At 33.2% G+C, this 563176-nt stretch overlaps 68 protein-coding genes, 13 long non-coding RNA genes, 1 other non-coding gene and 4 pseudogenes across 123 annotated transcripts in view; 38 read left to right on the top strand and 48 right to left on the bottom strand.

Annotated features, from left to right (window-relative positions):
* Window positions 1-6799, bottom strand: part of LOC103873116 — a 10693-nt gene extending 3894 nt beyond the window's left edge. The window contains exons 1-4 of one of the 6 annotated variants that reach the window (XM_033273147.1): window positions 1676-6799; window positions 1278-1589; window positions 980-1190; window positions 1-895 (exon numbers count right to left, since the gene is read on the bottom strand). The exon at window positions 1-895 is cut by the window's left edge and continues 3894 nt beyond it. In XM_033273147.1, coding sequence (XP_033129038.1) covers window positions 1-895; window positions 980-1190; window positions 1278-1589; window positions 1676-2068 — 1811 coding nt within the window. In that variant the 5' untranslated portion in view covers window positions 2069-6799. The other 5 variants (XM_033273146.1, XM_033273144.1, XM_033273145.1 and 2 more) reach the window with 5 other exon arrangements.
* A 1104-nt stretch (window positions 6800-7903) lies between these two features.
* Window positions 7904-10292, top strand: LOC108872205. Its single transcript, XM_018659585.2, has 2 exons — window positions 7904-8120; window positions 8417-10292. The coding sequence occupies exon 2, from the start codon at window positions 8549-8551 to the stop codon at window positions 10100-10102; it is 1554 nt and encodes a 517-aa protein (XP_018515101.1). The 5' UTR covers window positions 7904-8120; window positions 8417-8548; the 3' UTR covers window positions 10103-10292.
* Window positions 10293-19068: 8776 nt separating this feature from the next.
* Window positions 19069-22505, bottom strand: LOC103873114. The gene has a single exon (XM_009151545.3). It carries the CDS (start codon window positions 20114-20116, stop codon window positions 19442-19444), a length of 675 nt encoding a protein of 224 aa, XP_009149793.1. The 5' UTR covers window positions 20117-22505; the 3' UTR covers window positions 19069-19441.
* A 241-nt stretch (window positions 22506-22746) lies between these two features.
* LOC103873113 (coiled-coil domain-containing protein SCD2) lies at window positions 22747-27254 on the top strand. Its single transcript, XM_009151544.3, has 17 exons — window positions 22747-23318; window positions 23419-23597; window positions 23829-23904; window positions 24045-24086; window positions 24170-24232; window positions 24698-24747; window positions 24850-24877; window positions 24963-25037; window positions 25125-25235; window positions 25315-25375; window positions 25523-25639; window positions 25710-25822; window positions 25910-25979; window positions 26250-26291; window positions 26554-26594; window positions 26723-26852; window positions 26947-27254. The coding sequence occupies exons 1-17, from the start codon at window positions 22923-22925 to the stop codon at window positions 27078-27080; spliced, it is 1728 nt and encodes a 575-aa protein (XP_009149792.1). The 5' UTR covers window positions 22747-22922; the 3' UTR covers window positions 27081-27254.
* A 28-nt stretch (window positions 27255-27282) lies between these two features.
* Window positions 27283-31849, bottom strand: LOC103873112 (chaperone protein ClpC2, chloroplastic). Of its 3 annotated transcripts, none has more exons than XM_009151542.3 (11): window positions 31629-31808; window positions 31505-31542; window positions 30426-31007; window positions 30234-30349; window positions 30022-30144; window positions 29721-29906; window positions 29405-29620; window positions 29098-29315; window positions 28932-29007; window positions 28749-28838; window positions 27283-28671 (listed from the first exon to the last, which is right to left on the bottom strand). In XM_009151542.3, exons 3-11 carry the CDS (start codon window positions 30988-30990, stop codon window positions 27469-27471), a joined length of 2793 nt encoding a protein of 930 aa, XP_009149790.3. In that variant the 5' UTR covers window positions 30991-31007; window positions 31505-31542; window positions 31629-31808; the 3' UTR covers window positions 27283-27468. The 3 variants fall into 3 exon arrangements, with proteins under 3 accessions (XP_009149790.3, XP_033130013.1, XP_033130012.1); XM_033274122.1 differs by having other exon boundaries at window positions 31505-31539; window positions 31629-31766; XM_033274121.1 differs by lacking the exon at window positions 31505-31542 and having other exon boundaries at window positions 31629-31849.
* Window positions 31850-31970: 121 nt separating this feature from the next.
* On the top strand, window positions 31971-33753 carry LOC103873111 (F-box/LRR-repeat protein At3g48880). Of its 6 annotated transcripts, none has more exons than XM_033274125.1 (3): window positions 31971-32114; window positions 32535-32915; window positions 32990-33748. In XM_033274125.1, exons 2-3 carry the CDS (start codon window positions 32563-32565, stop codon window positions 33552-33554), a joined length of 918 nt encoding a protein of 305 aa, XP_033130016.1. In that variant the 5' UTR covers window positions 31971-32114; window positions 32535-32562; the 3' UTR covers window positions 33555-33748. The 6 variants fall into 6 exon arrangements, with proteins under 6 accessions (XP_033130016.1, XP_009149788.1, XP_009149787.1 ...); XM_009151540.3 differs by having other exon boundaries at window positions 32078-32252; XM_009151539.3 differs by lacking the exon at window positions 31971-32114 and adding an exon at window positions 32121-32287 and having other exon boundaries at window positions 32990-33753.
* A 382-nt stretch (window positions 33754-34135) lies between these two features.
* LOC117126279 lies at window positions 34136-49331 on the bottom strand. The gene is made up of 2 exons (XR_004448823.1): window positions 45606-49331; window positions 34136-38293 (listed from the first exon to the last, which is right to left on the bottom strand). It is a non-coding gene; the product is annotated as an uncharacterized LOC117126279 (long non-coding RNA).
* A 236-nt stretch (window positions 49332-49567) lies between these two features.
* LOC103873109 (membrane steroid-binding protein 2) lies at window positions 49568-50994 on the top strand. Its single transcript, XM_009151538.3, has 2 exons — window positions 49568-49973; window positions 50409-50994. The coding sequence occupies exons 1-2, from the start codon at window positions 49666-49668 to the stop codon at window positions 50767-50769; spliced, it is 669 nt and encodes a 222-aa protein (XP_009149786.1). The 5' UTR covers window positions 49568-49665; the 3' UTR covers window positions 50770-50994.
* Window positions 50995-52444: 1450 nt separating this feature from the next.
* LOC117126278 lies at window positions 52445-56627 on the bottom strand. Its single transcript, XR_004448822.1, has 2 exons — window positions 55729-56627; window positions 52445-54117 (listed from the first exon to the last, which is right to left on the bottom strand). It is a non-coding gene; the product is annotated as an uncharacterized LOC117126278 (long non-coding RNA).
* LOC117126361 lies at window positions 52588-52705 on the bottom strand. The gene has a single exon (XR_004448930.1). It is a non-coding gene; the product is annotated as a U5 spliceosomal RNA (small nuclear RNA).
* A 3596-nt stretch (window positions 56628-60223) lies between the features above and the next one.
* Window positions 60224-66013, bottom strand: LOC117126224. The gene is made up of 2 exons (XR_004448743.1): window positions 63641-66013; window positions 60224-63314 (listed from the first exon to the last, which is right to left on the bottom strand). It is a non-coding gene; the product is annotated as an uncharacterized LOC117126224 (long non-coding RNA).
* Window positions 66014-66351: 338 nt separating this feature from the next.
* On the top strand, window positions 66352-70630 carry LOC103873108 (transcription factor LAF1). Of its 2 annotated transcripts, none has more exons than XM_009151537.3 (3): window positions 66352-69335; window positions 69547-69676; window positions 69975-70630. In XM_009151537.3, exons 1-3 carry the CDS (start codon window positions 69185-69187, stop codon window positions 70468-70470), a joined length of 777 nt encoding a protein of 258 aa, XP_009149785.1. In that variant the 5' UTR covers window positions 66352-69184; the 3' UTR covers window positions 70471-70630. The 2 variants fall into 2 exon arrangements, with proteins under 2 accessions (XP_009149785.1, XP_033129030.1); XM_033273139.1 differs by having other exon boundaries at window positions 69200-69335; window positions 69555-69676.
* Window positions 70631-70736: 106 nt separating this feature from the next.
* Window positions 70737-72081, bottom strand: LOC103873107 (40S ribosomal protein S11-3). 2 transcript variants are annotated; one of them, XM_009151536.3, is made up of 6 exons: window positions 71943-72080; window positions 71819-71859; window positions 71640-71740; window positions 71252-71396; window positions 71084-71173; window positions 70737-70979 (listed from the first exon to the last, which is right to left on the bottom strand). In XM_009151536.3, the coding sequence occupies exons 1-6, from the start codon at window positions 71952-71954 to the stop codon at window positions 70889-70891; spliced, it is 480 nt and encodes a 159-aa protein (XP_009149784.1). In that variant the 5' UTR covers window positions 71955-72080; the 3' UTR covers window positions 70737-70888. The 2 variants fall into 2 exon arrangements, with proteins under 2 accessions (XP_009149784.1, XP_009149783.1); XM_009151535.3 differs by having other exon boundaries at window positions 70761-70979; window positions 71084-71396; window positions 71943-72081.
* A 12488-nt stretch (window positions 72082-84569) lies between these two features.
* Window positions 84570-93173, bottom strand: LOC103873103 (remorin 1.4). Of its 3 annotated transcripts, none has more exons than XM_033273904.1 (6): window positions 86634-93173; window positions 86389-86527; window positions 86069-86110; window positions 85752-85839; window positions 85499-85580; window positions 84570-85350 (listed from the first exon to the last, which is right to left on the bottom strand). In XM_033273904.1, the coding sequence occupies exons 2-6, from the start codon at window positions 86507-86509 to the stop codon at window positions 85156-85158; spliced, it is 528 nt and encodes a 175-aa protein (XP_033129795.1). In that variant the 5' UTR covers window positions 86510-86527; window positions 86634-93173; the 3' UTR covers window positions 84570-85155. The 3 variants fall into 3 exon arrangements, with proteins under 3 accessions (XP_033129795.1, XP_033129796.1, XP_009149781.1); XM_033273905.1 differs by having other exon boundaries at window positions 86389-88947; window positions 89135-93173; XM_009151533.3 differs by having other exon boundaries at window positions 86389-93173.
* An 8417-nt stretch (window positions 93174-101590) lies between these two features.
* LOC103873101 (probable polygalacturonase) lies at window positions 101591-104131 on the top strand. The gene is made up of 5 exons (XM_009151531.3): window positions 101591-101751; window positions 102015-102356; window positions 102617-102740; window positions 102832-103077; window positions 103350-104131. Exons 2-5 carry the CDS (start codon window positions 102015-102017, stop codon window positions 104045-104047), a joined length of 1410 nt encoding a protein of 469 aa, XP_009149779.1. The 5' UTR covers window positions 101591-101751; the 3' UTR covers window positions 104048-104131.
* An 82-nt stretch (window positions 104132-104213) lies between these two features.
* Window positions 104214-105544, bottom strand: LOC103873099 (heavy metal-associated isoprenylated plant protein 31). The gene is made up of 3 exons (XM_009151530.3): window positions 105300-105544; window positions 105076-105157; window positions 104214-104783 (listed from the first exon to the last, which is right to left on the bottom strand). The coding sequence occupies exons 1-3, from the start codon at window positions 105303-105305 to the stop codon at window positions 104449-104451; spliced, it is 423 nt and encodes a 140-aa protein (XP_009149778.1). The 5' UTR covers window positions 105306-105544; the 3' UTR covers window positions 104214-104448.
* A 1630-nt stretch (window positions 105545-107174) lies between these two features.
* On the top strand, window positions 107175-111290 carry LOC103873098 (O-glucosyltransferase rumi homolog). Of its 2 annotated transcripts, XM_033273159.1 has the most exons (7): window positions 107175-107247; window positions 107415-107606; window positions 107938-108545; window positions 108710-108902; window positions 109150-109214; window positions 109291-109501; window positions 109595-110267. In XM_033273159.1, the coding sequence occupies exons 2-7, from the start codon at window positions 107427-107429 to the stop codon at window positions 109958-109960; spliced, it is 1623 nt and encodes a 540-aa protein (XP_033129050.1). In that variant the 5' UTR covers window positions 107175-107247; window positions 107415-107426; the 3' UTR covers window positions 109961-110267. The 2 variants fall into 2 exon arrangements, with proteins under 2 accessions (XP_033129050.1, XP_009149777.1); XM_009151529.3 differs by lacking the exon at window positions 107175-107247 and having other exon boundaries at window positions 107270-107606; window positions 109595-111290.
* Window positions 111291-123096: 11806 nt separating this feature from the next.
* On the bottom strand, window positions 123097-127326 carry LOC103873345 (annotated as a pseudogene).
* Window positions 127327-127564: 238 nt separating this feature from the next.
* LOC103873097 (oxalate--CoA ligase) lies at window positions 127565-129967 on the bottom strand. Its single transcript, XM_009151528.3, has 5 exons — window positions 129657-129967; window positions 128919-129596; window positions 128457-128826; window positions 128149-128252; window positions 127565-127953 (listed from the first exon to the last, which is right to left on the bottom strand). The coding sequence occupies exons 1-5, from the start codon at window positions 129858-129860 to the stop codon at window positions 127765-127767; spliced, it is 1545 nt and encodes a 514-aa protein (XP_009149776.1). The 5' UTR covers window positions 129861-129967; the 3' UTR covers window positions 127565-127764.
* Window positions 129968-132900: 2933 nt separating this feature from the next.
* On the bottom strand, window positions 132901-134509 carry LOC103873096 (60S ribosomal protein L13-1). Its single transcript, XM_009151527.3, has 5 exons — window positions 134360-134509; window positions 133826-133944; window positions 133605-133738; window positions 133360-133518; window positions 132901-133291 (listed from the first exon to the last, which is right to left on the bottom strand). Exons 2-5 carry the CDS (start codon window positions 133929-133931, stop codon window positions 133070-133072), a joined length of 621 nt encoding a protein of 206 aa, XP_009149775.1. The 5' UTR covers window positions 133932-133944; window positions 134360-134509; the 3' UTR covers window positions 132901-133069.
* A 1549-nt stretch (window positions 134510-136058) lies between these two features.
* On the top strand, window positions 136059-138994 carry LOC103873095. Its single transcript, XM_009151526.3, has 5 exons — window positions 136059-137630; window positions 137721-137779; window positions 138049-138177; window positions 138293-138428; window positions 138493-138994. The coding sequence occupies exons 1-5, from the start codon at window positions 136923-136925 to the stop codon at window positions 138874-138876; spliced, it is 1416 nt and encodes a 471-aa protein (XP_009149774.1). The 5' UTR covers window positions 136059-136922; the 3' UTR covers window positions 138877-138994.
* Window positions 138718-144304, bottom strand: LOC103873094 (uncharacterized protein At3g49055). Of its 2 annotated transcripts, XR_004448398.1 has the most exons (6): window positions 143943-144304; window positions 143801-143877; window positions 143572-143683; window positions 143366-143482; window positions 138934-143280; window positions 138718-138835 (listed from the first exon to the last, which is right to left on the bottom strand). XR_004448398.1 is itself a non-coding variant. In XM_009151525.3 (5 exons), exons 1-5 carry the CDS (start codon window positions 144243-144245, stop codon window positions 142930-142932), a joined length of 960 nt encoding a protein of 319 aa, XP_009149773.1. In that variant the 5' UTR covers window positions 144246-144304; the 3' UTR covers window positions 138874-142929. The 2 variants fall into 2 exon arrangements, 1 of the variants encoding a protein (XP_009149773.1); XM_009151525.3 differs by lacking the exon at window positions 138718-138835 and having other exon boundaries at window positions 138874-143280.
* Window positions 144305-144473: 169 nt separating this feature from the next.
* Window positions 144474-148897, bottom strand: LOC103873093 (U-box domain-containing protein 32). Of its 2 annotated transcripts, XM_009151522.3 has the most exons (10): window positions 148464-148897; window positions 147991-148112; window positions 147643-147764; window positions 147455-147559; window positions 147175-147320; window positions 146926-147089; window positions 146469-146615; window positions 145662-146189; window positions 144872-145591; window positions 144474-144796 (listed from the first exon to the last, which is right to left on the bottom strand). In XM_009151522.3, the coding sequence occupies exons 1-10, from the start codon at window positions 148636-148638 to the stop codon at window positions 144614-144616; spliced, it is 2412 nt and encodes an 803-aa protein (XP_009149770.1). In that variant the 5' UTR covers window positions 148639-148897; the 3' UTR covers window positions 144474-144613. The 2 variants fall into 2 exon arrangements, with proteins under 2 accessions (XP_009149770.1, XP_009149772.1); XM_009151524.3 differs by lacking the exon at window positions 148464-148897 and having other exon boundaries at window positions 147643-147754.
* Window positions 148898-149155: 258 nt separating this feature from the next.
* LOC103848556 lies at window positions 149156-152376 on the bottom strand. Its single transcript, XM_033272957.1, has 6 exons — window positions 152268-152376; window positions 152077-152201; window positions 151782-151863; window positions 151599-151710; window positions 151372-151529; window positions 149156-151286 (listed from the first exon to the last, which is right to left on the bottom strand). The coding sequence occupies exons 1-6, from the start codon at window positions 152288-152290 to the stop codon at window positions 151100-151102; spliced, it is 687 nt and encodes a 228-aa protein (XP_033128848.1). The 5' UTR covers window positions 152291-152376; the 3' UTR covers window positions 149156-151099.
* A 1784-nt stretch (window positions 152377-154160) lies between these two features.
* LOC103873092 (UPF0496 protein At3g49070) lies at window positions 154161-160823 on the bottom strand. Its single transcript, XM_009151521.3, has 4 exons — window positions 160452-160823; window positions 160207-160287; window positions 155476-155608; window positions 154161-155400 (listed from the first exon to the last, which is right to left on the bottom strand). The coding sequence occupies exons 3-4, from the start codon at window positions 155522-155524 to the stop codon at window positions 154334-154336; spliced, it is 1116 nt and encodes a 371-aa protein (XP_009149769.1). The 5' UTR covers window positions 155525-155608; window positions 160207-160287; window positions 160452-160823; the 3' UTR covers window positions 154161-154333.
* Window positions 155608-157399, top strand: LOC108872318. 2 transcript variants are annotated; one of them, XR_001959091.2, is made up of 3 exons: window positions 155608-156456; window positions 156541-156603; window positions 156698-157399. It is a non-coding gene; the product is annotated as an uncharacterized LOC108872318 (long non-coding RNA). The 2 variants fall into 2 exon arrangements; XR_004448403.1 differs by having other exon boundaries at window positions 156541-157399.
* A 55-nt stretch (window positions 160824-160878) lies between the features above and the next one.
* On the top strand, window positions 160879-163318 carry LOC117125941. Its single transcript, XM_033272943.1, has 2 exons — window positions 160879-162508; window positions 162581-163318. The coding sequence occupies exons 1-2, from the start codon at window positions 161441-161443 to the stop codon at window positions 163256-163258; spliced, it is 1746 nt and encodes a 581-aa protein (XP_033128834.1). The 5' UTR covers window positions 160879-161440; the 3' UTR covers window positions 163259-163318.
* Window positions 163319-163605: 287 nt separating this feature from the next.
* LOC117125943 (uncharacterized protein At4g04775-like) lies at window positions 163606-164522 on the bottom strand. The gene is made up of 2 exons (XM_033272958.1): window positions 164296-164522; window positions 163606-164228 (listed from the first exon to the last, which is right to left on the bottom strand). The coding sequence occupies exons 1-2, from the start codon at window positions 164467-164469 to the stop codon at window positions 163941-163943; spliced, it is 462 nt and encodes a 153-aa protein (XP_033128849.1). The 5' UTR covers window positions 164470-164522; the 3' UTR covers window positions 163606-163940.
* On the top strand, window positions 164314-167364 carry LOC103873091 (mitogen-activated protein kinase kinase kinase 17). Its single transcript, XM_033272955.1, has one exon. The coding sequence runs from the start codon at window positions 165620-165622 to the stop codon at window positions 166604-166606; it is 987 nt and encodes a 328-aa protein (XP_033128846.1). The 5' UTR covers window positions 164314-165619; the 3' UTR covers window positions 166607-167364.
* Window positions 167124-169185, bottom strand: LOC103873089 (30S ribosomal protein S9, mitochondrial). The gene is made up of 4 exons (XM_009151519.3): window positions 168592-169185; window positions 167851-168291; window positions 167663-167743; window positions 167124-167485 (listed from the first exon to the last, which is right to left on the bottom strand). The coding sequence occupies exons 1-4, from the start codon at window positions 169121-169123 to the stop codon at window positions 167394-167396; spliced, it is 1146 nt and encodes a 381-aa protein (XP_009149767.2). The 5' UTR covers window positions 169124-169185; the 3' UTR covers window positions 167124-167393.
* Window positions 169186-169301: 116 nt separating this feature from the next.
* Window positions 169302-170633, top strand: LOC103873088 (signal recognition particle 9 kDa protein). The gene is made up of 4 exons (XM_009151517.3): window positions 169302-169495; window positions 169667-169735; window positions 170127-170220; window positions 170355-170633. The coding sequence occupies exons 1-4, from the start codon at window positions 169424-169426 to the stop codon at window positions 170429-170431; spliced, it is 312 nt and encodes a 103-aa protein (XP_009149765.1). The 5' UTR covers window positions 169302-169423; the 3' UTR covers window positions 170432-170633.
* Window positions 170634-184423: 13790 nt separating this feature from the next.
* LOC103873087 (peroxidase 34-like) lies at window positions 184424-192046 on the top strand. Of its 2 annotated transcripts, XM_009151515.3 has the most exons (4): window positions 184480-185810; window positions 189001-189192; window positions 189726-189894; window positions 189981-190666. In XM_009151515.3, exons 1-4 carry the CDS (start codon window positions 185577-185579, stop codon window positions 190445-190447), a joined length of 1062 nt encoding a protein of 353 aa, XP_009149763.1. In that variant the 5' UTR covers window positions 184480-185576; the 3' UTR covers window positions 190448-190666. The 2 variants fall into 2 exon arrangements, with proteins under 2 accessions (XP_009149764.1, XP_009149763.1); XM_009151516.3 differs by lacking the exon at window positions 189001-189192 and having other exon boundaries at window positions 184424-185810; window positions 189981-192046.
* Window positions 192047-195354: 3308 nt separating this feature from the next.
* Window positions 195355-203902, top strand: LOC117126071 (annotated as a pseudogene).
* Window positions 203903-211139: 7237 nt separating this feature from the next.
* On the top strand, window positions 211140-214050 carry LOC103873086 (peroxidase 34). Its single transcript, XM_009151514.3, has 4 exons — window positions 211140-211557; window positions 212526-212717; window positions 213172-213340; window positions 213427-214050. Exons 1-4 carry the CDS (start codon window positions 211324-211326, stop codon window positions 213894-213896), a joined length of 1065 nt encoding a protein of 354 aa, XP_009149762.1. The 5' UTR covers window positions 211140-211323; the 3' UTR covers window positions 213897-214050.
* Window positions 214051-215579: 1529 nt separating this feature from the next.
* LOC103873085 (uncharacterized protein At3g49140) lies at window positions 215580-218878 on the bottom strand. Its single transcript, XM_009151513.3, has 11 exons — window positions 218634-218878; window positions 218452-218551; window positions 217778-217997; window positions 217470-217572; window positions 217325-217392; window positions 217076-217225; window positions 216810-216971; window positions 216439-216729; window positions 216212-216364; window positions 216024-216119; window positions 215580-215907 (listed from the first exon to the last, which is right to left on the bottom strand). Exons 1-11 carry the CDS (start codon window positions 218695-218697, stop codon window positions 215797-215799), a joined length of 1518 nt encoding a protein of 505 aa, XP_009149761.1. The 5' UTR covers window positions 218698-218878; the 3' UTR covers window positions 215580-215796.
* Window positions 218879-219495: 617 nt separating this feature from the next.
* On the bottom strand, window positions 219496-222326 carry LOC103873084 (probable polygalacturonase). Its single transcript, XM_009151512.3, has 5 exons — window positions 222176-222326; window positions 221742-222080; window positions 221502-221604; window positions 221149-221397; window positions 219496-220819 (listed from the first exon to the last, which is right to left on the bottom strand). The coding sequence occupies exons 2-5, from the start codon at window positions 222078-222080 to the stop codon at window positions 220134-220136; spliced, it is 1377 nt and encodes a 458-aa protein (XP_009149760.1). The 5' UTR covers window positions 222176-222326; the 3' UTR covers window positions 219496-220133.
* Window positions 222327-222475: 149 nt separating this feature from the next.
* On the bottom strand, window positions 222476-225232 carry LOC103873083 (pentatricopeptide repeat-containing protein At3g49170, chloroplastic). The gene is made up of 2 exons (XM_009151511.3): window positions 223112-225232; window positions 222476-223036 (listed from the first exon to the last, which is right to left on the bottom strand). Exons 1-2 carry the CDS (start codon window positions 225180-225182, stop codon window positions 222555-222557), a joined length of 2553 nt encoding a protein of 850 aa, XP_009149759.1. The 5' UTR covers window positions 225183-225232; the 3' UTR covers window positions 222476-222554.
* Window positions 225233-226109: 877 nt separating this feature from the next.
* On the top strand, window positions 226110-228570 carry LOC103873082 (annotated as a pseudogene).
* A 37-nt stretch (window positions 228571-228607) lies between these two features.
* Window positions 228608-232421, bottom strand: LOC103873081 (O-acyltransferase WSD1). The gene is made up of 7 exons (XM_009151509.3): window positions 231771-232421; window positions 229874-230491; window positions 229717-229783; window positions 229508-229629; window positions 229211-229420; window positions 228975-229112; window positions 228608-228880 (listed from the first exon to the last, which is right to left on the bottom strand). The coding sequence occupies exons 1-7, from the start codon at window positions 232068-232070 to the stop codon at window positions 228719-228721; spliced, it is 1617 nt and encodes a 538-aa protein (XP_009149757.2). The 5' UTR covers window positions 232071-232421; the 3' UTR covers window positions 228608-228718.
* A 20577-nt stretch (window positions 232422-252998) lies between these two features.
* On the top strand, window positions 252999-256856 carry LOC103873080 (probable pectinesterase/pectinesterase inhibitor 34). Its single transcript, XM_009151508.3, has 3 exons — window positions 252999-254035; window positions 254196-254332; window positions 255973-256856. Exons 1-3 carry the CDS (start codon window positions 253056-253058, stop codon window positions 256668-256670), a joined length of 1815 nt encoding a protein of 604 aa, XP_009149756.1. The 5' UTR covers window positions 252999-253055; the 3' UTR covers window positions 256671-256856.
* Window positions 256857-259118: 2262 nt separating this feature from the next.
* LOC103873077 (pentatricopeptide repeat-containing protein At3g49240, mitochondrial-like) lies at window positions 259119-267544 on the top strand. Its single transcript, XM_033272941.1, has one exon. The coding sequence runs from the start codon at window positions 265557-265559 to the stop codon at window positions 267345-267347; it is 1791 nt and encodes a 596-aa protein (XP_033128832.1). The 5' UTR covers window positions 259119-265556; the 3' UTR covers window positions 267348-267544.
* A 107-nt stretch (window positions 267545-267651) lies between these two features.
* LOC103873078 (protein DEFECTIVE IN MERISTEM SILENCING 3) lies at window positions 267652-270090 on the bottom strand. Its single transcript, XM_009151507.3, has 7 exons — window positions 269855-270090; window positions 269386-269623; window positions 269090-269315; window positions 268818-269009; window positions 268425-268745; window positions 268122-268347; window positions 267652-267957 (listed from the first exon to the last, which is right to left on the bottom strand). Exons 1-7 carry the CDS (start codon window positions 269873-269875, stop codon window positions 267937-267939), a joined length of 1245 nt encoding a protein of 414 aa, XP_009149755.1. The 5' UTR covers window positions 269876-270090; the 3' UTR covers window positions 267652-267936.
* An 8232-nt stretch (window positions 270091-278322) lies between these two features.
* On the top strand, window positions 278323-282877 carry LOC103873076 (protein IQ-DOMAIN 14). Of its 2 annotated transcripts, none has more exons than XM_009151505.3 (7): window positions 278323-278566; window positions 278789-278904; window positions 280746-281069; window positions 281365-281587; window positions 281730-281815; window positions 281900-281965; window positions 282084-282877. In XM_009151505.3, exons 2-7 carry the CDS (start codon window positions 278827-278829, stop codon window positions 282732-282734), a joined length of 1428 nt encoding a protein of 475 aa, XP_009149753.1. In that variant the 5' UTR covers window positions 278323-278566; window positions 278789-278826; the 3' UTR covers window positions 282735-282877. The 2 variants fall into 2 exon arrangements, with proteins under 2 accessions (XP_009149753.1, XP_009149751.1); XM_009151503.3 differs by having other exon boundaries at window positions 281891-281965.
* Window positions 282878-286867: 3990 nt separating this feature from the next.
* Window positions 286868-290278, top strand: LOC103873075 (protein ABIL2). 2 transcript variants are annotated; one of them, XM_009151502.3, is made up of 9 exons: window positions 286868-287835; window positions 288535-288678; window positions 288755-288837; window positions 288910-289060; window positions 289136-289328; window positions 289407-289461; window positions 289535-289626; window positions 289714-289838; window positions 289920-290096. In XM_009151502.3, exons 2-9 carry the CDS (start codon window positions 288601-288603, stop codon window positions 290094-290096), a joined length of 954 nt encoding a protein of 317 aa, XP_009149750.1. In that variant the 5' UTR covers window positions 286868-287835; window positions 288535-288600. The 2 variants fall into 2 exon arrangements, with proteins under 2 accessions (XP_009149750.1, XP_009149749.1); XM_009151501.3 differs by having other exon boundaries at window positions 287102-287835; window positions 288570-288678; window positions 289920-290278.
* A 2181-nt stretch (window positions 290279-292459) lies between these two features.
* LOC103873072 lies at window positions 292460-293297 on the bottom strand. The gene is made up of 3 exons (XR_633821.2): window positions 293142-293297; window positions 292921-292973; window positions 292460-292713 (listed from the first exon to the last, which is right to left on the bottom strand). It is a non-coding gene; the product is annotated as an uncharacterized LOC103873072 (long non-coding RNA).
* A 3691-nt stretch (window positions 293298-296988) lies between these two features.
* On the top strand, window positions 296989-298477 carry LOC103848321. 3 transcript variants are annotated; one of them, XR_004448400.1, is made up of 5 exons: window positions 296990-297218; window positions 297326-297482; window positions 297609-297679; window positions 297879-298163; window positions 298271-298477. It is a non-coding gene; the product is annotated as an uncharacterized LOC103848321 (long non-coding RNA). The 3 variants fall into 3 exon arrangements; XR_004448401.1 differs by having other exon boundaries at window positions 296991-297218; window positions 297326-297478; XR_004448399.1 differs by having other exon boundaries at window positions 296989-297218; window positions 297326-297679.
* Window positions 298478-299529: 1052 nt separating this feature from the next.
* LOC103873070 (FAS1 domain-containing protein SELMODRAFT_448915-like) lies at window positions 299530-300594 on the bottom strand. Its single transcript, XM_009151500.2, has 2 exons — window positions 299609-300594; window positions 299530-299566 (listed from the first exon to the last, which is right to left on the bottom strand). The coding sequence occupies exon 1, from the start codon at window positions 300365-300367 to the stop codon at window positions 299696-299698; it is 672 nt and encodes a 223-aa protein (XP_009149748.1). The 5' UTR covers window positions 300368-300594; the 3' UTR covers window positions 299530-299566; window positions 299609-299695.
* Window positions 300595-301944: 1350 nt separating this feature from the next.
* LOC117126070 lies at window positions 301945-303603 on the top strand. Its single transcript, XM_033273443.1, has one exon. The coding sequence runs from the start codon at window positions 301945-301947 to the stop codon at window positions 303601-303603; it is 1659 nt and encodes a 552-aa protein (XP_033129334.1).
* Window positions 303604-303995: 392 nt separating this feature from the next.
* On the bottom strand, window positions 303996-304525 carry LOC103873339 (uncharacterized protein At4g04775-like). The gene is made up of 2 exons (XM_009151755.2): window positions 304370-304525; window positions 303996-304298 (listed from the first exon to the last, which is right to left on the bottom strand). Exons 1-2 carry the CDS (start codon window positions 304523-304525, stop codon window positions 303996-303998), a joined length of 459 nt encoding a protein of 152 aa, XP_009150003.1.
* Window positions 304526-306327: 1802 nt separating this feature from the next.
* Window positions 306328-308149, bottom strand: LOC117125942. The gene is made up of 2 exons (XM_033272947.1): window positions 307663-308149; window positions 306328-307573 (listed from the first exon to the last, which is right to left on the bottom strand). Exons 1-2 carry the CDS (start codon window positions 308002-308004, stop codon window positions 306788-306790), a joined length of 1128 nt encoding a protein of 375 aa, XP_033128838.1. The 5' UTR covers window positions 308005-308149; the 3' UTR covers window positions 306328-306787.
* Window positions 308150-319089: 10940 nt separating this feature from the next.
* LOC117125945 lies at window positions 319090-324128 on the top strand. The gene is made up of 2 exons (XR_004448405.1): window positions 319090-319711; window positions 323662-324128. It is a non-coding gene; the product is annotated as an uncharacterized LOC117125945 (long non-coding RNA).
* Window positions 324129-324240: 112 nt separating this feature from the next.
* LOC103873066 (molybdate-anion transporter) lies at window positions 324241-338346 on the bottom strand. Of its 2 annotated transcripts, none has more exons than XM_033272944.1 (8): window positions 337953-338346; window positions 337708-337852; window positions 337455-337623; window positions 336854-337124; window positions 336504-336769; window positions 336204-336419; window positions 324577-324679; window positions 324241-324455 (listed from the first exon to the last, which is right to left on the bottom strand). In XM_033272944.1, exons 1-8 carry the CDS (start codon window positions 338098-338100, stop codon window positions 324367-324369), a joined length of 1407 nt encoding a protein of 468 aa, XP_033128835.1. In that variant the 5' UTR covers window positions 338101-338346; the 3' UTR covers window positions 324241-324366. The 2 variants fall into 2 exon arrangements, with proteins under 2 accessions (XP_033128835.1, XP_033128836.1); XM_033272945.1 differs by lacking the exons at window positions 324241-324455; window positions 324577-324679 and adding exons at window positions 335588-335885; window positions 336014-336116.
* A 5772-nt stretch (window positions 338347-344118) lies between these two features.
* On the top strand, window positions 344119-345081 carry LOC103873065. Its single transcript, XM_009151495.3, has one exon. The coding sequence runs from the start codon at window positions 344356-344358 to the stop codon at window positions 344920-344922; it is 567 nt and encodes a 188-aa protein (XP_009149743.1). The 5' UTR covers window positions 344119-344355; the 3' UTR covers window positions 344923-345081.
* A 328-nt stretch (window positions 345082-345409) lies between these two features.
* On the bottom strand, window positions 345410-348784 carry LOC103873064 (zingipain-2-like). The gene is made up of 2 exons (XM_009151494.3): window positions 347103-348784; window positions 345410-346384 (listed from the first exon to the last, which is right to left on the bottom strand). Exons 1-2 carry the CDS (start codon window positions 347680-347682, stop codon window positions 345786-345788), a joined length of 1179 nt encoding a protein of 392 aa, XP_009149742.2. The 5' UTR covers window positions 347683-348784; the 3' UTR covers window positions 345410-345785.
* Window positions 348785-349074: 290 nt separating this feature from the next.
* Window positions 349075-353015, top strand: LOC117125948. Its single transcript, XR_004448408.1, has 2 exons — window positions 349075-350157; window positions 350217-353015. It is a non-coding gene; the product is annotated as an uncharacterized LOC117125948 (long non-coding RNA).
* Window positions 352802-356749, bottom strand: LOC103873063 (CDPK-related kinase 6). Its single transcript, XM_009151493.3, has 11 exons — window positions 355648-356749; window positions 355386-355516; window positions 355192-355233; window positions 354979-355087; window positions 354821-354899; window positions 354426-354722; window positions 354247-354356; window positions 354059-354163; window positions 353644-353706; window positions 353378-353545; window positions 352802-353296 (listed from the first exon to the last, which is right to left on the bottom strand). The coding sequence occupies exons 1-11, from the start codon at window positions 356176-356178 to the stop codon at window positions 353156-353158; spliced, it is 1776 nt and encodes a 591-aa protein (XP_009149741.1). The 5' UTR covers window positions 356179-356749; the 3' UTR covers window positions 352802-353155.
* A 247-nt stretch (window positions 356750-356996) lies between these two features.
* Window positions 356997-360479, bottom strand: LOC103873061. 2 transcript variants are annotated; one of them, XM_009151491.3, is made up of 4 exons: window positions 358742-360479; window positions 358210-358455; window positions 357785-357988; window positions 356997-357673 (listed from the first exon to the last, which is right to left on the bottom strand). In XM_009151491.3, the coding sequence occupies exons 1-4, from the start codon at window positions 358883-358885 to the stop codon at window positions 357215-357217; spliced, it is 1053 nt and encodes a 350-aa protein (XP_009149739.1). In that variant the 5' UTR covers window positions 358886-360479; the 3' UTR covers window positions 356997-357214. The 2 variants fall into 2 exon arrangements, with proteins under 2 accessions (XP_009149739.1, XP_009149740.1); XM_009151492.3 differs by having other exon boundaries at window positions 357063-357673; window positions 358210-358452.
* Window positions 360480-360722: 243 nt separating this feature from the next.
* Window positions 360723-363053, bottom strand: LOC103873060 (polyadenylate-binding protein-interacting protein 10). Its single transcript, XM_009151490.3, has 10 exons — window positions 362664-363053; window positions 362314-362421; window positions 362176-362220; window positions 362027-362099; window positions 361842-361954; window positions 361693-361752; window positions 361546-361593; window positions 361402-361467; window positions 361237-361298; window positions 360723-361096 (listed from the first exon to the last, which is right to left on the bottom strand). The coding sequence occupies exons 1-10, from the start codon at window positions 362994-362996 to the stop codon at window positions 361039-361041; spliced, it is 966 nt and encodes a 321-aa protein (XP_009149738.1). The 5' UTR covers window positions 362997-363053; the 3' UTR covers window positions 360723-361038.
* A 4990-nt stretch (window positions 363054-368043) lies between these two features.
* On the bottom strand, window positions 368044-369328 carry LOC117125947. The gene is made up of 2 exons (XR_004448407.1): window positions 368457-369328; window positions 368044-368382 (listed from the first exon to the last, which is right to left on the bottom strand). It is a non-coding gene; the product is annotated as an uncharacterized LOC117125947 (long non-coding RNA).
* Window positions 369329-369574: 246 nt separating this feature from the next.
* On the top strand, window positions 369575-372607 carry LOC103873059 (serine/arginine-rich splicing factor SR34A). Of its 2 annotated transcripts, XM_009151488.3 has the most exons (14): window positions 369589-369674; window positions 370114-370369; window positions 370527-370650; window positions 370741-370806; window positions 370886-370960; window positions 371063-371210; window positions 371280-371326; window positions 371399-371456; window positions 371549-371598; window positions 371698-371754; window positions 371837-371958; window positions 372028-372108; window positions 372204-372246; window positions 372334-372607. In XM_009151488.3, exons 3-14 carry the CDS (start codon window positions 370564-370566, stop codon window positions 372352-372354), a joined length of 855 nt encoding a protein of 284 aa, XP_009149736.1. In that variant the 5' UTR covers window positions 369589-369674; window positions 370114-370369; window positions 370527-370563; the 3' UTR covers window positions 372355-372607. The 2 variants fall into 2 exon arrangements, with proteins under 2 accessions (XP_009149737.1, XP_009149736.1); XM_009151489.3 differs by lacking the exon at window positions 370114-370369 and having other exon boundaries at window positions 369575-369674.
* Window positions 372608-376505: 3898 nt separating this feature from the next.
* LOC117125946 lies at window positions 376506-377059 on the bottom strand. Its single transcript, XR_004448406.1, has 2 exons — window positions 376979-377059; window positions 376506-376772 (listed from the first exon to the last, which is right to left on the bottom strand). It is a non-coding gene; the product is annotated as an uncharacterized LOC117125946 (long non-coding RNA).
* Window positions 377060-400473: 23414 nt separating this feature from the next.
* LOC117126069 lies at window positions 400474-402179 on the bottom strand. The gene is made up of 4 exons (XM_033273442.1): window positions 402041-402179; window positions 401242-401956; window positions 400562-400773; window positions 400474-400520 (listed from the first exon to the last, which is right to left on the bottom strand). Exons 1-4 carry the CDS (start codon window positions 402177-402179, stop codon window positions 400474-400476), a joined length of 1113 nt encoding a protein of 370 aa, XP_033129333.1.
* Window positions 402180-403375: 1196 nt separating this feature from the next.
* LOC103873336 (F-box protein At3g49450-like) lies at window positions 403376-404593 on the bottom strand. Its single transcript, XM_009151752.1, has one exon. The coding sequence runs from the start codon at window positions 404591-404593 to the stop codon at window positions 403376-403378; it is 1218 nt and encodes a 405-aa protein (XP_009150000.1).
* Window positions 404594-412669: 8076 nt separating this feature from the next.
* On the bottom strand, window positions 412670-413896 carry LOC103873056 (F-box protein At3g49450-like). Its single transcript, XM_009151487.3, has one exon. The coding sequence runs from the start codon at window positions 413894-413896 to the stop codon at window positions 412670-412672; it is 1227 nt and encodes a 408-aa protein (XP_009149735.2).
* Window positions 413897-428064: 14168 nt separating this feature from the next.
* On the bottom strand, window positions 428065-431558 carry LOC103873054. The gene is made up of 5 exons (XM_009151485.3): window positions 431047-431558; window positions 429916-430880; window positions 429715-429813; window positions 429471-429645; window positions 428065-429170 (listed from the first exon to the last, which is right to left on the bottom strand). The coding sequence occupies exons 1-5, from the start codon at window positions 431261-431263 to the stop codon at window positions 428326-428328; spliced, it is 2301 nt and encodes a 766-aa protein (XP_009149733.1). The 5' UTR covers window positions 431264-431558; the 3' UTR covers window positions 428065-428325.
* Window positions 431559-432609: 1051 nt separating this feature from the next.
* On the bottom strand, window positions 432610-434843 carry LOC103873053 (NAC domain-containing protein 62). The gene is made up of 5 exons (XM_009151484.3): window positions 434464-434843; window positions 434042-434322; window positions 433721-433960; window positions 433132-433617; window positions 432610-433035 (listed from the first exon to the last, which is right to left on the bottom strand). The coding sequence occupies exons 1-5, from the start codon at window positions 434648-434650 to the stop codon at window positions 432838-432840; spliced, it is 1392 nt and encodes a 463-aa protein (XP_009149732.1). The 5' UTR covers window positions 434651-434843; the 3' UTR covers window positions 432610-432837.
* Window positions 434844-435073: 230 nt separating this feature from the next.
* LOC103873052 lies at window positions 435074-439112 on the top strand. 2 transcript variants are annotated; one of them, XR_004448402.1, is made up of 3 exons: window positions 435074-435804; window positions 435974-438599; window positions 438690-439112. It is a non-coding gene; the product is annotated as an uncharacterized LOC103873052 (long non-coding RNA). The 2 variants fall into 2 exon arrangements; XR_633814.3 differs by having other exon boundaries at window positions 435074-438599.
* A 2321-nt stretch (window positions 439113-441433) lies between these two features.
* Window positions 441434-447617, top strand: LOC103873051 (plant-specific TFIIB-related protein 2-like). 2 transcript variants are annotated; one of them, XM_033272952.1, is made up of 2 exons: window positions 441434-445598; window positions 445632-447617. In XM_033272952.1, the coding sequence occupies exons 1-2, from the start codon at window positions 444617-444619 to the stop codon at window positions 445715-445717; spliced, it is 1068 nt and encodes a 355-aa protein (XP_033128843.1). In that variant the 5' UTR covers window positions 441434-444616; the 3' UTR covers window positions 445718-447617. The 2 variants fall into 2 exon arrangements, with proteins under 2 accessions (XP_033128843.1, XP_033128845.1); XM_033272954.1 differs by having other exon boundaries at window positions 441434-447617.
* Window positions 447618-448773: 1156 nt separating this feature from the next.
* On the top strand, window positions 448774-449515 carry LOC103873050 (translation initiation factor IF-2). The gene is made up of 2 exons (XM_009151483.3): window positions 448774-448961; window positions 449056-449515. Exons 1-2 carry the CDS (start codon window positions 448872-448874, stop codon window positions 449359-449361), a joined length of 396 nt encoding a protein of 131 aa, XP_009149731.1. The 5' UTR covers window positions 448774-448871; the 3' UTR covers window positions 449362-449515.
* LOC117125944 lies at window positions 449354-450628 on the bottom strand. The gene is made up of 2 exons (XR_004448404.1): window positions 450320-450628; window positions 449354-449789 (listed from the first exon to the last, which is right to left on the bottom strand). It is a non-coding gene; the product is annotated as an uncharacterized LOC117125944 (long non-coding RNA).
* A 238-nt stretch (window positions 450629-450866) lies between these two features.
* Window positions 450867-452649, top strand: LOC103873049 (chloroplastic import inner membrane translocase subunit HP30-1). Its single transcript, XM_009151482.3, has 6 exons — window positions 450867-451222; window positions 451295-451410; window positions 451776-451899; window positions 451985-452133; window positions 452228-452290; window positions 452383-452649. The coding sequence occupies exons 1-6, from the start codon at window positions 450935-450937 to the stop codon at window positions 452414-452416; spliced, it is 774 nt and encodes a 257-aa protein (XP_009149730.1). The 5' UTR covers window positions 450867-450934; the 3' UTR covers window positions 452417-452649.
* A 542-nt stretch (window positions 452650-453191) lies between these two features.
* Window positions 453192-453986, bottom strand: LOC103873048 (protein RESPONSE TO LOW SULFUR 3). Its single transcript, XM_009151481.3, has one exon. It carries the CDS (start codon window positions 453685-453687, stop codon window positions 453394-453396), a length of 294 nt encoding a protein of 97 aa, XP_009149729.1. The 5' UTR covers window positions 453688-453986; the 3' UTR covers window positions 453192-453393.
* Window positions 453987-464599: 10613 nt separating this feature from the next.
* LOC103873047 (protein RESPONSE TO LOW SULFUR 3) lies at window positions 464600-465142 on the bottom strand. Its single transcript, XM_009151479.3, has one exon. It carries the CDS (start codon window positions 465035-465037, stop codon window positions 464756-464758), a length of 282 nt encoding a protein of 93 aa, XP_009149727.1. The 5' UTR covers window positions 465038-465142; the 3' UTR covers window positions 464600-464755.
* Window positions 465143-472080: 6938 nt separating this feature from the next.
* On the top strand, window positions 472081-475071 carry LOC103873335 (annotated as a pseudogene).
* On the bottom strand, window positions 474834-481030 carry LOC103873045 (ubiquitin carboxyl-terminal hydrolase 26). Its single transcript, XM_009151478.3, has 14 exons — window positions 480627-481030; window positions 480355-480440; window positions 479548-480144; window positions 479193-479448; window positions 478211-478917; window positions 477956-478064; window positions 477620-477798; window positions 477093-477377; window positions 476806-477013; window positions 476506-476577; window positions 475962-476177; window positions 475512-475775; window positions 475277-475418; window positions 474834-475177 (listed from the first exon to the last, which is right to left on the bottom strand). Exons 2-14 carry the CDS (start codon window positions 480429-480431, stop codon window positions 475083-475085), a joined length of 3207 nt encoding a protein of 1068 aa, XP_009149726.1. The 5' UTR covers window positions 480432-480440; window positions 480627-481030; the 3' UTR covers window positions 474834-475082.
* A 2468-nt stretch (window positions 481031-483498) lies between these two features.
* Window positions 483499-485804, bottom strand: LOC103873043 (pre-mRNA-splicing factor cwc-21). The gene is made up of 2 exons (XM_009151477.3): window positions 485577-485804; window positions 483499-485447 (listed from the first exon to the last, which is right to left on the bottom strand). Exon 2 carries the CDS (start codon window positions 485407-485409, stop codon window positions 483649-483651), a length of 1761 nt encoding a protein of 586 aa, XP_009149725.1. The 5' UTR covers window positions 485410-485447; window positions 485577-485804; the 3' UTR covers window positions 483499-483648.
* An 8300-nt stretch (window positions 485805-494104) lies between these two features.
* LOC103873042 (probable 2-oxoglutarate-dependent dioxygenase At3g49630) lies at window positions 494105-505696 on the top strand. Of its 10 annotated transcripts, none has more exons than XM_033272949.1 (16): window positions 494105-494341; window positions 494424-494460; window positions 494547-494615; window positions 494843-494930; window positions 495009-495098; window positions 500377-500477; window positions 500576-500694; window positions 500990-501053; window positions 501151-501218; window positions 502077-502135; window positions 502223-502367; window positions 502484-502503; window positions 502585-502631; window positions 502710-502955; window positions 503034-503229; window positions 505594-505696. In XM_033272949.1, exons 5-15 carry the CDS (start codon window positions 495086-495088, stop codon window positions 503184-503186), a joined length of 1035 nt encoding a protein of 344 aa, XP_033128840.1. In that variant the 5' UTR covers window positions 494105-494341; window positions 494424-494460; window positions 494547-494615; window positions 494843-494930; window positions 495009-495085; the 3' UTR covers window positions 503187-503229; window positions 505594-505696. The 10 variants fall into 10 exon arrangements, with proteins under 10 accessions (XP_033128840.1, XP_033128839.1, XP_018515360.1 ...); XM_033272948.1 differs by having other exon boundaries at window positions 494544-494615; XM_018659848.2 differs by lacking the exons at window positions 494105-494341; window positions 494424-494460; window positions 494547-494615; window positions 494843-494930; window positions 495009-495098 and adding an exon at window positions 498819-500232 and having other exon boundaries at window positions 500347-500477; window positions 502710-502790; window positions 502866-502931.
* LOC103873041 lies at window positions 504280-505585 on the bottom strand. The gene is made up of 2 exons (XR_633810.3): window positions 505173-505585; window positions 504280-504868 (listed from the first exon to the last, which is right to left on the bottom strand). It is a non-coding gene; the product is annotated as an uncharacterized LOC103873041 (long non-coding RNA).
* A 3821-nt stretch (window positions 505697-509517) lies between the features above and the next one.
* LOC103873037 (tRNA-dihydrouridine(20) synthase [NAD(P)+]-like) lies at window positions 509518-515283 on the bottom strand. 3 transcript variants are annotated; one of them, XM_018652529.2, is made up of 20 exons: window positions 515102-515283; window positions 514914-515019; window positions 514464-514602; window positions 514274-514382; window positions 514069-514193; window positions 513907-513974; window positions 513691-513831; window positions 513544-513585; window positions 513334-513458; window positions 513128-513229; window positions 512944-513035; window positions 511422-511515; window positions 511231-511336; window positions 511003-511141; window positions 510807-510915; window positions 510595-510731; window positions 510362-510498; window positions 510176-510282; window positions 509984-510111; window positions 509518-509828 (listed from the first exon to the last, which is right to left on the bottom strand). In XM_018652529.2, exons 1-20 carry the CDS (start codon window positions 515240-515242, stop codon window positions 509747-509749), a joined length of 2229 nt encoding a protein of 742 aa, XP_018508045.2. In that variant the 5' UTR covers window positions 515243-515283; the 3' UTR covers window positions 509518-509746. The 3 variants fall into 3 exon arrangements, with proteins under 3 accessions (XP_018508045.2, XP_009149715.2, XP_009149716.1); XM_009151468.3 differs by lacking the exons at window positions 509518-509828; window positions 509984-510111; window positions 510176-510282; ... (6 more) ...; window positions 514914-515019; window positions 515102-515283 and adding an exon at window positions 514825-514851 and having other exon boundaries at window positions 512783-513035; XM_009151467.3 differs by lacking the exons at window positions 510807-510915; window positions 511003-511141; window positions 511231-511336; ... (6 more) ...; window positions 513907-513974; window positions 514069-514193.
* A 3297-nt stretch (window positions 515284-518580) lies between these two features.
* LOC103873038 lies at window positions 518581-520268 on the bottom strand. Its single transcript, XM_009151469.3, has 8 exons — window positions 520021-520268; window positions 519795-519872; window positions 519623-519690; window positions 519423-519551; window positions 519256-519297; window positions 519045-519169; window positions 518840-518941; window positions 518581-518747 (listed from the first exon to the last, which is right to left on the bottom strand). The coding sequence occupies exons 2-8, from the start codon at window positions 519854-519856 to the stop codon at window positions 518619-518621; spliced, it is 657 nt and encodes a 218-aa protein (XP_009149717.1). The 5' UTR covers window positions 519857-519872; window positions 520021-520268; the 3' UTR covers window positions 518581-518618.
* Window positions 520218-521344, top strand: LOC103873036 (COMPASS-like H3K4 histone methylase component WDR5A; the record flags this gene model as incomplete). The annotated part of the gene is given in 7 exon segments (XM_009151465.3): window positions 520218-520402; window positions 520404-520501; window positions 520504-520561; window positions 520563-520629; window positions 520812-520826; window positions 520829-520904; window positions 520907-521344. Coding segments are annotated over 7 exon segments (645 nt in total), but the record flags the coding sequence as incomplete, so codon positions are not given.
* A 4642-nt stretch (window positions 521345-525986) lies between these two features.
* On the top strand, window positions 525987-528342 carry LOC103873035 (branched-chain-amino-acid aminotransferase 3, chloroplastic). The gene is made up of 10 exons (XM_009151464.3): window positions 525987-526270; window positions 526349-526422; window positions 526517-526685; window positions 526756-526935; window positions 527024-527155; window positions 527234-527332; window positions 527419-527535; window positions 527638-527733; window positions 527821-527933; window positions 528012-528342. The coding sequence occupies exons 1-10, from the start codon at window positions 526136-526138 to the stop codon at window positions 528127-528129; spliced, it is 1233 nt and encodes a 410-aa protein (XP_009149712.1). The 5' UTR covers window positions 525987-526135; the 3' UTR covers window positions 528130-528342.
* Window positions 528343-528508: 166 nt separating this feature from the next.
* Window positions 528509-545407, top strand: LOC103873034 (transcription factor RAX3). The gene is made up of 3 exons (XM_018659776.2): window positions 528509-542481; window positions 542720-542849; window positions 542930-545407. The coding sequence occupies exons 1-3, from the start codon at window positions 542346-542348 to the stop codon at window positions 543564-543566; spliced, it is 903 nt and encodes a 300-aa protein (XP_018515292.1). The 5' UTR covers window positions 528509-542345; the 3' UTR covers window positions 543567-545407.
* Window positions 545408-548998: 3591 nt separating this feature from the next.
* On the top strand, window positions 548999-550257 carry LOC117126068 (extensin-like). Its single transcript, XM_033273441.1, has 2 exons — window positions 548999-549185; window positions 549512-550257. The coding sequence occupies exons 1-2, from the start codon at window positions 548999-549001 to the stop codon at window positions 550255-550257; spliced, it is 933 nt and encodes a 310-aa protein (XP_033129332.1).
* Window positions 550258-550398: 141 nt separating this feature from the next.
* Window positions 550399-551295, top strand: LOC117126067. The gene has a single exon (XM_033273440.1). It carries the CDS (start codon window positions 550399-550401, stop codon window positions 551293-551295), a length of 897 nt encoding a protein of 298 aa, XP_033129331.1.
* A 950-nt stretch (window positions 551296-552245) lies between these two features.
* On the top strand, window positions 552246-553748 carry LOC117126066. Its single transcript, XM_033273439.1, has 3 exons — window positions 552246-553356; window positions 553440-553524; window positions 553598-553748. Exons 1-3 carry the CDS (start codon window positions 552246-552248, stop codon window positions 553746-553748), a joined length of 1347 nt encoding a protein of 448 aa, XP_033129330.1.
* Window positions 553749-563176: the final 9428 nt, after the last annotated feature.

Raw genomic sequence — 563176 nt, 5'->3', positions numbered from 1 at the left:
CTCGGCACAATCTCCTCAGCGCAGATTCTCTCCCTGATGGAATCTCTAACAATGTTTAGCTTAGCGTAGCTAGATTGTGTTACAGGCAAGAACCTAAAAGTAGACAGCAAGCTAGAGATAGGAGCATCGGTCTTTTTCACCAAGGTGGTGAATGCGTTCACAAAAGCTAACGGAACACAGCTGAGAATCCCTTGGTTCCATATATCATCAAGTAGTATAATTTCTCTTGATGACGCAAGGATGAAATCTGCTTGGATGATGAATGGGAAGTTTGTTATCATCTCCGTAGGAAGAAAGGCATAGATGCCAGGAGAGGTGTTTCCACGGCTAAGACGCTCTCCTAATGGAAAGGCTAAAGTTATCACCCAATCTTGGACTTCGGTTCTTCTTTCAACACGGTTCTCGTTTTTCACTGGGAACTTTTGTCTCCACATGTAGTAACTGCATTGCTTCTCTGTGTCTGTTTCACTAGCAGAGAGATGGATTGTGTAAGACTCAGCGTCAATGCTCTTCCTCGTCATGAAATCCGTCTCGGTTATGATACCGATGGAGTTCACTGTGCTGAGGTTAGGATCTTGGCAGTGTTCTCTGATAGATAGGTTCTTGATCTTGGAAAGGAACAAGAGAACCTCAGGGTGAACATTAGAGAGCTGTTCTTTCACCGGGTCTACTTTGTCACTCTTTAGTGGTAAGATGATGGTTGTGGTCGGAAGAGAAGAACCTGAACCGTAGATCCTTTGTATGTCGACAAGAGAAGGATGTTGGTCAACCCACTCGGGAACAATGTAACCAAGGCTGCAGTGGCTGCAAGGTGCCTCGTTGAATCTAATCTGATACCCGTTGCTGAAAATATAAGGCTGAGAAGTAATCAGAAACACACTCTTGAATCCAATTCCTGCCAAAGATTGAAACAGAACACACATATGTAAGGACAAGGGTCTTTTGAAAGTTGAGTTTTGTATTTGAGGTCTTATGGTACCTTTCTCTCCAATGTAACCGCGTTTTCGGTTGCCTTTCTTGGTGGACCTTCCAACACTGCAAATGGATTCTATGTTCTTGTCTGAAAAGCCCTTCTCGTTGTTGAAGATAAGGAGAGTCGCTGGAGCTCCAGTGGCTGTGATGTCATCAGATGTAATCACAAATTCAAGAGATGGATCCACACCTTCCGGGTACTCATTATCCTCAGCGTTCTGGAAGCCAAAGAAACATTTAACTCCTTTGACAAAAAAAAAAAAAAATACAAGAAACATGGTTTCTACATCCAGCAGAATGCTTACTTGGATAAGCTCCATGAGGAAGTGAACATCCTTGGCATAGAGCTCAGCTGAGAGATTCTTCACAGCCTGATGAAGATCTTCCGTCAACGGATTCTCGTCTCCACCGATAGAAAACTTAGTCCTGCGAATGCGATCAATGTGTTGCTTTGCTGATTCAGCCATCTTTTCTTTTCCTGGTGTAGCTTCTCTCTGCGTGTGATGTGAGGAGCGAAAGAGAGTGAGAGGGTGAGGAACAAAAGAGAGTGAGGATTCTAAAGAGAGTTGAAGTAAACGATGATGAGACACTCTTGTACCAAAACAAGACCAAACATACTATAACACTTGTACTACTATGTAGTTAACTAGACAAAAGCAGTGCAACTTTGTATCCAAGGTACACATGTTAAGTGGATACTAACCTTTCTTTTTCTACTTTGGGAAGTGCAAGATTGTTGAGAACTTTGACCATCCTTTACTTCATAGTCTGTCATCTCAAGATCCACAACAATTTTCTCCTTCGTCTTCTCTTTGTTATTTTCTTTCATGGATTTTACGATAGAATCTCGAACCTCTGAAGAAACTTCCTTGCATGCAGTTTTACTTTGATTCAGACCAGCCAAATGTTGTTTCATGCTGCTGATTCCAGCGTATTGCTTTCCGCAGAAGTTACATGCCGTTACTTTCTTCCCCTTTGAATCAACAGCTTCACTAACATAGTTCCACGTCAAATCTTGTTTCCGGTTACTACGAGGATTGGAGCCTTGAGAAGATTTATCTTGCTTTGTATTGCTTACAGTACTATTCGTCTCCATCTCTATAAGTAAACTACAAAAAAAAAAAAAGGGCAAACATGTTTGCACGATTAAACATCTGAATAACCAGTGAAAAATGTATTTACTCTCTTATTGTTAGATGTCTAGATAAAAAAAAAGAACCAAGCTAGCATAGCAATATCAATGGTTTACACAGTCAACATATGATTTTAAGAGGAATGATATGAACATGTTTAGACCTTTAAAACGATTTGGCTAGCTCCTCCTGTCGAGTGGGGAAATGAATAGACTAAATAAGTTCTGTAAAATATTAGGGTTGGGTCTGTGGTGGGGGTGGTGCGCGTTCTCTCGGCTGTTTCCTAGGGAGAAAATGCCTGCCACTTTCCTACACAACCGGCCATGTATTACCAACTTCAAGTGCTTCTCTTTTCAGTTTTCCCTCTTACTCAACTCTCCCGATTCCCACCACATGTCTTCTGATTTAGACATCTTAACTTTCTTCAAGGAAGAAAAAATCTGTTCTCTGTTCGACTGGACTGAAAAGACGAAGAAAAGATTTAAATGGGAGGAGTGTATTCTAGGGTTTGTTTGATCGAACTGTTTTTAAGAAGGCTTTGCGTAAAAGCTTGACTCTGTCTTGGTTTTTGACTTTGTGCGAAATCTAGTCGTCGAACTGACTATCGTATTCTGTAGAAACAAAAGTTAAAAATCTAGAAACCCTAAATCATACTATTTTCTAGGGGAATTGGATGCTTTCTTTTGAGGAGTATTGTGTAAATACCTATAGTTATTACATGTTTCCTATATTCATAGATATTATATTTTGTATGGTAGGATACGTTTGAATATTTCCTTAGGTTCACAAGCTCATGTATATATACTTTTCGTAACATGAATAAGAGATCAATTTTTGTGGATGCCTTTTGGTTCCGGTAGTTTTTTTTTTGAGAAAGGTGTTCATGTAGTTTGCCTAGGTTGGTCCGCGTTTCGCGCGGAAAAAAAAATTATTTTCCAATAAGTTGATTAATATTTTTTTATATCATATCCTTTGTTTAGGATTGTATAACTCTATACTTTATTTTTATAGCAGTTGTGGATTTAGGTTAAAAAAAATTTCGGAAATCTTAACATCTTTTTTTAAAAATAATTCTCCATTTATTTGGATAGAATAATCTAAAGGCTCTTGTTTATATATAAAATGATATTTATTCATTTTTGTTCTTGTATTTATTGTATTACTTTCAGTCTTGTTCCATTTTTTTAACTATAATTTTTTAAAAATCTTATTTTGATTAACTATTAAATTTTCATTATGATTTTGTATCAATATCTTATTAATTTCACTTAACTTGAGTTTCATGATTTAAAAAAAAAAAATCTATCAGATTAATTGTTTTTATTTTAGTTTAGTTTTTTTTTTGAGAAAGGGCTTAGTTTTGTTGATCTTGGTTATAATGACCTTGTAAAAAGTATATCGCATATGAATAATTCTATTATCCACTTTTATGAAATTGCACTATATATTCTTGAAATTTGTGGTTTTGGATTATATTATTTATTTGTAGTTAAATTTCTTTTTGTATTTGGTTTATATGCTGTTTCTGTTTCCCTAACTATTTTTATTGTGTTTTCCATTAATGTTTTTTTTAATTTTCTCTAAATTTACGTCTGGTGATCAACTTTTATTGTGGTTTTCCATAAATTTTTAATTTTCTCTAGATTTAAGTTTGGTAACCAATAAAAGATTAAATTTTTACTACGCATAAACATTGCGATGACTTAAGCTTTTTTTTTTTAAAAAAAAAAACATTGCGATAACTTATCTTAGCAATCTGAAGTGGTTAAGCCCACTAAAATAATTACAGCCAATGCGAGGGTTTACCAACCTAAATGAGGCCATGTAGTATGTACCCAAAAACATCAGGAGATTATTTTGTTAGGTTAAGGTAGATGACGTCCACTAATTTAAAAATAATTCAAATTAAATAATGCTCATAACAAACTCAACTATTTAAATGGTATTGTGCCAAAGATAAGTAGATAAAAACACTTTGGTGCTAAGTAAAAGTATGTGGATTACAACATTATTGAAGAAAACATAAAATTTTGAAACAAACAATTGAATTGAATTTTGCAAATTCCAAGTCTCCATAGTTGGAGTGATCAGTATTTCGAGCTTACTTTGAACTGGGGCTTTTTCATCATTAATGGGAGTCTCGGTGGAGGTCAGGACTAAATCAGTATGTGCAGGCTCTGGGTCAGTGCTGGCTGGACATCCTTCAATAATTGGAACATCATCTGGCCCGTTTGTGTGATACGAACAACTGCTTTTCACCAATGGATTTGGGACCATAGAAAGTTTAACAGCTACAGACATATCATCACTTGTGTGGTGCTATATTAGAAACTCCACAGTTGCTGACAATATTTTTTTCAAATGTGAAGCCTAGATAAATGAGCAAATGCAGAAAGTATGCAGCAAAAAAGTCTCTTATTTTCAAGTAAGAGACATTTTGATTGGTTAATTGTGCGCGGTATGAAAAAGGAGAGACAACCAAACAAATAACAACACATGTAAATTGGTCATGTTGTGACAGTACACATGAGAACTGAGCTAAATGCAATAATAACAGTGATCCTTATTCATTGAACGTACCTGTAGGGGAGAATTCAGAATGTAGATATTAAGTTTAGAGAGTCTTACATATTCAAGTTTCTTAACACCACCATATTTTGGAAGATATACCAGAGGAACCACTCTCTGCTCTGCAGAGCCTGCATCTGGTATGTTTAATGTGTGAACTAACGCCGTAATAATCGTGAAGTAGTAACTAATTGTAGAAAGAAATAACAGACTCTTTTAAGAAACACTGAGTGGCTTGGCTTTCATGATAAAAGTAGAACTGTGTCCCTAATGTGACGTTTAGGACTAAGCGACCTGCACAAACAGATTAAGAGAGCATGAAAACTGATGCGTTCATGTTATTGTAAATCACATATGCACAGACAAATAATTTGGGATTTATGTTGGTTGCAATCATGACCTTTTGTCTCACATCCAAGAGTACTAACTTGTCATGCAACCTTATCAAACACACGACACACAGTGGTTGACCTGCAGAGGTTGATGGGGTTTATCAGTAAGAAACATCTATCAAGTTAAATAAAACTTTTAAAACTTAAAACTTAATGGTGCTTGCGTAGGGGCTACGTACCTGTCCAGCTGGATTGTGACCATAACACGCTGTATCGACTCGTTTTCGTCATTGTAGATGGTGTGTATACTCCTATCCTGACGAAAAATATCTGAAATGTACATAATTGTAATATACACCCGAAATTGAGGTAGTATAATGGAAGTGGATATTGTAAGATTAAGATTAAATACATACCGGGCAAATCTACGTTGGTGTTAGCAAGAGCCATTAGCTGCTCATACTTGCAAAACCTGATTTTTTTTCAGCCGTCGGGTCGACAACCTCGACAAAGCTGTTATGCTCGGTAAATCAAATACAGACAGGAGAGAGGCGCACAGTTTGAAGTGATTATTGCTTCTAGCAACATAGAACACACTAAGCTCGTACACAGCACTTTCACTCAGTAGATTTTTAAAACTGTAGAGTTGATGTGCGGTGATAGTACCTTGTATCAACGTCGATTGCAAATGAAAACAGTGGGAATTTTAGGCAGACCGAATGAAGTGTTCCTTAAATCAAGTTTTTATAAATAAATTTAGATTATCAGTACCTTCTTGTCAAGCAATAACCTCGCCTCCTTTCTTCAGAGTACCGACTCCTAGAATTGAAGAAGACGTGTCACCACCACGTCCTCAAAACGACCAATCTCCAAGTCAGAAATGTATAATTGGGAAATCCCCATTTTTTTTAGCTTCAGTTTGGTGAGAAATCGAACGCCTTCAAAAAGAGAATTGGAACAGAGAAACTGAGAATGTATTGAAGTGGAGATGAGAGTAAGGTAACCATAAATTAGGCGTTACGGGGAGGCTTTTGGGAGAACGGTAGCCGAAGGTTTGGCGAGAGAAACCCAGATCTGGCGAGACACTGGAAAGGCGTCAAAGAAGAAGAAGGAATAACGTAAAGTTAGATTTTTTTTACTAAGCTGACATGGCATCTTAAGACAATCTAATTGGCTTGAATTTTTTATCCTACGTGGATAGGTTCAATGGAGCTCATATATCTCTTTTAGTATTGTATAGATTATAGTAATATAATAATTTTATAACGTTAAGAAAACATGAATAAGAGAAAATCTCTATAATATTATTTGAGAAGTCACTTTTCTAGGTGTCGCACTTACGTTAACTCTCACGGTGGTTGATTACTAGCTATGATACCTCTAATGAAATAAAAAAGTACACTTAAATATTATTTTTTACTTTTTAAAATTTTCCAAATAATAATATAAATAAAAAGAAAACATTTATAAAGTTTATAAAATAATTTAAAAACGAAAAATATATGTATATATAATATGATTTCATAAAAAAATGAAAGTTCACAAAATAGCAATATTCCATTTAAAAGCTATCTTTAAGTAACAAAAAATATACTTTTGAAGTAATAAAATACTTTTTTTATCTACATCTTCTTAGATGAAAAAATATATTTGTATGTAATGTGATTTCATAAAAACAAAATTCACACAAATGATCTTGATATTAGAAAAAGAAATATTTTTCTTTTAAAACATAATTTTACACAATACAAATATATATTTTCAAAGTAATTGAATTTTTTATATATATCTATATATTTTCTTAGATGATTACACAAAATAATTAAGTAACATAAACTTATATAGGTTAAATTGACAAAAAAAAATTATTATTATTATTGAAATGTTTTTTTATGTTTTTCATATATTTTATTTACTATAATATCTTACAATTACGGGAAAATAAATAAATTTTATTTATAATATAATTTATAAAATACAATCACATTTTTACTGCATATTTTAAGAGATATTAAAAAAACTAAAAATAATTTTAGCAATAAACATATTAACAAATGAACATATTAGCAACTAATTCAACTTATATCTAAAATCATAGATGTAACTACAATAAGAATGTATAGTTTATTAGCAACTAACCCAGCTTATATATAAAATCATAGATGTAACTAGAATAAGAATGTATAATTTATTTATTTTGTTAATATAATACTAATATATTTATTTTGTTTATATAATAATAATTTATTTATTTTATAAATTTAAATTATATGATGACTTAAAACATATTAACAAATGATAAATAAAATATTAACTCACTGTTACAATTTAGATCTTTTGTAAAATTTATATATATGCATGAGACTTTAGAATATTATCATTATATTAATTATGTAATTTAGAATCAGACATTTTATTTTATTTTTTATTTTATTCTAATCACAATATATCTTAACTTATACATAATCTTAATAAAATATACTTATGTATTTAAGACAACAACCAACCTAAAATGCAAATAAGAAAATTAATCAAAAATTAATATATTTACAAAAAACAAATATTATAGTTGAATTCAAATAAATAGACAGAATCCAATATGTCCAAATGACAACTAAATTGATTGTAAAAACAACAAAACTAATTAGATAAATATTTAATTAAAGTAATATTATATAATTAATATAAATTATACATACAAATTATAAATTAATTTAAAATTAAAAATAAATATCAATTAATTATTATATTATATTTATTTTATAAATATTTATGTCTGTGCATAAGCACGGGAAAATCACCTAGTTCCACATTAAACAAAAAAAAACAAAAGGGATATTTATGTACAAGAAAACGCTCTTGCGATGAAGACGGCGATCTAGGGCACCGATGCCTTCACGAAGATGGGATCCGGGTATTGGAGTTGGAGCTTGCCTTGCTACGATCTGGCAAGATTACATCTCTGATTCGGGGAATCAGGATTTTTTTTTGGTTACATTGGGTAGGGATTTGGGTATCGACAAAGGGATTATCGGACGTTTGAGGAAACTTTGGATTGGGTTTCTATGGTGGTGGATTCAGATCAATTCTCAGATCGAATCACGGATCTACACAGGTTATCTCACGGATTCTGTTATATTAATTGCTTTCTTCATGGAAATTGATCCGCAAGATTTTCAATTTGGGTTCTTCGGGGTATGGCTTTTACGATCCTGTTGGGATTTGAAATTGGCAAGAATCAATCTGTGGCGATACGGGTTTATGGGGGAATATCTTCTCACGGAGTTTATGGAAAATTCGAATAAGTATAATAGGATTGTAGGAGGGGCTCTCTGTTGTATCATCCTCATTGTCTCATTCATTGATTTTAAAACACGAAGTTTGTTTCTTTTTGTTCTGACCATGACACAGAGTCAGTTATTGAGTCACGGTGAGGACCTGAGGAATGGCGAGGGCACTCGCAAGCGGTTGAAGATTTCGGTGGCGCATTTTGACAACTCGGCCCTAATCAAAACCTACTCCAAAACTTTGATTGGGAGGTGTATGAATCCGGATGAACAAGAGATGAATGCTTTGTTCACAAACCTTCCAAAGATCTGGAAATTGGAGGAGAAGGTCACGGGGACTGATTTGGGCTTTGGCAAGTTCCAGTTCGATTTCAAGACTGAAGAGGACCTTGAAGGGGTCTTGAAGCACCAACCTTATCACTTTGACTTCTGGATTCTCTCCTTGGCGAAGTGGCAACCAAAGCAGTCTAGGTCTTTCCCTTCGGAGATCATGTTCTGGATCAAAGTCATTGGGATTCCGCTTGAGTTCAGGACGGTCCCTACTTTTGAGAGTATTGGAGGCGCGTTGGGACGGGTGGTTGCGGTGGATACGGTTCATAATAGGGTTCAAGTGGTGGTGGATGCTTTTAAGGAGCTGTGTTTTGAAACCACCGTGGACTTTAAAGGAGGGGAGTTCTATGATGGTGAGGAAGCGGCGGTATCATTGCGTTATGAGAAACTTTTTGGTTTCTGCAAGCTTTGTGGTAGTCTCTGTCATAAGGACGAGCTATGCCCACTTGATGTAAAGAATTTAAAGGTCAGTCCAGAGCGGAAAAGAGAAAACAGAGAAGGCGCTGGGGCTTGGTCTGATGGGAAGCGCCATGAAGATGGAGCTCGAAGCTATAAAGGGGTGGTTATAAATGGTAATATGGGCCCACCAAATAAGGAAAGAGATAGTAGGGAGTACTATGGGAAGGGCAAGGGCAAGATGTATGAGGAATCAGAGTCAAAATGGGTGAAGGTTGCGGAACGAGGATCTAGGAGACCTCCCAATCATTATGGAAACTACAGAGGAGACAGAGAGAGCTCTCGTTACAACAATGCGCGCAGAGGAGATGTGAGGAGGGGTGGTCCAGGGGGGGAACGCGGGGCTTATACGGTACACACTAAAGTGTCCTCAGGGCAGGTACGAGAGGAGCAAAGTCAGAGGTCTTTACCTCAGGAAACTCGAGAAGAAGGAGAGATTAGGAGTACCGAAACCGAGGATGTGAATTTGGCGTCTGCAGAGTTCCAATTAGAGCTTGCTAAGACACAGACGGAGGCCACGGAAGGGTTTATGGAGGCTACAGACGTGGAAAAAGGTCTACTTGAGGTGCAAGGAATGGTGGGGAAGGCGGATGTATTAACAGATGATGTTATGAAAGATATTGACATGGAGATGGATGCTATCAATGCTACTCTGCTGAAGAATGGTATGGATATGGAGGCAGAGGATGAGTTTCAGACCCTCTCGGAGGAAGAAGCGGAGCAAGCCATTGGGGATCAGATGGTGCATTCTCACGCACAGGAGGGAGAGGAGTTGGGTAATGGTGATGGGGCTCTCAACGATGACACGGGGGCAGGGGATATGGGGACAAGGCAAAGCTCTCGTAAGCGCTTTTTCAAGCCTACTATTAGCACTGCTGGGAGTAATAAGATGAGGATGGCGAGTGTGCTTCTCTCTCCGCGTAAAAGATCTGTAGCAAAAGGAGGCTCTCGTCAGGGAGATAGCAGTAAGCAACTGGACAACAAGGGTCCTTCAAACCCGAAACCAGCTAATCTGAAATTCTAAGTTTATGGATCATGAGTCTGCAATAAAAATCCTAAGAGTATGGGTATTTGTGGTTGTTTCTTTATTTATTATATCTTATGTTATGAGCATGTTTGGTTTATTTGGTTCTTATGGGGTTCGGGAAGAAGTCTTTGTGCGTCTCCTTTTGGTTTTTGTCGAACGTTGGAATAAAACTATTTTGTTATGGTTACGGTTATGCGTATTTATTCGGTTTGGTGAAGATGGTTTGTCATCGTTGCATTGCAATGTGGGAAAGGATTGGTGGTTTCTTGCGGCTTATTGGTTGAGTGAATTCTCGGGTCTTGGAAACTGGCAGAGAAAGTTGATAATGAACAAGGAATGGGGAATCATTGGGGTGGTTTGCTATGCCACCAGGTGGGCTACTCTTTTATATATAGCCTTGCTTTATAAAGTTTTGAAAAGAAATGATATGTACACTGGTTTGGAGGGGCTCTCGAATGCAAATAAAAAGTGTATAAATAAATATGAGACTTCCACACGATCTGTTTTTGGTAGTTTTGGTCTTCGGGCACTGTTGGTGGTTCCGTGGCTGAGGGTCTTTGGGTTTAGCTCATCCCTGCTGATTTGTCAAGCTCCATTTTTATGGTTTGAAACAATAATGCAGGTTCTTCTATATATAAAAATCTTAAGATGGAAAAGCAAAGACGCCGGAACTTATGGGATAGCTTATAAGTTTTTTGGGAATATTTTTGGTATATGGGCAATTCAGGGTTTTCTTATCCCTGATTATTCAAACCACGGGTGCGAATCCTTAATATTTTTTTAATGAGAGCACTAAGTTGGAATTGTAGAGGAATGGGAAGTAAGTGGACAATGAGTTATCTGCGAGAGATATGGCACAAACATAAACCAGATTTTCTCTTTTTATCAGAGACCAAACAGGAGTATGACTTTGTACACAGATTTCAATTACATTCCGGTTTTGATAATCTGGTTACAGTGGAACCAAATGGAAGGAGTGGTGGTCTAGCACTTTTCTATAATAATGAGTATCAAGTTAACATACTCTATTCAAGTAATCGAATGATAGATGTGGAGGCGGCGGCTTTGGGGAAAAAGGTGTTTCTCACATTTGTTTATGGAGATCCGGTTCAACAAATGAGGGAACAAGTGTGGGAAAGATTAACTAGGTATGGTATTGCCAGATCTGAACCCTGGTTTATTATTGGTGATTTAAACGAGATTACGGGAAATCATGAAAAAGATGGAGGAGCTTTGAGAAGTGCGGATTCTTTTATCCCCTTTAATAACATGATAAGGAATACTGGACTTCTGGAATTTCCGGCTAGAGGAAACAAAATGTCGTGGCAGGGGAGAAGAGGAAAAGGAAAAGGGGCTGTGACAGTAAGATGTCGGTTAGATCGCGCTCTAGCAAATGAGGAGTGGCATACTCTCTTTCCCTGTTCTTACACAGAATATCTAGGTTTGGTGGCATCCGATCATCGACCAGTGGTAGCGTATCTAGACGATAAAGTTTACAGAAGAAAAGGGCAATTTCGGTTTGATAAGAGATGGGTAGGGCAAGAGGGGCTTCTGGAATCCATTACGACGGGTTGGTCAGATGATAGGATTCGTAGTGAGGATGATATAGTAGCAAAAATTAGTAATTGTCGACATGAAATTGCAAAATGGCGGAAAAATAATCCACCTTATGGCAAGGAGAAAATAAGCGATTTACAAAAGGCCCTCGAGGAGGTTCAGACAGATAATGCTAGGTCACAGGAGGATATTGTGGAGGTCTCCAGGAAGTTACAAGAAGCTTATAAGGATGAAGAAGATTATTGGCACCAGAAGAGCAGGAATATGTGGTACTCTTCGGGGGATCTAAATACCAAGTTCTATCATGCCTTAACTAAGCAACGACGAGTTCGGAATAGGATTGTTGGCTTACATGATGCTGCGGGGAACTGGATTACAGAAGATATTGGAGTAGAAAAGGTGGCTGTTGACTATTTTGAAGAGCTGTTTAGTACCACTTCGCCGACAGGATTTGATAGTTTTCTCTCAGAGGTAACAACGGGTATCACTCCTCAGATGAATCAACGATTGTTGAGAGTGGCGACTGAGAGTGAGGTAAAAGAGGCTTTGTTTATGATGCATCCAGAGAAGGCGCCAGGACCGGATGGTATGACGGCTCTTTTTTTCCAGCACTCCTGGCATATCATTAAGAATGATTTGGTAACAATGGTAAATAATTTTTTGGTGTCTGGGGACTTGGATCCACGGTTAAATATTACTAATATATGTATGATCCCAAAGACGGAGAGGCCTACTAGGATGTCGGAATTGAGACCCATTAGTCTATGTAATGTCGGGTATAAAATTATCTCGAAGGTTCTGTGCCAGCGGCTGAAACTTTGTCTGCCGTCTCTTATTTCGGAAACGCAATCGGCATTCGTGGCAGGGAGGTTGATAACTGATAATATTCTTATAGCTCAGGAGATGTTTCATGGATTACGGACTAACAAATCATGTCAAGGAAAATATATGGCAATTAAAACGGATATGAGCAAAGCGTATGATAGAGTGGAATGGGACTTTATTAAAGCTTTACTAGAGAAAATGGGTTTTGATCTTCATTGGGTTAAATTAATGATGGAATGCATATCTTCGGTTCAATATCGGGTTTTACTAAATGGACAACCAAGGGGCCTTATTATTCCGAATAGAGGGTTACGGCAAGGAGATCCGTTATCTCCTTATTTATTTATATTGTGTACTGAGGCTTTGATTGCAAATATTAAAAAGGCGGAGCATGGGAAACAATTGACAGGAATGAAGGTAGCTCGAGCATGTCCTTCCATTTCACATCTACTGTTTGCGGATGATAGTCTTTTCTTTTGCAAAGCCCAGAGAGAGGAATGTGAAACTATTCTCAGAATCTTAAAGGAATATGAGATGGTGTCAGGTCAACTTATTAATTTTGAGAAGTCTTCAATCCAATTTGGACATAAAATTGAAGAGTCCAACAGACAAGAAATGAGAGACATCCTGGGCATTCAGAATCATGGAGGAATGGGAACTTATCTAGGATTACCAGAAAATCTTGGGGGTTCAAAGGTTCAGGTTTTTAGTTTTGTGCAGGATAGACTAAACAAACGGGTCAATGGCTGGACTTTTAAGTTCTTTACAAAAGGAGGAAAAGAGGTGATTATTAAATCGGTGATCACGGCATTACCAAATCATGTGATGTCTTGCTATCGATTGCCTAAGGCAATCGTAAAGAAACTGACAGGTGCGGTAGCCCAATTTTGGTGGAGCCCCGGGGGAAGTACGAGAGGTATGCATTGGAAATCTTGGGATAAAGCATGCGTTAGCAAGGAAGAAGGAGGACTGGGTTTTAAAGACATCACTGATTTCAATACAGCGATGCTTGGTAAACAGTTTTGGCGATTGATCGAGAAGCCAAATACTTTATTTTCTCGAGTTTTTAAAGGTCGATATTTCAGGAATGCCTCACCCCTGGAACCGATTCGCTCATACTCTCCGTCATATGGATGGCGGAGTATTACATCAGCTAGATCTCTGGTTAGCAAAGGACTAATCAAACGGGTGGGATCAGGATCTTCTATCTCTGTATGGAATGATCCTTGGCTCCCAACCACTCGCCCGAGACCAGCAAATAAAAAACAACACAATCTTTACCCTGACCTCACAGTGGCTTCTCTTATAGACCCCACTTTGGGAATTTGGAACTCGCAGGCACTTCAGGCCCTAGTGGACCCACAGGATGTGAAAATTATTGAGAGTATACGACTGAGTAGATATCAGTTGGAGGACAAAGATGGGTGGCATTTCACAACAAATGGGAAATACACGGTTAAATCGGGATATCAGGTAGAACGAGTTTACCCGGATAGAGCAAAACCACCAGCATTTTTTGGACCTACGGTCGATGGTTTGAAATCATTCTGCTGGAAAGTCAGGTGTCCACCAAAGCTTAAACATTTTCTTTGGCAGTTGGTGACAGGGTGTATAGCGGTTAAGAAAAATTTACAAGCGAGAGGGATAAATGGAGATATATGTTGTACAAGATGCGGAGCTGAGGAGGAATCGATAAATCATGTGTTTTTCGAATGTCCTCCAGCACTTCAGGTTTGGGCTCTCTCAAAGATACCATCAAATCCAACTATATTTCCCACACAATCCCTTTTTGCAAATATGGATCATCTTTTTTGGAGAGTCTTTCCGCAATTAGATGATCATCAGTTCGCATGGATACTATGGTATATCTGGAAAGGAAGGAATAGCAAGGTCTTTAGTAATCTGAACATTGATCCTAGGGATACGCTCAAATTGGCGGAAACAGAATCAACCCTTTGGGCTGAAGCCCAACTAGTGAACGAACAGAGTATGGTCCCACAGGAAGAGATTCGGTCTTCATTGTTAAATCCAGGACGATGGTGTTTCACAGATGGTTCCTGGAAAGAGAAAGATACTTTTTCCGGCCAGGGTTGGCACAGCACTTTAGAAGGCTTCGCTGGTTTGCTAGGGGCGAGGAATGTTCGGGCTAGTCTTTCTCCTCTCCATGCGGAGATGGAAGCACTACTCTGGGCTATGGAATGTATGAGGAATTTACGTCAATCTCAGGTTACGTTTGCAACGGATTGTTCTCAATTGGTGAAGATGGTTTCGGAACCAGAAGAGTGGCCAGCGTTTGCAAGTTATTTGGAAGACATCAAAAGGCTGAGAGCAAGTTTCCTACAATCAGAGATCGTCCATGTACCAAGAGCGCAGAATACAAAGGCGGATAGCCTAGCACGCAGTGTTAGGATTCAGCCGTCTTTCGTCGTTCACATGGATCAATATCTTCCGGCTTGGTTTACAGAGTCTATATGAGTCTGTAAAGTTGACGACAAAAAAAAAAAAAAAAAAAAAAAAAAAAAACAAAAGGGACTTATCAGTACTTTGTAGTGCCTAAAGCGAAAGAAATTATTTGGCGCCCCAAGTGATTCGAACCGCACACCCTTGACCAAAAAATTTCAAAATTTTTAACTTAAACTAAAAACTAAAAAATTAATAATTTAGTTACCATTTAAAATTATTTTGTAAATTTTCGTTATTTTATATATATAATATATATATGATACATATATAAACACAATTATATTTTAATATTTTAAAAATATATAATAGGCATAGATCTGAATTCTGATAACCGGATCTAAAATTTTACTATCCGGATACATAAAATCACTTTTCGATATAATCCATGTTGTAGAAGAAAAAAAAATTGTTTCTAAAATATACATATTTCACATTTTCAATACATATGATAATGGTAAATTGTAAACTTCGAAGACATTAATTGTATTTACTGAATCTTGATTGGCTATAAAGTATGGAAAACAACTAATCACAAAATATACATTTAATGATATGTTTTCTTAATTTGTGTGAAAACTCTAAAACATACATCATTTAAAATCGGAAGGAGTATAAATTATTATATTTTTTTTAGAAATTAAACTTATATGTATATACTATATAATGAAGATTTAGTTTAAATAAATTCTATTTGGGTAAAATTTGTAATTTTTATAAAATAATAAACATTTTGGAACTAATATTATGTAGTAATAATATAACAGATTTAAATATTCTTTTGAAAGGAGAAAATGAGAGAAATTATTATAACAAAATACGAACTCATTTTGAAGGAAAAAAAGGTAAACTATTGGAGAAGTCCTAATAAAATAGATTATCATTTCGAACATCAAAAACCGGAACCCTTATTTTCAGATTTCCCGAAAATCCTCTCTTCATCAATGCTTTCAATTTTGTTTTGAACTCACAAACCTTATCCTTATTGCAATTTCTATTACCTCATAAATCTTCAATTTATATTTCAAAATGATATATCACCAAGCCTCTTTGATTCTCATCTCTAGCAAAGGGAACGTACGACATCCAAATATAACATATGTAGTAGGTTTATCAAGATAAGATTTCACGAAATATATGATCTAGAAAAAGTTATTCTAAATTAAACACTGGAGAATACAAAAAAAGAAAAATTATTAGGTTAAGCAAAAACCAAAACAAAAGAGAATCAACTAAGGCTGGAAACAGGTTTAGGAAGAGAATACATTTTTCAGTGGACCGAGCAAAGAAAGTAACCTTAGCGCCTTAGCGGTACTGGAGAACCCAAAAAAAAAATATATATATATATATATATATATATATATATTTGCCGAGAAGCCTAGGTAGTCCGCGTTCTATCTTTTTAAATCTTTGTATTACATTCCTACTAACATTTAGTCGAGCCAAATCCGAAATTCTGGCTGTGTAGGTTTTGGGTAGAAAACTCCAATATACTTACTAAGACCCAATCTTTAGCTAAAACTAGGTGCTGAGACCCCGCGCAAACGCGGAGCTGGTTACTTTGAATATCGGTGGGGTGGTATGATTTACGGGATGTTGGTGTTGTTTAAGATTTATGCAAATTAAAAAATAAAATTTATCGGAAGTAAGACAACAAAATTGATCCTAGCTTTTGACGATTAACTCAAGTTAGAGACATCTCCCAAAACGGAAGGAAAATTCAAAAAGTATAATTAAGGTAAAATATAGAGAATGTAAAAAAAGCCTAAACATGAAACAGAGAGCGTGGAACAACGAAAATGGAAAGAGAAGAAGATGAAGAAGCTTACGTCAGGTATATGAAATTAAAAAGACAGATATTGTGACAGCGCAACACCAACTTATTTGGGGGTCCATATCAAGTTATCAACTCTGTATATATCCATTGTTTGAATAAATACTCGAAATTTCAAACTACTTGCATTACAAAATATTTTATTTTTTCAAAATACATTGTTTGCTAGTACTTGGTAGGGAGCTCAAGGACCGTAGTAGCATATATTAAAGCTACACTAATCTTCATCGCTATGATCACACATTGTCTACATCCTCAAGTTAGGATATTCCAAGTAACACTTCTCCTCGTCTTCCTCGTCACGGGTTCCATCTTCATCTTGTAAACTCCAAGTAACCATCTTCCAAAACGCAGCACTCCACTTCTCTTCCCTCTTCAGGCTTAGCGGTGGTATCTGACAAAATCCAGCCATTGGATTGAAACAGAGCTCTTATATTGGCTTTGTGGTTCATAAGAGTTTCAAGAATGGTGAAACTGGAAGCATCGTGGCGAGTGGCTCTCCTTCTAAGGAGATCTGCCCCCTGTATGAAATAGTTTAACAAAACATAAAGATTAAAATAGTTTAACAAAACATAAACGAAGGTTGACGTTTTTACATTATGAAAAAGTAATTGTGGGTTTAAAATGTTTGGGTTCAAATTATGTTGGGCTCTATGTCTAAAACATGATTTGAACTTAAAAACTGAAAATAAAAAAAACGTTAGGTTATCTTTCTTTTTTTTTCTCCGTCGTCAGGACAGCATCACTTGTGGGATCCCTGGCATGATTAGAGCTTAAGTTTGTGAGATTGGGGAGCGATAATAGTGTGATGCATTATTGAAGAGGATTTTACTTACATCAGTTAGGCTTCGTCCGCATCGTTCCATTGTCGTTGGTCCTCGGGTGCTTCGTCGTCGTCGGAATCTGCAAAAGAAAAGGTTTTAATTTGTTAAGTAAGATGTCTTTTATTTCTTTTAGATTCGGTTGCTAAAAACATAATTCATTCAGTTTTCCTGTTTTGTTTGGAGATTGCAGGGATGAAACTGTAGATCACAGAATCTTGTAAGAAAAACAGAAAAAAATCATTAGTTGTTCATAAAAAAACCCATAGACAAAACCAAAACAAAAAGATGAAGACACGTTTCATATATGAACAAAGAATAAGCAAAGCAGAGTTAAAGTGATAAAAAATAAGTTAGAAACAATCATCACCAGTTCATCAAGGAGGAGAATGGTGATGCCCATAAACTCTCCATTCTTGTTAATGTTCCTGAAATCCTAGAATCGGATGAGCCGACCAACAATGGACTTAGTGGACCTTCCAAGGCGGAGAGAGTTGAAGGTGGAGTAGGGAACGGCGGCTGAAGCGGCTGGAGCAGCTGGATAAGTCATTTTCGTGACAGATATGAGAAAGTAAAGCGATCGGAAAACTGAGAAAAAAAAGTTTGAGACAAGATGGAGCTTTTACCTCGAGGGATTCCATATATATGAGAGCTCTGAAGGCGTTAGAGGAGAAACTAAACGTTTGGTAGGCGCAAAACGTGCGTAGAGCTTTAAAGATCAACCATAATAGCTGATTGCCGGAAGGGGAATCGCAAGCGACGAAGGAGATGGTGAAGATGGCGGCTTCCCTAATCTTCTTAGCTTTGTCCGTATCACCACTTTGGACAGATACAAAGCTTAATAAACAGAAAATCAATAAGTCCAAAGTCCACTTTTTGTCGATGTCCATTCGTTACCCATCAATTAAAAAAAAAAAGAGGTGGAGTCCACAATGTTATATTAGTTTCCGACCTTTATAATATATATTAGTTTCGACCATCAATGTACAAAGTATCCTTTGGTGCAATGGTATAGTTGTGGGTGCTTATATCTCAATAACCCGGGTTCTAGTCACATATTTGACATTTTTTTACATTTTTAAAAAGTAGGACCCACAGATCGCGGATGTGTCGCATCAGGATGAGAGAAACTCTCCTATTATATAATAGATTAGTACATGTTTTATAGGTTAACTGTACCTCTCCTGATATGAGAAAACAATGATACATTTTATTTCTATAGGACCGTTTGTTTCTCAATGATTTTACAGCCAACCCAAATGACAATATTCACATCTAACTCTAATCCGCAATAAACCTGAATTTTTCATATCCACGTCTCCTGTTTCTGACATACCAGAAGAATCGAAGTACTTGTTCCTGTTTTTACATAATGAGATAGCTAAATACTTAACAATGCTAATCAAAAGCTAGACTGACAACATTTAGTTTCATATCTTTCAAACTCTTATCGCAAATCGGTATACAAGCTGCAACTATTCAACAAGTTCATTATCATCAAAGAGACCATCCATGGAAACATCTCAAAAGAAGTAGAGAGAAATATCAAAAGAGTAAAAGAAAACCTTCTCATTACTTCTTCTTCATCTTCTTCTTTTCCCACCTCTACTTCTACTGATATAACTGTAGTTAATTCTACATTGAAACAAGCAGCAACAAAGGTAAGAACAATCGTCGAATGAAATACTATAACAAACAAAAACGAAGAAAAGGCTTCTCTCATTCGTGGTTTCAGACATTGCAAGCTTACAATGCCATGACTGACTATCTCACCAACTAAAACAACAACAACACAAAACATGTTTTTTCTTCTTCTAAACCGATCAAAACTCTCGACGATCATGAGAACTCCCTACCAAGCTTCTGAATAGCAGAGAACATCTTCCTCCTGGAGCCAACAGCAGTAATCCCCATATCTTTCAAATCATCCAAAGTCAACAAAGGCAAAACCTCATCATCAACCTCATGTATCTCAAACATAGGCCAGTATCTCCCTAACCCTAACTCTTGCAACCAAATCTTGACCCCTTCTCTACCGTAAAACCCACCACCACCACCACGGTCTCTCACTAAAGACTCCTCCTTTACCGGACTCTCTGAATCTTCTCTACTGAAATCCCTAAACCCACCTTCCAATTCTTCCCAATTGGAGCTTACCCGCTTCGCCGCACCTGCTGTAGATGACCCGACCCGTTTCTTGACCCGCCAACTCCCAACCACACCAAAAGAATCAACGTTTTCATCATCTAGGGTTCCGATATTCGTCAGGGCCCGAGTCCTCGTCGACGATTTGGTCTTGTTCCCCGTCGCCGTCGGTGCCCACTTCGGTTTCCTCGACTGAGGATCGTAGTGATAGTCGCCGCCGATTTCGCCTAATCGAACGCTTGGTCTCCTCAGTCGTTTCGATCCGCCGCCGGGGATCGCCAGCGCTTCCGCTGAGGTTGAAGGAACCGAAGGAGTGACGCCGCCGTTTGGTTGCTGATTACTGTTGTCAGCTGGTTGCAGTTCCGCCATTTCTAGAGCTTTCTTGTTTCACTTTAGAAGCTAGTTGAGAGGACGAAAGGTCAAATCTTTTTGCTTAGGTATTTTAGGTTTTATCTGGAGAGGTCAGAAGAAGTGGGATGTGAGAAAAGATAATCGTCATCAGGTGAATCGAACTAGGCCGAGGAGAGAGAAAGATGGGATGTTCTTTTTTTCTTTTTTTTACACGTACGCTCGTGCACAACTATGAGAGTTCTGTAATGAAAAGCAAATCCTTTCGACTTTCCGACACTTCCAATTTTTATCCCTCATATACATTTTTAGCTTAATTCAGTTGACGTTAATGATGAAAACGTCTTGTGCTGATTCAAAAGATGTAAGATTTTAGATTCCGCCAGCTAAAGGTATGTATATTTAATGATAAAGATGTTTTGTAAGTTAAGTGCATCAATAGAGTAGTATACTTGTACCATATAAGCTGATGATTATTCCAGTAATAAATAGATATTTTATGACAAAATGACCACACAAATCTTATTTACATTTATACTTTTTCTTTATTTGATCAAATATAATCAATAATTTTTAAAGCTAATCATGCATACAATTTAAATTAGAAAGATCCAAGAACTGTTCAAATAAATGTATATTGGTTAAGTGACATAAACTTTAGAATTTGATTTGTGTGTTGATGTCTTCTCTTAACGTGCAAAGAAAATTGTTCATGTATCTGTATGGTTATAGTTTTATAATGGATATATTCTTCAATTGAAAGGTTTGTGCGATGCAAGGAGGCTTGAATGGGCAGAAGTGTACCGAGAAATGGAGCAGCTACACAAGTGTCCTCCAACATTGTTACTCACTATTAGATGGGCTCTCAAAGACGAACCTAACAGAAGAAGCTTATGGCCTCACCCGAGAGATATCCATAAGAAGTCTGGAGTGGACTCAACGACTTTCAAAACGCTTTTACATGGATTAGCAATACATGTCTCCCCGGGTTAGCTCTGCAGCTAGCATGGAAATTGACGGCTGATGGTAAATCTCCGGATGAGCTCACGAGGAATATGATAATTTAGCGTGGGAAAGCTGAGAGGACAGTCCAGATGTTAAATCAAGTTTCACGTGGAGGAATAAAGTGGGTGGGCTGATGTTATCTCATACACAAACATGCTATGGGTCTATGCAAGTCTAATTTGTAGAGAAGGTGCAGTATTTCTTCTTGAGAGGATAATAAGTGAAGCGATTGTACCAACTACCAACTACCAAGTACTGCTACACGAAATATATGGGTTCGACGTTTTATACTTGATGACAACTTGAGCTCATGTGCCCAGTGGCAGAGCTATTATAGACAAAAAAAACATCTATGAGGTCTGAACCTATGACATGTGGATCAAAAGGAAGGATCTTAACCAATTTACCAATTACCATAATAACAACATGCAAAATATGCCTACAAACTTATATTTATAGACTTTACATGGGTCAGTTGACCACCATGCCTCTTAAGTGCCTCCGCCACTGCATGTGCCTCATGGTCAGTTTACCAAATGGTAACTCAAACTTGCTCAAATTTTCTGGGAACCGTTTGTTTCTTAGTATGACTAGAAGCATCAAAACTTATATTTATAGACTTTCTGGGAACCGTTTGTTTCTCACTGAACCCTTTAAGAAATCAAGGAAAATATTTGGATCCTTGAGAAAAATCAGTCGACTGTATTTTTGCTATGTGACAATACATTACTGAGAGATTGCTAAGCAAATATGATGAGACATATGCGTTTTGGTCAAGCTTCTGTTGCAATATGGTTATTTGATGAGCATTCTTTCACTCTAAAATCTGTTTTTTTTGGTTGTTGATGAAGATTTTTCCTTCTTTGAACCCAGCATTCTCATGGTGATAGACTATAGATGCTTTGAATCTCAAGATTCAACTTAACTGAAATTCAAAAGAAAGAAAAATATATCAAATAGTTTTAGAAATATTTTTAAAAGATTCCCTTTTTACTATGTCTAGAAACTAATATAAAGTAAAACATAATAATAATTAAAAATTGTAAATATTAACAATGATAATTAGTTATAAGAACTAACGCATTAATAATATCAACGTAACTGGTCAATGTGAGAAATAATGTGAATAGACACATAAAATACTAACTATTTTGAGTAATATTATAGAAATTGCTAAACTCAATACTAAAAAAATACTTAAACGTCGTTTAAACCAATTTCAAAAATTATAACCAATTTGCGGTATAGATGAGATTGTACCGATTTTCTAAACACCTCTAAAATGTGATTTCTATCATCATGTTGAGTTTTCTAATTAAAATACATTTAAATTTTATATATTTTTGTAAAAAAATAATTATATCATCAAAAATATGATTTATTATTTTCAAAATGATTTATATTTTTCCGCTAAAATATCATCCACATGTAGAATATCACCCACGCGGATTAAGTTGACACATTCAATTTAAAAATCATGAACCATATTAGATCAATATAATTTCAAACTTGGCTTTGAATTCAAATTAAATAATGAATATTAAATTATGTAAAGGGAAATATCCACCAGCACTTGACTGCTGGGTCCCACAGCCACGGTGTTCAGGTCACTTGGTTCTCCCGCGATGCTCGCAAATGGGTCTTCTCCGCTTCAAACGATGTCGTTTCGGGGTCTCAATTATTCCCAACACTTTTCTCCAAATCTCACCGAACGGTTTTCCTCTTTTGATTTTCTCGAGAAAATCTAGCTTTTTCCCGAGAAATTCGATTTTTTCTCTCTGATTAATCAGTGGATTACTGGTAACTTCACGAAACGTTAGTTATGGATCGGAGGAGGGCGGGCAGCCCAGTGTATGGTCGCCAGTGGAGCGACACATCGAACAGTACCGAATCGTCGTCGCCGACGATGTCTCCTGCTCACCGGAAACAACTGGGAGGCGTGGGAGGTTTCTCCACCGCCAAACGGTCTCAAAACGTTGCTGCCAAAGCGGCGGCTCAGAGATTGGCTAAGGTCATGGCCTTGCAGAACAAAGACAACGGAGACGAAGATGAGGAAGACGAGGATGAAGATCTAAGCCTCAGATTCGCACCTGCTTCTCTGAAACCCGCTCGTCACGCACCTTCTTCTCTATCCTCCACTGGGAGCAATAACAGCAACGGAGATAGTAAACCGCCGGCTGTTTCCTTCGCTCTCCGCAACAGATCGCCGTCGCCTGCGGTGAATTCCGCATCCCTGTTTCTAGAAATAGCTCAGATCAGTTTGATTTTGAATATGTTATGAACTTTGATTTGTTTCTTTTTTTATGGGTTGATTATAGTTAGGTAGGAACTTCGTTGAGCAAGTGCCTTCGGTGCGGTCTGCTTCAGCCGGAAGGCCGTCGATATCGACTAGATCCACGACTCCGACTCCTAATCTAATGCCCCCAAGCAGGGTGGCGGTGAAAGCTCCGAGTGCTATTCCTCCACTTGATCCTCCTACTAGGAACCGAGATAAAAGGTTGTTGCTTTTTCATTTTTCAACTTCTTAGACCATTGGAGTGAAACTCACCTCAATTTTTAGTATGCCTAGAGGAAAAATATAGAATTGGGTTGGAGATGGTTTTAGAGATGTGGTTAGTCAAAGCTTGATATAGAGAGGTTTATAATAAATGGGAAGTCAATGGCCTCCTTGCTCAAAGATATAGTGATTGCCCCTTTCGTCTAATGTCCAGATTTTTAATGTTCATAGGTTTTTTGCTGATCTACCATCAGTAAATTCAAAAGAAAAGGGTGATCAGCGGGAAGCTTCAGCTCTTCGTGATGAAGTATGTGATTGTTTCTTTTATCCTTTTTGGTATCTGGTCAATTTTCTGTGTTTGCATATTGGAATATTATAGTCAAAATCAGAATTTGTGCGCGAGTCGGAAGATGTCTTGACTTGAGGCTGATTAATTTTTAACTGCAGCTGGATATGCTACAAGAGGAGAATGAGATTGTACTGGAGAAGGTTTGATGTCTGACATTGAAATTTATTTTTAATTAATAAAGCTGTTCACCTCCGTTGTGCATAACATTCGCTCTTGATTACAGCTTCGCCGTGCAGAGGAAAAAAAGGCGGAAGCAGAAGCTAGGGCTAAGGAGCTTGAGAAACAGGTTTTGGAACCAGTTTTCTTGAGTAGTTCATTCTTTTTACTGATGTTGCTTCTTAAAACCCCTAAGGGAAAAGATTCGCCACTCGTTTGCACCCCTTTATTGACAATATTTATTAGACTCAAGTCAGCAATCGTTATCTTGTTGATACAACCTCCTGCCTTGTTGCGCTATCTATATTTTTAGGAGAGGACGTAAATAGTTGCCTAATATCTACTGGAGATGTTGAGTGTATACAAATGTTATGAACTTACTCTGACTTATATCTAGTATAAGCAGGCTTTGTTAAAATATAGGTGGTGATGCAGATTATATTTTGATAAAATCATTTACAAATGGACCGATCTATTCTCATATGTTAGCACTTGCAGTTTCAGTGATTTGCATATTTATTTACTTCAAATCGCCTGTGCTTTAGTATTGGCAGTTGTGCAAGGTTTCATTTGTTTTATCCTTTTCCCCTAAAAGGTTGCCTCTCTTGGTGAAGGAGTGTCTCTGGAGGCAAAACTGTTAAGCAGGTAAAAGCTTGTGCTTTCTTTTGCTTCTCTCTGTGTTTCTCTTTTCCAGAATCATGGGTGGTACTTATGATCGCTGATGTTGTTAATTGTGTCTTTCTATAGGAAGGAAGCAGCATTGCGTCAAAGAGAGGTTAGTGTGAACATAAATAACGTAGCTTATTTATGTAAAAAATAAATATTATTTAAGCTGTGGAGGAAAATGGTTCCTGTTACAGGCTACTCTAAATGCTGCTAAACAGAAAAACAATGGGAAGGATGATGTACTTGTTTCTCTACGGTCAGAACTTGAGGTAATACACTGGAGTATTGGTTTCATTTGTTGCAACATTTTTATTTGCATGATGAAACCTTGTCTTATTCGTCTCTGCTATGTTCAGAGCTTGAAAGACGAGGCTACTACCGCTGCAGAACGGCTTCAAGAAGCAGAGTCTGAAGCGAAATCTCTTCGCACAATGACTCAAAGGATGATTTTAACACAGGACGAAATGGTTTGTCGAGAAAGCCTAGGTCTCCTATTCTATCAATCATTTATAAGTTTCTGAATTTATCAATTATTGACTCATATAGGAAGAAGTAGTCCTGAAGAGATGTTGGCTTGCCCGATATTGGGGTTTGGCTGTGCAATACGGTAGGTGGCTTATCCATTTAAAAACAAAAGAGTTCAATCTAAACTAAAATAATAATCTGTTAATACATTTTTCACATATTTATGGTGTGGTAATTATACATGTAGTACATCTGATATGTGCTTTCTTCCAATTCTATCCTTTTGTAGACATTTTTGCGGATATAGCACTATCCAGGCATGAGCATTGGTCGGCGTTGGCTCCTCTTCCATTTGAGCTTGTCACCTCTGCAGCACAGAAGGCCAAGGATTTATCTTGGGATAAAGGCTCGTCTAAATTCTGCTTTAGTTTAAACTGTAAAGTATACCTTGCTTATTGTTGTTCCCAATGAAGCAGGTGGGAATGATCGGAATAGAGCTGCTAGAGATTTGAGTGATCTAACTGGAGAAGGAAATATTGAAAGTATGCTTTCAGTTGAGATGGGTTTGAGAGAGCTAGCATCATTAAAGGTGTCCGCTCTTGATTCTAAGTTACCTTTAACTATAGATCTCTAAAGACAACGTTTTAAAAATCTTCTTTTATGTTTAAATATTCAGGTTGAGGATGCTATCGTTCTTGCATTTGCCCAGCAGAGAAAACCAAGTTTGATACGTCAAACTGTTTCTGGTATGTATGGAATTACGAGCTTTTAACACCAAAATATATCCTTCACTTTCTCTCCGCTTCTATTCTTAAGATGTCTATGAGCATTGTCTTCTATAGAAACACACATAAGCTCTTATAATGAAGCTGCACCGGTTTCTGCTCAAAAGTTATCATTATTATTATTCAGTAATGGCATGTCTCTGGTCACATCCAGACGATGGTATATATATCTTTGGCATCCTGCAGAGCTAAAAGCAAATGTGATTATTTGTTTTTTCCTATGTCTTACAGATCACAAAGGTCATGGAGAATCCAGATTTGTAGATGCATATGGTAAGGAAAAAACTTTCAGGTTCTTTTGATCTTCTCTTTGTGATCCACCCTTATGTAGAGGTTCTTGGGGCGTCGAACCCTCAACCATTGGATGTTGATAGTGCGTGGAGTTGTCGATTTAGTAGAGAAAGTGGTCGAGAAAAAAGAACTTGGAGACACTAGGCCGATATATGCCTTCGTCGGACTAATAGTCACATGTCAATGTCATCAGCCATTTCATTAATTATTTTTTACAATATTCCCATCTTATTTTTAAATGCAGAATTGGGTGAAGCGGAACAAGAAGATGTTGCCTTTAAGCAGGTACTTTCTCATCATCAAATACACGTGTATCCTGATTGCAGTTGCTTAGAAAGACATGTAGAGCAATGGAACATACACGGGTTTCAATCAAAATATGGTCTTGATTGCTACAATTTCACATAATCCAGGCATGGCTGATGTACTTCTGGGGCAGAGCTAAGTTACTGGGTGTGGAAGAAGACATCGCAGAAGAACGTGTCCAGCTATGGATCAGCCGTAGCAACGGGAAATCAACTACTTCTCACGATTCCTTGGATGGTAAAAATCACACCTACTGACTTATCGCTTGAAAATCTTTTCGATTCACAATGATGAAGCTGAAATGTTTCGATTTTTCTTTGTCTTCCTTCAGTGGAAAGAGGATTGATAGAGCTAAGGAAACTGGGAATAGAACAACAGTTATGGGAAGCTTCTCGAAGAGAAATTGATCAGCTTCCATCTCCCACTTCTTCTCCTTCGAATCACGATCTCGATGCTGATCCATAGTTGAAGCTTTTTCCTCTCTTGTAATTTGTTGCTTCTTCCTCACTACGGTATATGAAATTTTCGGTTTGTATATTTCTTTCTTTTCATGCAAGTTTCACGAAGAATCTGTGTACTCTTTTTTCACACTCCGACTGTGTAAGCTTTGGTATTCTTAAATTCGCAACTTAAGTTCTACAAGCTTTGGTTAAAGAAAATAACTCGATTCAGCTCTGACCATGTTATTCTCATTTCATTTTTTCGTGTTGAGGGAAGCTCCCCATGGTTCCCGAGCAATCAATATCCAGAAACAATTTAAAAATGCAAAAACAAAATCAAATGAGACAGTTCAACCAACAACACTTCAAAGAGATGAAGAAAAATAAAATCTCTAGAACTCTCCTCTTCCCTTCTACAACACAGGAATTGGATCCTCCATGGCTTCTTCAGCAACAAAACCGTCACCACTTCCGTTCTTACCATTCAACACAACCACACTTCCTTCAGCATCAACATCAACAATCACAGAGTCTCCATCTTTAATCTCCCTTGAAAGCATCTTCTCCGCCATGCTATCTTCCAACAGCCTCATAATCGCTCTTCTCAGCGGCCTTGCACCGTAGCTCGGGTCGAACCCTTCATCCACCACTCTCTCCTTAAACCTCTCAGTCACTTGAAGCTCAATCTCCTTGTCCTTAAGCCTCACCACCACTTCTTTAAGCATTATATCAGCAATCTCCTTCACTTCCAGCTTCGTCAACTGTCTGAAAACAATCATCTCATCCAACCTGTTCAAGAACTCTGGTCTGAAATACTGTTTCAGTTCCTCAGTCACTAGGCTCTTGATTCTGTTGTAGCTGCTGTCTTTCTCGTCGTAGTCGAGATCAAACCCGATTCTTCTACCACCCTTTTCAATCACGCTGCTTCCTACGTTTGATGTCATGATCAGAAGCGTGTTCTTGAAATCAACCGTTCTTCCTTTGCTGTCAGTTAGTCTGCCATCTTCTAGGATCTGAAGCATCATGTTGAAAACATCAGGATGAGCTTTCTCTATTTCGTCGAAGAGGACAAGCGTGTAGGGCCTGCGTCTAACCGCCTCCGTTAGCTGACCTCCTTCCGTGTATCCTACGTAACCAGGAGGCGAACCAATGAGTTTCGAAACGGTGTGTCGCTCCATGAACTCACTCATGTCCAGACGGATCATTGCTTCCTCTGAGCCGAAGTAGTAAGCAGCCAAGGCTTTGGCAAGCTCTGATTTCCCCACACCGGTTGGACCAGAGAAGATGAAACTTGCTATTGGCCGGTTCGGGTTCTTGAGTCCAACACGTGCACGTCGGATGGCCCTGCTAATGGCTTTGACGGCTTCGTCTTGGCCAATGACTCTTGTGTGAAGAGTCTGCTCCATCTTGAGAAGACGGCTAGATTCATCAGAGGAGACTTTCTCTACTGGGATTCCTGTCCAGGTGGAGACAATGTGTTGGATGTCGGATTCAGTGACAGTAGGTCCCCCTTCCTCGCCAGCTTCAGTCTCAGCTTTGTTCACTTCTTTGCCTTTGGCTAAAACAGCAGCTATCTCGGCTCTAAGCTCTATTTCCCGGTCCCGGTGAGAACCAGCCTGTTGGAGAAGAACTCAGGGACTTCTAACAACTAATCTTGGATTCATCAATACTAAGAAAAACTCTAAGACAATACCTTCTCAAAGTCTTGGCCTCTTACAGCTTCATTCTTCTCCTTAGTGATCTGTCTGAGTTGCCTTTCAAGCTCTCTAGCTTCCTCAGGGACCTAAGTAAACAAAAATTTCCATCCTCAACCAACTCCAATAGAGATATATAAGTGGTAGCTTTCTGATAATGCAAGAAACATTCAAACACAAACCTGAGCGTGACGCAGCCTAACCCGAGATCCAGCTTCATCAATCAAGTCAATGGCTTTGTCGGGAAGAAACCGGTCACTGTTCATTCAAGAGAATAGAATAGGTTGAGAAATTGATTCAACATGTTGTGTGTTGGTGAAAGAGTGAGAATAGAGAAAACAAGAGTACCTGATGTACTGATGTGACAACTGCGCAGCAGCAACCAAAGCTTCATCAGTGTAGCGGAGCTTGTGGTGGATCTCATAACGCTCACGCAGACCGTGCAAGATCTGTATAGCTTCGTCTACAGTTGGTTCAGGTACTTTGACAGGCTGGAACCGTCTCTCCAGTGCAGGATCTTTCTCAATGTGCTTCCTGTACTCATCCAATGTTGTTGCACCAATACACTACAACAACCGTTAAAACAAAAACTTATTTATGGTTCTATTAGTTTACATTTTGACCAATAGAAAGAAAGAAATAAAATCAATCTTACCTGCAATTCACCTCTTGCAAGAGCTGGCTTTAAGATGTTAGCAGCATCAATGGCACCTTCAGCGGCTCCTGCACCGATCAGAGTGTGCACTTCATCAATAAACAGGATTATGTCATCACTTTGTCTGATCTCCTCCATCAGCTTCTTCAACCTTTCTTCAAATTCTCCACGGTACTTCGTTCCAGCCACAAGAAGACCCATATCAAGGGTTATCACCTGGACAAACAAAATGTAGGCGGTAAATACTTTAAAACATATATACATGTGCAAACTTCACAGCATCTTTAAAACAATGATCCAATGGGAGAATATTTACCGTCTTCCCCTCAATTGTTTCAGGGACATCTCCACTGGCAATTCTCTGTGCGAGTCCTTCAGCTATTGCTGTCTTACCAACTCCAGGTTCTCCAATAAGACAAGGGTTGTTCTTGGTTCTTCGAGCCAAGATCTGGACCACTCTTTCTATCTGTGGCTGCCTTCCAACAACTGGATCCAGTTTACCCTGGAACAGAGAGTTAAGACACACAAATTTCAGAAAAAAAGCATTCAATCAAGTATTAATATTACACTTGAGAGTTTCTTCAAGATGAATATTGGAGTAAGCTATTTTTGATTACCTCTTCTGCTAGTTTAGTTAAGTTGGTCCCATACTCTTCTAGTGTTGGCATTTTGCTGTTTCCGCTAGATCCTCCACCCACGCTTGCCGTCACTTCATTGTTTTCTCCCACCATACGTATAACCTGACAAAAAATATATATATATATACTCAAAATGTATTCAAGATATTGTTTACCAAAGACATTAAATGATTCAGAGTTTATGCATTTACCTGCGTCCGGATGTTGCTAGCATCTACACCCAAATTCTCCAGGACACGAGCTGCAACACCTTCCCCTTCACGAAGAAGACCAAGCAGAAGATGCTCTGACCCAATGTAGTTATGCCCTATTATCCAAAATAACAAAAACAAGTCAAAACGTGTTGAGTTTCATCAGTCAAGAAAGTAAATGGGATCATTTACCAAGTTGGCGAGCTTCCTCAAGTGAGAGCTCCAGGACACGCTTTGCACGAGGAGTAAATGGGATCTCCACAGCCACAAAACCACTGCCTCTTCCAATGATCTTTTCCACCTCCACACGAGAATCTTTAAGATTGATCCCCATGGATTTAAGAACCTTTGCAGCGATTCCAGTGCCTTCCCCAATCAGTCCCAACAGTATTTGCTCAGTGCCAACAAAGTTATGGCCAAGCCTCCGAGCTTCCTCTTGAGACAGCATGATGACCTTGATTGCTTTCTCGGTAAACCGCTCAAACATGGCTTTTGTTACACCTCGGCTAGCTTTTTCTCTCCGGGAAGAAGACATTTGAAGGTTAACCTTACCGAAAAAGTCGTGGCTAGGCCTTGCCACCCGATCCAGCGCATTGGAAGCCCTTAAACCAGAGAAGCTCTGGATACTCAAAACGGATGTTTGAGAAGTGTACATCATCTTCACACATCTTCTTGGTTTTCTGTAGTCTTCTGACTGAAAGTCTCTTCCGGAACCAAGTAAAGAACGGGATGTAGAATTAGCCAAGAGCCTAGCCATGATGCAAGAGTTGGAGGCTGCATTGCGTAATGGTAATAAGTCATTAGTTTTAGCTCTATACAGACTAAGACCACGAGGAAAACATCATAAACTCATTTTAAAAAAAAAAAAACTAAAAGGCAATCAAAAAGCTTTGTGTAACCTTTCACTTATACTTGACCAAATCCAACAAGTGTTAATATGTTATCTTGCAATAGTTGAGTAAATCAGCAGCAAGTCAAAGGCTACTAAAGCTACTCATCCTCTTGATAGAAACAGCATAGGCACATAAAAATAGCAGAAGAGTATCACAAAGCTTAATCTCAAAAGCATTCTTAGAGGCAATGCAACCAAAATAGTAAAGTAACTTCAACTACCAAGCATTCATTTTATGAACAAATCGATACAGGAATTCACACAAACCCTAATCTCAAAGTCAGCATATTTTTTTTTCTCAAATCAAATGAAGAGTAGCCAGATTCATAAAAATCAAAATGAAACCACCAAAAGACTTAGGAGAAATAGAAAACTCCACCTTAAAAGTTCACACAGCAGAAAGACGGAAGCTTTCTTCTGTGAGAGAAAAAAAAAAACAAAAATTGAAGAAAAAGAAAGAGTGAGTAAGTAGCAAAGGAAAGGAAAGGGTTTTAAAGTTTTACCTATCTACTACGCCTTTGGCCCTTTGGATGGAGAAGTGCGAGAAAGCGAGAGAGAGACTCTCTTTTAATGGTCGGCCCGTGTGGGGAAGGAAAGAGATAGGAAAGCGAAGACGAAACAAATAAAGATTTCTTTCTTTCTCTCTTTTTATCGCTCTCTACTACAAGCATCGCCGCCGTTCATATCATCTCACCTACCTATTATTCACCGTTGGATTACTCCTGAGAGTTTTCCACCGTCGGATTAAATTACTAAGTCAGCCCCCACCCAATAATGAGAATCTCGGTCTGTAGGATAAGGAAGGAAAGGGTTCGTGTCGAGAGAGACCGGTTTTGTCTGGAAACCAAATCCAAAAGACATAAAATAAATAAACCAAATAAAACCGGTACTGTGACATCACACTTTTATTTATTTTTTTCATATCTATTTTCGTTGGCTAGAGAGAGAGAGATTAGTTGTCATCATCGACCGTTTGCTCTACCATTTGGGTGTGTTTTTAAACTTCCTTGTCTTTTGATCTAATCATTTCTTAGTTTTGATCTCGATTTTGAATTGAGAAATGGGGATTCAGGATCTATGTCAGTTCGTCTAAACTCAAGGAATGTCGATAGAGATCAGATCGATTAGTTGGTTTTCGATCTATTCTCTGTCTTTACGTACAGTTTCGTGTTAATTCTGTCTTTCTTTTCTTTTCTTTTTTTGTCAACTTTCATAAAAGAGTCTTAATACTCTTTTTTCTGACAAAGAGGTTACCCGTTTTAACGAAAAAAATCTTTCAATTTTTTTTTGTGAAAACGTTTCGTTTGCTTTTTTCCTATTTAGCAATTCTTACGGAACCATTGAATTCATGCGAAGGATAAGCCGTGTGTTATTTTTTTTTAATAAACGTTCTACTACTTGTTGCTTAGGGAATCATAATCAAGAAAGCAAAAAAAAATGGAAGAAGAGTATGAAAGTCGTCGAATGAGGAGATGGGAAGAGTTGGACACAGACATCTTAGTGAAGATTTTCCACAAGTTCAGCGTCTTTGAACTAGCTCGTGTTTGTAGTGTATGGAGAACTGCTTGTTGCCATCCCATCCTCTGGAAGACTCTTGATTTGTCACACATGAGATCTAGCTTCATCAAGATCCCACTGGAGCCTTATGTCTACGTCGAACGTCGCTCTGATGAGTCCCTCACTCGCATCCTCAAACTCTCCATGAATCTTAGCGGAGGGAACACGAGGACCTTGGCTTTCCATTTCAACTTGTTCTTGAGTGATGATCAGCTTACTTACACCGCTGAACGGTAATATGCCTTGTAACTGAGTTGAATCTTCTTCTTAATACTAAAAAAAAAAAGTGTATCCGTTGTCTTTGCAGGTGTCCAGGGCTGAGACGACTCGTCTTACCAGCTTGGAACAGAATAAAGATGACTGGGATATGCAAAGCCATAAGGATTTGGAAAGATCTCGAGTCACTAACAATGCCTAGCATCGCAAACCCGCCTTACCTCTTCACAGAGATCGCCAACAACTGCAGCAACTTCAAGGAGTTAAAGATCATGGGTCCATTCGAGATCTTCTTTGCAGACACCCTCATCAGCTGCCTCCCTCACCTCAAAACTCTCATCCTTAGATGCTCTTCGATAAATAGGGAGGCACTGATCAAAATCCTTGACGGGTTAAAGGATCTTGAGGTGCTCAACATATCTCACTCTTACCTTGTGGAGTTGAGTGGGTGGCAGCCGCAGAAGAAAGTGATTGTGAGAGAGCTCGATGAGGTGATACTTGAGAAAGCTTCGAGGCTGAAGAGGTTCTTGACTTGTATGGAGCATGAGACTTGTATCATGTGTCAGAGGACTGAGAATGATGAAGGGATTGTTAGATGGTATAAGTATGAAGAAGATGACTGGAAGGTTGATGAAGTGAGCTCTCTTCATCTTTAATGTTTTTTCTCATATTATTTGTCTCTGTCAAACTTTGCTACTTCATCTTTTACTCTCTGTTGTTGTGTGTATATATAGATGTAGGCAAATGCCTAAAATAGTAAAATTTGTATTTTGTGTCAATACTATATATCACCAACCTTAAGAATAATAAATAACTAGATCTTGATCCGCGCCCTCGCGCGGGTATTGGATTTAACTTGCGTTCAGTGTAAATTTATAAACCATTGATTTTATAAAATGTCCATTTATATTTTTATGTTTTGTAAATATATTTAGAGTAGAATATATTATATTATAATATAGATGTTTGATACTAATTTTTATTTGTACGTAATATTATATTTATAATTTTATAACTTGATGCAATTTGATGTAATTGTAATATTCATATATTAACCTATTGATTTTTTTTGTTTATTTATTTAAAAATTATTTATTTTTTTACTGTAGGTTTTTATGAATTATTATTAATTTTATGATATTTGGTTTTCTTGAAAATTGTATTATAGCAGATTAATATATACTATATATTACAGTTTGCGTTTTTATTTTCAGCAAAAAGAAATAACAATTCATTGTAATTAATTTAATTTTTTTTATTTTAAGTGAAGTGGCAGATTTGTAAATAAGAAAGAAATGCAATGGCTAAATATGTAAATAAAAATAAATATTTAATCTGTTAACCGTGTTTCCAAACATTTCTCATTTAACCTGCTATCCAAGTTTCCAAACGACAGAATCTGTAAATGAGAAAAAAATACAGTGACTAAATATGTAAATAAAAAAATATTTAATCTGCTATCCTTGTTTCTAAACAACTTTCATTTAATCTACTATCTAAGTTTGTAAACAGTACCAAAATGTACTTCAGTTTTAATAATATAGATTTCAATTATGCTCAAAAGGCAATCAAGAGTTTGTTCCTAAGTCATAACAATGATTGTGAGAATTCAAGAGGTGATGCATTCAGTAACTTGCTTTCACTATGATCTGCACCCAAACTCTCCAAGACACGAGCTGCAACACCATCCCCTTCTTCATGAAGAAGTTTAGCAGAAGATGATCTGGCCCAACGCTGTAACCCCCTAGAATGATAAGAAAGTGTGCAAGTTTTCAACGCTCGAAAAAGCTTATGTACACGTATAAAGAAGCCTCCAAGCCTAGACTACTAATAAAATATATCACAATTAAACTCTTTTATGTTATAAATAAAAAGGAGTAAATAGATAACTATAGCTTTGCTTATAGTTATTATATATATATATTTATGCTGGAGAGTAATGAGAGATGAGAGCAAATGATTCTTTTTTTATTATAAACTCTTCTTTTTGTTGTACGTACAAAGTAAAGAAAATGAATGATATTTATACTACACATAAGTCGGTTGCTTTACTAGAAAAAGATAAAATACTAAGAGGTGATAGATGACATGATTGCTGTAAGAAAGATATGTGTCTAAGATGGATAATCATCTTATTTTGATCTTTATCTTCTAACACTCCTCCTTGATTATCCGTCTTGTATTACGTACAGCCTCGTTAAAAACCTAGTCATGGAAAAACCCGATGGGATAAAAACCATGATAAGGAAAAAAGAGTACTGTGACGTAATCTCCCCCTGAGAATAATGGACATAGCCTTATCTTCACAGGTCACGCAAACGTCGCATTCCGATACCGTAAACGTGTTTTCGGAATGTTGTAGTCGGAAGAGTTTTGGTAAACAAGTCAGCCGGATTTTTACATGACCGTATATACTCGATGTCCACTTCTTTATTTTTCTCAAATTTCCTTATGTACGAGTAAAATCATGGAGAGATGTGCTTTGTTCTGTCGCTCTTAAGGTAGCCTTCCTTGAGTTGAGCAACACAAGCCGAATTATCTTCAAAAAATTTCGTCGGCTCATTTTCGTTGACTATCTGTTTGATTCTTGTATGTGGGGACTCATTGACCGAAGCCACACACATTCTCGACATGCTTCGTGAAGCGCAATAGTCTCTACACGATTTGAAGATGTTGCAACCAGAGTTTGTTTCTGGGACCGCCAAGAGATCGCGGTTCCACCAGTTGTAAAACCATATCCGGTTTGCGTTCGACTTTATAAATAGCATGTATCTGCAAAACTATACCAAACTCGGGGTTTCTAAGATAAATCAATCCTAAATCAATACGTACCTTGGAGAGAACTGACATGTTCTCGATGCCATTCTAATTTCCATAAATAGGAAACTGTATCTTGCAAAGACATTAGTGTCTAAAACTATATTTTATCAAATACAACTTGCAAGACATATAAGCTCACAAATGCTTTATTACTATTAGCATCTCCAAAGTACTTATTTATATAAGATCTTAGAGGATCTTTTAAACATCTCTTTCATATCGAGAGATCTATTTACCATTGGAGTACTCAAAGGAGTCACTTTATTCATACAAAAGCGTTTCAATAACCTTTTTGTATAGTTTGATTGATGCACAAATATTCCTTCTCGGAAATGCTCTATCTGAAGCCCAAGACAAAACTTTGTCTTGCCGAGATCTATTTCGAACTCCTCTTTCATATGAGTTCGAGCATCATCAACCTCCTTTTGAGTTCCAATTATGTTCAGGTCATCTACATATACAACAATGATTACAAAGCCATATGGCAATTTCTTTATAGAAACGCATGGACATATCGCATTATTAACATATCCTTTTTCAAGATATATTCACTTAAGCGATTGTACCATATGCGTCCGGATTGCTATAATCCGTAAAGTGATCGCTGTAACTTGACCGAACAAATCTCCCTGGATTTTTCTTTCAATGCCCTTGGCATTTTCAATCCCTCTGGAAGTTTCATATATATATCGTTATCCACCGATCCATACAAATATGCAGTCACAACGTCCATGAGATGCATCTCAAGATTTTTTGACGCCGTTAGGCTCATCAAAAATCTAAACGTAATTGCATCCATTACCGGGAAATACGTTTCCTCAAAATCAATTCCCGGTCTCTGAGAAAAATCTTGGGCAACTAATCAGGTTTTATATCGTGTTACTTTTCTCACGAATACCCGCTTATACCCAACAAGATTTATATTCTCAGACGTTATGACTATAGGTCCAAAGACATTCATTTTCTTTAGGGAGAATAATTCAATTTGAATGGCCTTCTGCCACTCCTCCCAATCATGTCTTTTTAACATTCCAAAATGGACCTTCGATCGGGATCATCACTTTTATGATCGATCTCTTTGGACACAGAAAAGAAAAACATTCCATCAACATCTTTTATCTTATAACTTTTCATTAAGGGTGTAGTTGATGGAAATCTCATACTTTTCTGTTCCCTTTTCGTCATCTGGATCATCTTTATTTGGTTCATCTTGACCCTTTTCATTTATGCCTTCTTTCAGACATTTTTCAGTATCAGGTTCTTCTGGAACCTTACCATTTATGCCTTCTTTCAGACATCTTTCAGTATCAGGTTCTCTTTCAACCTTTCCACTTATGTCTTCTTTCAGACATTTTTCAGTATCAGGTTCTCCAGGAACCTTGCAACTTTTCTCAACCAAATTCTTTCGGGGATTTTTATCTCTAGAACCCGCTAGTCTCCCCTTCTTTAACTGAACCCTAGGTTCATTCATTTTATTCCCATCAGTTTGTTCTTTAGGAACATCAACTCTTGATGGAACATTTTCAGCGGGTATATCATGTTGTATCTGTGAACACATTTGGTAACTAGTTTGCCAAATTATTCAAATGCACAATTTCCTGAACTTCCAGCTCTTCTTTGATTTTTAGGGGGACCAAAGTGTAACAACGAATGTGTACACCATGTAATTTATTTAGGAATTTCTCAAATTCCTCCCCCTAACGCTGGAATTCATTCTCATTAAAATGGCAATCGGCAAATCGTGCCGTAAACATATCATCAGTTACCGGTTCAAGATACCTTATATACTGCTTGTTCTAACTCTTCTAGAGTTTGTTTTATACATTCCCGAGAGCATTTTTAACTCTCCAGGGAGTTCTAAAAATCAAGATGCAACTCAAGTTATTTTTGTCCTGCCAGACATTTCAATATATTGCATCTATTTTAAATTTTCTCCAGTGACCTTGGAACAAGCCGCTTTTCATACCTCAAGGTCATCTTTCATTACATTCTTTGGAGAAATATATACCTTGGACTTTTGGTCCAAAAATCTCTCGTTATTCTAACGAGCTTTATATCGAATTGATGGCCAATCAATTCACTCTACCCTCATACATAGAGGTAGATTCATAATCTTTATTTTTATAGCGCTTTTTCATTTATTTATTGTCGACAATCTATTTTCTCTTTGATTCCATATTTTTATCCGTACTGATACGGTTAATCGAGATCTCTTTATCATCATTGATGATTTACCCAGGTACCTGACTGTTATATTAACCATATCAACGGTCTCATCATGAGATTCATCCTCTATTTATATTTTTTCTCCTTTTCGAGGACTCTTTGGAACCAAAGTGGTCTATCACGTCTCTAGCGTGCTATAGACTCATATATCGTCCGTTTAGGACACTATTTTCTTATTGGAGCATTTTCAGCTGGAATATGAGATATCATTATTTCATCAAAATGTCTGGCAGGCATTTTGTAAATGGATTATTCTACTTTTCATTGTAATCCATTTCACATATCTCATTCCATCAGCTTATCATATGCTTCTAGCAAACTTGCGAGCATATTTCTAAGTATCCATATACTTTATCTGTAAGACCCGATCCCGGCCGACTAGGCCGCGGTCGATGCCTCACGTCGCTCGGTCTATACACTGACCGAACCTCTAAAAATTTTGCCCTATATTTAAAAACATCGCCCTTAGGCGAGGGCTAACTCAGATCTTAGCTCAAGACTACCTTAGTCATTCCCTAGCTTAGATCATTTCACCTTATGCACAGCGGAATAACATCTATCATCCATTGGACTAAATCCAATCTAACACTTGTCTGGTCAGATCACCTCAGCTACTGGTCAGTAACACAACTGCCAGCTAGCTCCAAGGTCGATCCTTTGCCACATTCCCGGAGCTTGTTAGCTCATTGTCCCAGCTGACTTAGCTGTCTTAGCTAGCTCACCCAACTAGTTGAGCTGAACCACTTCACTTGAGATTTGCTGCTCCGTTCCAGCTGATCGAGCTGCATAAACTCTTCCCTTGGGTACTTAGTCATTCAGCCAACCATCCCCACAGACATAAGTAACCTTTGGGAAGTCTTCAATCAGCTAAGGACATGCATCTGGCCCTTACCGGTTCATGCACTGTCCCACATCCTTTTGCCTTATCAACTTATGATATCAAGTCCAGCTCATGGACTAATCATACCAAGTCCTCTCATGGACTAACCAGATCAAGTCCTCACAAAGACTAACACTGCCCATCAGATCCTGAGTCAATCAACCAACCACCCCACATGACTCAGAACTGATGAGTCTTCATACTTCCTAATCAGTCATGGAACCATGTCCCACTGAACCTGATTAGTGTTGTTCTTACCACCGGTGCATCCTTTGATCAATCAGATCAGACACCTTGATCCATCATCCAAAGATCAGGTCGTCCATCCTTGCCAATGATCAGATCACACACGGCCTGCCTTACCAACACCAAGGTTGATAACCAGCAATTCCTTATGATCAATATCATAAGTGACAATATGTTCCAGCACACAACATATGATCAGATATCCTAACACAAGGATCTGACCCCAATATGCCCTCAGGTGCAATTTCGACCCCAAGCAAACCTGCTCCAAAAATCAATTAAAATTCATGACAATTCATGATAAATCATAACTAAGAGAATGGTCCAATCAGATTTCCCAGAACCGGCCTCCATCCCATAGATCTCGGCCAAGATCAGCCAAACTGGCCCAAGGGACCATCCCTAAATCAATCCCTAAAAACTCATTAGGATTCATGATAATTCATGATAAATCTTAACTAAGAGAATGGTCAAGTCAGAATTCCAAGAACCGATCTCGATCCTATGGATCTCGACCTAGGACAGCCCCACCGGCCACCTTGACCATCTCGAAATCAATCAGATAAAAATCCCCAAATACCATAAAAATTCATGATAATTCACCACTAAGAGGATTCCAAATTCAGATCACCATAAATCCATCAGGAAGTAGGAGATCCAGACTTAGCTGCCAAACCAAGGCCATGGAGGGTTCTTCTGAACCGGCCAAGCCATGGTTCAGTGCTACTATGTCTAATCATCAATCTCAATCATAAGAACAAGGAATAATATGATTAATAATCATAAAACAGAGTAAGGTGTAACTGCTGGACCAGATCAACCCATAGTGTACCAGACTATGTCCAATGGTCTGCAGTCCCCACCTGTTACCTCATCAGGGGCGTCCATGCTCCTCCTAGCACGCCTTCATCAAACCCTTATCACATACTCCCAGTATTGATAAGATCTAACCATGGTTCGTGCCCATCACTCCTTCCATGGAACTTCCATGAAACCAGTTTCTACACTGCATCCACCTTCAAGGCTATTCATGCCATTGTGAGTGAAGTCCGGCCTTCTCCCTTCTCTCCTGGGTGTTTGCGTGTGTTCCCAAGATGCAGAGGAAGCCTAGGACGTGTTCATCAGTGGTGGAAACCTACCACAGGGTCGTTCATAACTCCCCTTGCACTTCCATGAAACTGCCTTTCTACACACATCTGCCCTTAAGGCTGTCTTGGCCTTTAGGAATGAATTCCGGTCATCTACCTTCTCTCCTCACCATTTGCGTGTGTTCTCAGGCCCTGGAGGATGCATTGGGTGATAACATCACGGATCAAAAGCCACCAGAAAGTCGTTCACTTTCCCCCTTGATCTCTCCCAAAACTGCCTCTTTATGGCCTTCACACCACCATGGGTCTTGGATTGGGAATCCGACCAACTCTCTGTATTTTCTTTGTGTTTCTTTGTGTTTCAGGGTGTAGGAATCGACCAGAATGGCAGAAATGAGAGGGAGAAGACGATTTAAACTGTCCCCAACCGCTTGGGCGAACAGTTACCAACCAATCACATCCCTTCTTCCCAAAACCGTCCCATAACCGCCCCATAACCGCCCATTGGCGGTTTCTCCCCTTTTCTTCCTTTGGCAAATCGATCACTGAGCCTCAGCTCACACTCTGGAAGCTTGCCCACTCCCTGTCCCAAGCCTAAGACCCACTTGGTCGAACCGTCCTGCACCCGGACCATCGGCTCGCCCAGTAACCGTCCCGGACTCGCCCGCACTGATCCGAACCAAAACGCACCGTTCACCGAATGGAGCTGACCTCCAGCTGTTCCCAGCTGAGTGAGCTAGTCCACCAGCTCCTGTGAGCTGGACAGATCATGGTGAACTGAATACCAGCTGAACCGAGCTGATTGAACTCAAACCAACACTCGTCCAGCTGCCTAAACACTCACCCAGCTCCTTTACCCTTGTTTCCATCATATCCTGGTTAAGTCTCAGCTGACTGATGCCCTTAACCTTCATTCAGGACCATGACACGCTTGTCCTTAGGTCATGTGACCTGACTGGTGCGTTTCCTTGCACCGCAGTCCGTCCGGACGATCCTATCCAGGATCGGGGACATGACAAGTCTCCCCCACTTGCGAAGGATTCGTCCTCGAATCCAGTGGTGTTAACCTCTTGTCTCAAGACAAAGGTTCCATCCGAACTCCTTTGTACCCGGAACATGGAGCATGCTCGATTGGTTCTTTCTAACCAATTCGTTGCATCTCCCACCTTGTTCCTTCTCACTGACCACCTATTGGTCATCGTATACACAACAAGTCTCCCCCACTTGATAGATATTTAACCCAAATTCTTATCAAGTGGTCCATCAAGCACCCATACAAAGACATGACTTGTGTCACTGACCCAACTCTCCAGGTTGCGTTCCTAGTAGACACCAAGTCCATGTAGAACACTTTAGTTCCATGACTAGATCAAATTCAGTACCTAGGAACATACTGAGTACTCAAGTCTTAGTAGATTCAACCAATCTCCAAGCCACTCGATGCACCAGCCAAGTCCTAGTGAACATGTTCCAATCTTTAGGCTGCTCACTCTACCATGAGTCCTAACAGATTGTTCTGTTCCCTTAAGTCCTTCCTGGACAATAAGGTTTATGATTCCAGCAATTCATCAATCCTGGGTAAAGGGTACTTGTTCTTCCCAGTCACCCTGTTCAAACCCCTATAATCAATGCACAACCTAAAGCTACCATCCTTTTTTCTTAACAAATAGGACTGGTGCTCCCCAAGGTGATACACTAGGGTGTATGAACCCCTTCTCAAGCAACTCCTCAAGTTGCTTCTTCAGCTCTGCCATCTGAGCTGGTGCCATTCTATATGGACTTTTAGATAATGGGGCCGTTCCAGGTTCCAATTCAATGATGAATGGGTCAGCCCTATCAGGGGGAATGCCCTGTAGTGCCCCAAACACATCCTGAAATTCCCGAACCAACGGTATACCCTCTGGGTCACAGGCCCCTACAACCTCATCAGTGTAAATGGTAGCCAAAAAGGCCTCACAACCATTTCCAAGCATCCGTTCTACTTGGACTGCTGAAACCACCAAACTACAAGAGGTTGGCATGATCCCTTGGTACTTAATCGGGGTCCAAACTCGTTCTCAAGTTGCACCCTTCCCCGGTGACAATCTAGAGTTGCCCGATACTTTCCCAACCAGTCCATGCCCAAGATCACTTCATGATGCTTGAGGGGGACAACAATCAGATCTATAGGCATCGGCCTATCCAAGATCACCACAGGGATGTCCTTAACCAGACCGAGTGAGTTCATAACTTGCCCTCCGGCCGCACTCACTCGTTCAGGACCATCCCATGTTCCATACTGGAACAAACCTTTTCCAACCATTCCTGGACTCACAGCACTATGTGTAGCTCCAGTATCAAATAATGTGTTTCCACACCACCGATCATTAAGTACTTAGATGAGTAGGATTTTGGTTTGATCACACATTTGGAAAATGTCCCATACCATTCTCCAAAGCATCACACATCTGTGAACGTCCCATACCATTCACAAAAGTGTTTATAGTATACCTCAATCCTCATCATACTAAGATACTTAACATCGTGTTTCCAATTCCTCTTGGAATTGATCCATTCCATTCACTCAATTTTAAGGAATCATACCTTGACTTACACTGAGTCCAAGCTGATCCATCTGATCACAAGCCCACTCATGTACTAGCCATGTAGTGTCTCCCTTAGACTAACATGAACATTGCATATGCTCACTTGTTTTGAACGGCCACCAAGGAATAACATTTACCTCCAAGAGAGTGCTGCATGTTTCTTTCAACCTAAGCCACTCTCTGGTCCATGTTACTTCCCTTGTCCAGGTCGTCCATACAAAGATCTTGCATTGCGTCCATCATCCAATCCGTCTATTATTCCCAAATAACTAGATAAACTAACCTTTATGTTTTCAGGGTCTTGCCGTGGAAGAATGTATCTTGGCTAAGCCGGCTCATCTTGGAACTTCCCCGTTCACAAGCATTAAACCCAAACTTACCTCAACTCTCACTTGGCTCACCACAACAAAGGTTCCAAGTCATCTCAGTTTTCAGAAATAATTTCGGTTTGGAACTTAACATATTTGAGCACTGTCCTCAACAGGATCAAGCATGCTCTGATACCAACTTGTAAGACCCGATCCTGGATTCCTCAATCCAACCAGACCGCGGCCTCACCAAACAATGCAACCAATTCCATCTTTTATATTCAAGTTCAAGTGTTAAATAATTCTAAGTCTTTTTCAGAGTTTTGAGGTTCCAACATTCACACTTAAACAATCAAGCATCAACTAATGAAAATAGATACTTCATAGATATTAACCAAGGTTCATACATCATTCATCATCCTATATAATAGAATACATACTAGAATCGCATAAGTTCACAAGTTGCACAATAGGCTACAATAATCACACAATTTTCAGAATCAACCCAATCACCACACATCTTCCCATGGCCGCGGTCCTCATGGTGCTTTTCCCTTACCACGGTCCATTTCTGGTCCTGGATCCAACACAAACAACCACACAATCACAAGGTTAGATTACAAGTCAAGAATCAAATCACATTGCATGGTCGGATCCAATCTAGTCAAGAACAATCATCAAAAATGTCAAATCTGATCCCTTTAAAAAGAGATCCAAATACCAAATAAAATTCATGATAATTCATGATAATTGATAAGAAAAATATTCCCATTAACAGTTTCAAAAGAATCGGCTCAGATCATAGTGATCTCGGCCAAGATCAGCCAAACTGGCCCAAGGGACCATCCCTAAATCAATCCCTAAAAACTCATTAGGATTCATGATAATTCATGATAAATCTTAACTAAGAGAATGGTCAAGTCAGAATTCCAAGAACCGATCTCGATCCTATGGATCTCGACCTAGGACAGCCCCACCGGCCACCTTGACCATCTCGAAATCAATCAGATAAAAATCCCCAAATACCATAAAAATTCATGATAATTCACCACTAAGAGGATTCCAAATTCAGATCACCATAAATCCATCAGGAAGTAGGAGATCCAGACTTAGCTGCCAAACCAAGGCCATGGAGGGTTCTTCTGAACCGGCCAAGCCATGGTTCAGTGCTACTATGTCTAATCATCAATCTCAATCATAAGAACAAGGAATAATATGATTAATAATCATAAAACAGAGTAAGGTGTAACTGCTGGACCAGATCAACCCATAGTGTACCAGACTATGTCCAATGGTCTGCAGTCCCCACCTGTTACCTCATCAGGGGCGTCCATGCTCCTCCTAGCACGCCTTCATCAAACCCTTATCACATACTCCCAGTATTGATAAGATCTAACCATGGTTCGTGCCCATCACTCCTTCCATGGAACTTCCATGAAACCAGTTTCTACACTGCATCCACCTTCAAGGCTATTCATGCCATTGTGAGTGAAGTCCGGCCTTCTCCCTTCTCTCCTGGGTGTTTGCGTGTGTTCCCAAGATGCAGAGGAAGCCTAGTACGTGTTCATCAGTGGTGGAAACCTACCACAGGGTCGTTCATAACTCCCCTTGCACTTCCATGAAACTGCCTTTCTACACACATCTGCCCTTAAGGCTGTCTTGGCCTTTAGGAATGAATTCCGGTCATCTACCTTCTCTCCTCACCATTTGCGTGTGTTCTCAGGCCCTGGAGGATGCATTGGGTGATAACATCACGGATCAAAAGCCACCAGAAAGTCGTTCATAACTTTCCCCCTTGATCTCTCCCAAAACTGCCTCTTTATGGCCTTCACACCACCATGGGTCTTGGATTGGGAATCCGACCAACTCTCTGTATTTTCTTTGTGTTTCTTTGTGTTTCAGGGTGTAGGAATCGACCAGAATGGCAGAAATGAGAGGGAGAAGACGATTTAAACTGTCCCCAACCGCTTGGGCGAACAGTTACCAACCAATCACATCCCTTCTTCCCAAAACCGTCCCATAACCGCCCCATAACCGCCCATTGGCGGTTTCTCCCCTTTTCTTCCTTTGGCAAATCGATCACTGAGCCTCAGCTCACACTCTGGAAGCTTGCCCACTCCCTGTCCCAAGCCTAAGACCCACTTGGTCGAACCGTCCTGCACCCGGACCATCGGCTCGCCCAGTAACCGTCCCGGACTCGCCCGCACTGATCCGAACCAAAACGCACCGTTCACCGAATGGAGCTGACCTCCAGCTGTTCCCAGCTGAGTGAGCTAGTCCACCAGCTCCTGTGAGCTGGACAGATCATGGTGAACTGAATACCAGCTGAACCGAGCTGATTGAACTCAAACCAACACTCGTCCAGCTGCCTAAACACTCACCCAGCTCCTTTACCCTTGTTTCCATCATATCCTGGTTAAGTCTCAGCTGACTGATGCCCTTAACCTTCATTCAGGACCATGACACGCTTGTCCTTAGGTCATGTGACCTGACTGGTGCGTTTCCTTGCACCGCAGTCCGTCCGGACGATCCTATCCAGGATCGGGGACATGACATTATCCCTCTGGATTGTATATGTCTTTATTACATGCACAACTGCATGTTTACACCCAATCATGGGGATCATCTTACTTGAATTTACTTTATCAAGTTCTTTTTCAAGTGCGAACATAATTTTTCAATGTTCCACTCACTAGGATTCTTTAATTCTCCTCCTCGAGATGATGACACTCCATGTCTAAAATCTCGTACTGAATCCCACTCTAGAACCAATAACATATTCAGTTTTTCCATTTGGGATGAATTATGTTTCAAATCCTTTAGAGTGAGATCTTAATTTGGGATCTGCTTAAAGAAATCACATATTGTGAACTTGTTTGATGATTCATCACCATGATGGTTTCCTTTATTTTCTTGACATGCTATATGTGAAAAACTTCTGGTTTTTCAACATTTCACAATAATGTCGATAACATTATTGGAGATGGCTATATATCAGTAAACTCCAGGTTTACCACTCGTTTATAATTTTGCCATCTTTTTTTTATGCATGTCTTTTCATCATAAGCTCCTCTAGAGCAATAATAATTTTTATATTACTAGATACTATACTTATTTATTTTGAGAGAAAAGAAATATTTGTTACCTTTATTTGTCATGTACGATGATCCAATATCTGCCAAGTATTTCTATCTCCATCCTGAATCTCAAAATCTTCTTCAGGAAGATAATCATTATATCATTGATACTCTCTGGTTCACCGAGAAAGTCTATCACATCAAGATGAGTATTCAAACTATGAAAGATGGTTCGGGCTCATAAGAGAAAAAGTTTAATATACTTCCTTTCTCTTTTTCTTTTTGATTCTCGATATAGATCGGCTAAATCTTTGGCATACGACAACTGCGTACCCAATTTTCTTTCTAGCCATATCTATAGCAAACCTTTTATGTTTGCCTTTTATCACCCGACCACTTTTATTTTCTTGGAAGTTCTAACTATTTCGCATGGACAAAATATTCTTCCTCGTCCACTTCCACGACCACGATAGGGAGTTTCAACTGTATCTACACCCTCGTCCTTTTCTAATAGGACCGACTTGATGGTTTAGTATCATGATTTCATTTCCCTTATTTTCAGTTTTCAAGGAGGATTTTCATCAACTCCAACTATTTATTGAATCTTTTCTTTCAAGGATTTAATTATTCAAAGATCTTCTAGATCTTTTCTCATGATACACCTCATCTTATAAACCATCATTGAAGTGATGTAAATTATCATGGCTTTATTCTTTTCTCATCCGATATTGTTTCAATTTATCGATGATTTCTCAAAGCTCATTTTTTCTCAGGTGCATATTTGCACTCACTGCCCAAGTCTTATAATTATTTCTCGTAATACCAAGGGCACCTATTTTGAGCTTTGTCAAAACTCACATGATAACATTATTCATAGAATAATATTATAATAAAGACGAGAATTTAAATGCAGAAATTGAAGGCATAAAATAAATGCGTAAATTAAATTGCAGAAATTTAAATAGCATAAATAAAATCAGGAGGCTTAGCCTACCACATGATCCGAGGAGTCAAAGACTACCATATTGATCATTTTTCAAAGTCCGAGGAGACATGATCTACCATTTTGACCTTTACTTATTTCAAGGTCCGCGGAGACTTAGTCTACCATTTTTGACCTTTTTCTTTTTATTTACGGAGGCAAAGCCTTCCATGTATCTTTTTTTTCATTTCACGGAGGCAAAGCCTACCACGTGATCTTTTTTTTTTTCAATTCACGGAGGTAAATCCTACCACGTGATCATCTGATCGTGAAGGCATATCCTACCATAACAATCAGTCGGGAAAGGCATCGTCTATCATCCCGAAAAATAAACGGAGAAGGCCTAACCTCTCACTCCGGAACAATAATAAAATTTAAATAAATTAAGTATATTCAAACACATAAATTTAAATATTACCTCGACTGGTTTAAGAACTTTCGGATTGATAAACCTCAGTTGGTCAGAGTTTCGTGCTGATAACGTGTTGTAAATAAAAAGGAGTAAATAGATAACTATAGCTTTGCTTATAGTTATTATATATATATATATATATATATATATATATATATTTATGCTGGAGAGTAATGAGAGATAAGAGCAAATGATTCTTTTTTTTTATTATAAACTCTTCTTCTTGTTGTACGTACAAAGTAAAGAAAATGAATGCTGTTTATATTACACATAAGTCGGTTGCTTTACTAGAAAAAGATAAAATACTAAGAGGTGATAGATGACATGATTACTGTAAGAAAAACATGTGTCTAAGATGGATAATCATCTTATTTTGATCTTTATCTTCTTAACATTTTAGAGTATATTCTATAATGTTCTTCAGTTCGCTTACAAATCTTAAGAGTTTATCTGATATATGAAAGTGAATATGTAAAAGAAGCTATAAGATTGTGTGAATTAGAGATTAAATTACCAAACCCTACAAAGAAAGATACGGTCTCTCCAATCCCCTAAAGATTGTGATTTTTCAAAAAAAAAATTATGTGTCATTTCCACAAACATTTTCACTAAAAAAATAACATGACATATTATCAATTATGACATGACTTATATCTAATTGTGACATGTACAATTACATTTAATGTTGATTTATATTTTTGGTAAAATTCTTACAATAAGATAATAACCAATAAATCATCATTAAAGTAAATATGTTCAAATATTCAAATATAACATTAAATAATATAATAAAAGAAATATAACAATATTTTACAAATTTTAAAATTTTATGCAATTTATTAAAAAATAATAAATTTTTAATCCTAATGCCATTAGTTTCCTTTTGGTATCTACAAATTTTAGAAATAATATTTAGTTTTACTTTTTGATAATTATATAATTTTTTTAGCAAACTTTTTTTCTTAATTTTATACAGGTTGATTTAATCATATGCTAACCAATATAAATAGATAAAAATCTATCTAAAATTATAATTTTAAATATATATATATATATATATATTATTAAATATAAATTAAAATAATAGAAGTATTTATTTTATCTTATCTATCTTTAATAAAATCAAAATTTATATTACAAATTACATATAGATGCTTATTTTTTTTCTTTGGTATCTTCTTTCAATTTTTTTAGCCCTTTCATATTAATTTAGTATAATCAACAAAGATTCTATCATTTTTGTATTTGCAATTCAATATAGAACAAAGGTAAGAAAATAATAAATTTTAAAATATTAATAAAAAAAATTTAAAATATAATTTAAATTATATTTTATTAATTGCACATGATAGAAGAAAACACCTAGTAAATAAAAGAACCTGAGATTATAACTTCAAAGCTCTTGCTTAAAGTATGAGTAGGAAAGTAAGTTAACAGTTTTAAACTCCGCATAGTTTTTATTTGATTTTTTTATCAATAGTTACCGCTGAATAAATGTTGATGTACACTAAAAATGTAGATTTAAAAATGATAGTTTGGTTGAAAAAAATATGATAGTTTTGATACTGAATATATATAATATATATAGTTTTATAATCTCTCATATAAATATATGCTATACAACTTCCAGTTCTTTATTGGTGGTTCTACATATATATAAAGAAGCCCAATTATATTTGGACACATGTTTTAAATTTTATAGAACAAAGAGAAGATAAGAGTCACATTTTGTTTTGGTATCATCTACTTCTCACCTACTACTACTACTCATCTCAAGGCGGCAATAACGGCACCGTTTATTAAACTAAACCACCATTTGTTAGGTGTAACTATCTTCTTTAAAACGTTTATGAATTTATAAGATCACATACAATATTTGTAGATTATTAAAGAAAAAAAAAACATTTTTGACAGCTCTGTTTTTAATTTTTGTTGCGTAATTGACCATTTATGTTTTTTAATAAGATCTAAATTATGTGTAATTATAGAGAATAATTATAAATTAAGAGGAAATTTTGATTTTTCCTTGTAATAAAAAGAAACAAACGTTACGGACTGTTTGGCTCTAAACCAGTGACCACCACCGATTCTCTCTCTCTCTCTCTCTCTCTCTCTCTCCCCCTCTCTTTCGATTGGATTAGTCATGGTGGTTGAATTATGGGAGACGGTGAAGGAAACCATCACAGCTTACACCGGACTGTCTCCGGCGGCGTTTTTCACCGTCTTAGCTCTCGCTTTCGCAGTCTATCAAGTCGTCTCCGGCTTCTTCGTGTCTCCCGAGGAACACCGTCCTCGCTCGACGGAGGATTACCCTCAGCCGGAGCCCCTTCCGCCTCCGGTTCAGCTCGGAGAAATCACGGAGGAGGAGCTTAAGCAGTACGACGGCTCAGATTCAAAAAAGCCCCTTCTCATGGCCATCAAAGGCCAGATCTACGATGTTTCCCAGAGCAGGTTTGCTCCTTTTTTAATTAAGAAGACGATCAGAGTCTCTAGATTTGATGATGTGGTTCTACTTGTTAATTATTTTGTCATAAAGCTGTTAACTTTTGCTAGTTTTTGTTGGTCCCTAACTTGTTTGGTGTGTGAGCTTAGTATGTATGTATGTGAATATCATTGCTTTTCTTGTATTCAAGTTAGCTTAAAGATCCCTACTTTGGGAATGATAACATACAAGTTCGTTAAAAGGTCTGGCTTTTTAATTTGCTTCTGTGTTGCACTTGTATGAATCTAATTATCCACATTTACATAGTTCCATGACTTTTATAAGTTTTAAGCTAGATGTGTTTTACGCTAGATATGTATGTACTACATCTAAAGTGTAGTTTTTTTCTGTATTCACTCTACTTTTCCTTACTGACAACATCTCATCTGTTAAATGTTGTGCAGGATGTTCTATGGACCAGGTGGACCATACGCTCTGTTTGCAGGGAAAGATGCAAGCCGAGCTCTTGCTAAGATGTCCTTTGAGGAAACCGATTTGACCGGAGACATCTCTGGTCTTGGTCCATTTGAGCTAGATGCGTTACAAGACTGGGAGTACAAGTTCATGAGCAAGTATGTCAAAGTCGGAACCATTCAGAAGAATGATGGAGAATGCAAAGAAAGTGCTGAACCTTCTACCAACACTGGACAAGAAGCTTCCGCCGAGGTTGCCCACGGTGAAACTTCTAGAAGCATAGAAGAGAAAACGGAAGAAACCACGGAGAAGAAGGATGTTGCAAATGGTGATGCGGCAAAGGAGGACTAAGGCAATGAAGCAAAGCAGCACTTTACTTTCTCATGAGAAATTAGTGAGATTTTTCAGGGTTTTATGAGTCGTAAATATAGCTTTGAGTTGGAAGAAGCAAACTCAATAAATAAAAAATGTAAGACTGTGTGTTACCTTTTGGAATTTATGACATTTAAATCTCGTTATGAAAAGCTTCAGATTACATTATGTCCTACGGTGATATATCGATATTTATTTTCTCTATCAAAAGATGAAGGCCTGGATTTGAAGGAAGTATAAAACAAGACTCATGCGAACTTAGACAAGGGAATCTAAGAAGTTAGCGTGATAATAGCCACAACCTCAAACACATTGTCGGCCAACATTTGGTGTGTTGAATGCCAAATGATATGAATACAGAGACCACGGCAATTGAGGTTCGCTGTGATTATCTTGATGGCACACTAACTAACAACTGAACCCTACCACAATGGTCACTATGATAATTCATGAATCCATAGCAAGGATAATAAACGTCTACTAGCAAAAATAGATAAACAAGATGTTCAGTTTGTACAGTCTATAATCAAAGAACAAATAATAACGAGACACACGATTGTAACTAGATTAATATGATTGAAGCGTTCATTGGTATAATATCAAATTAAAGATTCGTTTTCGAACAGTGGAACATGAAACAGATAATGCAAAGGAAAGTGAAACAGGTAAAAGAGTAAACTGAGAAAAAAAAAGAAGGAAAAATCGCATAAAAAACCTTAAAAGTGTCACTTACTAGCACTTTAAACCTTGAAGTTTTTTCACTAACACTTTTAATATTCAAAGTGACATTTTTATCATTAAAAACCTCTAAAGAAGAAAAATGACCGGCTAAACAGGTTAAAAACAGTTTTTTTTTCAAAAACTAATTATTTAATTAATAAATAAACAAAAAAATTAATAAAAATCGAAAAAATTAACAAAAAACTCATAAATTAAAAAAAGTGATAAAAATAAATAAAGATTTAAAAAATTAAATAAAAATAAATAAAAATTCAAAAATAAATAAGATCAAATTAAAATACAGAAAAAAATAAATTCAAAATTCAAAAAAGTTTTTTTTTTCATTTTCAAATATAGTGCGGGAAATTATCATTGGAGATATGCCAAAAACCATCATTGGAGATATGTCGGAAATATGTTGGAAATGACGTTTTTTGCATATCTCCAATGATAATTTCTGACATTATATTTGAAAATGAATGTTGATCAAAAAAGATATTTGAAAATGATTTTTTTTTTAAATTTTTTTCAAAATTTATGATTTTTTTTTTATTTTTTTTATTTTTCTCTATTTTTATTTGATCTTATTTATTTTTTGAATTTTTTTGTTATTTTTATTTAATTTTTTAAATCTTTATTTATTTTTCTCATTTTTTTTAATTTATGAGTTTTTTGCTAAATGTTTCAATTTTTATTAAATTTTTTGTTTATTTTATTAATTAAATAATTATTTTTTGAAAAAAAAACTGTTTTTAACCTGTTCAGCCGTTTATTTTTTTTATTTGGAAGTTTTTTATGATAAAATATTAATTTGAAGGTTAAAAGTGTTAGTGAAAAAACTTCAAGATTTAAATTGCTAGTAAGTGACACTTTCAAGGTTTTTTATGAGATTTTCCCAAAAAAAATATGACTGTAAAAACTTTGAATGCTGCAGGAATTTGGAAATGGTTTAACAAAATTTCATTGCCTTAATCTACAAATTGGAAAAACGGTGTAATCCAATTGAGACTGGGTATTATACCGAAGTCAGTTAATCAAAAACAAACCGTTGATATAAACATTGAACTAAATGTTGTTGGGCCCACTCTAAAGTGGGACCCTCCAAAAATAGGCGTATGCCACTTAGCGTGGAGAGCACACGGTATTCTTTAGTAAAAGGCGAAAGAATAGTTCGCTTTGTGCTCACCACATGGCTGCGTGGTTTGAATAGTTAGTAGGAGAGGTTTATTTATAGTGCGAGCTTCTGCTGCTCAGTTCTCCCACTTTACCGATGTGGGACTCTGAAAAGAAAGACCGCTACGGATTTTAATAATACTCTTGGTGGGCTTTGATGGACCACAAATAAGTTTGGGCTTTATATGCGTAAGAGAGGTCTTCTGTTCTCATTGGTGATTGGTGTCACTACCGGCAGACGCCCAGCTGTGACGGGTTTTTGTACCCTTTCAGTCGTGTATTCTTATCAGCCCAATGAATCTCATTGATATATTCTAACGCATTTATATTCTGATAGTTCACCAAAAAATAATTATTATTAGAGAATACTAAAAATATACGAGAGAGGTATATAGCAGATTTTGTATTTTAATCTAAAAGATTTTCAAAAGAATAATTCAGCTACTCTCCATTTATTCAGTGACATTTTCCTGAATTAAGACATGTTGTTCGTTTTGCAGTTTCTACTTATGGAGGTTCTAACTATTATTAGTGATGTTTCTTTTGTGTTAAACTGATAACTTAAAGTTACAAGAGCGCTCAGAGGAACACAATATGGAATCAAATCAGTGACGTGCGAAGGTTTAATGGGGCCTGAGGCGAATATAAAAGATATGACCTTTTTTATAATTTTTTTAATAAGAGAATAATATATATTTGAAAAAAACAATAACTTAAGAAACTAAGACAAAAAAATTATTTCATATTTTTCGATAAACTTTTTATCCAAATTTCATAATCTAGATTTTTAACTAATTCTCTTTCATTTAATAGATATATATATATATATATATATATATATATATGATAGGTTAGACCATTTAACATTTCTTGTGACATGATTGATCGCAGATAAGAATTTATTAACTTTAACTTGGAAAAGTTTTTTTGAGCATGATTGATCACAGATAAGAATTTATTAACTTTAACTTGGAAACGTTTTTTTGAACAGTAGCGACTGTAATTAGAATCGCCAAATAATGGATAAGATATCATCGAAGAAATTAAAAAAAGTCTTTTATAATATCGCGTCAAAGCCTCTTTTAGAACCACCAGTTCAAAACACAAATCATCGATCCCAATAACATCAGAATGATTTCCAAGCTTTAAAGCTGCTTCAAGATTGGTACAAGATGCCATCAAATTAGACTGGTATAAAGATTGTATGTAGAATACTTAAGAATATATAAAAAATATATATAAAGTAACCGTATTTTTTTATTTTTTTTTTATTTAGGAGTTTGACATATGGAACATATATCTCTTTTCAATTTAGAAATTGACAGTAAAATAAACTACTATTTTTTTTATAAAAACAATTTAATGAATAAATAAATGGTATATTTAAATTACCATGCTACTAACTATTTTCTAAAATTTGAAGCCCTAAAAAAACTAGAGTATTTAGGCTCTCTATACATACAAAAAATCATAATTAACTAACTATCCTTTCACTGCTTTTTTCACTGTGAACAATTTAATAATCCAATTTTGTCCTCACCTACATTCTCTTTCCCCTCTCTCTCACGTGTTTTCTTAATATTATCAGCCACATCTCACATTTTTTTCATCTCAACGTAATGATTTTCTCCGTGTCTTTCTTTAATCATAAACAAAAATTCATTTGTCATCTTCTCTCTTCCCCTCCTCTTTGTTATTTCCTTTATCATATCACATACCTTCTCCGTGAAAATTGGAGATGGAAACATCAAACCCATCGTATCTAGAATAAGTTTTGTTACCAAGCTCGTTGCTAACATTGCACCGCCGTGAATCTGTTTTCGGTTAGGTATTTTCCATTCAATGATATGTATGGCTCCAACGAGGGCTTTTCTCTCGACAAGATCGTCTACCATAGTCCATTCAATGGTTTTCTCGAAATAGAACATAATATGAATCAGGCGTATAGTCAAAATATAGTGGGTTCTTTCCAAGATCGATAACAACAAGTTGAATCTCACATATTTCAATTACGAATAATTGTAGTCACTATGTAACAAACAAGAATTGTGTTAACTGATATATAGTGGGTTAGTTGCTAAAAATGAGATATTGTGAGCTAATAAATGTTTGGTTATATGTTATCAAACCGTGGATGCCACTAACTGATAAATATTTTATAAGTTGTTACACATCATTAGCGGATACATTTTAGATTAGATGTTACAAAAATTATTACCGCTTTTAAAATTATTATCATTATCTATATAGCTTGTATATTTTTTAACCGTTAACAATTATTTTAGCGTATAAGCCAATAAATAGCAGCTAAGTTTATGTTTACATGGTAAAGAACGTATTAGATTAATGAATATTTACTACTATGTATGTTATTAATTCTTTTACTGGTGTACATGTAAATATAAATTGCTAACCAAACATGTAATATGTTAACATACAATGATGCATTCGCTGGGAGCATACCATCTGATTGACAAGTTATCCATTAACAATTCATATAACATTTACATGAAAGATTAGCGTTTAACATATTTGTTTACATACTAGCGTTTGGAAACAAATATGTTGGTGCCCTTCAGATTGATGTTCCATAACTCGGATAAATGTTCATGAGGCATGTCTTTCTTTGAGTCAATGGTTGAATGGCATACATGGCACGTCCAGTGCAAACGGAACTACGGTGACAGTGGCAAAGATAAAGCGAGGAGGAGAAGCTGCGTAAAATTGGCGATGGAAACAATGTATGATGCGATTGGAGGATTCAAAACTAATATTGGTGGATATAGGATATAGATTTAAGGAAAAGTTATCGACGTCTATTGAAAGATGTGAGAAGAGATCAATTTCATTAGAGATAAAGAGAAAGATAAATGATGGAAATGGAGATGAAAGTTATTCTCTTTCTTCTTCTCACGTGTTCAACCAAAAGGGTAAAAGAGTCAAGATGTGTTAATTTTGCTACAGAAAGTGTTAGTTTACAGCTGTTGGGGTATTTTCTTAATTTCTGCTCACATTAGGTATATTGAACCAATTAACTCAAAAAACTATATAATTTGGGGGCCCTAAGCGAAAGCCTTTTTGGTTATGCTTGAAACACGGCTCTAAATCAAATGCCTCCTCAAGTTCATAAAAGAAATCAAGCTTTGAAGTATACCCGTTTACCCTGGAAATTAGCGAACCTAAAAAATGTTGTATGTAAGAAGGAAGTGATATGAATTTAAATATTTGTGTGTTTGGCTGAATTTATAGTCTGACAAGAATATTACAACATCAAACAAGACAAAAGGAAACAAGATTCACAACCACGTGTGTTGTAACAGCATCACAATCACATGAGTCAAACTCCAAAACAGATATTTGGCTATTTGTTGTGGACTAAACCGGTTACTACGAATGCCTGCCCGTTTCAGCAATATTTGGTTGGCTTTCGCTATTAAAACTTTCATATGTCTACTTATGCAGACAAATTCTACTATTTTAGTAAAATATTTTATACTTTTACCGAATAACATGTGTAACTCACTTTGTTTTTTAATTTTTTAAATCTAATAAAAATGTAACAAAAAAAAATAGTATATAATTGTAGAGTTAAGAATTTCTCTTTTAAATAATATGATACAATCCTCACAGATATACCACAGTAAAACCTCTATAAATTAATACTCGATAAATTAATAATACTATAAATTAATAAATTTCGTCAATCTCAACTTGGACCGGTGTAAAATATGACACAAATCGATAAAATAATAAGATACTAATATTTTAAAAACTCCCATGTATAAATATAGTCTCATTAAAATCATAAATTAATAATATATATCTATATATATTTTATATAAGTATAAACTAAATATTATATTGTTGGTTTTATATTCACAATGAAAATACTTCAATTTTTCTTAATATTTTAATATATTTTGATAATATTTAGTAAAATTATATCGAAAACCACATAACAATTCTTTTTTTTTTTTTTGACAGCACATAACAATTCTATGAAACATAAAAATATACACCAAATAAGATAATAAAATAATATGAAAGTCAATTTTCTAAAATTTAAATAATTTCTATACGGTAAAATTAAATATTATTAAAATAATAAAAATAGAAAAAATCTAAAAAAGAAAACTTTTGTAAATTAATATCTCTATAAATTATTAAAATTTTAAAGTCCCAATATTATTAATTTATAGAGGTTTTACTGTATATCGTTATGTGATGCTTCATTCACCATTTTTGTACATCAGAAGAAGACCAAAACATATATGATTTATTGCTTTTCAGGAATATTCCCTTATTTTAACAGTGTTATTTTAGGGAAAATGAGTGGCTTTGTAAAATAAAAGTAAATCCCGAAAGAGTTTTTGTTTTAAATACTGGAAAACTATTGGTTTCTTTTTAGTGTTGGTATTAATTAATAATGTAATTCATTAATATGGCAATGACGTACCACTGTAAATAATTAAGAAAATTAAGGACAAAATCTTAATAGGAATTCTGATTTAATAGTATATATATATATATATATATAATTCTGTTTTAATAGTATAGATATATAATTTCGGAAAATATTTGTTAGGGGTGGCACAAGCCAAGTAATTTTTATTTTTGATATACTTATAAAATTTTGGACTTGTACTTAGTTTGTTAAAAAAATACTTGCATTTACAAATACTTGTTAAAATGGCATATTTGCAAGTTAGTTAGCTTATTTTATATTTGTTAATTGACTACTTTCAAATTACTTGATAACTAATGGTAAGTAGTTATTTGATTTTTTTTTGTTGGAATAAAAGCTAAGTAACTTTTGTTATTTACAAAGATATTTCAGTATTTTTACTGTTTTAGTCAATTTAGGAAAAATAAATATAACAAATAGAAAACTCTAAAATATTTATATAAATATATCAGTTATGTTTGATTCACTTATGAAAATATAAATATATATACAAGTTAGTTTACTATGACTTAGGAAAATACACACTTTAAATATTAATTAAGGAACATTACAATATTGGTTTGTAGTCACGTGTCATCAATAGGATGTTTCTTAGCATCCTTAGAAAAATTAGTCGGTCCATCTAAACATATATTATACTTTTTATTAAACTAAATATCAAATTGATTAATAGTGTATAAAATAATACTATTCTTTCTTTTCTTAAATAAAAGCTACGGAATTACGTAATATGATTAACATATATATGATAATTAATGATTTTTAATTATAAAGATTTGATAATAATTTTTGTATCTTTCATCATTTTTAATTTATATTCTTAAGAGAAACTAAATAATCACATTAATTTATATTTTAATTTATTTGTTTCTTATATGTTATCTTTTAAATTTTTTAGAACGACTATTAATTAATAATACTATTAAAAGTCTCACATTAGAAAAATTTTGATCAATGGTTTAACTGTTTTTTTTTGTTATAACAAGATATAAATAATCATAAAATCATGCGAATACGAAGTTTTACTTACTAGATATTCAGATTATATATATGTTATTAAAATTAAACTATATACCATATAGAAATACATAAATAGTTAATTTCATTATTTGCATTGAAAAATAAGTATGACCTTAATATTCTAATTTTGAAATTTGCATTTATTTTTTAAAAATAATTAATAAATTACTAAAATTATTAAAAATCTCACATTGAAGTTTTTGTGATTAATGGTTTATTTTTTTGGTACAACAAATATACAATTTAATAAAATTATATGAGTAGGAAGTCTCACTTAATTAATATTCACATTAAAATATACTATATATCTATATCAATAATTTAAATTTAATTATATAACATATAAAATAAATAATGTTTTTTTTTTATTTATTTACCAATAAAAATTGTTGTAAATAAACAAGAAAATTGTTTTGATTTATTTGCTTACTCCAATTTAATTATACACATAATAGCTACTTGCTTCTTAATTATACAATATATTTATTATTTTATAATGAGTAATGAACATAAAATAAATAATAATATGTTAAAGTAATTTGTATATCTAATATTTATTTTACTTCTTCATTATGCGGAAGGCGCGGATCTTCACCTAGTATTTAAGTATTAGTAAAAATGATAACAAACCAAACAACATTAACTAGTTGTTTTTTTTTATTTTGATACTTGATATTTGTCTTTGTTTTTTGATAAATCCTATCGGCTATCTGGTCGTCCCCTGGAAGAACTCACTTAGTGATACAGAGTGGACTAGTCCGAAAACGTACCAAACTGTCTGACCCGAATTTAAAATACCTTTCGACTATTGTTAGGGGATGAACCAATCGATTATTTAAATAGATTATTTGATACTCGATTTTGGTCAAACCAAATATCGCTTCAAAGGAAGTTCCTATCGAAGTTCAATATGAATCTTGTGATAACTATCATGGTCGAATTTTTCACTCCAAGTAAAACCACTTTGATCACCTATGACAATTTTACGAGTTAAATACAAAACAAGTAGCAAGTACGGGGTAGGCAGCGAGTAATTGTGTCCACTCCTAACATTTGTACCTTACCTTGCTTTCTTTAATATAAACAAGCGTACTGCTCATGGAAGGTTTAGATTGGATTTTTTTTACAGTCAACAAAGATTGTATTGCATGAACTCCAATGGTTACACAGCCACATACTAATTCAAAGCACTTTTATATGTCATGGCCTTTAATTATTTTCTTATACATTCATCATCAATGAAATTTTACTTTTTATATGCATGACAAGTCAAAATGTACCTATAAATAAATTTGAGACTCTTTCCAAGAAGACATATATAAAATTAAAGATTGTCGGAGAGGTGTATACACTGATTATATTAAAAATACTTGTATTTGAGTATCTACTAAATTAGTAAATTTGTTAGTTTTTTTTTTGTTGAGAAAAGCAATGTTTTTAAACCCGATCCGGACACTGATTCGGACAACTTAGCGGTCGCTGGATCACTGGATCGACCGCAGGTGAACCGTGGATTAATAAGTTAATTAATTTTATTATAAAATAATATATTAGCTATGAAAATAAATACATAAAAACTAAAATAATGTAAAAACATTATAATATTTTCTAAATATTTTTTAAAACATAAAATAATAGTTTGGGTATGTATATATTTTATGTTTATAAAGTATTTTGAAAATACTTAACTTTAGTTTTTATATTTTTATTTTCATTTGACATACAAAATATCAAAAAATAGTTTAGACTATTTAAAATTTTCTATAACAAAGTAAGAGTTATGATATAAAAAAAAATCAAGATATAAAATCCATAAATATTTAAATGTCCAATGTGAATAATAAATTAAACTTCAAATTCAAAATAAACCAAAAGTAAAATATCATTGTCATAAATTGTCAATAATAGAAATAAACTAACACCAAATCACATCAGCTAAATTTGGTTCTCTCTATGATCGTTCATTTCATTTTCTCCACATGGCATAGTGAAATCTTCATCAAAATACAAAAATCACAAATTTAAAACTGGAAAAGGAAAACCTAACTTTTTTTTGTCAGCACCTTACTTCTTAATTGAAAACTTAGAATATAAAATATAATCTAAAAACTAAAAAGAAACTAAAAGTTATTTATTGGTTCAACCGGTGGTTCAGCCGGTATCGGGTTCCGGGTTTTAGTGGGTTTTTGCGGGTTTTTGCGGGTTTCTAAATATTGGGTTTTTCACAAAACCCAAATCGGATTTTTTCTGGGTCACCGGATTTACCAGTTCAACCGCGGGTCCGGGTCGGGTTTCAAAACACTGGAGAAAAGTAATTTTGTTAGTTAGTCACGATATATCTACTACCTAAAAGTCTAAAAACCAAATCAAGATAAGGCGTTAAAGTTCTTAATAGAGAACACTTTGTTTCAAAACTAAAAGATGAGTTGTTAATAAAACGTCCTTAATTAATTTTGTTGAATAGAAAAACCTCTTAACAAATGTAGTACAAAACTTGAAAGTTTTATCCAACACCAAATGGTTTTCTACTCTCTGGAGTTAACAATTTAAACTAGAGGTGCCCAATTCTAATATATGGGGGAAGGGAATCTGAAACTAAATACTAAGTTTAGCTATATATATATATATATTGTAAAAAGTATATTTTGTATAGATATATTGTAAAAAGTATAGTTTGTATAGAAACACACACAAAAAAAAACTAAATTTAACTTGAATTGAAGCCTAAACTGAACTTGAGCTGAAACGTTGATTGAATTTTGAGTACTTTTAAGTTTTAAGACTTTTGTTTAGAAGTACAATATGTAATAGTACCCAAATAAGAACCAAAGCAAAATGTGTTAAAAAAAAACAAAGTAAGCAATTGATAAAAGGCAATGCTTGCAATCTGCGAACTTGGCTACTCAATGGTAGTGTTTGACTCTGACTCAAGAGATTTGTTACTCGCTTAGCATGAACAGTTGGTTTGACATGTCTAGCTCCAACCCTTATACGAGGCATCAATGAACTTTACTAATTAACTTCGGATGATGCTAAACTCAAGTTATATCATCGCAAAGGAAATGTGCTGACCGATAGAGGGGCTAAGGAGTCTATACAGCTGATATACGTATGTCCCTAAATATTACCTTCTTCTTTTTTTTGTCACGTGTCTCTAAATATTATCTATTAGTGGTTAAAGTCTTTATAGAGGCTGAGAAAAGTCTTTACTGTATAAGCATTTTGATAACTTCAGCCCAGGAAAATAAAAATAAAAATAAAAATGAAGTAACCCACTGATGGAACTTCAGACATTGTCATTTTGTTATAGATTAGGAATGCTATTGTTTAGGGCTGGGCAAATAAACCGAACCCGAAAATCCGAACCGAATCTGATCCGATAAAAATGAATCCGAACCGATCCGAACCCGACGTAAATACCGAATGAATCTTGTTTTGTGATATTTTGGGTTATGGGTATTATCCGAACCGAACCCGAATCTAAATGTATATCCGATAGAACCCGAAACATTCAAAACCTCGAAAAGATATTATACCAAACATGATATCAATTCCTAATATGTATCCAAAATACACTAAGAAATATTGAACATCTAAAATACTTATCTATTACAAGAATGTTGGTGGTTATATTACATGAAGGTTGATGGTTAAAGATGGCCGTTGAATCTTGAAGTATTTAGATTTTGATTTTGTTTTCGTTAAACAATGTTTCTCATTTCATAAGAACTTGGTTTTTGTTTTATGTTTTTATTTATTTGGTTTTTTTTTATCAGTAAATATGTTTACTTTTCGTTTGAGTTTGAATGATCACGATTGATGCTCCTTATTTTTGAATCGATTTTACTTAAGTTTTGGTTACAAAATAGGTATAAATCAGGTATTTTAAAACTGAAAAACCGATTTTACTCATGTTTTGGTTATAAAATAGGTAAAAATCATGTACTTTTAAACCGAAAAACCGATTGGGACCCGAACCCGAAAGTATATTGGGTTGTACCGGTTCTTTGAAGATTTACTAACTCCGACCCAAACCCGATAGAACCCGAACCGGTCCCGAACCAAACTTTCATATAATCCGAATGGGGCTGATTTTGATAAACCCGAAAAACCGAAATCCGATTGGATAAAACCAAAATCCGATTGGGACCCCGAATGCCCAGGCCTACTATTGCTACTAGATACTTCATCTTTTTGGCCATTGCATAGCTTATATGACGGATGTAGACATCGATGCTTAGTTTGGACATTGGTCTTAAATCTTTTGGTTACAAAAAAAAAAGATTCACGAAAGAAACAACCTGGGTAGAAAAGGAACAAAATATAAAAGACAAAGGGGCTGTATTTATTGTCAGACTATTATTACAAACTCTAACAAACAAAAAATTGCTCTTTATAATTATCGATAATCATCGTCACAAAAACCCATTTAAAATGAACGGCCGGTATTTATGAATTAATGATGACGCTGTTTGTAATCCAGATTTAGGCTCAAGCGTTTCGAACATGTTTGCGTCCACGACTTTTATAGTTGACTCAAATCACTTATGCAACGTGGGATATCTATGTTATTAATGTATACACCAATAAGCAAAACTCCCCGAAGTATTTAACGAAACTATATCGTCATTGATTAATAGAACAGTTCTATTTCTTAATTATAGTTTCCTTGATCGACACCTCTTGGTGAACTAAAGTCTAAAGAACATAAGTATTTTTAGCTGACACTGACAAAAGAACATAAGTATAACTTAAAACTTTTTAATATCACAACTGGATATTTGGTCAATTTGTATCCGCAAATGGGGCAAAGGGTTGACTCCAAACAATACTTGTTTTAGTTCCTCAATATCGTTTTCTATTAGTTGAATGATAAGTAACACTACTAGTTTACCATAGACATACGTGACTACGGTAGTGAAACTGTAAACGTTTGATAGAAAACGTACATGTGCATGTTACCATTCGGCTAAAAGTTCATAGTAGAGAAAACGATATGGGAATCTTGAACTAAAACAATAAATCTATGTAATTATTTTAAAATAATAATATATGATAAATAATTAATCCGCTTAACGTCATTCAAGTGTCGGTTGCTTAGCTGTCGGAGTGGAGGCATCATTTTTATATAGAAGCATTCTAATAACTTTTTTTTTTGAACGGCAATTGTATTAAATAGAAATCAAAGGTCTACAGGACAGAGGAGTTTAGCAGAGCACTCTTAGCTAGTGCATCAGCTGTGCTGTTTTCAGTACGAGGAACAAAGATAAAGGAGAGTACATCGAGATCACAAGATAAGGTGCAGATATCCTGGAGGATTCCGCAGATTTTCTTGATTGATTCTCGTTTGTTGATAGCTCTGATGATGATCTGAGCGTCTGACTTGATGATGATATTGGAGAGTCCATGTGCTTGAGCTTGGAGAAGGGCCTCTCGCATAGCTAATCCCTCTGCCATTAGGGCTGAGCTGACACAATCTCATGTTTATTTTCGTAATTGAAGAATGAAGATACTAGGCACCAGTCGAGTATTTGGTATTTTCAATATATTTGACACTCTGCTTGACTCAGAACCGGTCCTAAAAATTTATAAACTAGAAGCATAAAAAAGATTGACCATTTTTTAGAAGGGAAAATTAAAAAAAAAATGATATGGTCAATAGAAATCTGGATCCCAACTGTTTGACGGTAACTTGGACCTAAAGATACCATTGGACTAATGAGAACTTTTGGCAAAATATGGCTGAAATTAATACATAAAATTATTGGCTGGAAACAGATGCTTCCTTTGCTTTGTCCAAGGGCCGGCATTGGCTTAACTTATAAGAATTGTAAAACTTTGAATTTGTATTGGTTTGTTAAATCGAGTAACTGGAGTTTCAAATACAATCTAAAAATGACTGACTTTAAAATTATTTACGCTGTTTTATTACTTGTTATTTCTACGTCACTTGTAAGAACTTGATAATTATTAGTAATTTATTTGATAATTAGTTGTAATTTAAAGTTAAATATATTTTTTTCTTTATTTTAGTCAATCCGGAGAATAGAATAAGTAAGAACAAAAAAAACTCCAAATGCTTATATAAATATATAATTTATCTTCGATTCACTTATGGAAATTATAAACGAATTATTCTGTTGAAATTTAAAAAGGTATATTTGTTTCATTAATAAAAACAAGTTAAACAATACCACGTAATTACTTTTATTTTAATATTTGATACTTGACTTCTCAAACCAAAATCCGACTTTACGAAGTAGTGAGTACTGGACATGTAATGAGTAACTAATGTCTTCCCCTATCAAAAAGTCATTGTAAAGACATGTTTGTATCATCTTTCTAAACGCATTTCATGAACCTATGTAGTAAATGCATTATTCTACAATAATATATAGAATTATCAATCATAAAATTGCCACGATATTACATCATTTTAGCTTCTCTTTGTGTGTGTAGAGCTTGTGTATAGCAAAGACGAAGCTAAATACATTTTTGTCATCAAGATAAACAAATTTAATAAATTTTTTACTAGTAAAATTGGGACTCTGTGCATGTAAATAAAATAAAATCTAAATACATAATATATGTTACCAAAATCTCTTATATATTAAAAGGGATGCATTGCATTTAATGCGTTCACATTATATTTGCCACGTGTCGATTAGATAGTCCTTCTCACAATTTGTTTTCTTATATGCTTCAATTCTAAAACACACGAGATAAAAGTAATGCAACACCAAAAACTGCGTCTTTGTTAACTTTTTAGAGAAGTTGCAAAAATGCAACACATAAGATACATTAATTATAAAGACTCTTTTTCGTTCTTTGACTTCAATGGAAACGGAGAGGGTGAAGCGGAAGCTCGGCGGAGGTGGCGTGTCAGAGACAACGACGTCTACGGTCATCAATTTCTTCTCAGACTCTCTTTCCCATGAACTCGCCTGTCAATCTCTCTCTCTCTATGGTTTTATATTTTTTAGGGTACGGAAAAGGTTGCGTTGTGGTGGTGGTACGGTGGTGGTGCTTACGCATCTGCTCACCGGAGAGTGAAGACAAAGCTTAATGGTGGTGCGAGTGATGATGATGATGAAATTTGGATTTTGATTTAGGTTTAATTTGTTTTCGACTTACTGCTTTTTTTGGCTTATGTTTAGTGTTTCTTTCAATTTTGGTTTAGTTCTGTAAAATTATTTGAATATATAATAATTTAAGGTGTTTATGTGTAAGTTACGAAAGAATAATCTAATAACATATATACACAAGCTTTCTGATATTTCAAGAACCTTGAGTTTGATTGAAATGTAAATATCAGATTAAATGTGAGAGTTTGTTAGCCCGTAGCTATGTTTTGAAAGAGTGATATTTTACATATTTTGAAGATAAATTGTTTCATACTCGCAAATATATTCATGTTACAGCTAATTCGATATATTGGAATTGAGTGTGATAATACATTGAAAGTTTGAAACGTACGTAACCGATTCTTTTTTGAAACAAAACAAAGAACTCTAAAATAACATTTTTAACCAGTGTTTTGAAACCCGACCCGGATCCGCGATTGAACCAGTAAATACGGTGACCTAGAAAAAAATATGGTTTGGGTTTTGTGAAAAACTCAATATTTAGAAACCCACAAAAACCCACAGAAACTCACTAAAACTCGGAACCTGATAGCGGTTGAACCGCCGGTTGAACCAATAAATAACTTTTACCCTTTTTAAGTTTTTAGATAATGTTTATATTCTAAGTTTCCAATTAAGAAGTTAGGTGCTAACAAAAAAAAAAAGTTAGGTTTTCCCTTTTCAGTTTTATATTTGTGATTTTTAGATTTTGATGAAGATTTCATTATGTCACCTGAAGAAAATGAAGTGAACGATAGTAGAGAGAACCAAAATTAGTTGATGTGATTTGATGTTAGTTTATTTCTGTTACTGACAATTTATTACAATGATCTTTCACTTTGAGTTTATTTTGAATTTGAAGTTTAATTTATTATTCAAATTAGAAATATAAATATTTATGAATTTTATATCTTAAATTTTTTTAGATGTCATAACTTTTACTTTGTTACAGAAAATTTTAAATAGTTTAAACTATTTTTTGATATTTTGTATGTAAAATGAAAATAAAAATAGAAAAACTTAAGTTAAGTATTTTCTAAATACCTTTTAAACATAAAATATATACATATCCAAACTATTATTTTATGTTTTAAAAAATATTTAGAAAATATTAAACTTTAGTTTCTATATTTTTATTTTCATAGCTAATATATTATTATATAATAAAATTAATTTATTTATTAACCCAAGATTCATCCGCGGTCGACCCAGTGACCCATTGACTCGGTAAGTCCTTTTAACATAATGAGAAAAAAGGTTTTTGGATAAGCTTTAAGAAGTAAGAACATGCTAACGTTTATTATGGTTGTTAATGTCAACATTGTCACATTAAAAGATACAAAAGCTGGCAATACCACTCCGAGGTTGACTTAAATAATAATCAAACTTATTTTAAGTTTTTGACAATATTTACGATGATGCTGGTGAATTTTTCTGATCACTTAATAAAAAATTTGAATTTTCTATTTTTTATAACTTATAGTATGTCGCCCTTATTTATTAGCTATTGATAATATAATAAGTTTGAAACACTCATATACTGAAGCCGATGAATTTTTCGATGGAGGATTATCTACACCGAATTCTATAGAAAAATGATGTATCTTTCAATTACTAATTGCTTAAGATATTTATTATATATTTATTTAAAAAATGAAGATGATCGCATTAAATCTAACTGATTGTATCAGGTAAGATATCAAGTTTTTTACATAAAGTTTGCAATAATCGATATATATTCCAACTGCAATCTATCACCGAAAGAAAGAAAAATGAAAATCAGTTTAATCGAACAAACCAAAATAAATACAGCTTCCGAATAGTTGTTATATTTTAAAAGAGTTAAATCTAAAAAAATCCAACCTAAAACCAAATCGATGTCCACACTAAACAGATTTAATATCTTCTTATCTTATAAATATTAAAATTAATAATTTTATTCCGCGCAAGGCGCGGGTTATCACCTAGTACACATATTATATATGTCATCTTGTTAGCCTAATCACACCCCATTGTTACAGAAAAAAATCAAGTCGCTTAAGTTAATGTTAAACCAATAATTTATTTCCGGTCGATAAAATGCGCGGATCCTATTGAATTTGAGTTTGTATGGGTGACACAAGAACAAAACTAATATAAATTGCTATTATACTAAACGTCATTGTCAAACCATATTTTATTAATTTAATAACTTTGTAATTCAAACAAGTATCTATATTATAACTGGAATATAAAGAAGTTTAATAAAAAAAAGAAATATAAAGAAGAAAAACAAAAGCCAGTTCACCAATAGATTATGTTTGTTTTTAATATCTTACAAGAGTTTTTATAGAGGAAGGCAAGTATGTGTTAGTTAAAGATTGCAAAGTCTTCTTCAACTCTATCCTTGAGAAAAATAATACAGCAAACAGTTGAATTAGAATATTTCTGTGCATAACCAATAAGAGTAGTTCAAAGTTTCTTTTCTAATTGAATTGAATGTTAAAAATTACTCAAATCAAAGCTTTCGGTTTACACCCAATGCAAAATATAGAAGAATGTTAAAATAAAGAATGTATATCAACTGCATTAGTTGGTTGGACTTGTAGCCTGTTTCTAACTCCGTTATCAATGTGTTTGATCAATCTTATTGTCGTAGATGGATTTTCTCCATGTCTGTGGTGGTTCCTTTCCCTCCAGATGGTATACGCTATGGGCTAAAACACGTATTGTAAAATAAAAACAATATCTTAGAACGTGTTGAGTCTTGTTCCGATATGAGAGAAATATAAGGATGTACTGCCAGTGTGTCGTGAAATGCTCGTTAAATATCTCGTTTGTCAAATTTTACCAGACTTGAATAGAGAAACTGCGTTATAAGATAGGTTTTTCCTTTCTAATTGATCTCTGCATGGTGTTGGTCAATTACTGAAATGTCAACTAATGCATGTTAAGAAAACTGATCGACTAGTTGCGACTCGTTTTATAAACAGTCTCAATTTCATGAAAATCAATAGATTTAATCACTAGACCACTTAATCATCGGATCCGCGTCTAATTATCTTGTAGATATGTTAATCCATTACGTACATCTACTGATACTTACTATGATATCGGGTACTTTTGAAAACATCTAAAGATACTTTCTGTAACAATCAATATAGTTATGCATTTGTTATGGTATCATTCAAATTAGACAAGCCATGTCGTCTCATGATTAACAATAAGTATTTTTCGTGAAAAACAAACAATAAGTTAAACAAAAGAAATTCCAGAGGCTAATCAAGTTATTAATCAATTGCAAGCATTTTATTTTTCGGATATGAAAAATTAATTAGAAGCAAATAAATAACCCCACCAGCTACCCTAACGTAATTTGAAAAGGCAGGCAAAAGAAAGACAAGTATATGAAGTTTGTCTGATTTGGCAGAAACAACAATTTGTATACACACATTTTATTTTATTTTATTTACAATACATTGTCGTATTGAAAATTATGACACTGGAATTCAAAGGGTTTGGCTCCACCTAATAAAAATTAGGTGCGGTGTTTCAAATGCTAGATATCATCTATAAAATATTTGATTTCAGAAAAATATATATATATATATATATATATATATATATATATTTCTTTTCGTGTTGAACAAGCCCTCTATCATATGAATAGTTCTACAATGAATCAGATGATTAACAAAAAATAATTATGACTTAGATGACTCTTTTTTTTATTGTCTTAAAAAGAAACGTATCCTCAAAGCTGCCTATATATTTCCCCCGCTTCGAAGCACGTATCTGTGTCAAAGATTGTCATCTCCAATCTACATATATTTTATATATCCTTTCAGTATCATATACGTATTCTTTTTGATAGCTAATATATACATATATTCAATTAAATAACTTATAAAATATGGTGTGTAAATCAGAGACATCAAACAGGAAATTGAAATCTAAGGAGAAGCAACGGAAAGGATTATGGTCACCGGAAGAAGACGAGAAGCTTAGGAGTTATGTGCTCAAATGTGGCCATGTATGCTGGAGCACTATTCCTATTCAAGCTGGTAATTCTTAACTAATATAAATTATAGTCATTGAGTTATCATTCTTTTCAGAGTTAGATGATTTTTTATACAACAAAAAAAATGAAGAGTTACTAGGATCGGTTATCTCGATATATTGTCAACAAATAAATAATATTTTGCTTAGAAGTAATTTTTGAATTTAATAAGACATGATTTAAACAAAATATTTAATTGGTTTTACATAACTTAGGATTGCAGCGGAATGGGAAGAGTTGTAGACTAAGGTGGGTTAATTATTTAAGACCTGGACTTAAGAAGAGTGCGTTCACTAAAGAAGAAGAAACCACACTTCTCTCACTCCATTCTATATTGGGTAACAAGTAAGTCATTCAACTTTTGAAGTAACCACTCTACATTCAAAGTCAATTCGAAGTTACATGTATATGAAAGAAAATAAGAACTAAATGAAATAGGTTGAAACAATCAAATAAAGAAATAATACTATTTTTACAATTAAGAATTTTCAGAGTTAGGGTTTATGATTTATACGGTTATTTCTTACTTGGGGTAAGTTGAAATTTGATGTTTATATTTATATTTTTTTTTGAATAATGTTATTGTATTTTCGCAGTTTTGAAATGAATTTGTATACTATTGTATCTATATTTTGTTTACAAGATGGGCTCATATATCAAAATATTTACCTGGAAGAACCGACAACGAGATAAAAAACTATTGGCATTCTTATCTGAAGAAGAGTGTACCATCCACAAAACATGAAAGCACAAGAACTCCTCAAACACATTCAATCACAAACTCAGTTAAGACCTTGGAAAGTACAACCGGGAGGTCTTCTTCCTTCATCAATGTCGGTGAATCATTTAGTGCAAAACTATCTAACTTTTCGCCAAGTGTCGTGTTCTCGGAATGGTTAGATCACAGTTTGGTCATGGATCAACTACCTCAAACACATAGTTATGTTCAAGACCATATTGTACCGGAAGAGAGAGGACTGGCTGGAACATTTGGCCAGCGTCTTTACGAAAACAGCAACTCTATGGTTGACTACATACCAAACTCGGATTTTTTACTGGGGGATGAGATTGAGTTCTGTACTTCATTTTCGGACAGCTTTTTGATCGACGCACTCGCAAGTGAACAACGGTCGATGTAAATGTGAAGAAGATGTCCGAGGTGCGAAGAGTCGAGTGTTTAATTTACGCGCGAATAAAAGAGTACATAGTTTAAAGTAGACTTCGCTAAGTTGTACTATTTATTATTGACATTCTAATTTGATGTAAATAACTTCTATAAAAATCCTTTTTTCTATTGAATTCATCAACCACTCGGACCAAACCGGGGAGGACCAATCGGTTTAAACGATTTTTAACAGTTTGAGAAAGATAAATAAGCTCAGGCAATTCAAAACGAAATATCAAATATTGGGACGAAAATACTATAGAATAGTAAACAAAATCAGTGCATGAAAAATTAAAATCTGAAACTTCAATGTAAAAATCTCTTTAAAATAAAAGGGTAATAACCAGAGTTCAGCTCTATCGAGAAACATAAAGTAACATCAAAAAACACTCTTAAGCGCCAGTGAAAGCCTTCTTTGCGAAAGCAGAAGCACCAGCTGGTATCACCTTCAACACATTGAACCTCACAGTCTTGGACAATGGCCTGAAAGTTACCAACAACAATAAGAAAATAAAAAAGAATAAATCAACCGCTCAAAAACCAGAACTGAAAGAGACATTTATGTTGATCCAAAACAGAAGCGTAACCTGCATTGTCCAATGATGACATGGTCTCCTTCCTTGACACGGAAGCAAGGTGAGACATGAGCAGGGATGTTCGAATGCCTCTTCTCATACCTGACAACGAAATAGAGTATGAACATTGATGTAAAAAAAGTCATATGAACAAAAGTAAATTTGATGTAAGAATCAAACCTCTGATACTTCTTGACAAAGTGAAGATAGTTCCTTCGGACAATAATGGTCCTCTGCATTTTGGCACTGTGGCAAGTACCGGCTAAGATACGTCCTCTAATCGAAACAGTTCCAGTGAAGGGACATTTGCTGTCAATGTATGTTCCTGTTCGGTAAGAAAAACAAATACACACGCTAAAGAACCTAACTTTAATTAAGAAGATTAATTAAAAAGATAAGCGCTTTATACAATCGAGAGTAATTTAATTACAGATCCGAATCAATGCCTATTCAAACAGTTTAAAAATCTATAGTAAACAGAGAGAGAGAGAAAACAGACTGATCCAATTAGGGTTACAAGAATCTGAAGAACATGAAAAGAGAAATGCTACGAGGATCAGAAACAAACCTTGAGTGGCTTCACGAGGAGTCTTGAAGCCCAAACCAATGTTCTTCACGAATCTGTTTCCACCCTTTCCAGGTCTCTTTCCCTTTCCAGATATCTTCGAGCTGATAAAACAAAACAATCATATATATATATATTGGAAAAGATTGCAACTTTTAAATCAAATCGATTGGGAAATTAACCTGAGGAAGACCTTAGGTTGCTTTAGGAAAGCTTTCTCAGTCTGGAAATGACACAAAAAGGAGAGACATGATGAGAATCATCACCAAGCGTATAGGAATGTAGAGTGAAAGAAGATCAAGTAACCTGTTCGGCCATGGCTGCTGCTGTTCTGCTCTGAGGCAAGGATGTAGGCAGCGACGGCAAAAGCTTCGGGACGGATAAAACCCTAATGTACAAGAATCTTTATATAATAAGTTCGCTCCTTCCATTCCACAACTTTATTGGGCCCTTATATTTGGGCTTTAATAGCTTCGGCCTTAGGATTTTTATAACTTATTTACGTCTTCCAACTAGTATAATACCTACCCCACGCATTGTGAATTTCTATGAAAATTATTTAACAAATATTGTATAAAAAATAAAATTTATATTTTTGATCGAATTAATATTTTTAACTTTTAAACAATTTTTATTTTTTTTGTTAATTACATAACTTTTTACTCATAAGTTGATTTCATTTTAAAATAAATTTTAGGTTAATAAATCACTTATCGTATAAGAACCTAACAGTTAGGCCGAAGAATCCCAATCCTACTATTTAATTACAATGAAACTATGCCAGCTCGGTTTTATATCATGATTTAACAATTTAAAATTTAATTATGGTTATGGAAAGTTTACGTGTTCACTTGCCAATCCTAACTATTTTCAATATTTCTTCTCATTTTTGTGTCGTTTTTTCATTTTGGTTATTGTTCGATATAAATATTGATTTTTGAGTTTATTCTCATTTCGTTATTTTGTTTTGATCTGAGATTTAGAAAATGTTTAAGATTTAAAATTATTCAACAAATACATATTTAGGTTAAGATCCGCGCCTTGTACAAAATAAATATTTTATATTTACTGTTTATTTTTTGTTTTTCTGCATATTATGAAATAATAAAATAATAATTATATATTAAATAACTAAAAAATCAGTTACTATTATGTAATAAATTGGCATGCGCAGACCGCTCTTGTTTATTCACAATCATTTTAAGATAAATAAATAAAAAAAAATCGTGGAAGCATTGTACCCTACTAGTTAAGGTTTAAAGACTTTTACACCCAGGTCTGGGGTTCAAAATTTCAGACTATGCCATTTCTTGCAGATTACAGTAAATCCATGTTTGAAGTTCCGGAGGGAGCGATTTATTAAATAATTATGCAGACGATAGAAGAAAGGCTTACAAAGAATATTCAACATGATGCAAGTAAATTTGGTTAGGCGTGGATCTTCGTAGGATGACTCAGGTAATGCAATTAGGCTTAGGTCCTCATAAGGCAGATAATATTGTTGGTTGTCGAATCGTTTATGTAATCTTTTTCATATCATAATTGTAATATCATAATAAATTAGCGTTAAAAACAAAATCAAAACAATCACTATTATCTATCGTATATGATATATAATTAAATTTAAAAGAGATTAACATAGATATATAGTATACTTTTAATATGTATATTTATTAAATAAGATTTCTACCCATATGATTTTATAATTATTTTCATATTTGTGTAACAAAATTTTACACCAACGATTTTTTTTAATATGGAATGTTTAGTAGTTTCAATAATTTATAATCATTTTAGAAAAACATTGAAGATTTCAAAATTAAAATATTAACGTTTCAGTATATGTTCAAGGCAGATATCAAAATATAAATATTTATTTTCATATGATGTATAGTTTAATTTAAACGATATGAAATATATATTAACATAAGCACCTATTAAAGTAAAATTATTTATTCATATGATTTTATAATAATTGTATCTTATTATTAAAAAAAACTTAAACCTTGATCATAAAAGTTTATGTGAGACTTTTAACAATTTTAGTAATTTATATTTGTTCTGAAAAATTCAAAATACAACATATACAAAAAAAAAAATCTAAAACTTTTATTATATGATTAATGTAATTGTGTAATTTATTTTAATAATAACTAATTAAAAATGATAGAAAATATACAAATTATTAGCAAATTTTTATTATTTAAAATCATTAATTCTCATATATATCTTAGTCACATTAGTTAATTCCGTAGGTTTTATTTAAGGAAAGAATATATAAATTTAAATTTAATAAATGAATGGTACATAATGAACATACTATATAATATAACATTCCCTAGCAATTTAATTTTGGACTAACAAAATTCTCAATTGATTTTTAAGTCTGCCACGTAAGCAAAATTAGCATTTTAATTACGTAACAACTCATCAGTGCACTTTTTTAATTAGTACAAACTACATGTTATAACTTTTTAATGTTTCTCTATTAATATATAGGGGATAAGCCTGTATTTTATATCGTACTATTGTCACTTCCATTAGGGTTTTTCCTTTGTGAAACTCAATTGGCGGCAATAGACATGGTCAGTCGTAGGCCTGGGAAAGATCGGATATCCGGGTAATTTTAAGGTATCTGGTGGATCCATAATTTTACTATCTTTATCCGGATCCGTGATTCTCGGATATCCAAGTGTCGGATATCCTTGTAAAAGTTGTAATATCCCGATTTGCATCCTTAAAATAAATAAAATAATGTATATATATATATATATATATAATATTAACAATAATTTAAAAATAAAAATATATAATAATGTCTTTAATTATTTCTATGTATAATATTACAAATCTTACATAAAAATTATATATACTATTATAAAAATGAAAATATATTAAATAAAATTAATTTATATATATATATATATTACTATTTTTGAAATATTAATTAATAAAACTTACGGATCCGGATATCCGGACTTAAAAATTAAGATATCCGGATCTGGATCCGGTTTTGACGGATCCAACATTTTACTATCCGGATCCGGCCCCTCCGGATATCCGAATTTTCGGATCGGATTCGGATCGAATCTCGGATCGAATCCAGATCGAATCCGGATCTCGGATAAAAGTCTCAGGTCTCAATCATATCACCAAAATAGGAATATTTAACTGTATTTTATATATATACTAGGGTCGGTCCACCCTACGGGCGGGAAGTTATAATAAAAAAAACTATTTTATTACGTCGAATAGGTTTCATCTTTTTTGTTTAAAAACTAATTTTAAGTTAGCACTTAGTGTTTTGATCTAGAAATAGTACTTAGAGTTATAAGATAAGATAATTATATTTGTAGTAATTCTCCAATGGTATGGTGATTTTGTATTTAGTCGTTGATGATGTTGTGATTTCTTAAAAATGAGGAAGCTATTAATAGAGCCAGCCAAGAACATCAAAATTTATACATAGCTATAAAAAATAATAGTACTTCTTTTGCAGAATTTTTTGGTGCAAGACAAAACATGATATAGGGAAGCAATATAATGATCCCAAAGAAAATGGTGCACAAATAACAAAACTACTTCTGTGACAAAAAAAGGAATCCGGGAAAACGTTCTTCTCTTTGGCAGTGAGGAGCAGAAAATATATCAAATTTGTACGTGCTTAAAGAAACCATACACCAATGCTACAGTCCAGACGGTATTCCGAAGATCGAATTCCCCAAGTCAAGAACTCGTTCCACACAAACATTTTCTTACAGAGAGTAGCACCACTCTCATGGTCTCGCATATATCCTTCTGGAAACTATGCATTATATTGAAAGAATAGCTGAAAAAGAAGTCCTTTGTAAGGTCCACCATACACAGGAGCTTCTTGTACCTGTTTATCAACATGTGGGAAACACCAGATAAAGAAACGTAAGGGTTAAATGACTTCAGTTCATACAAAGGTCGAAGGGTGTAATAAATAAACACATGTACTCACTCTCTTTTCACCAAACAGAAACTTTCTTCAACAATAAGCTTGGAACAAACAAAAAGGCATAATATAGTATAAGGTAGATCCAAACACCTGTTCTTGTCTCTTGAATTTGCAATGTTGGAAAGCACGCTAGGATTACGCAAAGAAATGATCTCACTCTTGGAAACTTCATAGACCCTGTGACCACAAATTTCGCCTATCTCTCTTCTCTCGGTAATAACCAGCATGTAGTATGGTCCCAATAACTTAATGAACCCTGAGACCACGTAAATGGGGAGCACAAAAAAAACAAAATTGTGAAAACACACTATAAAAGTAAAAACAATGTACATTTTAGTGAACATAACCGACACAATACCAATGAAGCCATAACAGAGAGTGACCAGTTTGAGGTCGCCTGTGGCCTTGTTGCCTTCGTGTATCTTTTTTGGTATAGGCAGTGGAATCCTCACTGAGATTAAGCTCTGACGCATCAAGACAGTCTATCTTTAGTACTCTATACACTCCATTACCATTCCAACCAATCATATATAAATTCTGAAAAGAAAAAAAATATGATATCATCAATTTATTCATGTTAGCTACAAATTAACCAAGCGATTCAAAAGGTGGAAAGTGGAAGTAGTATGGTACCGATTGAGTCTCAAAGAGTTTGAATTCTTGCATAGAGGCTTGAAGGGAAGATGATGATGATCCCGGGGAGGAGGAGGTGGAGCCTCCGTTCTCCATTGATGGCGATGAAGTTATTTACTAAATTTCCAAAAATACAGAGCACAAACTTGTCTCTGTGGGAAAAAGTAAAGATTTAGAATTCACAAACAAATAAAAAAAAATCAAAAGATGCTAATTAGAGAGCAAAGGTCGTTACTTTGTTTTCACTCGATACATGAATCTTTTGAACCCTGGAAACACACAAACCCGAAGATTCTCATCTAGTGAGATTTCTTCTTCTTCTAATGCTCCCGAAACGAAACAAATGCGAGATTTTGGTAACGGGGGATTATAGGGAGGCATGTAAACAGACACCCGATCGATCAAGGGAGATCACGACTGCCAAAAGATTAAAGTTGTAATATTATTTGAAGTAGTTTTTCAATGGTGTGGTGATCAAAACAATGAGCATGATATGTAAGATCTACATTATTGTTAGCCCTAATCACAGTTTGCAGTAGATGAAGAACCTACTAATCAATGGCGGCTTCTCAGTTCTCACGTAGAAAGAAAAGTCGACTTACGGGCTTGACTTTTGTGAATTAGGGTTTAACTCACATAAGGCCCGAGATATAGATAAGCCCGCAAGAATTGCTATCTCAATTAAATGAAACGGTGAGTTTTTCAGGAGGGGGACACGTGGCGGTTCCAGGACGCGCGACTTTCCTATGTGGACGATGACATGGAGGCCTGTGAGAGAAGCAAACAGTCTTTTATATATAAAGACTAGTGGTATTCCGGCGCTACGCGCCGGGTTCGTATGTTTTATTGTCTAATAAGTTTGAAATTGTTTGTAATCCTGGAATCACCAGTATCTATGGATAAGCTCCTACATCGTGTGTGTATGTTCTTTTAGCTACTTCATATGATGTTGTTGGGAGATGTTACATTTTGATGGTCGATACGGGTTTCTAAAAAACATAGATTATGTTATTGTGTTTTGTAGTTGTTGAGTATTCTTTTTTTCGTTGTTCATTAGGATATATAGTTGTTTCTACTAAATAGTAAATTAGTAATTTTCAAAAGTATATAGGAGAGGTCGCATTATGTAATTAACGTACTAAAATTTTCAAAAGTATCTTAGTAGAAAGGGGATGTTTCTGTTTCTAAATTTCCAACATTGGTCTTCATATTGTTTTGTTGCTGATTTTTGAATTGTAAATTTACTATAATGGGCTAATTATAGGTTTATTTTAGGTCAATAGTTTTACAGTCGTCTGATTGTCGTGGTTGGAAATGCCGAAGAGAAAATGATAGGTTCTCGTACTATTAGAGTGTGTAGTAAAGAAGACGAATAGCATGTGGCAAAGAAGGATAATCATTTATATCTTATACATTTTCTTTTGTTTGCTCCAGTTATGGCTGTTGTATTAGTGGTTAGTGGTAATTGTTTTAATTTTTCTTAATATAGGAGTGAGTTGCATGTGGATTTTGGAGCTTTGATTGTAGACGATTTGGGGTGACTGACGAAGGAGGTTATAGGGCACAAAAACATATTTATTTATTTGGGCTAAGTTTGGCTTATTTTGAAGCTAGATGCTATATATGTTTCATGTGAATGTATTTTAAGCTGTAGTTATTTTGTTTGATTACTATGTTCCCAGACCTTGATTTCCATGTAACTATTTTTTTTGTTTCCATTTATTTTTTTCTTGTCTATTAACGTGATTGGTTTTTTGTCACACTTGTTGTTGTATTTAGTAATTTTTGGTGTAATGTTTTAGATTAGTGGTTGACCTTATTTCGTATTTGTGTAATGAAATTTATCTTATGTCAGTAAGTTGTGATAATATTTGTGTTTCTCTTCTTTTAAGTAAAGCATTAAGGCTGACTTCAAATCAACTCAACCAATATGTTGATAAACCAGACGTTTTTATAGGGGATCCATTTAGGATGAACGGTTTTTTTGTGAACGTTATGCATTTCATTTTAATGATCATTGATGTATAATTTCTTACCAAATGGGTTATGTTACTTTTCAATGTGTTTGAAATGACTTAGGTCAAATTGATAGACAATTTATTTGCTTGATCATCAAGAAATCAGAAGATAGGTTCTCATTTAATAAACTTAGTGGCTCCATTTTGGTTTTCCGAAATCACGTCCTTTCTTGTTTGTTAACTAAGAAGGAAGAGTTTTAAAATTCAAAATTTATTGGAGCTGCTTGTGTTTCCTTGTGAAGTAATTTATCGATGAGAAACTGAGTTTGTACTTTCATTTTTTCAAGCCGTCTGGGTTTGCTCCAATAGATTTCTCAGTTACCAAGCCAGGAAAAAAAGAACAAAAAAAAAATAACATTTGATTCATAGCGAAGAAAACTATATTCTAAAATCTCGTTTGGATGAAAGGAGATTTTTAAAAGCTATCAAAATCAGTTGTTAAATGAAAATTATCATTTAACTCTCACCTAAGATCTATTCCATTGTGTTTATCACCATTCCAAAAACTCAAGAAACAAAATTTTCTAGAAACTGTCGAACAAAATCACAAAAGTAAAAAAAAAGTCACTAAGACGATTTCAACAAATCAGTGAATAAGTTAATAACCTAATTATTTCAGTAATAAAACTCAAACACACAAAAATAAATATATTCCAAAGGCTTTCACCCTACTTGATTGCATACTAAACCAGCCTAGAATCAAATGTTGAGAGACCATTAACTTTGAAAATACTTATAACCGTTTTAGACACAGGGTATGAACAATTATGCAATGATTGTGAATAACTCATTACTTTGTTCATTGTTGTCTAGACTCAGACCGTGTCTTGGAATATGTCCAAAGGAAAAATATAATTCCATCTCATACTAAATACACCAAATTTTCACGGTCTTGAACTTCACCTTTTGCTTATAAGTTCCTGAATACCTGAGACTTCAAAAGTTCATGAACCCTATAAATCTTTACCAGTCAATTTGTATCTTGGAACTATCTCACAGTTATGACAGATTCAATATTCTTTTGGATCACCCACCCAATTCTTCCTGAAAATTAATAGGCAAGATAACTATTGTGCCATCACAGCTTGTATCTAAAACTGAATGAAGCTAAAAACATAAAGTACCAGACAGTCAGCTTTCTTTATATGACGAAAATGTTGCCTCCAATACGTACTACTACCCACAGAAGCCAGAGTATATCTTTGAGACCTTGCAGTTCTATCTGATCTATATCCTCACAGATAGCAAGCTCCTCCTGAACATATGTATAGCTGTTAAAGAAAAATCAAATATTTGGTGATGAAAATGAATTTAGAATATTATGCAACCATTGAGTGGGATCATCAGTTGAACATAGAATGTTTCTTATAGGAGACAGAGGCTAGAGTACAGTTCTTCATGTCTTGTATTGTGAGGTCAGTGCCAATGCTGCATAGAAAATGAATCAATTATCAGTAAGCTTCTCTTGTTAGTTCATTTATCATTCTGCTAACTGTCTCGGAGAACTCCTCTATTATCCATCTCCCCTATAAAAGCCTTACGGTTTGCACTAATGTTTCTAGGGATCTTCATGTCTATAAACTGAGCTACCAAAGGTTTCTCATCAAGATAAGCAACTAAACCAGTTAAACAGTTTTGTTGTGGCCGAACTCTAGCCCAATAGCAATATAGATAATTGTAAGAAACTAAATCTAGAGCAAAAGTAATTACAGATTAAAAATCCATATGAGTAATAAGGAAATAATGGTCGTGTAACCGTTACCTTATTGGTTTTTGCATATCACCGAACCAATTAAGATACAAATTACTTCATGTTCTTTCCACCACCCAACCTCCATCGCTCATCTCGACGCGGTCCATCGGCGGCGGTTTGAGCCGAGAGGAAAACATAAAATGGGAGCTCTTAACCTCTCAGAAACAGAGCCTTCACTGAAATGGTCTCTGAAATTGCTGAGACGTTCGCACTCTCGGATCCTTGCATAAGCGTTAAAATATTACACAATTGGAATAACTGGTATCGTCAAAAGGGTTAACAGAATACAGCAGTGATTACCTTCTCTTCTCGTCAGTGAGTAGCATGTCAACATCCATCAGATCGCCGCCTCTCTGCACATTGCTAGCCTCAGAAGACGGATCTCGATTGTGTTTGAACAGCGGCCAGCTTTCAAATCAGAGTGAAGGATACGCCATTGTTGGAGTTGGTAATTAGCAGAGAGTTTCCTTCTCGATTTCGTAAAGGTGGAGCTGTTCATCGCCGGAAGCATGCAAATTTATTGGAGAGTTTCCGACGGTTATGTATGAAGATGCTGAGCTTGATTAAAAGCTTCAGAGTGGGACAAGTGGGATGAAGTTTGTAAATGCTTGGATTAAAGGAGAAAATAAATGAAAACTGAAAGCGTTACATGAAGTTCATCTGAAGCTTAATCTGAAGGAAAACGACAGCGTTGATCTCATATTATATGCAAACTTACAATACATTGGGCCTGGACACACTAACAGAATATAAGCCCAAATATAAAACATGGTATGATATAAACAAAAACTGATTGGTCCGTCAAAAATCTGTGTACGGAAAACGTTTGTGAAGAAGTGGGAGAAGCCACGTGTCTAAAAAAGCCTCCTCTTCCTTGCTGACGTGGCAGCCTGTGGTGAGAGAAAATTCTGCTTTATTATTATAGACTAGGGATTAACCCGGGCTACGCCCGGGATTTTTATTATTTTTCTAATTTAAGTTGTTAAATTATTTATATTTAAGGTATGATATATATATTTATATAAATGTTAAGATGCATGTCATAATTAAAATTTATTTTTAAATTTTAACACGTTAAATTAACATATTTTTTACTATTTAAATATCTTTTTTGTAATTTTGTTGGCTATCTAGTTATCATATTTAGCAAAACTATCCGTTGAGTGTTGAAATAAATGTTTTAGATATTTAATTAAACTGTAGAGTATTTTCGGATCGACCACATGCTCAACAATCGATCCATCCGTAAAAAGATGGTCGATCTCCTTGGCCAGGTAAGTACAATTTTAGCAAAAATATCTTTGATTTTCAAATATTAAGTATATAACCATTCTTTTGAATATTGGTTTTTTGAATTGTATTTTTTGATTAAATTATTGTATTATAATGTTTATGTAAATATTTTTTGATGTTTGAATTTGTGTTGTTCGTATACTTAAGCTAGATGATATTGCTGTTTAACAATTTATTGTTTTCTGGATATAGAAAATAATGATATATCAAAACATATCTAATACTTGTTAAATGATAGTATAATGTAAATTACTTCCATTATTTGAAAATAACAATTTGTTGTTTTTATTTTTGTTTTTAATCAGAAATTATTTTTATTTAAAAACATCATTCATATATAATATAATAGTTTAAGTTTGGAAGATTAATCTATATATATATATAAATTTATGTATATTTTTTAAAAAAAATAATTTAAGATATTATATATTGAGTAACTGAATAAAAGCTGAATTTCTTATCTTGAAAATCAAATATTTATAGTTTTGTCTTCATGTTATACTCACCTGTCCATAATTGATATTTATAACTCAGTATGTTTTTTAAAAAACTTAGTTTTAAGTAATAAATAAATTTAATAAATTAAATTCATCCCCTATAATGTGCTGTAAACTATATTTAAAAACTTTCTAAAATTATATTTTAAGCATAATATTACTATTATTTAATTTAAGTTATTTTAAGCATAATATATGCTAAACCATCTTAAATTATATTTACAATAGGACCATCCTAAACCGGTTAATAAACCAAAAACAATACTAAACCAACATGAACCAATACCTGATTCGGCGAGGAAGGAAGTGTTTCGGGATAAACGCTTGAATGGTTATTAACTGTAATGGTTTGATCATGAAAGAGTTAGTATGAATATTAACAATAAAATTATGGATTAGATTAATTTAAATTTGTAAGAATATCTCTGAGTCTAAGAAAAGCAATTCAATTCCCATGAATAAGTTTGGCTTTTGGAAGTTGCGGGTTTTCCAACAATGAATCCACCTAACAAAAAGTTTGTTGTTATAAAAAATCTCCTTCAAGGTCATTAAAGGTTTTTGGGACGGCAATATTTGATGGTGGAACCATTTTTTTGCTCGAGTGCTATGAAGTTTTTTTGATAGTGTGAGGTTGATGTTGATAGAATAATGAGTTTTATAGAGACTTTCTTGATGTAAAACTATATTTTTTTTGTTTAATGTGGTATTTTCATTTTTACATAATTTACTACCATTTTAAGATAGATGTCCATTTTATTTAATGTACTCTTTCCATTTTTTTGAAAACTGTGCATTTACTTATTATTGTATATATAATTCATATATTTATATATTTATAATATTTACTTATTATTTATTTTTCTATATATTTTGTATTTCTCTTTCTTATATTTTATATTTTGTTAATATCTATATTTTATATTTTAAGATATATGTTTAAATTTTAATGTATTTTTTCATTTTTAATGTAAAACGGCAATGTTTAATAGAAGAACTGGACAAATTGTCAAATAGTTATATTTATGTTTTTTTCTTTTTTTATAAAATGGTAATGTTACATTATGGAGATAAACCGTTTTTTTTTGTGAAAAATGGTAATCTTACATATGTTTAATGTTGTTTTTCCATTTTTTATGTTGTATGTTTACATATTATTTTTAAAAATGTAAAATAGTAATCTTACATATGTTTAATGTAGTATTTCCATTTTTATGTTGTATGTTTACATATATTTATTATTTTCGAAATTATATATAATGTTTTTTGAATTTTTTTTATAAAACGGTAATGTTACATTATGGAGATAAGCCGTCTTTTTTCAAGTGAAAAATGGTAATCTTACATATGTTTAATGTAGTTTTTTTCATTTTTTATGCTGTATGTTTAAATATTATTTATAATTTTCGAAAATTAGTAATATTAAAATGTAAAACTATATTTTATGCCACTTGTCATCTTTCGGAAGAAGTTTTTTTTTGCTTATGTGGACGCTCTATGGAGCCTCAAGATTATATAGCAAATTACATGAGTTCATGGGTGTATCTACGCCAATTACTCTATATTTAATGTAGTATTTTCATTTTTTATGTTGTATGTTTACATATTATTTATTATTTTCGAAATTATATATAATGTTTTTTTTTACAAAATAGTAATGTTACATTATGGAGATAAACCGTCTTTTTTTAGTGAAAAATGGTAATCTTACATATGTTTAATGTTGTTTTCCATTTTTTATGTTGTATGTTTACATATTATTTTTTAAAATAAAAATGTAAAATAGTAATCTTACATATGTTTAATGTAGTATTTCCATTTTTATGTTGTATGTTTACATATATTTATTATTTTCGAAATTATATATAATGTTTTTTGACTTTTTTTATAAAACGGTAATGTTACATTATGGAGATAATCCGTCTTTTTTTCAAGTGAAAAATGGTAATCTTACATATGTTTAATGTAGTTTTTTCATTTTTTATGCTGTATGTTTAAATATTATTTATAATTTTCGAAAATTAGTAATATTAAAATGTAAAACTATATTTTATGCCACGTGTCATTTTTCGGAAGAAGTTTTTTTTGCTTATGTGGACGCTCTATGGAGCCTCAAGGTTATATAGCAAATTACATGAGTTTATGGGTGTATCTACGCCAATTACTCTATATTTAATGTAGTATTTCTATTTTTTTATGTTGTATGTTTACATATATTTATTATTTTCGAAATTATATATAATGTTTTTTGTTTTTTTTATAAAACGGTAGTATTGCATTATGGAATTAAGCCGTCTTTTTTTTTTAAAGTGAAAAATGGTAATTTTACAGATGTTCAATGTAGTTTTTCTATTTTTTATGTTGTATGTTTCATATTATTTATAATTTTTGAAAATTAGTAATATTAAAATGTAAAACTATATTTTATGCCACGTGTCATCTTTCGGGAGAATTTTTTTTCGCTGATATGGACGCTCTATGGAGCCTCAAAAAGTCCCTTTTATTGGTAATATTACATTATGGAATTAAGCCGTCTTTTTTTTTAAAGTGAAAAATGGTAATTTTACATATGTTCAATGTAGTTTTTCTATTTTTTATGTTGTATGTTTCATATTATTTATAATTTTTGAAAATTAGTAATATTAAAATGTAAAACTATATTTTATGCCACGTGTTATCTTTCGGGAGAATTTTTTTTGCTGATGTGGACGCTCTATGGAGCCTCAAAAGGTCCCTTTTATTAGTAAGGATATAATTTTATTTTTATGCTTAACCGTATTTTGTATATTGTTGTTACAGTGTAACTAGATCATAATCATATATATAATTTAAAATTTTGTACCCATTAACCGTAAATATAAAATAGTTTTGGTTAACAAATTAAAATTGTAACTTAACTTTTATTTTACCATACCTTTATTCTGTTAAATAAAAGGATTAAAACCTTCCAATGGAAAAAAATAATCCAATGCATTCTTTATTTTTAAAACCTTCCAATGCAACAAATGTGCATACACGGAGAATTTGGATAAAATATGCACTTTCTCAGGAATGAAAAAAAAGCGATCTATTTTCATTTCGTATTTTGTCTTAAATTTTTAGACTCTTCGATATTCAATCGATTAAACTGCAGCCGTCGGGGCCAAGCTTGGCATTAACCCCACCCCACCCCACCCACCCCACAAACATAACAAGCCGTGACATTAAGAGTGTATATTGCCAAATTAAACCAGCACCAACTCCATAAACCACAAAGAAACCTTTCTTTCTCTTTTAAAATTAATGACGACAGCCGTGAAAGCAAAACAAAAAAAAAACATGAAAGCAACATCAAAATCCACATAACTCAAAAGCAGCCAAATAACTTTGTTGGGGCAGTTCCTGTGGCTCGGTAGTTTGCAGCCATTTCCTCGGCCTTGAGAATCTCTTCCCCACGCTTAGCTTCGGTCATGGCTCTCTTCTCTTCAGCTTCTTTGTGAATTTGAACTATTTTGTTCTTCATTTGCTCTGCGTACTCGGCCTTCTTCTTAATGAGTTGTTCCTGTTATCATTCCGATTTCAAGGGACTTAAATTAGAAGAAATCTAACAAGTGCTATCATTTTATGTAAAAAAATAAAAGAACAAAATATTACAAGTATAATTAATAATCCTATTTACCTATATCTTATTTTTTTGATAAAATATTTACCTCGATTTTTTTTAGCTCAGCTTCTGCAGATGCTTTCTTGCTGTTTTCCCAAGCTCCAACTGAAGAAAGCTTCTTCTGAGCTCTGCGTCATATATAAAGTTATCAAGTTAGATTATATACATACATAGAGAAAAACAAACCAAAAGTTTCATAAATTCATTAAAGGCCTTAAACTTCATTTTCTCTCTCTTTTTTTTGCTCACAAAAAAGAAGAACTCAATTCTTTGATGAAAAAAAAAGAAGAAAAACTCACTTGTTCTCCACTTTGGATTTCTCAGCCTCTTCCCAAGCTTTGATGAGAGACATCCTCTTTTCTGTCTCGAGTTTAGCCAAAACATCATCTTCTCACCATTTATTTTACACACATACACCCAAAAAATAATCAGAAAATGCAGAAAAAAACTTAGGAACAAATAATGCGGTAAGTTACTGAAAATATATAAAGTTAAATTGGCCGAGTATCTATTCCCCTAAAAGAATGTTATTTTTTTTTAATTTCTTGATCATGTAACAAACATGATCTTAAAAAAAAAAAAAAAAAAAAAAAACATGATCTTATTCTCTAATTACCTCGGTTAACTGAACCTTCTTTCTTCTCTTCCACAGGTTCTTCTGCAACGTTTAATTAAAAAGATTAAAATTCTTGCTCCCAAAATTTAGAGAAAAAATAATATTTTGCCGAAAACTATTTGGGCTGATAACAGGAATTTAACGACAATTTAAAAACTAATAGAAACTACATAGCTTTCTAAATTGTTGTGAACAAAATAAAAAGAGAAAATAAATAATAATCAAGTATAAATTTTCGTTAGCTATAAAGAGTTGAGATATAAACAAATAATACTGGTTTAAGTATTTCTTTTTCTTTGAAGTTTAAATAATTTTCTTACTTGCAACGATGAGAACAAGAGCTTTGGATTCATCAGTCTTCTCCTCCGAGGACGGTGGTGAAGGGTTTGACACGGCGGTTTTTGGCTCTGTTACGTTTTTCTTCTGCTCCTCTTGAGTCATGTCGTATTGTGGTAGCTACTGGTTATTATATTACGACCAAAGAATAATCTTATAACTCTTTTTGATAAATGTGATGTGAGATGAAATAGGGATTCGACTATTTAATAGAGATTGTGAGATTAACTGTAGATACGAAAACTGAGCTGGATTAAGCAATGTCCTGTCTCTCGTTGGCATATAATGACTTTCTAATTCTTTTCTGCTTTGATACAATTATTCGTGACAGAATAAGAAACATATGTTATCATCTTATTGTAAAGCACGACCATTATTGTTTACACAAGTTGCTAAAATGCACCCAACTAATAATAATATTTAAGAACTTGGTCATATTTTTTTTTTAGTACAACGATATATCTTTTTTAATTTTCTAAGATGTTTTCTTTCAAAAATTTATGCAAGTTTTAGTTTTATTCCCGTTTTATTTGATGATTATTATCATCAGTATTCTATTGTCTATCGTATTATTCATTTTCTAAGATGCTTTAGAAGCTATCTTTTGATTTCTCGACTCTCTTATAGTCTTATACTAGAGCTTGACCCGTGCGATCGCACGGGTATTTATTTTCACTTTTATAAATAATTTTTTTGTATAAATTATATAATATAAATTTATAGTTTACACATAATATATAGTTGTTTAACATGACATTTTAAACATAATAATTCTATTTATCACATTGCGTAATTATATTTTATTTTTTGAAAGTAATTTTATCATCCATATTTTTATCATATAAATTTATTGTATTCAATTTTTAGTGTACTTTTATTTATATAAAAATATGCTACCAATAGTATATTAGCAGAATAATTTATATTTTATTTATATATTATATAAATGATTATTTCATGTGGTTTTTATTTTTCAAATATTAATAATAAATAATGAGAAATATAACTATATAGTTTCAAATGATATTATGTTCTAAATTGAGTGGTTCTGCGCTAATAACATACATCATATCAAATGTACAAAAAATCAATTTTGGTTAAGAATGAACATATTTCATCAATAATTTTATATAAATTAAAATATATATAGAACATTGATTATTGTTATACTATAAGTTTCATTCTACACTTCAAAATATTAAACCCACTGATTATTAGTTTAAATAAGATATATTATGTAGATCCAAAGATTTTATTGTTATATTCATAAGGTATATGACTTTTATGGTTTAATACTTTCCAAAATATTAAACCTGCCAATTTTATTTTTATATTATAAGAATAAGTATAAAAAATTATATTTTTATTTAATCAATATTTTTCATATTATTTTAATTTATATTTCATATTTAAAGGTAATAATCATATTTTATTAATACCTGAATAACAATTTATGTTTTCAAATTTTTATATAAATAATCATCTCTCCTCAGTTTAAACAGACCATCTAGAAACAATATTTCTAAATATATCCAGCCTAGATCAACGAATTTTACAGATCTACATTAATGTTTAATTAATATAAGTTATTGTTGCCGTGTTTATTTGTTAAAATTCGAATTAGAAAAATGCATTTGTAATAGGAAAAAAATAACTATAATTAAGGTAGTTAAATTTATTATTTCAATGGCATTCTAATATAAATAACTTTAAAAATTAATGGGTAATTTATATTAGTACTTCTCTTTTAATAATATAGATATATTCGCCTGCATATTAATTGAGTTCATGTCCCATAAAAATCATACTCCATTAGTTTCAAAAAAATAACCATACTCCATACATCAGTGTTTCGAATAACTTCTATATGTTTTATTTTATTCATGTTCGAATTCGTTTGCTCCTCAGTGTTTAAAGTTAAATGCTCGCATCTAATATTATTTTATTTCTGCGTAATTTTTCATTATATATTGAGTTTTTCAGTTTTTTTTATCATCAACTTAAACAGATTCTGTAAACCACAGTGTAACTCCGAATTCATGTGAACGACGAAAGACGGTTGTTTCCTGACACTTCGTTCTAGACTGCCTTCAAATTCTGCGTTTTTGGTACATAAATGAAATTTGAACTGAGGAAACTTTTTTACAGGGTCTTAATATCTTCAAAATAACTTGCAAAAGGGAGTCATTCTTGTGGTTCCAAAACTATCTTCACCAATTGAGAAAAATCTGTTGCAAATGTGATCATAAACTGACATAAATTTCTTATATACTCTATTTCCCAAAGTAGCGCTTCCACCTCCGAGTGAGGAGGAGAAAGACTAGCCCTTACATTTCTTGCCCCCATCAAAGCATTATAGAATACTATACCAATCTTGTACTGAGAATAACTCATTATATTTCCAAGAACCATGTGTAAAACACCAACTCCCTGAAATTGACGGGAGATTCAAAGCCTCTACATGCTGTGCCGCCCTCTTCGTGTTCAACACTTGTGCTTCAGTCCAAAGTGTTGATTCTGTTTCAGTAAATTTGAGCGTTTCCCTGTGATCAATGTCCAGATTACTGAAAATCTTATTATTCCTTCTTTTCAAATGTACCATAGAATCCATGCAAATTGATGATAATCCATTTTGGAGTGAACTCTCCAGAATAAATGATCCATATTTGTAAAGAGAAAACTAGTGGGGAAAATAGCTGGATTTGATGATATTTGTGAGAGGGCCCAAACCTGGTGCGCTGGAGGACATTCGAAAAACACATGGTTTATCGATTCATCTGTAGCTCCACATATGGCACAATATATATCCCCTCAGATTTTTGTTGACTGCTATACATCCTGACACCAATTACCATAAGAAATGCTTAATCTTTGGTGGGCATCGTACATTCCTGCAGAACGCTTTCAAAATATTAATTGTGGGTCCAAACACTACTGGTGGTTGTTCTATACTGAGTTCTTCATCAAATGCGGAGAATACCATATGTATTTAAAAAAAAACACTTTGACAACTGATTTTCGCCATCAGCATTTCTTTTTCTTAACATCAATAATTTTCGTTCTTCTCAAAAACAAAACTTGAAAAACATTCTTATTCTTTTATGTTTTGGAAAGGTTTGGCCATCAAGTCATTCAGGTATCTTTTATAATTCATACTAGGTAGAGATATGCGCCTTGCAAAGGGTGAGATTGTGATGCCGATAATATATTATAACTGATACCATTTTGGGGATATTATGTATAAACTGGATTGAAAATTAGTTTGTACTATTCAAATATTTTTGTTATTATGTATCGTTAGATCATTACTAATGAAACTTGAAACATTGAACATAAAGCACTAATTTGTAATGTACAACCACAGCCATATATTTTATAAATATTCACATATGTAATAATTTAAATTTATTCAATTTATTGTACATGGACTGTTTTGAAATGTAACAGATAACATACCTGATTTAGATAGTTTGGACCATGTTTGATTCTTGATCTTTTTTGAGCTAATGGGTGAAAATCATGCTATAGGCACTAAAATATTGAGATATTGCTAATTTACAAAAAGTACCCTATAAGCTCATATTTCAGATAATCGCAGTCATAACTTGTGATAGTTGCTATTATCTTTTTTTAACTACTCTTTCAATTATACTAATTTCATCTTTTTACAGGTGGCTGACCTGAAATTTCCAATAAAGTAAAATTTAAAAGTTGCTTGACTGTATCATACGTCGGTTACTGGATTCAGTGTATTGAATCTGGTGAAAAAAGAAAGAGTAGATATGGTATACATGGCCGATTAAAGATCAAAAATTCCCTACAATTGAAAGTAACATTCAATATCTTGAACAATTATTCTACAATTTAACTAAATCATAAACTGAAACCCACTAATCATCAAAATAAACCAGTGATTATTATATTCTCTCTTATTGATGATTTAACAGTAAAGGATATCTTACCAAAAATGTTTTGTATTTTTCATTAAAGTTATGAGCAAGACTCAACAAACAACACAGTATGTCCAACAGATCATGCAGTCTACAGGGTTGGACATACAACAGAGAATATAAATGACTATTTTGTTCCAAATCCAACCAAAATTGCCGATGCAAAAGTTATAGCACCACACTAAATAAATATTTGTTTAAATTTTTGGTTACTGCTTTTAGGTTACTTGTTTTAGAGCATCTCCAATGTATTACTCCATATTTTACTCTAAAATGGTGCAACACCAAAATGGAGTAAGGTTTTACTCCAATGTATTACTCCATTTTCTATTCCAAAAATAATATAATTTATTAATAATTGTTAATAATACTTTCTATTTATAAAAAATTACTAATTAACCCCAACTATTTTATGTTGACAAAAATTCCTTAAAAAATTATTTAAATTAAACAGTTATTATTAAAAAGTACAAAAAATCATAAAAATAAAATAAAAGACAATAAATAAGTTGGTTTAATAGTGGCATTAGAATATTTTTCTCACAATGATCAACTAATACATTTCGTAATGAAACATAAGATTCTTTATCTTTGATATTCCTAAATCGAACAAGAAAATTTTGAAATCAGACATTTTCATCTTATGTAATTTTGATATATGGAGGTGTAGCTTCTCTTCCAAGTTCAGTTGGTGCATCAAATTCACACCCATTCTTAATTATCATGTCATGTAAAATTATACATGTAGTCTTGATGTCATGTAACATATTTTTTTCCAAAACCGAACATGTCCTTCCATAATAGCGAAACACAACTATAAATTCTTTTATGTTATCTTTATTTTATATTATTATTTTTTGATTATAGTGTATATTTTTATGTAAAATTATTAAATAATGGAATATCTTGTTTATTTATGTTATTGTATCATTTTAAAATATTATTTAAGTAAGAAATAAAAACATTAAAGATTTAAAGGACCAATTCACAAATAAAAAAAGTTCAACACCAAAATGGAGTAATGAGTAAGATTACTCCATAAATGGAGTAATCCTAGCCATTGCTCCATTTTGGAGTTGAAAATGGAGTGGGGTTGGAAAAGATTTTACTCCAAAATGATGTTTAGAGTAGAAAATGGAGTAGGGTTGGAGATGCCCTTAGATTGCCTTAACTATTACTTATAAAATAAAACGTTAACAATATATTAAAACATACAGAAAAACATTTTGTCATTTTCATATAAAAGAAACTTCAAGTTTTTTTCTGAAAAATTAAAACCAAAATTTTCTTGAGATAAGGTTCATTGCAGCCATATGAAAATTTTGAGTGTTTTAGAAAGCAAGAAGACAATACTATGGTTTAGCAAATGACTAAATGACTCACGTCACTTTCTCTTATATAGGTTGAAAAGTCCTTCTTTAGAATATATTCTTACGATTTGACAATCAGAACATATATTTTGCATGTCAATCACTCATTCAATAATAATAAGCCATTAAACGCACATCACATTAATCTTTGCTAAATTTATGTCATTGACTTCATATCTGTGTATAGGTTTGGGCATTAGGGTACCCATTCGGGTTCGGATTGGGTGCTTCGGGTTTTCGGATGGAGAGGTACATAATCCGTTCAGGTTATTTTATACTTCTGATCGGATTCGGGTTTTTAAGGTTCGGGTTCGGGTTATTTCGAGTATAACCGAACTGTGTAACAAATAAAAAAAAATTATATGTATCCTTGGTTTGACTTTGTGAGACCAGAAACAATATTGTTGAAGTTAAAAGATTGAACAACTTAATCTAAGATTTATGATCTTTCTGATTTGTTATTACGTTGAGGAGCACAAGTTTGTATTCTTTTTCTTTGTGTAATTTCTATTTGCATTATCTTGAATAGAAAATGGTAAATAATCTATCTATTCATAAATCAAAATCAAATAGACATCAAAATCAAACAAAAATCAAACATGGATAATCATGAATGTTTGAGCTCACGCATGTGCAAAGAACAAAGAGAAAACAAACCGCAAATCCTACTTGTAATCAAACATAAATCAAAATCGCAAAGTATAGTGATTCATACATGTAATCGGTCATAAAATGAGTTTAAGTATGTACTGAACATATACGTCGAAGAAGGAAAAGACAGAAAGATTAATGGGAATGGAAGATGTAAGCTTAGGGTTAGTAATATATATATATGGGTACTTCGGATAATTGGTTCAGGTATCGGATATAACCAATCGGGTACGGATATTCGGACTGGTTAAATCCTAAACCCGTCCAGGTTTTCTTAACTGCGGTTCAGTTTTTCGTTCGGGTTTTTCGGATCGGTTCGGGTTCGGATTCGGGTTTCGAATTCGGGTTTCGGTTAATATGCCTACGCCTAGCTGTGTACATAGGCAAACATTAGGATTCGGCCATATATAATTGCCAAATATAAGGCTAACTATGTCACTGAAGTATTTTATACAACTACTACAAAATATATAATTTCCTAAAATTGAAGATGGCAACTGAGACCGTAATAAAGGAACGTATATAACCAGATATTAAGCTATATTCATTCTTACCATACTTGCTTCTCTTGGTTTTCGCTATCTAATCTATTAAAATAGAAGTACAAAAATAAAATGCCTTTTAGTTTTTAAATTTATTTACAATGGCATGCCACTAAAAATATTAATTAACTTATCTTTTAGGATTCTTTGTCTTTTTCTCTTTAATTTGTGAATTTCTAAAATCAAATTTCTAAATAAAAAGTTATGGCAACAATAATTAATAAAACTAGATTTTATTATTCTGTATTTTCCTATTTTATTAGATATATATGTGTTTGGAAATAAATACATTTTGTAATAAAATATATACATTCTATGATAATTATTTTACTAATTCCATATATATATAATAAATGGTATATACAACAATTTTATTATACATTATCATCAAATTTTGATCCATAAAAATTAGTATATACATCAATTTTATTTTACATTATCATAAAATTTTGATCCATAAAAAATAAAAGATATATTTGTGTGAATATACAAAAATAAAATACCCCTTAGTTTTTTGTAACTTATTTACAATGCATACCACTAAAAATATTAATTAATCTATCTTTTAGGATTCATTGTCTTTTCCTCTTTTATTAATGAATTAACTAAATCAAATTTCTAAATAAAAAGTTATGACAACAATAATTAATAAAACTAGATTTTATTATTCTGTCTTTTCATACTGTACTTGATATGTGTGTGTTTGGAAATAAATACATTTTGTAATTAAATGTATACATTCTATGGTAATTATTTTACTAATTCCTTATATACATAATAAATGGTATATACAACAATTTTATTATACATTATCATAAAATTTTGATCCATAAAAATTAGTATATACAGCAATTTTATTTTACATTATCATAAAATTTTGATCCATAAAAAATAAAAAAACAATTAAAATAGAAGTACAAAAATAAAATACCCCTTAGTTTTTTTTAACTTATTTACAATGGCATGCAACTAAAATTATTAATTAACCTATCTTTAGGATTCTTTGTCTTTTCCTATTTAATTAATGAATTTCAAAAATCAAATTTCTAAATAAAAAGTTATGGCAACAATAATTAATAAAACTTTTATTATTCTGTCTTTTCCTATTTTATTAGATATATTTGTATTTGGAAATAAATACATTTTAATTAAATATATACATTCTATGGTAATTATTTTACTAATTCCATATATACGTAATAAATGGTATATACAACAATTTTATTATACATTATCATAAAATTTTGATTCATAAAAATTAGTGTATACATCAATTTTATTTTACATTATCATAAAATATTTTATCCATAAAAAATAAAATATATATTTGTGTGAATATACATGTCATATTCTAAAAATATTGATGATCGAGTTGATGGTTTACAAGATAAAATAAAATTACTTAATATAAAATATAAAATTATTGTATTTTGTCATATTAAATAATTATTTAAGCGGGTAAATTTTAAAATATATATCATCACTTATACAAGTAAATATTTATTTTATAAAAAATAAAAACAAACACCCGCGCATGGGTGCACGGGTCAAGCACTAGTCAAATATTAAATCACTTTCAATTCTAGATTTTTTTTCCAACCAGCTACGGTTCTAATTACAGAACGATTAAACCAAATTTTAAAAGATGGTGTAGTGTGATTGAATCTACAGTAGGTAACCTTTTATGCTTTTTTGTGCTATTGTTATGTTAGGTCTAGCAAAAGTTTATACCACTGAATATCTTACAAACAGTAAATTTTAAATATCAACTTACTTCATAAATATGACCCTAATGCTATGTGGTTTTGTGGTTTTTAGTGTATAGATGAACCGTAATGTTATACGATTAGAAGAAATGCTGTCATGTGGTTTTTAGTGCAGATATGTGAGCCGTAGTTGGCTAAAATAATTAGGTACTAGATTTCCACCCGCACAACCGTGCGGGTATATATTTTCACATTTATATATATATAGATATTTGTTTTACATAATTATTATATATTTTTAATGTTACTCACATATTTAAATGTTTGTATAATTATGCCAAATATAATAATTTTATAGTTTTCATGCTGTAAATTAAAATCATCACATATAAATGTTGCTTATTATATATTTGTTTTATTGAATTTGCGTTTGATTACTAAACTAAATTTTTTAATGCATGAAACAACATATATGAAAATAATTTTGTATTTAATTTATTATAATCATGATCCGTAATTCAAATCACAATATTTTTAAGTAATGTTTATTAATTTTATATAATAAATTACTGTATATTAAAAAGTTTAAGATAAGTTAAATTTTTATACATGTATTATATTGTTTACTAATATTAACCTGCTCTACCAACATATTATATTTTTAGCATAAATATTTTATATTAATGAAAATAAAATATGTTAACTTATCAATTTAAAATAATTTTATCATATTTTGTTCAATATAACATTTTTATTTTAAAATGATAGATATATTATTATAAAATTGATAAAATAGGATATAATCTTATTCTTTTAGTAACATTTCATTACTAATTGCAAAATTAGTTGAAAATATTTATATTTAATTTATGACAATTAAGATCTTATTATAATATTTTTAAGAGATCTGTTAGAATTTTTTTTTAAATTAAAAGATATTATGATTAAAGTAGTTAAAAGTATTATGTATATTAGCATTAGTGATATACATTTAATATAAAATTTAAATGATAGTCCAAATAAAAATATCATTCATCAAAAAATCATGATTTTTATTTTATTAGAAACCAAATTTGAAAAAAATAAAATTAAAATAAATATTTATTTCTAACAAAATCTTTAAAAATTATTAGTAAATGTATTTGTGAAATTAATTAATTTCATTTTATTTAAATTTTCGTTTATAAACCAAAACTATATTCAATTTTAATTTCTAATTATATTTTATGATAATTTAAATTAAAACCAACTAATTTTTGAAAGTAAATTTAAAAAGATTCTAAGAAGATTTTAAAAAGATTTTGTTAGAATATTTTAAATATATTCATTTGTATTTCAAATAAAAAGATAAAGATATTAAAAGATATAATAATGAACTTATGTTAAATATGATATTTTCTAAGAAATGTCCAAACTAAAAAAATCACACATGAAAAGAAGTCATGACTTCTGTTTTAATATATAAGATGAATCGTATGATCAAAGACAAAAAGGATGATAATTAGTTGTGGTAAAGATATTTAACAATTTATCATGTCATCCAACCTTAGATAGCTACGGTTATAAATTATACTAGAACTTGACCATGCGGATATTTGTTTTCACTTTTCTATTTAAATGTTTATTGGTTAATATTTTAAACATTTAGCATATTTTAAAATATTTGTAAACACAAAAATTAAATAGTTTACGTAGTGTAAAAAATATTGACCTGTGCACACATACTAAACTTTCGACAAATATTGATACATTGATATGTTTGAGTAATATTTTATTTAAAACGAAATCATTTTTCAAGTGTAATAATATTTAAAATATTTTGATTAGATATTATGAGATTTAGATACATCAGAAATGAGTATTCGGTTTTAAACATTAAATATATTTCTACATTTAAATCAAATATATTTAAATCTTAGCATATATACATTTTATTTGATAATAACAAAAATGTTAAATTATATATTTTATGAATTTTTGATATATATATATATATTATGTGAGATTTAGATTTATTAATAATTTTTTTAAAGTCATTTATTTTGAAATAATACTAAAATAGATTTTACCATTTTTTTATTGTGATAATTTTTTTGTTCAATAATTGTGATAACTAAGTTTTTTTATTTATGTTAGTTCTTTAAATTTTAAAACCATTTTAGTATTATTTAAAAATAAATGATTTTGTCAACGATTCCATCAATACTATTAAAATAGAAGGTCCTTTTTTGAGGTGTCCTTCTGTTTCAACATTATTTACAATTCTTTGCCATTGTATTATTTTTAAGGTATGATTTTATTTAATTCTGTAATTTCCAATTTTTCTTTCATTTAAACAGCATAAAATCATACATTCTTTTTATTTTCAGCGTAATTAATTAAGCAACATCCTCCAATATAGGAACTGTAACAATATACATATTTGATTGAACCAGATTTATTGTTTAACTTTTTTGGAAAATCATAAACTTTCTAAAACATTCCGAATAAATTTTCTTCAGCCTTCCTCACTATGATCCCTCTTTTTTTTAGTCTCTCTGAAGAAACTGAAGAGTCTCCTTCGATGAAAATGTTGTATTCATGGTGTAAAGCTTACGGAGTCCTAAAAGAGAATATGTTCTCCCATTTTTTCCTTAATTTTTAGTTTAGACTCATAAGAAAATCCATTTGCTAGATTCGTTTTTTTTCTTCTGGGATTTTCATGGATTTTTTATGGATTTAGGTGTTGCCATAGTTAAAGCTATAATCATGTCAAGTGTCCTCCTAAAGATTCTTATCTCAGAAGTAAGTGATTTATTTTTGTGTTCAGCTTCTAATGTGATTATGTTCAGCTTGGGTACATACTTATGCATTGTTTATTCAGGAACACCTTCAACGCTATGTTTTAAAATATGATACTGAGGCAGAACATCTATCTTAGACTACCCCAGGATAGGATAAGGTATAAAATATTCCTCTACTTTGTGATTTGTATTGGTTTCAACCTCTTTTTCAGATTGTTTCGATTTTGCGTGTTGTGGATTGGCAAAGGTACAGTAGAACCTTGAATTGTCGTCAAAATTTAAAATATTAATTTAGAATTAGAATTGTTGAAAACTAAAGGTTCAGTGCGATATATGTGAGTTTAAAGGTTCAATCTTTACCAGCAACGGCCGAGCATCTCTTTTGGTGTTTCGTTCTTTGAAGACATATATGCTTTGGTGTTGGTCTTTTATATTTTGAAGGAATGATTATGTGTTGATTTTTTGTTGTGGGCTTGGTGATTGAGTCCTAATGATGATGAGTTGAGATATTGCACAAGGGTTGTGAGTTTCAGAAGATCTGAATGAACCTGTGAGAAAATCTTTTCTTATACACGAGTCTGGTAACAGATGGCAACGTCAGAAAGTTTTCAGATTTAAATTAGAGTTTTAGCTACATAAATTAATTTGAACTCAAGTCAGATTTTTCTGTTGATCAGAATCTGAAATTTTTTTTTTTTTTTGAATAAAATGTTAAATTTGATTCAAAGAAAAAATGTACTTTTTTACAGCAAGAGCCACTTTAGCATATTAAAATTGCAAACAAAAAACCTAATAAATTTTTCTCAAAAACCTAACAGAATCTGATATACCTGCTACTCTTTTGCAGTTTTCTCTTTATTACAGAGGCATATCAGAGCTAGGTCTCTGAGTTCCTGATGATTTTTCTGCTTAGAATAACATAACTTTTGGTCTTAAGCAGCTTAGATTTTCTTTGCATGATTCAGGTTCTGCACATATAGCCTGTGATGAACTGATGATAGTGAATTGTGAAAAGTCATTTTTCTCTCTCCTCATTTTGATGGTTTGAGTTGCATGGTTTGATTCTCTGAGCTCTCCAATGACTATGCTAACATATGGTTTGAACATAAGTTGCTTTTTCTGTGTGGAAACTATGTATGTAAGCAATTTAGAATATGTACATAATGACACCAGATAAATTATCAGTTTGAATTGGGTGATTTCAGATATGACCAGCCAAATATATGTGAGGAATTGTGAAAGTTAAATTGATATGGGGTTTCAAGAAGAACGAAGCATGTGGTGAAGATCTTGAGCATGCTCTTTTACAGGTTGCAAATGTTCCATAAAGCCATACATGTTTGGTGAGCAAACGCGGTCTTCTCAGTTGTGACATACATGGAAACAGCAGCCGAGGTTTTATCTTCCAGAACCTTTATCACTGACAGTCTAAGGTGTTTAAAGGATCTACACACAGTCACACACTGCACCAATGCATTCGAGGCTCTCAGAGCTTATTAGTGGGACTAAATGTTGTACGAGATGTGTCTCCACCAAAGCGTTTATGAAGGTACTCTTCTGGTCATAACGGATTTCGAGTTTCATAAAGATTTGTGGTTGATAAAATCTCTCTTTAGTAGTATTTTGTATATTTATTTTCAGACGAATATTAATGAAATAGTGATGGTAGATGAAGATTTTTGGTGTTGGCAGTGGCAGAGTTTATTATAGGTGTTGCAGATCTTGGGTTTATTCGTGTTTATTATCCTTTTTAGTAGCAATCATGGCTGCTGAAAATAATGAGATGAAGTAGGTGAAGGACGAGCAAGAGGTAAGTTGAGTTTCCTTTGTCTTTATTCGATCCTTTCATATATTTAAGATTTCCATAAGGCTCAAGTTAGACTTTTTTTTTGCTTCATTAGTCTGATTGTGTGGCTTAAACTGTTTGGCTATCCTTAGGTCACACCCTTTGATCCAACCAAGAAGAAGAAGAAGAAAGTCGTCACTCAGGATCCTATCGACTCACTCAACAGAGCCACAAGCGGAAAATCTGATTCATTGCTTGGTATGTTGTTCTGAGTCTATGTGCTGCGAAACTCTTTTCTGTTTCTCATCAACGGAATGCACGTTATTTTGTGTCTTAATGATGGCCTCGAGAATTCATTTGCTGGCTGGAGAATAAGAAGAAACTTGTGTGTGTTTTGACTATTTGGGTCTTCTAAGTTACTGGTGTCTTGATGAAAAAACATATTGAGGACTCTTCCTTACATCAATCATCAATGTATCCTCCCTGCTTGGTTTTGATGACTGGAGATATATTTGCAGCTTCTTGGTAGAGTTTCTAACATTCTTCCTGAAAATAATTTTGAGTTTTTCTGGAGATAGGCGTCGTACAATTCTAAGGCATCCTCAAGTTCTTCGTGAGGGCCAAATTTTAGCCAAAAAAATGAAAGAAAAGACTGTTTGTTGTGTTTCAAAAAAAAAAGAGACTGTTTGTCAACTTTATGGACCTTTGCAAGACATTCTCATGAGTTGATATGACATCTGCCACATCTTCATACCCATACGATAATTTTTTGGTCCAGTTGACTTAATTCAAAATATTATTGTTTTTTTAACACTGATTTATTCAAAATATTATTGTTAATCCAGTATCTTAACTAACTAATCTTCAAACGCTAAATCATATTTCAAAAATAATATATAAGGGTTAAGGGATAACCACATTAATAATCATGGACTATAAACAATTGTTTAAAATATTAATTAAAGACCGTATTTCCATAATTTCCTACCATTTTAATCCTAGAAGTATCTTGTGCAGTTAAAAAAAAACTATCCGTAAACTATAGGTATAAGTATTATCATAGCGAACGGTTTTTATGATATCATGGGTCCAAAAAAAAATCACTCATGTCTTCTATTATAAAAATCACATTTTTAAAATTGATATCAGTCATAATATTTTTTTATATAAATCTATAATTAAAAATAAGTCTACATCAGTTATTTATCAAATATAAAACAGATTATATATATAAAATATTAAGCATCTGCATATAAATCGAGAACCAAAAATCGAACTGAAACAAAACCGTATCAATTTCACAAAATATCTGAATGGTTCTTACATCTATGAAACAGAAAAATCAAAATCAAACCAAGAATCAAATGGGTATTTGAATATCCCAAACACATTTATATATCTTAAAATATTAATTATATTTAGTTTTAAAATGATCAAATAGTATAAATATACTATTTATAAATCAAAGTGCTTAAAAAACTAGGTTACCCTATTAGTTATTATCCGTAATATTTAAGAGTATCTTAATTTCTTGATAGAAGCTTAAATATTTGAAAGTAATTTAAATATATTTTATTCAAAAAATTATACTTATCCGATTTATCCGCTATTCTATCCAAAAATGAATTTTAACTGAATTATTTAAAATTAGCCAAAAATGGGAGCCGAATTCTAATGTTAACCAACCAGATCGATCTCGAATGTTAATCAAGTTCAAACATTGTTATCTGAACCAAACTAAAATCAAACCCAAATTCATAAATAAACAAACTATCTCTTGAAAAAAAACACACAACTGGATTGAAACTGTATCAAGAAAAAATAATTGGACCGAACCGAAAATTAAATGTCATGTCTAAACATATTAGTAAACAAATATATAAGTTAATAAAGTTTTAAAGCAAAATTATCCCGCGTTTTTAAAGCGCGGATCAAAATCTAGTACATAGTTATAGTACAAAACTATAACTGATGATTTTATTGTTTATCAATAGAGTAAAGTTCAATAAAATGCACAATGCTTTCCACCAATAATATAATTAGGATACTTCTAAATAGTCAATAAATTAAACAATAAATTAAACTGGAAATATAATTTGGATACTTTTCCAATTTTGTCAAAGGTATAAAATGATTAAAATCTAGCATTTAATAACATATATCTTCAAATCTAGTGGTCAAAATGTAAATGTGGTAAGAATTAGGCTAGAGTGAGAGTAGTTATCCCAATATTCTAGATGAGGTCAAATTTAGAATTGTATCATAGATATAATTGTACTAAATTTAAGATATATATTTAAGGCGTTTCGATTTTTACTTCCTTGTTAGACATTTCAGTTATTTTATAAGCAAACTTGTTAATTTACAATATCAAAATTTATTTAACAATTATCTACGTGAATTCAAAATTCGGAAAAAGAATATTTAATAATCCTTATTTGGCATTCTTATCTTTTTGAAATCTATAAATATTACTCTGTCGTGTTCATTTTCCACAAACAATCAAACCAGAAGGAAGACATTCCTCTGTTTTTCCTTTGCTACTTCAAATATCTCAAGGTAAAGAAAAGTTCTTGTTAGAGAAACACTGTTATATATTTTCTGCCGAAGTTCGTAGTTTTATATATCCGCTAGTATGTATTATAAACCGCTCTTTAGAAGATGAATATTGCGTAGCTTCTATAAGTTTTGATTATAACAAAATCATCTAATACAATAAAATATCGAATATCCTTATGAAAATATTAGCTTGATTAGTTTTCATATCCAACATCTTCTTAGATATTAATTTTCTTCTTACATGTTTCTATTATCTTGTGTAGATGATTAGGTTAGTGTTTGGTATATTAGTCCTTTTTGCTATATTCCGTTTCCCGACGATTGAATCACGCAGCCACCATCCTTCGGCGTATTCCGGGATTGAGTTTCCTGCATTAAATTGCCGGAAACACAAGGCGGTAATAACTGATTTTGGAGGAGTTGGAGATGGGAAAACTTCCAATACGAAAGCGTTCAGAACGGCCTTAAGCAAGCTCAGCGACCTGGCGAGCGACGGTGGAGCTCAACTCTTAGTTCCTCCTGGAAAATGGCTCACCGGAAGTTTTAACCTAACCAGCCACTTCACATTGTTCATCCAAAAAGGTGCCACCATCCTTGCATCTCAGGTAACTCACTATGTTCTATACGGTTTGTTCAATTTTCTAATTATAAAGAATAATAATAGTAACCAAAGCAATGTAGAAAATCTATTATATTAATGTTATAGTATCTCGTAAATACATCTCCATTCAAAGCAAAATTTGTAGAAGATCTGCCTTTTATATTAGTTTCTGCTTTGGCTTGTATTGGATCCGGTTCTGTTCGATTCATGAAGGTTTAGTGTAAATTAAGTTACTGATTCCGGTTTTGACAAATACTGTATCAGGATGAATCTGAATGGCCAGTGGTCCCTCCACTGCCATCGTACGGAAAAGGAAGGGATGGAACCGGAACCGGGAGATTCAACAGTCTCATCTCCGGTACAAACCTAACCGACGTGGTCATAACCGGTAATTTTCCAATACAATCGCAACAAATTTCCGGTTCGCACTGTAAACCGGAAGGTACTAATATATTGAACTTGGACTCTAATTCTAATAGGTAACAACGGGACGATCAACGGACAGGGACAGTATTGGTGGGATAAATTCAAAAAGAAGCAGTTTAATTTGACTAGACCGTATATGATCGAACTCTTGTTCTCCCAAAATATTCAGATCTCCAATATCACTTTGGTCGATTCTCCGTCGTGGCATATTCATCCTGTCTACTGTAATAACGTCATCGTCAAATCAATCACCATTATCGCTCCCGTTGATGTTCCCAACACCGATGGAATCAATCCAGGTACTATCCTATGTGACAATGTTTATATCATATGTGCAGACTGGTCTAGCTAATGAAACATGTGTCTTCAACCCAAAATTTTAAAACGTAATTATATATATATGAATATAGTTTCTCAATTTGCAAAAAAAAAATATTAACTTTTTTTGATAAATTGTCTATAGCCTCCATGCTTAAGTGGCATTTTAAATATATTTTATAGTTTTGCATATCATCCCACGTCGCAATATTGTAATCTCACGAGGCATTGTTTCTTATTTGGTCCTTTTCAGATTCATGCACCAACACACTGATCGAAGATTGTTACATAGTCTCCGGAGACGACTGCATCGCCGTTAAAAGTGGTTGGGACCAATACGGAATCAAGTTCGGAATGCCGACTCAACAACTCTCGATCAGACGGCTCACATGCATCTCCCCGAAAAGCGCAGGAGTAGCCTTAGGAAGCGAGATGTCGGGAGGAATCAAAGACGTCAGAATCGAAGACGTGACACTAATCAACACTGAATCCTCCGTCAGAATCAAAACCGCTGCGGGACGTGGCGCTTACGTCAAGGACATTTACGCTAGGAGATTCACGATGAAGACGATGAAATACGTTTTCTGGATGAGTGGAAACTACAACCAGCATCCTGACGAAGGGTACGATCCCAAGGCGTTGCCCGAAGTTTCTAACATCAATTTCAGTGATATGACGGCTGAGAACGTCACCATGTCGGCTAGTCTCGCTGGGATTGATAAAGATCCGTTTACGGGTATTTGTATTTCGAATGTGAACATAACTTTGTCGGCTAAGCCTAAGGAGGTGCAGTGGAACTGTACTGATGTGGCTGGAGTTACGAGCAGAGTTAAGCCTGAGCCGTGCAGTTTGTTGCCGGAGAAGAAAACTGAAGGGAAGAATATGGACTGTATGTTTCCATCTGATTTGATTCCGATTGAGAGTGTTGTCTTGAAGAAATGCTCTCTTTGATATGCAATAATTGTAGTGAAACATGAAACTGAATTATAAAAGTTTCTTATAATGTTACAGCAAAAATAATCTTGAAGAACTCTCTATTAATTTTAAAATTTAGAATTCGTTTTAAGTATGTGGATTATAATTATGAAGTATCGTAGTTTCATTTTGAAGAACTCTATATAAAACATGAAGTATTAGATGTACTTTCTCAATACAAATTAAGAAAAATACCAAAAATCAAAATCAAAATCAAATGTGGACAAAGACGAACAATTCGTGGTTGGCTACGGTAGATGTCTTAAATAGCACATGTATCAGACATTACTTAGTTCCCAGTACGGTCTGGGGTTTGGAATCACTTGGTTTTAAAAAGGTGCAAAGAAAACATTTTTATGTATATGATGAAAAATAGATTACATAATGGTACAAGCATGTGGATTATCATCACTAAACATCGAAGCCGCGATCTCATCGCCGGCCACTGCAACGGAGTAAACGGCCGGAGTGTGGAAGAAAGTGTGGACACCACCGGTGGGATCGGTACGGTGGGCATCGGAGTAATAGTGGTTGGTCACATAAGATGGATATTTATAGAAAGATGCAAAGTGGCTATTACCTAAGCGGTATGGCCACGGTTCAGCTGCCTTACCGGCCCGTCGTACCGCTTTCAAAACCTTTTTCTCCTCTAACCGGTATCCTCGAGCTGTCACTTTTTGGCTTTCCATCTCTACTTCCACTTCTTCCACTCCTGCATGTTAACCAATAATAACCGGATAAACTTATTAAAACATCCAACCGCGTGCAAGAACTGGAGAAATCAATTTTCCAGTTAGATCGGTTCTATGGTTAACTTTTGGTTGAGATGTTCAAATCCATATACGCGATCGCGAACCAAACCAATTCTTAGTTTGGCTGAACTAAGAATATATATAGTTCCATGCATAATGCATTCATATAAGATTTAGTTTTACTTTGGTTCTAAGATTCTACTTGGATTGAGGTAAGCAGAATAAAGATTAAAACTCAAAAAGCTTTCATACCTTTGAGCTTGAGTAGAGTCTTCTTAAGCTTAGAAGCACATCCTTCACAATCCAAGTTTGGAACTCTTATCTCCACTGTCATCTACAACACATATAACTCAGTTATGTAATATTATATTTCTTTATTTGTAGCCTTGTATGTCTCTATAAATACATGGAAATATTTTTGCAACTGTAAAACGAAGGACAATTAGAAAGAAGATAGGAATGGAGCAGATACTCACAGACATGCTTACAAACTCCCCTCAAGTGTGTTCAGTTATAGAGAAGGAAGCAGAATATAAAGGTTCCATATTGTGTATGCATATATATATATATATAGGTACATTATGTATGTGTGCAAACTTAAAATAATTTAAATTATTATGTTGATGATATTTTACTATAGTGTTTGTTATTATAGAAAGGGTTCTTGGGTTGTGAAATGGGGAGACAAGGGAAGAACACAGCACGCGTGAAATAGTAAGATAAAAGGCGTGAGCTTTTTGCCTTTAGGATTTCTTCTCTGCCATCCAAATCATATCGCTCTCACTCTCTTCAAGTCACTTGTAATATTACCCTGTATTTTTCTTTGTCACTCAATACTGGTTAGAGTTCTAGAAGTAGAATCAAGAACCGGAAGTATAATAACCTGGATAATAAACCAGTCCGAGTCAAAACCAATCATTTGATAAATGACTAAACAGACTCACAATTTCACAGTTCAAGTATTTAGCCAGCGCATATCCATAACCATTTTGGGTACCATTTATTTCATTTAAATGTATCCAGTTTATATGGATGTATCAAGATTGATTATTGGTGAATTAATATAATGTTAGTAAGTAATATACATGCCCTACATGAATAATATGGCACCGCCAAATTTATAAACGCTAAATGGTTAGTTGAAGTTGATAATAGAAGAAGTGATCCCTACTATAAAGAAGATATTATTTGTGAACCCTTCACTTTCTTATTTCAAATCTTATCACGACATGTATATACTTAAAAAAAAAATAATGACATTGAAATAATTGAGAAATATCATTTCGGAAAATAACAAAAATCTAGAAACCTATAAACTATATTATCTTTTGGTTTATTAGGTCTATTAAATCAACTATTAATTTCTTGGAGTAGGAGGCATTATGAATCATTATATTACTGTACGATAAAGATAGTGAACATCAAAGAGCGTCTCTGAGTACAATAGAAAAAACGGATAGCAAACTCATTTCAAATACAGATATTTGACTTTCATAGATATCTTATTGAATATAACTCCTTGTGAATAATATTGTGAAGTGAAATAAGGTACATGCCAAAGGTGAGAGCGTAGACTAAAATTTTTTCTTATGTGGCGTTTGTGATTATGATAGGGATATGATATAGTGATTAAGCATGATCTTTAATACAAAATTGTCAAAGAGGGCATTCCTAGAAAGACTTTGTCATTCATGATTCGTTTATTTGCCTTTCTCCATCATTATGTTTCCATTTAATCAAGGGGGAGCCAAGATTATGGTATATGTAACCGTTTGTATTGACAATCCGCAATTGACGACAACATATCCCAAAAGTTCTTGACACCTAATTGTCCATTAACTTTGAAAAGAAAAAAACTAGTTCAAAAGATCTCATCGAAACACTTTTTTATATAATAGTGATGTATCAGGGTCAGGCTTAACGTTAAACCTTTATTGAACAGTGAACTCCGACCAGTACAGCTCTATATATATATGTAAATGTCATGTCGTAACCAGATCGTCGATCAAAGCACTTGGAAAATAAACAAAAGGGTCCAGTTTTCTCGAAATCACATGTGTCTCTAATGTACTTTACTGTGGTCCAAACTCAATGCTCGGTGGTCGGTTTTGTTAGTTGTTGCCACTTTTTTTTTAAATGAACCAAACCGGAAAAAGATAGATATGTCATTTGATTGGTTCTGATAACCCATCTTTAAAACAATATACAAAGGTTTTGGTATTTATTTTGGGCATGGGCCTAGTTTCTAGAACTTGGCCATGATCTAGGCCTTATCATCGGTTTACAATTTCAATTTAAAATAAATAACAACCATTGCGAAACAATGGAAATCATAAAACAATTTGTTTCCCATTACAACGAGAAGGTTAAAAAGAACTACATTTTGAGGTGCACATCCTTCAACGTCTTGCAAACATTAAAAAAGTAATTAATCAGTTTAACCAACCCTTTCTTGTTTTGGTTCACATTATTCTGCAACCTTTTGTCCTTTCGTTTTCCTCTCCTCACAAAAGCTCTCTTTTTCTTTCTCTCTCTAATCTCTGACCTCTCTCATTTCACCTGTCGATTTCACATTGTTTGGCATGCAACAGCAAGGAGGGACGATGAGGAACTCTCCGTCGTATGGATCATCGGGAGGGCACTCTCGTCATTTCGACACCATCTTGTCTCCCCTTGTCAAAACCGGCGCCGGAGCTTCCAACAGATCCTACGCTTTCTTCTCCTTCTTCCTCTTCCTCCTCCTCGGCGTTTTTCTTACTACGCGCCTCCTCCTCGATCCCTCCGTATGCACATTTTTATTACATTCTTTGTGTACTCTTGTTCTGTTTCTTGCTAATTCTTCAAAACGACACTCCATTCTGTCGTTTTGGCCTGTTTTGTTTTTGATGGAACTGTTTTGCCACATGGAATTTGATATTGGTGGCGCCAGATTTCTCGTGTCACCATTACTTTCCGTCGATTACTCGAAAAAAGAAACCATTACTTTTCGTCAAACAAAGTTACGGACAGTTAGACACGTGTCTACATGGGATCTTAATCACGTGATTAGTTTTAGTTAATAACTGTCCACCGCTATTTACTAAAACGACTCAGTTATTAACCTTCTTTTCGTAGGTGTTAATAGCGAAAGAAACGGCGTTAGTGACGGAGACCCTAAAAGCTGGTGAATCCCCAAAATACCCTCAGTCGACTAAGCTAATAACGGAAAAGCCAAAGGAGTTCAAACTAAACTGCCCCGCTTTCTCCGACAACGCCACTGTAACTTGCCCAAGGGACAACTATCCGACGAGCCTCCTTCCCGGCAGCAGAAAAGATGACTCCGGGCGTTCTCCACCCGCCACGTGTCCCGACTACTTCCGCTGGATCCACGAGGATCTACGGCCGTGGGAGAAGACCGGGATCACGAGGGAAGCGTTGGAGCGCGCCAACGCGACGGCGAACTTCCGCCTTGCGATCATCGACGGTAGGATCTACGTCGAGAAGCTCCGAGAGGCTTTTCAGACGAGAGACGTGTTCACGATATGGGGATTCGTGCAGCTTCTACGGAGGTATCCGGGAAAGATTCCGGATCTCGAGCTCATGTTTGACTGCGTTGACTGGCCGGTAGTGAAGGCGGCGGCGTTCGGCGGATTTGAACAGTTAACGCCACCGCCTCTGTTCCGTTACTGTGGGAACAACGAGACGCTTGACATCGTGTTTCCTGATTGGTCTTATTGGGGATGGTAACCGATTCTTCTTATTTCTCCGAGCACCCATTTCTTTTATGGTTCTTGCAATTTGACCACAATAGTTTTGGATTTGACAAATGAAACCCTATAGTAACTTCCGGTTGTGACTTGTGGCTTAAGAAATAGCTGTGACAGTGAGAGTTGCATTGGTTTTGTAGGGCTGAGGTGAATATAAAGCCGTGGGAGAGTTTGTTGAAAGAACTCAAAGAAGGCAACCAGAGGAGCAAATGGGTAGACAGAGAGCCTTATGCTTACTGGAAAGGGAATCCGACGGTCGCTGATACAAGACTGGATCTCATGAAGTGTAATGTCTCCGAGGGGCATGACTGGAAAGCTCGTTTGTACCAACAGGTGACTGAATCTGTGCTCGCTTGTTCTATGATTCAACTACTTAAGAGTGTCCTGGATTGCATAAAAGATATATTTTTAAGCAACTTGAGTATGAGCTGTCTCGGCATCTTGTTGCCATTGATATGGTTGGTTTAGTTATTACTAGTTGATGACTTGATGTACTATGATGCAAAAAAAGTTGGGAGTTTTGGAGTTGTGTGTTGATTGTCCATGTTACGTGCTTTATCTTGGTATGTTCATTGTATAGGACTGGGCCCGGGAATCAAAGGAAGGTTACAAGCAGTCAGACTTGGCAAGCCAATGCCACCACAGGTAATTAGCACGTAAACTCTTTTAGAGGAACCTTTTGCATGTAAGAAATGGGTCATGCAAGAATCTTGTAATACAGATACAAGATTTACATAGAAGGGTCTGCATGGTCGGTGAGCGAGAAGTACATTCTGGCTTGTGACTCGGTGACATTGCTGGTGAACCCTCATTACTACGATTTCTTCACACGGGGTATGTTACCTGGTCAACACTATTGGCCCGTCAAGGAAGACGACAAATGCCGCTCCATTAAATTTGCCGTCGATTGGGGCAACCAGCACAAGCTAAAGGTAAGAGACATTACTTCAAACTACACACATTCGTTACTGTTTGATTGAATATAGGTTCTAAGTATTGTCTTGGCTGATTTTCTTTCTCACTAGGCACAAGACATAGGAAAGAAGGCGAGTGAGTTTGTGCAGCAAGAACTTAAGATGGACTATGTGTACGATTACATGTACCATCTCTTAACTCAATACTCTAAACTCCTCCGGTTTAAACCCGAGATTCCTAAGAACTCTACCGAGCTCTGCTCAGAGACAATGGCGTGCCCCAGGGATGGTAATGAGCGGAAGTTTATGATGGAATCGCTTGTGACACACCCTGCAGAGACTGGTCCTTGCACCATGCCGCCTCCTTATGATCCGGCGTCGTTTTTCTCGGTTCTGAAAAGGAGGCAGAGTACGGCTAGAAGAATCGAACAGTGGGAGAGTAAGTACTGGAGGAAGCATAACCAGACTCGTTCGTAAAATTAGTTTCGCGTTAACAGTTTTGTTATGTAGAGAAAAATGCACTTGCATATAAACCCATCGATGTTTTTATTCTATCATGAAGACGCTTAAAATTGGAAATATTTTTCGGAACTGTATCCATGATGTACTAGTACTGTAGTAGCAAACAGTACTAGTGCATAAGATTTCTCTGTAGAGAGAGCTTTGAGAACTGAACTTGGGTTTGGTTTGATACATAACTCATTGGAAAGTCCAATAGAAACACAACTTGATGGGCTAAGCTCTTTACTGAGCTGAGTGATATGTCATGACAAAAATTTCAGTATCTGTGCCTGTGCATCATTAGTAATCAGAAATTTCTCGAGCCTGAAAATATAGCAGCCAAAGTTTTGTTGTATGAGACTATTAATAGATTATGTGACAATCACAAAGGTTGTCCAACATATGAGATTTGCTGTCTCTCATATATATGTTACTTATATACCTTGCGAATTTGGCCCGTCTAAGAGGATGTTATTTATTTATTTATGTATTTTAATTTATTTAAAAATTTATAAATTAATGAAAAATTTATTGAGTTTAAAATCTAATTTGTCGACTTCTCTATAATATTATTTGAAAAGTCACTTTCCTAGGTGTCGCGCTCACGTCAACTCTCACAGTGGTTGATTACTACGATACCCCTAATTAAATAAAAAAGTACATTCAAATATTATTCTTTACTTTTTAAAATTTTCTAAAAAACAATATAAATAAAAAAAGAAATATTTATAAAGTTTTAAAAAATAATTAAAAAACGAAAAATATATGTATATATAATATGATTTCATAAAAAAAAGGAAAGTTCACAAAATAGTAATATTCAATTTAAAAGATATCTTTAAGTAACAAAAAATATATACTTTTGAAGTAGTAAAATAAATTTTTTTTATCTACATCTTCTTAGATGAAAAAATATATGTGTATATAATGTGATTTCATAAAAAAAAAGTTCACACAAATGATTTTGATATTAGATTTGAGAAGTCACTTTCCTAGGTGTCGCGCTCATGATAACTCTCATAGTGGTTGATTACTACGATATCCATAATGAAATAAAAAAGTACATTCAAATATTATTCTTTACTTTTTAAAATTTTCCAAATAACAGTATAAATAAAAAGGAAACATTTATAAAGTTTTAAAAATAATTTAAAACGAAAAATATATGTATATATAATATGATTTCATAAAAAAGGAAAGTTCACAAAATAGTAATATTTCATTTAAAAGATATCTTTAAGTAACAAAAAATATATACTTTTGAAGTAGTAAAATACTTTTTTTATCTACATCTTCTTAGATGAAAGTAGTAAAATATTTGTATATAATGTGATTTCATAAAAAAAAAGTTCACACAAATGATCTTGATATTAGAAAAAGAAATATTTTTCTTTTAAAACATAATTTTACACAATACAAATATATACTTTCAAAGTAGCTGAATTTTTTTATATATATCTATATATTTTCTTAGATGATTACACAAAATAATTAAGTAACATAAACATATATAGCTTTAATTGACAAAAAATATTTTTTTATTATTATTATTGAAATGTTTTTTTATGTTTTTTTCATATATTTAGTTTACTATAATATCTTAAAATTACGGAAAATAAATAATTTTTATTTTACTTATATAATATAATTTATAAAATACAATCACATTTTTACTGCATATTTTAAGAGATATTAAAAAAACTAAAAATAAATTTTAGCAATAAACATATTAACAAATGAACATGTTAGCAACTAATCCAACTTATATATAAAATCATAGATGTAACTACAATAAGAATGTATAATTTATTTATTTTGTTTATATAATAATAATTTATTTATTTTGTTTATATAATAATAATTTATTTATTTTGTTTATTTTATGAATTTAAATTATATGATGACTTAAAACATATTAACAAATGAAAAATAAAATATTAACTCACTGTTAGAATTTAGATCTTTTGTAAAATTTATATATATGCATGATACTTTAGAATATTATCATTATATTAATTTATGTAATTTGGAATAAGATATTTTAGTTTATTTTTTATTTCATTCTAATCATAATATATCTTAAATTATACATAATCTTAATAAAATATACTTATATATTTAAGACAACAACCAACCTAAAATGCAAATAAGAAAATTAATCAAAAATTAATATATTTACAAAAAATAAATATTATAGTTGAATTTAAATAAATAGAAAAAATCCAATATGTCCAAATGACAACTAAATTGACCGTAAAACAACAAAACCAATTAGATAAAAATTTAATTAAAGTAATATGATATAATTAATATAAATTATAAATTAATTTAAAATTTAAAATAAATATCAATTAATTATTATATTATATTTATTTTATAAATATTTATGTCCGTGCATGAACACGAGAAAGTCACCTAGTTAATTAATATTTTAAAATACGAAGGTTTACCTGAAATTTGTGTGTTATATATTTTTAACAAAAAACTATTCAAATCTATTATGAAGTCAAATCTATTTATAAATATGTATGATTGAATAGTACATGAGTTTTAAAATCATAAAATGAATAACACCAAATTTTGAATTTTTTTAATCCCTAAAACTATCTCTTTACATTATTAATTTATTTTAGTACTCTTTTTGTGGTTTTATAGTAAAAAATTGGATTATGTATTGATTAGAAATCTATCATAATTAATAGGAAATATTACGCTCCCTTTAGTCTTTGAACAACATTTTTTTTTATTTTAGTACTCTTTTTGCGGTTTTATAGTCAAAAATTGGATTATGTATCGATTAGAAATCTATCATAATTAATAGGAAATATTACGCTCTTTTCAGTCTTTGAACAACAATTTTTTCTTTTAATATATATGCGCTATTGTATATATAATCAGACAAAATAAAGAAGAATTCACCAAACAAAAAAAGTTAAAAACAATATCTTACAAAAAAATAGTTAATGTCAACAGTTGTAGTATGACAATCAACAAAGAATATAATGAACAAAGTAGTGAATCAAACATAACTAAAGTTTTCATGGTGATAACCATTTTGAAATTATAGGTATGATTTTATAATTATAGCTATAAAATGGTTATCACCATGAAAACTTTAGTCATGTGTTTCCACGACTTTTTTCATTATATCCTTTGTGATCCAGGTAATGATTTATAATTATAGGTATGATTTTATCTTTTTAGATTAATATAAATACTGGTTCAATGATTTGATTCATATAAATAGATTATGAAATAAATATAGGACCAAAGAATTTAGTCAAAAAAATAATATGGGGACCGTAGCATGCTTCAACATCACAGAGCGTGTTATTATAGAGGGCGACCAGGGTGCTATAAGTTTTGTGAGGAGTGGAGTAGGATTATTATTTCAAGAAGTATGCTAAGGATAAATGTTGTTGTGAAAAATAAGTATGCATCCAAGATAAAATCATTGACATTTCTTGAAATAACATCGACAGCTTTCATAATTTTTTTTACCAATAGATGATCAAGAATGAAATAAATAAATTTTATCATGCTGAAATTACTTTGGTTAAATCGGAGATGTTTTTTGAATTTTAAAGAAAATATAAAATTATATCAAAATATTATTTAATTTTTTTAAATTATATAATAAACCAAAAGCTATGATTCATACAGTTCTGCAAAAAACATGAAAAATTGCTGTTAAGACAACAAGAAACAAGAAGACTGTTTAGTAGATTGCATTATCATAGACGATATTAACAAAAGGAAATTGCATTGCCATAAACGACGGAACCAACCTTCCAAGCCAGCCTTTTGGCAGCCATAGATGTCTACTGAAACTTGTCCCAAAAACAAAATTCTCCCTCGAAACAAAGATCCTTGCAACACTTTCGTACTTTTACCTGTTTTTTTTTCTTTTGAATAATATGTAAAATTAATTCCGAAAAAGTAATTTTTACAGCTTTTGGAGCAACTCCAAAAACCATACAAGTTTCTAAAAGAAAAAAAAATTAGTATTATAATGATTCAATCATGTTTTATTTTTTTTCTAAATAAAAAAAATATTAACTTTCTCTCGCATGATGACATGTTTTTTTTTTGAAGATACTAAAAAAGTCTAAATCAAGAACTTTTGGTTCTCACTCTCCTAATTTCTTTTTTTTTCTTTTTCTTAAATACTTAGAACCTCTTCTAATGCTCATAATTGGAGGTGTTTTCAGTTACTTGAAACAGAACAGAAACTCAAAACAGAGCATGCTAATTTTGAGAAACTACCGGCTAGACAGCCAGACTTGGAGAACTTATTCATATCGTCATAGCTTCTTCGAAATCATTGTTAAACACTGATTACGAATTTGCCTATCAATGATTAGTACCTGGTGATCCGTTGGGACATGCTGTGAGAGCATGTTTATTGCAGGTTCTTAGGTTAGGTCTCTTAGCGTAATATAATATACGGTTTCTTAGCTTTTAACTAATAAAGCTAAGAGACGTCTCTTATATCTCTTATTTAAGAGAAGTCTCTTAGTTTTTTTAGTTAAAACCTAAGAGACTGTATCTTATATTATGCTAAGAGACCCAACCTAAGAGACCTACAATAAACATGCTCTGAGCCATGCCACCGATTGTTCCTATCTCTCCATATTGAGTGTATCGCCACTTGGAAACTATACAGCAGTAGGAAAAGCTTCTTTGTGGTGTGAGAATGATCTGCAACAAGCACGAGGATTTCTTGCCAGTGATGTGTGAACCGAGATAACAAGAGTTTCCCGAGAAGACCCTTCCATATCTCATACGAGTAGGCGCATTCAAAAATAAATGTTCCCGTGTTTCTAGATCTTGATTGCAGAGGACACAGCCAGCAACAATGTTCATATTCCAGAGAAGCATTCAATCACCCGTTGTTAAACGGTTGTGCATTGCTAGCCAAGCTATAAAAGCATATTTTGGCGTCGAGTATGGAAACCAAGTGCTTTCATACCAACTCACCTTTGGGGCAGAGCTCCGGATGAGATACCAAGTATTCCGTGTGCTGAACACTGGCTTGAAAGTATCCATACTGTTCTTCCAAAGTGGTACGTCGTTCCCGGTCTTCATCTTTCCTCGTTGCTTATGTAAAGCCTCCTCTATCATGGTATAAATATCGCAACGATGGCGACGAGTGCGACGTTGAACCACCGATGCAACAGATGCGCTCAAGGATATCCCCATATCTATACATCCCCTATCACCAACCAAGTCTGAGAGGCGTTCCATATCTGACCATACATCGAACCAAAAGGATGTGCCAAGACCGTTCCTAACTTCCATACGATGAAACTCCTTAGCCTTATCTCTGTATTAAAGAAGCTTTTGCCACATCCAGGATCCCAAAGTGGAGTTACTCTGAACTTCCCAGAAACTGTCTCCTTCAAGTAAATATACTTTCACCCACTGAACCCAGAGAGAGCGGCAGGTGGTGACTCGCCATATTAAATTTAGACAAGTAACGTTTACTTCTTTTAACGGCCTGAGACCAAGCCCCCGTCCCCTCCCTCCGTCCCCTCCCCCTCTGATTTTAGCACTGTTATTGTGTCCCATGCTACCTTTGCTCGTTTCATATTCAGTGCTGGACCAGACCACAATAATGCACAACACAGATTATTTATCTCTTTTAAACACTCCCCGGGTAGGCAGAAAGAGGACATCCAGAAGTTAGGTATACTCATTAGGACCGACTTGATGAGTTGCAGACGACCTGCGATGGATAAGAAAGGATTCGTCCAGAGACTAATGCGTTTCTTTATTTTCTCAATGAGTGGCTGACAGTCAGTGCGTCCCATTACTTTTGTGAGAAGAGGAAGCCCCAAATATCTAACAGGGAGATGACCAACCTCCATTTGAAATCTCTCTTGAATACCTCTTCTTCCTTCATCATTAAACCCACACTAGATTTCGCAACACTCATCATCAACCCTGAGATAGTCTCGAATCTTTCAAACACCTCCATAATGCTTTCGATAGAACAGGTATTCCCATCTGAGAACACTAGAATATCATCCGCAAAACTCAAATGGGTGAGACTAAGGTTCTTACACTTCGGGTGATAACCCATCCTATGCTCCGCTGATGATTTATCCAACATCTTTGATAAGATATTCATACTGATCACGAATAGATAGGGTGATAGAGCACAGCCTTGATGCAATCCTCTTTCACTTCTGAAGAACCCAACTAACTCACCATTAACTTGAACCGAGAAAGATGATGTTGTCACACAAAGAGAGATCCAATGAATAAATTTCTCAGGGAACCCCAGAGCCGTCAAAGTATTTATGAGAAAAGGCCACTGGACTGAGTCAAAAGCCTTGGATATGTCTATTTTAAAGCACACTGTCGAGACACATAATCCTTATGATAGTCTTTAACAAGCTCTGTTGCAAGGAGGAGGTTTTCAATGAGAAGCATGTCCTTTACAAAAGCAGATTGATTCAGACTAATGAACTCGGGGAGAAGCTTCTTTAGTCGATTCGCTATGATCTTGGATATTACTTTGTAAAGAACATTGCAGCAGGATGGACGATAGTCTTTCATCTTCTTTTCACCTGTTACCTTCGGAATCAGTTCCAGGATCGTTGTGTTGATTCCCTTTGGCAGGAAACCCTTCTCAAAAAAGAACTTATGTAATCAAAAACTCAGCACCCACTATCGACCACACAGATTTGTAGAATTCAGCAGTGTAACCATCTGGTCCTGGCTATTTCTCATTTGGCACAGCGAACAAGACTTTCCTCACTTCCTGAGCTGTGACATCCTTTATCAGGTTCTCTTTTTCCATATCAGAGCAACGATAGTGCAAAAGGTTCTGCAACTCTGATACTTCTATGCCTGTGAAATTTGCAGGTTTGTGTTGCAAGAATTCCCAGAAAGGCTTCTCAGCTTCTGCTTTAATATCCAGAGATGAAGTAACCACACTCCCATCAGTACACTCTATCTTTTTGATGGAGTTAACTATTTCCCTGGCTGTTCCACCTCGATTGAAAAACTTTATTATTCATATCTCCCACATCTAACCAATACATCTTTGATTTTTGCTTTAAAACCCTTTCCTCAAGCCCTGAAACAAAATCCCAGCGCTTGTATGCTTCGCTTTCAGCCTCCATGTTCTGTTCTATTAGATTTCTTATTGTCGCATCCTGCTTGAGACAAAGATCCTCAAACGAGGCTTTTGACTTTACAGAGAGATTTCCAAGCCTTTTCTTCCCCAACTCCAGTTTAATAGGCTTCAGCCCCTTTAGTTTCTTAGAGAATCTGAACAGTGAAGATGTTGACGAGTATATGGGCTCAGTAGTGGTCCAGTACTGCTCTATACCTGTTAAAAAATCTCCTACCTCTGTTATTGCATTGACAAATTTAAATGGCCTTTTTGGACGAGATAACTCTGAGTGGAGATGAATACGACATCAAAGGTGATCCGAGCAACCCCCACTTTCAAATACAGCATACAACTGCACAAAGTCATTGAACAGAGTGCAATCAATCTTGTCTACAACAAGACCGGGTGATTGTGGTCGGGTGGTAAGTATTAATGTAGCCCAAGTCCAGCAACAGAAGAAGCCTCACGTTCAACAACATAACAAGCCCATTGTGAAGTCTCAGCTACAAGACAAAACTCCAACGTTCACAAAGGATAGAGCACAAGGAAGTTGTGCTCAACGTACGGTAAAGCAGTCAATACAGCTAGCCAATAGATACTCTCCTTTGCTAATGGCCAGCTGCTGAGATCACAGCTGTATCATCTCTAGATCCTTCAGCTTATGCTATATATGTAAAACGTTTGTAACCTTTGATTACTTAAGCAATAAAGTATTATTCAGATATAATTTTGCTCTGTTTATTTCTCTGTTCTTGCTCTATCCATATGGTATCAGAGCCATGGAAGGCAATCCTGACCCTCATTCCGCTTCAAATCTCACAATAACTCAGTGTGTTACTCTCAAGCTGAAGGACAACTATCTCTTGTGGAAACTACAGTTTGAGCAGTTCCTCTCTTCTCAGATGCTTCTTGGCTACGTCAATGGTGGTCACCCTCGTCCTGCAGAAACCATTACCGTCAGAGAAGGAGATCAAGTCACAAAAGCAGCTAATCCGGAGTTTCTCAAGTGGGTACAGAAAGATCAACTCATCATGGCATGGATCTATGGTACTCTCACTGAAAACGCGCTTCGTTCTGTGTATGGTCTTCATTCATCTCAAGAGGTATGGTCTACTCTAGGACAGAAGTTTAATAGGGTTTCAGCCACTAGAAAGCTTGCTTTACAGAGAAAGATTCAGACTATGGCTAAGGGTAATAAGACTATGGCGGTGTACTTGTCTGAAATCAAATCCCTTTGTGATCAACTTGATTCTATTGGATCTGCAATTCCTGAAAGTGAGAAGATTTTTGGTGTTCTAAATGGCTTAGGAAAAGAGTATGAGTCTATCTGCACTGTGATAGAGAACACTATGGATGCTATCCCAGCACCTACTCTTGACGATGTCATGCCTAAGCTGATCTCCTTTGAAGACAAGCTTCAGACATACACAGTGTCCTCTAATGTCACTCCTCATCAGGCGTACTATACAAATAGAGGTGGCTACTCTGGTCGTGGTCAATACCGTGGAGGCTACAGAGGACGAGGTTACTCAACACAAGGCAGAGGCTTTCATCAGCAGTTTGGTCAGACTAGTGGTCGTGGACAACATCAGAGTTCATCTCGTCCTACATGTCAGATATGTGGAAAGTTTGGTCATTCTGCATTCAGGTGTTATCAGAGGTATGATGAGAACTTTCAGCCTCAGCTCCCTCAGGCAAACGTAGTGATGCGAACTACAGAAGAGTCAGACTTCTAAGGCAATGACTGGTACCCTGACACAACCGCTACACATCACATTACGAACTCTACTCAGCATCTTCAATCATCACAACCTTACTCTGGAACAGATGCTGTGATTGTTGGTAATGGAGACTTTCTCCCTATTACCCATGTCGGCTCCATTGCGTTACCAACTATGTCAGGTACCTTACCTCTTAATGGTGTGTTAGTATGTCCATCAATAACAAAATCTCTGCTCTCTGTCTCAAGACTGACTGATGACTACCCCTGTGAATTTGTATTTGACTCTCGTGATGTGCTTGTTAAGGACAAAAAGACTCAACAGCTTCTCAGTCGAGGAAGCAAGCGTGAAGGACTGTACCGGTTAGAGAATCCTCAGTTTCTTGCTTTCTACTCATCTAGGCAGCAGTGTGCAAGTGATGTCATATGTCACAAGAGATTGGGGCATCCTCACCAGCAAATCCTCAATATCTATCTTCAATACAAGCTATTTCAGTTAATAAAGTCTCTAAGACTATGTGTGAGTCATGTCAGCTAGGGAAAACATGCAAGTTACCCTTTTCTAGTTCAAATTTTCAGTCTGAGAAACCATTAGAGAGGATTCATAGTGATGTATGGGGTCCTGCTCCTGTAACTTCTGTTCAAGGTTTCAGATATTATATCATTTTCATTGACAACTTTTCGAGATTCAGTTGGCTGTATCCTCTTAAGAACAAATCAGATGTGTTCTCCGTTTTTAAATCCTTTCAAAGCATGGTTGAGAATCAGTTTGAAAGGAAGATACAAATCTTTCAGAGTGATGGAGGAGGAGAATTTGTAAATAAAGAGTTTGCGGCTCATCTATCAGGTTGTGGCATCAAACACTACTTGTCTTGTCCGCATACTCCAGAGCAGAATGGCTTGGCTGAGAGAAAGCATCGACATCTACTTGAACTTGGCATGTCTATGATGTTTGAGGCAAAGCTCCCTCAGAATCTTTGGGTTGAAGCTCTATTCACAGCCAATTTCTTGACAAATTTGCTTCCTCACTCAGCTACGGGTAAAACAACAAGTCCTTATGAGAAGTTAAATGGAGTTGAACCTCACTATTCAGCTCTGAGAGTGCTAGGATGTGCATGTTATCCATATCTTAGACCGTATGCACAAAACAAGTTTGATCCTAAGAGTCTTCTATGTGTCTTCTTGGGTTATACAGAGAAACATAAAAGGTATCGGTGTCTTCATCCTCCTACAGGACGGATGTATATCAGTCGACATGTTCTCTTTGATGAGAGCCGGTTTCCATTCCTTGATGTCTATCAGTCAAGTAGTGAACTGACACACACACCTCTGTTAGCTGCCTGGTATAAAGGATTGAAGCCTGTTGTCTCAGAAGATGAAACCGTTGCTGAAGTAAGTCAAGAAGAAGTTATAACAGGAAACCGAAGACAGGTTGATGAAACTCATGTTCATACAGTTCCCGATCAGTATGTAGCAGATGACTTCCCACCACTTCCCTCACCAAATCATGTTCCTATTCCAGAGCCTCTTCTTCCTGAGCCTGCACCAACTCAAGTTCAAGCACTGGCTCCTGAACCTGACGACAACACGCATACTATGGTTACGAGGGGAAAGGATGGTATTAGGAAACCAAACCCAAGATATGTGTTACATACAGTAAAAGGTGTTACTAAAGAGCCTAGAACGTTGGCTGAAGCTCTTAGTCACCCTGGTTGGAATGGAGCTATGTCTGAAGAAATTGGTACATGTCATGAGACAGGAACATGGAGTCTGGTTCCACATCCTAAAGATGATCATGTCATCGGTTGCAGATGGGTTCATAAAGTCAAATTACATGCGGATGGAACAGTTGAGAAGTTGAGATCAAGACTTGTTGCTAAAGGAAATGAACAAGAAGAAGGGGTTGATTTCTTAGAGACTTATAGTCCTGTGGTTAGGACAGCAACGGTTCGATTGGTTCTACATACAGCTACGGTTAATCATTGGGATATCAAACAGCTAGATGTTAAGAATGCTTTCTTACATGGTGATTTAGCTGAGACAGTTTATATGAAACAACCTTCGGGATTTGAAGATACTGAGCATCCTGATTATGTGTGTCTACTACACAAGGCTATCTACGGGTTAAAGCAAGCTCCGCGTGCCTGGTTCGACAAATTCAGCACGTTCCTGTTGAAGTTTGGGTTCATCTGTAGTGTTAAAGACCCATCACTTTTCATCTATCATCATGGTACTACCATCATCTTTCTTCTCTTATATCTTGATGATATGGTATTAACTGGAAATGACCCTGAGGTGTTGAAGAGGCTGTTAAGTTCGCTGAGTTCAGAGTTTAGGATGAAGGACATGGGTGCTTTGAGTTATTTTCTTGGTATTCAAGTGAAGTACACGCCTACTGGTATGTTTTTGAATCAAGAAAAGTATGCATCTGACTTGCTTCACACGGCTGGCATGATTGATTGCTCACCTATGCCTACTCCACTGCCTCTGCAACTCAACAAAGTTCCTTATCAAGAAGAATACTTCAAGGAACCATCCTACTTTCGGAGTCTTGCTGGAAAGCTCCAGTACTTGACTCTAACAAGACCTGATCTTCAGTTTGCAGTCAATCTGGTGTGTCAAAGAATGCACAAACCAACAGTGGCTGACTTCAATTTGCTTAAACGAGTGCTCAGATACATCAAGGGTACTCTTACCATGGGGTTACACTTTACCTCAGACTCAGATTCTTCTCTTAAAGCCTTCTGTGATAGTGATTGGGCAGGTTGTAGTGAGACAAGACGATCAACAGGTGGATTTTGTACAATGATTGGTTCTAATCTCATCTCTTGGTCAACAAAAAGGCAAGATTCAGTCTCAAGATCATCAACAGAAGCAGAATATAGGTGTTTATCTGACACTGCTGCAGAGCTCTCCTGGATAAGAGATCTATTACAAGAACTTGGCTTCCCTTCTATGCAACCAGCTGAAGCGTATTGTGATAATTTATCAGCAGTTCATCTTACTGCCAATCCAGTGCTACATAAGAAGTCCAAGCACTTTGCAACTCACTACCATTTTGCTAGAGAACAAGTAGCTAAAGGTACACTGATTGTTCAACATGTGCCTGCTTCGTCTCAGCTTGCTGATATTTTCACAAAGTCACTGCCTCAAGAAGCCTTCTACTCATTGCGCTCCAAACTCGGTGTTGTGCCGTCTCCCACCACGAGTTTGCGAGAGGATATTAATGTAGCCCAAGTCCAGCAACAGAAGAAGCCTCACGTTCAACAACATAACAAGCCCATTGTGAAGTCTCAGCTACAAGACAAAACTCCAACGTTCACAAAGGATAGAGCACAAGGAAGTTGTGCTCAACGTACGGTAAAGCAGTCAATACAGCTAGCCAATAGATACTCTCCTTTGCTAATGGCCAGCTGCTGAGATCACAGCTGTATCATCTCTAGATCCTTCAGCTTATGCTATATATGTAAAACGTTTGTAACCTTTGATGACTTAAGCAATAAAGTATTATTCAGATATAATTTTGCTCTGTTTATTTCTCTGTTCTTGTTCTATCCATAGTAAGGAGGCGGGACTGGGACGTTAACACGTTTCAGATTCGACTTACCTGCTGCGCGAAACTAAGTCACAATTATCATGGTCACTTAACACGAATATGAGTCCATGCTTTAAGACCCATTTGAATGCTTGGAAAGAGGATCTATCTGTGGACTGCACTTTCCCTTGAGAATTAGTCTGAGATTCTCCATGGGTTTGGGATACCCCAGATTAATGAAAAAAAAAAAAAAAACTTGTCTACAACACACTGTTTCAGAACTTTAAAAGCTAAGGTTCAGATCAACTCACTTTGACCCATTTCCTAATACAGTCTCCTTAACTTGAGCTTCTCCAAAGCTTCAAAGTTAATTTGACATTCTTATATAATTCGAAAAAAAATCGTAAATTTGTTTATTCAATTATTCGACCTGGTTAAGTTTGGCTATGCTGGTTTTCTCGGTTTTAAAATTAAAGTATAAAAATTAGAATCTGAATTTTTTTATATATATACTTGGTTCCGTTTTGATTTATATATATATACTGATAATTAGTATTTTAATTAATACTATTATATCAATGAAAATATTGGTCACTTAGGCAATATAAGAAGATACTGTACTTTCTATCTTTATTGCAAATGCTAATCAGTGTAATTAAATATTACATTAATGGAAATATTTGATATTGTATTATTGGAAATATTATATACAACCGTTTTGAAAAATACAATTATGAACCAAATTTGGTTTTGAAACTGAAAGATAATGAATAATGAAGCGTGAAGTTCCTTAGCCTCTCACTAAGCCCCTCCATTGTGTTCTGTATCCTTTTGTCTTCTCTCCTTGTCACTTCCTTAGACGCCTCACGTAAGTTTTGAATCCCATGTCCCAGTTTTGCTATCGAAGGAGCTGAAGGAAGAGTCTCAGCTGCACACATGATCCCCTTTTCATAGAAGAGCAACCCCGCACACGTTGCAAGACTGGCTCCAAACATAGCCATTGGTAAGGTGCCAATAGGTTTTGCTCGTCTTCTCCTCATTATCATCGAATAGAGTGTAGCTTGTACGCAAAAGAAGCTCGTATCAAGAGCAGAATATAATATATATTGTGTTACTCCCCTGATTGTCTCGGCAGATAAAGATGCCTTTGACAAATACATTGCCTCTTGCGTGTTTGTCAAGAAAGGTTTCAGCGGAGCTAGGGCTTTCAAATCTAAAATGATCTTGGTTAGTGTTAAAGCAGCTGCACCAACCGCACCCACTGGTTTTACGTTGGAATCATTTCTGTCAGAGTCCAGTACCGTGTGCTCAGTAGACATATCTTTAACTTCTTGAGGAACACTAGTTCTCCAGTGTCTCCTAAGACCTGCAAGGTTACCTGCGTCTACTACTACTACTATCTTCTTAAACTTTTTAGCCTGATCACGAAGATTAGCTGCCATAAGTGCATAAGATTTCTCCATAGAAGAGAGCTTTGAGAACTGAACTTGGGTTTGGTTAGATACATAACCTAGGTTCCTAATAGGTAGCCGACCAGAATTGTTCAAAGCAATTCTTATACCTTCAACTGCAATCCTGAAAAGATATACTTCAGAAAGAAGAGCCTCTTTATCAACGGATTCCCCTCTGTTTACATCAGACAACATCTTTGTGGCGCTGTCTAAAGCTTTCCTAATAGCTGGGAGACCATTGAATATGTTGTGAAGATCAACAAGTAAGTTATAAATGGAGTACGCAAATTCTGGAAGCTTAACACTATCAGACTCCATCTCATTGGCAAGACAGCTTGATGGGATAAGCTCTTTACCGAGTTGAGTTATATGAGAAGATAACAGTTTCAGCATCAGTGCACGTGCATCATTGGTTATCTGAAACCTTGTGGAGCTTATAGCAGAGCCATAATAATATTTTGTTGTGAGATAGACCTTTCATAATGAATGGAGAGTCAAGAACCAAAAACGATGAACCAACCTCCTCAGCCGCCTTCTTGGCAGCCAATACATGTCCATTGAAACTTGTCCCAAAGATTTCCTTCAAAACCAAGTTCCCGGCAACACTTTCGTATTTCATTAGAGCCATCATCAATCTCTTGAGATTCTTCTCCAAAAGCTGGACCGTTCACTTGAGCTACTACAGCATCAGGACAGAGTTCACGTATAAGACACTCGGCGTCAATAACAGATCTTGTAGACAGACTCTGAGCAGAGAGTATGTGAATAGTGGAGTCATGCTCAGGGACTCTGATAGCAAACACAAAGGTCTTTGTACTCTCAGGCACTGAGAGTGTGTTTACAATCTCCTTTGAGTCTCTCAGGTCAGTATCAATCATTGAAAAGGACCATCTGTTTCGCAGACAATCCACAAAATTATATGCCATTGTTCCAAAGCCCTAGCTCGTATATTGAAACCCTAGTGTTCTTTTATAGAATTTAGTAGCGTATCCTTCAAGGCAGCGAGTCTAGAGGCTGATGATCGAAAAAGCAGAAAGATGGAGGAAGACTCTGAACAACAATAGACAAATTTGATAATCTAAGTGATTGCATTGCCCAACAGGCTACGTTATATATAGATTGGATCTTGCCATATTTTTGTACAACTAAAAAGGAAAAACCAAATAATTTCCTTATTAGAATCTTAATTTGTATTTTGTTTTGTTCAGGTTTGGATCAACCTACACACGTTTATTTGTATAGATAATCAGATCAAGGCCGGTCATGGGCCAAACTAACGAAATCATGCTTCTAAAGTTTTTGAAATTTATTTTATATATGCATGGACCTCCAAACCTGTAAAAAAAAAGTTTTACCTCCCTCATCCAAACTATTAAATCTTTATTAAATCGTATAGAGTCCCCAAAATCTCAGAGTCGGCATTGAATCAGATCTATATATCTATATTATTATTTGAAGAGTGAATTTAATGATTTGTCATGCTTTCCATAGTTCTAGGTTTAGTCATATTCTATGCTAAATTATTAATCTTAATAGATGATATTAGTAATTTAGCTGATAATTTATCATTATCTTCAGAATAATTAAAAAAAATCTAACTATAATATGATATTTAAATTTATATTATATTTACTTTAGTAATATTAAAATATTATATATATATATATATATGTTTATGTTATATTTGGTTTAGTAATATTAAATCAGATCTATTTTAATATATATATCACATAAGATAGAATGAATCATCTATCGTTTAAGATAAAAAAAATTAAGACAATCAAAATCACTCACTGCGATAATTTCTGAAGAATTTAGAAAATTCAAAAATATCTTATACTATTATTTGTGAAGTGGTTTTTCTCTCTCATGTTAAAAATTAGAGCGTTCAATTTCTTATTACTCTTAATAAATAATTAGATTAAATTTGTTGATATATAATTAACCATAAATTATAAAAGAATTTGATTAATTTGACAATCATCATTATCTAAGAAGATTCTATATTATCTTAGCCAAAAATATTTTACATCATAATATTTTAAAAATAAGTATAAATCATATATGTAGTTTTATGTATATATAAATAATTTCAATTTTATTTTACGCAATTAAAGATATTTTATCAAAATAAAAATCTGTATACATAATTTTTTAAATATTAATTAGTTATTAAATAATTCAAACACATGAAAATAATTTATTCTAATGGTTTTTGAATTGATAACACTAGGTGATTTTTCCGTACTCAGGCACGAATATAAATATTATGAAATAAATATATTATAATAATTTATTAATATTTTAGTTTTAATTATTTGGTTATATATTTTGTAATCAATATGAATGGTTTTAAATAACATTATGTTATTTTAATTAGACGTATAATTTTGGATATATAATATCTCGACTGTTTGGTTATTCTTTAGATATATTAGATTACATTTACTTATCCGATTCAACTATAATTTTTTTGTTGTACATCTTATAATTTCGATTAATTTTTTTTATTTTGATGTAGTTTGATTCTTGTCTTAGATTTGTAAACATATTTTAGTAAGATTATGTATAATTAAATATATATTGTTTTGAGAATCAAATAGTAAAAGTAAACTAAAGTGTTGACGATTCAAAGTTACATAAATAAATAATATAATAATGATAATCCTATGAAACCTTATGCATATATATATATATATATATATATATAAGTTATACAAAATACTTAATTGTAATAGTTGGTTAATATATATTTATAATATTAATTGAAAATTTCATATTTATTTGTAATATGTTGAGCCGCTCTATAATTTATATGTATAAAAATCTTACTGTAAATAAAATACATTATTTTAATTTAGTGTTTGACTTTGTATAAAAAATTGAACTGGTTTAGTTACTTATTTTGTGCGTATGTTGTGTTACATATATTCCGTCAAATTCATTGTATTAGTTTGGTTGTTCATCTTAGTTGTGTAAATATAGTTTGATGTTTTAGTAATTTAGTATATGTTAATTTGGAAAATGAAAATTATAAAAATAAAATGATGATAGGTACAGAGTTACATAAAAATATAACCGATAAATTTTAAGAGGGAAATTTTTTTTTTAATTTTGATATCAAAATTATTTTTCTAAACTTTTTTTTTATGAAATCACATTATATATATAAAAATATATTCTTACTAGTGAAATCACATTAAACTTTCCTTTCGCTAGTGAAACTTACTGGACTGACGTTAATTGGACCGATCGGGATTTGAGTCGTTAGTTTTTCTTTCTTACAATTGTTGGCCCATGTGATTTGTCAAAACTTTATAGATGTCATAAATTTCTCTAAAATGAAATAATCAGAAATAAAAATGCATATAAAAGAAAAAAAACACAAGTTTTATACAAACGACAGTTTCTGGAAAAAAATATCTGTAAAGTACAGTATAGATTAAATACATCAATAATTTATTTGATTGTTTTAATTGCATTTATCCATAAAGTCTAGTGATTTGATATCTTTTGAGTCAATGATAAAAGCTTCGCCGACCCAGAAAAATATTGGAAGCTACCACTCCACTAGCTTGTTTTACAAGTACGTGTCAACTTCTATGTTGACGAAGCGTATTGGTCTTCTTCTTGGATTTTTTTTTGTTTTGGCTGTGCGCTTTTGGTTATCAAATTGGCCACGACGCAACTAGTTCAAAAGCATCTAAAATTCTTAACAAACAACGCACCGAGAAAAAGAAAAAATACTCTCTACAAATACTTGACCAACTCTTTTCAACTTTATTTCCAATTTTGTTATTACATGTCCACTTTTAATCATGAAAACATATGAAACGTAACATAAAAACCCCAAAAGGGCAAAAACAAATAGAGAAAGCAAAACCACTTGCGTGACAAGCTACGACTCATCACCAAAGGATTCCAGCAACATGGTGTACTGTGTTTTATTTAGGGTTTCTCGAGGAAATGCTGAGCGACGATACGGCGCTGAATCTTACCAGAGGCAGTTTTGGGGAGGTTATCAGTGATGAACACTCTCTTCGGCACCTTGAAAGCTGCCAGATTCTTCTTACAGAACGTTTTTATGTCCTCTTCGGTCACTGTTGTTCCTTCTCTTGGAATCACCGCACAGTTAATCTGATTTACCACCAAACCAGGAACAAAAGTAGTCTGTTATTAACCGATCTACACATTATTATTGATGCAAGTTCTCATAATCCCCTTTCCATGATTAAGCAGGACAATCTATCTGTATAGTCTATATCCCTAACCTCTGAGGTATAATGCGTGCGTGATAATAGAGAAGCTAAAGCAGGGGGGGGTTTTGCTTACCTCTTCGCCATATTTCTCATCAGGAACCCCAAACGCAACTCCTTGAGAAACATCAGGATGAGTTAAGAGCACTGAATCCACTTCAATTGGGGATATTTTCTCACCTGTAACAGAGATTGAAATTCTAAGCTATAGACAAAGTACTGCACACAATAGCCACTTTCTCTGACTAGTTTCTACTGGTACATCTTTTCGAAGTTCTTATTTGTTGGGGTTTCTCTTTGACACGTCTAACCACGCCAGCTAAACTGCTTGACATAGACTAGTAGTTTTGTGAAACAGTAAAACCGTCAGTAAACGAGACTCACCTCCACGGTTAATAAGCTCTTTGATCCGACCCACCAGATGCAAATACCCATCGGAATCAAAGTAACCGATATCACCTGTGTGGAACCACCCAAACTCGAAACCTGCCTTGTTGGCTTCCGGATTGTTCTTGTAACCCTTTGTCACATTTGGACCTCTTATACAAACTTCTCCCTTGCTATTTGGCTCTTGTATCTCCCCTTTCTCATTAAGGATCGCCATTTCTTGACCCACGGGTTTCCCAACAGACCCAGGCTTGTGCGGACCTTCCTCCGGTAAAGGATTAGAACTCATCAGGTGGGTTGCTTCCGTCATAGCATAAGCCTCTAGAACCGGTGCTCCGAAAGCTTCCTCAAGCCTGGACAATATCACCTGACCCAAACCAAAACCAAAACAAACAAAACCATTACTTTGTTGAAAATATGTTCTGTATGAATTCACAGACGCATAAAAAATTGCCTTACCGGAGCCAAAGAAGCACTGCAACTCCTGATGAACCGAAGTTTAGGGTACTCCGGCTCAGGTTGGCTGGCGTGGCGGTCCAATATGATCTGATGAATGGTGGGAACAGCAGTATACCACGTGGCGTCATACTTCTTCATGTCAGCCCAAAACGTCGTCGCAGAGAATCTACCAGCAGCTGGGAGAGTCACGGCCGCACCAGCTCCAAGCGAGCTGAGCAACCCTGCCAACAATCCATGAACGTGGAACAGAGGGAGAACAATCACAGTGGAATCAGACTCGGTGAGTTTGTAAACCGATTTAATGTTGTTGACGGAGGAGACAAGATTCAGCTGCGTGAGCGGAACACCCTTGGGACGGCTCGTGGTGCCGGAAGTGTGGAGGAAGAGAGCAGGGTCGTCGGGGCTGTTAACGAGTTCCGAAGCTGAGTCAGAGACCGAGTCGGAATCGGGCACGGAGAGAGCGAGGTCAGAGCCGGCGTCGAGGAGCGTGGCGGTGACGTGAGAGATGTTGAGCTTCGAAGCTGCTTCTTGAGCCGGTGCGTTACCTTCTTTAGAGGTTAGTAACAGCTTCGAGTCTGAATCGGAGAGGTAAAACTCGAATTCCTCCGCCGTGTACGCCGCGTTCAACGGCGCCGCCGTGGCTCGGGCTCTTAGCACCGCCAGAAACATAATAACAAACTAACAAACAAACAAAAAATCAAACTCAAATCAACCAAAAGCAGCGGCGCGTAGAGTTACCTCGACGGTGTTGGGGAAAGTGAGAGCCACCACATCGCCAGGATTGATTCCGGCGGAGGAGACAAGGCGTGAAGCGGCGCGTTCGATTAGAACGTTGAGACGCGCGTGGGTGAGATCGAATTTTCCGGAAACAGAGAGCGCTCGGCGATCGGGGAATTTCTCGGCGACGTTCTTCAATAGTCCGGTGAGTGTATCGCTATCCATGGTTAATGACAAAACCACGAGCAACGATGAGAAAATGTTGATAATAGAGAGGAGAGGAACTGCGATATTTATAAATTTTCTTTTCTTTTTTTTTTTTTTGTCAAGGCGATATTTATAAATTTATATCTTTTAGTTATTATATGTAGCAGCCAGAAAAAAATGCGATGCAACGTGGCTTCATCGTAAAGGATTTTCGTATGATCGTGTGGTCATTATCTCTGTCTACCTAAATTATCCTTTTTGGGGCATGTAGCTGGTTTGTCTCTACTATTAAACCGACGTTTCGGTTCTTGAAGAGGTTTTTATCAGCTATGGTTTTCGGTACACTCTGAACCCAACAGCTAAACACAATGTTACTAAGTACTAACTGTGTGTTTTTGCCAAACGACCGATGAATTCTTTCGTACGAATACGAAATAGTTTGATTTTTTTTCCTTTTGTTAATAATTTGGAACCATAACTATAACAGATTACAGATACAAACATGTTTAAAGACATTATAGAAAAACATGAAAGTGTAATGGCGGGACAAAAGCATTACACTACAGTATTGACTGCGATTATACTTGTATCGTGTTGTAACTTCTGACAAACTGAAGAAATCATGAAAAAATATTTTTTTTTGAACAATTACTTTATTACATTTTCTCATTGTGTAATGCACAAAAGCTTTAAGCACCAAACAAAAGGTGATAAAAAAACATTTTACTTCCTACTTCTCAAATTTATTAAGCATACATGAATTATAATAACTTCACTAAAAGTAGATAATATAATGAGACCTTAATCATTGTAAGGGTTTTTTGACGTGACTTTGACTCAGATCACCACGTTTCAAAGATGCTTCTGCTTAGCACTAATCACATTATACTATAATTAAAAAGAAGATAACCTTAAGAAATGTTGGTGGGTGGGATAAACCGATTGTAAGCACTTTGAAGTAGATTTCTTTAGAGTTCTCTATTATTGACAAAGCAAAAACTTCTTAAAAACGAAGAAAACATGAGATATATAATATAATCTCATTTTGAAGTTATCAATTTTGTTTTGTCCATACTAGACAAATTATTATATTGCTTTATAAAATATACTAGTTATAATCCATCAATTTCTCGGATATATGTATATCAACTAACAATCTAAATTTCTCTTCAAGTTTGCTACATACATGAATAATTTCATATTTACCACTTTAATAATATCACTATTCATCTTTACCACTACTAAAAGGACATTTTCAAAAATATTTTTTCATTAAATACCGAAACACTTTTATACATTTATTTTCTATATATATAATAAATAATGATTTAAATACAGAAAATAAAAAACAAGTTTTTTTATGTTTTTGAATTATACTTTTTCAAATTCGAACTTTTTTATAAAAGAAATTTCGATTTTTTTTTAAATTTTGTTTTGAAAATCGAAAATTATGTTTGAAACTACTTTTTATTTTTATTTTTTTATTTTCTTTTAAGTATTTATTTAATTATTTATTAGAATCCTAAATTTCATATTCCAAAAACATTACTCCATATCTCAACTGTAAGTCCTAAGTCTATATTAGTTAACCCTATGATATAAATGTCTTTTATCTTTCACTAAAAAGTGAGGGTAAAAATTATTAGTGTAAACATGAAAAGTGGTACTATGAATGTGGTATTTGTGGTAATTTTTCGTATATAATATGTTATTTTTGGGATATATGTTTTTAGTTATATGAAAATATATAGGTATAACAAAAACAAGTTATACACATCTTTTACCGTCTACATAGATGAAAAACTCGCTTTCGTTTCTCGTAACTAAACATATGGTCTTCATGTAAGCCATGATCACGGCATATCACCGAAGAATTTGATTTGTGTTTGTTCTTCTTATGTAACAATGTCAGGCATGAATACCTTACTTAGTAATACGGTATTACATAGTAACACTATATATATTTGACATGATAATGATCAAGGCATAATAATAGCTCTGTAATTTGTGCTCGTCACTAGTATTGAAATTTAAGTTCTGTATAATTCGTGTTATTGAAAAGATAAAATTTTGAAACTGTTTTATTAATATTTTATACTAGTTATTTGTACACACAAAAAATATATATATTTTCCCGAAATTAAATCTTTTCACTTAATTTTTTTGCCTCAATGGATGTGAAAGATGTATTTTCCTGGTTTGATAATTGGCTTGGCCAAGAGAAGATCATTGATATCACTAGCGATGCTGTGAGAGAAGGGCAGTGGCACATCCGAGGGCAACGTATATCCCCAACCAGTTTCCATTAACATGATGGGTTTTCTCCATGGCATATTGGCATGTCTTTGCATTATACACTTTCGTCTCGACTAAACGCAAAGAGTTGCCCAAAGAGTGATGCTGTCTGCCAAGCTATCTTACAGGCCATGGATGCGCCTCTGATTTGCACCAGGTTCATTTTCTTCTTTTAATCCCTATTTATTTATGTGTAATTGTACATATGATTGTGGTGAAATTAATGACAGTGCGAAATGGCCACAAGAAAATGAATGGATGACTGATCCAACAGCAATTGGTGACACATATCTACCATTGTACAAACAGCTCTCTCACTCGGCCTCACTGACTAAAAGAAATCTCTCTGTTTCAGTTTCTTTTCTACAGGGTCTGGACTTTGTGGTGGATGGTGTACGAGTGGCTGAACTACCTACCATTGTAGATATGACAGGATCATATGATTCATATCCCAAGGTCATACGTGAAGGAAAGGTAAAATAGATATCAAAACATTCAGTCCATGCTGTTTCATTCATAGCTTAACGTCTATCTGGTTTTTAAAGGGATCCATATAGTGCCATGGATGGTGGTTGATGACGACGAATCTTGCCTGCACTAAGACCTTATGGCTTCAGGAACTTGAGAAAGAAGCAAACTAAATACAGACTCTTTGCTCTGTATCTAAACCAATGTGAAAGTGTTAATTATAGCTTTGTATCTATGTGAATCGTGAACACAACGAAAACAAATTATTCTAAAATTTGAAAAAATACTGATAAACTTTTAGGAAGTAGAAATGTGTGAAATGATCTTTTCCATAAAATCCAAAAGCAAGGCAGCAGCAAAATCTTTCAAGGATAACAAAAACAGAGTCTGATACACAAAAATTAAGATCAAAACGATAAAAGGCAAGATAAAGAGTTTCTTCTAACTAAGAAAGAAGAATCTCCTCACTTCTTCTCCTCTTTCTCAGCATCAGCAGCTCTCTTGGCTCTAGCACCTGCATGTCTCTTGTTTGTGCGCTCTAGACGGATCTTGTCATAAGCATTGACCGATTTCATCTCAGTTGTCAGCTTCACAAGCTCTGTAGCATGCTTCTCACGGACAATAGGCATGTAGTCACCCTGGACTTGAGTGGCATTGGCCAACTCTTCTGGAGTAGAGTCACCAGCCTGAAACCAAAAAAAAAAAAAAACATTTAGCACAGAACTGGAAGAAGATTGTTGTTTCGAAGTAGTACCTTGACCTTCCTGGCACGACGCGGGAAGATGACCAACTTAGCCTTGTAGGTTTTAAGCCTCTGGACATTGGACTGAAGACCCTCGAGAGATCTGTTCTTGCGACGGTGGTCAACAGAGATACCAATGGTGGGTGCCAGCTTCTTGGGGATTCCAGCAGCCTGAATCAGACAAAAGACATAGAACAAAACAATCAGAACAAAAGAAACAAAACATGAAAAAGAGAAAGACAGGAGAGATCACAAACCTTGAGCTCCTCAAGAGTGAAGCCTTTACCGGTTCTGACCTTCATGTTGTACTTGAGAGTCTGACCGTGGACAACAGGGCGGAGAGGTCCAGAGGTGGGACGGGGGAAGATCTTAACAGCCTTCTTTTGCCTCGCTGAGTAAACAAACACAAAGTCCAGATTAAATACAGAAACTATAGTATTAAATAAATAAAAAATGAAACATATAAACCGTAACTAACCAGCTCTTCTTCTGGTTTTCCTGGCAGGCTGGTTGAACCAAGTCTTGACATAGTTCTGCCAGTGCTTCTTGAAGTGACCATTCGGGATAACATTGTTGTGCTTCATTTCTTCCCCTCAGCTGCCAAAATAGTAATCTTAACCATGAGAATATAATAACCAAAATAGCTCATAAACAAATCATATTATACAACTTAACAGTGCATAACCAAGCAGTTACATATATATAAAGCAAACATCGAACAAGCGAAACTGATAAGAAGTTAGTAAGATCTCCAGGATCTAGACAACACTTGTTAAAAGCGAAGACTTTCTAGCGACCAGTCTCAAATCTGTCAAATTCGGTCTACAGTCGTAATACATTAGGGCGTTTTCAACTGTAGCCACTCAAATGTCGATACATTCATTAACAAAAACCAATAAGCAAATCAACGAACTCACGATACAAGCCTTAACCGATTATATATATATATATATAATCAACAATGGGAATTCACAAGGAACAGAGAGGAGAAGTAGAGATGAAGAGGTCTTACAAGTCACAGAACAGCTTCCTTCCTTCCTTCCTTTCTCCTGCGGCTAGACGGGAGAAATGTCTTCTAGCTTTCTTTGATGAAACAGCTTTTAAATACTAAAACCCTAATAGCTTACCTGTTTACTCTTTTGTACAATTGGGCCTTTCTTTAAATGGGCTTCACTCAGTTAAGAAAACCCATTAGAAAAGAAAGCCTTTATTTTGGGAAATAATGATGGATTCGGTTCAAACTTTAAACCAGAGAACCGATACGTCGACTTTGAGGTCTTTGATTTCACATTAAGCTCCATTTCTCTAGACTTTGAGTTTGTCTGTTGGAGGTCGGTCATCTCGGTGTTTCGGATCTTAGAACATGGATTATAGTGCTTACATTATTACTGGAGTTACCCCCCTTGGGCCTAATGTTGGTTTATTCAAATTTCTGAGTGAATTGTGTAGCGGCATATAATACACTTAGCTTGAGATCTTCATACTTCCAGTACAACTCAATTCTTTTAGACTTTCCTTATCGCTCTGTTCCAGGTCCCATAGAAAGTTGCACCTCTATCATGTGGTCGTCGCATGCGATGATGCGAATAATCTTTAGGCAACATTTTACGTGGATGGCCTAGTCTTGAAGATTTGGACACATGCCTACTTTACAGCGGCTAAACTGATAGAAGATGGGTAACCAGTGCCGGCTTTGAAAATATATAGACTGGAAACAAGTAAGAAAATTAAGGCTCATTCATAAGTAGAAATATTAGTTAATCAATTGCTAGAAACAAAACCGGTCGTGAAAATTACATGGCTAGAAGCAAAAAGAAAATTGGTTTCTTTTTTAAACAAAATATGGTTTTGAAAATACTCGAATCCGGATTCATCCATTGAAATACCATGTATACATTACACCACTAGACTAAAGTAATTATTTAGAGAATTGTGGCCAAAATGTATTAATAATTGTGTCGACTGGAAGTATATTTCATCGGCTTGGCCCAAAGGCCGACTCTGGCTAGAAAGTGAGAGATATATTAAAATGTATATGTATGAAGAAAATGGCAGTGTAGTACATTGACCTCGTCACCTTCCATTCCAAAATAACTATATTTACGACTACACTATCAATTTTTTTTTATATTTTGTAGTTTGTTTTTTATTTGGTTGAATTGTGGTTTATTAAATAGTTAACGATGTTATTATTTCAAAGATTATAAAATTAATATTTTTAATCTATATATAAACTCAAAACGTTAATTAAAAGAAACGGAATGAGTATCATATAAATTGCATTGGTCTCAGCTGTATTAGTTTTCTGATCGTGCGGTGGACTTGGAATAGAATAAACCGGGAAATGTACCATTTGTTGTTCCATCCTTAACATTTGTGTGGGTTGGTTGAGTACGAATGTGAACAATAAGATGAGAATGAGGTGGCCACCTACATGTGTTGCTCCACCAATTGACTAGTTTTTCAGCGTTCAGATTCATGTGAGCTGTTCTGGGTAATTGGTAATTAATAAAGTGGGGAAATATTATGCCTGGAACTCGTGAAGGGAATTTGGGGGTGGGGGGGGGGGGATTATTGTAACAATAGAAGAGACAAAAAGAAATGATTGCGTGATTTGGCGTACTAATTGGAAATTTAAGCTTTGTGATAACAGAAAGCAAATATATTTGACCGCTTAGTATATACATAAGTTCGTAGCTAACAGTCTAACCACCTAACTTCGTTGTTCTAAGATGGATTTTTGTTTTATTTACCAATTATAAATAAAACGTCCAGATTAATTTTCAGAATCTCCACTTATGAAATCTTATACCTAATCAGTTTAAAATTATGTGACCGACGAAAATGATCAGATACCTATTTTAGACTAACACAAGTACATATGACCAAAAAATTAACCATTTCTTAAGTTTCGTATACAAAACTTCTACTTACTAAATCCAAGTCTAAATATCTTATCTTAACAAACATAATCAACTGAAAGTTTAGAGATTAACTTTCACAAAGTTTCGTAAAAAAATAGTAAACTTGTCTAATGATTTCTTCACTTCACACAACTCATCCCCAACAAAACAAAAGCTCTGCAATTGTCCCAAATTCACTGCCGTAATCCGCCACAAGAAAGAGAGCACGAGTTTGCCTTCTTCTACAGTGGCGTGAATTCCATTTCATCTTCCTCTTCCTCTTCCTTCTCCTCCTCGCACTCTTTTCCGTTTTCCACGGGACATAACTTCCCTCTCTCTCTCTCTCTCTCTTCTTATGAATGAGCTTCAGACGAATCGTCTATTGTATTGAGATCTAATCCTCTTCACATGTCTTCCAGTTCTTGATATTCTCTCAAGAGTAGCAACTAGTACTTCATCCTCCCAAAGTTTGACTTTTTTTTGTCCCTTCCCATTTTCTCCAATCATTGTTCAGTTCTTACATCATCCTTTCATAACTGCTGTTCTGTCTAGATTCTTCAGTTGGGTGTCCGAAAGTTTCGAACTTTCTTGGTTTCAACATTTAAAGTTTATGCCTTTGTTCGTTAGCCTTCCTTCATAGCTATATGATGATGGTGTTATAAGAATCTGTTAATGTCGATTCTATGTGGCTGTTGCCCTCTTCTAGAATGTGTCTACTGTCTCGGCTGTGCACGTTGGGCTTACAAACGCTGTCTCTACACAGCTGGCCACGACAGCCAAGACTGGGGACTCGCAACACCCCATGAATTCGAGCCGGTTCCTCGGTTCTGTCGTTACATCTTATCGGTATACGAGGAGGATATCCGAAACCCTGTGTGGGAGCCTTCAGAAGGATACGGTATAAACCCTGATTGGTTGCTTCTGAAGAAGACTTATGAAGACACTCAGGGCCGTGCTCCAGCTTATGTACTGTATCTTGATCATGATCATAAAGATGTGGTGGTTGCGATCAGGGGTTTGAATCTGGCGAAAGAGAGTGATTACGCTGTGCTGTTGGATAACAAGCTTGGGGAAAGGAAGTTTGATGGTGGGTATGTGCACAACGGGCTGTTGAAGGCTGCAGGTTGGGTGTTGGATGAGGAGTGTGAAGTTTTGAGAGAGTTGGTGGTGAAGTATCCGAGTTATACTCTGACTTTTGCTGGGCATTCGCTCGGGTCTGGTGTAGCTACGATGCTGGCTTTGTTGGTGGTTCGACGTCCTGATAGGTTGGGGAATATTGAGAGGAAGAGAGTCAGGTGTTTTGCTATTGCGCCTGCGAGGTGTATGTCGTTGAACTTGGCTGTTAGATATGCGGATGTGATCAACTCTGTTGTGCTTCAGGTGTGTGTGTTAAATACATCAAATGGCCTAAGTTCATCCTAAGTGTTGATATCTAAAGTATCTGCTCTTTTATTGTTTTGTTTGATTTAGGATGACTTCTTGCCAAGGACAGCTACGCCTTTAGAAGACATATTCAAGTCTCTTTTCTGGTAGGTACCTGTAGGCTGTAGTTAGACCATTCTATATGCAGAGGGGTTTATGAAAGTATGTTATTTTCGTATAGAAACTTTCAAAGAAAGCTCACAACATTCTCACAACTCCGGTCTGATAAAGCAAAGTAGAAACCTTGAAAAAAAAATTGGTTCTTTTGTGTGTTTGCATGCTTTCTTAATATCTTTTTTTTGTTAGTACACTTTTGTTTTGTTCCATTACTCTGGCTTCCTTGTAATTGGTATGGGTTTTGTTTTTGTGTGGACAGTTTGCCATGTTTGCTATGCATAAGGTGCATGAAGGATACATGTGTTCCAGAACAGAAGATGCTCAAAGATCCTAGGCGTCTTTATGCTCCTGGTCGCATGTACCACATCGTCGAAAGAAAGCCATGCAGGTACATAACGCGCAAAACCTGTGCATATTACACACTTACATAGAAGAATCATGTCTTCCAAAGCAACTCACGTTCTCAACAAAGTTTATCTTTTTTTGGTAAATGTTTGTTGCAGATTAGGAAGATTCCCTCCGGTTGTGAAGACAGCAGTGCCAGTAGACGGAAGGTTCGAACACATTGTTCTTTCTTGTAACGCAACTTCAGACCACGCCATCATTTGGATTGAACGAGAAGCTCAGAGAGCTCTCAACGTAAGTTTCCCACAAACCTCCAACAAATCTTCACCTGTTCCTGATTCTAGATTTGCGTCCGCAGCTAATGTTGGAGAAGGAGAAGAGAATGGAGATACCAGAGAAGCAGAGAATGGAGAGACAAGAATCGTTAGCCAGAGAACACAACTTGGAGTATAGAGCAGCGTTAAGACGAGCTGTAACCTTAGATGTTCCTCACGCTGATTCTATAGAATCTGAGTACGGTACATTTGACAAAACTCAAGATGATGAAACAGAGGAGGAAGAAGAAGAAACAGAGTCGATTACATCAAAGGTGGGTGAATCATCATCATCATCATCCTCTGTTCGTCAATCGTACAAGAGAAGAAGGAACCGTGGTGTTAGTTGGGACGAGCTTATCGAAAGTCTCTTTGAGAGAGACGAGTCTGGTAATTTAACATTCGAGAAATCAGATTTGCTTCGATGATCCAATCAAAAGTTTTTATTGTATATGTAAAAAAAAACAAGAGACAGATGTTCATACAATCATTATCGTACAGACCAGATTGGTCTGAGTTTATTACAGAAGAAGAAGATCTCTTTCTCTTTGGCAGCCTAGTGTCGGAATTTGAAAATTAGGGTTTAGTCTTGGGTTGAGGAAGAGCGCAAGAGGATCTGAAGGCTTCAACCTGAGACTGACACTTGGAGTGATCTCCTTTGTTTTCTTCCAAGCATTTCTTCAGCGCCTCTACGTCGCACGATGAAGCGATCTTCTTCACCCTAACATTTTCTTCTCTCTTCTCTTCTTCCATCGTCGTCTTTGTTCGAAGACTTGTATTCTGTCTGCCGAAACAACGAGCCAAGACTCTCTATACTATTCACTACCGAACGGCACCGTTGGCATGTTGCAGGGTTCTTATACTGTGGGAGGCCCAATAATCGAAGAGCTTTCTTATTCGTCTGAAACGACGGCCTTTTGTTTGTAGACCGGCACCGTATTAGGTAGGTCCAAGCATTTTATCCGTTAAATTTGATTCGTTATTCGCTTTAATTTAATCCGAAAGTTACGAATATCCGTAAACTTTCGAAGCAAAACAAATACTAAAAATCAATATCCATTAATATCGAAACAAATCACAAATATTAAAATTTTGGGAAGCAAATATCTTAATTATATTTAAAGATTTTAATGTATAAAACTATAAAATTATTATTCTAACATATGATTTGATGAATTCTGTTCACATTATTACTTATACAAAAGTATTACATAAAAGGAAAAGAACACATTTATGACAATTATATTTTTTTTTAAGTTTTGTGTTATTATAATTGTTAACTAAGTTCAAAAAAATTTACAAAATATGTAGATTCACTACTTCTTTTAGTTTTTATCATATACTAGATATGGACTCGTGCTTTGCACGAGTTTTATTTGATGTTTTAGCTTTGCGAAAAACATAAAAAGAATGAAAATATTTTTCACATTAGTTCTTGAATTTTTCAGTATATATTGGTAAAAGACTTATTTTAGTATAATAATCAATTTTTCTACATAAATGTTGATTAGTTTTCTACTTGAATAATCACGGTGTTTTAAAATAGTATATTATTTTTTTTATTTTTCTATAAATAGCTCTTTTTAAATTATTTTAGTATTGTAGCTAATTGAAACATATAGAATTTTTGAAACTATCTATATTATTTATATTGTGTAAGACAATTCAAAAAGAAAAACAAAAAAAATCAAAATTAATGTTAGACGACACCAATAAATATGTATTATTGATATTCAGCTAAATATCAAATATATTGCTTGATAAACATCAAATGTGTTTACCATAGCATCAATAGTGTAAGTATAACCTCTTTTCTATATATCATATATTGAAAATTTCTTGATATACAATATTTTGTAGAACACTACTGCCAATATGTTTTGTTTCTAGTTTAAGAATTTCGAAGTCATGTAGTTGTAGTGACTCTTTGATAGTGAAGCGTGCAATTGTCCATGAGAGGCCATATATCTTGCATTTGTTGGTGTGACACTTATTTTAGGAATAATAATGTGTTGATTATTGATCACTGTTAGGATTTATGCTTCAGTAATCATGTTTTGTAGGCTAGCTATTAGTAAAGTTGTTCCATTAAAAAGTTTTTTCGTTGATTTAAATTTCTTAATAACATGACTGAAACATCTATCTTGAGATCAAGTTCGTGATTTGGAATCTCTGAAAATTTTAACATATTTAAAAACCTGTGGGATATAGAATATGCTAATTTTCAACTTCTTCTTTGTTACCAATACTATCAGAACTCAAATATTATTTTTGCTAACCGTCTATGAAAAATTAACATATAATTATCCACTTTACCAACCGTTTCATTCTTTATTCCTTGGAGTAAACATTGCTTTTTCGATGAGATAATACTTGTCCTTTTTTTTTGAATGAAAAATCCTTGTCCTTAATCCTTGTTGTAATGCATTCAATAGGATCTGCATTGTTTTGCAAGAGCAACATAGGTAAATTATTTGAACATCAATTTAAATGTGAAATTAAAGGACATGCAGAAAAACTCACATAAATAGAGAAGTCGAATATTCATAAATAAATTGACATTGATAATAACTTAACTACAACAGCATAATATAACCAAATTTATATTGTCGTTAAGAACAAACACATATAAGCATAATAGTCATTTTAACTTTTGTACAATAGTTTAACTGCATAACTTCTATTTAGACAGATGAACAAACGCCAAAGTATAATTGTGGTAACAACTAACGTACATCAGCATGACAATTATGACAAAAAAAATCAACATCAGTTTAAGAAAGAAAACAAACCTTGTGAAGATTAGAACACCTAGTTATTTTGTCAGCAAGTGCCAAAAAATATGCAAAGATATGAAAAAAAACATGTGAAAAAACTCACCTAATATTTTTCTTCTACTCTTATTATGTTTGGTGACAAAATATGAGAGAGCTTAATCAGAAATGTAGATGTGAATAATTGTAGTTATTTTTAGTTTATGATTTTCAAACAGAAAAATTAACTATTTAATTAGGAAAGTGATTATTCATAAAATACTGAATTAGTTATTCTATAAAAATATTTTGTTTAGGATTCGAAGAAAGGAAAACTAATATTAAACACATTTTACAATTTTTCCTATGTTTACATTTTTAGGAAAAGAAAGTTACTATCAAATATTTTTTTATAGTAATATTTTATTGAGTATTTTAGAAAATAAATAAATCTTTTACAAATACGTTTTGTTAAGGATTCTTAAGAAGAAGAAAAATTAGTAAAAATTACTATCAAGTAATTTTTAAACTTAATTTTTTTTAAATCGTTTTATTATCTTATTATATATTTTTTTATTACCATGAGATATTTTATTAAATGTCAAAATTTTAAAAGAAAAATTACTATCAAATCATATTTTACAATTATCTTTTCTCTAGGATATTAGAAAAGGAAAATTAATATTAAATAAATTATCTTACAATTTTTTTTTGCTTAGTATTTATAAAAAGGAAAATATCTATAAATAGCTACTATTAATAAATTTTGAGATTAATTTTTACAATTACATAATTTTTGTTTGTATTATCTTAGCACACACATATATATATATATATATATATATATATATTTAGTTATTTATGAGAGATTTTAATAATGTTGCAATATTTAAAGGAAAATCACTATCATATAATTATTTGTTTAAGATTTAAAAAAAGAAAAACTATTATTAAATAATACTTATAGTTACTTTTTACAAAAAAAATTTTGTTATTATCTAATTATATATTTTCTAGTTCGGAGATAGTTTAACACATGTTATAATCTTATTATAGTTTAACACATGTCAAATATATAATTGCCACATGTCACAATGATGAAAAACCAAGCTTTATATAATAAGATATCATGCAAAAAAAATATTTTACAAAATAAATTTATATCAAAATTTTAAGATTATTTTAATTTAATCAAAACATATGAGATATCGTAAGTATTCGTAAATATCCGCAAATATCTATTTATTTTTCCGAATATCCATTTTTCCGAATATCCGTATTTTTCCAAAGTAAAGAAAATAAAAAATTAGATATCCGTGACATACGAAGCAAATCACAAATACTTTCAAAAACCCGGATATCCGATCCGTGCCCAAGCCTAGTATTAGGCATATCGCATGCTTGATTAGTTCTTTTTTCGTAACTACTTTTATTAATGCTTAAATGGTATAGTATATAATTAGGAAAATTAACCAAAAATAAAGTATAATTAACTAACTAATTTTGTTTTCTATTCTATACATATTATCATTTGTAAACTCTCGCAAGACGGAGGAGTTGTGTTCACTACGTATAATTTTGTTTTCGTGTTGTTTAATATTTTACTAGATATATATGATTACTAGAAGCAGTTTTAGATGTGAGTGAACATAATTGACTTTATAGTCTATTTGATAGAGGTCGTCTCGTGAGAAGCTGAAGGAGAACCTTGTGCAAATCGCTACTAAATCAAGCACCATATCGTAATAATGCTCTATTGCTTATACATGAAGAACTCTCAGTACCAGTCACAGCAGAAGCAGCAGCGGCGGCAGGAAAACGCCACAACGGCCAACACCAAAGATACCTAACCTTTCTGCGTTTGCGTTCTGAAGACTCTGCTTCTTCCAACTGGCGGTATTGATGTTCAATGCGGCTGTGAAGTTCAGCTATTCTTCTCTCAGACAATCGCAGCGATCTCTCAGCTGCTTCTTCTGCTGTCATTGCGGCTTTAGCCAATTCTTCTTTCAGTTTTAGTTTCCCTTCTGATATCGACAATGCTGATCTCATCTTCTCAACCTCTGCCTTCAAAAGCTCTATCTGAATTGTAAGAGTTTTGCTGTTGTTAGTTATGCTTGTCTGTTTTTGAAAAGTTTTCAGGTATGGAATAGTGAATGAAACTTACGAGTTCATTGCGTTGTTCGACCTCGCGCTGTCCTGCTTCAACTTCAAGCTCACAAGCTTCTCTCCATCTACTTGCTTCTGATTCAGCTTCTCTTATTACCTTCACTAGCTCTTCTACCTTTGGTTTAGTAAAAAAAATAAAGCAAATCACTTGAGTAAGCGATTTACTACACAACTGAGAAACAGGAAGTGGAAATAATACATTACGTTTTGAGATAGAAGCCTCTCTCGGTTTTTCAGCTTGTCGATATTCATCTTGTTCTCTTCTATTGCATGAGCTTGTTCCTCTGTAATTTTCTTCAACCGCGCTTCTTCTAACCTGTCATATCAAGAAGATGACATTTTATATTCATTATCATTTTCATCAAGAACCAAGCTTAACCATAATCCATCATCATCATCTATGTGTTGAGCTTAAGAAGAAGATAAAGCTAACCTTGATTCCTGCAATGAGAGCTTGAGCTGAGAGATCTCTTTACGTAAATTCTTCATTGTTTTCTCTATTGCTACAACCTGTTATCACCAGTAAATTCCATTATACCTTTGTTTGATTCTTGTCGCCAAAGAAAAGAACATACCATACTATTCTCATCTTCCTCTTCTTCCTGTTCATCCTTGATGAGAGTTCCTGTTTCTGAGCTTTCCTGTACTGTCTCCTTAAACCCAAAACCAAAACCAAACCCTATGCTCTGCAACCCTCTTCCTGCGATTTGCATCAGCGCTGATCTCTTCTGCTCGTTCGTCTCTTTCAACTGCTTCTCTGCAGCTTGTTTCTCAGACAAAGCAGCCCTTAACAAGACCTTCAGGTCTCTGTTTTCATCTTGCAAGAACTCCACACTTGTACTTGGCTCCATCGATTCGATGAGCCTCTCCACATTCATTTCAACCTTTGCTCATTAACTCCAAAATTCTCTATTAGTGAGGACGCAAAGTATGCATGACTGGTAGACTTTGATTTTACCGAATACCTAACAGTCAATCTGAGTCATTTATCTTCAGCACTTTATATTTTTCTACATTAACTGTGCAATTGTTAGGTAGACACATTTTGAAGACTCTAAGATAAGCACCAAGAGAGAATGACTGGTAAGAAACGTGTTTAAACCAAATAGACACTAATAAGTAAACTTTCATTTCGAATTATAAACTGGCCAAATATGTATATATATGTGGGCTTTATATATTTCTCCATACTTTACAAAGTGACAAATCTAAAAAGAATTGCGAGTTTGATGCAAAGTAAATGTAATCACCACTGGTTATGCCAATCTTGAATAGCAAGATGAAGAGCGTGATTAGGTATGAGATTGCAATCTTCCATCTTCAGGTTTGTCATCGGCGACGTATCGTGCCCATTCGCTAACCATTCCCTTATTGCTTCCGCTTCATAAGTAAATCCATCTGCTGCTATCAAAGGATCTTTCATCACTTCCTGTTGTTCACCACAAACAAAGTCTTAATCCTCTCTGACCATCAAACTCTGTTTAGAAACTCTCAGAAACGTTACCTGGAAAATAGGGCATAAGTAATGAGAAGGAGGCTTGCGTGGAGGTTTTTGGTTGGAATTGTAAGACGATGTTTCTGATAAAGGAGCTTTCATGCGATCTATATTCCTTAGAACAACGGCCAAGTCTGGTCGATTCAATGGGTTTCTCTTACAGCAACGGATGGCTATATTAGCTAGCTTTTTTCCTCGTGCGATTGGCCAATCTCCTCCTGAATTATCCAGCACCGCGCTGATGTTATCATTCTCCACGGCGCATTTGACATCTCTCAGAACGCCAGAGAGAGGTCTTCTGGTGAGAAGCTGAAGGAGAATCATTCCAAACGAGTATACGTCTGACTCCAGCGTCATTTCGCCGGAAACAAAGTAATGTGGATCCACGTGAGGATCAGATTTGTCGATTCCATTGACAGGGATCAGCTGAGAGATCCCGTAGTCGCTAATCTTGGTGACGAGGTTGGAGTCTAGGAGAATCTTGGACGGTTTTAGGTTTCCATGAATGATGCAAGGAGCGTTTGAGTGAAGAAACAGGAGTGCAGAGCATATCTCAGAGGCAATCCTGATCCGAGACTCCCATGGAAGCGCAGGAACGTTGTTTGCAGATGAAAAGCAGTCTTCGAGGCTTCCGTTAGGAACATACTGATAAATAACAGACCGAGACTCTGGACAAGTACCCATGATTGTCACCAGATGTGGATGTCTTAACCTGCTTAAAATCTCCACCTGAAATCACCAAAAGAACAATCAGAACTTGTCAAAAAGAAAACTGCAAAATGATGATAAGGTCCTTCACCTTACGCTCAAACTCAAAGTGATTCTGGGAGCCATATGATGGCAACATCTTCACAGCAACTTGAAGATTTTGAAGATTCCCTTTGTACACACTTCCGTATTTGCCTTCTCCAAGCTTCCAGGATGGATCAAACTCGTTAGTAGCTTCATTGATTTCCATGAAAGAATAGTCGAGCATTTCTGAACCTGAAGACTCCACAGACTTTCCTTTTATCAATCTCTTCAATGCGTTTACTTCCTTTATCGCGTTCTCGTGATCGATCCGGATCTCATCCCTTTTCTGCCTGAAGCTTTTCAAGAGTTCCATAGCAGTATCAAATTTCTCACCGTGTTCTTTTTCCAGGTCTTGTAGTTTCGTTATCTGGCTCTCCAACCTAAGATTATCACCCTGAACTATCTGAAGCTTTCTCATGAATCCATTGTTCTGCTCTATTACCATTTTTACTTCATCCTTTTCTTTCTCTAGCAATTCCTCTAATTTCTTTCTTCGACTCAATTCCTTACTGCATAAGCCGTCTAAGGCTTTTGCCTGCGAGATGGCATGAGAAGAAAAAAAAAAGTTAAACCGAGAGAAACGAGTTCGACAAAGTGCCAGTGGTTTAAGAATCTCCAGCACTGGCATCAACAATTCAAGTATAGGTCTTGACAGCAAAATGTATAACGCCCTCTGAGGCAAAGCTTTCTCATCTTAAGATTTTACTCTCTAAGAGAATCTATATATGATCAACTGAAGAAGTTCCGTACCTAGTTTTAGCAATCTATGGATCTCCAAATCTTTGATAACTAATAAATGAATTGGAGTTTTTACCTTGCATAAAGCCTCCATGGTACTGTCATCCTCTTTCCATCCGTTCCGAGCTTCTCCATATACAGTTCTCTCTGATTGGCTGATATCATGCATGGCTTTATCATACCTATGAACTTCGCGCGCTACATTCCCTTCACGTTTCCTCTCCTGCAATTCAACAGGATCATCTCATTACCAGGCAGTTTAATGCTACTAAAAAGTTACAGCATCATGTTAATTTCAGGTAGAGCTTTCAATATATTACAAAGACAAAACTACTCTCATATATCGTTTATACAAAGTCACATTTTGAAACATCTCTATATCAACAATTTGAGACAGACAGGCCCCTGTAATTGTTTGGGAAATTAATGTCTTCTTACGCAAAGGAAGCACTAAAGGGAATTATAGTTACTGCATGACCAGTACAGTAGCATCAGTATGAAAGATGAACGTAAAGACTAAGCGACTCTAGTACCTGGAGATTTGAGGGAGTCAAGGTATCTGAGCCAACTAAATCCGGGCTAGCCGGCTCTGGACCAACCGGCTCTCCAAAGGAAGAACCCGAACCTGAAGATGAATGAGCAGTTGGACTTGGTTCTACCTTTTCTCTCTCCAGTTGACCTGTGTCTTTCTCACCATCTGCACAATTCCGAACCAAAGTTACAACTGATAGCAAAGGATATGATATGCAGCGGAGTCTTGCAAAATCCAAGCCAAACGCTACCTTGTTCAAGGAGGCTACGCCAATATCTTAATCTTCGCCTCATATAAGAGGATTCCAGTTTTTCTGATCTCCTTGTCTCAGTATCTGAATCCAGCTGTACTAGGGGAGGCATTGTTTGCGTGTTACTACTATCGTCATTTGTTGTCCTGTTTTTAAGAATATTTCTTTTAGTTATATGAATAAAGGTATAAAACAAGAAAGGATAGTAGAAGTAGTTAACTAAAGGTGTCATAACGTCATTCACTCTTTCTGCAACCTTCAAAAGGCAAAAAGGGTTTACCTTGTAAAGATGAGGTAACCTTTGCACAGAAACCAAATATGACAGGAATCAGGAGCATTTTTGCAAACGAATATGGCTTTCTTGGACTTCAAATCCGTCATTCTCCTAGCATTTCAAATATAAATGGATAATGTGAATGTCAGGGTTCAGATGAAAAACATTTAATAAGATGAAATATAGTATCATACCATGAGTAATGCTTATCTGATGCAGCTCCCATTACGAACCACTTAATATTGTGTCGAGCAATCAGGTCTACGATACCTTCCTCGATATTTTGTCCCGCAATGCAAAGTTTATCTGTTTGAACCTAAAAATAACTATGTCAAATTCACTAGTTGAAGGTTCCTGACTAGGAATGCCAAAAAGATAAAATAGGCTCTATACATTCGAGGACCGAAACAACACGACACACAGGTTTTTTTTTTCCCGTTTAGATTATATGTTTATATGAAGAATTACATCTCACAACGGGAGTTGCCTTATTTCAATGAAACTAGAACACCAATACACGAAAAAGAGAGAGAAATGAATACCTCAGTTTTAGACAAAAGGCGTAGATAAGAATCCATAAGCTCGTCCACTTTTTGTTTATCAACACGCTCAATGACCTTGACAGCATGTTTCCTAAAGGTACCACCAGCAAGTTTCTTGTGCGCTGTAAGTAAACAAAAATAATATCAGAGTGGTAAAAGGAAAGTCATCAATCTCCACAAGGAGAGATTAGATTTTACATTAAAAGACAAGCAAACCAACAGAGTCCTGCACAATGTAGCTAATCTTATTACACCATAACCAAACTACTACTGTCACCATCAAGCCTGTATCTGAAGTTCAATCATGATTCATGAGCAAATATATTAAAAGGTTTATTCGCTTCACCCAGGATCATTTCAATTTTTCAGATTCCGTGAAAATTCAACAGATCGATACATCATCCACAAAGAATCCATAATTGACCGAAAAACAAGTAAACTTAGAGAGGAGAAAGAGAAACAGAAGATCTCACTCCAGGAGGCAGGCCGAGCAGGACGATGGACGTAAAGCAAGCAAATCTTTTTGCCGGAGAAGTTCCGCGCCGCCCATAAGAGCGTCGTTTTGCTCCTCTCCACATCTTCCGCCACCGCCACGAAGATCGTCTCATCCACATCTAAAGCTAGTTCGTCTCCACCGATACTCCCCATCTTTTCCTCTCTCTCTTGATTTACAAGGATTCCATAATAGAAAGAAAGTTGCTTTAAATAATGAAACTAGTGGAGATTCCTCGAATTGGAATCGTTTTATGGGGACGGGTTGAGTCGCTGACTCGGTTATGAGTCAACCGATTTACCTAATTGGAATTTGGAAGATAAGAAAAAATAAAAAAGAAAGAAAGAAAAAGAAAGTGACCACCCTTCTCGATGAATAGTCTCTCCTACCACCACTGGTACCCAAGTTAGTCCAATTTTAGCGACCTGTAATTCTTTTTTAAATCCTCTTTTTATTATACAAGCCTAACATACACACACATGTAGTAGAAGATTTGGAGGAGAATCTTATAAGTCTTGATGTATATTTTTTTTATTAATTTTAATTTTTTTATAATATTTTTAACAGTTTTATTGATATTCAAACAAAGTTACACGTTCATTTTAAAACTTCCGGAAACAAATTATTAATGTATACTAGGTCTTTTATCCGCGCTACGCGCGGATTGTTTGGTATAATTAAATTTTTATTTAATTAATTAATTTATATTTATTTTAATAATTTATATTGTAATTTGTAAAGTGTTTTTTTTTCCTCTGAACTCTCATATTTGATGTTAAAGCAACTAAAAGATTTTTATCCTTAATAAATAAATAGATTTGTTAGTATATATAATTAACAATTAACTAAAAAGAAATTTTATTGATTTGATAATTATCATTGTCTAAAAATAATTTATATTGTGTTATATAGAAAATAATTTAAGATCACCTTGGTCCTACAAAATATGTAATAGCCAGACAGTTAAATATGTATTTCCTCACAGATTAGTGCTACCAGAACAAAATTTACAATTAGTATTACTAAAATGTTTTTTTTTATTTTTCATATATATGTAGTTGTCTATAATATTTTATAATTACAGCAAAAAATCAATACACATGTATACATCACTTTTATGATAAATTTTGGACTCATTTATAAACAGTGGTAATGTATTCGTAATATGTGAGTGTTTATAATATTTAATACAGTAATAGATAGTGCAGAAAAATATTTTAAAAAGTTTATCATAAATTAAAAATTAATATTTAGTAATTATTAAATATTTCATAAAAATAAAAATAATTTATTCTAATGGTGTTTGAATTGATAATAAATGTATATACTATTTATGTAAAATTAGTAGGTCGCGAGTGCAAACAAAAGATCTATCATTCATACAAAGAAGAAGGAGTTCATATGATACTACAATTGTCTTACCGACAAAACTCTAATTGTATAGTTATTTAACATTTTAATATGAATTTTTATATCATTGACTATATAGATAAATATTTTACATTTCGTTCTTATTAAAATAGTTTATCATATGTTTATTAAAACATATACATGATGTACTCCAGCTTCTATTATATGTAGTAAACATCACTTTTACGATAATTTTTGGAATCATTAATAAAAAATACTAAAATACAGTTCTTTCTATAAAATCAATACTCATGTATACATCACTTTTATGATAAATTTTGAAATCATTTATAAAAAATGGCTAGAAAACAGCCAATATGTTAACCAATTAATCAAATTGAAACGACATTAACAGAAAAAAAATCTAACAATTTTTGGTTAAGAACTAACTGTAAAGGCTGATTTCAAAGTTGTTCTAAACTTAATTCCTATATTCGAACAAAATCTTAAGGTTCACATTTAGGTTTTTAAGTTGTTTCTCTATTTATTTTTGTGGTATTCTCATGGTGTTATATAAACAACCAACCGTGTCATCTCTTCTTTTTCGTTTTTTTTTAAGTAAAGATGTATGATGTACATGTTTTCTCAAACCAAAACCGTAAGTGCTTTATAAATCTTTATTGGTACATTATGTGACTTCTTTGGTTTCGAGAACTCAAAGTTCACAAGTCCACCTAATTCGTAAAAGCATCAATTCTAAAAAACTAAAATGTTCAAACATCAAAATTATGGAAAAAACACTAAGGAGAGACAAAATAGATTATAAAAAAGATAGTTAATGTTGCAAAACAAAGTCTGAGATAAAAAAAAAAAAACAAAGCTTAGAGTTTTAGTAACCATAAAACTAAGATTCAACACATCCTAGCCACATCTGGCTCGTTTGGGATCTTCTGCCTCAACATCATCAGCAGCCCTTTTCACCATGCCAACGCCCACATGCTCATCATCAGCAACTCCCTTCTGCAAAGTTTCCTGGGCTTCTGGTACAATCATATTCTCTTCTAAATTGCCTTCAACTTCTTGGACTTCTGGGGTGAGGACCTTTGTCACAGTCAGAGTTTGGGTCTTACCAGTCAAATTGTGATCTGATACTTTCACAATGAATTTGCGAGTCTGTCCAATGGTATCAATAAGAGCCTGAGGTACCGGAACGAAGTGGCCATCTTCTACATTCTCATTTCCCTAACATACATTAAACAATTGTCACTATATATATCTAACGATCTTGGAAAATACAGTTTCAAAACCAGGGGCACACAGGTTTGTAATTACCTCAAAATATCTTGCAACCAACTCTGAAGCTTTCCTTCCGACCAACTCATGTCCAGCATCACCGAGGAGCACAAAAGACGCCTGATCAGCATTATCATACACGGAGATCTTGGCCAGGTACCTGTGTCATGAGCAGAGTTATAATGAGTGCATTGAAGTATGAGAATAAGTACACCTGAGTCACTAAGAACAGCTGAGTCACTTACTGTGCAACACCAACAATATTGGTTTTCCCACACTTCTTACACATAAGAGTGGTAGGCCCTTTGGTTGCCTTAGTGTGGCACACACCACAGCCTATGTAATACCAGGGTGAACCTAGCGCAACATCACCAATGGTTGCTATGCACTCAAACCAAGCAACCTGCAAATGTTAAACAGTTAAATAAGAAACTAAGACTATCATATTGAATACGTTTTGATACTGTACAACCTTGGCATCTTCTTGCTTCATATAGGAAAAGAGCTCGCCAATAGTAACTGTCTCAGTCTTAGTGACAACGTCTGCATTCACTCTGTTGGCAACAGCTAAGTTCGCTTCCATCCTGCAGCCAACACCCAAAATCAAATACAATGTGGAATAACAACGGACACAATTTAAGTAAAGAATGCTTACCAAGCGAGATACTCTTTGGTTTCTTGAACATCAGTGTCTAAAAATACACGCGATGGCGCCATAGAGGAGAGAGCTAGGGCACCTATAACAGATCCATTGTTATAATACAGATGCAAAGTTGTAATGTAAAATGAGATGTAGAATTATGTATATCTCTATATTTGTTATATCCAAACCTATAAGTTACTCCAATTTCTACTAAATGCAGTTCTATTACTTAATCAAACCTAACCAGATAAGATTCCTTGCCAATCTATGTACTTAAACGATAAAGAAAAAAGTTGGTAATACGGACCTCCATATCGTTTCGGGTTTAAAGTAGTGACCAAAACAACACGTGCAGTTCCTCCAGATGCTTTAAATTTCTCACTAAAGTCTGAGGCAGCCTTGTCCCATAGGTACAACTTCATCACCGGACCACTACAACATACAAACACGTGTGTTAAGAGAGACAACACATGAATATGGAAAATACAGATAGCTTACTCATGTGTCTGAACATGAAGCATGACGCGGCTTGATGCAGCTATCTCGGCATCATCTAGCACAAGACTATCACTGAGAACCTGCCCATTCACAAGCTTGATGTGACCAACATAATCTGCAACATAAAACAAACAAACTCGATGATTTATATATCTTAAACCAAACAATGAAGCATAAAAATTGTAAGTATATATCAAAACATTATCCTAGACAAAGAATGCTGATTATATTTGATCGTTTGAAAACAGTGAGAACGTACCATAAAGATCCCCTCGCAAGTCGCATGCAGCATCGAACTCCTCATATCCATGGATCCGGAAACGGTCCTTGGGGAAACAAAGCGGACTGTCTTCTAGATCAGAGAGGACAGAAGTAGCTGAAAAGGTGATGGTGAAACTTGGCTCCGCAACACGATACAAAGTCTTGTTGTTAGACCCGAAAAAACTGTTGAGCCTGTAAATGCCACCAGCTTTCATATGTGGCAAATAAGTATCTACCCTCCCAGCTGGGATGAAACCCTGGATGACAGTCTCCTGTTAAGAACAGTAAAGAAATTAATTTAGAAATGCTAGTCAGGAAACTTGGAGACGCACCAACAACAATCAATATAACGATAAGTTTGAGCTAAAATTATTAATCAACATCCTGGCGAACAATTATTAAACTAAATTGCAACCAAGATTTCGGTTTATACCTCGTGGTCGATGAGAAGCATCTCGACACCGATAAGCACCTTCGTCACAACATTTCGAGCTTCCCAAAAATGGATCAACCGAAACTTCAACTCGCCATCATGAAGTCCGTATTTCACATCTTTGAAAGTCATCACTTCATCAACTTTGGCGGTGACAATGGATTTTCCCCTGAAGCCTGAGGAGACAGCGGCTTTGCCCCTAACGCCTGAAGAAACAACAGACTTCGCGTTGTGAATGATCATACCTGCAGAAAAATACGAACGTTGCAATCATCAAAAAGAAGACCAAACCCTGTACCACAATTTCACATGTTTTTTTATTTTCCGTATATAAGTTATATATTTAAAAAAAAAAATTGTTCATCTAATTCGCTTAAATCTCAAATCTTCACACTTTTTTTTTATGATAATCAAACGGACTCTATAATCTTATAAGGAAACGATAAGGGTTCATACCATTGGGGTTCTTCGATTTAGGTAAGCCGTTCAAGACGCCCGAAGAGCCAGTGGTCTTGCCGCTGAGTTTGGTCAGACAGGAGGTGACCGACGCTTCGCCTTCGGATTGCTTCGAGTGGGGATCGACGATTGAGTGGCTGGAAGAAACATAGGGTGTTCCAACGGGGTTGATCGGTCCGGGAACGGATTCAGTTTCAACGCGGCTTGGTTTCTCGGAGATGGGTTTTCTGTTGGAACTCATTGCAACGAAGCTTAATCAAAATAAGACTCGAATTAAGAGTTGTATAAAGAAAAACTGAAGGATAAAAGGCGGATTAAGAGCTTTATAAACAAAATCCGAAGGAGAAAAACAAAACGAATCCATAAATGAGAGTAAAGGAAGAACGAAGTGGAAGATGTATTCATTGTTTAGGGGTCAGATCGTGAAACGGTTCAAAGAGGAAGAAGAGCAAAGGAGATGAAGAATAGATCTGATGAGGAAGAGTTAGGGTTCGCAGAACGCGAAAGGGAGGAGAGCTCGTGGTCGAAGCCGTATAGCAATGGTCGGATGGGCTTGGGCCCAAACGTATCAACACGTTTTTTTTTAGAAAACACAGTAAGCCCACAAAGGTAACACGAAAGTGACATGGCAAAAACAATAAATATGATTGGTGGATTAAACTGTCCGACGTGGACAGCGTTTCTGATCAGTATATCGCCCTTTTAATACTTGTTTGATTTATATGTTTGGTCATCTATTTTTATTTTAGATATTTTATAATTAAATTTACATCTTATATTGAAGACACCCATAGAAAATTCAGGTTTCGGGAAATAATTTCTTTGACTAAATTTACTATATACATGCATTTTGGCCTATAAAGGGGACTTGAAATTAAAATGGTAATCAACTATATAAATATAAATTAGTAGATTTTTATTTGGATTTGGGAGCGAATGAGCAATCGGGTGGATCATCCGGATGCATAATCTCTCTTACAACAAGATTCCTTGCTCGGTTAATAGTCATGAAACACAAGTAGATATGTTCTTCAAGCTCATCAAGCTCTTCACTGAAGCTCTCTTCACATCTCTTCAACTCTCGAGCCACTTCTTCCCCACCTCGAACCCGACCCGATCCTCTCCCAGCCCAAAACTCAGCCATGCCTCGTACGTGCTCCACTTCATCATTTATCCGCGTCACTAACCGGCTTATCGTGTCCAAATCACGGCTTAAGATGTAAGTACCTTTCGCTGCCACGTCGAGACGAGCCGCAGTTTTCGTTAGCTTATTCCTTAGACCAACCGGTTTGAATCGACCGGTTAAAAGGGTCGGACCGGCTATGAACAAAGCAAAGGCGTGGGAGGCGATGGTAACAATCAACGTGGTGGTTAGAGCCAAAACGAGAAGGCCTGAGCTATGAGTTAGTCCGTTGATGAGCTTGAGTTTGGTTCGTGTCTTGTCTCGGCTTGACTCTAACCGTTTTAGCAGGCTTAAGCAGCCGGTTCTGGTTAATTGAATCCGCGAACCCGACGAGATAAACGGGTCGAACCATCTTGATAGCTCCGTGAATTGGTCAAGGAAAGCCAACGAACTATGTGTCTCCGAATGAAATTTTGGTTTCAGAGATTCGTACTTAGAACGGAGACGATGAATGTTTTTAAGTAATAACGTGCAAAGCAAGAAAGCGTTTGCCGTCTCCAAGAAGTAATCAGCAAGAAGAGAACGAGCGGGTCGTCTGACCCGGGATAAATCCAGGATTCTGTTGACGGTGTTCGGACCCGGTTCTAGCAGGTTATGTGCGAAGAGGCGGTATGACATGAGACGAGCTGACGTGGAGGATGATTCGATCGGTGAAGAAGAAGAAGACAAGGTGGGCTTTTTGCGGTTTAAACTAATGACACGTGTCCAAAACTGATTGTATGATTCTGTGCGGAAGGCGTTTGCATATTCTTCTCTGACGTCCACGTCATCACCATCTTTGGGACTTGAATTTCCTGAAGCTGTATCAAAATATAGAGAACGTTGTAGTAAAAACATCAGTGGTAACAAAAAAAATGAAACATAAATTTAAAAACCTGTGGATGCAAGAAGCCTTTTGATCTTCGATGAAACTTTTACGCCCATTATATTCCTTGAGATCTTGGATGAGGCAAAATCTATTTTATCTTTGAGTGGAGAGCTTTTGGTTTATGATGTTGGGAGAAGAAACTGAGAACGAGAAGAAGAAGATGGTTTGATTTTATTATGTAGTTCGTCATGTGATATAATTATCATAAATGAGAGGAAAATAAAAGAAATATTTGTTTAGATTGCAAGAAATAGGGATATCCAAGGATTTTGATGGGAAACTAATAGTTTTATTAGTACTTGTAGTGGGAGTGAAGAAATATAGAGAAGTCGATGCATCTATTGCAAGTAATGTAAAAGAGGGCATCCAAGTGGATACAACAAGTTATCAACAGCGTTTCCTATCCATTCATTGCACTTTTATGGAAAGTCTTTACGCAAACTCATAGGTCCATGCTTGCCAAATTTGGAAGGTGCGGTAGAGAGTTTATCCAATTTCGTTTTCATCTAGATGTTTCAAGTTTTCAAATTGGAAATCTTATACAATAAAGTTGACTTGCCTCTCTCCTTATGAAGCCACTTCATCAATGTCCATAGGGCAAATTTGGACACCTGTCCATATCTAATTTCCGTGAGCCACCTCTCTTGATTTCAATTTGGGCCGTCTATGTTTGGTTGAGATGACGAGACCCAAACTCTCTTTTGAACAGAAAAGCCCTAGCTAACTTCTCTCCTCCTTTGACGGTTGTCGTCTCCCTTTTCGATTCCTCTGTAACGCTTTTCTTCGACATTGAAACTTATCATTATGATTTGCCATTAAATTTATCATTCCAGCTCTCCCACTACGTTGAATTTTATCACCCCTTTCCTAACCTCTATCGCTAATCTCTAATTTGTTCCACTACAAATAGAGATGCAGCAAACTCAGAATCTCACAGGGTCACCTGGTTGGACCCTTCTCCTTCCTTACAAAACAACCTGCAAAAATGGTTCCATCGCATACATTTATTACTGATTTGAAGTCCTGTCATCGTTCTCAAACGGTAGTAACGTTTTTCTGTGTTTTTCTGTAGATCGGAACGTCGAGCAATGAGGCGGAGCTTACGGAAGTTGACATTCTTCTGCTTGATGAGAAGGTTAGACTCATATTTTCTCATTCATTACGCATATTCGTTTTCCTATTCGTCAACATATACTTACAGTGGCGTTTCATGTTTTCACTCTCCCAAGTCCACTCTTCTGCAAGCGTCTATCATTGTGCATCGGTTTAACAGTTTTACACACTTTCTGGAGTGGTTTTGATGTTACAAGAGTAACATCGACTGCAAGCTGTCAGATTCCCTGTCGTCATTCGCTTCAAAAATCTTACGGAGTTTGTTGAAATCACAACTCCTCCTCCTGCAATACCTCTTGAGCTCTTTAGGTTCCATGACTACGGCCAGCCCATTGCATTACTCAATACTAACCATCAGTTTCCAGGTGAATCAGTTTACTTCCATTAACTCAAAAAGTCTGAGATTTAGCATACAGCCATACAACGTTAACCAACTCAACCACTTGCTTCCTAGACGTCTTAAGGTTTGTTGGTGTGATCAATTCTACGTTTAGTGACCATGATGGACCTCAAACCAGACACCCCCATCCGGTGGCTTCACAGCACAACTGTGAGGGGAGCAATCCAGGGGAAGACCAAGTTTTAAGTTGCAAGAAACACCCCCAACAAGAGGCACATAGAGCAATCGACGTGGAGCCGATACTATTTCTCTTTGGTTTCATTGCAATGTTTTTTCCCCAAATATTCTCAGTATTTTGTTTCTTTAACATGTTTGCATCTTCAGCTCAGTATTTGGTTTCATTTGTATGCTATTTCTTTGGAGCTTAACTATAATGTTGTTGTTTTTTCTAAAAAATAAACATATGGTTTGCTTGACCTGGTTTTAAACTTCAAACATCAAATAGCGTTTACAATCTGCTTTATTAACAATTCAAGACGTGGAGACACTACTATTTTTCTCTTTAGTTTCGTTGCAGTGTTCCATGTTTGCATCATTTCAGCTATTTATAAAGGAGAACTATTTAGTTTACTGTCTTATTTGATAGCTACTTTCCGATTCTTGATATGGATGCAGTTAAACGAGATGTGAGTCAATCATAAGGAAACGTTGTCGACGGAAGCGAGAGATTTGTCCCCAACAGAAACGTAATATATTTAAGGGAAAAGCTGATCACGTTTATGGAACTCACATCTACCCAATGGAAAGAGAGTTCTCCAAACTTGCACAATCAGACTGGCGATGGACCGCTCACCCGGAGGAGGAATGGTTAAAGAAGACAAAGATAGAAGGCATATGGAATTTTATTTATTCATATATGTATGTTGCTCTCTACAAATGTGTATTTCTTTTACGGTAATGTACTTATGGCTTCTTAGTTCTTGCAGGTGAGAATAAATATAATTTATCGACCAATTCTTTTTGGTCAATTTTTTGGTGAGGTCCTCACGAGTTTTACATTTGTGGATCATGGGTCGTTTCGTTCAAGCTCCAAAAGTATTTAACTATGGTGCAGCCTATTTTGTAGTTGGTGCAACGTCTGGCTGTCGTTGGGAAACAAAAAATACAGACATTTAGTAGCGTTCGTCCGGTCAATGTTTTGAAAACCGGACCGGACATTGACTCGGCATTGTAGCTCGGCCAATGATCAGATTGGTCCAACCAATTCAATCTGAGTTTTAAATTTTACTCTAAATTTAAATTATATATATATGTATAATCGTAAAATTATTTTTATAAAATTTTATATCATTATTAGAATTTAACTAACAATGATACAAAATAAAATTTTATATCATTATTAAAATTTAACTAACAATGATAAAATTTTATATCATTATTAAAATTTTATATCAATTATTAGAATTTAACTAACAATGATATAATGAAAAGTGATTCTTAATAAAATATTCTTAAATTTGTAGTTTAATATCATTTTATTTTGAAAGATAATTTTAACTTGAAAACTAATTTATTTAGAAAACTAATTAATTTTAGACCTGGTTTTAACCGGATTGCCGGTTTAACTCAAATCTGACTTTTATTACAACTTAGAACTGGTGGTTAGAAGATACAGTCACGATTCGATTTTTAAAGCATTGGGTCCGGTTCAAAGTCTCTATGGGCCATGTTTTTATATTAAAACATAAACTTCAATATTCAATGAACAAAGAGAAACAATTTCTCCAGTCAAATTTATATGTAACTAACATCCGCTAAAAAAGATTAGGAGAAACCCAAGTAGTATAAAACCGTATGAGGAAGAAATGACAGGAGTTTTTCAAGGAAAAATGACGAGAGTACAAGATAAACAAAATGGACATTATTACTTCCACTACAACTTATCTGCAGGATAAAAATCCAACCACATCCGATAAATTACACTAACTAAAATGGGACATTGTGAACAAATGTTTGACAAAAAGAAATTAAACAAAACAGCTGGACATAAAAACAATTTTTAAACGATAATATTTTTTTACCACCTTAAACAGCTGAACAAATGTTCCCTCCTAATGCCTCCATCGGTTTAACATTATCATTGCCCTAGCCCCTAGCTAAATCTAGACTTTACCAACTTTCTAAATCCGACTTTGTTATGCCTTGGATTATCATTCAATCGACGTAAAATACACTAAGTGATTATAAATGATTACACAAAGTACACATTACTCCTATTCAACTTTCATGTAGGATAAATGTCACCCACATTAAACTATGAGGATTGTTTGTATAAAACAAAAAAAACCTCATCACTATGAGATTAAAATAGCTAAAATAAACATCGTGAGGCCAAAATGTTTAAACATAAATTTATTACGAATCACTTGATATAAGAACAAATCTCAACTATTTTGAAAAAAAAATACCCCACGCAAAACAATGACAAACTCCTAAACGCAACAAATCATTTACTCAAACGGACTATGGATTCCAAACTTAAACGACCAACAACACAAAAATCTTTGAAAGCCCACAGAGTTTTTGAAATATATTAGCCGAACACTTCTTCTCCGATCCAAATTGTTCATACAAATCAAATTTACCAGTATTGTATTCTATAAATCAGTTTCAGAAGCATACAAACTCACTCACATCACATTTAGTTCCTCCTCCAAGTGACCTCATGCGATCACTTCGTGGCGCACAACATTTTTAAAAAGCTAACATCATCATCACAGATATTAATTTCAAATCCAAACCTAATGCACTACCAACTAAGAATTAAAAAAAAAACTCAAATAACAAATAAGGTAATGATCTTAGAAAAGAAATTATAACAATTGTTCAAACGTTAAATGTTAACAAATAAAATTTACAATACGATCTTAGAAAAAAAATATTTATTATATTCGGTTTAGAAAAATTAAAATATATTTTAATATAATTTTTTTTATTGTAAACCTACCCGCCCGTAGGGCGGGCCAACCCCTAGTTATATATAAACCAAAAGAATCTACTCCTGTTTGATTTATGAGAATTGGACACCCCGACCATGAAGAGTAAAGATTTAGCGTAATGTAATTCATATAATAAGTTGATCGTTAATTCGTTAAGCTTGAACGTCAATACACCTTTTGAAGAAACATGAACAAAACTAGCAAACGATGTATCTAACCGGACATACTGACAACAGCTGAAGAACATTATAACCAGATTTTACAATGCGTTTAGTATCTTGCTTACCGGCTGGAAGTGCTGTCCGCATATGTGGATCCCAGTTTTGCAATGCCCGACTGATACACAGTTGAATAGCTCCAATTTGACCTTTATACCAAAAGTTTTGAGTACAGATTAAATGCTTGGAAGTTTGTTGATTTGCATAAAGAGATGGCAATTTCATGTGTTTACTTATACTAGCTAGTGTACTAAATGGAGAAACTCGAGCAACGAGTGATTATATTCGAAAAGGCAATCTAAAGGGGTTTTACCTGTACACCGCCATTAACAGTGTACTTATTATCCCAGCTATCTAAGGTTTTGGTTTGAGCAAGCGGGCGGAGAAGAGCAGCGGGATGATCAAACATAGGGAGATAGACATTTTTCACCAACTAATTGCATGAGATCCTCATAATGCATCCTCACAACTGTCTTAATGGTTGTACCTGTCTTCAGCCGGCCTTTTCAGGCAGAGTCATCTGCAGATGCTTATCCAGAAAAGAAAATCAAAACTCTAGAGTAAACATAATCAAACCAGTTAAAGACATCTACTCCGCGCAGTACTAGCTGATAATTTGAGCTTCAAACAACTGAAATCTTCAGATGTGAGGGCTTTCGATTCATCAACCTTCTAGAGTCGTTATGCGTAAGAAAGACCAAGGAGGCACAAGCAGAGTAACTTGCTAAAGTCCTCCTAAACCAGAATCTGCACTTCGTTTTCAACTTACGCAGAATCTTAAAGCTAGAGAGAGTCATAATGTTTCCATGTAAGTATTTTCAAAGAAAATTGAAATTTGATCCTACTGATGACAAAACATATAAATACTCACCAGCTTTATATCGGGTTGACGATCTATTTCCCCCTGAGAAGTATCATATATCACTAGATACACACAGACTTTTGATCCCGTTCTATTTCTCCACAAAATAAAAATTCGAATCCTATATCCCCCCAATTTGAAAGATCGAGTTCTGTTTCCCCATACCGTCGAAGTTAAACATTGCAATACACATAGGTTTGGATTAACGCCGGTTTACTGTTTATCATTTAACCGTAAACCTATTGTTGCCCAACAAAAACCGCGATTTAACCGAAAAGATCCGTTTAAGATCCGATTAAAACCTGATTAAAACCCGATTATAACCCAATTGTTATTGGTTTAACCCGAAAACATAAACCCCCAAATCCCCAGTGTTCTTCATCGACAAAGAAACCTAGAAAGATTTACCAGCCGATTTTAGTTGATTACAAGTAGAAAAAATGGAGACGGTCAGTGAAAACACGATTCCTTCCCTTAGGGATGAATCAGACGACGAAGAAGAGATGGAGAGACACGCTTTCCGGGTTGAAGAAGATGTAGCTGCATTCATCAACGAACCTCCCATCCGACATAACATCTATCCCGATACCGAGAATGATAGTGATACAGATGAGGAGGAAGATGGTGAAGAGCAACAAATGAAACGACAGAGGACAAGAGAGCGTTATCGAATTAGAAGAGGTGATGGGAATCTCTTCGAGGGCCAAGTATTCTTCAATGGAGTTGCGTTCAAAGAGGCGGTATTGGACTACGCTCTAAAGACTGGTCACAATATCAAGCAGTATAGGTATGACAAAACTAAACTTGGTTTTAGTTGTGTTGGTCGGAATGTGGATTCACACTGTCAGTGGCGTGTTTATTGCTCGAGTAAAGGAGAACCAGAGAGATGGTATGTTAAAGTGTACAAGAATGAACACAGCTGTGTTCCAAATGGAGAATGTGAGATGCTTAAGGTCCCTGTGATAGCTAGGCTGTTTGTTGATAAGATAAGAGAAGAACCAAAATATTTCATGCCAATGAAGATAGAAGAACTGATCAAGGAGAGGTGGAAGATCACGGTTTCTAGAGCACAATGTCAAGCTGCTCGAAATAAAGCAATGGGGTGGATTCAGAAGGAGTATGAGACTCAGTTTGCTCGAATCCGAGACTATGCTGCCGAGATTCTCGAGTCAAATATCAACTCTTCGGTGGAAGTCGAGACCAAGAGAAATGAGGAAGGAAAATATGTGTTCGACCGTTTCTATGTGTGTTTCGATGTGCTTAGGAGGTCATGGCAGGCTACATGTAGACCTCTTATTGGGATGGATGGCACATTCTTGAGAGGGAAAACTAAAGGACAGTTGTTAGTGGCTCTTGGTCGAGATGGGGATAATTCAATCTACCCCATTGCTTGGGCAGTTGTTCAAGTGGAAAATACTCCAAATTGGGTGTGGTTTGTGAAGCATATCAAGACAGACTTGGGTTTAGGAGATGGTGATGGATATATTATGGTCTCCGATCGTCAGAAGGTAAGCTTTGATTATCATGTAATTTTTTTCTAAAAATATAATTTTCTTATGTTTGTGTGTGGTCGGTTTCAGGGACTGATCAAGGCAGTTCAGTTGGAGCTTCCGAAGATGGAGCATAGAATGTGTGTTCGACACATTTATGGAAACGTGAAAGCTAAACATGGAAAGAAGAGTGACATGAAGAAGTATATTTGGCAACTTGCTTGGAGCTACAATGAGGCGGAGTACAAGGAGAATCTAGATAGGCTGTTCAACTACGACTCAGAGGTGTATGCAGATGTGATGAAGACTAATCCAATGACTTGGGTTAGAGCTTTCTTCAAGTTGGGGAACTATTGTGAGGACGTCGAGAACAACTCAACTGAATCTTTCAACGCCTCCATTGTTTCTGCCCGTGAAAAGCCAATGGTACCAATGTTGAATACCATTGCGCGTCTTGCAATGGTGCGTATCGCCTCTAGATATCTGATTGCTCAAGATCACAAGAGCATATGCACACCTTACGTGGTTGATATACTCGCTTTGGAGCACAAAAAAGCATCACAGTGTACTGTTTATAGAAGCACAAATGGTATGTGGTTGGTGAATGTTGATGCTTGTTCTTACCGTGTCAATTTGGAGAAGCGAACATGCACGTGTTCCAAATGGGATATCACTGGGATCCCTTGTGAACATGGATACGGTGTCATCTTGGATAGGAAACTAGAGGCTGAGGATTTTGTGTGTCACTGGTTTCGGACCACAATGTGAGGAGGACATACGAAGAAGGCATAACACCATTAAGAGGAGCACGATTTTGGCCAACTTCTTCAGCCCCTGAAGTGCATCCAGCTCCTGAGCCAGACCAGCCTGGTCGCAAAAAGAAGAAAGACAACAAAAGGAAAAAGGGCAAAAATGAGTCTCCTGTAAAGAAGAAACCGAAGACGTTGAAGCGCATTATGCATTGTGGACTTTGTGGTGCGCCTAACCACAATATTCGTTTTCATAAGGAGGGACCCCATAAGAAGGTATGATTCATTTTTCATATCCTCTATATGGTTCTTCTTTCATTACTTACATAAGACTCTTTTTTTTTAATCTTTATAGGCTCCACAAGCTGAACCATCTCAAATCTTTGCTAGTCAAGGTGAATCCTCTCAAGCTTGATGTTCTTTAGCGGTAACTACAGTAGGAAAGGAAGAGCAAGAAGTATTTTTTGGGTTGTGTCTTCTCTCTTTTTTCGGCTATTTTGTTGTTGTCATCTTCATGGTTGATGAACAAGAATCCTTCTACTTATTTTGGTATTTTCTTCCTTATGTATGGACATGACTCGATCATGTAGGTTATAACCAAGAAGTTACCAACAATTTCATTCATTAAACAACATAAAAACGTCAAGTACAAGAACATACTACTTCATAGCATTAAACAACATTTATCGAAATGAAATCCATCACACAAGCTTAATGATGACAAACCCAACAACACAAGCTATTACAATACCAGCACACATCTTCTTCATGCTCCATTTCGCTTCCTTTAACACTTCCTCCATCTTGTCGAAAAGCTCTGTCTCTAGCTTCATCTCCATCTTCTCAAATACCTTCTTCTCACTTTCTCCTCGTTCCATTATAACTTCTTTCACCAATTCTTCAAGATTACTCATTTTGTTCTTCAGAACATTAATCTCTTCTAACAATGCCTCATCCACCCACTTGAAGAAATGATTATCATTCTCAAGCTAAAATCGATCAATCAAGTTAAAATCTGAGTTATTGCACAATCAAATCAATAAGAGTAAGCATTACCTTTTTTGAAACAGCATAAGAACACCTATGGTAACGACGATACGGATTTTTGTCTGATCTTGACATCAAAGTCGAGATTTCATATCCGCACCAACACTGTTTTGGGACACCCACGACCCTTTTCCTTGAACGCACCATTGACGACCCACTTGAAGCTCCAGAAACATCACTCATCTTTCAATTTCTCTTATCTCTCCCACAAATCAATTTCCCCAATTCGATTTGTTAGGGTTCGTGACTGTAATTGTTTTAGGAATCGGGGATTTTAAAGACTAGGGTCGGGTTTTCAAACGGGTGTGGTTATGTTTAAAATGGGTTTATTTTGGTTAGCTACTGGTTCACCCAAGTAAACCATTAAATTCGACGGTATGGGGAAACAGAACTCGATCTTTCAAATTGGGGGGATATAGGATTCGAACTTTTATTTTGTGGAGAAATAGAACGGGATCAAAAGTCTGTGTGTATCTAGTGATATATGATACTTCTCAGGGGGAAATAGATCGTCAACCCCTTTATATAAAATCGAATTCACAAAATTGGCTTTTAAAATTAGTGAAAAGGAGCATTCGGAAAATGTATGTGAAACAAAAGAGACAGAGAGACACATACCAAAATCAGAGTGCATGTGTGTTGGTAGACTTGTATGATGAATGAAACTAACAACCAAACAAAGTGCAAGAGGCTCTCTCCCAGCTTTGGATTCAGGATTAAGGGTCTGTATGGTATGGGTGGAGAAGGTCCATTCACAACCAGATCTGAGTAAAAGCTGTGATTGTGCCTACTCAGCCCACACATACAGACACTTAATCCCTGAAACCATCCATCTTGGCTGATAATAATAACGAACTCTACCAACAATAGAAATTATCTTTCTCCACTATTCGATCCTCCAATTTCTCGATCTCCAGCCTCCATAGCTTAACCCTCGATCTATCGACCTAGATTCAGATCCCGAGTAAGTCGGTGACTGCTATTTCTTGGATGAGACAGGCCCATTCGTTATCTGGCCCAAAGGCCCAAACACATAAAATTTATTAAAAGTTACTAATAAAAATTACCCGATACGTCGTCCAAGTGAAATTACACGTCGTACGCGGTTCGGGTTTGACCCTAATCGAAAAAAGGAAATAGAGAAGCAGTGACAAAAAAAAAAAAAGGAAAAAGAAAAAGAAAAAGGAAATAGAGAAGAGCATAAAAAAGGTAACTTGAGTCCCACCCAACTCAGTCCTAGCTTTTGTTTAGTTTTCATCACATTCCATTCTCCACAAGCACGAAGTTGCTAATCCTCCATCTACGTACGAAACCACCTTCTCCGTAGAAGAATATGGCAAAGATTACTCTGAGGGTCGTTAGAAAGCCCAACTTGATGAAGAAGAAGCATACTAGTATCTCTGTCAAAGAGATAACCAAAGCGTCTTTCGAGACCGCCCTTCCGAAGAAACCTTCCGCCGACAACGTAACCTTAGACGGAGGCAGAATCAATTCGTCCTCGTGGGTTAAACTTCTCTTACTCGGAACAGGAGCGTACGGTTCGGTTTATCTAGGTACCAGTAAAAGCAAGACACACCATACAGGTGACAGAGCCATCAAAACCGCAGAGCTTTCTCACGCTTCAAGCCTCATGGAAGAAGGCAGGATCATGATCCGTTTAGAATCTCCGTTCGTTGTCCGTTGCTACGGCGACGAGATCGCACGCGAGGGCTACTCTACGCAATACAATCTGATTCTCGAGTATTGCTCTGGCAAAACCATTGCCGACTTGATCGAGGATAACCACGGCGAGCTTCTTGAGTCGGAGGCCAAAGTGTTCGCTAGAGATGTCTTGTCTGGTCTCACTTACATCCACGACAGAAACATCGTTCACTGCGACATCAAACCCGACAACCTCCTACTCTCCCCTACCGCTGTCCGGTTCAGGTCTACTGGGTACTTGACCAAGATTGGAGATTTTGGATTAGCTATGGAGAAAGGGTCGGTCGAGTACGGTAACGGATACGGCCACAAGAGAGGCACCACGAGGTATATGTCTCCGGAGCTTATTGGGCATGGCTTTGTGGACTCTGGAGCGGACGTGTGGGCCTTTGGATGCACGGTCTTGGAGATGTTATCCGGAGCAACAGTTTGGGGAGAATACGGTGATCTTGCCTTTGATGATTGGGTCAATCTCATTGGCCACAGCGATCGCATGCCTCATGTACCGGCTTGGTTATCTAAAGAAGCACTTGATTTCTTGAGCAGATGCTTGGAGAGAGACGTTAACAAGAGGTGGTCTACGCTTGAACTCAAGAACCATCCTTTTGTTCTGCTATGAGGAAGGCGAATAAAGAAGATAAACTAATTTGATGTTTTAATGTTCTTTCAATTGTTTGGAACAATTTTGTATTCTTCTCGTATCTGATGTTTTGTCGTTTGGTAAAAAGCCTTGTGAATTGCTACTTGTATCACTTTATTAGTATATATATAGTTTCAGATGATATTTTGTAGATCAGTGAAGTCTTCTAATTGCTATTTTTGTACCACTTTGAGTTTTGTTGTTTTTTCATTATTAGTATACAATTCCAGAACCAACTCTCTATAATGAATGATTGTTATGAAAGAGATCCAATTCTGTGTCTGAAGATACCATTACAAAGAGGCAAACGAACATGAGAACCATGTTTTATGGAAAGTCGTTACGAAAACTCATTGGTCAATGTTTGTCAAATTTGGAATGTGTGGTAGAGAGTTTATCCAATTTGTATCCAGTTTAGTTTTAATCTATATTGAAAATATATAAACCAAATGAAATAAATTCTTCTTTAATTATGAGAATTAGACACTCCTTACCATGATTCTATCAGATTCATATATGTTGATCATTATCAATGCACCTTTTGAAGAAACAGGAACAAAAACATACAAACTATGTGTCCTGACTCACAGACCAAACGCAACTAAAGTTTCCTAGACTCGAGAGCCGTAGTAGAGGAATGTGTTGGTGCAAGAAAGACTAAGAAACAACAAATTATTTTGCGGTGATTCTTCCAAACCCGGTATAAGTAGATGAACCAATGAAAATGAAGAAACACAGAGACGGAAGAGAAAGATATCGTATGGATTTAACGCTTGACCCATTGGAAACTCTTTCTTGCCTTAGCTTTTCCAGGTTTCTTCCTTTCCACAACTCGAGAGTCTCTTGTCAAAAAACCAGCTGCAAACATGTATCCAAGATTAGAAATAAGATGGTGAACATCAAGAACAATCAATCTAACCCGAACAATACTGCCTATCAAATAGAAACATCTGAGTCATCGATAAGACAACATGATGTATCTCTGGTGAAGAACATTATACGCAGATTTTAGAACGCGTTTAGTATCTTGCTTACCAGCTCGAAGTGCTGTCCGCATATCTGGTTCCCAGTTTTGCAATGCCCTACTGATACCCAACTGAATAGCTCCAACTTGACCTTTGAACCAAACAGTTGAGAACACAGTTGACAACGGTTATATAAGCTTATTAATTTGAGCAACGAGTGACTATAACCAAAGAGGTGATCGTTGAGAGGGTTATTACCTGTAGTTCCACCGCCAGTAACAGTGCAGTTAATATCCCAACTACCTAAGGTTTTGGTTTCAGCAAGCGGGCGGAGAAGAGCGGCACGGTGATCAAGCATAGGGAAATAGACATCGAACTCTTTGTCGTTAACAAGGAACTTTCCTTTGCCAGGAACAATCCAAACACGGGCAATGCTGCATTTTCTTCTGCCGGTTCCATAGGCTCTCCCAGCTTCATCCACTTGCCTCACCCTTGCTTTAGCAATCTCCTCTTGCATCTGGAGTTCTATCTCAGCTCTTGACGACTTCTTAGAACTCTTCTCACGTCGCAGGTTTTCAATCTCAGTCAGAGGAGGCAACCCTTGGACCCCTTGGAAATCCTTCAAGGCTATCAAACTATCTAGCATTTCGTCTGTGATACCGGACTTTGCAATCAGGTCTCCAAATGCTCGATCAGGACCTGCAACAATAGAGTAAGTTCCAAATCAGTAAAGCCGAAAAACTCAATTCACTAGACTGAGCATTGTTAAGCATTAAGCACCACAGTATTAACTAAAGGAGAACTCTTTCTAACTAAATGCTCATGCCTCTTAAACATATCGTCCATACAACAATCATGAATAACACAACCTTGCTACTGCCTCGAATAATCATCAAATCCAAATCCAAGTCATCCGATCAGATTCACATCACTACTAGCTACCCATTTGACACTGATTCCATATCTAGACACATTTTTAAGAAAGTTGAGGACTTTGACCTTTGATAACCTCAGTGAGCTCTTTCTCTTCCCTTTCAAACACTTGCTTCTTGGCACGCTCTTCTTCTTCATTCACTAAGCTGTCATCAAAGCTAACAGGCATCTCGCCACTGGTATCAAACACGACCTTACCATCTTCCTCCTCCTCCTTCAAATCCCATGGCTTAGAGGGCACATCCCATCCACTGGATTTCACATCTCCAAAGCCATTCGACACCTCACCTTCGTTACCACCGAACACGCCTTTCTCATCTCCTTCCTCCTTCATATTCCATCGCTTAGGCCATTTGCCATCCCCACCAACAGAGCCGAATCCAGAAGAAGAGAAAGGATCGGACTTGCCATCGTTTACGCCAGAAAAACTCCACGGTGCGTCATTTCGATTACCCCCATTCCCGTTGTCATTTCCGCCGCCGGTACTGTTGGTGGAAAGCGGACGGATAAAGGAGGAGAAGATCTGAGAGTTGGATTTGGAAGAAACTAGGGTTGCGAGACGGAGATTCGAAGATCTCTGGAATAAACGAGAGAGCATGATGAATGAAGCAGAGAGACTTTGGGAGAAACAAAGGGAATTGCAGAAGAAGAACGGTTAGGGTTTTACTTTGCTTTAAAAATTCTTAACACTAACTAACCAGTCCGGTTTATTCAGGTTTATTCCGGTTTGTTTAGCAGTCAAAATTTATTTTTGTATATATTCCTCTTTTTTTTCTCCATACATATATATATATATATTTCTCTCTCTGCTTCGGCTTCGGCTCCGTCGAGGTTTTTGTGTGAGATTTGCATAGAATTGAAATCGCCGCCCTTAGTCCGTTCGTTCAGGTGAATCGAGATGGTTTACATAGTTTCGTGGGACGAATTCGTAGATCGATCTGTTCAGCTTTTCCGAGCTGATCCCGAATCTGTACGTTCTCTCGATTTCATTCGTCACTGTTTCCATGGGCTTGTTTTGTGCTAGTTTAGATTAGATTTTTGTCGTATTTGATATTCGATAGCTGATTTTGAGTTGCCTCTTGTTTGGTGGCGATTCGATAGATGTTATTTTGTTTATTATGATGAATTCGATTCAATGCAGACTCGGTATGTCGTCAAGTATAGACACTGCGATGGCAAGTTGGTTCTTAAGGTTACTGATAACAAAGAGGTATGTATGTGTCTTCTTCTCTGTCTTTTTTTTGTTGTGTTGGCTCCGGATGATGAGTTTTCTATGCTGATTAGCTTGGGGAATGTGATTGCTCATAACATATGCTATTTAATACATTTCTTTTGTCTTTTGCCGGCGATGAGTTAAATAAGCAGATGTATTTCACTATTCATCTACACTTGTTCTTGTTGGTGGATATTGAAACATGTTTCTGTTTATTAGTCAAAGTGCTATACTTTAGACATCCTTGTGTTACTACTTATAGTTTGCTTCAACTTCTCTGTGCTTAATTAGCTCCTCCCCCTTGTTGCTTTCTTGTTTCATCCTGTTTTATGTGAAGCATATGATTTATTTATTTATTTATTTAATACTTCTTTTTTCTTTAAATTAGTGTCTCAAGTTCAAGACAGACCAAGCACAAGAAGCCAAGAAGATGGAGAAACTGAATAACATATTTTTCACACTCATGGCCAGAGGACCTGATGGTAAGAAGAATGACATTCATGGTTTAATGTCACTTACCTTTTGAAAAGGAAATCTCCTTTTGTGTTGTGTTTGTAGCATTGGCTTTGTAGCTTACTTTTTTAGTTTATTATGTGTTGGCTGTTGTATGATGCAGTTGATCTCTCTGAGGTCACCGGCAAAGAACCGATGGAGACGCAGCCAACCAAGAAAGGAAGAGGAAGGAAGCAATAAGTCTCGTCAATCTGTTTTTTTTCTATGTTTCTTTTCCTCATATTTGGTATCAAGATTTTGATCCATTTTTTTTGTTAAATATGTTGAGATGGATTTTTAGTAATTACGTTTGCGTTTGCTCTCTTTTTGTTATGATCGTTCGTATCCAAGTTATTTACATTGAAATAATTTATTTTTAAGTGTTCAAAGAGTATGGAAACAATATGCAATACGATCTCCCCCATGTCATTATTTGTAGTTTTGTTAGGACTGGCCTTTTAGAAAAAAACCAGTCAATACGTTCATTTGGTGATATTTTTTTATAAGGCTGATTTATTAGGACATTACATTTATGAAAAAAATTACGTTCAACTGTATCATCTGAGCCGTCCTATGAAGATCCATTCATGACCAGATTTACTTGTACCATGTTCAAGATTCCTTGTAACTTTTCTTCTGTCGTCCGGGACTTGAAACCTGGAGTTCCTGTTATTGATATATGATGCTGGTTATAAATGTATGTATGCGAGAGCAGTTAGAATCATTAGGAGTGGGCGTTCGGATACCTGTTCGGGTTCAGATCAAGTATTTCTGATTTTTGGATATTTCAGTATAGGAGTATAGAACCCGTTCGGGTATTTTTGTACTTTGGGTCGGATTCGGGTATTTTTAGTTTGAGTTCAGTTATTTCGGGTCAGGTTTCAGATATTTAGATTTTGAAGAAAAAAAATGAAATTCTTCATTTCTTAAGTTTCTTGTATTAGAAAAATATAGCTCTCACTAAACTGTTTTTTTAATATATTGAATGATTAATAGATTCAGAGATGATATTTTAAAAATAAAAAAACACTAATTTAGTTATCATTTTTAAATTTTGGATGTAATTTTTGTTAATGCATGAAACAAAAAATTTGACATGCATTTAATTGAGTAGCAAATCATTTTGCTTGTAATTATATGTATATTATATGATCTCAAAGTATATATGGCATCATAATATATTTTTTAATGAGAGAAGTAAATTAGAAAAATAAGGTTAAGTATACATGTGTTCGGTTATGTTCAAATATCCATTCGGGTTCGGATATTACTCATTCGGGTTCGGATATCCAATCTCTTCTAATTTAATACTCATTTGGTTATTTTGCTACTTCGGTTCGGATTTCGGTTCGGGTTCAGGTTGGCTTCAGATATCAGGTAAAGTGCCCACACCTAAGAATCATGGTCAGTAACCCATCTTATGGATGGAACAGCCTTATGGCAGCCAAACAAATTCTCTACAAGGGGATAACAAGAACGATAGGAACGGAGGCAGATACAAAGGTCTGGAAAGATATGTGGATAAACCGTCCCTGCTAGGCTTGCTCAACCAAAGTCTACAATCATCAAGAATGATCTTAAAGTACATCACATGATTGACTTTGACAGGAAAGAGTGGAATGTTGCCTTCATTATCGAGGTTATAGCTGCTGAGGACATATACTCCATATCTTGTCTCTTGCCTCTATACGGTGAAGTCTGGGTATGCGATTGCAGTGGAACAAAGACGCACAAGGCAGCCTGTGGAGGTGAAGGAACCAAGTACAAATGCTTCAAAGACTGAAGTGTGGAAGTTAAAAGCACCGAGAAAGATGAAGCACTTCCTCTGGTAAGCATTATCAGAATATGTAGCAGCTGCGAGTACACTGACTGAGCGCCACTGTGGTTCTGATCCTGTCTGTCAATGATGTGGAGCAGAATGAGAAACCATCTACCATATATTATCTTCGAGTGTCCACCGGCTGTCCAATATTGGACTTTGTCAGCTATTCCATCATCTCCGGTTATTTTCCCGAGTTCTTTTATCTATGATAACCTTGACACTCTCCTCAGGTGGGCTAGAGACACGAGCGCCTATTTTCAGCACTGCATCGATCCTTCCAAGGATGGTATGGTACATATGAAACCGCAACGACAAATGCTTCAATAATAAAGACACGAGCGCCTATTCCAGCTGGCTTGTCAAGAGGTTGAAGCACGGAAGATGGCGCAGCTGATGGATAGCACAATGAACTTCGGGGACATGAAGAAGTACGAAACCCGACAACAGAGCCACATGTTCCAACACACGGCTGGAAGTGTCAAGTGAATGCTTCATGTTCAGAATCGGATAATGGAGCCGGTCTGGGTTTCATCCTACTAGATGGGGATACATATGTCATCACCGGAACGAGGAAACGAGGTCAAGCTAAGTCTCCTATTCATGCGGAAGTAGAGAGCCTTCTTTGGGCTATGGGAGAGGTGAGTGGTCGCGATTTTCAGCAAGTGAGCTTTGAATCAGAAAAATTGTTCTTCTTGGGGATACATTCCAAGAGTTACCCCTACAAAAATTGTTCTTCTTCGGTATACATTCCATGCAGAAGTGCACGCTATATGGAGAGAGCGGAACTCATGTCGTCATGGTGAACAGCCAAGAGATGTGTGCTGTCTGATAAAATTGTGGACAAAACAGTGCAGCTCAGGTTGCTTTCCGTTCAAGGAAAAGGACAGAACCATCTCGAAGAGGGTTTGATCACTTGTTTTGGGACACGACAAGACTCATGAAAGAACCAATATTTCTTTTAATAATTTTGATTCTTTAAACACAAAGAAAAAAGGATGCATGTATTATAGGTTTTGACTCAATTAATTTTAAACTCATTAAAAAAAGCGCATAGAAACATAGATTTATTGTTTATTTATTTATTTATTTGGGAATATCCTAGACTTATGAAAAGACTGAATAATCTTCAAATATAATTGAATCCTAAGGATGGGCCTCTTTCAATGTATTCAAATGAGGCCGAAAGTATGGCTCTATACCCGTATGGACATCCATTGATTGTTATATTAATGAATATGGTGTTTTACTGGAGAAAGCCACAAAAGAGATTAAAATCATTGCACTGAACTTGTGGAAGAGTCTTGAAGAATAATAAGATGAAGAGACCTCTCCCTTCTCCTTTTCCTATCGTTACACAATTCCTAAACCTCTCAAGGGTCGTCGAGGTTTTCTACAAAGACGGTGACATATTCACACATCCTGAGTTGACGCAAGATTATGTGATTTTTTGTTCCAGGACAAGATACCCATTTGATAGGAAACCTACGACTGTACTAGTGGTTCATGGGTTTTATTTATGTAGTGTCTAAAATAAATGGCTTTATTAGATCACATTAATCAAACTTGTATCGGCCTTAATTATTTGTTTTTCTTGCTAACTAATAAAAAATAAGAATATATTTTGTCTGATATACATGACTGTCCTTGGCACCTTGCTCACATGATCACATATATTTTGTGTGGTACAAATCCTAGATGAGTGGATCATATCCATTTAATCCATGTTGTATCTAAATTTGTTGTGTATAAATGATTGTCGTTTGCCCACATATATATATATATATATTTTGTGTGATATAAAATCCTAAATGAGTGAATGAGCCATTCAATCTGTTGTGTAGTTAAGTTTTTCTTAAATTAATACTTCACTTTGAACCAAGTGCTTCAAGCAGTGGTTTAGGTATGTAACTTAGTGGATAGAGCGTAAACTTGCATCTCCCATATTTGTAAAATCTATTAGATGTACACGTGCTTCACCATCCGTACGTAGACGCATCAAATGATGAAAACCGTAATTTCTATGGTATTTGATATTTTTCATGATAAAATGGAAAGGGTCATAAGAACCAATTGCTTATGACCATGCAGATACGAACCAATATTATGGTCATGATATTATTCTGTTTTTCTGCATTTTTTTTTAATTTTGCTTTCTTTTTGAAAATATTTTATATAAAATTATATGGAAAATTTATCAAATATGACTCAAAAACTTGACTCTGATTACAAAAGTATACCCAAACTTGAATCTAATGCAAAAATAACCCAAAATCCTTGTGAAAAAAATAATTTTTTATTTATTTTTCAATTGCAAAACTAACCTGAGACGACTTATATGGAAGTCGTCTAGGTATAACAAAATATTGATTTATTAACTTTTTACTAGACGAATTATGTGTAAGTCGTCCACGAAAAGTCAAAATTCTGACAAAATCGGTCAAATGTAAAACTAACCTGTTTACCCTAACTTACATGAAAGTCGTCTCGTTTTTTTTTAACAAACAAAGATTGACGACTTCCATGTAAGTCGTCTCAAAAAACACATTTTAATGTCAATTGCAAAACTAACATCTGTATTGACCAGTAGACTTCCATCTAAGTCGCCTACAGCCAGAAGACTTACCCGGAAGTCGTCTGGGCAAACATATCTGAAAAAAAAACTGATTTCATAGTTTCAACCAGTGAGATAAGTTGTTTAGCACACATAAGTCTTCTCCAAGCACTCAAAATCTCAAACAAAAGTGACTCACCAAGAATCGTAAGCTTCAATGGCTCTATGAACCATAAAAAAACTTTGAATCAAAATCTTGGTTTTTGTTTGATGAATATGGAGAGAAAGTGAAAGAAGAATTGTAAATCGATTTGAGGTGAATTAAGAGATTCAAATTGGATGTTCATGGTGGTTGGTGTATTGATGGCAATGCAATCTTGTAAATACTTGAAGATGATGAGGTTGAGAGAGTAAAAATGTCATTTCGAAAAAAAAAAAATTTAATGGCATTTTCGTGAATAATCTAAACTTATGGGGTGAATAGGGCAAATAAAATGTCCAAAAAAAACATAGCTTAGTTTTGTGGTTTACTTTGAGTTTTGAGTCAATTTTGCAAAAAACCCAAATTATATTCACTAATCAATAAAAATTGATGTTAAGATTATTAGTAGAATAATAGACTTAGTTGTCAATAAAAATTGATCAATTTATAATGATCAATATAAATTGATGTTAAGATTATTAGTAGATTATTAGTGTCCATTTAAAAAGATGGACATCTTTCAAAATTAGTTCCACTCTCTGTACATATCTGAGAATCTAAATTTTGAAAAAAATCACCGGCAAACTCTATTCAGAGGTTAGTGTTCAAATCTAATATATCAAGCTGTTATAGAATATAAGTGCTGACTCGAAATATAAATATGTTTGTCTAGTAGATATTCACCAGTTCCGTCTAAAAATCATCTTTAGAAAGAAAAAAAATTACTTATTTTATTAACCTACGCTTTTGAGATTTAGTTACCTAAGAGTACACCGATAAAAATATATATAATACTTTACCATTCTAGTATATGTAAACTACGTATAAACTAAGAAATTTTTTATTTATTAAATGATAAACCAGAAAACTTATAATAAATAGTTCAAATCTCTCATTCTTACAATTATAATAGCTAGATATGATATTAAAGAGAAACAAATATTATGCGAATTATCAAATCTCTCATTCTTCGAACAAACTCAAAAAGAGTTGATTGAAATCTTGTCATGATATTTCATTTAAAACTTTGTAGGAATAAAAATCAAAACTAAATTATTTAATCTGAATAAAATAATATATATAGTGCTTCCAGTATTAAAAATCACTTTGATTTAAAGAAGTGTATTTATGGGATTGTATGATCAAATAACATATTAGAAAATACTCATTTAAAAATAATTTATATACATTATAGTTAGCACATAAATCAAAACCAATATATTTTGTTAAATTACAACCATTTTTTTAGTAAATAAATCAAAATAATCATTTTATTTACTTTATATGGTATATAATTAAACTTTAGTCATATTGACATAGATATATATATATATATAGAATATTTTAATATAAATATTTATTTCACACTTCATACTCATATGATTTTATTAATATTTGTATATTTAATGTAATAAAAATTTAAACCGTTAGTCAGAAATTTTTAATGTGAGATTTTTCAATACAAATTTCAAATTAAAAGATTAAGATCACAATATTTTTTCATTGTAATTTTTAAATTAAAAATTTTATATATATATATATATGAATATCTATTAATGAGACTTCATATTCATACGATTTATGATCATTTGTATCTTTCTTGAATAAAAAAAGTTAAATCATTGATCACAAAATTTTCAATGTGAGACTTTACTATTTTTAGTAATTTATAGTCATTTTTAAGAAATACAAAATATAATATATAAGAAAAAAATCTAATTTTTTATTATATGAATGGTTAAATTCCGTAATAATATAAAATTAAACAAAAAAAAAGATACAAAAAATGTTATCAAATATATATTATTAATAATCATTAATTGTTATATATATGTTAATTATATTATGTAATTTTGTAGCTTTTATTTAAGGAAAGAAATCATATTTTTTGTACATAAATAATCAATTTGATAGTTAGTTTAATAAAAATTATAATATCTCATATATATGATTTGAAGAACATTTTTGAAAGCTGTAACATTGTTATCAATGCTGAGTTGTGAGCTCCACGAGCTTTCTCATCCTCTCTATTTAACAATCCACTATATTTTGACCCGCGCTTAGAAAGCGCAGTTTTATCTTTAAAATTAAATCTTTTTTTGGTATAAATTGCAATATAAGATATTGTACAGAAACTGAGCTGTATGGAACCAGAAAAAAAAACAAAAACAAAAACGAACCAAATTTCATAAATAACCGAGTGAAACCTATATATGTGAAACCAAAAAAAGGGAAACTGAACCAAGAATCAATGGATGCCCAAAAATTTTAAGTACAATTTATATACCTACAAATGTTAATCATATTTAATTTCTAAATAACCAAATATCACAAAAATACTATTTATAAACTTAATAACCAAAAATGATTTACCCAGATTTTTTAATTCGAAATAGTAATAAAAAATTATTTAATATTTTTATTTGAACAATCCGAATTAGTCAATATTTAAACCGAAAACCTAGAATTATTTGAATTTTTTTCTATAAATCTGAAATGACCCAAAAACAATGATCAACCCGGAACCAAATTAATTGGACACGTATTTCTTTGGATATCAGTTGGTTCCAAACTTTGCTATTCAAACCGAACGAAATAGTGATTATTGTTTTATATTTATCATATGTATATTAGTTGTGTCATAGCTGACGATGCATATTCATATAAAATGATGATTGTGATTTCTATAGGATGTTAGTTGAAACCGATGTATAAATTAGTATAATATGGGGCTATTCTAAATAATATAATTGATACATAAATCACGAGAAAAAAATCTTTCCAGTTAATAGAATTTATTAGCTAAGAAAATAATATATGAATGTGTAGTCGATTAACTCGTCTTATGGAGACGACAGCAAAATAAAAATAAATATGATTACTAAAAGTTGGAAGTTATTTATTGTCTTATCACATTTTTGATTTGTTCACGTACGTTTCCGGAATATTAGTAACTAACTTTGGTTGATCTATAGTAATAGGGTTTAGTTATTAATATTGGTTGCATATAATAAGTTAAGTTTAATCAACTTTTTTTATAGTAGATTTTTTAGGACTCCTTCTCTTTTAATAGTATAGATTATTTACTTGAAGATTTACAAAATATGCCACTGATCAATTGATACCGGACCGCCCACCTATCATTTATATTCACATATTCACAGGAGTTGCAGGTAAATCGATATACAATATGTTGACCGGTTTACTGTACATGAGTAATTAGAAACCTCTTTCTTCTATTTCATCACGTCTGTCCATTTCATATACTTGATTATATATATATATATATTCTTTATTCTCTGCCACAAAACATAATGAAGTTATTTTGAGGATGAAGAAGGATTAGTAGCCATTGCTACTAGTTATTTTAGACAGATCTTTGAATCATCGAATCCTGAGGATATTGAAGACGCACTTTCTCAGGTTCCTATGACGATCACTGGACCTATGAACAACAACCTTACTGCTCCGGTCTCTGAGTGGGAAATCAAACTAGCACTTTTTGCTATGCATCCAGAAAAGGCTCCAGGGCCAGATGGGATGACTGCGCTTTTCTATCAGAAATTCTGGGATATAGTAAAGAAGGATTTAACTCTTATGGTTAATAAATTCCTTTTTGAGGGAACGATGGCGAATGGACTAAATGATACAAACATATGTCTGATCCCGAAGACAACAAGGCCCAATGAGATGGCTCAGTTTAGGCCTATCAGCTTATGTAACGTCAGTTACAAGATAATCTCTAAGGTTTTATGCCAGAGATTAAAAAGAGTTCTACCAGGACTGGTATCAGAGACTCAGTCAGCTTTTGTTGCTGGGAGACAAATCTCAGATAATATAATGATTGCTCAGGAGATGTTCCACGCTCTTAGGACTAAACCGAGTGGACGCAGTAAAAGGATGGCTATTAAGACAGATATGAGCAAGGCATATGACAGGATGGAATGGTCCTTCATTGAAGCTGTAATGCGCAAAATGGGGTTCTCAGAGATATGGATCGCTTGGATAATGCTTTGTATTACGTCGGTGAGATATAAGGTCCTTATGAATGGAGAACCAAGAGGAAATATTGTTCCAGGTAGAGGTTTACGCCAAGGAGATCCTTTGTCTCCTTTCATTTTTATTCTATGCACGTAAGCGCTCGTTAGCCTTCTCAATCATGCAGAGAGCCAAGGGAAGATAACAGGGATGCGTGTCACACGCACGTGTCCGTCGGTATTCCACCTTCTCTTTGCTGATGATAGCCTTTTCTTCTGTAAGGCGGAGCCCCGTGAATGTGAAGAAGTAATGAAAGTAGTCAGGAAATATGGCAAAGCGTCTGGGCAATGTATAAATTTTGATAAATCATCCTTGCTCTTTGGCAAGCGGATTAATGCGATTACTAGACAAGAGCTTAAAGATGTGCTTGGAATACAAAATGAAGGAGGAATGGGAACTTACCTTGGTATTCCAGAAGACATAAGTGGGTCCAAGTGCAAACTCTTCGCATTTCTGAAAGACAAGTTAATGCACAGAGTGAATGGGTGGACAGGAAGATGGCTCTCAAAAGGTGGGAAGGAAGTGTTGATTAAATCTATTCTGCTCGCTCTACCGACATACGTTATGTCTACTTTTCTGCTCCCCTTGGAGATTTGTGAAAACCTTGCAAGTGCCATTGCACAGTTCTGGTGGAGTTCAAACCCTCCCAAAAGAGGTATACACTGGGCGAAGTGGGAAAAAGTTTGTTTACCAAGAGAGGAGGGTGGAATCGGTTTCCGTATGATTCATGAATTCAATCTAGCCCTATTGGCAAAACAACTATGGAGGCTACTTCAATTCCCTGATTCTCTGGTTGCACGGGTTTTGAAGGGAAGATACTATAGATTGAGTTCTCCACTAAGAGTGAATAATGTTACAAGGCCATCCTATGTGTGGACAAGCATTACTTCTGCAAAGAATTTGCTATTGATAGGGATCAGACAAAAGATACATTCATGATACGAAGTTAAGGTGTGGGAAGACCCGTGGATTCCAACGACCCCTGCGAGACCAGCTACCCCCATAGCGCCAGCTATGCACCCTAATATGAGAGTCAGCGATCTCATTGACCAGGTCTCGAAGGAGTGGGATGTTGGTTTATTGGAAAATTATGTCTCTCTTGAGGACATACCTCTCATAAGGAGTTTAGCCATAAGCTCAACTCATCGTCGAGATTCTTTCTGCTGGAACTACACAAGGAGTGGTCAATACACAGTTAAATCTGGATATTGGGTGGCACATAATGTATTAAAACCACCAGTGGAGAATGAAGTCGTAGAGCCAAGTATCACAAAGCTCCAAGCCTTTGCTTGGAAGGTAAAGGCGCCGAAGAAGATATGTCATCTTATATGGCAACTGTTAACGGGTCATATGGCTGTAACGAGGAACTTAACAAGACGTAATATGAGGTGTGACAATTACTGTCCAAGATGCGGAGAATTAGAGGAGACGGTGACTCATGCATTTTTTGAATGTCCGCCAGCTCTTCAAGTCTGGTCATTATCATCGACTCCAACAAGTCCAGATATATTTCCGGTATCAAGTGTCTACACAAATATGGATTATCTGTTCTGGAGAAAGAATAGTTTCATCGAGCTGGAAAATGACAGAGATCCTTATCCCTGGATATTATGGTATATTTGGAAGGCTAGGAATGACAAACTCTTCAGAGGTATAGATAGAGATCCCTTGGAGCTAGTTCGACATGCAGAGAGTGAATGTCGGGCCTGGTTTGATGCTAATGATGTGGTACGATCAGTGATACCACCTGTGGTACAAGATAATATTCATGAGGCACCCCAAGCCATAAGCTTGGTTAACATCTGCTTGTTAGATGGATCTTGGACACATCCTGCTCAATTTAGTGGATGCGGCTGGTTATGGGTGGACAGTGCTGGGAACTCTCAACTCATGGGAACAAAGAATTTCACTCGACTTGAATCAGCCTTGCATACGGAAGTAGAAGCACTACGGTGGGCGATGGAGAATATGCTACAACATTCGACATGTCAGAGCTTCGGGACAGACAGCAAGGAACTGATTGCAATGATTAAGGACCCACAGGCGTGGCCAAGCTTTGCGACAGAATTGGAAAGGATAGAGACGTTACAGATATGCTTCTCGGACTTCAACATCATTCATGTTCCACGGGCGCGCAATCAGACTTCAGATTTTTTAGCTAAGACTGCAAGATCCTTCCATAGGGAGTTATTTTTATTGGTTGTTCTATTCTGGTTTGGTTACCCAGACCACCTCAAGTTTGAGTAATAGAATGGCCTTTTGACGTAAAAAAAAAAAAAAACATAATGAAGTTATTTATAAATGAGACAATATATATATGACAATGGCTGCTGTTACAATAATTCTAAACAAGCACACATACAAGTAAATACACGAAGCACACGTACAAATCATATGTTTGATTACATTCTTTTATCTCGGCCACAAAACATTGGGTGATTGGTTATGACGTAGGAAGTGACTTTAGCTTTAATTTTTATCTACAATCTTAAATACAACCAATCATGCTTTATCTTAGTTTTTTAAAACATAACCAAAAAACTAAAGTTACAGCAAAAACATACAAAAAATGGTTATAAAAATCTTATTTTCTAAAGCCATATCTTTTTAGCTGTATAAAATTTTGAAGCTACATCTTTTAAAGCTAAATCAAAAAATTCTACAGACTAAATTCTAAAATAAATTTTCTACAGTTACAGCACAACCAATCACTCTCATAAGCTTTACCACTCATTTATTTAAATGATAGAATATAGATGGTAATGACATACTGTTACAAATTTCAACTCACAATACTCAACAAGCACATATAAACATAGACAATGCTACATGGTCAACTCTGCATAAGCTTGAGGTTGTATCACTGGTTCAATATATTTAATTGGTCGACGGAGATTACATTAATTGAATCCTAAATCAATTTTGGTTTGGTTTACAATTTGGTTTGAATGACTATGTTTGTGATTAATCTAACTAAACATTACAACCGTAATAACAATAAATTTAATTTCCTCATTCCCCTAACTGTTTAATGCGATTATTATTACGAATTTTATATCGGATATAGCAAACATGCTCGATAAGCCATATAAATTACTTGCAATTCACGATTTTTAATGTATGTTTAATTAGTTAAATACTTTTGGAAAGTTTCAAATGTATACTAACTCAAATTAAGTAGTGTACCTAAATGTTTTGGAAAGAACTTAATACACAGTTAGTTATGATTTTGTTTCAAATATATAGGAGATTAAAATTATATGTTTGACTTTCTATATGGCTCTATTGAATTAAATTTTAGTTTCTACGGTTATTCATTCGTGACCATCAGAAGTAAGAATATATAGAACTAAATGTACCAATATATGGTATTTCCTAGGCATGGACACAGATCGGATATTCGGATTTTTGAAGGTATTTGTGATTTGTTTCGTATGTTACGGATATCTGCTTCGGAAAAATATGGATATCCAGAAAATAAATAGATATTTGTGGATATTTACGAATACTTACGGATATCTCATTCGTTTAGATTAATACAAATAATCTTAAAAATTCGATACAAATTTTTTTACTAAAATATTTTTTTTGCATGATATATAAAATAAAAATTAAAAGAAGTAGTGAATCTACATATTTTGTAAAATTTTTAAACTTATTTAACAATTATAATAACATAAAACTTAAGAAAAAGTTATAATTGTCATAATTGTTTTCTTTTCTTTTTATATAATACTTTTATATAGTTAATAATGTGAATATAATTTTTCAAATCATATTTTAGAATAATAATTATATAATTTTATACATTTCAAATTTTAAATATAATTAAGCGATACATGTATTTATATATTGCAGGATCGGAGCGGATATCCGCTTTCTAAAATTTTAATATTTGTGATTTGCTTCGACTTTAACGGATATTGATTTTTAGTATTTGCTTTGCTTGGAACGTTTACAGATATCCAGAATTTTTGGATCGAATCGAAACAAATAGCAAATCGAATCAAATTTAATGGATAAAATACACAATGCTAGTATTTCCTTATGTAAAGCCACCGTAAACTAAAGCTATATAACAAATAAAATGTTTATTTACATATACGGCCAACTTTGTAAAATGTAGGCCTGATAAATTTATTTACATTCCAGTACTTAATATTTTGTTGGACACGAAAAGTTAACCCATCTTTATCATAATAATTTATTTCAAGGCTATTAAAATTTGATATCATCTCCTATATATTAATTGAGAAACATTACAACTTTTTTTGTTAGCCATGTGTCGTCACTAGATGATTTTTAGAATCATTAGAAAAAATGGTTGATCAATCTAATTATATAATAAACTTTTTATTAAACTAACCATCAATTTATTATTAATATTCTTTATTATTTTCTTAAAAAAAATTACGAAATTTCCTAATGTAGCTAAAGTATATATGGTAAATAATAAATATTTGATAAATATTAGTGTATCTTCTTTATATGTTATATTTTGAATTTCTTAAAACAACTATAAATTATTAAAGCTATTAAAAGTCTCACATTCAATTTTTTGATCCTCTTTGGTATGAAAAAATACAAATGATTACAAAACATGAAAAAATACAAATGATTACAGAACTATATAAGTAAAAAGTCTAATTTAATTAATTTTTTTTTTAAACAGGGATGTTCCGCAGCCCGTAGCCACTCTCAAGGAACTGTCCGCAACCCATAGTCACCCCTGGCCCGGAGCCAGCCTGCGCTAATACCTTTAAGTGGCGTAAAGCACTCCGTGGCCACATAGGGTTTAGGGGCGAGTCGAACCCAGGGACGCGCAGCCAAGCGGATTTAATTAATTATTAATACTAAAAGATATATATATATATATATATATATATATATGTATATCATTTTAATTTTTTTTTAAAACATAGTTTCAAAAAGAATTTCTAAATTTCAAGAAGAAAAATTTGAAATTATTTTTAAAAAACTTTGAATTTGAAAAAGTATAATTTGAAAACATAAAATATAATTTTTTAAAAAATTTGTAATATTTTATTTAAATCATTATTAATTATATATATGGAATAAGAATATAATTGTCTTTTGTCTCTTAATGAAGAAAATATTTTTTAAAACATAAAAATTCACCAAATTGTTTTGATAAATAATTTGAAGAAACATTGACAATTTAATGTTTTTAAAATTATAAATTCCTGAACTATTAATCCCATAATGAAAATTTTGTTATCAGTAATTTAAATTTTTTTCTATAAAAGATACAAATGATCAGAAAACCGTATTAATATTAAAAATATATTATATATGTTAATATCATGTAAATTTAAATATATATCCTATCAAATAGAAAAAAAATATTGTTTGGATTAATGAAATTGATTTATATGTTCGCACCAATTTAGTTATATATGTAATATTACTGATTTTTAATTTAATATATAATTATTATTTCATAATATGGAAAAACATATAATACATAAAATAATTTTTATATATTTTTCTAAAGATTCTAAAAATCACCATAAGAATGACACGTGGGTACGAAAACATGTTGTAATGCTTCAAAATTAATATATAGGAGATATATCCACATTTTGACACAAATCTCAGCAATCAATTTACTTATTTATGTCACCAAACTTGTTCTGTGTACCTTGTGGGCCAATAGTCTTAGTACCTTGGGTGTCTCTTTGCCGATGTCACGGGTTTCTGAGCCCATTGTTTGTGTTTGATAAAAGTGAGATTTCGAACAAGAGATACTCCATATGGGTACGTTATTCTCAATTATCAACTCAAAACACACTTCAAGTGTTTCCAAAAAGGACCTGTACATTTTTTGAATTTCACTTATCTAATATCGTTCACTTTTGTTTTAATGGATTTATTTTCTTGAACCTGGATTTTATAAATTCTGTACACTCACATGTATATATATATATGTATATATTAAACTGTTTTACAATATTACATATATGTTTTTCTTAACGATTTGAATATGACTTGCAAATAGTTTGAGACAACTAATCAAGATCATTCATCTATTTAGATAATTTTTGAAAAAGGGCGAAATAAATGACATATAGAATAAACCTAAAGATTTCTCTATCATGGTTTTCAGTTTCTTAGAACTGGATAGAGTTTGAAATAAACGTTAGAAAAACCAAGCGAAGATAACATGGTTATAACAGGAAAACTTATGGTAAATCACTTAGATTTGAATCTTGGTAGGAACTAAGTTATATATCATTTGCTTAACTAGATGAAATGAAATGAACCAACGAGTTGTTGGTGTAGTAGTAAAGGAGACACTCCGCTACTCAGATTCAATTTTTATTGGAAACAATTATTTATACTGTTTGGGTTTCTAGGAAATAGATGAAACCACATTTTTCTTACAAAAAAAAGATGAAATGAAACATTGTTTACGCTTCATTTTTTTTTTTTTAAACTGAGGTTTGGATTACTTTTCGGCGTCAGCCTCCTGAAGAATTATTTGGACCTCTGTCCAGACACCTACAGTTACAAAAGAAATATATAACACTTGATATATTACATATGCTTATTTTATTATAATTTTTCTTTTTATTTTTCTTTTTATTTATTTTAATTCTTTTTTTATGCAGAAATGAGAAATCCATCGCCTATAAAAGCATTCCTCAAGATCACGGGCTCTTCTCAACTTCTCTTGTAAACCCAATCATATAATTTTCACGTTCTTTTGAAAATGCATTCCTCTTATTCTTTTTCTACTTCGTCCACGTTGACAATCTTAAACATATTGGCATGTCTTGTGCTTAGTGCGTCTCTGTCCGATGCTCAACTTACCCCTACCTTCTACGACACTTCATGTCCTAACGTCACTAATATCGTACGAGACACCATTGTCGACGAGCTAAGATCGGACCCTCGTATCGCCGCGAGCATCCTTCGTCTTCACTTCCACGACTGTTTTGTCAATGTAAGATCTTATTCTTCATCTTTCGATATATTGCCTTGCTAATAATTTATGTGCTCCATCACTTATCTATATATAAATAAATATATTTGCTTCTCTCCTGTGATGCCACGTCATCAAGTCGTGCGTTATGGGAATGACACGTGTCTCATTTTATATTTGGGGCCAAAATAAATGAATGCAGTCAGGTGTAATTGAACCCAGCACCTCTAGTACTTGTAATTTCTCTTAGAACCACTAGGCTAAAGTCACTTTTTATAAATATGTGGCCGCGAAAATACTTATTATTGTGTCGGCTGGAAGCTCATGCTTCTTCTGCTTGTGGCCAGAACCGACACTGAACTGATGTCAAGATGAAGATCGTGAAGTTAAAAACTTTGCTCCAAACAGTTTTGCAATGTTTCCAACATTTATAACTTGATGCATATAATATATATCAAAATACATTTGTTGTACGCGCTTTTATTAGTTTTGCTTTTAAAAGAAGGTATTTACAGTTATAAATGTTTTGTGCTAGTGAAGTAATGGTTGAAAAACCTCTATACATATGTCATTTTAAAATAACACCCAACTTCTATATATAGTCAATACATATGTCCATGTTATATTCTAGACTAAATATTTTCTCTTTTAAAAATATAGAAAACAGTTTTTCTTTAGTGTACAAGCAAATGTTGTAAAACAAGTATGCATTATACAAAATAATATATATTTAAAATCCATACGCAAAAACATAAAAGTTGTTATAGGCCTCTTTCTAACACATGCACACTCCACTATGAATAAGAATTAAAAAAAAAAACAGTATTGTCACAAACTTTATCACAAATTCACATTTGTACATCTATAATTATGAGTTGGACAATTAGTTAATATGATACAATATAAAAGCAAGATAATCGAAAAACAACTATACCACCGCATACTAATAAGTAACACATAACAGATAACCAAATTCTTGAATCTTAAAACAAATTTCAACTCGAGCATTTAGTGAATATCAAATTAACTAATATCCCGCCCGCAGGACGGACCGATCCTAGTATTTTAGTAAATCAGTGTAAAACCTAAAAGAACGATAACAAGTACTCCATCTGTTGTTCTTGAAAGTAGGACTTTCTAGATTTATTTTTTGTTCCAAAATGATAGATTTTCTAAAATTGTAAGGTACTTTTAGTAGTTAATGTTGAAAAATTGTATACTTTTAAAAAATATTAATTGAAAATATTTGAATTGGTTGAATACTATTGGTTGATATATATTAGAAAATGTATAGTAAAATAAATAATAAATTCAATTGTAAAAAATTAATTATTTCCTTAATATGCGTGAATACTCTAGAAAATCATTTTTTTGGGAACAGAGAAAATATAATATTTCAACGTAACACTCAAAATATTGACTCGAGTGTCAATACGCTCTCTGTTTCAAATTAAATATCATTGTCACTGTTTTTATGTTACAAAGTAGTATATACTGGATTTTCAGTGTAAAATCAGTTTATGTACAAATTTGTATAATTCCTAAGTTCAAGTCACTCGGCTTACATGTATGTTCTAAACAAGACAATCAATACAAAATTTTCACATGATTAGGAATTATATATTTGTTTTTCCTTGGTAAACTTCTCTTCTGACTTTGGGTACACACCTAGTTTATTTCATTAATTAAATTACTAAGCTGGCAAGTCCATTAAATTCTAAGCTCTAAACCATAATCAATAAACCCTGAATCCAAATTTTAATATATATTGTATAATTAATGTTTTCTATTTAAAAAACAATAATTTTTAAAAAATCAGATATATATATATATATATAATTAACCATGTAGCTCTTAATAATGATAAAGTTATCTTTTAATAAATGTTATTTTAAAATCTTTTTCTCTTATATGCAATTTATCACAAAAAAAATTTAGTGCTATTTAAAAGTATATATATATATATATATATATTAATATTAATTTCCATATGTATATCGTCAACCCGTAAAAGCATCCCCTATATATTATTTGAGAAGCATTGCAACATTTTTTTGTAGCCACGTGTCATCACTAGAATGATTCTTAGAATCCTTAGAAAAATATGTTGGTCCATCTAAATATATAATAAGCTTTTTATTAAACCACAATAAATACATTATTAATGTGTTTCACTATTTCCTTAAATAAGATTACGGAATTGCCTAATGTGGCTAAAGTATATATGACAACTAATGAGTTTGAATAATAAAGATTTGATAAAAATAAGTGTGTATTATAATTATATTTGCTTAATTTTAAGCTATTAAAATCAATTAAACACTCATAGTAACCATATAATAAAAATTTTAAAAAATTAGTTATATATTATTTTTTGAACTTTTAAAAACGAGTTTAAATTACTAAGACTGTTAAAAGTTTCATATTCAAATTTTGTGATCTATGATTTAAAATTTTTGTTATGACATGATACAAATAATGAAAAATAATATAAGTTGAAAGTCTCTTTTAATAAGTATCAAAAATAAAAGATATATAAATATATGTATCATTTTAAATTAAACTATATGCCATATAAAAATACATAAATATCTTAATTTTGAAATTTACTTTGAACATTTTTTGATAAAAAATTTGAAAAAATATTGACAATTTAATTTTTTTAAATATTATAAATTACTTAAACCATTAATTCCACAGCGAAAATTTCGTTATCACTAATTTAGACTTTTTGCTATAACAGATACAAATGATAAAAAACAAATATGAGCAAAAAACATCATCTAATAAATATTAATATTAAAATATACCATATATGCTACTATCATTTAAATTTAATTATACATCATATCAAATAGAAAAAATATTTTTTCGATTTATAAAATTTATTTATATGTTCGCACCAATTTAATTATATAAGTAGTAGATAATAATTTTTTTATTCAATATATTTATTATTTCATAATATGTTATAAACATATAATATATAAAATAATATATATATATATATAATGTTTATTCCGTGCAAGGCGCGAGTCTTAACCTAGTTAGTTAATATAATAGTAACATTTTGAATTATCTAATCGATATTTTGTATACATGGACTAATAACATTATATGGATGTTAAAACATGGTTTAAAAAATGTTTAGATGTATGTTATAAACTATAAATGGACTAAAAATTGTCGAATAATTTTGAAAACATGAAAGGGATGTGACGCATCGATCTTGTTAGACAACTCGACATCATTCCGAACAGAGAAAGATGCAGGTGGAGAAACTAAATCGGCGAGGGGATTTCCTGTGATTGATACAATGAAAGCCGCAGTGGAGAGCGCTTGCCCGAGTACCGTCTCATGCGCAGATATGCTCACCATCGCTGCTCAACAATCTGTCACGTTGGTAATGTTCCATTGATCCGTTTTCTACGATTCATTACAAATATTGTTTTCAATCTTAATATTATAATACATATCAAAATCGACACTTTACTTTACAACACGACTACACGAGAACTTAACTTACCTAAGTTTAAATAAATAAATATGGTTGAGAAAGTCACATGATCTATATAATTACTCATTATTGATTAGTATAAACTTTTCAATGTATTCATAACTAATCGAGAAATATTCAATACGCGTGCTCCCATGAAGAAAATTTTAAATGTTAGTATAAGATCAGTGACAAATTTAAATCTCAGCACAAGAATATACTTGGTTGGATATATATAAGACAACTTTTTAATATAACTGATTACAGTAAAAGAACACATCTTCAAGAACTGGAGTTTAAAAACTTCACCTTAACTATAATCAAGGATTTAGTTACATGTTTGTCTTTTTATATTTACACATCGAAACTTTCAAATAATAAAAACAATCTCTTTAACATCAGCCAAAAAATATCTAAAAATAATTATTCTCAATATATAGGCAGGAGGTCCGTCTTGGAGGGTTCCTTTGGGGAGAAGAGACAGTTTACAAGCATTTTTTGATCTAGCTAATGTAAGTCTTCCACCTCCATTCCTCACACTTCCACAACTCAAAGCCATGTTTATAAATGTTGGCCTCGACCGTCCTTCTGATCTCGTTGCTCTCTCCGGTAATTGACTAAAACTTATTCAATACCTTTTGTTATAGTTGTAATTAGCGAGTTTATTATTGATCATGTGGTCATTCTTTTGTTAGGGGGTCACACATTTGGTAAAAATCAATGCCTGTTCATTATGGATAGACTATACAATTTCAACAAAACCGGTTTACCTGATCCTACCTTCAACACTACTTACCTCCAAACCGTTCGTGGACTATGTCCCCTTAATGGTAACCTAAGGGCCTTGGTAGATTTGGATCTGCGTACCCCAACAGTTTTTGACAACAAATACTATGTGAATCTCAAAGAACAGAAAGGTCTTGTCCAGACCGACCAAGAGTTGTTCTCTAGCTCCAACGCCACTGACACAATCCCCTTGGTGAAAGCATATGCTGACGACACACAAACATTCTTCAATGCGTTTGTGGAGGCGATGAAAAGGATGGGAAACATTAAACCTCTTACGGGCACTGAAGGAGAGATCAGGTTGAATTGTAGGGTGGTGAATTCCAATTCTAGACTCCATGATGCGGTTGAAATCGTTGATTTCGTTAGTATGTGAGAATAATGACTCAGTATGTGGCTGCCAAATATGTGTTACAATAAATAAAGCGGTCTCAAGATGTTACTTGGAACATTGTACTATAGATCAGAGTGTTGTCTTGAGCTTTATTCGAAGATCTCTTAAGTGATTTTTTTCGAATTTGATTCTTTCTTGATATTTATTTTCAACAAAAACAGTATGCTATTTGAAAAATATGACATGACATATTTTCTTTAACTTTTTTTTTTTTACTTTGGCAAGATTTTTGAAATCTAGTAATGATTAACAACTTTTATATTACTATTAAGAGTATATTATAACATAATTAGGACATGCAAAAAATTTTTTTATAAAAATTATATTTTTTTTGCAAATGTTTTGAAATATAGTAATGACTAATAACTCTCATATCACCATGAAAATAAATTGTATATCACACTAGTAATAGTATAGTTACAATTATAAAGTTTCTACATAACCTTATATATCATGTTTATATATATATATAGCAACTTAATTAGAAGTGTGCCTTACCAAGTAATAAATCAAAAAAATACTCATCAAATCAAAATTGTCTTGATAGATAAATAATTCAAATTTATTCAAATCTATTAATCTGTGTAAATAATTTAATAATTTAATAATTAAGTTTTAATTTTTAATTTTATAAAATATATTACTTGAAGTATGAAAATTCATTACATTAGTTTAATTAATAAACTATTTTTATCAGTTTAACTAATTTTAACTAAACAAATAAAAATCTAATTTATTATAATAATGTTTTCAAACATAGACATATTTCTAATATTTTTTTTATATACATAATTTTTTTTATTCTTAGAACATGTAAATTTAATTTTATTGAAATGAAAATAAATGTAAATAAAATAAAATCAAAATAATTAAAATAAATCATAAAATGCATATAATGACAATTAAATAAATAAATTTAAAATATCAAAAGTAACGATAAAAAAATTAAAACTAATTTTTAATTTAAGAATTAAATTAATTTTTTTTTGAAAAATTATATATACATATGGCACATGAAAGCTCCTAGTAACAAATGATTAAGGAAGTTAAAACTAAATAACTTATATTTTTAAATTTACATTTGAAATAATTTATTTTAAATAAAAGTGTTCAAAGAGCATATGGAAGCAATAGGCAATAAGATCACAACTAGGTATTATTTTTAGTTTTGTTATGGTTGGTATTTTTAACCAGTCGATAGTACTGACGCACACGATGACTGGAATATTGATAAGTTTATTGAATATGAAAGCAATAGGCAATACGGTACGTAATGTCATCACAAAAGCGGCCTAGTAGAGAAGACGTCATAAGCACATCAAGTATTCAAGTTTACATTCATCCACCATTCCTAACAGACATTGTTACTTTTGTTATGTAACTTATCGAAGAAACTCCAATTTTCTTTGTACTCCTTGAACGTGGCCAGAATGTCTTCATTTAACCATTTTTCTTCTTGAAGATAGGCTTTGACGTCACCATCATCTAATCATTAACATGAAACCAACAAAATATCGTTATATGTTTTCAGTATATAATGTGTATATAATATTTATAAAAATATAATTTGTAATGTGTACACATTACTGGTTACAAAAAGATATAATTTATAATACATAGAACATCTCATCATTTGACACTAAATTATAATTTTTTCATATTTAAACATAAAGTTAAACTTGAAAATGTAGATACAATGCAATAATTTTATATTATTATCGTCGAATTTAATAAATATATATATCACAATTATTATTTTTATGATAGTGTATGATATTCATATTCTTTTATTTATTTTCTTTTTAACTATGTTTGTAAATTTATTTAGAATTAAAATGTATAAAATCATGTTATTTGTTTAGGTTAAATATCTTAATTTTTAATATTATTAATATATTTAGTTATTCAATTAAATAAACACTTCAGTTTTTTTGGTTCAGTTCGGTGTAAAACCGAACCAAACTGAACTATTTGGGTTGATAAAACCTTTAACCGAATGATTGGGACATGTATTTTGGTTTGGTTTGGATCAGTTTGAGTTTAGTTGGTTCGGTTCGGTTTAGTTTGGTTCGGATTTTTTTCCCCAACACTGCTAATTTCACTTGTCAAACTAGAACCAAAAAGAATCATGAGAAAAACATTTCTCATTTCAAATTTTTTTATTTTTTTTTATTTTTGGTTTTTGTTTTACTGAATCTTTATTTAATTTTTGGATTTGACTAAGTACAAAACAAAATTTTGGAACCAGAAAATTAAGTTCTAAAACACAAAATTATATTGGGTTCAGTTGGGTTTGGAAATATTATTAAACTCTAACCGACCCGAATAAACCCGAACCAAATCCGAACCAAACTTGTACATATCCAAATGGGGCTAAAATTCATAAACTCAAAAATTCGAAACCCGATTGATCCCCTGAATGCTGAGCCTTACTACTGTGTACAAATGGTTTTCAGGTTTTATCTATGTAGTGTGTAAAATAAGTGGATTTATTCCGTCACATTTTATCAATTTTGTATTGGCCTTTTTTTCGTTTTCCGGAGACAAGTGTCTTCTTTGCTAAGGTTGGTATAAATGACTGTCATTTGTGTCACATGCTCATGTATATTGTAACATCAGGGTTTGCCGTATAAGGAAAAACTTACAAAGAATTGATTTGGCTATCTATGTCACCAAAGTGCATTTCTGTTTTCGGTCACACATCCAGAAAAATCTCCATAATTAAGTGTGCTTGAACTGCGGTAGTGGAAGGATAAGTGCTCTATCGAGAATTGATACGCAATATTGTCCAGTGTGGCTAAAACTTCATGTGATTGCAGGATCCGTAAACAAGACTTTCGAGTCTCCAAAATATTAAGGCGCCGTCCGTAGCATGGAATGAGACCATGAGAGAGTAAGCGAGCGTGGAGGCCAACGGTCGGCCATTAAAAGTGGTATCAGAAACGAACCCAAATGAATGTGGAGTCAAGTGTGGACTCACACTAATGTGGATAACGATCTTGGGACGCAACAAGAATATTGTGTTCTTTGAGGGGGTGAATTATAACATCTTGGTTTGTATTATATAAAAAATTTAAAAAATCGATTTACCTACTTATGTGATCAAAATACACTTGATTTTCAGGTTACACATTTGTACGTAAATATTTGAACTGATGAGAAAAAACTTAAATTTCTATGGTATTTGACATTTTCATGGTTAAAATGGAAAAGGTCATACACTTACGCGTTGGATACCAATATTTTGGACCGACCTGGCTGCTAAGCTAAGCTAAGGTCCGGTTAGTTAGAGCCGTGGATCGTCGTTAGAGATGTTGTCGCGATCTCTATAAACTAAGGATCTTTGTTCTTAGTCTTATTATACGTTTCACTTACGACAACACACGTGACCTTATTCTTATTTATCTATTTTCTTGTTTTCAGAAAATAATCGGAGACCTTACATATTTGCGTACTGGACCCAGATGGAGACAATTTCGTGTGGTCTGGAACGTATAATTCATATAAGATAAGACAGCTTATGTTTCTGATATCTTAAGTCATTATTTTGCACGTAATCCAGATTAATATATATATATACTACATGATTTTTCGTGTTCATTTACGGATAAAATTAATCAAACATAATATTTGTTTTGTGATCTGCTCCCATTTGGTTATGTAAGTAATGTGCATATATGAAAATAAATATAAAATTATGTTATATATCATTATGTTACTATCTAATTTGCTTTTTTACCAAACAGCTATTCTTTTCTTTTTTGAACAACTGATTATATTAGAAGTAAATGGTCAATGGGTTAAAACGATTACAACCGGAGAAACTCGACGGTAAACTGAAAAGCGAAAATAACTAAAACATGAAAGATGATAGATATGGCTTAAGAAAGAAGAGTTCCATAGAGAAGTTTTACTTGTAATCCTAGAACCTGTATTTCGAAGGAATACACCGAAATCAAAAAACGTTGAAGAACTCAATCCACTTGCCACAATTATTTTTCTAAAAGAGCAAGATTGAATTCATGGATCATCTAATTATGATTTTAGGTATAATAATTATGATAAGTTCAGTTTTTTTGTATGTATGTTGATTGTATTTTTTTGGCCAATTTAAGCAGTAATTTCTTTAGTTTTAAATAAGTTAACATCAAATTATTTTTAATTGCATTTAGTTTAGTTTATCCTCTTATAAATATATTAAATAAAATTATGTATAATTTAATATATGTTTCTAGGAAAAATAATCTTGTTAACCGGATACGAAGTTGCATTAACAAATGAAATCAGTAATATTTTGAAAATTCAAGCAATAAGTAAATAAATATAAACAAAATAATTAATTGACAAGAACTATAATTCGCTACCGCAACTGACAATCATTTTTTTTAATTTGACACATTTTTATGCTATTAGAATGATGTTAATAGTATTTTTTTTGTTCATTGTTTTTTTGTTCACTGTTTTTAACAGCTATTTTTTAAGGCTTTAAAGCCTTTCTTTTTCTTTAATTTTTTAATGTTGAAACGTGGAGGGCTATTTTTTTTTGTCTTTTGTTCATTTTTTACCAAAAAAAAAGAAAACAATCAGTATAATAATTAATAATTTAATTATAATTAATTAGTTAGGTTTTTAACATCAAGAAAAAGTCATAACCTACTATTATTACACATTAGTTTATTAAAACATAGAAATTATTATAAAGGTAACTGAAAACGTTTACGAATGATTCAAAAAAAAAATACTATTTTAAGAATATTTTTCCCGTACTATAAGTACAAGAAGAAACTCATTTCATCACACACAAAACCAACAGGTACAACAATTCCATTTGCTTTTCTTATCAACAATCAATATATATATATATATATATAAATTTTCTTTTTATAGAAATGTTGTCGTCTTCTTCTCGAAAGGTAAATGTATTTTTATATGTTAAGCGATTTTAGTACAACTTTTATGGATATTATGTTATATGCCAAAGTCTTTACCAGTCAGATCCTGAGTATCTTTGACTTTTTCAAACCCTTGCAAACTCAACCACCAAATGTCTTCTCTTCTATTCAAAATTTACGAAAACTACCTTGACCTTCGCGCCAAAAGATCCCCTACCAGAGAACCGGCGGTGGTGAACCATGGCCACCAATTTCAACCCACCCCTTACGGCTTCCCGTCAACTTGGCTCCACCTCTCATCGGTGTTTCTTGCTCTGACTTGAGTTCCACTTATAGAATCGACGAGAACTCCTCTTTCAGGCTGTCGGGTTACTCATTTCTCACGCTAGCTCCTCTTTTCATCTTGAATCTACAGTCTCCATTAACCTCCCCAACTAAAAGACCTGTTTTAGCTCTTATTCCTACAAGGAGTAGCCTCTCTCTGCTGCTGAAACTACTTCATCATCCGTTAGTTTAATGTCACTTCGAGTCTACATAATTCTCTCCACGTAATAATTACTTAGAATTTTACTATTTCAAATTCAAAATTTTTATAATTTTTTTTGATTTTTGATTTTTTTTTGAAACTATTTTGTAAAAATTTTAGGTATTCATTTATATATTTACTTAAATCTTAAACTCCACATTCCAAAACTCCACCCTTAATTCTGAACTCTAAATTTATATTAGTTAATCATAGTGTTATAAGTGTCTATTTACCACTTTAAAAATAAAAATAAATGTGGTCAAGGTAAATATGAAAAATGGTATTAGAAATGTGATAGTTTTAGCAATTTATCTTTTATATTTGATCATAAAAGATATTAATAATTTTACCATTCTTTTAGGTTACTTTTATATAGATTGAATTTGTGGTTTAGATTCAAATTCTAAATATGGCTTATTTTTGATAAATTACTCCTTATTCACAATGACTTTTTGTATGCTTTTCATATTTATCCTATCGATTTTGTTTCATTGACTTCTACTTTAATATATATTTTATCTAAAATTAACTATTTCTTAAAATATTTTTAAATAGTACAGTTTTATTTTGTCTAGTTATTTGTATGTGTATATATTATATATATATATATATATGTATATATATCTTCTTTATTATAGTTATCTTGTTTTTCTTGTTCAAACTATAGTTATCTTGTTTTGGTTTAGGATTATGGGAATGGAAATGAGACTAGTTAAATAGTTGAAAGTGAAGAAAGAATAGAAACGTAAATCAGTGGTCAGAGGAAAAGAAAAGAGGTAAAAAACGAAATAGAACAAAAAAATTGGGATAAAGTTAAAAGATTAGTATTCATTGAAAAAAAGTAAATAGACAGGACGAAAAATAACCTAAATTATCCCAATGCATACCAATTTTACCAAGCCTGAGGATTTGGACCCGTTTGGAAATTGGAACAATCTGACCAGACCAAATCGTCGTACAAATATATATGTTTTAATTTTGTAATATTATAAGTATCTGTTTCTGGTTGTGTTTTGAGATCTAAATAGGGTTTTATATTTTAGATCAAGATCTTCATATTCTTATCCCAACAGTGAAAAATGTCATCACCTTTATATATTTAGTTCTTTATGTTTGCCTTTTTGTTTGCCTTTCATTATGTTTAGTAGTTAAACTTTATTTACATCATTTTGGCATATTTAGCTTGTGATAGTGAAAGTGAAAGTAAAAGTTTGAAGTGAAACGATTTTATATTTAAAATTGGAAAATAAAAATAAAAGTGAACTGGAATATTAGGCCGAAGCCAAAAGGTCAACATTTTATTGAGCTTTAAGAAAGAAAAAAATTTGCATTTACGGTTGTGATTTTTGATATATCAAGATGTTTGGAATATTTTTCAACGATTATTAGCCAAGAATTACTATAATCAAGTTAGATTAATTTTTATCATATAAAAATTAATTCAAGCTTTCTACAATTTTATTTTTTTATTTTTCACTTTTAAATATAATTAGGCCAAGTAAGGGTAATTGAAGTGAAACGATTTTATATTTAAAATTGGAAAATAAAAATAAAAGTGAACTGGAATATTAGGCCGAAGCCAAAAGGTCAACATTTTATTGAGCTTTAAGAAAGAAAAAAATTTGCATTTACGGTTGTGATTTTTGATATATCAAGATGTTTGGAATATTTTTCAACGATTATTAGCCAAGAATTACTATAATCAAGTTAGATTAATTTTTATCATATAAAAATTAATTCAAGCTTTCTACAATTTTATTTTTTTATTTTTCACTTTTAAATATAATTAGGCCAAGTAAGGGTAATTGCAGTAGATGACTATAGAAATAAAATTCCTTATATATTAAAAGAGGATTATTGTAGTTAATGCTTTCACACCAATTTGTACACGTGTCCATTAGAGAGACACTCTCCCAAATATAATTTCCTTATTCACCATTTCTATAAGCGAATTTCGTAGAGAGTTTCCTTACTCTCCTAAAATAAAACCAACTACATGCTATGAGTTCTCACGTAAAGCTAATGCTTCAGAGTTCTCTCTTTTTCCTTCTTACCCACCTTTTACTTCAAACCCACTTTTTGAAAAGAAACCTTCGGAGTTCTACGTGGTGACCGACTCAGGAAACGACGACACAGAAACCCCCAAGCCGGGAACGTTAATACACACTGTGTAGCAAGACGAGCCGCTCTGGAGCATCTTCCAGCGAGACATGACCATTCATCTCAAAGAAGAACTCATCATGAACTCTTTCAAGACCATCGACGGTCGTTGCGCGACCGTGCACATCGCTGGGGGTCTTGCATGACGATCCAGTACGTGACCAACATTATAATCCACGAGATTCATAAACATGACTGCAAGGCAGGTGGGAACGCTAAGGTGCGAAGCTCCCCACGACATTACGGGTGGAAAACGATATCAGACGGTGACAGTGTGTCGATCTTCGGAGGGAATCATGTTTGGGTTGATCAATGTTCGTTGTCTAACTGTGAAGACTGGCTTATTGATGCTATAATTGGCCCGACGGCGATTACTCTGTCTAACAATTACATGACGCATGATGATAAGGTTATGGTGCTTGGTCATAGTGATACTTAGGCTCATGAAAAGAATATGCAAACTATGAGCATGATTGAACTATAAATAGTATCATTACTCTGTCTAACGTTGTTCTTAAATGTGACTTATTCTTCTCACATAACTTTCTTCTTCAATGTGATCAAACTATGAGCATGCTTGAACTATAAAGAGTATAGAGAGTCCCAAGAATAGATAAGAAAAGAGAAGATGATGACGTCCCAAGAAGAGATAAGGAGTTCTCTGTTACTCAAGAGGACATAACGGAGAGGATGATGACGTCTTTTCGTTTTCTCTTATAAGGGATTTGTGACACTATAATGTATTCAACGTACCATTAGTTTGTTACGTGAGAACGCCGAAGCAATATGACAACGTTACGTGAAAACTCCATAACAGAGGCAGGCAAACAGAACGGAGAAGTTGTTACTTCTGATTTTGGGTTAACCGAACCGAACCGGTCGGTTCCGAGTTGGAAAGTCTATTGAAATCTGCGAAGATAACCAATTTATTGGTTGCTGGCCAAGGCAAAAAATATATTGGAAATCAACGAAGATAACCAGGTATGGCAATATAATTAAATTGTTGTTTGCTGGCCAAGGCAAAAATATATGATAATTAATTTGATTTTAACGGGGATTCTAAGTTACAAGCCTTAGGGTTTTACTCTTATATAAGACACACGTCTGGAACCATTTTTACTCATCTCAATCACTCAAAACCTAAATACTCTACCCTCATTCTTCTATAATGGCTGTGATAACTGTTGTGTCTGATTTGAAACCGTTCAAGACTATGTGGAAGATTAGGGTCAAGATCATACATTTGTGGAAGCAGTATTCCGTGGCCGGTGGCCTAACCATTGAGATGGTGCTAATCGACTCTAGCGTAAGCATCCTATACTGATCATTGTTACTAATATTGTGTTGGCTTAATGTGTCATTGGCTAAAAGTTGAATATTTGATTTGTATTTTTAGGGTATTAAGATTAACGCTTCTGTGAAAAAATATCTGGTTAATCAATTTGATTACTTCCTTTCACAAGGAAGTTCAAAGATTCTCATTAACTTTTCACTCAATCCCTCTTGCGGTTCATACCGAACAACCATTCATCCGTACAGAATTGGTTTTCTGTCGACAACACGTGTGAGAAGTTGTGATGATTTGCCCGATGCCCTAACTGGCTTTGAACCAGTCAACTATAGGGACATTCTAGATGGTACACTCAATACGGACTATTTGGTCGGTAATTTATCTAAATATGTTATTTTTGCTAATAGGAGTTTATATTACAACACAAAATTTGGAAGAGATCATCACTCAGTCATGTTCTTAGGAGATGCGAATGTAAGTTTTCTTAGATTTAAATGAACCTCTTATAAATTACAGTTATAAAAAAATTGTGAATAAAGTTTGTTCTTTTAAACAGGGAGTAACAATAGAAGGAAGCTTAAACTATGTTTTATCTCTACCTAGAGAGATTGAGTTGAAAGAAGATGACTGGGTTGAGATTCCCAATTTCGACATAAGATATGTTTTTGAGTTGCATAGAACGACAAAGCACAAATACACAATCAAGTTCAATGAATCAAGTTTGTTTAGGAAGATACAACCAGTGAACGGTTCTAACTTTATATGATGTGCAAACTTTCGTGGTATAAAGAGGGGTCTTTATCATCCTATGTACTGCGTCGGTATGTTAACTATCTTGTACTCTTTCTTACATTGTTAACTAATGGTACTAAAATCGGAAAAAAAAATTCTGTTATGTAGATTTTTGTGGAGCATTGGTGCATGTAGGAGATCTTATAGCTACTAAGCTAGCTCAACCTGCCAACATTTACAACTCTATTCAGTATTTGTTGGAGTTCTCCTTAATAAATCTCGGGTTTGAACTTTTCATTTGATACATCTGTTAATTTTAAATAGGACCATGGGTGTAGAAGTTATATTGACTGATAACTTTCCCGATATTATCATGTACACTCATATACAGTGTGTTGCTTTCTGGAGCTCTAGCCCATCGCTTAAATGCATTCTGGCGTTCTAATACTGCTGATGTTGTAGTTTGTGTTTTAAGGTTATGCTGAATTGAGTGGGGGAGAAAGTATAGTATATTTATTTGCAATCTTTAATTTTCTATTCAGAATATTTTTGGTTTGTGTACTTATTGTCGATATTACTTTATAGGTGGTTTCAATTATGTTACAAACATGGAAAGTGGTTCTGATATTTTGTTTGATTCTGACATCCCAGAGATTCAGTTCTTCAAATCTCAGTAAGCATAGTATTCTAAGTTTGTTATTTTATATGAGTAATATATATAAGAAAAACTATTGGTTATTCCTAATATATTGAAATTCTTTTATTGCAGGATTCCAAGAATCGATTTATGAAGTCTCGAAGTTATTCAATCCTATTTTTTGTTTGAATTTGTTTTTACAATACCTATTTATATTTAGACCATTCTTTGTATTTGAAAGAATGAGATATGCATAATTATTATAATGGAATTGAGGTTTTTGATTTTAAATAGATTTCTTTATCTTACTGACTTCTTTGTAGTTCTTATATACACACAATCACTATTTCCGATCGCATTGAAGACTTTTATAATTGGATACTATTGAATCGTAAGGAAAAAGTGAAACGAATCTAGAACACTTACCTTAATACACCGTTTTCTGTGATTCCAATGGTTAGTAACACGAATCGTATTCTCTACTGAAGTACATGCGCCGATCATGGGAAGAACAATCGCCGATGGATCCGATTAGAACGACTGATGAGATTGAATTTTTGAACCGTCTTTACCAAAAAATGATGGATTGAGTGATTGAGAAGGAGCAACTGAACAGATCGAACACTACAAAGTACCGTCGTTAATCACGTGTGGACGAAATCCTCGAAGGTTTCAATTGGCATTATTTTTTGTTTTTTAACACCAGTCGTATTTTTTTTTTCTCTTCGCTACATCACTTCCATGATATGGGCCATAATTTAGAAATTTGTTTTAAGAATCTGAGCCAAAAAAAAACTAAAACATGATTTACAATGTTAGGCTTTATTTGTTTTGAAGCAGACCCTATTATACAATATATGTTGAACCATTAAAATATTATTTCAAAAATGATTGGGCTAATTTATAACATAATATAAGAATAAATTCATCAGGCTCAATTTGTATATGTATTAATTTTATTGTTTATGTATACAATTATATCTTCTTTATATAAAAAAATATTTAAAGGACGAATGAATTTTATTTTTAATTAATTTTATGTTAGCATATTAACTTTCGATTGTTATATTGACCAAAACAGTTGTTTCTATATTAATTAATGGTATGTTTATATATTTATCAATCACTTTTATTTTTACATATACATATATGTTTATATATGTATATATATATGTGTAATTTAAGTGAATACCTATATAGTTAAATGTTCACCATAAGTGAGCTTTCGAAAAATAAACAGTATTTTAATGGTTCATTTGACTTGTAACTAAATTGTAGTGAAATGTATTTTCTAAAATTCATTTTTTCGGCAACAATTATCTCGAATTGATTTAATTTTGCATCTGTTTAGATATTTGAATATGATATGAAAGCTTAACATCAGTATTTTCTAAACTTCATATAACATGAAACCAAATAAGTAAATATAGTTTTCAAGTTATGATCACAAAAGCAAAAACTTCAACCATATTAACGTCGCCAATCTATATACTCCTCATTAACACCTGAAACAATCAATCCAAAACAAACTAATATCCAAATTAATCAGATTTAATGTTTTTTATCTCACAAATTATAAATTTAATCATTTCATTCCATGTAATGCGCAGATTATTACCTAGTATATTAGGTAAATGGAGAGTGCACTGTTAATATTTTTAATTCTCGATAATAACCCTACTTCCTAGACTGTAGACTTGTCATATATATCACGTTTCGGTGTCCCACTATCTCTCACTCTCTCACTGGTCTTCTTGATTTTGTCGTTCAAAAAAAAAGTCATCTTAATTTTTTTCTTTAAAATTCACTTCTTTTTTTTTCAAATTCAACATACTATTAATAAAAACTTTTTCTATTATTCACTTCTTAGTGTAACCTGTGTGTTCACTATTAAAATAATAATTAATAAAAATATGCTAAATTTTATTTATAAAATAAATAATTATAAAATAGTTATCGAAAATATTGATGTTGTTAACGACGTTAGCTAAACCGTAAATCTTAAGGTTTACCTTCTAGAGTTTAGGATTTAAATTTTAGGATTTAGGATTCATATCCTAGGTTTAAGGTTTATAGTTTAAAGTTTACATTTTGGTGACGGTGTTTAAAATTTATGATTTTGTAGTTGAGTTAACAATGCCAAAAAAAAAATTTATTTCTCCGACAATTAATTTTCTGATTATTTTTTATTTTTCTCATAAACAAAATAAGACTTGAAATTTTTCTATTAACTATTAGTTTAGTGGTAGATGAACTGGTTCAATATAGGAGGTGACCATAAGACAAATTCAAAATAAAACAAAATTTTTTCGCGTTCACTGTTAAAATGATAGTCAATAAAAATTTGTCTAGTTATATTTTTCTATATAAAAAAATAAATAAAGAAACATTAAATATTATTAATTATTAAAAATTAAAAAAAGAGTGACGTTGTTACCTGCATCAGCTGAATCCTAAGCATCAATTCCTAAATCTTAAGCATAAATTCCTAAATTCTAAGGTTCATCTTCAAGGATTTATGGTTTACGATATTTGTTGACGGTTTTAACAACGTTGTATTTTTTTCCGCAATTATTTTTTTAGTTATTTTGTTACTTTCTCATTAATAAATATGATTTGTCAAAATTTTATTGGTATAATTTTAGCAATGATTGCACGTAAGGAAAACTTAGAAAACATACAAAATATATCTAAAATCTTGACAATTTGTTAATAGATATTAATAAAAATCTGACACATAGCCTGATAATTGGAGACCTATTTATCCTACTTGCTAAGTGACTTGGGTCAAGAGGGTAACTTTGCGCTGCTAACTTATCTAGCTACCTAAATAACTATTTTATTGCATACATTCCTAAATATCTTTTTATTCATGATTTTCTAGCTAATTAGGCCAAGTAAATTAAATCGTTTTAAGAGCCTGTCTGATTCAAACGCAGCGGTTACGGTTGCGGTTGCGGAAGTTTGTGGATACGGACGGTTACGGTTTTTACCGGCTTTAAGAGATTTGTACGACTAGTACTGTGGTTAAAAATTAGTGCGTTTGCCGGTGACTTATGACTGATTAACTACCTAATGCGGTAACAGTCAAATAATAAATTAACAATATTTACATTTAATATAATTATAAAAATATCAAAAATCATAAAATTATAATAAATATAAAATATATGTTTAGAAAGTTAAAATTTTAATTTTTGAAAATTTATTGAAATTGTTTTTATTATAAATTTTATAATATTAATTAAAATATAATAGATATATTTTCATATTTTCATAATTTCAATTTTAAATTTTTTATTAAATATTTTTACTTTTGCATATATATTGTTTTAAAAAAAGAAAAATTTTTTACTCTCCCGCAACCGTCCGCAACCGCAATCGCTAACTGGAACCAGCTTTTGAATTCAGGAGATTCAGAGCGGTTTGAAGCGGTTTAGAGCGATTTAGAGCGATTTGAGTGATTGTTGCAAACCGCCGATAACCGCTACCAACCGTAAAACTGCATTTACGAGTAGTAGCGGGAAAACCAGTCGTCCCCTTAATATTCATTGTGCATCTTGAATTTTTTAATATGACGAATGAAATTAATTATTCGTTTGTCATCATCATTCATCAATTAATAATAAATTATAGCATTGTTCATTTCTCTCTCTTACTGTGTTAGTCCACACTACATTTTATACGAAATAAAAAGATCTAAGCCATGCAATATTGATCAATAAAATATCTGTTTCAACCCAAATATGATCTCAATCGAGGAAAAATGTTCTTTAGATTCATATATATACTAGGATAAGATATGCGCTTTGCACAAAGTAAGTTTATTTGTATATATAACTGACAATTTTGTTTTATATATTTTTTATTTTATTTATACATATACAAATATATAATATATTTTTTTGTTATTATATAATTTCTTTCTCATGGAAATAAACTACAATTAATATATCATGGTTTGATCGGATTGAATATTACACAAATTATGATACAAAAATTTTATTTTTTTCCACCGAACACATTCTTGAAAAAAGTAAAGAGTACTGTTTCCAGAGTTGAATTATTTTGACATTTATATTTCATATGACTTTGAAAGGTTTCAGATCAACCATCGAATTGATACATGTCATTTTAATGCTTTTAGTTGTATGCTTAAGAAAAACTTACATTTTTGTAATTTAAAATCGTTTAAAAAAATTCAAAAGTATAACATATAAGCGAAAATTTAACATATAAGAAAAATATAACATATAAAGTTTCCTCATTTTTGTAATTTAAGGTCATTTTAAAATTTTTAAATATAATATATAAGGTTTTCTCATTTTTGTAACTTAAAGTCATTTTTCAAAATTCAAAATATAACATATAAGATGACAATTCTCATATTAGACCACTTTCAAGTTTTGATCACAAAATAGACCACACGAAGGAAAATGACAAAAATGTTTTATTTAATAGGTAAAAGGACCCTAATACCCTAGACATATAAAAAAAATTAAAAAATAATATTTTTATAGTTTTAGTTATATGTTTTCAAATTCGTACTTTCTATAAAAAAATTTAAATTTTTTTTTTTTTCAAATTTTCTTTTTGTAGCTCGAAAATACTTTTTGAAACTATTTTCAAATTTTTATGTTCAAAATTTTAATATTTATTTATAAAATTTAAAATCTCAATTCAAAATCCACACCCCTTAACTCTAAACCCTAAGGTTTGGATTAGTTAACCCTAGGAGTATAAGTATATATTTTACCCCTTTAATGAAACATTTTGGTCATTTTGATCCTTAGTGTCTTATTTTTGTGACATAAATTTTTTTAGTGTTATCCTAGGGTATTTTTCTAAGAAAAATCTATTTTTATTATATGGTTAATGTAATTTTTTTATTTTTTTAAGAATATAAAATTAAACAAAATTAAAAAAGGATGCAAAAATTGTTATCAAAACTTTATTATTCATAGTCATTAATGACCATATATATGTTAATTATATTAGGTAATTTTGTAGCTTTTATTTAAAAAAAATACATGTCTTTTATATTTTGGGTTAATATAATATTCCTGGTAATTGAATTTGGACCAACATTTTTTTAATTAATTTTTAAGTTACCACATAAGCTAAATTGACGTTTTAATTAAGTGACACATAAGAAGGATATGTTTTTAATTTGTACAAACTTAAAGTTACAACTTTTTAAATGATCTTTATTAATATATAAGAGATGTTTAAACATAAATTTCAACAACCATTTATTTTATTTTTTTGGTAGGACAACAACCATTTATTTTAGATAATAATAAGGCAACCTTAGTAATTTTTTTTTTTTTTGCTAAAAGGTAAATATTACATTGATGAGATTAGAGAGATTAAATCGGGTCTATTTATGAAACAAATGATCTAATGAATGTTCAACATTTAACTAGAATCTAGAGATTTAGGGTCTGACTGGTTCAAACGCAGCGGTTGCGGGAGTTTGTGGATGCGGATGGGGGCGACTGGTTTTCCCGCTACCACCCGTAAACGCAGCTTTTGCGGTTGGTAACGGTTGTCGGCGGTTTGCAACAATCACTCAAATCACTCTAAATTGCTTCAAATCGCTCCGAATCTCATAAATTCAAAAGCTGGCTCCAGTTAGCGTTTGCGGTTGCGGGCGGTTGCGAGAGGGTAAATTTTTTTTCTTTTTTTTAAAACAATATATATACAAAAGTAAAAATATTTAATAAAAAAATTAAAATTGAAATTATGAAAATATTAAAATATATCTATTATATTTTAATTAAAATTATAAAATTTTATAATAAAAACAATTTCAATAAATTTTCAAAAATTAAAACTATAACTTTCTAAATATAAATTTTATATTTATTATAATTTTATGATTTTTATATTTTGTAATTATATTAAATGTAAATATTATTAAATTATTATTTGACTGTTACCGCATTTGTTAGTTAACAAGTCATAAGTCACCCGCAAACGCACAAATTTTTAACCGCTGTAGCAGTCGTACAAATCTTTTAAAACCGCTAGAAACCGCAACCGTCCGCATCCACAAATTCCCATAACCGCAACCGTAACCGCTGTGTTTGAACCAGCCAGGCCCTAAAAGTATTGCATAGCCTAATTTTTTTGAGAATGTGTTATTTTTTCTCGTATCATCTACTTGTTTTATTTTTTCTGAAAATCTCATCTTCTTGTTTTATATATGAGTCTTTTCAACATCTTCATTAGATATGTTATTGATTGTATTTATTCTTATTGAGTCAGTTGTTTTCATTCATTGAATTAAACAGCTAATTTGAACGACTTTTATGTTTTTCTTAAAGTTGTTTGAATTTGATTCTTAGTGCTTAACTTCCATGCCCACTCGAAGTTGGTTCGATATTCTTGCTGTACATTTTTCGCCTTTCACTCACCTAATACAATACTCGTTATGTTTCATAATAAGTGTTATTTTTATTTCAAAATCAATGTTATTCTACCATTCCAATGTAACTTTGTACATTAAATTAATTTTACCCTTTTGAATAACCAATAAGCATTTATTTAAATCATTTTTATTTTATTAATAATACATTAAATAAGAATATATTAGTTTATTGCACAATTTTCTCAATTTCCGTGAAAATATCAAAAAGACAATTAATATGAAACAGAGGGAGTATATCTTTTACTTTTAATAAATTTATTTTCTTTGCCCGAGAATTTATAAATCGTGTACATATATATCAAACTGTTTAACAGTATTACATATATGTTTTAACAGTATTATATATATGTTTAACAATATAATTCATATATTTAGATAATTTTTGAAAAATGGTAAAATAAATGACATATACCAATATGATAAACCTAATATCACACTTCTCTAGTTTCTTTCTATTTATCACTTTCTTTGTTTTAAAAAGATGTATATTTTAAAATTTTATATATACTAGGATCGTGTCCGCGCTACGCGCGGATATTGGGTGAAGTTAAAATTTGTATGACCATAGTTGTGGCTGTTTTTGGTTGTTGTTAAAATAGATGTAAAGTAATTATAAGAAAGAATATATGACATTGAGTTTTTTAAGATTGATTGTTCATTTGTTTATGCGAATGAAGTTGGAAGTCAATCGATAGAGATGTAAAAGTAGAGAGGAGTTGATGTTTTTGGTTGTGTATAGTGGTTTTCTGTAGTAATAGAAATTAAATTAACGTGTTGAAAATTAAAAATAGGTAAAAGTTCTTCGTAATTGAGATATTGTTTAGCATTATGGTGTTTTGAATTTGGAAATAATCTTTTAAAAGTGTGTTTAGGTCTTCTATTAATAAACTAATTGGAAATTTTATGAATTACATTGAAAAAGGGCCCCTTGAAAAAAACTTATGAACTAAAAAATCAGATAAATTGATCGAGAATTTAATACTAAGGTTTTGTTGTGTTACTTTCGTAGTATAACATACCAAATCAAACGATCTCTACGCTTGATTTTGCACTTAATAGTTAAGATGTTCTGTCCGGATTTTGGACAAATGATTTCTTGGATTCCAGAGAGGGGTGATTGGGTTCGTATGTGTTCGAGAAGTCTATAAACGCACAGTAAAGTCGTAATTTTGAATTACCTCCAGCAGGTGGAGGATCATTGTGGTTTGATTTGACCATCGTGTTGAGGAAAACGACCCTTTGACGAAAGAAAGAATTAGAAAATGAGTCAGCGAAAGAGAGAGATCTTGAAATGTGGAAATCCAATGATCGAGTAACTTACACGTAATAGTTGTCTCCGCCTTTCTTCTCGTTGCAAATTTCTTAGTGGAAGATGATGTGAATGTTATGTGGAGCTGAGGTTGTTAACCGGTTTGTATCAAATATGCAATGTTACTGAATTTATTCGTATATTTTGTTGATTTGTATTGATGAGACAAAAGATTTTTTTGAACTTTCAGTGCAGCCGGTGATTGTGGCAGGAGATGTGCTACTTGCCTTTCTGATATTATTGTCTATCGAGAAGAACATTTAGATATTATAATCTGTTGAAGATTTTTATATTTAATGTGATACGTTTAAAATTTGAAAGTCTTGTGTGAATTGAAATAATTAGTTACAGTCATCAAATTGAAGCGAGAGAAAATAAAAAGAAACAAACAATCTGATAATAAGAGTTCATAATTTGTCTTTGTTCATTACTCTTTGTCTCTGTTTTAAGGAGAAAAATAACAAAACAACATAATAGGTTTTGAATTGCATAACCAAGATTCTGGTGCAAGAACAAACCACTATATTTTTTTAAACATACTTGATTGGTGTCTTTAATCTTTTTTTTTTTGAGAAATTTAATTTTTAAATAAATATTAGGAGCTATATTAGTCTACATTTTGATCCGCGCTTCGAAAGCACGAGTTTTTTGGTTAATAAAAATGTGATACGAATAGTATTTTGATTATGATTTATATTATTAAGTTATATATAAAATATTTTAAAAAAAATTATATAATTTGTCAATTCTTTTATTTGAAATTTTGTGTGTACATTCTTATCTCACAACATCATCTTTATATTTTTATGCATTAGTCATCTTTATATTTTTATGCATTAGATAAGAGTTAAAAATTTTGGCATATTTTAGACTAATTTAAAAATATATATTTGCAGGGGTTACAAAATATATAGAATATAAATGTAGTTTCTATATATAATTAGATTTCTTTAAGTTGGACACAAACTTTATTAACTGAACATGTTCCTAACTTAATAGTATTGACTTGAATTAGTAAAACAAATAGGGATTTTTACCACTATAGATTTTCGAGTTCATATATGTATTATTTATTGTAAAGTTCATACATATTTTTTTAGTAATAGTGCTTTTAAAAAATTTAATCCTATGATTGGATGAGAATATTTCATCCTATGTGGCACCTCTAATTGAGCTCTAAATTAGTTCCTTTTATATAGTAGGATTAAAAAAATATATGAAATTTTGATTACCATGCATTATTTTTTTTAACTAGATATTCTCCATAACATTTAACCAATAAATTTTTTAAACCACAATTATGTTTTTGAAATTTACAATTTATAATTAATTAATACATTGAAAATGTAAAAGTATATATTTTTGAAATTTTTTAAAACATGGATCTTTTTGGATAAGAAGGATCGTGTTTCTTGAAGAGAGCGCATAATAACACTTGCAATATGTCATATGTGTTTAGTTTAAATAGACACTAGATTTTGAGCCGCGCTTAAAAAGTGCGAATTTGTTTGTTTTTTATTTATTCATCGAAAACTGATTTACAAACTACTATTATTTTTGTTTCGATCCATAACAATTGAGTTTTTAGGTTTTTATCATTTGTTTCTTTCTCTTCAAAATATGGTATTTGTTCAAAATATGGTAGTTGTTCTATAATAATGTTTGAGTTTTAAGATTTGTTTTCATATCCGACTTAGATTCATGGTTGAACCTATAGACCCGATACATTGTATATAATCCGGTTCAGATTTAATGAAAAAATCGCTAATTAAAAATTCGATATAACCCGGTAAAAACCAAAAAACTCACTATTAACCTGCAATATGATACTATTGATCCGATAAAACAAAAAAATATCTGATAGTATTTTAAAAAAAATTGATTAAATTACTCATATATTTTTTAATATTACATTAATTAGTGAGTCCTTAGAATTTGATGAAATTTTACTATGTTATCCAAATAAAAAATGATAATATAAATTTTTTTTATTGATATGAAAGTATTAGTTTATTTTCGTTATTAATAACCTATTATATGTTTGTGTTTTTATTATAGATTTAAAATTTAATTTTAAGATAGTTTTTAAAATATTCTTGAATACTCGTAATTGCCATATCAATATTATGTATAAAATGACAGTATCCATGGAAAACTGATATTCAAATATGTATATGATATATGGCGTAGGATATATGATTTTGGTTTGTATTGAAAATATGTATAATATTCAAATGGTCTATTTTAAATATTGATACGTATATTTAAGAAAATAATATTTTCATGTTTGTTAATTTATTTATAGTTCATAATATATTTATACTTATATTAAATTTAAAGTGAGTATATCTTTTAAATATATATAGGTCCATTATTTATAGATCCATTTATGTATATACGTAGATCCAAAATCAAAAGACTTAAACGCTATTAATGAATTTTATTAATCTCTTGTAAAAATAAATGTATTTTTGAAAAAATTGTAATTTTCATTAAAGGTATAATTTGGGAATGATCATCTTTTAATGGTATTGATTCTTTAAATCACCATTATCTTCGTCTGACTCAAACTTACCTTATTATAATTCCTCTTTTATGTAGAAATCAGAAATCCATCGCCGAAGTAAAGTTTTTTGAACAATAAAAGGAATCATAGTTGAAATAGTTGACAGAAGGAAAAGTCTTCATTTTGTTGTATGAAGTCTTCATTTTGTTTTTGTATGAAGTCTTAATTTTATTGCTAGAAATAAAATCCTTCAATTGAGAAATAAAGCCTCCAAGTTAGACCCGTGTTGCCTATAAAGGCATTCCTCAAGATAATAGACTTTCCTCATCTTCTCTTGTAAACCCAATCAGATTATTTTCCTTTCTTTAGAAAATGCATTCCTCTTATTCTTTTTCTACTTCTTCGACTTGGATAATCTTAATCACATTGGCATGTATTGTGTTTCGTGCGTCTCTGTCCGATGCTCAACTTACACCAACCTTTTACGACACTTCATGTCCTAATGTTACTAACATCGTACGTGCCACCATTGTCAACGAGCTAAGATCGGACCCTCGTATCGCCGCGAGCATCCTTCGTCTTCATTTCCACGACTGCTTTGTCAATGTAAGATATTATTCTTCTTCTTTCTATTTCCTTGCTAATAATTCCCATCTTTTAAATATTTTAACAAATCAATGTCAAACTTAAAAACAAGTGATAATGGATAGAACTTTTAGGCTCAACACAAACATATGTTTATGTTAATACACCCTGTTTCAAATGAAAGATAATTTTGCATTGTTTTATGTTACAAAGTAAGTGTTATTTGCATTTTCAATAATTTATATTCAAATTTGTATTCAGTTTCATTGAAAATGCTACTTTGTGTCAGTTCTCTAGGCTTACACGTTTCTTCTAGACAAGATAATCAATATAAAACTTCACATGATTAGATATCATATATTTGTTTTAAGATTGGTAAACTTCTCTTTAGCTTGGATAAGACACCATAGTTTATTTCATTAGTTAAATTATTAAGCTGACAAAAGAAAATAATGTGTTTTTGCAAAAAATAAATAAATGTACTTATCGTTTTTCGACAATGATGATTGTTACTACCAGTTAGTTATTAGTTTCAGTGGTGATGCCCTAATATATTAAGTAATTAAGATCTGGGATTTACCGGACATGAATTATTTGTGTTACATCAATTGTTATTTATTTAAAAAGAGCATAGTGCCGTACCAAACACGGTGTAAATTTAAGGTACCTCAATCATTTTATTAAGGTGTACAGAAAAGATATTTTATTTCTGTCAAAAAACTCCTCACACGTATATCCTGAACCAGGCAATTATTAAATAGTATAATATTAATACCAATAACATTTTGAAATGATCTAATCTAAATTTGTAATAATGGATTTTCTTATCTTTCTTATAAGATATTTTTAAAAAACTGGAACACATGTTATATGTCATCGAGTAAAATATGGTTTAGAAAAATTTATCTCTCATCACTTGTATTTTTCATTATATAATAGATGTAATACATTGACTAATGATTTGTCAAATAATATTGGAAATATGAAAGGGTTGTGACGCATCGATCTTGTTAGACAACACGACATCGTTCCGAACAGAGAAAGATGCAATCGGAAACGCAAACTCGGCTAGAGGATTTCCGGTGATTGATACAATGAAAGCCGCAGTGGAGAGGGCTTGCCCAAGAACCGTTTCATGCGCAGATATGCTCACCATCGCTGCTCAACAATCTGTCACGTTGGTATGTTCCATTGATACGTTTGCTTTGATTAACAAATACTGTTCTAAATCTTAATATCTATCAAAGTCGTCACAGTCTATATAATTAGTATGGACTTTTCAACTATATATATGGTATGTATTCAAAACCAATCGACAAATATTAAAACGCGTGGTCCCTTGAAGAAAACATGACATGTTTATAATAGACACTGACAGATTTAAATCTCATCACGAGAATATACTTGGTTGGATAAGTTAGTTTTTTAGATAGCATGGTACAGTAATAATCATATTTTTCAAAAAAAAAACTGGAATTTAGAGAGCTTCACTTTGACTAACTAATCAAGGATTTAATGTTACATGTATGTCTTTTTCTATTTACACATGGGAATAATAAGAATAATTAATCTCTATAGCATTTGCAAAAAAAAAAAAACAATTCTCTAAAAACAATAGTTATTCTGAATATAAAGGCAGGAGGTCCTTCTTGGAGGGTTCCTTTGGGGAGAAGAGACAGCTTACAAGCATTTTTCAATCTATCTAATGTTAATCTTCCTTCTCCATTCGCCACACTTCCAGAACTTAAAGACAGATTTAGAAACGTTGGCCTAGACCGTCCTTCTGATCTTGTTGCTCTCTCTGGTAATTTACAAAAATTTATTAAATATCGTTTGATATTTCTGTAACTATCGAGTTTATTAATGATCATATGTTTATTTTTTGGTTAGGGGGTCACACATTTGGTAAAAATCAATGCCAGTTCATTATACGCAGACTATACAATTTCAGCAACACAGGTTTACCTGATCCTACCCTCAATACTACTTACCTCCAAACTCTTCGTGGACTATGCCCCCTTAATGGTAACCTAAGTGCCTTGGTTGATTTTGATCTGCGTACCCCTACGGTTTTCGACAACAAATACTATGTGAATCTCAAAGAACAAAAAGGTCTTATCCAGACTGACCAAGAGTTGTTCTCTAGCCCCAATGCCACTGACACAATCCCCTTGGTGAGAGAATATGCTGATGGCACACAAAAATTCTTCGATGCGTTTGTGGAGGCCATGAATAGGATGGGCAACATTACACCTCTTACGGGAACTCAAGGAGAGATCAGATTGAATTGTAAGGTGGTGAACTCCAACTCTCTACTCCAAGATGTGGTTGAACTCGTTGATTTCGTTAGCTCTATATGAGAATATTATCTCAGTATGTGGCTACCAAAATGTATTTTATGATAAATAAAGTGCTCTCAAGATGTTACTTGATTATATTTTTTTTTAGATCACTAGCTGTTGTCTGTTGTGCTTGAAGACTATATAATAAATAAGTTTTTTTCTAAGTAATCCATTTTCTTCTATTTGTGTGCTTTGTAATTTTACGTTCTTTTGATGGAGATAAATTTTGATAAATAACCTCAAAATATTTTTCAAACATGTGCAACATCTCTTAGATAAACATATATCTAATCATCACTCTTCACTGCTTGTTTCAAATTTTTAATTCACAAAATTATGATAAGCAGAATAGACGTTGGTAATTTGCAGAACAGGAGAAGCGAAATCTATCTAAAATTTAATCTGGAGTTAAGGATACTGAAACATTGGTATATATGTCATATATGGGCATCAAAACTATACAACTTTCGTCATGTTAGTATGTTAATGGTTGCTCTATCTCTTACTTATTTTCATGTCTAGATCAAAAAGTAGATCTCCAAGTGAGAAGCATACCACCCAATGTCAACAATATAGATTAGTGTTGTTTTGGTTAAACTAGTAATAGTACTATTGATATGTAGTTAAGTCAGTTGTACAAGTCAGACTATTATTGCACTAGTTAAATTAGTAATAGTTATACCATTCGGCTGCAAAAGAAAAACATAACACAACTCAATTGCAAAAGCATACTGCAAATCTAAAACTTCAAGTCTGAAACACAAAATAACAATCAAGCTGAGTATAACATAAGTAGATGAAAGAGGAGAATAAACAAGGATTTAGATGAAGGAAAATAGAATACAAAAGAGGAAGATAAAGGCTAGATGTGTATGAATATAAGTTATCGTGATTGGATTTGTAAATGAAAATAAGTTGATAGATTAAAAATATGACTTAAATAAAGCATAACATAAGAGATCCAAAACAGAACTTTTTGGGTCTTGAACGCCACATGAAGAAGATTTGATCTCTATTGGTGATGACATCCTTAAGCTTCAGACTTTTTTGGAAAGTTTTTAGGAGCCTATCAATTTATGTTCTACTGTGACTTTAGTCCAAAGTTTTATTGTAACCCTATTTTAGTTCTATGGAGTTATTAGGTTAACCAATTCATTCATCTTTTGCTGTCAAAAAACCCCACTATATATGGACTGAATCAAAATCCAAGACAATGGACCACAAGTTTAGTTCCCTTCTGCTGGATTATCCATCACCGATACTATACTGTCCCCGCAAATGTATTTTTATTAAAAGAATATATTATTCTGTCTCTACGTTGGAGAAACTAACAAGGCCAAGTATTTGTGTGGTTGTTTCTTTCTTTAAAGATGAATGTTTTAGTGTTTTCACAAATATTAAAAAAACACATTAATCATGCATTGTTTTTAGAAATTATCAAATTTTAATGTTTTTTTAACTAATAATCTTTTGATAAATTTGATTAATTTTATTAAATTACAATTTTTATATAAAAAACAGAAAAAATGTATCCTCTGAAACAATTTTTTTTCTTCAAAAACTTATATTTTAATGGAACTAGGGAGTACTTTAAGAGGTTGAATGAGAAAGAGATAGATTTGTCAAGTCACACTGTCCGTCCACTCTCACAATTTTAAGATGGATTTATTTTGGGGTACGTCAAAATCTTGATGCAATAGCTTTGCTAACGAATGAGTTGAAACTACGATGCTCAATTTGTGCAGAGTAAAACCCACAAACTTGAAACCACAATCACAGCGTCGAAAATCAATTGAATGCTTTATCCCAAAGATCCTACCCTTGTTCATGTTTGTCCCACAGAAAATGCATTTGCAGTTTGGATTTTGATTCATGGGACTGTTTCCTACATGCATCTTCATTAAAGATCACTACAGCATTAAGAAGACTCTTTCTGACTTGTTCCCTTGGGTTCCAGTGGTTTCGACTGGTTTGTTGTCGGGAATAATAGTTCTTTCATTTGTCCCTCTGCGTCTTCTGCTGATGTTGCCTGCGCAAGAGTTTTCATTGGCTTCAAATGTTATAAACTCCATAATAATATCAACTGTTTGGTTAGCACGGTTACTTAAACATCAAGAACAAGAACCAAGTAGAGAACTGATTTACCCTTGTCGAGAATGCAAACCGCAATGACTCAATCTTCGCTCCTGCGCAAAGCCTCAGGTCAAAACCAAGGGAATCTAACCCAATCAGCTTCACTTCCTGCAAAACAAAATATTCTCATGAAAATACAATTTACTGAAAACCTACAGAAACTAGGCTTTCTAAAGTCAAGGTTTCAGCTAATTAGTTACCTCTGCTTGAATACCGTAGTATCTCCAACACAGAGATCTAAGTGCTTCAGCTAGTTTATCACCAGACTCTTCTAAACGGCGTATGATTCCAGCTGATGCATGAGCAATAGCATCAGGCTGTGCTTTTCTGACATCTTCCACTTCAACTTCAGTCTATTCCAAAAGAGTAAAAGACACTACTAAGCATAAGACAGAAAAAGGGAACCGTGAGGAGGTTTATTGCAAACCTGATCCCCTTGTGCTGTAATAAGCTGAATTCTTATCATCTCCAGCTTGTAAAACGCCACCACTTTTCTCGTCTTCTCAGATTCATCATCACTATCTGCCTTATTAGTGTCTTCAAGCTTCTCCTCTAAGTTTTCAGCATTCTTGTCTCCCTTGGTACTTGTAGATTTGATGTCAGCAAGTTTCTGTTGGATATCTGAATAATCTTCCACTAAGATATGACTCAACAGTCCCTGGATGGCAAGGCCAGCAGACGGCTGATCCATCCAATCTACAGGATCATTTGCAGCAACCTAAAATTGCCAAATGCATTAAGTTTGTAAATTAAAAAATCACAACACAGTTTCTTCAGAAGATGAGACTGATGTTTAACCTCAGACATTCTCTTTGCAAAAAACATGGGATGACAGCTTCTCATTGTTTCCAGTTTTGCCCAGTCACCAAGCGATTCATCGTCATCTTCATCATCATCATCATAGTCATCCTCATCATCATCTTCGTCTTCATCCTCATCCTCTAGAACAGCAACCCATTCCTGAAGTCAAGAACACAGTTGCTAGTGAAGCATGCTAAGGGATGGCAAACGGGTTCCTCGCATAGACTCAATCTAAAAGGTGAAGAAATGAAAGTAGTTAAAACCTCCTCATCGTCTTCTCCTTCATCCCCATCTTCCTCACTGTCATCTTCTCCTCCACTTTCATCATCTTCAGTTTCAAAGTCACTATCAGACAGACCCATCAGCTCCATTTCCTTGATCATCTCCATCGTATCAAAGCCTACTATTACTTGCTGCAATGCAATGTAAATAAGATATTCATCATTTCATTAAAAGATTCTGAGATGCATGTGATATAAGTAGGATATGCATGTCATGAGGCAGCAACATACCACATAGTTGTTTTCAGAGGTAACAGACTGCATGACGTCCTCATCTTCCTTAACTTGAAAGTATAAATCTACAGAGGATAATTAGACTCAATTTTTGTGGATTACATAATTACAGAGAACTAAAGATGATTAAACGTCCTCTTACTTCCATTCTGATCTGTTATGTAAGGTATATCAGGCCAGAGAATATTCTCAAGAACTCCATCACCAGTTGAACCAGTAAGCATCAAGGTTCCTTTATTGTTCACCTGAACATGACGACACACTACGGGAAATGTTAGATGCACAAAACGAATCTTGGACAAAGAATACAAGAGCAAGCAAAACAAATAAACGAGCTAACATGTGATTACAACAATGCATATATACTATTAAGGCATTGGCCCCTACAATGTTTCTTTACCAAAAAAAAAAAGAGGTAGCTAATGAAGATTGAGAGACGCAGTATAACACCTCAATGATGGTTCTAGTAGTTTCTGCAGGGGAAAGCCTGGAATCTCCAGCGTTCTGTGGCAGAGAGGCTCTAATCTCTTCTGACGGATGATATCTTGACTTGCCAGTTTGCTTTTCTGGGTCCGAAGCTGAATCAACGTACTCGGCTGTGGCTTGAGTTCGATTCTTCCTCGGGTGTCTCTTTGTTAAATAGTCACTGTTGTACTTCAGATATCCACTCCTATAAAAAGTGCATATCAGTCAATTTCATTTGTTTCCCACAGAAGGTAATAAGAATGTGTGTACAAATACGTAGGAAAAAAAAAAAAGAGAGATGACTAGTCTCCAAAAGTCTTAATATCTTATGCATTTCATCACAGGTGAAGGATAACAGACACTTCCATGTATACTCACAAACACCTTAACATCAGCTAACAACGCAGGACCAAACTCATCGTTCCTAACAATAACTCAAAAGAAATGAACTTTAACTGGTTCCAAGGTCTAAAATGATAAGTTATCTAACCAATTACGCACTACAGTTAACATTCCCATTGACAAGAAACATACTGCATGGTGACTAAGAACTAATCGCTCTATAGATATGCTATTAAAAAAAACAATAATCGAACATCTTGATAAAAAGCCAAAACTCTCAGAACAAAAAAAAAACTCAAAAGGAAAGGTAAAAGTACCAAGAAGCAGTATTGTTGAGACGTTGAGGGTGAAAAACGCGGCGGGACGCGTAATGGAAGCAGCTCACTCCCTCCTCCGTGCTCGGTGCAGGACGATACTCTGCATATTACGAATAAGATAGCATTTTCAGGAATTTAAATAAGAAAAAGAGGAAATTTGAAAGAAGGGAAACGGATATTACGGAGTAACGCCGCCGGCGAGGAGAATCCGGTGGAGAGACGGACGGCCATGACCGACTCAATCATCCGTAAAGATATTTTCTCTCTGAGCTCAGAAGCTAGCGAGAGAGAGAGAGAGAGAGAGAGAGAGGGATTTGCAGATTAGGCTATCTAGTTTGGGGAGCTTTCCTTACACTTGATGACGTGTTACTTTATCATTGGTTATCTCCCGAGAAGATATTATAAAGCTGTCTCAAAAGGTGTATTTTCATCTCGTCAAAACGCTGCGTTTTCTTTGTCATCTCTTTAACATATAAGTAACCACATACTGTAATATGTTTATTTGTTTATGTCATCATCCAAATCTTATATATTAAAACAGAAGCCACAACTTGATTCATATTTTACGTGTGAGTTTTTTTTAAAATAAATTCTCACTAAAAATCAGTTATTATTCATTTATTACTAATAATTAATATAGATTAATAATATATCATTCCTAATATAACATCGACTCCTAAAAACCTGAATTGGTTAACAAACTCACATTAATTCATGTGTGATATTTTTATTTGGATCATCATTTAATTTTTTTATTAAATATATTTTCTTAATGCTAATATATATTTTTTTAACTATTTAAATCAAAATATAATTTGATATCTTTTAATTTAAAATATAAATATATTTATTTATTTTTTTAACAAATGTGATGAAAAACATTATAACAATATCTTAATTATCAAAAACTGTATATAAATATTTTCACTAATTTTGTATTTAGTAATGAAATTAATTTTATCATACATTAATATATATATATATACACTCAGTTATCTCTTATAAAATGAAAAAAATTATATCAAATTTTACTATTTTATAGTTATATCTATCATTTTAAAATATAACATTGTATTTAACTAAATATGATAAAATTATTTTAAACTGATAAATTAATATATTTTATTTTCACAAATATTACAAATTTGTGCTAGAAATATAATATGTTGGTAGAACTGGTTAACATTAGTAAAGTAGACAATTCATATATAAAATTAACTTATCTTAAACTTATATATATATATATAGTTATTATCTTAAATGAATAAACATAAAAAAATATTGATAAAGGAAATCTAACGCTTTGAATTACAGATCAGATCATAATAATTGAATAAAAAATAAATTTAAAATATATATATAATAAAAAATACCAAATATATATGATGGTTTGAAATAATCAATTAACTTACAGCATGAAAACTATCAAATTGTTATATTTAAAATAATTATATTTAAATATTTAAATATATAAGTAACTTAAAAAATATATTCTAATTATGTAAAATATATATAAACATGAAAATTAATACCCGCACGGTTGTGCGGATCCAAATCTAGTTTATTTATTAATATACATATAAATACATTATCAAAGTTACATATATGATAGATTATATTTGGTGTAGTTACCAATCATTTTTTCTATTAGTTTTTCCCTTAATGAACCTATGACACATTTTCTAAGCAGTGCATTTGTTCAACACAACACTCTCAATAGGGATCTTATCCGTCGGAAAATGACAGTCCATCGCAGGTCCCTTACTCGGCAACAAACTGCATGGCTCCGGCTTAACCCTGCTCGTAACTCCGGCGACGTCAGTACAATTCCACTGCAGCTTCTTCGTGGTGGGCGACAAATCCATAGTCACATTCGACATACATATCCCCGTAAAAGGATCCTTCTTGATCCCTTCTAACTTAGCCGAGATCGTAACGTTGTCAGCCGTCATGTCACGGTAGTTGATATTTCTAATCTCTGGCAACGCATTAGGATCGAAGCCTATGGGATGAAGTTTATATGAACCAGTCATCCAGAACACGTACTTCATATTCTTCATCGTGAACCTCCTTGCGAAAATGTCTTTGACGTAACCTCCACGCCCTATGGCGGTTTTGATTCGGATCGCTGATTGTGTGTTGATCAGCGTCACGTCTTCGATTCTAACGTCTTTGATTCCTCCAGACATTTCGCTTCCGATGGCTATACCTGCGCTGTCGGGTGAAACGCAAGTGAGACGTCGGATCGAGAGCTGTTGTGTTGGGATTGCGGTCGCGATTCCATATTGGTCGATACCGCTTTTGACAGCGATGCAGTCGTCACCGGAAGTAACCGAACAGTCTTCTATTAATGTGTTGGTGCAAGAATCTACGTAGAACCAAATTAAGATCGTGAGCTAGTGTTTTAAAAACAAAATCAAGAACGTAAGCTAGTGTTTAAAACAAAATCAAGAACAAGAGCTTGTGTCTAATCCAAATCAAGAACATTAGCTAGTGTTTAAAACATAACCAAGAACATGAGCTAACTAAATCAAGAGCATGAGCAAGTGTTTAAAACCAAATCAAGAACATGAGCAAGTGCTTAAAACCAAATCAAGAACATGAATTGTTTAAACCGAATGCTTTTTATTCTCAGCTAGAACGTTTTCATTAGAAAATCAAAGAATTTATCAATGAACTATTTAGAAAATAATGTACCAGGATTGATTCCATCGGTGTTAGGAGAATCGATAGGAGCATCAATCTTAATATTTTTGATGATGACGTTCTTGCAATACACAGGATGAATGTTCCACATGGGAGAATCGACTAAATTGATATCTGAGATTTGTATGTTTTCAGAGTAGAGGATTTCGATCAACAAAGGTCTTGATATCAAATTGAAACCACCACTTCGATACTTTAACCACCATGACTTCCCTTGTCCATTGATCGTTCCTTTGTTACCTATCCAAAAAAACATTCAAATCATATATAAACTAATGCATATTTTGATTCAGTCTCATATATAGACCGTTTGATGGATTAATGATTTTTCATGTTGTGCTTACCGGTGATAACAACATCTGTTAGGTTAGTTCCGTAGATTAAACTAGCAAACCTTGCATCTCCATATGACGGCAAACGTGGAATCATAGGATATTCAGATTCAACCTGTTTGTTTTCAAACCAAACTATGATTATTCGTACACAAATTATTCATCTCATATCAAATTAGTAATTTTTAGCACATTCATTCCTAGGTAGGCTATAAATAACACTAGCTAACATTTTAAAGGTGGATATATTACCTGAGAAGCAAGAATAGTTGCACCTTGTTGGATAAACAAAGTAAAATGGCTTGTGAGGTTGAAACTTCCGGTGAGCCAGTTCCCCGGCGGAACAATGAGTTGTACACCACCGTCAGCTGCCTGCGGCGTAAGCTTGGAGATGGCATCTCTAAACGCTTTTGTGTTGGAGGTTTTCCCATCACCAACAGCTCCAAAATCTGTCAAAACTGCTTTGTGTTTCCGGCATTGCATTGCCATGTATTCTATACCTTTCTTGCTTTCTACGCTGGATTCCATCATCGGAAAACCGGATACTGTTAATACCACTAGTATACACAAACTTGTCTGAATCATTTTCATCTGTAAGAAAATGAATATATCAGAATTCTCTCTTTCTTTGTCTAAAAATGAGAAACGAATCACTATCAAGAAAGAAGTGAATAAAAAATAATTACCTTAGAATTTGAGAGATCAAGGGCGATTTACTCGTTGAAGAACATATAACTGAGGATAGTTTTATATAAAATGATAGTCAATATAAGAAAAATAAAAGGAAAAAATAACAACAAAAAAAGAGAGTAAGATGGCAAAATCCGATCTTCGTAAACAGCCAATCTCATGTATTTATAACATCGTGATTGTGTAATCTTGATTTACCAAATAAGCAATGGTGTTGACTTCCCTAAAAATAACTTATCTTCTTTGATTAAAAACTATTCAGTTTTTAGATATTCGATAACCTCCTTTGCTTCAAATGCAAAATAAAATCAATTCATTGGTAAAGGATCTACAATCTTGTGATAGCCTCATGTGTCTAAATCTCAAAGTAACCACTCACCAATAGTCATTACAAGAACATTTTCCATCTTTAAAATGATGAAAGCGATTCAAATCTCTCAACACAATCTCTCTACCAGAGACCACTGTTATATACTTCATTGCGTTATGGCAATCTCCGCATACTCGCAAGTTCTTGAACACTCTAACCGGTCTCGACTTACTCGTGCTTATAAGCCCAAATGCAACCGCTATTTTCTCGCTGTGCTGAAACAATAACCTCTCCTTCTCTGCTACATCATCTTCCTCCTCTAGCTTGTGAAGAACAAGATCCGTATCCGGAACATATCCACAACGTTTAATCTCTCTGATCAGTCGGTCCAGTTCATCATATATACGATGAGTATTCGGATGAGATGTATCGCCTACGTAGAACTTATGAAACTTATCTCCCACCTCTATCCAACTGCAACCTCCTTCTTTAACCAAATTTCTCTCTTTCATCTTCTTCCTCATCTCTGCAGATTCTTCCCATTTCCCTACATCAAAATTCAAAACATTCAACATAGTTTAACTTCACACCAATTTTTTCATTGTCTGACTAGTATAGATACCTGTACTAGCGTATATATTTGAGAGCTGTATATAAGCCGCAGGCTCATTCGGGTCGAGTTCTAGGATCTTTCTTGAAGAAATCTCTCCAAGCTCTGTGTTACTGTGAACTCTGCACGCTCCAAGAAACGTACGCCACACGAGAACATCAGCCTGAAAGGGCATTGTGTTAATGAACTCAAATGCGTCAGTGAGAAGCCCGGACCGACATAGAAGATCAACCATACAAGCATAATGTTCCATTTTAGGTTTGATCTTGTGGTCTTCATACATTGATTTGAAATTTCTCCATCCTTCAGAGACCAAACCAACGTGGCTGCATGCAGACAAGATTGCAACGTACGTGACCTCATTAGGCTTCACCCCTGCCTCCATCATTTGGTTGAATGTTTCCAGTACCCTTTTAGCGAATCCATGTTTAGCGAAACCTGTGATCATTGAAGTCCAGGAGATGACATTACGATCTTCCATTAGATTAAAGACTCGTGAAGCTGTGTCAATGCTTCCACATTTGGAATACATAGAGATCAGAGCGTTGCAGACAGGTTGATTGCATGAGAGCCCGAGTTTAACCACCTGGGAATGAAGTTGCTCGCCTTTTCTTATCGAACCAATACTTGCAACTCCACTCAACAAGCTAGCAAAAGTGAAAGCGCTAACACCTAACTCTCTCTCAGTGATCTCATGGAAAAGTTCAAAAGCTTCCTCGAAATCCAAACTCCTGCAGGCTCCGTCAAGAAAGGTGTTATACGAGACCAAATTCTTCTCAGAAAGCGATTCAAAAGCTCTCCGGGCGTCTTCCATCATATCAGATTTAACAAACATGCTGATAACCGAGTTCGCAACAGAGCTATTCGAAGCAAGCCCTCTTTTAAACGCATGACCAAGAACCTGTTTACCCACCCGTGGATCCGAAAGATTCCCGCACGCCTTAAACGCACTAGAGAAAGTGAAATGATTTGGCTGGACACGACCTTGACTTATCATTTCACAAAAGAGGTTAATAGCCTCTGCGTCAAGATTACATCTTTGCATATAACCAGTGATCAATGCCGTCCATGACATCACACTATGATCCTCCATTCTATCAAACACCTTCCTGCAATCATCTAACGAACCATCCGCAGAACATTTCGCATACATGTCAACTAAACTACACCCAACATCATCCGCCATCCCCGACCTGATCGCCCAAGAATGCAACTGCTTTCCAAAGGACATATCCTCCAACTCAGCACACGCAGAGAAAACAGAGCTTAGCGTGAACTTATCTGCTTCAAATCCACTTAAAACCATGTCCAAGAAAAACCTAACCGCTTCCTTAGGAAACCCCATTTGCATACACCGAGTAATCATCAACGTCCAAGTAACAACATTTAAGTCAGACATTTGATCGAACACCTTATACGCATTCTCGAGATTATTCTCTCCTTTAACAAACATATCAATCAAAGAACAACCCACACACACATCTGATTCAAAGTACCCAGTCTTCATCAAAAACCCTAGAATCACTCTCCCGACGGCAACATTCTCCGGATTCGAGCAAGCGCGGATCACCGCCGTGTAACAATAATCGTTCGGCACTAAACCCAATTCCAGAAACCCAACAAAAAGCTTAATCGCGTCGAGTTCCTTCCCATTGTTACCGTAACAAGCCATCATAGCACTCCACGAAACATTGTCTCGCTTACCGATTCTCCCCATGGTCTCGAACACGTCCTCTGCTCCCGCCAAGTCTCCCGATTTGGAGTACAAGCTGATCAGTGAGTTGTAGAGAACCGAGTCAGGCTCGATATCGGACTCAGCTAACCGGGAGTGAACGAGTTTCCCGAGTCGAAAGTCGCGGGCTCGGATACAAGACTTGAGGAGGGTGGAGAAAGTGGCGGAGTCTGTGGGGCGGATCCCGTCTCGAGCCATGAGATCGAGAGAAGAGATCGCTCCCCGGAGATCTCCGGCATTGAGGTGGCGGAGGATCAAACGGTCGGCGATGTTGATACGGTTTGGAACGGACGGTGGAGATGTAACCGGGAGTTTGGCGGGAGATGGAAGCGAGAAGCTTATCATCGCCATCCTTTCTCATCTAAACGATTCCGTTACCGTATCTCAATAAAATGGTATTTATCTAAAATTTCACTTTAACCCCCTTACTTTTGAAAAACTCCTAATACTCCGCATAACTATTATTTGTTTCATCATACCCTATTGAGAACTAATTGTCTCATTTTATAAACCCTGATTGATTTCATAATATAAAACCCAAACACCTATATGTCTAGGCCTAGGCAAAAAAAAAAACTGGAACCGAATAGAAATATCTGAAACTGGAACCAGAGGAAAATTTTTAAATATTCATATAGTTCCAAGCTAAACGAGAACCGAATGGTTATCTGGATATAGAAAAATATTAATTATGTATACATATAACATAACTAACTATATATTTATAATTAAAAATCTATTAAGAGTATCCTAAAATATTTGAAGAAAAATAATTTACTATAAATTATCTAAACTATCTGAAAGTATCATATGATAATTTTATCCGAAATATCCACAATAATCCAAAATATCCGAGATTTTATCCAAATCATTCTAATTATTCGATATTTTATCTAAAATACCTGATATTTTACTTAAATTATCTGAACTACCCGAAATAACCGATCTAGAACCGGAACCAAATGAAACCAAACTTTTTTGGATATTTTTTTCGTTTTTCTAATTTTACTATTCGAACCAAACCCAAAACTATATAAACCAAAATAAAACCGGAAATAGTTCATGTAGTAAATAGATTTTTTAGTCTCCTAACCGAACTACCCAATACGGAAATACCCAAACCAAAATGCCCAGGTGTATGTATATCAAATGAAATATCAATTATCTGATATTTATATTATAGCCCCTTACTTTTTATAGAACTGCTAATTACGCCACAGAACCATTATTTTATTCAACTAAGCCCATATTTTATAAACCCTAGTTAAAATCATAAAACCCAAACAGAGAAACTTCCCATGGAGACAACAACTGTTATTGCTTCATCGTCATTCGACTGCGGAATCGGAAGCTGGGATCTCAAAACCGGGAACGAGCAGCTTCGGTTCAAGCAGTGCGCCTCTCCCGCCCACGGCCTCACCGCCATCTGAGAGAAATTCCTCGCCGCCTCTCGGCTCCGTAACGCATCCGGTTCCTCTGGCTCAGTTTTCTTCTGGTCTTGGAACAAGGTTCTTCCGACACAAACCCATTTTTGTTTCGTCAGAAGCCTTTATGTTTTTGGGATTAAAAAGATGTCTTTTTGAGTGTAGCCTCAAGTGGAAGTTAAGAACTTTCCCGTGGAATCAATAACGGCTCTTACATCTAACAGTGAAGGCACTTATATAGTTGGTGGTGGAGCCTCTGGAGATATATTCATTTGGGAGGTAACGATTCTATATCTTGAGAGAGATTAATCGTATTCGAAGTTCCATGGTCATAACTCGGTGTGATCAGGTTGCGACTGGGAAGCTGCTAAAGAAGTGGCATGCTCATTACGTTTCAGTAACGTGCTTGGTGTTCTCTGGAGACCATTCTTTGTTGGTTTCTGGATCTCAAGATGGGTCTGTTAGAGTCTGGTCTCTTATAAGGTTAAGCCTTTTTTAGTACTTCTCTTTAAGTTAAGGTATTGCCGTTATTCTTATACCTTGCTCTTGTTTGGTTGGTGAGTTAGGCTCTTTTGATGATCAACAAAGGCAGCACCAAGAAAGAACTTTCTATGAACACATTTTTGATGAGCATACGATGGCTGTAAACGATATTGTTATAGACTATGGTGGCTGCAATCCTTCGATAGTTTCTGCTTCAAATGACCAGACTTGCAAAGTAAATTTTTTTGGACTACTAATCTGTATGCCTTTAGAATAAAGCCCTGATATAGCTTTTTTATTTCATGTCAATAGGTTTGGAGCCTGTCACAGGGAAAATTGTTGAGAAGTATAATCTTTCCTTCAAAAATCAATGCACTTGCATTGGACACTGGCGGCTCTGTGTTCTATGCTGGTGGCGGAGATGGCAAAATCTATATCGGTGCCTTGAATTCCAAAAGTGACTATGCGACACAGTGTCTTGGTTCAGTATCAGACCCAAGGTACTTCCTGTTCCTTACCATCTTCTTCTCTTTCGTTAGCATCTTGTATAACATAATACCTAGACTTAAACAGAATGCTATAGTGGTTTTTTTTTTACTCTGGGATGGGTTTTGTGTGATTTCTTATAAAATAGGAAAAATAGCGTGTAATAGTTCAAATGATGGTGTTTATGGGATCTCTTTATATAAATGAACATTAGCTTGTAAGTAGTTCTTGATTCTAAGATCTCATAAGATTGTTTCTAGTAGATCTCTTAACATTTTGCATCTGATTTTTCTGTTTCAATGGATCATGTAATGGACTTCGTTCACCAGTAAAGGATCTTTGTGCACAAAAGTACCCTTAGAATGTTTTGCTAAAGAGAAAAAAAATATATTGGGTTTTAAGTCTAGTATGACTACGGGTATTTGCCTCAATTGTTGTTTCGCTCTTTTAAGTTATTTGCTTTCTTGGAGATAAATTCGCATCTGTTCACAACAGACTTGTACTGAGAAATTAGCATCCGTTGACTTACTAATAGTGATTGACTCAAATCATATTTGTTTGAACACAGCAAAGCCATTACTTGCTTAGCATATTGCGCAGACGAAAACCTTTTGATTTCTGGATCAGAAGGTGGTGTTATTTGCGTTTGGAATCCCAGATCACGTCAACCTGTTCGTACTTTCACTTTCGGCCATGGAAAAGGTTTCTTTTTCTTCTGTTTGTAGTTCTACTTATGCAATAATGTGATTATCTGTTATTTAACCCTTTTTCGCCTTGCAAACTTCTTTCTTTTCTTCTTACAGGACCTGTGAACAATATTCAAGTTGTCGTTGGTAATGCCAACAAAGGACAATCTTCCTGGAAAAGAAATGTTTCTTCCTGGAAAAATACGAAAGAAAAGGAGATGATGATACCATGGATGGTATAGTCATCGTTTATCCACCGCCATCTTCTGATGTTCCTGTTTACTCTTCTTACCACAGCGCTGACCTTATTAACGAGCAAGTTAAAGAGCTTGAGGTTTGTGCTTCTTCTTATTAGAAAAAAAACATTTGTTTTTCTTGTATTTTCACAATTCTCTATTTGTTATCAGCAACAAGGCTCTGCAGCAACGGAGATCGAAATGGAAAGATTGAAACTTGACTACAAAAAATCTATACAGATGAATGATCAATGGCAGAAGAACTATGAGAATTTGCTCCAGGTGGTTATGGAAGAAGAGCTAAACGGTGGTTCCAATTGAAAGCTTTTATCTATTGTTGTTCTTTATACATATTTTTGAAATTATATTGAGATATATTTTATTCAAATGTAAATTGAAATTGCAACCAAAGATGTTTTATTAATTCCAAGTTGCCTCAACCAATTAGTCCATCTTTCAAATAACAATCAGAAACTTTAATCCAAAGGTGAGCATATAAAAAAAGTTTGTCTGATGTTTGAGAGATTTGGTAACTGATACAGATACAAGTAAGAATAAAGATTTAACTCGATTTACTGAAGAGTGGAGCCTCTTTCTTGTACAGCAGTTTTGATGGTTCTTAGAGATTCCTCCCAGTCGTCAAGTAGCTGATGAGGATTGATTATGACCGTTGGATCTACTGTCAACGAAATCGTCATCTTGTTCATGTAACTTTGGAAATGCATCGTCAAAGCCTAATCAAAGACCCATGAGATCATCAAATCTTACTAACCAATTTTTTAAAGGAAAACAATTACATAAAACATAATGGTTTAGCTAGGATCTTACATGGGGGTGGCCATAAACACTGGGGGCCATGTAAGTGATAGGATGTCCAAAGAAACTAATTTCTTCAATGGGACCAATCAAGTTTGAAAAGGACATCGTTGTGTTTGACAACATTCTATTTAATAGATTAGCTGTCACCTACATTCATTTCAAATCATAAAAATAGATCAACGACCAACTAACGAAAATAAATGGTGAGTTAGCTAGGTTTAATCATGATTGTTATCCAAACTAACCTTAACACCAAACGCTTTAATCATGAATTTACCAACGATGAATGTTAGTGCAGCTTCCAACGAGTTTTTCTTCCGGTCGATGATCCTTTTGGCTGTTCCAAGATGTTCTAAGGGATCCTTTCGTAGACCGATAGAAAACGGAAACACAATGTAGCCGATCATATTACCCCATCTACACTTAGATCCTTTATCCATCATATCAGCTAGATCCTGTTTTTACAACAAAAAAAACGTTTATATATGGTAGGCATTAAAATGAAAAGGAGGTGGTAGGTAAGTGAGCTTTTAAGAAATTACCTGAATTCCAGTGGTGGGTCTTAAGTTTACAAGAAGAGCTGATCTTAGCCTTATTCTTTTAGGCATATCATTTGAATTCTTTTTAGATTTTTGATCGTCTCCTACTACATTCTTCTTTTCTCCTATTAGTTTATCATAAGATTATTAAAATTCAGTCGTTAATAATACAATATTCTATGACATGTATATGTCAAAGAGTTAGTATGTACCATATCTTCTCTCTAAGTATTTCGAGAGACCAGCCTGAGTTACTCCAATTACAACATCGTTGACAGTCTAATAAACCAAAAACAAATTAATAATAAATATATAAAGTTATCAACCGTCGATAATTAACACACAAAAAAAAATTGTAAGGAATCTTACCATCTTCATGTTAGTCTTGATTAGCTTTATGTCGTCTAAGCTTACGGTAAGATGAACCAAAGACATCCGTTTAGGCTTACTTAGCCGGTAATCGCCTTTGATTGGTGTTTTGGTGTCCTTAAGGAACATTGCCGTAGCAATGAACTTCAAAGCATCACAAATCGTATTTAAAACCAACATAATCGTGGACCATAGAACCATAAATAACCACAAGAACCGGAAACCACTCCATGAACCTCCCGTTAACCGTGAAGATCCAGATGACGTTCGGTTTTGGTACGGTAGAGTCGGGAGCTCGTTAAGGTTCGATGTTTTACGCATGCAAGCGAGGACAAGGGCCATTAGAGACATACCATCTCCTAAAGAGTGATGAAACTTCAAAACGGCGACGTTTTCAGCATCGGATGTTCTTAAATCGAGTAGGTGAAGCTCCCATAATGGCTTCGAGGTGTCTAAAGGGACCAGCGTGAGATCGGAGACATAACTATCAAGAAATTTGTCTGCGTTTGCGTTCTCTATGTTTTGCGTTTGGATGTCTGGTACGATGACATGATTATTGGCGACCACGTTTGTCCGAACCCATCTTTGTGTTTGTTTATTTTTGTTTGTTTTGTTGACCTACAAGTAATTAATCATTTAATATATGTTAAAACTACCGTAAATATCTCAAACTAAAAACAGATTCGGGGAAAGGGAAAGGGAAAGAAAAGAAAAGAAAAATGGTCAAGTTCAATAAAATTTTTGTAAGGACTGCAGGAGGAAAATGAGCTATATACGTACATATATAAATAATGAATTACATACAAGTAAGAAAAACCAGAAAATTAATGTTAGTAGCATTAGAATAAAAGAATGATCAAACCAAGCATGATAAATATATTTTTATATACAATCTTTTAGTATTTAAAACTAAAATTCATATAGAAGCGAATGAATTGAAACATATTATATATACTTAATGTTTAGGATGAAAACTTAAATACTTCAGTTTTTAGCTGAAAAAAATTATTTTAAAATATTTGTTTATTCCTAAGAAATTTATCATTTGAGAGGAATAAAATGGTATACTATAAAATGCTTTCTGCTAGATTTATTTTGTAACCAAAATGGAATAATATTCTCCTATTTCGGAATGAAATTTCAGAATTTTATATTTCCTTCACCTACAGTTTTTATATTTTTGTAGCGAAAATGGAACAATATTCTCCCATTTTAGAATTTTATATTTTCTTCACCTAACATTTCTTAATTTCGTTTTCCTGTTCTAAATATTTATCTTGCCTTTTTAGCTTATCTACCTTTCTAAGCCAGATTTCACACTATATTTTTGAAACCTTTAATTGTAACAGTTTAATAAAACGCAATGTTTTTGACCAGCAAATTTTAAGTTTAATCATGTAGAAAATAATCTACATGAAAACGTTTATATTATTATTAACTCTTGTATATACAGTGGTTTGGCTCAACTACAGAAACTTTCAGAATGTGTTGGGAAAAAAATTCTAGTCTGAGTTTTAGAGTGTGACACTGACATTGTGGGACAAAAAATACAAACCTAACAAACAAAAAAATCGCCCTACAAAAGATTACTGGTCAAGAAAACTATCCAGACTCGACGATCACGCAAAAACGAGGTCAGAAATAAATGAAAAATAAATCAACCAAACTTGTTTTTTTTTTTGGTAAAATGTTAAATAAACAACCAAACCAACCAAACTTTTTTGTAACTTCCAAACCAACCAAACTTGTTGAATCAAAAAGGTCTATCCATCAAAAAGAGTTGATTTTTTTTTTCCCTGCCATAGGGAAAACTTATACATGCATATCAAAACTATAAGTTACGATCATTCTAAACGTATAAACATTTGCATGTGTTTGCAAAAGTGTTTGGACTGACCATTTTACTGGAGAAACGAGGGTGTCTGATCAAAGTTTGCTTTAATCCTTCGATAACCACATCTGGCTCGATCTTCTTCTTAACACCAATCACCGTTATTACATAACAATTGAACGCCGGTGCGTGGAACACACGCGCCGCCGGACTAAGCGGTTGCTCTTCTTCTTTCGTTTTCTTCAGGGTTGCCTCTGGTGTGACTCGATGTATCTTAATCTCCATAGCTTCCTGTTCGAGCTTAATCTCCATAGTTTTCGGCTCGACCTTAATTTCCATAGCTTTCGGTTCGACCTTAATCTCCATAGTTTTATCTCTCTTAACTTCGATGTCTCTATTAATATAGAGAGCCTCGCATTTCTATGTTTTGTACATCCTTTATATATAAACTGAGAATCAGTATACAACATATGAGTTATGACATGTCTCTATCAATAGAATGATATTTTATTACCTTTAGAAAAATACGTTGATTCATCTAAATATATATTATATTTTCATTAAACTAACAACAAAATCAAATTAGTAGTCTACAAAAATTAGTTTTTCTTCTTTCCGTAAATAAAAAATGTGCAGTTACTTAATGTGAGCAAAATATATATGATAATTAAGTATCTTTTATCCTAGGGATATAAGTGTATTTTACCAATCATTAAAAGTGAGGGTAAAAGTGATTATTGTAAACATGAAAAGTGGTATTTGTGGCAATTTCCCTTAAAAGTTAAATATTTTGAAATTTTAGTTTGATCAAATCATTAAAATATATTTATCATTTTTATAATTTTTATAAAAATAAACTTATTTGAATTTTATAAAATATTTCACTCTGCAAAGAACATGGATTATTATCTATTTTTTTATTGATTTCACCCCCCCCCCCCCTTTTTTAATATTGTTGGGAGAATTTCATACCACTTTATAGTATCATTATTCATCTTTGCCATCACTAAATAGAGATTTTAAAAAATACATTTTTCATTAAGTGGCAAAAGACTCTTATATATTTGTTTTCTATATATATAATAAATAATTATTTAAATAAAAAAATTAAAAAAATTCTGAATTATACTTTTTCAAATATGAACTTTTTTATAATTATTTTTAAAAAAATCTGAAATTATGTTTGAAACTATTTTTTTTAAATATTTTTCTAACTATTTATTTATATATTTATTGGAATCTTAAATTTTATATTCCAAAAACTCTACCCCACCTCTCAACTCTAAACACTAAGTCTAGATTAGTTAACCCTATGGATAAATATCTTTTATCTTTTATTAAAAGTGAAGGTAAAAGTGGTTAGTGTAAAGATGAAAAGTGATACTATGAATGTGATATTTGTGACAATTTTTCAATATTGTTTGCGGCAGGGCCGTCTAATAGCATGTGCATGCGGAGCGGTCGAACATGGTCTGAATATAAAAATAAAATTTTAAAAGAAATTTTCAACAATATATACATAAATTATAGTCTAAAACTTCAAAATTTAAATACAGTACCGGCTAATTTAGAGTTTATAATTTATAAAAAATGTTAAATATATATAAATAGAACTATTAATTTCTAAAGCTATTTCATTATACTTTAAATATATCGTTAATATTTTTGAACAGGGTCCAAAAAATAATTGAGACGGCCCTGGTTTGCGGTATGAGCTAGATTTTTTCTACAGACGTAAAATAAAAGATTATACTCTTGTAATAAAATAATGGACTTATTGGTGAGATAACCATATTTGAGTGTGAAATTAAGTGAATAGCATTGATTTTGACATAATTAAATGTGATACTTTTTGTACACAATCCATCCGGTTATGCCCCCTCAAGTAGCAAGTTGTCAGTTAGATTTTGTAAAGTGGCACATAAATATTATTCCAAATGAAAGAAGGAAGAGTCATCCACTTATACTTTTATTGATCACATACATATTTACGTAATGTGCTATTCCATATCATTGAAGTAGTATAAGATTATAACTTAACCTACAATCCCTAAATACTAAACATATTCCAACCCGATCTCTAATCTCACCATAATCCTTAAATACTAAACCCTAATTTTTAATCAGTAAACTCTAAATCTAAATATAAGTACCATAGAACCAAATATAAACCAAAAATCCAAATAGAATGAAACAAAATAAACAACATAGTACATATTAGTGAAACTATGAAATATCTACGATTGCATGGAATAAGTTAATGTTGACTCCAACCATATCCCCTTACCTTATAAATAATAAATCCTAAACTCTAATCACTAAACATTTACCCAAATAGAATGAAACAAAATAAATAAGATAGTGCATTTTGGTGAAATTATGAAATGTGTATGATTACATGGAAGAAGTTAATCCTGACCTCAACCATAGCCCCTCACCTTCTAAATACTAAAACCCTAAACTATAATCACTAAACCCTAATCCGAATATGAACTCTAACCCAAATATGAACCCTAAACCCAAATTTAAAATCTAAAATGTACATAATATTATGTAATGTTAAATTATATTATGTAATATTAAACTACACAATATAGATCATAGTACAATTTTTACAGGTAGTGATAGTTAGAACTTAATAATTAAGAATTTTTATTTTCTTTTTTGTAGCATTATTACATAAAATAGAATGTATGTATAGAAAAGATAAGGGTATTTGGTTATTTATCCAATTATGCTTTTTTTTTCTTTGTCATACAGTCCAATTTTTCTAAAATATTATACTCTCGTGATTAAAGAAAAACTAATTCTATGATATGCATCATCTTCATAAATGACAATTACACTGTGTAGTCTCTTCATGCGTTAATTAAGGACATCATGGCAACATTATTGGGAGTCTCTTAAGGCATCCCTTAGGGGAAGGGGGTGTGGACCGAGGAAGAAAGAAAAGGGAAAAGCCCTTAAGTAAGGGTAGTCCCTTACTTTCTAATGACCAAAAAAAACAGAATAAGGGACTCTCTCCCTCTCTCTTTTCATCCCACTAATAATGTTGCTCTCAGTACCGGTGCAAAAGGGTGGAATCTCTCAAAAAAAGTAAAAATATTGTCATCTAATTATATTGCTTTATTTTGTTAATTCTTTAAATAATTAGACTACTAAAAACTGACAAGTGTAAAACAGTCTCTCCCGAAGAACTAAACTCTCTGCAAGAAGAAAAAATTATTCCCTCTCTCCTCTTTTTACCTTTTCTTTTGTTTATTTTCTTTATTTTAATCTATGAGAGACTCGTTAACATCTACCACTGTCCATGCTCTAAGTATCTTGGGTTTAGAAACCCCAAGATATATCATAATTATCATAATAAATCAGCGTTAAAGAAAACCCTTGAAATAGACAAATGGACATTTAATGTTTTGGAGTTAATGCACATTTTTATGACCTTTTTTATCAACGGTTTATAATTTCTTTAACCAGTAGCCTTGCAGTTTATGGTGGATAAAACAAAAAATATAGGGTCCAAATGGTGACATAAATAATTAAGGGGAATAGTCAACTTCTACTCATTCCTTAAAAATTACCTATTTATGAAATTTTTTGCTGCTTTTGATTCCTTTACATTCCTTGAATTTTAAGGAACAACTAGATTTTGACCCGCGCTTGAGAAGCGCGGATATATTTTTTGTTGATTGTTTGATAAAATTTGAATGAATTCTAACTATTTATTAGATATTTATACTATTAAAAAATATTTCAATGAATCATCAGTAATTTTGGTCCATTGTCTCCATGAATAGATGACTTTGACTTGTACACGCCAAGCAGTCTTGTGTTGTTTAAAGTCTTTCAAAAAAGTCATCTGCATATTATTAATCATGTTTTTGGAATCGTTTCTTTGCTGACTCTTTTCTAATGTTTTGGTTTTGATAGAGTTGATGGTAAAAAGATACTCCCTCCATTTCATTTTATTTGTGTTCTAAGTTTATGCATACAGACTAAGAAAACATATGATTTTGTATATTTCCGAAACAAAAACACAATTACCTATACACCTAACCATTTTTCAATCAATAGAATAACAAAGCGGAGAATTTTATTAATAAATTTTGCATTGAAACTCTAAAACGATATTTATTTTGTAACGCAATTTTTTCCCTACAACGGCAATTAAATCGAAACGGAAGGAGTATCGAGTTAGTCAATATTTTATAATAGGAGATGTTTGTAGTCGATGTAGGCTAAGAGAAGTTATGATAGATTAATAATCAATGTTGGTTACCAAAAATCTTAGTAGAAAATATAAGTAGAATCAATTAGATATTTTGGTTGATACAAATAAGGAAAATAAAGTATTTGGCCGTAATAAATAAACTTGTAGACCAAGTAACTTAAATTTTAAGTATTTTTTGGTTAGATAATAGTGAAAATAATTAACAAAAGAAATCTAAGATTATATCCACATATTCACAGCATATTCTTTTTTTTGTTCACATAGTTTGTTAAGTATAGATATTTAATCTTTTTAAATGTAAATAATAAAAATTAGTTTAGTATTATCTTTTTTTGGTGATATATGAATTAGTATATAATTTTGTGATATATATTTTGGATTTTTTTGTCATAAATTAATATATTTATGAAATACATGTATTAATAGTATCGATCATATAATATTCATCAATGTTTATAGAACTACACAACCATAGTGGTCACCTATATTTATAAATTAACAAATATGTATTTTAAGCATATAACACAAAATCAATTAGTAGTATATGGTCTTTCCTTGAGTTTTTGTAAAACGTGACAACTTTAGTGATCATGAAAGTTATATATTTATAAATGTAATGTTTTTATTCAGTTTATTATAGTTTATTCACTTAAATATGGTATGTCCGAACCAAGATAAATATTAATGTCATTATATGTTATAATAAAAAAACAATTAAGTTGCATCAATTTAGAAAAAAACCAAAATAATTAATCATATAATGTATAAAAATATAACTTTACATAAATAAGACTTATTAGGTTTCTAATGAATAGGTCCAACAACCTTGTTTAAGTAGATTTTTATGGTCTCCTTTCCTTTTAATAGTATAGATAGAAAAAAAAATTTCCTTAACAAAATTGATATAAAAAAAGAATAAATATCTATTTTTTTATTTTGTTCTTATTTATTTCTTTCCTACTCATTCATATTTCTATTTTAATGGTCGCAAGTTAGAGTTATAGTTTATGAATAACAGAGTTAAGAAAAGCTCTACTGCATATATTTTAAACATTTTTTAAAAAGAAAAATTTCATAAAAAATACTTCAATTAAATTTTACTTAGCTTTTTTAATATCCAAACTTTTTTTGCTACCCGGTTTAATATTTAAATTAATTATATTTTTCATTTTATAATATTTAGTTTTAAAATTATGCTCATTTTAATACTCAAACTATGTTTAAATAAAAATTTTTGAATATTTTTAAAGGATATTTTAAAAAAATTCAAAAATAAAAAAAAAAAAATTCAAAAATCGTAATTTTATTTTAAGTTTTAGGATTAAAGGTAATTAAATTGTCGATAATCTTTGAAAAAAATATAATGTTTGTTTTAGTTTTAATTTCAAATTTAGTTTGTTTTCTAAAGTTTAAAATTAGTTTATTTATTTTATTCAGAATTCAGTTTTCTGAATTTTATAATTATATCGGAAAATAGTCTTAAAACTTAAAATAAAATTTTATAAAATTTTAAATTTTTAAGATTTATTTTTAATTTTAGAGTTTTTTATTTTTGTTTGAAACTTATTAATATTTTTGATTAAAAATAAACATAGTTTTGATATTAAAATGAGCACATTTTTAAAAGTAAATGTATTAAAATGAGAAGAAAATAATTTGGGTATTGAACCTGGTAAAATTTAATTATTAAAAATTTAACGAAATTAGTTGGATATTTATATGGAAATTCCTTTTTTAAATAGTCTGTTGATATATATTCCTTTTTTTTAATACATAAATGGTTTTGGATGACTTTTTATTTTATAATATAGTTTGTTTTCAAATCGATCTAATGCAAAAAGTTTACTAGTTAAGTAAAAATTATTTTAAATTTAAAATTTCAAAGTTTTGAAATATGATTTATTATTGGTCACTCTTTCTTTAATTAAAATGGTTAAACACAAACCAGTGTTTGTTTTAAAATATGTGTTTTAGGTAAACAACTTATAATTTAAACAAATAGTATATACAATATCTGATTACAAGCATTACAAAGGATCAGAGCTGGTTGTCGTACAAAACAACACCAGAGTTTAAAGCCGGCTATCGTGTACAACGACACCACAGTCTACAGCTGGTGGTTTAATGGATATCTTAGACATTATCTTAAACTAAAGGATGGTTAGTAACTACCTAATAATAAAGTTGATTGACCTCTCCTTTCAAAACTATATATAGTGTTCCGAAGTTCAAAAGAGACTGTGACCAGGCTGTTCCATGTCTTCTTAACCGTATGTGATTACCTCATCTCTATCCGTAGCCAAAGAGACCACCAATACATGATCTCCTGAAGTTGTTGTTTGATACTCGCCGCTAAGTTTTGCTTACTTTATTTTCTAATTCTTTTTCATACATTCCTACAATTCTTTTAGAACATTTCAGTGTAGCTAAATTTGGTTGTAAAACAGTTTTATGTTACAATAAAGTTTAACGTTTTTTTGCAAAAATAAATGAAAGAGAGACTTGAAAATATCTTTGGCGATACTCCTTCCATTTCAAAAAGATAGACTTTTTAGTATTTTTCATACATATTAAAAAAACATATTAAACTACCATAATAAATATATCATTTTTTGTAATTTTCAATTTTAATAACTTTTAAACCAATAGTAATTTAATAAAGTTAATTAATTTTCTTGAAGTTTACAATTTTATCATAGAAAGCACAAAAAAATACATTTTTGTGAAATAACTTTTTTTCTAAAAAGTCTTATCTCGATGAAACAGATGGAGTATTAGATTTAGGACTTAATTAGGAGGTAAATAGAGAAGTGTAGAAATTCAATCGCCTAAAAGTTTAATAGTTTCTCTCTTAAACAAAGTGGTCAGTCAGTTGAAATAAACCCGATTAATATTGTAGTCATATTCTTGTGGAGGTGATTCTTGATTTTGTTAAATTTCTTCGAAAAAAACTGTTTCACCCTTTGTGTTGTGTTGGTGCATAGTTTTTTATATTCCTAAACCTGTAACGCTATTACTATCTTGTGGCAAACAACATTGCTAATCCTCCAGCATAAGCTAGGCATGTGTCATTGGTGGTTTTCCATGCTTTATTTGATTGTGTTTCCGCCAGATCGCATACAATGTGGTTTGGAAGACATATCGCACGATGAATACATTAATCATATCTCAGTTTATGTTAAGAAGTTGTAGAATTAGTTTCAAAAAAAAAAAAAAAAAGTTATAGAATTGATTCCACTGGCTCGTGTGGTGGATAACAGTTTTTGTTTCAACCATTTCCAGACTGTTTTCTAATACTGACATGAGGCATGAAGTGAAGTTGCCGTGAACTGGACTCACAAAAAGTGAACAACACGATCAAACCTGCTGTTGTACCAGCTGTTATTCTTGAAGTAACCAACGACGTTCAAAACAACAACAACAAAATGATTTGACACACAACGACCAAAATCACTAAAGTAAATGACAGTAAATGACAATTAGATTCATTTGTATTTTTATTTTTTACTTTTGTATCTAAGGGTGGTCATTTTATTCGTAAATTTTGATTCGATTCATTATTCGTTTCAATTTGATCCGAAAAATCTGGATATCCATAACTCTTCGAAGATAAACAAATATTAAAATTTAATATCCATTAAAAACAAAACAAATCACAAATACTAAAAAATTTAGACTCGGATATCCGCTATGCTCCGACTTTTATATAAATAGACTAGGGGTTGGCCCGTCCTACGGACGGGTGAGTTTATGTTAAAATTACTTTATACTAAAATATATTTTAATTTTATAAAAAATTTGAAAATTTACTTTAATCTGTTTATTTTAAGTTCATACTGTAAATTTAATTAAAGTTTATTAATTTGAGTAGAAAAAACCACTCACATTTTTTCGTCACAAAATTATTAATTTAAAAACTATAAGAAAATGTAATGATTTATATTTTTCTATTGGATCTTTATTGCAATTTGATATAGTTGAAGAAAGTTCAAAGTAACAATAACTAATATTTTTTTTTTTATATTTCTAAGAGTATCATATTTTAATATTATTACAATAACTAATTTTCTTCCGATAATAATACATCCACCTCCAAGGTAAATCAATTGAAAATCAAATGTAATGTGATAAAATTATAAATAATTATACTTTAAATTAATATATAAAATTTTCAATAATTTCATAAATAATAATTAGTATATATTATGTACCAACTAATGATGTTTTATAATATATGTTTTTCAGTTTATATTAGATTTTCAATTTATAAAGAAATTTTCTTAAATTTTTAGTGTTTTACTAATTATGTTTTGTAAATTATTTTAGCATGTGTTGAACTTTTTATAATAAATTATTTGTTCTAAATGTCGCTCATGCTATTTGAAAATATTTTTATAAAGTGTTATAAATTAATAAAGTATTACATTTCTATCAGAATTTTACTTGAGTTTCATATCATAGCAAATAATTTGCTTCAGATAAGTTAGAGTGAACCAAATAACTTAAATGTACTTTAATTAATAATCTGAAAGTTAAGAGGAACCGAACTCCGTACAAATGTTTTATGAAAATTGTTTTTCTTTTCAAAGACTAAAACAAAAAAAAGTAACTAAATCATTCAGTTGTGGATGTACTGAATGAAAGTATAAAATTCATATCTACTCAAATATCTCATTCTCAATTTCCACATAGTAACTGTTGGATAATTCCAATTAACTTGAGGAACAAGTTAACACATTAAAGTGAAGTTTGATAGGTTAAGGAAAAAGGAAAACATATCGAGCTTAGGAATGTTTTCATATTATTAGGAAAAGATGTAGCTTTGCCCTTAGAAAAAGATGTAGCTTCGTCCTATATAAAGAGTTCTCATGGAGAGATGTTCCATCAAGAGAAACACATTGAAATGTTTAGTTTTGAGAGAGTTTCTAAATCTAATAAGAAGAGAAGTTCTTATAATCTTTGGGTATGAATAGTGACCAGGGAACGGCGAGGAATAATGCATTCCCTAACGTTCCTGAAAAAAATCACCATTCACAAGGAATAATAATTCCTCTCATTCCCTTTCATTACTTTTTTTTGTAGAGAATTAAAGAACAAAAGTATTCCTTGTTAAAAGTGATAAGGAACGACCATTCCTTTTCATTCCTGCTATTTTATTCCCGAACATTCCTTTTTAATCTGTTCCTCTTGTTTCCCGAATGGTCACCAGTCAAACCCTTTGTGTTTGTGCAACTTTAATTGGTATCAGAGCTTGTTAAACCTCTAATTGTTGGGCTTGTTAAAACCCATGTTCAACTCTATATTATCCAATTAGTACGATATTATCCACTTTGGGCCTAATTGGCAATCCCGCATGGATTTACTTTTGGTTTCCTTCCAAAAGGCCTCGTACTAATTAGAGTTGGACATCTCTTTATATATTTGACACTCCTTGTTTAATTCTCCAATGTGGGACTTAGTTTGATATATCAGTCTCCCCCTCAAACTAAGGATCACATTAATCTCGTGTCTCACAACTGACTTCCAAGATTTTTTGACTTGAATTCTGCCACACACACCTCCCAATTCTAACTCGATGGGTCATGTTCCTACTCGAAGGGTATTTTAGTCTTCTTGCAGATTTCTTGTCAACCGCTCTGATACCAATTGTTGGAATTGTGAAATCACGTGTCCAACTCTATATTATACGATTAGTACGATATTGTCCACTTTAGACCAGCCTCTTAGAACACACGATATTTTTCAAGTGTGTAGGTTAAATAGAAAAATCTTAACTAAATCGTGATTTGAACGTATTGAAAACAGAATATACGTTTTCGAATTTTTTAATATCCAGTCCTTAAAGGTGTATCATTTTTGGTTAGCTACTATAGGAAATCTAGATTTATTAACAAAATATATTAGCATCCAATAAGAGTTTAGTTAAAAAGGTATATTCGTATATTTAGTTAAGTAAAACTTGATTCACACGTTTTGAAAATAGAATATGCAGATCTTTACGTGGTAAGATTAATATGGTTTTAGTAAATGTGGTTGCTTAAAAATAGGGAAGGTATTAGGAATGTAATTGATTTTAGTAAATTACAAAATTATTAGTTTGTTTTTGTGCATCGAAAATATCTGTTGATGCTAACTAACCAAATAAAGTATTTTAAGTATATTTTATATTTTATACAAACCTACGGTTTGATTCGTAATTTTTTTGAAGAAAACCAGAAACAAACCCGACAATCTAATCACTGTTTATTTTATGTTACAGGTTTTACTCAATTGGTGTATAATAGTACTATAGTAGTCCATCGAATTATAATAGATTGGTATTAATACGGCAGACCAAACTAAGCCGAGGTATAGTTGATTATGAAACACGTTAATTTTGGGTGAGTAAGTATTTCATTTAGTTAAGCTGGTTTAGTAATATTGTAAAATGATGCTGCTAAAAGGCAGTGGCAGATTTTGTAATATTGAACATGAAGGAATGGTTAATTACCAGTTGAAACACGTTTGATTTGATTTCTGCAGACTAAATTAAACCAAGGCAACATTGGATAACAAACCACGTTACTTTAGGTGCACTCGGTTTTAAAAAATTTATCACGCAGAGTTAGTAAGTTATAAAACGGCTGTGTTTTGGGAGAATGGCATAGAATGGTAATTATTCAGGAAAATTCAGGGTCAAATCTTACAAATGTAGTATGCTGTTTTGCTAGTAATGGTTCGTAACTTGTGTTAGGCCCACTAAATATTGTAGTCAAGACTCCAGTCTTGTGAACAAAGATTGTGATAAGCCCATTTCTATTCGAATAGAGACGTGTTGTTTAATACTAAAAACCTAGAGTCTTTGATTGATCGGTGTTTCAAAAAACAAAAAAAATTCTTTGATCCAGAATAATTCTGAGTTTGTCTTATACTGTGGTTGTTTTCTGCCTTAATCTTGTGGTTGTTCAAAAAGATCTTAACAGGAGTTTCGTTATAGCTTTCTACTTTTATTCGAGGACCCTTTGTTTTAACTCTGACACATGTTACATAACTAGTATTTGTGGATCCTGTATGTCTATGGGGGGTTTTAGACAGGCAACCCATATCAGTTTGATACTATTTTTGTTAAGAGAATGGCAAAATTAAGGAGTGGAGTAGACTCTTTTTTGTAAAGATTAATCTTCTAGACATTATTTGAAATGTGATTTTCTATGTGTCATCATCACATTGATTTTAAAAAACAAATGATAACATAGCTTAGTATAAAATATGACATGACTCTCCCCTTATTATAACATGTACAATGTCATTTACGAAAGTTTACATTTTTGGTAATATCATTTATGAAGTTTACATTTTTGTAATGTCATTTATGAAGTTTACTTTTTAGTAAGATTCTTAAAATATAAGAATAACTTATGTGTATTATAATTAATATATTTTTTAATTAATAACATAACTATAAATATAAAAAGAGTTTTACATAACCTTTATTTTAAAAAAAAAATTGTAGATAATTATACTTTTATCATAAATAATTAAAATTTTAGTTGTACTTTAACTTTATGTAAAACAATTAATCATGTTTTCAAATTATTACGTTTTTCTTGTATAGTCGACATAAACTATTTTTGTGGATCATGTTTCGAATACAAAGGATATCAATTTGATACTACTTTTGGTAAGAGAATGGCAAAATTACGGAGTGGAGTGGACTATTTTTTTGTAAGGATTACGAGGTGTTATTGGTTTATATATTTTGATTGATTTAGAAATCCATATAGTATTTATAAATCTAAATAAAATATGCAAATCCGGAGGTTTTCCTTCGGATTTGAGTCTTTGTATCTTTAACTAAAAAATCCAAACAAATTCATTCAAATTCATTATAAAATTAAATATATTAGTAAATCCGTACGATTGAATAACATTTGATTTGATATAGAATTTATGAATCATTAAATCAATAACACATGATTTTAATACATATTTGAAAATCATAAAACCAATAACACTAGATTTAGTTCAGATTTTCAAATCCATTAAAATAAGACAACCAATAATCCCTACTTAATCTCTTAGTAATTATTTGAAAAGTGATTTGCCATGTGTCATCACCACATTTTTTTTGAAAAAATTGATGATATAGCTTAGTATAAAATGTGACATGGTCCTCACCTTATTATGACATGTACAACTTATTATGACATGTACAATGTTATCTATAAAGTTTACATTTTTGGTAATGTCATTTATAATGTGTACATTTTTGGCAATGTTTATGAAGTGTACATTTTTGTATGAAGTTTATATTTTTAGTAAGATTCTTAAAATATAAGAATAACTTATGTGTATTATCATTAGTAATTTTTTAATTAATAACACAACTATAAATATAAAAAGAGTTTCACATCGACTTTTATTTAAAAAAAAAATTGTAGATAATTATACTTTTATCATAAATAATTAAATTTTTAGTTGTACTTTAACTTTATGTAAAAAAAAACTAAACATGTTTTCAAATTATTACATTTTTCTTGTATAGTCGACATAAACTATTTTCGTTCAGCAAATGTTATTTGATTCACTAAATTAATTATTAAGTTAATTGTTACTACTTTAATTTATTTAACTAAAATAAATTAATAAATAAATTTATTTTATAATAAATCTTAAAATATAAAAAAATTAATAAATAAAGAAATATTAAAAATAATTATTTAATTTTTCATACTGATAAAACTAAAATCTAAAATTGTTACTAAAATATATATTAAATTTAAATTTAAGAAATACAACTATACCTTGTAAAAGCTATTATTAATGCTTGACGCAGGAAAACTCCTAGTTCCATAAAAATATCCAACTAAATTTTGTTGGATATTAAACTGGATAAAAAAATTTGGTATTAATAATTAACAAACTTTTTTTTTCAAAAAAATAAATTTTTGTTAATTTTTAATACCAATTTTTTTAATCCAGTTTAATATCTAAACTAATAATTTTATACAGTATCATTTTAATTAAAATATTAATACGGCTAAATGAAACTTAGATTTCTCTAAACTTTTTTAAAAAGTTATTAAGATTAACCACAATTTAGGATAAAATTTTCAAAATTTAGGAAAATTTAATCTGAATAAAATAAATAAATTAGTTATAAACTTCAAAAAATAAACTAAATTTGAAATAAAACTAAACTATATTATAATTCTTAAAGATTAACCACAATATATTCTAACTTAAAATAGTTACTATAAATATAAATATTTTTGATTAAAAACATAATTTGAATATTAAAATGAACAGAGTTTTAAAATTAAATATATTAAAATGAGAAAATAATTAGTTTGAGTATTAAGCCAGGTAAACCAATTTGGATATCAAAAAATTTAACGAAATTGAAATTTAGTAGGAGAATTTTTATAGAATTTCTCTTTTTGTAAAGTTACTACTTTTTGTCTTTACGTTTTTTTTTTGACATCTTGTCTTTGTGTTAAACTTACAAGTTGTGATGTAGATTGTTATGTTTTGATATCCTCACAACCAAATCACATGCCATGTATTTCCATCATCATTATTGTTATCATTATTTTGCCATCATTATTATCAATTTATCACTGTTTTGTTAAATAACGTATTTCCATTATACGGTTCCTTTGTTGTTGATATTATATATATAAAAGGTCACATGTATTACTATTACCGAACATGACATAACATAAGGATTATTAGAGCGGAAGCTAAATAAAATTTAGCTGGATACTGTGATGGTGCTGCATCATGTTTTTTTTTTTTGGTAAAATGTTAACAAAAGTTACAAAAATATACTAATAGAAGAAAACTGGATGAAACTAAACAACAGAACTACTCAACCACGTCTTTAACTTTGAACAAAGACTAAAAGCTAGACAGTAGAAATGAAAGCCAACGAAGCAAGCTTAGACCTAGGAATTGGTAAGGACCGCAAGAACGAACTGGTCGCCGCAAGAAAGAGTGAGATGGGTGTCCCCAAACCCAGATGCAATACGTTCCTACATCTCCCATACCAACTACAAATCACAGACCACCCCAAGAATTGCAAGCACAAGCAGACAAACCAACCCGAGATCTACAGACCCCGGCGGCACGAGAGAGAGATACCATCCGACGATGCCATCGTTCGGTCTGAGGCTTAGAGATTGTCGCCTCCAAACTTCTTAACCGGCACCATTACACCTGTTGAACCAAAATCCCATATAGACAAAGCGGACCGGACAAAACCCCCACCTCCGGAGCAGCTTCACCGAGAGAGAGAGCAGCCTGAGCGCCCAACTGGAGATATGTCTCCAACCGACCCAAAGCTTCACTGCTTCGACGACAGCTAAGACGCGCTGAGAAACAGCAAAGAGCGAAGGATAGCGACGGTAATGCCACATTGTAGGAAAATAACAGTCTTGAGGAGAGCAGACCCCCAAGATACCTCGAAGAGGCAGAGCCAACACACCTCTATGCGACGCCTCCATGCGCCGCCACCAGAGCTAACTCGGAGGAAAAAAGTGAATCCACCACCGTCAAAGAGCTCCACGTGTGACCACCTTAGACCACCAGTGGGACAAAGATAAAAAAGAACATCTGAGTTAATGAAACCCAGATCTGAGATCTGGAGAGTCTCACCGACAGACTACGCGCCGCTACCCGAGAAGAATGCCGAGATCTGAGGAAAAAATCTTCCCGACCAAAAACACCGAACATGTCTGGAAGAAACTGCGGAGAGGGGAACACGCCGTCCTCTAGCACCTCTGTCCTCGCAAGAAACAATACAAATCTATTTTCGATGCCTCAGATCTGCACCAGGAGAGAGATCTCAAAACTTCACCTCCGCCGCAATGACAAGAAAGCCATAGAGAAAAACATAAAAAAGCAGAGAGAAGGGAAAACAGAGGGAAGCTTCCGACGACTGCAAAGAAGGATACTGCATTCATCGGAGCCAAGTGATTCATGATTAAAGAACGAAGCTTTAGAGAGAAGAGAGAGAAAATATTTAGAGACAGAGAGGAGGAGCTTTTGCGTTAAGTAACTTATAAGAGCATGATTAATGCAGGTCTTTTAGAGTGAGGTTCTTATTGTAATATAAGGTACAGTCTCTTAGCTTTTAACTAAAAAACTAAGAGATATTTCTTATATCTCTTATTTAAGAGATGTCTCTTAGTTTTTTTAGTTAAAAGCTAAGAGACCGTATCTTATATTACGTTAAGAACCCCACCCTAAGAGATCCGCATTAATCATGCTTTTATACGATGCTGCATCATGTTGATATATTATATTGTGTATATGCATGCATGCATAAAGCTATGGTAAAAGACTCGAATTGTATTGACTTCATGAAACTTTGGTTTATTCATTTACTGATAAAAGTTGATTGATTCGCTATATCATATTATTCCCGAATATGTTATATTATTTTCTATACATGAATGATTTACAACTCTATTTTTTTAAAGCATCTACTTTTATGTTTTGTAAAAGGAGATGATGACTACTTTTCATTTGCTTAACCCCGAATCATAAGTAAAAAGTGGTTTGAACAAAAAGAAGAAGTAAGAAGTGGTATACCAAAAAAGTGAAAAACAACTACTGCATTCACCGTTTTATCTCTTAAAAAAACTTTAAAAAACTAAAACCAGGTTTGCTAGACTTTTCATTGAGATATATACATCGTTTTATCTCCAGACAAAACTACTATACAAATCCATTTGTGCAAAAGCCATGCACTAAAAACATAATAAGAAATACAAAAGGCTTATATGACTATGTCAACATTATATTATTCTAGATCGAATCCTTAGTGGAAAAATTGTAGTCGATCAAAAGCAAGTTTGGATCAATAAAACGTAGATCATGATTACGTGAAAGGATTTTTAACTAATCACTATAATGCAATTAAATGTTTAAAAGGAGTATGATATTATTAGGTCGCTATTAAGCGAGAAGCCAGAGAACAAAACCTTTGGTGATAAGTTTTTGATTGATGACAAAGCTTCAACTTCCATGTACTAAAATTCCATCTGCAATCATTTAAATAAGCACAAAACATTCATATATAATTATTCTTGGTAATTTTACACTGAATTGTATAGCTGTCAAATTATATATGGTTGTAAATTTATAATATTTCTGAAAATATTATATGTAGAAAATTAATAACAAAGAAGATCGAAATAAGGAGTATGCTGTCTATCCAACAAAATCCACCTCATAGAGGATGGTGTGTCATGTGATAAAATGAAAGAAGAAAAAGGTTTAAGCAATTGACTGTTCTAGAAGACATTAATTTAGTTTTGTTGCTTTATATGTAAATATAGTGAGACCATTTAGATTTGGGGAGGTCTTTTTCTTACTCTGCTAAGAGCATCTCCAAAATAAACTCTATAACTTCAAATATAGAGTTTTTCACTCTCTAAAAAAGAATTTCAAAACTTCAAATTTAGAGTTTTAAAAAGTGAAACTTCATATTTAAAGTTTCACTACTCAAAACTCTAAATTTGAAGTTTTATCTTTGTATTTGCATCTTAGTCCTTATAATTAATTATATCTCACATTTATGATTCTTAAGTATTTTGCTCAGTCATAGTTTTAATCTTTAAATTTTTTGTATATTTTAAATATTTCAAATTTATTTTTATAAATTTAAATTTTACACATAAAGTTTTTTTTAAATAAGATTTATAATATTTTAAAAGTAGAATTAGACAACAAGAATATTACAAGAGAAACTTAATAGAATTTGTTCAAGAAAATACATGAAAACATAATTATTACACAAATTTAAATATTACAACAAAAATAATAGTCTAGTAAATTTTCTCCAGAAAAATTCTAAAATATTTTCCAAAAAACATTTTGTGTAACTAAAAATGGAGCATTAAGAAAATAATTTTATGTAATAATATGATATTTTGCTTATAGTTTAATATTTAATTATGTATTTCTATTTATAATTTTATATTTAAAATAAGATTTTATTAATTAATATTACTATAATACTTATATATATGTACTAGTTATCTATAAATTTTTTATAGAATTATATTAATTATGACAAATATAAGGAGCATAATGTAAATTACAAATAATTTTGAAGTTAAATTTGAAGTTTTATCTTTGGAGAAAAACACCTTAAAACTTCAAATATAAAGTTTGCAAAACTCTATAAAAAAAGTCTTTTTAGAAATGCTCTAACACCACTAGAACCATACTTTTTATCTTATGGGCTATTAAATAACTGGCTCTTTAGCATTCATGCATTACTTGCATGTGGCACCTCTTTTGTTGTCTCAATTCTTTAAGAAACCCATAGTCTGTAAATACAACAAAAGTATTTGGTTTTGAATACATTTAAATTCTAGTTTTCTCAAATTAAAACTTTATAGTAGCATGACCATTTCACTATTTTTGTTGATCTTAATCAAAGCAATTTTTAAATATATTTTCAGATATTTTGAAGGAAACAATAAAATAAATGCAAGTGTTCTACCAAATACATATGATCTCTATGAGAAGCATAAAACTGTGAAAAAGAGAAACAAACTTGCGTTTCAACTTATAAATAAAAGTATTAATAGAGAATTGTAAGAAACCCTAATATTTAACAGGTTAAAGCAGAAAATAAATATGAAAGAGTAAAAAGAGTTAAACACATGTCTATTAAAAAACCAGATCTAACTCCTGAGTAGGAAGTGCAATCCATGACAGGCCATCTCCCTGATACTCATACGGACGAATTCGCAGACGTGGTGAGCAGAACAATGTGACTTAATTTTTCACTGGATAAAAATTTACTTTTACAAAAAAAATACAGAAAATGTAGAACAGAATCTCCTGATTAAAAAAAATAATCCATGATAAAAAAATGTTATCTTGTTTTTTGTATGATTGTGCCAATTAAATAAATCACACAGTTAATTTGTGTATAGAATATTTTCATTGTAAAATACATTTCTTATTAGTTCCTCCATTCTCCCATTTTACATCAGTTTATTTTTTAGTTTTTTTCATCATAAAAAATAAACTGCTAAAATTCTGTTAAGAAATTCATTTTAAAAATTAAGAAACCCATTGAATAGGGAGATAGAGAAATAAATAATGTTTTTTTTATTAATTTGGAGTATCCCAAATTTGTGGAAAAGACCAAACTAATCTCCAAAAGAAGGTGTGTAACCTATTGATATATTTTTTTCTCCATGTATCAAAATGAGCTAAAATCAAATATCCATATTCATATGGGTGTCTAGGACAAAATGACTTAATTTCACGTGATAGATAAATCGATTCTCAAACGTGTTACCGTCCAAAATCCATCTCGTTATCGTCCGACCACAAAGTCCCGGAAAAACTTATAGATCTTTTCATTCAAGCAAGAGCAACAAACTTTTATCTTATCTATGTTACCTTTCTCATTTCTTTTAGATCAACTTTTTCTAATAGCATATATATTAATAAATTTATCCAGAGCAAGTTCTCTGCTACGTTTATTAAATGCGTATTTAGATGATAAAAGGTAAATGTATGTTACTTCTTTATATAGCTTTATACTAATACTTTTTGAACTCAGTATATACTTTGGCTTATGAAAATGAAACTGACGCATATAAAATTTTTGATACAGAATTGTCACACGGGGTGAAAAATTGCCGCAATAAATCAAAATGATTTTAGTTTAGATGGAAGTATTCAAATGAAATTCCGATTCTGAATTGATATATATAATTTATAACTTACTGCCTAAGTTAGCAACTTTTAAAATATTAAAGAGAAAAGAGAACATGACTTTCCAAACATTATTGAGCATGTTCTGATTCTTCAGTAACCAAACTAAACAGATGGCATGGTCACTTTAATTACACAACAAAAACATCTTATCTATTCATATTCTATTTTACAAATCTTTTTAATGTTTATTCTTTCACTTGTAATTGTACTCTTTGTTGGTCACTAAATTTAACATCTAAACAAAATTTTTTTCTTTAATCTATTAACGCTTATGTATATTATATCTTGTGCAAGCAGATATGCTAAATGCTCATTGTGTACTCCAGTCCAAGTCTGGCCGCATTGCAAACTAAGGTTTCGAATGTTACGAACCGCCTCGCTCTGCGGTCCGCCTCACCCTGCACCGCACCGCAGTTAACAGTAACAAAAATCTCTACATATACCATATATCTATACGTTTTTATAATTGTTAAAATCGCACCGCAGTTAAACCACTTGTTCAACACCGCTCAAACTGCAGTTACCATTCGGAATCTAAAAAACAAGATTATATACATTCTTAATAGATAACAATTAGTTACTCACATAAATCCAATTTGCCTAAGTTGCTAAGTCTCACAATATCATTTAATTTATAAACTTTATGAGTTAAGTCCGAACAGTTACTTGTAACAGTTTAATAAGAAATCGAACGACCATACTGATGTTTCATTATGGAAGTGTAGACACATTTATTAGAATAATTTACATTAATTTAATTTAAATCATTCGGTTCAAAATTATGTCAAGGTTTGAAAACAGAAAAAGAACAACATGGGATGTCTATGTAATCAGAAACAATGGGGTCTTTTCTAGTCGTATTCTGGCAATTATCTGAGTCGTGTTTTTTTCTGTTAGATTGATGTTGAAATGATATATGGCTTTAACTAATGACAGTTAACTGTTAAGAGTAATTTATAAACGGTTTCACAAGAGTTTTAAAACAATACAGGAACAATCGTATATTAATGGGACTATTGTAGTTTCACGATCATCTCTCATCAAGTTTAAATAGGACTGGGCATAAAATATAGAACCCAAAATCCAAACTGAAAAATCTATTCCTTGTTCGATCCGAATGTGAACTATCTAAATGAACTTAGTAGGGTGATACAAAACATATCCGAAACGGGAAGTATTATTAACCGAAATCAAACGGATAATCCAAAAAATGTAAAATTAATAGTCAATATAAATATTTGAAACATACATAAATACTTCAAATGATCAATTCAATGTTTATTTTGATATGATATATAAAATAAGTATAAAAACTTAAATAAATACTTTAAATAACCAATTACCCATAAATAAGTACTTCATAGTTTGCTATTTGAAATAATAAGTTTACTTTATCTATAAAGTAATGTATATTGTTTACAAACTATGTTGTTTTCATGTTTGATTTAACTTCTTTTTTTGTTATTATTTTATCAATTTGATGTGGGTTCGATTATTTTATATCCAGTTCAAGTGTTTTTCTTAATTTTTTTTTTAAAATTTTGCCTTTTATTTCAGATTCATCTTAAACCAAACTGATATGATTCGAATGATAACAATTACTTTATAGGTTTTAAATGTATTACAATTTAGAACCGAACATAAAGTGTGTTATTATCCGAAGCCAATCTATATTTATAAAATATTAGAATGAGATCTAAGAAAATGAATTCGAAAATCTAAAAATCTAATATTCTTAATTTGAACCCAAATGCTCATGCCTAAATTTAACTTTGGTTGGTAGGTGCCAGCTCAAGCTCTTTAAATAGGCACACATTGCACACATCTAATGTAATCAATTTCAATATTTATTTGTACATGTTTCACAATGAATTACTACACGTTTCGAGCCAAAATAATTGAGCGTGGTATTTATAACCAATTATTTTCCTACCAACACTATTTTGATGTGTACGTTTTTGTAGGAAGATAATAAGATGAATCGTCTGTAAAATTTTAAAAAGAGTTCTTTCATTAACAAACGAAGAATAACACAAGCAATTGAAACTGGAACACAAGAAAATAAATAAAGAAACTTTGTTGTTATTTTGTAATATTCTAAAAATGTGACAGGTTTTGTTGTTTTCAATTGATCTTTTTAACTCATGTCGACCAGTAACAAAAGGCTCACTAACAAACGATGATTAACACAAGCAATTAAAACTCGAACACAATAAAAATAAATAAAGCAGTTATATTCTTATGCTAAATGAATGAATAAATGACGCGTGTCCCACCAATAATCACCACCACTCTCTCGTTAATACACTTCTCTCACTCACTACTCATATATATACGCACTTACGTCCTTTGGAATGTAAAATCACAAAAGAGACTAGAACGAGAACAAAATGGGCTACGAAAGGCTCGGACCGTCGAAATCAAGTGGTTCGGTCGCAACCACCACAACAGCTCCGTCTCCGAACCTAAGCCAAGTCTCCACGACATCACAACCGGATAATACTAGTCCGAGAAGAAAGAAGCTTCTTGTCTCATCACTCGTCGTAGCTTTCGCACTTATCCTCGCCGCCGCAATTTTCGCCGGAGTCCGATCACAAGTCAAATCTTCCCAACAGGTTCCAGGCCTAGCTCGAAAACCAAGCCAAGCAATCTCGAAAGCTTGCGCGTTGACTCGCTTCCCCGAGTTATGCGTTGACTCACTCATGGACTTCCCCGGCTCACTCGCCGCCTCCTCCCCAAAAGATCTGATTCACGTGACGGTGAACATGACGCTCCACCACTTCAGTCAAGCACTCTACTCCTCTTCCTCCTTCTCCTTCCTCGACATGCCGCCACGTGTCCGCTCCGCCTACGAGTCTTGTGTCGAGCTGCTAGACGATTCCGTCGACGCGCTCACACGCGCTCTCTCCTCCGTGGTCTCCGTCTCCGGCGGCCAGACGAAGCCGCAAGACGTGATGACGTGGCTGAGCTCGGCTCTGACGAACCATGACACGTGTACGGAAGGATTCGACGGCGTCGGCGACGGCGGAGTGAAGGATCAGATGACGGATGCGCTGAAGAATCTCTCGGAGCTGGTCAGCAACTGTTTGGCGATATTCGCGGCGAGCGGTGGCGGCGACGATTTCGCCGGAGTGCCGATACAGAACAGGAGGCTTTTGGAAGTAGGAGGAGGAGGAGACAGGAACATGAAGTTCCCGAGATGGACCAAGAGAAGAGAGCGGGAACTACTGGAAATGCCGGTGTCTCAGATACAAGCTGATATCATCGTCTCCAAAGACGGCAACGGCACGTGTAAAACTATATCGGAAGCTATCAAGAAAGCTCCTCAGCACAGCACTCGCCGGACTATTATCTATGTTAAAGCCGGGAGGTAAATTTACGGTTTTACCCCTCACACATCTCGTTTTGTTTTTCTCGATTTTTGTTTTTTTGTTTTTTAACTGTTACGTCCGTGAATATAACGAAAGTAACCTCTCGGGTTAATCATTGCGTTATATCTCAGTGAATCTTTTGTGTTTTATTTTGGGAAGGTACGAAGAGAAGAACCTAAAGGTCGGTAGAAAAAAAATTAATTTGATGTTCGTTGGAGATGGGAAGGGTAAAACTGTCATCTCAGGAGGGAAGAGTATTTTTGACAACATTACCACTTTCCACACGGCGTCGTTTGGTAAGATTTGTTCCATCCCCTTGCTGGACCTTTTTACTTACCATACCTTTTTCACTTTTTGGAAATAATAGTACGATAATGATAGATTATAAGTAAAAGAACACGTAAATCCAACATTATTATTACAATTAAACAAATTTCAAAGAACTAAACTAAAAGGTCTTTCTAGCGTCGTAATTAAAATAATTAAAAGATCCTTTTTGTGGTAATTACAGAACAAAGTCTTGAAAAAGCTCACCGAAGGTCAACATTTATGATTATATAATGTATCTCGTTTTCTCATTGATTTAATAATATTGATAGAGATGAAATATGTAGTATATTTTTGACCGAATATAAGTGTATAAACAAGTTGGGAAGGAAAAGATGTATTCTAAGGAAAGTTCTTGGAATCAGATACTGTGAGGGGGCCATAAGCTAGCTGTATGGATTTAGCATTGATAGGTTTAGAGTGTCCGACAGATTCTCTTAAAAGTCAGAGTCGTTTACAAAAACTAGTTGTCTTTTACCACTTGTGTTTTATTCCTCATATGTATGAGAAAACTCTTATGGACCACAAAAGATTAAAGAAAGCTAATTTTAAGTAAAAGTCGTAAATAGTAAATTTAACTATTTTAGTTAAATAGTAAAATTAACTTTGATCTGAGCTTTTAATGCTATGTAGTTATATCACTGTTTTTTGGACTGAATTTTCAATATGATTAGGATCGAGTTCGATTAGGTAACACACTTGCACTGAATCGAACATCCTATGTGGTGCTGCGCTTATCTAACCAAACTCACATGCATATTGTTGTGGTCTTAATGTGCATTAAATGCATTTTACACTACTCAATTCATAAAACACTACCAAAGGCGTATCTAGAGATGGATGTTATGGGGGGGAGGGGGGGGGGGGGGGGGGGGAGGGGGGCATTATCAAAATTATTTAAGGAACCGACCGGGACATGAAAAACACTATCAAAATTTTACATGGAATTTTTAAAAATTATCCGGGGCATCTGCTCCATCCTTTGACCATGTGGCTCCGCCACTATTTACACTACTATACACTACTCAAATCATAAAACATTCTTTGGTAAGACAAGATTTAAATACATTACAGACTGCAGTGATTACACTCATGACTAATCTAATAGTCATTTATATATCACACATCCAAGTATGCACGTCACTACATCAGGAAATGCACGTTCCACATATGATAATATGCATATAAATTCATAGAGATATGCACACTTATATTTATACATACACTTCTAGAAGGATAAACACCTTCACATGTACCGTATCTTAAAGTTGGAGGTAGGCCGCTCAATTACTGACCCACATATTTGTATATATACATAACATGCATGATGGGAGACAGAGAAGAGTTGCATTAATTTATATATATAGTTGGATGTGGGTCATGGCTAATATTGTGGTTGGACGCGTTAGAGACCACTAGACATTTCCAAATAGTAGTAGTTAGATAAAAATACAATTTAAGTTTGTCTGACTGCATTTGCTGCATTTATATCTAGACATTAAACACTTAATGATGATGAGTTAACTTAATTACGTTGGTTTCTTACGGGTTATTAAAATTACAGAGTTACAGTATTAAACACAAAATATTTGCTTGTTTGTTATTTTAGCCGCAACGGGAGCTGGGTTTATTGCAAGGGACATTACATTTCAAAATTGGGCTGGTCCAGAAAAGCACCAAGCGGTGGCCCTTCGCGTTGGAGCTGACCATGCGGTGATCTACCGGTGCAGTATAATCGGTTACCAAGACACACTTTATGTCCATTCAAACCGTCAGTTCTTCCGCGAATGCGATATCTACGGCACAGTTGATTTCATCTTCGGTAATGCAGCTGTAGTACTACAAAACTGTAGCATCTATGCACGCAAACCTATGGCTCTTCAGAAAAATACAATCACAGCTCAAAACCGAAAAGACCCGAACCAAAACACCGGAATATCAATACATGCCTCTAGAGTTTTGGCAACACCTGATCTCCAAGCGACCAATGGTACTACCCAGACGTATCTAGGCCGGCCATGGAAGCTATACTCTAGAACGGTTTACATGTTATCGTACATAGGTAATCATGTACACACGAGAGGCTGGCTTGAGTGGAACACTACATTTGCTTTAGATACTCTGTACTACGGTGAGTATTTGAACACGGGACCAGGGTCTAACATTTCACAACGGGTGAATTGGCCAGGGTATCGGGTCATCAATTCAACGGCTGAGGCAAACCGGTTTACAGTGTCGGAATTTATATATGGTTCGTCGTGGTTGCCTTCAACCGGGGTTTCGTTCTTGGCCGGATTAAACCTTTAGCTAGAGAAAAATAAAGTGATTTTCTTTCCGATGCATTGTTTCATTCTTACGTCCCATATAATAATGGACATATATGAATAATCCTCTTTATATATAAATTAACTTTTTAATTGTATGATATTCCGGATATATGTTATTCAACAAGTGACTCGGCGATAATTATATCTGCCATATCCTTTTCGATTATACAGATTTGCAATTCGGTGCGATGAAAAGTAAACGATGAGTGACCCATTGTTGATTTTACATAATTTTTGAATGAGATATACAGTTTATTTTGCCATTTAAAAACAAATATAAAGTCGAACAACACTTTTTCAACCGATTGAATGTTTTTAGAGCTGTAACGAATAATCAAACATGCATTGTTTACAAAATAACAGAAATGTGACGGTAACTATCCTGACGGAGACGAACCAAGGTCATGGCCCACGACCGTCACCGACTATGGGATCCACAATGTTTGGGAACTTTGGTTCCAATTAGTCCAGGTCCGATTCACTCAGTAGTCAGCAATAATAATGGCAAACACCACAGTGTTCTCTTACGTTATAGTACATGATAATTCAATTTAAACTGAAAAGGAATTTATATTACAAAGATTACCTAATCAATGTAGCCTACTGTTTCAGTGTTTTGGTTGCTCCACGTGAAGAAATGAATAAATTAGACACTTAATAGTGAAATAAAATAAAATAAAAGTCGCCAAACTATAGTTTTTTCGTTTTCGTTACATCATCATCCGCCGAACTATATTCATGGGTGGAAATGAGTGTATATGATTATTTTACAACCGTCCTATTGTCTCCAATCAATTATTATCATGTGATATGTAGGTGTTTACCAGATAAAAACATGACGCCAGCACAAGCTTAACGGGCAGATTTATTGTACAAAAATGGTAATCCGCATGCTACTGTTAGCTGTTTCTACGTAGCTGGTTTTGAATGCGATTTTCTCTAAAATTCAGGAAATTTTGGCAAAAAAATTGAATAATAATTTTACTGACCAATACAGTTTTATTTGACAATGCGGTACCCAATAAAATCATTACAGTGCGCTAGGCAAAATTTGAACATTAATTTTTTCACAATACAAGTAATATGATCATCATTCAAATTTTGTTATATATTTTGTTTAGGATCAATTATACTTGCACAACTTTTTCTACAGCCACCAATTCAGGATCTAGTAACTAATCTGCTAATATTAATATTTCATTTCAACTCTCATTTCAACTCACCAATTATGTTTCAATACATATTCATTTCAACTTCTCTGAAAGGTTTCTTTGGTGTAGCATGTGCAGTTAACTTACAGACGTAAGAGTATCTACTTAAATATAAAACATTTTTTGTCAAATAGAAAGTATAAAACAATAACTTAACAAAGTTAAGAATGAGTAAATGAAAATCCTCTATATATTAAGACTCGAGCATTGGTTAAATGACAACTTTGATGATCATGCTTACGTGTCAAGCTGACAGCACTCCTCAGTCTTTTTTAATTGGACCAATTGGACCGATCTTACTATCCCCTATATATTATTTGAGAAGCATTACAACATTTTTTTTGTAGCCACATGTCATCACTAGAATGATTCTTAGAATCCTTAGAGAATATGTTGGACCATTTAAATATATAATAAGCTTTTTAGTAAACCACAATAAATACATTATTAATGTGATTCATTATTTCCTTAAATAAGATTACGGAATTGCCTAATGTGGCTAAAGTATATATGACAATTAATGATTTTGAATAATAAAGATTTGATAAAAATAAGTGTGTATTATAATTATATTTGTTTAATTTTAAGCTATTAAAATAAATTAAACAATCATAGTAACCATATAATAAAAATTAAAAAAATTATTTATATATTATATTTTGAATTTTAAAAAACAAGTATAAATTATTAAAACTGTTAAAAGTTTCACATTCAAATTTTGTAGTCTATGATTTAAAACTTTTGTTATGACATAATACAAATAATTGAAAAATAATATAAGTTGAAAGTCTCATTTAATAAGTATCAAAAATAAAAGATATATAAATATATGTATCATTTTAAATTAAATCATATGTCATATAAAAATACATAAATATCGTAATTTTGAAATTTACTTTGAACATTTTTTTGATAAAAATTTGAAAAAATATTGACAACTTAATTTTTTAAAATGTTATAAATTACTTAAACCATTATTTCCACGGTGAAAATTTTGTTATCACTAATGTAGACTTTTTGCTTTAACAGATACAAATGATAAAAAAAATATGAACAAAAAGCATCATCTAATAAATATTAATATTCACATATACCATATATATGTTATTATCATTTAAATTTAATTATACATCATATCAAATAGAAAAAATATTTTTTCGATTTATTAAATTTATTTATATGTTCGCACCAATTTAATTATATAAGTAGTAGATAATGACTTTTTATTTATTCAATATATATTTATTATTTCATAATATGCTATTCAATATATATTTATTATTTCATAATATGCTATAAACATATAATATATAAAATAATTTATATATATAATGTTCATCCCGCGCAAGGCGCAGATCTTAACCTAGTGATTATTAAAAGAGTGACATTAAATAGACCACTCAATACTTTACTATAAATCACCAACTTCGAATATGGAAATAAATAAATATTAAACTTTTTCCTTTGATGTTTAGTCATTTAATGTATTAAAATGATAAACATGATTATTTTTATGAAAAAGAAAACTGAAAAATAAATTTGAAGATGGAGAAATTCCTGTAAATTTTATATATTTGTATATATAATGTTACAGAATAGTTTGAGCAAAATTTAGTTGCATAACCTGTTTTTCTCCTTCTTTTCAATTTGCCAACAGAGAATGATTTCGATTCTCTCCATTGAAGATCTGAAAGAGAATGTATGATTTTAGTTTAGCCCATCTAAATTTATTTTAGGCTTAACATAGATTTTTAAAATCTATAAAATTGGCTAAATAAAATTGAATGTGAATTCTATTATGTTTTTATAAACGTAAAGTCAATTATGATGAGGTAAAAAAAATAAACACAGTTTTTTAAACAACTACCACCTTTAAAAAAACAACAAGAAACATTATTTAATATTTTGTGATCTTTCTATTCTTTATTAAATTTGAAACATATTCTTATACGTAGAGAAAAAAATTGCAAATACATAATTCATTTTAAATATCAAGTATGTTAGTATTTTAGGTATTTCATCTCGGGTTATCACCTAGTAGAAAATATAGGGTCCAAATGATGACATCGAGAATTAAGGGAAATAGTCAATTCCTACTCATTCCTTAAAGTTTACACCATTATGTAATTTTTGCTGCGTTTTATTTCTTGCCATTCTTTGAATTTTAAGAAACTATAGAAGAAAAACATTCATTATCAAAATTGATATGGAACCGAAAGAATAAATATTCATTTTCATTTTTTTTTATTTTGATCCTATTTATTTCTTTTTTGCTCATTAATATTCCTATTTTAATGGTCGCCAGTTAGAGCTAAGAGCAACACATAAATAGTTAAAATGAAAGCGTTACTTTGAGCGCAACCAGTACTGCAAAAATCATGTGTGTATCTACGTTGTTCAAAACTGATGATATGATTGCATCCTTAGTCATTTCTAGGATAAAGACTACTGAAATCAAGATGATTATGCGATAGTTAGTATTCACAGAACCATTATGTCGGGTTACTGTGAAATACTCTGACCAAAGCAAGGATAAGATCCAAATAAACGATGTGATATGTAGTTAGTATGTACAAAGAGTATCAACTTATGATTAAGAGCTACGAAATCATACTAGCATCAATTCAATCTATCAATTAAGAATAATTAAATGAAATAAGAAAGTACTCCATAAGAGAAGTGCATCAGTAGTTATTAGTTAAGATGAAGCATTACTTGGAAGTTGGAACTTGCTTCTTAGAGACCTTAAACAACAATCGAGAGAAAACAATAGTCGAGAGGGAGACTGAAGTTTGTATCTCATCGTACCAATAACAAACATCGCCATATACGTCCTATGAGAATATTAATCGAAATCCAATATTTCTGTTCTTACAAAATCATGATTTTTAATAAATTGTTAAATAATAGTAAATTCAAAGTGACAAATACCAAATAGATATTCTGTTTGGTCTTGTCTTATAATGGGTCTTCAAAGGCTCGACGGTTTCTCCTTGGGTTAAGGATCATGTGTGGTTCAACAGGTTACTTCATTGCTTCAAGCAGAAGCCTTAGCAGCTCCTTCAGCTCTCCTCGACGCCAAGAAACTTGGTTTCTTCAAAATATGTATCAAATCTGATTGTCAAGTACTTCTTGTCAAAGCAACCTCTTCAAGCTCCATCCGACTAATCTCTACAAAATCACCCAGGACATTAAAGCTCTTTTTTTTTGTCAGGACATTAGGCTCTATCCTCTTTTTCAGCTCTTTATTTTTTGTCTTTATTGCAAGGAACTTCAACCCTTTAGCAGACTTCATTGCTTTTAGCAGACTTCATTGCTAAAGAAATTCTTTGTTAGGCTTGGGCATTCGGGTCGGGTCTTGTTGGGTCCTGATCTTTCGGATCATAGATATTTGGATCCAATAGGGTAGTCAGAATTTGTCAGTTCAGATTTAGTTGGAGTCATGTCAGATCCGGGTCGGTTTGGTTCTTAAATATTTGGGTTCAATAAATAATTAGAATTTGTCGGTTTGAATTCGATTCGGGTTTTGTCAGATCCGGATTGGTTGGAGGATTAAAATGCATTTAATCCTAAATATTTTTTTAGAATTTTCATATAAATATCCATATATTAGTTATTTTGTGGGATAATTACTAGTGCTTTAATGTGGTACTAGATTTTGATCCGCGCTTTAAAAGCGCGGGATAATTTTTATTAAATTATTTTAATAGAAATTTTAACTTCAAATATATATATATAAAGTTATTAATTTAAAGTGTATTAAAATGTTGGGCATTTACCTATATCCGAATCTGAACCTGAGCCCGATCGGAAAAGTCCTAACTGAAATTCGAATCGAAGTAGCAAAATATCCGCGGATATTGAATTAAAAGAGATTGAATATCCAAACCGAACATGTAATATCCAAGCTCAAACGGATTTCTGAAAGTAACAGAGCATATGTATATTTAACCTTGTATTTTTAGTTTACTTCTCTTATTTTATTCAAAAAAATTATATTAATTATGTAAATGGCTAAAAATCATATAATATACATATAATTGCGGACAAAGTGATTTGCTATTCATTTAAAATGCATGTTAAGCTTCTTGTTACATTCATTAACAAAAGTTGCATTCAAATTATCAAAAAAAAAAACTAAATTAGTATTTTTCTATTTTCAAAATTTTGTTGCATTGATAAACGTTCAACCTATTAAAATTTTAAATAATCAGCTAAGTTACCTGTAAAATTTTAAGTATAAGCAGTAAGAGTGATGAATAATTTGATTATTTTTTTCAAAATCTAAAATATTCAGAACCCAATCCAAAATAACTGAACCCAAATTAAAAATACCCGAACCAATATCTAAAAATACCTAAACAGATTCTAAACGCCTATACCGAAGTACCCTAAAATCCAAAATACTCAATCAGAACTCAAACGGGTATCCAAACGCCCATGCCTAAAAACATTATGGTCCCTCATATACTATTTTAATTAAAATAATTGAAATTAGTTAAAATTTTAATTTAATTTTTATAACTTTCAAGTTTAACTTTTTATCTTAAATTTATGAATAAATATGCAATTTTATTTTGTGATGTATATCGTTTATGTTTGTAGAAAATAATTTTAAATATAACTGCCAAACTGTATTTATATTTCTAGGTCTTAGCCCGTATGACTGAAACCGTTATAATATTCTTTTTAAATATATATATATATATATATATATATTTGATACTATTAAATTAATTTATATTTTTAATATTATAAAACTGAATATGATGATATATTTTCACCTTTTTTGCACTGCTCTATTTTATAATAAATTTATTATAAATTTGATTTGATAGGTTTGTTTAGCCTATTTGTATTTGATTAATATTTTGTTTCTTATTTAATAGAATAATTATAAAATATGCATGCAGATTTGTATGTAGTGGTGATAACTTTCAAAAATTTAATCCAAGAGATCCTACTTGTCTTGCTATGGCGGTGACGTGATTCGATTATAAAATGAAAATCTGCATGCATGTTTTATGTGTTTTAAAATATTTGTAACATAATGACATGTTTGATCATATTAATTTTGTATGTTTTTAAATAACATGAATTTTGGAGATGAAATTTTCGAAAATGAGATATTTTTATTCATAGAAAACTAATTTAAAAATGTTATTAATAATTTTTACTTCTATAAATTAAAGCTTATAACTTTAAGAAACTATTAAATTTATAATATATTAGTCTTATTTTTCATTAAAAATATATGTTCATATATCATTATTATTCATTAACTAATAAATACTAATATCATTATATATCTTATATTAACTAATAACTTTTTTAATTTAATGAGATTAAATTGCTTATAATGTGCTGTTATCGGATGCTATTAATACTCACTTTTTAGAAGAAAAAAAGTCAAAAAATTGGTTATAATGTATTTTTATAATTTACGGTTTGATCAAATGATTATCTTATGAGTAATGGGGGCAGTGAAATGTTATCTAGTAATTTTTATTTCTTCTTAACCCATTTGTATTTTTTTTTACGTCAAACGGCTGATATATTATTCAAACTTGAAGTGGTCTAGGGAATCAGATCGGAATAGAAAAACCAATTATTTTAGATTATTACAAAATTTATGGATTCAATTAATTCTGGGCCATAAAATCTTTCGAAATATTTCAAAATGCCTAAAAGGTCTAATAATAAAAACTTCTGAAAGTTAGTGTCTCGGATTTTTTTAATATAAATCACATTTGATAAGGTTAATGCATTTTCATAATCATATCTCATAAATTTAAGATTTGTTAACATATATATGAACATAGAAAATCCCAAAAACAATTGATAGTTAAGATTTTACAAACAAATATTTTTGTTTGCAAAATATTTTTTTTGTTTCCTTTTACTATTCACATTTTCTATATAATTATAATTTGAAGGAAATAAATTTACATAATCAAATGTGTGGCGATTTATTGGGATTGTTGTTAAAACTGGTGGAGAAAAATTCTATCACATATTTAATTTCTAAATTATTTCTTTTGTGGATATATTAAGAATATATTCTAAAATAATAACTTATGAACAAATTTGTTAACATAAATATTATAAAAAAATTACACATATATATATGATGCATATTTTGATGGGGTTGGTATATATTTAATGTTTCAAGAACATTAAATATGGTTTAAGAGGCATTTTACTTACCCAGTTTTAGTGGTTATCGACAATATAAAAAACTGAATGGTTTTGATTTTTTTGTATAGAAAACTGAATGGTTTTTATTTTATTGTTATGATTCTCGATTTTCAAAGTGATATCTCACTCTGTGGTTCGTATTAACTGTATTCAAAATATGTTCTATGCTATGCAAACTAACTTTAATAAATTGTTATGATACAGATACGCAAAACTAAAGTATAGCTAACCTGTCCGTAATGTACTAACCTGTCCCTTTTAGCCTTCTCCTCGACTTCTCGCCGTCCTCAACAGAATCCTCACATGAGAATAAGAAAAATAAGACCAAACCCGCCTCTGAAAGATCTCTAAACTTCACCTCAACCAATTCACCTCACCTCACCTCACCATGGTCGTAAAAGAAGAGCAAAGGGAGAGCGAGTGAGCCAAAACACCACACCAAACTCGATCTATGATGGTTAAGATATGCTTTAGTGATTTGATTGAAAAGGATAGAGAAATAAGGTAATATTGTTGGAGAGGAGAACCTTTTTATCGATGAAAGAGAGAGATAATAGGGCAAATATATATTTTGTTGGAATAAAAGGGAAAACAGAATTTAATAAAAATCATAGCTTTAAAATATTTCAGTGGCATGGCTCTGTAAATACTGTTGAAACCGGAGGACACCTCAAAAAAGGGCCTTCTGTTTTAATAGTATTGATGGTGGTATTTTAATATGAGTTTGAAATGTTAAACTTGGTCAATAGAAGCATATATTATAAATAAGTCATGCTACTATCTTGAATCAGCAATTGAACGAGTTATAATATAACCATGACCCATCGTTTTCGGGTCTAAAACCAACTAAAACGGGTTATAAACCTGTTATTAATCAGAATAATAACGCTTAACTAGATTAAGTTAAGTTTTGGAAAAACTACATTATATGAATCTGTAATGCTGATGACAAAAAAAAAAAACTAGAGTAAGTTTCGTGTACTCCATAGGATCTTAGGTGCGGTCTAAGAGACCAGCGGATCCTCTACTCCAAGACCCAATAGAGTAAAATGACATTATTTTTCGATCTTTTCGAGGTGGTTCCGGTTCAGGTTTCGGGTCTGGAAAATGCACATACATGCCTATTCTTTTTAATGCTTCATTCACAAACTAGATTTGAGCTTTATTAATATATTTGATTAAAAAAAAAAACGTGATGGAAGTATATATTTTTGAATAAATGTTTTAATTTATACAAATCCGTGAAATAATCCATCGCTCCAAAAGTCGAGGTTCTGGCCTAAACAAAAGCCACAAGCCCAAATCTCACGTTAAAATGCCATACCGATCTTTTCTCTATTCCCACGCAAAAAACATACTTATATCCAAGTTATCAAACAAAACTTCATCATTTCCAAACCTAAACCCTTCTAAAAAACCCTAACAAGAAACCTTCACAAGGATCATTTTCAACAACAATGTCGTTTGCTAAAGCCTTCTTTTTCAACCACCTGCAAACACTCTCAAGAGCCTCCCGCCCTCGCCTCCCGCCCTCGTTTTCCCCCGTCCGGCACATGTCTTTTGCGACGCAGGAAGAAGCCGCCGCGGAACGTCGCCGTCGCAAGCGTCGTCTCTCCCTGGAACCATCTCTCAACCCCTTGAACAGATCCCCCCAACAACAACAACCTCATATCACTAGACCGATCCAAAACCCTAACATCCCGAAACTCCCGGAGTCCTTATCCGCTCTCACCGGAAAACGCCTCCATCTCCACAACCACATCTTGAAACTAATCCACGAGAACGACCTAGAAGAAGCCGCTCTCTACACACGTCACTCCGTGTACTCAAACTGCCGCCCCACGATCTTCACCGTGAACGCCGTTTTAACAGCGCAGCTCCGTCAATCCAAGTACGAAGCGTTTCTGCAGTTACACGGATTCATCAACCAAGCTGGCATCGCCGCTAACATCATCACATACAACTTGCTATTCCAAGCTTACCTCGACGTTAAGAAACCAGAACTCGCTTTGGAGCATTACAAGCTCTTTGTAGACAACGCCCCGTTGAATCCTTCCGTTGCCACGTTTAGGATTCTTGTGAAAGGTTTAGTTGATAACGAGAAGGTTGAGAAGGCCATGGAGATTAAGGAGGAGATGGGCGTTAGAGGCTTTATCGCCGACCCTGTTGTTTACAGCTATCTGATGATTGGGTGTGGGAAGGGTTCTGATGGTGGAGGCGTTTTGAACCTTTATGAGGAGTTGAAGGAGAAGCTTGGTGGGTTTGTTGAGGATGGTGTTGTTTATGGGCCTTTGATGAAAGGCTATTTCTTGAAAGAGATGGAGGAAGAAGCTATGGAGTGTTATGAGGAAGTTCTTGGAGAGGAATCAAAGGTGAAGATGAGTGCTGTGGGTTATAACTATGTCCTGGAGGCTTTGAGCGAGAACGGGAAGTTTGACGAGGCTTTGAAGCTGTTTGAGGTTATGAAGAAGGAGCATAAACCGCCGAGGCGTTTGGCTTTGAATTTGGGGAGTTTTAATGTGGTGGTTAATGGGTATTGCGGAGAAGGGAAGTTTGAGGAAGCTATGGAGGTTTTCAGGGGAATGGGTGAGTTTAGGTGTAGTCCTGATACTTTATCGTTCAACAATGTGATGAATCAGATGTGTGGGAATGGATTGTTGGCTGAGGCTGAGAAGCTTTATATTGAAATGGATGAGAAAAATAAGGTGAAGCCTGATGAGTATACTTATGGTTTGTTGATGGATACTTGTTTCAAGGAAGGTAAGATAGACGAAGGAGCTGCTTATTACAAAACGATGGCTGAGTCTAGTCTAAGACCGAACTTGGCGGTGTATAACAGGCTGCAAGATCAGTTGGTTAAATCCGGGAAACTCGACGATGCCAGATCCTTCTTTGTTATGATGGTGAGCAGGCTCAAGATGGACGATGATGCTTACAAGTTCATCATGAGGGCGTTTAGTGAAGCTGGGAGGCTGGACGAGATGCTTAAGATAGTGGCTGTGATGCTGGACGAGGATACGGTTAGAGTGAGTGAAGAGATACAAGAGTTTGTGAAAGAAGAGCTGAGGAAAGAAGGGAGAGAGGATGATCTGCAGAAACTTATGGATGAGAAAGAGAGATTGAAAGCGGAGGCAAAGGCGAGAGAGTTAGAAGCTGAAGAAGCGAAGAAGAGGAGTATATTTAATAACATAGCTTCGATATTGCCTCTTAAACGAGAGGAGGAAAAGAGTGAAGATGATTTGGGATAATATTAACGGTGTTGTTGAAGGAGGAGAAGCAACGGTCATGCTCCGCCGTGCTTGCTGATTGTGGTTTTCTTGAATTTATTGGTCTCTGTTAATATTCATATCATTTTTATGTAATTAGGAATTTATTTGGTTTGGACAATAAGCTATGATTCACCATTTGGTATCATGCCAGGTTCTAGAAAAAGCAATTGTGCAAAGCTTTTGCTTTTGGTTTCAAGCTTTTATTAACACTGTCTGTACCAAAACTGATCCACTTGATGGTCTGTGACTATAGTTTTCTTTGTAACAACCTAGTGCATGTATAAGCAAGCAAACCACTTGTGACAATGTAAACATAAAGCCTTGAAGTTGGATAGCAATCACATATGTACTGTACATGGCTAAGTCAAATCGTAACAAAAATATGACTAGACATGCAGAACCGAAGCTAACCAATCTAAACCAAACCGGTCTACTAAGCCGCTATATGTTTTCCTTTTGTGGTAAAAAAACTAAACTGCAACACACATTCTTGAAGTCAAAATATGTTTCCTTTCGAAGCACAGGCCACCATTACTCACAGCTTCATGCTTCTTTGCTTGCTCTCTTTTCATCTGGGAGAAATCATTTGCTGAAACACCACAACATATAAATACACAGAGAAACTATAAACTGAAACCGAAATGAAGATACAATCTTATACAACTGCAATGATTTATATCAAAGTATGGACTTTGGTTGATTCATCTGCACTATGATAAAGCCAGAAGTGACATCAAGTAGATTCACACTAACCTCATTAGGGCATGAACTCTGAGACAAGCATCTAACAAACTCTTCTTTCTTCTTGCCAAAGTTGTAGAGAGCATGATCACGGAGCACTTGCGCTCGCTTTATGTCCTCCAACGTTTTCTCCTTCGTCCATCTCAGCTCATTCATTTGCCTCTCCGCCTCACTATAATTGCCCGTCGTCTGTGAAGCACTTGGCTTCGCAAATCTCACATTCGCCGCCGCCACATCACTGAAACTTGCATTTGTTACAGAATAGTGAAAAAACAATAAGAACCAAAAGAGGTTATGAAGTTGTCAGAACCATACCGGGAACCAAGTGTGAAGATCCCGGTCTTTCTGATGATTCCTCCATCCAGAGACACTGCACCATCAGTTATGCATGGGAGGGCACTAATCATATCAACCCTCGTTTTGTAAACTTGAAGTTGGGAGAAGAGACTGTAGAACAAGGTCTCACGAAGACCGTATCCATACGCTGTGACACAAAGCAAGTACGCTGGATCTATCTGTATCAAGTTCACAGCATATCCGAGAAAACCAGGAGGGTATTCGCCGTTAGGCAACTTGGGGTTGGGAAGATCAAGCCTTCTCTGTGGATCACCAGCTATGCACTTGCCAACATACGGTCTAAAAATTCACAAAACAAACTCATTAGAACACGATTTGATACAAACATGGTTTTAAAACAAGAACATTTACCTGAGATTTTCTAGACAGATAACATCGAAACGGCCTTCAATGGTTCTGCCAATAGAAGAGGCAAGCCCATGAATGGCACCACTTCTATCAACGTTGCCTTGGTTGTCATATTTTTCTAAAGGCTTAACACTTTTGTAATCCTTGTATACAAGTGCCAACATCGACCGAGTCCCTAAGTAATCCGACAAAACCCTGCAGTTTAAAAATAATCATCACATGAAGGTGTGTACGGTAACAAAAAGGAAAAGAGAGTGAGAAAATTGGAACTAAACTGGCTCAGGTTTTGGTCATTGACTTTCCCAAGTTTGGCTACAACTCCAACTACACCGTTCGTCATATCCAACTGTAAAGCCTCCGAGTAGTGATGAGACTGAACATAACTCAAAACTCCAGCAGCTGAGTTTACTTGCCTAAGGATCTGTTCATTGATATCTTCACCCTGAAGATTGGTGTTTTCAATTGTACAAGTGCCTGACGTATGAAGCTTGCCCATATGAACTGCAAAAACAAAGAGACATTTGTGACCTCTTTCTCTTATATTTACAAGCAGGGGTGAATCATCTCGAACCTTGCAGTTTGAGGATTGATTCATCCAACTTGTTCTTCTGAGACTTGAGAAACTTCAAGTTGTCTTCATGCTCTTTGATCTTGTTACCCATGGCTTCAAGATCAGACTGAAGCCTGTCGGAATTGAACAAAGCAAACTCAGCCTGAGACATCCCTCCTCCGTTCTGTGTTTCTTTTGGATCCAACTGCATCGTCGTTGACGGTCCTTGAACATTGAAAAGGCCGTTCTGAAACGACATCTACAATCTCATGCAAAAAAAAGTTTGATTCAAAAATCCAATTTTTCATAAAACCCTAATCCTCAAATTCGTAAAGCTGAAACCTTTAATAAAAGAAACTAAAGAATGAACAAGAAAATGATTGCATTTAGCCCAATTGTGTAGGCGAAGAAGAACGCTCAAGCCAATGTAGTCGCATGCAACTGAAAGAATCAACATCGACGGAACAAAATTGAAAATTGATGAACTGACCTGTTGACCGGTCGGATGCATAGCTTCCTAAGCTTCGATGTCTAACAGCGGAGAATCTCGGCTTCTTCTATGGACTCTCTCACTGAAGGTTTAACGATTTTGCAGAGAGTTCTTCTTCTTCTGGAAATTAAGGAAAGACAAATATTTCCCCTTTTCTTTTGGCAAGGAACACGTCAGCATGTATTTTTTTTTATTATTCGATTGTATTCTTCTTATGTTTGTAAAAAGATCAGAAGAAACAAGGTCCAGTAAAGTCGTAAAGGCTTATTAAGCCTTAGCAAAATGGAAGGCCCAATAAGCTCCGGAGATGATGAGCGAAACAAACACCAAGGTTCATCTGAACAAGGTGCAACCTCTTTCGAAGGGTATTCAGCATTTTCGGAGAGTCCAGAGAGTTCAATGCTCGCAGATGAAACCAACAAAATAAAGAAATCCCAATTCATTAATATGATGTCAGAAAGAAATAGACCGATTTTACATCACCCTTTAACTATAATTAGCAAAAGCAATGTTTCCTTCTATAATATAGTTGTGAATGAATCGAATTACTTAATCTTTGTTTATTGGTGAACTTTCTCTAGAGGTTGTGAAAGATTTTTCACTAGAAATAGTTTTGTTATTGCTTCGATTTATATTCCCATAAAGTAGATCTTGCTCTAATAGCCTCGAATATCCTAACCATAATTTATCCGCTGATTTTCAACATCATTAAGTTTGGACCTCCACTTAGTATCATCCAAGCTTATTGTACTGCTCCTAAAATGCATATAAGTTCAAGTTACAACAATTGATGTCGGTTAAAAAGATACATCCAAGACTAATAATACGAACTCCACTCTAGGCGAAGCTTTTTGGGACGAAAGCTATTATGTTATAGTCAGGCATTCCCAGCCCACCTAGCAAAACCAGTTATTTCTTGGTCACCTGTGAGCGACTACAATATTGTAAGTTTTGTTTCTTAGTAATGACTAATAAGCGGTTATTAAAATAAAATAATATCTTCTATTTAAAACATAAACAATATGCTACATTTCGAAACCAATTTTGGTTCAAGTTCTACTTTCACTCAGAACATTCCAGATGTTGGCTTCCTTTTATCAGTTTTGAGCTGCCTTCTATTTATAGGCTTCAGAGACATCACTTATTTTCTTCTGCAGTTTTGGACTTTAGCGGTATATATCATGCATTTCTAGAATCTGAATTTTTTGAAGAATGTTTTCACTCTCTCCGAAAGCTGCAACTATCTTCTCAACAATCAATTAACATACCGAAAGCCCAAGTATCATGCTTAGTTTGCTGTCCATGTACAACATGGATTATCATTATGTCATTAATAAAAAAAAAATTACAAGTGATCTACCTTCCAAGTATTTGAAGGAGATGACCATACATAACCAAATTCGAAACGATTGAGAAAAATAATTTGGGCTTTTTCTTTGAAAATTTGTGTGTCCCCATCAACTTTTTCCAAGTAATTTTGACAAGTCCAAACGACAACAGTAAAACCTAATCATCTATCGATAAGAAGGGCCGTTAGTGACTGCAGCTGCTGTTAAAATAAAATTGGGTAGCAAATTTTCCTTCACCAATGTAATTTCCATTGTCGTACATGTGTGGCCCAGCTGTCCTAAGGATAGTTTAGAATAAAAAGGAAAACCAAATTTGATTTCAATGGATGTCTTCTCTTTGTTTGAGCTATCCTCATGGTGTGGCTGTTTGTTATGAGCCTATGCATTTAGAACTGTATAAACCTTATTGATCTCTATTTATTGTTCTCACATGTGTGTTAATTATTGTTTTATAGGTAATTTTGATCTATTTATGTATTAAAATCATGGTGGATTCAAATTTTTAACTGGGTAGAGTATGTTGTGATAAATTGATAGCTAACAAAAATTAATAAATCATACAAGTGAAACACAACTAAAAAAGAAAACTATGACTAAAGATTATGCATTAAAATAGTAATTTACAAACAAATATTTATGATAATATTTTACTACAAATCAACTTTAAGAAGATTCTTCTAGAGTTTGTTTGATTATTCATAATCTTGATGGCTTAAATGAAATATGCTAATGTTGTATGCTAATAATATCTGGAAAAAGTTAACTTAATGTGAAAATGAATAAAATTATAAAATAAAAGACATGAAATAAAAGTCTAAAATCACATTTTAGTATAATTCATTTGAAATTTACTTAAAATTTATGCATTAATAAACTTCACATCTAGAACGTATTTAAAATCTATGGATATAAAATCTTACATTTTTGGGAGAATGACAAGAAAGTCTTGGAAGAAATTTCTGTAAAATAAGATAAAATTATGAGAAATACATATTTCAGTAGATTTCATAACTTAAAATTTATGATTTAGTAGATTTAATTTAAACTCTATTAGTGTTAACTTTTAAGTAGACTTCCAATGAAGTCTACTGATAATTTTTGGATCAAAAAAATGTACATTTAAAATTGTGAAAATAATTTCATATCTCAAAAAACTTTAAAAATAAAAATTTAAGTTGAAATCATCGCAATACAAACATATAAAATTATAACCTATAAATTATTTGAATAAAATTTTCTCAAAAAAATTATTTGAATATAAGCACAAAAATACATATTAAATATATATAGATATAAATATACATTTTCATGAGGATGATATGAAAAATATGGAAGAGAATACCTATAAATATGAGAAAAACATAAGAAAAAATTCAAAATCATATTTTAGTAAACTTCTAATGAAGTTTGCCTAAAATTTGAAGTCTACTAGCCTTAAATTTTAATTAGATTTCATTAGAAATCTAATGTATTGGATAATTTTTAAATATATACATTTAGAAAACGTAAAAAATAGTTTCAAATCTTTAAAAAACAAAATAGAATTTTAAAGCTAAAATAGTAGTAAAAACACAGTCTTAATCAATAATTTTATCTGAATGTAAATGCAAAAATACATATTCAAAATTGATACTTTAAATCTTACATTTTTGGAGGATGAGATGAAAACTATAAATGAAATTATCTACAAAATAAAATACAATTATGAGAAAACATTCTACAAATATTAAAAGTATATTTTACTAAATTTATGATGAAGTCTGCTTAAAATTTATGGTTTAGTAGACTTCATACTAGACTTAACTTTGAAGCATAATTATTAGAAGTCTACATTATCGTAATTTTTCAGCTGTGAAAAATAAGTAAATTTAGAAAATTTGTAAATAACCTTAAATCTAAAAAAAAATCATCAATAGAGATAAGACTGTAAGAAAGTAAACACATGAAGTTCAAATATATAAATTTATTTGAATATAAACACAAAATACACATTTAAAATCTATAGATGTAAATCTTACATTTTGGGTGGAGGAGAAGAAAACATTGAAAGAAAATACATGCATACTAAGATAATGAGGAAAAAAAAACATAAGACAAAAATTAAATAAAAAAATCATATTTTAAGCTTAAAATTTATGGTTTACTAGACTTCATTTGAAATATACGAGCCTTAATTAATTTTAAGCAGACTTCATTAGAAGTTAGTATAATGTATTAGATAATTTTCAGATCTAAAAAATCTGTACATTTTGAAAACTTTAAAACAACTTTAAATCTGAATAAACTTCAAAAATAGAATTTATAAGATAAAATAGTAGCATATTAAACACATAGAGATGGAATCTGTAACTTTATTTAAATATAAACATAAACTACACATTTAAAATCTATAGATCTAAATCTTACATTTTTTAGAAGGGGGGATCAAAACCATGAATTAAAAAACTACAAAAAAAGATAATATTGTAAGAAGACATGAGAAAATGTTAAGAAATTAAACTAAAGTTTTTGTTCACATTCAAAGAAATTAAACTAAAGTTTTTGTTCACATTCGAAAACGCGGCCGCCTAGCCGATTAGTCGTCCGACTAGGCGCTTGGCGGAACCCAACCGCCGCGATTTCATCCAAGTCGCCAGAATTAATCGGAAACCCGGTTAATCTAATAATACCCGACTAGACGCTTAAAAATCGGATTAAAACCGATTACAACCGCGTAAAAATTAAAACTCCTTTGACAAATATTGGGCTCTAAAACAAAAACCCATTCGTCTGAGAGATCATGTGGCTTGGTACTTGTATTTATAAGGCACTTCAAGACTTCTCTTCCTTCTTATGAACCGATGTGGGACAAATACATGTGTTTTCTTAAATTTTTTTTTCAGCCTCGCCCTGATAAAAAAGGGAGAAAGATTCATTGCTTGTGCATCGAACCCGACACATGTTAGAGTATCATATGCGTCCCAAACCACTGGCCTACGATGCTAAGACATTCACCTATCACATATATTTGTATAAATACATTATAAGTATATTAAATTGTATTAAAAACTAGGCCCTGATTAATCCCCGATTTTTTGGTAACTCGCTAGGTCCGGGGTCACCGCCCGACTAGCGCCTAGCATAGTTTCGAACAGGGGATAGAAGTAAGAAAGTTTCATATAGAAAGAGAGCTTTAGATATTTGTACCTCTAGTTTAGAAAGAGTGTGTAATTTAATTTATATAATAAAAAAATTGTAACAAAGTTAAAATTTACGGCATAATAGAATTTTCGAAATCTACTAAATTAAAAATTACGAACTAGACTTCATTGGAAGTCTACTTAGTAGTTTTTCTTTGAAAGTTTATTATGATAATTTAATTAATTTTTTTTTTGTTTTAACAGTTTTAACATATGCTTTGACAATTTTTAATACTAGTTTGAATACTATTATATTAATTTATTCATGCAAAAACTATAATTAATTTAAAATTATTTTAGTTTTTGTAATCTCAAGTTTTACTAAACCACAAACCTCTAAATGCACATATGAACTAAAATTTCTTAATTAATCATTGTCTAAATCTTCTAAGATATACACAAATAGACACCCAAAACTCCTTGTTCACTCATTCATTAGACGTGATACAAGGGATTGGGATACTAACCTTTTGCTAGATTATTTCCACCCTGAGGACATTCCGCTTATCCTCAAACTACGACCAAGCAATACGTGGTCTATGGATGGGTACGCATGGAATTATACAAAGTCGGGTGTTTACTCGGTAAAATCAGGATATAACCGATTACAAGAGACTAAAGTACGAGATGCTGAAGTTCAGATTGTACAACCAAGTATCACTGGTTTACAGAGCCATGTGTGGAGTATCCATGCTCCCGGGAAGATGAGACATTTTATGTGGCAAGCTTTGACAGGATGTATTGCGACGACCGAGAGACTTGCCTATAGACACTTGGGTACCGATAGGAGCTGTCCTAGATGCAGTGACCCTGAGGAAACCATCAACCACCTTCTTTTTGAATGCCCCCCCCCCCCCCGTCCTGCAAATGTGGGCTTTATCGGACTATCCGTCCCTTCCGGGTTACTTCCCGAGTACCTCTGTTTATCAAAACATGAACTTCCTCTTTTGGAAGAAGAAAAACGTGGCCTATATGGAACCACTAATTGAGACCTTCCCATGGATCCTATGGTACATTTGGAAGGCACGCAATGATAAATTTTTCAATGGAAAGGATGTATCACCACTCGACACCCTGCAGCTAGCTTCCATGGAAGCCGAGTGCTGGAGAAAAGAAAATTTACCTGAGGACGGAGAGGAAGCGGATGCACTACCTAATCAGTTGGCTAGCTCGATTCCTCCTTTGGACCTTCAATGTCCGACCTGCCAAATCGATGCGTCATGGATCGATGATGGCACGGTCAGTGGCCTTGGATGGTTCTACAAGGACCAAATGGGAGTCGAAAGGTTTGGACTACAAGGATGCCGGAAAAGCCTATCACCTCTCCATGCAGAGATGGAAGGACTTATATGGGCAATGTCTTGTTTACGAGAGCTACACTGCACTACGATTCATATGGAAACGGATTGGCCGGCTTTTACCTCTGACTGGTAGACATGATTGCAAATCCTACCGACTGGCCGGCTTTTACCTCTGAGTTAGTCTCTTTCCGGCTTCTACAAGTTGGTTTTTCGGAGTTCAGCATCGCCCGCATACCTAGGACTAGGAACTTGCGTGCAGATTCTCTCGCCAAGGAGGCGAGATCTAGTGGTGTTCTTTTTTCCCATATAGATCAGATTCAGCCGGACAGAGCGTCTTTTCGGAGCGTCTCAAGACCGTCTACCACTTGATCTTAGAAGATGGGCGTCGACAAAAAAAAAAAATACACAACTCAACATAAATTTGAGTCAATGAAACAAAATAATCTAAATCTAAAATCTAACCCAAGAAATATATATATTTTTGAACCTATTGTTACAAACCATAAACATTATACAAACATGGTTAGCAAAACCAATTTATATTCTTTCAAATTGTTCAATTGTATTAAATTTAATCTATATATGTCATATTGATTCATATATTAATTATTTATGATAAACTTTAAATTAATTAGTTTTTACATTTTATTAAATTACGGAATAGACTAGAAATCTACTTAGCAGACTTCTTGAGAAGTCTATCTATGTTAAGTGTAAACTTCGGAAAGATATAATCGTAAAAATATTCTTTTAGTTTTTTGTTTGGTTACAATGTAAATGATAGTTTTACTAACTACTTATGTTACTTTTGTACTTGACTGAATATGATAACATTTTAGCATTTATATTGAAAATTTGTATCATGTTTTGCAAATCATCCTAATAAATTTTTGTTTAACTTCCGCATTCGAACTTGAAAGCCAGTAATTCTCTTCAGTTGTCAATACAAATATTCTCTTTTTTTCTACCAGAAAAACAGTCACTTATCTTTTCCTGTCCATGAGATTCAATGATTCATATTATTTTTTACCAACACTGTTACAAAAGTCAAAATGATTACTTGCATAAACAGCAATATATATATATATATATATATATATATATATATATATAAACAGCAATATATATATATATGACATGTACATAAATATTTTACTAAGGATTGTCATATTTAATTAAGCTTGTTATTGCTTATTACAGATCTCATGCCTCTACAGCTTTCGTGATCTCTAGCAATATTTGATGCTTAAAAAGTATTTAGCTACTCGTGTGGATGTATGTGTGGCTCAATGAGTATTGAAATCGAAAGGTGGTCCAACTTGGAGGTGGTGTAGGTTTTGGGCCCGCAAAAAGAAGTTAGGTCGCCGTTATTAAAACAACTGCACATTGTCATATTTTGTTCTTTTTCCATCCTAATTTAGTTTACCTCCAGAAAATAAAAATATTAAAAGCAAAAGCACTTTCATTTGGAGGTTTTCATAATAAATATCTCACAAACTTTTTCAAATTTTAATATAATTAAATGAATTTTTTTAATGTTGATAACCCCATCTAAAAGTATATAAATTAGACACACAAAATAAAAAAGACACTTTTCACTTTTAAATAAAATTTCCAACATTTAAAATTATTTATGAGTTGTTCATCATGAAACTTCCCAATAAATATGTTCTAACAGCGTCATCTGATCTATTATAGTACACTGCAATCTTAAGATTTACTATTCCTGAAAGATTCTGTAGGTTACACACTTACACACGGCCCTAACTCAATTCATTTTAAATAACAATCAGGGTAGACTAATCCTCGTTTCATTTGATACGACCAGTGCCAGCTCTTACCCATGGCAACATGGACATTTGTCATGGATCCATAATTTTTTTTGTGTTGTTTTAAACATCCACTCAATCTATTTAATTATAAAAAAATGCTCATAATTAAATAAACTTAATTTACTTATTAAAAACAAAATAATAAGAAATATGTATTTTCATTATTACTTTTGGGATATTTTTTCTATTTGTTCCGGATCTTTGAATCAAGTTAAAAAATACCGTGAAAAAAATATAAAAAATATTTATAAAAGAGTCCAAATTTTGTATTTCGCCCAGGGATATTCTATCGGTTAAGACGGCACTGGATATGACCATTAGTGACATGAGTTATTTTATAGATATTATACCGGACGAGTAGTCTAAGAGCATCTCCAACCCCACTTTATTTTTTACTCTAAAATAGAGTTTAGAGTAAAAAATGCTCTAATGGTACTCTATTTCTCACTCTATAATAGAGTGAAAAATAGGTTTACTCCAAATATAAAGTAATTTTTTTTTTGTTCATCACTCTATTTTCTATTCTAAAATAAAGTACCATTGGAATAAATTCAAACTATATTATAGAGTTACTCTATTTTAGAGTAAAAAATAGAGTAAACAATTGGAGATGGTTTGAGCTTCAGTTTTGAAACTTTTTTAATCAAATATGGAATTTAGGTCCACAAGTCCACAAATTTGTGAAAAAGTCAAATACATTTTTTTATTAATGATGAAGACTGTTTTTTTTTCTGATCATCACAAATGCAGAAGACTTTATACAAAAGAAAACAAGGTGATTGGCGTTAAACTAAAAACGAAAAAGAAAAGACAAAAGTAGAAACCTCGTGAACTTCGTAAAAACACTTTAACGGCGTTTAACCGAACCCCACGTGACTCCGTTAATGATTTCATTATCGGTGGTGAAAAGAGACACCTCCTCCTTCTTAACTCTATGTGACCTCTCTCCCTGTTGTATTTCTCATTCTCTCCACACTATCTCTCTCTCTCTTTCTCTCTCTCTCTAACTTCAAAAAGCGTTTCAGTGGCTTTGATCACATTGCACAAACATGTAAGTTCCTGAATTTCTTATATATACGCATATGTCTAACATTTATGCATGTTTAGGTATATGTCAAATGTATAAACGCAAAAGCGTGTATATTGCAATGTTTTACATTTTGGTTTTGGCTACTGCTGGAATTGTTACAATTGCATATTTATAGCTGCTTTTGGAAACTTTAGTTATAAACATTTTCTTTTGAAAAAGATAAAAATTTCAAATTAATTGCAGTGTTAACAGAGCTTATATGATCAAAGAGTTTTGCGGAAATGGGGAAGAAAGGGAGTGGTGGGTGGTTCTCAACGGTGAAGAAGAAGGTCTTTAGATCCTCTCCGAAAGACTCAAAGGTAACCCAAACACACCTCTAATTATCACATTCGTACATTTATCATTATATTACAGCATCATTACTCTTTGTACTACAAACATATTCGGGGAATTTAAGACTTTGTGGGTTATTTAGAAGTTTTGGGATCTAAAATGTAAAATATCAATTAGAGCCATTTACCCCAAGAGAAAGAAGAACTAACAGTAATCAATGTACAATGTCTAACGTTTAAATTAATTTTAGCAATTCTAACCAAAGATAACTTGAAGAATAAGCTATCCTATATGACCACATAATTATTTCTTAAATTATAAGCAATTTTGGTTTAATGTCTTTTTCTTCTTGAATTAAGCAATATCTATTAGATATGGATATGACTTTAACATTTTCATATGTAGTAATGCACTAAACCTTTGTTACTTTTTGTTTATTTTTACTCAGTTTTATTAACCTGAAATATTAAACAAACAAATTAACTCATTTTACATGGCTCTATTTAGAGAGGGACATACAACTCTGTACGTTTTTGTTGCAATGTGACCATTTTTCTTTTTTGTTTGCACTAATTAACGAGTGTCCATAAGATATATGTGTATTTTAGCTTAAAACGGGGGGTAATGATATGATCGTTCATCGTATAAATGTTTCGACAAGTGAGTTAGAAAAATTAAATGCAAAGACCGTAGTTATTGATTAAAAGCCGAAAAGATTGGTCCCCCTGTGAAAGAGATGGACTAATTAAGGAGGCTCTCCTTATAAGAGCACTGAAATATGATTTTCGTGACACCCAAAAAAAAACTTTTTTTCCTTCTCCCAAATTTCATGTGCATTGCTTTGTTCCCTCGCCATCACTCCACCCCATTTAATCCCCACCTATTGATATACGTATGTTTATGTCAACTTGTATCCATAGATAGGCAAATATCTTCACATTACTATAGCATAGGTCCCTTTTTTTACCACTATCCAAAGTTTAGCCCGATTGTCTTTGTCCTTTTCTATTTATTTTGGATTCCAGTTCTAACGGTCTAACCCTTATTATTGTTTCTCGACAGCTATATTTTTTTATAGCAATTTCAATCTCACTCCAATTTTAATTATAAAATAGACTTTAAAATAAAATAAAAAATTCTCTTATCACACTCCAATTTTACTCCATAATAGAATAAAAATAAAATTATTCTAAAAAGAGATAATATATTTATTTTTTCTTCATAATTCTATTTACTCCCCTATTATGCAATTATGTCATTTTGAAAACAAGGTAATATATTGGAGATGTTCATAGAGGGATAAACAGTGATTATTCCCATGTCCAATTCAATGATCTTTTCTGTCCTAACAACTAAAGACCCTGATTTAGATATCTTTATATATATATATGTATTATATAATATTAAAATAGACGATTTAAAAGAGTCTTAAATATTTTAAATGTATATTTTTATAAGTTTTTAAAAATATTACTCACAAAACTTAAAAGGAAAAAGTTTAATAAAACCTCGAAATTAAAATAATTAAGGTTCAAAATCGCCTTTTGGTCCTGGAGACAATTAAAATATTGAATTGGTCATGTATGCGTCTATAAAAATATTGTTATACATTTATTCAATTGTGTTTGAATTTGTCATTTGTCAAATTAGTATAGTGATTTATGTATCACATAGAAAGTCACCACGTGCACATAACGAAGTAAATGCAGTAGTTCTAGTAACAAAGTTGAAGACTTTGGACGTAAAATACAAAATAAATAAAGAAACGGAAATTAAAAGGACGTAATATGCCAATTAAACTTGTAAAGATGAATATTTCAAATGATGATGATCATTGTTATGTCACGTTTAATTTAAACACATGCAGAGAGAAAACAACATTAGCAACAATACCGCCGTCAGGTGGCAGCAGCAACACGATACGCAAGAAGTCGTGTCTTTTGAAAATTTTCCAGCGGAAAGTTCGCCGGAAATATCCCATGACGTTGAGAGCACAGCTTCGACACCGGGAACAACCGTTGGAGAGAGAAAGCACGCCATGGCTGTGGCTATAGCCACGGCAGCTGCTGCTGAAGCCGCCGTTGCTGCAGCACAAGCCGCAGCTAAAGTCGTTCGTCTTGCCGGCTACAACCGTCAGACAGAGGAAGATACAGCCGCAGTGCTCATCCAATCGCACTACAGGGGGTATTTGGTAACTTTCCTGATACCTAATTTTGTTTTGCTATAAATAAATAATTTTCAACTCTCACGACCACCTTCAAAAATCGAAATACATTTTGTTTTAAATCATAGTATAATTAAATTCATTTCGTACTACGATTACACCCGTGTTAACTGAAATTTGTATACAAATTCGTTGATTAACGTAGCTCATTCATTCATCGTAACTTGTAGTTGTAAACTAATCCTAAACCAGCAATATTAAGAAATAAACCGGTTTGTCCAAGGTTATGATTTTCTTTTGGGGTTTCATCTCTCTATTGTAGGCGAGACGAGCACTTCGTGCCTTAAAAGGGCTAGTTAGGCTACAAGCATTGGTACGTGGCAACCACGTACGAAAACAGGCACAAATGACAATGAAATGCATGCAAGCTCTGGTTCGTGTCCAAGGCCGAGTGAGAGCGAGAAGGCTCCAAGTTGCTCATGACCGGTTTAAGAAACAGTTTCAAGAAGAAGAGAGGCGATCTGGGATGGAAAAACCGAACATAGGTATATATATTGAATTGATTTTGGTACAAAATCAGATATACATATATATATATATATTTTTTTTTGAAACATAGACATATATATATATATATATATACACTTATGATGGTGAAAATAAAATTTGTAATTGTGTGGTTTGTAGGGTCTACGAATCTCCAAACCGAACGAGAGAAACCCAAGAAATTGCACGAAGTGAACCGAACCAGCCTGTACCAAACTCCAGGAAAGGTAATGTGGAATAATCTTAGACACTCCAAAATATTTTTTAGAACATATTACTATAATTGTAAATTATATTTTCAGTATATACAGGAAAAAGAGAAGAGTGAAGGAATGATGAAAAGAGAGAGGGCTCTTGCTTATGCATACACCTACCAGGTTGGGCATCTCTCTTTTTCAGTTTGGATAAAATTGAACTTTGGATGTTAATGTTATACATGAAATCAGAAATATATGTATTATTTGCATACTTATGATTACGGTTTTCATATTGAAGCGGCAAATGCAACACACATATGACGACGAGACAATTGGATTTTCTGTCAACGGGCTTGATAGAACTCAATGGGGTTGGAACTGGCTTGACCATTGGATGTCTTCCCAACCATACACGGGCCGTCAAACCGGTCCGGGTTCCAGTCCCGGTCCTGGACTGTACAATCCTCCTCCGTATCCGCCTTTCCCCACAGCAGCAGCAACCACGGCTGGTACTACCACACCTGATGATGTATCTGAGAAGACAGTGGAAATGGATGTGACTACTCCGACTAGCCTGAAGGAGAGGATAATCGGTCTGACTGATCGAGAATATATAGACGTTGGATCATATAGACCAGCCCATAAGCAACGTAAAAGTCCAAGCCATATACCAAGCTATATGATTCCAACCGCATCAGCAAAGGCTAAAGTTCGAGACCAAGACACGACCGTCAAGATTCAAGGTACTTCTTTTATGCCGTATTGGAACTCCTCGACCAAAAACGGGTCGATTAATGAATCGGGTTGTGATTCGTCAAGTTCTGGTGTAGTATCAACTGGTTATCCCGCTCTGAGGAGTCCTATCCCGAAAATGGATTTCCGTAAACCGGTTAGTCCTAGTCAAAGTCCTACTGGGGTTGGGAAGAGAGGCTGGAGGCATGATCTCTAGAAGATATATCTGATTTTTTTTGGTTTCTTGAAATAAAAATGTACAAGTCTGTGTTTTTGGTTAATTTTCTTGTTTCAATATATCTTCTTTACATAATTGTATTATATGAAATTAATAAATGAACATGTCTTCTCTTGACTTCCTGAATGATGTAATATCGGCTTGGTCTATGTACAAGTCTGTGTTGTTGCTATTTAAAATACCTGCCGAAGAATGAATTACTTGCAAATGATATGGTGCAGCACTGCCTTCACGCAACCCTCTTTTACTCTGAAAAAGATGGCTAGCTGTCCATTTACTTGGACCGGGAAATAGACTATCGTTATGCAAAGTTTGATCTAGTGTATATAATTCGGCGGGAAACCTAAAGCAAAAAGAGTATAAAAAATTCCCACTGAACTAAATTAAATGCTTTTGATATGTCAATTTTCATTGCACATATTGGTGATATGTTCTCTTTGTGATAGTCTTTCACTATCTTTGTTGTAAGTAACAGATTGTTTTGGGGTAATGAACTTCAGATGCATTTTTTTAGTCTGTTTGCAAGGGTTTTTGAGACTCCCTTATACATAACATTACACAAAGAGATCGACATGTAATTTTCATATTTTTACAAAATGACGCTGATCCGTTGGATGAGGAATATAATCAGAGAGGTGGTTGATCATAATTAATGGAGTTCTACTGAAAACAGGGGATGAGACTAAAGTTGGGGCCGCCGTCAGCAGATCAAAGAGGTTCTTAACAACCTGGTAGATGACCGTCCAAGGCCACATATCAGTATGAGATTTGAGAGATTTTTTCAGGATTTTTTGACTCACGAGCCAGATGACTATCATGATATGACAGTGGAAGAACTGGAAGTTCTTTTGCAATCCAGATGTGGGTCAAAGGATATTTCGCATCTTGAGCAGGAAGTGACTTAAGGGGAAATTAAAAACATTATTTGTTATGCTAAATGACAAATCCCCGAGGCTTGATGGATTCACAAGTGAGTTCTATAAGGCTTCATGGGAAACAGTGGAGAATGACTTCACGGCAGCGATCCAATCTTTCTTCATTAAGGGTCTTCTTCCCACAATCAACATATTTTCGGTTAGCTCATGAGGCTATATATAAACCACACACTTGCGCAAAGTATAGATCATTGATCGAACAAATACTAGGTAACAATCTAGTTTTGGTAGTTGTTTGTCTGAGACTAAAAACACGAAGTGCAAATATGATTGTGAGAGATATCTTGAAGAGTGTCACCTGAGATAACAATGTTAATATTTATTTGGAACTTCAAAGACCAGCTAATACCGAGTAATTTTCAGGTTGTTAATTAACATCTAATACCCTTTTGTTTAGGAGTTTGATGATGTATTAAAACCTTATTATGTCCTTCATTAACTTTCAATGCTCTGTTTTTATGAGTTTTAGTGTTTTACCAAAAATATTAGTTTAGACGATTTTTGTAAGAAAACAAAAGATATTTTCACCAATGATTCAAATTTTATCAGTCACTTTTGTTTTTAAATAATTTTTACATTTAAAAAAAGTGCTATGTTGCAGTTTTATATAATGATGAGCAAAAATAGAGAGAATTATGTGGTTTCAGGCACCATGTGCAGCAAAACATTTTTTAAATTATATTAAAAACAAAATTTTGTTAATATATTAGTTTTTATTACCAATAATTTCATTTTAGTTTTATTTAATTAAACATAAAATTAAGATAAAAATTGATATTTAAGAATATATATGTATATATTTAAAATTAAAATCTTGGATAGAATTTTTTATCTATTTCTTTTGGTTACAATATATTAAATAATTTTTAATAAAATTAAGAGAAAATTATCAGATATAACAAAATGTATAATTATCAAAAAAGTACAACTAAATAGTATTAGTTGCATTTGTATATATTAAAAAGAAATTAATGGTATAATAGGATTATAATTTTTTTCTTTAAATGCATAAATTTGAAAACAAATATTTAGTAATAAAAATGTATAATTATAAAAGAATAGAATTAAATAATATTTCAAAATTTGTAAATATTTTCATATAGTAAAATTACATATGCATACTTCCCATAAAGTCTACACTTACAATCTATTAAAACAAGAAATTTGATAGTTCCATAATATAACGTATTAGCTTTTAAAATCTGTTCATGGCCGCTAAGAGTAAACTTCGTGTTACTGTAGACTGACAAAGAAGTCTACAATCTAGATTATTCTTTGCAATTAAATTTTTTGTAGGTTATTTTTTATTCAAAATATTTTGGTGAGTAGACTGCACAATAAATATATAAAAGAATGTTAGTTTTGCAATTGACAAGAATTTTCTTAGAATTTGACTTCGTAGAGTGGACTTCATTGGTAATCTATTTATTTCAAAAAATGTAAAAGGTTAGGATTTGCAACCGACCAATTTTGACTTTCTTAGAATTATTTTTTTCAAAAGTAATTTTGACTTTCCAAAAATAGACTTCATCTCAAGTCCACTTGAAAACATAGTTTTGTGTTGACCATAATCTTCTTTTGAAGCTTACTTTTTTAGCAGAGAAAGACATAATTAGAAGTATACATTTGATAGTTGTTCAAAAAAGAAAGAAGTTTTCACTTGATTTAATTTTTGGTCAGTCTTTTAATTTATTAGTTAAACACAAAAATAACTAATCTTTGTAGAGTAGCTTCTGGTGATGTCTACAAAAAAAAATCAAAGTTTTGGTCAAATGCAAAAACTAATCTTTCGTAGATTTATAGTTAAATATGTTGTATGCAGACTTCAGATGAAGTTTACGTTAAAAAGTCAAAGATACAATTAAATGAAAAAACTAACCTCTTATACACAGATTTCTTTATAAGTCTACTACATTTATTTTTTCAAAAGTAAGTTTGTAAACTTCTCGTGAAATCTACGGAGTAAAATATTTAATTTGGTCAATTGCAAAAACTAAATGTGCATTGACTGACAAACTGTTAAGTAAGTATACATCTAACTGTACACATACAAGTAAGTCTGTTGGCGCGACACATATATGAACAACGGCAAAAACCAAGTGATTATTAGTTACCTTTTCTAGTGTAAGTTTGTTTCCACACTTTCTCACCGTCCAAACTTCGAAGATCACCGAAATAAAATATAGTTTAGTGTTACTAACTGAAAAATCACCAAAATATGAAAGTTGTGTGTTTGAAAATGAAGGTTATAAGAGTTTTTAGATGAAATTAAAGTGGAAATGAGAAGGAATGAGGTTTAATTGGTGTAGAATAAGGAAAAAAAAACACAAACTCAATGTTTAAGCTTTTTTCAAATCGGTTATAAGAGTTTTTTTAACCACTATTTATAACCGATTTGAATTTTTTTTTGTAAGCACATATGAGTCTGTTATGTTGCTGACAAAAAAAAAGATTCAAATCGGTTGTAAATAGTGGTTAAAAAAATTGATGATAATAGCATTTTTGTAAGTAAATATAAATATTTAGGATGTATGGGTTTTAACATTTATTAAAAATAGAAGAAATTTAAAATAATGGTATTTTTGTATATATTTGAAACAATTAAAGATTATGTTAGAACTTCTTGGCAAAATATTGTTAAAAAGGGTCATGTTTGTATTTGACCTCAAATTGTAGGTCATTTTAGTAAAACCTCATATATTTAATTGCTAACTAAAAAATAGGTGAATTAATTTAATATGACTCACTGTTATGTTATTAATTGACAAAACTAAAAATGACCCAACCACATGTTTAATTTGTTGCACCAAAAAGATCTGTTGGTGATAGACGAATCACACATTTAATTGGATGCACCAAAAGGATCCGCTGCTGTTAGACGTAATTGACGACATCAATTTGTACAAATGATGTTCGCTCTCATTATAGTAACCACTCCAAAAAGCTCTCGAGTCAAAGAGAAATGATAGAGAAGAAAACATTCATTGAATAGTATTGTTTTATTAGAAAATATAATAAATAATTCCATGGCTGTCCAAAGACGTGCTTTGCTTAAATCATTGTATGTTCCTTCATTTTGTTTTTTGTTTTTTGGGAAATTGCACCATATATACATCAAAAAAACTTAAATACACTAACTAATCAAAATTCCCCCCTCTCTCCTACTTTCTCTTCCTATCTGTTTTATTTTTACTTCTATTTTTTTTTGTTAAAAAAGTGTACACTCTCAAATTATTATCCATTTGAAGCACGCACGATATTATCATAAGCTTGATACCATATTTGTACCTTGCAAAAGAATATGCAAATGAAAAACTCTTATGAAATAGGGCAATTCCCTTAAAATACCCTTTTTAATTTTTTTCACCAAAATAGTCTTAAAAATAAGCAAAATAGTTTTTTTTTAATATTGATTTATTATTTAAAAAAAAAAATTAAACATCATACGCAAAACTTCACCCCTTGACTATAAACCATAAATCTAGATTAGTTAACTATAAGATATAAATGTATATTTACTTTTTAATAAAAACATTTTTGGTCATTTGACTATTTTTGTGAAAATAAACTAAAAAAAGACTATATTAAGGAATTTCTCTAATGAAATATGTCTGTTTTAAGTGGTTCAATTATGTTAAAAATATTTTAAACTTAATTAATTTACATATTAAAGTACTAATATTAGGTAAAATAATTTATTTGAGAAATTTAGCAATGGTGGATTTTCTAACCGAGTTGGTTCACTTTTTCCAAAAAGAAGAAAGTGAAAACTTTATGTATGTTTATATGTTTTTCAGTATCTTTTAATAACTTTAATTACTAAAGTTTACTGTTTTTGTTATCGATAGGTAAAATCTACCGCAAAAAATAAAGAAGAGGGGAAAAAGGTAGTTTTGAGCGAGAGAGAAAAAAGAAAGAGAGAGCGTTTCTCCGCAAATGAAGGGACTAAAGTGGGTTCGGTCAGAGGTCTCGAGTACAAGACATTGCTCACTTCCTTCCTTAAAATCTCCACCCAATCACTAGCCACTGCCCCCCCACTTCGTTCCGCGTGCTCAACGGTCTTCAAAACCAATCTGTCCTTAACACTGGCAAGGGACAAGAGTGAGAGAGGGGTTTTCCATTGAACAATCAATCACAGTTTGCAGGTTTGAATCCACTTTCATTACCTTTTTGTCAACTGGGTTCTTTGATTTTAATAAAGTTATCGATTTGCTTAGGTTGTAACCTGTGAATTTGAACTGGGTTTTACTCTCCTGGTGTAACAAGTTGAAGCCTTTTTAGTGTTCTTGAGGGTTTTAGTGTAAATTAGTAGTAAACTGGTGTTTTGCTCCCTTTATTTCCCCATAAACAATTGCATCTTCTCACAAAGTTTCTCTTTTTATTTATTTATTTGTACTAATAAAAGATTCAAAAGAAGATCCTTTTTGCTTCAGATCAAACTGTTTGGTTGCTTTTAGAGAACTAAGCTATGGATTTCTACTTCTTGTCTGTTTTTTTTTTCCTTTTTTTTTGGACATTATTCTTGTCTGTTCTTTCTTTTATAAGATTAGTTAAATGGATCAAAGCAAAAGTTATGTTATTGAATATTCATATACTTTAACATTGTTTCCTTGATGGCAACATAATAGATTGTATCCCCTCTTGTTGAACTTGAAAAGCGTTTTCAAATCTGAGGTTATATTGGTTGCTTGTTATCTTTACACTTGGAAGATTTTACTCTCTTCATACATTTCGTGTACACTACTAATAGACTGCTTAGATCTTCTTACATCGTTCTGCATATAGCATTTTGGATAAGATTCTCCTCCTTCATGTTCACATAATGTTTGTTCTTGGACATGTAGCTATAAAGAATGAAGATTTCTTTTCTTTTCCACAGAGACAAGAACTGAGATTGTGCAGCGGCTACAATGCCAGAGTCAAGGGAAGCATCGAACTACGATGAGGCATCTATGGATCAAAGCATGCTCTTCTCTGATGGTCTTAAGGTGTACATTCTTTCTATGCGTGGAACTTATACATACATTGAAATGAAAATGGTCTAAGCCTCTGCTTCTTTCTCAGGACTTGAGGAATCTGCGAACGCAGTTGTATTCAGCAGCTGAGTACTTCGAACTATCTTACACAACCGACGATAAAAGACAGATGTGAGTTTTCTTCATATTCAGTTCCATGATTGAAACTGTTCTTCCTTTTATTTCTCGTGTTTTAAATGGCAGAGTTGTAGAGACACTCAAAGATTACGCAGTGAAGGCTCTGGTGAATACAGTTGACCATCTTGGCTCCATCACGTACAAAGTCAACGACTTCATCGACGAAAAGGTGGATGAAGTTGCAGAGACCGAACTAAGAGTATCTTGCATCGAACAGGTAAAAGATATATAAGTCACTCACTTTAGATTCTTTGTCTGATCTGATTGATTCATCTTCTTCTGGTGGTTACAGAGGCTAAGGATGTGCCAAGAGTATATGGATCATGAAGGGCGTTCACAGCAATCACTTGTGATCGAAACTCCAAAGTTCCATAAACGATACATCTTGCCAGCTGGTGAAACTATAAAGACTACCAATCTTGACAAGCTTAAGTACTTTGGAAGCAGCTTAGAGGATGCAGATGACTGGAACCAGTTTCGAAATGGTAACTTTGATCTTCTCTTTGTTTCTGTTCTGTTCGGACATAAGTTGGTTTCTTGATTTGGTTTGGTTTCTCTTGAAGCTGTGCGTGCTACAATCAGGGAAACGCCTCCTCCTCCTCCTCCTCCACCCGTTAGGTAAAGACTCCAACATCAAACCAACATCTTGAAACACAAAATTGTAATGACTCTTTAACACATGTTCTTGCAGAAAATCAACATCTCAGGCTTCATCTCCACGGCAACCACCTCAGAGATCAGCAACCTTTTCGTTTACGTCCACTATTCCTAAGAAAGATCAAGGTAGAAACCACAATAACTCTGTTTTGTTTTCTTTGAATAATGATATTATTTTTAATGTATGGTTGTGTGTGTGTGTCATATAATCAGATAAGAGATCAGTGTCACCGCATCGGTTTCCGCTACTAAGGTCAGGATCAGTGGCTACCAGGAAGTCAGCATCAATCAGCAGGCCAACTACACCAAGCAAGAGCAGATCTATAACTCCTATACGGGTAAGGATAACTAAGTGAAGTATTCTGTTTTTTTTTTCATCAGTTTGTCGTTTCTTGATTCTTGTTTTGTGTTTTTTTCAGTACCCTTCAGAACCAAGAAGATCAGCTTCGGTTCGGGTTGGATTCGAGAAAGAAAACCAGAAAGAAACAGAGCAGCAGCAGCAACCAAGTAAGAGCAAACGACTGCTTAAGGCTTTGCTTAGTCGACGCAAAACCAAGAAAGACGACACTCTCTACACTTTCTTGGACGAATACTGAAGGAGTTTTATTTGTGGAACCGGTTAACTTAACCGGAAAATTGTCAATTTCCCTTTTTCTATTTAATTAATAAATATATATTATAGAGAAAAAAAATCTATTATTATATTACATTGTTGCGAAAATAGATTTATGTAAGCCGCGCTAGTAAAATGTGAATGCAGTTTCTAAGATTTTTTTTTTTTGGTAAAATGTTAAAATCAGTTTCCAAGATTTTCTCTTGAATTAGAACCAAACTGAAGATTAAATATTCACGCTGACTTCCTGGTATCTAAGATATATCTCATACGGTTCAACCTTCCTTTAGGAAACTACACCGGTAAATAGTAGAAGCCAACCAAGAAAACTTAAAACGGACCGTTAAAGGGCTGAACTGAACTTTCAATTCTTTGACTCTCTAACTCTATACGCAATTAAATGATAAAATGAGCACTCACAAATGCAATTTATTTTAGTTACATTTTTGGTTTACAAAGATTTAATAGATTTCATTTCAATACGGTCGGTTACTCAGTTTACAGAATTTTCCATAATGTTTTCTTCGTCGGTAGGTGGAGGCGGAGGTGGAGGGTTATCTCTTGGGTCTGGGTGTGGTCCTGGATAATCCATCATTTTATGACCATACAGCTCTTCAACCTATTATTATACATTATTTTGCATCACCAACATTTATTTTTAGAAAAATAAAAATGACGACTGAATATTTGAGACAAGAAAAACAATGGAAATAGTATTTCCGAAACACAAATAAAACAACATACCTTGTTCTCAGCAACTTCGTGACCCTCCTCCAATCCTAATAATTTGTATATGATACACATGTTGGTTGGGATCAACCTAATTATTCATAAGTAGAAAAAGTAGATATAGCAATTTTATATATTAAAAAGTTGAAAATATTTACATAATATTATAGAAAACAAAATAAACAGTTTAATTTTACCTTACTATATAATTTTACTAATTTTGTTGGTATACAAATTAAATTACCTGAAGAGCACAATGAAAGCACGAGCAAGAACGATATAAACATCACAAGCTTCATCCTTCAAGCCTTTTGGGTGAAAATGAAGCCTTAATTCTTAAGTTGTTTAGAAACTAATACATGCTTCTATATATTTATAGTGTAAATGTTTGCCAAAAAAAAAATTAAAAGTGTTAATGTTTGCCACAAAAAAGTTTTAGTGTTTGCCATTTGGCTTTGTAGGTTGAATTCGAAAGTTTGACTGGCCGTAAATTAATTGTTTACTTAAACAGTTTTTTTTTGTCAACTACTTAAACAAGTTAAGAACTTAAAACACACATTATTTGTTTTTTACTAACGATCAATAATAGTAGTCAAAGTTACTCATGACGTAACCGTTACTATCCTCGGAAAACACATATTTTTCTTCTAAATGTTCTTCTTATTATTTTGTTTTTGGTTTGACAATTTTTTTTATTTTTAGGTAAAAACTTTTATTTTTTTGGTAAAAACTTTTTTTTTTTGCTTTTACAAAATTTTTTGTTTGGGTTTATAACTTATGCATGATTAAAAAGATTAGAACGTACCTAAAAAAAACAAACACAAAAACTCACACAAGAAACTCAAATGAGCCTCATTAACATCAGCATAGCTAAGACGTATTTTTTAATTTTTATTTTTAAAATAAATAAAAATCTAAAATAAAGATGAGTTTTGCTTCAATGTATATTTCTAAAATAAAGATCTCTAAATATAGAACAAAATATAAAAGAATGCTATATTTTCTCTATTTAAAATATAATAATTTCTATTTTACAAGCAAAAATAGAAATGGATTAGAGTGATTTTAACTCTAAATACTATTATAGAGAAAATCAACATCCCGCACTCCCATCTCCACAGCAACGACCTCAGCGGTCAGCAAGCTTTTCGTTTACGTCCACATTCCGAAGAAAGAACAAAGTAGAAACGACAATAGCTCTGATTTTTTTGTTTGAATAACAATCTTGAATTACAATAGTTATGTGTGTGATATAATCAGATAAGAGATCGCTTTCACCGCATCGGTTCCCATTACTAATTTACTAGGATCGAGATCAGTGGCTACGTGGCAATCAGCATCAATCAGCCGGCCAATGAAACCAAGCAAGAGCAGATCTATAACTCCTTAGGCTTTGCTTAGTCAAAGAAATACGACAATGTCTACACTTTCTTGAACTAATACCGACGGAGTTTTATTTGTGCAACCGGTTCACTTAACCGGGAAACTGAACATGAATTCGGTTTCTATGAATATTTTTAGACTTCCAAACTTGGCATATCATATACGGTTTTACTTTTCCTTGCGAATCTAAACGGGTAAATAATAGAGCCAACCAAGAAGACTTAAACCGTACTGTAAAAGGGTTGAAGTTTGAATTCTTTGATTCTCTAATTCTAAACATAATTAAATGATAAAATAAGAGCTCACGAATGCAATTTATTTAATTATATGTTTTACAAAGATGGGATGGATTTCAATATTCAGTTAACATAATTTTCCATCATGTTTTCTTCGTCGGAATGTGGAGGCGGAGGAACTGTCGGGTCGTGTCCTGGGTTTGGGCCCGTTGGAGGATAATCCATCATTCGATCACTATACAGCTCTTCAACCTATTATCACATTTTATCTAGCGTCACCAACGTTATTTTTAGGTAAATTTACACAAAGAGTTCAAGTTGTACACGTATTTTTATTTTAAAAACTGACGACTGATATATTTATTTTAAATCATTGACGACTCTTGAAACAAGAAAAACAATGAAAATACAAAGGGTCCCTACAAGGAAGAACACTTTGTTATTGAGATTAATGCATACCTTGTTCGAGGAAAAGAGGTCGTTATCAGCAATTTCGCGACCCTCCCCAAATCCTAATAATATATATACAAAGTTCATATTGATTTTAGATATTGAAATTGGAAAATATTTACATCATACTTTCAGAAAACCAAAATAAACAGTTTTCACACACTCTTAATATATCATGTTACTTACTGCTTTAATGTTTGAAGATATTTTTAGTATACAAATTTAATTACCTGAAGAGCACAATGAAAGCATGAGCAAGAACGATATGAAAACCACAAGCTTCATCTTTAAACGCCTTATTCTGCTATTGTATTTAAGTTGTTTAGAAACTAACTACCCATGCTTCTGTGTGTATATATACACTTATCACTATTAATGTTGTTGCCACTTGGTCTTGTAGGTTGAATTTAAAAGATTGACTGCCAAAAATAGTTGTTTACTTTAAAAATTTTAAAACATATATTAGTTGTCTTTGTTGGTTTTAGAAGTAAATTTTTTTTGTTTTACAACTGTTTTAGAAGTAAATTAAACACACAAAGAATATAATTTCATATATATTAAAAGTGAAGTATTTGTCATTAATGTGTTCACACTATATTTGGTACGTGACAGTCTCACATTAATTTCAATTTGAATATGTTGACATCTCGGCTTTACTATCATTTAAGAATTAATACGTTCACATACTAATTTTTTAAATTTCACCGCATATAACTTAATGTGTTCACACTAAATTTTTTTAATCAGCTCATTTTTAGTTCTTGCGTTTTTAATATTTGTATTTATGAACTGAAATTCTCTCTGTACAACTATTGAATAATATTATTTAGAAAGAAAAAAATTACAAAATCATTAAGATTCACATCAACTAAAATGCTGGAATGAAATGTTTTTAGAAATTGAAAGTTTCGTATCTTGCCGAACTTAGCCATGGTTGATGCTTTTGTTCACAAATGCAATAAATAATTGTGATTGATATGAATTAAGAAAACTAAAGTAAAGAACACCACACATAAACTCGGATCTTTAGTTTAGCCAAATATTGATTTTCTTTGCTGAGTTTTCATATCAACCAAGAATTATAAACATAGTCAGATTGCTAGAAAAAATAAAAATTAAAAGCTTTTAAAAATAGAAAATTCGTAAAATCAATTGAAAAACAAAATTCAGATGCCGAGTGAATAAATCACATTATTTTTTACGCAACTCTAACATTTTTTACTCAATTGTATCATTTTTTAATTATATTTATCAAGACACTTTATAAGAAATACACGTTATTGGTTATAGACTATATTGCAACATGCCCAACAAATATTGAAAGTTTCGTATCTTGTCGAACTTAGCTATGTTAACAATTTTGCAACATGTCCAACAATATTGACACGACATCCAACCATTTTTATTGCTATTCTTAAAATATGGTCCAATAATTATGTATGTTAAATAAGCCCATAATATTTGTTCTATATTTATTTATTTTGCTCTATATTATTAGAAGAAAGTAAGTTTGGGTAAATTATCTGGATTCGAAGAATCGAACCAAACTAGATCTGAAAGTAATATTAAGCACAAACTAAAACTGATTAAGTAGTTAGATGGATCTAAAAGTTTAACATCTAGATAACCATACCCGAATCTGATCCAAACTAAAATATTTCTGATACCAAAAATATCTAAATCACAATTATATACTTAAATATGTTAATTATTTTAAATTTATATATCAGATATTCAAAAATATGAAAATATCTAAAAAATATCAACATAGTCACAAGTAAATATCTAAAAATAACAAAAAATGTTTAAAATACTGAAACTATTAATTTTTTTCTCCATCCAAATATTTAAATTGAACTAATTTTATGTAAATTTAAATATTTAGCTTTACATTATTCAAAATTTTATGTCTTATATTATTTATTTCGGATTTTAAGGATTTAAATATATTTGGATTTGTTAAAAATACATGATTAAAATGGGTACCTGAACTCGAATCCGAACCAAACCTGCAATGATTCAAACAAAATCAGAATAGATCAACTGAATCCGAACGGATATATGAATGTTCATCCCCATAAAAAGCTATGGGGAATAATATCTTAGTACAACATATAATAAATAATCTAATAAACTGTTTCACTCCGCACACAATGCGGGTTACTACCTAGTAGCAAAATATATCTGTGAAAATTTAATGTAAAAGACTAGAAACACAAGGTCTTTAAAACAAGAGAGAATTTCATGTTTACCACTTTCACGGTACTATTATTCATCTTTACCACCACTAAAAGAACATTTTCAAAATATAATTTTTATTAAGTGGCAAAAGACTATTATAACTTTGTTCTCTATATAAATTATGTTTGAAACTATTTTTTAATTTATTTTATATATTTTCTAAGTATTTATTTATATATTTATTAGAATCCTAAATTTCACATTCCAAAAACTCTACCTCACCCTTCAACTCTAAACCTCAAGTCTAGATTAATTAACCATAGGAGTATAATGTCTTTTACCTTTTTTTAAAAATAATGGTAAAAGTGGTTAGTGTAAACATGAAAAATTGTACTATGAATGTGGTATTTGTGACAATTTTCATTAAAACAACTAACCTTTCTCTTTTTTTTTTTTTGGAAAGTAACATTTTTTTTCTTTCATCACTATTGTTTTAAGAACTAATCTTGCTCTATCTGGTTTTCAAGAGAATCGACACCAGAAACAGCATTGCAACGATAAGGATCTCCTCTTTAAAAAAATTACTAACCTTTTATAAGTAGATAAATAACATTTTTATTTTAGAGAAATTCATTTATATGTTTTTAATATATTTATGAAAAATTATAGAAGTGAAGCCAATTCTTAGAGCATCTGCAAAAGAAACTCAATCACTTTAAATATAGAGTTTTTTTTGTTCTCCAAATAGTAACTTCAAAACTCTAAATTTGAAGTTTCATCTTTTTATTTACAATTTGGTCCTTATAATTAATTACACATCACATTTATGATTCTTCAATATTTTTTCGTTTATCTTTTTAATCCTTAAATTTTTTATGCACATAAAATTAAATAAAAATTTTGTAATAAGATTTATAATATTTAAAAACTAGAATTAGACAACAAGAATATTAAAAGAAAACTTAATAAAAAAACTTTTCTAAAAGGTACATGATGACATGATTTATACACAAATTTAAATATTACAGCAAAAATAATAGTCTAGTAATTTTATATTTTAGTGTAAGATTTTATTAATATATTGATGTAATATTTTTATATATGTATTAGTTATTTATAAAAATATGGATTTACGTTACTTATAATAATTTAAAATTAAGTTTGAAATTTCACTTCTGAAGAATAACACTCTGAAACTCAAATATGAATTTTCAACTTCAAAATAAAGAATCTTTTAGATTGTTCTTTTGATTAGACAATGCTTCACGACACTCGTTTTCTCGTTTCAAACAAAAAGCTGACCATTCTATACCTTTTTTCCTCTTTTGATTACTATTGTTTTCGGTTTCCTGTTGACATAACCGTTACAAATCCTCGAGAACATCACATCAGTGTTCCAAAGTTTCCACGTATTCGTTTTTCATTTGCATGGGACTAATTTACTAATCTATTAGCGAAGAGAAGTAACAATAGGCGTTACAATTCGCTTGTCATTTTGTGTTTTGTTTTAGATCTTTTTCTAATATATTTGATTTTCTCAAATTTTCATGCAAATGTATTTTTACAGTATTGTTTGCAATTGATTAGAATAATTTAAATTATATGTTGAGTAATATTTTTACTGTAACAGATAAATGCTTTTTAAATCTTGCACCTTTATCCAAAATCTTTATATATAAAGTACAGTTTTCTCTCTTCTGGGCACGCCACGTCATCGTCCACGTCAGAAAGTCGGAGGCTGGGAGCGCGACACGTGTCCTGTTTTTTAAAACGCTGCGGATCATTTAATCCTTCTTTCCATCCGTATGGGCTTTACATTTGTTGGGCCGTTTCTGCTCCAGTCGAGCCCAAACCTAATATACTATTTTTCTTTGATAAAAAGCAGCGTTTACTATTAGGGTATGCCGTGTTCTTCTTTCCCATCACCAGAACTGATGGAGATTATAGTTGTGCAGACACTGATGGAGATTATAGTTGTGCAGACGATCTTTCATCTTCTTCCTTACAGTTCGAAACGATACAAGTAACCGAGTTATCCTCTTTAAACTCTTCATTAATGGTCATACACGGTCTACAATCAATGCGAATTTTTGTTATACAAGACGGTGGATTTCGACTATAAAAAGGTATGCTTTCCTCTTTTCAGAATCATTCTCTCATTCGTTCTAAACAACCCAGTAGATAATAATTGTGTGCTATGGCTAACGTTTCAGTCTTCCTCTCTAATTTGTAGACTGTCCGCTCCTCTTCCACCGTTGAAGTTCGCTTGCTCTGTTTCTAAGAGGCCAGGAAACAAATACGATGTTGATGTTAGTTTCTCTTTAAGAAACTAAACTGGTGCTGGTGTTAGTTTCTCTTTGGTCTCTTGATTAAAAACTGTTTCTGAGTAGGTATTTTGTTCTACGTTTAATTGTGGATTCCGTCCAAGCTCCCAAAGAATTGTTGCTGGAAGAGTTGAATCCAAACAGAAAAGTTTTATTGTGCAGTTTTTTCTAATATGTTTCATAAATATGCAGGTGAAACTTTGGACACCTTGAAGAGGGCGATTTATGTACGAGATACAACTGCAAAAAGTGCGTTTGAAGCTGTAAGTTCACCTTTCTCCTGTTTAGTCTTTGCATGTTTAAGAAATTCAAAACTGGCTTAAAGTTGATTGTTGTTTGAGTCTCTGTAGTTACTATGAATTTTTGCTGCTGAGATTATTGCATAGAGCCATTTTCATGTCTAGATTGCTTTAAGCCTTCAACAAACTAATCCATTAAGACTCTGTGGCTACTCGCAAACAGATTGAGAATTCACTTGCATTATCTCCCAAACACAAAAGAACAGCAACACTCTCTATACAGAGATCATGCGAGTAGATCTCAGAGTTTGTTACTCAGATTTCTATCACTACTGCTGGAACTGGTATCACTAAGCGGTTCACTGTGATATGTAGCCTTACTTCAAGTCGTGTACCTTTTTGCACAAACAAGTTCTTCAACACTGGACTTGGTTTCAGTTTGGTAATAGTGTCTTGGGCTGTGGATGGACTCAAGGAGATGATTACTTAAAGCATGCCTTTTCAATGGGTAAGACATTCTTCATGTCTGATTGTGTTGTTCTTGCGATCAAGGAGCCTGAATCAGCAGCTCCTGCTATTAACCCTTTTCTAATATTTATGTTGTTTGGTTTGCAGGTTATGGCTTTTAAGTTAGCAATGAGAACCAGAGTTATATCTGTGGAAGCAAAAGTTACGACCAGTATTTTATTTTTGAATGGGAAACGTCTTATTATCCTTTGTAAATTATATGTTTCTCCAATGACCTGAAGAATATATAAATTGGTTTATGTTTGTGAGAATCAAGAACAAACAAATACTTGAATATAAAACATGTTTACCTAAGACGTACTCTCTTCACGTGATGGTTGAGAAAACTTTGCAACAATACGATATGATTAACAGATTCTAAAATAATTTTGTTTTTGTTTAAGAAGAAGAAGAAGTAGAAAGTGATATTGATGAAGGAAATATAATAATACATCAATATATAGCCTAACACGTTATTTTAAAATATTAAACAGTAACAATTAATATCATATTTTTATGGTACTTGCTTTTTTTAAAAATAATAAATTGGCTTTTTCTAATTGTTTTAATTGTAAAATCTAAAAATAAATGTATTATAAATATATTAAATTAAAAAAATATTGTGAACGAATTAAAATAGTTTTATTTTTTTATAAATTGATTTAATATAATAACAAATATATAGTTTCTATAAAAAAATTGATAGTTAAAATTATAGTTAAAAATAAACTTAAAAATTTCTTTAAATTTTAAATATATTTATATTATTTCGTTCATTTGCTTACCCGCCTGTAGGGCGGGTCCGACCCTAGTATCTTATAAACTGGGACACAGGGAATATAATAAATAGTTAATATGACAAAATATTTATTTAATGTAATATTGTTAAAGTATAAATTATGTATTGAAGTAAATTGGCTTTTTCTAATTGTTTTAATTGTAAAATCTAAAAATAAATGTATTATAAATATATTAAATTAAAAAAATATTGTGAACGAATTAAAATAGTTTTATTTTTTTATAAATTGATTTAATATAATAACAAATATATAGTTTCTATAAAAAAATTGATAGTTAAAATTATAGTTAAAAATAAACTTAAAAATTTCTTTAAATTTTAAATATATTTATATTATTTCGTTCATTTGCTTACCCGCCTGTAGGGCGGGTCCGACCCTAGTATCTTATAAACTGGGACACAGGGAATATAATAAATAGTTAATATGACAAAATATTTATTTAATGTAATATTGTTAAAGTATAAATTATGTATTGAAGTAAATTTATTTTATTTTTTGAAAGAAGAATGTAAACAAGACCACTATCAAATGTGAAAGCGATAATAGCAAAGATTACAACTCAACAAGAAAGCTCCCAAGTTCAATCCATCCCGTATGTAACTATGTACACAGAGTTTTTTTTTTTTGGGTGTAAATGTTAAGCTATGTACACAGAGTTTCACAGAATATTGAAAAAAGAATTAAAAAAAAGATGTACTTTCCTGCCTTGAAGCATTGAATGCAAGTAGTAGATTCAGAAGAACAGTAGAGCCAATGGAAGCAAGAACGAGCAGGTAGCTGAGAAGCGTGCGATGGACATGGACACAGAAGAAGCAGTTGTTCGATTGCTGTAGATTTCAGGATGACGACAACTATGACGGCGAACAATCTCCTCGACCAAACGGTATCCAAAACTGCCGTAAAGGGAGCAATCAAGAGAAGAAGCGACACCGTGGATAGCAATCTGAGAGGAGAGGAAAAGATCCGGTTCGGTGACGAGAACGCCGTCGACGGCGAAACCGGAAACGGAGTTGTTCGTGACGACGATCGAGTTTCCGGGGAGGAGAGTCGGGAGGCGAGAGAGAGGCTGCAAGAAACTGAGATCGGTGAAGGAGAGACGCTGAGGAACGATGTGATAAGCGACGGAGAGACGACGACCGTTGGTGGAGGAGGAAGAGATATCGGCGGTGTCGAAGTCGGTGGGGATGAAAATGGTGGCGGAGAGAGGGATGCCGACTTGGTCTTCGACGGCGAAGAGGAAATCGGAGGCCCAGTCGCGGAAGTCACCTGCTCCGATCATCGCCTCGATGATTCTGTCGGCGTGTAGGTGATCTTGCGGTGTCTGTGACGGAGGATAAGCGGCGGAAGTGAGAAACGATACGGTGGTGATGAGGAAGAAGAGAAGGAGATGAATTGACGTGGCCATCGGAGAGCGCGAATCAGTCTTGGAATCTTCTGAAGTTCGTTAGAAGCCGTTAAATTTGGGAGGGAGGATGAGTCGTACCGGTTAGGTTATGTAGGTGACTGGTCAACCGGTAGTTTAGCATTCCAAACACCGGATTTTTCCGGTTCGGATTGGTTTACGATTTTGTTAATACAACCAAAAAAAAAGAAAAAATTGCCAAAACGGAATAGAAAAACAAGTACATTGTCCCTTTGCCATAAATTTCTTTTTGGTCAGATTTGGACTTAGGTACCCCTGATGAACTTTGAAAAATCATATCAATTATTTTAAGAATCCTAAAAATATGGAAAAATATACAAAATGTATATAAACAAGAGACAAACATATGAAAAATACTTTGGTTGACTAAATAATTGTGGAACACAATTTCATATTTTGGTCTACCGATGGCAGAAAACATAATCTAGTGTCTACGAGGATGTAGATTGCATATTCGGTTAACTACATAAATATCTGCAAACACCAGAACTTTAAATCGACCATTTGTTATAATTCTAGCATGATAGAATTGAACGACTACTCTTTCTTTTATTTCTGAACTACGGTAGACATGGTAGAAGTAAACGACTACCATAACTTTTATTTCTGAACTACGGTAGATTTGATTAACTATTATTTCCTAATATAACTACAGAGGCCAAATGACAAAATCTGCCATGTTTCACGAGTCTGCCATAATATTATTCCATAATCTACCACATTCCTTTATTCTTCGGACAACGTAATGTACGTTCTACGAATTTCGAATTGTATATTTTCCTTAAATATCTCCATAATCTGGTAAGAGAATATCTTCTAAATCTATTTTCCTTAAATTTCGTGTATTCCGTTATTTATTTTTTAAAAAAATCGTGGTCTTCTTCTTGGTGAGAGGATTTTGATATTTTTCATCCAAAAATTTTGAATTTCTTGTTGAAGAAGATGCATATCTATGCTTCTTGTGGGTTGTGGAAATTTGATCCCCTTAAAGGATGGGGATTTGCGGTTGATACGAACAAACGAGGTAGAGTATTGTACATGGAATTGACAAGTTCCTTTGAAGACCTAAGGCGTATGGTTTTAGAAGATTTTGGAATTGACCAAAACCTTGTCGAGCTTGAGTTAAGCTACTTACCTATGGAGTTAATCAGTTCAATAGACTGTCCCCCAGTTATCATTGAGAGTGATCGGCAAGTCAAAAATTTTCTTACTTATGTACGTGGAAAAACTTCTACAAGGTTGTGTGTGTCTACTTCACCTATCAGTGGAAACAACAGCAACATTGGGGTTGATAATGAGAAATCTAGCTCGCCTATCAGAGAACAAGGTGAACCTTCCTCGTTTCCACCTCGAGCTGACAGTGTTCGTTCATCTGAATCAAGCAAGGATGTTGAAGATAATTCCAACTCAAACGCCAATAAAGAAGATGATGTTCTCGCCATTAAAGCAAAAGAAGACGATAATGGAAAAAGTGTTCGGTTTTCTTGGTGGATGTTGTGAAGAGGGGTGAAACGTTTCAAAACAAAACCATGTTGAAAGCAACTATGGAAATGTCGGCAATGACGCATAATTTCGATTACAAAGTTGTGAAATCTGACAGAAACCTTTGGTACATCCGATGCAAATACAACCCTTGCAAATGGAGTGTTCGAGCTGAGGGGTTATCAGGTTCCACATATTTCATCATCAAAAAATATGTGGCGGATCATACATGCGCTGCGTCGAGTATGAATAATGGTGGTCGGACAGCTTCTGCAAAGACAATTGGCAGTCTAATAATGCATAGGTATGATGGTGTGAAAGAAGGTCCCAAAACAAATGATGTCATACAGATTATGAGGATGGAACATGGATGTGAGATATCTAAGTCCTTAGCATGGGATGCTCGGGAGTTTGCAATTAGCATGGTTAGAGGTATTCCAGAGAAGAGTTTTGGAAAAATTCCAAAGTACTTGCACATGCTGAGAGAAGCTAATCCAGGAACGCATACGTTTTATGAAACCGATGTTGATGGTAGATTCAGATTTCTCTTCGTTTCGTTTGGCCAATCAGTACGAGGTTTTCAGACAGCCATGCGACAAGTTCTTGTGGTAGATGGGACATTTTTGAAGAGCAAATACAAAGGGGTCTTACTTGCTGCGACCGCTTTAGATGGAAACTCTAACTTGTATCCTGTTGCGTTTGCGGTTGTGGACTCAGAAAATGATCGTTCATGGGATTGGTTTATGAGACAGCTAAAGGTTGTTATTGCGGACGAGCATTCTCTAGCTTTTGTGTCAGACAGAAATGCCTCACTTTGTAAGGCAATAGAGAATGTGTATCCTCTTTCTCATCATGGAATTTGCATCCACCATTTGTTGAATAATGTGGTCACACATTACAGAGGAAAGGGACTGGCTGGATTGATTGCAAAAGCTTCTAAAGCTTATAGAGTCATTGATTTTCAGAAGCGATTCCAAGCTGTCTGCAATATTAGTCCAGCTATTGGAAAATATTTAACAGATGCAGATGTTACAAAGTGGGCTCGCTGTCAGTTTCCAGGATTCAGGTATGACATCAGAACGACTAACCCAGCTGAATCAATAAACTCTGCTTTGCGCACACCAAGAGAGTATCCAGTCATTCCTTTGTTGGATAGCATCAGAGAAATGCTGACCCGTTGGTTCTTCGAACGGCGCACACGAAGCAGGAAGCACACAAAACCATTAACTATTGCCATCGAGAAAAAGATAGACAGGCGGATTAATAAGGGTAAAACGTTTCTGGTTCAGCCAGTTGATGAGTACCGTTTTTTGGTTCGCGGAGATACAATCGACTGCCTGGTTGATTTGGATAGAAGAACCTGCTCATGTGGGAAATACGACCTACTGAAAATCCCATGTAGACACGCAATCAAGGCTGGTTTAACAGTTGGTCGAGCCCCATCCTCACTAACGGATGAAATGTACACGACTTCCACTTGGAGAACAGCTTATGAAGAAACTATCAATCCAATAGGTGTTCCGGAGGATAGTTGGGTTGTTCCAGATGATGTCTGGAATGCTAATGTGGAACCTCCTGAATCAAGAAGAGGAGCAGGAAGGAGAAGAAAGCGCAGATACGAGACGGTCGAAGACAAACTTCGTTCATCGCAAGGAGCTGAAGAAAAGAAGAGGCGCAGATGCAGTCGATGTGGCGAAGAGAATCATAACAGAGCTACATGCGACAGAGTGATTTAGTCAGTTCGTTGTTTTGGATTTTTCTTGCTTTTGATTAGCTTGTTTTTCATTATGGTGTTGGTTACTTGATTTACTCGTTTTGCTTGGTTTTGGATTTTTTTGTTCTTGGTTATGGATATTAGACATCGTGTTATCTCTCTTGTATTTTTACTAGCTTCGTGAACAACATGAAGGAGAAGAAAATTGTGAACTGAAGCTACTAGCTTTGAAACAACATGAAGGAGAAGAAAAGTATTAGATTGTGAACTGAAGCTGATAATAGTCAGCAACCGAGAGTCAACAAGAAGCCATCAAGTGTATTATAGGCGATCATAATGAAAACAATAATGCAATCTTAAGCTATTTTGAACCCATCAAACTCAAACGACAAGCAACCAATCACTGAAACTTGATCAGACAGTAAGAGAAGTCCATATTCCCACGATTGCTCCCACAACAACCATAGCAACCGTCGTAATCTTTAGCTTCTGTTTCATATCCTGTGCAACTCTAGCAATCTCCAAGTTCACCTTCTCTTTGAACTTTTCTGACATCTCAGCTTCAACTCTAACAATTTCGGACTTCACTTTTTCCATAACCCTTTCTTCAAACTTTGTAATCTCTTGAGCAACTCTCTCATGTTTCGCATCTACCATCCGTATCTCGTCAATCAAAGCTTCATCAATCCATTTAAATAGATGATTCTCAGTTTTTCTCTATAGCAAAAGAAACCAAAAATCAGTCAGTATGGTGTTATGTGGAACACGAAATTGAAACATGGACTTACATCTCTTGCGATTTGACATCTGTAGAATCGTCGATACCTATTCTCCGCCGTCGATGAACCAAAAGTGGTTATACCCTCGCCACACCAACATCTTGTGGGCACACCATGATTAGAGATGCGAGGAAAACGAGCAGAAGAAGTCGTCGAACTGGTCATTGTTAATTCGTTTCGAGGCTCACAGGAATCGCAGACAAAGAACCCTAATCCCCTTTTCTCTCAAATTTATTTTCTTAGGTTTCGACAACTGAAAAGAAAATCACGTCTTTGGGGGTGTGTGGATCCGGGTTCAGGGTCGGGTTTTAATAACTTTCGGGTGGGCCTACTGGGTATAAACCATAAACGGTTAATACTCTATAACTCTTATATTGACTGCTAAAATACTACACCCTAATACACAAAAATCGACATTTGACAACTGTAAGAAGACAAAATTTGAAAATACGAATTTCTATAACTCCAACTTAAAATCGTCTTTTGAATATACTTAATTTTTATTTTTTAAAACAAAAAATTATTTTTCTTTCTTTATGTGATTTAGGGTATTGTATTTGAAACCTATCTATACTAAAGTTTTTGATATAACTTCAAGCTAATTTAGGGTGTAGGGTATGAATCATAGTTAATGTAGGATTTAGGGTATGAATCATAGCTAATAAACGGTTTAGTGTATGAATCATAGCTAATAAACGGTTTAGGGTATGAATCAAAGTTACTTTAGGTTCTAGAGTATGAATCGGAGCTGATTTAGGGTTTACGGTATTTTAGGGTTTAGAGTATATAATGACACCCTATGTGATTTATTTCCTTAAAGTAATTCATAAAACAGTAAAATAGTAGAAAAACCAATAATTCCATAACAATAAGAGTAATGTAAGAATCAATTAACCATGTCTTAAACCCAAAGAAGAAACAAACTTGAAATCTAAGAGGATCAAGCTAAAAATCATGAAGTCAACCGAGGTCAACAGGTTTCACCGGAGCACGTTTTGGAGGCTTAAATGTAGACATCCGAGATTGCAAGACCGCATCATTTGCTGCTTCCCAAAGATCAAAAGCTATCTTGTGTCGGGCTTCTTTGATGTTCTCGTCGTTCACCAATGAGAAATCTAATCCAAGTAGATGGCACTCTATGAACTTCAATGAATAAGCACCACAATCATTACCACTCATGTTTAGGCCGCGCATGGGGACATATGAAACAGTATACTGTTTCACATTGAAATCTTTCTCCTCTCTGGCGACTGGACTGCCTTGACGATTCGTGGAATGAGGACGGCAAAAGCTTCGATGACCCTGTTGTTCTTCTTACCCCCACAATCGAAGACATCAATTGTCCGGTTCACAAGATTGACGCAAATAGAGATCCAGTGGATTTGGTTAACACATATAGGGATGTAGAGACGATCGACATCAACGCTCCATACTGAACCTGTGCTTCCATGATATGGAAGCTCGCCTCTTCCATACTCGAGAAAATTGTCGTCGATTTTGTACCCTCTCCTGTTTCCATCAAACTTCCCATAGGCCGTGATAATCTGATTACTGAACATACAGTTCAAAAATGCGACTCGGTCTGGACTCCACCGACGCAATGTGGTTTTTTCCCGAAACAAATACATCATGGCGTCCATGTCCTGAAAAAGACAATACAATTTTGTTTAGGAATGAGAACCAACAACAAAAAGCAATCTGCAAAATATTTCAGAGCTAAACTCACAAAGTTCTTCAACCAAATATTAGGCCCAATAATCCGCGAGGCTAACTCTGCATCAAATGTAGATGGCCCAATCTGAAGTACTCTGTAAAAAGAAAGCATTGCTGTGATGTTAGTGAAGAGGTAGATTTGAGGAAAAATAAATAAAACAATTCAAATAACTTACGTGGGATTCAATGTCCATTCAGTTAGTTTGGCCCATTTCTCTTCTGGAAGGAAAACTATTCGTAGTCTTTCGCTTTGCAACGAACTTCTATATCATCACTATCAATCAAGAATGGTGTTTTGAAGATCTGTGGCCGAAAAGAAGTCATTGGCGTAGTGAAATCAGAAGGTCCTTCGGACTGCTTGTCTTGAGATGGATCAAAACCGTCAACATTTGACTCTTGTGTAAGGTTACCCATTGTCTTATGTAAGTACTCTTGGGTCCCTATATTCACATCTAAGGTGCTAAATAAGCTGCCAAACACATCAGACAAATCTGCATCCTGGTTATGAAACACAAAACATGACATTAATATTTTTAAAGAAAGATTCCATCCACATCAAAACATCATCCTTACATAATTATTACACACAGCAAAGACAACATCATCCTTAAAATAATATTACAAACCGCAAACCGAGTACATGAAAAAGAAAAGCAACCAAAGACATGAAAATATAACAGCAACCGAAGACATGAAAAATGATCTACTTCTTGTTTACCTTTGTCTGAGACCTTGTCTTCGCAGCATTCGCAGGCCCACCATTGTGAGCAGTCGCAGAAGCTCGACTGCGATAAGGAGCAGAAGCCGCACTGCGAGAAGGAGCAAGACCACGAGTAGAAACTGAAGCAGGAGCTTCGGTAGAAGCCCGAGTAGGAGCAGGAGGACGACCAGAAACCGAAGCCGGAGCAGTGCAGCAGCAGCAGCAGCAGCAGCAGCAGAAGGAGTCCAAAACGGATCAGTACCACGAGTCTGAGTATTAGCAGGCGCACCACCCTGAGTCTGAGATGAAAGGATCTTCTCCTCTAATTTGGTAAAGCGGTCTTCAATAATCTCGCGTACCTCGAGGCCTAAGGCAGTAAAAGAAGAGTTAAACATACTCTGGATATAGGACTTCATTTCCTCTTCAAGATCTCTATATTTCTCGGTTGATCTTTGGCAAAGTAACCTCTTCTTCCTCGACTCCGCACCAGTATCCCGAAACCTGTTCTTCCTCTTCTTAGTAGGAGACACACGGGTGCTTTCTATTTCTTCTTCAATTTCAGTTTCACTTGTCTCTACAGCCGCTTCCTCATCTGAACCATCTTCCTCAGAACTGTACTGAAATGGTTTCACTGTTTCCTTATAAGCCCAAACATGCTTACTCCAGTCATACTTGTTTCGCTGCATGTCAATGATTAGATCAACTCTTTCATCCTTCATCTCACAGGCTCGAACAAACTCGGCATCAGTAATCACGTCTTTGAAATTTCCAGATGTAGAAATGGATGGAAACACATCTCCCTAAAAAAAAAAATTTAAAACAGGTTAAAGACACACCAATTTAAGAACTATGCACATCAATAACATCAATTAAAGGAAACAGAACTTACGGTGGAAGCAAAATTAGACTCTATGGTAATAATATCCTCATAGGAAATCTTAGCAGATCCTTTCCAATTCCTGCACCTCATGGTAGTCACGCCTTCTCTCAGTTTCTGACCCAAAAGAGACCCAATGTCCGGAACAGCTTCCATCAACCAAATCTGAAGTGCATACGAGAATCCATCTACGACATAACTGTTTTGCGTCTTCACTTTATCCCTAGCGTTGATAATGGAACTCACCAGCATATCAAAAGAGTGAAGACCCCACGGATATTTCCTCATCTTCTCGAAGTTCATCACGAGCTTGATGTACTTGTATGGGATCCACACCTTCTCATCCTTCGCCATAAGAATACCAGCAATCACACACAAATAGACCAACCGCAGCCTATCAACACGAGACCATGTATTACACAACTTCACATGAACCTTCCTGATTTGCTGAACCGAAATATTTTTCTGTCTCCTTAGCAACTTACTCCAAAACCCTCCATCATATTCCAGTCATCAATCTCCAAGTCGGGCTCGTCATTGTATTTCAAACCTGTGATGGCATAGAATTCTTGCATTGAAAATCTGAGAGGCCTCCTAGCATAATGGAACCACAACTCATAACGCTTTGCGGACAGAAGCTGCTTGCAAACGAAGGTGTGGATCGCTCTTGCCGAAAACTGAAGCTTGTGTACATGAATGGCCACAATCTGAGCAAATAGCGGATCCTCCGACACTTCTTTGTACTCGTCTGGACAGTACTTCGCCACCTTCGCAAGTATGGAAGTTCGACAACTGTTGTTGACCTTCTCAACTTGTGTTTCAGTTCCCTCTTTGAATAAGCATTTAGGCAACTGATCAATTGTCATACCTATAAACAATGCAAGAAACACAATCACTACAGTCAATATTTATAAACGCATGCATCATAATATAATTCACAAGGTAAAACAAGAGTTACTAGAGATCGGTTGCTACAAAAACAAATTAACCAAAAAAGTAGGAAATTTTGATAAGATTGAAGCCTAAATAATAATTCACAGAAAAAAGAATCGAAACTTATGACATTCAAAATCGATCTTAAACAAGCTCAAGTAAGAGATACAAAGACATGCAAAAAATTCATAAACAAACCTGAGGAGAATCGATTGGTTTGCTTGAAACTATGGCTGAGAGAGTGAGAGCGGAGCGGTGAGGCACGAGTTCAGTTATCGGCGAGGTACGAGCTTCAGCGGTCTTCGGCGACTTAATTGAGAACGAGTCGCGAAGTGAGACGAGGTCTCTGAGACTTCGATTAAGAAGAAGAAGAACACCGGCGGAGTATTACCGGCCAAAACGACACCGGCGACGGCGAGATCCCCTTCAAATCGTCCTTTTTCTCTATCGCCAAAGAAGGAGAGAGCAATTAGGGTTCGTCGAGCTTGGGGGAAATTTTGGTCGATTTTTTCCCTTTTGTATTTTTTTTTTTAATAATTAAATTAATTAAAAATAATAATAATATTTTTTAACATAATTAAATTAACAAAAACGTTTAAAAGATTAGATTAGGGGTTTAATTGGGTTTACAGAAAACATTATGGCATTAGGACAACTTATAATTCATATTATGGCAAAGGGACAATCTACTTGTCTTTTTATTCCATATTTCCAATTTTCCCAAAAAAAAACTTGCTTGTTGAATTTCATCTTTGGGGAATATATTATTTGTTTAATGATGATAAGTCTCTTGATAAATTGATATTTAGTCAGTCTGGATAACTATGTTGTAACTGCTATTAATGATAGACCGATCTAATATTACATATGTTTCTCCTTTACTGTAAGATATCAATCAGTTTTTGTTGGACGCGGTGGTGGTGGCGGTGGAGGATCAGTAAGGGGCCCGTGAGGAGGCCGAACAATTATGGGAGTTGGATTAAATGGGCCTGGATAGTCGATCATTCTCTCAACACTAAATGTAGCCTGCATTATAAGTATATTTTGCACCACCAACAATAAATTGATTTATTTAAACAATGACAATAGTAAGGGTCTCCAATAGTAATTAGTTTTTTTTTTTTTAATTAGGTAAGATAGCCAAATTCAGACAATTTTGGCAGACATATAAATTAAAAGGAGTTTAACAAACAAAATATAAAAAAACTAAAATTTTGCACTGATATATCTAGCAAACATTAAAGATAATTCGAAAATAGTGTTATTGACTTATTTCATGGTAAAAAATTATAGAATCTGAAAAAAAAACATAACCGTTTTCCAGTTTGACCAAATTTAGTCGTCAGCTTAATATTACTTTACTATCATAAGTTAACATAATATAAGAATTGAACATGTAATTTTATTGCTTACCTTGTCTGATGAATGTTGACTCACTTGAGTAACTTCATCGTCCTTCTCAAACCCTAAGAAAAAATAGATGCAGATGTAAAAAAATATATATATATATATATGTACATGTATATATTTTAATTTTTTTAATATAGTTGTATATTAATATTTCTATTGAGCAAAAAATATTATTAAAATTTTGAAATCCATATAAATCACAGTAGAACTTGGGGTATTAAATTGTTACCACTATTTATATTTTTTAAATAAAATAAAATAACAAATTTCTTATAATTTTCTTAAAGATTGTCTTGATGATGATAAATTGTAAACTTCAAAATGAATTTACTAAATAAAAAATGACTAAATTGCTAAAACTTTATGAGAAACTATCAATCACAAAATAATTTATTTATAACTAAATTAATATATTTTTAATATACCTGAAACTTTTTGCTCATATATACATATATTAATCTAAAAAAAACAGATGTTGTAGTATATTTAATTGTAATTCTTTAATTTTAATTAATGTATTATAGTTAGATATGAATTTTGCTAATGTAATTTGTGAATACCTGAAGAACACAATGGAAATACAAGCAACAACGAGATGAAAATCAACAACTTCATCCTTGTGGATGCACGTTTCTATGAAACGGTATTTGAAGGGACTGAAATTCTTTTAAAACAAGCTATGGGATGTAAGATGAAATAACAAAAATGAATATGCTTATTTTGTGATGAATGTGGAGAAGATGACTTTTATGGTGTCATCTATCTCCAATTTATAGTCTCTTTTCATTTAACCTTTTTGTTACTTGCACTTTCTTTTTGTAGAGATTTGCTAGAGTAACATCTTAAGTAAAAAATCTAAAAACATTTATTAAGATTTTGAAAGTGGAACAGTGTTTTTTTTTCCAAAAAACTTCTTAGCAAAATTTGTCCACTTTTTGCGGGTTCTACAAATATTTAAAAAACTTTTAAACTATAGAATATTTTAAATTTTAGTTAGTTAGTCTATCATTTAAAAAATAAGAATGAATAGAATAAAATTTTATCAATAAAAAATATTGAAATAAAATTATTTATATAGTTATTTTATAACGTTAAAAACAGAGTGGCGTTACATAAATTAATAAATTTCAGCCAATCATAAGTTGGGACAATGTAAAATACGACATAATTCGCTAAAAGAAATGAGATAATAAAAAAATTAAATTTTTAATGTAAATATAATAATCCTAATGTAAAGATAAATTAATAATTATTTAATATGAATTTTATATAAATATAATAACTATTTGTATATTTCTAAATGTATTGATGTTTTTTTTCCAATTCACTCTTAAAAGTAGCTACTATTACTATGTTAACACCATATAATCATATAATCGAATAAAACCAATATAATATACCATAGCTCTTATTTTTATTATTATTTTGTTTCAATATTCTTTTTCAAATAATCTACACTTTAACTATGTAAGCTCCATCTATTAATAATAACCTAGTTGTTATATATAAAAAAGATAATATAAAAATTTTATGTATAAAATTTAATCAATACTTATATCGTAAAATCAAGTATTCTTCACAAATATTACATAAATTATATTTAAAAATATTTAAAATCTAAAAACAATTATGTAAATTAATAATTCTATAAACTAGAAAATATTGAAATCTAACACTATTAATTTATAGAATTCTTACTTCTATGAAAAAACAAAATAGTTTAAAAAAATTAGCAACGAACATCTGGCAGTGACTTATCAAAACTGAAATAACTTATGAATATGAAATACAAATTGAAAAAAAAACAGCTTCTTTAAACTAGCATCAGACAGCTAGTTAATATTTTTTTACATAAAAGCATTTACATTTAAAGGTACTCAAAATATTTAGTATATTTAAAGATACTGTAAACTATTATGCATTTTCATATATAAAATTTAAGCTGCTTTTAGGTGATTATTATTTACTTCAATTTTAGATTTTTTTTTTTGTTTTTGGCTTTTAGTTTCTAGTTTTTGGATTTCAGTTTTTAGTTTTTGGTTTTTTATTTTGTAGTAGATTTTAGTTTTTTTTAAACATGATTGGTGATTTTAGATTTTATATTTTTTTTTTTGATTTTTGTTTATGTTTTTTTTTAACTTTTCTGTATATTTTTATTTTTATCTGAAGTTTTGATTAGTATTTTATTTAATTTTAGAAGTTGTCTATTATTTTTTAAGAACTTGACTTAACTTTACATAAAACTAGTTATAATAATTTACTTTATTTTATTGACAAGTTTTTTAAAACTGTTCTTATACACAAAGTATTATATTCGTTATAAAGTCTTATAGTTTATAGGCATGAAATAGTAAAATGTTGAAAATTAAAATTTCAAAATATACAAAAAATTATTAACAGTAATATTTACGTATTATTTTAATAGTTAACTTTGAATTATGAAGTTTATTTTGTTGATAAGATTAAAATTGGATGCCTCGACGGGCTCCCCGGCTAAGCTCCAAGGGACGATCATTGGCGTTAGTCGGATCCTCTCAAGCTCCGGATACCAGGATCATCAAAAAAAAAAATTGTACATGAACTATTGTGCAGTTCACTATAGTAAAGCAAATTTTTTATGAAGATCAATTTATTATAAAAAAATAGATTTTTAGTAGACCATGTGCAATTGACCTGTTGAATTAAAATTTCAAGAGTTTAATGCACACAATGAACTAGTTGAAAACAAAATTGATCTGACGTGGATTCAGCTGTGTTGAAAACTTTCACCCCATTGAAAGCAAAACAAATATGGGTCTACACTGACACATGTCACAATATGAAATAATATGTTTTGATTATAATATAAATTAAATATATGGTGTTTTTTTATTGGCTACATGTATTTTGGTATTTTTATTTCACCCCAATGTCTTAAAGATAGTTCTTTGATAGTAAATTTTTTTATTTAACTTTTTTCTTTATATCAAAATTTATCATTTTAAAATCTCTACAAATAGATATTTGTTTTATTTTATTTGGACATTAATTTTTTTTTGAAACAGCTTCAATAATAAATATTTTAAAATTTGATCATAATTATTATTTGGAAAATTTAAGAAATTAGAATTTATTTTTAAAATTTGTTCAAGTATTAGTTATTTTGATTTAATTAAAATTTATTATTTTTGTTAGTATATAAATATGAAAATATTAAAGAAATAAAAAAATGGGGTAAGGTGTTGAATTTTTTTAACCCACTACTGTAGAGATAAAATTTGTATGGACATTGAATTAATAGGTAGAAGAAAGAGTATATGATGTGGATTGTTAAAAATGTAAATCAAGGTGTTGAATACATATAACCATTTTTGATAGTCTTAGGTAGAATATCATTCACACTGTACTAATTTTATTACATTTAATGTTAGATTCAATTATCGTAGATATAATACTGATGCTTAGGTAAATACTATGCCACCAAAAAAGCGTATATTAAATTAACCAAATTTTGAAATTCATTTTTTTCTTGATAGCCTATGAATAGTAGACGCACTGTCATAATAAAACACAGATTTCTTACAAAACCTTATTTATATAGTGATTAGTATTTTTATTTATTTTTCCTAAATTAATGGGTAAATATAGAAAAAAAAGAAAAAAACTGAAAACTCATTGTAAATAGTGAAAACCTATGAAAACTTGTTTTTTGATTTTTTGTGTTAAGAAAATATTATTTGAAAAACTAGTTTCCCTACATTTTAGGGGATCCATTTTTGAAAATATTGATTGGATAAAATTTAGATTTTAGAAAAATAGATTTTAGAAATACATCAGAAAAAACCTGCTTGTTGAATGTCTATCGTTGGAGAATATATTATTTGTTTAATGACGACAAATCTCTTAATAAATTGATATTTAGACAGTCTAGTCATTTATAACTATGACATAATTGCTATTACAATTAATGATAGACTGATCTACTATTACATATATTACTTTACTGTAAAATATCAATTTTTGTTGGATGCGGTGGTGGTGGCAGATCATCAGTATCTAGCGAGAGAGGAAGTCGTGGTCTGGGAGGGGGTGGTAATAAGTATCCATAGTCCATCAGGTTGTCAACAACCGGCTACATATTTTGCACCACCAACAATTACTGATTTATTACAAAAAACAATTACTGATTTATTAGTTTGAAATAAAAAACAATTATAGATTTATTTAAACCATGATAATTTTAATTAGGTTTAGTTAGGTAAGATAGCCAAATTCAGATCCAATTCTGGCCGATATAAATTAAGAACTAGTTAAAAACAAAGTAATTGTCTTTTGCACTGATATATTTAACAAACATTAAAGATAATTCGAAAATAGTGTCATTTCATGGTAAAGAAAAAGTATAATCTAAAAGAAAAAAAAGAGACAATGGGTGTAATATACCCAATAAAGACTTAAATTGGTCAAATACCTATTATTGTAGATAACCCAAAAAGTAGTCTCTTTTTGGCATGGATCAGATGCAAATACCCCTACTTTATTGAAAATAGCTTCAGTGGTAGTACAAGACGTGTCAGACAGCAAAAGTGGGTCAGATGATAGGACATATGATAGACTGCTGGATAAAGAAGTGAATCGTACTCGTTATGATGATGATTGTGTCGGTAATTTTCTCCCTAACTGATACATGAACCATTATGTGTTATATTTGTTATTAACAGATACAAATGAGGTTGTCGGGAGACTTGGAGATGCAAGTGACAAAGACAAAAGCAAGGAGACTGGACCAGACATTCATGGAATTCAGTTCTCGTAATGTCTTATGTTAGACTTTAACTTATTTATTGTACTCTTATCATATGGTATTATCCAGATAAGTCACTGTGTTATCACATACGCGTATCAATACCAAAAAATATGATTTAGTGAACTTTGTGGATAATAAGTGCTTAAGTAGAACATAAATGTGAGTATTTGGGAAAAGGAGTATGATGATTTTATGAAAAAGTGTTAACAATGGTTGATGGCGTTAAAGCCCATCTGTTACCAACAAAACAAAAGGTTCACACAGTCGATAAAGGATCCAATTCCCTGCAACATAAATCATTAACAAACAAACTCGTGTGATAGTGAAGAAATAAATATATTTGCCTGTTGATTTGTTTGGTACAAAGGTGATTAGTCGCTAACTATACAATAGGATGAATAACTTTGTTGTTAGGAATTTGTTATCTTTTTTTAGAGGAGATTGATGGGCTGTTATATGTTCAAAAAATCGCATGTAAAACCATATAATCACTGATTATTGGTTAAATCGGAATTAAAATCAGAAAGTTAAGAATGTATATGTTTTAAATGTGATGCTTAAAGTTAGATTTAACAATTATTTGTCAAACTCAATTAAAAATAGTAAATATAAAGTACATAATCATGTACTAGTAGACATGAATTATCCGCTAAAAACAAAAAATTCTATAATATGCATAAAGAAACAAACAATCCTTAAAATCATAAACAAAGTCTGCAGTAGTAGACAGTGACCAACCACTACTTTGAGATGTCTTCATGAAATTTAAGAACCAGTTGCTTTGCGGCGTCTGGGAGAACACAAAGAGTGATAGCCTTACATCCATCGACGCCGAATGCTGCATGAGCTTCAATCAGTAGGACAGTCGTGATGGCTGCATTGGTTGGGCTTCAGTTTTGAGGGATTCCCTTACATCTAAAAACCGAAAAGGACTTCAAAACTGCATTACTTTCTGACAAAGCCACTGATTTGAGGATATATGGGCTCCAACTGACCATATACGGATTATCTAGAATTTACTTGACAGACACCTACAACGCGTGCACATAAAGACTGTTATAAAACAACACGGCAAATAACAAGATTAAATGTGTAAACACTATGTGTCAATCTTGGTTGCGGTTAAAATTATAAGTATCCATTACTAACAAACTTAGCAGGTAAATAATTTATTAACCCTAAACCAGTACATCGTATACTATCACTTCTTTATTCTATCAATCTTGTTAACCGCTAGACTGATACGTATCCATCAACGGATAGATTGGCGGCTATAAGTTGTATTTAACATAAACAAAGTATATGCATACTCTATCACCTCTATATTATAGCTGATAATCTAGAATTTAACAGGTAGATGAGACATTTTAGATATAAATTAACACAGACGATAACAGAAGCATATGTTAATATTTTGTATGGGTTATGAGATGATAAATAACTTATTATCTGATAAAATTAGCAATATTTGCTAGCACTTAACTAGAAGACTCTAAGTTTCTTATCAATTCCATACATGAAAAAGTAGATGTAACGGTTAATCTAGAATTTAGAAGATAAACAATACAATTGTTGGATATATAAACAATACATTCTAGCAATAAGGTTAATCTGATCTTCATGAGGCGACTCTCCTTAAAAAGCCAGCAAACAAAAACCAGATCTTGTATATTTTGTTAATCTTAAAAAGCCGAACAAAAACATACTCACCAAACGCGCCCGAGAATGGTGGATTCTCTTATGGCTAAGATCTTCCCAAAAGTTGACTTGCGTAGGAACTCCAATTCTTCAGGCCCTAGCGCGTCAATTATAGACTCTATTTTTTGAGTTTGTGATACGAGCCTCTGTCAACATCGAACATTCTATGAGGAAGAATTCGAAGTGAAAAAAGTAAAAGGATTTAGAGTGATAATCAAAATTGAGAAGGGGGACTTTTGGGGAGAGATTCGGCGAGTTGAGACGACTATTGATATTTTTCTGAAAGACATAAAGAAGCAAAATGGTGGTTGGGGAAATAATATTAATTTCTTTGATTTCAAAGAGACTTTGATTCTATGAAATGAAATGAGGTAACAAACCTCCAGCTTTTTTGTCAACTTTGGAAAAGCTTCGAGACTTTACATTGTCCAATATACTGAACAATGCCTTCTGCACACCACAGAGGGGCTAAGCATAATAAGAGTGTTAGGTTATAGAGGCAAAATGGTCACGAAGAGGCATTGGTTCTTTGCAGGGTAAAACACTAATATAAGCTCCATTTGGAGGTACTGTCACCAATTTTTGAAAAAAAACACCGTAATCATTTTCCGGTTTGACCAAATCGTCAGCTTAATATTACTTTATTATCATAAGTTGACAAAAAAAAAGAATTGAACATGTAATTTTGTTTCTTACCTTGTCTGATGAATGTTGGCTGACTTCAGTAACTTCATCGTCCTTCTCAAATCCTAAGAAAAACAGATGCAAATGCAAATAAATAAATATAAAAGAAAAAATAATAATATATATATAATTATATATTTACATGTATATATTTTTATTTTTGTTAATATAATCAAAGGTGTATATTAGTATTTCTACTGAGATCAAATATATATTAATAAAATTTTGAAATCCATATAAATCACACTAGAACTTGGGTAAATGGTTACAACTATTTATATAGACTTAAAAAAACAACTTTCTTATAGTTTTCTTTAATACTGTTTTGTTTAAAATAATTACTTTTTAAGAAAATTAAAAATATTTATTAGTTGATGTCTTGATGATGATAAATTGTAAACTTAAAAATGAATTTACTAAATTGCTAAAGTAGTGTTTTTTTTAACATACGCGTATTTTTTTATACATATATTAATTTGACACAGATGTTGTAGTGTATTCTATTTTAATTCTTCAAGTTTAATTAATGTGCTATACTTAGATATGGATTTTGCTAATGGAATTTGTGAATACCTGAAGAACACAATGGAAATACAAGCAACAACGAGATTAAAATCACCAATTTCATCCTTGTGGATGCACGTTTCTATGAAACGTTAATTGAAGGGACTGAAATTCTTTAAAATAAGCAATGGAATGTAAGATGAAATAACAAAAATGAAAATGCTTATTTTGTGATGAATGTGGAGAAGATGACTTTTATGGTGACATCTATCTCCAATTTATGGTCTCTTTTCATTTAACCTTTTTTTTTACTTGCACTTTCTTTTTGTCCTTTACACTTTCCATTCAACATAATCATTAATTTGGAAAAATTTGCTATATTAACATCTTAAATATAAAATCTAAGAACATCTATTAAGATTTTGAAAGTTGAATAGTATCTTTTTTCAAAAAAGGTTCTTAGCAAATTTGTCCACTTTTCGCGGGTTCTATAAATATTTAAAAAAGTTTTAAAATTTAGAATATATGTAAATTTTAGTCGAATAGTCTATCATTTAAAAAATAAGAATAAATAGAATATTTTTTTTATCAATAAAAATATTTTATTTGTTTACTTTATAACATTAAAAGTTAGAGTGACATAAGTTATATTAATAGTGATGCCATGTCATAGTGAGGTACAATTAAGAAAATCTATACATTAATAAACATCATAAATTAATAAATTTTACTAGTAGTGACCTGAGAAAATGTAAAGTACAACATACTTCAATAAAATAATGAGACAATGAAATTTTCAAATTTTTGTGTAAATATATATTCCTAATATAAAGGTAAACTAATAATTTTGTATATAAATTTTATACAAAATATAATAAATATTTTTTATATTTTTATGTCTACAGTAAATTTTATTTTAAGTTTTGTTTTATATTTCTAAATATATCGATATTATTTGAGAAAAAGACTAAGATAGCACCAAACCAAGTTTATGTTCCCAAAGTAGCACTCAAGGCTCAAAGTCACAAAAATAGGTTTCATTAAAGAGGTAAATATACACTTATACCCCTTGGGTTAATTAATCCAAACCTTAGGGTTTAGAGTTAAGGGGGTAGGATTTTGGAATTAGGGTTTAAAATTTTATAAAAAATAAATACTAAAATAAAAATAAAAATTTTAAAAACAGTTTCAAAAAGTATTTTTAAATTATAAAAATTAAATTAAAAAAAAAATTTCGAAAAAAAAATTCAAAAAAAAATTATAAAAATTTTGAATCTGAAAAATATAATCTGAAACTATAAAATTTTTTTTTTTTATTTTATTTTATTTATTTTTATTTTATTTATTTTAATTATTTTTGTTTGTTTATTTATTTTAAACCAAAGGTATTAGGGATATTTTACCCTTTAATGAATGTCATTTTTGTGACTTTCTCCTTCTAGTGCTATTTTTGTGACACAAACTTCAAAAGGTGCGATTATTGACAATTGCCCATATTATTTTCATTGTACACTTAAAAATATTTAGGTTTACTATGTTAACACAATATAATCGAATACAAATAATATAAGACCACAGCTCTTATTTTTATCATTATTATGTTCCAATATTTATTTCAAATGATCTACACTTTAAACATGTAAGCTCCATCTATTAATAATGATCTAGTTTTGTATTAAAAAGAAGATATTGTATCCATAAAATTTAACCAATACATTTACCGTAAAATCAAGTATTCTTCATAATCTTGCATAAATCATATTTTAAAATATATAAAATCTAAAAAAAATCTGTAAATTAATAACTCTATAAACTAGGAAAATATCAAAATTTCAATAATATTAATGTTACAGTTTTTATTCTATAGAAAACAAATAGTTTTTTAAAAAAATTAGCAACAATGACTTATCTAAACATAAATAACATACAAATATGAAGTATAAAAAAAAAACTTCTTTAAACTAGCATCAGACATCTAGTTATTAATTTTTAGATAAAGGCATTTACATTTAAAGGTATTCAAAATATTAGTATATTGCAGATACTGTAAGTTTAATTCACTACAAAAAAATAGTTATATTGTGACCAAATTATTTGTCACAATAAAACACAATTCGTCACAATAAAAATATTGTGACATATTTGTGACAATTTCATTGTGGTTACAATACGGTCGTCACAAATTTTGTTGGTAACAAAAACCGTTACAATGTTACGACCATTACATATAGTAACTATTCAGTCACAAATAGCAACCATATATAAAAGTAATAAAAATGTTACAATTACCAACTACAATTAACGTAACAAAGTTGTCATATTTTGTGACTATCACAACGTGCTAATTCCGTCTCTGATTACCACTGAAATATAGTCTCTAACCGTCACAAACTAATACTAGTTAAGAATCATCACTTATCCATCTTCATTTGCGACTCTTTTAGTTGCTTTAATTTTGTAATACTTTATAACTAATATATAGTCACAGATTCAAATTAAATTTGTTATACCCCATCTATAAACTTTTGACTTAATTAGTTAACAATTTGTCATCACGATTAATTCAGAATTCACTAAACTATTGCTTTATTTTTATAGTTAATATTTGTAATAATAGTGAAAGAATACAAAAGTAACTAAGATTTGAAACTAAATTAATATAAACAATTTTAAAAGAATATTATAATATCGACAAAAAATTATAATATATGCTACTACATTCAGCTTCCGGTACTGGGCTGCGGTCGAGAGAAAACAGTTAGGGTTTCCTGAATTTTTATCTTCGGTTGATTCTTGCACAGGAATCGAAAGTTATGGCGGCTAAGGCATACAAACTCTTGCAATGACACAACTCCATGATGTGTTCTCGATTGGTGTCCATCTCAAAACAATGGCTCTAATATTCTCTGCCTCTGTCTGACCTCCAGCTGATTGCCCAGTTCTTTCAAGATCGATCTCTTCCTCTCCTTATTAAAAACCCAACCGCGAGACACACATACCACCACAACACCAGAAACGAGGGTGGTGCTCACGGAAACGCACATCTCTCACTTTTTTCTATCTCTCATTCTCTCTAAGGTGGTGGCTGCGGCTATTCTCTTGGAGTATATAGATAGATATATATATATATATATATATGCACACACGTGTCCTCATTATTGATTATTAGGGTTATAAACTTATAGGTAATGGGCTGTAATTAGTTTTGAGTTTGGCTTAATGGATCGATCATACATAGCATCATTTATTTTCAATATGTTTCAGCTTTGAAGATATTATTTTCTAGCTCTTTTCATTTTGACATATGACCGATATCTAATAAGAAAAGTATATGCTGTTCATATCATTTTAAACACACATCTAAAAAATAGTGACATCTAAAATACATAGTAAATATAACCATATTTTAAATTAGTATGAAATGAAGCAAGTTTAAAAATATTGAAGTATATAAAAATATATACATATCAAGTAAAAAGAATCAAAACTATATTTTTTTTAATCACTGACTTTATAAAAATATAATTAAATCAATTTAGAAATGTTTATGTAAAAGGAACATAAAAAACATTTGTAAATCGATTTAATAATATGACGGATTTGTTATATTGTTCTGTTACATTTTATTACTATTTCTTTTGTCATCATATTGTCACATAGTGAGACTATATGTATTCCATCACAGGTTCGTAACTGATTTGCGACGATGTGTATTGTCATAATATTGTCACAATTGTTACGACTGTTAGTTTTGTCTCAATTTTGTCACTGGCTGTGACAAAAGTAGATACGATTTAAAATCGTAAGAATACTGCGACGAAAAAGCTACTCATTTGTGACACAAAAACAGAGTAAAAGTCAGATTTCTGCTTCAACGGATAGAACCATGAAAACCTTGTGTGATGATCAATGAAGATAACATAGAATTTAAACCTTTGATTAGAAACCACAGGGCTTGGACCCCATAAATCACAATGTATGCGTTCCAAAGGACGTGAAGAAACAAAATCTGACGCAACAAAGGAAAGTTTACAGCTTTTACCAAAATGGCATGAATCACAAACAGTCTTGGAACTAGCCTTATTGAAAATGATTGCCTAATTTCTAGATAGAAGTAGAAGAATATCCGAATTCGCATGACCAAGCCTCTGGTGCCAGACCTTCTCACAAGCAGCTTGCTGACGCGTAGAGTAGTAGGCCTGAAACTGGATATTCTTCAAGACGTAAAGATCTTTATGCCTGCGACCTTGAGTTATCAACTGCTTTGTCACCTTGTCCTTAACCATAACAGATTGATGATCAAATGTTATTTCACACGGAAAATCTGAGGTAAGCTTAGATACAGAAAGTAAGGACTTAGTTATTGCTGGACAGACAAGCACATCAGCTAACGGTAATATACCTTGTGGTGTGTGCAGTGGAACAGACCCGATGTGAGTGATGGGACGATAATCACCGTTGCCAACTATAACGTTGCCAAGATAAGGTTGAGAAGACTGCAACTGTGAACCATCATTAGTGATGTGAGCTGAAGCAGCGGAGTCTGGATACCACTCCTGACCATTGAACTGACTGTGATCAGAGAGCTTCATCGTTGTTAACGCAGTGTGAAGGTTGTCAGGTGTCTGAAACTGCTGATCAAAACGATTGTAACACTTATCTGCCGTGTGACCAAAGCGACCACAAATCTGACAAGTGATTCTTGGTCTAGAGTTGTTCCCAGAGAACTGTTGATGAAAACCTCTGCCTCTGGTAGAATAGGAGCCTGAACCACGACCACGGGATCCTATGCTACTGTATGAACCACCACGGCCTCTGCTAGAGTAACCTCTGCCTGTGTGAAAGGCCAGATGAGGTGTTGGCGCTGTGGACTCAGTGTAAATCTTCAACTTGTCATCAAAGTTGACAAGTTTAAAAACAGCTTCTTCAAAGCGAGCATCAGGAAAAGAGTCCATAGAGTGCTCAATAACAGTGGAGATTGATTCATACTCACGACCCAAACCATTTAAAGCAGCATAAATCATCTCTTGTTCAGACACAGGACAGCCAATAGAGTCAAGTTGATCACAAACACCTTTGACTTCATTAAGATACACAGACATAGTTTTATCCTTTTTCATCATACCTTGAAGCTTTCTCTGAAGATCTAGTTTGCGGGTCGCTGAAACTCGATTGTATTTCTGGCCAAGACTGAACCAGACCTCTTGAGCTGATGTAAGGCCATAAACCGAACGAAGAGCCTCTTCTGTCAACGAACCAAAGAGCCACGCCATGACAAGCTGGTCGGAGCGAATCCATCGTACGAACTCAGGGTTTGCCTCCTCTGTTACAACTTCACCATTTCTGACTTGAACTGTTGGTGACGGACGAGGAGATGACCCATTGATGAATCCTAGCAGGGACTGACTTGAGAGGAAAGACTCGAACTGTGTTTTCCACAAAAGATAGTTTGTGGCGGAAAGCTTCAACGTCACGCACTGAATGATACTCAGAGATGGCGCGGTGATCGCCTCCGGTATGTCAGCCATGGCTCAAGATCTACTTGCTGTGCTCTGATACCATGTGAAACACAAGATTTTGGAGATAGAAATAACTTTACTGAAAGAGATTTATCTTATTCAACTACCTGACAAAGATACAACGTAGTCTCCTATTTATACAAAGCTCTCATCCTTATCTCTAGTATGCCCTAACACATGATTGGAGCACATCGAATCTATTGGTAGTGACAATATGATGAGCTGGATTGGAGACCGTTGCAGTCAAGCCGTGCACTCTCCTATCTCGTGTACCGTTAACACACACGTCTTGACTGACTGTATTGTGTTTTGTCGCAGTATGGTGATGGGCTTCGCGTGACACTTTGTTGGGCTGAACATGAGCTAGTGTAATGGGCTCAGACTGTCTATTAACAATAACGTATTTAAAAAGTAACAAATTTGTGACAAATAATTTTTGTATCAAAATTTCGTCACAATAAGATCATTTTCTTGTAGTTAAACTATTATGCATTTTTTTATATAAAAATAACTGTTGTTTCTTATACCCTTCTCTATCTCTTGCTTATTATATCCTTTTTGCTTAGCAAACACTAAACCATCCTCTCAGTTGCTCTGTCAAACTGTCAAAGCGTTCTTCTCAACATTTTTCTCTATTGATTTCGTGAGTAGAAGTTTTGGATTTTGTCCTTTCTTTATTTTTGTAAGAAGTATTAAATCTGAGACTTCTTATAGTTTTGAAAATATAATTTCCCTTTTCTATTCAAATGACATGCATTTTTATGCATGTATAGTTGGATCAACCGATTTTTTTTTCATTTTTCTTAATACTTATCAGAGACACCATTATTATTATAACAAAGTTTAAAAATTTTTAAAAACTAATTTAAAGTGTTTACTATGAAAATGCTAGTTATATTACATCAACAATATGATGTTTACAATACTTACAGTTTAAAACTATTGAGAATTGTAGATGTCCAAGATGCTGTATCCACAAAATTATATCTACAAAATATGTTTTAGATAAGCATACTAGATTGTTTAAGAAAAAAGAATAAGCATACTAGATATTTACCTTTTTCTTCTTTTAACTGTTCCCTTTTCTGCTCTCAATGATTAAGCGAATCAGTTTAACCCAAAAAGAAAAAAAATGACCCCTTAAAAAATAAATGAAGATTTTTTTTTTGAATATTAATTAAACTAAGAAATACTGAAAGGAACATAATCAGAGGGTAAAAGAGGGTCAACTTCTGAGTCTCGCTCCTTCATTGGACTCCGCTCTTCTCCCTCTGCAAGTACACAAACATACAGAGGTCTTATAGTAAGGCATTACCATTTACCACAAAGGCTAACACAACTTGAAATCCTATTCTTTAAGATTATAAGACCGTAAGAGAAGAAGTAACGCACTTGGGTTTTCGGAGATGACCATAAGGCGCCGTTGTAATATAGAAGCTACGAAGACGAAGATTGAGCACATACCAAACATGATTGTGATCGGAAACACATCAACCTGCACAACCACAAGATTTTTTATAGTAAAAAAGAAACAAAAAGATTTATGTGAAGAAGAAGAAGACCGGACTTATTCTTACGTTGTACAAGATGATGCAGACAGCCAATTATGTACAGAGAGAGTTTAACAGAATCTTGAAAAAAAAACTTCAAGAGAGTACTTTCCTACCATTAGAGGAATCATATGAGCCATGAATGTTGTAGATTCAGGAGAAGGAGCATATTGAGAAACGTGCGATGGATACAGAAGAAGCAGAGGTTTGATTGCTGTTGAATCCGACGACGAAGATGAAAATAATCGTCAAAAAAGTATCACCGTAAAGGGAGAAATCAAGAGACGAAGCGACACCGTGAATAGAAGCCGTTAAATTTCCGTAACTCTGCTATCAAAGCAGTCTTAGCTTAATGGTAGCGCGTGACTTTTGCCCACACCCGGTGATCTTTTGTCTTTTTGAGCAAAAAAAAAGCTCTGCTTAAACACTCTGCAGGATCAGTCGTACCGGTTTGGTTATGTAGGTAAACTGGTCAAACCGGTAATTTAGCATTCCGAATACTGGATTTTCCTGGTTCAATGCTATTTTAGCTTCGATTCAGATCAATAACAGATTGTTTACGATTTTGTAAATACATCAGAAAAAAACCTGCTTGTTGAATTTCTATCTTTGAAAATATATTATTTGTTTAATGACGATAAGTCTCTTAATAAATTTATATTTAGACAGTCTAGTCATGGATTACTATGACATAATTGCTATTACAATTAATGATAAGACTGATCCATTATTACATATATTTCTCCTTTACTGTAAAATATCATTTATTGGTGGATGCGGTGGTGGCGGCGGTGGAGGATCAGTGGGCGACGCGTGAGGAGGTCGTGGACTTCTGGGAGGGGGAGGTAATAAGTATCCATAGTCCATCAGGTTGTCAACAACCTGCATTACATATTTTGCACCACCATTAGTTTTAAATTTTTTTTATAGATTTATATAAACCACGACAGTTTTGGACTGATATATTTAGCAAACATTAAAGATAATTCGAAAATAGTGTCATTTCATGGTAAAGAGAAAATATAATCTAGAAGAAAAAAAACACCATAATCGTTTTCTAGTTTGACCAAATTTAGTCGCAGCTTAATATTATTTTTATTATCATAAGTTGACAAAAAATAAGACTGAACATGTAATTCTGTTGCTTACCTTGTCTGATGAATGTTGGCTGACTTGAGTAACTTCATCGTCCTTTTCAAATCCTACGAAAAAGCAGATGCAAATGCAAATATATATATATATATATGTACATGTATATATTTTTATTTTTGTTAATATAATCAAAGGTGTATATTAGTATTTCTACTGAAATCAAATATATTATTAAAATTTTGAAATCCGTATAAACTACACCAGAACTTGGGTAAATGGTTACAACTATTTATATAGACTTAAAAACAACTTTCTTATAGTTTTCATAAATGCTGTTTGATTTAAAATAATTATTTTTTAAGAAAAATGAAATATATTTATTAGTTGATGTCTTGATGATGATACATTGTAAACTTAAAAATGAATTTACTAAATTGCTAAAATGCTAAACCATTGTTTTTCTTAACATACGCGAATTTTTTTAATACATATATTAATTTGAAACAGATGTTGTAGTGTATTCTATTTTAATTCTTAAAGTTTAATTAATGTGTTATACTTAGAGATGGATTTTGATAACGTAATTTGTGAATACCTGAAGAACACAATGGAAATACAAGCAACAACGAGATGAAAATCACCAACTTCATCCTTGTGGATGCACGTTTTTATGAAACGTTAATTGAAGGGACTGAAATTCTCTTAAAATAAGCAATGGGATGTAAGATGAAATAACAAAAATTAAAATGCTTATTTTGTGATGAATATGGAGAAGATGACTTCTATGGTGACATCTATCTCCAATTTATAGTCTCTTTGCATTTAACTTTTTTTTTTACTTTCACTTTCTTTTTGTCCTTTACACTTTCCATTCAACATAATTATTAATTTGGAGAGATTTGCTATATTAACATCTTAAATATAAAATCTAAGAAAATTTATTAAGATTTTAAAAGCTGAATAGTGTTTTTTTTTTCAAAAAGGTTTTTAGTAAATTTGTCCACTTTTTGCGGTCTCTATAAATATTTAATAAACTTTTAAATTTTAGAATATATGTAAATTTTAGTCGGATAGTCTACCATTAAGAAAATAAGAATAAATATAAAAACAAATTCTATCAATAAAAATGAAAATGCTTATTTTGTGATGATTGTGGAGAAGATGACTTCGATGGTGACATCTATCTCCAATTTATAGTCTCTTTGCATTTAACTTTTTTTTACATGCACTTTCTTTTTGTCATTTACACTTTCCATTCAACATAATTATTAATTTGGAGAGAGTTTCTATATTAACATCTTAAATATAAAATCTAAGAACATTTATTAAGATTTTGAAAGTTGAATATTGTTTTTTTTTTCAAAATGGTTCTTAGCAATTTTTTTCACTTTTGCGGGCTCTATAAATATTAAAAAACTTTTAAATTTTAGTCGGATAGGCTATCATTTAAAAAATTAGAATGAATATAATAAAAATCTTTCAATAAAAATATTTTATTTATTTATTTTATTACGTTAAAAAGTTAGAGTGACATAATTTATATTAATAGGGATGTCATGTCATAGTGAGGTACAATTAAAAAATCTATAAATTAATAAACATCATAAATTAATCAATTTCACCAGTATTGAGTTGGGAAAATATAAAATACACCATACTTCAATAAAATAATGAGACAATGAAATTTTGAAATATTTATGTAAATATATAATCCTAATATAAAGATAAACTAATAATTATGTATATAAATGTTATACGAAATATAATAAATATTTTTTATATTTTTATCTACAGTAAATTTTATTTTAAGTTTTGTTTCATAATTCTAAATATATTTATATTATTTTATTTACACTTAAGAATATTTATGTTTACTATGTTAACACAATATAATCGAATAAAAACAATATAAGACCATAGCTCTTACTTTTATCATTATTATGTTCCAATATTTATTTCAAATGATCTACACTTTAAATATGTAAGCTCCATCTATTAATAATGATCTCGTTTTGTATAAAAAAATATATTGTATCTATAAAATTTAATCAATGCATATACCGTAAAATCAAGTATTCTTCATAATCTTACATAAATCATATTTTAAAATATATAAAATCTAAATATAATTCTGTAAATTAATAACTCTATAAACTAGGAAAATATCAAAATTTCAACAATATTAATTTATAGAGTTTTTATTGTATAGAAAAACAAATAGTTAAAAAAAAATTAGCTACGAGGCAGTGACTTATCAAAACAGAAACAGCATACGAAGATGAAGTATAAATTGTATTAAAAAAGAAACTTCTTTAAACTAGCATCAGAAATCTGGTTATTATTTTTTACATAAAGGAATTTACATTTAAAGGTATTCAAAATATTTAGCACATTACAGATACTATAAACTATTATGCATTTTTTATATAAAAAATAACTGTTGTTTCTTATACCCTTCTCTATCTCTTGTTTATTATATCCCTTTTGCTTAGCAAACACTAAACCATCCTCTCAGTTGCTCTGTCAAACTGTCAAAGCGTTCTTCTCAACATTTTTCTCTATTGATCTTGTGAGTAGAAAGTTTTGGATTTTGTCCTTTCTTTATTTGTATAAGAAGTGTTAAATCAGAGACTTCTTATAGTTTTCAAAATATAATTTCCTTTTTCTATTCAAATGACTTATCATGCATACAGTGGCGGATGCAAAGCCAAGGGTATGGGGTCATGCATATATAATGTATAATTGTATAAGACAGAAGGAGTGCCCCCAATTAGACAATTGTATATAATGTATAATTTCCCATCTACATATAATCCTGGATCTGCCCATGAATGCATGCATGTAAAGTCGGATCAACCGATTTGTTTTTCATTTTTCTTAATACTTATCAGAGCCTTATGACAAAGTTTAATTAAAAAAAAAACTAATTTAAAGTGTTTACTATGAAAATGCTAGTGATATTACATCAACAATATTATGTTTACAATACTTACAGTCTAAAACTATTGAGAATTGTAGCTGTACAAGGTACTGTATCCACAATATTATATGTACACAATTATTGTTTTAGATAAGCATACTAGATTGTCAGAAAAAAAAAAGAATAAGCATACTAGATATAAGAAATTATAACCAAATTGATAACAACATTGAAACAATAGTGTTTATATGCAGTGGTGGACCTACTAGTAATAAATATAGAGCTAATTTGCTGAATATACTAAAAAAGGTGAGATACCATAGAATGGGGGGGGGGGGGGAAATGGTAATGATAGGGGAAAAAAAATTGGAGGGATATAGTGTATGGAGTGCAAATATGGGATACTTGGTGTGTAGGGAGTACAAATTCTCATAAATATATGGTGTTACATAACCCCCACAAATTCTTATATTATTTAATTGCATATAAAATGAGAAAAATACTAGCCTACTTGCCAAAATGTGTCTATTAAACTCACTAAACCAAGATTCAATACAACTTTCTAAACCAAGATTCAATACATCTGTATCTTTGACCCTTTCAATACTTGATTGAACCCGGTTTAAATCCTCATGAGTGCGTCACTGTTTATGTGGAAATATTTTATAGTTTATGACCTCTTTTCATATAATTTGCTAAATAATACTCCTTCCATTTTATTAAGTTAGCAGTTTTAGGAAAAAAATATTTCTAAAAGAATTATTTTACAAAGTAGACTTTTTGTATTTTCTATGAAAAAATTGTGATCTTCAAAAAAATTAATTAACTTTATAGAATTACTATTGGTTAAAAAATATTAAAATTTTAAAATTACATAAACAATACATTTATTATAATGATTTAATGTGTTTTTCCTAATATGTGTGAAAACACTAAATTATATCATTGTAAAATGGAGAAAGTAAAACAGTAAAATATTATTAGATTGTTTCCTTTATTAAGGTGTTTGTCTATCGCAATTCGTAAATGGATATATGAAGTACAAAGAAAACCTTTTTATTTATGTGATCTACTTTTCACTAATGATTATAGTATACAAAAATTAAAAACACAATCATGGATGAAAAGTGAAAACTATTCTGTAGTTACCATTTATTTGAATGTCACTATGAGGTATAAAGAAAACCTTTAATTTATGTGATCTACTTTTCACTAATGATCATAATCTACAAAAATTAAAAACAAAATCATGGATGAAAAGTGAAAATTATTCTATAGTTACCATTTTTTGACTATCTAGTTATATTTTTGTTTTAGTCATACCTAGGTATAATTTAGTTAGATGAATATGGAATGAGGTACAAGATATTTATTATAAAAATCAGCATCCCTAGACCATACACGTAAAAAGCTGAGAGAAAAACATTACCTTTTTTTTTTACTGTTTCCTTTTTTACTCTCAATGATTAAGCGAATCAGTTTAACCCAAAAGAGAAAAATGACAAAATAAATCAAGAGTTTTCTTTTGAATCTATACTAATAAAAAGAACATTTGAGGCTCCATAAAGCGTCCACATCAGCAAAAAAGCCTTCTTCCAAAACATGACGCGTGACATTATTACTAAAAAAAATTAAAAATAATAAAAGTAAATTTACATATAAATAAAAATAAATAATAAGTAAATATACAATATAAGTAATAAAAATATTACATTAAACAATATATAAGTACATATACAATATAAGAAAAACATAAATAATAAGTAAATAAACAATATAAGAAACAAAAATATTACAATAAACATCTATCATAATATTATCAATTGATATAAAAATAAAAAAATTAGAATAAGTAAATAAACAATATTATTAGTATCTAAGCTTGGAGATGATAGTTTTGTAAAAAAATGTTTTGCATGTTCCACCAGCACCATTGAGGAAAAAAAACTGTCCAAGATTGTTGTATATTGAATTTAGGACTGCATCATAAGTCTTTTTCTGGTCACTGTTTAAAAGAATATGGTTTCTTTCATGTTCTCCTTTTGAGGCTCCATGAAACGTCCAAATCAGGGAAAATTCTTTTTTTTTCCGAAAGATGACAAGTGGCATTATTACTACAAAAACTAGAAATAATAAAAAGTAAATATAAATTTCTTAATTGTGTTTTACCTATTGTTTATTTTTTCTTATATTGTTTATTTACTTATTCTAATTTTTTTTCTTTTATATGAAGTGATAATATTATGATAGATGTTTAATGTAATATTTTTTTCTTATATTGTTTATTTACTTATTATTTATTTTTCTTATATTGTATATTTACTTATTTATTGTTTAATGTAATATTTATATTTCTTATATTTTATATTTACTTATTATTTATTTTTTCTTTAAAAATATATAATATAAGAAAAAAAATATTATATTAAACATCTATCGTAATATTAGAATAAGTAAATATACAATAAAATAAAAATACACAATAAGTAAATATACAATATCAGAACTAAATTAGACATTTACCTGAAAAATGTATACTAAAATAAATAATAACTAATATAGAGTAAAAGAAATAAAAATATTACATTAAACATCTCTCATAATATTAGATAACTTATTATAGAAAGTTTGGTTCTTCAAAGTTGCTAATTAACACGATTGTTACACATGGCAATTATATATTTAAGATTGTGACATGTGTTAAACTTAAAAATATATGTAATTAGATAATAACAAAAACCCAATTTGTAAAAAAGTAACTATAAATATTATTTAATAATAATTCCCCTTTTTAAAAATATTAAGCAAATAATTACATGATATCGATTTTCCTTTTAATATGTCGACATGTGTTAAAATCTCTCATGATTATATATATATATATATATATATATATATATATATATATATATATGCTAAGATAATCAATATGAAATTTGAAAATAATTTAATAGAAATAATTAATTTCAAAATTTATTTAATATTAGCTGTTTCTAGAAAATATTCTTTTTACAAATCCTAAAACAAATATTTATAAAATAACATACTTAATATTAATTTCCCTTTTCTAAAATCCTAAAGAAAATATAATTGTAAAATATATATTTTTGTCAACATTGTAAAATATTATAGTAATTTTTCTTTTAAAATTGTGATGTATATTAAAATATCTCATGGTTAATAATCATAGAAGATAAGATAAAAAAATGATTTTAAAAAAGAAGTAAGTTTAAAAATTGCTTGATAGTATTTTTTTAATAAATTTGTTTCTTTTTAAAAATTCTAAACACAAAGTAATTGTAAAATAATATATCTAACACTAATTTTCCTTTTCTAAAATCCTAAAGAAATGATAACTTTAAAAACTATTTGATAGTAATTGTCCTTTTCTAAATTGTAAACATAGGAAAATTGTAAAAGAGTGTTTATTTGTAATTTTCCTTTCTTCAAACCCTAAACAAAAATAAATTGTAGAATAATTATTTCAGTATTTTTATGAATAATCAACTTTTCTAATTAAATATTTAATTTTCTGTTTAAAAATCATAAACCAAAAGGAACTACAATTATTTACATATGTATTTTGGATTAAGCTCTCATATTTGGCCAGCAAACATAATAAGAGTAGAAAAAAAATAGTAGGTGAGTTTTTCTGCATGTTCTTTCATATCTTTGCGTGATCTTTTTTTTGTCACATGTTGACGAAATAACTAGGTTTCCTGATCGTCACATTTTTTTTCTTCTTAAACTGATGTTAATTTTTTTTGTCATAATTGTCATGCTGATGTACATTAGTTATTGCCACAATTATACTTTGGTGTTTGTACATACAACCAAATAGATGGTACGCAGTTATGTTGTTGTATAAAAATTAATGTGACTATTATGTTTATATGTGTTTGTTCTTATCCAAAATATAATGTTGTAGTTAAGTTAATGTCAATGTCAATTTATTTATGAATAATAGAATTTTATATTTGGGTGAGCTTTTATGCATGTCATTTCACATCTAAACTGATGTTCACATAATTTACTTTCTGAGATAGACAACAAATTTTTCTTGCAAAACAATGCAGCTCCTATTGAATGCATTACAACATATATATAGACAAGAATTATCTCATCTAAAAAACAATGTTTACTCCAAAAGATAAGGAATGAAAAGGTTGGTAAAGTGAATAATATGTTAATTTGATTAGACGGTGAGCAAAAAGAATATTTGTGTTCTGATAGTATTAGTAACGACAAAGAAGAAATTACAAATCAGCATATTTTGTATCTCATATATTTAAATACGTTAAAATTTTCAAGGATTCCAAATCACGAACTTGATCTCAAAATAGATATTTCAGTCATGTTATTAAAGCATTTAAATCAACGAAAAGAAATTTGCAATGGAATACTAATAACCAGCCTAGACAACATGATTACGGAAGCATAAATCCTAACTAAGATCAATAATCAACATATTCTTATTCCCAAAATAAGTCTCACACTAACAGATGCAAGATGGTCTCTCATGGACAATTGTATGCTTCACTATCAAAGAGTCACTACAACGGCATGACTCAACATTCTTAAAGTAGACACAAAACATATCAATAGTGTTCTACAAAATATTATATATCAAGAAATTTTCAATAATATATGATATATAGAAAGATGTTATAGTCACACTATTGATGCTAAAGTAGAGTAGCATGAAACAAATTTGATGTTTATCAAGCAATATATTTTATATTTAGCTGAATATCTGTCATACATATTTATTGGTGTCGTCAAATATCAATTTTGATTTTTTTTTTTGAATTTTCTTACACAATATAAATAATATAGATAGTTTACAACAATTCTATATGTTTCAATTAACTACAATATTAAAAATAATTTAAAGTGAATTTAACAGAAATAAATAATATACTATTTTAAAACACCATGATTATTGAAGTAGAAATACTAATCAAAATTTATGTAGGAAAATTGATTATTATACTAAAATAAGTCTTACACCAATATATACTGAAAAATTCAAGAACTAATGCAAAAAATATTTTTATTCTTTTTTATGTTTTTCGTAAAGTTCAAACATCAAATAAAACTCGTGCAAAGAACGGGTCCATATCTAGTATATATATACTAATAAAAGAGACATTTTGAGGCTCCATGGAGCGTCCTCATCAGCAAAAAAAATCTTCTTCCGAAATATGACACGTGATATTATTACTAAAAAATTAAAATAAAATAAAAAGTAAATATACATATAAGGAAAACTAAATCATAAGTAAATATACAATATAAGAAATAGAAATATTACATCAAACAATAAATCAGTAAATATACAATATAAGAAAAAATATAATAAGTAAATAAACAATATAAGAAACATAAATATTACATTAAGCATCTATCATAATATTATCAATTGATATAAAAGCAAAAAGACAATTAGAATAAGTAAATAAACAATATAAGAAAAAATAAACAATAGGTAAAACACAATTAAGAAATGAAAAAAAACTAAATTAAATATCTATCTCAAAAAAATGTATAGTAAAATAAATAATAAGTAAATATATAATAGAATAAATAGAAATATTATATTAAGCATCTATCGTAATACTAGAATAAATAAATATACATTATAAAGAAAAATACACAATAAGTAAATATACAATATCAGAACTAGAAAAACTAAATTAGACATTTATCTGAAAAATGTATAGTAAAATAAATAATAAGTAAATATAATGTATAATAAATAAAAATATTACATTAAACATCTATCGTAATATGAGAATAAAATAAATAATAAGTAAATATATAATATAAGAAATATAAAAACTACATTAAACATCTGAAAACATACAATAAAATAAATAATAAGTAAATGTACAATATAGGAAATAAAAATATTACATTAAAAATCTATAAATAATATTACCATTTGATATAAAAGCAAAAAAATAGAATAAGTAAATATATAATATAAAAAATAATAATAAATATATATAAGAAATGAAAAAACTACATTAAACATCTATATGAAAATGTATTGTCTTACATTTTTATTATTTACAAATATTTTTATAAGTAAATATATATAAAATATAGGAAGAAACAAATAATAAGTAAATATACAATATAAGAAATAGAAATGTTACATATTATAATAAGTAAATATAAAATATAAGAAAAATAAATAATAAGTAAATATAATATATAAGAAATAAAAATATTACATTAAATATATATCGTAATATTATCATTGATATCAAAGCAAGAAATTTAAAATAAGTAAATATACAAAATAAGAAAAGATAAACAATAAGTAAGTATACAATATAAAAACTGGAAAAACTAAATTAAACATCTATCTCAAAAATGTATAATTACATGGAAAAATGTATAGTTATATAAATAATAAGAAAATATACAGTATAAGAAATAAAAATATTACATTAAACATCTATCGTAATATTACCATTTGATATAAAAGCAAGAAAATTATAACAAATACATATACAATATAGAGAAATTTCCTACGATGGCCATTTTTAAGTTTTTGTCAAAAAAATAATCCTCAATGAGAAAAATGACCAAAAGAAGTTTTATTAAAGAGTAAAAATACATGTATACCCTAGGGTTAACTAATCTAGACTTAGGGTTTAGAGTTAAGGGGTGGGGTTTTGAGGATAGAGTTTTAAATTTAAAAAAAAATATTAAAATTTTCAAAATAAAAACGAGCTATTTTTGTCATTTTCGTTATTGAAGACTGTTTCGTGACAAAAAACTTAAAAAGATCTATTTGAGAGAATTGCCCTACAATATACGAAAAATTAAATAATAAGTAAATATACAATATATCAAACATCTATCTAAAAAATGTATAGTTTTCTGGTTTTTTCTAAGGAGATGTGTATTCACACAAACATACAATTCAAAATTTTATTGTTGTTCAGAATACAATATCCAAGAAAATAGCTATATAGTTAACATTTGAACATCAAAATAGCATCGTGCATAGCGCGGATTAACTCCTAGTATTAATTAAAATAAGAAATACTGAAAGGAACATAATCATAGGGTAAGAGGGTCAACTTCTGAGTCTGGCTCCTTCATTGGACTCAGCTCTTCTCCCTCTGCAAGTACACAAACATACAGAGGTCTTCTTATACTACTAAGGCATTACCATTTACCAAAAAAAGCTAACACAACTTGGAATCTTATTCTTTAAGATTATAAGACCGTAAGGGAAGAAGTAACGCACTTGGGTTTTCGGAGATGACCATAAGGCGCCATTGTAATATAGAAGCTACGAAGACGAAGATTGAGCACATACCAAACATGATTGTGATCGGTAACGCATCAACCTGCACAACCACAAGCTTTTTTATAGTAAAAACAAAAAACAAAAAGATTTATGTGAAGAAGAAGAAGAAGACCAGACTTATTCTTACGTTGTACAAGACGATGCAGACAAAGAGGTTAAGCGGAACACGGAAGAAGTTCATTATGGTGCTTCTCGCTTCTTCAGGGATATACTGTGATCTCATCTTCATTATCGATGCCGAAAATATTCCTATACAAGCCTCGAAAACACAGAAACCAAGTAGCTGGATGGAGCAAGTTAATGACAAGCCTTCCTCTTTCACCTTTGACGGAGTCACCAAGACCTGACCAAACATGTTTTTATTATAAAAATATTTGGTTAAACATAAGAGATAACAATGTAGGTTCAGACCAACCCTGAGACATACACTTGTTGTAATGGGAAGCAGAAGGGAAGCAGCGGATACTAGAAATACAATTTGCATGTATTTCTCTACTCTGAGAGATGAGCGGGCCATGAGACGAGCTGCAAGGGAGCTTCCCAACATTGAAGCCAACATGAAGGTTGCAAAGACGAAGCCGTGTGGGATTTCTTCATTGTTTGGGCTAAGAGCCGGTGTCCAGAGGAAAACAAATGTGTACATTGAGGCTTCAAACAGAGATTGAATAGCACCCAACAATGCAATCTTTTCGTCTGAGAAATAAACAGAGACTCTGTTAGAGATAATGAGCAAGCACAGTTCAAATCAACAGTTTTTAATGTTAACTTTGACCCTGCCTGAAGCAATTGCTATTGCAGCGACTTTGAACTGAGTCATCAAATCTTTGCTGTCAGATGGATCTCCGAAATTCTCAGACCATGTTGTCAATATGATGACCATTCCAATTGCAAGAAAGCAAGAAGCGGCGTCAAAGGGAGCAACAGGACCAAAGAAAAAAATGTCGACAAGTAAATTACCAAACAACCCAGAGAGAATAGCCACCAGACCATTCCCAAAGAAAACAGCGTTAGAGATTGTCAGTGACAGCCACTGTTGGTCAAAGTTCCTCTGTGCATAGTTTTTCAGAAAAAAGCAAAAAAAAAAATTCACATCAGCCATGGCTAACACTAAGAGTCTTTACTTTCTTCAACATCCAACTTTGTATAAAAAAAAATTCAAATGAGCTTTGCTATGTTCTAGAACAATCCAATTTCGAGAAACTATTGTTTTTACAACCATCAAGAATTGACTGTGCCACTCATCAGAGAAGCAGACATGGCATGGAGTTAGACTATGTTCTATCAAAACACTAACAAGCATCTAAGAAACATAGAGTTCGAACACCTAGCTAGACTCATGATTCATTCACAAGTAGAAAAAAATAAGAGTAAGGCAGACCTTGTTGTGCTCAGCAATGAGCCAAGATTCGAAGGCAGAATTCAAGAGAGAAGTAGCAATACCACCCAAGATACGACCGACCATTAAAACTCTGTACTGTGGAGAGTGCTTGGTGATGCAGCTAAGAATGTAAACAATGCAGTACGTAACACATGCCCTCTTCCGACCACTGAATCCAAAACACACACAGATATAAGTTCTCCTCTGACAACACATAGAACTTGAAAAAAAAAAAAGGAAAGAGGATTCTCACTGTTTGTCAGCAAGAGAGCCAACAATGGTTCCAAACAACATAGAGGAGCCGAAACCAGCAATGAAAAGCTGACCAATATCTCGTTTACCAAAACCATAAGTGCTGTAAAGATAATACACATAAGGTCCCTGAAGCCAATCCCCAGCTGTAGCAACATAAAAATCATATGCACGATAGAGTAGCAAACGTATACATAAATTGCATCTGATTCAATCGAGTACACAAGTGGATGATGAGGCACGTACCCATCATGATGGAGAACACTAGGATGTAATTGTTTTTGAAGGAATTGAAGGAAGAAGAAGTGTTTTGATCCTTGTTTCTCTTGCTCATTTCCAAAGCCACCACTACGGCAGCCATCACTCCGAACACCAAGTAGTAGAATACCTCCATTGTTACTTTTGCTTCTCTCTCTCCCACTCAGAGTTAGAGAGCCATAATAAGCTTGAGTGAGTGACTGAATAGGCCTACATATCCGGGCTGTCGGATTTAAAGTCATACGGATATTCAGTTGTAATAATAGGAAACAAATATCAGAATATTGGGAAAATGATCATTTAATTCCCTCAACAATTTGATATTAACACATTTCATTCCCAAACTATTTGACTATGCAACATAATTCCTCAACTCTATGTTGACTTAACAAAATTAGACGTCTAATTCCTTAACTCAGAGTGAGTATTCTTTTGTTTAATCTAATTCCATGTATGTAAACTGGCAAAGCTCTACGGCTGTCAAACTAGTTCTCGCTTCTATCATTCATCCTGCACATACAACACAACTCTTGGCTTAAGAGAAATGGAACTTTATTGGCGATAGATACAAATATATTTAGGATTTATCTGTATTGTTAGATAACGATAGTTGTGTCTCTATCTCCTATTTGTAAGGGGTTTTAGAGGTTCCTCTGTTATGTATATATACGGCAGAAGCCGGTGTGAATAAAATACAAGTGTTCGATATCTTACTCTACATGGTATCAGAGCATCGATCATTCTAAATCACAAAAAGTTCGTTCAAATTCGTTTGTTTGTTCAAAGTCAGAACAAAGTTCGTTAGTGACGATGTCGGACGTAGACACAAAGAGTGTAGAAGAAACTACGGCCATAGTAAAGAAGACCGGAGGTTCTGTCGCTGAGTCAGCGCCACCTTCCCCGTATAGATTGTATGGATCCGATAATCCAGGGTCTATGATTACCTCGGTCACGTTGACTGGAGATAATTATAATCAGTGGGCAAACGAGATGCTTAACGCACTCCAAGCCAAGCGCAAGATAGGGTTCATAAACGGAACTCTACTAAAGCCGACAATGGAGAGTTCAGACTATGAAGATTAGATGGCTGTAAATTCAATGATCGTAGGATGGATACGTTCTTCCATTGATCCAAAGGTTAAGTCGTCTGTGTCGTTCATATCTGATGCTAGTCAGCTGTGGTCAGAATTGAAACAACGATTTTCGGTTGGAAACAAAGTAAGAATTCATCAGCTCAAAGCTCAATTGGCTTCTTGTCGTCAAGATGGGCAGAGTGTGCTTGAATATTATGGTAGGTTGTGTTCGCTCTGGGAAGAGTATGCGATCTACAGGCCGTTGCCAATGTGTACTTGTGGAGTTGCTTTGGATATCTCAAAAGAAAGAGAAGATGACAAAGTACATCAGTTTCTGATGGGTCTTGATGACTCACGATATGGTGGGCTGTGTACAACACTCATTGGGACAGATCCGCTGCCAACTATTGGTGAAGTGTACTCAAAGGTAATCAGAGAGGAGCAGAGGTTGTCAGCTTCTCGAGCTCGTGAGCAACATCAGGAAGCAGTTGGCTTTGTTGCTCGACAAGGTGAAGAATATTCTCGCGATGAAAGTCAAAGCAGCTTGAAGAGTGACTCAATACTTCGTCCAAGGGATCGTGGGGTCACATGTTCACACTGTGGACGTACTGGTCATGAGAAGAAAGATTGCTGGTCTCTCAATGGTTTTCCAGATTGGTGGAACGATCGTAGTGGTGGAGGACGAGGAAGAGGTAGAGGTGCTCGAGGTGCTGGTAATGGCAGTGGTCGCGGATGGGGTCAGGTGTCTGCGGCTCATGCTACAAGCTCGAACGCTTCAGCTTTTCCTGAGTTCACTCAGGATCAATGGAAGGTTTTGTCTCAGATGATCCATGAGAAGTCTGGTGCCGATAAACTTTCTGGTAAGAACAAGTTCGGTGATGTAATACTTGACACTGGCGCCTCCCATCACATGACTGGACAGCTTTCTCTGTTGACAAATGTGGTACCTATATCACCATGTTCGGTGGGTTTTGCTGATGGTAGCAAAACGTTTGCTCTCAGTATGGGAAGTTTCCCGCTTTCGGGAAAAGTATCGTTAGACAAAGTTCTTTATGTGCCGTCTCTGAATTGCACTTTGATCTCAGTCTCTAAAATTCTGAAACAAACAGGATGTCTTGCTACATTTACTGATACTATTTGTGTTTTACAGGACCGTTTCTCGAGGACTCTGATTGGAACCGGTGAAGAGCGTGATGGGGTTTACTACTTGACGGATGTAGCCACTGCGAAGGTTCACAGAGTTAGTGCTTCAGCTGATCAGTCTTTGTGGCATCGACGTTTGGGACATCCGAGTTTTTCAGTGCTTTCAGCGTTACCTTTGTTTTCTTCTGTTCCTGTTAGCTCTAGTTCTTGTGATGTTTGCTTCCGCGCTAAACAAACTAGAGAAGTTTTTCCAGACAGTTATAATAAATCGAATGAGTGTTTTTCTTTAATCCATGTTGATGTCTGGGGTCCGTACCGTGTTCCATCATCCTGTGGTGCGGTTTATTTCTTAACAATTGTTGATGATCACTCTCGAGCAGTATGGACGTATATGCTACTCGAAAAATCTGAAGTTCGTAATGTTCTTCTCAATTTCTTTGCCTATGCTGAAAAGCAGTTTGGTAAAACAGTTCGAACTGTTCGAAGTGACAATGGAACTGAGTTTATGTGCATGTCTTCCTACTTTCGTGAGCAAGGGATAGTTCACCAAACTTCTTGTGTTGGCACTCCACAGCAGAATGGTCGCGTGGAGCGCAAGCATAGACACATTCTCAACGTCTCGAGGGCGTTACTGTTTCAGGCTAACTTGCCTATCACGTTTTGGGGAGAAGCGGTTCTAACTGCAGCTTACCTCATTAATCGTACTCCTACAGCTGTTCTCAAGGGTCGCTCTCCATTTGAAGTTCTTCATGGAACTAAACCGGACCTGTCACTGCTGCGCGTCTTCGGTTCGGCTTGCTATGTTCATCGTGTGGCTCGTGATAAGGACAAGTTCAGCGAAAGAAGTCGTGCCTGTGTTTTTGTTGGTTATCCTTTTGGCAAAAAGGGATATAAAGTGTTTGATATGGATCGCAACGAGTTTATTGTTTCACGAGATGTGATCTTCAGGGAAGATGTGTTTCCCTATGCTGATGGTGGTGCCTCTCCTCTACCGTTACCAGCCATTCCTGATGAAGGGATAGACGAAGACTGGTTAGTTGGTTCCCCTGTACAAGCAAGGGGGAGTGATCACTTGACACCTGTCGTCTCTGTTGACAATGATTCATCGTCTGAAAAGTCTGTGACTGCAGAGGAAGTTGACGAGTCTAAGGTTGCAGAACCTCTTCCTGAACCTGTGCAAAAAGACGGTTCATCAGACAGTGCTTCTTCTGAACCTGCTGCAGAGACCTCAACTGAAATTGTTCCTGCTGTCGTAGATCATAGTCCTACTCCCACTCCTGGAGTTGCACCATCAGAACCAACTGAGCAACTTGGTCGTGGTATGCGTTCTCGAGCACCGTCTGTCAAGCTCCACGACTACATCACGTACAATGCAGAAGTAAAGTCTCTAGTCAGCATGTCTACTGAAACCCATCACGCTCCCATCGTTCCTATTGCTCAGTCCTCGGCCTCGGTTCAAGGTAACTCACTGTATCCCTTAACCAACTATATTTCTGACTCTAACTTTTCACCCAAGCATCGTGTGTTCTTAGCAACTATTACAGCAGCTACAGAACCTAAACATTTTAAAGAAGCAGTTGGCGTCAAAGTTTGGGACGATGCAATGACAGTTGAGATAGTCGCTCTTGAGGGTCAGCACACGTGGGATATTGTTGATTTGCCGCCTGGAAAAGTGGCCATTGGTAGTCAGTGGGTCTACAAGATTAAATATAATGCTGACGGTACCATTCGGAGATACAAAGCTCGAGTAGTTGGTTGTGGCAATAAACAGATTGAAGGTCGGGACTATACGGAGACGTTTGCTCCAGTGGTTAAGCTAACCACAGTACGTACGTTACTTAAGCTTGTTGCTGCCAAACAGTGGGAGGTGTATCAAATGGATGTCAATAATGCGTTTCTTCATGGAGACCTTGAAGAAGAAGTGTATATGCTACTTCCTCCTGGTTTTCGTCATTCTCACCCTAATAAAGTGTGTCGTCTCCGCAAGTCTCTCTATGGACTCAAGCAGGCTCCTCGGTGCTGGTTTAAGAAGCTGTCGGATGCTTTGCTTAAATTTGGGTTTGTTCAGTCTTATGATGACTATTCACTCTTCTCCTATATCCATCGTGGAGTTGAGATTCGTGTTCTTATCTACGTCGATGATCAAATCATTTGTGGTAACCATAGTCGTATGATTCAAAAGTTCAAAGAGTATTTGGGGAAGTGTTTCTCAATGAAGGATCTCGGCAAGTTGCAGTATTTCTTAGGGATAGAAGTCAGCAGAGGACCCGAAGGAATGTTTTTGTCTCAGCGCAAGTATGCACTAGATATTATTTCAGACACAGGTAACTTGGGTGCCAAGCCAGCGGCGACTCCACTGGAACAGAATCATCATCTTGCCACTGTCGACAGCCCAACTTTGTCTGACCCAAAGAAGTATCGACGTTTGATGGGACGCTTGATCTATCTCACTCATACTCTACCTGAGTTGAGTTACTGTGTTCATCTTCTTTCGCAGTTCATGAAGAAACCTAAGGAAGCTCATTGGGATGCTGCGATTCGTGTTGTTCGCTTTCTGAAAGGGACAGTTGGGCAAGGTATCTTTCTCAGTTCTCGTCCCGATCTGTCTCTTACTATCTACTGCGACTCAGATTGGTCTTCATGCCCACTAACCCGGCGGTCGCTGAGTGCGTTTGTGGTCATGTTGGGTGACTCGCCCATTTCCTGGAAGACTAAAAAGCAGAAAACAGTTTCACATTCTTCTGCTGAAGCAGAGTATCGGTGTATGGCAGTTGGTCTTCGAGAAGTTAAATGGCTTCGCAAGCTGTTAAAAGGATTGGATGTTGAACAACTTGCGCCCACTAGGTTTTTCTGTGACAGCAAAGCTGCTATTCACATTGCTACAAACCCAGTTTTTCATGAGCGTACGAAGCACATCGAAAATGACTGCCACTCTGTACGGGATGCTGTCAAAAGTGGTTTGATTAACCTTCATCATATTCGAACAACAGAACAGGTTGCAGACATATTGACAAAGGTGCTTGGTCGTGCCCAGTTTAGTACATTGTTGTCCAAGTTGGGCGTTCGGAACCTCCACTCTCCAACTTGAGGGGGAGTATTGGCGATAGATACAAATATATTTAGGATTTATCTGTATTGTTAGATAACGATAGTTGTGTCTCTATCTCCTATTTGTAAGGGGTTTTAGAGGTTCCTCTGTTATGTATATATACGGCAGAAGCCGGTGTGAATAAAATACAAGTGTTCGATATCTTACTCTACAAACTTACAACATTCGTTGCATAAACTGCACCTGGTAAAGAACAGATTTTATGGGAGGAGCAATCTTCATTTCTTCCTCGAGTAATAATTTACGGAGTTACCACAGTCAATTTCAAAACTTAATCCCACAACATTGTTAATCTAACAAATCTAGCAAATTGGAACCATAATGATTTGTCTCGCATTAGTCTTTGCTTTTAAAACGGTCTCGTTTCTTGTTTTCACTTTTCTCCACTTTAATTTTTTTTGGAACCTAAATCTCTTTATTTTCTTGGGAATTGTAGATAGAGTTGATGATCATTGGTTGACCTACCACTATGGTTGATCACCACACTCACATTTTGGTAAACAAAGTCGTTTGTTTCCCAAGTTATGCAACATATTTAATTGATCCCCATGTACCAAACTCATTGTTAAGTTTTATTCGTGGGACCCTTTTTATATTTAAATCCCTAACCATAACAAATTAATACTACTGAGTGTTTACATCCACAAAAAGATTTTGTATAATTTCACATAAACACTCCCACTTAAGTATTAGATAAGTTAGCTCTTAAACACATTATGAAAACTAACATGGCAAACCAATATTAAAGAAACGCAACAAACTTTCATTGGAAAGACTTCAAACCAAAGGAACTCACAAATGTAGTCTATAAGCATAACATCATTGCATTCAACCAAATCACCAAACAAATTTTTCATCATCATTTTTTTCTTACGTTAATCACGAAAACGCGATCATTATTGACGTGTAAAATCATAATATAAAGAAGGCTAACAACTACGTTTTGGAATATATACGATACATTCTATGGAGACAAAGACGTGGAGAGATAAATTAAAGAGTATAAATAATATTCATATCACCAATTAGCTTATTCTTGAGCACATCATTTAACTACTTGTAAACAATGACATTCGTTCACCTACTGGTCTCTCTTCTCATCTGCATTACCTTCACGTCGTCTATCTCCGTCGTCCCTGACCCATCAACACAAGACCTAATCAACAGAATATGCAAACAAACAATCGACTTCAAGTTCTGTAATAAAACCATCACATCTCAGCTAATTAGACGACGCACATCCATCAAGACAATCGCGAAGCTAACCGCGGCAAAAGCATGGATCAACGCCATAGAAACGCTTGACAACATCGAAGGTTCTCTTCTTCCCAAAGCCAAAGACCGTAGAAGCAAAGAAGAGTTCGCTGCTTGCAGGAAAGCGTATAGATTGGTGGATGCTCATCTTGACAACGCGTTGAAGTATTTGTATCTTAAAGATTATCGGTTCATGAGAGCGTATCAAGCTCTTGCGCTTGTGAATATTTCGATGTGTAGGACGAGTTTCTTTCACCCTACGCCTATGGTTTATGCGAACTGGAATATGAAGATCTTGACGGATATAGCGATTTATGCTGGCAAGATTCTTGCTCCTCCTCCTCCTCTAAGGACCAAGACCAAGAAGAAGACACCGTGAGGGTCATCGTTTCGGAGTCGAAGCTTGATTTTGTTATTTTTATTATTGAATCCAGTAGTGTTTTTCAGATTTATTCAAACAAATTTTAGTTTTTATATACTGTAGATGTAAAAATCTCTTTGATGGCATCATTTTTGTTTTATTGTTACATTTTCTTTATCCTGTTTTCGTGGGCAGACATGCCTGTAATGTTGTTAATAATTCTAGCTCCATTGCAATATTTGGGCAGAAAATAGCAGAACTGAATTTTTTCGTAATGTTTTGGCAAGAAATTTCCACACAAAACATGTGTTGAAACCGTAACTTTCAAAATTTAACGCAACCACTAGATCAGCTTGTTGGATTTTAGTTTGGGATCAGGCCTGATCTCTTATTATGTGAATGCATTCTCGGAATTTTTTTTATCTTTTGTTCTTTCTTTTAGCTCCTTTTTGACTTTTTGATGTAACTGCAGAACGTTTTGAACTAAATATCTATTGGTATGTAAATCGTCTCTTCGAAGTTGTTCAAGACAGGAGTGCCAAAGTTCAACCTCAAGCTGGTGTTATGAGTCATCATGATTTTCAATGAATCTAGGGCCAGGTTTAATAACTTGATAAGAGTCATTTACGAAGTGGCTAAGTTCCATTGTTTACTTCCAGAAAGACTGGTCAGTATATGTTTGGACATAGATCTAATAATTACCACAAAATAGTTATACATTACTACACCAACGTCGACATACATGGTTTCATCAACATAAATTCCAAAATAGAAATAACCAACGAAAACGCCGGTATATAGTTTCATAAGATATCCGATAATGATGTTGTCAATTACTATGAACAACCCCATGTAAATATATTCGAACAACATAACAGGATTCATGCAAGTGGATAGTAAGCAAAATGGGCCAAACCACACGTTCCTTCAGGTGCATCCACGTCTCTCTTGATTCTCATGTAACCATTTTCTCCCCAATTTTCTCCCCATGAGTTTTTCAATAACCAGTACTTAGTCCCTTCTTCACTAATCCCATAACCAACAATCGTAACCGCATGAGTCTGGTGCGTCCCACAGTACTCTCCGTCAAATATCCCCCCGGAGTATTGCATAAACGCAGCCCCTGATCCAGCTATCGCCACAGAAACAGGCTGTTTAGATACCGCTTTTAGCAATGCTTCCTCGTTATCACTTGGAACCGTCTCGTATCCGCTTATGGTAGCAGCAATGAAATCAGTAACTTGGGTGGCTGAAGAACATGTTCCTTGTGATTCTTGGTAAGGATAGTTATCCTCCGTGGTGATTCCTTGGTTGTTAATAATGTACTCAAAAGCTTTAGACATTATCCCTCCATTGCATCCATTGTTAAAGTCTCTGCTACAATCCACCAGCTGCTGTTCTGACAGGGATACAAGATCACCTTTTGCAATCTTTGTAATACCTTCCACGGCTGCCACCGCCGAGAAAGCCCAACAACATCCTGTTCCATGTTTCCAGAAATTTCATTTTATATTCTCTCTTGAAATGTGATAAGAAAGAAACACCCAAAAATTTGGTGGACCACATGTGGGCTAATGATTGCACCAATGTTCAAGAAATCGGTAGATGGTAATTAGGCGTTAACATTCTTTATTCGGATTATTCAGGCTTTTATTCGTCTATACCTCAATGCAATTATTTATTTATTATGTGTCTTATATTTATATTACATATATTAAGTTTTTGTGTTTAATTTCAACTTACTTTAATGAAATATTTAAAAAGTAGATATAGAAAAAACAAAATTGGAGAGAAAAAGATAATCATTTATTTATAGAAATAATTGATGGTGAAGATGATATAATTAAATGAGTCATAATCTATTTTAGGTTAAGTGATTTAACCAATTTAAACCAGATTAGATCGATTTAAAAATTTAAACTGATTTAGACAATTTTAACCGATTTAAGCAATTTAAATCAGATTTTTAGAAAATTGTTTCGGTTATTACTGATTTGCCGTATAGGCGGGATGCCTCATAAGGTGGCACCTGAACTTTAGAACATTAATTTGTACTATATAATGTTAGCACTTTGTACTAGTATCAAGTATCATCACGTTGTGTCATCATTTTAATCTAAATCTAGTAAAATACGTATTGTTTTAAAAAAAAAATTATAAGGTACTATAGAGTATATAGAGTTATGATAATTAATTACCACATTGGCCTTGGTTCTTAACTGATGTAACGGCCCCCTCCTGTCTCCAGTCCAAGCTCTCACCGGTTTCATTGACATTTTCATATCTGAACGACATAGTCTTGTCGGTTTCTGAAACTTCGTTCGTACCTTCGGGGACCACTAGGCCCATGTACTTCGCCCGGAACTCCTTGTCGGTGAGATCAGAAAACTGGTTGACATCCAACTTGAACGTTATGTTCGTATTCATGTTGAATGTCTCAATGAACTCTAAGTTCTTCTTAAAGATCTCGAATCTACTCGCTTGTTCAGAATTGTCGGAGTAAACACGATGGAATCGAGACATCCATTGCACATGTTTCTTTATGGCGGAAGCTTTGAAGACTCCTCCACGAGATGTGGCTCCAGAGGTTATGTAACTCAGCACAATGGACATAATCAAGAAAACTATCGAAGCCATTCTTTTAGATAGAGAAAAGTAGGAGATGTTTTGATATAAATGCTTTGGTTTATATGACTTGGTTGCCAAGAAACTATGGTAACGTGGTGTTATATAGAGATTATAGATTAACTTATGAAGTGAGGTGCATATACGGTGCATGTTTTTCCGTTTGAATATTCTACATGTTACGAAGAAGATATTTTGCTAGCTTCTCGTTGCTAATTTTCTACACGTTACGAAATCAAGTAAATGCCCAATACGTACGTATATATATTTTTTCTGCTTTTGAGAAGAACCAGACAATATAGGTTCGCGCAATCCACAGACGTTTGTTGGGGTCTGGCCGTAGATACCGCAACTTCCAGAGTTCAAATTTCATTTTTTCAGAAATAAATAATTATTCGTTTTGTTGTGTTCTGTTTTTCAAAAGAGATTTACTAACAAAAACTAAAAGAAGTATTTTTTTTTTTGAACACAAGTACACAACTAAAAGAAGTATATACACTACAAAAGATCTATACTATTAAAATAGAAGTCATGACTTCTTTAATGTGTGATATTTTAAATGGACCATTCCTAGAAAGTTGCTCACATTATTTATTTTTTGTATTTTCATAACAATATCCTAACAAGATATTTAATTCTCTTTTTATTTCATCAAAATGTTATTAGATATGGATATTTTCGAAAATATATTTATTCCATCAATATATAATTATAGTTGCATATAACCATTTATAATATACTTAATAATAATAACATTTAATTATTCTAGAGTTAATACCTGCATATGATCTAATTAGTAATAATAATAATAATTAATATTTATTATGCAAATAAAATCATGTTAAAATTACACTATGCAAATAATAAAATTGAATAAAAAAAAATGTCATTATTATTATTTATGTTATACATTATACATGTATCAATATTTATTAAGATATTGTGTTAACAAAAATGTACTGATAAATATATAATATTTTAAAATACATTTCTATGGATTCAACCATATACTGGTTTTAATTTGGACCATTCCTTAAAATTTTATTAAATTTTACATGAAGTAATTATAATATTATAGTATTTATCTTTATAATTGAATACAAATGATTTTTTAAACAAAGTTATAAACTAAATCTTTTAAAAACATTTTTAGAATTATTTTAAATTGTATATATAAAAGTAGTTAATTTTAAATTATTTATCATAAACTATAATTAGAAATTAAAGTTTATTTTAGTTTTGATTTATATATGAAAATTTAAAGTTATACAGAGTATTATAATTATATATTCAATGATAATAAAAATTTCAGCTGATTAATTTTCAAAAATAAAAATTACAAAGATTTTGTTAGAAAAATTCATTTTTATTTCAAATTAAAAGAAGATATTTTATCCAACTTAGTGTATATCTCAAATATGATGTTTACGACAAACTTATTTTGAAGTACAATGTATTATAGTATTTCTTTAAAAGAAATTCTTTACAGTATCTCAAAAAAAATTTCTCTACTATATAGATCCAATTTAATTTGCTTTCATATAAATTTTAAAATTTAAATAAAAAGTATGTAAAGTAATATTGTTACATAATAAAGTTTCCAAAATATTTTTTGTTAAAAAAATATAAAATTTATAGTAATAATATATAAGCCACGTAAACATAGCTATTATAGAATTACATAATATATAACACTAAATTACATTAAGTTATTGGTAAATTTTGTTGTATAAACTAAAATATTTTAGTATAGAAATAAGAAACCCGCACGGTTGTGCGGGTCGAGATCTAGTTTACTATTAAATATCACGAACACGATACTCCGTGTGTTAGCTCTCAAAAGGTTAGATGAATACGATTGATATCCAACGAAGAGACTTAGACCATGCGCAGCGGCGAACCGTTCATTGGGGTTTAAAAAATTATTATTATTTTTTTTTTTGTTTGATTTAAAAAAATTAAATAAAGTGATCAATAGCGGACCGCCACGTGGCGTGGGGCCTGCTGAACAGTCATGACCCGGGTTCACGCGGGAGAGGCAGGACGAACCGAAGTCTTCGGTTATGCTTATTTTAATATATTTTTTTCGTAAAACGTGTGACCCCCTCCCTGTGAACCCCCGCTGCGTATGCCCTTAGGTTCACCACCCCTAAGGTAAACCTTTAAAATCACCACTAATTTTAGTACCAATCAAAATACCACCTAGATAAATAATAAAATAGATTAATTTTATTTAAAAAACCTGAAATAATTGAAACAAAAAAATATTGTCAATTTTAATGATGCCTAACACTACTAACTAAACCCTAAACCCAAATCTTAAACCCTAAACCAAAATCCTAAAATCTATATCCTAAACCCAAATCTTAAATCATAAATCTAAACTGTAAACCCTAAATCCAAACCCTATATCCTAAACCCAAATCCTAGACTCTAAACTCAAACTATATACCCAAACCTAATCCCTAGACCATAAACTCAAATCGTCAACTCTGAACCCAAATCCTATATCTTAAAGGTTGGGTTAATGTTGATGTTTTTTCTTTAGGGTTTAAAGTTTGGGTTTAGAGTCTAGGTTTGAGTTTAGGATTTAGGGTTTGAGTTTAAGGTCTAGAGTTTGGGTTTAGAGTTTACGGTTTGAGTTTAAGATTTGGATTTAAGATATAGGGTTTGGGTTTAGGGTTTAGATTTAAAGTTTAGGGTTTATAATTTAGGGTTTAGGGTTTAGATTTAAGGTTTAGAGTTTAGAATTTAAGATTTAGGATTTAGGTACTGGCGTTAGCGTCATTAAAATGAACGTCATTATTTTTTTCAATTATTTTAATTTTTTTTTAAAAAATAATATATTTTATTATTAATCTATGTGGCATTTTGATTGGTAATAAAATAAAAGGTGAATTTAAAGGTTCATCTTAAAGGTGAATTTAAAGGTTTACCTTAAAGGTAAACCTATGTTTTGTTCATATCCAATCCGAGACCTATATTAACGCATGATGATTAGGCTGAGTAAAGTGTGTAGCCCAATTAGTTGGGAATTTTATTTTAAGAAATGTTGTAGAGTTTTAATAATGTGGTAACTAAATTACATGATCGTATATAAAAAATGATACTACATCCGTTCCACAAAGATAGACTTTTTAGTATTTTCACACATATTAAGAAAACATATTAAACTATCATAATAAATGTATCGTTTTCTGTAATTTTCAATTTTCGATAACTTTCAACCAATAGTAATTCAATGAAATCAATTAATTTTCTTGAAGTTTACAATTTTTTCATAGAAAACACAAAAAATACATCTTTCTGAAACAAATTTTTTTTCTAAAAAATCTATCATTAAGGAACGGAGGGAGTATATCCTAAACAGTAAAAACACCTATTTCACAAAAAAGTTTAAAACTCAAAAACTACCCACATACAAAAGTTTTTTTTTTTTTTTGCAACTATCCATATTATAAAAACCTCAGTGAGTATCAAATCTTACAACTGAAACCGAAGATCCTAGAGACATGCTATATGGTAAAGCGTAGATAGAAAACATTACAATAATTTGAAGATAGAATTGTTAAAGGGCGAATCAAGCTCAGGAAAATGAAGAAATGTGGCAGGCTCTATCTTAGTCCCTAAAGCGATTGTTCGAAAGAACAAATGATAGTCAAATAAAACGACGTTGATGCACCCATAAAAAAAGGTTTAAATGTTGACCGACAAGAACTTTTAGTGAGAAGCTCTAGAACCGTAGGCAACATCGAAATTATAAAATCCTATCTGACTATATTTGACACTCAAACAAACACGAAGAACTTTGAAACCAATAAAGCTTAAAACATCGGCGAGCATAATGTATGGTGAAGAGGATGGTGAGACGATTGAGGCTTGAAAGCATGGACTAGGTGAATTCGACAATGAGAAAATGACCATATCCATGACAATGAAAATAGAATGGAGCTTGACGAGGACTTCTAAGGCAGCCACGAACATTGAGTTAAGACAAAAGCTTCTAGTTCCAGTATTACAGTGATGGAGCCATGAAGGTTTGAAAGAACTAAAGCCGAGCTATGCGTCAGGATATGACATGATACACACAGTTTAGGAAATCCCACCGAAAACCCCCCAACACCATAACCAAAACGAAATCTACATGAACTTGGGCTTAGCTGGGCTGGCGTGTGAACTGAATTTTTCAGTTATCAAATTGGGCCTGTCCCATAGCAGTATTCGTGGCCTTGAACCAATCCGATTGCTCGATCAAACTAAAATAATTGAATCAAACTAACCAAATTTAACCAAAAATATTTGAGTTTTTAAAATAGTTTAAATCAAAATATCAGTTCAGTTCGGAAAAAATTTTGAAAACTAAAAACCAAGTTAAACCAAAAAAGGTTATGTATAATTTGGTGAGGTTTTGGATGAACCAAACTAATCAGAAACGAATGATCAGAACCAATTTGACCAAATAAACTGAAATCAAGGCGAAATAATATCTGTGGCCTAGCGGGTACAAAATTCAAAGAAAACAAGTGAAATGCACTTGTATCTGTGTCTTAAGGGTGTGGTTTGTCTGTTCGATCTTCTTCTTCTTTTTGTGAATCTTTTATGTTACATTTTTTTTTATTAACTTAAGTGATAAACTGTCATTTTTATTTATCACTGATTTAACATTCTATATTCATAGATTATATAAAAACTTGTCAATACTATTTACAAAATATCATGTAATTACTAATTTTATTACAAAAACTATATAATCAATTTTCAAAAATATTATACATGTTAATTTATTATATGATAACCTATGCATATCTATAATTTGATGGCATAATATTTTTTATAAGGAAAAAAAGTGAATATAATTTACAAAGTTTTTCTAATTTGGTGAGATTTTGGATAAACAGAACTAGTCAGAAATGAATGATCTGAATCAATTTGACCAAATAAACCGAAATCAAAGGCATAATAATAACTGTGGGTGAAAGAATCTCCAATATCTATAACTCTATGGAGAGTGACTGTGGAGGGAATAAAATTAGTTTTAGGGATATTTGTTTGTGATCTTGTAAACATTTTGAGGATACTTTTGTTATTTGATGGTTAAAATATTTGCGCCAAATTTTTGGTCGGAAGACTGAAAAATCTGCTACCAATTTCTAATCACATATCACTAACGACCGATCGTTCCAAACGAACAGTAATTAAATGCGGTCGCTGGTCGCTAGCGAGTAGCGACTGCCAATAAGACCGACAAGGCCCCAAAATCAAAAGTACAGTCTGTAGTAAGTGCACGCGTATGCATGATACCATGTCTTAATACAACATTTCAATGTGTATATCATTAAAGTTTTATACCTAAACAGTTGATTTATTACACCTCCAATACCACTGCTTAGAGGAAACAAAACCAGAGACAAACAACCACCACCCATTTTATAAACTCTTTCTCTACAAACCGAAATGAATATTTTAAAAAAGAAAATACAAAAAAATATATATATATATATATTTTTTCCATGTTTGTTTGTTTTTGGTTTTGGAACGGCTCCGCTGAAAGCAAAATGCTCAATACAGAGAGGTACCTTTTCTTCTCCACACAGTATTATTAGGGTGTGATTTGCAAAGTTAGAAGTCACCTAATAGGTCTCGAGCTCGAGCTTCGAACAGTCACACCGTGCAAGAACTTTTTATACCCCAAGAAACTCAGCTTCCCATCTAAACTCCGGATCCAATCCGTGAGCAAAGGATGCGCATTTGGTCCCAAACTCATCTCCTGCACATTCGTAAACCCCAAGATTCATGCCAATGATTGTGGTTTTACAGATCTCAGAGATATATTGAAGTCCCTGCATACCTCAGCGAGTTCTTGGATTGAAATGGCTCGGCTTCCTTCACGTTCGATGTCCTCAAATGCTGTAGTTGCGATCTGTTCCCATTCTTCAAGAGCCTCTAGTTGATAAACGCTAACCGCAGCTGCACAGAACTCTTCAAAATCTAGTTTCCTATGTGCTAAGGGTTGCAACTTCAAGCAACCAAAAGGAAAAAAAAAGAAGATGTAATTATGCAGAGACTTGAAAACGCTTGGGACTCAAGGATCAATATGTGTTATTGCGTGCGTACCAAGTTTAAAATGTCAGGAAGCCTAGATTCGATCATAGCGTCCGTAGCATATCTTGTCAAAGCCTGCACTTACCACAAGAATTTAAATGGCCAATCAGGGAATACAAGAATGTAACATTCACCAATTGAAGAACAGTTGTATCAAAAGCTATGGTTAAACCAGGAAAAATGGATTAGAAGCTATGGTTAAACCAGGAAGAACAGTTGAGGAGTTGACCTATATATTACATAAAATTCTTGGATTACCTAGTATGAATCTAAAGGTTCATTGGTTCAATTTCAGCTGGGAATGGTATGCTCTCCTAAAAGGGGTGAATTTAAAATGGTTTGGAACTTGCCCTAAGGGATGATGTATGTCTGGCTCAAAAACTCTTAGCCATTCAAAAAAAAAAGAGAGTGGAAATAACACACTGACCGTAGTGAAATTGTGAAGAAACAAGCCTCCATCTTCTGGTTCAAGGAGCATGAACTGTGCTTTAAGGAACACAAGTTCCTCTTCTGGTATAGCTTTGGATAGAGACTGTGCGTACAAAGTTACAGCAAAATAAAGATGTATACATTGTTGTATAAATATGGTCACATCTCTTATTATCAGACAAGTACCTTAAGTGCTGCTCGTCTGAAAGGAGATGCACGAATATAAGACTTCACTAACTTGTAGATGGAGAAATCAAGAAGCAAACCAGGGTTTTCACCTCGAAGCCATGGATGAGCTGCAAGTTTTTAACCATACTCATGTTTTTCATTTCACTAATCAACACTAGTAATAGTAAGGAGCATACCTAAAGCTTGAGCAGCTGTCATTCTTTTCCTATGGTCTTTGTTCAGTAGCCTTCTCACAAAATCTTTGGCAATAGGAGATATAGAAGGCCACGGCATATCTTCAAAATTAGGATTCGCTCTAAGGACACATCGAAAGATGGCAGACTCGGTTCGTCCGTAGAAAGGTCTACTTCCACAGAGTAATATGTAAGATATGACACCGATGCTCCATATATCTGCTTCAGTGCCGTATGATCTGTGGAGTACTTCAGGCGCAACGTAGTATGCACTTCCTACCACATCGTTGAGACGCTGATCTGATTAAAACATTAACACAGTCATTTGTCAGCACCCTAAGTAAAACTCTGGAAGCAAAAGTTATGTATAAGGAGGGAGCAAAGACAAAGATCACTACCGAATCTGGAGAAATCAGATAAACCAAAATCTATGACCTTGAGTACTGCATCCTCATTTTTGCTGGTGAACAGAAAATTCTGGAGACAGAGAGTAGAGGGTTTACTTAAGAAACAAGCTACACAGTTATAATATTTTTTACAGTGGTAGAAGCAGAACCTCAGGCTTCAGGTCACGGTGCACAACACCTTGAAGATGGAAAAAAGCAGTTGCAGATAGAACTTGCACAAGAATACGCTTAGCATCTGCTTCTGGAAACCGACCACCTCTGTAGTAAGATATAGTCAGTACAAGTATAAACTCCAGACGCAATACAAAGCTAAGCTAATTACAGGAAACAAAAACTAAAAATGAAAAAAAAAAAAAAATTACCTTGCCAAGATTCTATCCAATAACTCTCCACCTTCACATAACCTGGAATCATAGTGGAAGATCAATGACTTAAATCAACTCTACTGTTAGTATCTCTATAAGAAATTACTTGAAACAAAACTTTAAGCCACAAAAGAATTTTGTAAATCTTTAACTCAAAGAGATTAGCATTAACTAGACAGAGACATACTTACTCCATAACCAGAAAGACATTATCTGCGTCCTCAAACACATCGTAGAACTTAACCATATGCCTATGCCCGGACAGAGCTTTCAGCAGTTTCACCTCTCGGCGAACATCTTCAATGGATAGAGCTGATGTCATCTGAAACAAACCCCTCAAATTCGTCACCGTATTAAATAAAGATACCTTTGACACATTGTATCAATACAAAGAACATATCTTTGATCATTAATCTTTTGTCACAAAATATGTCAAGAGAGAGAGAAACAAACCTTGGCTTTAGCGATGATCTTGACTGCTACCGTTTGTCCTTTGATCTTCCCTTTCTTGGCTTTAGCCGAACAAGTATGACCAAAATGCCCTCGACCAACCTCCTTCCCGAGCTCGTACTTCCCTTCGAAGTGCTTCGAGAATCCGAAGTTCTTATCCAACCTCTCACCGCTTCCGCCGGCTGTTCCGTGATCGTCTTCCTCACTTTCCTCAGGGATAGGACCGTCTCGAGGCTGAGGAGCCGTACCTCTTCGCCGTCTCAGAGCCGCCAGAATCGGTTTCGCTGGTGAAGGAGGCGGGAACGGCCATTTAAACTTTCTTCCCGGAGTTCTTGCCGGAGAAGGAGCTACTCCCGCCGGCAACGGGCTTTGAAATGGGCTAATGGTGTAAGGGTTGGCTTCGGTAGAGCCAGACGCAACTGGAGAACTGGGAACTGACGTACGGTGGTTGTTTTGAAGCTGGGCGACTCCGTTGGGGACATCGCCGTCCTTATCTTCAACGGTGGAAATGTTCCGGCTGTAACAATGACCCATCGTCGCCGTATGGTTTGAAGTCAACTAGCTGATCGGTAAAAAGTCAAATCATCGGACGGTCAGGAAACGACGTTGAATAGTAAGCTTTAGAGATAAACAGAACCAGAGAAATGTTTAAACGGCCGATGAGGAGACAGGAGAAAAAAAAAAAGAAAACAAGGCGATGAATAATAAATAATTAATTAAATTATTACAAAACAAAGTTTGAGTTCAGGAAGATTTTTGTAATGAAAAATAACGGAAGAGAAGGCGTTGAAAAAGTGCCGGTGGTTTGCTACAACGACAGCGACGGAAACGTGACTCCTACAACAGCCAAGTGAGCGTGGTGACGTGATTTCATTACAGTGCGTTGCCTTGTGAAAATTTTTATGCTGTAATTAAGTTCTTTATCATGTAAACCAACGGAAAACTCGATGAAAAGATCATTATAATGTGTTAGACATCTTAATATTATCGAAGTTAAAAGTTGATAAACTCTTTGACCAAAATAAAAAAAAAAGGACGAAATAAAAAAAAAATTGTATAAGTAGAAAATATTTTAATACAAAATCAAAAAAATCTCTTTGACAATCTTTTCAATTAGAAAGGGTGTTTATATGCTGGAGTAACGTAATTTGGATAAATTAAGTGAATATATAGTAATAAATAGTAGATAAGAGAATATGTGATTCAGCATAGTTGACGAAAAATATTATTCCCTACTTTGCAACACGCGGAAATGAAACAGTCACGGCTACCTACTAATCTATTTAAATTCTAATAAAACTGTGTTAAATCCATTTGACATCGAAATAGTCACGTCGTTTGAGCTTTGAAGAAGTCTAAATAAATTGATTATTGTTTGGTGCTGAAAAGAACTACAATTATGTTTATGGGTCAACCGATACATCTAAATAATCAACGTTAAAGAAGTCTTGCCTGGTGCATATTAATTAATGAAAAACCAAAAATCTCATGGGTCAGTCAATACTCAATACATATATAAAATTTCAATCGTGAACCGGTTCAATCAGCTCCCATAACCGATCAAGTTAATTTAGTGCTGAACATCCTCGTGATCGTGATCATCCGTTTTCTTATCGTACCAAAAGTAACCATGCGATTGCGGAATATCTTTGTGAAATGACAATCTCTTTCTAACCAATTGTAATCTTGGTTCGTTGTCATCTAAACCGGTCTGGTTTGATCTCTGCCTAGGTGCGCTTTGTGGTCGGAACCTAGCCACGGTCGAGGCAGTCGTAGACATGTAATTTGGTATCGAATGGCCTTGCCTCGTGACGCGAGAATTCCCACGCGGTGTTCGGTCGTTGAGTTGTTGATGGTGTGAGTATGTATTGTACGTATCGATCTCAACTATCTTGACCGGTTCAACAATTGTCTGATCGGTTGACAGTCTTCTTCCGATTTCTTGATAACCGAACCGGTTTAATCTACTTGGTCTCTTGTCCTCTAACTCGCTTTCACTATGTGCTTCTCTCGCTGTGATTCTCCACATCTTCATTTGTAAACCAAACAAAAGACCGGTTCGCTTATTAATATAATTTGAATTAAAATGTAGAAAACCAGAAAACTAATAAATAGTACACTACTTTGATTGAAATTGCACCTGTTTAGAGAAAGCACGAGACAAGGTAGTTCCGTCGCCGGGACTGGCCGTGAGTTTCTTCCGGTGATCTAGAACCCGAGCCTGGACCCGAACTAAGGCCTGAACCCGAAACAAAGTAATGCTAGCTCTTCTACGCACGTTGTGGCCTCTCACTAAGGCTTGTAGTAGCACAACTCCCTTTAGGGCTTTGAAGGCCTTTCGTGCCTTGAGTCACAAGTCAACAAAATCAAACTCATGTTCATCTATAAACTGATATATATTTAACGATTTTAGCATAAATATACCTCAAAATGGTTTGAAATTATAAAATTATTTTAAAACTTTCAAGTTTGTATGATCACTATTAGTATTTCCTAAAACTATGTTACCAGAAACTGGAAATGATATAAAAGTATGGAGGCTGCAATAGTAAGTATTAAGTTTACCAGGCATCCTCGGTAAGCTGTCTGAATGAGAATAGCAGCCAAGTGTCTTTTAAGGTAGACAGATGTCCGACAGAAAAAGACGGCTTCCTTAGCCGTCGGAGACGCTTTTTTCTCCGTTTCATCGACCGCAATCGCGTCAACAGAAGCTGAATTAGTGTTGACGGCATTTTTAATGTTTATTCCGACGTCTCTTGCACAAGAATCAGAAGAAGCTTTCTTGAATAGCCATCTTCTTTTTCCTCTCTTCTGCACCAACAAAATTATTATTATTTATAAGCTTTTTAGTATGAAAGATTTATGTAAATCTCCAAATTCTAGATCCGTTTATATAATGCAAAAATTTCAGTTCATCAAAATTCAGTTTTGATGCTAATGACGATTGTTTTTTTTTTCAATTATACTAACCTGAAGGGAAAAAGGTACGTTTTGGGAATATATTGAATTAAAAAGTTGTAAATATTAGTGTATATAGTATGAATGAAGCTTAAAAATCAAGAAAGGTCCACTATATATAATTGTGTAAATCAAGTACCGTTTGTTGCTGTTGTTCCTCCTCGTCTTCTTGGACAAGGCCGTTGTCTTGTTGACGTTCTCTTCTTCTGGGACATTTCTTCTCCGGTGACCGGAAAACATTTTTAACCGCCGTGAGCCACGAACTTCCACCGTTCTTCCCCATCAAGATCTTACCTTGTCGGCTTAATCTTTGTTAACTATTGTCACTTTCTTGGTAATACGGAAGCAACGGAACAGTAAGGAATGGTTGAGCAAAGAAGGAACACCCTCCTTGATGGTAAGATTAAGCCGACAAGGAACACCCTCCTTTATAAATGAAGAGCATGAACCTTTTTGTTGCTCAATATTAAATTAAAAAGTTCGGAACATGTACATTTATTTGGTGATGCAATAAAAAGTGAAACTCGGACCTATATTGATCTTATGTGTTATTATACTAATTTTTATTTAATATTCTGCTCGGGTTAGTGTCTCGTACGTATAACAGACTAACAGTTCCATTCAAATGTGTAGTTATCCACTATCTCTACGACAAGAACAAATATGTTTTTGTCATGTACATGCTTCGTAGCCATCACAACTCACAAGTAACGGCCAAATGCAAAACGAATATCCGAATATTGTGTATCCATAGATATAAAACAAACACATAATGTATCCGAAAAAGCTGCGAGAAAGAGGAAAGATGTTGGGAGTAAAAGAAGAATAACGAAGCGGAAAATAAAGTAAAAGGTAAAGGAAACAAAAGAAGAGTGGAATAGGTAGGTAGGCATGCTTTGTGTTTGCAAATTAGATAGGTTTGTGTCAGAAATAGGAATTATTTGTAACATGAAAGAATGTGAAATGCATCCCTCGAGAGTGCAGAAAGCTGTTCCTCCTCTTCTTTCGTTATCATATAAGTATAATCATTTCTTTAGCCATTAACGTCGCTATTTGACTCGTTTATCATGACTTTGTGTATTCACTGTGATTATAGCTTCGATTGTTTGGGAAGTTGATTGCGATCCACAATAGAAGGACAAATATATGATCATATTCTTTAAAGTATATTTACAATTGCTAAGGAGCACCTCCAGTAAAAAGAATTCTCTGACTCAACCTAACAAAAATGTACAAAAATACTGTAGTGTTTAATTAATAATATTTCAACAAAATGAACGTTTCAAATGTTGGAATATTATCTATTTAGTTTTTGACATGAAATATTATTTAATTAAATCTTTTTTTTTTCATTTTTGTTAGATACCCAAACTTGAGGACTTCTCCAATGTTCCAACGTAACCACATATGAAAATGGAGACGTTCTAACGTAGCCATATATGAAAATATAGTTATCCGTTGGTGAAACGATAAAGCGTCTCAAAGTGCGGTAAAAAGTACTGATAAACACAGACAAAAATGGTAAGAGGGTCAATATTAGGAAATGGTGATGCGTAAAAGATGACAGTTCAACTACATTTTAATTGGTAAAAATGAAGGCATGTTAAATTGTGCTAGCATTTTGCATTTGAACTAAAAAAAGTATGTTAATTACTAAACCTATACTCTACTCTCTAATGCATTAATATAATATATGACTTCACCAAAATCATGCATAAAACTCTTAGATCAAAATACTTTTAAAACAGTTTGATAACTAATTAATTTACTTAACAACAATACCAGTCAAAAATTGTGAACACAACAAAAAGTAAAGAAATAGGGCAAACAGAAAGTGGTTAACTCTTTTTTTTCTCTTTGTAGTTTTTGTTTTAATATATTTTAAAATTATTTCATTTTTAGAACAAATAAGATATAAAAAAACTACATTAAACAGTTTAGCTAACCAAACAGGTAAATATCAAAACCATATGAGACGAAAACCTAGTAGGGTACATTGTAACGAATGATGCGATCTATCTAACGAATGCTTACTTGCTTAGCAGCACAATACAAAGATTAAGAAAGCCAAACTTAGACCCGTACTAAGACAAGATCTAACTGAAATCAAGAACCCAAAGAAAAAAAAAACAGTGAATTGTGCAAATGTCTTGAAGGTGTTTTCGACAATAACATCAACAAAAGAGAAAAAACGAAACCAATCTTGGTTTTTAGCAGACTCTATAGAAAAGAGGAGAAAGTTAAAGATAAAAGTTCTTAAAAGTTGTTCAAAGATACCGGGCAGGCTCTGCTGCGACTGCGAAACAAACTCAAAAATAAAAAAGAACTAAAACGCCTCAAGTACCTTCTTCTTCTTTAGACTTCTTCTCCTCTTTCTTTCTCTCTCTTTTTCTATATATATCTTTTGGGATCTCCAGCAACAGCTTTGCCAACATTTCATTTGCACTCAGGGCGGTGAAGGTGAGGCCTTACTGGTGTCTTTGATGGGCTTACCCTTCAAACACACATACACATAGATTGATTACAACATTCCCAAATGAAATCACAAATAGAATCTAGTAATGCCTAATAGTGTACAACCTATCATGCAAAAAAAATTGACATTAAGGGGATACAATACATAAATCTTTTTACCTAATTGGGAGTGCTCCCAATACAATACCACTGTAGTGAAGAGCAGCAATTGCACTCTCCGCCTGAGACATTAGAACAAAGTGTGAGTTTCCCATTAGATGAGATCAACCAAATGAAAGTGAAACAGGAACAGGTTAACTAAAGAAACAAGGCAGAGAGAGTTACCATGGCAAACTCAACAAAAGCAAAGCGGGTTTGGTGGTGATAGTCTCCAAGCCTCAGACGATGAACCTACAACAAGATTATGAGACAAATATTTGAACAGTAAAACACATATACACATATAAAAAGCGTAAACCAAATCCTTACCTCTCCGCAAAGCATTTCAAAGAAGCCTTTCAAGTCAGTTTGACTAACCTGCAGATTCAAGAAACAAAAGACATTTGATGAAAGTTTAGTTAGTTTTCTCAAATTACTTTTGAACAGCTAACAGTTTCTTATGGAAAATCAAACTACCCGCTTGTCAATGTTGGTGCAGTAAACAGTCCTCACACACATCTCACGCTCATCCTCAGACTGATAGAAAGAAAGAAGCATCATAATTATGCTCAAGCTTCGATTAAACTGATAAGCAAAGTTTAAGACCATGATTATGTGAACCTTACCCGGGGAAGGAAAGTGGGGTTAACAGGGGCGATAGCTGTTTTGGAGGGAAGCACCTTAAGAGGGTAAAAACCAAGCACTGTTCCCGACATGCTCAAAGCAGCCCTAGCTCCCTCTGCAGCAAATATATATCTTACACTAGTTAAGCAACAGTACTGTCAACTAGTAAAGAAAGGTAAAAATGTACCTTCATTGGTGAACTCAACGAATGCAAAACGGAGGACAGACTTTGGATCACCGCATACACGACAATCAACAACCTTTGCATCCCCAAAATGAGGAAACGAGTTATTGCAGATGAAAACATTCTAAACATAGCTAAGATTATACAAGTACCTGTCCACAGTTAACAAAGACACCTGCGAGGTTCTCCTCGGTAACCTACACACAGGAGACAAATTAAGAGAGGCATTTAGTTATACGAAATGGATTCCGTTACAAGAAAAATGGTTATCAAAAGCCAATAATTTTCACCTGTTGATCAATTTCAGAGACATACACAGTTCTCCTGATGACATCATCCTTCTGAGCCAAGCTGGTTCTTTTGTTCATCCTTCTCTTCCCTTGCCCAAAGCTCCTTCTCTGTAGCCACAGCAGGTAAAACAAAAGGATTACAAAATTGATATCACACACTTTTCTAGCAGATGAAAACTTCAACAGTCATACACATATAAAGGAATTGTAACTGTAACAGCAAACAACTGTAACTTAACAAACCACACTCAAAGTATAACTGCTTCATCATTGTAAGCAAAACACACAGAAAAGGTCAAAACTTTATAATTATTGTATCATCAAAACACACACTAATGACAAAAGCATACCCTTGTAGGGAGATGATCACTCCCGTCAGCAAAATTGTTAGTAAAGCCCAAAGTTCGAGGAACAAACTCCTTAGCCATGGGGTTGAGCTTCGAAAACGCATCAGACAAATATTTGATCTCACTCTTGTTGAGACTCCCTCCACTCTCCCCATTTGGAGTGGTCTGAGTCTGAGTCTGAGTCCGATCGTCGGAATCTGGAGTCGGAGGATCCGATGAGTCAAGAGACGAGGAATCGGAGTTAGGGCTCTGATCATCATCAGGACATGAACGCTTCGTGTCGGCTGCTGAAGAAGACGACTCGACTTTGACACCAGCATTCTCAGCGACGGCCATGATCGGAGAGTTTTAAGGGAAACTAGAGATTGATATTTTGTTTTTGTATATTGATATTTTTTTTTACATTTTTTATATACTGATATTTATTTTTATATATTTTATATAAGTCGTAATATAACGAATTGTATTAAAAATACATGAACCGAATCGGTTAATATGATTATTTTTGGTATAAATATCTGAATCTGTTTCAAATACATTTGTTATTTAAATATTTTTAGGTTTTTATATACATCATAACCAAACTCATCCAGATTCAGAAGGACCAAACTCAAAATCCACACATAAATTTATAATATTTGAAAGAGGCTTAATTTAAAAAAAAAGATGATACCCGTAAAAAAAAAACCGTACCTAAATAGATAGTCAATGTTCATGTCTTACTGATTTTATAAACTAATAAAAATGATTCTTTCTATGTGTTTGGCTAAATTAAGTGAAATAGAAAAAAAATTATTTAGTAAAATTATTATATGGAGTGAAAAATTAAATGACATAACAAATGTAATATATTTTTATTATTTTGATTTAATTTATTATTTTATTCACAAAAACATGTATTTATATTACGTTTTTGGCTACGTAATTTTCTACTGATTGAAACTAAAAAAAAGTTTTAGTAAAATAAATTAAACATACCGTTTAACTATATGCAAAACCCAATTATTTTATATTTTTATTTTATAATTGGTAAAAAACTAATGTTGATTAACTAATAAATAAAATATGCACTATTATTATGGTAATATAATTAATCATGTGATGTACTGTTAATGTAATATAATTAATGAAATTGTTAAACTAGTTGAAAAATGGAAAGAAAATTAATATAATAATATAAATAACATTACAAAAAGACACTATATTTTTTTTTTTTATTGTTATCTATGTTTCCAAACAATTCTCATTTATAATGTTATATATGTTTTTGATCAGTACAAAAAATATTTCAGTTTTAATAATATAGATAACTAGATAAATAGTCGACAAAGAGGTTAGATAAATAAAATTTAAGGAGAAAACCTGGTTTTAGTTAAATTAATAACTCACCCTAAATTTAAGATGTATTAGTTTAAATTTGAAAAATACCCTACCATAACCCGAAAAGTATCACAAGATTAGTTTTATTAAACAAAATAGGTTTTATTAAAAAGGTAAATCACTTAACATATTAAAATAAATAAATATTGACATTTAACTTCTATTTTGGGAACAAAAGCTAAAAGAAAAATATTAATGATATATTTCCCTTTAAATTTTAACTAAACAAAATTTTAAATAAGTTGTTAATTACAAATTTTAATAATATTAAAAATGAAAATTTGCAATTGCTGCCATACTCAAGTAGTTGAACTATTATGGTTACATTTTAGCACTTTTCAGTTTACCATAAGTTATATAAACTCTTTTTTTTCTAACAGAAGGTTTTCTTTACAATAATAGCTAAAACCCAGAAATTAACCTAACTACAAGTTATATAAATGCTTTAAATACACAAATCATTCAAAATTATAGATTTAGTACATCTCTAATGTATTTTTTAAAAAATTTGGTACAAATTAGAAAACTTGAAATTATGAGTTTTACCAAAGCCACCTCAATAATTTGTAATGAGATCTTTCTATTTTGCTAAGTCGCTGCACTAGAGAAATAAAACATATTTGTCCATGTTATCGACGACTTATTTTCTAATAATTCTATTTTATTAAGATTAGATTTGCAATTGTCATGTTTTTTCTGATGATAAAAATTTTCATTTAAATTTTGGATCTATTCATAATGTTATTTACTCATTATACAATATACTACTGAATCATTTAATCTACTGTGTAAAATATTAATTGGGTTATAATCTATATTGATACCCTATTTTGTAAATAATTTGTTAAAAGTCTTTAAACGTAAAGACATAAAAACAACTAGATTTTGTAAAAATAATTTATTACAGAAATGAGCAAAATAAACCTTTTTTTGTTTTAATTTTTTTAATATTTATTTTTAATTTTTTAAAATTTAAAACTTTATCCCCAAAACTCTACACTTCAACTCTAATCCTAAGTATAGATTAGTTAACCCTAGGGTAAAAATATTTTTTTACCTTCTAATAAAATTTATTTTGGTTATTTTCTTCATTGATGGCTATTTTGTTAATATATAAACTAAAAAGGATTGTGGAAGCACAGTAACCCACTGGTTATAGTTTAAAGGCTTCTAAACTCAAGTCTGAAGTTCGAATCTCAGACTATGAATTTTTTTTACAGATTAAAGGAAATCCATGTTTCAAGTCTCAGAGAGCGATTTATTAAACAATTATCCAGACTACAGAAAAAAAATTTCACAAGAGATCTTCAACATGGTGCAAGTAAATATGGTCAGACGTAGATCTTCATAGGACGGCTCAGTGATGCATTTAGGCATAAGTCCTCATAAAGCATGTAGTATTATTGGTTGTCAATTCATCTATGTAATCTTTCTCATATCATAATTTTAATATCATAATAAATCAGCGTTGAAAAAAACTAAAAAAAAATATTTTAGGAAATTTCTCTATTCAAAATATGTCACATTTACAATCATCTGGATAAATTGATATTCAATAGTAAAAGAACGTTAATTACTTGATTCATTGTGATAAATCTGCATATATAATATTTAAATATAATTAATTAGATCAACTAAGAAATAAAATTATAGTTCCACAAGTCAAAAGACAATGTAGCCGTTTTTGTTTGTTAAAATGTTAAATTTACTTATCAACAAAAGGAAAAAAGTTTACAATACGAATGAATTGGTGGAAGTAACAAACGAGATTCTCCTTACTAGTAGTTCTTCCCAGCCAGCAGATCATATTACCGTTCAATAGTGAACTCTTTAAAATCTCTTTACCAAATAATTATTAATACGTTTCCGTAAAATGTGAATGATCTCAAAGACCACACAAGCAATATGAAGTTCATATGTATTTCTACTAATATGAAAACATGGAAAGAACAATCAATTTATTTTTAAGAGAAACAAATTTACATGAATATTTTTCATATTGTATTGAACAAATTATGAATTTAAGATAAAACAAAATGAATATCCAACTAAACCTACTGTACATATACATAATGTTTATTGGTTTGGTAAAAAAATGCATTTCAACGAGGGTAGTATCCTAGTGGATAGGCCAACAGGTTCAAACAGTTCAGGTAGTTTGGAATTCGGGTAGTTTTAAATTCAGATAGTTCAGTTTGATCAAAATCTCACCCAATTGAACCAGAAACATTTTGGTTTGGTTTGGTTCGGTATTAGGATAATTTGGTTTTAATTATTTTTACCAAAACTTATTGAAGTTTTTGGTTTCAATTATATTTAGGGTAATTTTGGTTTGATAGGTTACTTCAGTTAAAATTTTTGGTGAATTTGGTTAATTCTATTCAAAATTTGGTTAACAATTTGTTTTTATTAAAAAAATCGAATTAATTGATTACCGAACTTAAAACCAAAGATCTTTTTATATATATGTCGAGTCGAACTGAACTTTTCACCGAATTAACCAAAATTTTGGTTTGAATCGGTTCGGCGGATTCGGTTCAAATTCTCAGACCTACTAGTGGATACTTATGTTTATATTTAATTCTTTACTCCTTACGTGTGTTGACAAAGTATATATATATATATATATATATATATATATATATATATATATATATATATATATATATATATATATATATTTTTTTTTTCTTAAACTATCATAACTATGTGAAGACCCGCGCCTTGCGCGAGATAAACATTATATATATAAATTATTTTATATATTATATGTTTATAACATATTATGAAATAATAAATATATATTGAATAATTAAGAAGTCATTATCTACTACTTATATAATTAAATTGGTACGAACATATAAATAAATTTTATAAATCAAAAAAATATTTTTTCTATTTGAAATGATATATAATTAAATTTAAATGATAGTAACATATATGGGGTTTATTTTAATATTAATATTTATTAGATGATGCTTTTTGCTCATATTTTTTTATCATTTGTATATGTTATAGCAAAAATTCTAAATTAGTGATAACAAAATTTTCACTGTGGAATTAATGGTGTAAGTAATTTATAGTATTTTAAAAAATTAAGTTGTCAATATTTTCAATTTTTTTATCAAAAAAAGTTCAAAGTAAATTTCAAAATTAAGATATTTATGTATTTTTATATGGCATATAGTTTAATTTATATATTTATATATCTTTTATTTTTGATACTTATTAAATGAGACTTTCAACTTATATTATTTTTTAATTATTTGTATCATGTCATAATAAAAGTTTTAAATCATAGATCACAAAATTTGAATGTGAAACTTTTAACAGTTTTAGTAATTTATACTCGTTTTTAAAAATTAAAAATATAATATATAAATAAGTTTTTTTAATTTTTATTATGTGGTTACTATGATTGTTTAATTTATTTTAATAGCTTAAAATTAAACAAATATAATTATAATACACACTTATGTTATCAAATCTTTATTATTCAAAATCATTAATTGTCATATATACTTTAGCAACATTAGGCAATTCCGTTATTTTATTTAAGGAAATAATGAAGCACATTAATAATGTATTTATTGTGGTTTAATAAAAAGTTTATTATATATTTAAATGGACCAACATATTTCTCTAAAGATTCTAAAAATCATTCTAGTGATGACACGTGGCTACAAAAAAATGTTGCAATGCTTCTCAAATAATATATAGGGGATTACAAGAGGAAAACAAGTCTTCAAATGGTATCACTAACTTGTAGATGTTGAAAACTCCTCATTCAATGTGAGAAAAGAAAAAGTCATTCAATTACTTTGACAAGTCACGAGAAGAATTCGTCTTGGGTATCAGTGGGTAAACTGTTTTGACTTTTTTTTTGTTTCTGCAGATTTAGTCAAACAAAGAACATTTACATATACTTTAAAAACATGTACAAATATTAGTTAATTAAAGATTTCATGTTCTTCTTTGCAATTTTGTTGATAGATGTTCCTTAGGAAATAGTAAAAACTTTAAATGTGGCTTACAACATACTTTAAAGTTAAAAACATACTTTACCTTCTTTACTCTTTTGTGATACTAGTATTTTTATATTTGAATAAAATATGGAGCATAAATTAAAGGATCATTATCCCCGGTAGGGGATCATTACCGCCGGCGCCACCACCGTCACTACCGCCACAACTGGTGAAAGGAGTGTTTACACTTCGTCCTCCGACGCTTCCTCCTTGGTAAAGCATGCATGATCTCCTTCTCCTCCTTCTCATCTGAAACCTCATCCACAAAAAGACCAACCTCCTTCGTTGCTTCATTGATGGTCTTCTACTTGTCACCTCTGCATCAGAAAGAGAGAAGAAAACATAAATTCTCACGAAGAAACCAAAACAAGCAAGAAAAAGGATCCTTGACCATTATGTCATGAGGACATTTGTCATCAATCTTTGCATCAAGAAGAGACAACTATCTTACAAATAAACATATAAAGTGTCCATAAACCTTAATACAGTTAAGCAAAAAGAAGAAAAGAAAAGAAATCAATACAAAAATGACATAAATTCAACTCTTATCAGTATTTTGATAGAACTAATAATAATTAATCAAATGTTATTTTACATGTTTTGATGCCAATGTATGTTTCAGAAAAAGAGCCAAGGCATAATTAAAGTAGAAAATGAAAATCACTGAGCCGTAAAAGACAAGAAAAGCACAAACATAAAGCGGAGTGATCAGTTCCAACCTCTTCGACTTCCACTGTCTCTAAATCTACCAAGCCCATGTTCAAACAACATAAACCACATTGACAAAAAAAATCAGAAATTCTGTGTATTTCTAGTGAACCATAGCACATAATATACTTATATTATGATCTTTGCTTGTATTGAAACTATGCAGAAATTGTAAGCTGTTTCTTTGGCCCCAACTCTTCTACGGGCTTTATCTTGTTTTCCACTATCTTTGCACATCTCATGAAAGTGTCACGTTCTTCTTCCTCACTATGGTTAATTTGATTCATTTAGCTAATAACACAAAAACTAGATGGTGTACTAAAAAGGATTATAATTTCTAAACTAATATATATTAAAAAAGTTAAAAGTCATAGTCACAAATATTACATGTTATATAATGAAATATTGAACAAAATTGTGCATGTTTATATAATGTAAGCTTCAATTTTTTTTTTTTACACTTGTGTAATTGGTTAGGTGTAATTGCTAATATATTACTATATAATAAAATTAATTTTGTGTGTTCAAAAAAAAATAAATAAAAAAAAAAAATTAATTTATTTATTAATCCGTGATTCATCCGCGGTCGATCCAGTGACCAAGCGATCCGGTAAGTTGTCCGGTTCAGTGTCCGGGTCGGGTTTAAAAACATTGTAACATATGATATCCTCAAATATAACCTTTTTTAAATGTATAAGGCTTTTTGTTGGTATTCAAATTTCTTAGGGACCAAAATGAAAAAAAAAGAAAGACTTAGTAAGGGATAAAAGTTAGAAGGGCAAATCTGGTAATTCACATAAGCTCATGTATAAAAGAAACCCTAGTCCCTAGATAAACAAACTTTCAAGGCCGACATATCTAATTACCAAGCCTTGGTTTTGTCCGGTGCTGTTAATCCCTGGTACGAATTATTACACACATCTCTATCTCTCTCTCTCTCTCCCCGTTCATTACTCGTATTGTGTTTTGTTTGAGCGTTACTGTTGTGTTTGCTTTCGTTCATTGTACTGTTAATGTTTTGTTCGTTTGATTATATATCTTTGTGTTTCCGATGCGCTCCGTGAGAATATACTCTTTTTTTTGTTTGTTTGTTTCCGAGAAGCTTGTTCTTGAATCATGTCAAGACCGTGAAAAAGTTTTGGGCTTTGGTCGTGGGATTATCTATGATCTTGTATATAGCTTTATTTGTCGAATTTTGTCGAACTTCTTCCTGATCTTTAAACAATTTGTATTGCTGAATTATAAAGCTTCGAACTTTTTCTATGTTTTGAGTAAGGAAGGTAGATAGACGCATGAGGCTATGTTACATGATGTCATGACACATGCTTTCTTTATTTTAGATGGCAAAAGCGCTTGGAACATGAGCATTGCAATGGTTCATAGTAATATAGAGAGGGAATGGGAGATCAATGTGGACTTGTTTCATTTATTTTATTTATCTAAGCGTTGGAGTTTGTTTACTTAAATCATTGGAAGATGTGGAGAAAAAAAAAATAGATTTCAAAATTTTATAATAGCTTTTGGGAGCACATTGGAGCAAATAAGCATTGTGGAGCTTGTGGAGCACTGCTCTTTACCATGGATTGCTCTCACTTGGTTTGCTTCATTATATTTTTTTTGGTCTTATCATCATCTTTTCTATATGCTCATGCAGTGATACTGATTTGGAAGCTGTCTCTGAGTGGAGATTCTTTGTCATTAGAAATAAACTTTGGTTCTTTATTTATTTGAATCCTTGAATTTGTATCTGCAGTTACCTCTCTTCTTTGTTGTAACAACCTCAGCTAACAATGAGTGGTCGATTTTCTCGGTCCATCTATGTTGGTAACTTGCCCGGTGACATTAGGGAGTCTGAGATTGAAGATCTCTTTTACAAGGTCAGTTCTGGCTACCTTGTTTTTATTTTGTTTTGGATGACATTCCAACTGTTGTAAGAGAATGTTTTGAACGAGTTGTCGCAATTGCAGTACGGCCGCATAGTGGATATCGAATTGAAGGTTCCACCTCGTCCTCCATGTTATTGTTTTGTTGAGGTACGTTTCTTACATGGTCTTAATCAGTTTTACAAGATATTATTACGGTTAACCAAGCTTTGTGTTGGATGTTTTGTAGTTTGAGCATGCTCGGGATGCTGAAGATGCGATCGATGGCCGTGATGGGTACAACTTTGACGGCTGTCGTTTGAGGGTAATTTAACATTCATTACTCGTTGGCTTAAGACAGGATTGGTGTACTCTTCACATGCCCTGAACAGCAGAACTGGTGTATCTAATCATATTATGAAAGCAGGTTGAGCTTGCTCATGGTGGTCGAGGACAGTCTTCAGGTGATCGTCGTGGCGGTGGTGGATACCGTGGTGGGGGTGGTGGCTATGGCGGCCGTGGAGGTGGTGGTGGATCAGCCCGGTTTGGTGTCTCACGACACTCTGAATTCCGAGGTTTGTGTAATTGTTTGCTGTTGGTAAAGTTTGACTGAATCTGCTTTCTGAATGTTTTCTTGGATGCAGTTATTGTACGTGGGCTCCCATCATCTGCCTCGTGGCAGGATTTGAAGGTGTGTTGATTCTTAATGTTTCTGCTGTCTCCTTTTTCTTTTTATTCTTCATATTAAAACCCATCGTTTCAGGATCATATGCGGAAAGCTGGTGATGTGTGTTTTGCTGAGGTCACTCGAGACAGTGAAGGTGCGTTACTTTACACTTTCTTACCAGTATTAGCGTTTGTAGTTGGATGTTTAAGTCATGTCTATTTTTTTTTTACATCTTTGATCATATAGGAACTTATGGTGTTGTTGACTACACCAACTATGATGACATGAAGTATGCGGTAAGTTTTTCCACTCTCTTCTTCTCCTCTTGCTGTTTATGAAGCTATGAACTGTATTGTTTCCAGTTTTCATAACTTGTGATTTTGTTTTTCGTTCAGATAAGGAAACTGGATGATACAGAGTTCAGAAACCCCTGGGCTAGAGGCTATATCCGGGTACTGTCTTAATTGGTTTACCTTTATGTATATGTTTGCCTTCTTCAGACTGTAAACCATAAAAATATGTTCTTACGTACAGGTTACGAAATATGAAAGCTCTCAGTCAAGGAGCCCAAGTAGAAGCAGGAGCCGTAGCCGAGGCCGTGGTCGCAGCCCTAGCCGCAGCGTTAGCAGAAGCAGGAGCCCAAGAAAGGATCTGAGGTGCGTTTGTTTTGTTTATAAACAATATCTTTGAAATAGAGCTGTGTGTTTATCAAATCTTTATTGCAGTAAATCACCAAGACGATCCCTTTCAAGATCGGTATCAAAATCTAGGTCGCCTTCTCCTGACGGGAAGAAGAGTCCCCCTAGGTAAAGTTCTCTCCCCCTTTTAAACCGTTCTTTTACTTCTGTGATTAAAGTGATTCTTTTAATTTTTATTTTTATTTTGATTGAATTCATTTTAGGGCAATGTCTAGGTCCAGGTCTCTTTCAAAATCTCCTGCCAAGGTATACAAAAAGTTGCATTTTATACTACTTTTTTAACCTCGTTGATAAACATATCAATCTGAAACTTGTTGTAAATTATCTCCTCAGGTTCGGGAAGGCAGTGAGTGATTGCTGCGATTCCTCCATGGCAACGAAGATCGAACGGGAGAAATCTGGAGTACTATGCAAACTTGTAATTTGTTCTCTAGACTACTAGTTCTGGATACTTTTATGTCTCTCTGCTACTACTACTTTGGTCTTTAAAACTTGTTATCTTTACCGGTTCTTTGAAATATTTATGTTTTACTCTTTGTGAGTTTTAGACAGGCATATCCTTATCAATCCAAACTGCAAACTTCTAATATACTGAAGTTGTAAAATCTTCATGCATTTTGTTCTGTATACTTGTTTGCGTAACTTTTTATTTATTAATGTTCCCTTGAGGTTAAAAAGCATGTTATTTCCTAGTTAAAACTTGTTAGTTTCGTCACTCTTTGATATTCCAGTCCATGGTTAAATCGAAGTTTTTTTCACCAAGTTCTTTGTTTCAGTCTGGAAGATAGAAGTTTTGTTCATTTTTGCTGAAATAAAATATGTCCTCTCTTTAAATTTGTAACACTAGTATTTTGGAAATTTCGTGAAGACGCTAAGTGGGGCCATACAATTTTTTTCTTCTCAATTATCCAAATGTGTACTTCAACGCTTAGGCAACATTTCTTGTCAAAAATATCAATCCTCCTAAACATTACATTAAAATAGAAGTCAATTTAGTGATTTCTGCTGACATAGCATTAATATATAGCTTCTCAGAAAAATTGTTATAATTCTACTGGTCGATTTTTTTGAATTTTATTTTTCATTTATATTAATCAATTGCTTATGTAGACAAATCCAAAACTATTGTCGATTTCGTTAAGCCCATATATAGCTAGGAGTAATAATTATCGATTTAGTTTAGCCTTGGACAAGATTTAGAACTAAGACAAATATTAAAAATTTTCCTTATTATTCAAACAGTAAACTTGCGCATGTTGATATCATATTAATTACATTTGCTTAGAAAATATTTTAATGTTTCTAATTAGTAGGGGTGGGCATTCGGGTACCTGTTCGGGTCGGGTATTTCGGATTTTCGAGTATTTCGGTATAGAGGTGTAGAACCCGTTCGGGTATTTCTGTACTTCGGGTCGGATTCGGGTATTCTTAGTTCGGATTCGGGTATTCTTAGTTCGGATTCGGTTATTTCGGATCGGGTTTGGATATTTAGATTTTGAAAAAAAAAATTAAAACTTTTATTTCTCAAGTTTCTTATATTTAAAAATATAACTTTCAGTTAACTAATTTTTTATTTTTAATAGATTGAATGGTTAATAGATTTGGACATAACATTTTAAAACTAAAAAGGCATTAATTTAGTTATTTTTTTTTAATTTTGGATGTAGCTTTTTGTTAATTTTTGAAATAAAAAACTTGAAATGCATTTTCGGGTCGGGTTCGGGTGCCACTTCGGATATCGGGTAAAGTGCCCACCCCTACTAATTAGGTTGTTTGTTTATAATAACTTACCTTTCTAATATAGATTACTTGCGCAAGTTGAAATCATTAAATATGCAAATAACTTACCTTTCTAATATGTATTACTTGCGCAAGTTGAAATCATTAAATATGCAAATCACTTATTCACAATAAGGATTACTTGCGCAAGTTGAAATCATTAAATATTATCGATTTAGTTTACCCTTGGGCAAAATTTAGAATTAAGACAAATATTAAAAATTTTCCTTATTATTCAAACAGTAAACTTGCGCATGTTGATATTTATTACATTTGCTTACAAAATATTTTAATGTTTCTAATTAGTAGGGGTGGACGTTCGGGTTCGGGTCGGGTATTTCGGATTTTCGAGTATTTCGGTATAGAGGTGTAGAACCCGTTCGGGTATTTCTATACTTCGGGTCGAGTTCGGGTATTTTTAGTTCGGATTCGGTTATTTCGGATCGGGTTCGGATATTTAGATTTTGAAAAAAAAAATTAAAATTTTCATTACTCAAGTTTCTTATATTTAAAAATATAACTTTCAGTTAACTAATTTTTTATTTTTAATAGATTGAATGGTTAATAGATTTGGACATAACATTTTAAAACTAAAAAGACATTAATTTAGTTATTTTTTTTTTTAATTTTGGATGTAACTTTTTGTTTTGAAATAAAAAACTTGACATGCATTTTCGGATTGGGTTCGGGTGCCACTTCGGATATCAGGTAAAGTGTCCACCCCTACTAATTAGGTTTTTTGTTTTTAATAACTTACCTTTCTAATATGGATTACTTGCGCAAGTTGAAATCATTAAATATGCAAATAACTTATTGATAAAATTTGTTTTTAATAACTTACCTTTCTAATATGGATTACTTGCGCAAGCTGAAATCATTAAATATGCAAATCACTTATTCACAATATGGATTACTTGCGCAAGTTGAAATCATTAAATATTATCGATTTAGTTTACCCTTGGGCAAGATTTAGGATTAGACAAATATTAAAAACTTTACTTATTATTCAAACAGTAAACTTGCGCATGTTGATATCATATTAATTACATTTGCTTAGAAAATATTTTAATTTTTCTAATTAGTAGGGGTGGGCGTTCGGGTACCCGTTCGGGTTCGGGTCGGCTATTTCTGATTTTCGGGTATTTCGGTATAGAGGTGTAGAACCCGTTCGGGTATTTCTGTACTTCGGGTCGGGTTCGGGTATTTTTAGTTCTGATTCGGTTATTTTTGATCGGGTTCGGATATTTAGATTTTGAAAAATTAAAATTTTTATTTACCAAGTTTCTTATATTTAAAAATATAACTTTCAGTTAACTAATTTTTTATTTTTAATAGATTGAATGGTTAATAGATTTGGACATGACATTTTAAAACTAAAAAGGCATTAATTTAGTTATTTTTTTTTTAATTTTGGATGTAACTTTTTGTTAATTTTTGAAATAAAAAACTTGACATGCATTTTAAGTGAGTAGCAAATCATTTTTTTTTCATAATTGTATGTATATCATATGAACTTAAAGTATGTGTAGTATCAATATAAATATTTTATATAAAATGAGAGATGTAAACTAGAAATATAAGGTTAATTATACATATATTCGGTTAGCTTCGGATATCCATTCGGGTTCGGGTATTTTCCGTTCGGGTTCGGGTATCCAATCTCTCCTTATTCAATACCCGTTCGGTATTTTACTACTTTGGTTCGGATTTCAGTTCGGGTTTTTCGGATCGGGTTCGGGTGCCACTTCGGATATCTGGTAAAGGGCTCATCCTTACTAATTAGGTTGTTTGTTTTTAATAACTTACCTTTCTAATATGGATTACTTGCGCAAGTTGAAATCACTACATATGCAAATAACTTATTGACAAAATTTGTTTTTAATAACTTACCTTTCTAATATGGATTACTTGCGCAATTTGAAATCATTAAATATGCAAATCATTTATTCACAATATGGATTACTTGTGCCAGTTGAAATCATTAAATTTTATCGATTTAGTTTACCCTTGGGCAAGATTTAGAATTAAGACAAATATTCAAGACTTTCCTTATTATTCAAACGGTAAACTTGCGCATGTTGATATCATATTTATTACATTGTTTATAAAATATTTTAATGTTTCTAATTAGGTTGTTTGTTTTTAATAACTTACCTTTCTAATATCGATTACTTGCGCAAGTTAAAATCATATCATATGCAAATCATTTTTTGACAATACACATTTAATATCTTTCTTTAAACGATTTCATTATTTATTGTGCAAAATATTGTGCGTCACTAATATGAGAAATAAATCGACTGTATATATAGGAGACACCCAAAGTCTTAAAAAAAAACATTCTCTTTCCATTCTTTAAAGTATTATTCACAAATCTCTCCTCTCATACTATTAAGGTATTACGACGATGTTGTTTGTGTGTTAAGAAAAATGTGTTTAGACGCAAAGACTCCTCATCTTTCATCGACTCTACCACCCACTTTGCCTTAGAAGTTCAATAAACCTGTACAGCCTAATAAAGGACTAACCCACCAAGACAATGGGCACTCAGAAGAGCTACGTTGTGTCATTGTTGTTATTCGACAGTATGTTTTCTTAGCATATAAATCACCTTTATCTCCTCATACTTCTATCTGTTAAAATTTTGTTATTACATGACAGTGGCGATCGAACTTATACTCTACTTGATGAATTGTGTTCGAATATAATTATATAATAACTATTTTAAATATTTCAAAATCCAAAAATGTTTATTAATATTATTTTAAATTATTTATCATTGTTTAAAGAATAAATTTATCATAATTTTAAAATAATTTATAAAATGCTTACAAAATGCAAGGCAAAGTTGCACTTTCAAGAGTTAAGTCGATATTTGGATCAAAAATCCTAATAACTGATAAAGAAGGGAAGCCGCAGACAAAAACATAGAATGTTGTCTACAAACAAATTTTTCAGAATATTCAGTAGTCACGGTACATAATTTTAATATACTTTTTTTCAAATACAAATTTTAAGATATATAAACTGTTACAATTATTTATTTTTGTATTTGCCAGATGGGTTGTGATGAGTTAGGAGACCGATGACGGTATGTCAATTTAATATTATTTCATGTTCAATAAAATTTATAAATTTATAAATCTATCAAATAATGTTAACCCGTCAAATTGCTTACAAAATTTATTTAATTTTTTACAGGTTTCTAATTGAATTTGCTTTCTTTATCGAGAAATGTACTTCATAATTTATATTATTTATGGATAATATTTTGATTTTTTTTTATATTTTCTTTTAATATGTCTACATAAATGGTTGTTTATTATTTATGGAAAAATAATATTATTCACCTAAAATAAAGAATTATGACACATATACAATACAATTTTAATTAATGATAATATAAAATCTGTTACTTCTAAAATTATACACTATTTATTTCATTTTTTTGAATGAAAGTATCTTCTTAAACACACAAAATATTTTGTGACGTTGCAATTATACATACACACAATATCTGCCTCTTCATACTGACGTTACTGTGTTCCCTCTCGTCCATCTCAAATATTGACTACCAGCTTTTTTCCATGACTGATGAATTCCCCCAAAGACGGTGGTATTATGTTGTAAAATATGTTACTTCTAAAAACTATATAATATTTATTCCATATTTTTAATTTTTTTATGCCCGCACAGGGTGCGGACCGGCCACCTAGTACTATTAAAAGGAAAATAGTCCTAAAAAATATATTTAAAACAAGTTATAGTTGGATCATTTCATTTAACTAGAATTCCTATTATTTCTTATACTACTAACTTTATTATTCTTCATTAAAGACAAATTAGTCATAAAAAATGATACTAACCTATTTCTCTACATATACATTTACTATATACACATAATTCCATCATAATTATTTTGTGTTATTATTAAATAACATCCATCCTATATTTGTAATGATTACTTGTGATTTATTTAATAGTAAACACTTTTGGAGACTATAAACATAATACAATATTTATTGTAAAAAAAATTGCAAACTATTATTTTATACCAACCTTATTAACTAAACTGATTTCATTAACCATGTTATGTGTATGAACATTTCAGCATTATCAATCACAAACTAAACGATGTTTGTCACAACTTAATATTCTAAATTGGTTGTATTATTTAATACCAAGCCAGTTCCTATACGAATCCATATATATGATTATGGTCTACATAAAACCGGTTCAATCTTTCCATCTGCTATATTTTCAGAAAATGGCTATTTATCTTTGGTTCTGTTAAATATTTAGTCTAACCAATTATAAATCGGTTAGTGATAACTTCTAAAAACTTTGAAAACACATTGTTATTTATTAACACTATATTGATACTTTAAAATAGGTTAGCAGTAGAATTGTGTTTTAGAACAAAATCTACTTATTTTAAAACATAATATTATTTGATACTATGTGTTATATTAAACATAGTTATATATATTTTAAATAAATAATTATATACATAATTTATACTTTTGGTTAACTAAATTATTTATCAACCAAATAAAAATATTAGGGTAATTCAAGTTTTCGGGTTATCCTGTTTATAAATAGTATTTTATGATATTTGGTTATTTAAAATTGAATGTAATTAATATTTTTAAATATATAATTTTTATTTGAAAATTCAGGTACTCATTTGGTTTTTGGTTTGGTTTCAATTTTTCAGTCATAGATATATATGGTTTGCTCTATTATTTATGCAATTCAGTTCAATTTTGGTTCTTCAGTTTAGTACAGATTGATCTGTGTTTTTGGATAAATATGCTCAAACTTATACATTATCTTATATAGAAATTGTTTAAAATATATTTAATTATAAAAAAAAATCCGCGTTTTTCAAGCACGGATCAAAATCTAGTTTCTTTTAAAAGTGTCTCTAACTTAGCTTCAATCAAAAATTATTCAAAACCTGTGGTCAAACACAAAAATAATCTTTGAAAATGTCACTATTTTTCTTTGAAATAATTATTTACTCAGTTATTCTTATTTTCATTTTTTATTTACAATATTATCATAGTCATCAATACACCAACCACTATTAACAATCAATTTCAAATTTTAAATATACCTAAAAACAACGGGCAAATGACTATTTCATGCCCAACATATTGTGATAGGGTCAATCTATACATCAAGTATATCACCGTACAAATACATTCCAACACTTTGGAAAAATTCAAATATCATACACCTTATTAGTCATCATTATTAATAGCATAATATTGTTTTTATCAAACATGTCTGATTACGAATTCAAACAACAAACTAGATCTTCTCATCACTTGAAAAAAATTACTTTCCTTTCAAAAAATTCAAAATCTTATATCCAACTTTTCACATCTATACTATTAAAAGAAAAGTACAAAAATAAAATAGCCCTTAATTTTTCAATTTATTTACAATGATATGCCACTGAAGTTATTAATTAACCTACTTTTTAGGATTTTTTGTCTTTTTTTCTTTAATTAATATATTTCCAAAATCAAATTCTAACTAAAAATTATGGCAACAATAATTAATAAACCTACCTTTTAGTATTCTTTGTCTTTTCCTATGTTATTATACATATGTGTGTTTGAAAATAATTTATTCCATATATACATTTCATAATTACATACATTATATGGTAATATTTTACTAATTCCACATATACATAATAGATAATATACAACAATTTTATTATACGTAATCATAAAATTTTGATCCATAAAAGCAGTTTATACAACAATTTTATTATATATTATCATAAAATTTTGATCCATAAAAAAATAAAAATACATTTATGTGAATTTATAGGTCATATTCTAAATAAATGGATGATATAATTAAGGTAATATAAACTATAATATTATTGGGTTTAGAAATGTCATATTAAGAAAAAATTTAAACGGGTAAATTTTAAAATATATATTATCAGTTATACAAATAAATATTCATTTATAAAAAAAACTAACACCTGCGCGGGTGCGCGGACCAAGCTCTAGTAAATAATTAAATTAGTTGCACGAGAACAATATAGCCCTGCAAAGTAAAAGATAATCACACACACAAAATATAAACATAGATAGTGTATACATCTTGAAAATGCAGTAATTATGAAAGTAAATTACATGAACAACTTTTTAAAAAAAATTGTATTCCACGTTTTCAAAGCGCATATCAACTTTTAATCGTAAAATTAAACGTAAAAGCGCACTCTAAATCTTAACCATAATTGTTAATCATAATATAATATAGTTATATTTTTCATTCTAGTTTAGCCATATGAGCAAAATAAATATATATGCTTCTACTTTAAAAAAAATAATGATCATGTTACATCATATACAAAACTAGAGAGCATCTTGATGATTACTTAATAAAAAACAAAAGTTATCAACGGCTAAAATAATTTATGGAGAATATTACATCTAGCTCTGGGCATTTAGTTCTTGGTTCTGTTCCAGTTTAATTATTTTGGTTCTTCAGTTCTAGAGGTTTAAGATCCATTTTGGGTATTCAGAAATTTTGGTTCGGTTATTTTGGTTTTTAGTTCCGATCAAGTAACAAGGTTGAGAACCGGCTTATCTCCGAGGTATCTTCGAATCCCATTCGTTTCCAGGTTTTTGGTTAATTTGGATTAAAAAGTCAAATTTTGAGTTTTTTGGGATTAAATATCAAATTTTCAGGGTTTCAGATAAAAATTCGGATTAATCAGATTATTTAAATATATTACATAAAATTTATTCTAGTAATTCAAAATTTTGGGTGTTTCGACTTATAAATAACAATTTTTTTAATTATTTGATTATTTAAAACTAAATACATTATATCTATATATATTAAAAATATATTAGAGAAATTTGGATATCTATTCGGTTTTCGATTCGGTTCTGTTTTTTTTTGGTTCTAGAAATATAGGATCCACAAGTATAATTAATAGGATCCAAACCAAATCTAATCTTATTTTTCGGTTCAGTTCAATTTTTTTGGTTCCGGATACATATGCCATATTATTTGTTATCTCAATCAACCATATTATATCTCCACCTCACTATAAATTCAGTTCTAGCAGCTAGTTAATATTGTTCCAAAAACTATGAAATATCTGATTGATTAATTTAATTTTGTAAGAATATATGAATTTTTAAAAATCTAAAAGGTGTACTGACCATTTTAAAGAGATGATGAAATATGCACCAGTGAGTTAGTGCATGACCAAATCTCTTTATTATTATTTGAGAAGCATTATTTTAAATTAACCTTAACCTCATGTGTTATTATTTATTAACCAAATTTTCATTTCTTAGGTGTCAACACTAGAATTAGAGCTGGAAATTTGAATCATTGCCGGCGGGTCCCGCCCCGTTTGACCCGCCGCGGGCGGGTGCGGGTCGAACAATTTGAAATTTTTAAATCGCAGGTGCGGGTACGGGTAGAGATTGTTTTGAGCGGAGCGGGTGCGGGTCAGCCAAATTTGAGTCGCGGGTACCCGCCAACCCGCAAATTAAAAAAAAGTTTTTTTTTTTGAAAAAAAATGCATTTTTTCGTAAAATATATATAAAAAATAAATATTTATATAATTTTAATTAAAAATATATTATTTTAATAGTATTTTTTAAAAATAACTATTATATAAATTAAAAATAATTATTTTTAATTAAAATAATTATTACATAATTAGAAAATAATCATTTTTAATTAAAATAACTATTTTTAATATAATTAATATTACCCGCGGGTTTGGCGGATTACCCGCGGGTTTTGGCGGGGCGGGTGCGGATATAAAAGTTTTTGTTTGCGGGTTATGCAGGTTGAGTTTTTGAATCGAAAAAATGATTCGATCCGCGGCGGGACGGGGCGGGTCGGGGCGGGTTTACCCGCAAACCCACCACTAACTAGAATCACTCTCATACCCTTTAAATAAAAGCTCTTTACTCATTAGATTAATTACATATATTGCCACTATTCATTACAATATAGCTTAACATAATATACTATATGATCCCTATCTATATAACCGATAGCTCATTTGATCATTCATTACCCATTTCTCACGTGGCCTCCATCGTATTAATAGAAATCCTCTTTTATTACTGATTTTCGTAGTCTTCTTATGTTTTTATATCCATGAAGTAGATACAAATATTTTAGTAAAAGTAGTATAACGCAGGTTTTAGTTCAAGAAATATTTCTCATTTATCTCGAGACGCCTATCATCTTTATTATATAACTACAAATAAAAATCGAATATAGCTCGAAACGTCTATCATCTTTGAGAATATAGAAATCTCAAGTATAAATCTGCTTTTGTATAAGTAAGAGGGTTCGTCTCACTTAAATGATATCAACTATAAGGCAATTTCAATATCTTCAAAATGTAGAAGGAGCTATATGACTGCTTTTTCTATACTGTTTGTATTAATTTTCTTATTTCAGAAGTCCTTATTGTCCAATGGTCATATGTTAATTTTTTTGATATTAACCTCACATGTATAAACTCATTATAGGTATAGTTATATTGAATATATCAAAAGATTTATTAAGCTATAACCTTGACCGGTTAGCTACGTATGTTATTACAGTTTGAAAAATTCATTAGTCCGCTTGGATAAATTAAATTAGATATCAATTTCAAAATTTTCATTGATTGTGTTTTAAAGTCATTAAGTATTTATCGTTAATTACGGTTGTATATAAAGAAAGTTAGATTATTCTGCTTGGAAAAATTAAATTACATATCAATTCCTAATTTTAACTGATTGATTTTTATAATCATTAAGCATTCATCTGCAATTACGGTTGTATATAAAGAAAGTTAGATTATGTATCCAGATTTTAAAAATTATATCACATGATTTTGTTGTTTAAATATCATCCTGAAATCGAAGGTGATATTGATACAAGTGTTTAAAAAGAAAGTGAATTGATTATATCATTTGTGTATGATAATATTTACCTAATTTGATCTTCTTTGATTTATTATATCGTGTGTTAAGGCAAACTTTTAAAGGAGATTGAAGCACAAGTTTTGTGATAAAAATTAGTGAATATTTTACATAATTAGGGTGAAACTGATTTCAGAAGATTAACACATCATTTTACGTATATAAATACGTAGCATTGAGTTCTTTATTATTTCTCTTTCTAGGATTGCAAACCAAGAGTTCTAAAGATGTTTTTCACATCAGTTGTAGTTTTATCAGTTTTTTATTTGTTTTTTTATAATTTGTTGCTTTTGTATTTTATTATTCTATTACCTATGTTTTGTTTCATATTTTAATCATAATTTTTATTATGAAAGTAATAATTATATTCCTATGGGTTAATTTATCTTAAATTCATAATAAATTTATTTAATTCTTTGCCTCTTAAAGATTTATTTCCATATAATATACTTCAATTACACTTAACCAATTACATACGTTTTTTGGAAAAAGCATACATTATATAAATCTGCATAATTTTGTTCAATATTTTATTATATCTAATATTTGTGACTATATCTTTTTACTTTATAATATCTATAGATTAAAAATAATAATCTCTTTTAATCACTCATTTTGCGCAGAGCGGGGGTTATCACCTAGTAATAATATATAGCAAAAGTTTTAACAAAAATTTGTAGTATGTGGTCCGTTTCAAAAAGAAGGCGAGGCTGTTGTGCGCAAATTTGCGTTTACTATAAGGAAGCGTTTTTTGTGGAACATTTATACTGTACATTGCTTCCAAATGGCCAAATGTATTGAACCATTAGTGTAACTAGGTCCTTGTCCGCGCTATGCGCAGATAGTATTTTGATTTGTTTTTTTATATTTTTGTACTATTATGTCAATTATTTAGTTTTATAAAATGTTATGTTTTTACTGTAAATTTGGAATTAAAAATTTAATTTTCTCTTACTATAAAATAAGTTAATTTTTTTGAATTTTACCACAACATATTATAAATGAAGAGAATATAGTTGGTCTTTATATTCTTATTTGGTGTAATATTGAAAATTTTGATGGTTTGTTTAAATAGTTTTTTTAAATTATACTCCCTCCGTTTTTTAATATAAGTAGTTTTAAAGCTATGCACATAGATTAAGAAAATCATTAATTTCTTATATTTTCGAAACAAAAACATCATTAATTATTTACCTAACCACAATTCAACCAATAGAAAAATAGAAGATATATTATCATTGGTTAGACAACATTAATTATTAATAAATGTAACATAGAAAACCGAAAATGACATATAATTTGGAACAAAAAAGTTTCTCTAAAACGACTTATATTGAAAAACGGAGGGAGTCTATTTTAGGATTGATTTTCGTGACTATATTCTATACTTGTCTAAAAAAATTGTTTGTCTCATATAGACATCCACATAAATATGGACTTCTGATAAATTTGTTCATTGGGATATTTAGTTTCACTTTCAACTTTATTCTTTTTTTTTGCACCCTCATGCTAGCTTGTGAAGCTAGCCAACTTGGTGCAAAAGGATTTACAAAAGCTGATCGAGATACGATCGGACACCTTTTGCTAGGCTATTCGTACGGAATTTTAAAGATCTAGAAATATAAGCAATAGAAAGTTCAGAAAATTCTTTGGATACAGCCTGTATTTCGTCGAGCTCCGAGTCCAACGCAGGCCAATCTTCCTCCTTTTGAATGAGTATAACCAGTTGTTCACAGTCGATTGAAAGACCATCTCTCTGTGTCCAAACTTCAGTATTACTTGCATTGCCCATAGCAAACCTTCAACTTCCACTTGCAATGTGATTTGGTGCGTGTATACCGGCCCTTGCTCCAAACACACCATCCATTAACACAAAGCCAAGTCCAAATATGTCTCTTTCATTTATCCAGGATGTCTAGCAGGAGCGTTTCTTTGCGGGGAAACAGTTGTGTCCGTTACCTCAACTCCCATATCAATCTCCATAATCTCGTCTATACGTTGAGCTATCCTCCAACATTCTGTTTCAATTTTATTCGCTAATGGGAAAGACATAATTCCTACGACACTATTAATGATTGTTTTTTTTTGTAACACCAATACGACAAACTTATGTTTTATTTGACAAAACTCTTATTTTAATTTTGTATTAAAGAATCAATCATATTTTATATTATCCATAATTTTAGTAAATTTACTTATTTGTTATGTTTTTATTAGGTTTTAGCTAAATCATTGATTTATTATTTATTTTTAGCCAAGTCATTAATTTATTAATTTAAAAAATACCCTTAATTAATATTATATATATATATTAAAAATGAATTTTATTTTAGTAATATTAAATTTCTATTTTATATTAAAATTTAGTTAGTTTTTCTTATTTTTCATATTTTATTAATTTTTAGACTTTTAGATAGGTTATTGATTTATTATTAATTTCTAACTGATTCGCTAATGTGTTAATTAAAACAATACCCTTAATGAATTTTATATATTATTAAAAATGAATTTTATTTTAATCATATAAAATTTATATGTTATATTAATATTAAATATTTGATTATCAAAAAAATTTAAAATAAGATAATTCTAATATATATTTTGTTGTATCTGAAAAAATATTTTTTATTATAAAAGTTAAAAAGATACAAAAAATTATAATTAAATATTATTCAAGAAAAAAACATTTATATAAAGATATTTTCTAAACTATTTCTAAGATATGAGTGTTTTAAAAAATTTAACACGGAATGTTTACAACACGGGATTATGCTTATGAGAGAGTGGCTCGGGAATGGGCTTCGATATGGGTCGAATGGACTCTGAAAATAGCTTTTTTTTTAACTTAAGCCCAGTCCGGATGACATGGCATCTTGGTTGGTTCACAATATTTTGCTCATGTGGCAGGGCTTAGAAATGAGGGATTTAGTCCCTTTTATATAGTAGGATATCATAAAATCAACATATGTTCAAGTAACCTTCGAAACCAAAACTATATACAACCTAAACTTCTAGGCCAAGCATTGATGAAGGAACTTGCCCATGAGTTTTTTGAAACCTGAACCCCAAAGAAGGAAGATGACTAATGAATATTTGTTCAGTTGTATGTGAGTAATTTCAAACTCTATATAGTCGGCTAAGCTAAAGAGTTTCAACATTTCAATAATTCTTTTACACACATCTCAATCTAACATCCTAAAAGAATTTTTTTCTCTCGTACATTGTCATATCTATAGCCAGTCTTTGTTAAAAACTATAATATCGTACAATAGAGCACTGTGATTAAAGAGTAGCTTATTTCATAAAGCTACAGATTTAATCTAACATATCAGTTTATAGTTTAACAGCTTTTTGTGTAATAGGTATTCTGACAGATCGGTCTTTGACTATATGGAAATGAAACCCTGTGTCTCAAGATATTATTCTTTTCCCCCATATATATGCCTTGCTTTTCAGATTGGAATGATGATGCAGAAAGATGAATTTGATATATGAACACATCAATGCAAAAAATAAAATGGAAAAAAAAGAAACTAAGCTTACACTTCCATTGCTTGGATCTGACAATTTGTATGTTAAAAGTAATGTTTCTTCTTAGCAGGAGAAGTATTTTCCTAGTCCAGAAGTTTTTTAACATCAAACTCGTTTCCAGACTTTGGATCTTTCACTATCGATGACCCAAATAACCCACTGTCCGACCCGTTTCCATCATTTCTTCTTCTCCTCCTTCATCTACCATCACCATCATCATTTTCATACTCATCATCTCATGCTTCTTGTAATTTTTGTACTTGCGGTTCATGAGAACCCAATCCTTGAAAATTTCCCAATAAATATTGAACACTATTGCAATGCTCGAAGTGGTTACAGCCACCGTAACGTAACCGTAAGCCAGTAAGTCGATTTCTTCAAAGTTTGTTCTAGCTGCAACCGGTAATATGGTAGATATACTTCAGTTCATTTGGCCATTCATTCTCCTCAACCAACGTCCATATACACTGCAAACCAAATAAGAGTTTCAAACATTTTGAAAGGATGCAAACATTGCTTATTTTCATTTAAAGTATGAATTTAGTATAGTACCTGAGCCAAGCGGAACAATTAAGGAATGATAGCAACAACAATATAGAGTTCTTTGTAAATGTTTCTGATTGTTTGCACATATGAAACCAAAACGTTAGGATTTTCTGAGGAGGAAACACTAACTTTATAACAAACTAAGTAGCAAAAAAAAAAATTTACATAACACGTAAACAATGATCAAGATTATAAATATTAAGTTACCTTGCAAATTTCGTTTGCCTCCATAGATAGTAATGAGGGGGGTTGCAATCTCAGGAGATGTTGTCTATTTGTTAGTTCAGATGTTGCTTTTGGATCAAAGTCCATGAAAACTTCTCTGTTCAAACAAAGCAAAAGCACTTGAGATTCAAGGCCGTGAGAAGATGTTACCATAAAACTTTGATTCTAGTTATCTTAATAATTGTCTTTTGGAAAGAATGTCTTTACTACGCACGGCTCAGACATGCTTAATAACTGGAAACCGAATTTAAGAAATAAGAGCATTAATAACCAACAAAGATCAGCAGGCTAAACAAAAGAGAGTTCACCACGTACTTGTCATCAAGGAAAGGAACTCCACACTTTTAATCGTGGAAAGCAATATAAGATACATGAATAAAAAAAATCAAAGGTCAAGTTATAGCAGAGGAAAATATTTAAGCCGAGATGAAGTTAATCCCTCCAAGCCGAGATGATGTTAAGCCCTCCATTACAAAGAACCAATACTTAAACTAATCTCTTCGTTTCATGTCCATGTTTTCGTTGCTCAATAGAGATCTCCAACAAAGAAATACTAAATCAAAGCATCCATGATAAACTAATATACAAAACAATTGTACTTCTACAAAAAACGGGAAATGATCAATAAGGGAGATTAAGAAAAAAATTATTACCTGATTTGGGACTATCTTTTCATCTTTTCATCCCTTCTCAGTGAAGATGAATAGTTACAACGCAAAGCCCTTTCCCGCTCGAAAGAGACGCTAAATTCGATGGGAAGACGATGCCTCAGATGAATACCATTAATTCGAGATATCATTTCGCCTCAGATTTGAAGGCTTTAGAGGTGAAACTTGCAGCATTTTCCTAACAGAACTCTGTAAAAGTGAGGTCTTGAGATTTATCAGCCATCGGCTTCTTCAGAGATGTATATGATGATGTGTAATGTAAAGGCGAAGAGACAATCAAAAGAAACTTAAATTGGGATGTGAGATAAGACTTATTGATCTGTAGCCTTCGATAAAAGAAGTTTATATAAGAGGATAGACAAAGGGAGGTGGAAGGATAGTGTAGGAATAAAAAAGAACGGGATTGAATGAATAAGAATGGATTGCAATAACTCCACAGAAATAAGAAAAGATGACGGCGAAGTGGAAGAGTTACAAAAAAGCTCAAAAAGCTATCGACTTTTAACAAATGAAATGGTGAGTTTTGAGGAGACGGACACGTGGCAGCCTCTCCTTGCATTATTTTCTTATGATGGCACCGCGGTAATAGGCGGATTTAGGTAAATTAAAAAGAAATCCTAAATGAAACCAAACAAATCCACACACCCAAGCCCAAGACCCAAAACAAAAATAAAATGTTCTCATTGGTTGATTATTTTTGATGATGTAGATAGTCTAATTGCTCACTATATTGTGCTTTTAGTATTGTGACTAGATCTTTTTTCTGCGCTACGCGCGGATAGTTTACTTGGAAACTTTGTCGAGTACTGAATAATATTCATGCATGATGTAAAATGTAGAGAACTTATAAGCTGATAAAAGAAATTAAGCTGAAGGTATTGTATTTGTTGGCTTGAGTTGACGGTAGTATTTGGCTTTATCATTAAAATTTTATGAAGTTCTAATTGATATTATCGATAAATATAGAGAAATTAGGACTCCTATACAAAACTAAGTGCATATTTACACAGGAAGGAAAGCACATTTTTTCTCTGATGTGTATTTTTATAATTACACTTCTACCCTTATATAAAACTCTTACCTATAGCCTCGTCAACTCCGCAAGGCTCTTTTCGATGTTTATTCCTTCCCTTTGTTCACTTCGCCTCTCTCTTTAGTCTCTACAAATTCACAGCAAAAATAAAAACTTTGATTTTTGTTTCCATCTTTGCAAAAAAAAAAAGAAGCTTTGTAGCTATATGTTTGGGCTCATCCGTTTTTTCTTGCTCTGGGATCTCATTTTCCGGTTTCAGATAAAGACAAAAGCTTAAAGCTTCCTCCGGTTTTGTCTTATGGGTACTCTCAGTCTCCACTTTAAAGCTTCAATCATTTGTATTAATGGAGTAGCACACGAGTAAATCTTCTGTGTTTTTGTTTCTTCTCTTTCTTTGTCTCTTCCTCTAGTTTCATTGGGTCTTGTCTAAATAACTATACATACATATATGTATCTATGTATGTATAGGTCTGTGTCTGTGTATGTGCAGTTTATATAATATTTGTATCATTTTCTGTTTTAATTTTGTTTTCTTTCATGGTCATGATTTTTGCAGGTTGAATAACAAAGCCAAGAAGAAAGGATCATCTCCCCACCCGACTCCTCCTCCGCTGATCACTTGCACACCATTTTTTTTGTTTTATTTCTCAAGGGATCTTTGTATGTATATCTGGCTAAACAACCGTTTTAATCATATGTATTGCGATTTGTTAAAGATTTAACTCTATGTTTAGCCGACACCTATATCTAATCATATGTTTTGTAATTTATTAGAGAGTGAATTTTTTGTTTATCCAAATTGATAAAAAATAACAACCACCAATTGATATAATAACCGGTAAATAAATTAAATACCAGTTAACATGAAAAGTATCTAGATAAACCAGAATATAACAATGCTAATATAAAATTGATCCATATAAGTGAGATTATATCCAGCTAACTTACGTATTAACTATATATCCAGCTAATTTTAAATTGATCCATATATGTGAAACTATATCCAGCTAATTTTAAATTGATCCATGAAATTATATCCAGCTAACTTACATATTACATACATATGAGTAAGTGTGTTTGAAAAAAAGGGCAAATGATAAAATACTCCCGACAAAAGCTACTGACAACCATGTTTTTTTTGTGATTTGTCATCCTTGCAAATTTATTACTTATTGTGTATTTTTGTTGCAAATCGCTCTATTTTTTTTCGAAGTAGAAACTTGTTCCTTGAATAGATGAATACCAGTTTTTCTATAAAAAAATTTAAAATAATCTACATTATCAGTTTCATTGATTACAATTTTAAATTCAGTGTGATACATGTGTGGATATAGTTTATGTTTATGTATTGATCTGAATGTTGGTTCTAACATAGCTGCAGTAATACGGGTTCGAAGAACCATTAGCGGCATATTAGCCAATGTGGGGAGTACATGTTAGAATACATAGAGTTCAATCACAGTAATCAAGAAATAACTCTAACATTTGATTTTATAATATCATTTGTGTTAGTTATGGAGCAAATACAAATGCCTATTACATAACTGAAACTATACAATATAAAAATGAGATAATTGGCTAAATATACCATGATGGACCAAAAATTGAGAAAGTACCCGAAACCTAAAAAAACCCTCGGCCACTATATATTTTGCTACTCTTTGACCCTTTTACCCCTATCGAGCAGACACGTAAGAAAGAAGGTGAGAAAAATTGGATTTTGTGTGATCTTAAGAAGTACAAACCTATGTTTCTAGTTAGATGTAGGTTTCCAACTATCTTCTACCCCAGCCACTTGTTCTGCTCGACAGTTGTGTAAAGGTACACTTCAAAATCTTTAAAAAATCAGGAAAATAACTTCACATAACAAAGAATGGAAGATGTAAGGGTTATCCCCAATTTTTTTTTTAATTTTGATGGTCTATTTAAGCGAGTTATGAAAAACCATAACTGTCAACTTGATTTGGTAGAGAGAGAACGAGATAAATTTATGAAAAAGAGAGTCTTTTGTAAGCCAAAAAGAAAAGATGCTACTAGTTGTTTAGTGATTAATAACGAAGATGTTAAGTTTAGTGTTAGAACTACATAGACACCAGTAACAGCCCTCAGTAATGATTAAAGTACTACACCCAATAAACGATGTAATGGTCGATAAAAAGTATGTTAGTGGTTAGCAAACACAATAAGGTTTTTAACTTTACAATGATAGCATCTAAACAGTAAGTTAGCATATATTTTGACGTGTTAGTTTTGGTCTTAGTGATGTTTCCTTTAATTAACATAGTACTACAAAACAAGTTAGCATTTAAGGTGATACAGTTACGTTACAAGTTAATGTTGTCAATTAACAAAGATTACGGTCATATCGGCTAAATTGTTGGCGATGTCGTTAACTTCTGGTTCACAAGGCTACCACAGAGTATGTCCATATGGTTATGGTTGAGTGCATCAGATAACTCAACATCGACTGGATCATCAATGTTGCTTCTTTTGTGATTATCTGCTAAGTTATATACTAGACGCATTTGCTTTTTTGATATCTTCTATACATGTGATCCACTTATAAAAACATTATCGATAAGACATATCTTAGAGATTAATATAACACTTATAAGTCACTAGGAAAGTTAACCAAATGTCATTTTATCAATATCAGTTACTTTGATCGTACATATGTTTAATGAAAATTATCAACGCAAGGCTAACATATACTACAAACACTTACTTATTATCATTGTCTTTTACTGGTACATCTAAACATTAATATATCATATAATGTTAATCCTATAACATTATATATCTCAGCTAACATTATAAATACCAAACAATATGTGTCAATATGCGATTGAGTTACAATGCTGGCATCATCAATCACACCTTCCGCCAGCCACCTTATCATCTCATTCTCATAAATCAGTCTTCTCCTTCCCCTTCACCACATTGAATACAGATTCCACCAGCCAGTTGCTAGACGAACAAATCTAACAAATACTCATCAAAGATAAAAAATAATATTGAATGTTAACATTAGATCTTATCTGCTAACTGTAAACTTATGTGTTAATTTTAATAGTTGAACCACAACCAAAGTCAGCCATTCATATTTATGTATTACTTTGTGACTTAGCATCTACTAAATAACATAGCAATAAATATATATATATATATATATATATATATATATATATATATATATATATATATATATATATATATATATATATATATATATATATATATGTTGGCGTCTCGACAACACCAATCATCCAGTAGTAATCATAGCATCTAATATAGGAAAATAACAGTTAATGATTGCGTTTGCATTTAGGTTGATGGTTAACACGTACTTTACATGGGTAAATTTCAATAACCAAATGCTAAGCAATTAGCTACTTATGGTGATAACAGCTATGTGACTAGAAACTTAATCGGTGAACGAAAGCTTAATTGAGAATCAAAACTGACCTTGCATTCTCCATCTACATGTTTTGTGTGTGCTTGGTTCACATAGTAACACACGATTTTCGGTGTGGACAGTGGACTGTGGATCTCTTCTTCTTCAGCTTGAAAGTCATTACACCTGATTCCGACTCGCTGACGGACTCAATCACCATTACTAGCTCTGGCTGGGGGACCTTTGATTTTTCTCCTTCATCTTTAACCCTCTCGAGATGACCGCAGGTCCTTCACCGGAAAAGAACATGCGTTCAGGCTACTGCACTTCCTTCATATCGTGAATGATAAATTTCCTACATGTCTGGCAGCAAACATGGACTGCAACAACTGCAAATCTCCCATTTCTCCAACAAAAAAAACTCCTTGATTCTCTGGAACAAAGAAAATAAATAAGTTTTAGGATTTAGAGAGAAAGATAAATGAAAGGTTGTGACTATCTACCCCATTAATAAAAAACTAAACAATGTAATTGATGTCTCTTTCATTTATCCTTGGTGTCTTTTTGGAGAATAGTGAAGTATAGTGTATCACGTGTAGTAGAGGGTCTAGTTCCTAGTCTCTGACACTAAATCTAGAAGTACACGATAGTTGAGCTGTAGACGTATAGGGGTGTTCTTGTATTAAAGAAAGTTTAACAGTGTGTCGGGTATTCTCTTAATTTTGACAATTTCTGTGTATATACATCCTAATTTCTCTATAAAAATAGATGTTTATGGTGGGCGTAGCAAATGGGGGCACCTAACCTCTGTCCACGAAATTCTTTACGTGGGTATGGTTTTATAATTGAAAATTTCTAAATAAACTACAATTAACTAATCCACGATATAATGAACGTAACTTATAAACTATGGCTATATAGATTTTCTGTGATTTTGAGATTTAGTACTGATGTTGTATTAAATTAAAGATCATGTGCATTGATTAGATTGTGAGATTTTGATTTATTCTGAAAACCCCCTGGAAATCACGAAAACGAACTGGGCTTAATGGACCTTACAGATAAACAAATTAAAAACAAAGAAAAGCCCATTCGGTTATTTGAATATTTTTGCCTACGTGGCACAGCCACAGTTGAGGATATGTTACTTTTAGTATAGTATAGATTATGAAAACAAGATCATGGGTGTAGTGTAGTAATGAAACATAGATAATCAAAACAAAAAGAAAATATGAATATTATAATAATCGAAAATTTCCATAGATCCACGATAAAACAACGACTCTATTAAGAGCCCATGATAGTCTTCTTAATAATATGTAGAAGGAAGATAGCTCTCAAATGAAGCTTTTACAAATGAAATTCAAAGAACTTGTGTAATTAGTTTCACATTCTCCGTACGGTTTAAGAATGTGTAAATTTTTTGACCCTTGACATGTCCTAAGCCTTGGATTTCAACTCTTCTCATAGACTTTGTTTCCATGTTGTAGCAGAAAATGTAGAAAGGGGGGGAGGGGGGGGGGGCACGACACTTGGAGAAGGCATGATTTCACTATCACCGGTAGTCCCAACAATATGAAACCTAGTCCCAGCAACTAGACTCCACCACAGAGACGGAAGCATGATAATATTCTTACACCATATATGGTTCTCAATATCATCTATGACCCACAATACAAAACCACTAAATCTTCCATCCAGGGGCGGCCCTGAAATACGGAAGGCCCTACACAAAAAAAATAGGGACCCACGTTTATATTGAAAAACTATATAATACAATTTAAAAAAAAAAAGATAAATCAAAAGGCATAAAAGAAAATTTTAAATCGTGGAGAAATAATAAAGATTAACATTCTATTTTTAGTGTTTTTAATGTTTTTTTTGCTATAAAATTTTTAGTTACATATTTTTTTCTAAAAAAAAATTGGGACCTTAAAAATGTAGGGGGGCCCTAGGCCCAGGTTTCATTTGGCTGTGCTCAAGGATGCCCCTGCTTCCATCCATAAAATCTGAATTAGGATGGAGTATACCTAAGTTTCCCTTGTAGTTTATCAGAGATGAAGGATAGTTTATATCCTTGAAAGCTTCATCAACAATAAACTTAAACTTCTCAGACCTAATGTCAAAACAAACTATCATAGTCATAGAGGTTTCCCAAGACCCACTTCCCACAGCTAAATAATATAGAACTCCGTCTATGCATATCTCATTATCTTTAGATTCAGGACAATGAGATACTGAACACTCAATCATTCTCCACTTCATATTTCCCGTTCCTAATGTGAGAACCTAATGTTGTTCAGCTTCAAGACTAAACGGCTTTTCACATGATGTCATGCACAGTACCTTGTATACTTTCTCTACCGGGTCATACTCTAAATATGTCAAAACCCTACGTCTCCTCGTTTTCACTTTTTTTTTTGGTAAAAAATATAAATAGAAAATTTCAAACCACCCGACCGAAGATAACTAACTCCTCGTTTTCACTTTGGGTAAAAGATTGAATCCTCCTGTGCTAGGGTTACATATCATCATCCTAGCATCTTACTTTCTTTCCGCTTAAATCACTCATCTTTAGTACACAACAACCCACCGACAGGGACACAAACTCTAATGGATAATCTATAGGGATATGACTAAGACGGTGGACAGCTACACGAGACGACTTCTGGTCTGAAATCAACAGAGACTCGCGCGGGTGAGGAGAAAAAAGACCACTTACCCTCTGTCTGGAAAGTGAAAAGGAGACAAGGACTAAGCGAAGACATCTTAAGAAACAGATCCGTAAAATATGGACGGCAGAGACTGACACCCCAGTCTTTAGACACACAACGGAACCTCGCTATGGATTTGGCAGGCACTCTTGATAGAATTTCAAGGATGATGTCCATTGTGATCTGACCAGAGTTTACTCTTGATGCTTTCGTTGATGTAGTCGAAGAGATGATACGAGTCTCTTCCTTCGAAACACATTGCTTCTGTTTCTTCATGGCGGACATAACATGAAATGGAAGCGCTGCCTAGAATTCAAGTATGACAGCCACTTTTGATTTCTGTTCCACCACGATAAATAACGACTCTATTAAGAGCCCATGATAGTCTTCATAATTAAGATAACCTTGATACTTCCGCCATATTAATGATACTTATGTATCATTTGACTTGACATGTCTTAAATTGTTTTTGTCAGTGTCCAAGAAAGCTTTAGGTAAGCGAACGTCTAACGCCTCGAACGATTAAATAGATGTCTAGATTATTAATTTAGCGGTTTAAACATTTATAAATTATAATACTATACTAAATATAAGTAGTGTTTTATATTAAATATAATTATTAACAAATGATAAAATTAATATTTTTTTATTAAATTCTAGAATATAATATATTAATTATTATAATTTATGAATAATAAATGATATATTATATATTATTATAGTATTGTAATTGTCCTAACGGTTTAGAAGGTAATCGCAACGGTCTTACAATAAATTTAATCAAAAATTTAATACACACCATACTTCAAACAATTTTTCTATCATTGCACACCCTAGTTACTAGAGCATCTACATTGTAGGTTTGTAGTGGATCGGTTCTCGAAATGAGAACCTTTTGCTCGCACATGTCATCATCCATATGCATCTTCTTCCACATATATTTATCTGAATGATTTAATTATTTTGTTTCAATTAAAACTTAATCATTTAATTTAAAAACTAATATTTTGTTCCTAAGAACTTCTATCAGTGATAAGGTTGCTCTTAGATTTTAGCCTATGTTTTATAGATGCAGAACATGTAATACCGGTATATCTTTGACGCACCACAAACAAATATTTGGATTCCATATGCGATAATACTTCCCACATTTAATTTTTGGGCTCCCCTCACCAAAATGCAAAGACCCCACAAACGTCGTATCAACTATTTTCTTTGGCATAAAAAGATAAAAAGAATGAAAGATTTGGTAGTGATACAATTGCTGAATCCAAAGTGATATAAGAGTAGTGAACTTCTCATATGTCTTCTCTTCTGATTATGCTTCTGACGTTCCTGTCGATTGATTTGAATATGATCAGAGCCAGGGGAAAATCATTGAGGAGCATGACAAAGTTGTTTTTTCGATAAGAATGCAGGAAAAAGTTGTATTGTTTCCAAATGTGGATAAGGTAGAGGAATGTCTAGTCCAAGAGAAGCTCATGCCAAATGAGGTGTACCCGATGATAAGGATCCAGTCTTGCAAGCCCCATTCTCCATAATGATAAGTTGAGATCGTAGGAAAGAAACAAGTGGTCTCTAGTTTCACTACAAGAAAACAAAGAGATTCTGATGGCCAAAATCGTCGGAAGTTCGTCGGAAAAGGCCTATTCCGACGCATTTCTGACGAAGGCGTTCGTCGGTATCATTTCGTCGGAAAAAAAGAATTCGTCGGAATTTCGTCAGAATTTCCGACGACTTTCTGACGAATACCGAGAAATAACATTCTGACGAACTTCCGACAATATTCCGATGCGGACACACGAGACTAGAGTTCATCGGAAAAACTATATACCGACGGAGACGGATCCTCCGAAGATTCCGATGAACTAAGTTCTCGGTAAATACCGACGGAGTCTGATTCGTCGGTAAATACCGACGGAATATGACTCGTCGGTAAATACCGACGGATTACGATTCGTCGGTAAATTCCGACGACTCACCATTCGTCGGTATGTTCCGACGAATCATAGTCCGTCGGTATTTACCGACGAGTCATACTCCGTCGGTATTTACCGAGAACTTAGTTCGTCGGAAAATGTCAATTTTAATAATACGAATTAATTTTGCATTTTTATATATATTTTTTATATGAAAAATTAATTAATAAATAAATAAAATCTGAAATTTAAAACTAATAATATTATAGAATTTAAATTCATACAAACCGAAATAGAAAAAAAACATTCAGAAAATTTAAAATTCATGCAAAACGAAAGAAAAAAACATTCAGACAGTTTTAAAAAGCTGAAAAAAACTAAGAACTCGAAGACATCAAACGATCTAGCTTCTGCATTATCTCGGCGTTGAACTTCTTCTGGGATGCCAGCTCAGCAAGGATAGTGGCATTCTCCGAACGGATAGTGGCATTCTCCGAAAGGATAGTGGTGTTCTGCTCCTCCAATGCCCCAATCCGTTCATCTTTGTCATGTAGCTCCTCGAGAATCATGGGATCGGCATACGGAGCTTGCGAAGAAGACGCCGGATACGAAGAAGCACGGCGGGCCAACCCAACTAAACGGCCTCCTTTCCTTTTAGGAACCGCCTACAAAAATATTTAAAGTTAGTAAATATAGACAAATTAGTAATCGACATTATAAAAAAATATATTAATAAAAAAAAATTACCTTTTCAACCATCTCATTTATTTGCAATAGGGACAAGTTGGTTGAAGCTCCCGTAGAATCGCCGTCATCAGAGAGAGGCTGAGATTGAGTTGCTATTTCAGCTTCCACCAAATCAACGACACCTTTGATCACGGGATCCTGAATTTGACCTGTCTTCTTGTTAGTGTGAGCCACCTTAATGAGTTGGAGACGATCAACGGGATTACCGTCATTTTCTTCGATCTAAAAAACCGCCATTATTAGCCAAGGAATATATAAAATATTTATTTAAAAAATATAAAGATAAATAATTAAAAAAAACTTACAAGTTCATCTTCCTTAGTAGACATAGAGCAAGCGCCGAGGTTGTGCACATACATACCTTTCCCGCCACGATCGCTCTTCCGGTTCTTGGAGTTCCTAGAAGACGTCTCTGCAGTTTCTTCCTTCTCCCAATGAGCTATCAACTGCTCCCACACCGTCCCGTTGATGAACCGTGGCCTCTTGTTCTTCTGCCAAACTGTCTTCCACGCGTTTATCTGCTTCGTATAAGAGTCCATGGCTTTTTCGTTGAATTTCTTACGGACTGTTTCCGTGAGATCGGAGTGCCAGTTGAACTCTTGCTACAAAACAAACATAATTTAATAAGTAAATATATTTAAAAAATGTAAATACTTTAAAAAAATGAAGAGTTTACCGCAAACTGACGAAACCACAACTCTCGTTCTTCGAAAGGAATCACACTCCACTTTGAATATCCAAAACGAAGCATGGAGTACATCATCTGGTTGATGCTCCTGCTAATGCCATTTTTCGACTTGGTGAACCTTAAAAAAAAATACAAGTTAGTTAACAAGTTAATTAATGGAAAAAAACATAATACTACAAATTAAAAAAAATACTAACCAAGTGCTATGTCCTCGTCGTGGGTTGGGATGGAGAACCGGGAGATGCTCTCGACCTGGTTGTTGAACCAATAGATCAACTGGCATGACCCCCGGATCCTGTTGAGCAGCAGCGGGAGGGGCAGCGGGAGCTGGAGCGGGAATATATGCGGGAACCGAGTTTTGTTCGTGAGACGATCCCGATGCACGGGAACTGCTCACCGAACTACGTCGAAGACGGGCTGCGGGGCGGGGTACATCCTCGGACCTAAAAAAAAATTAATTTATCAAAAATCTTTTCAAACCATTTCTATTTTTAATGTTTTCATTTATATATTTACAAAAGGTTTTATAAACGTTTAAAAAAAACAACTAAATTTTTTATTATACATGATTTATATATATATTGTATACAAAATTATAAATTTTTATAATTACAGAAAAATGTTGTTAAATATTTTTAAAATTTTTAAAAAACGTTTTATTATACATAGTTTATTACTGGAAATTTGTAAAAAATTATTAAAATTTTAAAATTTTTTATTATACATGATTTATATATATATATATGTATACAAAATTATAAATTTTTATAATTATAGAAAAATGTTGTTAAATATTTTTAAAATTTTTAAAAAACGTTTTATTATACATAGTTTATTACTGGAAATTTGTAAAAAATTATTAAAATTTTAAAATTTTTTATTATACATGATTTATATATATATATGTATACAAAATTATAAATTTTTATAATTATAGAAAAATGTTGTTAAATATTTTTAAAATTTTTTAAAAACGTTTTATTATACATAGTTTATTATTGGAAACTTGAAAAACGTTTTTAAAAATCAAAAAACGTTTTAAAAACAGGAAAACGTTTTGAATTTTAACAAAACACAAAATAATTCCAAAAAAAAACTTAAACAACAATCCAAACAACAATCCTAACTTATATATCCTAAACTATCCATTCAATCCTAAAATTTTCAATCAAACAACCTAAAATCCGAGATCTAACTTCCAAAACCCTAAAAAATTGGGATAAAACAAGGTTGGGATGATTCTTACATGATTTGGGGTTTGGGGAAGATGATTGGGGGCCGGAATGGGGGCCGCCGGTGATGGGGGCTCGAGAACGGCCGGAATCGCCGTGAAAGGGAGAGAAATCGCGGAGAGAATTGAGAGAGAGCCGGAGGCGGAAATAACGAAGAAGGAAGAAGATGAGTAATTATATTTAACAATTCCGACGGATACGGGTTCGTCAGTATTCCGTCGGTATCATTAAATATATATCAATTGGCGGTCCGCGAAAATTTCACGCGGTTTGGTTTTCCCGGTAAATTACAATTCCGACGGAATTAAGTTCGTCAGTATATTCCGACGGAATACTGACGACTCATTCCGACGGAATACTGACGACTTTAGTGTTTAAGGGTTGGTTACAAGTTTCTAAAAGCAAAATCCAAATCTTTGATAATATATATAGTATTTTCATAAAGATTTAACAGTAGAAATGTTTTGATAACACGAATTTATACAACAACATTTTTTGTAGTGTAAGATTAGATGAATGTGATTGTATAAGTATATGAGTGTTAAGATGAGATGTTATGAAAACATGTGATATGCATACATAAATATTTTTATGAATTGTTATATTTGAACGGTTGCGATCTAATACTATACTAAACACTTATTATGTATTATTTTCATAGTTTTGGCATATAAATTTATAGATTTTTATGTTGGAAATGTTTTAAAAACACATGTCCTCGGTAATTCGTCGCAATATACCGACGACATCCGACGAACTAACAGAGTTCGTCGGAATGTCGTCGGTATGTTGCGACGAATTACCGAGGACTTTTTAAAAACACATGTCCTCGGTAATTCGTCGCACTGTACCGACGACATTCCGACGAACTCGGTTAGTTCGTCGGATGTCGTCGGTATATTGCGACGAATTACCGAGGACATCTCCAGACTTTCATGAAACTCTTTATCGTCGCTATCTCGTCGGTATTTTGCGATGGATTTCCGACGGACCAAATGGAAAAAAAAAAAAAAAAAAAACTAATCCGAATCTTCTGAATCTTCATCAAACTCCCCAACCTCAGCTTCTGGTTCCGAATGTACAACAGCATCAAGTCCCAGAAAATACTCTTTTTGTGCCAGTTATGTAGCTCTCCAACCGCACTGACTCGAATGTTTTCATGTCCACCTACATCTGGCGTCCTTTCTGCATCAAAATCCCTAAACTGCTTCAACAAATTTTCCCCACTAACTTCCTCAGGTGGACCATCAAACACCTGCTTGTTCTTCGTAAACGAAGTCTTACTCCTGCGGTATGGATGATCAGGTGGAAGAAATCGTCTGTGACAGTCAAACCAACACGTTTTCCTTCCGTTCTTTAGTTGGAAAGCATCGGTGTCATCTTGACAATATGGACATGATAGCCTCCCATGTGTTGTCCATCCAGATAACATACCATATGCTGGAAAGTCACTTATTGTCCACATAAGTACTGCCCGCATCTGAAAGTTTTCTTTGCACGAAACATCGTATGTCTCAAAACCATGCGCCCATAGTTGTTGCAACTCATATATCAGTGGTTGAAGAAACACATCTAGTGATCTTTTAGGATGATCTGGACCGGGGACGAGAATTGAGAGAAACAAAAACTCTCGTCGCATGCACAAGCTCGGCGGTAAGTTGTACGGGGTCACGATAACTGGCCATAGAGAATACTGTCTTCCATGCTTTCCAAACGGGCTGAAACCATCAGTAGATAATCCAAGATAAACATTTCTTCTCTCTTCCGCAAATTCTGGATATGTTGACTGGAAATGTTTCCAAGCCTTCGCATCTGAAGGATGTCTAATCTCACCATTTGTGGAATGCTCTGCATGCCATCTCATTGCTTTTGCTGTGCGCTCACACTGATACAACCTCTTCAATCTTTCCGTCAAAGGCAAATACCACATTCTTTTGAACGGGATCGGAACTCTTCCCCTCGTCTCCTGATAACGAGGTTTCCCACAAAATTTGCATACATTTCGTGTCTCATCCGCTCTCCAGTAGATCATGCAGTTGTCAATACATACATCTATCACTTCGTACGGTAGTTGAAGACCGGCTACAAGTTTCTGAACCTCGTAGTATGAACCCGGTGCAAGGTTATCCTCAGGTAGAATACCTTTGACAAAATCAGTAATCGCATCCATGCATTCTTCAGCCAAATTATAGTCTGTCTTAATACCCATTAATCTAGTTGCAGATGATAAGACTGAATGACCATCTCTACAATTTTGATACAAAGGTTGTTTTCCTGCATCTAACATATCAAAAAATCTCCTAGATTCGGGATTTGGTTCTTCCCCTCTATAATGATCATGTACCATCTGCTCAGTACCTACACCATAATCTATATCCGTTCTAGGTTCTTCTAACCTAATATCAGGCTGAAGTTCACTAACAGGCTGAGGTTCGCTAGTACTACCATATTCATAACCAGTTTCCCCATGAAGGTACCAAACTTTATAATTACGTGAAAACCCTTTCATATACAAATGAGTCCAAACATCAAATTCTTTTATAACCTTATTATTATTGCAAGTAGAGCAGGGACATCTTAACATACCACTTTTTGCATCCGGTTGCTGTTGAACAAGCCTCATGAATTCTCCAATTCCTTGAACGTATTCTTCCGTAAGCAAATTAGTGTTGGGATCCAAATGAGGTTTATCCATCCACGAACGATAATAAGCTCCTGAAGACATGATTTTCACGGAATTGTTATGACTAAAGAGAAAGAAGAGAGAATGAGGTGTGAATGAGATGAATGAGGAGGGGTTGCATTTATAGGAAATTGCTTACGGATATCCGACGACTTTCCGACGGAATACCGACAGATATTAAGCATTCCGTCGGAATTCCGTCAGTATTTTCCAATCTCGAACGGCTATAAAACGGTCATATTTATTTGTCGGCAACGGTCACTTGGTTCGTCGGAAATTCGTCGGAAAATACCGACGGAATACCGACGACCGTAACGGTTATATCTTTTCATCGGCATATCGTCGGAAATTTGACGGAATATTCCGACGACTTTTCGACGACTACAAACGGTTATATTGTTTATCGGAATATCGTCGAAAAGTCGTCGGAATATTCCGACGACCCATGTTTTCTCGGAAATTCGTCGGAATTAGCCGACGGAATTCCGACGACTTCAGATTTTTTGTTTTCGTCGGAAATCGGTCAGAATTCCGTCCAAAGTGTCCGACGGCTGTGTCGTCCGTCGGAATCTCCGTCGGAATTCGGCGTGTTTTCTTGTAGTGTTTCGTCATCCCTGTCACACAAACAACTGTTTTTTGGATGTTAAATCCTAAGACACAAGCCTTACTCTTGCTGGTAGTCGGTTAAGATTAGCCATCCACATGACAAAGGCATGCTTTGGATTGCCCATTTGAACCAACCTGATTTCGTCCACAGCTTTTGATGTGCTCCTAGTATGACTGCTTTCCATGTTTTGCCAGAATAGAAACCCTTACAGTTTGTGTTCTCTATGATCCGAAGAAATGTCTCTAGCCCCGGGCTAGGCAGAGAAACAATTGTCAAGTGGATTTGAAGATCCAGGCGGTTATTATATCGTGGAGAATGGAAAAACCATCCTCTGGAGTTGCAAGTACAGAAGTTTTAACACAAATTTGCGTTTACTATAATGAAACGTTTTTGTGGTAAAAATATATATTGCTTCCGAGGGTTGAGCCATTGATGTAATTATGAAAACAAGACCAGGGTATAGTAATGATCCAAAGATGATCAATACAACAAAGTAAATATGAATATTATACAATAATCGAAAATGGCATAGATCGACGATTCTATTAGGAGCCCATGATAGTCTTCTTAAGAAAATGTAGAACGGAAGTTAGCTCTCATATGAAGCTTTTACAAATGAAATTCAAAGCACTTATGGGACAAGTTTCAGATTCTCCATATGGTTTAAGAATGTGTAAATTTTTTGACCCATGACAGGTCCGAAGCCTTTGATTTCAACTCTTCTGATAGCGTTCGTTTCCATGTTGTAGCAGAAAATGTAGAAAGGGATGGACACGACGCATGGAGAAAACAAAATTTCACCATTACCGGTAGTCCCGATAATACGTACCCTAGTCCCAGCAACTAGATTCCACCATAAAGACGGAAACATAACAATATTCTTGCACCATATATGTTTCTCCATATCATCTATGACCCACAAAGCGAAACCACTAGATTTTCCATCCATAAGACCTGGTGCATTATGATGGATTATACCTAATTTTCCCTTGTAGTTTATCAGAGTTGAAGGAGACTTTATATCCTTGAAAGCTTCATCAACAATAAACTTTAACTTCTCGGACCTTATGTCAAAACAAACTATCATAGAAGTTTTCCAGCACCCGCTTCCCACAGCTAAATAATATAAAACTCCGTCTATGCATGTCTCATTATGATGAGATTGAGGATAATGAGATACTGAACACTCAATCATTCTCCAATTCATTTTTCCTGTTCCTAATGTGAGAACCTGATGTTGTTCAGTTTTTGGACTATACGGCCTTTCACAAGATGTCATGCACAGTACCTTGTATACTATTTCTACTGGGTCATACCCTAAATATGTTAAAACCCTACGCCTCCTCGTTTTCACTTTGGGTAAAAGTTTGAATCCTCCTGTGCTAGGGTTACATATCATCATCCTAGCATCTTTCTTTCCGCTTAAATTCCACTCATCTTTAGTACACAACAACCCACCGACAGGGACACAAACTCTAATGGGATAATCTATAGGAACATGACTAAGACTATCTACTACACGAGATGACTTCTGGTCTGAAATCAGCATAGACTCGGGTAAGGAGAAAAATGACCACTTACCCTCTGCATGGAAAGTGAAAAGGAGACAAGGACTAAGCGAAGACATCTTAAGAAACAGATCCGTGAAATATGGACGGCAGAGAGTGACACCCCAGTCTTTAGACACACAACGGAACCTCGCTATGGATTTGGCAGGCACTCTCGAAAGTATTTTAAGGATTATATCCATTGGGATCTGACCATAGTTTTCTCCTGATGCTTTCGTTGAGGTAATCGAAGATATGATACGAGTCTCTTCCTTGGAAACGCATTGCTTCCGTTTTTTCATGGCGGACATAACATGCAATGGTAGCGCTGCCTAGAGTTCAAGTATGACAGCCACCTTTTGATTTCTGTTCTACCACAATATAACCATTCTATATATGCAATGTACATATTAGCTAATTATCTGGTCAAAAAGCATTAAATCACACTCGTTTGGAAAAAAAAAAAGAAGACAAAAGAATAATGATTCTATGTCTTAACTGCTTTAATTTTTTTTTTGATTAATTTGTATTCTATATAAATTTACAAGTATATATACCTATATATATAGTATTCTTAAATACAATATATTTTATTTTATATATCCCCAAATGTCAATTTTGGAGTGTTGTTTTGCTGGCATACCTAAATATATGAATATATATACACTTTAGCAAAAAAAAAAGAACATATATATATATACGTATATATATAGTTTTTGAAAAAAGGTATATATATATTATAAATATACCCCCTTAAACTTAATAACATATAAGAATAGAATTTGATCAAAAAAAAAAACAGATAAGTATAGAAAAATTTCACAAGAAGTATATATTATCTTTTATAAAAACAAATTTTCAATTTTCAGATTGTAACCTTATATAATTAAGTATTCTTTATATAAAATAAGAGAATATTTTTCTTCTATTATGTACAATATATATATAATTTCACTAAAATAGTTCTTTTACGCCTTTATATTTCTTTGTATAATTGAAATGTGTATTTTTATCAAAATTCTTAATAGTATAGAAATAAATGTTAATTTAAAAAAAAAACTATTCAAAGAACTTGATATGATTTAAAAAAGGACTAAAAAATTGTAGTAGAGTGGAGCCTGTGGAGTCAACTCGAAAGATCTTATTTATCACTTGACTTGACTGGCCTTAAATTGTTTTTGCCACCACATATGGGTGCAAGAACAAAGCTTGCCTTCGTATTTGCTTAATCGTTATCAACAACATTTCTTAATCATTACTGAATTTTGACCCGCTTTTTTAAGGTACCGGATTTATTTTGTTAATTTTTAGTTGTCCTATATTTATATGTTTTATATAATAGAGATGGTTTCTTTAATTCAAACTGAAAATGGCTAACAATATGTAGAACTTATTTAAAATTGACTAACAATATAGGTAGTCAATATATTGATCTCTTATGTAAAATGATTCGTTGATCATTTTGGTTTATTGGACATTGTGCATGTAGTAAATAAAGAGAGTATTAGAATATTCAGGATATATGATTTAAGATTTTTCAAGCATCAAGTATGTCCATACTGTGCGTGAATAATCATCTACAATGGTTAGGAAGTATTTTGCACCAGAAGAAGAAGGTGTACGGTAAAGTCCCCAGACATCACAATATATAAGAGAAAAAAGTGCCTCAGCTTTATTAAAACTATCAGGAAAATTTGTTCGAGTTTATTTAGCATGAAAACGTGCCCAAGACGACGATGCCACAATACTGCTGAAGTAGGTTTCGACGATGTTGATGCATTAACCTGTGCGACTTTGACTCCCGTAAAATAGTAAACCCCCTCTCGTTCTTCACCTGCTCCAATCAGAGTCCTCGAAAAACGGTCGTGTAAAACATACAACGTATCAGTAAATATCGCAATGCAGCCAGTTTGTTTCAATAATTTTGAAACCGAGATAAGTGTGCAGTCATAGTCTGGCACAAATAAAACATCGCGGAGGAAGTAATCTTTCTTAGTTACAAAGTCTCGTGTTTAGTAGCATGAGAAGCTTTTCCATTCGAGAAAGTAACAGAGGAAGGTTGTATATCCGTGACGTGGGAGAGTAATGATAAATCACCAGTCATGTGATGAGAGGCTCATGTGTTAATAATAACATCAGTAATATGTGTTTTACCCGACAACCGTTCTGAGGTTAGATTGGATTGTTGATTCTGAAGTAATGTAATCAACGAGGCTATTTGATCATTGTTGATGGAGGCCGTTGTATGTGAAGCTTGTCCACGGCCACGTCCTCGCATCCCTCCTGACCGTCCTCCTTTTCCTCCACGAGAGCTTTGTGAGTTCTGTCCCGGAGATGTGGTGGTTGAACGTTGATATTGTTCTTGATACCATTTTCGATAACCGTGAAGCAGAAAACACTTAGAGACCTCATGTCTTGTGCGTCCACAATGAGTACATGAACGATTAGGATCACGCGAGCGATAACTCGTATTTTCAGTAGTAGAAACGCCTTTGCTTGTCTCTGTTTTTGCTGAAAATCCAAGCACATCTGAGCGTTGTTATGTAGTTTTGGTAGTAGTCATATTTTGTTCTTCTCGAATAACTCGAGAATAAACAATATTGAGATCAGGAAAGGGATCTTCATCAGTAATACGCGAACGGAGAGACATTAACCGAGAATCATCAAGTCCAAATAAAAACTTATGAACTCGAGCATCTTCACGTTCCTTCTCTATATCTGCAGTCGTAGCGCAAGTGCAAGGTCGTGAAGTACGAAGATTTTGTAGCTCTTCCCATAGTTTAGTAAGTCTCCTATATTAGTCGAGTACAGATTGACCTCCTTGTCTGCAGTTGGTAATTGCATCCTGAAGCTGGTGTAGACGAGTACCGTTTTTGACGAGAAGCGGAAGCGAAGAGTTTCCCAAAGTTTATGTGCTTCAGGAACAAACATGACAGTTGAACAAACTTTAGCATCTATTGATGTTCGAATTCATCTAACAATCATTTAATTAACAGCTAGCCAGAGAGAAATATCTGGGTCCGTATCTGGTTTTGGTATGGTGCCATCTATGAAGCCAGTCTTCTGCTTAGCCTGTAAAGAATTTTGAAGTTCTGTTGACCATTCCGAGTAGTTGTCACTGCTGAGCAGAAAAGATGTAATTAGAGACCATGGATTACCAGACGGGTGTAAGTGGTATGGCGAAGAAGCTGTAACAGCTGATGGTGCCGCAAGAGGTAGATTAGAAGCATCGGTGGATGACGAATTATCATCACCCATCGTTATAGTAGTAGAACAGAAAGATGTGTTTAGAAATTTTTTAGGTCAGAATCTTGTAGCTCTGATACCATGAAATATGTTATGAAAGCGTGAGTTTATTGATTCAATGTAATGAGTATATATACAACATATGAGATCCTAAGTTAGCTAGGTAAAGATACAATAGAAATAAGTCTAAATCATATATATTAGGAATATGAAATATTCATGTTTATCCCTTTAATATACTCCTCTAGATACCCATCTCGGGATTTGTTATACAAAACCGCATTGCTACATATATCCTAACCTATATAGAAAAATGAGTATGTAATTTTCAACCATTCTCCATGACAGTAAAACCATTTCTAATGACAGCTCCTTGGCTTTAACACACACCATACTTTGAACTATTTTTCTATTATTTCATATCCTAAATAAGTTATATTAGAGTGTTTCTATCGTAGGTTTGTAGTGGATTCTCATCTTGCACAGGTCATGCATCTTCTTCTACACTACATGTCTTCATCACAATGATTTAATTATATATATTTTTCAACTAAAAGTCTAAAACTTAATCATTAAATTTAAAACTAATATTTTGTTTCTAAGAACTTCTATCTGCTATAAGGTTGCTCTTAGATTTTAGCCTAATTAAGTTTGATCTATGCAGAACATGCCATAAACAAATATTTGGATGGCTATGCGATATTACCTCCCACATTTAGTTTGTCGTCTCCCTTTACCAAAATGTGATGATCCCACAAACGTCTTATTAGCCTTTTCTGGAAAGAAAAGATAAAAAATTATTCTTGATGCTAAAAGCATGCTTTGGAATTGCCACATTTGATTAGTCATCTACATGACAAAACATGCTTTGGAATTGCCACATTTTAACTAAACTGATTTCGTTCAAAGATTTTGATGTGCTCTTGGTATGTCTGCTTTCTATGTTTTGGCAGAATTGAAACCCTTACAGTTTTGTGTTATCGATGATCCGAAGAAGTGTGTCTGGTCCCAAGTTTGGGCTAGGCAGAGAAACAATTGTCAAGTGGATTTAAAGATCCAGAGTTCTATTATATCATGAATGGAAAAACCATCCTCTAGAGTTGCAAGAATCAGCTGTAGAAGTTGTGACCAGCATGTTGGACGCCCTAGGCCTGCTCTTTACAATGAACTTGATTAGCTGCCCAAAGGATGTCCAAGAATCTAACAAAAAACTTATGGTTTGTCAGTCATGAGCCTTACAACGCATGATGTGCTCAGCTAAAATTTTTAGTGAGCGGATTGATTTCAAGGATGAAAAGTCTTTTTATTAAGCTAGATGGGCTTCCAACCTAAAACCAGTCGGTGATAAGTGGAGTGGCCCATATATGTTATATATTACTTAGGATCTCTTCCAACATCCAATGTGGAAAACTTGTCTCTAATACGCCCCTCGAGATGATGGCTCTTTGAGCGTCAATCTTGGAATGCTCGGGCAAGGATCAATGGGTCAACTTTGGGCTAGATCAATATGGATCGGGTTGGACTGTTTGGATCGAGCTCTGATACAATGTTAAGCTAGAAATGCTTCCAACCTAAAACCAATTGGTGATAAGTGGATTGTCTCATCTATCTTATATATTACTAAGGATCTCTTCCAACTTTCGATGTGAGACATTTGTCCCTAATACTTTTTTTTGGGGTTTACCACCCAACAACTTATGCCACACAACTTTTGATGGTTCTGCCAAGCCGCCCAAAGAGAGTTTTAACCTGATAACAAGATCCATATGAATCGTAGGCATAGCACATTGTTCCAAAGAGATAACTTACTCAACCCTAATCCACCTTCTACCTTGGGAAGACATACCAAGTTCCAAGTAACCCTTGAGGGTGCCATGTTTTTGATGTTTCCCGACCAAGGGAAGTGAGTACGCATAGCCTTAATATTTTAAAGAATACCTTTTGAGAACATGAAGGAGGTCATCTAGAAATTCAATGTTTCATTTATGAATGTCCTATCAGTTGGAGCCATCTTGTGTAAGTCATGACAAACAAACAACTTTGTGCTATCTCGGTTTATATGAAGATCTAACCAGCCCATTAAATCATCAAGTGTCTCATTAATAGGGAAGCTCATCCACTATCTAAAAATATCACAACATCATCCGCAAACATCAACTAAGAGATGCTTAATTTATAGGCCATTGGAATCTGATACCATATATAACAAGACTGAAAGCACAAATAGAGAAGAGATAAGAATAATCCCATGGTTAGAATGAAGATGTAGTCCGAAAGCGGATCACCCTGGCAGAGCCTTTTCAAAATTAAAAAGTAGCCACTAGATATACCATTTACCGAGACCGAGAATACAAGGGTATAAGATATTGTCCTGGAAAGTCATGGACCTTAAGATCGAGATGATGAAACCAAATATTTCCTCTCCTCAAGTAAGCCTTTAGCATTTCTCTCTTGTCAATATATTTCATGTTGTAACCATGAACCATCTCTGTGTAGAGCATGACATGTTCCACAAAGAGCCGGCCATGAATAAACGCTGATTGAATGACATGGATTAGAATCTTTTGTAACTTTTTGCTGAGAAGTCGCTAGACGAATTTGTAGAGTGTTCTGACACATCAGATGAGTCTGAATTCATTTGGACGAACCGTGCAGGGTACCTTAAGGATCTGAACGAGAGACATTGAGTTCAATTTCTTTAAAAGCCGGTCAGCCTTAAAATTTTCTAGGATGGCATCAAGTGCTGTACTCCCAACTACAGTTCAAGATCCAAAACTCCGTGCGTACCTGTTCGGACCATTGGTTTTATTTTTCGGCAAAACAGAAGAAAGCATCCTTTATTTCATGTGGGGATAAGCTCTTGGTCGCATTGTTTTGGGGTTGTTGAGCAGCAAAAAGACATTAAGATAGCCAGATCTCTTTGATCATACAAAGCTTGACTTTGATCCTTTGTCATAAGGGAAGAGAGGCTTTGAATACCATTTTGCGCTTCTATCTGATTACCATCTTGTGTCAAGGAGATATTTTATGTGGTAGTTGACCTTCAACAGCTATTATTCGGTGATAGTAGGCTGTGTTGCTGTCACCTTTTCTCAACCATGTGATATTGGGAGCACTGAATGAAGAAACTCTCTTCTTCATTTTACCAAAGAAATTAAGCCATTTTTCGTGAACTTGAGACTCAGCATCACTGTTTAAAGAAGTTCGGTTTGCAAGAGCCTGACACTGGTCAATGGACATTCTCTACCTTTTTCCAGACCATAATAGATTTCTCTGCCAAAGGCTCTTATAGCTTTCTTCAGTCTCTTCAGTTACTCAGACTTGGCTTCACTGTTTAAATGCTCTTATATATAGTACGATTCTTTATATTGAAACTCATATAACAAATAAATTAAACTGAGCTATCTCGAAAAATCCAAATTCATCATGAACAGCTGAACTGAGTTGAGCAACCTAACTCATTTTGGCACATTTATAACTATTGCATTAATGTTTTCAATCAATATATATCATGTTTTTTATTTATAAACCCAATCGGCTGATCTGGTCGGCTCCGGGAGGAACGCGCTTAGTGCTACAGAGTGGACTAGTCCGAAAGCGTACCACACTGCCTGACCCGAGTTTGGAATACCTTCCGAATAATGCGTGGAAGTGGACCAATCATATGTTATGGCCCACCATGTAAACCACTTGGGCCAAAGCCCAAATCAAGACTGACCAAGTAGTGATAATATAGGTCCTAGAGAAAATCGAACCCATAAGCTCCAAGAGATTGCCACTAGGCTACCACCAGTTGATCAATATAGATCATGTTACATCCAGAGAGTAACTCGATGATTAAAATAACACAAAATCCATCAAAGGTTATTTCCTAGGTACTTTTCTGGAAAACGTTACATCTACCAAAGACATGTTGTTGTAGTATGAGGTCCATTTCAAAAGGAAGGCCGTAATGTGCAAATTTACATTTAACGTTTCTTTTCTTGTGGAACTAAAAACTGTGACAACCCGCCACGTGGGAACTACCCGCCCCGTGGGCTCCAGGCTCACAGCGCTGCAGCGCACCGATCCCAACCCCTCCATTATGAGTTCTCTCTAACTCTATAATTAGGTTGTTGGTGAGCCTCGAACCCATGACCTCACCCTTTAACATCATTCCCACAGGATAAGCTGTCACCAATTGACCTGCAGATCAATTGGTGACAGCTTGTTCTGTGGGAATGCTGTTAAAGAGTGAGGTCCTGGGTTCGAGGCTCACCAACAACCTAATTATAGAGTTAGAGAGAACTCATAATGGAGGGGTTGGGGTCGGTGCGCTGCAGCGCTGTGAGCTTGGGGCCCACGGGGCAGGTAGTTCCCAGGGGGCGGGTTGTCACGCTGCAGCGCACCGTCCCCAATCCCTCCATTATGAGTTCTCTCTAACTGTATAATTAGGTTGTTGGTGAGCCTCGAACCCAGTACCTCACCCTTTAACAGCATTCCCACAGGACAAGCTGTCACCAATTGATGACTATTTATGTGACAACCCGTTCAGTGGGAACTACCTGTCCTGTGGGCCCCAAGCTCACAGCGCTGCAGCGTACCGACCCCAACCCCTCCATTATGAGTTCTCTCTAACTCTATAATTAAGTTGTTGGTGAGCCTCGAACCCATGACCTCACCCTTTAACAACATTCCCACATGACAAGCTGTCACCAATTGAACTGCAGGTATTGGAGTCAACTCATAATGGAGGGGTTGGGGTCGGTGCGCTGCAGCGCTGTAAACCTGGGACCCACGGGACAGATAGTTCCCACGGGGCGGGTTGTCACAAAATCATGCAAAGTTTTAATGTTAGTGTGACACAAGAATGTGAAACGAAAATGTGTACAACGTAAGATAAAGTTTAAAGTTATTATAAATATAATAGTTTAGAACAAATATGTATGGGTTCCAAGTAATAATGTAAACAAGATCATGGGCACAGTAATGAGATACAGATGATCAACACAATAAAGTAAATATAAATAATTATATATTAATCGGTAAATTGCATAGATCGATCCACGATAAAACAAAGACAGTCCCATGATAGTTGATGTAGAAAAGAAAATTAGCTCTCATGAAGCTTTTACAAACGAAATTCAAAGCACTTATGTAATAAGTTTCACATTCTCCATATGGTTTAAGAATGTGTAAATATTTTGACCCGTGACAGGTCCAAAACCTTTGATTTCAACTCTTCTGATAGATTTCGTTTCCATGTTGTAGCAGAAAATGTAGAAAGGGTTGGACACGACGGTTGGAGAAAACACGATTTCACTATCACCGGTAAGGCCAACAATATTTACACTTGTCTGAGCAACTAGAGTATCCCATAGTGGCGGAAATATGTGAGCATGTCTCCACAATGTAGGTTTCTCAATATCATCTATGACCCACAATTCGAAACCAATGGATATTCCATCGATAGCACCTGATGTATGAGGAGTGAGTATACCTAATTTTCCCTTGTAATTTATTAGAGTTGAAGGAGATTTAAAATCCTTGATAGCTTCATCAACAATAAACTTCAGCTTCTCAGATCTTATGTCAAAACAGACAATCATAGACGACGTAGAGGTTCTCCAAGACCCACCTTCCACAGCTGAATAATATAAAACTCCGTTTATGCAAATCTCATTATCTCGAGGTCGGGGATAATGAGATATGGGACACTCAATCATTCTCCAGTTCAGTTTTCCCGTTCCTAACGTGAGAACCTGATGTTGTTCAGCTTTTTGAATATAGGGCCTTTCACTAGCTGTCATACACAATACCTTGTATACTTCTTCTATTGGATCATACCCTAAATATGTCATAACCCGACCCCTCCCCGTTTTCACTTTGGGTAAAAGTTTGAATCCTCCTGTGCTAGGGTTACATATCATCATCCTAGCATCTTTCTTTCTACTTAAAACCCACTCATCTTTAGTACACAACAATCCACAAGCAGGGACACAAACTCTAATGGGATAATCTATAGGGACATGACTAAGACTATCGACAGCTACACTAGACGACTTCTGGTCTGAAATCAGCATAGACTCAGGTGAGGAGAAAAATGACCACTTACCCTCTGCATGGAAAGTGAAAAGGAGACAAGGACTAAGAGAAGACATCTTCAGAAACAGATCCGTGAAATATGGACGGCAGAGAGTGGAACCCCAGTCTTTAGACACGACACGACACCTCGCTATAGATTTGGCAGGCAATCTCGAAAGTACCTCAAGGATGGTATCCATTGGGAGACAAGATTTTTCTCCTGATGCCTTTGTTGATGTAGTCGAAGAGATGATACGAACCTCTTCCTTCGAGACGCTTTGCTTTCGTTTCTTCATAGCGGGCATAACATGAAATGTAACGCTGCCTAGAGTTCAAGTAAGACACCCACCTTTTGTTTTTTGTTCAACCACAATAAGAACCATCTCTATATAGGCCTGTATATACATATAATCTAATTATTTTATGCATATAGGCATGTATAAGCTAATAATATATATTACATACAACCTTATGTAATTAAATTCTTTATATCCAACTAGAGAATATTTTCTTCTTTTTATATACTCTATAGATTTCACTAAAATAGAATTATTTTGTATAATTGACTAGTCTCTTCGTGCGTAATAGTAAACAAATTGAATTTATCACTTGACTGGCTTTAAGAAAAAGATTTACGACGTGCAAGAACCAATCTTGCTTGTTAATTGTTATTTGGCGAGCTGGATATGTTACTATTTTATACTTGCTTGACCTTGAATTTACATGGAAGTCCGTAAAATGTATCTCTTACTATCGCATATTTCTGAAAACCCTTTCTTCAAAAAAAACTATCGCATATTTAAACTTTTTAATGAGTTTAGACAAAACATGATTCATCTAATTACATTGAAAATTTAATATACATGAAAAGTTATTTAAATGCGTTTCTATTAGTATAAAATGATATCGCAAAAGTATCTATTTCTTCTGTGCCACTGTTTTTATTTCCAACAAAAAATATGTGTTTATTTCCAAAAACTTTGTTTTCTGTTGTCAAATATGTGAATTCTTTAACTTGTAATGTTCAAGAGATACAAGGCGCTTGAATCTAAGATTGCTAAAGCATTTGGTACCTAAATCCGACGACCTTTAGTACCGTACCCCAACCTCCTCCACTCATGTATGGATTCAGTTCAAAATGACAACTGCAGGATTCTTCAAAAAAGTACGGGCTTACTCAGAGACCTGGGACTTTGGCTTAACAACAAATAAATATTTCTCCTCAAGCTTATGCAGACTTCGGGCATTTAAATGACTTCATGTTTTTTCCCTCCCTCCCCGCACTCCCGAAAAGAAAGATAAAAAAATCACTAAGTATATAAAATAATTTTCCTTACCAATACAAAACACGTGAATTCCAACGGATAAATTGTCGGAAAACCATCAAGATTCGGCGTTCTCCACAAATTCTTGACAAAACTATTCGTCAGGATTATCTCGTTGGGAATTGAAAATCCATCGGAAATTCATCGGGCCATTCCGACAGATGCTGGACAGACATTTTCCTGACGGATTTCCAACGAAAATTTGTAGGGAATACCCATCGGAAATTTCCAACCGACATGCGTCGGGAATTTTTGAAAAGTAAAATAATTTAAAAAAATAAAATTAAATTAAATAAAATATACCAAAAATATACTTAATTTGTAAAAAGATTTATAATATATAAATTTAATCTAACAAATTAAACATATAAATGCTAAATTTATAAATTATAAACTAAAAATTTTATATAAATTATATATTCAATATTTTTAATAATAATTAAAACGTTTTAAATATTGTTTTGAAATATTTAAAATATACTTTAATAATTGAAAAAAGTTATGGAAAATTCAAAATATGGAGAAGAGTTTTTATATATTTAAAATTATTGTAAAAACGTTTTTTATATTATAATTACTAACAAAAATGTTTATATATATTTTAAGTGATTCTAGATATATAATATTTTTAAAAAACGTTTTTATATATTAAAAACCTATAAACTTTTTCTTAAAATGCAATACATTAAAAAGCTAATTTATTTAACAACTGAAAATCCATTTTTAAATGATAAAACGCTTTTAAAATTACATAAACACATAATAGTCCTAAACTAACAAAAACAATCAATATATTAACCAACAAAACACTAAGAACAAAATCCCATAAATCTAAGTTCCAAAATATCAAATCCAACATCCTAACATGTATCAAACATGATAAACACAAAAGGATTAAAAACTTACATGATTTTGACAAGCATTAGAAAGAAGACGAGTGAAAATCGAAGAAAAAGCTTGGAATCTGCAGGTAGAATTAAATTTATAAATTTTAAACTAAAAATTTTATATAAATTATATATTAAATATTTTTAATAATAACTAAAACATTTTAAATATTTTTTTGAAACATTTTGAAATATTTAAAGTATAAATTAAATAATTGAAACAAGTTATGGAAAATTTAAAATATGGAGAAGAGTTTTTATATATTTGAAATTATTATTATTTTTTTGATAACTTATATTTGAAATTATTGTAAAAACGTTTTTTAATATTATAATTACTAACGAAAACGTTTATATATATTTTAAATGATTCTAGATATATAATATTTTTAAAAAACGTTTTTATATATTAAAAACCAATAAACTTTTTCTTAAAATGCAATATATCAAAAAGCTAATTTCTTTAACAACTGAAAATCCATTTTTAAATGATAAAACACTTTTAAAATTACATAAACACATAATAATCCTAAACTAACAAAAACAATCAATATATTAACCAACAAAACACTAAGAACACAATCCCTTAAATCTAAGCTCCAAAATATCAAATCCAACATCCTAACATGTATCTAACATGATAAACACATAAGGATTGAAAACTTACATGATTTTGGCAAGCATTGGAAAGAAGCCGAGTGAAAATCAAAGAAGAAAATCTTGGAATCTGCAGAGAGAGAGAGAGAGAGAGAGAGAGAGAGAGAGAGAGAGAGAGAGAGAGAGAGAGAGAGAGAGAGAGAGAGAGAGAGAGAGAGAGAGAGAGAGAGAGAGAGAGAGAGAGAGAGAGAGAGAGAGAGAGAGAGAGAGAGAGAGAGAGAGAGAGAGAGAGAGAGAGAGAGAGGATAATTGGGAAGAAGAAGACATGGATATATATATATATATTGACTGCCAAAAGATTGGTGAAATTTACCTGGGAATATTGACTGCCGAAAAATTATATATATATAATTCCAACGAAATAGGCAAACTTCGCTGAAATGTTTTGGCAGTCAATATTCTCAGGTAAATTTTCACCAATTTTTTTTTGCGGTTAATATTCTCAAAGGATCACCCACGGATTTCCCGCGGACTCCCTATGGTATGTGGTTTTGTGTCTTTTAAACTTTATAACTGGTTCCGAATGTTGTTAGTAAGTTATACATCCAAAATATAAGGTTTTTTTACTCCAAAAATGATAAAAAACAATGTAAACCAAATTGTAGAAAATTAAAAACAAACATCGTGATTCAATTCCGTAAGAATACATTATGTTAAAAGAAATATATCCTCGGACATTATTAGCATTTTAAACTATTGAGCGTTTAGTAATTTAGTCACTGTGTTTCCTACTTATTATATGATCCGATTAATTTGTAAGAAGACATTCACTTCTTTGAAAGATCGTAAAAAAAAATTTCAACCGAGTTTTATAGTTTCTTTCGGGAATCCGTCTGTAATTCCCCATGTATTCCCGACGGAAGCCCCAAAATCGGTTTTCAGTGGGGAATCCATCGGAAATTCCGCACAGATTCTTTACAGAAACCCCAAAAAGATGTCCATGGTTATTCTGTTGGGAATCCATGGAAAATTCCTGATGGATTTCCCACGGAAGCCCCAAAACTCGGGAATCCATCGGGAATTCAGTAAGGTATATCGATAATATCTGATTATGTTATATCATTGGTATACAAAAGTATATTATCCTCATACACTATCAAAAACGCTAAATTTTTTTGAAATATTATTGAATAATTCTGTTAATTGTTTATGTATGTAAACATATTATTACATCGAAGTTTATTATTTAATCAATTTATTTTTTGGTGATGTTATTTTGAAAATATATTGATTGTTTACTATGTTCAAACTTATTTTTACACTTATCATATCCCGTGGTAATATTTTGAGACCGTTAACTCCTAAATTATATCTTCAATACTCTTGACTTCCGTTGGGAATTACCCATGGATTCCCAACGGAATATCCGCTGACAGATTTTTTGGAGTCAAATTTTTTTTCCATCGGAAATGTATCGAGAATTCCTCGGAAATTCTCGACAATTTTTTTTTCGTCGGGACTTCCAACTTGTTTTCTTGTAGTGTTATGCCCAAATTGACCAGCTAGAGAGTTATGCTAAGATAATGAAACAAGCAGCTATTAGCTCCAGTCAGCCATATCAATCGCAAAAGAACCTCCAAGAAGATATTAGCCAAAGATACACTGCTGGTTCCTAGCAACCACAGGGGGAAGAAGTAGACCAAACTTGCCCTATTCTTTGAAGCATAAAAATTCCGTTGAACCAAAATCAGAAGACACCGATCAGAAAAACTTCAAAACCTCCAATGACTGTCTTCACTACCACTAGAGGGCAGGAATCGCTCTGTTCCATGCAGTCCAAGGTTAATCTCTCGACTCCGGCCACACATCACAAAGGAACTCGGAAGATAAGAATGAGGAAACTAGGTAGGAGGCGAGCTACTAACCGGGCTTCCTTCTAGAGGTGAGATAAACTAGAGGAAGCGGAAATTCTTCAAAACAAGCGAAAATGGAAGACTTGGGTCTTCACTGTCAGGACTCTGGAGCCGACTAAGGCGAGCCCGTCCTCAGGGACCCTAAAAATACAGAAATGAAGAAGGATTGGAAGAGAAGACCAGAACAACTGCTACATCACCATGGTTAACCACCGTTTCATCAACTTAAAAAGCTCCTCCCTGGAGAGCCTCAACATCAAAAACACGGCAAACTTAAGAGGATGCCCTACAAGAAGCTCTTGAAGAAAATGAGTGGAAGCAAGAGGGACCCAAAAAATCTTATCAGACAGTTTACATCGGTCGTTATCTTAGTCAGACGATGTATCACTGTATAATGTTTAATATGTATACGCTGATGCTTACATCGGGTATATACGATAAATATGTTTATGTAGATTAATATTCATAATTAAGAGAAAATGTTATTACTAATATCATAAAAATCTGATAATTTAAAAAACCTAAATAATATAGACTATTAAAAGAAAAGTATACAATAAAATTAACATTTATATCATCTGTGATGTATATATAATATCATTGTGTAAATTTATACATAGAATCTTTATTAATAGTATTGTGGTCATTACTTACATATTAGATTATTTTAAAGGGCACGATTATTCTGCATTAATTGAAATTTAAAAATAAATATTTTTTATTTACCCTAACAAAATTATAGAGGTAGAAAAATCCCCAACCTCCATAAAATTCAAAAAGAAATGAAAATCGATAAATATATTACCTAATATTTTATTTAACTAGATAATAATAAATAAAATTAAAATCTACCCTTTCAACAATATATAGATACATGCACGCTTAGTTTTTTTTTTTACAACAAATGGATACATGCACGCATAGTTGTATACAATATATTCATTATAGATTCATAAATCTCTTAGGGTTAAAGTGATCTTTATTAATCCATATCCATGCATTCAGGATACATATTAGATCAATAACCACCCACCCATGCATGTATCTTCATATGCATGGCCGGTCTTTAAAATTTGGGGGCTTGAAACAAAATAAAAAATAGGGGCCTATATATTACATCACAAAATTTCATGTCAAAGAAAAATTTAGCAGGAATTGGCTTGATGATCATATTTATAATTATAGTAACAGAATTTTGAATACCTTTCATGGCTTATGGCGAAATTTTGCTTCTGATATAAGCAGACACAAGCAATTGACAAAATAATAATGAAATTGTGTTTTTGGTTTCCAGGTTAAGACAGGAAAGGAAGAAGCTTAAGACAATAATAAGTGCAAGAGTCCAAGAAAAAAAAAGAAGAGAAACACATTAGTCAAAAAAATTGAGAAAATGGGATATTGCATTAGTGTATTCTTTGGCCCATTCAAATGGATTTCGGTTGGTTAAACTAACGTGATATTGCCAAATCTGTGTGGGATCTCATTTAAGAAAAATATATTATTTAATGTATATTGAATTTTTTTTCTAAATAGAGCTTTAAAAATAGAGGTCTAAGACAAATGTTTCAATGGGCTTAGCCAAGGGCCGGCTTTGTTCATATATAATTAGAGAGATTTTCTTAATAGCTGCATAACATGATGAAGATGATGTTTCCTGAGATAATTCTTCAGAGGAGGACCAATCGCTTCACGCTGAAGATCATTTGACAGTTTCTGGTTGAAAGACTTTGAGAGATCGCCCTGTCAAACCTTCTCAAAAGTTCAATATATGTTTTCTTCTCCTTTTGGTAGGGGTCGTGGAAATAAACACAGCCTTGGGCGTAGAGGACGTGGAAGCCGAGGCAAGATCTTTGGTTTTTCTCATTCCCTCCAACTTTTAAAAGTTTATCATCATCTAGACCTTATGGTCTTCTTTCTATCATCATGTTTGTCGTTGGTTTTTAAGTTCTTATGTTTCTATCTTTATAAAACTTTGTTTCACTGCATGGATCATAGCTTGTAACTTTACTTTTACTTTTAATTTTATTTAGAAAGCCTTTAAAAAAAATAAAAAGCTGCGTAACATTTTGATTTATGTTTTTCCACCAATGTATAAATTTGGATCAGCTGAACAAAACGCCTTAGAGCATATCCAACCCACTTCTATGATAGAGATCTCTAAAATCGAGAAACAATTAAAGATGAGATTTTTTCTATAATAGATGAACACATTGGAGAAAAAACCTCGTCTCTATTTTAGAGATCTCTATTATAGAAGTGAGCTGGAGATGGTCTTGGATAATTAAAATCAAGTAGGGTCAGCTGACCTCATTCCCTTCAATACGCCTCTGCCCCTGCTAATAATCGAAGAAAGAAAGTATATGTTTTACATTTAATTAAGATAATATAACACTAGTCCATAGAACAGTTTTAAATACGCAAAGATACAAAGTTACAAAAAACAATACACAAAGATACCATAATTTTTAAATGAAAATAAATTCCAAACTCAATAAGTACAATAAAATTTATAATAACTTGTTTTCATATACTTTTAGAAAAATTAAAATTGAAACGGAATTATGCATCTACCGCATCATAATCTAGTTAATACTTAAATAACAGTTTTTCCTCAAATAGTGAAATGACATAGTTAATCATTAAAATGAGGAATACGGAAATTTAGTTGTTGTATACTATACTTAGATGTTTTCTATCCTTGTTTTTTGGTCAACGATGTTTTCTATCTGCTTAAAAAATACAAATAGCATGAATATGGTATATTAGACCATCCACAATGGGGTGTTGAAACTCATTTTCAACAGTTTTAACCATTGCAGTGAGGGTGTTGTAAAAATGTGTTTGTCTACGTGGTGTCAACATGGGTTGGAAAGTTTCAACAACTGAATAAAAAATTTGTGGTCCGCACTGCCACGTGTTGCTCTACAGTAAACCAGAATTTACCGTGTGTATCACACGCGCGCGGCTTTACCTGATTTTTTAATCTGGATAAATTTAAATGATTTTCTCTCACTGGCGGGGCCTATTTTTCTTGATATTAATACTCACCTCAAACATATTTATTATATAATATTTTTTTAAAAAAAAATATCAAAATTCAAGATTTTTTATCTATAAATAAATACTACTCTCATTTCATTTGGATATGGAAAAACAATTTGTCATTTTTCACTATAATCGACCATTTTAGTGTTTTAGATTTTTTTTTTGGTTAAATGGATCCTAATAATAATCCTTTTAACACCCAAATTAAGTAAATATTTAACTTAAAATTAATATGTTCTTAATTTAAATTTTTTTATTCATATTGATTTTGGCATTATTTAAAAAATAAGCTTAGTATAATAATTTAAAATAAATGTTATTAAATTTAGATTATTTGAGTTTTAAAGTAATTATTAATATGTAATTGTTATGTTTTAAAAAACAATAATATGAACTAAAATTTGTGGGGTAGAGTGTTGAATTTTTAAAACAAAACCATTGTATAAGATCATGAGCAATGGCCCTGTTGAATTGAATATTCAACTGTATTGAAGCAATGGACCTGTTGAAAAAGGTGAGAATCCAGGTGGATTATTTGCCAACGGGTTGAAAGACAATTGAATGTGTCCTACATTGTTTTTTTTTTGTATTCTTATTGGTTACTGATCTTTCTGTACTTTTTTAATTCCTTCAAATTATTCAAATATAATTATTTTATAGTAAACTTATTTTTTTTTAAAATAAAAATTATACCATAATGCAACATTTTTATGATGTATAGATAGAGATTAGTCTCATTTCATTTGAATATAAAATAAAAATGTTATTTTTTTGTTAAATATACCTTAATAATAATTTTTTTTATTCAATTTTTTTCTAATTTTTCTTTATACTATTTAATTTAATTAAAACAGAAAATTTTGTTAATACATATATATCAAATTTTATAAAACAAGAATATGAATTAAAAATGTAGGATATAATGTTAAATTTTATTAAGTAAAACCCTTGTTCGGAAACTCGCTAGGCGCTATGCGTGCAGCACATCCGGGCCTAGCGATTTATTGAAAAAGCGGAAAAAATCGGAGAGTACTCAAGGAGGAATTTTTTGTATTTTATATGTATGATACTTCATTTATATGTATATTAGGCTAGTGGTTTGGTCATTAGTATGACCTGAAATATTATGGGTTCTAGGTGATTAGAGTGTTATTTAATTTCACTGTTTTTACTAAACTGTATTAAATATAAGTATATGTAAAGAGGTACCGAGATAGTACTGTTGTCCAGTGGTTTGAGTTTCTTATTTACTCATTGGCTCACGGGTTCGAATCAAGGAAGAGGTAATATTTTTTAATTGTAAGTGAGTGTTAAATTATTATATTGCCATCATCTCCTTCCTCTCAACTATGGCGAACAGAAACCCCATATTTTTTCACTTTACCTTTTTTTAAAGATTCTTAACGGTTTTCACTGATTTTATGATGTTTTTAACCCGATTACCCTAGATTCTCAACGAAACATTCGATTGTGTACTTGAAAATTAAGAAAAAGTGAGTTTTCTATTGAATCTTTTTTAAGAACGTTGAATCGTGATATTAATTACACGGACGCGTTTCCTTATAATTTGTTCTACGCGGCTAAAACACGGAAATTATACGACTACCGCCTAATTCTACCTCCGAGGTCTGATTGCCGCGGCCACCTACCGTGTAGCGATTATTCGGACGATTACTCGGCTCCGCGCCCGAGTTTTTGAACAATGAGTAAAACTATTGTATTGATTAAAAAGAAAATAAATATTAAATAATTATGTGGAAAAGAGATAAGATGAGGTGGAATCTAAAAAAAGGAAAAAAAAAGGTCTTCAATAAGGAAAACCAATGTAGACAGTCTAAGTATAGAATGAAATGAGTGTTGAATAAATGAGGTGGAAGAGACATAAGATGATGTGGAATGTTAAAAGGAGAAAATGAAGGGGTTGAAAATGGAGAGAGTGTTGAAACCATTGTACATTTTCAACATCCTCATTTTCCCCTTTTAACATTCCACATCATATCATCTCTCTCTTTCACCTCATTTATTCAACACTCATTTCATTATACTTCTACAATGGTTTTGTTTCAAGAAATTCAACACCCTACCCTGCAAATTTAAGTCTCGCACGATTGATCCTCCAGACATTATTAAGAAAATAAATAACAATATTTATTCATATTCATCAAAAATACATCGTATTCCACTTTTCCAATTAAAACATATAATGGGAAAGGAACATGAAATCACGACTTTACAATTAGAGGAGTTTATCCTATAACCAGAACACATGCAAAGCACTCGTTATGATGCTGACGGACATCTTGACGCTTTGGTTCAATGGAAAGGTTTATCGGTTTATGAGAGTTGATAGATGTGAATGAAGGATATTGCTAGAGACTTGCCTCGATTTGATCTTGAGGACAAGTTCATTCTCATAGAGGGGATATTGATAAGACTTGGAGATGTTATTATTGTAAGAGATTGAAGAAGAAGAGCTTAGAAACTGACGTGGACAAGATTCAAGAGGAAGAATATCAACAACTTCAACAAGAAACGGCGATGGCCGTTTGAAGTTTTTTTTAACGTTGGATTATATTATTAAGCCATCTAGGCGAAGAGTTTTAAATAATGAGAACTAGCAAAACAAATGTAAGAGAAGAGATACACCAGTAGGGATTTTAAATAAATTAACGCATATCTATTTTGCATATGGATAACTAAAGATTTTTCATATTAATCCAAGAACACCACGCTTCAGACTGAATTGAGAACGATTGTCACTCCCTTTTAAATATTTCAGTAGGAGCCACCGAGACAAGACAACTCTGTATATTGTTCTATTGATAATAATAGAGTCAAAGAGATTACCGTTCCATAGAATTTGATGTTGCATTTTGAAGTAACCATAGTTTGCAGCAAGAACTCCGTAACATCAACGATTGAAGCCGGTAAGACCCGTCGCCACCATCTACAGTAAATCTGTCAATTGCCTTTTCTAAACAGTTCAGTTGAACCGAAGTTTTTGTTTTTCCAAATCCATTGGAAGAAGCAAACAAAAACAATCAAAAACATTCCCAAATTTAAAATAAATTGACAATCGAACAAACTAAGTAACCAAAGGTAAATTAAATCAAAGAAAGAGAAGCAAAACGATTCCAAAAAATCGATGACGGAGCTATAGAAGCATCCGGCAATTGAAACTTTATTCAGCTATACATAAATATTGCACCCTAGAGTTGTAAAAGGTTTGTCTCTTTTAGTACATTTGGGTCATTGGTTTGTAAACCTTGAGAGTGGGCTTTTCTCGTTGTATTTGACAAGCTAAGATAAAATACAAAGAGATATTTAATGATATCTAGTTCCTTATCAAAAATTCTTCTGTCAAACTGACAAAGTTATTGGTTAGGAAGACTAAATGTTTACAAATCTTATTATATAAAGTTTGGTTCTTCAAAGTTGCTAATTAACATGATCGGAACACATGACAATTATATATTTTAAGATTGCGACATGTGTTAATCTATTTCATAATTAAAATTATATATACTAAGATATTAACAAAAATGAATTTTACTAAAAAGTAATTAAAATTAATTTAATAGTAATTTACCTTTTTAAATTCCTAATCAAAAGATCATTGCAAAAAACTATTTTATAATAATTTTCCTTATAATATTGTGACATGTGTTTAAATATATAATGATTAAACATATATATATATATAATAAGATAATAAAAACAAATTTCGATAAAAACTACTTTTAAAAAGTATTTAATAATAATAAAATTTTATATTTGGAAGTAATTATTTTAGAAATTTTCTTTTTACAAAATCCTAAAAAAAATTGAAAACCATTTATTTGATAGAATTTTTCTTTTCTAAAAGTTTGGTTCTTCAAATTTTTTAATTAATATGATCGCGACACATGACAATTATATATTTAAGAATGTGACATGTGTTAATATATCTCCTAATTAAAAATATATAGATTAATATATTAACAAAAATGAATTTTATTAAAAAATAATTAAGATATTATTCAATGGTAATTTTCCTTTTTTTAAATCCTAATCAACAGATAATTGCAAAAGACTAGTTGATAACGAATTTTTATAAAAACTACTTTTAAAAATTATTTAATAGTAAAAATATTTTTTGAAATATTTAGTAGAAATTATTTTAGAAATTTTCTTTCTCCAAAATCCTTAAAACATATTTGAAAACAATTTATTTAATATAATTTTCCTTTTCTAAAATTTTAATGAAATTATAATTATAAAATATTATATTGAGTTTGGTTCTTCAAAATTGCTAATTAACATGATTGTGACACATGTGAGTTATATATTTAAAAATGTGATGTGTTAAACTATCTCATAATCAAAATATATATACTAAAATAACGAAAATGATTTTTCTTAAAAAATAATTATAAATATTATTTAGTAGTCTTATTATTATTATTATTATTATTCTTATTATTATTATTATTATTATTATTATATTATTATTCTTATTATTATTATTATTATTCTTAAAAAATAAGTATAAATATTATTTAATATTCTTATTATTATTATTATTGTTAATATTTTTATAAAAAAGCTTGGTTCTTCAAAGTTGCTAATATACATGATTGTGACAATGTTAGTTATATATTTAAAAATGTGATATGTGTTAAACTTTCTCATAATCAAAAATATACATACTAAAATAAAAAAGCGATTTTTTCTTAAAAATTAATTATAAATATTAAACAAAAACTAATTGTAAAATCTTACAAGTACAAAAAATAATTTAGTAAAAAATGAATAAAAACTAACTTTTAAATAAATAATATTTATTTTTTAAAATCCTAATTAAAAGAAAATTTTAAAAGTACTCTTATTATTTTCTTATAAGTAACTAACTTTCTTTTTTTTAATAGATAATTTTGTATGTTAAAAAAGAATGACCAAAAATAGCTACAAATATTTCACATCTATATTTAGATTAAAGCTTCTACATATTATTTTTACAAAATACAATAGTATATACATGAAGAGTATTACCTCAGTATTTTCTTTTAATTTCTTGATACAACTCAACTTTTTATTATCCTTATTACATCTTATGATGCTAACCTAGTTTTATATTTTGATATTGTTATCGTACATGAGTATGTGTGAATATGATGAATATGTGTTTGTATGTATAAGACAAAATATATAAATAATAAACATATTTTTTTCTATTAAATATAGTTGTATAAAAATCTAAAAGAAAATTTAATTATAAAATAATTAATTTCCTATTTAAAAGTCTAAATAAAATAAATATATAAAAATAATATTTTTTCTTATAATTAACTAACTTTACTTTTTAATAAATTAGTGTTAAAAAATATAAAGCAAAATTAACCTGATATGATTGTGACATGTGTCAATTAAAAAATAGATTGTGAATGTGTCAATAAAAACTATTGTATGTGAAAATAACTTCTTCTTTTCCTAAAATCCAAAACAAAATAGATTTCTAAAAAAAAAAATTATTTTCTGATCTTAACCAATTAAGAATTTTTTCTTTTAAAAAAAATCATAACCAGAGAGAATTTAAAATTTTATTTAATAGTAATTTGTACTTATTAAAATTAATGATAAACATGATAGTAAACAATTATTTAGTTAACAACAAAATTTGTAAAAAAAAATATTTGTGATATTAGAAAAACTGAATTTTGAAAATGGCAACTTTTAAAAATTGTTAATATTTACTGGAAATAATTATTTGATAGAAATTTATTTTTCTAAATCCTAGAAAAAATATAATTGTAAAAGATTATGTAATATTAATTTCCTTTTCTAAAATCCTAAAAAATTGTACAAGAATATTTGATCATTTTTTCCTTATTTATATAAAAATCATAAACAAAAAAAAATTGTATCATATTATTAAGTCCTAACCAAAAGTGAATTGTAAAAAATTATTTGATAATATTTTTGAAAGAGTATTTGATGATGAACATGATACAAAAAATTATTTAATTAACAAAAAAATGTAAAATTAGTATTGATACGAAATGTAAATTTTCTTTATTAGTAACTAAAAATAATTATTTGATAGAAATTTATTTTTTCTGAAATTCTAAAGAGAAGATAATTGCAATAGGTTATATGATAGTAATTTTCTTTTTCTAAAATCTTAAACAAAATTGTAAAAGAGTATTTAATATTATTTGTTTAATTGTAAATAAAAGTGAGATTTATAAAATAGAATTTTTTCCTTTTAAAAAAAAATCCGAACAAAATAAAATTTTAAAGAATTATTTAATAAAATATTAAATTATTACATAAGAACATGTATAATGTTGTCATTGATTCGATTGATGTATTTGACTTTTATTTTTTTTACTTTTCATTCAGTTTCTTATTTCGGATTGTGTTCAGTTTAAACGTTTAGATATAGTATTTTATCTAATCCTAAGTACAAATTTTATAACAATTCATCTATGTACCATGAATATAAAATACAAATATTAACTTAAACTTATGTGTAAAAATAGGTTTTAATTATAAAATAAATCTCAAACAACATATTCAAAAAAACAATCATAAAACTATAAGAAATTATTTATTATTTTATAGTTTTTATTAAATTAAAACATCACACAAAACACAACGGGCTCATATCTTGTTAACAATATACTATATGTTTATATACTTTTATTAAATATCATGATTCACAAAAAAAAAATATTATTATTTTGTTTTACAATATACATGGCCTTTCTGTGTGAAAGGTGCATAAGTTTTTTGTGTTTTGTGGCCCCAGAGTGCAATTAGTTCGGTGTATTCAGCGGAGCAATAGGCTACTTGTAAAGTTTTGAAAGATAAAAACTGCAAACCGCATTATGAATAAGAATTCATTTAATGTTGTTTATTTATACACTAACAAAGCCATTAAAGGATCGAAACTTCTTGTCCAATAAAGTTCCAGTACTCAGTCATCCTCGAGGACATGTTCCCAATCCGAGGTCGGGCTCTCGTAGCCGTTGTCGTATGCAGATGGTTCAGTATTGGCACACGTCTCTATCTGTGAGTTTCCACCTATTGTCATCGTCGAGTCTGACAAGAGATAATCACACCTTTGTGTTCTGTTTCTTGGCTGGTCACTGTCTGAATCTGATTCGAAATCTGAATCGGAATCAGAATCAGAGTCCACGCAGTTGAGAGATTTCTGAACTTGCTCAGCTTCCCGGCGTTTTAGTACCTGGAATCTACCCATAACATCACTCATATGGCTGCTTCTGCCAATAGTAGCCATCTCCGAAGCCTCTGGATTGTCCTCCTGGTCATCCATTCTTGTCTCTGAGGAGTTAAGTGACTTGAGTTTGCCATTTGTTTCCTGCTGCTCCAGAATCTGAAACCTGTCTATAACACCAATGTCTGGGTCCGGGCAGTTCTGAGACTTGAGTTTGCGCTTTGTTTCCTGCTGCTTCAGAATCCGAAACCTGTCTATAACATCATCATGGGTGGATACAGGGGACTCCTGCTTTATCGTGTCCGGTGTCTGAACACCAGGCTTGAAGTTTCCATGATTTTCCTGTTCTAAACAGCCGGTGAAGCTGCTGGCCATAAGTGAGAGCACTGCACCAAGGGGAGCAGAGTTGAATCTAGAGCTTTGTGGTGCGTCATGACTCATTGTAACTACATTGTTCCCACAATTGCTCCCGTGTTTGATGATTGGTTCAGCCGTCTCCTTCTCTACCTTGTTTATGATGGAAACTGATTCCTGAGGGTTAAGAAAAGGTTCCTGCTTGAAGGTTGATGCATCTGCAGAGACCTCTGAGAAAAGTAAAAGATGAACTGTTAAAACAAATACTTTTGAAGCGTATTCGCAAGATGATGTGCATGGTTCATTTCTTATACTATATCTACACCTGTTAGCCAATTTTTTAAAAAAATTCTAGCCATTAGAGAAAGATACAAAACCGGTCGTCTACATATGATTTACTTAATTATTGAAATGGACCTGAGACTAACAGAATCCTAATCTCATCTACCTCCAAAATGCTCTTGCAATCCAGCTCTAGTAGTCATTAATACTATCAGACAAAGGAGACGGTTAGTTTGAAAGTTACAAACCTCTATTCTGCAATTTGAGATTACCAGTCTCTTTCTGGATCCGATGGTAACGAGCCAGGCAAGTTGTGGAGCATAAGGCAGCTTCCGTTTCAAGCCAGAGATTCTTGTACAAAAGAGTTTGTGGGTGGTTTTCTTCACCATCAGGAAACTTGGAAGCAAGTATGTTCTTAATACTCTGCAAAGTTAAGATCACGTCACGAGTTTACAAATATGCAAAAAAAAAATGTACTATGTAAATAAATACCTGCGTCATCTCATCCTTATCTACAGATTCTTTAGAGCCAAAGCTGTCCAGTGGCTTGACATTAAACCCTTGAAACTCTTTAGCAACTACATTTGGGGCCTGAAAAGGGTATCGTTAAGCAACTAACAGCAAACAAGAACAAGCAGCGTGTATGTTCTAGTAAAAACAAAATAGGTCCGGATCATAACACAACTCAAGTACCTCGTTAAGGTCGGCCACATTTGGTAAGGAAACATGCATAGCTTGTGTACAGGTGATTTTCTTTGAACACCTGGTGAGATTCTCTACTACTTTATCAAGGCTCTCAAGTTGTTCTGGCTTCAGCAAGCTTCTATTGCTGAAGCATTCATAAACAAGCACTTCTGACAGATTATGCAAGGCACTAACCACGGAAGAAACTCTTGTAGAAGAAGCCGGGGATGTGAAACCTCCTTGATCACGTAGAGGTGATTGACCATTTGAGACACCATCTGCATTCGATCTACTACTACTCCCTTTGATACTCAGATCTGGCAACAACGCGGACTTCTTATCAAACTGTTCCAGGAGCTTACATGCCTTGGCTTGAACATCTTCACTAGCTTCAGAATGGGTTTCATAGCTGAGAGCTGACTGAGCAGCAATCCTGTTATCAGCTTTCATTGACTCACTTCCCTCAGAAGATACCATCAAGTGGTTCCAAGATCCATGCTCATCACAATTTAAATCAAACTGTAGCGGCCGGGGAATCTTTGAACTAGTTGAGCCAACTGTCCCGTCGCGAAGATTTGGATTATCCGACAAAGGCTTGACATGACCAAGCACGGGTTCAACAGAAGCACTATACTCAGGAGAATGACTAGAAACATTGTCACCGAATGATCTTCCAGCTTCTGTTTTGAGCTTCCGTTTCCAAGATCCATGCTCATCACAATTTAAATCAAACTGTAGCATCCGGAGAATATTTGGATTCACCGAGACACTTTCATGCGTACCATAGGCAGAACCAGAATAGTAATGAGGAGAAGGGTTGAGATCAAAAGCATTGGTAGTAGCACAAACACCAGAAGGAGGGATAGGCAGATAGAAAGGCTCCTGAGAGTTTCTGATAAGCATGTCAGCTAAAGAAGACACTGTAGCTGAGCTATATCCACCCTTGTCGTTGCTAGAATCCTCACCCCCGTGACCTGCAGAGAGAATATATAATAATCATTAAAACTTTTATGTAATTCATGATCTCATCACACGCTAACATAAACATCATCAAAACTGGACTCCTCTCGAAACCCTCACAGTACCATTAAACAGTTAAACCCCCCCAAATTTGAGTGATTAAAATATATATATATATACCGAGTGGAGTGACAAACGATGCTACAGGCACGGGAGGGCCAGTATAATCACCAGACGACGGCGATCGGTGATGAGGAATCATCGGATCAAACCTTTGATCGGAGGACTCTACAGGATGGGTTGCGAGAAACTGCGGCGTAGAAGCTGGTGGATGAGGTCGAAGCCAGTACGGGTGCGGTACCCCACCGAAACCGCCGTAGCCTAATCCATCTGCCATCCTCGAAGAAGAAAAGTGATTCTGCAGCTCTAAGTGCTGCTGAGGCTTGGCTTTAAGTTAATCCAAATTAGAATCTTCCTAATTGGCCAGGTCTTATATAGGGTTTTAACGTCACTGCGTCATTATCTACACAATTTAATGACCATTAGTTTATACATAACCACGATTTATTTAAAATACAGGAAATACCAGACCGATAAACATCGGAAATTTAGATATTTATCATTTAGATAATCACTATTTATTAAAAATACAGGTAATATCGGAACGATAAACATCGGAAATTTAGATAGTCGTAATTTCATATATATTTATCTTAATAAAAAAGTTTTAACATTTTTTTTGTAAACAAAAGTAACATTGTATCTACTTCCCATTTTTATAAAAGGTTTCGTCTGAAATTTTTTTTCTGAATCAAACCAACATTTAGTGCGTACTATATGTATGAATATGAAACGAGCATATGAGTTACATGCCGTTGATAAAGACAATGAACTGGCCGCCAAAAACTTAAACATTTTTATCTGTTGATCTTGTTCATAGGAACAGCCTCAGAAGGCGCTGCATTTACACTCGAGAAGACTTCCTTCTGTCTAAACTAGCCATCCTTGGGTCATAATCCAAGGAAATTGCATGCTTAGTCTTCGATATAAGATTCTAGAGAACCAATGTAGGTTTTCTCTGTGGTTAGTCTCTTATCCAGATCCAGTACTCAGATTTCTGATGCTCTTAGTATACACATGACACTGTTAGTTTCATTTGTATATGATCACTTATTTCTAGATTGGGAATGTTGTTGGCATTATCTTGATCCTCACTATGTGCACGCCCGGTCCCATGCATTGAGAGTTTTTATTTTGTTATTTGTAGTTTTGTTTGTGTTTGTGAAAAATTTAATGCTAAGCAGTTAATATTGGCAAATGAGTAATGATGATGACAAGTGCTGACGCTATGAAGAATGGTTGGTACTCAAGTGTTATAATGTCTGATTGGTAATGGCTGTAGTTTTAAAACTTTTGTTGTACAGATTTTTTACTATAACTTTAGATTTTATTGCCGTAGAATTTTCTGAAAAGCACTAAAAATTTGCTTTGGATATTTGGTTTTGCATAGCACTTGTACAGCTGTAGGTTATTTCAAGAAATATAGTTTCAAAAAAAAAATTTAAAGTTCGATTGCTCTGAATTTGATGCTATAGAAATAAATTGGATTGTAGACAGCACATACCAATCACCCTAGTCTTTCAACCTGTAAAGCAATCTTTATAACTCAGGAAAAATACGAATAGAGCTATAGTAATCTTTGCAATTATTATTCAAAAAAAAAAGATCTTTGCAATTTCATTGTCAACTGGAAAAAAAAAAGCGTTTAAAAAATCTTAATTATGTAACAAGAACTCTAAAGAGAGTCAGAGTAGCTGCTAGAGTGTTAACATCTCATCATAACGTTATACATGTATACAACCAAATACCCTCTTACACTCGTCCCTGATAAGGTGAAAACTGAAACCAAAACCAAATAAAAAAAGAACCTGGTTCGAGCACAATATATATACACAATAAAGGTTCTGGTTTTCAGATCATCACGGAAGCTGCTCGGAAGTCTGCGGTTAGACTGCAGACTGACATCAAGAACAGGATTGCAACTACGGCCGCCCTAAGAAGTCCCCCGGATGAACACCTCACGGACACAAACTTTCTAAACAACAATCCGGTTTTGTTCTTTGATGGCTTCCCCTTCTTCATGGCTTCTCCATCCATATCCTCCTCAACCTGTGTGTGTAGCATTCAATTTGTTAAGATGTAACCCCAAAGAATAAAAACAAGAGAAAACCGAGTAAGTCATGCGAAGGTGGTTATTATTCTTACCTCCCTCTTGATAGTCTGAAGCTCTAGACTTTTCGATTTAATACCTTCAAGGTTACTTTGCAGACGCAACCTTTTTGAGGCACTTCCATGGACTATATAGTCAGTGGCACAACCTGAGGGTTGTTCCCGCCGAGCCTGTAACTTGATGATACCTGTTCTTGAAACATCATTGCTCATGTCACCTACCGAGTGCTGTGCATATGCAATCTGATGTGGCGCTGACCCTTCCTGCTCTGGAACTGCGTCGTCTGGGAGATCGAGAATCGAGTCCACAAAGTCGGATATATATGTATCCACTTCGTTTGTACCGTACTGAGTCTGAACCTGGGAGCTGTTGCTGTGGTTCCCTGAAAAGTCACTCAAGCCGGACTGAAATGCGTTGAGAGAGAATCCAAGCTCGGATTGGAGTTGAGAGTGTGATGGGGAGAACATTGTGTAGTTCAGTGACTCCAGCTCCGGAAAAGACAGATAATCAATATCTCCAAGCTGTGATTCAATATTTAAAAAAAAAAAAAGAAAAAATCATTTAATTTGCAAAAACTAGACTTAAGACAGCATTTATCTAAGTGAAACTCTGCAATGTCCTCACCTGGGCGGTTGTAGCCTCAACGCAAGCACTGGAGACTACAAGAGAAGATTCCGCGATGTCATAATGCTTCACGTCTTCTGTTTTAACTACCACTGATACTTGAGATCTAGTCTCACCAGGGGAAGATGTTGCACCAGTTGGAGACAAGACATCCTGGTCTGCAGCTTCATCCAACTTTGAATCTTCATCAGCTAAACTCAGGTCTTGTTTCTTGAACAGCTTGCATATAACAAAAGGACTCTGCATATATATCAAAAACAAGCACGTCATTACGTTAACCAAGTTGGTTGTGAATGGGTTACAACTTGCATTTTAATTTACCTGGCCAGGATTGGTGCCACTGAGGTCATCCTCGGTGGCACGGTACTCGTGCATGATCCAGTTGGTTCGTGTCCCCTTAGGAGCTCGACCAGAGTGGAAAACCAGAGTTCTCTTCACGCCGATGATGCTGTTCTTGCCGGATTTGATCTTCCGGTCTTTCCCTGTGGCTTTCCAGTAGCCTGCGATTGTTGCCCGGTTCTGTCTACTTCCGTTTGGGTACTTCCGGTCCAATGGACAGAAGAATAACCACTCTGAGTCGTTTGTCTTAATCACTGAGAAACCTACAACACATATGATCACAATCAAACACCCAAAAGCTAAAACTCCATAACATATTCCTAAAATAGGAAAAAAATTATAACTTAGATTCAAGAAAAAAGTACAAATCTTGAATCAAAGTCAAGAAGAAGAAGTTTAGGTACCAGGTAAATCCCAAGGTTCCCATTTGCAGATGTCGATCTCTCGGATGGCTGTTACGTCGTCATCGTGGCCGTTGATTTTCCTGTGGAGATAGAAGCGGACTAGCTCCTCGTCAGTTGGACGGAATCTCAACCCCACTGGTAACGAATCTAACGTCAATACTTTTATATTCTGATTCGTAGATGCCATTTTTTTAACAAATCGGGACAAGGAAGAACCACCCAATATTGAAAGATTCCTTTTTTATTATTAGAGATGCGATTCGAAGGTATCGAGAAGAAGAAGAAGAAGACAATAAAATTTTCACAGTTGCCCTAAGATTGGTTGGATACGATTTGGTAAAGTGAAGAAGAAGAAGATTGTGAAGTTTGATTTTTCTTTATCATTGTGGTCAAAAGTATTATAGAGGTGCTGACTGGCGCGTGGGGTTTATTGCTATATACACGCGCCAAATTACGCGGTTTGGGAAATTACTGAAAGTACTGTTTTATCCTTGACGATCGTTTAAAAAGGCGTAATACTGAGATTATCACAGGGGTAAAGTAGGGAAGTTGATGACATGTAAAGTAAATTGTTTAGTGTTATGTCAGACTACAAATGATATCATGACATGTGGATGCGAGCAAGGAAGTTTCGGTGTCGGCTCCACTTGTTGAGTTTCTCGGATGGTTCCTTGACTTGAGAAAATTGTTTTTGGTTTTTTTGTTTTCGATTCTCTCGGACAATGAAAGAACAAAAATGTTGTTTCTTTTTTTTTTTTTTTAATTCAGACGTTGCTTCATACATTTTTAGTTATGGATAACAATTATGATATGAGGTAAGACGACCATGACTCAGTCATATGACACAAAGTCTCCTTCGTTATTCCTCCTCAATTGGCAATTTATGTCATGCCCTAGTTTTTTTGGTTATCACTCATGTGCTGGGAGCACATTTGCACAGGGCCCATTACAATTTTGAAATTTTTTAGCCCAAAATAAGGCCCGAAAATGTTTTAAATTGTTTTTTTTCTTAAAGAAAAGGGCCCAGATTTTTTTTCTTCTTCTTAAGAAGGCCCTAAAATTTTTTTTTCAGCACAGGGCCTCACCTACAACTGAGACGGGCCTGACGGTGACATTAGGTAACTTACAATGCTGAATAAATATCAAGTCCCCCTGCGATTAGTGAATTCAAAAACTCTATAATTTCTCTCTCAGATTCAGCATTCAACAGTAAGAATGAGTTGCACAACTTGTTACGCTCAATCCTTTACCTTCTCTACAGAGCAGTCTCGAGCTGACTGTCTTTGCAAGTTTGCCCCATCACAAGTTTCCTTCATGAGAAACTTGCTAATAGACACCAATGTGACATATAATTTCATTTCTACTATTACACCAAACCATTATTTTTAAAAAAAATTGATCATCTTCTTCACATGTATTTCTTCTCCTTTTTCACGATTGCCATGGTGTAGCTGATGTTGTTCTCTCATGATCAAACTCTTCCTCATTACTCTATTCATCTCTGTTTCAGTTTGCTTGTGAGAACAAATACAATAAAAGGCAAAGGCCCATGGTATTGGAATCATTTCGTGCCAATCTTACTACACAATACCGCCGCCGTCTAGTCGCTGGTTCCACGGTCTCTCCTTCTCCGCCGACGTCTAGTCGAAAAGGCAGTTCCTCCAGTAGAAGCTATGTTTCCGTGAATCATCATCACATGACCCCCCTCTTACCATCGTAGATCCGACGATCCTGTTCCTCTTTGTGCTATCCTTCTGATTTTTTTCATCTCTTTCTTTTGTTTCTCACTCATTTTTTTCACAAATCAGATAAGTTCAACTTTGAGTTATCACTATGCTTATATGCACATATATTTGATGTTTTCCAATTAATGAATCGTCGAATCCAGATGTTAATGGAACAAGTTGACCATAGCATTAGCTGGTTTAATTAATTTTAGTTCGTTTGGCTAAGAGTAAACTGAATAAAACTAGCAAACCGATGTAAAATTATGGTTTATGGGTAATTAAGTTTTGAACTATCGTTTCATGGAAAAATAGATTTGTAACCTTCAATTTGTGGTGATCTAACACGAGGTTATAGTTTGGTGGGGTTCTAATGCTATATGATACTAGGGACTGTCCCGGGCTACGCCCGGGTTTTTGTCAATAATTTTAGTATTTATAACTTAACATTTGTATTTGTAAATATACATTAGAATTTATCATATGTTACAAAATAATAAAAAATCTAATTTATTTTTGTATTCATTGTTTTTTTCAATGAATTCAAAATGGTTAAAACTCACAATTAGTTGTGTTTTTTTACATTGAAATTTGTATATAGTATTGTGAGAAAAATGTACTGACAGTTATTAAACTTTAGTAATGTTCAGAAATATATTTTATTTCGATTATTTTGATGTAAAATAATTGATAAATTTATAAATGATGTAACCACATTGTTATGGCTTTAAAATTATTGAGCTCATGTTTATAGGTCTTCCATCCTCAAAAGAAAGTACAAACCAACATATTAACTGGCTTCTTACTTGGCTTATTTCAATTGAGAAATTAAGTTCATTGGTCTAACTAAGTTTACAGCTAGGCAAACTTTGTTTGACCAAAACTACAAAAGAGTATTGTCCTCCAAACCGGGGCATAGTTCATGAAAACACAATACAAATTAGAATATGACATAAACAAAACTAAACCAAAGAAAAAATCAGGCTTTTCTGAAAAACTTGACATTTTTTTTTCCAGAAATAAGCTAAGCTTCTTTGCCGAAAAATAAGATCCCTCACTCATGTTTACTAAGTGAGGAACCTATGCTCTTCTTTTTTGGCATCGTCCTCCTCGTCATCGCTTGTTAAATAATCTTTCTTTTCTTTCTTTACTACTGGATTTTTTTTTCCTTTTTGGTTGTAAATGCACTTATAAAATAGTTTTTTGTGATATCATAGGACACAATCTAATTTGCTGTGTTAATCTTTTCATAAACTTAGAAACTGTCGTATTCAGTTAGTAGAAAAAATCCATATAGACACGAAATGGTCACTATAGTTCGTGACTATTTTTAAATTAGATACGAAATTGTCACAAAACTAGAGTCGTGACAAAGAAAATCATGAAATTGTCACGAAACAAAAACCGTGACAAAAAAAAGTCACGAAATAGACACAGATAAAAAACGTGACTGCTGAAAAACACGCTTTTGCTATAGATATTTGGTGACAAAATGATCATCAAGATAAACATGAATAAAAGTGTGACAAATTTACAAAAAAATTTATCTTTGTCACGGTTTAGTCACTAATATATTCGTGACTATTTGAAACCCTAAACACTAAACGAAATAGTAAGCCCTAAACAAAATTTTAAAACCCTAAAATATATATAAAACCTTTAAAATCTAACCTTTTTTATATTTTAACTTTAAATCTTCAAGATTAAACTCAAAATTTGATTCCAACCTTAATATAAACCCCCCCCCCCCCCCCCCCCCCACAAACAATATACTAAGCATCTACTTATCCAAACTCCAAAACATATATCATATATCTGATTTAAAATTACTTTTCATTTTACTCCAAATTCACTCTCTAAACTTTAACTTTAAATTTCAAATTTTAACCATAAACTATATAATATGAACCATTAAATTATTTTAAAATCTTAATCCCAAATATAAACTTAAACTTTGAACCTTATTCCTAAATTTCAAACCACATGTTATTGTTTACTATAATTTTAACCTTCTACCTTCTCTAAGAAAAGTTTTTTTACATCAGGCTACTTTTAGTTATTCAGTTATAAACGAATTGGACCATAAGCATAACTCGTAAAACACACCCCAAACCCTGAACTTCTAACTCGTAAACACAAACACTATCAAGTTTATGTTATTACGTCTGCGTCAACTTCGAAACAATAAAAAATACTTATTTAATTAGTAGGTGGTTTCTCATTGGCTAGTTTATGAAAGAGCGGATTGCACTTTGTTTGTTATCCACCATTGATAGAGAAAAATCTAACGGACACAAATGATCTATTCTTTTCTTTCCTCTTTCTTCCTTCACTCAACTCTTTTCTTTCTTCAGATTGAATCTTTTCTCCTGCTCTCTTCGTTACACGTTAACATAGAACGTCTATGATTAAGTGATTTTTTTATTCTCTTCGTTTATCGTCATCTTCCTCGTCTTATTTCCCTTTTCTTCTTATACTAATTGCTTGCTATTTTTTTTACAGATCTGAGAAATGAAATAAGTGATGAAACGCAAAGGAGAAGTGGTGGCGTGATGAAGCAGACGCGGTGGTGGCGTGAGGATCGGAGGCAGTGTGACGAACTGGTCCTCTGAACAACGAAATGAATTTTCACAAGAGCCTGAGATGACTCGGTGGTTTCAGTTTAGATGACTCGGTGAGTTCGAGAAGAGGAAGATGGAGATTGGTGAATGTGTCCAGGCTAGGCGGCGGTGGAGGCGAGACGAATGAAAGCTTACCGGTAGTGGACGTGTGATACGGAGGTGAACCGGAGGCGGAGGTGACAAAAGCGGTGGCGGAGGCTCAACGTAGAAATATGTTTTTTTATTTGTTATATTTTATAACTAATTAATAAAAATATTTTTTTTTTATCTTTTTTTTTAATAATAGTCACGTATTAGTCATAAACAGAACGTGACTAAAATAGTCACAATTTTTATATGTCTATAGCGTGACCAAATTAGTCACCAGATTGTATGTGGCAAAAACGTGACTATTTAGAGCATCTCCAATCCATACCTATTTTTTTCTTTATAATTTTCACAAAAATAGAGTAACTCTATTATAAAGTAAACCATTGGAGCAAAACTTATTCTATAATAGAGTTACTCTATTTTTGTGGGAATTATAGAGGAAAAAATAGGTATGGGTTGGAAATGGTCTTAGTCACGAAAAAATCACGGTAAAAAATGGTCACGATCGTATAGCCATTGTTTTTTTCTGTGACTTTTCGTGTTTATTACACTATATAGTCACGAAATCTTTAGCTTTACTCACGGAAACTACCGTGGCTATAGACAATTATTCAATGTAACTAATTAAATAACTTCTTAAATTAGTGTTTTGGTTTGGAAGGCCAAACTAAATTTAGTTGTTACTTATCAAATCCACCACAAATGCAATTGCTAAATAAATCTCAAATCTATTTCAACAAAGAATTTTATAAAAACATATATATACACACATTGTAGTCATCATCCCTATCTTTTGTAATTTCTTCTCTTTTTGTTTGTCCATTTTTTGCTTAGTGTATTTCTTCGTAACTTTGCTCCTGATTGAGTGAGTGATAAAATAAAAATTTAATATCTTTTCTATAGTCTGGTTTATATCCTTCTGCTGCGGGCTTGCTTGTAACATCTGAAAGAAAACCATTGGTTATGGATGTTTTGAACGTTATGGACTGGTGCATTCATGATTATGCATCTGGCGTTCTTTTTTCATTGACTAAAATGTTATCTTTTTTATCTTCAGCATAGGAAGCGGGGATACAAATACATCCACAGTGGTGAAACCAATGAACATGATCATATTCGTGGAGCTTCAGGTCCATGACTTAATCTAGAAAAATATATAGGTTTTCTGCATGATATTTTTCTGACGCATGTTGTATTTACCTGCAACATACTTTTATCATTTCTTTTGTTTTAAGCGAATTTACTATGTTGGTTCTTCGTGGAACAAACCCAAAACCTTTTCTAGGAGAAGTGAGCCGAATCAAAAGAGACAGAGAGTCATAAAATATTGTGAAGCTTATCCATCTCTAGAAATCTGTAGAGGAAAACAACAGCGTCATCTCTTCTCTCCCGCAATTTCAGATTCCTTCTCCCCATATATCTCTCCCTCGCACCCATCTTCAACGCCAGTCTTCCAACACCCTAACCCCTTTTATTATCCTCCTCCTACCACTGTATTTACGACTCCAGTGGCGGCTATGGCGATGATAATCATGACTACAACAGAGGTGAAGTCAATTTCCCTCGTTGATCCGCACAAATGCTCTCCATCTTCTCCAAGCATCCATTGTTACTCACAGTTTGAGAACATGGGATCTGTGGAGCCATTAAATACTGTCCACAATGGAAGACTGCTTTTTACTTCAGACCGTTCAAGCTCTTTCCGCTTCAGTGAAGCTTTGTCGAGCTCTTCAATCACATAGAAAGAGAAAACCTGGGATGAAAAGAAATAGTGAGAATCTTCACTAAATCAGTAACATGTACGATCATGTTTAGAGACCTCCCTTAGCAATAAAATATTATATTTGAAGGAGAGGAATACAAACCTGGAGAATGCGCAGTCTAGGATTCAAAAAGAAATTGGTCGCTTACCTTTAGAAGTTGAGAGATAATAATATCGAACATCATAGTCTGAGAGAGTTGGATAAATGACTTTAAAATCATTATTGATCACATGACTGCTTGTACATTTGGCGCATTAGCATCTCATTTATCCCCACAGCTGAATGCTTTCACATCCAAGAGGATGACAGTGCTTCTCATCACACTGAATAGCCATTGGATTTGCCGGGTCCTGTAATCATATTGAGAAGTAGAACAAATGTGTTTAGTTTTTTTTTTGTTTATAGCCATTCAAAAACCTCTAAACATACAAAAAATGTCAACTCCAATCCCAGAAAATAAAGTAAAACCAGAGTATCTCAATATACACCTCTATATTGTTGAGTTTATTTTATATATATATATATATATATATATATTTCCAAACACGGCACGTTATCTCTTCCCAAGTCTCACTGGTGCCAAAGAACGTTGCTAGTGGAAAAGATAATGTAACACTTGAAGTTGAACTAACAGCTAGAAGCTGCGACTTGAGAGGATATTAACACATGTGCGGTTAAACAAATTGCATATAAAACTTAACAGGAATTGCAGTTTTAATACCAATTTCATTATATATTAGATAACATGAATTGCAGACCTGATACATATAACCTTAACAACAATGAGAGGACTGAATATGACCGTCGATATATAAGCTGCACCACCCACTGACTTCTCTTCCCTCTCCACATGTTCAACCTGTGAGAGAAATATAAACCAATTCACAATTTTATTTTAAAAATATGTGTAAGAGACTCATGACTCATATGAAGATACCCACATAACACACATTTTTTTTGTTCTTTCTTCTTCCTTTCCTAAACTCTTCTGCTTTATTTCCATCCCATGTTTCTCCATATAAATAAAGAAGGTCAGGCTCTCCTCTCATGGAAAACTCAGGTAAACATTCTGGAGAGGCTTTATCTTTCAGGAACATCGTAGAGACAAATCCTTGACAATGATGAAATGCGAGGCAATTCTCGGAGATACAACTACATGTCATAGAATTTCAAGCTCTGTTACTGACAATTTATCCCCAGAAGCTAAAGTCTATTACTTCACTCTTAACATCTGTGAAGCACAAGTTTGATCCCTAACAAAATCAGAGACTTGTTAAGGCTTGAAGTTTTTTTTTTTTGTTTCACCAGCAATTCTCTTCCCGGTGATTGTGAATCATGTCACTAAAGGTCTCGCCGTGAAAAATCTCTCCGGTAGACTTCTGCCGTTGAACGGAAACCTGAAACATGTTCAGAAAATAGGTAATCAATCACTGAGGTTGACAGGTAACATTGAAAAGAGTTTTAAAGATGTTCTTCGAGAACATTCTTAAACGTTTGTCGGCAAATCTTTTCCTATCCTCCTTCTGCAATGATGTGCATAGCAGCATCAGAAAAACTCGGTGCAATTCTCACTGATAGAAACTAAAGATCGATTATCAGAAAATAATTCAGATTTTCAAAGAATAAACCTTTTAATGATAGCTAAACCTGAGTGCAAACTGCAAAGATTTGATTAAAACCTAAGACAAAATCAAGAACTCACAGTGCTGCCATGTGTTTCGGCAACGCGTCCCGTCTTCTTTGCAGCTTGGGCAACCTCCTACCCCATCTCCGAAGCGTCCCTTCCACAGACCATCTTGGCTGATCTAATTATGAGAGTGTGAGAGAAAGATCAGTGAAGGTCAAAGACTCAAAACTTTATCGTCGGTTTAATGAATCTGTGAATAGAAGTGAAAAAAAAAGACATACAGACTTGTAATTAAAGGGATGATAATGAGACAGAAAGAAAGGTGAAGAGACTATTAGTTTCAACGGAATTAAAGAGCTCTATCGATTCATTCGCAAAGAAAAACTTACGTTCTACTGCTGATGTGGCAAAAGTATAAAAATTGATTGGTTAAATTTTTATGCTTATGTGGATAGCCTGAATGTTGAGTATATTCAACTTTTAGTATTGTAAGATTATTATGGGAAAATAGATCGTATCCTTTTATTTGTAAAAATAGTTTGTTGTTGGTATAAAACAATTAGATACAAATCCATATAATTTTATAGAAAAATATGCATAATAAATAATAGATCATTTTCAAATAAATGACCAATAAATATTTTCATATATTGTTTGGAACGGTGACAATAAAAATGAGATAATAGACTAAATTAATTGATGGATCTTAAAACAAATGGGAAAAAAAGGAAACTTTCTTTTCACTAATTAAAAAAGGAAAATTTCCTTTACTTTATTATCGTCCATCTCCATCTTCTATAAATACAGTTCTTTGGATAACAAATGAACCCACTCACTCAAGTTGCAATCCATCCCACAACAAGAAAGCACTTACACCAAGAAGAAGAAAGAAACTCTTAGAGGGGACTTGACGATTGGACCGATTGGATATTCTCTCTCCTAAAAGTTTTTCTCCTCCTTCTCTCTACTCGACAAGACTTCAGCGCGACGTTTCTCCGGTGGTCGCCGCCGCGTCCTTAGCGCGGCCGCCGGAGCCCCCTCCCCGTGTTTTCTGTTTCTTCTCCGTCTCTCCCTCTGTGTTCTCTGCGGCGGGTATATCTCCTCCTTGGTTTAGATCTGGGTTCAGATCCGTCTGCTCTGGAGTCTCCTTAGTCGGAAGCTAGGAGGTGGCGCCGCTTGAGGACGTCGGCTGCTCCTTCTCGTTACCGGCGAAGGTCTCGTCTAGGGCTTTCTACCCATCAGTTTTCCTCTGCTAAGGTTGAGTTTGTGTGCGAGTGGAGGTGAGTGTGGCGTCGTTGAGGCCTTTCCGGTGCCTGTGTTCCTTTCCGGCGTGACAGTGTGGTGGCGGTGGTACGCAAAGCTTCGGTATCGGTTCGGATCTGAGATCTCGCGAGTCTAGGGTCCGTCCCCTTTATCTCCACCGGTGGTCTGTGGTGGAGGCGCGTGGGGTTCTTCGGAGGTCGCGTTCGACTCGATCTTCCGGTTTCTCCAGTGGCAGCGCGTGGTACTAGCGACGGCGCGTGGTGACGGCGCGTGACGGTCCGGCAGCATGTGGTGGCGGCGCGTGTGGTCGGTTGTTCTTCATTGGCTCCGTTTTTTAGCGGCATTCTGGTTTTCCCGGTTGTATACCTCGTCTCTTCCTTGGGGCTCTCGGCGGTGAGGCCATTCATCTTCCTCGTTCTGCCCATTAAGGGTGACATTGTCTTGTTTTTCCTATGGTCGATGCGGCCATTCTCTTGTTTCTATGCGGCAGTTCGGCACTCGGGTTTGCTGCTTCTCTTGTAGGTTCACTTCTGCAGGTTTAGCTTTTGTACGGTCCGCTCTCTCTATATGAGATTTCGGTTCAATGGGTGTATACGGTCACAAAGGGTCGGGTTTGGAGACGGCAATCTTCAGGTCTGCCGTTTGAACGATGGCATCGTCGCGTGAAGGCTCTCTCTCGTGCCGTCGGAGGTGCGTCTGTCTGGTTTGGTAGTAAGTCTGTGCTATGATTCTTCGAGTTGGTTGTGTTGGGAAGGTGGTAGGAAGCTGCAGGAGCCGTAGCTTCTAGGTTTGAGGGCGCCTATCTATCGGTAGCTCGTGGTAACTGGCTATCTATCTCCGACCTTCTGGTTTCGCTTGGTCTTAGCGCGTCTCGCTGTTTAGCTAGTTATTAGGTTTGTCGCTCTTCTTTGGTTTCAATTCATTGTTGCTTTTGTCCGTCTGTTTAGTTTCATTATGCAATTCCGCTACTAGTTGTCTCTGTAAACTCTGTCAAAACTCGAAAATGGTATAATATTTAACATTTTACCAAAAAAAAAAAAGAAAGAAACTCTTAAACCTGAGAAAATGGAGATTTGCTTGGACTGCAAGAAATCTACCGAAACAGTGATAGACCTAAGAACCGGCGACACAATCTGCACAGAGTGTAGCCTCGTCATCTCCGATCACTACATCCGCGACTGCCAAGAATGGAGAACTTTCGCTAACGACGACAACAGCGACCGAGACCCTAACCGTGTAGGTGATCCGACCAACCCTCTTCTCAAATCCGGCGGTATCGGCACCATCATCGAAACACGCAAAGAAAACACTTTGTCCTCCGTCCCTAAAAACAACGACATATTCGGTTTGTCCCGGGCTCAGAATCTCGTTAGGAACAAGGAAGAAGATGTGTTCAAGAAAGCGTGCAACGAAATCAAGAGAATGACTGAGGATCTTGACCTAATAAGAGGTGTCGAGTTTAGGGCTTGCGAGATTGTCTCCAAGTTTGATGTTGACAAAAGCAAGAAGTTACGCAGAGGGAAGCAGTTAACAGCTCTCTGTGCTGCCTCTGTTTCAACGGCTTGTCGTGAGTTGAAACTCTCGAGGACGTTGAAAGAGATCTCCACGGTGGCTAATGGCGTGAGTTTGAAGGATATAAACAAGGCCAGTATGGGGATAAAGCGTCTTCTAAGGTCAGATCAAGACGAGGCTGTTTCTGATGCTCCTCCTCAGGTGATACTCAAGACAGGAGAACTTGTTCGCCGCTTCTGTTCTAAACTCGACTTAAGTGAAAAAGAAAGAAAGGCTATTAGAGAGGCTGTTGAAATGGCTGAGAATTTCGATATCAGGAGAACCCCTAAGTCGGTTCTTGCTGCTATCATCTTCATGATCTGTCAGCTATCTCAGACCAAACAGAGACATATTTCAGATATTGCGTTGGCTTCAGAAGTCGTGGAGAATACCATCAAGAAGTCTGCTAACGACATGTACCCTTACGCCTCCAAGATTATACCCAAATGGTATGCTTCTGAAGAACACATTATCAACAAGTTAGGAGGTAACATAGGTTCTTGGGATGGTGCAAAACTTACAGTATAAGCAAGTCTTTACTGCGCAAGAAGTTTTTGGATTTATGTTGAAGGATATGTTCTGATTAAAGATCTATGGGATCTATTTCTGCTTTAAATAACAAGTTGTATATAGAGAGAGATTTGTTGACATACAATGTTGAATGAAAATATATAGACCTTCAGAAAGTAATATTCGTTGAAGTGCATAGAGACTAAGTGGGGCTTATTGGATTAGGGATTTCATAAAATTTTAGGTTTTTGCCAAATCCTCCCTTATTGGATTAGGTATTTATAAAAAGTTTTACAAATCTTCCCTTATTGGATGTATCATTTATAAAAACCCTATTAAATCACCCCTTATTGGAAAATATGGATTTCATCAATGAATTCATGAAAAGTTATTTTGGATTATTAAAAACTATCATTTACACTTCAAATATAATAGAACAAAATACCATCTAAAGAGATGGAATTTAAGAAAAAAACAGATTATTTCATATTTACTACGATTTCCACGAGATCTTTGCGACAAATCTAAACTATCAGAGCTTGTAGCCACAACATTGTCCACAAAAAGGTCTGGAAATGAAGATGGCGTTGAAGGCAGGGAAGAGTTATAAACAAATTGAGTGCTGGTTTCGACTGATGGGGACATAGACTGAGAGAGGGAGGTCACAACATCTAGCTATATATCTTCTTCTAACATGGCTAGATTAGCAAATCTGTTTGATCCTTTTGCATCACTTAACTGTAAGCAACTATCTGGAAGGCCATCTACACTGGATTTACATTTCAAATCCACCACAGGGATAGACAGTGATAGTGTACCTGCAGCAGCAAAGACTAAAGGAGCAGAAGAAGTAGGTGAAACAGAAGTTGATGTAGTGATGTTCCCAATGAAACCTGAATCAGTGTTAAATTGTGTATTTCCGGAACACATACTATATCAGATGGAGAAGCGCTAATAGCTGTGGAATTATCTGCTGGTGAGCTTATAGGAGGGACTGGATCAGTTTCCATTGAGGCAGAATGAGTTATTTGGAGGGTTGAGACATTTGCATCAGTGTTGTATGCAGTAGCTTGAGATGGTACATGGAAAGATACCTCTTCAGCTAATTCTCTTGCGGTCTTCAACATCTCCTAAAACAATATATCAGGCAAAAGATGTTGACGTAAAGTAGCTGGTATTGAACGGAAACGTATCAGAAGTTTGCAATCTGAAGAAGCGGCCATGCTCCGCCTTCAAGAGCTAGAGCTGGTAGAAAATCTCTCTTGAGTTCTTCTTTAACTTGATCTTGCCCGTAGCTTATCCCATTATGTGAAGAATATAAGTAGATCTATGGGGCCAAAGATAAGACCATCCATTGCCACTTCTTCTTTTTGAAAGAAAATCCATCCATCCAGCCATCCATCCATTGCCACTTCGGCTGCCACTGTGCCACAAAACGTGTTGACTTTGGTACATATCGAAGCTTTAGTTTTATGAATTTATCAAGACCTCCGTACCTGCGATACCGCAAGTATAACAGTTTTGCTGGATTAGGTGAGATGCAAACATGGGGATTTATAGCTAAATGATTATGAAAGAAGCAGGAAAGAAACCAGAAGTGGCCAACAATACCGACAAAACCAAGTCCAAACATGCTTGTGATAGCTTGAAATCTGCATCTTTATTTGTGTCCTGTTATATGGAAACATAGATTAGCAATATATTAATAGATCAATTCATCCGGCAACCTATATATATGTCAATACTTTAGCCACAAAATCATAGCAATATATAACAACCGCAAATATAATTTTTTTCCCCTACCAACCTATATCCATAGACCTTAGTTACAAATAGGAATAGAAGGTTGTGGCCGAAACTATTATTAAAATATTTTGGAAATATCTTACCAAATCCTATCAAAAGTCTCTTTTTAATTCTCAATCAAAATCCCTGAATTCAACAAAACCCTCCATCAAAATTATAGAATTTAACAAAATCCTCTAAATCTTAAAATCTTGAAAACCTTCTCAAACCCCTAATTCAATAAGCCCCCCTAAGAAGAGATTAGTAATTCACATATTCTTTATTCTCTCGTTCTGGATAGACTAATTTACATATGACAATGTATTTTAATTTGATCTTTAAAATATTCTAAAATGTCTTGACTTATTTATTCTCAAAACTAGGCTTACTTCATTCAGGGACGGCCTGAGATTAGGGGGCACAAACAATTTAATAACAACTTTTAAAAGAAATTTAAATAATTTGAAGGTCTATTATGTTCATATATCGCGAATCGAAACCAATATTCACTTGACTATGCTGAATACCGGCTCTGACCTCATTCAAACCTGGACTAAATTATTTGCCCTCTCAAGCTTGTTAGCCACCCTCTTTCTTCATCATATTAGTCCAACAGGTAGGTATATGTACGTTTCTTCTTGTATCTGTTTCTTCCGTTTGAGGACCTTAGTAACCATCTTACTGACCGCAGAATATCACATGCATAGTGATTGATTGGCCGAGCACTAATGCCTTTACTGTTGTTAAAACTATAACGGTGTATATTTTCTGCTAACGTTTTGCTTCTGGCGTGTTCCCTTTTGCTACACTTGTACATTTCTTATGAGGAACTCGGTTGGGTTTAGTGGTCTTTTTCTTTTATATCTTGTTGCAGTTACTTACAATTGGCCTATGTAGCTTGCAATTCTGCGGTAGTTAGAGCTGGTCAGTTGATCGTCCCAAAAATTGATATCCATTATTCTCGAGAATATATTTTACCCGACCTGTTCATAGCAGGTTACCACTTCCACAGGTTTTGAAATTTTATCTAGAACTTACAAAATGGTTTTGAGTAATGCAAATTTCTAAAAACAACCGAATTAATTAAAGATTTACATATAGTAGTTTTATTAGTATTAGGAACGGCTAAAAATAGAGCGCAAGTCTCAAGGGACGAGAAACTTCCATTTGTCTGACTCTGACCCTATCAATTTCAAATACAGAAACCCCTAATTATGCTCCTGGCTAGGTATTAACTCTAATATAATCCCCTAACCTTCTGTAAATAACTAATCTTAGTCATTTCCAACTTGAATTATTCAAACCACCCAAGAAAAAAACAAGGGCTATCCATGAAGTTCGGAATCATCTTCATCTATATAACCTGACTATGTTCTCTTCGTTTGTTCCATCCTCGGGTAATCGAAGAGCAAAATAATTTTTCAAACTCCACAGTCTAAACCCAACCCTAAACCACAAAAACTATAAATAAATAATGGGTGGCTGTGCGAGTAGACCCAAGGAGTCAGACATGAACAACGAAGGCTCTGTTCCTAAGCCTGTGTCTGAAAACGTAGTAGCCAAGGTACACGACATAACCATTTCGGTTTTTTATATTTGAAAAATTAGGTTATAGAACCGTGCTTGACAAGTTATGATGTTTTGGTATGATAATACAGGAGATCAACACAGAAGAAAGCGGTGAGAAACAAAACCAGACAGAGACCACTGAAACAACTTCTGTGGAAGCTGAGGAGACATCTGAGGTCGAACCGACCAAGGAAACAGCTCCTGCTGCTGAAGCAGAGGTTGCAGCAGCCGTGGAGGAGTCATCTTCTGCTGGTGAGGTTGCAGCAGCAACTGAGAAAGTGGAGAACGTAGCGGCTGCAACAGAAAACGTTGAGGCGGTTGCGGTAGCTGCTGCACCTGAAAAGGTTGAGGCCGAACCAGTAAAGGAAGAGAAAGAAGCTGTCGTCATTGTTTGATCGGATTAAAGCTGTGGAATATATTTTGAATGTTGTTGTATACCACCTTGATTTAATTTTCTACTACCTGATTTAATTAACTGGCTTTGGTTGTTCTGTGTATGTCATAATGATTCTTCTTTGATTCAATTAAATATAAATCAGTTTTGCTTCATGAGAATTTCATATCAACATTTCTTTAACCGATTTGCGTCTTCTTTTTCTTTTGTATTTGCTTCTAAGTTCCAATCTTATCGAAAACAATGGAAAACGCGATTTTGACAAGATCTTGTTACTAGCTCTTTTTCCATCTTAACTTTAAAGAGAAAAATAACATTAATGTCTTCCAAAACAATTTGATTTCTTGATTAGTTCATTTTAACAACTCTTGATTAGCTCTTTAATCTTGTGATCTTGCTCCATAACTTATTTACGTACCCTGGACTATTCTATCACATAAAGAAAATCCCAAAGAAACAACCAAGAGATAAGTTCATGTTAAAAATTAATGTTCAAAAAATTGTTAGGTGTTAATGTCTAAAACTATTCGAAGAACTTGCATATATATTTCACCAAATAAACCAATTTCATTAGATATTTGATGGAAGGATACAAGATGGAATACGAGAGCCGACTAAACACAAAGATATCTCTGGAAACAAAGCCCAAAAGAGAGAAGGTAAGTCCAAAGAAAAACAACCTAGTCAAATTAAAACACAAGATTGATATAATTAAAGAGACAACAACTCTATAACTGGGACTGGTGAACCAATCCATACTTGCGAATTTTGCATAGTAATCAGATACGTTCGAGCTGAACCAATAACCACATAACTTGAGCAAACCCAACCCCGAAGGGAAACTCTAAGCCAATAAAAAAGCAGCAATCGTAAACCATAGACTACTAGCTCCCTAATCAAACAAGATCAAGCCGAACATCGCACCCAAGATATAAGGACCAAGGAAGATGAAAACTCACTTGGAAAAACGTAATCGAAGATGAACAACTTTTACACACGGACAATCGTGACCCGTGAGAATGTATCGTTAGAACAAGAAATGCTCATCTCCTCGCAAGAGAATGATGATCGTATACATGCTTCGTCTAGAAACCAAGACCCCAACCCCGAAAGAACTTAGGAAAAAGGGAAGGGACCATATAGCTGAAAGAACCGGGGAGTAGTAGAAGCATCCCGACACCAAACTAATAACTACCTTGACTAAACAAGTTGAGAGATAAACACCACACAAACAACGAGCACAGATGATATGAATCAAAGGTGACCCATTAAAAGAAATTTTATAAAATTGAAAAAAATTCATCTTTGTAAATAGAGATGTTTATTCTAGAGGAAAACATGGAGACGTGCATTGGTGATGTTCTAAATACTCATGTAATATCATTTGGGCTTTCTAATAAACAAAGTTGGCGAAGAAAAAAAAAGAGAAGAAACATGGGCCATGAGGCCCATAATATGTTAGAATAGTAAGCACCCAATAGAGATTGAAAGAAAGGAGATAAGACAGCAGGAAGCAGAACCGAAAAACAAAACTCAAAAAGGTCGTGTAAGAGAAAAAAAAAGAAAACGATAAAATGGGTGTAGGCGGCGGAGAAGGTGAGCAGAGGAGAGGAGAGATGATGGCGATATCGAGCTTATTCAACGACCAGCAGAATCCAATTCAGCAGGTACAAGTCAAGTTCAAGGAGGTGGAAGTGGGTTTGAAGACGTGGCTGTCGAAGCAATCGATACCGGTGGAAGCAGCCGTGGTGTCCACGATGAGCGGCGTGCAGGGAGCTTTCATAGGAGGACTCATGGGAACACTCTCCCCTGAGATGCCTCAGACTGACCCTCAAGCCATGGCGTCGATGAAGCAAGCTCAGGTTCCTTCTTTTTTAACTTCCCCCATCTACTAATTATATGTGAAACAATGGAAGTGAGTTTCTTGATTGAAGGCGCTTGTGGGTGGGCCATGGGTTCAAGCTCGGAACTTTGCTGCGATTACTGGTGTTAATGCTGGAATTGCTTGTGTTATGAAACGGATTAGAGGCAAAGAGGATCTTGAATCTGCGTAAGTCTCACTTACTTGTAGTCAATACTTAGTGCGGTCCTAGGCTCTAAATTCTTCGCCTACATGCACAAGTTGTGTTAGTTACTTAAGTTGTTTTCTAACATGTCAACAATAGTGTTTTACTACTTAATTGAATCACCACAATACCAAAAAAACTCACATTTGGTACCTAACCTTCAGGCATTTTGTTTTGTTTTTGTTCTTCTTGAGCTTTCATTCAAATGACCATTGATCATGATCTTTTTCTATCTATCTTAAGTGTTTGTGGTTAAGTAAGATTATTCTTGGAAACTTACTCGTTGGCTTACCTGTTGGTTATCATTGAGAATACAAGTGTTTGAGAGAATAATGGTTTGACATTGCAGCGTGGTTGCAGCACTAGGTTCTGGATTTGCCTACTCTTTGGTGAGCCAAGGCTTGCAAGGACAGCCTATTAACGCAATCACAACTGCTGCTGGTTTCGCTGTCTTCCAAGGAATATTTTTCAAGGCGAGTGATCATTTTGGTATTGTGATATGTTATGAATCATGCATAATAAGCATCTCTTCTTACCCCCAATTATTTTGTAACTCAGTTGGGAGAAAGATTCTCGAAACCGAGTCCTGAAGACCCGTTTTACACAAGATCAAGAACCATGCTGTTGAAGCTAGGCCTACAGAAGTATGAGAAGAACTTCAAGAAAGGACTTCTAACAGATCCCACTTTACCATTACTCACCGACAGGTACTTTCATATTACATATCCTCGTCAAGCCTTTGTTTATTTAGCAACTTAAGACTAACTAGTGACTTATCGTTTTTTTTTTTTTGAATGAAAGTGCGCTAAGAGATGTGAGCATCCCACCAGGGCCGAGACTTCTGATACTAGACCATATCCAGAGGTTCGTAAACCAACCTTCTCCGCTCTTCCAGACTGAATCGGTTACAATTACTGAAACTGGGTCGAATCGTTCTCTGTTGTTTTTGAGTGCAGGGACCCTGAGATAAAGGGTAAACGAGGAAAGTAGTAGCTGATGAGCCTTTTGTTTATATGGTCATTACTTGAATCAGTCTGTTTTGGCCGTAAGGAATGTTGAAACACAAATGTATGGTCTTGTTTTAATGCTTTCCTTTAGCTGATATTGCTAGGAAGAACTACTCTTGTTAGATTCTTCTGCCTCTACTAGCAATGTTTTGATTCTCTTTAATATTTGAAAGCATTTTATATTCTGAATAAATAAATTGGATATGCTTTGTATAAGATGCTCATATATACGGCTGGCTTAACCATAAACATGGGCAAATCACAGAAGGCATTGTGAAATACAGTAAACTCGACATTACCATAGATATGAATATTGAAATAGTTCGTTGACGTTGGACCTCGATTTACCCTCTAATATTTGTTGTTGTTTACCTAATTATTCTTTGTTTATCAAAATATCTTCAATAGAATGATATAAATGTTACCACTCAGAAAAAGATTTGATGAGACGTCTCTGTTTGACAGTTGTCTGTAATCGTAAAGTTGTAAAGAAGAAAAAAAAACAAATCTCTATTTCAGGTAGAAAACTCTAAGCACTGATTGATGAAATCACACAATCAGAAAAGATATCATATTCTAATGTAAACTCTGCTTGGCCTTGATGAAGGAAAGAAGATATAACAAATTGTTAACTCTATTAAGTTGGTAGGATTCTGTCCCAAAATATTCTTAGTTGTTAATGGACCAAGATCAACGTCCAGTTTTTTTATTCTTTTTATGATTTTCAAATTGATGAGAACCATAAAAAAATTGTTTTCTAGGTATATAAATGTTGAATGAAAATGGAAATTTTAATACAGTATTGATCTGTTTTACTTTTTTTTTACATCGGACTAGCTCTAGAGGTTTTGGATCCTCCTAACCAAAAAAAAAAACTTAAAACTGGTATAGATCTTAGGATTCTTATTAGCCATTTTTACAGATATTATATATATATATATATATATATGTACTCCGACACTATGAATTTATAACAACGACTTCGAGAGAGGAGGAAGAGAGACGAGAGATTTGGTCCACGAGGAAGTGTATACGAGACTCATACTCACGCGCCTGATCTAGAGACTCGACCTCCAGCTCCGCCAGCTGCGAGCAGAGTCTCTCCTCCGCCTCTTCCGCCACCACCGTCCGCCTCCACAACTGAATCATCTCTTTCTTCATCTCCTCCATTTCTCTCTCCAATTCTCCGTTCCTCCTCCGTAGCTTCTCAACCTCTTCCGCCGCCACCGTCAGATAAGCTCCTCCTTTTCCCATTTTCTTTGAATATTGGAAACAACTTGATTTGGTGGTTCCGTTGCCTCTGTTTGTGTACTTCACTATTGTGTCGTTGATCCTTTTAATAAGCGTTTTGGCCTTGGCATGCTAAGTGTCCAGGTTCAATGTATCTCGTGTTTTTGAATTTCTCATTATTTTGTTTTCTTCTGACAAATCAGTGTCTGTCGTGTTTCTTTGAAAAGTAACCACACGTGGCGCATTATACGTATTTGACTATTGCAGATCTTTTTCTGATAAATAATTCAATAGTTTTCTTTTTTGAAAAATGGCTTACTAATAATACATCTATTTTATGGGTATGAGAATCCATTTTATTGGTACCATAATTTTTTCTTTCTAATACATCTATCTAAAATTTCTTAAATATTTATTTCAAAAATTAAATTTAATTATATTTTCAACTAAACTGAGAATCACACAAATTGTGAGAACATCAAACATATAGTATTATATTTTATGGACTATTACGTAGATAAATATGGAGCGATATAGATAAGCATAAGCTATATGATAAGTCCTAGATAATATAGTAGTCATTATCCTAATGTACTCTCTAGTCGTATATATACGTATGTAAAGTTACCTTGATCAATACACAATTCACATATTCTTCTATATCGTTTCATGTTTCTACATGGTATCAGAGCCCAGATTCTAATAAGTTAAACCCCTAATTAATATTAACCCTATCCGACCGGATATATAGGTCGTAATTGACTCGCTCGACCGAGTATAACTGTCTTAAAGTTCCGAGATTTCTGGCCGATAAGAGCCATCATCTCGAGGAGAGGTATTAGGGATATTACATCCCACATAGGGAATTCTAAGGGACATTAAGTAATATATAAAGGGTTAGGGCCAATCTACTAATTATGTGTTTTTAGCAGCTGTTACAGCAGGACATGAACCACGGAGTTATGCTGAAGCTATTAAGCATGATGTCTGGAAGAAATCATGTTCTGCTGAGATTACTGCGTTAGAGGATCAGCACACATGGGACATTGTCTCGCTTCCTCCTGGCAAAGTCGCTATTGGAAGCAAATGGGTTTTTAAGATTAAGTACAATGCTGATGGTACTATCGAAAGACACAAATCTCGTCTTGTTGCGTTTGGTAACAGACAGGTGGAAGGTGAAGATTTCGATGAGACTTTCTCTCCTGTCGTTAAGATGACCACAGTAAGAGCTCTCCTCCGACTTGCAGCATCTCGAAAGTGGGAAGTACACCAGATGGACGTCCATAATGCATTCCTCCATGGAGATTTACAAGAGGAGGTTTACATGAAGTTGCCTCCAGGGTTTGTGCATTCTGATCCTACAAAAGTCTGTCGTCTTCGTAAGTCTTTATATGGTCTTCGTCAAGCACCACGATGTTGGTTTGCTAAACTCACAGATGCATTGCTCGAGTTTGGTTTTACACAATCATACTCTGACTACTCTCTGTTCTCGTATACTCGCGGTCAAGTTGATCTTCGGGTTCTTGTTTATGTTGATGACCTGGTCATTTGTGGTAATGATGTGCTTGCCATTACCAAGTTCAAGCAGTATTTAAACAGTTGCTTTAGAATGAAGGATTTGGGCAAGATAAGATATTTTTTAGGTATCGAGGTGTCTCGGTCTGAAGATGGATTCTTTCTCTCACAACGAAAGTATTCCCTCGACATCATTGCCGAAACAGGATACCTCGGGGCTAAGCCAGTTGCAACACCACTCGAAGCCAAGCACAACTTAGTCAGAGATGATGGTCCTTTCTTTGACGACCCTAGTCAATATCGTCGTTTGATTGGCCGTCTGGTTTATCTGCTCAACACTCGTCCTGAGCTTAGTTTTTCAATTCTTCTTCTCTCACAATTTATGAACAAACCGCGGGTAGCTCACTGGGAAGCAGCTCTTCGCGTGGTCCGCTATCTGAAAGGATCTCCTGGCCAAGGGATTCTGCTTCGTTCCGATGATGATTTTCAGGTGAATGTCTACTGCGACGCTGATTGGGCAACATGTGCTCTGTCTCGACGTTCCCTGAGTGCGTATATTCTCTTTGTTGGTGACTCCCCTATCTCATGGAGAACCAAGAAACAGGACATTGTGTCACACTCTTCCGTTGAATCCGAATATAGGTCAATGTCTGAAGCCTGCAAAGAACTTGTGTGGATTACTCGGCTTCTCATTGAGTTGGGTTTCTCTATTAAGAAGCCAGTCCGCCTCTACTGTGACAATCAAGCTGCTTTGCATATTGCTCGTAATCCAGTGTTTCATGAACGCACCAAACATATTGAAAAGGATTGTCATTTTGTTCGAGATCTTCTTAAAGCAGGCCTCATTGCAACGTCTTACGTTCGCTCCAGTCTTCAACCAGCGGACATCATGACAAAATCGTTATGTCGATCTCAGTTTGAGTCACTACTGTCCAAGTTGGGTGTTTTGGATTTGCACACTCCAACTTGAGGGGGAGTATTACGGAGATAAATATGGAGCGATATAGATAAGCATAAGCTATATGATAAGTCCTAGATAATATAGTAGTCATTATCCTAATGTACTCTCTAGTCGTATATATACGTATGTAAAGTTACCTTGATCAATACACAATTCACATATTCTTCTATATCGTTTCCTGTTTCTACATGGACACCTAACGCAAAATCAATTGGTAATGAATATACTAGCATTTTCTTTAAATAACATTCTATATCTCACCCGCGGGTGGTTGCTTCATCAGGTTTGCTTGCTGTGTTGAAGCTGTTGTTGCATGCCATCGTATACTGCATCTTGTAGGAAAGAAACTCGAGGATTTTCGCGGCCACAATAACCTCTGAAGCAGGTGTTATAGCGCAGGTGGACCATCTCAGCAGGGACAGGCTCATCTCTTTTCCGTCCACCTCAGCCACTGATCCGTCAATGTTGCAGGTCTACTACTCACAGTGGCGGATGTAGGTTCATCAAGAAAGTGACACTTGCACCCACAAAAATTTCAAAAACTTCTTTGTAATATACCTAAATTTTAGCTATATTTTCTTATTAAAAACTACATTTTAATCTTAGTTTATATATTTATGTGTGATTTCTCCTCAAAAATTTCATGCTACATCCGCTCACTCTCCTTCAGACCACCATAGTCTCATCCATCAAGTCTCTGCCTCTGTTTTTCATTTTTCCTTTTTCATTTGTCTTGTAATAAGTGGTTTTCAAGATCACATCTCTTGTAACAAAAAATGAAAAGTTTGGTATAAATCTTAACAATTACTCAAAAAGGTTTATAGAGTTTGGACATGAATCATATGATTCAGTTACATCAACACAAATATACTATGTATATCCATATTGATGTATACGTATATCCGACGTATTACTAATTACTAGTAATCCATACCGGCTAGAATATGCAAGTTCATTAATAAGGTACTAGAGTTTAACCCGCACATCGTGCGGATATAATTTTATTTTATAAATATTTAATTTTGATATTATTATATAAATTTAAATATACAATTTATATCTTAGTGTTATGTATTTTATAACTCTTTAATTTTATTTTTTTAGGTTTCTTATTACTTTATTAATATAGGGGTTTGTTTTATTCATTTTACCTTTTTTATTACGTTTTTGAGTTTTTATGATTTGAAATAATCAAATAAAAAATATTCTTCAACATATAATTTTTGAAAATATATAGCTGTAGAAATAAAATTTTAACATATGTTAATAACTTTATTTGTATAAAAAATATGACATGATTAACAAATTTGAACCCGTTTTAGTGGTAGATGATAATTTATTTAAATGAAAGCATTATATTACTTAATTACGAAATTAATTAATGCAATATTTAATAAAAAAATATTTAAAAGTTTAGTAGGATTTTGTTAGATTTTCCTCAACAGATTTTGTTATAACTGAAAATAAAATTCAAATCTATAGTTAAAATTAATTTATTATTAATATTCCTATTAATTATTATGTCATATTATGTGATTAATGAAATGATCCTAGTAGACTTCTAAATAGTAGATAAAAATGGTACTTTTTTTTAATAGAAAAGATGAGCGCAACATATTAAATAATGTGGCACGACGGCCATACTCTAGAGCCAAATAGTTCAACAATGTGTATTTTGTTTTTAACATTAGTTGAACACCATTCTTAAGATGAATCTAAACCTCATCTCCTTATCAGATACCTATAATAAACCATTAAAGTTATTAAATCTTGTATTTGAAAGAGCTATTTAGCTCAATAACCATAAACTGGATGGAAATTAGGTAATCGGATACAACTTTTACGTATTTAGGGCATGTGCATCGCTGTAACCCCACTTGGGGTTTCAGACTTTTAATTTTTTTCTTTTTTTTGTCTTTTTTTAAAAAAAAAAAAAAAAACAAAGAAGGAATCAATCGCGGGCCGCCACATGTCAGTGAGGTCCGCGAAAATCACAAAAACCCAAAAGAAGTCGATCCTTATCTCATAGTTTTCCTTACCGATTTTCTTCCTTTGTGTGGGGTCCACGCCTGAAAATCCTTCTAAGGACCCCGCGATGCACATGGTCTTAGGTAATTGGTCATAGGGAGCAGATGATATTACTTTTGTGTCCATAGCGAGTCACTGTTTGGTCTCAGGCTTTCTCAAAACCTGGTTCCCTAGAGGTATAGGGGAATCAGTTCGACAGCTATTATGTCAGAGAAGTGTCAGAAAATTTGGAATTTGAATATGTGGCTCTAATGTGGCGCGTGTAAAGGACATTAGTATATTACGAAATATGCACTATTATGCAGAGGAGAGGTTTTGGATAACCATATTAAATTGGTAAAATATGGAGGATATATTCAAAAGCCATTGAAAAACGAGTGTGGATTACATCACTTTTGAATCCTTATGATAAAATGCATCTGCCGTGCTTGTTAAATTGACGTTTAGACGCTACTCAATGAAGAAGCTTGTGCGATTTTTTCCAATTCGCTCAGAAAATCTGATCCTTTACAAAAAAAACTTATTTTTCGAAATTGTATGCTCAGAATCACTTGTTTTGTTGAAATCTATCATATTTGGGTTAAGAATCATTGAAAAGGATCAAGAATCGTAGAAAAACAGAGGTGAAATACGGAAATTAGGGTTTCTTGTTCGACAGATGCGAGGAAGAAGATGAGGACTTTCTAGTAATTCTGCTTCCATTAAAGAAAAAAACAAAAAAAAACAAGAAAATGACGTATAGTAAGTTCGGTCCCGCAACATGTTATTGTATCACACGAAGTACAAACCAGAACCGCTGGACCTCGTTTACATATGAATATAGCCGAATATATATATATATATATATATGTGAATCCAGATATGTTAAACCAAATATTCATTTATGGAACAAATTAGCGGGAATACTTAATCGAATCATATGAAAAAATAAACCGGATAATTTTACTCTGTGAAAAATAACCGGATCATTTGAAAAATAAACTGAATAATTCAGTGATAATCCAGATTATAAAAGTAATAGCCAGAAAATAATTTATATATCCGTAAAATGAACACGTATGAATCGGATAACATATTATAGTGCCGACCGAGTTAAGTTACTACAAGAGATGAGATAATATGAACTTGTGAGTCTTAACTGAATTTTACAAAAGGTAATCTAAATAAAACATGTAATAGCGGCAAGATACTATGGATTATGACGAGACTAGCCAAAAGATGGTTTATGTATGTATATCATAATATATATTAAAACCGGTTAATACATAGATAATCCATATTATGGCAGTAATAGCCAGAAAATAGTTTAGATATATGGAATGTTAATATGTATTAAACCGGATAACGCATTATAACTTTGAGTTAATTTAATACAAAAGCTTATGTAGTATATACTTGTGAATCTTAACCCAATATTACAAAGTTAATTCGGAAATACTATGAACTGAAGCACAATCATTTTTTAAAGATACGCTAGCTTCCCTAACAATATTCACATTGTAACTCGAACTTAAAGACATGGAAGAATCAAAAACATTTTCAAGCTCTCCTGAAAGAGAGATAAATAATTACAAGAAAAAGGAGATGCCTAAATAAAGCATCGTACTCAACAATCTTGTCTTCTTCATAGATTTTGGTAGGAGCAATTAGTATGTGCTGAGCATCAATGGAAGCTATCTTCTTCAGATTGCCAGTCACCATGGATGATGATTGTTTCTCACCTTTTAGATTGACACAATATGTTAAAATCAAAGAGAATATAAACTTATAAAATCAGGAATAATAGTTCAGAAAAAAAAGAATCAGGAAGGACTGAAGAAAAAAACAGGAAGAAGAAAGAGTGAGGAAGTGAGAGAAAGAGAGATGGGGTAGCTTCAAATGTCAGCGTAGACTTTGGCAAACCTACATGTCAGAGATAGGCGCATAGATAGATGCATGACTAAAGATAGGGGCAACGTTGGAATTATGAATTAGTAACAGTGGCTTATCCATATAATTAATTATCTTTTGTTTCATAGCTATCAGATGCAATTACTCTATTTGAAATGTCCGTGTGCCAAAGTTGACGCACTTGGACGGTTATCTTATGAACATCCTATTAATACATTTGGATCTGTTACCTCTACGGCTCCACCCATAAAATATTATATATGTTTTAAAGATAAAAATACTAGGTTCAATCTCAGGAGCTACGTAAGATTTAGCAACCAAATTTTATTCCTGATCTAATAAAATTATGCGTTTCGATCCATAATTTATTAAAAAAATAAAAAATCATATTAATATTATTGTATAACTTGACTCATTTTAATAATGATTAAGAAGATATAAACACATTTAATTATGCTATTATTTATGAAGTGATTTTGCTGATTTGTCACATTCTCCATGATTTTAGCTAATTTTGCTTATTTGTCATATTCTTATTAGTTTTTAGATTAAATCATCATTTTATTAATTTAAATAATATAAATATTTCGAAATTTCTAATTGGAATTATGATTATAATTATTTTAACTTTCACAAGATTTTTATTAGTTTTTAGCTTAAATTATTAATTTATTAATTTAAATAACATTACTATTTCAAACTTTCTAATTGGAATTACAATTATAATTATTTTAAAAAAGCTAGGACCAATTCTTATTTTCATATGATATGATGTAAGATGTTTTAAACACTATAGTTTCAATTTTCTCATTCATTCCAAGTTGTCTCAATTATAGTTTTTGACATCTATATTTATGTACTTTTGATATTTTGTTTTTTATAGTTGGAGTTCTATGTTTTTCTTGAAATACTAGAATCAAATCGGTTTTGTTACATTGAATTTGGAATAATGAATTAGGTATTCTGAATTAGTTCAGTAGTTATTTCACGTGTATGTTTTATTACTGTTTAATATATAAGAAAAATATGCTTTGATATTAAATTTAGAGAATTGTCTATGTAATCATGTTATAAACATGTCTTTAATGGTTTAATTTCTAAAACGGCTAAAAGTAAATATTTTTTAATGAATAATTAGATTTATCATTATATTATTAACCATAAATTAACTTTAATAATAAAAAATTATCATTATCTACTGTTTTTTTTATTAAAGGTAAACTTATGAAATATTAAGATAAGTCGATGTATATATTGATCAAGTAAACCAATGAAATATTGTCATTATCTCAATTCGTTTTTTTTTAATCTTCAAAATTATAATCGAAATTTAGTTTTTATTTACTTATTTTGTTCTTATTTGGATTTTGTGTGTGTTTAATGCTTTCTTAGGTAAGTTAATTCATATTTATGGTTCAAAAATACAAAGTAGATTAAGAGAGACCAAAATTTTATATTCTTACTTTACTTTATTGTGTGGAATATTTGATATGTAATTATGCTCTTCTCGCCTCACAGTTTTATAGCTTTCATTTGTGTTAAGAAGACGTAGATCAAAATAAAAATCAAAGAGAAGTAAAATGATTAAGAATATAAAGAATAAGTTATCATAATGTTTAAATCATAATATATATTACTAATTATTAGTAAAACGATCATGCCCGCATGTGCGGGTAAAACACATAGTAAATACGTACTCTCAATGTAAAAGAAGATAATAGAAAAAATCGAGAAGTAATATCGGTACTATATTTTCTATCATGATTTATCACGATTCACACCTAAAAAATGTGATGTGTCATCAGTTATTTGAATAAATGGCGCTGGGAGATAATTATTTCTGTAAGAACTTAGTTTGCTAGAAGAGAATCTCAACAAGTTTATATTAATATGTTGATAGAATTTATCTATTTTTTAAACAAATCATGAAATCGAAGACCAATTCAAGTGATATGAAATATTTAAAATAATGGATAAATTTATACAGTATTAGAAAAGGCAAAAAAAAAAATCAAATCATGAAATAGATATTTTCAACAATTATTGCCAAAAGGATCTGTAGACAAATTCAGAATATCCACACATAACTTGATTGAATTCCTTTACGTCCAGGTTCAATGTATCTCCTTGCATATCGGGTATAGTTTGACTCTTCCAAATCATATACTTATGTTCGGTTCACTTCAGTTTAATTAGAGCCAAGTTGCCAACGTATTTGCTTTGGTTAGCTTTGCTTGGGATGGTTGTTCAAAGAAAAAAAAACTTTGCTTGGGATTGAAAATAAACTTCGAACAACTTGAAGATTCAATTCAATCCATTGTCGGCAGGCTTGGTTTAGTCGGATACCGTCATGACTTAATCGACTAAGATGAAGATGTTAAAATTGTAAAATGTACGCATGGAACTTTCTCGTCGTCTCGGAAATGGGAATGGTAAGAACATCCGCATCGGTTGATATGTTTAAAAGAGGAGAGAGTATCCCTTATAATAATGATGGTTTGTCACAAATTAAATAAATAAATAAATTTAAACAGCATAAATGAAACTACACAATAATAATATGACATGTGGACAGCTTTCTCCAGAATAGTCTCTTTACTAAAAATAGATTTTTCCTCCTTTTCTTCTTTTTGTATTTCTCTCATTTCTTTTTGATTATTTTATTATTTTTTCAGTAAAAAATGCACCGGTGCAGATGCTCCATGGCCTTGACAGCGGGATAAGGAAAACACACTATGGGACAGTAAATAGGTCACCATTCATCTTTCTTTTACTGCTGAATTTTACAAAAAAAAATCATAAATTAAAAAAAGAGAACAGGGCGGGACGGGTTGAGACTGGTACTACACCTAGATATGGAAAGCATGTAATATGATGTGGTTTGGTTAGGTATATCAGTTGTTTTTGTTGTTTTAATTATTAAGCACCTGCGCGGATATTGATTTTTACATTTTTATACAATGATATTCATTTTTCATGATTAGTGTTATATATTTTAGATGTGTCGCTGTATATTTTGTGAGACACGTTCAAGGATCAAACTAATTCATGACCCCTTCATGACCCCTATCCCTTATATTTTGTGAGACACACTGAAACCCTTATGCTTACGGTCCTTTTTTTGTGGTGGTACATCGTACATAACACAAGGCACGTCTCTCTCTATTTATACTAGTAGATTTCATGGCTCACCCTTTCATGCTACTCAAGGAGGAGATATTCGTAAATATTCTTTTATCGAATATTTCCAAATCTCGTACAAAGCCTTTTGAAAATTTTTCCTTGATGATTTATCCCTTTCCAAGATAAACTATACATTGCTTAGCCTTCAAATAATCTTTAGTTTACCTCTACGAACCCCTCGAACCATGGTTTTAGGAGGGATTCTAAACATTTTAAGAAAAAGAAATAAAATTAGGAGAGAGAATGGAAAAGGTTCTTATATCATGATTTTTAAAACCCCACTATATATCCACAAAACACTTGTAACCAATACAGTGGTTGAATTTTTATTTTAAAATTAACTTTTAATTCTCTAATTATAGTTTACTAAAATATTAATACTTTTTTGTTTTTGAAACTTTTTGGAGTTCTTATTGTTGGAGGTGCTCTAATTCGGCTCCAGTTCCAGTCTTCAAATCAGTTACACAGCTTGACACATATCACTTTTTGTACTACTTTATGTTGTACGTCATGACTGATACACAAAAACAAGGTCGTGCCTGATACCAAGCAGATTAAGCATTGGTTTTGGAGCCAACAACAAAATATTCACTTTAAAGGCCAAAAATAAACGAGGTTTCTCTCTAGCTCTAGTGGCAAATGCCAAAGTACAATACTGCAAATACCTTTTAATATTTTCATGTTTTATTTAGATTATGAGCCAAAACTTTTTTTTTGTTTCTGGGTCCGAAATTGTCAGGCTCGGCCCTGCACAAACACTTTAATAAGTTGTTTTTCTTCAGCTTGTAAAACTCAATTTTCACTGCATTAACATATAACACTGCACCGATTGATCCATTCCAGTTAAAATTATATATATGTTGTTTGATTTCTTTGAAATTCAATAATGATACTGGATCCCGTGGAAGAAAATTAATATCAGATATTCTTTTGTTCTGATGGTTTTCACACAAATTTTGTTTTTGTCACATACGCACATCAAATATTGATTAATATACCACATTTGGTGAATCTTCCAACCAAATAAGGAACATAAGTGATAGTTCCACATGTTATATATGTTAGTTACAATTTGACAATACAAATCTGCAAAACAGGTTAAAAAGTATATATAACTATAGACAGTTTTTTCACTGAATTTCATTCAAAGAAAAGAAGAATCAAATGATGACCAGGATGGCAGGATCTGAGAGTATAATTACTAAAAACATATATTGACTACTCAACTCGTATGTTATTATTTCATTAGTAAAAAAACTAATAATAATATCACCATAATTTACTCTTTTTCACAAGACAAATCCATAAAAGTTTCGCTAAATTTTTCCAAAAGTCGGACCATTATATGAAAATTCTGCATAAAGTATCAGAAATAATATTTCAATAACAATTGCTCGTTGAAAACATAAGATTTGTCCACATAGATCCGTTCATATACATATAATCCTTAGACGGATCTGTACTCTGCAGTACACATCCACAACAATATACAAGTAACAGTCGTATAAGTAAAATCTACGAGGAAACGATCGATAAAGAAGAGAGACGTGAGATTTGATCCATGAGGAAGACCACACGATCGTGATAGTCACGAGCCTGATCTAGAGACTCTACCTCCAGCTCCGCTAGCTGCGAGCAAAGTCTCTCCTCTGCCTCTTCTGCCATAACCGTCCGCCGCCACAACTCCAACATAGCCGTCTTCATCTCCTCTACTTCTCTCTCGAGTTCTCTGCTCCTCCTCCGTAACTCCTCCATCTCTTCCGCCGCCACCGTCATGTAACCTCCTTCTTTCGCCATTAATTAAATAAGTTGCAGTCTCTACGTACAAAGGATTTAATTTGGATATATATTGTGGTTTAGTTTTCTTCTTTTTTGGAGTTAAGAGTGTTAGGGTTTGACGATGTCCTTTAATAAGCATCTTGTGTGGTAGCTTTAGCTTGTCCAGGTTCAATGTATTTATCTGTTGTTGATATTTATTTTTGGGAAATTGCAGTAGATAACTATAAAACTTATTTAATTAGGCAGATGGACATCGTACTGTTCAATTTTTCATAATGGCGACGTTGTCCCTATGTAGCCGGTCACATATAGGTAGAAAGAGAATAGTCTAACACAAACACGTTTGTGCATTAATTCTGAAAAGACGTTTTGCAGTAAACAAAAGTTTTCATCTGTTTATCTTTCTATCACTCGTTCTTTCATCTTCTTAACATTCTTTCAATTAGTTTTCAATCTCAGATTTTACATGATTTCCTCTTCTTGTTTTTTGAATCTTATATATTTCATCTTGGTGTTTCATCTCTTCTTGTTCTCTGTTTATTTAAGAAAAAACTCAGATCTAAATAAATTTGAATCTCATGGCTAACCAGAGCTGGAGATGGCAGAGGAAGAGGCAACGTGTCTCTGAGGCGATGGTGGTATCAGAGCTAAGCAAATCTGGTTTTTTTCTCTCCCTCTGCTCTTCCCCCTCCCTCTGTTTTGAATCTTTTTTTAGGGTTAATATCTGATCTGGTTCAACATCAGTTTCAATGCTCAAACCTTTGTTTGTTTATGGTCAATATCTCGTCTCCCTTCCTCTTATTACACACTCTCTTTCTCTTCCTCTTGTTATGATATTTGTAATTGATTTTTTTTTTTGTTTTATTTATAGATCTGAGAAAATAATGATGAAACGGGAAGATGAAATGGTGGTGTGACGTCAAGCGTGGTGCAGTGATGAGAATATGAAGTTAAGAAGTTAGAGAAGAAGATATGTCAAAATCTATGGAACATATTTCCCTTACTGCTACTACCATTTCAACACTGCTCAAAATCTTATGCGGTTGTTCTTACTTGTTTAATTCCAATTTCAGTTATAGAACAATTTTGTGTTATCATAATTAGTTTTTTTCATGAAACAATACAAATAATTTTATTTTAACGGAAACTGATTTGGTTACGTGCAAGAATTGTCTTCTTACTAAGTATCGATGTCAAGAAAAAGTGTTTTTTTAACAAAAGACAAAATAACCGGCAACGGGTTGTGTTAAACAGTTCCCCAATTCTACTTAAGGTTACGCCTGTAATTTAACCAAGTGCGATCACCTGGTTCGCAAATTATTAAAAATATTACACACTTCGCCAATTTTAACTTTCCATATGTATATTCACCTAATTGAGCCTTTATTTTTCTCCTCTCTTCTATTTGGGTCAACATTTTCTCCTTTCTAATTGCTTAGAAACTTAAAAGTTAAAACACTCCGAACTTATATGCTATTATTATGGAGAACAATAAATAACTTGGATTTTTAAAAGAATAGACCAAAATAAAATATACGCTTTTGTTTTCAAAATGAACAATATTATTTTTTGATATCACATTTGAAATTCAATAATTTATCATGCATACAAAAGAAAAAGACGAATTTCCATTTTTACGTGATTTATAGAACAAAATTTTTATTCATATGATATATAGTACAGTATTAATACGATTAGTGTGTAATATAATAATCAAGAATCGTAGTGCCGTGGTTGACTGAAGTTTAAAGATATAATATTTGTTCTTTCTTATGTAAACATAATAGAGTAATTTTCACTCTAAGTCACTTTAGCACTTTTTATTACAGCATAAGACACTTATTGCTCTTAAGGTAGTTTTGAGTAACTTTTAGTTCTTTTTCCCTAACTAAACTACAAAAAATTCTAGTTTCCTTTTGTTTTAATTATTTTTATTAAAAAAATAAAGTTTCTTTTCCTTTTTGCTTTACTTTCTTTTTCATTTACTGTAAGTTTCTTGTCCACAAAAACCACATATGTAGTTCAATCTTCTTCTTATCCACTTCGACCAACAAGCACCACCGCAAAGAAAGATCAGAAGTTGACCGGAGAACGTCTTCGTCTCAATCTCAATACAATTTGATGTAGCTCTGCCGCCGGCTCAATCCCCGGCTCTGTTTCAATCCATCATCACCGGGTGGTCATTCTCAGCGCCGTCGCGTCTCGTCTTCCTCCGCATCTTTAAATCGGTGGTTCGTCAAGCTCTGTCGTGCCTTCCTCCATGACATCTCCTCCTCTCCAACCGCCGGCGAACCAAACGGAGGGTCGATCCGAATTGTGAACCTCGAAGGGATCCATTCCCAAACCAAGTTTCATATATTTCCACAACTAGTCCTTTAGTTTTCAATTTTTTTATAATTTGGCCCTAAAAGTTGCAAATTTGCACAGTTTCTTTTCAATTTGGCTCCACACTTGTAATTGTGTAATACAACTCCTACTTTATGAAAATTACTATGCAAAAGCAATATAATCTAAAATAAAAAGCCAAACCCATGAAATACATTATTATCGTTTAAATATTAGCTATATGTATGAAGATTCCTGAATGTTCATATGTACATGAACTAATGTACACAAAATTAGTATCCACATGTACAAGAATACACACGTACACCAATTAAATTGTGCAAGAATTCACATGTACACCTGATAAATTTATTAGACATAGTTGCAATTTACAATATAAAATAGTAAAGGTGTACACATATTTTTTACTCACAACGTTTGACATATATACTACGTGTACACATGTACAATGGCTTTCTCGGCTAGAAACGTCTTCAAGATAGTAGAGAAACACATTCTAACTACGTGTACACATGTACAATGGGTATGATTTACACATTGATCAGTAAACGTACATGTACACATGTACAATGCAGTAAATTTGTAAAGCAAATTAATCAGACTAGAAGTTTGAGGCATATTGTGAAAGAAGCATGAAACTAGAGGACCAAAGTGCGAAAAGATGATACTCCTCAATTGGTGTTACTCGAACGATCTTTTCACCCGATCTCCGACGACGGTGAGCCGGGATAATGTGTACAATACAACATATAAAACAAACTTTTTTAGCTTATTTATTACTTTTTAAAGAACTTTGATCATACTTTTATGGGCCTTCACAGCTAGCCACTTTCTCAAGATAGTAGAGAAACACATTATAGTTACGTGTACACATGTACAATTTGTATGATGTACACATTGATCAATAAAATTACGTGTACACATGTACAATGCGGTAAATTTGTAAATCAATGATATGGAATGATTTGAATGAGTTATAGTTTTAGATATGGAATGATATGAAATGATTTGAATGAGTTATAGTTTTAGAGTTAATTTAGATTATTTTAAGTTTCCCTTACGTGTATATATAGCATTTTTATGGTTTTACCATCTTAATTTAATTTATTTTTAGACAAATTCATGGGCTCCATATTAATAGTTTAAGTGAGAAACAAATTGCAATATTATTTGTAGACGAACAAGTTCATGGTTGGGTTTATAGCTAGGTGGTGGAGAAAATATGATATGTCCCCGTCGTTGGTCATGATAATCGGTGGAGTGGTGAGCCCTGTCGCAAGCTCCTTACTGTTAGGAGGCCAATAACTCAGAGTAGACGGCAGAGCTGGAACAGCGAACGTGTAGAACTCCTTGGCGACATTATCTCGAAGCTCAGACAATGATACTCCAGGGTGAATGGGCACGATCCTGGACATCTTCTTCTTGTCAATTACAAACTCCCAGAGCTCACCAGCGGAGGTCCATTCACCGGGGATAACCATGCAGTGGTCAGCCATGGAGAACGGAGGATGAAAACGGTTTCTGCTTCGTGAAATGACGGGAATGAAAAACAAAGAGGGGAGAGATTATATTGACTTTTTCATGACCATGTAATCTAAACCGTAGATTTGTAAAGTGAAAAGGTAAATCAGAAGGCTGAAAAAAAAACAGATATCAGTCTTGTCAAAAAAAAGCATAATAAATCTGGACCATCTAAGAGGTGTGGGGATCAACGGCTGGGGGAATCTCCCGCTAATAACAAAATCTAGTTAAGTTGTGGGTTGGTTAGCACATAACTAGGTAGTTGGTCCAAAAGGAAGCTGTTAGTGGAAACTGTGTTGGTATAAGAAACTGTCTTTATGTGATATTAAAAAGTCAAAACTGCCTTTTGGTGTAATTGTTTCAACATAATATTTGCTCACAGTAAATTTGGTCCGTTGATTTGTATTAGCGTCAGTGATCAGATGTATCATGTATGATATTATTACTTGTCTAATGGATTTGGTCCGTTGATGTATTATTAGCGTCACCATAAATCTGTTGGATAACACTGTATATGTGACTATTTGATTTTCTTTTTAAATGAATAGTGTACATTGATTACCGAGTAAAGTAGTGGGGCTACAAATAGTCACATATACAGTGTTATCCAACAGATTTTTACATTTATATTGATCAAATTATATTTTTATAAATTTATATCAACACTACTGATTTAGATGCAGAGTTACCGATTTGATTTACAGAGTTAACATGAATCTGTAAATATTTGTTGTAAAAAAAGAATATCGACAATACCAATCTGTCAAACAATTTTGATTATGAAATCGCATATACATAACAGCTTAAAAAGGAAAGAAGAATAAAACTTACAACGAAATAATACAAACTAGGATAAGATCCGCGCCTTGCGTGGGATTAAGTTATTATTTTTATTATATTTTGGAAAATGTAACAATAGTTTGGCTTCATTTGGATTAATCCGGATATCAGATTGGTTTCGGTTCGGTTTGGTTTTTTTCGGTATTTGGTTAGTAAAATATAACTACTATTCTAAATCCATATTTACTTTGACTTTAGTTTTTCACATACTTTTGAAAGATTTCAACTGGACGACTAAATTGATCAGCCAATCTTGTTGCTTTAAATCATTAGTGTTTATATATATATATATATATATATATATATATATATATATATATATTATTTAGTTTGAATATTCATTAAATAAAAATTCATATGCGTTATATTTTATGATCATTTGTAACTTATTATAACAAAAAAATAATCTATTGATCACAAAATTTTCAAAGTGGGAATATTCAAATTTCTAATAATATATAGACGTTTTGAAAAATTCAAATATAACATATAAAAAAAATATAAATGTTTTTATTATATATTTAATGTGATTTTTTAATATCTTTCAATAATATAAAATTAAAAAAAAAAGAACTAAGATACCAAAATTGTTATCAAATATTTATTATTCATAATAATTAATTTTCATATATACGTTAATCATATTAGGTAATTTCGTAGCTTCTAATTAAGGAAAGTGCAAAAAAAAATTTGGTAGATTATTTATCAATTCGATAGTTAGTTTAATAAAAAATATAATGTAAGTCAAGATGGACCAACCTATTTTTCTAAGAATAGTATATTTTATATAGTCATTTATTAAATGAGAATTTATAATCATACAGTTCTATGATCATTCATATCATTTTATAACTGAATATTTAAATCATCGATAACAAAATTTTCAATGTGAAATCTTTAATAAGTTTATAATTTATAAATGTTTTTGAAAATTCATTGAAAGTTTTAATATTAAAATATTTATGTAATCTTATGGTATATATTATAATCTATATATATATTTATAAATATATATGTTTTATTATTAAATGATATTTTTTACTCATATGGTTTTAAAATAATGTGTATCTTCTTATAATATTAAATAAAAATTCATCTTAATACAATTTTATGATCATTTGTAACTTATTATGACAAAAAAAATAATATATTGATCACAAAATTTTCAGAGTGGGGATCTTCAAATTTCTAATAATTTATAGACGTTTTGAAAAATTCAAAATATAACATATAAAAAAAATTATAAATGTTTTTATTATATATTTAATGTGATTTTTAAATATATTTTAATAATATAAAATTAAAAAAAGAACTAAGATACAAAAATTGTTATCAAATATTTATTATTCATTATAATTAATTTTCACATATACGTTAATCATATTAGGTAATTTCGTAGCTTTTATTTAAGGAAAGTGCAAAACATTTTTTGGTACGTTATTTATCAATTCGATAGTTAGTTTAATAAAAAGTGTAATATAAGTTAAGATGGACCAACCTATTTTTCTAGGAATAGTATATTTTATATAATTATTTATTAAATAAGAATTTATAATCATACGGTTCTATGATCGTTCATATCGTTTTATAACAAAATATTTAAATCATCGATAACAAAATTTTCAATCTGAAATTTTTAATAAGTTTATAATTTATAAATGTTCTTGAAAATTCATTGAAAGTTTTAATATTAAAATATTTATGTAATCTTATGGTATATAGTGTTTAATATATATATATATATATATTTATTTATTTATTTTATTATTAAATAATATTTTTTACTCATATGGTTTTAAAATCATGTGTATCTTCTTATAATAAAAATGTTAAACCATTGATCATTAATTTTTAACATAATAATTTTAATAGTTTTAGTCATTTATTATCGTTTTTAAAAATTCAAAATATAACATATACGAAAAAATCTAAATTTTATTTTTATAGCTAATTTGATTGTTTAATTTATTTTAATAATATAAAATTAAACAAAAAATGATGGAGGAGATATACATTGTTATCAAATCTTTATTATTAAACTCATTAATTGTCATATATATATTAGTCATTTATGGTAATTCCGTAGGTTTTCTTTAAGGAAAGAAAATATCATATCATATCATTATATCATATAGTTTGACCAACTTATGTATCTAACAACATATAAAAATCGAATGTGGACCTACTTATTTTTCAATTGAATGTAATTGACTACCTAATTGAGTGACACCTATGCATTGGAGCCTCTTTTAATTAATACAAAATTGAGATTACATCTTTTCAAATGTTCCTCAATTAATATATAAGGGATTAATTAACCATCAAAAGTGGTGCGACCAAGAATCCTAAAGTCTATGAACCAGAGCCGTGCCTCCATGGTAAAATTTGAAGCTTTCGGTTAGGGCAGCCGTTTTAAAAAAAAAAATTAATAGGACTTCTTTCATTAGTTATTATTTTGCTTAAAACATCCTTTATTAACTATATTATTTTAATCCTACACAGAAAGTATGTATATGGTTTATGTTAAAAGTTTTATATTCATTTGGATATGCTTAATACGGGATTATATGAAGAGAATTATTGTTGCGGTTATAATGGTCTTATGACTATTTAGTGACATTTTTAGTAGTTATAATAGTAAACTAAGCAGATAAAAGTAAATAATAAAAATAGCTAATATTATAAAAATAAGACAAAAGAAAAAAATTAAGTAATATTGGGTATTTGTTCATTGAAAAAAGAGTCATAAGCATTCAAATTTTGGTTATCAGTTTTGTAAAAAAAAAATTTATATTTAAAAATTAAGAATGAATATTTAGGTTGTTGATTCTTTACCTTATGACAATAGTATTTTATTATTGTAATTTAAATGAAGACTTTTATTTTTAACCGCGCTTCTGTTAGTCATAAATGTTGGCACGGCTATGAGTCTATCTAAGAGTATATATGTAAAAATACCATAATGCTAAGGAAAGAATCATGCATACCCTATAACTTCAATTTTTATAATAGAGAAGTTTGTTGCTAAACTGCCAATTAAACCCAAAAAGCTTGCGTAGATTTGATTGATTAGTTCGTGACCCCCATACATGGTTTTAAAGCTAAAAATAAATACGAAGACAATGTTAACGGGGTTAGTAAAATTTAAAATGTTCCGAGAGTAGACACAAATGGGGCCCTAAACATGTAAATCCTCTATACCCATTAACTGCTAGTCACCATTAAATGTAGTGCGTACACTTCAAAACCTTAAGGAAATGAAACAGAGCAAGACTGGGCTCTCTCGCATTCGTTAATCACCAACCAGTATACTACTACTCATCACGATTTGGATTAAATATGTTTTATCTTCATTAAACCAGTATCCTAATACCACTGTATAGTTTGTTCATGAACATCATCATCATCTTCGTTGGTTGAGTCTCAGATAATCCAATAAGCTTCGCACTCGCTCTCTCTTTGTCACGGCTCGAAGTTTCTCTTTACCTTCACTTTACCTTCACTCTCTGCTGCATTGGTATCGTAATCGCCATCCTAGAAAAAAGACCATTCACCAAAACGACGATTCGTGATCTCCATTTCACTCCATCACCTCTATATTCGAATCTCAGTTGCTATTTTCAGAAATCGATTCAGGGGTTCCCGTCGTGCTCGTTCATCATCGAGTCTTACCCTCAAAAAGAGCGATAAATGGTACAATCTCATAATGGGAGACCGTCCTTGGGGTTTACATTCTTGGCATAGAAACATCTTAGTAGACTCAATGATCATCCTTGTGACTGTGATGGAGCGTTGGGTTGTTCACTACGAGAACCCACTCATCTTCTCTCCTCAACTCGTTACCACAAGGTTTACAAGAAAGCAATCATTCTGTTGCGTTCCCTTTATGCGCAGACTCGGCTCTTACCTGCGTATCGTGTCTCTAGGCAGCTGAGTTCGTCTTGATTTACAAGGTTTCATCTTTCCGTGATGATGTACTCTCTGGAGATGTGAAAGAGTTTCGTTTGTACCTCCTGGTCGTCTTTGCGCCTCTGTTACTTGACTTGTCTGAGTTTAATCTTGGTGCTCACATCACATTGCCTCCAAGAATCATAACTGATATTATCTTGGGAGTCCTGCTACGGATCCTATGAGGTTCTTCCCTTCTCCAGGCACAGCCACTTCTTTTCAAGGTAGAGCTCGTCGTCCACATAGCTGCTTTCACAGACCTTCAGGACATTACGTCACACCGAACCAGTCGTTTCCACGATGGTTTTGGTGGTGACAGTCACCAGCTTTCACCTCGCTTTTCGCCGTTGGGCTCTCCTTCTACTCCAAGATACGTTTCAGGGAGTAACATTCCAAGGATTAATGTGAGGGCAGGGACTGCTCCAGTGACCCATTCCTTCTTCAGCTATGGTTGATAGGAATCCACTCCCTCCTTCTTGGGAAGTGGTTGAATCAAATCTTCTGTCTTCAAGTGGCTCACCAAGATTCGGGTTTTCGAGTAGATTATCTTCTGCAGATGATTTGGATGACCCTGATTGTTCATGCCCTTTTGATTTCGATGATGTTGACGAATCAGGACTCCAGTACAGGTCAACTGGCTCTACCCATTTCTTATATCTTTTCACACAAAGCTGATCAATGAGCAGCTCATACCATATATTGACATTTCTTCCGGTGCAGCAAAACTCTTGACCGGAGGAAAATTTCAAGTTCTATATCACAGTCGCTACCTATAGGGAGAAAGTCACAGGACGCAGCGGTTGGAGTTCTCGTTCAAATGCTGAAGACAGCACCAGACTTGAGCGCTTACATGGCGTCAATGTCTGGGGTTCAGGGAGAAGGTTCGGTGTCTGGCACAGAGTCTGAATTTTCCATGGCTCGAAGTACATCAAATGCACTGGAGGAACTGAGAAACTACAAGCAGCTCAAAGACTTGCTTCTCTCTTTATCCAAGAGTGTTGGTGGAGCAACTCCTGTCCGCTAAGCCAAAAGAGCAAGCAAGATATGAGTTAAAGGGATGATGAACGTTTGTAATTTGCAAATATGGATTTGATAACGAATACTGAGCTCCCGTTTTAGTTTCTGTAAAAGAACCTTTGCGCAAACAAACAAAAGTTTCTGTAAAAGAACTTCAATATGCACATAAGGAGCTCTGTAACACAAATGTCACATCAAAATAAACCGTACACCAAAAACACACAGAAAAAGCCTCAACAGCTTCAAATCCATCCACGCCTAAACATCTACGGATTCAGGCATTTGCAAGCTTTCACCAATATATTTGCGCACAAAATAAAGCTTCAAAGCCTTTGCCTTTACAAAAAAAAAAACTGTCATCCATCTCCTGCACAGCTAACTCAGAGAATTACTAGCAGGCTTCAAAAGTGATATCTCCAGTCAATAATGTGCCCCGGAAACCTTCTTCTATATCTTGAGGCCCTGACTTCGTATCGCAAAGCTCATCTGTTGAAAACATCAAAGATGGTTTATTCTTTAACAGATAAATCTAACTTAAGCTAGGTAATTGGCTACACTGAAATAATTATGAAAGTTTTTCTTTACCAGCAATATCGCGGTGCTCATGTATCTCGGTATCTCTCACCCAAAGCTTGTCGCCAGGGAATATGTTCATGTCTGCAAGGGTTGCAGATTCTTGATCAATCAGTTGTGTGCCTTTGTGAAGTTCTTGGTTCTCCTTCATCACCTGCATTTTATTACAGCACATATGTAATTGTCTATCATCCACAAGTAACCTAGTGAAACCTTCTAACACTATTCTCGAGTTAGAAGACATTACCCCAAGTAGTTGCCATATCATCATCTTTAACTGGTACACAGTGGTCGTTGCAGATACTGTCAAGCTGGTATGCTTCCCATAGTTAGTTCTCCGGGAACGCTTTGAAGTACGACGGTCCACCTCAAAGCTCGAGTCAGATGCATTCAACATCGACTTTGGAGCTTCCTTTCCGCGCACCAGGCAGACAGATACATCTCCTTCAGAGTAAGTGAGCTTCTGCATCAACTCACAGCTCTCCCTCTCTCCTATGCATTCCTCACAAACCTAGCGAGGTTAAAAACTATTGTTATACGCAACTCTATGAACCTCAAACGATTACTCAAATGTAATGCAAATGATCACATCTACTTCTACAAGAAAAAAAATCTTAGTGCAACACATCTGAACCTCGTGCGAAAAGCGAAGCCAGCATTACAATTCCAATATAATGTCACAAGCTCAAGATGTTACCTCTGGGAACGTCCTGATAATAGGCTGCTGATTATCAATCTCCATATTAACATCAGGAGAAGAATCCTGATCAAGGTCAATAACGTCCTGGGATGCACTCTGATTCGTATTACTACCAGCCTCAATAAGAGCAGAGACTCCCTTCTCCACGATCCCTCCCCACTCCTCACAGAAATACTTCCAGTCATCCTCAGGGATGATTGCCAGCTTATCCGTCTAGAAAAATGTGCAGAAAACAAGAGTTCAAATCAATTCAGAGCACAATTCTCTTATTTCTCAAACTGAAACGACAATCAAACCACATAACCAAACTATTAAAACCAGTACCTTTATCCTAGAGATCCTAAACCCTCCCAAGCCCTAATAAAATCGGTTACGAAACACTAGGCCATCTCTCTACACCTGAATAATGTCTTACATATACTATTCTTAATTCTACGGAGACAAAGTCTCTCCTGTGCCGGTAATTAACACTTTCAGTTTTCCATTCTGATCATGGCTTTATTAATTCAAACGACTGCAATACTGTATATAATGTACTTACAGATGGATTTTTTTGAAATAATGAGCCACGTCGGTAGACAAGTTCAGGGAGCCTTTCAACGAGTCGAGTGTGCTGAAACCAATAACCATAGGAACAAACCATTAGTTTTATGCTCAAATTGCTAGCGGGAAGATGAAAGAAGGCTCGCTGATATACGACAGTTTATATTCACCAGCGTTTACTAACACATCTAAATAGGAGTATGAGAGGGAAATAGAGAAAGCAGTCAGGAAACCCAATTTGGAACTAAGCACTTCTGTACATATATAAACCAAATCACTGCCCAGCAATGGATCTTACCTTCTGGCATGTGAGAGTATTAATGACTCCATCAAGAAGTTCAGGCTCTGGTACTGAGGAACTATTTTTTCCAGTCATGTTAATATAGCTCCTCCACTGCACTAGCCATGGAGATGGCAACAAGAAATATCGGCTTTGTGGCGTTAATGCTATACCCTTTCCCGTGGCTAACTTATCGTGATTCTGGCGCTGCTTGGCCTTTATTGTTCTGTTGCATCAGACCGAACGTAAGAAAATATCTAAAGAGTATCATGACCAAGAGAAAAAACAAGTAAACAATGGTTAACCTTAGTGCATCCTCGACGCCTGCAACCTCAGAAAGTTCGGATGTGCAATGAGAACATTGGATGGAGTCCAGAGGGAAACATTGACAACCCGAAGTATCTTCTGGTGTCACTTTTAAAGCATCTTCAACAAGGAATGACCAGAAATTCTCTGGAACTAGAATTCTTTTGGCCCCTGGCGCTTGCTCAGGCATCAGCTCTCCATGACTGCACGTGATTGCATTTGTAGGCCCTGCATCTGCTTCACTGGGAGCATCAATGTTTTTCCTTTTCACCCATTGCTGCAACCTGGAAACGTGATATTACGCTTTAGAAGGAGCAAGATTTTTGAAACATGTTAGTGCGAGTCCCAGTGGCGTTTATCATAGAAGCAGCTAACTGTGGTAACACCCCCACAAAATAATAATAATAATATTAGTAATTAAGTGCTAAAGTCGCCATCTGCAAATGCATCAAGAGTCGAACACGCAGAAATAAGCAAAAACGGTATTATTACAAACTTATAAGTTACAGGACAAATGAATGCATACCATGCTTTAGAGACGTAATAATTTCCGTCCTCGCACTTTCCCGAAAGAACATCGGTTGCTATGTTTTTCATGAATGTTCTTCGATCCCTATAACTGTCAGAAGAGACAACCATGCGAGCACCATCCATAAGACATTCCCTGCAGTAGTCCCCTTTCCCTAACTTTGGTCCACCATTGAACTAAACATAAGAGGAAATGAACGTATCAGAAATAAATGAAATAAATAATTCAAGGACATGATACTAGAACAGAAGTCTGACACATGGTTTATGATGCAGCTGATCCAAAACTTGAAGACAAGAAAAGTTTTTGTCCTGAAAAGGGAAAGGCACTAACCTTTGATTCTAACTTCGTCCATGCAAGTTCAGATATACGCTTCATGCAAGTAACTTTTGAGGCAAGAACTTTCCCATGGGAACAAAGTAACGGGGTGTTGTCCAAAGCGCTACATTGTATACAAAAGAACAAATATAATCAAGAACATTTGAGAGCATGGATGTTGATCTAATTTTCTAAATCGAAAATCATATCAACACTACCAGTTGGTGCTGGTATATAACAACAAATGCATGTACGAGGAGATTAACTTACGGGGGCGAAATCGTATCAGCCCATAGACGAAGCCATTCTGTGGAGATCCAAAAATATTGTTCTTCAAGTGACTGAACAGCAGCTTCTGAAAGTATAGTCCGTACTTCTTGCCTCCTTTCAGTCAAAGTGTTCAATTGACTTTCCTTTGTTAAATCAAATTGCTTGCACGCCTCAAGGAATGTTGCGTTCAGGTCATTGATCCATTTATCGAGATGTGACGGAAGATAACAACCTTCCGGCTGTTGAACACTAGCAACTTCTCCGTTGGCTATGTCAATAGGGTTCTCTCTTTGTCCTTCCTGACTTTCCTTTTTACCGCATCTAAGACTGTACATCAGCATATAAGCATCACTGGATGAGAAAACCTCCGACTTAATAGAAGAAGAACCTGATTGTTTGACATCTTTGGTTTTCCCACTACTAGCGGCACCATTACTCTCGGACTGTGCAGTTGAAGAAGAACCTTCATCGAATGGATGTGTACCCAGTTCAGACACTTGCTCATCGTCAAATTTCCACCACAAGCCAGTCTTTTCATCTTTTATGTGAGCAACGTAATGTCCACTGTTCACAGCACTTCCTTTGTGGATTAACACAGCAGAGAGTTCGTATGTCAACTCATTCTCAGAAGACTCCGCCAATCTCGATCGCATATCCAGCACTTGAGGAAAGGAAAGCGAGGACGTAATCTTCTTCTTAGCCGTAGTCTGTTGACATGATCCAGCAAAAAAAAAAAATCAGGAAATTTAACAATGCCTTATCTAAGATTTCAAATTTTTATACATACAAACGTATCAGGAGAAGGTAAAGGAAAAGGTATGAGGATGATCATGACTCATGAGTAAGAAAATACATAAATCAATCAGCCGAAGATAACATGACTCATGAGTAATCCACAAAGGCATACAAGAGGTAGAGATTGAAAGAAACTACGTGCACAACTGAGTCAAGAAGGAAGGCGTATTACGGATCAGAAAACCACCTTAGGGAGGAAAACACATCGTTTGAGCTGGAAAGTGATAACAGGAGGTAGGGTTCGCAGCTTAATGCAGCGTGTGGCATCTACTCTGGCATCGCAGCTCCCACAAAAATATTGGTTATCCCCATTGAGATGCTCCAAGCTAAAGTAATCATTCAAACTATCATCCAAACTTTTGAGGCCCTTGATATTCAACTCAAGGGCATAAAAATCTTCGACCTTTGAAGAAGCTTCCGACTCCCTCCCACATTTTGAGCACCTACAGGACAAGAATATGAACAGATGAACAAGAGACCAAAAAGCTGATATGTTCTTGCATTACAAAAATCAAATAAGTAGTCTTAAGATCAAATCTTACGTGGTCACATGCGAGACACTACCGCGGAAGAGATCCTGCACAATTGTTTTGGCCTTGGAAACTCCAGAATGGCGTAAGCAACGCTCAAGCAAGGAGAGAAGCAAAGTCGAGAACTCATGAATATCCTGCTGAATCCCATTATCCAACTCCAGCGTCTTCACAAAAGCATCCGAATCAACAAAAGACTTTTTGCTAGCATACAGCTGCGCGAAAAGCCTCGCAATCTGATCCAAGACAGGATACTGTCTCAATACATCAACCTCGACAGAGAAAACTCCTTCACGGAACGCAGTGTTCATGTACAAACACTGGAGTATACTATTAGCATAGCAAGTAGCTCCGAGATTGGTTAAACCAGCCGGCGTAGAGTCAGAATCACGAAGCTCCGAGGAGAGATCAGGACCAAGAGCTTGTATGATCTCGGAAGTCTTCTGCCAGAGACCAGACTTACGGCTTCCGTTAGGCGGAGGAACAAGACCGCAGAAACAGTTGGGGTTGTCACGAGTGTTGACACGGCAGCCTTGACAAAGTGGCTTGGATATCATGAAAAGTTGGTTCACGTCTTCATCAGTTACATCATTAGCTTCGTGGATCTTTCTGCACAACCAAAAAAAAAAGAGTAAAATACAGTTAGCCTCTAATTAATAAGATTTATCTTTACTGAACCACATTGAGATTAGTGTCTATTTATCTGTGTCGATTTACTTTCTCGTGTTTGTTCATCTGTTTTGCGCATTATCTTCTCGCATCAGTTATTAGATTCAAAGGGGGAGTAAATAAAATGCAAAGAAGTGAAAGATATAGTACCGGAGAATTTGAGAATAGGAATCAGCAGCGTCTGATGGTCTTGGCCGTTTGTTCTTGTTCCTGGTGTTAGGTCTCATTGTTTAACCCTAAGAGAACGAACACACGTTTATTTAACCTCTAATCTGATCTCCGATTCAACCAAAATAATTTGATGAAATTTCGCATCTAGGTTAAACGAAATCACGTCGAAACCACCGCCAGATCGATCGGAGCACTGAGAAATTGGCGATCAAATTTAACAGCAAAAAGAGCGAAGCAAGAGAAGTCAGTACCTGAGAATCTGCGGAAAGGGAGAGTTGGTAGCTAAGTTGAGAGTAACACAAAGCTCAACCTTCTTCGTCTTCCTCAACTCTTCTTCTTCTTCTTCGTCTCCGCTGCGATTTTTTCTTTTAATTTTATTTTTCTTTTTTCTTTTTTAATAATTCTTCTCCCTCGTCGTTGAACAAAAAAAAAATCTCCCTCGTCTCTGTACTGTCGTCCCGCGCTCTCTCGATTTCAGATTATATTATGCAAGAGATCATCAATTACCTCTAGATTTTAGTCTATAGGTTTTTATTGTAGTCCACAGATGAGATCTCATTCCAAATTAATCCCATTACCTTATTTTAGTTTCTTTTGCATTTATTGTCCCACTAACTGATCAATTTCACTAGATCATGGGCCAACGCAGATGTTGATTTTATGTGGATTAGTTTTTAGGATAGTTCTGGATAATTAAGATTAACAACTTTAAAGTATTAAACAATTTTAGATATTTCAGACAAATATTCAAATAAATCTGGTTAATCCAGAACTTTTGGATAATGTTAAATGTTTTAAATTACAATTATTTAGATTGATTTGGTTAATTAAATCTTTTTGGATAATTTTAGATACTTTCAAAAAAAATTATAAATCAAACTTTTAGATATTTCGTTATTAGAAACAAATATAATTAATAACTATATGTATATATATATATATATATCTATACTATTAAAACAAAATATCTACTAGGATTTTGTCCTTACTTTTAGAGTTATTTACATTGCTATGTCATTCCCTTATTTGGATTTTTAAAATAATTATAATTTTTTTGTTATTTACATTTTATACCACTCTTTAATTTTAGTGAGCCATATTAATTAAAACCAGCTAGCAAAATAAATCTATTCAAGGAATATTCCAAAACGTTATTAAACTTATTAGGACCATTTAAATTACATATTAATATGTTACAATGCTATTACATCTTTTATGTTACATAACACTACATATATTAATAATATATTTTTGACTATATAATGACGTGAATATTAACTATATGATTAATTTCTAACCAAAAAGTTACGAAATATATGTCACAAAATAATATGCTAATTTTTATTATTTACATGAGCATCACAGTACATGTGATAATATACCAAATAATAATGTACTATTTTTTTAGTTTAGATTTAAAATTCATCTTTAATGTACTAATGATATTTTTAGTCATCATCATATATCAAAACAACTATTTAAATTCAAATATAATGTAATTAAAATTTTGAAACAATATACTAACCAACTTTAATTAATTTGTCATATATAAGAAATGGTGTTTTTGGTTACCATAATCACAAACAAATTAAATATCAAATGGAGTTTAATATATATACAGGTTAAAATTTTGTTTATTTTATATAAAAAATTAAATTAATGTTATTTTAATGTTATTGTTTGCTATAGAGGAACTTTTTGTTGTATATACGGGTCAAAATTTAGATAATACTGTAACCCAAATTTAAATAAAATAAAATATAGTTGAATAAGTTTTATCTGATATATTTCTAATTAAAATGTAATTCTTTTCTAAATCGATATTACATAAATCTCTTAAATATCTATGCTATTAAAGTGAAATACCTACTAAGATTTTGCATTTACTTTTTAGAGTTATTTACATTGTTGTGTCATTCCCTTAGATTTTTAAAATAATTTTAATTTTTTTGTTATTTAAATTTCATACCACTCTTTAATTTTAGTGAACCATATTAATTAAAACCATCCAACAAAATAAATCTATTTAAGGAATATTCCAAAATGTTATTAAATTTATTAGGACCATTTAAATTACATAGTTATATGTTACAGAGCTATTACATCTTTTATGTTACATAACTTCTATTAGTAATATATTTTTGACTATATAATTGATTTATAATGACGTGAATGTTAACTATATAATTAATTTCTAACCAAAAACTTACAAAATATATGTCACAAAACAATATACTATTTTTATTATTTACATGAGCATCAGAGTACACGTGATAATATACCAAATGATAATGTACTATTTTTTTAGTTAAGATTTAAAATTCATCTACAATGTACAAATGATATTTTTAGTAATCATCATATATCAAAACAACTATTTAAATATAAATATAATGTAATTCAAATTTTGAAACAATATACTAACTAACTTTAATTATTTTGTCATATATAAAAAATGGTGTTTAATATTCGGTTACCAGAATCACAAACAAATTAAATATCAAATTGAGTTTAATATATATACAGTAAAAAATTTGTTTATTATATATACAAAAAATAAATTAAACTTTTTTTAATGGTATTGTTTGGTATAGAGGAATTTTTTTTGTTTTATATACGGATCAAAATTCAGATAATACTATAAAATTTAAAATAAAGTGAAATATACTTGAATAAGTTTTATTTGATATATTTCTAACTAAAAATCGATATTACATAAATCTCCTAAAATATACGCTTATAATTCTACATATATCCAAATTAATAAATTCCAATTGTTTTTATATTACTATTTAAATCCTTAAAAAGTTCATTTTTCTAAATCAGCCAACAATTAATGAGTAGATATTTTTACAATTATTGTTTTTTCAAGTTATTTCATCTAATATACAAAATATTTATCAAGTAGAAACATGTTGAACAAATAGATTTTTTTTATTTCTATAAAAACTAACAAATGAGTTAATAATTTTATCAACAAAATAATCTCGTGTTTTGAAAGTCACAATCTAGCTGTATATTTTTTTAAAAATATTTGGTAGTAATCATTTCTTGGTTTATTTTTGGTGCCAACTCGGTTTAGTTTGGTATTTGGTTCAGTCCGGTTAAAACAATCGAGTCTAATTATTATGGCTTGAACTTTTAGACCAACATGTAACCTTAATGAAAGTCTGAAAGATCGTTTGCAAACAAAACAAGGCTTATGTTGCAACAAACCCATAAACACACAAAATGTTTGGGAAACTTTAAAACATACATATGAAACAAAGGTCATTAATCTCTATCACCGTTGGAGGACCTCTTCCCGCTTGATCGGCCATCATAATGATTTCGACCCTTGTCTGAGTACTCACGCTCCCTGCTGCTAACTCGTTCATCATCTTCGTCTTCCTTACCCATCACATGTCTTTTTCCAGCAGCAACATCATCTCTATACCTGTCCTCCTTATCGCCTCTGTACCTCTCCCTGCCACGCTTGTACTCTGTATCATCCTCCTTAACCGTTTCACGTCTCTGTCTGTATCGACCCCTATCATTTTCATCCTCTTCCTCGCTCGCTTGACCTCTGTACCTATCATCAACATCCTTAACAGTTCCACGTCTCTGACCAGCATCATCGCTTCGATACCTGTCCCTTCCATAGCGACTGTGGTCCTCCTCTCTTATCTGCTTCCTTCCTCTTTGGTAACTGTCATCCTTCAGCTTCCTCCTATTTTCATACTCAGCCTCACTGTCATCAGAAGAGTCCCTTGCAACTTGCTTCCTATCATAATCATGCTTGGACACGATCTCTTCTTCATCTCTCTTCTTGCTCATTCCTCCACTGTAAACTTCTACTTTACTGCGCAGCTGTTTCTTGTTGTTCCCATACTCGGTCTCACTGTCATCAGAGTCTCTTGCAGCTTTCTTGCCACCTCTATGCATGTCCTTAAGATGATCAGACTCCAGGTCTTCCTGGTCTCTTTTCTGCTTTGGTCCACTGCGGTAGGCTTCTTCTTTCTTTCGCAGTTGTTGTTTCTCATCCTCAGATTCAGGCTCGCTAACATCGGAATCATGCCTCTTCCGCCCACCTCTTCCTTCATCAGGTTTATCCCTTGAATCTTTCGAAACAGATTGGTTGGTGGGTCGACTCTTTTTGTGTGACTTCCTAAGTTTCTTGCTGTCGTCACTCTCAACGTCAGATTCAGAAGAAACACTTCTTCTGCTTCTACCACGTTTCTTTGTAACCTCCCTTCTCCTCTTCTCTCCGCTGTCACTGTCGGAGTCAGAATCGGAGCTGCTAGAGTCACTCTCACTGTCACTCTCTTGTTTACGCCCCTTAGCCTTCTTCTTAGAGCGCCTTCTGCGGTCACGACCCTTAGCATCAGACTCAGATGAGTCATCATCATGTCTTCTCTTCTTGCTCCCTTTCTTCTTCTGACGCTTCGCTTCATCCACATCATCACCACGCTGCTTCTTGCTTTCCTTACCCTTACCACCTTTCACCTCTACATCCTCATCTACCTTCCTCCCACTACCACGGTCCAAAAACGAATGTTCTCGCCTCTCCTTCACAACCCCCGTTGGCTCCTCCTCAATGATCCCTTCTTCAGCCTGCTCTGGATCACGCAAACCAAGCGCAGCTCGAAAAGCTTCCATCTGCTTCTCCTTCCTCGCAGCAACCTGATGAGTCTGTGTATCAGAGATCTTCGAATCACCAACCGCATCACTCTCCTCAGAGGCAGCAGCAGCAGCTTCAAACTTCAACCTTGCTTCCTCAAGCTTCTCAGCAATCTCGGCATCAGAGAAGCCCTGATCTGAAAGCTCGTCTTCAAGCACAGCAAGCTTGAGATGGATCTGACGCTTACGGTCATGCTCGAGGATGTCTTTGTTGGGTCTCTTGGATAAACCAGCGGTTCCCTGATCATCCGCAAAGCCTTTTCCGCCACTAAGGGGCTTACCACCGTTCCTAGGCCTCACGAAGAACTTGTTCGTCTGAACGTAACCGTTAGTCCCAGATCCTCTCGCGGTCTGTAACCCTATTCCGTTGTACATCTTTCTCTATGAACGAACTTCAATCACCTCACGAAACCCTAAAACGAAGTATCGAATAGATTGGTTCAGATTCAAATCTAACGATCTGTGCGAAACCTAAACGAGAAATCAATCGCAACCTAAAACCAATAAGGAATTAAAGAAACAGAGATCTCCGAGTAAATTACCAGTGAGTATGAGAGAAATCGTCGATGGCGGCGTTATGCCTGTGGACACGGAGGAGGCGATGTATAAGATTGAACTCTTCGCAGATCTAAAGGGACGGGAGGTTTAACTGTGCTTAAAAGGCCTAAGTTTAAGTATACATACTTAATGGGCTTAGGCCCAAGAAGGTTGATTTTCTTTATATAGACTGTGTGACTGGTTATTTTAAAATGATACTTTTGATCCGCACGCCCGTGCGGATGTATTTTTTTAAAAAAATATGATGCTATTTGATTTTTCTGTCACTATTTAGGGTTGGGCAAAAAACTCGAATTCGAAGAATTGAACCAATCTCAATCCGAATAAGTAGTACTAAATTCGAACCGAAATTGATTAAATATCCGAATTATTCAAAATTTTGGTATTTGAAGAACTGAAATCTAATCCAATCTGAACCGAAGTATTTTGGTATCCAAAATAGATTTATATACTTATATATATTAATTATTTTTAGATTTTATGTATATAAAAACATCCAGAATATATATGATACTTTTAAGTTTGCTTAAATGCTTGAAAATATATACAAATAATCAAACGTAAATATCTTAAATAGTTAAAATATACTCAAAACTCTAAAAATACTTAAATAATTATTAATTCTCTATCCAAATATTTAAACCAAATCTATTTAAATTAATTATCCAAATCCGAACCAAATCCTCAAAGATCTGAAATGAACACGAAATCCCAAAAAGATCCGAAAACGAACCCGAACGCCCATCCCTAATCCCTTTTATTATTTGAGGAGCACTATTATTAAATAACTTTTACCTCATCTGTTATTATCAAAAATGCCATTTTCTATGTGGCAACACCACAATCACTCTCACACCATATATTTAAAGACCCTCTTTTTACTAGATTAATTACATATCTTACCATTGATCATTAGATTTTAATTACTATGATATATTATATGCATCCTCATTATTAGATCTAGAAACCGGTTCTATAGTGAACGTTCACGAAATTGATTTGTCCTATGCCAAATTTTTTTTGATTTACCATAGACCATATACGAGGAGGAACTCTCCAACACCTTTATACTCTATGATTATTTTTTACATAAAATCAATACATCATGATATATTGGTCATTTGCATCATGTATACAAATCACTAAAATCAAAATGCCAATATATAATTATCATCGGTTTTTCATATTCCCGATAAAATATATAATAAGTCATGGAGCTATTTTGAGTATGATGATACAAACGTTACTCTAAATTATTTTAGTGGCTTCAGGATGAATTATTAAGTCAACCATTTAGTTAAACCATTATTTTGTTAATAGATTTTATCATATATCAATAGAATAAATAGATTAATATATTTTATTGTATATCAATTGAAATCTGTTGAAATTAAAAAATATATTTTTAACAAACACCCAGCTCGGTTTAATAAACTGGTTTCGTGTCTATCAAACCAAATTGAATTGCATTCGTGAATGTATAAATATTATGGGATTCTATGAAATTCATTTGGTGAGAAAACATTTCTGGAGTTATTGATTGTATATTTTTTTTGTATTTTTGGTAGGTGTAAAATTATTATGAATTCAATTATTGTTTCCTAAATTATGTAATTTTAAATTCTAATATACATTTTGAACAAGTCAAATCCTTTAATATGATGATTTTAACTATTATTTATTTAAATTTGGAAACACAAATAAATTTGGAATACTAACATGGAATTACATATGGCAGTCATTAATGTAATTTTCTTTTGTTGCGTTGATTTATCAGCGAATATTACAATTACGACAAGTTTAGAATTGTAGTGGAGCGCAAGTTACGTAAAATTAAATAGTGAGATTTTAATATCATTATGGCGATTTGCTTGCAAAGCTGGTAACCGTAAACTCATGTTTCTCATGTTTTTTTTCTTAAATTCATAATAAATTTATATTAGTCTTTGCTCACTCTCATAAATTTGATTTTTCATAAGATATACTTAATTGCACCTACCAACTACACAAACTTAAAAAAAAAAAACAAATAAGCTTACATTATAAAAACATGCAAATTTTTGTTCCATAGTTCATTATATCTAATATTTGTGACTTTTGACTTTCTAATATATATAGATTAAAAGTAATAATGTTTTTTTCTCATTCATGACAATGTATGATTGCCATATGAATATTTCAAATTAGGAAATTTGAAGCTAAATATGACACTAATTCCGGTTATATATGTACTCATTAATATTGGCCGAATTTGGTAATGGAAATTCACCGTTGAAACCAAAACATATATTAATATTTTTGATCGTCACTGATTGATTTTGAATTTAATTTTGTTGACTAGAATCTCAGTGTGTTTCATATTTAGCACTAAATTAATTTTTGATCGTACGAATATATATATACATATTGTTGACTGGATCATGCAAAGCAACCACTAAAAAAGTTCTGGAGAGCAATCACTAATCTATTGTCTTGGTATCTATATATATACTATATTAAAAGGGATATATGAAGGCTTCTAAGATGTGCCACGTCGGATTAAAAAATCATCCAATCAAAAGGTTATATTTTGACATGTCACGCAGCTGTGTCCATCTGACTCTTCATTCTTCTTTACCATCTCCGTTCTCTAGCAATCACCGTTACTGCGAAACCCTCCTCATCAATCAAAGTTGCTATTTAATCTCTTCTTCACGGTTTTGTTCCATCTCCCGTTGATTCTCCTACGATATAAGCCGCTTCATCTAAACCCTGAATCAAGCCCAAATCGAAAACTATCACTAACGAAGCTACAATTACGGCCACAAAATCCACCGGTAAGTCTCCTGCCTCCGAAGTTTCGCTCGGACCAAAATCCATTTCTGGGAGGCCAAAAACATTGCAAAAGGTGGGACCTTTATTGGCTTAGAGCTGCTAGGATCAAGCTGGAGGTCGCTTCATAGGGTACCAGCCTAATCAGCACGTAGTACCTTTGTTAGTTTAGAATCTCAAAACACTATATTGGTTTGTGGGTTTCAGAAAAACTGAGAACTGTTCTTTATATTTGTATGCAGGAGATCGATTTTGAGTTTGAGACTGAATAAAAGAAATATCTTACCAGACAAGGAAATAATTAAGAGGTATATACACAACATCTTAATGAATGTAGCTTTTTGCTAGGAAGCGTATAAGTTGAATATTTTTCTTCCTATTCTGCAGTCATTGAAAGATGAAACTAAAAGACTTAGCTTTCTTCAAGAAAAAAAAATGTATATGGCAAATCTTCAAAAGCTCCTGCTAAAAACGAAAAGGTAATTTTGCTCCTTTGCACATGTAATAATTTCAGATACCTTGGCAACGCTGATGCTAGGGTAGGATTGTGTATTCTTTAGTCTTTTTTGCTCATTCACCTGTAATAATTTCAGTTACCTTGGCAACGCAAGACGACCTAATGAATTTATGTTGAACCTGTGAACTATATTTCCTACTTATTATTTCTTTGATTTTAACAGAGAGACAATGTCAGGAACCAAAGGGAGCATCTGGTTTGTTTACTTGCTGTAATCATATAAGGTTGACTCCCAGGCCAGAGTTTCTGAATAAGGTACCTTCGATACTTCCCTCCACTCACCTAGACCCACTGACACTACTGATGAGTAAAACACCACAGCATTATCTCAATATTCCATCAATAAAAAGATACATATTTATCTGTTAACACTTTTAAGCAATGGAGTTTTGTGTTAATTAATGTATCGATGCAGCTCGACGATAGAGCCGTTGATGCCGTCAAGACAAAGTTCTTTAAGAACTACAAGAACTGGTGCAAATTTTTAGGACGTAAACATAGTTTAAGGTACCAGGCAACATTTTATTTTCACAAATGGCTTGAATGAGACACTTTTCTAAATGATGTTTATACTCTTAATAAAAATTCACTCATTAAATTTATGCGAAGGCTTTCTCAAGGTGCTGAAGATATACAACAGCAGAAGATACTGTATATGGGTTTTTAAATCCTTTTTAGCTGATATGATTAGTCAAACACAAGAATTCATCAATATTTACCTGCTTTTTATTCTCAGATGGCTTATGAACTCCATGGTCTCCTGGCTGGAAATGTCAGCATCGTTACTGGAGAAAATATCAAGCCTTCTTACGGTGGAGATGATGAGGCCTTTCTGCTGAAAAGGTAAATGTTTAAATGATAGGTTTATGACATCTTAATAATCTTGACCTTCTATACTCCAGTTCTCTTTTCCATGAATTGGGAAGCAAGTAAGAATGCCACTGGCAAGGCCGCTCACTCAGATTGGTCCAACTATGATGATCTGTATGAATATTTTTGGTACGTTAAAACTCAAAGTCTGTAAATTGAATATTTACTTGGTTGGGAAATCTTAATTTTTTTTTTTGTGACATTTGCACATCACTGTTATATAGGTCTCCAGATTGCTTCTATCTCGGCTGGCCAATGCGTGATGATGGAGATCTCTCTCCAGTATCTTCATTACAGCAGCTTTTCTACGCTTCCTCCAGAGTACGCCACCCTCAATGTTGCGACAAAACTTTCCCTGTTTGGAGTTCCTCTGTTTCATCATTTTGTTACTTATCTAGGAAATAACGATTACATTGTTTCTTCCTTCTATTCTAGGTATCTTGGATATTATCTTAAACTTCCCGGGTTTCCACAGATGGAAATTTACTGAAATTTTGAGAAATATTCTCAAGATCGCTGTAAGTCTCGCTTGGTGTGTAGTCTTACCGCTTTGCGATGCCCAGTCCAATTCTTCTGCTCCTGGGATGCTGTCGCTCTTTACTTGCTCCCAAATGTGCTGACGGCTATTATGTTCATTTTCCCTATGCTTCGACGCTGGATTGAGAATTCAGACTGGCATATAATTAGATTGCATGTGTGGTGGTCACAGGTATGATGCTGGATTTATAATTCCTTTCTTTTCATCCTGGATGAAAATTATGATTCTGTTTAGTCAGCAAATCCCTTTAGGCATGCTAGAAGAGCTCTGACTCTGTTATGTCTTATGTTTTATATATTGCAGTGCTAATGGCATAAATTATTTGAGTTTTTTCTATATATTTAAATTGCATTGTATGATTGTATCTAGAGGCTATCTCTTGGCTCGGTTTAGCAGCTCAAATATGACTGAACCACCACAAAGCTCACCGGCTATTCTTTTTGACGTTTGCAACAAGAGACAAGATTATATATATAAAAGCTCATGCGTCCATGGTTCTTAGTGTCTTTGTCTTTTTTAGTTTCTTTTTTTACTAGGAAACTTCTGATATTTGTATGTATTTGAGTCATTCTTCTTAGTGTCTTTGTCTTTTTTAGTTTCTTTTTTTACTAGAGTGTTGTTTTTTGTCTGTCTAAAGACATACTCTCTGGGTTATCTCATAAAACTAAGAGGTGTAATAAATTGCTCCTTATCAACTGGACACGCACTGAAAATACTAAAGATTACCCATATTGGGATCTAAACTATTTTTTTCATCCCCGGATGCTGAAGATTACAACGTAGGCCAAATTGGCCAACAAGTCCACGGTGGTGCACCAGGTATGTCCATTCCTTACCTTACTTTACTTTCTCTACCAGTTATGTTTTGGTATTTACGGTTTATTGGATTCGTGTCGGCAGCACGAGGAAAATCTCATCACATTCATGATCCGATGAAAGAGGTTAGGAGGAGATAGTTCCTCCAGGCACAAAGGCTTTTCATGTCATGGCTACTTCCCACACTAAAGTCTGAGCCAACCAAAGCAGTGGAACCAGTACGAGGCCCCAATACCTCTCACGGACACGAAGCTCTGCCTCATCATGCAGGATCCTTAGGTGTGTCGGAAAAATAAGAAAAAGAGGCGTAGGAAAACGTATAACACACCCGTGTCTTTACTCTCTCTGACATGAGATGTCACTAGAACATTTGTTCCTGGTGACAACTTAGAGTCAACATCGAGAGAGACAGAGGATTGGAGGAAATGACGGCTGCTCGGGTCTTGGTGGGATCTCGAATTATAGTCCAAAGTCACTTTTTCCACCGGAAAAAGTAATAGCTTTACACCCACGTTTTAGGGTTTTAAATTAGCGTTTCAGTTCTCTGATCCATGTTGTTTCCGTATCTCAGGTGGTGGAGAAATTGGAGCAGCACAGCTCTTGCGAGGAGGAAAGGAACATGTGATGATGTTCAACTAGGCTCCTGGAAGAGAGAGGGGATACAGTCAAGAAGAATGAAGTGAGTGTTTTTTTAGGTGAGTGGCTTTTGTTTTCAAGATAAAAATGTTTTATGGATTTGACCCCACAGATCATACCTTCTTCTGAAACGGAAGCCTCTGCTGGTTGCGGTTAGGGCAAGCTGAACATGCCTTATATGATGCTAACGTCTGCAGAGAACTAAAACCTGATTGGTCTAAAAGATGTTGTTTCCGTGAAGGTGTTGCTCTTTGTTTCCTACAGGTAAAAATCATCTCACTTCTATTACAAAAAGCAGTTGACTTTGAACGCTGAAACATTATAATTCACTGAGTTATCAATAATTCTACAGAGATTTGTTGAGGCAGCCAATGCCTTTTTTACGAAGGAGTAAAGCAAAGAGATCAGTGATGAGTTCAGGTTTGTTTGAAACCCTCATTATGTTTTGTTTTTTTTTCCTATCGTTTTTCAAGATATTGTCTTTTCTTTCTTCTACAGAGAAGTTGTAGATGCTCAAAAGGAAGTTTCCCGGCAAGGGAAAGATTAAGGCCAAACCATAAGATCTTCTAGAGAAGGCTCTTTTTAGTATATGTATGAAGTTTTGATATTGCTTCTTACCTTGGTCTCTCCCATGACATTGTTGCCTATCTTTACTTACACGTACTAAAAACTTCAGGCATAAAATTTTGTTTGTGCTCTGATTTTGTCATTGTGTTTGTATTTACAATTTTGATTATAAAAAATTGTAAACAATGATTTTATTTGTTATACTTAACATTTTTTTTTGCCACCAAAAATCTAATCTACTAAACCGCTTTTATCTTTTGATATCTAATCTATTACTCATATTTGAACAATCTATTGCAATAACTCTCAACGATAGTATGATATTATCTAGACATTTTTATAACATTACATACAGTCCCGTTGTTGCCGACTTTTTTCAAAGATGATGTCCCGTTGTTTCCGACTTTTCTCAACGATGATGTGTAACCATTGTCAGCTATATTTCCCCTTCCAATTAGGCAACATGAAGAAATGGGGAGAGTTTATGCTGTAGACATGGTTTTGCTTGATCAGAAGGTTTATTTATCTCGAGACTAATATTATGTGTTTCTACAATAAGAGTCAGAGACAAGCAGAAGAGAAGCTTGAGAGATATGTAGTGCTGGTCCAAGCCATATTCCTAAATATAATCTTACAATATACTTAATGATGTAAAGATAACAAACAATATAAAACTGAAATAAAACACCCACTTTACTCATAGAAAGAAGAGTAAAACAAAAATTAAAATCTAAGTTTCCAAAAGTTTCCTTAAAATTTAAATGATGTAATCTTAGGTGAATATATAAATTTACAAATTTTAAAGTTTAACAACAATTTCTGACTTATAAACCTATGTTAAGCGGGGCAGTTTTTTTTTTAGGTCTGAGTCTGCAAGGAATTTAATTATAGGACTTATTTGTGAAATAACCAAAAAAAAGAAAATTAGATTTTTAGAGAGGGAAGAGAGAGATAGGAAGAGAATGGAGGAGAGAGGGTAGGATTTTAGTTAGATAGTGAATTATGTTTTTTTTTGGTGTTATTAAACCCAATTTCCCTTAATTATATATACACTTAAGTTGGTTAACTTTATAAAAACATTTCTATGAGTTTTTAGTAAGAGTTAATGTTGGCTTATATACTAATAGTTTTTGTTTACAAAATTTTAATTTTTTAAAACCTATTAGATTTAGTAAATAACACTGAAATATTTTAATGTAATCAAACCTAAAATATTATGAGCAAATATTGCATCATGGACAAAAATGAGCCTTGATCAATAACAAAATCATGAATAGTCTGCTAAATTTTTACATTTCTCAAACATTTATCACAAACACAACCTTAAAAGTCTTTTTCCTCTTCTCTACTCTCACTCGAATACAAATAACTAAAGCAAATTACAAACTGATAAAACTATTCACTTTTACAAAACGAAATTGGAGGCGAAACAAAATACTTAGCGAATCTCTCAAATGGTTCCTAACTTTAACAAAGAACCCAGACATGTGAACATAGCCTTGGATGTTATAACTTTTGCATGATCTCAAGACAGAGGAAAAATAATTGTTTACCTAGAACATCCATAGAACACTATCATAGGCAAAAACCCGGGCGTAGCCCGGGAAAAAGCTCTAGTCACAATACTAAAAGCAACATATAAAGAGCAGAGTCCACGTAGGATTTTTTATTCTGACCAATCAGTGACAGGTTTTGTGACATATTGTGGGACCCACCTGGGTTTTATTTTTTTATTTATTTTTATTAACCAACTCTCTTTCCTCACAACCGTATCCTTTTCACCTCTTTCTCTCTTCCCCAACATTCACGCTGTCTTCCTCTCCCGGTGGTCCCAGCGGCGGCGGCGCCGATGGGGTTCGAAGAACACGAGGCAGTTCTCTCCGCTTTCTTAGATTGATTAGGAGCAGTGATGTAGTGGATCTGGGTTCATGGGTTTCGACCTCGGTTCTGGATCCGGCCCAGTTTATCCAACCGACGTTCTGTCTCACGATGATGTCAGTTTTAAAACTTTCTTCTGTGTGTTTTAGTAGTTATTATAATCGATAGATTCTGATCGATTTGTTTGCGTCATTGCAGAGATGGTTATTCTTTTCCTGTCATTAAACCCAACATGGTGAGTTCTTCTAAATGCTCTTGCATCACATTTTTCTTTTATGTCCATCACCCAGTTAAATTAAATTGTTTTGCTTTCCACAGAAGATGACGACATCTCAAAGATGCATCATGAATTTGAGCGGACGAAACAGATGCCTAAGATGAATCCTCAAGGTTTGCCATTGAGTACTTTAACAAAAAAAAATTGGGGTTTGCCATACTTTTAGGGGTATATGTTAATTAGAATCTCAGATTGGATACATATAAGTTTACTGATATGACTGTGATTACCCAGCACATTGATCCTCTTACTTGCATAGTTGCACAGTTTAATTACAAGAAGCACATGGTTAATGAGGTTATCTATATGACCTTTTGCTTTGCTGTTCATGTTTTTACAGACTTGAGTATTTCTTGAGAAGTATATGAGCTCCAGTCTTGCAGTTTTGTTATAGTTTCTGTGCAGGAAACTATTTCGGTTGTCGTAAGGTATTGCTAATCAAGAAAATTTCTTTCTGAATTGCTGCTTTGTGATAATGATCTCTCACCATTTATATGATTGTGCAGCTTATTAGTACGGAGGAAAAAAATGTGTACATGTGTCGTGATCTAATTAGAGGTCATGTGTGATTAATGGACTTCTTATGTTTGAGCAAGGTCAGTTTACATACCTTTTAAGCGATTTGGTCTGAGTAAAATTCGAGGCATAGATGAATTTTAATCCTAAAATTCAGAAAAACATCCATCCACCACATATCTATGTACTTGCAAGCCAAATTCCCCTGGAAAATTAGAATGATTCTTAAAGTTTGTCGGCGGTAATCATGAATTTAGGTTCATCTCTTAAAATGGGTTTCTATCGTCTAGCCTATACATATTTTTTTTAAAGGAGAGCATGTCCACGTCAGATTAGTATAAAGCTTATTGAAAAAATCCTTCCAAATTAGCTTTACCATTATTCTGTCTGTCTTTTTCTTAAATTACATTAATGAACTTTCTGATTTATGGGTCTTGATCATTTGTGTATGAAAATTACTCGTGTGTAATCCATATATATATTCTTTCAGGATTCCCTGCTTAAAGTTTTTGAAGTATATGTTTCACAGAAAAAATCAACTGTCTTTTTCTGTGACAATGTGAAAGTGGAATACTTCTCCGTCACCTATTTCTTCTCTGAAAAACACATCCCCTAGCTCTGCCTTCACGCAAACTTTGTCATCTCCCGCCGTCCACAATGCTTTCTTTCTCCTCAGTTTCTCTCATTTTGAGGTTCATATGATCACCTAGGTATTAACTTATACGTATTTGATTGATTAAGATAATTATTCAAGTATTTTTTGCCCATTGTTTATAATCCTTAACAACCAGCATCTATATTGGTCAGTTCAGGTTAAGATAGCTACGTTTCACTGTTTAGGATAAGGTTGGATGATTCATCGGATCTAAAACTCGAAAGAAACTCAACATCTTTCTTGAAGCTCTTAACAGGGAATCCTCTTTTCCCCGGGAAAAATATAGTCCATCTATTGGATATGATGAATGATCTGTTGGGAACTCCATTTGTGAAACTATTGGAAGGGTCAGTGTCCCTTACCTGTCTCCACAATGCTTACAACAACTGCATTGTCACTTTTCTTGGCTGAACTGCTTTCACTGAATGTGACAGGTGAGGAGCAAGAAAGCTGGAAGATACTTGAGGAGCATGAGGTTGAAGAAGTCTATTCGTTTTTCACATAGGCTTCCACATGACGATCCTCTCGATCTTCGTATTCTACAAAAGTTGTTGTCTTTTGAGCTCAATGAACGGCCTACAGTTGAAGAGGTGCTTCACAAAATTATTTTACTACATTCCTTATGATCTATTTGGTTGTATTCAACTAAAATTATTGTTTAGGGGTTAGTCCTGACACTTGTGGAGTACTTCAAGGGTGTAGCTAAGAAAGATACTATATATGAGCTCTCAAAGAGAGCCCTCTGTTCAACCTGTCACCAAGCTGGAATTCGAGTTTGAGAGGCTGAAGATCACAAAAGAGGCCATGCCAGAGCTCATATATAGTCTCATTGAGTACCACCCAAAGATGCTAAAAGAATACTTGGATTTGTGGAATAGAAGATTTTGCTTCATATTAATTTTTTTTTGTCAAAATTAATATTAATATTAAGTTTTTGCAGAAGAGAATAACAAACGTACTACAGTGTTTCTATTACCGGCACTACCCAACAAAAAACATGCTCGAGTTGGTGGTCGGAAGATGAAAGATTTAGGTTTATGAAGAATATGCTTTTTAATGAAGAATATGTTTTCTGTTGCAACATTTAGTTTACACCAAAATAAACAATAGCTTATAAAAATAACTAAATACATAATTTTGTTTTTGGTAGTAGGCAAGTAGCTAGAAAGCAAGTCAGAGAAATAGGACTATGAGTTCCTGGCAATAGGTTGTTGTGGTTAGAAGACCATACTCAATCGAAACTTTACATGATTTTGAAATAAATCATTTCACTAATTTTCTCAAAACAATAATGTTATCTCTTGGCAGCTCCATATGATTTCAGCCATTAACTTTGATCTCTTCAGTGTTCTGAGACAATATTACGAACACACAAAAAAAAACAAGTTAACGAATATATGAAATCCGTGTTCTTGAGATAATATTAGGAACACAAAAACAAATTAATGAATATAAGAAACCCATTGAATATTAAATCTAAAATCAATTCAATCATAGCAATTTGCAATGACTGTATATACTTCATAACCTGAAAATTAAATTACGTTAATTGATTTAAATTTCAAACTCTATAAAGTAACTCAAATTCCCAAAATTAGAGACCTCTTTTATTAGTCATCAAAAAGATTCCACCAGTCCCATCTTAAACGTTCAATAGGCCAATATTTAAACTAACATAAGAAAGAGATTTGCAAACAAAAAACGGCAAATTTGTTGCCATAAATTAACATACTCTGAATATATTTAAAATCACAAATAATTAAATTTGTTAATTAAATAAAACCTATACTGAATATAAAAATGAAAATAGTGGTAAAAATTAAAGAGAAACTAAAAGAACATAAAGCAACATATGAAAAACTGCATTTAATAGTTGTATTAATTCCTTAAAAAAATGTTGAAGAAATTTAATAAATACACTTAATATCTATCAAAATTATACACTCGCTAAAATTAACTACAGACAAAACACAAAAATAATCATAGTTTATGTACATATGGAAATTCTGCAATATTCTATAATTAAATAACAAAACTAATTGTAAAATTTTAAAAGCAATAATCCGGGCGAAGCGCGGAAAACGATCTAGTGTTACATAATATTTTTTTATATTTTCTTTTTGTGTGTTACAAGCGTTCAGAAATATTAAATTTTATGACCATTTACTTGGAATTAATTTTGTTATATATATATATATAAAGAAGCATTCATGTTCCTCACAATTGTTTTGGTATGTTATATTTATGGTTCATATTTATATAATAACATTTGTATATGAATGTTAATCATATAACCCCTAATTGATTTGATAGAAGCATTGATCAGACGCCGATTGAATCTTATCTTTTGACTGATTGGACAATACAAACTCAAAAATAGTAATTAATCCCTTAACATAAGCACCAAGACTCTAAAATTAAGAAATCAACACGTCAGAAACGTCAATTTTGTTATATTCGATCAGCTTAATTTTCAAAGTTAATATTGTTTCATATATGATGATTTCTTAATTATAGTACTTTCCATACTTTTAAAATTGGCAACTATAATTAATTTCGTAATCCGGGCAAATCTCGTGAATAATCCATGCCACTAATCTCGCGAAGTAATATATTTTGATTGACTCAATTATTATGGCATAAATTAAAAGTTTTAATTTCCTTTAGTCTATTCACCCTGCGCAAGACGCAGGTTACCACCTAGTCACTATTATATATATATCTTATATGTGTCATCATAGGTTACAAAATATTTGTTATCATATAATTAGTCGTATTTTATACGTACCATCAAATAAGTTTTCTTATAATTAATAATATTGTATATGTACAATCATATAAATAATCAAATAAATTATATTTTAAAATTTAATGTGAAATATAAAAATCATAATTAAAGTTGGTGTTTGAAATTGGGCTTTGTATTGTATTTTTCTTATATATATTGATAAAAAATTTATAATAGTTATTGGAAAATATGTTTATTTTTGAATGAATTTTTTGATATAAATCAATTTTAAATTATTATTTTGATTTGAATATATATATCAAGTAACATAGACCCATTACTTTTTAATAATATAGATATAATGGACTTCTAATTTTTTAGTAGCATAAGCCCATTATTTTTTTTTTCTAACTTACTGTTATCCATGTTTCCAAACAGTATTATTTTTTAACTACTATCCATATTGTCAAACAATCTCAATGTGTACTTCAACTTTAATAATATAGATGGTGAATAGAAGAAATAGTTATTTTTGGAATGAAAATCAAAAATAAAATTATAAATGAGATGGAAAAAGGAACTAAATTGTTAGTAAAATACATTCATCACGTTTGAGATACGAAGAAGTATTTGTCTTTTCATTTAGAAAATAATATATAGAATTGTTTTTAACTTTATTCAATAACTGATTAATTGATTTTAATTTCTAAAACAATTTTATATTCTAAATAAAATTATTCCAGAAAGATATCTTCCAACTTTAGTTTGTTAAAATATGAAAAAAAATTGTGAAACCAAATCGGTTTGATTGGACCAGATATTGAACCGGGCACATTGGAACTGCTGTTTTCTTTTGGCTAAAGGACTATATTCATTAACCAATTGCCAAACTTACACAGGCTTTATTATCAACCTCGAAGGATTAAATGACAAAGATAAAAAAAATTTAAAAATTATAAATGTGATGTGTAATTATAAATATCAAAATGCAAATAAAAATATATAACTTTAAATTTGAAGTTTTGAAGTTGCGTTTTGGAGAGAGAAAAAAATTTCGTATAGTGTTTTATAGATGCTCATGAGGGACATTAGCTCAAAACGGAAAAATAATCACATTGCGTTTCTTCAATTTGGTCATTACTTATTTTATTGGTTAACTGGTTAACTTAAACAACTACTATTAAACTTTATTCTATACCGTAGACGCGCATATTCAACGCATGGAAATAAGGTATAAGATATATGCTAATTAGAATCTTTAGTACTCGTTAAGTAACTTACATTTGGTGTTAAGTTTTTCAATGATTACTATAATCCAGTATATACAAAACAATGTATACTGAACGTTGCAAATTGTTATAAAATAATGAATATGGCAGATGGATGGAATTTTGCGGTCTTTTCTCCTAAATTTTACTAATTCTTTTTTTGTCAGCTATTGATATTTTTATCTCAAAATTGTACGAAACGGATAAATATATATATTCAAATTTTAACAAAACGTTTTAAACACTGACGTATCTGTTTCGTTTTGGAGTTTACCAATAATACACTGTCACATATGTTTGGATATGGTTCATGGTGGAGTAAACGGATCACGGGTTATCTTTTCCCACTGGCCACTGGGGCCGCGGTGGCAGCCTAGCTAGCTGTTTTTGGCCTCTAAGGATCTTAAGAGACAACTCGGGGTTTGATCGAAGATTAAGAAAATAACAATTTAGGATATTTTCAATTTTAGTGTTATATATATAATAGACCAACGCCAAGATTTTCCGTCTATGTCTAGCATCTGAGATGGCTACAAACTTCAAGCCACACTTACCAATTATCGGTACGTTAAAAAAAAACCTAGATTCATTGCAGATATGATCACTCTCTCATCGTTAAAATTAACTTTCATTTCATATTATGCCAAGGGAACTATAATGAAACAATGTTGTTGCAGACATCAGTCCTTTACTTGTCAAATGCGCAGCCTGCAAATGCGATGATCCCGACATGATGGACGATACTGGCGTGGCGAAGGTCGTCCGAAAACTAGACCGGGCTTGTCGGGACGTCGGATTCTTCTACGTGGTAACTAAAAAGTTAATTTGAATTTACCTTTTTCTTGTGGTTTTATGAAAATGTTCTGCATGGTTTGATGATTTGGACTGGTGAGTGTGGTGGAGCAGATTGGTCATGGAATTTCGGAGAGTCTTATGAGGAAGGTGAAAGAGATGACACATCGATTCTTCGAGCTTCCATATGAGGAGAAACTTAAGATCAAGATTACTCCAGCAGCTGGATATAGGTTTGTTTTCAAATATCTGAAAATGTGATCTAAAACGTGCATCACGTTTTAATTACAACGCATCTATTTTGTTCACAACGATAGACACAATATATACTTTATCGGCGATGCATTAATTAATGAGAGTTTGGTGGCATTTCCAACAGTACAAGAGACCAGGAACAAGACACAACATCATGTTCGTTTGAAAATAAAGATACATCATATTAAAACAGAAAACCAAAAATTTTAATGCTTTAATACGTTCGTAGCTGTTGTTTTTGTGGAGGATCATTAATGGTGTTGAGTTACACAGAGGATATCAGAAAATTGGAGTGAACTACACGAGCGGGAAACAAGATTTCCACGAAGCAATTGATGTAAGTGGTGTCCAACGTACTAGCCAATGTGTTGAACAATTTTGATCTATCAAGCAGTTGTGATTCTACTAATATGTATTTATTCTCTTATGGGCAGTGTTACAGAGAGTTCAAGCAAGGAAAGTATGGGGAAACTGGAAAGGTCTTGGAAGGGTTAAACCAGTGGTAAGTATTTTTGCGTTTACCTTTGTGTTGGTAAAAAAAATAAACGAAAGGGACAGGCGAAATTTTACCAGCTTTAATTGAACACTAGATTTTAATAGGTGAGATTATCTTCCCTAAAAATTAAATTTAAATAAAAATAAAAATAAAAATCATTAATTTTAGTTGTTCCCTTCCCATATTTAAGTCTTAAATTTTGATGAAAATGTTATATTCTTTAAGTTAAGATTGTTGCATTTAAAAATATAATAATTTTAGTTTGTAGTTTTCATAATATTTATGTATATATTTTAGTAATAATTATGAATTTAATTGTTTATTTAAACAATAATTTTTTAAAAAATTATAAGATTAAATAGTTAAAATTTGAGTAGCACAAATGGTAAACCACACGGTATAGGTAATGTTATTACAAATGATGATTATGTTTTAATAACATAGATAGTTATAAAATATTTTTAACAATCTTTGATACATACATATGAATAGTGACTTAGTCAAACTATTAGAATAAACTGAATGGCCAAAAAAATTAAACTGAGTAGAGTTAGTCAAATGATAGGATATGAAACATTTTAACTGAATAAAGTTAGTCAATAATAGAATTGTAAAAAATTAAAACACTAAAATTTTGGTTTTCATAGATTAATGGTGTTTCAAGTTGTATTTAAAATGAAAATAAAGCTCATACTAAAAAAATGAAATCATTTCTGAAACCTTGAACATTTGATAAATGTTATAAATATAAAAATGTCAAAATAAAAAAAAAAAATGTCATAACATTTTAACTGATTACATTAGCTTTGTCTTTCTTTGATCTATATTTCTCTTTGTGAACATTTGTGACCGTTTTATTTGAAGGCCAGAAAATCCTCAAGAGTACAAAGGGTTGATGGATGAGTATATTAATTTATGCACAGGTGTGTATTCGTCTATTTCATCCATTTCGTATTTATTGTGTGTGTGTTTGTTTCCAACTTCATTAGAGATTATTTCATGGTTTCAAGATCTCTCTAGAAACATCCTAAGAGGAATCTCCTTAGCTCTTGGTGGATCACCTTATGAATTTGAGGGAGAAATGGTTGGGGATCCTTTTTGGGTAATGCGTATTATTGGTTATCCAGGTGTAAACCAAGAAAATGTTATCGGATGGTAATAAACTTTTTATCATTATTGTTTTACTACGGATACATTTCTTTTTGATTAACTCTATTAGGTGGTAAACGGATGATAATTCGTCTCTTTTCTTTTTGTTTACAAAATTCCAGTGGAGCTCACACTGACTATGGTAAGTAAGCTTCAACTCATACTTAAGATACTGAATATATATCATCATATATTTTTGTATATGAAAATCCGTGATTTGTAGGTTTGTTGACGCTTATAAATCAAGACGATGATAAAACTGCTCTTCAGGTATATATTATTACCATGATCTTCTCTGATTTTATTGCTTAGAAAAATGGCTTTAGATTTTATTTTGTCTCCGAAAAGGTGAAAAACTTGGCTGGTGATTGGGTATCAGCTATTCCAATCCCTGGATCATTTATTTGTAACATCGGTGACATGTTAAAGGTTTTGTTTGTTCTCTCTCTCTTTCTCTTTTTCGTTGTGACAATTCTCGAAAACATTTGGGAATCATATATGCAGATACTTTCAAATGGAGTATACGAATCCACACTTCATAGAGTGATCAATAACTCTCCTCTATGCCGTGTATGCATCGCTTTCTTCTACGAGGTGTAAAAAACTTGTATAACAGTTAATTTTTGTGTATTTCTCAACTCGGATTTTGAATCATTTATCTTGTTTGAACAGACTAACTTTGACGCGATGGTTGAGCCACTGGATGTCTTCAAAGAGAAGTATCCAGGAGATAAAAGATCTGAAGTTTCCAAAAGAGTTGTATATGGAGAGCATCTCGTTAGCAAAGTCCAGACCACCTTCGCAAATTTATTGGAATACAGTTAATTTGATTGGTTTTTCTTTCGGGCTGGATTTCGGATTCTAATAAATAATGGGAAGTTTACTTAAATGACTCGAATTAATTGTGTTATTACTAGAATGACTCATATTTTTCAAAAATTATTAGAATATTTTTCTGGTCGAAATTGCCCTTATCCATAGTTATAACAAAAATAAAATATTACCAAAGTACCCTTACCATTTGGTCGTCGGCAGATTTATTTTCAAAAAAATAAATCTATCGAGTAATAAATCTGTTTATAAAATCTGTTTAGAAAAATAAATCTATCGTTAAAGTGGTGTCAGACTTACTTAGAAACGTCAGATTTATTACCACGATAGAGTTAATTGTACGATTTGGATAGAAAACAGATTTTTAAGAATATGTCTGGCGAATGAAGTGGCAGATTTGTTACAAATGATCGATTTTTGTGGTCAACTTATTTTCGTATATACCGACTTATTTTCTTATGTACGACTTGTTTTTTTATGACAGATTTATATATCCGACTTAAAATGGTTGGTAGATTTTTTATTTTACGTGGTGGCAGACTTTTTGACAGAAATCTTGGTTTGTATAAACCAAACATAATTTAATAAATTATATCCGGTTTATCTTAATTTCGAATCTGGTTTATTTTTAGTGTTATTCAGATCAGAATTAAGTCTAATTTTTTTTGTTATTGTCGTCATCTCTTTCATCCCTCTTTTCTTTTATTATCAAGTTGGCTTCCTTTGTACCAAATGGCTTCCGTTGTTGCAGAGTTATAGAGAGTTGAAGTCTCGGTATACATTATATAGGCTAATTTTTTGATCCCTTTCGTTCATTCTACAGTAAAACTCGCCTGTCCTTTTGAGGTGGCTGAACTTGGACAATGACCTTTGAATGTCCAGATATTAAAAGTAACTACTGCACTAACTCTTGTTGCAGTCGCATGAATGGGTATAATTCTTTGTAGGATTATTTGATTGATGATTACTCCCATATATTCTGCACCATCTGACCCAAATAGCAAATGTCAATGCTCACTATCACAATTCGATTGATGGTGACTACTTCATCATGTCCTTGCATATCTTTATTGAGTACCCACACTGATTTTACTCTCTTAAATTGCTCCGTTATATAAAAGTTGGAATGAAAATTAGTGTATTAAAAGGGGAGAAAACAACCCCATCATGATCAAACTTTATTAGTAAAAGTAAAGTCAAAACCCTAAGTACATGAAATTTTTCTAGCTTTGCCGCCTTGGTAAGAGATTGTTGAACCTCGTTTACTGCATCACCGTTCTCGCATAGCTCAGAGAAGTCGCTGTATTTAACTCCTGCTTGCTCTGCCCCATTTCTCTAATGCTCCGTATGATGCTACAACAAGAGTTACACAGTAGCTGTTCATTGGGTCTGTGTGTACCATAATGTTGTCAACGTAATTACTTGAAACAAAGCTGCATCTGCTTAACTTCCTTGTAAACCTCATCGGTTTTTGATTGATTGTTGAAGTAACCTGCTGTTACACAGTTATCACCTACCACAATCTCCCCTCGAGGCATTGGTTTGTCTGAAACATCCCTGTAATTCACGTAACAAAAACAAACTTACACACCAACCACATTGAGTGAGTAAATCAAAGCATCCTCTCCTAAGGAAGCATAGATAGTAACGCCAATTATGTTCTGTCTGAAACATCCCTATAATTCACAAACAAAAGCAAATCAATTTCATCAGTTAAGTAACACACAAAACTCAATCAATTACCTGAAAGCGATAAACCACTCATCTCTAGAAGTAAGTTCTTTACATCAAACAGTGAGAAAAAAAACACAATATGACTCATAACCAAACTCTATAAACCCGAGGTAAAGAAACACAAATACTACAGGAAAATAGATGAGAAAATTGGGAAATTTAGGGCTTTTGAAATCTAACACTCATTCAAACAATAAATGATAAGAACATGAAACAAAAACTTAGTTGCATTGATTTAGGACTTACAGGTTCAATTTTCTTAGATTGAAAGGTGGATTTTGACAAAAAAGTGAAATCGGATTTAGGGTTCTTTTTGTATGACAGACGACAGCGAGTTGAGGTGGAGATGACGAAACGGAAGGAGCCTGTCCCAGAGGAGAGTTCACCGGAGACGGAAGTGAAGAGAACCCTCCTTCGTCTTCGACGTTTCTTTCGTCGGAGAGGATAACGAGAGATTGAGGATTCTTTTTAGGGGAAAATAAAATAATTATCTAATATGAAAAGAAATTTCAAAAAAAAAAACCAAAAAAAAAAGTGAATATGAAAAGGAAGGATGGGTTTTTAGTACTTTCATTAGTCATGTGAGTTAGTCTAGTAATTGCAAAAGTTTATGAGTTATTCTAGTCATTTCAAGTATAATCTGAGTCATTATAAGTAATTTCTCTAAATAATGTTACTATATAATTTGTTACAAAATATATCTATGTATTATGTTTACTAAATATATCCCCTGATCATACACATATATAAAAACTTATAAATTATCTTTTTTTTTGTCATCAAATTACAAACTCATACAGACTCTGTAAACCAAATCGGGTGATCTGCATTCATGTGAACGACAAAATACGATTGTTTCCTAACACTGCGTGCTAGTCTATCCGTCTTTAAATTTTGCGTCTTTGGTACATAGATGATCTCTGATCGGGTGAAACTCTCTTTCAAGATTTTGACATCTTCTAAATAATTTGTAAAAGCTAGTCATTCTTCTGGTTCCGAAACTATCTTCACCAATTGAGAACAATCCGTTGCAAACGTAACCTGAAATTGACGTAGATTCCTCATGCATTACATTGCCCAGAGTTGCGCTTTTATCTCTGCATGAATGAGAGAGATACTAGCTCTAACATTCAGTGCCCCCAATAAACCATCAAATCTTTCTAGTGTACTGAACCAACCTTATTCTGAAAAGATACCATCTTTTTTTTTTTTTTTTTGAAAAGGTACCATCTTCTTTTCATGTGCTATCCGAAAAACACCATCTCTCTAGAACTAACAGCAAGGTCGTATCTACTATTTGTGGTATTATAAATTATCTTAAACGATTAATATTTTGTTTTTTAAATTAATATTTTTTTTAAGATTTTATGTATGTAACTTTGTTCATAAACAATCTTATCGTTCAGTTATTTTTTTAGAATATTCGATTGTGCATTTATTCTTCTCGATTACACCATACTTGTTTAGTGATTCTTAAATAAACTAAAATCAGATTTAACTCTCTTTTTTTCCCTTGCGTTTGGTTTGATTTTGTGTCTTGAATTTATAATATATTCTCATTGGATTATGTATAATTTGATATCTATTATTTTGGGAAACAAATAATAAAATGTAATTTGAAATTTGAATTTGTATAATTGAACATAACTGAAAATATTTTTGAGTCATACACGTCCATAAATATTTACAAAAAATGTTTTGATCAAATTTCATAGTAAAAATATTATTTTATCATTTAAAAATAAAGATTTAAATTATTTTGCGAACTATGATTTGTTTACATAAATATGTGTATCTTAAAATTTATGTTTTTAGTTTCAAACTACCATTAGGAAGAAGCTAAATCAACAAAAAGACAAGAAAAACTAAAAAAAAAAACTAATTAGATCTCTTTCAATATGAAATATTTTTTTTTTTTTAAATAAACATCTAAATTTTTTGCGAACTTATTTTTATATATAAATATGTGTACGTTAAAACTTATGTTTTTTGTTTTAATCTCTCGTTAGGAAGAAGTTAAGTCATCGTCTTTTCAATGAAAAAAAAAATCCGGCATAGCCATGTGATAGAAAAAATTGAGAGAAAAAGATTTGTAAAATAGAGAAGGAAAAATAGTTAGATCTCTGTCAATGTACATTTATGAGTTTTCATGTGTATACACATACATCCATATCAGTAGGCAATCTTCTCAGTAAATGTATAGACATCTACTTCGTAGTAAGTTTCATCATCAATACTACTAAAACATAAGCAATTTTTATCTACTTACAAATAGTTGAGGTTGGACCATATCTTTTTGGGTTTCTATTTATACCTAACTTATTTATATATATATATATATATATTCTAACTTAAAATTAAGGAACTAAATAACTAATTTATTATTTTTAAATAATGAATTCAATTTATATTAACACTATATAAATAACTAATCAATTATATTTTATTTATTAATATAAAAATATATATGCATACTAACTGGTATATATATATAAATTTACTTTAATCCAAATGCATATATTTGATAGAATATATTTTAATAGCTAGCTATTATTAATATTTAAGGATATGATAGAACATGTTATTATTGTTATTTTATGATTACAAGTTTACTGGTTTTTCAACAAACATGTAAAATATTTATCAAATATAAAATTAATTAAGCAAAACATAAAACACACTTTAAGTTAGACTTGGGCTTTCTGGTACCCGTTAGGATACATGTTGGGTATTTTGAATTTTGATTCTAATTTATATAGGCCTCATTCTGGTAAATTTGTAAGTACGGATCAAGTTTGGATATAACACATCGATTTTGGTTCTAATTTGTATCACATCATAAAACCCATAAAGAAACCATATATCGTTTTAATTCAGGTTATATTGGTTTGGTTCGAATATAATCTGAAATTAAATCCAAAATTTAAAAGCAACACATAAAAAATATTTATATAGAATTGGCTATTTAAGGTACTTATTTAAAATTTAAATACTTATTTTCAGATATCATTTCAAAATAAATATAGAACTGAATATTGGAAGCATATATTTATGTTTCAAATATTTATATATGTGATTAATTTGGAATTCAGATCGTTTTTTTTGGAACTTTTCAAGTTTTCCGGATTACCCGTTCATGTTTGGCTAATAACACTTTGGGTTCCGATCGGTTTTTTGAAACTTTTCAAGTTTTTCGGGTTACCCGTTCAGGTTCGGCTAATAACACTTTGGGTTTGAATATGTTTTGTACTATCTTACAAGCTCCATTCTGGTATTTTTTACATTTCGGACGTGTACGGATCCGTTTTTTGTTTGGTTCGGTACGGATTTCGAATTAAGGTTTTATGCCAATGCCTACTTTAAATAAAGAGAAATGCGATTATATAAAGTTTTCACCGAAAAATTATTCCGTGCTTCGCGGATGTTAGATTTATTTCTGACACCAATATCTTTAATATTATATTTTACTAATCAAGCTTACTCGTGTTATATTTGTTGCTCGTATGCCGATAAAGGAAGACGGTTTCATTTTTTTCTTGAAACCGGTTACCGAAGGGAAGGCACCAAATAGCTTCTAGTTAGGCCTTCCGTCCATTTCAAAAAAGTTGGGCTAATCCTAAAGCGGAAGGATAAAATGGGATATAATAGAAAAACGGATAATATCCAAAGTTCTTGGTACTTTGTTTGCTTAAGACCCCTCGTTAGCATAGCAGGAGGTCTTTGTAAGAAAGCGGATTCTTATGACTTACCATGCCTTACCCTCCCTTCATGCACTATGAAAAGCCATGTTATGTATATGTTATATTAAAAAAAAAGACTTTAATTTAGAAAAATTACTAAATTGAATTTGTGATAATTTGTAAAATACATATGTTTGTGATAAAGAGCATAAGTCATAACTAAACATTTTTTTGATATGAAATTTTTTATAGTCGAAATAAAATAAATGGTATTTTCTCCCATTTTCCTCATTCTTGTAAATATATCCATCAAGACTTTTTTGTTGAATCAACAAAAAGAGTCCGAATAGAATAAAAGTGGTAAAAAAAGTTGAAAATAAGGTATCTCGAATAAACGCTTTTTTCGGAAAAAAAGAGAGGATCTAGACAAAATCGATGAAATGGAAGAAATCGGGGTGAATGGAAAAGACAAAATTAATAAGGATGATGTTTGGGAGTTTCCATCCACCTAATTTCCAATAACAGCTAGCAAAATATTTCTCATATCTCATGTATATTGATTTAATTAGGCTAATATTTGAGTATTATATGGTCAAAGATAAGTTTCTATACTAACCTTATGTTTTTAGGTAATAAATTGAGAACTTAGAAATTCAAAGTCAACTTAACCAAACAAAAGAAATTCAAAGTTAAATTCAAAATTTGACGCGTTATTTATTTATGTTAATACATATTTTGACGCACTATTTATTTTTATTGACAAATTAACTAATTTTGTATAGTGATCAATTGGTTTTTACCCGAATTCGGGTCTCATAAAAGTACTAGTGTGACTTTCGCAATAGATCAATAAAAAACGAGAGGCTCATCCAGCTTAATGCCATGCAAGATGAAACGATTGGAGTAAGATAGAGGTGTACCAGCGTTGCTGTGTATTGCAAATTCCGCATGGTTAAGGCTAGACTCATGCAGAGTTTAAGTTTGCATGATTACATGTTTGCAATAGTGTAATTGCTTCCAGTACAAAAGATTCTAATTTCTTTTAAGTAAAAACAATGGGATCCCTCTATATATAAAACATAAAAATGAGATTACACTAAGACTCGAAACAAAAAGCAAGTGTGGCATTTTGTTTCAGTATCACAAAACATAATCCAAATCATGCGTCAGAGGACGGATGTTCTTCACTGTCCAATAGTAATCTTCCAACTCGTAAAGCTTCCTGAAACATCAACAAACAACATTAGACTTCAAAACTGAATCAAATTGGTCTAAGACTCGAGCCACTAGGGTGGACTACAGTTTCGATTCCGTTATTTGATTCGTTCTGTAGTAAAAACCAATAAACACACAAGTTAAAGTAAGAGGTTAGCTTACGCTATATCTGCCAAAGTGTCTGCTTTGTTGAGAGACTTTCCTTCTGCTAATTCAAGACAAGAATGATGCGCTATCATCTCCTTTATCGTGTATTTTGTGCTCTTAACATCGTTATTCCACAAGATGCTCTGCAACAAAAACACCCACAAATCAGAAAAATTTAAGTTATACCCTTAAGAGACATTTGCTAACCTTTCTAATGTATTTCTTTTTCACATCTTCCCAGTGAGACTTTCCTTTTGGAGAGAAAACTGACGCATTCCACATAGCTCCTCTTGCAACCATCACCGAAGCAGCGCCTTTGCAAGGAACAAAAGAAAAAAAACAAGGTTATATAACTCAGATATTTGCTAATCTCTTGAAGTCTATCATGTGTACCTGTAGCAGTTTTAATGCGAGAGAAATCATCGTATTCTAAAACATCTCCATTTGCAATAACGGGAATGGACAATGCCGCAACTACATCTGCTATCTCGTCCCATTTAGCAGGATCTCTTGGCCTGTCTGCAACTTTCCTATATTCAAGTAAGGAGAAGCCAGTTACCAAATTTAATTGGCATATAAAAGGAGTGAGAACTAACAACTCACAATGGTGTATGTATTATTATTACCTCCCATGTACAGCAAGAGCTGGTACACCAAGTTTCTCGATTCTCCTAGCCAATTCAACAGTATCCGCTGGTGATTTTAGTAGGCGGATCTTGCAAGTAACAGGTACGTCTAAGTTCCTCTTAAGTGTAGCTAGAATCTGTGGGATGGAGAAGAATTCAGAAACTGATCAGTCAGATATATATGAAAAGGAGAATTGAGAGAGAGGCAATACATCATGAATAAGCTCGGGTTTAGTTAACAGAGCAGCACCCATTCCTCCTTGAATAGAGAAAGCCTTGGGACAACCCATGTTAATATCAACAGCTGCAACATCCTTGCACCTAACAAAATGTTGAAAGAACAAAAAAAAACAGTTATTCTTTCAAAAGATATATACTTTTGGTAGAGAATATGAGTGTAGAATATACACAATCTCAGCAGCTTTGAGAGCCCTAACAGCATCAGAAGTCCCCATTTGGAAAACAACCCTTTCTCTTTCTTCATCACATGTGCTAAAGACGACATTCTCTGTCCCTTTCTCCACAAACTCTGTTGTCCCATAAGCAACTGTAGAGACACAATAAGAATGATTCATGAAGATAAAAACCATATGAATCAAATTGGAATTCACAATTAATGGGGATACCAATACTTACCGTTGATTCGGCGTTGGCATTTGACAAGCTTATGATCGATAATCTCTTCTCCGTATGTAATGTCGGCGCCGTACTCAGCCGCCAACATTCGGAAAGAGAGCGTTCCCTAACAACAACAACACCTCCATCAATAATAATAAGCAGCAAAGCAAGGGCGAAGGCGGGAGCTAGTTTGAGGCTTTTGAACTTACCACACGGACCATGGGAGCAAGAACAAGCTTGTTCCGGTATTCCATCTTCTTCTTCTTCTTCTTCGTGGCAACGTCGTCACACGCAGCCACGAAGATGCCCCCAAGATCTGCGCAAAACTTTCTTTGATTTTTCCTTCATAAGTTGTGTGTTTATAACTGGGCCAACTAGGCCCATTATATTTGCTTGTGTTTTCCATTGGGCGTTATTACAGGGTGATTAATTCAGACCAAGTTCTGATCTTTGTTGGATTTCCTCAATTATTCAGTTTATAAATATTATATATCTATTATGGTTTGGTCTTGTTTGAATATCTTTGGTATTTAGTTTATTCTGTTTTAACCAAAACTCATTACTATATTTATTTTTTATAAAACTTTATGAATTTTATTTTATATGATTAGAAATTAGATTTACTAAACCATAAAAATATTAATATCATTACTTTTAACTTTTCAATTAACAAAACTTAATAAAAAATAAGTTATCAGCACATAAAAAAAAGAAATAAAATATTTTAATCAAAATTAACGACACAGAATAAATCAAAATAACTATTGGCATTATATATATTACGGTTTTTAATAATTTACAGATATACTAAAATCAAATTATATTTTTTTTCTATTTCAATTAGGTAAATTCGGTTGGATTTGGTTTTACTAGCTTGAGCACACATAAAAGTAGGTTTGGACAAAAAAAATTCGGAACCGGACCGAAACCCTCAATATTAGAACGGTTCCTATATTTATATATCCGAAATAACTGAACCGAACCGGACCGAAACCCTCAAATATTCGAACGGTTCCTATATTTATATATCCGAAATAACTGAATTGAACCGGAACCGAACCAATATATCCGAAATCGGAACCGGACCGAGATCTTCAAATATTCGAACGGTTCCTATATTTATATTTCTGAAATAACTGAACCGAACCGAAACCGAACCGAGAACCGAACGGGTACCCGAATATATAACAATATTAATTGTATATACATATAACATAGCTAAATATATATTTGTAATTTAAAAATCTATTAAAAGTACCAAAAGATATTTGAAAATTATAAAGTATCTGAATTATCCAAAACATCCAAAGTTTCTGAAATATCTGAAATTTTTATCTAAATCATTCTAATTGTTTTAATATTTTACCCTAAATAACCGTATTTTACCCGAACCAAAAACGAAACCAAATGAGAACCGGTTTTTTTTCCAGGTATTTTCTGGTTCCTAATTTTACTATTCGAACCGAACACGAAACTATCCGAACCGAATCGAAAATATGTCAAGTAGTAAATGGATCCTCTAACCCCCTATCCGAAGTACCTGATACCCGAGACTCGAAATGCCCAAACCTACATAAAAGGATAAACTGGTCTTCTAAAATGTAAACGACCGATCCATTCGCTTCTTTTCTTGTTTATGAATGGGAAGCAAAATAACAAATTAATCAAACAAAATTAACTGAATAATGTGTGTACTAGTAGATACATTTCCATGCTCTGTTCATAATCTTGTCTTCTACAAACGGACGCAATGACCACATCATAGTGTAAGTATCTAGCTCATCAAATGATGTCTTCAAACTAAGCGATCTCACAATCTTTTCCTGCAAAACAGTGTCCGTCTCTCTTCAGTAACATTTTTGAAAGTTTAATGATCAAGCATGCAGATTATCTAAATGTTCAAACTCTCACACACCTGCATAACGTAGTTCTGCTTCACCATACTGTAAACCACTGCAATAACTGTAGCGTACTCTGTAACTTCAGGTTCTTGAAGAAAATGTACAATCTCATTCTCCTGAAACCAAACACATTCAAACAACATTACTCTTCTCTGTAACCATTTTTTTAGAGATATACAAGTTGGTTTCTTCGAGAAACAAGTTTATGTTGAAATCTTACCTCATCACTCGTTACCTGTCGTAACTCATCACATGATTCTACATCTAGCTGTGTTGTTGTTGCAGTCTCAATTGCAAGGGCTGCCTCATCGGTGAGACGCTCAAGCTCAGATAACAGACTTTGAGCTGCAGTTCCCACATCTTAAAGATTAGAAACATTAACCAATGGGAAAACAAGCAACCTGGTGATAAACAGTAAAAACATCACTACCTTTGATCAGATGGTCAGAAAGTCCTGATAGGGATGTATGCACTTCTTATTCCGGTAGTTTTGGTGAACAAAAAATGGAGAAATGTGTAAGCAGAATGTTTATAAAAATGAAGCTTTCACATAAGATTAAAAGAGTTGATCACTTACAAGCCTTTGTGCTTTTTGCAGCATCATCGATGTTAATACAGCCGGAATCTATATACGATTTTAGCCGTCTTGTTTCATTGCTCTTGATAAGGTTCTTGATCAAAGTGGACGAAGTGAGCATTGGAGAGCGTTTGAGCAAGCCTGGGGATAAGAAAAGGTGTCAGAGAGAGAGAGGAATGTGGTAAAAGTGAAGACAATACAAAGTGAGAAACGTACAGAGTCCTTGCTGAAACCGTAGAAGAAAAGTGTTTGCAGCATTCCCTAGTTCCTCAAGTTTTGTGATCCTATAATCATTGCAATAACAGAGATTTAAACATAATATACTTGAAAGCACAAGGACATAAATGTAGGAGAACCAATCAATCGAAATAAACTTACCCTGTCATAAACTCTTTGAAAATATCGTAAACTTTAAGGTTCAGTTCGCTTCTCGCTTCCATCTCTTTGTCTTTAAAACTACAAGTAACAGGTACGTCTAAGTTCCTCTTAAGTGTAGCTAGAATCTGCGGGATGGAGAAGAATTCAAAAACTGATCAGCCAGATACAAATGCACAAATTTGCAAAAGGATTCAGAGGGCCATACATCATGAATGAGCTCGGGTTTAGTTAACAGAGCAGCACCCATTCCTCCTTGAATAGAGAAAGCCTTGGGACAACCCATGTTAATATCAACAGCTGCAACATCATTACACCTACAAAAATGATGATTCTTTCAAAATTCGTATAAAAAGATATGAACTTTTGGTAGAGATAATATGACTCTAGGAACATACACAATCTCAGCAGCTTTGAGAGCCCTAACAGCATCAGAAGTCCCCATTTGAAAAACAACCCTCTCTCTTTCTTCATCACATGTGCTAAAGACGACATTCTCTGTCCCTTTCTCCACAAACTCTGTTGTCCCGGAAGCAACTGTAGAGGGACAACAAGTACAATAAGAATCTGATAGAACTCCTCACTAGCAGCCTATATGATTCATGAAAATAAGCAGGGGAATACTAAAGAGGAACTTATTAATATCTATCAAAACTATTATAGATTTGAATTCATCTTTGCTTAGTTCTAAACGAATAAACACAGTAGCTGAAAAAGATATCCCACAATATAAAGAATAAGCAGATTGAAGTACTATACCAGTCAAGCTATGAGAATCTTGAAGTACCAAATGAATCAAATTCAAATTCACAATTAACAACAACCGCGAGGAAGATACCAATACTCACCATTGATTCGGCGTTGGCATTTAACAAGCTTATGATCGATAATCTCTTCTCCGTATGTAATGTCGGCGCCGTACTCCGCCGCCAACATTCGGAAAGAGAGCGTTCCCTAACAACAACAACACCTCTTTGAGAGATAATAAGGAGCAAGAGCAAAGGTCTGGGAGCTATTTTGAGGCTTTTGAACTTACCACACGAACCATAGGAGCAAGAACAAGCTTGTTCCGGTAATCCATCTTCTTCTTCTTCGTGGCAACGTCGTACACACGCAGCCACGAAGATGCCACAATCCCCCAAGATCTGCGCAGAAATTTCTTTGATTTTTCCTTCATAAGTTTTGTGTTTATATTAGGCCCCAAATAGGCCTATTATAATTGCTTGTGTTATTAGGCCTCATCTATACTATTATCCCCAGGACTATTATCTATGAAGCAATTTTTATGATTTATCTTATTTTCTATGATCTAAGGCAATTTTAGTTATCTGTCATATTTTCAATAATTTTAGTTCATATTTTAAATTATTTTAACTAAGTCATTATTTAGAAAATCTTTATTACATAATAAAATAGGCTATTTTAGTCATTTTCTTTCTTGAAAAATATATTTGTGACAAAAACATAAAAATGACTATTTGAGAGAATTGCCCTAATTTAAATTTAAATTTTAATTATTTAGTTACATAAGCTTAATATTTATTTGTTAGTATAGATTTTTTATTTATCCATGTGATTTGTCATCTTTTCCATGATTGTAGGCAATTTTGTTGATTTGTGATACTTTTAATTAATGCATAGTTTTCTTATTTATCATATTTCAATAAAATCATTATTTTGAATAATCTCTATAATATAATTTATATTTAATTTTTTGATTATTTAGTTACATAAGCTTAATATTTATTTGATAGTACATAATTTTCCTTTATCCGTGTGACAGCTCATGTACTAGTTGAAGAGATTGAAAGAAATATAACAATTAAATTCTTGTGTTTATTTATGTAGATATATATTAATAATTAATAATAAATTATTTTAAATATGATCACTATGTTTCTCTGAATAATCTAATACACAGAGCATTTCTTTCCAAAGTCGGTGTTACTTCCGTTAAACTAAAAAGTACATATGAAATCTTATATTACAGTTATAATTTTCTATATTAGAGTAAGTAGTTCTAAATTGTATATTGGTATAATTATATTTGATAAAGTTTAAACCTTATATGAAGACATATCGAAAGTAAACCTATTAAAATTTACCGCTGAAAATTTATTCTATAAAAGGTATATTTCTTTTATTATTTTATTTAGGAATCAAGTGGTGTATTTTCTGTATTGGTTTGGATTAAGAATCATGATACTCTTAGTGAAAATTATATATGTTTATTTGATATCCAATTATAAATTAATATCATAAAATTTGGACAACAAAGATGAAACTGAAGATCTTGATAACTAATAAATAAATAAATAAAACAAAAATAAAATATGATGAATATAGTGAGTGTATAAAAAGATTTAAGAATAATAATATTACATTTGATTTTCTATTTTTTCTAAATGCAATAAAAATCATATATATTTTGATACAAAATCTTTTTCATATATAAATAATTTGATGTTCAATTTAATTTTTTGAAAATATAAACAGTAACTTATTATGCTGACTTTTGAATTAATACTTATATATTAATAAATATCTGTAAAATAATTATGTCCGCATGTGCGGACAAAATACCTAGTTCTAAGTAGGGTGATTAATTTAGACCACATTTTGATTTTCCTCAATTATTCAGTTTATAAAAGTTCATCTTTATATTAAATTATATTATGGTTTGGTCTTGTTTGAATATCTTTGGTATTCAGTTTATTTTGCTTTAACCAAAACTCATAACTATATTTACTTCTTATAATTATTTATGAATTTTATTTTATATTATTATAAATTAGTAAAAAAAAAAAATTGGTAACACTATATTTAGTTCTTATAAAATTTATGAATTTTATTTTATATGTTTTAATCATTCAATTGCATCAGTTCGAATTTTATTTTATATGTTTTAATCATTCAATTGCATTTTATTTTATATGTTTTAATCATTCAATTTTATTTTATATGTTTTATATTACGGTTTTTAATAATTAACAGATATACTAAAACCAAATTATAGTCTTTTTCCTATTTCAGTTAGGTAAATTTGGTTTTACTAGATTGAACATACATAAAAGTATAAACCGGTCTTCTAAAATGTAAACGACTGATACATTCGCCTCTTTCCTTGTTAATGAATGGGAAACAAAATAACAAAGGTCCTGTTCGTTTGTACATCTGGAAGATGCATCCAGATGGTCCATCTAGATGTCTTATCCAGATGCTCCATCTAGGTGTTGTTCGTTTCTTCATTTCGTTCATGCATCCAGATGAATCATCTGAATGCAACTATGTTCGTTTGCTTTTCATTTTTTAACTTTCATCTGCATCCAGGTAGACTTGTTAATAAAATGACTAAAATATATTTTTTTACGTTTCGGCGGAAAAATAGCATTTTTACGGTTTTTGCTGAAAATATTTTTGCGGTTTTTGAGGAAATATGTGTTTTCGCGAAAAAGTGCATTTTTATGGTTTTGGCGGAAAATACGTTTTTGCGGTTTGGACGAAAAAGTGTGTTTTGAAGTTTTAGCGGGAAAAGTTTTTTTCACGATTTTGCGGGAAAAGTTTTTTATCGCGATTTTAGCGGGAAAAGCATTTTTGCGGTTTTGGCGGAAAAATACATTTTTCCGGTTTTGGCGGGAAAATATGTTTTTCTGGTTTTTGCGGGAAAATTTCATTTTCTGGTTTTGGCGGGAAAATGCGTTTTTCCGGTTTTGGCGGGAAAATGCGCTTTTTCCTGTTTTAGCGGGAAATGCGTTTTTTCGGTTTTGGTGAGAAAATTTTATTTTCCGGTTTTGGCGGTAAAATTGCGTTTTTCAGTTTTGGCGAGAAAATGCTTTTTTCCAGTTTTGGTGGGAAAATTCCATTTTCCGGTTTTGGCGAGAAAATTATGTTTTTCGATTTTGGCAAGAAAATGCGTTTTTCCGGTTTTGGTGAAAAAATTGTATTTTCCGATTTTGCGAGAAAATGCTTTTTGCGGTTTTGACCGGAAAATATTTTTTTGAATTTTGGCGGGAACATGCATTTTTTGGGTTTTGGCGGGAAAATGAGTTTTTTTTTTGTTTTGACGGGAAAATGCGTTTTTTCGGTTTTGGTCGAAAAGTTCGGTTTTACTGGTTTAGACGAAAAATATGTTTTTATGAAAATGTGTGTTTTATGTTTTTTTTTTGTGGAAAAACGCATCTTGCGGTTTTGGCGGAAAAGTGTGTGTTTTCAGTTTTTGCGAGAAAATGTATTTTTTTTGTTATAGCAAAAAAATGTATATGCAAAAAAATAGAATTTACAGTTTGAAAATAATATTTTGATTTTCAAAAGTCATTTTTGTCATTTATCATTTTGGACTGAACTATGCATCCAGATGTACCATCAAGACTCACCTTCATTTGGGTGAGAATATAAAATGAGTTTTTAAAAATTCAGCTGGGTGATCCATCTGGATGTAGCATTATAATGCACAAAACGAACATCAATTTGCATTTTCACCCACATGGATCACCTGGGTGAGCAAACGAACAGGGCCAAACTAATCAAACAAAATTAACTGAATAATGTGTGTACTAGTAGATACATTTCCATGCTCTGTTCATAATCTTGTCTTCTACAAACGGACGCAATGACCACATCATAGTGTAAGTATCTAGCTCATCAAATGATGTCTTCAAACTAAGCGATCTCACAATCTTTTCCTGCAAAACAGTGTCTGTCTCTCTTCAGTAACAGTTTTGAAAGTTTAATGATCAAGCATGCAGATTATCTAAATGTTCAAACTCTCACGCACCTGCATAACATAGTTCTGCTTCACCATATTGTAAACCACTGCAACAACTGTAGCGTACTCTGTAACTTCAGGTTCTTGAAGAAAATGTACAATCTCATTCTCCTGAAACCAAACACATTCAAACAACATTACTCTTCTCTGTAACCATTTTTCAGAGATATACAAGTTAATTTCTTCGAGAAACAAGTTTATGTTGAAATCTTACCTCATCACTCGTTACTTGTCGTAACTCATCACATGATTCTACATCTAGCTGTGTTGTTGTTGCAGTCTCAATAGCAAGGGCTGCCTCATCGGTGAGACGCTCAAGTTCAGATAACAGACTTTGAGCTGCAGTTTCCCACATCTTAAAGATTAGAAACATTAACCAATGGGAAAACAAGCAACCTGGTGATAAACAGTAAATACATGACTACCTTTGATCAGATGGTCAGAAAGTCCTGATAGGGATGTATGCACTTCTTATTCCGGTAGTTTTGGTGAACAAAAAAAATGGAGAAATGTGTAAGCAGAATGTTGATAAAAATGAAGCTTTCACAAAACAAACTTTGAGAGTGAGATTAAAAGAGTTGATCACACTTACAAGCCTTTGTGCTTTTTGCAGCATCATCGATGTTAATACAGCCGGAATCTATATACGATTTTAGCCGTCTTGTTTCATTGTTCTTGATCAAAGTGGACGAAGTGAGCATTGGAGAGCGTTTGAGCAAGCCTGGGGATAAGAAAAAGTGTCAGAGAGGAGAATGTGGTAAAAGTGAAGACAATACAAAGTGAGAAACGTACAGAGTCCTTGCTGAAACCGTAGAAGAAAAGTGTTTGCAGCATTCCCTAGTTCCTCAAGTTTTGTGATGCTATAATCATTGCAATAATAGAGATTCAAAGAGATTTAAATATAATATACTTGAAAGCACAAGGGAATAAATGTAGGAGAACCAATCAATCGAAATAAACTTACCCTGTCATAAACTCTTTGAAAATATCGTAAACTTTAAGGTTCAGTTCGCTTCTCGCTTCCATCTCTTTGTCTTTAAAACTACAAGACACATGTAGACTGTTAGAGGAGGAGCTTCGACAATCTCACATGAACTAAAACAATGTTACTGAGCTAATCGCAATCAAACAGCAGAATTTTGAGAACCAATCGACAAAGACAAGAGAAGGAACAGGGAGAAATCACAAACCAGAGTTCTAGTTTTCAAGTAGGCGATGAGAGACGCACGTGTGAAATTGTGTCTGTGAGGAAACAGGGACGACGCCGGAGAAGGTTAATTTTGGCGGAGAGAGGAGGAACGTGATGATGTCTGGGTTTCATTGGGGTTAGGTTTAGTATAAATGTTAGAGTAATGGGCTTACATACTCCCCTTTTGGGCTTAATTAATTAGCACATGAACCATTCACAAGATTAATTTTACGAGACAACCCCGTCTCCTCCGACAGAACAATCCGCACTTACGCCATCAACCCCTGCAAGTATTCACCGGCCACCAAAACGGCATCTCCGCGTCGCCTTCTCCTCAAAACCCTGAAGCTCTGGGACGTCGAAACCGGCTCCCTGATCAAGACCCTTCTGCGTCAACTTCACTCCGCAGTCGAACATGATCGCCTCTGGCTCCTTCGACGAGACCGTTCGGATCTGGGATGTGAAAACGGGAAAGTGCTTGAAAGTTCCGATCCCATCACCGCCGTGGATTTCAATCGCGACGGGTCGCTTATCGTTTCGAGGTGTGAAGACGCTGATCGATGATGAGAATCCTCCTGTCTCCTTTGTTGGCACCCTCGATAACACCCTGGTGAGTTACACGTTTTACTCTGAAGTGATGTTGATAGAACGTGTTAATGGACATTCAAGGTTGTGTATAGAAAGAGACTGATGTAGGAGAAGCTATCCAAGTTCAAGTTGATAGCTTTAGTTTAGTTCTCTTGTTGATCAAGATTTGGCGAATATTAAAGCGTGCTCGTATCAAATTTGCAGAGGTTGTGGAACAATTTCTTCTGCCAAATTGGACTAAAACATACACTGGCCACGCCAACTCTCACTACTCCGTTTCCTCTGCCTTCTCCATCACTAATGGAAGCTGAACTCCAGGAAGTTGCTTCAGAAACTTGAGGGTCATACTGAGCCTGTCATGAGCGTGGCTTGCCATCCGACAGACAACTTGATCGCATCTGGCTCGCTCGACAAGTCTATAAGACTTTGGACACAGAAGAAATAATGAAACAGTGATAGATTGATTCTAGCTTCGTTATTTCAAAACCAGTCCATGTAAACATAACTTCCTTAACATGTTTGTAATCGTCCAGTGTTCACTTTCTTAGTTTAGTCTTGTTTTATTGATTCTAGCTTCCTCAATTCATTATCTTTTTTTTTTTTTGTGCGACACAACTTTGTAGGTAGGCTTAAGACATAATTCTTCTTAGTTACTGTTTTACCTTTTCTTTTCATTGTATTCATCAATCTATTGTCAAGCGCCTTTGTGTTCCTACGATATTAACGGTTTTCAAGTATTTCAAGTTTGAGAATTGTTCATACGAATCATACTACTGATGAAAAGCTTATGGTCAAAGCAGATAATGTATGGTAGTGGTTGAGGCATGATGATGAAGCTAAGGTCTCCTGGTCATGTGTCCTATATAGATCTTTTTAAAAGTCACTTTTATTGTGAAGTCCTTGTTTTACCTTTAAATTTTGTAATATACATATCAATTAAATTTGTTCAAAAAAATATATACATCAATTAAATCAGTCAGATAATTGATTCATTTTCAGCTTTTAGCTAATTCTTTAGTCTTTGTTTATCCTCCCCCCCCCCCCCCCCCAATTGACAATATAGGCCATGTTCGTTTGAATGTCGTATTGATCTACAATATATGATTCGCAATTATGTATAGCAAATTTTTGTTATTTCGTAGTAACAATCGCAGAGACATGTTGTGGATTTGTTCGTTTTTAAGTCTCATGCGACCAAAAGTTAAAATGAACCAAAAATATATAAATAACAATATCCATAATAATGATTATAATAAAATAGTAAATTCAAATGAATATAAGACATAAAAAGTACTAAACAAAAACAAATTGTAAATCTACACTAAAAACAACATTCAAAATACCTAATATGGTTGATAACATCTTCTACTAATTTCATTTGTAATCACATGACACAAATGTTTCATGGCTCTATAACTACTAGGTTCTATAAAATCAATGTATCATAGTGTAAAACACATCATAAAATAAAAGTATAAATACATCATCAAGCAAAATATTAAGACAAGTTATAAACCAAAAACACCAAGAGAAATATATAATCCTACTTATTAAAATAAATATTTAAATAAATAAAATTTAATCAGAATCATAAACAAAAAAAAACTTAACCGGAATCATAAACAAAAAACATAACCAAAATCATAAAAACACAAACAAAAATCAATTTTGATTCTGGTAATTTTATCCTCCACCCTGGAAAATGCTATGAACCATGTCGTTTGCTTTATCAGCAATAAGATGATCAACAGATGCGCGATGAAATGATGACCACTTCCTCACTCCATCCACCTCGTTAAGACCTAAAGGACATGTTTTACACTACAAGTGTTTTATGCTTGAACATCTTTCATATTAGTGATCTTTTTCTATGTGAAGATTGCATTACAAGCATCAGAAGTCTCAATAGTCAGGTCAGTCTCTTTGCGCATTTTTAATCTTGTACATCCACCTATGTTTGATGTTTTAGTCACATGCTTGAAATTTCTATATCCGCCGAAATAGAGCCATCCTCGTTTCCGTACAATCATTCTATAATTTAAACTAGATTCTCCTCGTAGAGAGCTCCATCTTTATACAACAGTTACAAGTATAGCACCAAATTCTACCTCAGAAACATCCATGTTAGTTTTATTTGGAAGTTTAAATGTAAAAAATTAATATGAAATTGTAATAAATGGATAACCATTTTTAGTTATCGCTATAGACTCCCACCAATCAACACACGTAACTATTCTTTTCATAGAATCACAACTCACATCAGTTATATTGTGAGTTAACCTCTTAGACTTCCTTCTTTTTGTAATACAACTGTTAAATTTCCTATATTTATTTCAATTAACATCATAGTTATTAGAGATATATTGGACCGTAAAATATGTACCTTACGGAGTAAAATTGTGAAGTCCGTGAAATACATGAAAACTCTAAATAGTAAAAAGAAAGATTTGAAGAGCAAGTTGATCTCAATAGTCGTCTCTTCTTTTGTAAGAGAACTCTTTTGGATTACATACATACATGTATGGATTCATGATAAAATTATGTAACAATAACATAATAATCTAAAAAGGTTAAGGGTTTGAATGTAAGACATGAGAAATGCAGAAGAAAATAATATTCAGATTGATCTGTGTTTAGTTTCCAATCAACATTAAAAATGCATAACAAGTAATAATAACAAAAAATAAATATAACTTTATGCAGCACAAATCTGTTTGAAAATATTTTGTTCTGCAAGAACAAGGAAAAAACGTGTGGACCAAATGCACGAGCCCAATCACTGCTGTTCTTTTTTTTTAGTAACTTTTTTTTTTTGCTTATTTTTTTCTTTTGCTTTCAAATATTGAAAACTAGTTTATTTATTTTTTCACAACAAATATCCTCTTTAAAAGTAAGTATTTTTTCGTTTATAAAGAATTTTAAGATAACTTTTCATACAAATATATAATATGATATATTCTTTATATATTTATATTAAATTTTATTTAGGAAAAAACATATATATATATATATATATATTACATTTTATAAAATTTTATAACCACATACATTAGAACTTCAATAAATTAATACTCGATAAATTAATATCTCTTTAAATTAATAAATTTTACCGGTCCCAACTTTGACCGGTTCAAAATTTGACACAAATCGATAAAGTAATAACATAATATTTTTTAGAAAATTCTATGTAAATATATGGTTCCAATAAAATTATAAATTAATAATATAGATATATATATAAATATTTTATATAAGTAAGAACCTATTCTTTTTTTTGTTTTATATTCACAATCAAATTATATTTATATTTTATTCACACTAAATATATTTTTGATGAAATTTAGTGATATTATATTTAAAACAATATTTAAGTCATATGCAATATATATTATATATACCAAATAATATAATAAAATTAATATAAATGTCAAATTTCAAAAATAAAAATTAATCTTTATACACTAAAATCAAATATTTTTCTTATCTTAAAATAAATATATCTTAAAATAATAAATATAAATAAGGAAACTTTTGTACATTAAAATCTCTATAAATTAATAAAATTTCAAAGTCCCAATATTTTAATTTATAGAGATTGTACTGTATATACTTAATTTAGATATTCAAAATCTTATATAATTTTTATGTAAAACATATTATACACATTATGTTAAATTATTAAATGAAAATTTTGTTAATTGAATAGTATATATTAAAATTGACAATATTATTTTTATAGTTGAACCAAATGGTAAGAAATAACCAAGAACTCAATAAAGATACAAAAATAAAAGCAAAACAAGAAAACTCTTTATATGTTTTGTCATTGTACTGCATTTTCATATAATTTCACTATTAAATTTAATATAATTTCACTATTATCATTTAATAAATTTCACTATTAAATGATGATATTTATTTTTATTTTTGTCAACCTGATGTTTTTTACTTATTTATAATAACTTTTATTTTAAATATTTAATTTTCATAAATTTGATTATAAAAATAATAATTTCATAATTGTTTTCATTTATTTAGATACAACAATTTATTAAATTAGTTTGATCCACATTTGTTCTGCTTGATATGCATGATCTGCATTTGTTCTGTTTGAACTGCATTTTTGTTTGATATGCATAATCTACATTTGTTCTACTTGAACTGCATTTCTATTTGATCTGCATCATCCATTCGAAACCTAAGACTTTTAGAAAACGTTTAGACAGACCAAAAAGTTAACTAAATCATGGGCGTGAGTTGGCCTTTGTTTGCTCACCACATGTTCGCCGCTGCTATCACACGTGACACTGGTCGGAAATAAATGGAAGCTTTTTCTCGGTTGCTCATATTTAGACAATCTAAATCCTGTTACAGGCCCATTTCAGATATAAGTAGAGGATAAACACAGAAACGCATGAAACACACGTATTTTTGGAGTTACTTAAGTAGCCTGTAGTTAGGTGAATAGACTTTTTAGGTATTTGACCAAAAAAAAGGACTTTTTAGGTATTTTATTTGTAATCTTTGTTTCTTGTGAGTTAATCACTTTTCAATTTTTCATCTTGAGTGTTATTATGTAAACATTTTTGAATTTTTCTATTAAATGTTTTTTTATTTGCCTTTTATCTGAATTTTTGTTTCTGTTCAGAGCCTTTTAGCTAATTTTTTTTTTGCCAACTAAGGTTTATTATTAGGATGAAATCCAAAAGAGACATAACTCAAACATTACAACATAAAAAGGTCCAAAAACAAAAAGTATACATAAAACTAAAACAAATGGGCCCAAAGCAGAGCCGGCGATAGCGATGCTGAAAGAGCCACTGCCTCGTGGAAACAGAAGCCGATGATAGCGATGCTGAAGGAGCCACCGCCTCCCGATAACCAAAGCCAGCAAAGAAGGTGCTGAAAAAGCTACCCTTTCCCAGAAACAAGTCGGATGGCTACCAAAGAGAAATGCGCCCCTTCCCAGAAACAAGTCGGACGGCCACCGAAGAGAAATGCGCTGCCGAAATCCGATGAGATCTAGAAACCCCAAACAAAAGTAAACTACTAAAAACAAATAGAACCCTACAACCGGACCGACGGTGGCTCCAAATCTCTCAGCTCTCAGTTTCTCTCTCTTCAATGGGAAATAATATAATAGGTTACACCTTTTAGCTAATTTACTCAAGACGTATTTTTACATTACATAGGCTCCGAATGGTAACATCCGTCCCGCACTATACTGCAGTTAACAGTAATAAAAATCTCTACATATACCATATATCTATACGTTCTTATAACTGTCAGAATCGCACTGCAGTCAAACCGCTTGTTCTGCACCGCTCAATCCGCTGTTACCATTCGGAGCCATACTCTATCGGGGAGTACATTTTTTAAAATTGAGAAAAAAAAAAGATTTAAACACATGAAAATAGGGGGTTAGGGCAAAAGAGAAGAGCCTCGTCCGTCACCCATTGTCGTCTGGACACCCAAGGAAGAAGAAGCAAAACCATTACACATATTTGTTTTTGTTGTTTGAGAAAGAGATGGAGAGAGCAACCATTTCCCCGAGCCTGAGTCAAAACTACCTACTTTGTCCTTCACGCGCCCTAACCACGCGCCTCCACTACTTCTCCACTACTCGAAACTTATCATCGCCTTCGTCTTCCTCCTCCATCAAGGTCTCTTCTTCTTCCTTCTCCACTCTTATATTAATTAATTTATCATCATCTTACCCATTTCTCCGATTATATTCACAGCTTCAGCATTCTTCTTCCAATGGCGGAACCTCCCTTACTCGTTGCAACGCCGTCCTTTCCAATTCGTCTTCCAGGTTCGTTGTATTCAAAATCATTTTGGGGTACCCTTATTATTTGTTTTGCTAATTGATGATGAGATTGGGGGTTTTATTACATTGTTGAATATAGTGCGGAGGTAGCAGACATAGATTGGGACAACATAGGGTTCGGTCTGAAGCCGACTGATTACATGTACGTCATGAAATGCAACCTCGATGGGGAGTTCTCAAAGGGTGAACTGCAACGTTTTGGGAACATTGAAGTCAGCCCATCTGCTGGTGTCCTCAACTATGGACAGGTTAGTTTTCTTCAAAATGTCACCTCCTTTACTGTTATTGAGTCTTACTAGTGTGTGTGTGTCTGTGTAGGGATTGTTCGAAGGAATGAAAGCTTACAGAAAGCAAGACGGTAAGAACATCCTCCTCTTTCGTCCTGAAGAGAATGCAACGCGTATGAGAAGTGGCGCCGAGAGGATGTGTATGCCTGCTCCTACCGTTGACCAGTTTGTCGAAGCTGTCAAAGCAACCGTATTAGCAAACAAACGTTGGGTAAATGAATGATATGCAAATAAAGTTTATTAAGAAATTTGTTTGCTGTTATGATGAGTTAATCCATGTGTTTGTTGTTATCTATCAGGTTCCACCTGCAGGGAAAGGTTCTTTGTATATTAGACCGTTGCTAATGGGAACTGGAGCTGTTCTTGGTCTTGCCCCTGCTCCAGAATATACTTTCCTTGTCTATGTTTCTCCTGTTGGAAACTACTTCAAGGTTTTTTCGGCCTGCCTCCTCCTTTCAATAAAGATCTAAACATTATTGTAGATTGTTGTTTAATGCAACTTCTCTCAGGAAGGTGTGGCACCAATCAATTTGATTGTTGAAAGTGAATTTCACCGTGCAACACCTGGTGGTACCGGTGGTGTTAAGACCATTGGCAACTACGCTGCAGTAAGTAAAAATCTTATTCGGTGAATAAATTGATACTGGCTTTTGAAAGTATGCTTACTTACTCACACATACAACTCATAACATAGGTACTAAAAGCACAGTCGATTGCGAAATCTAAAGGATATTCCGACGTTTTGTACCTTGATTGCGTTCACAAAAGATACCTTGAGGAGGTCTCCTCTTGCAATATCTTCATTGTCAAGGTAAAAACTCCAATGATGCCATATAGATTTCTCTCTCCCCTTGTCAGTCTCAAGCTACGCTTTTGACCAAAAGTATTCTTGTTTACTTACTCTATTTGGCAGGACAAATTGATATCTACTCCTGAAATAAAAGGAACCATTTTGCCAGGGATTACGCGGAAAAGTATAATCGACGTGGCTCGTACCCAAGGGTTTAAGGTAATCTCTCCCTTTCTTCAAATTCTCAATTATACTCGCATCTTACCACAACTAGTTAGTTAGTGGTGACAGAGCATGTTCACGCAGGTGGAGGAAAGGAATGTGACAGTGGACGAGTTACTAGAAGCGGACGAAGTTTTCTGCACAGGAACCGCCGTGGTTGTCTCTCCCGTTGGAAGCATTACCCACAAAGGCAAAAGGTATTAAACAAGCTATAATATGTACTCTTATTGTATTTCACAAGAGTGTTTTTCATCCTGAATAATATGCACACGCAGAGTATCTTATGGAGAAGGTAGCTTTGGACCTGTCTCCGAGAAACTCTACACCGTTCTGACAAGCTTGCAGATGGGTCTGAGCGAGGACAACATGAACTGGACTGTGAATCTGAGTTAGAAAAACCTCTACACTGGTGTTTTCGGTTTTATTTCTCATTCTCGTATATGAGTCTGTCATTCTTATTCGTAAAACTACAAGTTGGATTGTTTTAAAAAACTTGGGTTGATCTTAAGAGTTGATATCTTACGACTTGGCTGCTTGAAGATCAGTAGATGTCGGTATCCTTTGTGTTTGTTTTGAAGACCAACATATAAAATTAATTTCCGGCTGGACAAGGTCAAATAAAGCAGAGGTGACTACGGTTTATTCAAGTTCTTTTTTTTTTTTTTTTTTTTTTTTGACAGCAGTTTATTCAAGTTCAAGCTCTCGATTTTCATGTCCATTCGTCTCTGTATAGGAAAATTGTTTGTTTAAAGCAAAAAAAATTGAAAAAATATTAATTATTGATGAAATACCTGTATAAATTTAGTGATATTTTTTTGGTTCTAAAAATGTTTTCATAATTTTCAGATTTTGCTCTAAATAAAGCAGAAATGACATTCGACGAAGTTGAAAACGAAATTTTTTTTTTTCATTGAATCTATAATGTTTAGAATACGTGATCTACTAAGAGTATTCTAAAAATATTTAGAATACATATTCCACGCTTAACCTACCGATTTAAAATCTTTAGAAATCAAAATCTACACATTAATATAAATCTAAAAGACGTAGAAACCGACTTCTACAAATTTACTGTAAATCTAAAACATGTAGAAATCAAAATCTACACATTACTATAATTTTAAAAACCTATAGAAACCGATTTCTACATATTAGCTATATTTTACGGATAAGAAATCAGTTCCTAAAAATATGACAAAATATTTGGGAATATTCACTTTCATATTTTGAAAAAAAAATGTTTTCTTTTTAAAAACAAAAAAAAAACGAAGAACAAAAAACGTGGTAACCTACTTCTCACGCCGTTTTTTATATTCCATTGATTGTTTACAAAATTTTCACAAATTTTTTCACATTATCGTCCAAATCAGTGTGAAATTGAGTTAGGGTTTATGAACTTGAGACTTTGATTTTCTCCCCCTTTGTTCGTGAATGAGATGAGAAATTATGGGTTTAATCCCAAAGAAATCGAGTTTTAGGAGTTGAAATCGTGTTTGGTCGGTTCAAATCAAGTGGAAATCAAACCGGATATAACCGAAGAAAACCAGGAAATCGATTTGGAAAACTTACCTGGGCACGGGATCGATCAGTCTATAACTCGAGATAGGTCAATCCGTATGAAATCGACCTTTGTCGATCGAGTGAAATGGACCAGGTCGATCAGTATATGCTCCGTGTTTTTTTTTGTTCTGCATAATGATCAGGATCGATCGATCCATTCGACCTTGATCGATCCCGCTTGATCGAACCCATTATTTATTATATTTAAAAATTACACGTTCAAGGGCATTATTACCATTTTAAAAATAATTAGTCTAATGAGACATAAAATATATGAGATTAGTCTAAAGGGACATAGTTATCATTTTTTGCTCTAAAAAAACAATTTTCCCTGGTAATTTTTAGCTATAAAAGCAATTCTATTGTAGAGTATCTCAACTTTGATATATTAGAAAACCAAACAAAAGACAAAAGAATGAATGAGTATCTCAAATGTTGAAATATCCATCCAAAAATATCCTCAAATACCTCATTTGAAATATTTTATTTTTATTTTTTGTTAGATCTCTTGAAATATCAAAGTTGAAAACCCATTGATAAGTTTTGAAAATATTCACTCAGAATCATTTTAAGTTTATTATGACACAATATGATAACTTTCTTCTATAGACACACTTTTCTCTAACTTCATCACATTTTCGTTTAGTTTTTTCAAGTTAAAGCAGAATTACATTGTAACTAGTAGGATTCACTCTCATCTCTTTTTTTTAAAATCAACATAGGTCTTACCACTCTCATCTATTTCTTATCTTTTCTTTTTTTATCTGATAATCTGTCATCTTCTTCATTTTAATTTTTTTGATTTTCAGTTCTTTTTTCAAAAGATTATCTTTACAAAATTTAGATTGAGCCATGAATTCAACTAATAGTGACTGATTTACCGTTGCGGACCATAAACGTTATGATTGATGTAAATCGACAAGCTCTCCACCACAATTCAAAGGTACACGATGGAGCTCATTTCTTCTACACAGATCTTCTTTTCTGCAGTCCTAAAATCTGATGGGAAGCTTCATCATCATCGTGGTGATCTCAGCCTCTCTACGTGCCTCCAGAGGACCGTAAAAGGAAGCCGCTGCTGTATCCGAGATTAGATCGTCATTCTTGAACCTTGAAATCAAGTTTTCTTAATTTTCATATTTGGTCCTTGTAATTTTAATTATTTCCACTATTGCCCCAAACTTTCTGATTTGCAAATAAGTCTTCCTGAATTAATCTAAAACTTTCAGATTTGCATTATAGATACTATCAAATAAAATGAACAAACATATGTACTAAAAACCTCTAAATACACCTTTTTAACAACTATACTCAAAATCATTAGAACTATAAAATATCTTAACTTGAGCAATGTATAAATGAATCGGTGTACATGCGATATTTTGTATAATGTTGTATACGTGCACAGTGAAATATTTGTGTACACGTTGACGGTATTTGATACACTGAGTATCTTACAAGTATCATTCCCATAAATAAATTACTATTATGTGCATATATGTGTACAACTGCATCATGCCCATAACTAAATTAATATTATGTACAGCCTTCATATTTATTATACACATATACGCTATCATACTTTATCGTACACACGCACAGTGAAGAGGAAGATGACAATGGAAATGATGTTGATGATGGTGATGGTAAGTTGAGTAATCCGTTATGGTCGATATATTATCAAGGCTCCCCTCTCATCTTCTTGTCGTCTGGATCTTCTCGGCTCATATAATGCAAACCAAATTGAATTTTGTGCTCTGTTTCTCAACTTGTTGTTCTTCATTTTGGTTTATTGTTTCCTTTTAGATTGATATATTCATAAAAGTGGAAGTCTTTTAAACAAAGACGTAAGAAGGCTATTCAATTTGAGTAAATTATTTCGGGTTATGGATTTGTACTTATTTAATAATGTATGTATAACAATGTTTTCATGTCCAGTGAGACATGTTTCGAACTTATTTGTACATAAATAATATATAATATTGTACATATGTACACAAAAACGATTGAACACATGTACACACATGTTACATAGACAAGGTAGGAAATATAATATGAACGTGTATGGTATCAAGATTTAAACTAAGCTTCACTCAAAAAATGAGAACTCTTTGTATTCACGTAAACCACACTTAGAAAGACAAAATTCTCTCTTTCACATGTACACATGTGACATTATGTACTCGTGTACATGAATGAGGTACACAAACAAAACAGAAAACACAATTTTTGTTTTCAAAGTAGAAAGATTTACATAATGGGTCACATTTACACTTATTAATAACACTATGGGTCACTTTCTTCTACCCACACACTTTCTCTAACCTTTTGCTCATTTATCATTAGGTTTACTAAGCAAAACATAACTATATTATAATTAGTGGATCCCAGTTCTCTTTTTCTTCACATCTCGTTTTTTTTCTTTTTTTAGATCTCATCTGAGATTTCCCGAGTGAAATCATTGGTTTCAAAATGGATCTCCTCCACATCAATCATTTGTTTTCTTCTCCAGATCCAACCCTCACCTCTTCATCGCAGCTTCTCGAATTATCATTGTACTCCTCCACCATTACCAAACCTTCTAACGTCGCTGCAATCTATATAATTTTAGAATCTAATATATAAAACACACAATAATACATATCCTTAGTTTATAAATCTACCTTTGAATGAATGAAATATGAGAACCATGTAATGAAAAATCTGCAAAAAGAAGATAAATTAGTGAGAAGACGTAAGAAAAATACGAGAAATGAATTTAAAGTTTGGTGTTTTGATGTTCAAAGAGATTAGAGAGAGGTTGGAGAGTTTTAGAGTGAGAAACATTACATTTTTGTTGGAGCCATTTGAAAGGAAGAAATAGAATGTTTAAATTTTCTTTATATATGAAGACAAAGATTCCAATTAGGTTAAATATTTTCGATACAAAAGACTACGTGGGAAGTTTTCAACACCCTAAAATCAAATACATGAAAAGACTTCTGGAAGATTTCTGGAATACTACGCTTTAGGCGGAAAACCTAAACTCTACTAAAATTTAGGCGGAAATATGTCAGAAAAATTCTTGGGAAGTCATTTTGAAGTCTTCATGGGAAGTTTTCTAGAAGTTTTCCAAACCATAATCTAATCAAATAACTAATTAAATGACAAAAATAATTCATTAAACTTAAAATCAACTTATAAAGTGTTTAATATACACAAAACTAAACACATGTAGGTCAAATTGTTTTTTAAAACAGTAAGATTTTAAAATCAATCCCTAAATACAAAAAAATACTATAACATATGTTACTAAACCCTAAACCAAAGTCTTCTCAGAGTCTTCTAGACCCTATAATCCAATAACTAAGCAAAAACACTTCCTTAAACTTAAAAGAAATTTAGAAAGTGCTTAAATCAAGTAATTAGATAGTCACTAAACACATATATGTCAAACTAAAAAAAAATTAAAAAGATAATATTTCAAAATCTAACCTTAAAAATACCAACAATACTATAACATATGTTACCAAACCCTAAACTGAAGGCTATCATGACTCAATCTACATCCATTCATCTACGTTAAACATAATTCAATTTTAGTAAAATTATATTTCCATTATTTAGAAATGTTTATTAATACATGATTTGATTTTTACTTTTTCAAAATATTTTTATAAAATTTATTAATTACTTTTATGATCTAATACATGAGAAAACTTTCTCTAGAAGACTTTTGGAAGACTTCAATTTAGGCGGGAAACCTAAATTCTTCTAAAATTTAGGTGGGAGTCCTAAATTGTACTAAAATTTAAGTGGGATATATGAGAAGACCAAAAAGTTTTCTGTGAGTATTCCAGACCCTATAATCAAATAACTAAACAAAAAACACTTACTTAAACTTTTAAGATACTTATAAAGTGTTTAAATCATGTTATTAGATAGTCACTAAACACATGTCAAATTCTGGAAAAAAAAATAAAACAAAATATAAGATTTCAAAATCTAACCCTAAATATACCAACAATATTATAACATATGTTACAAAATCCTAAACCAAGAACTATCCTGAGTTAATTTACTTTCACTCATCTATGTTGTAAGTAATTTAACTTTAGTAAAACTAAATTTACATCATTTAGAAATGTTTATTATTACATGATTTCACTTTTTTCTCATCAAAATACTTTTTATAAAGATTTTAAATTATTTTTAAGATCTACTCAACGAGAAGACTTACAAAAAAGTCTTCTTAGAGAAAACTTAGTCTTTGTAAGTCTTCTCACGCAGAGGGTTATAATGGTAAAACTCAATACATGTTTTTTGTTTAGTTATAACAAGATTGTTGTAATTTCACTAGAATTTTGGGTTATTTTTGCATTTGATTGAATTTGAGATACACTTTTATTTTTATGTGTGTTTATATTAGAAAACTCAAAAAGAAGATGAGATGGCCTACGCTACAAGACCAATTGATATCAGTGGTGTTGAAATTTGAACATTATTTAAACTTTTTCTTCAAAGTTTAAAACTTTTTTGACCTTTTCAGTTATATTTTCTTATAAATTCATATAAAAGGACATAGAAACAGTGTGAAAGAACTCGATAATTAGAATCCCTCGTGACTTTATTTCTCCAAGTGACTTTTAAAAACCTTTGTTTCCAATCTCAACTCAAGTCAACCTTTTTGTTAGTCTAGAAGCGTCGGACTGAACTCCTCCTTTTTTACTATTTACTGAATAATATCAATTTATAAAAAAGTTAAGATTACAGAATTTTTTTTGTTTGAAACTAAAAATACAAAAGTTGAAGAGAAGAATATAGTGTACTTTTAAAATTTTAGTAAAAAATGCAAGATTTAAATGTTTTCAATCAAAATGGACATAAAATTTTAATATATGGATTCAATGGTTATCGGAGATTTTCGCTCATTAAAACATCTTCGTCACCTTGAACTTGAATCCATTTTTATGAAGTGCTTTAGGGATATCCGATTTTTTTTCACTGTTGGAACATCCATAACATCAGTCAATAGGTGTGATTGGTTGGGTTGCAACTGTAGAAAATTTCCTTTAAAATTTAGTCTGTTGATTTTTTTTATTTAGATTTAAGAAATATAACTTTAAAATTTCCTACGGTTAAAAAGATGGAGTTTTAGAAAATAAGACTTTTATAGATATTTTTTTTATTTTTTGGCTGTAGTTTTATTTTTTTTTAGTTGTAGCTTTAAAAACTAATATAAAACATGATCGGTAGTTTTTAAAATTATAGATAAAAATTAAAGATAAAATCATTTTCTAGAGTCCAACCAACCACTCCAATGTTCTAATGTTCTAATGGTACTATCGTGCATGTGGAAGCTGACACACGCAGTATCAATGATGTTACAAGCCATATTGTTAGCCAACTGAAATGAACTCATCTTCCCAGCTCTGTACGCCTCAGACCGTCCTTCGTGAACAGTCATATGAAATTATGCATTCATATCTAGAATCAAAGAATTTGTATGAATTCTGTATATAAATCGTTTTCAATATCTTCTTCTAAAACTTTATGACCTCGTTTGCAGCATATATATTTCACATGCGTTATGTTTCCTAGCAGGATAATCTCGCTTGTAGTGATCTTTCTTGCCATAACTAAAACACATTTTATAGTTTAGGTTTCGACTTGTCTTTTAGCTACCAACTTGCTTCTTTTTCTGGTTTCCCCTTTGATGAATTCCATTTACATACAACTCATCTCGATGAGACTTGTCAACCACAATAGTTATGTTCGGTATTTATAATGAGATTCTACTGTAGAAAAACTGATCTAATCCTTTATTATTAAACGTAAGAGTTGTTAATAAAATCTCATACTCCAGAGACATATTACAAAAATTTTAGAGGCAGATTACTCACTCTACCTGCTGTCCTAAAAGTATTTCAAAAAATTTGGTCACGAAAAGCAACGCATCTTTAACACATTTCTAAACTTTTTTTTTCTACGGGTGTGATAAATAGATATCTAAGGTAGAGTCCGTGAGTTTCATTGGCTTCTTTTTTCTCCAGTTCAGACTATTATGAAATATTTTTCAATTTTATATTGGGTTTGATTAGTTTACCGGATCCGAGATAACATTTCTTCAGTTAGGCAATTTTCTTACCTACCATAACGAATTTTTACTTATAATTAATAGTAATCTATGTTTGGTACGTATCTTTTCATTTTCTGATGCAAAATTCATAAATTTCATAGTTGAAAAGAATCCAATACATAATACTTCATGCGAACATTTATTAGGTAGTTTAGTGGTCATAACTCGTAAACGGTGTCATAAAAGAGAGATTGTGCATGCACCCTATTTCGAACTTTGCTTAGGAGATGCATGTTTATCAGAGGTTGGCTATGGTCGTAAGAATTTATGGGCCTACAGATCGAATTCAGGAATTTCCAATAAGAAAAATAGTGTAAAGTACTACATAAGTCATCTTACTCTATTTCACGATTACAAAAATCTAAAGACAGTCAATATACATTAGAAAGAAACTTAGAAATGTTCAAAAAAAAAAAACAAATTAGGTTGTGACTGGTAAATTCCAGGATAACACAGAGTAAATGATAAGAAAAAAATATAATAAAATAAAAGAAGTGAATTTTTTTTTGAAAAGTAGAATAAACTATTTATCTGCTAAATCCATGGATTAAACTAAAGTGCTTTTTTTGATAAAAAAAAAAAACTAAAGTGCTTTTTCATTTTATCTACAATATAGAGTATATATTGCATTGTGATAATTTACATGACTGATAATTTTTTGAGAGCGTTACACTAAGGCCATCTCCAACAAGACACCAAAACACTAAATTTGGTGTGATTTCATCTCCAACAAGATACCAAATTTGACACTATCCCACCAAATTTGGTGTAATGTGAATAGTGTTATACCAAATTTGGTGTAATACTATTCATCACACCAAATCTTTAAAATACATATTTTAATATGTTTCATTTAAAAATATAGTTTAATTACTATCAAATTTGTAATTAAACATAAATATATTATATTATTTTTATTTTAAATTTATTTTCACATTTGGTGTAATAATATTCATCACACAAAATTTCTAAAATACATTTTAATATGTTTCATTTAATAATATACATCAATTACTATCAAATTTGTAATTAAACATAAATAATATTATATTATTTGTATTTTTAATTTATTTTCATATAATTAAAAATTTAATTTTTATTTTATTATTATATTCAAAATAAATTAGTAAATAACTATTATTATTTATCACTTACAAATAATAAAATATAAATATAATCTAGATGTAACAAAATTATTATCAATTACAAATAATAGAAATATAAAAGTTTTAAAACTGAAAACATCAAATAATATATAATATTGATTTTGGTGTAAGTTTTGGTGTTATTGTTGGAGATGGCAAAAGAAAATTGACACCAAAATATCAAATTGGTGTATTTCAACTCCAAATTTGCTGTCATTGTTATAGATGCCCTAAAGGACACATTGCGTGTTTTATTTTCACCTAAAGACACATTATGGATTTGAGACACTTTATTATTGGTTTTTGTTATTGGTTTTTGTTATTGTTGGTTTTTAATTCATTATGACTTGGACCAAAGAAAAATCGTTATGACAACGATTCATATTATTAAGCTGTTAAAAAAAAGTTATAGTTGATTTAGTCAGAGAGAGAGATAAAGACATAAAGAGATAAAGAGATAAAGATAAATAAAGAAAGAAAAAAGAGATTGGTTCTTATGTAGAAAGAAAAATATACAGGGGATGATTGGTAATGACGGTAGAAGCTGTGGACAGCCTTTTTAATTTTTAGAGCCATTTTTTAAAGCAATCATGATTTTTTTTCAGAAGCTGTAGACAAACTTTTAATTTTTACAGTCATTTTTGAAAGCAATCATGCTTTTATTTTTAAAATTGAATCCAAAGCCAAAATATTAAAATAGGAAATATATTAGCTTTAGAAAACAATTTCTCTAGAGTTTTTATTTAGTGCTATGAAAAAATTTCTACAGCAAAAATAAATGAAAGCCAAAACTAAAAATTTAAAACCTAATTCTTAGAACAAAAAATCGAAAGCTACAGCTTCAACCAATCAAACTCATATTTAGTTGATTTAGTTTGAGGGTATATGGGATATTATCCATGTATAATGTGCTCTCTAGCTAAAAGTGTTTTATTTTGTAATTGGAAACACATAATATGTCTTTGAGAATAAATATTTCTAATTTTTTAGTTGTATATGGACGGGAGTAAACTATAATTCAGATTAAAAATTTACTCTATAGATACCAGCCAGTTTACAGCCTTGGAGAAAATGTTCAAAAACAAAACCATTGAGAACTTTTTTTAAGAGTACAAATAGTCTTCGTTATCTTCTCTGTCTTTTTATTTTATCTTATTTATTTCACTGTTGTATAGTATTTAGTTATGTTGGGTTTAATATTTGAGATATTAACACTTAAGGTCACTTTCCTCATCTTTATTTACACTGTGAGACACATTGTTATACAGACATACTTTCTCAACTATCTCTTTCCTTTTTCGTTGGCTCCCAACCATAAGTCAGCTAACTATTGTGTTATTACTTACCATTTTGGCGGGCTTTCGCTTCCAGCCACACATTTTCTCAAAATTTCAACGCTTCAGATTTAATATAGCAGATCTAAATAGAGTGATTTTCACAATAGGTCACTTTATGAGTTTTAATAACACTCTAAGACACTTTCAGCTCCTTAGACACTTTCTTTTAACTTTATCTTCATTTACTAACTAAAATAGAACTAAATGGTAACCAGTAGGATCCATTAATTATATGCCCACTTGACATGCTTCTTTCAAACATAATTACACTTCTATTTTTTTTTTTTTTGTTTCTCACTTCATCATCTATAGAATTATCCAAAATAGAAAACACGTTTAATTTTTGAATCTTCAGCCATACTTAACCTTAATCCGCTATCCGTGATAAGCCAAGAGCAACGTGACGGAGCAGTCAGGAGAGCTCTGTCGGCGATCTCAAACTGCGGCTCCGCCCTGATAGATCTCTACAGGAATCTGTGTCAAATTCAAGTCGTCTCCTCCTCACCGTGGTCGCCATGGTCGGGAACAGAGTTGTGGCTGCTGAAATCATCATCATTTTGGTCGCAGATGAAAGAGAAAGCTTCACAGGAGCAACAATGGTGAATTTTTGATTATTTGCACAATTGGTCCTTCAACTTTTGTTTATTTTTCAATTCGTCTCAAATTTGTTCACGAATTTGCCCTTAGACTTTTAATTGTGCAATCCAAACCCAAAGAATATTCCGATTTTACAACATTGGTCCCTGCCATTTTGTTTTATTTTGTTTCTGCCACATATGTTTCTGATTTTCAAATAAATCCATTTTATTTGGTCTCATATTTCCAAATGTGCACATATACATATCTGTGTATATATTTAAATGCATCTTAAAAATGATTAATATAAGCTAAATGAAATGATAAATAACTGTAAAATGATAACATATCAATGGTGTATAAATTATTTCTTGTGTATATTGTTTATAGTGATATTTGTATATATGTAGTCATATGTATATGATACTATGTACACAAAATTTCTTTATCCATATGTACAATAATCACATGTACACTTCTTAATTGGGCAATGATTCAGATGTACAAATTGTAAAAAGAAAAATCATCAAAACCATATATTGTATTTTTGGTCAGAAACCATAAATCTTTTTTTGTAACTTAACCAGAAACTTTTTGTTTCTTAAAAAATAAAAAATATTTATTTTAGCTAAAACTGAAAATACTTAATTCGTTCCCAAAATAAGGATATGCTAAAGTATCTACGCATATTAAAAATACAGTAAATATTTAGAAAATATAAATTTATTGAACAAAGAAAAAATATATTCGATAATAGACATTATATCTTCATACCATTTGACATCATTCAACAATAATAGTTAAGTATGATCCACATGTACAATGATTCTAGAATATCTATATGTACATGGAATGGTGTACACAAATATTTCAATATCCACATGTACAACAATGAATATGTACAAGGTTTTATGACAAATAACATGTATATGGATTTATTAGCACATTGCGCAAGTTATGATATTTGATGATTATGCTAAACATGAAGGGCTTAAAATGAAAAGAAAAGAAGTTGTTTGCCTAACGCTCGCTCAATCCCAATCTCAGGCTCGAGTTTCAGTTTACCATGGGAGAAGTTCAATCAAAGCAAAGGATCGTGGCGATAGAAGGTCCCGATGGTGATAAGGTGGCGGCAGACCTGAAATCATTGAGAAGATTTGAAATTGTTGAGAGCAAAAAGGACTGCGGTGGATTGGAGCTTATTGCGGCGGAGCTCGGATGGAGCCATGGATCTCTGTCTCTCTTTTTTTTATCAAAGATCTCTGTCTCTTTAAGCTTGTAACCATGAATCTCTGACTTTTTAAGTTTCAGATTTACAAAAAGAGATGAGCTTGCTGTCGTCTTCTGTCGGAGTTAACCTGTCGTCATCTAAGGTCACGAGCTCTACCATGATGATGCTTCTTCGCTCAGTCACAAAAACAGCAACTAGAATTTTTTTTGCTACTGGTTCAATCTTGCGGTGATGGTCGTTGTGGAAGCCTCTCTCATTTGCCTCTCTACCTTTCTTTCAATGTTTGTTAGGTCATTGGAGATTCACCGGAAAAAAAAATTTGCTATTTGTTTTAGTGAAAATTAAAGAACGTTTTCTGGATGAACTGAAAAATGTATAATTTGAAACTTAAAATAAAATTTCTTGAATATTTCAAAATTAAAATTATGTAAAAAACAAATCTACTGAACAAAAAAAATAAGAAGAATTTGATTTGAGAAAGAAGAAGATGAGAAAGGGAAAAAATGATAAGAAAGAGAAAAATGGGACCTATTAGTTAGCTTATTTAATTGGTTTATAGATATAAAGTAGATTTAGTTAAAGAAAACTACCTCAGTAGAAAGAAGTGTCTTATAGTGTAATATTAAACTAGAAAATTGTCCTATAGTGTAAATGTTTCATCTAAATAAGACATATATCTCTCTTTAACCACAACCATCCGATAAACCTTTTCTCTTTCTTTCCTGGATGGCTCAGATTATTTTCAACTCTATCTCTCTTATCTCCCCCATGTCTGCGTTTTTTTTTCTGTGTTCATCAGGAATAAAAAAAATTGTGTTAATTAACCTTGGAACAAGAAGCACGAAATTCACCCCTGATTATCAGTCCCTAAATTGCGGTTAGTGAGCTAAACTTTGTCCCTGATTATCAGTCCCTATTCTTCATCTTCCTTAAACTTAGGGCTTTTCAGAGACATTGTGAAGAAGAAAAAAAGGCCATGGGGAGATGACGTCAATACCGTGAGGAATTGGGGAAAATATGATTTTTCTGGAAGTAAATATTTCTGTCACTTTATTTTTTCTTGTTTGTGTGTGGAAAGATGATGACTGTAATTTATCTTCTTCATTTTTATAGTATTTTTTTTTAATTTGCAGTTGTTATACTTTTCATTGCTTCAGCAAAAATTTGATTTCTTACAACAAAGAGCAAAGATTTATGTTTGTGGCTTGATGTCCTCTGTTCTGAGTGTACATGATATTCACATCAAAGTGTACACATGTACATGATATATCAAAATGTACACCAATTTTCAATATTTCCATCACAAGGCAACATTACATTTCATATTGTCCATATGTACACACTCTGTCTACGGTTCTTAATGTAGAAAGTATTTGAATAAAAAATAATAAATAAATTTGCAAAGGAGTATATCGGTACTGCTATATGTCGGAAGGTTTACATTTTTGTGTACATGTGAATATCATTATATCGGGGTACACATGGATATTATTTCAATGGTGTACACAAAGATATCATTACAATGGTGTACACATGAATTTAATCTCCACAGCCACGATGCTCCATTCTATAGTCTCCACACAAAACATGCTCCACAAAATCCCTAGCATACCTGGACGATTTCAAATATGACAACATACTCAGTATCCATAACTATGTGTCATTAAGACAGAAGCTTCAAGCTAGATCACACCTTTTAGGTCATACCACTTAAAAACTCTACTAACTGTGCAATCTAAAAAAACCCAGAACCAAAGTCACAAAGATTCATTATTGACACACTAAATAATAGAAGGGTGACTCACATACCCCTATCATGTAAATCAGATCCAAACAAAAAAAATCAAATCCCTAGTCTCCAAACAATCTTCGGATCTAAAACTCATCTCTACCAAAAATACACAACCAAAAAGCAAAATCAATAATCATCTCATCTTGTGTACACATGTACAACACAAACATCATTTACGCTCGTGTTCATTTAAAAAAAATACCTACATTTCAGAACTTTTCCACAAGTACAACTATGTTAACCATTGTACATATATATACCACATATTCAAGTGTACAACCTACAACGTGTGTACACATGTTCACCTACTAATCTGAGGATCATGCTCAGCATCTAACACGTCGGCCAGTGACACAAAATTCTCCTTTCTCTCATTAACTGCTTCTTCCTCCGGTTTCGCGGCCTCTTTAAGACAACCAAACATAGCAAAATCGAAAACAAATTGAAATTGTTCCCTAAATCCAAACCCTAAATCTGCACGTAAACTGGTACAACCCAATCCTTGTAATAATACATAGCAAACTGGTACAAATTGAAACTGTTTTCTAATTTCCAAAAAGTAACTTTTTCATTTTCAATTTTAAAGAGATTCCTACTTTTTGACATCTTTTCTTAGGAAGACTTTTTGATATCTACCATCGTATGACAGTACACTATCTCCAGCTATTATATATCCTCCTTTCTTTCTTCTCTGCTTTCATATAACATTTCCCCTATAATCACACACACATCCACACCATCATTCCCACCAACATTAAAAAAATCTTGATTACAGAGAGATAATAGAGCCATAATTCAAGAACGATACTTATATTTAGAATCGGAAAGCATACTTCTCACCAGGAGAGAAATGGGAAGGGCACCGTGTTGTGACAAAGCGAACGTGAAGAAAGGGCCTTGGTCTCCAGAGGAAGATGCAAAGCTAAAATCATACATCGAAACGAGGGGCACAGGAGGAAATTGGATTACTTTGCCTCACAAAATTGGTATTAGTAATTACTTTTCTTCATCTACATACATATATACTATTTTTCTTGTTTATAAAAAGAGCGTTCTAACTCAAAACTCAAGTATGTTTTGAAATATGTGAAAGAGTTACGTATTATGGTACCATAATGATATTGTAATCATCTTTCTGATCTCTATATAGCTCTCTCAAGAAGATTAAATGATATCTAAAGATGCTGTTTTCATAATTGTTTTTTGGTTGAGACATGGATTAAGGTCTGAGGAGATGTGGGAAGAGTTGCAGGCTGAGGTGGCTTAATTATCTGAGACCAAATATCAAACATGGTGGCTTCTCCGAGGATGAAGAAAGCATCATCTGTAACCTCTATCTTACTATTGGTAGCAGGTAATATAACTATTAGTATACATTAATATCATGTGGAAACTCTTAATTAATATGTTATATAATGTATGAATTTTATGAAGGTGGTCTATAATCGCTGCTCAATTGCCGGGACGAACAGACAACGATATAAAAAACTATTGGAACACGAGACTAAAGAAGAAGCTTATCATGAAACAACGCAAGGATCTTCAAGAAGCTTGTATTGAGCAACAAGAGATGATGGTGATGATGAAGAGACAACAACAACAAATCCAAACTAGTTTCATGATGAGACAAGACCAAACAATGTTCACATGGCCACCCCAGCAACTTCCGTTTCTTCATCATAATGATGATCAAGTACCAACTCTTGTCATGAACTCGTCCGGTGGCCAGGAAGATAGTAAGCCAGAGATCATCAAGAACATGGTCAAGATCGAAGATCAAGAACCAGAGAGAACAAACGCTTTTGATCATCTCAACATCTCTCAACTTTTGTTAGACCCTAATAATAATTACTTAGGATCAGGAGAAGGTTTCTCCATGAACTCAATCTTGAGCACCAACACAAACTCTCCACTGCGTAACACAAGTATCAGTCATCAACGGTTTAGGAATTTCCATGACGAAGCCGTCGACCTGTTTTTAGGAGAAACAAGTACTTCGGCAGATCAAAGCACCATAAGGTGGGAGGACATAAGCTCTCTTGTTTATTCTGATTCAAAGAAATGTTGTTAATTAATATTTTGCAAGATGAAACGTACATTAATATATTATTAGTATTCCCAGTCTTTGGGCTGTCTGTGATCCTGTTGTTTTCTACAGCTTGAAGTTCTAATATTTTGTGAATTTTTCCAACTTATTTTTGTCTCATCATCCCCACCCGTCGGACTCGTTAGGGCTATTAACATTAGCTGGCAACCATTAGGGTTAACAATAAGAAGTTTATGTGGATAACAAGATATGAAGATACCTAACATTTTGACCAAAAAAAGTTTTGATTATCAAATACTAAGTGAATGTGTGCAACTCCCAACTTCTCAAAGAAATGACACCTCTCTTTAGTCACTAGTCTGTTTCTTGTTTTCCTCACAGAATCAAATGGTGTCATACGAAGATTTTGTTCCCTTAGGAGTTTGGCATGCACATTCCTTGCCTATTCAAAAATCAAATCAGACTGAGAGAGTCGTATAGAAATAATTGGCACTGTCGATGAAAATAATTTAAACCCCGTTTTATAAAGAACTTGAGTCGTCTATTATATCATCAAAAAGTTTCTATTTATACTTTTATAAAGAAACTTGAGTGTGTTTCCTTTTCTTGAGTGTATTTATGAACTTATCATCAAAAGCTGTGTTTATAAGGAAACTCATGTGTAAAATAGGTTAAACAAGAAGAATGTTTTGTCGATCAGTCCTAGAAGGCTAAAATTGAATAAGACTTCACATTATAAAAACGATATTTTGAATTTTCTCGTATTTTCACTTTCATATGGACAAATGCAATAGTCTATATATTATTAATGACTTCGAAAAACGTTCCAAAGTAGTCTCTGAAAGATAAGCCATTTGAATGTTCCAAACATTCTCTTCAAACAACAAAATGAAAACATAACAATGCAATCGCTGACAAAAAAAAGAATTATGTATAAATTATTTTACTTATTATATGTTCTCTTATATATTATAAAATAATATATATTGGATAATAAAAATCCAGTAACTATTATGTATATAAATAAATTAGTGTGAATACAGAAATAAATTTTATTAATCCAAACGATCACTTTTTATGTTTTCTAATTTATATAATTAAATTGACATAATATATACATAGATAAATAGTATATTTTTAATAATTATATATTGCTAAATGATGCATTCTACTTATTTGTATCTTTTTTAAACAAAAAAAAATTAAATCGCTGATAACAAATTTTTATTGTGCAATATTTTTTGAAGTTTTAGTAATTTATAATTTTATAAACATTCAGCGCAAATTTTAAAACTTAATACTAAGTTGTCAGTATTTGTTCAAAGATTTTACCAAAAAAATATTGTTCAAAAAAAATTTCGAAATTAATTTTTTTATGTATTTTCTATGGTATATAGTTTAATTAAAAGATATTAATATATATGAAACTTTATACTTACATGATTTTGTAATAATTTGTATATTGTCATTAAAAAAAATTAAATCATGGATCATAAAAATTTCAATGTGAGACTTTTTAAAAATTTCAAAATATAACATATGGAAATTCTATATTTTTATTATATGGTTAATGTGATTGTTTAATATATTTTAATAACTTAAAGTTAACAAAACTGATAGAAAATACAATAATTTGTACAAAATCTTTATTATTCAAAATCATTAATTGTCATATATATTTTAGCCACATTAGACAATTCCGTAATTTTTATTTAAGAAAAAAATTGAGAACATTAATAATTAATTTATGGTTAGTTAACAAAAAAACTTATTATATATTTAGATGTACCAACCTATTTCCTTAAAGATTATGAGAATCATTGTGATGATGACACGTGGTTACCTCAAATGTTGTAATACTTATCTTTTAATATATAGGAGATTTAGAAATCATGCATCCATTAATCAATTAAATATCATATAACAGTCTGTCCTAAATAAAAATCCTGATGTTGCAATACATTCGGCATGCGCCAAAAAAAAAAAAAATTGTATCAAAATTGTGGATACATTAATATATCAAGAATCTTTTTTTTTTGGCAAATACTCTATATCAAGAATCTTATTGTATTTAATATGCGTGTATCATAACTGAAAGTTTCAAAGTACAATTCAAATTTTCAATACTTGTACTTCCAGCAATTATCAATTTAAGACAAGTGAAAAATGCTTATCATGTATATGATATAGGTATCTTAGTATTTTCTGTAATTAGTAGTATACTAGTGTTAATCCCATGCTTGTTCTAGCAAAAATATGGTTTCCCCTTGGAACAATACTTATATTAAAATTCCTTATAAGACCGAAGTTTGATTGTTTATGGCCCATCATGGATCCATGAAGGGCGTGTGTCCTGAAATGGACTCGTTGCTTTCGCATTAAAGTTGTAATTCCTTTAGACGTGTGCTTTTGGAAAGTTACTTAATACGTAGAGGAATTTTTTTTTTTCAGACAGACTGAACTTCTTATATAGTATTTTTTTTCTTTCTCACAAACTATTTAAGACCGTGTGCATAAATTGAATATAAATTCAAAATTTACATAAACTTTATAAAAGTTGTTTAAATATATGTTGACCACAGTCACTAGAGGCGTTTGATTCTCATCGACTCTTGTTTATGTACTGTACGCTAATTTGCGTTATGGCATCGCATGTGGAAGTTATGGCACGGGCTCGTGAAGCCCATGTGACTGCATTCTATGTTGAAAGAATTACATTCAGAGGCAGTTTCATGGGTTTTTTTTTAACAACTAGTTTCATTTATATTAAATATAACATTACATATAAGATAACATACATGCAACCAAATGCAAATAAAATTAAGAGAAATAATACAACACATAAAATAAAATATGAAGAAATTGTCTTGATGCCATCTTTATATTTGGACATCGACCATGCGATGAAACTCCAATTTTTTCACTGTTTTCTTTGTTGTATAGCATTGACCAGCTTCCAGATCAGGTGTATAGATGTCCATCATTTTATGAGTTCTGTTTTACGGCGTGTATTTACAGTGGTGCGTTTGGTGTATTGCAATTTGCAAATATACACTCTCTCTCTCCGTAATGGCATCTCGGAAGCCTTTTTTAAAACAATTGTTATGCGTATTGTTCTTCTCCCTAATAGAGAAGAAATTTATATTTACTCGCAACGAATTGACTGACTTCTTCTTCTTCCAATTCGTTGTTGCAATCTCCTGTGTGGACTTCATGGCCATGATTGACGACAAGACAATCACTCTACTTGTGCTAAATCTAGATTTAAGTGGTAAGGAACTTATTCTTACCGCTCTACTTTGGAAACAATTGCCATGGAAACCACCATGGAAACAGTGTATTAGAGTCAGGATGCAATAATGAAAACTGGGGAAGCAATTTATTAGTTGTATGACAATGTTTTTAGAATCGTTGAAAATTAGTAGTTCGAGTTTTTATTTCATTTAGGAGAATCATGTATTGGGTTTCAAGTTTATTATAACACAATAAGGCAGTTTTTTCTATCAAAATATTTTCTTCTAACAACTTTTTTTTTCTAAATAAAATAGTCACTTCGTAAATAAATAACTAACAAGTCAAACTATTATAGTAGTGGGAATTAACCTTCACCACACACTTTTCTTCTTTCCCAATACATTTTCCCTAAATCTAACTAAAACTTAACTAATTTACATTTTTAATTAATTTTTAATATTACTAATCTTTTTTTCTCTTTCTCTCTTCTTATATTTTTCTCTTCTTTTTTCCATAGTTGCAGAAAACTACAACAAATCACTTTTTTTTGTGAATTTTAAACTTGAAGAAACATAGATCCATGGTTACAACATCATCATCCTGTCTACAAGCCTTTCTTCTGCAGCAACAGTACCACCTATGTCTCCATATCGTTTTTGCCTCCTTTTCGTCGACGCCATTGTGGCATTCTTCTCATCGTCTCGCCGTTTTCATCTCCTCCATCTCATCGCCTTCGTTGCAAAAGCTTGATGAGCAACAATGGCCAGTTTTGGTTTTATCGTACATCAGGTCCCTAGACATTTGAATATATTGATTTTTGACCCATACGTTTCTGATTTGCAAATATACCCTTTCAAATTGATTTCACACTTTTTTAATTGTACAGACCATACTTTTCATAATTATAAAACAGGTCTTCGAACTTTCTGGATGTTTTCAATTCGGCTCTTAACTTTGTAGGGTGTACCTGTGTACAAATATACATATTCAAATATAGATAGATTGACACATTGACACACCGTACACGTGGATACACGTGGATAAACATGCAACATAGTATTCATGTTCACACTTATTTGTGTATACTACCACATTGTGCACCTCTACTATTATCACTTTCCATTATATATACACAAATCAAAATCAATTCTCAGTATATACGAAAAGTATCACTTACATACAAGACTATCACCCCTGCACACATGTGTTATATGTGCACACATGTACACATCTTCCATTTATTTTTGTAAACATGTATACTATTATCATGGTTGATTGTACATGGTTAATTGTATATGACTATACACCAGATGTCATGCATTAAAATATTGAGAACTATGCTTAAAGAATATTGATCGATTGTGTACATTGTATAATGTAAATTTAAGATTCATGTTAGTGTTTACATGGTAGAACATAAAAAATATTAAGAGAAAAGAAGATATATGCATGGAAAAGATGAGTTCGACTGAGAACCCCTGGCTCTCCCCCGAACGCGCCTCCGCCCTGATTCCTCTGCAAGCTTCTGCTGGTAGCTTCCTCCTCCGCCACCCTCCCGAACCTCCTGACCCCCTCTCTCCTCCCCTCTCCTTCGAATCCAACTTCCCCTCTCTCTCCTCTACTAATGCCTCCCTTCCATTGACTAAAAAGCAAATTTCTCAGCTCAAAGAGACTGCTCCCTTAATCGATGGATCTGGAAAAATTCCCACTTCCCTAACCTTATCTACTAGCCAATCATCTCCCCAACCCATTCAGAAGACTGGATCTGAAAAAAATAAAATTCTCTGATATCACTATTCAAGATATTTTTGAGGTTTCACTGTTCTTCCCCCAAAAAATTCCCAACTCCACAGTACCAACTCTTCTGGCTCTGTGAAACCTCTAATCCCCCCTGCCTCTAAAGCCACCAAAAACTACCCCCATCACCCTCCTCCTCACGTAAAAACCCTACCAAAAACCTCTCAAAAACCATACCCCTCCCTCCTCTAAACCGCAAAACCCCAATAGCAGCTTCCCCACCCCAAAACCCTTCCCAAAACCCACCTCCATTAACAAAAACCTTGGGTTGCTAAAGCTAGACAACTAGCAGACCGAACCCTAAAGCGACTTGCCCCTGTCTCTTACTCACCTTCGGGAATTCCCCAGGTCACCATCCCTGATGAAGTCTTCACTCGTGTGCTGAAATGCACAGAGAATTCATTCTTGGTTCATTTATGGCGAAGATGCCGTCCTATCAATCAATCCAAAGCGTGCTGAACTTCATGTGGGGTAAAGGCCACAAGCTGGACATCCGCACCAACCTGAAAGAAAGAACAATCATGGTGAGGATTCCCAATGAATACATCAGAACCAAAGTTCTTGAAAAGAAGATATGGTACGTCGCACCGCCATGTTCCATGTCTCTCCCTGGTCTGCAACGGGTTCAATAAACACTCTTGATCTCGCCTCAATTCCCCTGTGGCTCATCTCAAAGGTCTGCCTTTAGACCTCAGAAGTCTAGAAGGCCTTAGCTTTGCAGCAGGCCTAATAGGCGATCCGAAGGAGACAGATGAGTTTACAAAAAATCTCACAGACGTAAATATTGCACATGTGAAGGTTGAAGCTAATCTGACAACTCCATTGCCTGCGCTGATTGAGCTCCGAAGAACCAGCGTGAGATCTTTCCAGTTGAAGTTCACTATCCTTGGCCCCCCCCACCTGTTCCTTCTGTAACCAAATCGGCCACATCCTAAAAGACTGTCTTACTGCCCCCCCTGAACTCCCATCCAAAACTCCCCCCCTTGCTAAACTTCCCCAAAAACCTCCACCTAATATTTCCCCCAACATTGAACCTGCTGCCCCCAAGTCCCCCACTCACAAGTCTACTACCACTCCCAAGTCCCCCGCCCACAAGTCTACTCCCACTCCCACCTCTGATCATCCCCCGGCCTCAGTGACTGCTTCTCAGCGCATTGAGGGAGAAAATTTGCAAAAGAACTTTGAATCTGATCTACAAGAGATCATGGATGAAGACCTTACCCCCATCACCCTCCCTACCATCAACCCCCCACCTTCTCATAAAACCGCCACCCTCCCTCTAAAAACTCTCTCACTCCCATCCTTCTCCCAACCCTCCCCTGTATCTGATTGCGTCACCTTCACAAACCTTCCCCTAGAGGCCCCGTTCATAATAGGCCTCCAAGCTCTCCCCCATATAAACCGTCGTATCACACCTTTTAAACACAGACCCTCCTTCAAAAAACAACTCCCTCGCCAGAAACTGTCTCTCAAAAACTCCTTTGCTACCCTCGATCTTTCTGAGCCTTCATCACCCACCTCCGACTCCTCCACTCCGCCTGCAAATAACCCCGAATCCTTTTTTGTCCCCCCCAACAGTCTAACTAACCAAGATCCCCCTTTTGTTCCCCCTCCCACTCTACCTTCTGTACCTACCGAGGAACCGCTCCTTCATAATGGAGTGGCTCCACAACCTTCCCTATGAGTAAAAGGATTTTTTTGGAATATCCGTGGCCTAAATGACCCGGATAAGCACCCACCTTTTGTAAATTGGTTGGCCTCTCAACAGGTCTGTTTTGGTGCTATTTTGGAAACCCATATCAAGGAGCCCCAGCTGGACTATGTAATGACAAGAACCTGCAGAGACTGGGATTACGCATCCAATCATGCTTCTGACCCGGATGGTCGTATCATTATTATCTGGAAACACCCTGCTTCAGTTACTCTACTCCATCAAACTCGCCAGTCTCTCACCTGTGAGATAAGCATCGGGAGCAGCCACAAATTCACATTCACTGCCATCTATGCGGCGAACACCTCTCCTGAGAGATCTGACCTCTGGGTAGATCTTCTAAACCTCCAGCAAACACTAAGCCTAGACTCGACCCCATGGGTTATGGGAGGAGATTTCAACCAGATTAACCATTTCTCAGAGCACTCCTTACCAGGAGTAAATTGTTTTGATACCCCCATGCTTGAATTCAGAGGCACCCTAGCTGATCTTGGGTTATTTGATCTCAGATATAATGGCCCTGTCTTCACTTGGACCAATAAATGCCCAGCCCTCCCCATCGCCAAAAAACTAGACCGCTTCCTCGTTAACCATAGCTGGATCTCATCTTTTTCCCAAAGCCAAGCCTCCTTTCTACCTCCTGAAATCTCAGACCACTGTCCTGGCCTCCTTAACCTAGCTGTCCACCTCCCAACCTCCGGAACCAAGCCATTTAAGTTCTACAACTACCTAACCAAGCACCCTCTCTTCTACCAGACAGTCCACGCTGCTTGGAATCAGGCCGGAGGCATTGCTTGGGATCTTTCTCATCTTTGTGTGAAACTGAAAATAATAAAGAGAGATCTTAAAAAGCTAAATAGAGACAATTTTTCTAATATCCAAGAGAGAGTTAGAGAGGCTAACACTTTGCTTAATGTTGCGCAGGTAAAAGCACTAAACGACCCAACCAGTGCGAACTTTAGAGAGGAAAAAGAACTACTTGAACGCTGGAAACTTCCTCAGAGCCATTGAGGAGAGTTACTTCCGTCAGCGCTCCAGAATAAATTGGTTGAGGAAGGTGACCACAACACAACATTCTTTCATCGCCTGACTCAAGTGAGAAACTCCATCAACTCTATCAGGTCTTTCTGCTTGCCATCTGGTGAGATAATCACAGACCCTAACCTGATGGGAGCGGTGGCAGTTTCTCACTTTCAGCAGCTACTCGCTCCTCAGACAACTTCAACTCAACCTCCGACACCAGGCTGGATCCACCAGATGTCTGACTTTCGATGCCCTCCGGAGCTCGCTCTCTCCATGTCTAGCTTCCCCACCCCTGAGGAGATCAGCAGGACGCTATTTAAACTAAACCAGAACAAATCCCCGGGCCCAGACGGCCTCACCTCAGGCTTCTTCAAACACGCTTGGCAGGTTGTAGGAGCCGAATTCATCAGAAGTATCCAGTCTTTCTTTGTATCTGGCTTTCTCCCTCCAGCAGCTAACGCAACCATCCTTACCCTTGTCCCAAAAACCATTGGAGCCTCTGCTATAACTGATTATCGACCTATCTCATGCTGTAACACCATCTTCAAGGTCATTTCAAAGCTCCTGGTCAAGCGTCTAAAGCCTCTACTCCCCTCTCTCATCCTACCAAATCAGACTGCTTTTATCCAAGGAAGACTCCTAGTTGAAAACACAGTACTGGCCTCGGAAATTATCCATGGATATCACAAAGATAGAGGGCCCAAGAGAATCACCTTAAAGGTTGATATTGCCAAAGCCTTTGATACTGTCAACTGGAACTTCATCTTCAACTTACTCCAGGACCTTGATATCCCCCATGACTTTCTGGCCTGGGCGTATCCTTGTGTCACCACGCCTTCCTTCATGATCGGATTCAACGGACGGTGCAAGGCTACTTCCGGAGTAATCGTGGTCTCAGACAGGGAGACCCCCTCTCACCTTATCTCTTCGTGATAGCAATGAACTGCATCTCCCTTCTCTTGAACAAAGCGGCTGAAGAAGGAGAATTTGGGTATCATCATCACTGTCGAGAATCAAAGCTAACCCATCTGTGTTTCGCAGATGATCTACTCATATTCTGTGATGGATCAGTCAACTCTGTGAAGAACATCCTCAGCGTTCTCGATCGCTTCGCATTGGTGTCGGGCCTCTCGGTTAACATTTCAAAGACTTCATTCTTCACCTGCGGTCTCACCCCTGCGGAAGTCGCCCAAATTACCACGGAAACGGGACTAACGCAAGATACTCTCCCTGTCAGATACCTAGGAGTCCCCCTCTGCACCAAAAAACTCTCCCTCTCCAATTGCGAACCCCTGATACAGCAAGTGAAGCAGAAAGTCAATAGTTGGACTGCGAAGTCACTTTCCTTCGCAGGAAGGCTCCTCCTGATAAACACTGTCATTGCTGGAATATCAAATTTCTGGTGCGCTACTTTCACAATTCCTAAGCAATGCATAAACGCTATCAACTCTCTATGTGGGGCATACCTTTGGCGTGGGACAACAGAAGGACATCACTCAGCACGCGTTGCTTGGGAAACCATAACTCTATCGAAGGCTGAAGGAGGCTTGGGAGTGCGTGATCTGGTCCACTGGAATAGAGCATGTCTGATCAAATTAATATGGCTCCTCTTCTTCAGAGCAGGATTAATATGGGTAGCTTGGTTTATCAAACAAATCCTCTCAGGCAACATTAGCAACTTTTGGACCCTGCGAGAGAAGCAAACTCATTCTTACACTGTCAGGAAGCTACTTCGATGCAGAGACTTGGTCTTCAATTGGATAAAAGTAAAGCTGGGAAACGGTAGAAAAACCTTATTCTGGTTCGAAAACTGGAGTCCTTTTGGTTGCATCAAAGATTTCTTGAATCTGCCACCACAATCGACCCTCGGAACTCGACGCCCAGCTACGGTTGCGGACATCAATCGGAATGGCAACTGGTCATTACCGAACCCTCGTTCTGAAGAGCAACTTCGCCTCCACACCCATCTCACCACCATCACCCTTACGGACCTTGAAGATACATATATCTGGCAACCGCAAGACATCAAATTGACATCATTCTCCACAGGTATGATATACAATCTAATCAAGGAACACAAACCTCAGGTCCCTTGGTTAAAAGCGGTTTGGACTTCAAGGGGAATACCAAAGCAAAACTTCCTCACTTGGCTGGTGGTCCTAAATCGATGTCCAACCAAGGACAGGATACTAAGGATGGGGACTCCAAACTGACCCAGTCTGTGTACTATGTAACAATACTGCTGAATCAAGAGACCACCTATATTTTGAGTGTCCATTCTCTTTTACAGTGTGGGAATTCTTGGCAACCAAGGCAGGCTGCGCTCCCGTGAGGCAATGGTCTCAATGTCTCCACGCCATGCAATCTCTAACTCTACCCCGCCACCTCCGACTACTCTCCCTCCTGGCTTGGCAGACAGCGATCTATCTCCTCTGGAATGAAAGAAATTCAAGAATTCACAGACAACTCTTCCGCCAACCAGCCTCAATCTCTAAAACAGCTTCCTCCCTCATCAGAAACAAGATCTCTTCTATCAGAGACAGCAATCCAAAACTCTCATCTCTCATGATCCAACACTGGCTCTAGAACCTGCAATCTCTACGACTACCCCTCTCCCTCACATCGACTTATCGCATAAACCACTCCACTTCCCAATCTCTGTTTCCTAATTATGGTTTCTGTGATTCCAAGGTTGTAATGGGCTGAGCCCACTTAAAACTACCCTTGTGGCCATTATATATATATATATATATAAAAGCCTTTTTTCAAAAAAAAGAAAGAAAAGAAGATATAAAAATATTTATTTTCTTAAACAAAATTAGTCAAAATAGTAGAATTATCTGAAACAAAATTTGTACTAGGCATTGCTTTGGGTGATGTAACGATTTCGATCTTTTGTTTGTCTTGTGTAATCAGTATTATTTTCTAAGTTAACTATGCGTACACATGTACACCTTATCTGGTGTACACTACTATATCGTATAACCTTTCTTATAAGTACACAAAGCAAAACATATTTCCAAAAACATTAACTAATGTGCATGTATATAACTTGATACACTGGTAGCGTGATACAAATATACATATTCAAATATGGATAGCTTGATACATTGCCACATTGTACACGTGGATAAACATGCAACATAGTACACATGTGCACACTTCTTTGTGTACACCACCACATTGTGCACCTCTATTGTTATCACTTTCCATTATATGTACACACCACCGCATTTAACCATTTACATTGCATTTGGGTGTTAATTTTGTATATGCATACTAATTTGAGTAAAGTAGAGGCTAACTTTGCTCTTTTGGAAGTTTGTGCGAAATTGAAAAGTAACTTTGCAAAAGAAGAAGTTTTAAGGCCAAATTGTAAATATTCTAAATCTAAAGGACCAGTCGTACAAATATCAGAAACTTGATTTGGGAATGGATCCCTTTGTGGTTCCACAGGTCATGTCCCGGTGTGGTTCGCTGACTGTTGCAGAGGAGCAGTAGGTCACGGAGCCGATTGAGCCTGGTTGAATAAGAGACCAGTGGTGGTGAATCATTATTAGGTGGTGGATCGCTTCGGAATGACCCGGTGACGATGAGGGGTTTCAGACGCTCATGAAAGAAGGCACGACAGAGGTTTATGAGTCACCAACTTGGAAACGCAGAGGAAGATGAACCACGAGGGTGAGGAGAGTGACGACCTAGCACTGACGGGGACGACTAGAACTTGTCGGACTCTCCGACGAGAGCTTGTCCCTGACGAGAGCTTGTGTCCGACGAGAGCTTGGCGACTTCCTCTTCATCACATGGAACAACAAGGATGAAGAACTAAGTCCGAGATAGAGGGAGATCGCAGTTCACCATAGGCTCAACGACTGGCCTCTAGTGGTTCATGCCACACATCGGAGGAGAAGCTTGAAAAAAGAAAATATTTACGGTGGAGATCGTGATTTACAGGAGGCTCAACGGCGGAGCTCTATCGGTTCATGCTATGTAGCCAAGGAGGAACTCCGAGATTGACTGTTCCGATGGGGTTCGTCGAATTAAAAGATATATGGCGGAGATGTATCTTATATATTAAAACAGAAGTCACAACCTTAATTCATGTGTGATATTTTAAAAAATGGACTATTTACTAGAATTGGTCACATTACATTTTTCAATCATTAGTAATCTTGGTATTAAATAAGAAACATTACTAATATATATAATCTGTTTTATTCCCCTAAAGATCGGAACCAACTTATCTCACAGTTATGTTTTAAGAAAACTACTATTCCTTTTGGTTTAACGCCAATTTGAATGATTAACATATATTACTCTTTCTTTTTTCTTGGACGACACATATATTACTTTTATCACACCCATATCAATGATAAAATAAAATCATTCTACGAAAACATATGAAAAAATCAAGATTACTTTTGTTTTTCAGTATGAATACTTTTGTTTTTTCAGTCAAAGACTATATAACTCTTTAACTCGTATTTGGACCGGGTTTATGATTGTAAGCGACACAAACAAAGATTATATGATTGTAAGCTTTGACCTTCTCAAATGTTTCCTATATTTTTCGAAACAGAATCAACTATAAGCGAATGAGGCATGAGGAGGTATGTAATTTAAATAAATACCTTAACGTATATTACTAAATGCTATGATTGTTTTTTGAAAAGTTCTAAAACGTCAGAAGTATTTTCATTTTCCAGAAACTCCAACCGATATTCACTTCTGGAGGAGAGGAGAATTGGTTATTATGGTACCTGAATTTCGTCAAGCTGTTTTTTTTTTTTTTGCTTACTTATGGATTGGAGTTATTTTTATAAGTTTTTATGTTAATTTTGGACTTACCAGAAATTTTTATTAGGCTATCATAATTGGATTTAAATAATAGATGATCCATTGGATTTATAGATTGTATAAATTAAATAGATATAATTTAATGTTGTAATAGTATACCTTCATATGTTAATTATTTAAATATTTCTCGATGTTAACTTTTAAAATTATAAAGATTTTTTTTAAATAACAAAAATCATCATTATCTAACAATAATTAATCTATACTACCTTAAACTAATGAAAACAAATTTAAAACAATATAGTTTATTTTAAAAATTAACAAAAACTAAATGTTTAATTATTTACTCGATAATATAAATCTATAAAGCTAAAAGTTTAATTTTTAAAAAAGTTTATAAATTTGTGAAATGTTACAATATCTTTGAAGATGACAATAAAACAATATTTTACCAATCTTTATATATATAGTTATGATTTCAATAATGAAATAATAATCCAAAAAATATATATATAAGAAGATACAAATACATGTGAAAGTTTCAAACAATCTATTCAATAAAAAATATACAGTAAAATTATTATATTTTAAAAATTGATAGACAACTTTATATATATCATAATATATACAAATTTAGAATTAAAAACAAAATGTTTATAAAAAAAATAAATGAAAAATAAATCCGCGCTATTGCGCGGGTCGAGATCTAGTTTTAGATTAAAAGTAAAAGCTAACCACCTAACTAAATCATGTTAAATCTTCTTCCGGGTCCACCACTGATTTTTAAATTTCAAAAAGCCAACCAAATGAAAACCACCTAACTAAAACTTAGTTCACCAATTATGCTTTTTCTAAAGGCAATTTGAGTCTTTTCACTCAAAAACTACTTAAATAGCACCAACTGCCTATAGAGTTTAGAGTGTTAATAAAACTTGTAAACAGCCCTAGAGTGTAAATGACTCTTCGGTATTGGTATTGGCTTTTTTGATAAGGATTTCTGGTGGATTCATCGGGACCTTTAACTTGCGTATAATGGTATATCATCTTTTTAAGAAGATATTATCTGTGGACTCATTGAGACGGGATTTATTTCGTTCTTTCTTTTCTCTGGAGGAGAGTACTTTTCTACCATACATTCTTCTTGTGAAAGAAGATGTTTCCTCGGCGTTGCTGAGCATTGGTTTCAACTTTACCACCGGTTTGTTATCTTGCGTAGCGGTCGGGGCCAGAAGATGCAACCACCGAGATTACTATGTGTTATCTTGAAGGTGAGGGTTGGCCTTCAACGTCACATTATGTGACTAAGTTTCAGCTGTCCGATTTTGTCGGAAATGCTCTATCGAGGCATCCAAGCTTTGTCTTGAATTCATAGTCATTTTCCTTTGAAGACCTATCTTTCTTAAATTGGTTTGTTATTGTAGTTTATGCTTTTGATTTAAGAGGATGGATAATTCCCTCTTATGTTTGTATTGAAGAAAGTTAGATGAATGAAAGTTGTGTTCAAAAAAAAAAAAATGTGTTTCTTTCTTTTTTTGAGAAAGATAATGTGTGTTCTTTCTTACTTTCTAGGAAAATGAAGTATAATAAGGATCTGGACACATACCAATCAATGGGGGATATAATTCCTATTTGTGAAGCTACCATCCGTTCTATAAACAACCGACCAGATTGCTAATTGTTATAGATATTGTTGGTGATCTAAATCTTATCGAAACCAACTCACAAATCTCAAAATCTAATAATTTCTTTCTTGAAAAAGAGCATATTGCGTATATATGGTCGATGATAAATACGACAAGCTCTGGCTGGGTCGTATGCAACTAAGGTACACCATTGATTGCAAATTAAAATTCTCTGAACACATGAATATCAACTAAAATTCTCAAAATCATTTTTATGTGTCGATATTATTATTTTTACTTGGGAGTATACCATATTTTATACAAGCCGACGACCAAAACATTGCTCCTCACATGTAAAGATTTCTCTGTCGCTACGACCGGGTTCACCGCGTTTCATACAAATAAGAGAACACGATCGATATTATGTGTTGAACAAAAAAAAAAAAAACGATGTGCTGCTAGGGCATAATTAACCAAGATTCTTAATTTGAAATTCTTAATTCATAATTTGACATATTTTTGTTTTTTTGTTTACATTTTTTGGCTAATAACGAGCTTTTATGTCTCTTATTTAAAAGATAATTTCTAGTTTTTCTTAGTTAAAAGCAAAGAAACAGTTTTTAACCGAAACTAAGAACTCCACTCTAAGAACCCGGGTTAATCATGGTCTTAGATTTATTTTTATAGTTAATTGACTAGTAACATTATAACTTTTGTATGGTTTCGATTATTTCGTTCGTACTACGTACTATCAACAAAGCACATGGCCTTTTCAAATTATTATCTAGAGAATGTTAGTTATATATATATATATATGTATATATATCATGTCTACATGTACCTATTTAAGATTATAATCTACGACCGGTATATGATAAACCAGTAACAATAGATTGAATATGTCTATGATAATTATAAAATGATAATTGATAATTGATAGTTTCTCAATTGACGACTTTTTTGGATTTTAAAGGGTTAATTTGTTGAATAACTATATTGGAAGAAATATTAGTTTTGTAGTAAGAGGGTAGAGAGAGATAGGAAGAAAAAGAAGGAGAGAAGGAAGGAAATGGTTAATTAGTGAAATATAATTTTTTTGTTGGTTATTGGTTCAAATTTCCCATTTTAAATTGCTACTATTGCGAAGTTGACAAAAATAAAATACTACTACTAATAAAGTACACATTCTTTCAAAATGATTGGACTATTATAGACTTCTCCAATCGGAAGAAATAAAATGACTAACTAGATTTGGATCCGCACAACCGTGCGGGTATTAATTTTCATGTTTATATATATTTTACATAATTAGAATATATTTTTAAAGTTACTTATATATTTAAATATTTATATATAATTATTTTAAATATAAAAATTTGATAGTTTCCATGATGTAAGTTGATTGATTATTTCAATTCATCACATATATTTGGTATTTTTTATTATATATATTTTAAAATTATTTTTTACTCAATTATTATGATCCTGATCGTAATTCAAAGCGCTAGATTTTCTTTATCAATATTTTTTATTTTTATTTATTTAAGATAATAACTATATATATAAAAAAGTTTAAGATAAGTTAATTTAATATATGAATTATCTAATTTACTAATGTTAACCCGTTCTACCAACATATTATATTTCTAGCATAAATTTTTAATGTTTGTGAAAATAAAATATATTAATTTATCAGTTTAAAATAATTTTATCATATTTAGTTAAATACAATGTTTTATTTTAAAATGATAGATATAACTATAAAATAGTAAAATTTGATATAATTTTTTTCATTTTATAAAAGATAACTGAGTATATATATATATATATATTAATGTATAATAACATTAACTTCATTACTAATTACAAAATTAGTGAAAATATTTATATACAATTTTTCATAATTAAGATATTGTTATAATGTTTTTCAACACATTTGTTAAGAAAATTAAATATATATTTATATTTTAAATTAAAAGATATCAAATTATATTATGATATAAGTAGTTAAAAGATTATATATTAGCATTAAGGAAATGCATTTAATAAAAAATTAAATGATGATCTAAATAAAAATATCACACATAAATCAAGGTGAATTTTTTAACCAATCCTGGTTTTAGGAGTCGTTGTTATATTATGAATGATATATTATTAATCCATATTATTAGTATAAAATGAATGATAACTGATTTCTAGTGAGGGTCCATTTTTAAAAAAAAATCACACATGAATCAAAGTTGTAACTTCTGTTTTAATATATAAGACTAGATAATGACCCGCGGATAATATTTTATAATCTTATTAAAATTATCCATATTATGTTTTATGGTTTCGAATTTGTCAGTTTTTTGTGTTATATAATAGGTGGATATAATAACATATGTTGAACTTGATGCGAGTTTGTAATGTATAATGTTTCATATGTAGTAGGGGTGGCATTCAGCTACTCATTCAGGTTTGGTTCGGATCTGCTTAAGTTTAGACTTTTCGAGGTTAAAATTCTATATCTATTGGTGACAAAAAAAAATTAGCTCCATTTGGATATTTATAAATTTGGGTAGGGTTTGTTTGGATCTTTGTGGATTCGGTTCGGGTTTAGATAATCCATTAAAATTATTTTTAAAAATTTTAAAATAAAATAATATGTTACATATAAATTTGAATAATTTATGTTGAAATACCTAAATTTAACATATAATTTAGTTTGGCTTTTATATTTGGATAGAAAAATAATAGATATTTCAAGTATGTTTGTTTTGAGTATTGTTTGACTATTTTAGACATTTATTTTTATTATCTGTATATATTTTTAAATATTTTTAACAATTCCAAAATATCTAGTATTTTAGATATTTTATATATTAAGCCTAAAAATTAATATATTTAAGTATGTAAATATATTTGGATATATTCGAATATCCAAAATATTTTGGTCTGGGTCAGTTTCTGTTCTCTCAATACCAAAATTTTAAACTCATCCGAATATTTAACTAATTTCTGTTCAAGTTCAGTTCTTAGGATTCAGTTGAGTTCTTTGGATTTGGGGTTTTCGCCAACTCTAATATGTAGTAAATTAGTGGTTTGATTTAGGGATTGATTGTGATATTTTTTAAATTAAGGAGGTGAATTTATTAAAAATTTATATTATTTTAAGGGATTTTTGCAAAATTGACCTATAACTTAAAGTCAAACACAAAACTAACCTCCTTTTTTTTTGAAAATTGGTTTTGCCCTATTCACCCCACAAGTTCATATAATTTACGAAAATGCCATCCATTTTTTTTTTATTTTTTTTTCGAAAATGACATTTTTACTCTCTCACCCTCATCATCTTCAAGTAATTACAAGATTGCCATTGTCATCAATACCACAACCACCATGAACAACCAATTTGAAGCTCTTAATGCTCCTAAAATCGATTTACCCTTCTTCTTTTTCCATTCTTGTGACCTAAACACAACATATCTCTCACTTTCTCTCCACAATGAGCTAAAAAAACTCAAGATTTTGATTCTAAAATTTTCATGGTTCATAGAGTCATAGAAGCTAACGATTATGGGTGGGTGACTTCCGTTTGTGATTCTGTGTGCTTGGAGAAGCCTTATGTATGCTAAGGAACTTATCTCACTAATTTAAGGTATGACATCGAGTTTTTTTCCAGATCTGTTCGTCAGACGACTTACTTGGGAAGTCGTCTGGCTGTAGACGACTTACCTTTCAGTCGTCTGGCTGTAGACGACTTACCTGGAAGTCGTCTGGTCAACGCAGAGGTTATTTTTGCAATTGACTTTGAAATCTGTAACCTGAGACGACTGAAAGTTAAGTCGTCTACTATTGTTTGGTTTCAAAAAAAATTCCAAAGAACCTAGACGACTTACATTTCAGTCGTCATAGGTTAGTTTTGTATTTGACTGGATAATTTCAGAAGTTTGACTTCCCCAGACGACTTACATTTCAGTCGTCTGGCGAAAATTAAAATAATAATATTTTTTTTAAAGTAAACGACTTACAATTAAGTAGTCATAGGTTAGTTTTGCAATTGAAAAAAAAAACTTCAAGATTTAATTATACACAGACGACTTATAATTCAGTCGTCCACCAGACGACTTAATTGTAAGTCGTCCACGATTTTTTTCCGAGATTCTGGTCAAACCTCGTAAATCCTGAACGACTTACATTTCAGTCGTCTCGTGGACGACTGAATTATAAGTCGTCTGTATATAATTAAATCTTGAAGTTTTTTTTTTCAATTGCAAAACTAACCTATGACGACTTAACTTTAAGTCGTCTACTTTTAAAAAAATATTATTATTTTAATTTTCACTAGACGACTGAAACGTAAGTCGTCCAAAAAGTCAAACTTCTGAAATAATCCAGTCAAATGCAAAACTAACCTCTGACGACTGAAATGTAAGTCGTCTAGCTTTTTTGGAGTTTTTTTTTTAACCAAACAATAGTAGACGACTTAACTTTCAGTCGTCCGAAATAACAGATTTCAAAGTCAATTGCAAAAATAACCTCTGCGTTGACCAGACGACATATAGTTTAGTCGTCTAGACAACTTAGATTGAAGTCGTCCGCGTCTTCTCCACTAGTTTTTAAGTCTTCTACGTTAGTTTTTGAATAACTTGTATTTTTAAGAGTGATAAGTAACTTCAAGATATGTAAAACTCATATTTACAAAATATGTTCTCTCCCTTAGTTTTACTAAATTTGACTAAGTTTTTCAATGCAAACTTATAAAAAATATGATATGCTTTGACTAGTTACTATTGTTTGTTTCCATCTCTTACCAACATTCTTGTTTATTAAGATGAGAAAAAGGCCATTGGAGTTTATTATTGCATATGAGAGATCCAAAGATAAGAAAAAGGCTACTGAAGTCTATTATTTCATTGATTTGTAAATGTGTAAACACATTGTTAGCACATTTAATACATCTTGGAAAACATTATTACTGATTTTACAAAAAATTCACAACTAAAAGAGTATACATGCAATTCATAAAACAGATCACAAACAAAACTATTATAGATCATTCATCTACAAAGACAAGCTTGGATTCCACTTGAGTAGACAAGACCAGAAAACTTTTAAGAAGTTTAGACGACTTCTAAGAAGTCCAGACGACTTCCAGGAAGTTCAGACGACTTTGCCAGAAGACTTTTAGGAAGTTCAGACGACTTCCAGACGACTTTACAGGAAGTCCAGACGACTTTACAGGAAGTCCAGACGACTTTTAGGAAGTCCAGACGACTTCCAGACGACTTCCAGATGACTTCCAGACGACTAACAAGTAAGTCGTCCCAGAAGTTTTCCAGATCTGAAAAACCTGCATATTAAATCCAGATCTGAAAAACCTGCATATTCAAAAACGTTCAAATGGCTTAAAAACAGAAAAAATGAGTGGAAGATTATATAAATCTACCTTTACAGAACACACAAAA

The sequence above is a fragment of the Brassica rapa genome, chromosome A06 (assembly GCF_000309985.2).
Source record: "Brassica rapa cultivar Chiifu-401-42 chromosome A06, CAAS_Brap_v3.01, whole genome shotgun sequence".
NCBI classification, from domain to species: domain Eukaryota; kingdom Viridiplantae; phylum Streptophyta; class Magnoliopsida; order Brassicales; family Brassicaceae; genus Brassica; species Brassica rapa.
The sequence above is the reverse complement of the archived record's forward strand: the minus strand, read 5'-3'. Positions and strand labels throughout refer to the sequence as shown.

What these genes read in the sequence shown, in the direction of transcription:
- LOC103873088 (XM_009151517.3), top strand. Translation starts at nt 169,424, where the DNA reads ATGGTTTACATAGTTTCGTGGGACGAATTCGTAGATCGATCTGTTCAG. An exon ending in AGGTTACTGATAACAAAGAG is followed by an intron (nt 169,736 to 170,126) that starts GTATGTATGTGT and finishes TCTTTAAATTAG; the next exon opens with TGTCTCAAGTTCAAGACAGA. An exon ending in CATGGCCAGAGGACCTGATG is followed by an intron (nt 170,221 to 170,354) that starts GTAAGAAGAATG and finishes TGTATGATGCAG; the next exon opens with TTGATCTCTCTGAGGTCACC.
- LOC103873096 (XM_009151527.3), bottom strand. Translation starts at nt 133,931, where the DNA reads ATGAAGCACAACAATGTTATCCCGAATGGTCACTTCAAGAAGCACTGG. An exon ending in TCACTCTTGAGGAGCTCAAG is followed by an intron (nt 133,519 to 133,604) that starts GTTTGTGATCTC and finishes TGTCTGATTCAG; the next exon opens with GCTGCTGGAATCCCCAAGAA. An exon ending in GTCGTGCCAGGAAGGTCAAG is followed by an intron (nt 133,292 to 133,359) that starts GTACTACTTCGA and finishes TTTTGGTTTCAG; the next exon opens with GCTGGTGACTCTACTCCAGA.
- LOC103873038 (XM_009151469.3), bottom strand. Translation starts at nt 519,856, where the DNA reads ATGGAAGCGAGAAGCGAACTGAACCTTAAAGTTTACGATATTTTCAAA. An exon ending in TGCAAAAAGCACAAAGGCTT is followed by an intron (nt 519,298 to 519,422) that starts GTAAGTGTGATC and finishes CGGAATAAGAAG; the next exon opens with TGCATACATCCCTATCAGGA. An exon ending in TTCTGACCATCTGATCAAAG is followed by an intron (nt 519,170 to 519,255) that starts GTAGTCATGTAT and finishes GGGAAACTGCAG; the next exon opens with CTCAAAGTCTGTTATCTGAA.
- LOC103873103 (XM_009151533.3), bottom strand. Translation starts at nt 86,509, where the DNA reads ATGACTCAAGAGGAGCAGAAGAAAAACGTAACAGAGCCAAAAACCGCC. An exon ending in AGAAGGTTCAGTTAACCGAG is followed by an intron (nt 85,840 to 86,068) that starts GTAATTAGAGAA and finishes AATGGTGAGAAG; the next exon opens with ATGATGTTTTGGCTAAACTC. An exon ending in AAATCCAAAGTGGAGAACAA is followed by an intron (nt 85,581 to 85,751) that starts GTGAGTTTTTCT and finishes TATATGACGCAG; the next exon opens with AGCTCAGAAGAAGCTTTCTT.
- LOC117125942 (XM_033272947.1), bottom strand. Translation starts at nt 308,004, where the DNA reads ATGGCGAAGGATGAGAAGGTGTGGATCCCATACAAGTACATCAAGCTC. An exon ending in AGTCTAATTTTGCTTCCACC is followed by an intron (nt 307,574 to 307,662) that starts GTAAGTTCTGTT and finishes TTTTTTTTTTAG; the next exon opens with GGAGATGTGTTTCCATCCAT.
- LOC103873101 (XM_009151531.3), top strand. Translation starts at nt 102,015, where the DNA reads ATGATTAGGTTAGTGTTTGGTATATTAGTCCTTTTTGCTATATTCCGT. An exon ending in CCACCATCCTTGCATCTCAG is followed by an intron (nt 102,357 to 102,616) that starts GTAACTCACTAT and finishes ATACTGTATCAG; the next exon opens with GATGAATCTGAATGGCCAGT. An exon ending in CACCGATGGAATCAATCCAG is followed by an intron (nt 103,078 to 103,349) that starts GTACTATCCTAT and finishes GGTCCTTTTCAG; the next exon opens with ATTCATGCACCAACACACTG.
- LOC103873339 (XM_009151755.2), bottom strand. Translation starts at nt 304,525, where the DNA reads ATGACCAGTTCGACGACTTCTTCTGCTCGTTTTCCTCGCATCTCTAAT. An exon ending in GATGTCAAATCGCAAGAGAT is followed by an intron (nt 304,299 to 304,369) that starts GTAAGTCCATGT and finishes CTTTTGCTATAG; the next exon opens with AGAAAAACTGAGAATCATCT.
- LOC117125943 (XM_033272958.1), bottom strand. Translation starts at nt 164,469, where the DNA reads ATGAGTGATGTTTCTGGAGCTTCAAGTGGGTCGTCAATGGTGCGTTCA. An exon ending in CTTATGCTGTTTCAAAAAAG is followed by an intron (nt 164,229 to 164,295) that starts GTAATGCTTACT and finishes GATCGATTTTAG; the next exon opens with CTTGAGAATGATAATCATTT.
- LOC103873063 (XM_009151493.3), bottom strand. Translation starts at nt 356,178, where the DNA reads ATGGGTCATTGTTACAGCCGGAACATTTCCACCGTTGAAGATAAGGAC. An exon ending in ACCGTGACCTGAAGCCTGAG is followed by an intron (nt 354,900 to 354,978) that starts GTTCTGCTTCTA and finishes CTCTGTCTCCAG; the next exon opens with AATTTTCTGTTCACCAGCAA. An exon ending in CAATCCAAGAACTCGCTGAG is followed by an intron (nt 353,297 to 353,377) that starts GTATGCAGGGAC and finishes ACGAATGTGCAG; the next exon opens with GAGATGAGTTTGGGACCAAA.
- LOC103873109 (XM_009151538.3), top strand. Translation starts at nt 49,666, where the DNA reads ATGGTGGTTGAATTATGGGAGACGGTGAAGGAAACCATCACAGCTTAC. An exon ending in TACGATGTTTCCCAGAGCAG is followed by an intron (nt 49,974 to 50,408) that starts GTTTGCTCCTTT and finishes AATGTTGTGCAG; the next exon opens with GATGTTCTATGGACCAGGTG.
- LOC103873093 (XM_009151522.3), bottom strand. Translation starts at nt 148,638, where the DNA reads ATGGGGAGTATCGGTGGAGACGAACTAGCTTTAGATGTGGATGAGACG. An exon ending in ACTTTGAGTTTGAGCGTAAG is followed by an intron (nt 145,592 to 145,661) that starts GTGAAGGACCTT and finishes TGGTGATTTCAG; the next exon opens with GTGGAGATTTTAAGCAGGTT. An exon ending in ACTTATGCCCTATTTTCCAG is followed by an intron (nt 144,797 to 144,871) that starts GTAACGTTTCTG and finishes GGTGAACAACAG; the next exon opens with GAAGTGATGAAAGATCCTTT.
- LOC103873084 (XM_009151512.3), bottom strand. Translation starts at nt 222,080, where the DNA reads ATGAAAATGATTCAGACAAGTTTGTGTATACTAGTGGTATTAACAGTA. An exon ending in AACAGATGTTGTTATCACCG is followed by an intron (nt 221,398 to 221,501) that starts GTAAGCACAACA and finishes TTTTTTGGATAG; the next exon opens with GTAACAAAGGAACGATCAAT. An exon ending in CACCGATGGAATCAATCCTG is followed by an intron (nt 220,820 to 221,148) that starts GTACATTATTTT and finishes GGTTCTACGTAG; the next exon opens with ATTCTTGCACCAACACATTA.
- LOC103873086 (XM_009151514.3), top strand. Translation starts at nt 211,324, where the DNA reads ATGCATTCCTCTTATTCTTTTTCTACTTCTTCGACTTGGATAATCTTA. An exon ending in TCCACGACTGCTTTGTCAAT is followed by an intron (nt 211,558 to 212,525) that starts GTAAGATATTAT and finishes GAAATATGAAAG; the next exon opens with GGTTGTGACGCATCGATCTT. An exon ending in CTCAACAATCTGTCACGTTG is followed by an intron (nt 212,718 to 213,171) that starts GTATGTTCCATT and finishes CTGAATATAAAG; the next exon opens with GCAGGAGGTCCTTCTTGGAG.
- LOC103873065 (XM_009151495.3), top strand. Translation starts at nt 344,356, where the DNA reads ATGACATTCGTTCACCTACTGGTCTCTCTTCTCATCTGCATTACCTTC.
- LOC103873080 (XM_009151508.3), top strand. Translation starts at nt 253,056, where the DNA reads ATGGGCTACGAAAGGCTCGGACCGTCGAAATCAAGTGGTTCGGTCGCA. An exon ending in ATCTATGTTAAAGCCGGGAG is followed by an intron (nt 254,036 to 254,195) that starts GTAAATTTACGG and finishes TATTTTGGGAAG; the next exon opens with GTACGAAGAGAAGAACCTAA. An exon ending in TTTCCACACGGCGTCGTTTG is followed by an intron (nt 254,333 to 255,972) that starts GTAAGATTTGTT and finishes TTGTTATTTTAG; the next exon opens with CCGCAACGGGAGCTGGGTTT.
- LOC103873060 (XM_009151490.3), bottom strand. Translation starts at nt 362,996, where the DNA reads ATGGCCGTCGCTGAGAATGCTGGTGTCAAAGTCGAGTCGTCTTCTTCA. An exon ending in CGTTGAGTTCACCAATGAAG is followed by an intron (nt 361,955 to 362,026) that starts GTACATTTTTAC and finishes TATTTGCTGCAG; the next exon opens with AGGGAGCTAGGGCTGCTTTG. An exon ending in CTTTTGTTGAGTTTGCCATG is followed by an intron (nt 361,299 to 361,401) that starts GTAACTCTCTCT and finishes CTAATGTCTCAG; the next exon opens with GCGGAGAGTGCAATTGCTGC.
- LOC103873075 (XM_009151501.3), top strand. Translation starts at nt 288,601, where the DNA reads ATGCCAGAGTCAAGGGAAGCATCGAACTACGATGAGGCATCTATGGAT. An exon ending in TCTTCTCTGATGGTCTTAAG is followed by an intron (nt 288,679 to 288,754) that starts GTGTACATTCTT and finishes CTTCTTTCTCAG; the next exon opens with GACTTGAGGAATCTGCGAAC. An exon ending in CTGGAACCAGTTTCGAAATG is followed by an intron (nt 289,329 to 289,406) that starts GTAACTTTGATC and finishes TTTCTCTTGAAG; the next exon opens with CTGTGCGTGCTACAATCAGG.
- LOC103873092 (XM_009151521.3), bottom strand. Translation starts at nt 155,524, where the DNA reads ATGGGCGTAAAAGTTTCATCGAAGATCAAAAGGCTTCTTGCATCCACA. An exon ending in AAGGCTTCTTGCATCCACAG is followed by an intron (nt 155,401 to 155,475) that starts GTTTTTAAATTT and finishes ATTTTGATACAG; the next exon opens with CTTCAGGAAATTCAAGTCCC.
- LOC103873114 (XM_009151545.3), bottom strand. Translation starts at nt 20,116, where the DNA reads ATGGCGGAACTGCAACCAGCTGACAACAGTAATCAGCAACCAAACGGC.
- LOC103873111 (XM_009151539.3), top strand. Translation starts at nt 32,563, where the DNA reads ATGGAAGAAGAGTATGAAAGTCGTCGAATGAGGAGATGGGAAGAGTTG. An exon ending in CTTACTTACACCGCTGAACG is followed by an intron (nt 32,916 to 32,989) that starts GTAATATGCCTT and finishes TTGTCTTTGCAG; the next exon opens with GTGTCCAGGGCTGAGACGAC.
- LOC103873035 (XM_009151464.3), top strand. Translation starts at nt 526,136, where the DNA reads ATGGAGAGAGCAACCATTTCCCCGAGCCTGAGTCAAAACTACCTACTT. An exon ending in CTTTCCAATTCGTCTTCCAG is followed by an intron (nt 526,423 to 526,516) that starts GTTCGTTGTATT and finishes TGTTGAATATAG; the next exon opens with TGCGGAGGTAGCAGACATAG. An exon ending in CCATTGGCAACTACGCTGCA is followed by an intron (nt 527,333 to 527,418) that starts GTAAGTAAAAAT and finishes CTCATAACATAG; the next exon opens with GTACTAAAAGCACAGTCGAT.
- LOC103873050 (XM_009151483.3), top strand. Translation starts at nt 448,872, where the DNA reads ATGGGTGGCTGTGCGAGTAGACCCAAGGAGTCAGACATGAACAACGAA. An exon ending in CTGAAAACGTAGTAGCCAAG is followed by an intron (nt 448,962 to 449,055) that starts GTACACGACATA and finishes ATGATAATACAG; the next exon opens with GAGATCAACACAGAAGAAAG.
- LOC103873056 (XM_009151487.3), bottom strand. Translation starts at nt 413,896, where the DNA reads ATGAAGAAACGAAAGCAAAGCGTCTCGAAGGAAGAGGTTCGTATCATC.
- LOC103873077 (XM_033272941.1), top strand. Translation starts at nt 265,557, where the DNA reads ATGTCGTTTGCTAAAGCCTTCTTTTTCAACCACCTGCAAACACTCTCA.
- LOC103873053 (XM_009151484.3), bottom strand. Translation starts at nt 434,650, where the DNA reads ATGGCATCTACGAATCAGAATATAAAAGTATTGACGTTAGATTCGTTA. An exon ending in GGAACCTTGGGATTTACCTG is followed by an intron (nt 434,323 to 434,463) that starts GTACCTAAACTT and finishes TATGTGTTGTAG; the next exon opens with GTTTCTCAGTGATTAAGACA. An exon ending in GTGGCACCAATCCTGGCCAG is followed by an intron (nt 433,961 to 434,041) that starts GTAAATTAAAAT and finishes ATATATATGCAG; the next exon opens with AGTCCTTTTGTTATATGCAA.
- LOC103873087 (XM_009151515.3), top strand. Translation starts at nt 185,577, where the DNA reads ATGCATTCCTCTTATTCTTTTTCTACTTCGTCCACGTTGACAATCTTA. An exon ending in CTCAACAATCTGTCACGTTG is followed by an intron (nt 189,193 to 189,725) that starts GTAATGTTCCAT and finishes CTCAATATATAG; the next exon opens with GCAGGAGGTCCGTCTTGGAG. An exon ending in TGATCTCGTTGCTCTCTCCG is followed by an intron (nt 189,895 to 189,980) that starts GTAATTGACTAA and finishes TTCTTTTGTTAG; the next exon opens with GGGGTCACACATTTGGTAAA.
- LOC103873070 (XM_009151500.2), bottom strand. Translation starts at nt 300,367, where the DNA reads ATGGCCACGTCAATTCATCTCCTTCTCTTCTTCCTCATCACCACCGTA.
- LOC117126066 (XM_033273439.1), top strand. Translation starts at nt 552,246, where the DNA reads ATGAACTGCATCTCCCTTCTCTTGAACAAAGCGGCTGAAGAAGGAGAA. An exon ending in ATTGACATCATTCTCCACAG is followed by an intron (nt 553,357 to 553,439) that starts GTATGATATACA and finishes GGAATACCAAAG; the next exon opens with CAAAACTTCCTCACTTGGCT. An exon ending in GGGGACTCCAAACTGACCCA is followed by an intron (nt 553,525 to 553,597) that starts GTCTGTGTACTA and finishes TCTCTTTTACAG; the next exon opens with TGTGGGAATTCTTGGCAACC.
- LOC117126067 (XM_033273440.1), top strand. Translation starts at nt 550,399, where the DNA reads ATGACAAGAACCTGCAGAGACTGGGATTACGCATCCAATCATGCTTCT.
- LOC103873047 (XM_009151479.3), bottom strand. Translation starts at nt 465,037, where the DNA reads ATGGCGAAAGAAGGAGGTTACATGACGGTGGCGGCGGAAGAGATGGAG.
- LOC103873042 (XM_018659843.2), top strand. Translation starts at nt 500,196, where the DNA reads ATGGCTACAAACTTCAAGCCACACTTACCAATTATCG. An exon ending in TTGGAAGGGTTAAACCAGTG is followed by an intron (nt 501,219 to 502,076) that starts GTAAGTATTTTT and finishes TTTTATTTGAAG; the next exon opens with GCCAGAAAATCCTCAAGAGT. An exon ending in GCATCGCTTTCTTCTACGAG is followed by an intron (nt 502,956 to 503,033) that starts GTGTAAAAAACT and finishes TTGTTTGAACAG; the next exon opens with ACTAACTTTGACGCGATGGT.
- LOC108872205 (XM_018659585.2), top strand. Translation starts at nt 8,549, where the DNA reads ATGAATCCGGATGAACAAGAGATGAATGCTTTGTTCACAAACCTTCCA.
- LOC103873099 (XM_009151530.3), bottom strand. An exon ending in GACTCTACTCAAGCTCAAAG is followed by an intron (nt 104,784 to 105,075) that starts GTATGAAAGCTT and finishes GTTAACATGCAG; the next exon opens with GAGTGGAAGAAGTGGAAGTA.
- LOC103873061 (XM_009151491.3), bottom strand. Translation starts at nt 358,885, where the DNA reads ATGGGGAAGAACGGTGGAAGTTCGTGGCTCACGGCGGTTAAAAATGTT. An exon ending in AGGAACAACAGCAACAAACG is followed by an intron (nt 358,456 to 358,741) that starts GTACTTGATTTA and finishes TTGTTGGTGCAG; the next exon opens with AAGAGAGGAAAAAGAAGATG. An exon ending in CAGCTTACCGAGGATGCCTG is followed by an intron (nt 357,989 to 358,209) that starts GTAAACTTAATA and finishes TTGTGACTCAAG; the next exon opens with GCACGAAAGGCCTTCAAAGC.
- LOC103848556 (XM_033272957.1), bottom strand. Translation starts at nt 152,290, where the DNA reads ATGCTTCATGTTCAGACACATGA. An exon ending in CTTCATGTTCAGACACATGA is followed by an intron (nt 152,202 to 152,267) that starts GTAAGCTATCTG and finishes TGTATGTTGTAG; the next exon opens with TGGTCCGGTGATGAAGTTGT. An exon ending in AAACCCGAAACGATATGGAG is followed by an intron (nt 151,864 to 152,076) that starts GTCCGTATTACC and finishes GATCTGTTATAG; the next exon opens with GTGCCCTAGCTCTCTCCTCT.
- LOC103873108 (XM_009151537.3), top strand. Translation starts at nt 69,185, where the DNA reads ATGGTGTGTAAATCAGAGACATCAAACAGGAAATTGAAATCTAAGGAG. An exon ending in CACTATTCCTATTCAAGCTG is followed by an intron (nt 69,336 to 69,546) that starts GTAATTCTTAAC and finishes TACATAACTTAG; the next exon opens with GATTGCAGCGGAATGGGAAG. An exon ending in CATTCTATATTGGGTAACAA is followed by an intron (nt 69,677 to 69,974) that starts GTAAGTCATTCA and finishes TTTGTTTACAAG; the next exon opens with ATGGGCTCATATATCAAAAT.
- LOC103873113 (XM_009151544.3), top strand. Translation starts at nt 22,923, where the DNA reads ATGGATCGGAGGAGGGCGGGCAGCCCAGTGTATGGTCGCCAGTGGAGC. An exon ending in GAGGCAAAACTGTTAAGCAG is followed by an intron (nt 24,748 to 24,849) that starts GTAAAAGCTTGT and finishes GTCTTTCTATAG; the next exon opens with GAAGGAAGCAGCATTGCGTC. An exon ending in GGATTTATCTTGGGATAAAG is followed by an intron (nt 25,640 to 25,709) that starts GCTCGTCTAAAT and finishes CCAATGAAGCAG; the next exon opens with GTGGGAATGATCGGAATAGA.
- LOC103873034 (XM_018659776.2), top strand. Translation starts at nt 542,346, where the DNA reads ATGGGAAGGGCACCGTGTTGTGACAAAGCGAACGTGAAGAAAGGGCCT. An exon ending in TACTTTGCCTCACAAAATTG is followed by an intron (nt 542,482 to 542,719) that starts GTATTAGTAATT and finishes ACATGGATTAAG; the next exon opens with GTCTGAGGAGATGTGGGAAG. An exon ending in TATCTTACTATTGGTAGCAG is followed by an intron (nt 542,850 to 542,929) that starts GTAATATAACTA and finishes AATTTTATGAAG; the next exon opens with GTGGTCTATAATCGCTGCTC.
- LOC117126070 (XM_033273443.1), top strand. Translation starts at nt 301,945, where the DNA reads ATGACGCATAATTTCGATTACAAAGTTGTGAAATCTGACAGAAACCTT.
- LOC103873095 (XM_009151526.3), top strand. Translation starts at nt 136,923, where the DNA reads ATGTCGATTCTATGTGGCTGTTGCCCTCTTCTAGAATGTGTCTACTGT. An exon ending in TCAACTCTGTTGTGCTTCAG is followed by an intron (nt 137,631 to 137,720) that starts GTGTGTGTGTTA and finishes TGTTTGATTTAG; the next exon opens with GATGACTTCTTGCCAAGGAC. An exon ending in ATATTCAAGTCTCTTTTCTG is followed by an intron (nt 137,780 to 138,048) that starts GTAGGTACCTGT and finishes TTGTGTGGACAG; the next exon opens with TTTGCCATGTTTGCTATGCA.
- LOC103873336 (XM_009151752.1), bottom strand. Translation starts at nt 404,593, where the DNA reads ATGAAAAAACGGAAGCAATGCGTTTCCAAGGAAGAGACTCGTATCATA.
- LOC103873081 (XM_009151509.3), bottom strand. Translation starts at nt 232,070, where the DNA reads ATGGAGATTAAGGTCGAACCGAAAGCTATGGAAATTAAGGTCGAGCCG. An exon ending in GACCCACCACTGGAATTCAG is followed by an intron (nt 229,421 to 229,507) that starts GTAATTTCTTAA and finishes TTGTAAAAACAG; the next exon opens with GATCTAGCTGATATGATGGA. An exon ending in TTAAAGCGTTTGGTGTTAAG is followed by an intron (nt 229,113 to 229,210) that starts GTTAGTTTGGAT and finishes AAATGAATGTAG; the next exon opens with GTGACAGCTAATCTATTAAA.
- LOC103873091 (XM_033272955.1), top strand. Translation starts at nt 165,620, where the DNA reads ATGGCAAAGATTACTCTGAGGGTCGTTAGAAAGCCCAACTTGATGAAG.
- LOC103873049 (XM_009151482.3), top strand. Translation starts at nt 450,935, where the DNA reads ATGGGTGTAGGCGGCGGAGAAGGTGAGCAGAGGAGAGGAGAGATGATG. An exon ending in CGTCGATGAAGCAAGCTCAG is followed by an intron (nt 451,223 to 451,294) that starts GTTCCTTCTTTT and finishes TCTTGATTGAAG; the next exon opens with GCGCTTGTGGGTGGGCCATG. An exon ending in AAAGAGGATCTTGAATCTGC is followed by an intron (nt 451,411 to 451,775) that starts GTAAGTCTCACT and finishes TTGACATTGCAG; the next exon opens with CGTGGTTGCAGCACTAGGTT.
- LOC117126069 (XM_033273442.1), bottom strand. Translation starts at nt 402,179, where the DNA reads ATGTCTTCAGGAGCTTATTATCGTTCGTGGATGGATAAACCTCATTTG. An exon ending in AAGGCTTGGAAACATTTCCA is followed by an intron (nt 400,774 to 401,241) that starts GTCAACATATCC and finishes TGACTGTCACAG; the next exon opens with ACGATTTCTTCCACCTGATC. An exon ending in ACATAACTGGCACAAAAAGA is followed by an intron (nt 400,521 to 400,561) that starts GTATTTTCTGGG and finishes ATTCGGAACCAG; the next exon opens with AAGCTGAGGTTGGGGAGTTT.
- LOC103873064 (XM_009151494.3), bottom strand. Translation starts at nt 347,682, where the DNA reads ATGCACCGTATATGCACCTCACTTCATAAGTTAATCTATAATCTCTAT. An exon ending in TAAGAACCAAGGCCAATGTG is followed by an intron (nt 346,385 to 347,102) that starts GTAATTAATTAT and finishes AACATGGAACAG; the next exon opens with GATGTTGTTGGGCTTTCTCG.
- LOC103873051 (XM_033272952.1), top strand. Translation starts at nt 444,617, where the DNA reads ATGGAGATTTGCTTGGACTGCAAGAAATCTACCGAAACAGTGATAGAC. An exon ending in CAAGTTAGGAGGTAACATAG is followed by an intron (nt 445,599 to 445,631) that starts GTTCTTGGGATG and finishes TTACAGTATAAG; the next exon opens with CAAGTCTTTACTGCGCAAGA.
- LOC103873112 (XM_033274121.1), bottom strand. Translation starts at nt 30,990, where the DNA reads ATGGCTAGGCTCTTGGCTAATTCTACATCCCGTTCTTTACTTGGTTCC. An exon ending in TGAGGAAGCTCGCCAACTTG is followed by an intron (nt 30,350 to 30,425) that starts GTAAATGATCCC and finishes TTTGGATAATAG; the next exon opens with GGCATAACTACATTGGGTCA. An exon ending in TTAGGCTGCGTCACGCTCAG is followed by an intron (nt 28,839 to 28,931) that starts GTTTGTGTTTGA and finishes TTGTTTACTTAG; the next exon opens with GTCCCTGAGGAAGCTAGAGA.
- LOC103873048 (XM_009151481.3), bottom strand. Translation starts at nt 453,687, where the DNA reads ATGGGAAAAGGAGGAGCTTATCTGACGGTGGCGGCGGAAGAGGTTGAG.
- LOC117126068 (XM_033273441.1), top strand. Translation starts at nt 548,999, where the DNA reads ATGCCGTCCTATCAATCAATCCAAAGCGTGCTGAACTTCATGTGGGGT. An exon ending in ATGTTCCATGTCTCTCCCTG is followed by an intron (nt 549,186 to 549,511) that starts GTCTGCAACGGG and finishes ACATCCTAAAAG; the next exon opens with ACTGTCTTACTGCCCCCCCT.
- LOC103873097 (XM_009151528.3), bottom strand. Translation starts at nt 129,860, where the DNA reads ATGGATAGCGATACACTCACCGGACTATTGAAGAACGTCGCCGAGAAA. An exon ending in CTTTCCCCAACACCGTCGAG is followed by an intron (nt 129,597 to 129,656) that starts GTAACTCTACGC and finishes TTTGTTTGTTAG; the next exon opens with TTTGTTATTATGTTTCTGGC. An exon ending in ATGAGAAATATGGCGAAGAG is followed by an intron (nt 127,954 to 128,148) that starts GTAAGCAAAACC and finishes GTGGTAAATCAG; the next exon opens with ATTAACTGTGCGGTGATTCC.
- LOC103873045 (XM_009151478.3), bottom strand. Translation starts at nt 480,431, where the DNA reads ATGAGACCTAACACCAGGAACAAGAACAAACGGCCAAGACCATCAGAC. An exon ending in GATGTGTTTTCCTCCCTAAG is followed by an intron (nt 478,918 to 479,192) that starts GTGGTTTTCTGA and finishes TCATGTCAACAG; the next exon opens with ACTACGGCTAAGAAGAAGAT. An exon ending in ATACTCTCACATGCCAGAAG is followed by an intron (nt 476,578 to 476,805) that starts GTAAGATCCATT and finishes TATTGGTTTCAG; the next exon opens with CACACTCGACTCGTTGAAAG.
- LOC103873076 (XM_009151503.3), top strand. Translation starts at nt 278,827, where the DNA reads ATGGGGAAGAAAGGGAGTGGTGGGTGGTTCTCAACGGTGAAGAAGAAG. An exon ending in CCTCTCCGAAAGACTCAAAG is followed by an intron (nt 278,905 to 280,745) that starts GTAACCCAAACA and finishes AAACACATGCAG; the next exon opens with AGAGAAAACAACATTAGCAA. An exon ending in TGTACCAAACTCCAGGAAAG is followed by an intron (nt 281,816 to 281,890) that starts GTAATGTGGAAT and finishes TTATATTTTCAG; the next exon opens with TATATACAGGAAAAAGAGAA.
- LOC103873098 (XM_009151529.3), top strand. Translation starts at nt 107,406, where the DNA reads ATGCAACAGCAAGGAGGGACGATGAGGAACTCTCCGTCGTATGGATCA. An exon ending in GCCTCCTCCTCGATCCCTCC is followed by an intron (nt 107,607 to 107,937) that starts GTATGCACATTT and finishes TTCTTTTCGTAG; the next exon opens with GTGTTAATAGCGAAAGAAAC. An exon ending in AAGCTCGTTTGTACCAACAG is followed by an intron (nt 108,903 to 109,149) that starts GTGACTGAATCT and finishes TTCATTGTATAG; the next exon opens with GACTGGGCCCGGGAATCAAA.
- LOC103873059 (XM_009151489.3), top strand. Translation starts at nt 370,564, where the DNA reads ATGAGTGGTCGATTTTCTCGGTCCATCTATGTTGGTAACTTGCCCGGT. An exon ending in CATGTTATTGTTTTGTTGAG is followed by an intron (nt 370,807 to 370,885) that starts GTACGTTTCTTA and finishes GATGTTTTGTAG; the next exon opens with TTTGAGCATGCTCGGGATGC. An exon ending in ATGATGACATGAAGTATGCG is followed by an intron (nt 371,599 to 371,697) that starts GTAAGTTTTTCC and finishes TTTTTCGTTCAG; the next exon opens with ATAAGGAAACTGGATGATAC.
- LOC103873085 (XM_009151513.3), bottom strand. Translation starts at nt 218,697, where the DNA reads ATGATTGAGTCGGTCATGGCCGTCCGTCTCTCCACCGGATTCTCCTCG. An exon ending in CTCGCCGGCGGCGTTACTCC is followed by an intron (nt 218,552 to 218,633) that starts GTAATATCCGTT and finishes CGTAATATGCAG; the next exon opens with AGTATCGTCCTGCACCGAGC. An exon ending in CTACTAGAACCATCATTGAG is followed by an intron (nt 217,573 to 217,777) that starts GTGTTATACTGC and finishes CGTCATGTTCAG; the next exon opens with GTGAACAATAAAGGAACCTT.
- LOC103873054 (XM_009151485.3), bottom strand. Translation starts at nt 431,263, where the DNA reads ATGGCAGATGGATTAGGCTACGGCGGTTTCGGTGGGGTACCGCACCCG. An exon ending in ATGTGGCCGACCTTAACGAG is followed by an intron (nt 429,814 to 429,915) that starts GTACTTGAGTTG and finishes TACCCTTTTCAG; the next exon opens with GCCCCAAATGTAGTTGCTAA. An exon ending in ATAAGGATGAGATGACGCAG is followed by an intron (nt 429,646 to 429,714) that starts GTATTTATTTAC and finishes TTAACTTTGCAG; the next exon opens with AGTATTAAGAACATACTTGC.
- LOC103873037 (XM_018652529.2), bottom strand. Translation starts at nt 515,242, where the DNA reads ATGAAGGAAAAATCAAAGAAATTTCTGCGCAGATCTTGGGGGATTGTG. An exon ending in TTGCGTCCGTTTGTAGAAGA is followed by an intron (nt 511,516 to 512,943) that starts CAAGATTATGAA and finishes TCTTGGGGGCAT; the next exon opens with CTTCGTGGCTGCGTGTGACG. An exon ending in GACACTTTGGCAGATATAGC is followed by an intron (nt 509,829 to 509,983) that starts GTAAGCTAACCT and finishes TTGATGTTTCAG; the next exon opens with GAAGCTTTACGAGTTGGAAG.
- LOC117125941 (XM_033272943.1), top strand. Translation starts at nt 161,441, where the DNA reads ATGGAGACGGTCAGTGAAAACACGATTCCTTCCCTTAGGGATGAATCA. An exon ending in TGGTCTCCGATCGTCAGAAG is followed by an intron (nt 162,509 to 162,580) that starts GTAAGCTTTGAT and finishes GGTCGGTTTCAG; the next exon opens with GGACTGATCAAGGCAGTTCA.
- LOC103873043 (XM_009151477.3), bottom strand. Translation starts at nt 485,409, where the DNA reads ATGTACAACGGAATAGGGTTACAGACCGCGAGAGGATCTGGGACTAAC.
- LOC103873078 (XM_009151507.3), bottom strand. Translation starts at nt 269,875, where the DNA reads ATGCATCCGACCGGTCAACAG. An exon ending in ATCAATCCTCAAACTGCAAG is followed by an intron (nt 269,316 to 269,385) that starts GTTCGAGATGAT and finishes TTGTTTTTGCAG; the next exon opens with TTCATATGGGCAAGCTTCAT. An exon ending in AATGACCAAAACCTGAGCCA is followed by an intron (nt 269,010 to 269,089) that starts GTTTAGTTCCAA and finishes TTTAAACTGCAG; the next exon opens with GGTTTTGTCGGATTACTTAG.
- LOC103873089 (XM_009151519.3), bottom strand. Translation starts at nt 169,123, where the DNA reads ATGCTCTCTCGTTTATTCCAGAGATCTTCGAATCTCCGTCTCGCAACC. An exon ending in GCTCACTGAGGTTATCAAAG is followed by an intron (nt 168,292 to 168,591) that starts GTCAAAGTCCTC and finishes CTATTGTTGCAG; the next exon opens with GTCCTGATCGAGCATTTGGA. An exon ending in GCGGACAGCACTTCGAGCTG is followed by an intron (nt 167,486 to 167,662) that starts GTAAGCAAGATA and finishes ACATGTTTGCAG; the next exon opens with CTGGTTTTTTGACAAGAGAC.
- LOC103873066 (XM_033272944.1), bottom strand. Translation starts at nt 338,100, where the DNA reads ATGGAGGTATTCTACTACTTGGTGTTCGGAGTGATGGCTGCCGTAGTG. An exon ending in AGTGTTCTCCATCATGATGG is followed by an intron (nt 337,853 to 337,952) that starts GTACGTGCCTCA and finishes ATGTTGCTACAG; the next exon opens with CTGGGGATTGGCTTCAGGGA. An exon ending in GGTCATCTCCGAAAACCCAA is followed by an intron (nt 324,456 to 324,576) that starts GTGCGTTACTTC and finishes GTGTACTTGCAG; the next exon opens with AGGGAGAAGAGCGGAGTCCA.
- LOC103873083 (XM_009151511.3), bottom strand. Translation starts at nt 225,182, where the DNA reads ATGGCGATGATAAGCTTCTCGCTTCCATCTCCCGCCAAACTCCCGGTT. An exon ending in AAATATATACGCTAGTACAG is followed by an intron (nt 223,037 to 223,111) that starts GTATCTATACTA and finishes ATTTTGATGTAG; the next exon opens with GGAAATGGGAAGAATCTGCA.
- LOC103873107 (XM_009151535.3), bottom strand. An exon ending in CAACCTAAGGTCTTCCTCAG is followed by an intron (nt 71,741 to 71,818) that starts GTTAATTTCCCA and finishes TTGTTTTATCAG; the next exon opens with CTCGAAGATATCTGGAAAGG. An exon ending in GTCATCATTGGACAATGCAG is followed by an intron (nt 70,980 to 71,083) that starts GTTACGCTTCTG and finishes GGTAACTTTCAG; the next exon opens with GCCATTGTCCAAGACTGTGA.
- LOC103873094 (XM_009151525.3), bottom strand. Translation starts at nt 144,245, where the DNA reads ATGAATGTGGAGAGGCTCATCGAATCGATGGAGCCAAGTACAAGTGTG. An exon ending in AGGAAGATGAGAATAGTATG is followed by an intron (nt 143,878 to 143,942) that starts GTATGTTCTTTT and finishes TGGTGATAACAG; the next exon opens with GTTGTAGCAATAGAGAAAAC. An exon ending in TCGAACAACGCAATGAACTC is followed by an intron (nt 143,281 to 143,365) that starts GTAAGTTTCATT and finishes CTTACAATTCAG; the next exon opens with ATAGAGCTTTTGAAGGCAGA.